The sequence below is a fragment of the Tetranychus urticae genome, chromosome 2 (genome assembly GCF_039701765.1).
Source record: "Tetranychus urticae isolate SD_2017Ah chromosome 2, NJAU_TeUrti_SD_1.0, whole genome shotgun sequence".
Taxonomy (NCBI): Eukaryota; Metazoa; Arthropoda; class Arachnida; order Trombidiformes; family Tetranychidae; genus Tetranychus; species Tetranychus urticae.
This window is the reverse complement of record NC_142959.1, coordinates 28,477,701-29,036,840: the sequence shown is the minus strand read 5'-3', so window position 1 is coordinate 29,036,840 and position 559,140 is coordinate 28,477,701. Positions and strand designations below refer to the sequence as shown.

At 31.9% G+C, this 559,140-nt stretch overlaps 81 protein-coding genes, 24 long non-coding RNA genes, 2 other non-coding genes and 1 pseudogene across 136 annotated transcripts in view; 54 read left to right on the top strand and 54 right to left on the bottom strand.

Annotated features, from left to right (window-relative positions):
- LOC107368175 (organic cation transporter protein-like) overlaps positions 1-9,631 on the bottom strand; it is a 9,784-nt gene extending 153 nt beyond the window's left edge. Inside the window, exons 1-7 of the mRNA XM_015935959.3 lie at positions 8,074-9,631; positions 7,279-7,475; positions 4,233-4,787; positions 3,714-3,817; positions 3,209-3,332; positions 2,121-2,193; positions 1-613 (exon numbers count right to left, since the gene is read on the bottom strand). The exon at positions 1-613 is cut by the window's left edge and continues 153 nt beyond it. Of these exons, the coding sequence (XP_015791445.2) occupies positions 1-613; positions 2,121-2,193; positions 3,209-3,332; positions 3,714-3,817; positions 4,233-4,787; positions 7,279-7,475; positions 8,074-8,664 (2,257 nt within the window). The 5' untranslated portion in view covers positions 8,665-9,631. The remainder of the gene's footprint in view (positions 614-2,120; positions 2,194-3,208; positions 3,333-3,713; positions 3,818-4,232; positions 4,788-7,278; positions 7,476-8,073) is intronic.
- TRNAG-GCC (transfer RNA glycine (anticodon GCC)) lies at positions 6,730-6,800 on the top strand. The gene has a single exon. It is a non-coding gene; the product is annotated as a tRNA-Gly (tRNA).
- A 5,188-nt stretch (positions 9,632-14,819) lies between the features above and the next one.
- Positions 14,820-23,901, bottom strand: LOC107368155 (uncharacterized). Of its 2 annotated transcripts, XM_089268365.1 has the most exons (6): positions 23,708-23,901; positions 23,270-23,382; positions 22,597-22,819; positions 21,420-21,504; positions 21,202-21,358; positions 14,820-16,873 (listed from the first exon to the last, which is right to left on the bottom strand). In XM_089268365.1, exons 3-6 carry the CDS (start codon positions 22,817-22,819, stop codon positions 15,176-15,178), a joined length of 2,163 nt encoding a protein of 720 aa, XP_089124491.1. In that variant the 5' UTR covers positions 23,270-23,382; positions 23,708-23,901; the 3' UTR covers positions 14,820-15,175. The 2 variants fall into 2 exon arrangements, with proteins under 2 accessions (XP_089124491.1, XP_015791426.2); XM_015935940.3 differs by lacking the exon at positions 23,270-23,382.
- A 3,108-nt stretch (positions 23,902-27,009) lies between these two features.
- On the bottom strand, positions 27,010-29,351 carry LOC107368080 (uncharacterized). Its single transcript, XR_001570065.3, has 2 exons — positions 29,160-29,351; positions 27,010-28,341 (listed from the first exon to the last, which is right to left on the bottom strand). It is a non-coding gene; the product is annotated as an uncharacterized LOC107368080 (long non-coding RNA).
- A 559-nt stretch (positions 29,352-29,910) lies between these two features.
- LOC107368178 (uncharacterized) lies at positions 29,911-34,900 on the top strand. Its single transcript, XR_001570094.3, has 6 exons — positions 29,911-30,052; positions 30,471-30,576; positions 31,107-31,293; positions 31,609-31,826; positions 32,197-32,320; positions 32,441-34,900. It is a non-coding gene; the product is annotated as an uncharacterized LOC107368178 (long non-coding RNA).
- Positions 34,901-36,630: 1,730 nt separating this feature from the next.
- On the bottom strand, positions 36,631-53,633 carry mgl (low-density lipoprotein receptor-related protein megalin). The gene is made up of 10 exons (XM_015935865.3): positions 53,336-53,633; positions 50,521-53,163; positions 45,262-50,207; positions 39,951-44,004; positions 39,672-39,825; positions 39,442-39,585; positions 38,899-39,299; positions 38,436-38,808; positions 38,201-38,306; positions 36,631-38,114 (listed from the first exon to the last, which is right to left on the bottom strand). The coding sequence occupies exons 1-10, from the start codon at positions 53,490-53,492 to the stop codon at positions 37,749-37,751; spliced, it is 13,344 nt and encodes a 4,447-aa protein (XP_015791351.2). The 5' UTR covers positions 53,493-53,633; the 3' UTR covers positions 36,631-37,748.
- A 495-nt stretch (positions 53,634-54,128) lies between these two features.
- On the top strand, positions 54,129-56,741 carry LOC149094295 (low-density lipoprotein receptor-related protein 5-like protein). 2 transcript variants are annotated; one of them, XM_089267113.1, is made up of 3 exons: positions 54,249-54,765; positions 54,953-55,151; positions 55,628-56,741. In XM_089267113.1, the coding sequence occupies exon 3, from the start codon at positions 55,849-55,851 to the stop codon at positions 56,677-56,679; it is 831 nt and encodes a 276-aa protein (XP_089123239.1). In that variant the 5' UTR covers positions 54,249-54,765; positions 54,953-55,151; positions 55,628-55,848; the 3' UTR covers positions 56,680-56,741. The 2 variants fall into 2 exon arrangements, with proteins under 2 accessions (XP_089123240.1, XP_089123239.1); XM_089267114.1 differs by lacking the exon at positions 54,953-55,151 and having other exon boundaries at positions 54,129-54,765.
- Positions 56,742-60,423: 3,682 nt separating this feature from the next.
- LOC107368087 (uncharacterized) lies at positions 60,424-69,792 on the top strand. Of its 2 annotated transcripts, XM_015935868.3 has the most exons (9): positions 60,463-60,971; positions 61,233-61,499; positions 61,569-61,922; positions 62,172-62,693; positions 63,018-63,100; positions 63,237-63,343; positions 68,757-69,025; positions 69,098-69,252; positions 69,335-69,792. In XM_015935868.3, exons 1-9 carry the CDS (start codon positions 60,881-60,883, stop codon positions 69,491-69,493), a joined length of 2,007 nt encoding a protein of 668 aa, XP_015791354.2. In that variant the 5' UTR covers positions 60,463-60,880; the 3' UTR covers positions 69,494-69,792. The 2 variants fall into 2 exon arrangements, with proteins under 2 accessions (XP_015791352.2, XP_015791354.2); XM_015935866.3 differs by having other exon boundaries at positions 60,424-60,971; positions 61,233-61,922.
- Positions 69,793-70,164: 372 nt separating this feature from the next.
- On the bottom strand, positions 70,165-72,680 carry Arp2 (Actin-related protein 2). Its single transcript, XM_015935870.3, has 8 exons — positions 72,471-72,680; positions 72,263-72,373; positions 72,114-72,183; positions 71,809-72,024; positions 71,535-71,671; positions 71,319-71,468; positions 70,873-71,151; positions 70,165-70,787 (listed from the first exon to the last, which is right to left on the bottom strand). Exons 1-8 carry the CDS (start codon positions 72,534-72,536, stop codon positions 70,611-70,613), a joined length of 1,206 nt encoding a protein of 401 aa, XP_015791356.1. The 5' UTR covers positions 72,537-72,680; the 3' UTR covers positions 70,165-70,610.
- A 17,791-nt stretch (positions 72,681-90,471) lies between these two features.
- Positions 90,472-96,003, top strand: LOC107368180 (uncharacterized). Its single transcript, XR_016198443.1, has 5 exons — positions 90,472-90,952; positions 91,059-91,852; positions 91,964-92,302; positions 92,396-92,930; positions 93,588-96,003. It is a non-coding gene; the product is annotated as an uncharacterized LOC107368180 (long non-coding RNA).
- A 1,791-nt stretch (positions 96,004-97,794) lies between these two features.
- LOC112539507 (uncharacterized) lies at positions 97,795-106,511 on the bottom strand. Of its 2 annotated transcripts, none has more exons than XR_016198442.1 (5): positions 102,366-106,511; positions 102,117-102,290; positions 100,936-101,044; positions 99,168-99,259; positions 97,795-99,099 (listed from the first exon to the last, which is right to left on the bottom strand). It is a non-coding gene; the product is annotated as an uncharacterized LOC112539507 (long non-coding RNA). The 2 variants fall into 2 exon arrangements; XR_003083385.2 differs by having other exon boundaries at positions 102,117-102,268.
- A 963-nt stretch (positions 106,512-107,474) lies between these two features.
- LOC149094294 (uncharacterized) lies at positions 107,475-110,105 on the top strand. The gene has a single exon (XM_089267112.1). It carries the CDS (start codon positions 108,435-108,437, stop codon positions 109,890-109,892), a length of 1,458 nt encoding a protein of 485 aa, XP_089123238.1. The 5' UTR covers positions 107,475-108,434; the 3' UTR covers positions 109,893-110,105.
- A 1,129-nt stretch (positions 110,106-111,234) lies between these two features.
- On the bottom strand, positions 111,235-121,055 carry Cad96Cb (protocadherin Fat 4-like Cad96Ca). Its single transcript, XM_015935907.3, has 2 exons — positions 120,669-121,055; positions 111,235-114,782 (listed from the first exon to the last, which is right to left on the bottom strand). The coding sequence occupies exons 1-2, from the start codon at positions 120,855-120,857 to the stop codon at positions 111,720-111,722; spliced, it is 3,252 nt and encodes a 1,083-aa protein (XP_015791393.1). The 5' UTR covers positions 120,858-121,055; the 3' UTR covers positions 111,235-111,719.
- Positions 121,056-125,217: 4,162 nt separating this feature from the next.
- LOC112539497 (uncharacterized) lies at positions 125,218-131,765 on the bottom strand. The gene is made up of 3 exons (XR_003083357.2): positions 131,634-131,765; positions 128,381-129,817; positions 125,218-126,972 (listed from the first exon to the last, which is right to left on the bottom strand). It is a non-coding gene; the product is annotated as an uncharacterized LOC112539497 (long non-coding RNA).
- On the top strand, positions 129,113-130,152 carry LOC107368172 (uncharacterized). Of its 2 annotated transcripts, XR_001570091.3 has the most exons (4): positions 129,113-129,252; positions 129,381-129,592; positions 129,765-129,840; positions 129,911-130,152. It is a non-coding gene; the product is annotated as an uncharacterized LOC107368172 (long non-coding RNA). The 2 variants fall into 2 exon arrangements; XR_016198321.1 differs by having other exon boundaries at positions 129,381-129,840.
- Positions 131,766-132,121: 356 nt separating the features above from the next.
- On the top strand, positions 132,122-133,478 carry LOC149094293 (uncharacterized). Its single transcript, XR_016198441.1, has 3 exons — positions 132,122-132,593; positions 132,658-132,804; positions 132,910-133,478. It is a non-coding gene; the product is annotated as an uncharacterized LOC149094293 (long non-coding RNA).
- A 4,197-nt stretch (positions 133,479-137,675) lies between these two features.
- Positions 137,676-146,382, top strand: LOC107368139 (angiotensin-converting enzyme). The gene is made up of 9 exons (XM_015935919.3): positions 137,676-138,412; positions 141,079-141,237; positions 141,325-141,436; positions 141,533-141,676; positions 142,400-142,591; positions 143,332-143,429; positions 143,716-144,356; positions 145,487-145,609; positions 145,935-146,382. The coding sequence occupies exons 1-9, from the start codon at positions 138,101-138,103 to the stop codon at positions 146,116-146,118; spliced, it is 1,965 nt and encodes a 654-aa protein (XP_015791405.2). The 5' UTR covers positions 137,676-138,100; the 3' UTR covers positions 146,119-146,382.
- A 2,154-nt stretch (positions 146,383-148,536) lies between these two features.
- On the bottom strand, positions 148,537-148,609 carry TRNAK-CUU (transfer RNA lysine (anticodon CUU)). Its single transcript has one exon. It is a non-coding gene; the product is annotated as a tRNA-Lys (tRNA).
- Positions 148,610-149,041: 432 nt separating this feature from the next.
- Positions 149,042-158,850, top strand: LOC107368152 (uncharacterized). Its single transcript, XM_015935936.3, has 3 exons — positions 149,042-149,644; positions 155,676-155,805; positions 158,616-158,850. The coding sequence occupies exons 1-3, from the start codon at positions 149,595-149,597 to the stop codon at positions 158,814-158,816; spliced, it is 381 nt and encodes a 126-aa protein (XP_015791422.2). The 5' UTR covers positions 149,042-149,594; the 3' UTR covers positions 158,817-158,850.
- On the bottom strand, positions 156,657-160,400 carry LOC112539496 (uncharacterized). Its single transcript, XR_016198440.1, has 4 exons — positions 159,948-160,400; positions 159,368-159,842; positions 158,474-158,764; positions 156,657-157,590 (listed from the first exon to the last, which is right to left on the bottom strand). It is a non-coding gene; the product is annotated as an uncharacterized LOC112539496 (long non-coding RNA).
- Positions 160,401-162,874: 2,474 nt separating this feature from the next.
- LOC107368173 (uncharacterized) lies at positions 162,875-166,812 on the bottom strand. The gene is made up of 2 exons (XM_015935958.3): positions 165,899-166,812; positions 162,875-163,596 (listed from the first exon to the last, which is right to left on the bottom strand). Exons 1-2 carry the CDS (start codon positions 166,082-166,084, stop codon positions 163,183-163,185), a joined length of 600 nt encoding a protein of 199 aa, XP_015791444.2. The 5' UTR covers positions 166,085-166,812; the 3' UTR covers positions 162,875-163,182.
- On the top strand, positions 163,280-164,991 carry LOC107368174 (uncharacterized). The gene is made up of 2 exons (XR_001570092.3): positions 163,280-163,419; positions 163,502-164,991. It is a non-coding gene; the product is annotated as an uncharacterized LOC107368174 (long non-coding RNA).
- A 962-nt stretch (positions 166,813-167,774) lies between the features above and the next one.
- On the top strand, positions 167,775-170,297 carry LOC107368159 (tRNA (cytosine(34)-C(5))-methyltransferase Nsun2). The gene is made up of 4 exons (XM_015935944.3): positions 167,775-168,456; positions 168,588-169,572; positions 169,648-170,056; positions 170,125-170,297. The coding sequence occupies exons 1-4, from the start codon at positions 167,840-167,842 to the stop codon at positions 170,274-170,276; spliced, it is 2,163 nt and encodes a 720-aa protein (XP_015791430.2). The 5' UTR covers positions 167,775-167,839; the 3' UTR covers positions 170,277-170,297.
- A 564-nt stretch (positions 170,298-170,861) lies between these two features.
- On the top strand, positions 170,862-172,095 carry LOC149094292 (uncharacterized). The gene is made up of 5 exons (XM_089267110.1): positions 170,862-170,914; positions 170,977-171,060; positions 171,117-171,214; positions 171,278-171,381; positions 171,450-172,095. The coding sequence occupies exons 2-5, from the start codon at positions 171,030-171,032 to the stop codon at positions 171,874-171,876; spliced, it is 660 nt and encodes a 219-aa protein (XP_089123236.1). The 5' UTR covers positions 170,862-170,914; positions 170,977-171,029; the 3' UTR covers positions 171,877-172,095.
- Positions 172,096-173,014: 919 nt separating this feature from the next.
- Positions 173,015-174,313, top strand: LOC149094291 (RNA polymerase-associated protein LEO1 pseudogene; annotated as a pseudogene). The gene has a single exon (XR_016198438.1). The product of XR_016198438.1 is annotated as an RNA polymerase-associated protein LEO1 pseudogene (transcript).
- Positions 174,314-174,814: 501 nt separating this feature from the next.
- LOC149094290 (uncharacterized) lies at positions 174,815-175,970 on the top strand. Its single transcript, XM_089267111.1, has 4 exons — positions 174,815-175,026; positions 175,083-175,180; positions 175,244-175,347; positions 175,416-175,970. Exons 1-4 carry the CDS (start codon positions 174,996-174,998, stop codon positions 175,840-175,842), a joined length of 660 nt encoding a protein of 219 aa, XP_089123237.1. The 5' UTR covers positions 174,815-174,995; the 3' UTR covers positions 175,843-175,970.
- A 473-nt stretch (positions 175,971-176,443) lies between these two features.
- On the top strand, positions 176,444-177,054 carry LOC107368072 (RNA cytosine-C(5)-methyltransferase NSUN2-like). The gene is made up of 2 exons (XM_015935855.3): positions 176,444-176,812; positions 176,882-177,054. Exons 1-2 carry the CDS (start codon positions 176,521-176,523, stop codon positions 177,031-177,033), a joined length of 444 nt encoding a protein of 147 aa, XP_015791341.2. The 5' UTR covers positions 176,444-176,520; the 3' UTR covers positions 177,034-177,054.
- Positions 177,055-177,174: 120 nt separating this feature from the next.
- On the top strand, positions 177,175-179,178 carry LOC149094289 (uncharacterized). The gene is made up of 2 exons (XM_089267109.1): positions 177,175-178,595; positions 178,638-179,178. Exons 1-2 carry the CDS (start codon positions 177,245-177,247, stop codon positions 179,045-179,047), a joined length of 1,761 nt encoding a protein of 586 aa, XP_089123235.1. The 5' UTR covers positions 177,175-177,244; the 3' UTR covers positions 179,048-179,178.
- A 40-nt stretch (positions 179,179-179,218) lies between these two features.
- On the bottom strand, positions 179,219-180,479 carry Ref1 (RNA and export factor binding protein 1). The gene is made up of 4 exons (XM_015935851.2): positions 180,200-180,479; positions 179,743-180,010; positions 179,358-179,666; positions 179,219-179,287 (listed from the first exon to the last, which is right to left on the bottom strand). The coding sequence occupies exons 1-3, from the start codon at positions 180,413-180,415 to the stop codon at positions 179,401-179,403; spliced, it is 750 nt and encodes a 249-aa protein (XP_015791337.1). The 5' UTR covers positions 180,416-180,479; the 3' UTR covers positions 179,219-179,287; positions 179,358-179,400.
- A 167-nt stretch (positions 180,480-180,646) lies between these two features.
- Positions 180,647-181,703, top strand: asf1 (histone chaperone asf1). Its single transcript, XM_015935853.3, has one exon. The coding sequence runs from the start codon at positions 180,925-180,927 to the stop codon at positions 181,525-181,527; it is 603 nt and encodes a 200-aa protein (XP_015791339.1). The 5' UTR covers positions 180,647-180,924; the 3' UTR covers positions 181,528-181,703.
- Positions 181,704-181,828: 125 nt separating this feature from the next.
- Trs31 (trafficking protein particle complex subunit 31) lies at positions 181,829-182,860 on the top strand. Its single transcript, XM_015935854.2, has 6 exons — positions 181,829-181,952; positions 182,015-182,103; positions 182,169-182,353; positions 182,414-182,465; positions 182,552-182,624; positions 182,680-182,860. Exons 1-6 carry the CDS (start codon positions 181,875-181,877, stop codon positions 182,770-182,772), a joined length of 570 nt encoding a protein of 189 aa, XP_015791340.1. The 5' UTR covers positions 181,829-181,874; the 3' UTR covers positions 182,773-182,860.
- Positions 182,829-183,706, bottom strand: Vps2 (vacuolar protein sorting 2). Its single transcript, XM_015935852.3, has one exon. The coding sequence runs from the start codon at positions 183,635-183,637 to the stop codon at positions 182,957-182,959; it is 681 nt and encodes a 226-aa protein (XP_015791338.1). The 5' UTR covers positions 183,638-183,706; the 3' UTR covers positions 182,829-182,956.
- A 99-nt stretch (positions 183,707-183,805) lies between these two features.
- LOC107368067 (phosphatidylinositol glycan anchor biosynthesis class V) lies at positions 183,806-185,396 on the top strand. The gene is made up of 2 exons (XM_015935850.3): positions 183,806-183,973; positions 184,038-185,396. The coding sequence occupies exons 1-2, from the start codon at positions 183,869-183,871 to the stop codon at positions 185,238-185,240; spliced, it is 1,308 nt and encodes a 435-aa protein (XP_015791336.2). The 5' UTR covers positions 183,806-183,868; the 3' UTR covers positions 185,241-185,396.
- A 247-nt stretch (positions 185,397-185,643) lies between these two features.
- Positions 185,644-186,783, top strand: LOC107368004 (mitotic checkpoint serine/threonine-protein kinase BUB1 beta). Its single transcript, XM_015935779.2, has one exon. It carries the CDS (start codon positions 185,644-185,646, stop codon positions 186,781-186,783), a length of 1,140 nt encoding a protein of 379 aa, XP_015791265.2.
- Positions 186,784-187,598: 815 nt separating this feature from the next.
- Positions 187,599-189,307, top strand: LOC107368066 (uncharacterized). Its single transcript, XM_015935849.3, has 3 exons — positions 187,599-188,731; positions 188,799-188,908; positions 188,986-189,307. The coding sequence occupies exons 1-3, from the start codon at positions 188,202-188,204 to the stop codon at positions 189,138-189,140; spliced, it is 795 nt and encodes a 264-aa protein (XP_015791335.1). The 5' UTR covers positions 187,599-188,201; the 3' UTR covers positions 189,141-189,307.
- Positions 189,308-191,507: 2,200 nt separating this feature from the next.
- LOC107368065 (uncharacterized) lies at positions 191,508-192,844 on the bottom strand. Its single transcript, XM_089267108.1, has 4 exons — positions 192,620-192,844; positions 192,466-192,563; positions 192,297-192,406; positions 191,508-192,210 (listed from the first exon to the last, which is right to left on the bottom strand). Exons 1-4 carry the CDS (start codon positions 192,651-192,653, stop codon positions 191,802-191,804), a joined length of 651 nt encoding a protein of 216 aa, XP_089123234.1. The 5' UTR covers positions 192,654-192,844; the 3' UTR covers positions 191,508-191,801.
- A 548-nt stretch (positions 192,845-193,392) lies between these two features.
- On the bottom strand, positions 193,393-194,439 carry LOC107368053 (uncharacterized). The gene is made up of 4 exons (XM_015935837.2): positions 194,299-194,439; positions 194,145-194,242; positions 193,977-194,080; positions 193,393-193,914 (listed from the first exon to the last, which is right to left on the bottom strand). Exons 1-4 carry the CDS (start codon positions 194,330-194,332, stop codon positions 193,491-193,493), a joined length of 660 nt encoding a protein of 219 aa, XP_015791323.2. The 5' UTR covers positions 194,333-194,439; the 3' UTR covers positions 193,393-193,490.
- A 443-nt stretch (positions 194,440-194,882) lies between these two features.
- On the bottom strand, positions 194,883-196,514 carry LOC107368034 (RNA polymerase-associated protein LEO1). Its single transcript, XM_015935815.3, has one exon. The coding sequence runs from the start codon at positions 196,453-196,455 to the stop codon at positions 195,007-195,009; it is 1,449 nt and encodes a 482-aa protein (XP_015791301.2). The 5' UTR covers positions 196,456-196,514; the 3' UTR covers positions 194,883-195,006.
- A 143-nt stretch (positions 196,515-196,657) lies between these two features.
- LOC107368045 (BRCA2 and CDKN1A-interacting protein) lies at positions 196,658-197,749 on the bottom strand. Its single transcript, XM_015935827.3, has 2 exons — positions 197,561-197,749; positions 196,658-197,487 (listed from the first exon to the last, which is right to left on the bottom strand). The coding sequence occupies exons 1-2, from the start codon at positions 197,684-197,686 to the stop codon at positions 196,699-196,701; spliced, it is 915 nt and encodes a 304-aa protein (XP_015791313.1). The 5' UTR covers positions 197,687-197,749; the 3' UTR covers positions 196,658-196,698.
- Positions 197,750-198,423: 674 nt separating this feature from the next.
- On the top strand, positions 198,424-199,219 carry LOC107368057 (uncharacterized). The gene is made up of 3 exons (XM_015935846.3): positions 198,424-198,562; positions 198,643-198,844; positions 198,969-199,219. Exons 1-3 carry the CDS (start codon positions 198,530-198,532, stop codon positions 199,142-199,144), a joined length of 411 nt encoding a protein of 136 aa, XP_015791332.2. The 5' UTR covers positions 198,424-198,529; the 3' UTR covers positions 199,145-199,219.
- Positions 198,534-200,330, bottom strand: LOC107368044 (alpha- and gamma-adaptin-binding protein p34). Its single transcript, XM_015935826.3, has 2 exons — positions 200,198-200,330; positions 198,534-200,102 (listed from the first exon to the last, which is right to left on the bottom strand). Exons 1-2 carry the CDS (start codon positions 200,277-200,279, stop codon positions 199,258-199,260), a joined length of 927 nt encoding a protein of 308 aa, XP_015791312.2. The 5' UTR covers positions 200,280-200,330; the 3' UTR covers positions 198,534-199,257.
- A 350-nt stretch (positions 200,331-200,680) lies between these two features.
- Positions 200,681-203,068, top strand: LOC107368047 (ras-related protein Rab-39B). Its single transcript, XM_015935829.2, has 2 exons — positions 200,681-201,486; positions 202,020-203,068. The coding sequence occupies exons 1-2, from the start codon at positions 201,260-201,262 to the stop codon at positions 202,534-202,536; spliced, it is 744 nt and encodes a 247-aa protein (XP_015791315.1). The 5' UTR covers positions 200,681-201,259; the 3' UTR covers positions 202,537-203,068.
- LOC107368003 (uncharacterized) lies at positions 203,060-203,730 on the bottom strand. The gene is made up of 2 exons (XM_015935778.2): positions 203,544-203,730; positions 203,060-203,354 (listed from the first exon to the last, which is right to left on the bottom strand). The coding sequence occupies exons 1-2, from the start codon at positions 203,659-203,661 to the stop codon at positions 203,179-203,181; spliced, it is 294 nt and encodes a 97-aa protein (XP_015791264.1). The 5' UTR covers positions 203,662-203,730; the 3' UTR covers positions 203,060-203,178.
- A 694-nt stretch (positions 203,731-204,424) lies between these two features.
- Positions 204,425-206,013, bottom strand: LOC107368043 (gamma-glutamyl hydrolase A-like). The gene is made up of 2 exons (XM_025162077.2): positions 205,324-206,013; positions 204,425-205,248 (listed from the first exon to the last, which is right to left on the bottom strand). Exons 1-2 carry the CDS (start codon positions 205,876-205,878, stop codon positions 204,826-204,828), a joined length of 978 nt encoding a protein of 325 aa, XP_025017845.2. The 5' UTR covers positions 205,879-206,013; the 3' UTR covers positions 204,425-204,825.
- Positions 206,014-210,074: 4,061 nt separating this feature from the next.
- LOC107368032 (serine/threonine-protein phosphatase 6 regulatory subunit 2) lies at positions 210,075-212,211 on the bottom strand. The gene is made up of 4 exons (XM_015935812.3): positions 212,048-212,211; positions 211,896-211,975; positions 211,336-211,747; positions 210,075-211,266 (listed from the first exon to the last, which is right to left on the bottom strand). The coding sequence occupies exons 1-4, from the start codon at positions 212,108-212,110 to the stop codon at positions 210,103-210,105; spliced, it is 1,719 nt and encodes a 572-aa protein (XP_015791298.1). The 5' UTR covers positions 212,111-212,211; the 3' UTR covers positions 210,075-210,102.
- Positions 212,212-216,152: 3,941 nt separating this feature from the next.
- On the bottom strand, positions 216,153-217,506 carry LOC149094288 (uncharacterized). Of its 2 annotated transcripts, none has more exons than XR_016198430.1 (5): positions 217,174-217,506; positions 217,016-217,104; positions 216,677-216,725; positions 216,535-216,600; positions 216,153-216,459 (listed from the first exon to the last, which is right to left on the bottom strand). It is a non-coding gene; the product is annotated as an uncharacterized LOC149094288 (long non-coding RNA). The 2 variants fall into 2 exon arrangements; XR_016198431.1 differs by having other exon boundaries at positions 216,535-216,588.
- Positions 217,507-218,000: 494 nt separating this feature from the next.
- On the top strand, positions 218,001-251,827 carry Ih (hyperpolarization activated cyclic nucleotide gated potassium channel Ih). 2 transcript variants are annotated; one of them, XM_089267097.1, is made up of 9 exons: positions 218,001-218,572; positions 236,538-236,701; positions 237,529-237,797; positions 248,438-248,521; positions 249,643-249,792; positions 250,270-250,488; positions 250,549-250,695; positions 250,794-251,037; positions 251,156-251,827. In XM_089267097.1, exons 1-9 carry the CDS (start codon positions 218,001-218,003, stop codon positions 251,707-251,709), a joined length of 2,403 nt encoding a protein of 800 aa, XP_089123223.1. In that variant the 3' UTR covers positions 251,710-251,827. The 2 variants fall into 2 exon arrangements, with proteins under 2 accessions (XP_089123223.1, XP_089123224.1); XM_089267098.1 differs by lacking the exon at positions 248,438-248,521.
- LOC112539495 (uncharacterized) lies at positions 228,477-231,960 on the top strand. The gene is made up of 5 exons (XR_016198434.1): positions 228,477-228,932; positions 228,995-229,229; positions 229,641-229,824; positions 229,911-230,013; positions 230,671-231,960. It is a non-coding gene; the product is annotated as an uncharacterized LOC112539495 (long non-coding RNA).
- Positions 251,828-252,205: 378 nt separating the features above from the next.
- Positions 252,206-253,282, bottom strand: LOC112539493 (uncharacterized). Its single transcript, XR_016198437.1, has 3 exons — positions 253,042-253,282; positions 252,874-252,977; positions 252,206-252,805 (listed from the first exon to the last, which is right to left on the bottom strand). It is a non-coding gene; the product is annotated as an uncharacterized LOC112539493 (long non-coding RNA).
- A 705-nt stretch (positions 253,283-253,987) lies between these two features.
- On the bottom strand, positions 253,988-255,300 carry LOC112538452 (uncharacterized). The gene is made up of 4 exons (XM_089267106.1): positions 254,933-255,300; positions 254,780-254,877; positions 254,610-254,716; positions 253,988-254,546 (listed from the first exon to the last, which is right to left on the bottom strand). The coding sequence occupies exons 1-4, from the start codon at positions 254,961-254,963 to the stop codon at positions 254,135-254,137; spliced, it is 648 nt and encodes a 215-aa protein (XP_089123232.1). The 5' UTR covers positions 254,964-255,300; the 3' UTR covers positions 253,988-254,134.
- A 744-nt stretch (positions 255,301-256,044) lies between these two features.
- LOC107368073 (uncharacterized) lies at positions 256,045-257,321 on the bottom strand. The gene is made up of 4 exons (XM_089267104.1): positions 257,083-257,321; positions 256,928-257,025; positions 256,760-256,863; positions 256,045-256,691 (listed from the first exon to the last, which is right to left on the bottom strand). The coding sequence occupies exons 1-4, from the start codon at positions 257,114-257,116 to the stop codon at positions 256,265-256,267; spliced, it is 663 nt and encodes a 220-aa protein (XP_089123230.1). The 5' UTR covers positions 257,117-257,321; the 3' UTR covers positions 256,045-256,264.
- A 317-nt stretch (positions 257,322-257,638) lies between these two features.
- On the bottom strand, positions 257,639-258,866 carry LOC149094287 (uncharacterized). Its single transcript, XM_089267105.1, has 4 exons — positions 258,546-258,866; positions 258,387-258,484; positions 258,217-258,323; positions 257,639-258,146 (listed from the first exon to the last, which is right to left on the bottom strand). The coding sequence occupies exons 1-4, from the start codon at positions 258,580-258,582 to the stop codon at positions 257,738-257,740; spliced, it is 651 nt and encodes a 216-aa protein (XP_089123231.1). The 5' UTR covers positions 258,583-258,866; the 3' UTR covers positions 257,639-257,737.
- A 1,125-nt stretch (positions 258,867-259,991) lies between these two features.
- LOC149094286 (uncharacterized) lies at positions 259,992-265,362 on the bottom strand. Of its 2 annotated transcripts, none has more exons than XM_089267103.1 (4): positions 265,017-265,362; positions 264,852-264,949; positions 260,634-260,737; positions 259,992-260,565 (listed from the first exon to the last, which is right to left on the bottom strand). In XM_089267103.1, the coding sequence occupies exons 1-4, from the start codon at positions 265,048-265,050 to the stop codon at positions 260,139-260,141; spliced, it is 663 nt and encodes a 220-aa protein (XP_089123229.1). In that variant the 5' UTR covers positions 265,051-265,362; the 3' UTR covers positions 259,992-260,138. The 2 variants fall into 2 exon arrangements, with proteins under 2 accessions (XP_089123229.1, XP_089123228.1); XM_089267102.1 differs by lacking the exons at positions 259,992-260,565; positions 260,634-260,737 and adding exons at positions 264,104-264,615; positions 264,684-264,787 and having other exon boundaries at positions 265,017-265,355.
- LOC107368054 (uncharacterized) lies at positions 262,063-262,727 on the bottom strand. Its single transcript, XR_016198436.1, has 2 exons — positions 262,615-262,727; positions 262,063-262,544 (listed from the first exon to the last, which is right to left on the bottom strand). It is a non-coding gene; the product is annotated as an uncharacterized LOC107368054 (long non-coding RNA).
- Positions 265,363-265,811: 449 nt separating the features above from the next.
- Positions 265,812-267,501, bottom strand: LOC107368055 (uncharacterized). Of its 2 annotated transcripts, none has more exons than XR_016198433.1 (5): positions 267,119-267,501; positions 266,872-267,039; positions 266,719-266,816; positions 266,549-266,657; positions 265,812-266,469 (listed from the first exon to the last, which is right to left on the bottom strand). It is a non-coding gene; the product is annotated as an uncharacterized LOC107368055 (long non-coding RNA). The 2 variants fall into 2 exon arrangements; XR_016198432.1 differs by having other exon boundaries at positions 266,872-267,010; positions 267,175-267,501.
- A 339-nt stretch (positions 267,502-267,840) lies between these two features.
- LOC107368046 (ubiquitin thioesterase OTUB1) lies at positions 267,841-269,668 on the top strand. Its single transcript, XM_015935828.2, has 4 exons — positions 267,841-268,178; positions 268,337-268,488; positions 268,590-268,793; positions 269,045-269,668. The coding sequence occupies exons 1-4, from the start codon at positions 268,115-268,117 to the stop codon at positions 269,456-269,458; spliced, it is 834 nt and encodes a 277-aa protein (XP_015791314.1). The 5' UTR covers positions 267,841-268,114; the 3' UTR covers positions 269,459-269,668.
- Positions 269,669-270,095: 427 nt separating this feature from the next.
- SMC2 (structural maintenance of chromosomes 2) lies at positions 270,096-274,168 on the bottom strand. Its single transcript, XM_015935796.3, has 4 exons — positions 273,771-274,168; positions 273,519-273,680; positions 270,520-273,459; positions 270,096-270,449 (listed from the first exon to the last, which is right to left on the bottom strand). The coding sequence occupies exons 1-4, from the start codon at positions 274,086-274,088 to the stop codon at positions 270,336-270,338; spliced, it is 3,534 nt and encodes a 1,177-aa protein (XP_015791282.2). The 5' UTR covers positions 274,089-274,168; the 3' UTR covers positions 270,096-270,335.
- A 131-nt stretch (positions 274,169-274,299) lies between these two features.
- LOC149094285 (uncharacterized) lies at positions 274,300-275,337 on the bottom strand. The gene is made up of 2 exons (XR_016198435.1): positions 275,202-275,337; positions 274,300-275,047 (listed from the first exon to the last, which is right to left on the bottom strand). It is a non-coding gene; the product is annotated as an uncharacterized LOC149094285 (long non-coding RNA).
- Positions 274,501-276,127, top strand: LOC107368050 (uncharacterized). Its single transcript, XM_015935834.3, has 2 exons — positions 274,501-275,049; positions 275,136-276,127. The coding sequence occupies exons 1-2, from the start codon at positions 274,501-274,503 to the stop codon at positions 276,027-276,029; spliced, it is 1,443 nt and encodes a 480-aa protein (XP_015791320.2). The 3' UTR covers positions 276,030-276,127.
- Positions 276,128-276,566: 439 nt separating this feature from the next.
- On the top strand, positions 276,567-281,272 carry Lpin (phosphatidate phosphatase LPIN). Of its 2 annotated transcripts, none has more exons than XR_016198429.1 (5): positions 276,567-276,868; positions 277,102-278,749; positions 279,170-279,278; positions 279,377-279,480; positions 279,551-281,272. XR_016198429.1 is itself a non-coding variant. In XM_015935806.3 (5 exons), the coding sequence occupies exons 1-5, from the start codon at positions 276,689-276,691 to the stop codon at positions 279,753-279,755; spliced, it is 2,250 nt and encodes a 749-aa protein (XP_015791292.2). In that variant the 5' UTR covers positions 276,567-276,688; the 3' UTR covers positions 279,756-281,272. The 2 variants fall into 2 exon arrangements, 1 of the variants encoding a protein (XP_015791292.2); XM_015935806.3 differs by having other exon boundaries at positions 277,102-278,753.
- Positions 281,273-284,160: 2,888 nt separating this feature from the next.
- On the top strand, positions 284,161-300,121 carry LOC107368023 (endothelin-converting enzyme homolog). Its single transcript, XM_015935798.3, has 10 exons — positions 284,161-284,384; positions 284,811-285,525; positions 294,500-294,597; positions 294,849-295,408; positions 295,530-295,742; positions 295,840-296,734; positions 296,988-297,039; positions 298,190-298,382; positions 298,858-299,016; positions 299,455-300,121. The coding sequence occupies exons 2-10, from the start codon at positions 284,990-284,992 to the stop codon at positions 299,638-299,640; spliced, it is 2,892 nt and encodes a 963-aa protein (XP_015791284.2). The 5' UTR covers positions 284,161-284,384; positions 284,811-284,989; the 3' UTR covers positions 299,641-300,121.
- A 417-nt stretch (positions 300,122-300,538) lies between these two features.
- On the bottom strand, positions 300,539-321,042 carry LOC107368026 (solute carrier family 7 member 14). 4 transcript variants are annotated; one of them, XM_089267099.1, is made up of 7 exons: positions 319,668-321,042; positions 317,768-318,647; positions 317,388-317,424; positions 314,702-316,121; positions 310,417-310,686; positions 303,362-303,489; positions 300,539-303,159 (listed from the first exon to the last, which is right to left on the bottom strand). In XM_089267099.1, exons 4-7 carry the CDS (start codon positions 316,096-316,098, stop codon positions 302,879-302,881), a joined length of 2,076 nt encoding a protein of 691 aa, XP_089123225.1. In that variant the 5' UTR covers positions 316,099-316,121; positions 317,388-317,424; positions 317,768-318,647; positions 319,668-321,042; the 3' UTR covers positions 300,539-302,878. The 4 variants fall into 4 exon arrangements, with proteins under 4 accessions (XP_089123225.1, XP_025017843.1, XP_015791291.1 ...); XM_025162075.2 differs by having other exon boundaries at positions 318,251-318,647; XM_015935805.3 differs by having other exon boundaries at positions 318,251-318,644.
- A 173-nt stretch (positions 321,043-321,215) lies between these two features.
- On the top strand, positions 321,216-322,932 carry LOC107368041 (protein trapped in endoderm-1-like). Its single transcript, XM_089267101.1, has 2 exons — positions 321,216-321,537; positions 321,618-322,932. The coding sequence occupies exon 2, from the start codon at positions 321,846-321,848 to the stop codon at positions 322,845-322,847; it is 1,002 nt and encodes a 333-aa protein (XP_089123227.1). The 5' UTR covers positions 321,216-321,537; positions 321,618-321,845; the 3' UTR covers positions 322,848-322,932.
- A 691-nt stretch (positions 322,933-323,623) lies between these two features.
- Positions 323,624-327,114, top strand: Psf3 (DNA replication complex GINS protein Psf3). 2 transcript variants are annotated; one of them, XR_001570045.3, is made up of 3 exons: positions 323,624-324,142; positions 324,231-324,534; positions 324,659-327,114. XR_001570045.3 is itself a non-coding variant. In XM_015935844.3 (2 exons), the coding sequence occupies exons 1-2, from the start codon at positions 323,698-323,700 to the stop codon at positions 324,404-324,406; spliced, it is 621 nt and encodes a 206-aa protein (XP_015791330.2). In that variant the 5' UTR covers positions 323,624-323,697; the 3' UTR covers positions 324,407-324,538. The 2 variants fall into 2 exon arrangements, 1 of the variants encoding a protein (XP_015791330.2); XM_015935844.3 differs by lacking the exon at positions 324,659-327,114 and having other exon boundaries at positions 324,231-324,538.
- LOC107368039 (uncharacterized) lies at positions 325,114-327,145 on the bottom strand. 2 transcript variants are annotated; one of them, XM_015935820.3, is made up of 3 exons: positions 326,662-327,145; positions 326,105-326,476; positions 325,114-326,007 (listed from the first exon to the last, which is right to left on the bottom strand). In XM_015935820.3, exons 2-3 carry the CDS (start codon positions 326,331-326,333, stop codon positions 325,208-325,210), a joined length of 1,029 nt encoding a protein of 342 aa, XP_015791306.1. In that variant the 5' UTR covers positions 326,334-326,476; positions 326,662-327,145; the 3' UTR covers positions 325,114-325,207. The 2 variants fall into 2 exon arrangements, with proteins under 2 accessions (XP_015791306.1, XP_015791307.1); XM_015935821.3 differs by having other exon boundaries at positions 326,680-327,145.
- A 10,105-nt stretch (positions 327,146-337,250) lies between these two features.
- Positions 337,251-339,553, top strand: NANS (N-acetylneuraminic acid synthase). The gene is made up of 2 exons (XM_015935819.3): positions 337,251-337,732; positions 338,391-339,553. Exon 2 carries the CDS (start codon positions 338,406-338,408, stop codon positions 339,483-339,485), a length of 1,080 nt encoding a protein of 359 aa, XP_015791305.1. The 5' UTR covers positions 337,251-337,732; positions 338,391-338,405; the 3' UTR covers positions 339,486-339,553.
- Positions 339,554-343,789: 4,236 nt separating this feature from the next.
- Positions 343,790-348,373, bottom strand: LOC107368029 (acetylcholinesterase). 2 transcript variants are annotated; one of them, XM_015935807.3, is made up of 3 exons: positions 348,241-348,373; positions 346,206-347,971; positions 343,790-344,684 (listed from the first exon to the last, which is right to left on the bottom strand). In XM_015935807.3, exons 1-3 carry the CDS (start codon positions 348,286-348,288, stop codon positions 344,534-344,536), a joined length of 1,965 nt encoding a protein of 654 aa, XP_015791293.2. In that variant the 5' UTR covers positions 348,289-348,373; the 3' UTR covers positions 343,790-344,533. The 2 variants fall into 2 exon arrangements, with proteins under 2 accessions (XP_015791293.2, XP_015791294.2); XM_015935808.3 differs by having other exon boundaries at positions 348,259-348,373.
- A 372-nt stretch (positions 348,374-348,745) lies between these two features.
- On the top strand, positions 348,746-353,202 carry LOC107368062 (uncharacterized). Its single transcript, XR_001570058.3, has 5 exons — positions 348,746-349,278; positions 350,131-350,477; positions 350,600-350,833; positions 351,073-351,260; positions 352,183-353,202. It is a non-coding gene; the product is annotated as an uncharacterized LOC107368062 (long non-coding RNA).
- Positions 353,203-355,199: 1,997 nt separating this feature from the next.
- On the top strand, positions 355,200-356,968 carry LOC107368035 (short/branched chain specific acyl-CoA dehydrogenase, mitochondrial). Its single transcript, XM_015935816.2, has 4 exons — positions 355,200-355,319; positions 355,397-355,639; positions 355,709-355,915; positions 355,988-356,968. The coding sequence occupies exons 1-4, from the start codon at positions 355,281-355,283 to the stop codon at positions 356,780-356,782; spliced, it is 1,284 nt and encodes a 427-aa protein (XP_015791302.2). The 5' UTR covers positions 355,200-355,280; the 3' UTR covers positions 356,783-356,968.
- A 670-nt stretch (positions 356,969-357,638) lies between these two features.
- On the top strand, positions 357,639-359,295 carry LOC107368037 (short/branched chain specific acyl-CoA dehydrogenase, mitochondrial). Its single transcript, XM_015935818.3, has 4 exons — positions 357,639-357,774; positions 357,834-358,052; positions 358,109-358,315; positions 358,385-359,295. The coding sequence occupies exons 1-4, from the start codon at positions 357,736-357,738 to the stop codon at positions 359,177-359,179; spliced, it is 1,260 nt and encodes a 419-aa protein (XP_015791304.2). The 5' UTR covers positions 357,639-357,735; the 3' UTR covers positions 359,180-359,295.
- Positions 359,296-359,519: 224 nt separating this feature from the next.
- On the bottom strand, positions 359,520-363,100 carry PEK (pancreatic eIF-2alpha kinase). Its single transcript, XM_015935800.3, has 4 exons — positions 360,699-363,100; positions 360,289-360,480; positions 360,051-360,215; positions 359,520-359,981 (listed from the first exon to the last, which is right to left on the bottom strand). The coding sequence occupies exons 1-4, from the start codon at positions 363,015-363,017 to the stop codon at positions 359,829-359,831; spliced, it is 2,829 nt and encodes a 942-aa protein (XP_015791286.1). The 5' UTR covers positions 363,018-363,100; the 3' UTR covers positions 359,520-359,828.
- Positions 362,943-363,848, top strand: RpLP1 (Ribosomal protein LP1). The gene has a single exon (XM_015935847.3). It carries the CDS (start codon positions 363,466-363,468, stop codon positions 363,796-363,798), a length of 333 nt encoding a protein of 110 aa, XP_015791333.1. The 5' UTR covers positions 362,943-363,465; the 3' UTR covers positions 363,799-363,848.
- Positions 363,829-371,279, bottom strand: LOC107368033 (uncharacterized). Its single transcript, XM_015935814.3, has 3 exons — positions 370,786-371,279; positions 369,354-370,480; positions 363,829-364,822 (listed from the first exon to the last, which is right to left on the bottom strand). The coding sequence occupies exons 1-3, from the start codon at positions 371,126-371,128 to the stop codon at positions 364,646-364,648; spliced, it is 1,647 nt and encodes a 548-aa protein (XP_015791300.2). The 5' UTR covers positions 371,129-371,279; the 3' UTR covers positions 363,829-364,645.
- A 450-nt stretch (positions 371,280-371,729) lies between these two features.
- Positions 371,730-373,131, bottom strand: LOC107368042 (cathepsin L-like peptidase). The gene is made up of 4 exons (XM_015935823.3): positions 373,003-373,131; positions 372,781-372,933; positions 372,165-372,703; positions 371,730-372,083 (listed from the first exon to the last, which is right to left on the bottom strand). The coding sequence occupies exons 1-4, from the start codon at positions 373,087-373,089 to the stop codon at positions 371,876-371,878; spliced, it is 987 nt and encodes a 328-aa protein (XP_015791309.2). The 5' UTR covers positions 373,090-373,131; the 3' UTR covers positions 371,730-371,875.
- Positions 373,132-373,875: 744 nt separating this feature from the next.
- On the bottom strand, positions 373,876-375,900 carry LOC107368002 (uncharacterized). Its single transcript, XM_015935777.3, has 4 exons — positions 375,769-375,900; positions 375,404-375,707; positions 374,490-374,657; positions 373,876-374,407 (listed from the first exon to the last, which is right to left on the bottom strand). Exons 1-4 carry the CDS (start codon positions 375,823-375,825, stop codon positions 373,908-373,910), a joined length of 1,029 nt encoding a protein of 342 aa, XP_015791263.2. The 5' UTR covers positions 375,826-375,900; the 3' UTR covers positions 373,876-373,907.
- On the top strand, positions 373,881-376,320 carry LOC112539494 (uncharacterized). Its single transcript, XR_003083354.2, has 3 exons — positions 373,881-373,988; positions 374,102-375,292; positions 375,373-376,320. It is a non-coding gene; the product is annotated as an uncharacterized LOC112539494 (long non-coding RNA).
- Positions 376,026-378,326, bottom strand: LOC107368036 (equilibrative nucleoside transporter 3). Its single transcript, XM_015935817.3, has 4 exons — positions 377,817-378,326; positions 377,574-377,728; positions 377,054-377,441; positions 376,026-376,943 (listed from the first exon to the last, which is right to left on the bottom strand). Exons 1-4 carry the CDS (start codon positions 377,931-377,933, stop codon positions 376,326-376,328), a joined length of 1,278 nt encoding a protein of 425 aa, XP_015791303.1. The 5' UTR covers positions 377,934-378,326; the 3' UTR covers positions 376,026-376,325.
- Positions 378,327-378,332: 6 nt separating this feature from the next.
- LOC149094284 (uncharacterized) lies at positions 378,333-391,529 on the top strand. Its single transcript, XR_016198427.1, has 2 exons — positions 378,333-378,494; positions 390,251-391,529. It is a non-coding gene; the product is annotated as an uncharacterized LOC149094284 (long non-coding RNA).
- LOC107368021 (jouberin-like) lies at positions 390,215-403,320 on the bottom strand. Its single transcript, XM_015935797.3, has 5 exons — positions 401,585-403,320; positions 393,999-394,208; positions 392,086-393,308; positions 390,765-390,898; positions 390,215-390,688 (listed from the first exon to the last, which is right to left on the bottom strand). The coding sequence occupies exons 1-5, from the start codon at positions 402,884-402,886 to the stop codon at positions 390,267-390,269; spliced, it is 3,291 nt and encodes a 1,096-aa protein (XP_015791283.2). The 5' UTR covers positions 402,887-403,320; the 3' UTR covers positions 390,215-390,266.
- Positions 403,321-406,127: 2,807 nt separating this feature from the next.
- On the top strand, positions 406,128-410,543 carry LOC107368031 (uncharacterized). 4 transcript variants are annotated; one of them, XR_016198857.1, is made up of 8 exons: positions 406,128-406,223; positions 406,307-406,454; positions 406,902-407,815; positions 408,403-409,034; positions 409,134-409,215; positions 409,284-409,951; positions 410,027-410,199; positions 410,291-410,543. XR_016198857.1 is itself a non-coding variant. In XM_015935811.3 (6 exons), the coding sequence occupies exons 2-6, from the start codon at positions 406,326-406,328 to the stop codon at positions 409,423-409,425; spliced, it is 1,899 nt and encodes a 632-aa protein (XP_015791297.1). In that variant the 5' UTR covers positions 406,128-406,223; positions 406,307-406,325; the 3' UTR covers positions 409,426-410,543. The 4 variants fall into 4 exon arrangements, 1 of the variants encoding a protein (XP_015791297.1); XR_001570044.3 differs by having other exon boundaries at positions 410,027-410,543; XR_016198856.1 differs by having other exon boundaries at positions 409,284-410,199.
- LOC107368048 (uncharacterized) lies at positions 410,510-411,744 on the bottom strand. 3 transcript variants are annotated; one of them, XM_015935830.3, is made up of 4 exons: positions 411,568-411,738; positions 411,414-411,511; positions 411,252-411,349; positions 410,510-411,168 (listed from the first exon to the last, which is right to left on the bottom strand). In XM_015935830.3, the coding sequence occupies exons 1-4, from the start codon at positions 411,596-411,598 to the stop codon at positions 410,667-410,669; spliced, it is 729 nt and encodes a 242-aa protein (XP_015791316.1). In that variant the 5' UTR covers positions 411,599-411,738; the 3' UTR covers positions 410,510-410,666. The 3 variants fall into 3 exon arrangements, with proteins under 3 accessions (XP_015791316.1, XP_089123910.1, XP_015791317.2); XM_015935831.3 differs by having other exon boundaries at positions 411,049-411,168; positions 411,266-411,349; positions 411,568-411,744; XM_089267784.1 differs by lacking the exon at positions 411,568-411,738 and having other exon boundaries at positions 411,266-411,349; positions 411,414-411,456.
- Positions 411,745-411,923: 179 nt separating this feature from the next.
- Positions 411,924-413,202, bottom strand: LOC107368049 (uncharacterized). The gene is made up of 4 exons (XM_015935833.3): positions 412,926-413,202; positions 412,772-412,869; positions 412,599-412,708; positions 411,924-412,513 (listed from the first exon to the last, which is right to left on the bottom strand). The coding sequence occupies exons 1-4, from the start codon at positions 412,954-412,956 to the stop codon at positions 412,078-412,080; spliced, it is 675 nt and encodes a 224-aa protein (XP_015791319.2). The 5' UTR covers positions 412,957-413,202; the 3' UTR covers positions 411,924-412,077.
- A 293-nt stretch (positions 413,203-413,495) lies between these two features.
- On the bottom strand, positions 413,496-415,120 carry Ublcp1 (Ubiquitin-like domain-containing C-terminal domain phosphatase 1). Its single transcript, XM_015935794.3, has 5 exons — positions 415,025-415,120; positions 414,439-414,916; positions 414,274-414,372; positions 414,067-414,203; positions 413,496-413,988 (listed from the first exon to the last, which is right to left on the bottom strand). The coding sequence occupies exons 2-5, from the start codon at positions 414,911-414,913 to the stop codon at positions 413,728-413,730; spliced, it is 972 nt and encodes a 323-aa protein (XP_015791280.1). The 5' UTR covers positions 414,914-414,916; positions 415,025-415,120; the 3' UTR covers positions 413,496-413,727.
- A 172-nt stretch (positions 415,121-415,292) lies between these two features.
- Positions 415,293-416,505, bottom strand: LOC107368019 (uncharacterized). Its single transcript, XM_015935795.3, has 4 exons — positions 416,248-416,505; positions 416,094-416,191; positions 415,929-416,029; positions 415,293-415,860 (listed from the first exon to the last, which is right to left on the bottom strand). The coding sequence occupies exons 1-4, from the start codon at positions 416,276-416,278 to the stop codon at positions 415,401-415,403; spliced, it is 690 nt and encodes a 229-aa protein (XP_015791281.1). The 5' UTR covers positions 416,279-416,505; the 3' UTR covers positions 415,293-415,400.
- Positions 416,506-416,895: 390 nt separating this feature from the next.
- LOC107368015 (uncharacterized) lies at positions 416,896-428,168 on the bottom strand. Its single transcript, XM_025162071.2, has 8 exons — positions 427,601-428,168; positions 426,460-426,637; positions 425,875-425,959; positions 425,321-425,384; positions 425,049-425,181; positions 424,290-424,408; positions 417,670-417,932; positions 416,896-417,579 (listed from the first exon to the last, which is right to left on the bottom strand). The coding sequence occupies exons 1-7, from the start codon at positions 427,658-427,660 to the stop codon at positions 417,795-417,797; spliced, it is 777 nt and encodes a 258-aa protein (XP_025017839.1). The 5' UTR covers positions 427,661-428,168; the 3' UTR covers positions 416,896-417,579; positions 417,670-417,794.
- On the top strand, positions 425,327-426,890 carry LOC107368017 (uncharacterized). The gene is made up of 3 exons (XR_016198854.1): positions 425,327-425,462; positions 425,594-426,323; positions 426,410-426,890. It is a non-coding gene; the product is annotated as an uncharacterized LOC107368017 (long non-coding RNA).
- Positions 428,169-428,632: 464 nt separating the features above from the next.
- On the bottom strand, positions 428,633-429,612 carry LOC112538501 (uncharacterized). Its single transcript, XM_025162072.2, has 2 exons — positions 429,479-429,612; positions 428,633-429,393 (listed from the first exon to the last, which is right to left on the bottom strand). Exons 1-2 carry the CDS (start codon positions 429,546-429,548, stop codon positions 428,843-428,845), a joined length of 621 nt encoding a protein of 206 aa, XP_025017840.1. The 5' UTR covers positions 429,549-429,612; the 3' UTR covers positions 428,633-428,842.
- Positions 429,613-430,089: 477 nt separating this feature from the next.
- On the top strand, positions 430,090-431,055 carry LOC107368016 (uncharacterized). Its single transcript, XM_015935793.3, has 2 exons — positions 430,090-430,189; positions 430,370-431,055. The coding sequence occupies exons 1-2, from the start codon at positions 430,114-430,116 to the stop codon at positions 430,879-430,881; spliced, it is 588 nt and encodes a 195-aa protein (XP_015791279.2). The 5' UTR covers positions 430,090-430,113; the 3' UTR covers positions 430,882-431,055.
- A 278-nt stretch (positions 431,056-431,333) lies between these two features.
- Positions 431,334-433,185, top strand: LOC107368014 (WD repeat-containing protein 18). Its single transcript, XM_015935791.3, has 7 exons — positions 431,334-431,395; positions 431,480-431,785; positions 431,847-432,149; positions 432,221-432,420; positions 432,479-432,603; positions 432,693-432,883; positions 432,949-433,185. Exons 1-7 carry the CDS (start codon positions 431,381-431,383, stop codon positions 433,072-433,074), a joined length of 1,266 nt encoding a protein of 421 aa, XP_015791277.2. The 5' UTR covers positions 431,334-431,380; the 3' UTR covers positions 433,075-433,185.
- LOC149094282 (uncharacterized) lies at positions 433,160-435,497 on the bottom strand. The gene is made up of 2 exons (XR_016198855.1): positions 435,315-435,497; positions 433,160-433,518 (listed from the first exon to the last, which is right to left on the bottom strand). It is a non-coding gene; the product is annotated as an uncharacterized LOC149094282 (long non-coding RNA).
- Phax (phosphorylated adaptor for RNA export) lies at positions 433,374-434,244 on the top strand. The gene is made up of 2 exons (XM_089267783.1): positions 433,374-433,764; positions 433,833-434,244. Exons 1-2 carry the CDS (start codon positions 433,374-433,376, stop codon positions 434,030-434,032), a joined length of 591 nt encoding a protein of 196 aa, XP_089123909.1. The 3' UTR covers positions 434,033-434,244.
- Positions 435,498-449,797: 14,300 nt separating the features above from the next.
- LOC107368012 (uncharacterized) lies at positions 449,798-452,495 on the top strand. The gene is made up of 6 exons (XR_016198284.1): positions 449,798-449,939; positions 450,007-450,282; positions 450,459-450,625; positions 450,851-450,897; positions 450,984-451,252; positions 451,452-452,495. It is a non-coding gene; the product is annotated as an uncharacterized LOC107368012 (long non-coding RNA).
- A 12,733-nt stretch (positions 452,496-465,228) lies between these two features.
- Positions 465,229-467,434, bottom strand: LOC107368011 (uncharacterized). The gene is made up of 2 exons (XM_015935789.3): positions 466,966-467,434; positions 465,229-466,870 (listed from the first exon to the last, which is right to left on the bottom strand). The coding sequence occupies exons 1-2, from the start codon at positions 467,335-467,337 to the stop codon at positions 465,920-465,922; spliced, it is 1,323 nt and encodes a 440-aa protein (XP_015791275.2). The 5' UTR covers positions 467,338-467,434; the 3' UTR covers positions 465,229-465,919.
- A 1-nt stretch (position 467,435) lies between these two features.
- On the top strand, positions 467,436-470,198 carry LOC149094281 (uncharacterized). The gene is made up of 2 exons (XR_016199298.1): positions 467,436-468,467; positions 468,899-470,198. It is a non-coding gene; the product is annotated as an uncharacterized LOC149094281 (long non-coding RNA).
- A 1,490-nt stretch (positions 470,199-471,688) lies between these two features.
- 7B2 (Secretogranin_V domain-containing protein 7B2) lies at positions 471,689-473,822 on the bottom strand. Of its 2 annotated transcripts, XM_015935788.3 has the most exons (5): positions 473,767-473,822; positions 473,233-473,482; positions 472,798-473,092; positions 472,456-472,706; positions 471,689-472,361 (listed from the first exon to the last, which is right to left on the bottom strand). In XM_015935788.3, the coding sequence occupies exons 2-5, from the start codon at positions 473,383-473,385 to the stop codon at positions 472,287-472,289; spliced, it is 774 nt and encodes a 257-aa protein (XP_015791274.1). In that variant the 5' UTR covers positions 473,386-473,482; positions 473,767-473,822; the 3' UTR covers positions 471,689-472,286. The 2 variants fall into 2 exon arrangements, with proteins under 2 accessions (XP_015791274.1, XP_089124520.1); XM_089268394.1 differs by having other exon boundaries at positions 473,233-473,822.
- Positions 473,823-474,046: 224 nt separating this feature from the next.
- Frmd5 (FERM domain containing) lies at positions 474,047-481,226 on the bottom strand. Of its 5 annotated transcripts, none has more exons than XM_015935786.3 (9): positions 480,734-481,140; positions 480,426-480,493; positions 479,082-480,143; positions 478,553-478,871; positions 478,365-478,428; positions 477,172-477,263; positions 476,441-476,515; positions 476,155-476,354; positions 474,047-475,923 (listed from the first exon to the last, which is right to left on the bottom strand). In XM_015935786.3, the coding sequence occupies exons 3-9, from the start codon at positions 479,518-479,520 to the stop codon at positions 475,304-475,306; spliced, it is 1,809 nt and encodes a 602-aa protein (XP_015791272.1). In that variant the 5' UTR covers positions 479,521-480,143; positions 480,426-480,493; positions 480,734-481,140; the 3' UTR covers positions 474,047-475,303. The 5 variants fall into 5 exon arrangements, with proteins under 5 accessions (XP_015791272.1, XP_015791269.1, XP_015791273.1 ...); XM_015935783.3 differs by having other exon boundaries at positions 480,426-480,496; positions 480,734-481,128; XM_015935787.3 differs by having other exon boundaries at positions 480,475-480,496; positions 480,734-481,076.
- Positions 481,227-482,205: 979 nt separating this feature from the next.
- On the top strand, positions 482,206-484,326 carry LOC107368007 (uncharacterized). The gene is made up of 7 exons (XM_089268393.1): positions 482,206-482,387; positions 482,444-482,541; positions 482,605-482,714; positions 482,798-483,333; positions 483,390-483,487; positions 483,551-483,660; positions 483,745-484,326. The coding sequence occupies exons 1-7, from the start codon at positions 482,357-482,359 to the stop codon at positions 484,181-484,183; spliced, it is 1,422 nt and encodes a 473-aa protein (XP_089124519.1). The 5' UTR covers positions 482,206-482,356; the 3' UTR covers positions 484,184-484,326.
- Positions 484,276-484,805, bottom strand: LOC149094280 (uncharacterized). Its single transcript, XR_016199297.1, has 2 exons — positions 484,619-484,805; positions 484,276-484,527 (listed from the first exon to the last, which is right to left on the bottom strand). It is a non-coding gene; the product is annotated as an uncharacterized LOC149094280 (long non-coding RNA).
- Positions 484,806-485,267: 462 nt separating this feature from the next.
- LOC107368008 (uncharacterized) lies at positions 485,268-485,904 on the bottom strand. The gene is made up of 3 exons (XR_001570033.3): positions 485,722-485,904; positions 485,541-485,622; positions 485,268-485,469 (listed from the first exon to the last, which is right to left on the bottom strand). It is a non-coding gene; the product is annotated as an uncharacterized LOC107368008 (long non-coding RNA).
- Positions 485,905-489,905: 4,001 nt separating this feature from the next.
- LOC149094279 (uncharacterized) lies at positions 489,906-492,532 on the bottom strand. The gene is made up of 3 exons (XM_089268390.1): positions 491,621-492,532; positions 491,408-491,543; positions 489,906-491,324 (listed from the first exon to the last, which is right to left on the bottom strand). Exons 1-3 carry the CDS (start codon positions 492,451-492,453, stop codon positions 489,963-489,965), a joined length of 2,331 nt encoding a protein of 776 aa, XP_089124516.1. The 5' UTR covers positions 492,454-492,532; the 3' UTR covers positions 489,906-489,962.
- A 1,300-nt stretch (positions 492,533-493,832) lies between these two features.
- On the bottom strand, positions 493,833-503,963 carry LOC107368142 (uncharacterized). Its single transcript, XM_089267448.1, has 7 exons — positions 503,801-503,963; positions 500,566-503,495; positions 500,353-500,488; positions 498,398-500,269; positions 496,101-497,020; positions 495,888-496,023; positions 493,833-495,804 (listed from the first exon to the last, which is right to left on the bottom strand). The coding sequence occupies exons 1-7, from the start codon at positions 503,873-503,875 to the stop codon at positions 493,915-493,917; spliced, it is 7,959 nt and encodes a 2,652-aa protein (XP_089123574.1). The 5' UTR covers positions 503,876-503,963; the 3' UTR covers positions 493,833-493,914.
- A 535-nt stretch (positions 503,964-504,498) lies between these two features.
- Asap (ArfGAP domain of ASAP) lies at positions 504,499-509,486 on the top strand. 3 transcript variants are annotated; one of them, XM_015935932.3, is made up of 10 exons: positions 504,534-504,706; positions 504,825-504,927; positions 505,004-505,076; positions 505,168-505,316; positions 505,402-507,180; positions 507,263-507,388; positions 507,553-507,768; positions 508,031-508,631; positions 508,700-508,881; positions 508,975-509,486. In XM_015935932.3, exons 1-10 carry the CDS (start codon positions 504,702-504,704, stop codon positions 509,191-509,193), a joined length of 3,453 nt encoding a protein of 1,150 aa, XP_015791418.1. In that variant the 5' UTR covers positions 504,534-504,701; the 3' UTR covers positions 509,194-509,486. The 3 variants fall into 3 exon arrangements, with proteins under 3 accessions (XP_015791420.1, XP_015791418.1, XP_015791419.1); XM_015935934.3 differs by lacking the exon at positions 507,553-507,768 and having other exon boundaries at positions 504,499-504,706; XM_015935933.3 differs by lacking the exon at positions 507,553-507,768 and having other exon boundaries at positions 504,541-504,706; positions 508,028-508,631.
- A 144-nt stretch (positions 509,487-509,630) lies between these two features.
- On the top strand, positions 509,631-511,062 carry LOC112539488 (uncharacterized). The gene is made up of 4 exons (XM_025162066.2): positions 509,631-509,851; positions 509,942-510,039; positions 510,104-510,213; positions 510,298-511,062. The coding sequence occupies exons 1-4, from the start codon at positions 509,821-509,823 to the stop codon at positions 510,695-510,697; spliced, it is 639 nt and encodes a 212-aa protein (XP_025017834.2). The 5' UTR covers positions 509,631-509,820; the 3' UTR covers positions 510,698-511,062.
- Positions 511,063-511,451: 389 nt separating this feature from the next.
- Positions 511,452-514,407, top strand: Top1 (DNA topoisomerase 1). Its single transcript, XM_015935916.3, has 3 exons — positions 511,452-511,859; positions 511,981-513,644; positions 513,837-514,407. The coding sequence occupies exons 2-3, from the start codon at positions 511,987-511,989 to the stop codon at positions 513,937-513,939; spliced, it is 1,761 nt and encodes a 586-aa protein (XP_015791402.1). The 5' UTR covers positions 511,452-511,859; positions 511,981-511,986; the 3' UTR covers positions 513,940-514,407.
- A 1,470-nt stretch (positions 514,408-515,877) lies between these two features.
- Positions 515,878-517,019, top strand: LOC107368137 (paired box protein Pax-1). The gene is made up of 2 exons (XM_015935917.3): positions 515,878-516,447; positions 516,532-517,019. Exons 1-2 carry the CDS (start codon positions 516,021-516,023, stop codon positions 516,852-516,854), a joined length of 750 nt encoding a protein of 249 aa, XP_015791403.2. The 5' UTR covers positions 515,878-516,020; the 3' UTR covers positions 516,855-517,019.
- A 112-nt stretch (positions 517,020-517,131) lies between these two features.
- TBC1D23 (TBC1 domain family member 23) lies at positions 517,132-520,199 on the top strand. Its single transcript, XM_015935945.3, has 8 exons — positions 517,132-517,359; positions 517,541-517,996; positions 518,061-518,185; positions 518,279-518,429; positions 518,538-518,753; positions 518,841-519,426; positions 519,495-519,618; positions 519,743-520,199. The coding sequence occupies exons 1-8, from the start codon at positions 517,315-517,317 to the stop codon at positions 520,068-520,070; spliced, it is 2,031 nt and encodes a 676-aa protein (XP_015791431.2). The 5' UTR covers positions 517,132-517,314; the 3' UTR covers positions 520,071-520,199.
- Positions 520,200-521,221: 1,022 nt separating this feature from the next.
- On the top strand, positions 521,222-522,785 carry LOC107368170 (transcriptional adapter 1). Its single transcript, XM_015935955.3, has 3 exons — positions 521,222-521,410; positions 521,511-521,677; positions 521,750-522,785. The coding sequence occupies exons 1-3, from the start codon at positions 521,349-521,351 to the stop codon at positions 522,493-522,495; spliced, it is 975 nt and encodes a 324-aa protein (XP_015791441.1). The 5' UTR covers positions 521,222-521,348; the 3' UTR covers positions 522,496-522,785.
- Positions 522,786-523,646: 861 nt separating this feature from the next.
- Positions 523,647-557,975, top strand: LOC107368168 (glycine receptor subunit alpha-2-like). The gene is made up of 8 exons (XM_015935953.3): positions 523,647-524,270; positions 524,351-524,424; positions 530,252-530,319; positions 541,668-541,903; positions 555,870-555,952; positions 556,041-556,175; positions 557,133-557,575; positions 557,675-557,975. Exons 1-8 carry the CDS (start codon positions 524,146-524,148, stop codon positions 557,831-557,833), a joined length of 1,323 nt encoding a protein of 440 aa, XP_015791439.1. The 5' UTR covers positions 523,647-524,145; the 3' UTR covers positions 557,834-557,975.
- The last annotated feature ends 1,165 nt before the right edge of the window (positions 557,976-559,140 follow it).

Below are 559,140 nucleotides of genomic sequence, written 5' to 3'. Positions count from 1 at the left end.
TTGAACGGGTTTGACCAAAATTTGACGTCGATGATAAATGCCAGTTATCAAAACCAAAAAGGTCTTCTAAGTCAGATAAATTTGACTCGAGGTCAGTATTGTACAAGGTTGAAGGTCGCGATCCTCGGCCAGCCTGATCGGCATTCAATGTCTCCAGATGTGGACCAAAATCATTTTTATGATGTTGATGCAAGTGGTGAGCCGTGATTGAAGGCAAAGCATCACCCATGACAGTCACATTAGAAGCATCAATATCATCATAAGACATGCGACTCTTGGGATCAAGCGAGACACTCGATCCTGGAGGTTGACTGTAGGTCCCTTTGCAGTGAGTAGCTGCTGATGCTGCTGCTACTGCTGCTGCCGATGAAGGTAAAGATGATGATGAACCATCGATGTACGAGGAAAGACTGTTTTGAGACTTGATTGGTGACCGATTAAGGTTCAACAACATGGGTTCACTAATGGTGGGTACCAGTCTAGGTGTAACCAAAGGTGGACCTACCAGTGATACTGTTTCGCACTCTTTGGGAAATAAAATTGACAATCCTCCTGCAATTAGGCACAAAAGTCCACACAGTCCAATCGGAATTGAGTTGTCCATGGTTTCACCCTGCATAAATAATGAACAATAAGAGGTTAAAATGCTGTTTAGTCATTATTTTCATTTACTTTTTCAAAGTCATTCGACTAATCAAATTTCAATTGAATTTCATTAAAACCTATTTTTGTGACAAAAGATCCGCTCAATATTGAATAATAATTTATTCATGAACAATTTCATCAAATTTAATCTTGTTTTTCGTCTTTTTTGTCGTTCAAATTATCCTAAATGTTTCAATTGGTAATGAAATAATTTGATTAAACTGGGCAAATAGTACAATCTATTGAATTGCAAGAAGAAAACCTCAAAATAATTCAACATAATTCATTTTCTATTGAATAATAAATAATATTAATGATGAAAAAGATTAAACAAGTAAACATTTCGTAATTGATTGATGAATTGTTTTCCATGTTCAACATTTAATTTGCCTCCAAATGGAAACTTAATATTTTCAAATTTACTCCATTTTAATCACAAAATAATTGAATGAAAATTTATTCTTTTCTCTCTTCATTTATCATTTTTCCCTCAAATTTCATTTCAAAACTGCTCAACTCTGAACAAATGAAACGTATGATAAAAAACGCAACAAAAAAATGTTATGATTCTCTTGAAATATTTTTCACTCCCAGTTGCAGCTTGTCTAAGTTGAGCATTTTGAAAGACAAAAAAACATTAAGCTAAAACAAGTTGAAAAGCAAAGAGAGAATAGCAGAATTAGGAATTTCTTTTTCACGCAAAATTCTGTAAACGAATAATTATTCACATTACAATCATTGTGAATATCTGACAAACTTGAGATTGAATTTTTCGAGAAAAAGTAGCAAAAAATTTTAATCAAAAAAGAAGAGAAAAAATGTTCCTTCATGATTGAACTTTGCAAATCTCTTTTTGTTCCCTCATGAAAATTTCAACTTGTTCTTTCTGATTTTTTATCTTCATATTATAAAATAATAATGAATGATGAATAAAAAAATGTGAGCTCATGTTGCATCTTGATGTGTGTTGATGGAACTTTGATTCAACATTTATAAATTAAATTTGAAAAAGTAAATAATTGACCTTAATTCTTGCAGTATAATTGTTCATCATAAACTGTTGATAATCTGATGATTTAAGGTGGGAAAGGATGAATGGTTAAATTGCGTTTATCAATCATGTTACACTGAACAGGGAGTGAAAATTAATGCAAAAAGTTGTTGATGCTCAAGAAAACTGATTAATATTATAAACAATTTTTGTTGCTATTTTTGTTTTGAAACAAAATTTTCTTTCAACCCTTTTCCATTCATCTCAAAGTTAACAAATTTACTAATGAAATTGTTATTTCACTTTTATAATTCTTTATCATAATTATTTTCTCACATCTTTTCGCCTTCATCTCCTTTATCCGAAACTAATGAGTTTCTCTTCTTGTTCATCTTCATCTTTTATGTGTGTGTGAATATGAGAGGATGAAAATTGAAAAACATTTCTCAAAATTAACAAACTTCGCATGATGAAGTAAACTTACCAGAATTGATAAATTGGGCGCTGCAAGTTTACCAATGATTCCAGCTGAATAAATAAGTGAAAATCCTGAAGCTCTGTGATGGAAGAAAAGGTTGAAATGAGTAAAATAAAAGATTGTTCAAACGATAACGTTCGTTACAAAAATAATGAAGTGTCAAATATTCAGATTGTTTACCAGTTCAACCCATTAAGCTTAGTCAACCAGATTCAATGTTTTAAACTGGTTGATTACTGACCTCTGAAGAAATTATTCTGACCATTTGTCTCTCTTCATTTTACAGTTTGTATTCACAGTTTATCCCTCGAAATGTTCCTTCATTCTCAATCGAAATTTTCTTTTCCTTTTGTATGAATAACTAATCGGCAGTAATAACTAATTTTCATGAGTAATTTCGGGTTTTGTCTAAACAATTTTAAGTTGTTCGAGAAGACGATAATATTCAATTATTCAATATTAATTAAAATTTTTCGCTCAAAAGTTTAAAAGATCCATTAAAAGGAATATTTTGTTATCACCTAAATTCGAATAGTGATTTATTGATAGACAATTTATCGAAACTCATTATTTCTTGATGCTCTACAGACTTCGTTTTCTGTAGTTTACTCATTAATCGAAGGTCTTTCAACTGTGAATCAGTTTTTCCAACCATTATCTGGTTAAGATTTGAGTTACATTTTCGAGCTTAGCTTGGTGACTAGAGTTTATTTAATCCTAACATTTTGACTGAAGGTCAATCAGAGTTCAAGTTTAGAGCAACTTGAGAAATTCAGTCTTTGACCAAGCTTGATCTGATCCTTTCATTCCATCAGCTTGTGGTACCTTTAATGGAGTTATTTTGTAATATTGTAACAAGAAACTTAACTAATGAGTTAATCTGATGACAAAAGTTAATAAGTGCTGATAAATATTTCATTTTATTTTTGATACAAAGTTGACTCTCTTTGTAGTTATTTTAAGAATTGACTTCAATTTAAAGACATCAATTGATTGAATTGAAGTTTCCTTTATGTTGAGTACATTGGCACTTGAAGTTGAACTAATCATGACCCAATTGAATTATTCAAGATGATTCATGAGTTTAATGTTACCTGATTTCTGTTGGTAAAGTTTTCATTGAGTGAAACCAGATGAATGTTGGTAAAATTTTTATCAAAGCTTCAGATCCACGAAAACATGTTGATGGAACCAAAAGTAAACGGAAATCAAACCAATCTGTTGAAATTCAATCATTAATTTAATGACACATAATAACATCAAAAGTACCAACATTATTGATTATATTAATGAAAAAATTGACTAAATATTTTATATTCAACTTTTACTCTTTCGTCCAAAGTCTTCATTTCCAGATTACAATAATTCATTATTCAAATGGTTTATTTATTGAGGTAAAATTTTCACAAATCACTAGCAATCAGAATAGGTTTGTAATGAATAATGGACAGAAAAAGGTAAGACTAACAATCCCTGATATTAAAGGGTAAAGGTAAAGTCAACTCTCTATTTAGATATCAGTGAATTTAATTTCCTTTTCCTGACATTTATTCATGCTAATATCGCAAAATGTATAATTTATCAAGATTAATTTCTTACCATATTCCGTGAGAATTGGCAAAGATTCTTGAAATGAGATTGCAATGATCATCAAGAAACCAGGTAAGATGAAGAGTGACGATTGAAGACCACGAGAACCGAATCTGGAAATGAAACAAAAATTTGATTAAACCTTATAACAGTCATGAGCAACAGTCACATTCAACTGGTTTACCATTCACTAATTGAATTTCATGGTGCAAAGCACATGCAATTGAATTAAAATTTCAAATCTCAACTGAATATTGAATGAGAAAATGTTTCTTCAACATTTTTACCTGCAATAATATATTCACGTGAAAAATGAATCAAAAGAAAAGTCAATTTTCAAACTTTAATTTCAAAATCAATACCCTTTAAGCAATATTTCAACATGTTTCATTCATCTTCTGATTAAATTCTGTACAGAATTGATTTTAAAAGAGCTTGGTTTTTCGAAAGAAAAAGTTTGATAACAATTGGACATTTGCATTTGCTTTTCCAGTTTAAATGTTTTTTTGTTTTACTTTCGTTACTTACCTGGCCACTAGAAAATAAATTATCGTTATCAGACCGAGATCCATGAGTCCACGATAAAAGTAGTCTGCATATTTAGTCTCATGGAATTGGAATATTTGGGAATCAAGAACGTCCATTGTCAGATGAGTGACAAATGAAAGGTACAAATTTGAGGCTAAACACCATCGAAGCCAAGGTGAAACCAGTTTACGTCTGACTGATGAACCCAATTTGACCTGAAAGTCTAACGTTTCAGGTTTATGTTCATCTGTAATTGGTGTAACTTTCCTTGTCAAAGACACGTTATTACCTTTACTTTGACCATAACCATTACTATTATTATTATCATTGGTATCATTAATATTATTACATTTGTGAATGTTATTCCGAGAATAACTGTTAACATGATTATTGTGATTGTTGTTGTTTATAAAATAGTTTGCTGCTGCTTCCAGGTAATCCCTTAGATTGGATGGAAGAGGTTTACCATTGCGTTTACCCAATTGTTGGAATAAACTTTCAGCTTCCAAACTTCGACCTTGCGTTAATGTCCATAAAGGTGATTCAGGTAAAACCCTGAAAAGAAAAGAAGAAAAAATCAAAAGCAAAAAAAGTTAAACAAAGTTACAAACATTATTCTGAAGCAAAAAAATTATGATGATAAGTAATGATATGCAGAGAGACCAAACAGTCAAGTGTACATAAATGTATTATCATGAATGTTTTTCATGTTTTTATTAGCTTCAATTTTCTCGTTACTTTTCATGAGAAAGGTACAAATGAAAACTCGAATTTGCATCCTTCAAAGGTTTAAGTTTACCATTCAACTCTTCCCTTTCAATTGAAACTTGTTTACATCTTTTTTCCTCTTTTCAATGTTTTTCCTTTTCTTCATGTTCTTCTTGTTCTTTATTCAATTTTACTTCGTTTTACTTCTTCTCACAACCACAGTGTTTCATAAGTTTGCTTAGTCGAGTTGATAACTTGCAACTTTATGCTTTCACTTGGATTGTTGATTTACAATTTGAAACACTTTAACCCTTTCCTTTACTCTTATTTTTATTCACGTCTTAAATGCTTTTCCAGTTCAACTTAACTTGCAAGTCTAATATGGTATAAATTAGCTCAACAGTTTTATTGTTTATTATTGTGATTTGCATATTCAATGGCAAGTCAGGGAAAAAAAGTAAAGACAAATTTAATCTCAATGTTGGCCCATTTAATGTGCACATTACACAATCAAATAATCAAATTATGATGATGAATTGCAAATCAATTTTAATTCAATTTGAAGCTCAATTCTCAACTCTGTCAACTTGTCTTTGTTAATCAAATCATTTCTTCTGTTGATTCAGTAATTTTTTTCCTTCTTCACCTCGTATCCATCCCATGTTATCTTGCTATTATTCATTGAATTTCAATGTTCAGATTGTTATCATTTATATTGCTTCTCAACTGATAACATGATGAAAGAAAGTTGTTAAATCTTTCACAAGTTGAACAAACATTTCAATCAAAAGCGTCATCATAAACAGATGATTGAAGATATAAAAGGATTAAAAGTAGGAAACATGAAAAGTCTCATGTAAAAGAGTCAATAATTGATTCTATTATGATATTACCATTGAATTGGAACAGTCCAAGTCAATGAGGTTCGGATGGAAACAAGATAAACATTGATTCATGATTCGATTAAAATGATGAATCCATTTAAATTGAATTATGTGTTTAATTGGTTCAAGTGATTTTCCAATCAATCAAATGATTCCATGAAAAGTAAAGTTGATCAACTGAATTTGTGTTTAATGTTAACCAGTTTAGGAACAATTTACTCTTTAAACTGAATTTCTTTAAATTAAAAGCTTTTGCTAATTCAAATCATCCAACTCTAATCAAGGGCTAATTAATTTTTTCATCAACTAATATTGTGATTGAAGCGGAGGTTTTTGCTAATTAGAAATGTTCATTTGGCATTTACTGAAATCATCATTTTCACAGATTCAAGTTTAAACTAATGGTAAATTAAACTCGAAATTGTTGACAATGATTAAGTCAATTACTTTTTTCATGTTAATTAAACTGCAGTTAGTCGAGAGTAGTTTCACTAATAGTTACAAATCAATTTTCATTTAACCTGCTCATTGTAATGCAAGTTTGCATATTTTTAGTGGAAAAATTATCTTTTCATAACAAACTCAATTTCAATTACTCATTTGATTAATGTACTTTCCAAATGGTAAAATCTGTGGACCCATTGAGAGGGTAAAGCTAATACAAATGAATTAAATGAATTTAAATGTACACTGGTCAATCAAACGTCATTTTGATCTAATTAGCGAGTTAAATTTTGTCAATATTATAGTGAATTTAAATAGTTGAAATGCTTTGCTTTAAGTATTGATCGTAAAAAGTAAATATTGTTTATCAAATTCAACGTTACTTTCGCTTAAAACTACGATTGAGACCAAAAATTTAAGTACTAAACTGTAGGTAAGCAAATCATTGAATGATATGAAGAGCAATGGTGGTTCAGTGGTAGAATGCTCGCCTGCCACGCGGGCGGCCCGGGTTCGATTCCCGGCCATTGCATATTTTTTATCTCACTCTTGGCTTTCACTTATCTTTTTGTTACCCAATTAGACATGAACCAAACTCACTGGTAATGTGTCATCGAGATGTAAAGAGTCGATTCGAGTGTTTACTCATCAAATTTTGTCATTCAACTCATTACTCAAAAAAAGACAAAAAAATGAATTTTTTATTCTACTCTGCTGCCATCTATTGTTACTTTTAAGAGAGTTTCTTTTACTATTCTTGCAGCTAATTTTTGCTAATAAAACCAAGAGTTTTTCATTTCTTTATTGAATCCCAGTCTTACTGTGTTTTCATATCAAAATCTTAACTTCTTGTTATTGTGAACTATCTAGATTATTCAAACCGGTTGGGTGAAAAGTTTTAAAAGCATGTAAATAATAGGCATTTATTGTTGGATTGGTAGTTTCAGGTTTTACTTTTTGTCATTGGTTATCAGGATAATTTGCAAGGATTGAGAGTAAAGTTGTCTTACCAAATACTTCCGATAAGAACAATTCCGGGAACGGAAACAGCTAGCTGAACATATCTCCAAGACTCAATTCCCCAAACAATCATGGGCAGAATCATGTAGCCGGTGACAATGGCAACTCCAGTCATGAGGGAAGCTTTAAATTGGTACATTTTTGGCATCATTTCAATGAGCAAAACATATGAACAGATTTGGACACCCTGAGAGGTAAATCGAGCATGAATGGGGAAAAGAAAAAGAAAAGAAAGCAAAACAAATTAGACCAATTCAATTATCATTGTATGAACCAGGGTAAGAAGAGAAAAAAGGAAGAAAGAAAAGTTTTGGAATAATATCTAAAATTATCATGAAAATGTTTGTGAATGCATGTAAACTGAACAATAGAGATTCAGAAAAGAGTCCGAAAAAAATCACAAAATCAACTTTGAGTGGGAAAAGGAAAGAATGCATTTGGTTGGAAATAAAGTCTTGAAAAATTTTTCATGATATTTGTTTCAAGGAAGCAAGTCTAGCTCATTGTTTTGGCCCCAATTATCATGAACAAAAAGTGAATGATTCAATCATCAAAAGATGAAATTATGAACAATGAAGAGAAATTTGGATTTCAAAAGATTCAAAGTAAATTGAAATAATTGAATTAACGACAAACAAACAAAATAAAAAAGTACAAAAGACTGTTTAAGTAAATAAAACTGAGCTCAATTGAACCTTCCGTGATTAGCTAATGATTTGCAAATGATTTGATGGATTAACAGCAATTTATATTGATTACATTAATGTATTCAAAGGTAAACTTACCGAGGTGAAAAATGCTTGCAGTGAAAATAGAATGGTGAAAAGTTGAAAGTCTTGAACAAAATGAATTATGAAAACAATGGGAACAAATAAATAAAAAGTTAACAATAAGATTGGTCGACGTCCGAATTTATCGGCGATCAATGATAATCCAATGGCTCCGGCAATGGTTGCTAAATTGAATGAATAGTAGATTAAAAGAGGTAACTCTTTGGATGAACAAACTAGATTCCATTCCATGATTATGTTGTGTTGTTCACCTAAAAAGGGTTTGTACTCGTACCCATGTAGACACTGAGTTGTGCCCTTTTTCGTGTTGTATGGATCAAGGTACATTTCACATGAGGAATACATTGTTCCACCAAAAGGATCGGTAACCTGAGGTATCCATTCATTGGCACTGAGTCCACCGGAGCGCAGAGCGGGAGGAATGAAACACCGATGGGGAGGACTGGATGAGTAAAATTTCCATAGGGAAGAGACAAGAGTACAGGGTATTTGAAGGAAACAGAGTAAAAATGCAATCAAAATCTGATAGCGACCAGGATTGCCCAAAATTAAAAGGAAATGGTCCCAAGATGAGGCAAGATTCATCTTGATTAATGATTTTCTTGGTGAAGCTTTAGATGAAAGTTTTTTGTTTCAAGCTGTGACAAATGTTGCGTATGGAAGGGTCTTCACTGAGATTACATTTGATGGGTAAAAGTTAGACTTGCTTAGGATGAAATATTCATGACTTATGGTCTAGCCAAAGTCACATAGATGTTGAGTAAAGGCGAGACTTTTTTACGGATAAAAGACCCAAATGGTAAGTAAATTTAATGAGGAAGAGTGTCACTTTTAGGTTGAAATATTCATACGGCTTAACCAGATTTCCAGGAATTTTGAGGGTTTGATTAAGTAACATGTAAGAGACGCTAATTGTGAGATAGTTTGATGGCTGTAAGTGGCTCTGTTAGGTTGAAAGGTTAATATGGTGTCATATCATGTCAGATGATCACCATTTCGATGCCAACTCTGATGATGTTTATAATGATGATTGATTGGCAAGACAATGGGTTAACACACAAAATTGACACAAAACGAACTATTCCGATTTTTTGAACTTTTTAGTTTTGTAAATCCAAATGGAATGTCAATTGTTAATTTCACTTCAATCAACACAATCATTCAAATCGATGTGTCGATAATGAATAAATATAAATCTAACGATGTCCATTGGTACTGCTTAGTAAAAATAAACTCATAATTGCAACTTTTACATTTCACGAAACACTTTTTCAAACTTTCACTTATCACAGTTACATGTTGGCATTGCAAATGTTTACAAATATTTGAAATTGAAGCTGCGATTCGTCGATTTGCACCCTTAACAGTTAGTCTATTTGATGGTCAATGTAAAAGTTTTGGTTTAAGACAAAAAGTGCAAACTGAGTGAAGGACAAAAAAAGTTTCATTTGACTGTTGATATTTCGGTTTGGTTGGTGTTGTTGTTGGTAGATGATGTTGATTAAGCTTTACGGTCTACTCACTGCCATGATTAGAGTGGAAACATTTGCGTGCCGATTGTAACACACTGTTACACACTTTGCCTCCCTCTTTCTCTTTCTCTCTCTATCTCTATCTTTCTCTCCCACTGACTAGAGATTGAGGTGGGAGAAGAGGATATCAGTTCAACATGATATCATAAACAACAGTTCATGAAAGCGTTTCCATTTCTCAAGACAATTTGGTTTCTTGTTTATCATTTGGCTACAAGTCAACGTAACTCAAATTTTTCCCGAGTTCAACATTAAAACAACTATTATTACATGGTAATCTGAATGAATCCGCTGTTGAAATCAGCCAAGCAAGAGGCAATTATGAAAGCAATTTACATTGAAAAGGCATAAAGGATGCAAAACTGTAAACAAAATCATTATTTCACATTTCTTTTCATCTTTTATTTATTCATCTTCATTTTCACAAAACAATTTCAAGATTTTGTTAAGGTGATGAAAAATGACATCATCATTAAGTTGGATCCAGTTGACAAAGTGGACACATTAATGTACATTAAAACGGTCTAATTTGTCAACAAATGAGAAAAAAGAAGCAACAAAAGTCGACAAAAAAAGCGCAGCGTAACCCTGAAACTGTGCCAATGGATTCACCCATTTAACCAGCTTTTGAATCTCAACTGAGCGTTTAAACTGTTGTAACATCTTTAGCCTTACATTGGTCTTGTCCCTTGAGGTCACACGGTTTCAAGGTTAACAGGGTCACCAAAAGACTGGTGCTTTTTCAATCAAAACTGGTAACTTGGTAATGGTAATTAAATTGAGTAACTTGTTGGTTAGAAGAGAGAGAAAAAAAGAAACCCAAAAAATGATTGTTACTTTCAAGTTGATTCTTGGTTCAATTGGGTTGATCAGGTGATCAAGATAAAGGTTTAGGGCAAAGAGGTTTATGAAGGAAAAATTGTCATTATTATCATTTTTGATGGAAATCATTGTCAAGATAAATATGAACGTCGAGTTGAAGTCGAGTTGAAGTCATTTTTTCGCTTCGCATTAGAAACCTCAATAATTTGGTTGTAAAGGTTACAGTAAACGGGTTACTTTTGTTTTAATTTATTTTCACCTTTTTTCATGTGATTTACTCTCTCCTTGATTACTTTTTGACTGGTTACTTGGTGACTACTGGAAACATCAGATTAACAATTGCAAGTGTTCAAGTGTTGATCAGGTCATAAGTTTGTTTCTTAATAGAGTAATATTGACATTAAACTCATCAAGTATTGACAGCGATTCGATCCAATAATCACCGGTAATTGTCAGGCCTGGGATCAAGCAATGGCAAAACTTGTTCGATTATTGATTGGTTCTGCTTTTTGTTTCATGAATTACTTGAATTCGTTTGTTTAAATTTACTTCAATTGTCTGTTAACAGGTTAACTTTTCAGGTTAATTTCAAAGGTTAACGATTTGTGTGAGAAAAAAGTTTAATTTTTTATTTCGTTTAATCACAATTACAGATGATCAATAACAATAAATTTAGATGTTCAAGTTTAAATTATATATTCAAATGAAAAGTGGCTCGTTTGACTGATTATTGATGAACACTTTGCTTATTTCGACAGTTATCATTTAATACTCGTTCGCGAATAGCCTCAAATGCAGAAGCGTTATCGACCCATCAAGCGAACAAGCTAGTTATGCTATTAAATATGCGTCTGATATAAATTATGGCGTTTTTGCGTTCCAAACTCAACATCGAATGGTTCATAAATTTCAGCAAGACATTCATATAATTTACTTACTTGTATCATCTTGTGGCAGTGCAATAGCCATTTTCAAATTGCCTCTACTTGACCCACAAGTTGATGAACCTCCAGTTCGCGAAGTTAAGCACGTTTGACATCTTACATATTAGATGCGTAGCTTTGTAGTTCAAGCTAGTTTTGCTTATAAAATTAAAGACTTCATTTCGATCAACTCAAATTCCAGAGTTAATTTTCTCACTTTTCTCACCTTGAGTAAGTTATTGGTGAAGATAAAGCTGTTGATTAACATGAAAGAACTTGCAGTTTCGGACTTGAAATGCGAAGTAAGAGCATGAAGTTGCCAATGAATCAGGATAAAACTCCATTTAAATATTTGCTTTGAAAATCGAGTGAAATTAAAGCTAAAACTTGATCGATTGATGAGTTTAAACTAACCTTACAATGCTTATACATTTATACTATCAAAGTAAAGCTGAAAAATTTACAAAACTGAAGCTCAAAATTAATAAGTTCGTGAATTGATGTCAACAATAAACAGGTCAATTCTTTGAGCAACGAGAAACATTAATTATCTAATTGAAAAATTGGGGCTAATTTGGAGTTATGACAATGTTTTCAAATGAAACGCATTGGGAAAAGCTATTACCATGAAATTCATACATTTCATGTCAAGGCAAAGGTAATTAATCTTGCTTGTCATTAATAGCTTACTCTTTACAAATGCAAGTTAACTTCGTGTTATTGTTGATAAAAATGAACTGAAATCTGATTTGATGATTCATGGCAATGATTACTAACCCAAAATTGATACAAAAAAGCAAGTCAATTATTCAACAAAATGATCAAATCTTTTTAATGAAAACCATTCAAGTTGCTCATTTAACTTGGATCAATCCTTTGATCATTGAAAGTGGATAAAATTTCGATTGTTCAACTTCTCACACTGAGTATCACGATAGTCGAAACCAATAATAGTCCAAAAGTTCAGAACAAATTAATCAACTTTTTCTTCTTTTTACTTCTTTTTCTCTCAATTTCTCTACAAATTTCAACTTCTCATTCAATATTAACCAACCTCTGATTCTCGTGTTTAATAACTCATTAACTTGCAACTGATATCATTCAGTATTCACTTTCATGGTGAGACAATTGTCGAAGTTGGTCGCGTCTTTCATGGCACAAGCGAGCATTGCCATTGAAGTTTTTATCAAACAGCCAATTCCATCAATCATTTTTTCCTTTCAAATCTTTTCACTTTTTAATTTCTCACCAATTAATCATCGTATCTTTATTATTCAAAGGGTTCAACACTTGCCATTACTTTACTCCAGACTATCATTGTTACCATGTTACATGAAATTGATGGTGTAAAGAGTGAAAGTGAAACTCAAAGGTTTATTAACTTTTCTTTCATCTCATTTCTTCGCTCAAGACTAAACCAGATTAAACTGTAACATTCAAGACTCACGTAGTTGAGATGCAATTTGCAAACTGATTACTTGCTATTAGATTACAAAGGTAGACGAAGCTGATCAACAAAGGAAAAGGCAGAGAGAAAAAACGATTTCAAGTTGTTCATTTCTGGTCATTCTGATATCTCATACTGATCCAGTCAATTCTTGCTGGTTAACTCTTCTAAATTCAATCAATTCAGTAGTTAATCAATAGGCAAAGAATAATCTAAGCAGTTATTTATTCTCACCTGAACATGGTTTAGTGTTCAATAAAATAATCATTGACTGACCATTAACTTGACAATCAAAGTTGCTTCCAGATTAATGATGTGAAACCAAAACCTTAATGTTAACCTTGATTGAATTTCAAATACCATCGAATCAGAGAGTTGGAAATGAATAAGATAAAGTGAAGATAAAGATGAGGATACCGATGATGAGAATGTCGTGTTTCTGTGTGTAAAAGAAGCCCTTCAACTTGATGTCACTTTTGGTCCAGTCAAATGTAACTCAGGTTAAAATATTAATGTCTTGTGGTCTAACCACACTCGTGGAAATGTTGATGAAGGTTCAGACTTTTTTTGCATATAAAAACTCAAATGGATCAGAATGATTCTATTGTCTTGCCAAACAGATAGACGTTGATCTAACCCAGATTTTTTACGAACAAAAGTCTCGAATGATAAGCAAATTTAATGGGACAGAGTGACACTGTTAGGTTGAAATATTCATAGCTTGTGCCTTGACCAGACTCACAAGTTGAAAGCCTGATGATAAGTCAAGTGATTGGCGAGAATGGCTTCAATGTAGCATCTCATGATACTATATCATATCACATTAAGCGATGATCATTTTAATATTAACTCAGATGGTAATTGACAAGAATATTGAAGATCGAAAGTTGGGATTTCTTGCACATTAAAGATCCAATTGTCAGCTAATTCAATGGTGACACTGTTATGATAAAATATTTATGACTTGTGGCCAGACTCATGAAGATTGGACAAAACTAAGATTTCACTGAAAAAAGCTCTAATAGCTTAATAACTAAGTTGAGTGAATCAAAAAGAGTTATTCTGTAAGGTTGGTCAAGTTCATGAATTATGGTACAATCAGATCTTTTGGAAACAATCAAACTTGACTTGCTTTTGATTGATGATCAAGTTGTTTAATCTTCAAAATAATAGTCTTTAACAATGATTGCAATGATTTAAAAGAGTTACTGAAAATAATGATTCTTAAAGAGTTGATAATATCTTGGCTTACCATTGCACTTGGTTGATGTTTTATAACTTGTAAATTGATTATGGAAAAAATTATCGCCCAAATGGTCAAATGGGACAATTAAAGATCGCAACCTTTTAATTTCATTATTGAACCTTTGTTTACCTTTTACTTTTGTTTTTGCTGGACCTTTCATTTCATTCAATACTTGCTCCAAATATATTTTCAACTGACTTTTATTTTTATTGCATTTATGAATGAAGTGAGAAAAGCAGGTTATCTTGAAATCTTAATTGTAAAATCAATGAGTTAATCAACCGTTGAGTCATTTACTTCATTGATTTCAAATGTTTTTGTTTCATATCATAAAAGCCGTTCAACATTTCTTATTGTTTATGGGTTTTAACAAGTAAATTACAATGAAATAGGAAAAATCAAGGGAATAAAATTTTACAATATTGAGCTCATTTATTAATAGTCACAATTATTTTCCCTAAATGTATGACTTCGTAATATTCAACTATTCCTACCTTCTGATGATCAATTATTCAATTCGTTAAATAAACTGTTCCCTTGCAAGTCAGTTGCAATTCAAAAAATTAAAACTGAATCCCAATTGTAATTGTAAAATGAAAATTTTCAGGTAAAATCAAATTCACTTTTCGAGCTACAGAGCCATCTAGTGTTTGGTTTTGTTACTATTTAGGTAGATGGAAAAAGGAAAAGTTTTGATTTTTGAATAATCTGATTTTTATGACACTCATTTGATTCTTAATAATACGATTGTGATTAAAATTAGCAATCGATTAGAAAAGGATAATTATTAGCTTTATTTACACATTGATAATGCATTATAATTAGTGGACAAACCAAATTTGTTTTGTTTAGTCGTTTTTTGTAAGGCAAGAAAGTTAATCACAAATATAATTAATTGTCTATTATTGCTTTGATTTATCCTTTTATATACGACTTGTCGATACAATTTACAAATATAAAAAGACTATTTAAAAAAGAGAAAAGAAAAAAAGATTGTACAAAAAGAATTGATTAGATGAAACAAACAATTTTAGAGGTAAGTTTAAAAAGTCAAACAATGAAAACAGATTTAAAATAATTTGCTTTTTTCACACCTATTAATTGGTACCAATTTATTGGTGAATAGTTAACGAGTTGTAATAAGATTATTTTCATTCGATTGAATTGTTTGACTTGAATTGATTTGAGATGATGGTGAAGATGATAAGGAAGCCTTTTCTACTTTCATGGGCAAAGACATTGGTGATGAGGTTGCTGTTAAAATGGTTGGTAATTTGTGATTATTGATTGGGTTTGATGAAAGCTCAAGAATTTTTTTGTGATCATTAAGAGAACCAGGAAAACTGTGTGTTTCAATATCAGGTAACCCTTCATCAGGAGACTGATGTTCATTTGCCAACAAGATTCCTTGAATTCGAGCAATTTTAACCTCCAATTCCTGTAATTTGTGCTGAAAATCTTTGGGAATACAATTGTTGGTGTCGTCTTTTAACCCATTGACACCTTCACTTGAGCCTCTTGAACTTCGTAAAGATGAACCTCGACGCCTGGAATCACGGCGAGCTTCCAATTTACCGATATGGCTTTTGGCATTCTTAAGTGACTTTTCAGAAATAACTAATTTATTTGTTAAATCATTGAGACGGTCCTTCATTAAATTAATCTCAGCTGAATGAGTCTCTTGTAACCCTTGAACGTCAACCTTTAAACGGTTGTACGCCATTTCAAGGTAATCATAATTGATGTGAGATTCTTGCAATTCCCTGTTTAATTCATCCAATCGAGCATACAATTTACTAGTAATCCTTTTGAACTGTTCTTCCTCTTTGATTCGCTTCTCTTTTTCGCTCTTCCAGCCTTCTCGCGCTTCCTCCAATTGACCAGCCAATGAATCAGTCTCGGCTTGTAAGCTCTTGTTCAACTCTTCTTTTGTCCTCAACTCTGTCCGAAGCTCTTCAATTTTACGTTGACACTCTTCGATTCCCTTTAGACGATTTTGGCACACAGAATCCAATTGTAATATAGTTGACTTTAAGTGATTATTAACATCATCGGCACAATTATTAATTCCGCCGTTAACCTTAAGCTCTTGATCTTTCCGGTTAATTGGTTTATCCTCAGAGTCCAACATTGATTTACCAAGATTTTCATACAATTTTAAAATCTCTTTAAACCGTGTTCCAGGAATACTTGACTTATCATCACCATTAATATTGTTATTATTGTGATAATTGTTGTTGTTATGGTTAATATGATTGTTCATGTTATTAATAATGTTGATTATTTTGGCTTTGTTTGTTTCAATTTCCTTTTCTCGTTTCGTTTTATCAAAATAATCATCACAAGCCAAATGGTTGACTTCATTGGATGCCTTAACTTTGACTGTTGGAATTGCTGTTGTCGTTGTTGTCGTTATTGCAGTTGATAATGATGATGATGATGATGATGATGATGATGATGATGGTAATCTTATTGTTGATGGTTGGTTTAATTTTTTGCCATTGGGTGTAATAGGTCGAACTATTGATCCACAAGTTCCATTAACTAATTTATTCCATTCTCTTTCAAGTAAAGCGTCATTTGTTAAATTATCTGGATCAATGATAATATCATCAAGATCATGCCTATTTAATTGGGACTTTTTCTGGTGATGTTGTTGTTTAAGGTAATTGTTTTCTTCTTTTTGTCCAATATTACATGAACCGATTGTCTTTTGAGTGTCCATGAACTTTTTCGATGTTAGAATTTCATAAATGTTTTCACGATTTTTCCGAATAACGTTACTCTCTCGTCCATTACTGGCATCTGAGCCATTTCGATTAACCTGCAATTATAAATTGGAAAATTAGTTAATGATCAATTGAATTAATGTACCGATTGCATGTTGAACAATCAATCGTGTTTAAAATGTGAACCTTGAATAGTGCTAATTGTGGTTGAAATGAGATTGGCTGAAAAGTCAACAAGGCTCATGAAAGTCAACAGAGGAAAGAAAAATAAACAGGAAAAAGGAAATAAAGAAAATTTAAAGTCTGAAGTTATCGTTGGAAGATCAATGATCATAATCTGGAGTTGATCATTAACATGCCAAAATCAACTTCTCACATGAACCTTGAGTGTAAAGCTTGGCTTAATGGATTTCAGAAGCTAAATGTTGATTCACTATTGAGCCGATTATTGTTGATAATGAATGATAACAAAATGAAGTCATTTCTGTTTACAGCTAATAACCATCAATAATTTTGGGGACAAAAAGCAAACAAAACGCATTTATGATAATATCAGGCGATTAAAGAGAATGAAAGTTCATGGAATTATTTATCATCATTCATATTTATTCATCATGATCAACATTTTCTGCTGGTTTCAGTAGATGGACCGAGTTGCTTAATGCTAATGTAGTCAACTTGTAATGTATTAATGGAAAGTTAACAAAATTTTTGACCTGGAAATGCGTAAAAATCAACATTAATAACATTATGATGCTCGGTGAGGACAAGGTTTTGCAAGTCAAATGATTGTTTTACACAAAATTTCAACATTTTCGCCTTTTTCGAGTGTTTTTATGAGAAAAGAAACATTTATCGTGAGTTTGGACCAAATGTAATAAACAAAATTAAGGGAAGGAGAGGAACCAGCTCAAGACAGTTTTCATAACATTTGAGGTCAAGAAAAGTCATTCTTGCCTTGGACTAACTTGAACTATTAGCGCAGAAAGCGTGATTGTTATTGTCGACCAAAATCAATCAATACCATTACTTTTAATGATTATGACTTAATGACGATTAAAATGACGATTGGAATGATGATAATAATGACGACGATAATGGTTGGGAAGAGGAAGATTCATGTGATGGTTCATCTTCTAATTGAATAGTTGATTCTTCAATTAAATTATCTAACAATTCGGTGAGACAGGAAACATTAACAATTGACAGTTAATTGTGATCATCTTCAATGAAGCAAAAATTTAATCAACTAAAATTGTTGAGGGAAACTTGAAAATGAAAATGAAAAAGCAACAGTAAAAGGAAAAAGGTTAACCTTTTGAATGCAAAACCTTTTTCCACAATCAACTGTGATTTCAATTAAAATAGTGAACATAAATTAATAAATTGTTAATAATTGATAATAATAGTTGGTGAGTATCATTAGATTAAACAAGATTAAATCAATTAGAGGATTTGGGTAAGAAGAAGGTTAACAAAAAGGTTAATTGTTCAATTGTTAAACATTTGTACAAGTTTGAGAGGAACGTTGAAATTGGCATTTACTTTAGGTGTTAATGTGTTATAATTGTTGATTGTGATTTCAATTTTAATCAACTAATTAACATTCAAATGTGTGTGTTCAAAGTAAACCAATACAAAGTGTAAAAGTGTTTTCATTAAAGGTAAACAAAATGACTGCAGCAAAAATGAAATGGTGAAAAATGTTTGCGCGATTTTAGGGAAACAATAGTGAAATTAAGTTAAGTCAATTGTTTCACTCAAATTATTATTAGTGTTTAGTTTCCCTACACTGAATTATTGAATATAAGGTAAACCCAGGTACCCACAATAATGATGCTGATGATGATGTTAATGAAAGAGAAGTGGAAACATCAACTGAATGACTTTCAGTTTGAACAAAATAAAACAAGGTGACAGTATCAATAATCTCATATTCATGATACGTGAGTTCACCGTTAAAATGTTGAGATCATTGCACTTGAATGAAACAAAAAGCAAGCAACTTAATACAACAAATCACTAACTCAGAGTATCTTTGACATCTCTTCATCTCTCTTCTTCCTTCAATGTTTTTTTTTGCGGAGGAAGAGAAATGTTGAGATGAAGATGAGAAAGTACAGCGATGTGAAACGAATGGAGACTTAAATAGAAGCCATCATCGACATGGTGACGATGAGGAAGAAAGATGAAGGATATAAAGATTCCATAATTGTCGTCTTCATATTCAACATAATCAGTGACAATGATATAAGAGGTAAACATTGACTTTAAGGAAGATAAAACTTTGTTTCAAATTCAATGAGTTTTTGTGTTTTTATTGGCTGAGATTTTCATTGAACCAAGTAACGATGAAGCTGCAGTAATGTGATAATAAATTGGTTATTATTAATATGTAATTGCTTAAACAGTTGCTTTATTTAGGTAATGTTTAGTTAGCTCAAGTTTATGATTGTAGAGGAAAGATGAACATGAGTTATATTTATCAGGATAATACATGTATCATGACAAATACCATGTAAACTAATGGCTTGTTTATTTGGTTAACTGAATCTCATAAGTAAGCATTTTTTTCGCATCTTAACCAATTTTATGATTTAGAGTGACTATGAGTTATCATTAGGATTAGTTGATTTTTAGATGACCCTTTATGCGTCTTGCCCAGTTGACGCAATTGTTGGAACAATTAACGCCAATTTTAGGTGTTGATTTGTATTTTTAATGAACGTCTAATGGTAAAAGGTTAATGAATCAAGTTGAACCTGACATATTAATAGATTAATATTGGGATATTAAAACCTACACTAAATGTTGTAAATCAATGGTAATTGTTATGTGTTTAAACCTTGAAGCGGTAAGTTAATCTAATTTGAATTGTATTTTTTTTCTCTTCGATTCTGTGAGATGAAAATACAACAAGTTACATTTTGTGATAAAGATGATTCCGCCAAATCTGATAAAGATAATGATGATTGGAAAAAATGAGAAAAAAGATTCTGGTCTGACCAGAGTTGGAGTCAAGTTTATGTCAATCATTTAGTAAGTCAGAAAGAAGAAGAAAATATATACTTTAGGTCATCATGATGAGTGATGAACGTTGAGATGAAAAGAGATGAATAAAGCCTGGAAGCCTCATCAAGCCCAATGAATGGCGACTCAAGTGAAAGGGATAGTTGTACTTGACCCGGTTACTTTATTTATCTCTCCATTTTTTGTTACTGGGCCATTACACTGTCAATTACTATTTCAGTTAATCAACTTTCCTCAGGCTATTATACAGCATCGAAAATTAAGTTATACCTTGCTTTTAGTATCTGCTCATTGATATATCTGGCTCTTATATCATCTTTATCATGATGGTGATGGTGGTGGTAAGGTGAATGCATCGTCAGTGCTACTGAAACTTCATCTATTATTATTGCTACAAAATCAATCTCATTACCTTTCCTTTTATTATCATTATCATCTTCAGCATGGCCAACAGCGAAGACAGCGATTCAATTTGATCTCATTTGACATTTGAAATGAAATAAATAAATGAATAAAGAGTAAAATAAAATGAAAATAAGGACAAAATTTTCTCACCAAAAAAGCTTCAGACTCTTTTCCTTTCCTCATTTAACCAAAAATTGGAAAACAATTTTTGTCTTCATTAATTCAAATCTAAAGAGTTGATTAAATATTGTGTTTTTTCCGGGTTAAATTGGTTGGGCTGCTCATTGACATTCAAATTAATATCAATTAAATCAACAATTTAACAACTGTATCATTACTCCTGCAAATAGCATCAAGGTTGCTTTAATTTAACTTAATTTTGCTTTAAACAGCTGAATGATACGAGTAAGTTTACTGATAATTGGTTACCACAATTTAACTAGTTACAATTGTCCCAAAGCAAAATTGGGTTATTTTTGGATGAAATAATAATTGTAATCAATATTAAAAGTTAATTTTGCTGATTATCGGCTATAAACTGTTAAAATTAATTCTGTTTAACCAGAAAGAGTGAAAATAAAGTAAAAAGTGAAACTGTCAACTTGAAGGGAAATGAGTATTTATAACATTAAATGACAATTATGTTTATTTTTTGATTGTGCTTGGCAACTAATTAAGATAACTAATTGACCGTTTCACAATAAAATAATTGTCTTAATTTAATGTAAATTAAAAGTGAAGAGAAAGATGGAAATGTTCACCAAAAAAGTGAACTTATTTGTTGACTGACGACTGTTTTGTTCAACACTAAATGTTTGATTATCAAAAATGTTTATGACCAAAGCACAATCGATTAAATAGTGAAAGAACCGATGAATTTTTTATTACACATTGTGGTTGAGCTAATCTGATGAAATCACTTTTAAACAAAAATTTGAACGTTTCTTTCACCTTTAATCGATTGCGTTGAGTCAAGTTCAGCACTAACCATTTTACGACTATTGTCAATTTGGTAACAATCAAAGCTTGAAAAATCTCGACCAGAGTGATAATTGTAATGATGATTTGCTGGTTGACGTTCTTGAATCATTGATGTTGGTCCATCTGATGTTGTATCCAAGGTAATACGAGCTCTTGAGCTTGATCTGGAAGTAACAATCAAAGATATAATTAGTCTGTCCGTATACATGGGAATTTGGTAAATACCTTGAACGAGCTTTTCCTTTGAGCCTTGAATATGGAGTCCGATTTATTGGTGGTGACGGTGGAAGAATAGCATAATCATCATCATCTGAAATTGATCAACAAGAATTAACAAGTGTTAAAAAGAATAGAAAGTTAGAAAAATGAATAAAAAATTATGTTGATGGTTAAAGAAGTTGAGCGAAATTGATTTAAAATCTGGATTTTCTAAAAATGAGCAAACTCTCTCTTTTCGACACTTCTTTCTTATTGGTTACATTTCCAGAATTAACTGACTGTTGTTTCAACGATTTTGACAAAGTTAGTCACTTTTCAATTGAACAGCTTCTTTATCTCAATAATTAGCTTATAACAAGTCTAAGCCTGAACAAACAGTCAGTTAAAAGACTTTAACCTTTTTGGCAGACAGAGTTAGTTCATGTGCTTTGTTAACCCTTGTCATCATGTGATAAAATAAAGATTCTTATCTCTGGATTTTTTCTTTCCCGGATTTTAGTCTACAGATTTAACTCTTTAGTCATCTAGTTTGTTGCAAAAAGTTCAAGACATTAGGCTCTAGAATCAAGCTCTAGAACCAAAAATTACCCAAAAATCTTGCAAACATTAAACCAGAAGAAGAACGCGGTTGAAAGATTTTCAACTGTCTTCAATTCTTTCTAATTATCCATGTTATTTTAATAGAGACATCGGAATATCTTGAATTTTCAAAATTGCTCACAACATGAAGCAAAAACAGTCAACATGTGTTGAGTGTATCACTTTTTTTTGAATAAACCAAAAGGTTTCTTGAAACGCTGTTCAGTTAATTTGGGTTTGATTCAATTTTTGAGTTATCTAGATTAATGGTAAGCAATTAATGATTTTATGCTAATGGTGAAATGAAATTGAATTAGAGGGATTAAGGTTGAGATTCATTGAGACACCTTATTAAAAAATGAGGCTGATGTAACAAATTAACTTGATAACTGAGCAGCAACGAAAACAAATCAACGTAATCTTGTTTAAATGATTACATTAATTTTTTGATCAAACATAACTTCTAGATGAAGTAAACAGTAAAACATGGTTTTGAGCAAAAATATTGAGTTATCCTTTTTGAATTACTTTGAGGAATAGAAGCACCAACCAATCATTTATTGGCTGATCTCCTTATATGTTTAATTTGCTCAACTTTAGTTACCTGAATTAACAGTTAAATTGATTGACGGTGAGCTTCGATTGATTCGACTTGATAAGGAATTAATATTGTTCCGTTGAGATGAAGATATTAGTGAGGATGATGAAGATGATGAAGATGAAGCAGAAGATGAGGAAGAAGAAGATGATGTTTTAATGGCTTCCATCCAAGTTGGTCTTAATTGTGATGTAACTGCCGCCAAAATGTGCTTCTCATCGTCCCACATCTAATAATAATACAAATGAACAATAATTATCAATAAGAGATGAATGATAAAAAGGTAACATAAATAGGTAAACAAGCAACACACAATCGACGATTAGACGAGCAAAAAATCACAATGAACAGTTGATCAACAGCAAATTGGTGAAAATTTACTATTACAAGTAAAACTGATTGGTAAATTTGTTGCTGTTATTGTTGTCATGATGAAAATTTTTTCCCTCTTCTACTCTCATCGATAATTGTGATTGGAGTAAGCAAAGTTCATTTTGTTTTCATTTTTTAATACTTTCATGTTTAACAATTTTTATCTTTTTTCTCGTTTACTTTTTTTCCACTTTGCAAGTTTTATCGAGAAAACAAAACTGTTCAACAAAATTGAAGGCGAAAAGCAGCAAACCAGGGAAAGAACAAGAAACTGAACCAAAAAAAAACTGATCACTGAAACACATACATAAATAAACCAGATTAAAGAAGCGTGAAAACGTAACACTAAATTTCCTTGTTAATCTTTTCTGGTTAATAACATGTTGAGCTACTTTAATCAAATCCAATTAATCCAAAAAACTAATCCAATTGAGACAGTTTAACAGTGAGTTGCAATGAATAGAGAGCAAAAAAATGACCCAAAGACATTAAAGGTAGGGCAAGAGAAACACCAGAAAATGTCTCACAAGAGTAACAGTAAAATAAAGCACAAGATCCAGAGTCAATTTATGACAATCCAGAATGGTAAAGATGACCAAAATAACGACAATTAAAATTATAATTGTTGACCACAATTAACAAGATACAAGGTAATGAGAGACAGAGAAAGGTGAGAAAACATGTGTTGGAAAAAAATTAAGAAAACAGAGGGAAAATGAGTGAAGAACACTTTACTTGTTATTACCTTTAGAGAAAAAAGAAATCCAAATTGATTGCAGATTTAAACATGCTGTCCAGGTTATATAATTGGAAAATCCGATGGTTTATTGTTGTGATTAACTGAGTTAAATAATCAGAATGGACAAAAAGGTCGAAAAGCGAAAGAAAATAGCGAAAAGGAAAATGTTTCTCTTCACTAAAGCAAAGTGACTCTACCAAGTTTTACAGTGAAAATGATTTCAGTTTTCCAACTTAACAGGTTTGGCAGCCTTCCACTCTTCACTCGCTCCCTCTTTATCATCATAATTATCATCACTTATCTTGACTCTTTCTTTTTTCTCTTTCTTCATCACTTTCTCTTCTCTTCCCTCCATCATCATCACATCTCATTAACATTATTTAAATGACGATTAGAGAAAAAAATGAGATGAAATCAAACATTGTAAACCATTGAACATCAACCACAGAATCGAATCAATCTTTCATTCTCTATCAAACCATCTTTTACAATTTTCTAACCATTTTTGGGTATAAAATATTAAAAATGATTATTTTCATCAAAACTGCTACTTGATGTTTCAATAATAATCAACTGATATCATGATTGTACTACAATTGATTGAAAATCATGAAAATTTTCATTCTATTTGGTTTCTCTTTCAAACTGATCAACACGAATAAGAAACTTCAAGATTGTTAAACATTGCAAAAGTGTTTAAAATCAAGATTTGAACATTGATTACAATCAATATTTCATTGAATCAAGGTTGAAATAGAGTTTTGATGAAAATGTAAAGAAATGAAATCAGTTGAACGTAAAAATTATTCATTTCGTTCAGGACTTGATTGTCATTTGTGCATTTACTTTATTTGTGGGCAAGAGTCAATTTGCAACATTAATTGTTGTATCAATGTAACAATAGACTTAGAGTTCAATGGATATAACTGAATGTAAGGTGCGAAAAGCAAAGATAAAAACAGCGATTTTTAAGCTTTTGTTTTCAATGTTTTGATCTGCTTTGGAAGCATTTGAATTACAAATGATTGTAAACAACAAGATGAAACTGCGATTGACCTCCTCCTTAAGTAACAAGGTCAACTTTGACCAGAGAATGGCAAAGAAAAAACAAAACGAAAAACAAAACCAGTTTAGTTGAGTTAACTTCATAGACTTGAACAGTTAATGTTTGGGTTGAGTTTTCACTTGAGTAGCCCGAGGAGTCGTTGGAGGCACTGGGAAGCCTCGAAGAGCAGGTAAAGAATGCAAAGGTAAATGATGATTATGATGATGAGAGGAAGAAAAAATAAGATGGTTTCTAGTCAAAACTGAAAAGTTACAATTGGCGCTTCAAATGAAGATGAAGATAATGATAATTATGATAATAATGAGCAGTAATTTCAGTGAAATGAGCAAGGAAAGAGTGAATTAAATTCAACTTTTCACTTTTCAATAATTATGGTGCTTTCAGGGTGCCAATGTAAATATGCGCTTTCCTTTCAAGTTCATGATTATTTGTGCAATCATCGCTCAACAGCAGAATTAAATCACTAAATTGATATCTTGATTGGAAAATCATTCATTCGATTATCGCTTTTGAACGGTAAACAAATCACTTGCAAGCATCTAAACTGCTTCAAGTTTAAGCATTTGACGAACTTCAAATGTTCAAAAATTCCTTTTCCTTTCCAAGTCTACTCCGATCTCTGTCTAATCATTCTCGTCCATTTACCAGATTCAATTTTCTCGATTGCCCAAAATGTCGATTTCGGTTCATTTCCTTGAAAATTGAAAGCATAGACTCGGCTTAGAAGCATAAGATATATTTATGGACTTGAAATACCAAATAGACCTGAACAAATCTAGCAAGACTCGCCTCTAATGCAAATGAACCCAATAATTACTTGACAGTTTATTACAAGGTTTGGGTCTGGAATGGGTTCATAATCAATGGCTGTAAATGTTTTGGTTTTAGACAAAAAAGATTCACCGAAATTGATGGTTTGGTCAGGAAAGGGTCAATACTAATTGACACTTTATTGTATTGAAAATTGTCTCAAATCCATATTCAAGGTAAACTGGTGAGTTGAATTTTTTACTGATTCTGATTGAATGACTTGTTTTATGACATTTGACTTTTTGTGTCTTTGATCGACTTTTTTTCAATAAAACTTCATTTCCAGCTTTTGAGGACAAATTTCTGGTTGGAAATGAAATATCGCTTTCAAATATCATTGTTGCCATTTTAAACCCAATTTAAATGTCACAAATGCTATTTAGGTACAATCATTGAATTTAACCTCAAAAAGAAATCATTTTTTTTTCTATCAACAGAAAAAAGCAAATATATTTTACTTCATCTTGAATGTCATTTAGATGTGTATAAATACACGAAATCTGATAAACCGGCTTCATCCCAACTACTTACCTCTTTACCTGAATAAAGATGATATGCCATTTTATACCAGATTATACAATGGACAGTAAACAATACAAATTGACTTCTGAACTTGAACTTGAACTTGGTGAAAATTGAATGGCAAACAAAATGGAAAATGAATTATTTTTTGAATCAATCTTTTGTCTTCTCATCAACCTGATCATCAGTTTCACCAGTTATTACCTTTTCTGATTAATCAATTTTAATCAACTGTTGAAAAAGGGTCATCTTGATTTGTAGCATCTCTTAATCTCATCTTTAACTGACAAACCCAATTATTAGCAAGTAAATTGTAAATAGCATAAATAGACATTTAATATTATAAAAAACCGTTAACTGCAATTAAACTTGAAAATTGTAATTTATTATTTGGATAGTATTAAAAAAGGGAATCACAAGAAATAAGAAGAAGTCAAAAGTAAGTTAAACTGTTATTTATACTATTGATATCAAGTTGACCCAATTTTCATCTCAATTTTTTTCTTTCAACATTAACTTTGCTTCTCCTGTCATTTTAAATCTCTGTCAATCTATCAAATTATCACCATTATTATCATTATTAAAGTTGCAAATGAAACAAACCAAGCAAAGATGAAAGCGAGTCAAGGTTTGACCTACAGACTTTTTCATCGATAAACACTTATTACTCGATAATCAAAAGATGTCCAATAATTGACATTCAGTTGAATCATTGTCCATGTTTCGACCTTTCTGTTGAAGACTGAGAGTTTTGACTTTCATTGAGCATTTCCATCGGTTAATGGTTACAATTAGTAGATGATTTTGAGGTGCAAAAGTGGTTTTCATGTAGCAACACTGAAAATGAAACAGAACTGGAAAAAGTCTCATGAGGTGTGAATCAGTCAATGCACCGATTAACCCGGGAAAATTCATAAGAAAGAAAATAGTTTTTACTTTAAAATAAATGGGGAAAAAGAGTTGAAAATGGATTGAAATGGGTAACAATTGTATAAAGAATGAGTTGAAAAGATTCAACCGATTGAGTAGTTTGAACAGTTAACTATATTTATACATGATAAATGGACAATTTAGTGAGAGCCAGAAAAAGACAGTTGGTTAGCAAATGAATACAGGTTCACTTTGGAAATGATTGTTATGTATTACATTTTTAAACATATTATCATGTAATCAATTGTTGTTGGTTATATTACCTCTCATTAACAGCTTACTAAATGACTTAATTGTCTCTCATCATCATCCTAACTATCCTGCCATGATTCAGTTTCAAATTGCTTGCATTTTCATGCATTTTTTAAACATTTTTTTTTTTCTTCTGTTTAATGGCAATACTTGTTTTCACATCAAATACATTTTTGCTTCACATAAATTGTCCTTGTGATTCTTGTCAATAATAATTATCCTTAATTGTTTCAATTATTCAAAAGAGCGTTTTTTTGTTCGATGCTGGCGTTGCTTTGTCTTTTAACTTACAAGTGATCAACTAATTTACATCAAAAGTGATTTATGTGTTGATTTGATGAAAGGAACTTAAGCTAAATTGAGCTTCTCTAATTAGAGTCTCAATTGAATTTGATTATTGATGGGATAACTAATTGAGTTTGCTTTGTATTACTTCTAATATTAATAGTCAATTTACTATCAATGGAAACAATTGAAATGTTGAAAAAAGGGATTCTTCTAAAGTTCATTGCTATGTTGAGCTTAATTGGTTGAAGTATTCATTTCTTTGTTGCTATGTTGTTGTCATTTCTACATCTGTATCTTCGTATATTGCCTATCAACAATCAACCTTGAATCTCAATAAATGAACATAGTTTAGGTTTTGTTGAGCTTGATTAATTGTTGCCCTTATATCACAGTTTTTGAATACAATTAGGTTGCTCTTGTTGGTCTGTGAGTTTTGGTCAGATCTTTTGGTTCCCTTATGAAGATAGTTTGGACATTAAATGAGTGATGGATGATGTGAAGGTTAACAAAAATGAACAGGTTGAGCCGAAATGAGAAACAAGATTTGCCAGATTAAAAGACAAAGGATTATAAATATTGTCCATCATTGAAACCATATCAAGACCTTTTGTTTGAGGTTAATCCGACAGAATTCAACTCGAAAAGGTAAACATTGTGATTATTTCTTGTCAGAGTCTTTCACATTTCGCCAATCTCTTCTTTTCCTGGGTTAATCCTTGACAATCTTGATAAATCTTGATTTCTTAATGGACTTCTTTACCAAAATTTGATTCTAATAGAAAAGAGAAAATGAATATTTATTAGTCAACTTTTTCAGGTATCATTTTAAGGGTATTTTTGAATGAATGGGGTTACAATTGGAAGGATTTATCCAATACTCAGAAATCTCATCTTGTCTTTTCAAAAAAATCGGTTTTTATTATCTGATAAAGTTCAATGTCAAGTCATGGGAAGTATAAAAAGTTGAGAAGATGAGAAAATTTTTGAGTGAAATAGTAGTAAAAGATTGAAAGAAAAGGTTGATGGCAAATAACTCTCAATTCAACTATTAAAAAAAGCAAGTATTGATGAATCAATGAAAGCTTTGAAGAGATTATATTAATCATGATGATCAGTTGAACTGATGGAAACAAACAAAAGATTCAAAAATTTTTCAAACCTTGAAATGAAAGCAAAAGATGGAAACAAAAAGTAGTAATTTCATCATTTTGTTTGAGTTCAAAAAGGACAAAAAGATGAAACAATTTCAAGTCAAAAAAGCGTGAAATAATGTCTCTTTTTTTCATTCAATTTGATGGTTTAAAGCAACTAATTGTTGACCTGTAAAAGTGTCTAATACACAGTTACTTGTCCTTTTTTCATTGTTCAAAAGCATCGCAGTTTCATTTGTTATAACTGTAGCTACAATCGACATCAACACAAGTGATTCAAGATCCAAATTCAAATACCAATAACCCGTTCATCATAATGCCATTAAGCTGTCCAAATTCAACTAAAAAATATTCATGGCAGATTGAAATACATATTAGTAAGCAAGATTAGTTGAGTTTAAGGGGTTAAAAATAGGATTGAAAATTACGATCAACTTACCAGAAGCTTAAGAGATAAAATCGTCAATTAATTTAAATGACAACACGACAAATTTCAATAAAACTGTAATTAATGTACTGAAACATAAAATCCATTAAATTTAACATCTATTTTACATTAACGAGTTGATTGAATTATTCAATTATTTAAGGTTGAAAATTGGCTCAAAATTGTCAGATTTGTTTTAAAAACTAGACTCCGAAGTCAGTCGATTGAGCCGCTGAGTCAGTTGATGAAGATTCGACTGAGCGCCAGTTGATTGAGGTATCGACTGAGTCGACTTAGTCGACTCTAATTTGAGACGACTAAGTCGACTCAGTTCACTCAAAATTTGAGTTTAAGCGCCAAACACGTCATTTTTTCAACAATTTTTTTTAAATAAGTTTATGCATGGCAACTTTGAACATGTAACGTAGATCTGCGTTGATTTTGATACTAAATAAAAAAGCTAATATATTAACTGAAAAGATCATTTTAAGGCAGAAGATGTACTTTCTTGTTTGTTTCTAGATCGTCTCTTAAAAAACCCCCTCTTACCCCCTCAAAAGTTGTGCTTTGAGTCGAAATGAGTCGACCGCCAGTCGTTTTGAGTGAAAGTCGACTGATTCGACTCGAGTCGACCGCCAGTCGATAAAACCCCCAGTCAGTCAGTCGTTGAAAAAACGACTGACTTCGGAGTCTATTAAAAACAATAAAGGATATCGATATGCTAATTGATTAATCGAAACCAGAGATCTGATCAAGCTTGGATCTTAAAGTACTCAAACGATCCAATCCCTAATTGAAATTTTAATTCTTGTTTTTGGCTCTAAATGACATTAAAGATTACAGTTAAACTATCAACTAGTTAACCACAATTTAATTACGATGTTATGGTTTCTCCTGTTTGTCTTGTAAGTACTGTTTTATATATTTTAATGAAATAGAGAAATTAATGATACAATTGACTAGAGATGGTTATTAGTTTACGAGAAACTAAATGATAACCATCCGTTTGACCAGTGTGACAACCATTAATTACAATGCTGAGTATCATTAATAAATTAATTTTGACAATATATCATTATATATCACTATATACGGATATTATTGTCAACGGCTATGTGATGAGATTAAGAAAGATTAATTAAGCAATTAGGGTTGAAGGCATTGAGTTAAAAATGGTATCAACACTGTTGTTAGACATGATCCATTATTTTACTTTATCCAAACTAGTATTTACTTCATTGTCTTATTCTTTTGATTACATTTTCACTTACTAATCAACTTCTCGTTATCATTAATTAATTTCTTCCGTTTGATTGATTAAAGTATCAAAATGTTGTGGCCAATCCAATAAAAAACAATGATCTCGGCGCTTACTTGCAACCAACATCGCTATCATCAACATCATGATTGATTCAATTGATCACCAAATGTAAGTAAATAAACAATAAGAGGAGTAGAGAGAAACAAACAATTCTTAATTTCAAAAATTATATCACGATTATGATTAATAACAGGCAGAATTGATGATAATAATAATGGTAATAATGTTTTTACTATGAGAAATCAGTAATATTAAGGAAAGAGGTTTTGCTGAGTTGATTGAAATTGAGAAATTCAATTTTCTATTTTTCTTTTTTCTTTCTCTTTTCTCTCTCTTTCTCTCGTCCCAAAATCATTAATAAACATCAACATGCAAAATGATAATTCAAAGCACCATCATGGTAGTAGTGAAGATGAAAATTATTAGATAAACAGATATTTTTAACAGAGAAACTCGTTTTCTATTCAATTTTCATCTCTTTCAGTTTGTTACATGATAACTCTTCATGAGTCCATCAAGTTCACCAGATTGGGTTAAACAAAACAAACAAAAAAGGGATCACAAGTTCAACTAATTTAAAGGTATCAGAATAAATAAAACAGAACTGATTTTTTTCGTTTCCTTCTTTTTTTTTACAGGGTAACTGCTCAACTTAAGGTTATTTATAACAATTTGGTGAACCATAAATGCTCAAAACTACAAAAACATTTGAAATGGATGGTAAAAAAACTGGCGAATTCAAAAGATCAACTTTATTCAACCCGTTATAAATTATCAACAGAAGACAATTTAGGTTATCCAACAAGATTTAAGGAAATTGTAAAGGTGACACTGATTTTGGTCTTTGCAGTTGATGTCACATAATTATTTAATTGCTTCCAATTGTACGATTGTGTTTGAATCAAATGGAACCATGCAGACCATGAATAAGTGTTGAATGAAATTTGAACACTCGTCTATTGTCAAGTTAATGACAAATTGAACAAAAACCTTTTTGTAAATCAATTTGCCATCAATTAATGCTCAACTCATTCATTCCGTACTTTATTCATGATTCCAACTTTGAATCAACAATCAGGATATCCGGTTAATTTTGACATTTATTTCAAAATCAAATATTTTTTTCTTTTCGTCTTACAGTTTGGACGAGAGAAACGATTCAAGTTGTTAATGAAAAGTTCAAGTTTATCTGGTTCAATGGAAGATGAAATTTCATTTCATTTATGATGGTTTCTTTTGATTTTTGCTGCTTCTATTTTCATGCCAATATCTCATGAAACATTTGAATTTTACAATTTAACCAATTGTACAATCAATCAGAATTGCAAGTGATCAGATGTTGAATGAAACTCAAACAGGTAAGACAAAATAATTTAGTTTCGTCTGCTTTTAGCGCATTAGTTTACTGTACTTCTGTATTATCCAGATTGTTCAACCCTCCTTTTTTTCATTTCAAAATAATTTTCACTTACAATCCTTAGTTTGAAAGGTTAAATCATATTGTTGTGACAACATGAAGTTACATTGATACATTTAGCTCTTCAGGTGTTTACCTATCTGATGATAAGTTGATCAAACGTTTGCTAATCTGATGATCATGATTATCATTTGATTATATCTATTCAAGTGAAAACATTTTTCTATTCTTTGACTTGCAAATCAATTTTTGATTATCTTTCACAATTTCTTACTTTCTGATTTAAACTCTTTTATTTTGATTTTTTACAGAAGCTAAACTTCATCATGATTTGCGTGAAATGCATCAAGTTTGGATTCTTTATCATTTGGAATATCTTTTTTGATCATTTTACCTGTTATTTGAATTTTCAACCCATTGGATTGATTTGATCAGGTATTCATTGCTGTGAACAAATTGATTCAAATTTTTGAAAAGAAATCATTTCTTTGACATAAAAATTGTGGAATGTTGAAAGAAAAATTAATTTTCATTTTCTATTTCATCTTTATACAGATAAAAGGCTTTCCCCTGATTATTTGGTCGATTGACGGAAAACAGCAAGTTGAGAGATTCACAGATCTGTAACCAACGGTTAAAGTTTTCATGGTGATGATGAAAGTGAACATGATACAGATGGTTCAAGATGAACGGTTTTTCAAATCTTTTCAGCTTAACTAAAAGATAAATCATTTATCTTTACCTTGATAGTTTCATTTCACAGTTTCTCTTGCATTCACTTTTTTTCATCCTAACCATAATCATCTTCATTTTTTCTCTCCTTCTCTCATCTTCTTCCGCTTTGTGTAATTTTGATGATAAAAAGAAGCAAAACAAACGATATTTACAGGTAAAATACAAACGATAAATATGGGTTCCGTGTGAGTTCAATGGCCTGAGAAGAAAAAGAGAAAAAATGATGATAATGAAGAGAATCAAAGAGCGTAAGAAAGGAAATTGTGATTAGATGAAGTTGATCATCTTATTCCTTGTCTTCAATATTAAATAGATTAATTTGCAGGCAAAAATTAATGCAATTGGTGGTGAAACAAAACATAAAATTAAATTGATTGTTCAACTTTCCATGAACCAAACTTATTAACTCTCAATTTGATTTAAATGATGTTCCAGTTTCACCTCACAATGAACCTCCAATTGACAATCATTGAAGTGACATTTAAAGCAATTTACCAACATTGTAAGCCTAATAACAATGTATTTAGGTTTATAAGGGCAACACAATTCTGATAAAAATATTGATAATTTAATAACAATGTAAGGGTAATAAGGAAGAGATTAGACTTTTTTTATGCTGAAGTTGATCTAGATTTGATTTTGGTTTACATTAAATATGTGACAATTGATGATCATATGAGTTTGTTAAAATATTATCAAATCTTTGTTTTTGATTAACCTGAAGCAAGACAATTAGGGTTAAAAATCGTTTACTCTTGTTTAAATTAACAATTAACGCTTCCTTGTTCCTGTCCTTGTCCTAAGTCTAATTATTTGCTTCATCAGTCAATTTTGGACTTTTTTCATCAGCTGCTTTTATAATTTGTTTCATTTTGACAATCCATAAGACTCTTACCCTGATTATGTCAATTTGATTGTTTAGTCAGTAAAAATCATCACACAATCAAGGAAGAGCAGTTGATTGTTCACATTGAAGTTGTCAGTTGAAATGATTTTTTTAAATTGATTTTCAGTCTCTCCAATAAGGTTGAGTTGACAATATAAAAAAATTAGTATAAAGATGAAAACCAAACAGTTAATTGATTGAATGATGGCCGATATTTTGTTACTGATTAACTGCAATTCATGTTGATAATTGTGATTGATTTTATCGTGCGTTTCCCGATCATTAACAATTAGGTTAACCTAACCTTTTCAAGCCAGCCAAACAGATGATCAAAGGTTGTATTGAGAAAGAAGATTAAGTTAAATCAATTACAATACAGAAACTCGATTTAACCCAATCACATTATTAACATACACTTGAGTAAATGTTTAACAAATTCAAATTCAATCACAAATCAAGAACCACTAAACAACATTACATTAAAGGGAAGCTTTAAGATGGCAAAACAAATTATTACAATTACTTCATTGTAATAACTTTATAATCTCGATTGTAACTGATTTATCAGAAACAAAATCTTCATCAATAATGATGAGAAATGTGTGAATTTCATTTTCAAGCAAATTTCGCAAAAACATACAGATGATTGCCAGCAATTGAGAGTGTAAGAGTTGAAGCAATGCATCATTGTAAGGTAAAAATCACAACTTGATCAACATTTCGTATTGTTTCAGTTTCAGTTGGATTTTTTAAAAATTTTATATTCTATCCAAACATTTGATTTTATCAAAAGTACTTGACTAACCTTCATTTTTTATCATTTAGGGTTACCGGGTTGAGAAAGGAAATGGAAACATGGAAAAGATTTGCTGGTTTCGTTGCCTTAGAAGACAATTTTCAATTTTTTCGTTTCAATCATCCGCAGTCTATTGATGAAGGACGATCCAGGAGGAAATTTCAGTGTTCATTATGAATCGATCGACAAACAATTTAGAAATATTTTGTGTTGAAATGAATGGCATTTTCCGACGAATCTCTCTTTTCACGAAAACAGATTGAGTTACAACTTTTTTCTTTTTCTTCATCTTTCCACGTCCAATGCCTCTAATAATTTATGGATTTCTTTAAAGATTTTCATAGAAAGTTGATTGTCTTAAAGCCTGAATGCAATTGATTATGATATATAACTTTCTAATTAGATTTTGTCGTATTCAGTATGAGACATTGAGTTTGTGGATTAAGATTAGCAAGATGCTTGTAAGGAACAGGTTTTTATGCATGTTTACCTTTAGTTTTTGATGTTAATTATGAAAATGACTTGAAAAATAGTTGGATCAACATGTATTCTCGAGATACTTCAAAAAAATGATTCTTTTCATTTCCAAATGAAAAAAGGTCTAATAAGATACTTTACCAAAATTCCGTCGGTATTGGCCAATCATCGCCACAGGGAGGAAAAGTTAGTTCATGGTCACCATAGGTAGTTGTATTCATGAAGGTGTCCTTTCCTACTGAGCCACTCAAGATCTATTTCATTATAAATAGACATTTCAATCGAAAATGAGAAAAAAGATCATCGATATTCCAGAAACTTGAAGCTTCTTGAATCTGAGATTTATAAACTTTAAAAGGCAAATATTTATACAAATAACCAGACTTAAATCTCACACAATATTTCAATAAAAGAGGAAAAGAGCGAATTTTTCAAGTTACTTTCTACTCCAGAATCTTAAAGGAAAACATTTTAACTGTTAAACATGAACATTAGGCTTAAGATCAAGATTGAAATCTCAAAGATCTAATCTCATCATGAAGTCAACATGCTAACCCTGAAAATCTCACCATTGACCTTTTAGTTTCAAAGGATTGAATCCGATAAGACTGACTAAAGAACGATAATAATCAGTAAAATTGGGCTTATCCAAGATAATCAGAAATACAATCTGAAGTAAAGTTTCGTTTAGCTTTGGACAATTAGGAACAAAAATGAATAGTTAAAGATAGTAATTGACCAATCAAACCTAATTACTGAATGTATTTCATTACAAAATATGGAACTGTATAAATTGACTCTTCATTCATCAACATGTCTCATATCATTTACCAACTTTAATTATACTCTTATCGTGTAACATAACACAACTGTCCTTTCAAGTATCTCAGTAATCAATAGTGTTTCTGTGTTGCCACTGACCATTAAGAGGTACTGACTATCGATATTAATGTTGATAATACTTTGAATATTAGTTTACTGTTTATTTGATGCTCTTTTGGTTGACTTTAGCTTTACATTCATTCATCTGAAAATGAAACTTGCTTTGGTTGCTCGGAACTCATTTGAAACAGCTAATTGTAATCAACATGAGTTTTAACTGGCAAAGTAAACATTTCAATTTTACTCATTGTTTAATCAACATTTTAACCATTAAATTTCCGTTCCATAAATGATTTTGTTTTGTATGTTTACTTGTTCATTTTGTTATATTCAGGCCAATAACCTTTCAGTTTACTGTTGATGTTAACTTGAAATGTTATAAACAAATTGTTGTGAATCAATTTAATTGGATTAACATTCATCAATATCAATCATATAAATAATGAAAAGTTGAAGCAGCTTGATAAACTCAATTTTTTTCATCACTTTTTTCACCTTCATCTTCATCTTTACCTTCAACATTCAATGATTTCAAGATTGAACAAGTTTTACATTCGCTCATTTAATAAACAAATCAAGTGTTACAGTTTTTAACTGCTATAAGAAAGTTGATTAAAAACTTAAATGGTTCAATTGAAAAACTTCAAAAACCAATTGAAATGAAAATCCAATGTTATGCTCTTTAAAGCCATCTTGAGAGCAAAAAATAAACTAAAAATTGGTTCAATTCATTTTCAGCTGAAATTGGGATTTGATTACTAGAGTGAATTTTGAGTAATTTTGTCTTATACGATGTATTTAATTTGAATCTGTGTCTTTATTACCTTGAGTATACTTCACGACTTATTGTAAATGCGTAAATATTAACCGGTTGTTGGAACGCAATTTCATTGAGAATGGTTGCGCTGAAATGTCAGTGCTCATCATTTAATTTACTCGGGTTTTGTAACTAAAAGACGATAGAAAACATTTTATCACAATTTATATTTTAATCAAGATGTGATTTTTAGTTTAATTGAAAAGGTTAAAGAATCAATGAATGCAATTAGACATTATTTCTTTAAATTGCGATATTGATTACATCAACAGTAGTGGGATTTTGTTAATTAAATGAACAATGTTCATTCAAATTGCAAGATGATAGTTATTTTTTTACATAAGTTTCTCTTTTTTTTCTCTGGAAATATATTCAACGTGAGCATGTAAATCGTTTTTTGCTTATTAATACAAATGAGAGTTATAATTAGTCAACTTTACCATTTCAAACAAAATTGCGATGGGTTGACAATGAAATTACATTTTAAGAGATTCTATTTTAGGTTTGCGTGAAACGATTTGTTGTTTCATTTGTTTTATGTGGTTTTGTTGACGAGCAAAAGATGGATTTGTTGGAAACAAAATTGAATGATTGACGTCGACTTGATGAATAAATAACCGGGTGAAGGATAAAAGATGAAAAACGCCATTAAGGAACCATATTGATACTAGTTAACCTTTCATGAGAATGAAAATTGAATGTGGAAATGATGGAATGATGAATAATTTGAGTGATTGGAATCCAATCTGAAATGATATGAACATGATGTTGATGGGTCTTTTCCGATTTTTTGTAAACACTTCAATTGTTGAGTGTTTTTGGTTCGTTGTTTTGTTTCATAGTTGATGACAGTCTTGGTCTGAACGGAAGATTTTTTCTGATCCATTTAGTGTTTGCCTTTATGGGCATGAAAGGTGCGAATCTATCAGGATAAAAGTCTTTCCAGGTAAAGCACATCACATTTGATGATATAAGTCTTTGCTTTTTTTGATTAACAAGGCATAGGACGATTTTCAGTTTAAATATTACAGACATAATAATATAATAATAATAAATATCATCAATATTTATAAACATTTTTTCTTGTCGTTTCATTTTGCTCTTTTCACTTGATATCATTGATTGTTTTTTTCAGTTATGTCAAAATATAATAGAAACATATCCAACTATTTATAATTGTAAAAAAAATTATCTCCTACATTTTATGTAACTATAAAACAATAATAAAAAATTTTGAATCAAAAAATTTTATGCCATCACAATTTTGTCTTTAACATTCTGATTTGTCTTCCTCCACAAGTTGTTGCTTATCATTATCAGTATCTACAGAAGTTGGATTAAGAGCTGTCTGTCTTATATGGACTTGTGGTGATAACCGATGGACTATACTTGATGGCGATAAAACTGCTGATCCCAGTGAGGGTGGACTTTCATAGACGTGCTCTTCTTGGGGCATCTTTTTCTCTAATAAGTCATCGGCAATCTCGTAAAGTCCAACTTGTTTTGAACCAGAGTTTTCTGCTGCTTGTTTCGATGAAAGGCCACCTTCACCTCCATTACCCAATGCTTCATACATTGGGTTGCTGAAATCAGTTGTTTTGATAGTTCCAAGATGGAATTCACTATCCAAAGGTTCCTAAAAATAAAGATTATAGTTAATAAAAATGTTTAACAGAAATAAAGTCGACACACATTTAGAAAGTCTAGAAGATAATTACTTACCCCATTTGTATTACCATGAGGTCCATTATGCATGAAAGTAGGACTTGAAAATTCAACATTGGTTCCACTACGGAATGCAACGCTTTGGTTCTTGAAGCCAGGTTTGCTGTTTAGGAAAAAATGTGAAAAGTGGTTAATTCTAATGAAATTAAGATTAAACTATGAAATTTTAAACCTTGGTCTAAAATATTATAACAAGAAATGACAAGATTAATTTGTATAATAAAAAACTTACAAGTTTCGTTTTTTGAAAAATAGGAATAATCCTGAGGCCAATACTAAGGCTATCAGGACCAATAAAATAGGAAGAACAATGTTGGCAAAGATCGCTGAGCTTCCGCTGATTGGATATTTATCCACTCGAGCCTCACAATGAGCCCCTTCAAAGTTAGGTAAACATTTGCATAATGTAACCACATCTTTATCACAGTAACCACCGTTTCTACAGGGGCATCGATATGGTTCGGCTTTGGCACTTTCAAATCCAATAGGACAAGTGCCAGTAAAACTGGATGAGGTTGGACTTCCATCTGGACATGCACACCGATATCCTCTTGGAATTAAAAGGCATAGATGCGTACAAGTTGTTGGCTTACAAGGATTAGTGACTGTATAAATAAAAGATATAAATAGCAATTAAGTAAACGAAATAAGGATGCAAAGAATGATGATTCTAACTAGTTTGGCTAAAAACTAACCTGAAGTGTTGTATTTCTTTTCTTGATAGATTTTTATGTCAGTTGCGTGTTCCAAGTCTCTCTTTACTCGAACTTTAACACCACGACCAAATTTATCTTGTCTGTAAACCTCGCCAGTATCTTTAGTTACCCAATAAATCTGATCTTCAAACAAGTCGATACTAATAGGGTGCTGTAAATCACCTTTCAGTACGACTACTCTATCAGATCCATCTTGTTTAGACGATTCGATGGTATTAGTTTTACTGTCACACCAATAAAGTCGATGATCTGATTCATAATCAATTGCTAATCCAGCCGGTAAACCAAGACGCTCAGAGACGATAAACGATACTTTGGTACCGTCCATCCAAGATGAAGCAATCTTAGGGGATGCTCCAGCATCAGCCCAGAACATCAATCTAAATAAAATAGAAACAAAATTTGATTAAAATAAGGATAGAATAAAAAAGAAATAAAATCTTTTCTACAAATAATCAATCATCCATTATGGATAAGGTCAATAAAACCCAATCAACAATCAAGTCTATTCAATATAATTACCCTTTTTCTGGATCCAATGCCAAAGATGTTGGCATTTCCAATCCATTATATAAAGTTTTACGATAACGACCATCAGTTCGACTAGTAAGTATTCTGCCTTTAGGTTTAATTCCTGATAAATCTATGTCCATCCAGTAAATGTTTCTAATGGAAAAAACAAACAAATTATGAAAATAATTATAATCAAATATTTAAACGAGAGAAAAATAATGATTTAAAATATTATTTACCCAGCAATCCAGTCAACAGCAATATCACTTAGTTTAGAAGAACTTTTGAGTTCTAAATTCTGTGAATGACCCAAACCATGATCACGATCAAAAGGATCAGGGATAAATGATCTTTTAATGGTTTTTTCATACGAGTCAGTCCAGTACATCATATCTGATTATAATGAAGCAAAGAGAAATAGAAAGTAAAGAAGAGGAAAAATGTTATTAATTTCTTAACCATCATTGAATGGATTTTTTGATAAGATAAAACTTCAGGTTAATTGAGTGATAGCTAACCTTTTATTGGATCAAAATCTAAAGCTTGAATACGACTTTCACCAGCAATTAATGATGATTGATGCTGTTGTGAATTGTCAACTGCACGAATATCTAATCCATTGGCAATTAAAACGACGGGTGGATGACCTGTAGCAGAACATTTCTCTTCAAACATTTTAAATCCAGGTTTACAGAAACATCCATAGGAACCTTCAAAGTTGGTACAAATTTGGGAACAATTATGACCAAAAGTAGCACATTCATCAATATCTTCACAGACTTTTGTGTTGTTATGAGAAATACGATAACCGCGAGGACAAGTGCAAATGTATCCACCTTCACCCACAGAGGTACAATTGTGAGCACAACCACCTCTATGGATTGGTGAACATTCACCTTCATGACAGCCTCGTTCATCAGATAAATCTCCACAATCATCTTGATGGTCACAAGTTTTGTCTAAAGGTATACATAAATCATTGGCACATTTATATTGATTAGGTAAACAGTGAACAGGATATTTTCGGCATAATGTATGATTATTTTCATCTGATCCATCGCCACAATCATCTTCACCATTGCATATTTGCCACAATGGGATACATTTGTTGTTATGGCACTGGAATTTGCGAGTTACATCACATGTAAAGTTTGAACAAATGGATTCTTCTTCATCTGAATTGTCACCACAATCATCGTCTCCATCACAAAGGAAGTCTTGCCTTAAACAAACTGTATTATTACATTGGAATTGATTTGCAGGACAGTAACGGCCACCTGGGTAACGAGTTGGACAATTCATTTCATCGGAAACATCCCGACAATCTTTGTGTCCATCACAAACCAATTTAGATGAAATACAATGACCACTTTTACATTTAAATTGATCTTCTTTACATTTATAATCTTGACATTCCTTCTCGTCTGAGCCATCTTCACAATCATCATCATGATCACATCGCCAACGTGATGGAATACATTTCTTTGTTCCACATTGGAATTCACTTTCAGAACATTCTCGGTACAAATCGGTACACTTTTTCGGATCTTCATCAGAATTATCACCACAATCATCTTCAAAGTCGCACCTCCAACGTAATGGAATACATCGGCCATTTCCACATTTAAAGTCACCAGTTTCAGAACATTTAGGACAATATTCGGGATTATTTTCATCTGATCCGTCACGACAATCATCTTTTCCATCACAGAATAACCAACTGGGAATACAACGATAATTGTTACGGGTTGGACATTTTTTCCAGCCTGTGGTGCAGTTACGATTACGGCAAATGTGAGCTGGCTCATCTGAATCATCACCACAATCGTCATCAAAATCACAATACCAAAGTTTTGGTATACATTTTCCGTTTCGACATTGGAATTGGGTTTGAGGGTCACATTCACGATGATGACAGTGTTCAGCTGCTTCATCAGATCCATCTGAACAATCATCATCTCCATCACATTGCCATGAATCAGGAACACAACGACCTGTGGATTTACACTTGAAACTGTGCTCACCACAATCATGATCACAGAAGCTTTCATCAGACTTATCAGGACAATCATTAATTCCGTCACAAATTCGAATTCGTGAAACACAAGTTTGATTATTTTTACATTGGAACATTCCTTTTTTACAGACAAACGGTGGACAATTGCGTTCATCTGATCCATCTTTACAATCCTTTTCTCCATCACAAGTCCAAAAGATGGGAACACAAATTTCATCAGGATGGCCACATCTATGTTGACCTTTGGTACAGTTGGCAAAACAAGTTTTATTGTTGGCCGATAGAATGAAATTATCAGGACAAGCACATTTATAAGTTGTACTGTCAGGCGTTGAACCAGGAGCAATTAAACAAAGATGTGAACAGTTTCCATTATCGGTTCCACAAGGATTAGAGTAAGGCAATTGTTTCAATGGATGATAAATATGTAAATCATAAGGTCTGTGAGAAGTATTTCGTAAGATTTCCATGCCTTCGCCAGTGAATTTGTGAGCTCGGACAACAGCCTTGATATTCCAATCAGTCCAATAGAGCCAATCATCGAATACAGAAAGAGCAAAAACATGTGGAACAGAAGCTCCATGAATTACTTCATGCCTTGATTTACCATCGAAATCAGAATAACCAATATAATCCAAGTGAGCATCAGCCCAGAAAATCTTTTCACTGAAGTAATCAATTGCCAATGCATTGGGCCAAACAATTTTTTGATCGTATAAAAGGATTCGAGTGAAATTGGATCCATCCATACCAATTTTACCGATAAAAGCATGGTGACTCCAATCAGTAAAGAAAAGGTAACCAATACCTGGATGAGCAACAACAGCACGAGGATCAACTAATCCTTTACCAAGAATAGTTTTCCTATGGCGACCGTCAAGTTCACTAACATCCAGATGTTTACTAGTTCGATCAAGCCAATATAACTTTTTACCAATCCAATCAACTGCTAATCCTTCAAGGCCGTGAGCTTCATGACGAACGATATTCTCGTCTCCTGAGCCATTAATGAATATTCTGTTGATTGTTTTGTTACCAACATCAGCATAATATAACCTTTGCTCTTGATAATCGAAATCTAAAGCAACCACGTTTTTCAAATCCATTTTGATTAAGTTGTAAAGTTTACCATCAGTTGACATGTTTCTCAGGTAGTAACGGTTAGTAAATATAAGCCAAGGTGTGATTCCGTCTCGTCGTTTACAAGATCGTCCATCTCTTTCTCGTTCATAATATTTTTCATTGCATTTACAATAAAACGACCCAGGAGTATTGAAACAGTATTGACTGCATTTTCCTTTTTCTTGATGGCATTCATCAATATCTTCACAAGCTTTACCATCCTTCATTAACTGGTAACCCTCATTACATTCACAGTAGAAGCCAGTTGGGGTGTCAACGCATCTATGTTCACATTGATTGGTTTCCACTTTAAGACATTCATCAACACCACAGTGAGCTGGTTCATCTGAACCATCCGTACAATCCAATTGTTTGTTACATACTTTTTCATTTGGAATACAAGCATCGTTTTTACACTTAAATTGTCCTGGAGCACAAGTAACCGGTTCTTTTTTACACTTTTCTCCTGTTTCATCGGAATTATCGCCACAGTCATCTTCACCATCACAAAAGTAACTAAGTCGAATACATTTATTGTTGTTGCATGAAAACTCATCTGGATTGCAGGCTCGGAAAGTACAATTTTTTGGCTCATCAGATCCATCAGTACAATCATTATCATGATCACAAACCCATTCTTTATTGATACACCGATTATTATTACAGCGAAATTGATCTGCATCACAAGGCTCTGGAGGTGGGCAGTTATGTAGGGTTACATTTTCATCAGCTCCATTTACACAATCAGGATCTCCGTCACAAATCCACCGTTTAGGAATGCATTGAGGTCGACCCCAGTTTTTGTTTTCTGTACAAGTAAATTCACGGTCTGGATCACAAGTTCGGGTATCACATTGATGGCGAACATCTTCATCTGAATTATCGAGACAATCATTGTCACCATCACAAAGGTAAATCCGAGGAATACAATTTCCATTGTCACAAGTGAATAAATCTCCAAAACAGGTTCTTTTATCACTTTTACAATAATCTTCAGGTTCATCAGCTTTATCTCCACAATCATCATCTCCATCACAATGCCAAGTTCCTGGAATACATCGATGATTAGGACAACGGAAACTATTTGGTGGACAAGCTCGTTGTGAACAGATTAGTTTGTTTTCATCTGAATTGTCACCACAATCATTGTCTCCATCACAAAGCCAATAAGGTTCAACACAAATATTTGTGTTTGTACAAGCAACATGACCAGCTGGACAGGTTCGATTGCCCTTACAATGCTCTAAACTTTCATCTGACGTTTTATTGTCTTTACAGTCATTGACACCATTACAAACTTGAGACATAGGAATACATCGAGAATTGGCGCAAGTGAATTCACCATCAGCACAAGGCGGGTATTTACAATCTTCTTCGTCTGTTCCATCACCGCAATCATTTTCATGATCACATTTCCATGTTTTAAATATACACTAAAGAAAATGGAAAAAAAACAAACCAGTTAATTGTATGCATTAATTTTTAAATTACTCAGAATGAAAGACTATTTTAGTCAGGTTGATTACCAATAAGATATTAAACAAATCGCTATTTCCTATATATTTATTTATTCATTTACACTATCTGCATTTAGTATCTGTTGAATGAAGCTGAAAGAAATTGTCTAAATGAAGACTAGAAGAAAGAATAAAATAATCATTTTCATGATTACCATCAAATATTGCAACAATTTACAGCAACTAAAGTATAAACATTTTTTTACAGATCAAATCTCACATTCAATTAAGCCATGGTTGAAAAAAAGCTTAACTTACATCATTACTATGTTGGAAAAGGGAAATCTGTAGATACTGACATGCTTGATGAAAATTATTAATGAATAAATGAAAAAAAGTTGAAACCTGACGTAAAATGCATATTTTTCAAAGACTTTACAATCAAATTAAATATCTTTTTGAATAAAAATAATATTGGTGAAAATTTTTTACTGTCTTTGTTTCTGTTTCAATGATTGCAGCCATGATAGAGGAAGAGAATCAGTTTGTTGAGACTTAATATCTTTTAAACCATTAAAATCAACAATGATTATTAAAAATGACCTATTCTGAGTCGAACTAGTTTTTTTGATGGAAAACTTGCTTACAATTTGTTGACAATAATAGGAAAAAAAATAAAGGAACCAAAGTCAACTACTATTTTAAATTATCATGAAATTGTGTTTGAAGCGTACAATTGTGTATAAAGAATATGATGATCACATGAAGCTAATAGAAGAAAGAAAACATCATAACTTATTGCGCAGTTAATGTTGCTTAGTGTTGGGAAATGCCTTTTTTGGTAAAAGATGATAAACACGTCTGGGTTGAATAGTTTTGAGAAGAAGCTGAAGAAAAGAAAATAAACTCAACTGTGAAGAAAATGTTAAAAATATAAGTTCTAGATTAATGTTGTACTGTTGCATTATTTGAGTAAGATTATAACTGAGAATCCTTTACTTGTTTCTCAAACTGTTTAACAATTAATATAATGATGATACTAAAAAACAGTAATAAAGATCGAGTAAGTGCTTCCTATGCAATTAGCTGAAATATTTTTAGCCATTGTAAAACATTAATTGCACATTGAAAGCTATAGTAATACGATAGTAAAACAAACAAACTCGCAAACAATGTTGCTTGAGATAATTGAAATTATTGAGAGAAACTAATGGTAATCCTGAATAAACTTACTCGTCCGTTTCCACAGCGAAATTCATTAGGTCCACAGGTATGGAATGTACAGAAGTTTTTATCTTCATCAGTTTTATCTCCACAGTCATCATCACCATCACAAGCCCAAAGTCTTGGTATACATTTACCATTGGCACAGGCATATTTGGTTGAATCACAGGTAACATTGGATGGAACGCACATTCTTCCTTCATTGGCAACCTTAAAACCAGTATTACAGCGACACTCGACCGTACCATTTGGTGCTTGATGACAAGAATCAGTGCATCCACCGTTGTTAATGTTACATGGGTTTATACCACATTTTTGTCGATCTGTTGAAAAGACATGAATATCTCGAGGTGATTCTTCTAAACGCTTAACCATTTCAATCATGTTAGCTCCAGTATGTTTCTCGGCTCGATAAACTCCTCGTAATTGTAAATCAGTCCAGTAAATGTAATTTCCATAGACTGTTATGGCAAATGGGTAAATTGTCGCCTGTCTAAGTACTTCTCTGTTGTTACCGTCCAAATCTGATCGTTCGATTTTTTCTCTCAAAGCATCAGTCCAATACAGTTTTCCTTCATCGTAATCAATTGCTAATCCACTTGGTTGGGTTAAATTGGCTCCAATTATTACTTTCTTAAAGTTACCAGCCATCGTGGTTCTGTAAATTTTACCAGAATTACCGAAACGACCCCAGTCAGTATAGTAAAGATAACCTGCACAAGGATCAACTACAATTGCTCGAGGTCTTTCAACACGAACAATCATAACAATCTGTGATCCATCCATGTTCATTGCATAGATACTTCGGTTTGCTGAGTCAGTCCAGTAAATCTTTCGATTTGTCCAATCATATGCGATCCCTTCTGGGTTGATGTTATTTTTAAGTATTGTGTGAACCTCATCTGGTTTCTTTATATCAATCCATGAAATGCTTCCATCAGGTCTTATTTGAGTAAACAGAAGTTTATCGTCTTTAAAATCAAAATCTAAACCAACTACGTTAGTCATGTTGACTCGCGGTTGGAAAGGAGATCCTCCTTGTTTGGGGTCAAGATGAACACTTCGAATTTCTTTTCTAGTGGTAAATACTAGATACTCTTTGACAGAGACACATGATTTACCATCTTCAGATAAAACTCCAGAGGCACAAGCACAACTCCAAGATGGTGTGTATCCTTCAGGCTTAGCAAAACACAATTGATCACAAACTGAATTACCAGATCTGGAACATGGTGTATCTGCCATTGGTTGATTTTTACTGTCATAAATCACAATGTCTCGCAATGTTTCAAGGTTTGATTTAATTGGTTCTTGAGTATTGGTTCCATTGGGTGAAGCAATTTTTGATGCTCTGAAAATGGTCCTCAAATTACGATCGACCCAGTAAACAAAAGATCCATGAATAGCTACACCATAAGGTGATGGAATGTATTTTACAATATATTGACGACGGCCTCCTTTGAAATAAATTTTCTGAATAGCATCAAACTTTGTATCAACCCAATAAATATCATGAGTGACCATGTCAATGGTTAAATCTCTTGGTTGACCAATATCTCTTGAAACGATAGAAGTACGATTAGTTCCATCAAGCAGAGCTCTCTCGATTTTTGGATATGGCCCGTAATCAATCCAATAGATGTATCTTTTAATTGGATTAACTGCCAATGCTCTTGGTTGATCAGTGGTAGTTTTAAAGATAACCATTCGATTTGATCCATCCAACCAGCAAACTTCAATATAAGTTTCATGTGGGAAAACATTGGTAAAATACATGTTACCAGCAATCCAATCAATGGCAATTCCTCTGATTCCATTTGATCCGATACCATCTGAGATAATTTGCTTCTTATCGGTTCCATCTGGTTTAATTGAAAATATACCATTCAACCCACCAGGATTAAACTCTGTCCAATAGATAGTATTTTTGACAACATGAACATCAACATGAAGGATATTATGCCCTGAACCAGTAACGGGTTGCATTGCCTCTGAATGATCATCTAAGCTGAAACCTTGAAGTTTTGTTAAGGATGAAACAACAGCAAAAGAGTTGTAAACTTCACAACCAGTTTCACCAGAACTTTTAAAACCAGTACTACACAAGCAGCGATGTTGCCTATTAGCAATAGGAATACAAAGATGAAGACATCCACCATTTGCTGTTTGACAAGGATGATTATCCAATCCTGGTCTTTTGGCGTAAATTTTCAGATTCTTTAAATCAGGAGTATTCTCTTCCAATGAATGTGAATTATTGCAACTGGGTAAATTAACTCGAACAATGCGTTCATAGTTTGAATCAAGATAATATAATCGATTATTGTAAACAGCTAAACCTTGAGGTTTATCGATTGATGAAGCTGCCGTTAATTTAACTTGGCGATCTTGACCTTCTAAATCAATTGATTCAATGGTTCCAGGTGAGCTTTGAGAAAAGTATAAACGCTTATTGGCAATGTCGATGGTAATAGCTTCTAGGTGATACAGATTGTCTTTAACCAATATTTTGGAATTGGTTCCATCCATGTTAGCTTTACCGATTTTTGCTGGCACATTTGGTCCACCTTCATCAAGCCAATAAATGGCTCCTGATGTTGGATCAAGAGCGATACTTTTTGGTCGACCAACTCCATTAGGTGTTCCATCATTGCTTAGAATGATTCTTCGGTAATTTTGATCACCGTCAACTTTGATCACAGCGATACTTGAACTTTTATTGAAACCAACATACAAGTTGCGACCAATCCAGTCAAAGGCAAGTGAACATATTGAACTTGAAATACCTTCAGGTAGGAAACGAGTTTGATTTCCACCTTTCAAACTAACTCTATTTATCGTACTGTTCTCACGAGAATCATCTTTAGATTGTATCCAATAGATGAACCCTTCTTTCCTATCATAATCAAAATCATAACCATTCTCGACTCCAATTACTGGAGTAAAGTATCCAGTTGTACTTGTGTCACTTGCACTTAATTGTAAATCAACGATTTGGGAACCTTTCATGACCATCAAGTAAGGAACTTCAATTGGGATACATCGACCAGAATTAGCTGATCTGTCTGTAGCATAACCAGGTGGGCATTTACAGGTAAAACCTTCAGGTTTAGGTGAAAGTAAACACAAATGTGAACATGGTGACTTGGCACAAGGGTTGCTTGAATTTGGTTGCAAGATTGGATGGTTTACATGGATTCCTAAAGGTTGACTAACTAGGTGAGAGACAACTGTTTGATTGAGACCTCGATATTTGTGGCAAGATAAAACTCGATTCAATTGTCGATCAGTCCAAAACAGAGTATCTTCGAATACTGTTAATGAATGTGGATGTAAAAGGTAATGGTTATGAGCTAAAACCTGTTGTCTGTTTTTACCATCGTAATCACAGAAATCAATGTAATCCAATTTTGAATCAGCGAAATAAACTCGACGTGTAGGTATATCTATGGTTAAACCATTTGGCCAGTAAATTTTTGTATCAATGATGACTTTACGTTCATTTCCATCCATACCAGCTCGTTCTAGGCGAGGATTGTCACCCCAATCTGTCCAGAAAAGGACACGAGATCCTTCACGAGGATCAAGTGATATTCCTCGAGGTTGACTGATGTTTTGTGAAATCAGAATGACATGATTTTTTCCATCCAATGTTGAGACTTCAATGGTTTTCAACTTTGAATCAACCCAATATAAATTTCGTCCAATCCAATCAACAGCTAAGCCTTCGACAAGATCCAATCCTGAACCGACAACCACCTCAGCTTCACTCGAACCTTTGGTTAAACGGAAAATCTTTTTAGCATGCATATCAGACCAATAGATTGTTCCAGTTGCCATCTCAGAACCAGTAGCCACAACATTTTCAACTCGAACAGGAATCCTTTCCAAAGAAGTGGTATTTAAATTTGATACCAAAATTGATCGTCGATTGGATATAACAAGGTAAGCCAATGTTCGGTTAAGTGCTTTACAACTTGATCCGTGAACAGATTCATAGCCAGCGTCACAATAACATTTGTATGATTGTTTCCTGTTTTCACAAAATTGTGAACACTTACCCGGTATTGCACATTCATCAATATCAACACAGGTTAATGTATCATTTAACATTTCACCCGGTGGACAAGTACAAACCGGTCCTAATGGAGTAACTGTACAGTTATTAGCACAGTTGATGCCGGTGCATGATTCAATTTTACATCCAGGCCCTTCATCAAGTCCATTGGGACAATCATCTTTTCCGTCACACACCTTATCCAAATCAATGCATGTTTCAGTAACATTAGGACACTGCCATTGGCCTGATGGACAATAAAATGGAGCTGAGCCACAAGCATGTCGATGATCCTCATCAGAACCATCGCCACAATCATCTTGACCATCACAAATCCATGATTTGAAAATACACTTTGAATTATTGCACTTGAAATCTTTCGCTGGACATTCAACTAAACCACAGGTTGAAGGTTCATCAGAACCATCTTCACAATCGGAATTACCATCACAATACCATGTTTTGGGTAAGCAAAAGGTTGAATTTTCACATTTAAAATGTTTCTCAGGGTCACATTGATTAGGTGCTAATGAAGGGCAACCTTTCTCATCTGATCCATCATTACAATCGGCTACTCCGTCACAATGATAAGATTCAAGGATACACTGTTTGCCGTTAGCACATTGAAATTGGTGGGATAGACAAGTAACAGATGGACAATTTTGTTCATCTGCTTGATCAAAACAGTCATTATCACCATCACAAATCCAAGTTTGAGGAATACACTGAGATCTACCAGGACATGTGAATTGATAATAAGCACAAGTTTTCTCTTGACATGAATCACCTTCATCTGAACCATCGCCACAATCATTTTCCGAGTCACACTTCCACGATGATGGAATGCATCGACTGTTTTCACATGCAAATTCATTAGCACCACAAGTGACATTTGGACCTATGATAATATAAAAAAATAAAAAGAGATTTAGTTACCAGTTACAAAATGTTTCATTCATTAAATCATTCATTCAACAAATACCATGACTGCTTAAAGATTCAATGTTAATTTGATAACATAAAAAATGAAATAAATTAGCAATGAAAATGATAATTATTGGTATTGAAATTAGACAACTCATGTATCAAATTCAGAGTGCAAGTGAATAACAATGATAAAATGGTGAGAAAAATTATTCGCAAATTATTCGGTAATGAAAATAATGATTCAACAATAAAAAGATGGGAAAAACGAAATGTCTGAGACTTACAATTATGTTCATCAGAAAAATCACCACAATCATTATCACCATCACAACGAAAGGTTAAAGGTATACATCTTCCTGAGGCACAAGCAAACTCTTTTACACTACAAGATGATTGAGTACAATTTTGATGTTCATCAGAATGATCTAAACAATCATCATCTCCATCACAAACCCATGTTTTAGGAATACAACGTTGATTGTTGCAAGTGAAATCCCAGCTATTAGGGCATGGTCGTACAGGTGGTTCAGTATCTGGATTAGCCATACAACTTAAACCATCATTAGAAGGTTTCTCTCCATAAGGACATCCACATTTAGCTTCTAAACCAAAATCAGTCGTATTTGAAGGTACACCAAAACAAAACTTTTGACATCTACCGTTATTAGATAAACATGGATGACGAGCATTAATCTCTTGATTACTCTTGCTAAACATTTTAATGCTATACAATCGATTGTGTTCCTCTACTGTTCGAAAAATCATCTCATTAGAACCATTGACTTTATTCATCCGTAATATAGCATCAAGTCTCCAATCAGTAACGTAAAGCCAATCATTATGAATAACAATGGAAAATGGATGTTTAATTCGAGGTGAAGATATTGTTTTAACATCGGAACCATCAAGCTTTGCATGTTGAATATGATCAAGAAGAGCATCACACCAATAAAGACGATCATTTTGGTAATCGATTGATAAACCATTTGGCCAGCCAAGAAGTACGCCACGAAAAACCATTACATTTGTTCCATCAAGGTATGCTCGAGAAATATTTGCTGGTCGTTCCCATTCAGAGAAAAATATATAACCCTTATTTGGATGGACAACAATAGCTCTAGGGCGTTTCAAATTTTTTAACAATGTACGTCTATAAGCAGGATTAGTGGTACTTAAAACATTTAACGTTCCTTTCCTAGAGTCAATATAATATAAATTATTTGTTACCCAGTCCAATGCTAATCCTTCAACACCCTCATTCTGTGATGCTAGAACGTTCTCTTTACCAGTTCCATCAACTTTTATTTTATAAATAACATCAAGAATAACATCAGAATAAAAAATATACTGAGATTGGTAAGAGTAATCAAGACCAACGAAACGAGCAGATCGACTCACAATTGGTACGATAGCATCGGAGAAGGCATTAGGTGCTGGTGAGTTGGAACCATCTTTAATCAATATTCCGTGAACAAATTTTTGTTGAGAGTAAAGAAGAAACTCTTTAACCGGTGTGCATGATTTCTGGTTAGGTGCCAACTCATAACCGGTTTCACAGGCACACCTATAACCAAGAGTAAAATCGTCTTGTTGATCTCCTTCAATCCTTGTAAGAACACACATATGTTGACATCCACCATTTCGGGTGCCACATGGATTATCCACTTTTGGTTGTCTCAAATGATGATAACTAACAATTCCTTTGGGTTCAACATTAATCCCTTTCTCTCTGTAAATTGTTTCAACAGGTTGACTGGTTGAATTGAAGATATTAACTTTAAGAATACCTTGACGTGTTGAATCAGTCCAGTAGATTAAATCTTCGAATAATGTAACCCGTACTGGTGCTGGAACTTTTCCCACACCAGCAATAACAGTATGACGATTGTTTCCTTCATAATCAACAATCACAATCTGATCCAATTGAGAATCACACCAAACGAGACGACGATTGACATAGTCCAATGTTAATCCAGAAGCTTTGTAAATGTGCACAGATACAATAGTTTTACGGCGGGAACCGTCCATAAAGGCACGATCAATGTTGTTCGAATCAGTGAAGAACATGTAGCCTTGAGTTGGATCAAGAGCAATATCTAATGGAGCGGTAATATTTTGACTTAAAACAATTGCACTAGTTTTACCTTCCAAATCGAAAATATCAATTTTTTGATTGTAAATATCACAGACATAAATTTTATTGGTTATCCAGTCCACAGCAAGTGACACTGGATTCCATTGGTAAAAAACAGATATGTTCACCAATGGAGTTATAGATGGAATGGATGATAGAAGTGATGAAGATGATGGAGATAATGATGATGTTGACGATGATGATGACAGAGATGATGAGGATGATGCATTGATTCCTATGCGTTGGTTATCTAAATTTATTGAGTAAATTGTTTTGTCTTGGGTGTCCGACCAGAATAAAAGTTTCTTGTCAAAATGATAATCCAAACCACTTGCTGAAGATGTATTAACAATAATTTCTAGCTTGGATCCCATTGAATCAGTAGAATAAATGGATGTAGCATGAGCGAACAGAATTCTCATCTCTGTTGAGTTATTGGCTTTACAATGACGAGATCCTACAAGAGTATATCCTGGAGAACAAGAGCAATTATAGCTACCTACTGTGTTACTGCAAAATTGATCACAATAGCTCCATTCTTTGCATTCATCAAGATCAGTACAACTTTCATTATCCTTTGGATCAAGTGTCATCCCGGTTGGACAATGACAAACGCCACCTTCCATAGAGGCATTGCATCCAAATTGACAAAACAGCGACGAACAAAGCTTAGACGAACATGATTTCTCATCAGATTCGTCCGAACAATCAGGTTTGCCATCACAAAGTAAGTCATGATTCAAGCATGATTTATCCTTTGAACAGTACCATAGGTGATCATCACACGGAATACCTATGCAAAGTACAAGTGAGTAAGTTAGTGAGTAGGAAAAGTAAAAGAAAAAAAGTAAAGAAAACCTGAGTAAATAAATGTGATAATATGATGGATAGTTATGATGATACTAGGTATGAGGATAATGAGGATATTGATGTAGATGGTAAAAAAATTAGCCAATGCAACTTACTTGGTTCTATTATGCTACTATTTGAAGTAGTTAAAAGTAGTGATGATGTTGAAAGTAATGGCGGCGATTGATTTGTGGTTGTGGAATCACTGTTGACATGGCGAATAGTCCAGGTAGAAAGGTGTAGCAAAAATATCCACGGTATTAAAATGTGCATAGTTTTACAAAATATGAGGAACAGAAAAATAGGTAAATTAAAATTATATAATTAAACATATAATGCGTAAATGAAAAAAATGAACAAAAAAAAAGAAATTCATGAAAAAAATTTGATGATGTTGTTTGCTGAGTTGAAAGTTGTCTCAACTCTAGAAAACTTGACTTGATGAAACTTCAACAGAAACCCAAAGCAAAAACTGACTAAAAGTTTGACGCAGCCTCACAGAGCCTTTTTTTGGAAAGAGACTAAATGATCCACCTTACAGCAAGCAGGAAAAGAAAAACAAAGAGAAAAGAAAGAGGATGGTTATTATTGTACTACAGGAAATTGGTATGATTATAATGGAATCAATTGAAATATCAATTGAATGTTGAAAGAAAATTGAATTAGATGAAATTGTTGTACATTCGAAGACCCATTTAATGCACTTTTTATTAAACTCAGTTAAAATATTAGGAGTCTTGAAATAGTCTGACAAGTTTACATTTTGAGTGCAACTAGCAGCAAATAGTGTTTTGTTTGGACGCAAAAGGGTTTGTCTTTAAATTTAATTGTAATTATTGTTTATTTAAATAGGTTAGGTTAGGTTCATTTTGATACAGGTGAGGACCAGTTGAGTCTTTGGGTCCAGGTATAACCGGATTGAGTTGATTCATTAGCAAAAAAATAAAAGTCACTAACAAAATCACAAATCTTTTACTCAATTTACACACAACCCCTTAGTTCCACCTTGGTCAGTAAATCATTAATAAACAGTAACTTTTGCTTCCACCAACGTAGTTTTAATTAATAGAGTTTTATATTAGATGTGCCTGTGATTGTTGATTATGAAGGTAACAATCGTCATATTGTTATTGCTGTTAAAGTCCCAGCACCAGTACGGGTTACATTATTCGAAGATTTAATCTACTGGACTGATTCAACACGTCAAGGTATTCTTAAAGTTAATATCTTCATTTCAACCAGTCAACCTGTTGAAACAATTTACAGAGAGAAAGGTTAATGTTGAACCCAAATCCATGTTGATAATCCATGTGGCACCCGAAATGGTGGTTGTCAACATATGTGTGTTCTTACAAGGATTGAAGGAGATCAACAAGACGATTTTACTTTTGGTTATAGGTGTGCCTGTGAAACCGGTTATGAGTTGGCACCTAACCAGAAATCATGCACACCGGTTAAAGAGTTTCTTCTTGTTCACGGAATATTGATTAAAGATGGTTCCAACTCACCAGCGCCTAATGCCTTATCGGAGTCTATTGTACCAATAGTGAGTCGATCTGCTGAGTGAAATTCATAGTTTTTGAACATTCGCTGGTCAGGAAGTTTATCTATTCATGTTTGCATTTCGTGATTATTCAAATCCACTTTCTAGTCAAAGCACACTATCAGTTATTTTCATATTTTAGTTAAACATTTGAGTATTTACAATTTCCCCTTTGCATTATTGTTTGCAGTAACAACAGTTGAACGATGTTTTCCAACCATAGCCAAATTGAAGGACAGATCTGATCCGTTGAAAACAAAATCAATGTTTATTTTTGGTTATGGGCAATTGTTGTAATATTTGATAACGATGATTATATTGTTGATGGCTTAACCTATTCTTTATTCAGCAGTTTCAGTATAATGAATGAAGCAAGAAAAATAACAAAGGTAAATATTTTTGCTTTGATTTGAGATTAATTTGCTCTGAATTTCAATTTACTTTTACAAGTAATAGTAATCGAAGGAAAACAAGTTTTTTTATTATCATTACTATTAAATATCTGGAAGACAATTCACTTTTTATTTTGGATATTTGAATTTAGTGATTATTACGATAAAGAATCAAATGTTTAACAAATTTATTAGTAACTGTTGACCCATTTATTATATTCCTGAAAGTTAAATATGGTTACTGAAGAAAGGAATTGATAATTATTACAATTATAAACTATGATTGTCAATTTATCCGGTTTAACTGGAAAAGTGTTTATAAAATGATTTCTTGTTTAATTGGAATGCCAAACTAATATTTTTCCAGCTGAAAATCCATCCACATTTGATAAATTTCTTGCTAAAACAAGTTTAACTATTTTCAAATGAAGCAAAAATTATCCAATCAATTAAATTTTTTTTCTATTTTTCAGTATTTTTACGACATGGAAATATGATCTTGAAAATGGTTTTCCTGAATTGGAATTATAAAAGCAATCGAATCTGTGCTGGCGTAACCTGTGTAATACATCTGTAGCTCATTGTGGTCTTGATGAATGTTTCAAAGTGGAAACCAATCAATGTGAACATAGATGCGTTAACACCCCAACCGGCCTCTACTGTGAATGTAATGATGGTTACCAGTTAATAGCGGATGCTAAAGCTTGTGAAGATATTGATGAATGTCGCCAAGAGGATAGATAATGGAATCAATACTGTTTCAATACTCCTGGATCATTTTATTGTAAATGCAATGAAAAATATTACGAACGAGAAAGAGATGGACGATCTTGTAAACGACGAGACGGAATCACACCTTGGCTTATATTTACTAATCGTTACTACCTTAGAAACATGTCGACTGATGGTAAATGGCTCAGGAGACGAGAATATCGTTCGTCATGAAGCTCACGGCCTCGAAGGATTAGCAGTGGATTGGATCGGTAAAAAGTTATATTGGCTTGATCGAACTAGTAAACATCTGGATGTTAGTGAACTTGACGGTCGCCATAGGAAAACTATTCTTGGTAAAGGATTAGTTGATCCTCGTGCTGTTGTTGCTCATCCAGGTATTGGTTACCTTTTCTTTACCGATTGGAGTCACCATGCTTTTATCGGTAAAATTGGTATGGATGGATCCAATTTCACTCGAATCCTTTTATACGATCAAAAAATTGTTTGGCCCAATGCATTGGCAATTGATTACTTCAGTGAAAAGATTTTCTGGGCTGATGCTCATCTGGATTATATTGGTTATTCTGATTTCGATGGTAAATCAAGACATGAAGTAATTCATGTTTTTGCTCTTTCTATATTTGATGATTGGCTCTATTGGACTGATTGGAATATCAAGGCTGTTGTCCGAGCTCACAAATTTACTGGTGAAGGCATGGAAATCTTACGAAATACAAATTTAATTTACTTCTTTTTGGGATTTTGCGTTTGCACGTCTTTCTTATTTTTCATTTTAAATACTTCATTATAATCGGACAAGCTGTACTGGAATTGCTCATATGAAAAAATCATTAAAAGATCATTTATACCTGATCTTTTTGATCGTGATTATTGTTTAGATCATTGACAGGATTCACAAATCAAAATTTCTTCTAAAATTTTATTTAGCATTTTGGGCTACAATAAGAAATCGGGCTTTTCTAAATGCTGGGTAAATATTTTACTTTAAAGTATACCTTTCGATTTTTAATTTAATAATTTCAAATCATTATTTTATCTCGTTTAAATATTTGGTTATAAATGTATAATTATTTTATAATTTGTTTGTTTTTCCGTAGAGATGTTTATTGTGTGGACATAAATTTTTCAGGAATTAAACCTGAAGGCAAACCCAAGTCGAACTGGTCGTTATTTGAGAACTTTATATAGTGGATTTGAGAGGTCAAAATCTTTGGCGTTGAATCCAAAAAGGGTAATCATATTGATTAGACTTAATTTTTAGTTAAGTTTTTATTGATTTTATCCATCTTGGATGATTGATTACATTGTATTTGTAAAAAGATTGAATTGTTTCTGAAATTGTAATCAAAATTTTGTTTCTATTTTGTTTAGATTGATGTTCTGTGCTGATTCTGGTGAATCTCTTAATGAATGCTTCTTCATCTTGAAGGGACGGGACCAAAGTACCATTTATTGTTTCAGAGCGACTTGATTTAACGTCTAAGTTGACGATTGATATGGACAAAATCATCGATTGTATTGGTATGATCTACCAAGGATTGAGCACCGCCAGGTTTACATTATTAAGTAAATCATCTATGGTGATTAAAATGATTACAAAGAAAATGCTGAAGGTATTTTACTTAAAAATTTTCATTGAGGACATGCAATAAACAACATCTGAATTAATAAAGAACCATCATTATCTTTCTTCATTGTTAACTTTTGCACAAAAACGACTGACTTTCTAGCGTTGTGATGAAGATCATTACTGATTCCTGAATTCATTCCTTGTTGATATCACAAACAATTAATAAAAAACCAATCTTCCGAGAACTATTCTCATGATGCATCAGCAATAGAAACCAAAATTAGTAGTTCAACCCCTAAAAACTCAATCGGTCTGGCATATTTTCTCAGTCCTTTTTATTGACATAAGCGAATGCGTTTCTTAAACAAATAAATAAGGACTAATCAACGTGATTGAAACTGCAGAGTAACTGGATTGTCTGTTGGAGAAGGCGAAGGGAAAAATTGAAGTAAACAAAATTAGTCAAAGCAGTAGCAAAATTTCAGTTAAAATGTTCAATTTTGTACATTTAATATCAAAATGATGAAATTTTGCCAAATCTTTGAAAGTCCATGCAATTATTAACAATTGCAGTCATTTCAATAATCTTTTGTCTATTCATTCATCTAAATACAATCAACCATCAAAGTTGAATCAACTCTCATCATGAATCTTTCATTTCGTCTTATCAACCATTAACCACACCAATCCAAGTTGAACACATCTGACAATATCAACAATCGAGGTCAATCCTTTAAATCTTACTAAAAATGTCATTCTCAAAACTTTCACTAACATCCTCAAAACTAAATTCATATTAAATTACCATTTGAACAATCAGTACAATCACGTACAAAAGGCAAGTTAAAAATGTTGTTGAACTTTGAAAAGGTACCAAAGTTGACGATTACACCAATCGTGTTACAATAAAGCATCATTTTGGATCGACATTTCAATTTCAACAGAGCGACCTGTTAGTAAAGTCCTCAGGAAGATTTGCAAATTTCAGCAAGTTAGGGATGTTGTACAGAGACAAATAATTCAGCATTTTAATCACAAAACTATGCTCTTTAATTTGATCTATAATTCATCGAATTAAATAAAACGTCTTTTCTTAAATGGGCTTTAAATGAGCTCTTTTTAAAAATAGTTTGCCGCTCATGTTAAAAACCCGAAGAGAAATTGAGATACGACAAAAGCTGAAAATCTCGCAACCTATTTCGCCGCTAGCAAGGTCGCTTTTGGACTCACTAAGAAGTAATATAAGAATCAGCATTGAAAAAGATCGAGTCGAGCAAAAATTTGGATTCATTCGAAAAATTTTGACGAATTCATTAAATAAAATAGAAAAAACTTTTGCCAAAAGTTTTTTTACGGACTCAAGCAAGAAATCAGATTATTCAGTAGAAAAGGAATATTTTCATATATCGATTGAAAAATATTGATTTTCAAACTTGCATATATTCTAATTTTCTTAAAAAAATTAGATGTAATAATTCAATGATATTGCAATTATGATGATTGCAATCAAAGATGCGAACTCTATTAACAGGTCGCCCTTTAGCTGACTTTGTGAGACATTGATTTGCACCTTTCAATGGTAACCTTCATTAAAGATGCATTTATTTCACTGATTTGTTGATTGTCGGTTAACTTATTGACATCCAGTCCTGGCAACAGTTTGACAATTAATTGGATCGTTGATTATTTTTTACAATCAAAACTTGACAAGGTTTGAAGGGAAGAGAGAAGATCAATTTGGTTAAATTTGTTTAATTACAACAGTAAACACTTGTTATGTATGGTAAAGCTTTGAATCAAAGTCAATGTTACTTGGGTTACCGGCTATTGAGTTTAACCCAATTAACTGAATTGTATTTGATCAAATTAGACTCCGGAAATAAATTCAATTCAAGCCAAGACTCTTGTTGACTTGACCTCGTTTAATTAACAGTTTAAACAAATCAAAAAACACCAAAATTAAACATTGACTGAAACTGATTTACTTGTTATCTTAATCAATGTGACCCAAAAAATTGAGATTAACCAATGTATTAATAATACAATTGTGGTCAGCTGTTTTGGTTAAGATGATAGGTTTAGTCAGTTAACCACCTAAAAGTGTAAAAATAGCAACTGTTAATCAATGATTGATGATGTTGAAAACAAATTATCACTGATTTCACTCTTATCAGATTAATGATTGATCAATGATCATTGATGAGTATGATTGATTTTGACCATCTACAGTTGACTGTCAGTTGAAGTAAACATTGAATTTTACTTCGTTTGCATGGGAATCGCCCAGTTCATTCATTTAAACCAGTTAAAAGGCCATTAATTATGACAATACACTCAAAGATCATATTTCATTAGATTTGATTGTTACATTCTTCACCAAGTGTCAAAAATGTCTGTCAATAATCAAATGAGTGAGCAAAAAAATAATGTTAAATGAATAGAGAAAAGTTTTGCTTACAAATATGAAGGAATAGCATGTCAATAGTGAAATGAAATAAAATTGAGAGGTAAAGTGATTAAGAAATGATTTGACCGTTAATTATTCAAAACTGGTGTAATGTTGATTGACCCATGTATTAATAGTTGGGAAACAATCAGGTAAAAATAATACAACTGAAATGCATGTTTCCTTTAAACTGAGAAACCAAGTAATGGAAAGGGGCCAAATAAAGATGAAGGGAGGAGAGGATTTTTGGAATGGGATGTTGCTGATAATGATAATGATGATGATGGTGGTGGTAAAGTCGGTCAGCCAGAGGAAAGAGAAAGATTGGCAAGAAAAGGGATCTTCAGTGCTTACCTTTTTTTTGTTTATCTGGAAGGTGAAGAAGCACAAGAAGAAAGACAAGTAGAAAGGAGATGAAGATGATGTAGATGATGAAGAGGATGATGTTGATGATGATAAGAATGATGAGGAGGAGGGAGATTACTGGGGATGGTAGGGAGGCTTAGGGAAGGAGGGTGAGATGAGAAAATGTTGTCAAGTCAGCATCTTAATAGTCTACCTCAAGTCTTTTTACCGTTAAGGTAACAAACCGTTTTTTCCCTTATTGTTGTGTATTCATCATCTGTTATTTATACTTGATCACCTTAATAGTTTCATGCAATAGTCTTACCTGTTTAATAGTCTTCATATCAACATCATTTCAACTAAACTCAACGAATGAACAAGATGAAGCAAAAAGCTTTTTTAACCTGAAAAATATGTAACTCTAAAAATATTGCCTTTAACCTTTTCTCTTCTCTTCTCTTCTTCTTTCTATTATTTCCTTTTCTTCTTCTTTCCATTCTTCTTCTTCGGTTTCTCTTCATTCCTCTGATTGTTACTATTTTTTTGCTGTCAAATAACCAATTATGTCATTTACATTGACATTTTTGAGGTCCTTTGAAAAATCAGTTAAATCACTTTTAATGAAATGAAATGAAATTAACATCCCATTTGGATATCCATCAACGGAATTGGCTGTTTATCATCTTTGTTTTTATACTCTGCATTGCAAAGTTATCCAAAGGTAAGTTAATAACAATTTATTTAACCCATTCAATCCTTTTGTTCAATTGTCAAAACCAAATCATAATTAGCGCTTAAAAAATGTCTTTCAAAATGTAAACAAATGAGTAATGATTCAGCAAAAAGCTTACTAATTTAACCGGTTAAGTTTTTCAACAGTTAAAATTAATTCAAAATGCTATTTTAACCAGTTTTTTTCTGGTTTTTATATTTTTATTGTCATTAATTGTTATCTTTTTTTCTCAATAATTTATTTATTCAGGTGGATCCCTTAAAATCAGCCCAAAACCGTGTAGCAATGCAATCGGAGAAGAGGGAACTTGTATGTTTGTCTGGGAATGTATCAAAACAGAGGGTAAACATCTTGGAACCTGTGTTGATGGTTTCCTGTTCGGCTCTTGTTGCGGACACAATGATACGTTTAATTCAATTGATAACAATAATAACGGTCATCATCATGTGATCAACAGTATCTCATCATCAAGTTTGGGTTACAGTCCATCATCATCATCATCATCATCATCGTCAAGTAATAACAATAAACCGAGCATAGTTTCACCATTACATTCATCATTTGTTGAATCTTTTCCAACAACAGCAACGGTTACTATAACTAATTCAGGTTCACCATCATCATCATTTTCATCAACAAACACCATCGAAAATTCATCACATTCATTTCACAGCCTTAAGCCAACAAGTAAACCGTCAACCTTTTCATGGTCCCAGTCATCATTATCCTCTTCTTCTAATTCAGCATCCTCATCATCATCACCATCGACATCATCATCATCATTCTTAGGTGAAACTAGGCCATCCGTTTACGGAGTATCTTCATCTGTAACCTCAGCTCCTCCAACGACCAAAGCTCCATCTCCGTCAACAACATCTCGTCCAGAATCATCTTGGAATCAATTTGAAACCTGGAATACTTCTCCTAGTCCTTTACATGGTAAGAATCCAATTACTACCTTAAAACATGGTAATAATGAAAAAAAGTGACTGGCCTGACCTCGATTAAGAGAGAGAGAGAAAAAGCAAAAGATCAAGATTGAAAGTCAAGGTGAAATATCCTTATACATTTGCGGGACAAAAAAAGATCAACACACTTATTTATTTTCATCAACTTTCACTTTATCAGATGACCATTATTAATATTGGACTAATTATAATTTTATTTTCAATCTCGTTCTATTTATAGCACAAGTATGGCCTGGCCAAATAAACACGACTCCAGCAAAACCGTTTCTAAATACATTTCGTCCGCCAATTTTTTCAGTTTTTGGGAACAATAATAATCATCATCATCATAATCAAAATAATGCTAATAATGTTAATAATCGACCTACCTCGGCCACTGGGTCATCATCTTCATCACCTTTCCTTCGGCCCACTGAACGACCGATTCCCGTTCGTCCAACTAATTTTTATCAACACTTCTTTACTACAAGAACCAAATATCCAATAATAACCAGTACAACTTCACGTCCACCGCCACCAACAGCAACAGCTAGCCCACCGACAACAACCTTAACATCTTTTAACAACAATATAATGTTGGTAACAACAACACCTTCACCACCGACAACTACTTCAACTTCACCACCAACAACCCAATCGCCTTCTTCCTCCTCCTCGTCTTTTAATTCCCACAGGCCAAGACCACCATATCCATACCAAGGATCATCTCCAACCAAGCACAATATTCTTGACCCATCCAAAGGTAAACATTGAATACAAGCCTAATTTCAATCTGCATGAGAACAACTAAACCATGGTTTAAAGCATAACAATTTAACCATCTCATCAATTGTTCAACACTTCCTACCAACTTGCATTGTAATCACATGCTTTTGTTACTCCTTCTGTCGGTGCTTTTCACTCCATTTTGTTTTATTTTGTTTCTCATGTATTTCAATTTTAAACTTGTAAATTACTTCTTTTTTGTTTTCCTATTCACATTATCTAATTTTTGATTGTTTCCCAACAACATGATTATTAATCTTGATTCTTTTTCTTTCTTTCTCTTCCCTCACCTCATGAACAGTTCAATGTGGCAGCCCAACATTAACCCACCAAGCAAAGGTTGTAGGTGGTAAAAATGCTGCCTTTGGCGCTTGGCCATGGCAGGTTAGTTGAAACCAATTTTACTCACCAACATCAAGACTAAACATTACTTTATCATTTACTAATTTATCTTTTCTCTCTTTCATTAACCATTCATCCTGATGAACCATGTAAAATGGGATAACCATTACAATTGAAGGTATCTGTGCGTCGAACCTCGTTTTTTGGTTTCTCAAGCACTCATCGGTGTGGCGGAGCAATACTCAACAATCAATGGATTGCAACTGCAGGTCACTGTGTTGATGAGTAAGATTTTTTCATTACAATTTGCTGTTATTTATATACTGATATATTTACTGGTATATATATAACCATGCTTTTCATTTAAAACTTCTGTTCAACTTGGATAAAATTACATTAACCCGTTTCTTGATGAACCTTGAATTGAAGTTGAAGTTGAAGTTGAAATACAAGGCAGAGAATAATGTTGATAGTTAATGATGATGATCTGTTGAAAGAAAGGTTAGTGGAAGACAAATAAGATGATAATAACGATGAAAAAGGATAACAAAAGTGGCAAAATAACTCTAAGGAAAACCAGCTTATTGTTAGCGAAGTCATTTACTCATAACTTCATAAAATCATTAGTAAATCAAAATTTCTGTAAAATTTTACATTGAGAAGCAAAAAAAGATTCATTTAATGTTTTATTGGTGCAAATGTCATTTTTAAAGCTCATTGATTAAACCAATCAATATGAAAGTAGCAAATGACACTTGTTAAACCAGGAATAATTGACTTTTGGTAGACTTGGCATAATACAATTTATCAACATCTGAGCTGCCCAAAAACTCAAAGCTACCTGTTATAGCTTAAAGGCAGGCTTTAATCAATGTAAAGCTATTTTGTTTTTATTTTCATTCACTTTGCTTTACAAATAGTTTTAATAATAATCAATGGTGATTAGTTAAATACTTTTTCTTGAGATTCAGAAACACCTTACGTACCAGTCAATCCATTGAAATTAATCGCCTGTAGCTTCACAGGATGATTATGAAGATGATCAGATAAAAAGTAGCATCATCTTGATCAAAATTAACGGTCATTTCTTGTATTTCTTTCACTTACAATCTTCTTCCTTCTTCCTAACGCCTCTATCATCCCCATCGTCAACCTTAACAACCTTAAGCATAAACATTATCAATGATTTTTCATCATCACCTTCATCAGCATTTCTCATTCTCTCCTTAATTTTGTAGATCAACTATGTAATTAAAATTACTACCAAGAAGTAAGTCAAAACGGTTGCAAAAAAAAGCTTAAATCAGACCCAAAGCTTACCTTTTTTTCGTGTGATTCAAGACTCAGGAGGAAGAGGAAGATGAAGGTGGAGATGATGATGATTATGATGAAATAGTAGAATTAAATGTTGAAGGTTTCCACGAAACTGTAAAGTAAATGTCTCATCATTTTCAATTATATTTTTTCCTCTTCTTTGCTTTACTCTGATGAACTCTTTTTTTTCTGGTTTTGTCTATTTCTTTGACCCATTCAAGGTAACTTTTTTTTCTTCTTCTTCTTAGTAATCGTCTTTAACTCTTTCTCTACCTTCACCATCATCATCATAATCAACTCTAAGCTTTACACATTAATTATCATTACAATTTTTGACTACAACAGGAATCACCAAACGATGAAGTTTAAAATCATTAATGGTTCATAGATTTAATATTGTCTATGTCAACGTGAACCTTCAATTGTATTGTGCTTCTCAACTGAATTGATATGGTTAAACAATTTAATCTTGAAATGATTTAACTTGCCAATTGAACAGTTTACCTTTTACCTAACCTTTAACTTGAATTGCTTACAATAATTTATTTTGCTTTTCAATTTAATTATTTCAATCTTTTGTCAGAAGCCATATTTAACCGATTCAAATTTAGGTCGATTATAGTGATTGCAAAAAAAACGTACACTTTTTTTGACCAACAAAACCGGTAAAATGAGCAATTATTGAACAAGAAAAGTGTATTTACCCTTTATATTTGCTCATCTCAAACTTTCTAATTGAAAAACCAAGTAAATCTTTTCAATTTTACTTGTCCTGAATAAAAGATCTGAAAAAAGAAGTCTTATTCATGATGATTATACTTCATTCATTGAAGTATTTTGTTAAAGGATCTGCTATTAATAGTAAAAAATAAGATTGATAATCATAGCCAATTGTTGACTGTTCATTAACCAGAAAACCGATTGTAAAGTGAGTTAACCTAAATTTTTGTAGCTTTGTATGCAAAAGTGTTTTATGACAAAATTGATCAATAATTTACAGGGTAAAGAGTTGAAAATCTAACTAATCTTGAGAATGAATTTTGAAATTTGAAACAATATCAAGTGAAAATATGAAAGTAACCGGATCAAGCAAACAATTGGCTACAAATGACAAAATAATTAAACAGGTAAATTGCTTGTTTGATTGTTATATTATCTTAGCATCATCTTGAAGACTGTTATAATGATAATAACCTGAAAAAAAGAAGAAAAGAAAACAGAAACATCCTGAATAATATAATTTTTCTGTTAACTGAATTTTGTTGTCAATCAAAGGTTAAACTAACACGGATTCTCATTGATCGAGGATATGACCTATTCTCTATCATAATCATGTAATAATCATGTTAATCATGTTGATAATGATCATGAAAAGATGTTTCATTTGAAGGTTACAAACTCCTATGAAAACAAAATGTTTAAAATCAAGTTGCAAGTGTTGATCATTGGTAATAAAAAGATGCCCATTAAAGTTTCAATTAAGAATTGAATGTCATTTTCGTTGCTTGTAAAGGCCATTAAATCAATTTGGAATCAATTAATTGACTAAATGATTATTCATTAACATCAATCATTGAATTTACATTGAATTTGTATCCTTTTATGATGAAGATGACCCTAAAAAATGACTTTAAAAATCAAACTTCAATTGGTGAGAAATATTATTATTATTATTATTTATGATGATGATGATGATAATAAATGTTACACAACGTGACAATCGGAGTGAGACGTACTTTTTGCTGTTAAACTTGAATAACTTCATTGTTAACGTAAAAGGATGAGAAGAGTTGATTAAGTTTATTTCATTGTCGTGCATAATTAACTATTTATAAAGTTGTATTGTAACCTTTGCGACAACATCCACATGATCAACATCATTATCAACATCAACGGCAAGAGTAACAACAATTTAACATCATTTTCAATGGTTTCTTTTCAATTTACCTTTTCTTTTCTTAACATTTAAATTGTCCAGGAATAGAAGTTATTAGCTTATTTTATTGTCACATTTAAACTCAACAATCATTTGGGTCATGAGAGTTGATCCATGTTGTTGACATTAAACATTGAAATTTATCTCATCTAGATGATCGCAAATGTCGTCAACTCAGTACGATAAATTGAAAAGACTCAAATTAATAAAGAACTTCGCCAATGAGAAAACCGAATTTCTCATTAACCTGAATTCTGATTAAGCTGAGACCATTTTGTGGCTTTCAAGCTGCGTAAAAATTTCCTTGAATCCTTTTAGTTTGATACAAATTTTTACCCGAAATTTGATGTTTGACTTTAAATATTGGTATAGATTTATAGATTGCTTTTAAATTGTTTACATTGTTATAACATTTGAAGTTTGTTTTTAATTGTTGTTGGGAATCAATTTGTCGTTTGTTTCAATTTATTGTTTAGTTATGAAAGTGAAGTATTTTGAAGTGCATTTGGATTGTATTTACAATTTTAATTTACTGATGTTTTCAAGTTTGATTTTAAATTTGTGTTAATTTGTTTGATTGGAAATTGACCTCAAAGCTATCGGTTGTTTTAATGCATGTGTTTTAGTTACTCCTGTGAATATCAGGATTATGAAGATGAAGAAGATGTACTTTAATTGAAAGGTAGTTTAAAGACCTTATAAGGGATGAGAATGATGATAATGATGAGATCAATGCCCTTTAAATAAGTAGGTTTCTTATGCCGTTGAGGTTAAAACAATTGAGATTAAGTAATTACATTTTCTCGAATCAAATTTCACGTCAAGCTGAAATTATAATCAAGTAATCCATATCTATTGTTATGAGAAGCAGTAGTTGCAAGGAATGATAATCAGTGAAACAATCCTAGAAATGATTTAAATTGCTTTACACCTTACAATTGGAAACAAGATGATTGAATCACGTTGAGATGACAATCGTCTCTTAACTGGTCAATCTTGTTAACATGATTTACATGTAATAAGTTGAGTTACTTGAGGTTATCATTTTCAGTATCAGGAGCAAGTGTTGATAACATTATGAATATTATTGATAATTTGCATGATTTTAACCAATTTTGCTTCACTCCAACTGAAGACGCGTTTGAATGTTAAGTGAAAATGAGACAACTAGGAAGATAAAAGTTAAAGTTTCATTTCCTTTTGCAGCTGAAAAATTGTTGAAAAATTCATCTCCTTTTCCCCTAAAATCATGATCATTTTGAGTGAAATTTTCAACTTTCCGAGAAATCAGTGAATCGGTTGAGAACCGAAATTTGAACGGAGAATCGGAAACTTCACTTGAACAGTTTTTCTTTTAAAAATTCGACAATTTCTTATAAATTTTACTATTTTAATTTTACTTGTGGTTAATTGATAATAATGAATCAGTTGAAATAGCAAATTCAAGTAAATTCAGTAAAAGCCTTTTTCAGTTCCCTATTTACCCTTTTAACTTGAATATCAATACAGTTTCTGGAGATGAAGTGAAGCGTTGCTCTGAGTTTTAAGCCTTGAATATCTTGAGCTTCCTCCTCCTCCAGACGAGCGATTCTTTAACTAGCTTGTTTTAGTGGCTTGATTAGCTTGCAGCTAAAATCCCATCATTATCATAATCATCACAAACAAGGTTCAATATCAGGCGTAACAGTGTTGTAATATTAATGATAATAATTGTAAATAGTAACAGTTGTTGTATTAGTAACGGTAGTAACAAGTAAAATGAAGTAGCATTAATAGAAATATTGACAGAACGATAACGAGTCTGAATCAGGTCACAAATATGAGACTAAAGTTGAGACAATCTCTTGATGCCGCTGGTCATCATAATCATGTTTCTTCTTATCCTTTCCATCATGATAATCATGACCAGCATCTAGGGAGGGTCAGTTAACTTGCCCAAAAAGGACCATTTATGATGTCCGTTCAATAATCCATCATGTACATTCAGCATGATAAATTTGAGTAGATGACCAGAAAAAAATGTATTTCTCCATCTTTCACTCTTATTTTTGGCCCTGACATCTAAAACTGACTGGAAAAGCACGTTCTTTATCAAGAATATTAAACTGAATTCATTTAGTTCTGCCTTTTTTGATTAATCATTGATTTCAAGTTTTCCAATTGATTCCTAGCTTGAATATCATTTACATTAACACCAACTTGTAACTTCCTTTGTTTTTGGTTAAAGTTGTAAATCAAATTTCAACTTTTCACCTAAATCATAATCATTTCCGTAGCAATGAATTACTCCTGTTTTAGCTTTGCGTTTTTTCACTTCAAATTTGCATACAATTGATATTGTTGTACAATTAAACATCTTGACAAAAGTTGCTTTCAAAGCATCCAAGTTGACTCTAACTCAAACCATTCAAATCAATGTTAATTGTGATTTTGTTTTTCTTTGTTTAGTTTGCTGCTTTCCCAAATACGGATTAGAGTCGGTGAATATGATTTTGCCAATGTTTTGGAGCCTTATGCGTACGTTGAAAGAGGGGCCAAGAAAAAGGTCGTCCATCCTCATTACAATTTCTTCACCTATGAGAATGATCTCGCTTTGGTTCAAATGGATGAACCTATCGACTTTCAGCCTCATATTGCACCAATTTGCCTTCCACCGGACAGAATTGAAATGGTTGGACGTAATGCAACTGTAACTGGTTGGGGTCGTTTAAGTGAAGGTAATTCAATCACATTCAATGAGCGATGAGAAAAAATCTTTTGACAAATCCAAATCTTCTTTTTCTTTACAGGAGGAATCCTTCCGTCCGTTCTTCAAGAGGTTAAAGTTCCAATTGTTAGTAACGATGCTTGTAAAAACATGTTCCTCTCGGCTGGTAGACATGAATATATCCCAGAGATATTCATGTGTGCAGGTTATGAAGAGGGAGGCCGTGATTCTTGTCAGGTAAATGAAGCATTTCCGATGACTTTCATTTTTAGTTAACTTCTGACACTTTTTGCTAATTATATCTTTTTTTTGTTTGTAGGGTGATTCTGGTGGACCATTGCAAGTCCAAGGCGATGATGGTAAATGGTTCTTAGCTGGAATTATTTCATGGGGAATTGGATGTGCTGAGCCCAATTTGCCTGGAGTCTGTACTAGGATAACAAGATTCAAAGATTGGATATTGAAGACAATATCATAAAGAGATTAGAGCAATTAAATTAAATTCCTAATGAGGAGATGATGCATACCATGAATAATCTGAAAGGATGTTTCCTGTTGTCATCTTCCCATAGCAACTAAACTAATTCATCATTATTTTCATCATCCTTTTTGTTTTACCTTTTCATTCCTAATTTGTCCTCCATTTTAAAGTCTTTTTTTGTTTATCAATGATTTTATAAATCTTTTTTGTTTCATTGTTGAAAAAAACAAAAAAATTATATAAATAACCGTTGAACATTTGACTAGACAGATTAAATTCCAACATGCATTTATTTAGATCAAGTTTGAGTATCTTCAGGAAAATGTTTTTCAATTGTTGATTTTTAATTTTCATTGAGCTTGATTCGATTGTGGTTATTCGATAAATTTCATGGCTTTGCAATTTTATTTCTTGGAATTTTGAGTTCAGTCAACTTTTTAAATATAGACAGGCATCAACTTTGGATTCTGAATTCATTATTTCCAATTTGAGGCATTTTTGCTTTCGTAGGAAAATTTGACACATTCAATTAGGTAAGTCATGAGAAGATTGGAGGTTGTAATGTGAACAATTTACCGAGGCAACATGATTTGTGCAATTTATAACAAATGATTGATTTGAATCATCTATATACTTTTTGTTGAAATGAGGTGAAAATAAACAGTCAGTTACAACAAAAAAATTGAGTAATATTTTTGAGAGTAAACAAAATCAACAGAGAAAAAAGTTTTTTTTGTATTCGTTTTGCATTTTTTTTTTGATTTGCTGAGAACTGGTATCGTTTCTGCTTTTATCTTAATTTTTTGATGACCTCAACTTTTTCATGGTTCATACTTGACTTGGTCTTGGGTGAAAATGAAAAAAAACAGGAAGAGAAGGAAAGTAGAAAAAAGTATATCATGAAAAAAATGATTGAGTTTGAAGTTGTGTCGGAATTCAGAGCGAAGTTACTTAACCAATGTTGCTGACCTTAAATAGATTGTTTACAATCATTTTGAATGGTTTTCTTCGGATAAAACGATCAACCAATTCAACTCTTTCACCTATTCAGTAATGGGTGCCATGTTTTACAAGAAATTTGAATAGTATTCATTTATAAATCTTCATTCTCAATTTAAATTGCGGAATTGCTTTTTACAAGAGCAAGAGCTCTATCTGGTCCATACTCTTTCCATTCGGCACGAGATAACCAGAAGTTTGGTCTATCCTTAACAGTACTAGCCAAAATAGATCCACCAATAAAAACCATGTCTTTCCTGCCAGGAAGATCTTCTACTCTAATTTTAAATTTCTAAAAATACAAAATGAAATAATTCAAGGTATTAGTACATGAGAACAAAAGTTAAATTTGATTAACAATAGAAATATAAACTTACCGATAAATTACCAGCATCTCCTTTCAAAATTCTTTCCAGATATAATTGTTTTATTTCTCTTTCAAGACGAGATGGTAAACCTGGGTACATTGTTGAGCCTCCACTGAGCACAATATGTTTATAAAGCTCACTTCGAATGTCCATTGGTGCATTTTGGATGGTTGTAAAAACTAACTCAGCGATTCCTTGACTTTCAACATTAACCAAATGAGGTTGGAAAAGTGCTTCTGGTGCTTCGAACCTTTCACCTCCTATTGTAATCACTCTTCCATCGGGAAGCTAAGTTTAGAGACAGAGAGATGATTAGAATAGAGTGGAGCTTAGAAAATAATTTATGCCATATTTACATATGTATCACTTTTTTTGTTCACAAGAATGACAATTTTCTTATACGAAATTAAATGACATGTTAAATGGTATGAATTAAGAAATATTGTGATGCTTACCGTATAGTTTTCTGTGAGATATGTTGTCTCATTGGCTAATTTCTGTTCTTGTTCGATATTATATGCAGCGTAACACAATTTCTCTTTCAAAATTCTAACAGTTTCAAAATCAGCAGTGTGATTAAAGGCGTATCCTCGGAGTAGAAGAAGCTATTAGAAATATAAACAAAACAAGATGTTATTAAATAGAATTGGAAAATTGAAGAACTTTCTCACCTCACTAAGATAGTTAGTAATATTGCGGCCAGCGATATCCAATCGCTTAGTAAGATGAGGAAGGGCGTATCCTTGATACACAGGACATATATGGGTAACACCATCACCACTATCTAATACAACTCCTGTACATAAACCTGATAATTTAGATTGAACAAAGATTAAAATCAATAGACTAATAGACTAATAAGGTATCATTGATGATTGTTTCAAATTTGTGAAGGAAATAGGTTGGATTGATTGTATGATCTCGAATTATTTATATTAAATTTACCGTTGGCATAAAGAGTGAGAACAGCTTGGATGGCAATGTAAGCAGAATGGAATTCATAATTTTCAAACATTACTTCGAACATTTTTTTCCTATTATCTGATGGATTCATTGGTGGTTCTGTCAAGAGGATTTTACAATCTTTAGGGTTGATTCCCATCTTGGTGTGAAAGGTATAATCCCAAACATGACACATATCAGTCCAATTGCGAACAATACCTGCAATAAAAGATAAAATCAGTAACCAATCAAACACCGGATGAATGATATCAATTTCTCCACCCAAAGTTGAGAATGAAGTTGTTTACCATTTTCCATAGGATAAGATATTTCTAATTGAGACCTCAGTTTACTGGCTTCATCACCAACCATCAGATCCTACAAGAATGTAATCAGTTCAGAATATCAATTAGATCTTACAATTAAACGCACAGATGGTCTAAAAACAATAAATTACCTTCACTTCGATGTCGGAAATTCTTTGAGCTGCTCGGATGATAGGCCGGCCTACGATACATGGAAATGTATGGGCAGGAAAATTTGTACCGGCATATCCACATTTGATAAACTAGAGAAACAAATAACCAAATTATTTCCAATTAAACGTTGAAACTCTCAGATGACATTTGTAGGCGACAAAGAATTAATGAATAAATCAAACTTACCCCAGTTCCATTATCACAAATGACAATTTTTCTACCTTCACTATCCACTGCAGGTCCACTAACCATGTTTACCAATGCCGACTGTTAACAAGAGGAAGAACCAAGGAAAATAAACAATTGCAATCAAATCAAATGGCTGAGGTTAAAATAAATTATTTATTTAAAAATCCAATAAAATCACAATTTATAAAGATACAGCAAGAAAATTGAGAAAAATGACAATTAAAATTAACTTAAACAGATGAGCTTAAAAAACGCCATCTATGTTAAATCATGTTATATCATGTGATTTACACCGAATCTCTTACAGCACCATCTATCAAGTAACTTGTTAACAAATAGACCAATTTAAATTTTCACAATCAATAAATGAAATCGATGAATTTCATCCTCATTAAAGATCTTCTCAGTTACATGAATATGCAAAGAAACTTAATCCAATCATTCAAGATCCATTTAATAATTCAATTAGCTATCAATAAAGTATAATCAACAATTTAAGAGAATCTCAAACTTGTGCTTAAAAACTTGAACCTAGATGGCGTTATCTCATCTGTTTATATTTGACTAAATTCATTATTCAACAATTTTTACGTTCATTAAATGAGCTTCATTTGTAATTGATTAAAACCTTTCACTGTAACTCATTGTTTTGATTTAATCCGCTTCATTAACAGCTCAGGCATCACGGTAATTAATACTTTCAGCTTTACTGACTTTATCATCGGGTAACAAATTGGATGACCAAGATGTTTGTTTAAAGGTAACTCGTGTTTACTGTTTGTGACTTGATTCAATCTTCTTCTGATATCTTCTTGTATCAACTTCAATGATGTTATTAATTTGATTTCAGTCATTCAATTATCATTTTATGATAAATATAAATTGAAAAAGCTATCAAAAATCAAGATTCGTCTGCTTTAGTCAAAGTCTCTCACTTTTGGAAAGTTATTCTGATACGATGTATATAAATAATAGATTTGCTTTCTTAGTTTGGATAAACTGGTTAATTGTCAGCGTGATGATCATGGATTGGCTGATACATTGAAAATCAGCCAACTTTCAACGTGATCACTGATTAATGAATCCAGGCAAAGCTGAAAAGACCGAGAATTAAAATAAATTATTTCGGGTATAAAAATGCCTAAATAAAGAGCTTATATGCTAATAGTGAGGCATTGAAAAAGGGAAGGAAAATGCATGTTCCTATTAAATAATAGTTAATTGTGATTTTTCTCATTTTCAAATATCTTCACATGAAAGAGATGATGATCAGGTAATAAACGAAATATTACATTGAATAAAAGGAAGAAAAGAAAGCTAAAGAAACGAAATTAGAGGCCAACAAACCTTAATTAGCTAATTAAATTATATATGAATAGAGCTACAGAAACTTGTTGCTATATTTGTATAAATATTTGTATAATGAAATTTAATAAACGATTTAATACTTGAAAGAATCAAAAATGAATTCCTTAATTTCTTGCCACTAACAATGATTAATACGATAAATAATGAAAAAATCATTACTTCAATTGATTCTCATCAATATATCAAAGTGTCTATTATATTTTTGCAGTGATAATATCAGCAATTATATGAAACAAGCTCAAAATTGAATCATGCAATTGAGCTTTGAAATGATTCAAAGAATTTGTGATTTTTGGAAACAAATTTCTTAAAATTAAATGAATAATCGTCTGATTTGATTTAAAGTGTGAATATTTAATGAATATTTTGAGTCTCATGAACATTTAGCTTTTGATTTTGCTTCTTCTAATCATTCAACAAGATTTATTAAATGAATGAAATGTTATTGGAATGATTAAGGAAACTAATCAACAACATTAAATGTTATTAATATGAATGAGCATAAATGTTTTCAATTAAAAGCAATAGCAAATGACTTTTAATTGAAATAAATAAATAAGATTAGATGGAAGCCAAGAATCCTTTTTGTCCGTTCAAGTTTCTCTTGATTCCGATCCATTTACTATTAACCATCAATCGTAATGAAAAGGCCTTGCGGGTTTGGCGTATTTTCACAATCAGAAACAGTCATTTAAACTAATTTTAATTACTATTTGCCATCAAATGCAATCAGCTACAAGCAAACATCATTTGACACAGACGGCATCAAAGCAAAACTGTTACTATTGTATGTACAAACACTTAACAACAATCAAGGAAAAACAACAAAAAGCTAATAAGATTCAATTGTAAATTACAAATGAAAATATTAATTAGCACCTGAGGGTCAAAGGTAGTGAGAAAGAAAAGGTTGAGACTTTGAATGTTAATTTAATTACAAGCATCAAAGTAATCAGCAAAAAGAGCTATAAATTGTATCCATTATTGGTTTGATTGTTGGTCAAATTGTTGCTGTTTTTGGAAGCGGAAAATATTTTCAAATGTTTAACGTCTATTGTAACAATAGTGATCAATCGTCACAATTTGCTGGTAACAATTTCAATTGCTTTGAGTAGCTTCAAATGTTCACTATTAGCAACACTAATATTTGTGAATGATCAAGTCAGGTAAATAAATAACCGTAGGCTATTTAAAATCAATGTTCGTGAGAGACTCATGACTACCAACTTGATCATTGTATTAACAGTAACTACAGTTATCTGTTTATAAACATTTTTTCAGGCTTTTTGGTTTCACTTGATTTTGCTTGACATTGTGTTGATCAAGTTGAACAAACCGTGATGGTTAACTTGATGATAATGATGACCACATCATGATGGTTCCACCAGAATAATTGGTAAGTCGTTACTCTCATACATTGACATGAACAGGTCAACTTGTCTTCTTTTTGTTGCTAAAAAAATTAAACTTTGATTAACTTTAGTTTATCCAACTAATATCATTATTACTATCATCAACATTATTATTGTATATTGAAAGATGGGTTTGCCTTGATTTGGTGAGAAACAAGCTCAAAAGTCAATTTCATGGTCTATTATCAGATTCACATTTTCATCCTTAAACAGTTCAGTCAATTATACATTCATATTTTTGGTAGAGGGGGAAATGCCTATCAGACAAAACTTACCTTCTTCTTGAACAGGAACACCAAAGTCACTTTAGTTCAGAGCAAAATCTTATAAACGATAATAATGATGAAGATGACGAAGATAATAATCTCTTCCTGATAAATAATGATAATACTCACATAATCTTTTTACACAATTAATAATATGTTGATACCATTGTTATGGTGACCAACCTGTATCCGATGAGAAAAAACTGTAACACTAAATTAATATTAAACTGATTTTTTAATTGGATTTACTGTTACCTTCCATTGTATTGCTATTAAGTTGCACGAATCATGTTGTCCGAATTTGGCTTAAATGATGGTTAAATCATTCAGATAAACTGATTATTCGTTGTTGAAACGGTTATGATTATGAATTTATGCAGTCTTACATTGTGTATTGTCATTTATCAGGATCAACTCGATGTCCAAATTTCTAGCCAATTTAGAGTTGTTTAGTTGAAGAGATTTCTGGTGCAAATAGTTTTGGTAATGAGTACTAACAAGGGTCGGCATGAACTTTTAGTCGAGTTTTCTAATGAAATGTGTTTTAATTAGCCCATAAGGTGTACATGAAAAGTGGGAAATACTAGGTGTCAGTCTTTTGATCAATGAAAGTGTTTAGCGAACCAATTCTCTAAGCTTTATGCTTAGGTTTTTTGGTGAAAAAAATTGAAAATATTTTACGAAAATTTTCGCCATGAACATTAGTCGATTTCAATCACCTAGCGAGTCTAAGAGGGCAATCTGTTCAAAATATTGTCCAAATCATTAGATTACAAGAATTGCAATCGCCTCATTCAATCAGAGCGATTTTATATAAGAAATGGTAGATTTTGTCATACTCGAGTCAATGAATTTAGACATAAGGTCATTTAGCGTCGATTTGAAGGTTATTAATTCGTTTAAATGAAGTGGAATCAACCAAATTGGAAACACAGAAGAAATGATCTACAGAATATTTCAAATTTTTTCAGCTTTTGGTCATTGCTGGCCTATGAATCTTAGTGAATTGACTGATTTTGCTATTTTAATTGTTGATTCTTCATGATGAGAGTCATTGTTCAATGGTTTTTGTTTAGTTTCAATCAATTGAAATCATAATTTAATGATTTACAAGCAAAATATTTGAATAATTTACACTTTATAACGTTTATTTCACGGTAAGTTTAACTGCTTCATTCTGCTACTAGATGGCGATGTCAACTCGAAAGGATAAGAAAAGTTAATTTGAAAAAAGATTGATTTAAATTGCAATTGAATAGGTAATCAGTGATAATGATGTTCATTTATATTAATTTTCGTTGTTAAAGGCTATCTATTGTAGATGATGGTAGCGAAAGAAATCAATTGAATAAGTGAAAGCAGTTAAAAGATTATTAAAATCATAAAGCAAGGCTTTCATTTTAATTGTAGTAAAGGCACAAAAAAATTAAGATGATGATGTTAGTGTTGATTATTGAGATGACCTGAAAAAGATTGAAAGAAATGGATTAACAATAAACAAGTAAATTAAATCGCATCACCCGTAAGTTGATAGATTATCTTGATTGTGCCTTTGGTCATGTTATTTATGTTTGGATAAAGTAAAATAATAACATTTTGATACTTTAAATAACTTTACATAACTCAGTGGTTGATAAATCAACTTATCAGCAATCGTTAAACTACATAATGTCGCACATTTAACAGGCACTGTTTAATCGCACAGTTAATATGCATTGTTTTGGTCTTCTCTTGCTTTCTTTTCTTTTTCTTGTTCTTCCATCTCTTTCTCTTCTCTTTCTTTCTCTTTCTTTCTCTTTCTTTCTCTTTTCACTCTCTATCTTCTCTCTGAAGAAAAATAAGGATAAGAGACTTCTCTCTTATCCTTATCTTTCTTCACCTTATCTCTCTTCATCTTCATTCTCTTTCATTTCTCTCTCTTCGGCTTCTCTCAATGGACATCGTTATGTAAATTTTTTAAACAACTGCCCCTCGCAGTTATGAGATAAAATTCACTCGGGCTCCGCCCTCGTGCTTTAAATCTCATAACTGCTTGTGGCAGTTGTTTAAATAACTCGTAATCACTATCAAAACCTTTTTGTTTTAACATTTTTTAATTACTCCAACATTTTCGACAGTTGATTGTGATTATTAAGGTGTTATTATCATTTCCAATCATTGATACGAAGGTTAATAGGTTAAGTTTTTACCCAAACTATTAATTAAACCACAAAAGGTTGACAAGTTGCAGATGAAAACAGATTGAATTGATTAATTGGCTGAGACTTCATTCAAGTTTACTTGAAGATGAACTTTGAATGAATCAATGATTATTCCAGGGTCAGATATTGATCCAGCGAAGGCAACAATTGAGATGATTTAATAACGACAAATCTAGGTTAGATTGATCAACATATAAATGTTAACCTTTATGCTAGGTCAAAGGTTTGAGACTTCATAATGATGTAAGATCTTGGTATTATTATAATAGGATGGGAAAATGTTAAATAATTGAAGCCCGAATCTCGAAAGTGGGTCATTTTGACGGTGTACCTTCAAATTCCTTGAGTATTTATTAACCATCATCTTCTTCATAGACATTTGAACGTCATTTTTCTTCTTCTTTCTCATCTTTACCTTTTTTCCTAGTCTTATTACATCATATGACTGGGTTGGAAAGGTCACTGGATCATCTTAATAAGAGGCTTGTCATAGTTGCTCTTCATAACAATGATGCCCTTAAGGTTACGAGGGTCACCTTATTTGAGGTAACCTTTGAACAGATTTTTGTTTTTAACTTTTAACTGTTACTCTAGTTGGCCAACAAAAGGAGGAAACCATGATAATGATGATGGTCATGATGAAAAATAATAATCAAATTAACATTATTCAATAATTATTGACTGCTTGAGTCACAAAGTAATTGACCAAAATAAGGTTAGCTAGTTAAAATCCAGGTCAATATTTATGTTCACTTGATGTGTATCATCTAGTCTAGAAGGTCTTTCATTATTTGGCAAACAACTGACCATTTACCTGAAGAAATATCAATCTAAACCTTCACCAGGAAATAAAATAACGATGGACTTTATTTTATTTAAGTCTGGATATATCAAGAATTTCATGATTTCCCAGAGCTCTTGACTTACTATCTTAACTTATTTGTAAATCTAACAATTTTTGCATAATTTTGCCATTTCTTGGTTAATGTCGCAGGCCTTGGTTCAATCCTAGAGACAGCGATCGAATCGAGCACCACTTTGCCAATTCATCAGATGAATCTTGAAGATCTTTCGTTTTTTGATTTACTTGATTTGAACAAAAGATATTAAGATTGGTGAAAAGCTCAATTTAAGAGGCTTGTTGACGGTTCACTGATAGGGTCTGATATTAATACTCCATATCGACACCAACTGTTGTTCAAATGATGAGAATCCTGAGGGCCTGAAATCCCACTGTAATCCATTTGTCGATGAGAAAAATCAGTCTTCCCTGTTTTTTGGAGATAAAAATGTGGTAAAAAAATTGCATCAAAATATTGCAAAAATGGGAAGTTAAGGTGACAAGCTGTAAAGAGTTGAACAACTGACAACATGGCAACAGCATGTGAATATAAATTCATCATCATTATTATTATCATGCAATGAAGAAGAAATGTTAATAAATCAAATGTTTATAAAGATTTGCAAAACAAACAATAATTTGCCTGTGAATAAAACAAACATCAACCATTATGATAAAGGTGTAACAAGATTTACACTTTTTTCACAGAGTTTGCAATATCTTCTTTTACCTTTTCTTTTATATTCATCGTCATCATCAACATGATCACCATCATCATCCACCAACGATAATATCATCATCATGAAACTCACATTTACTATTTTCACTTCCCTTGAACCTTTATTCAACACTGATGGGAAGTCAAGGGTGAGTATCACTATAAATTGGGTGTAAGACGACAACAACAAGATCTTAACACAAAGTCAGGCCAAGGGATTCTCATCATTTGTTGATTATAATGATTATTAAATTATCAAATCTGCTTTAAACTCAGGGAAAAGTAATTACACACAATCATCTCTGTTACTTCCGAATTATTAATTAAACCAACAATTCACTTTTCATTCCAAAAATTGTCTCCAGATTCACTTCTTCCTGACTAGCGTCTAGTTTAATGCCTTAGAAAGTCTGTTCCTCCTTTTATTGACACTTTGACCATTAAATTGTTGTGCTAATAATTAATGTTAGAGGGCAGTCGTAAATGATTAACCAAAACATCACCGATTAACCTTCCAACTGTAAAATCTTGTAAAAGCTTGGATTCTGAACATTACGTTTCGCTGCAAGGACTTGTGTACAATTTGATCTGAATTTGAACCTCTTTTTGTTGCCAACTCTTCAATAGATTTCTCGTAAATCTTTTGTTTTGTGAATATCAAGCGATTATTTATGATGCTGATTTAGGCCCAGATGAAGTCAATGGTCAAGATTGAGGTTGAGGCGATCCAGTTGTCTTATTAAAAAGTCATCAAGATAATTTGGTAAAAGTAAGATTATCAATTGAACGCCCAACTGATTATCATTCAGAATATAATTGTGATTAAGTTTGCGTGTTGACAGAAACCATCAATGCAAATATTATTTAGTATTGTCTCTGAATTTACAAATGACAATAAATTTGCATTTGCCAGATTGAAGTCGTCATTGTCATCATCTCTTTGCTTTGCTCATTTGATTTACAGGTAAACCTGATTACTTGGAACACCTCGCTAATAAAGGTAACCCTCATCGTAATTATGATTAGCTCTTTACATTGTCATGTTGAACCATTATTAGTCTTTCCTCCTTAATTCATCCATTTATTGTTAACCAAAGATGATTATCATGATTATTGCTTGAAATTATGTATGATTAAGATGATATTATCTTGATAATGTCCTACAGGCAGTTTCATCCTTTATTGTTGAGCACAATTGTCAATTAGCTTTAATAAAGGCACAAGTTACAATAATTGCCAGGTAAGTAAATCTTTAAAAATATCAATCTGAAAGAAATGAAGAAAAAAATGGTAAAATTATAATTAATAATCTAAAATATTTAATTGGATCAAACGATGACATTGGAACCGTAAAGGCTGAATAACAATTGAATTAGCAATAGTTGGATGAAAGGAAGCTTTGCATGATGTTGATGATAATCAGGTAATAATGATACAAATTCAGATGATTCAAATGTCTTTTTCATCTTCTTATTGCTTCCTATTTGATCGACTTTTACCGTTAATTCAACAATAAACAAACAAAAATTAATATGAAAATCAACTGTTGAACCTGTTCGACAGCTTTTCATGGCAATCATGTTAATGATGTTAATGAGATAGGATGAGATTTAATTGGTTCAAGATGGTCACTTTTTATTGTTGAATCCCAAATGAACAAGAAACAATTATTATCAAAAAAGCGAATCAGTTTAACACAGGGTTGGTTCATTGGATTTAATTGTAAATTGAATAAACAGGAGTGTCCATTCATCTGACAAGCTTTACCTGTAAAAAATGAAGGAAACAAATTATGAAAACTGAATTATCATCTTAACCTGTTGATGTTGTTACCGTTTCATTTCTCTCTTCTCTTTATATTGTAGTTAGTTGATTGTTATTTGCTGTTGTTTTTGTTTGACTTATTGCTACTTTTTTTGCTCTCATTCATCTTCATTTCAAAATAAATCATATAACCGGCCAGAAGCTAGCCAACATTACCTTTTATCCTTCAACATCGCCATCATTTTCCTCTTATATTTTCTCCTTCAGGCTGAGGCTAACGGTAACCATGCATCATAGTATATTATATTGTTTGAGATGATCACCATTACCATTGATGCTCCTGATAACTGGTTCAACGGCTTCTTCATCAATACTTGACAATACTGATTGTTATTACATTGGAAACACTTTTTACTCTCACAAGTTTTCAATGTTTGATTGTTTGTTTGTGTAGGCTCAAGATTAATTGTTGTTGCTTCCTCAAGTATTATCAAAAAGAGTTGAGCTTGTTTACAATTTAACCAATTAAAATGCAAGTTAGGTCAAGTTTGCAAGTTAATGGTTCATCAATCTAAATCAACGGGTAAAGAGTCTCTCCACTTATCATCTTTGATATATTTGGTTAAACCTAAAATCGGAGAGAGAGAAATATTTATAAATTATTAGTTTATTCAGAAAATTGATTTACATTTTTACCTATCAAGTCAATGATAATTACCATATTTGCTCATGTTTGGGTGGTTCGTGTTGATTAATAATGAAATCAATGACTTTTAATCAACAAGTTTAATGGCGCACTTCAAATTGATGGGAATATCAAACTTTTCCGATTTACGTACTAAACCAATTTAATATTATGGCATAATCCTTGTCCGTTTTTTTTAATAATGTTGATATTGAGATGAAAGAGGAAATCTTGAAACTCCTGTAATTGACCTGATTCCAGGGAGAAGACAATTTAAATAAACTTGATACAACGCTTAATCTGGAGAAGGAGAGGAAAAAAGAAAGATTATTATAACAACTAATGGTTCATCATTGAGAGATGATATTTGATGATCGTTAAAATTGAAGCAAATTGAATGTAAGGTAAAAAAATATAAACATCATCATTATAAAAAAACAACAACAATCAAGTGACCAGGTCAGTTATATGAAGATATTTCAATTGGTTGTTTCAACGGTTTGCCCAGAAAACGCAAGTATTATCAACGAAAAGAATGCAAAGTTTCTTTTGATTCACATTTAATGGAAATAAATCAAAATTAGTCAGAAATTCAACAATTAAACTATAAAGCAATTTAAATGCAATAATATAGACATAAATGGTATAAAATAAATAAGGTTAATAGTTAACTGTTAACCCTTCCAATGGTACGTGAAACTTTGGCTCTTTTGTCAAGGTTAGCAAGCGATTTTAATGGCGATACTAATGGTGATGATGATTCTGATGATGAGGCTATTGAAAGAAAGAAATAAAAAAACAGAGAAAAAAATAATAACTAATAAGAACTTAAATAAATACTTAGAACATATTGTGAACGTTTTGAAAGGTAAAAGGTTGTTTCAACGGTACAGGTAAACAATCTGTTTCGTTACCTGTACCGTGTTAAGAAGCAAGCCGGCAAGGAAAAACGTATTTTTATCAGTGACAAAGCATATGGAGGGCAGCTGGTGTTGTTTGAAAAGAGGATGACAGTGAAGATGAAGGCAATCTTGAGATGACGTTTCTCCTCTTACTCATCTTACTCCTCATCTTGAGGTTACTTTTCCTCTTCCACTATCTCTTTGTTTCCTTTAGCAGACTTGAGTTGTTTTCCTCTTCTCTATGGTTGAAATGATTCGTACACCGCCACCGCCACTATCAACACCAGCGTCAAGGTTTCTCAGCACATTGACTTACATCTTTGTTTGACCTTTCTTCCGTTTTGACCTAACCTACCTTGCACTCTCTACCTTTAACCTCTATCTCTTAAACTTCCTGCCTTTCCTTAACCTCTACCCTAAGGGTATTTTATACTCCACCTAATATCTGTAAAACTCTTTTCAATTCTTACTACGTCTTCTTAATATTACAATAATAGTAATATTTTTTGCTGCATTATTCGTCTTATCTTTTGCTTTACCTGTCTGGCTTGTTTTTTGCTCCTTCACCTTTCTTTTTTCACCTTTTCGTTTTTGCCTTTTTTTCTTATTTTTCAAGGTGAGTGTATTTTTAAGTCACAGTTGCACACGCAAGGTAAATGAAATCGTTATACTCGACATATGGTAACACAATGAGGAAAAAAAGTAAAAACATTGTTTGAATTTTACATCACAACTAACATTGGTTATGTTGATGTTTTTACTGTTGATGATTCAGATGATGACGATAATCATACCGTCTTACCTCATCTTCTTGACTTGTCAATTTACTTAATTTACCTTGTTTATAGTTGATCATCATTTTCCACCTTATTTATTATGTATATCCATTCCCCTCCATCAGTCTTTATCATATTACTCGGTACTCGGTTGATCCATTAATCTCCTGATGATGATTTGCTATTGCATGTTGTTTTTGATTGTTTGTTATCGATGTGATCATGAGAAATGCAATTTAATTTACATAATTTGGTTGTATCTAAATTATAACACAGAAAATTGGAGAATGTAAATCTCTTATATTATTATTGCAGCCATTAAAAAGTAATTGTATCTATTGACACCAATTTTTACTTGTGAAATGATTGGGAAAAAAAGGTTACTGGGTAACTTTGGATAACTTACCATGATCTTTTCAATCAAGATTGCTTTCAATTTTAGTGTTCATCTTCAAATTTGATAATGAGCTTGTAAGGTTATTACTTGATGTTTCCGTGTAGGTAAATTCAAATATTTCACTCTATTAATAGCTTCCAATGATACTCTCAGCCAATTTAAACAACCTGGTTAATACATTGATCTTAATGTTTTTGGTCGATATACCTGAATATAAAGATGGTCAGAAATGTGAGTGAAATAATTTGAAATTAGTTAAAATTAAACAAGAAAAACATTTATCACGAGAAAAAGGTTCAATTATAATTGATATCTTTCAGCAGCTTCAATTTAATTTGGGATTAACTGAAACTGAGAGTTTGTTAATTGTTAGAATTGAAGAGTTTACCATTTAAATATTTAGAGAAGTGAGAAAGAGAGCGATAACACGAAAATTTGGTAAACAAAAAGGCCGTTGGTGAACATGATGGCAATTATGAATTCGGCGAAAAATGTTGATGGAAAGGTTGAAGATGGAAATGAAGGTGGAAGATGAACAGTGAATGAGGATGCAATTATGTTACCAAAAAAATTGCAGTTTATTGACCGATCGTGTTTAACCAAAAGTTTATCAACAATTGCCATCGAAGCATGGTTCTTGTAATAAATGTGATTTGATTCAGTAAAATTGCTCCAACTGTTGATAACTTTGCAAACATTTTAGCCTTCATTTGATTGAAACAAAATTGTGAGAGGGAAAAGCAAGAACAATTCAGGTGAAAGTAAATTGAGTCAGTTGATAATGTTGGTTTCTTGTTTCGAGTATCAAATTGCCCAATTAGAACAATAAAATCCTTTACGAGTAACAAATTGAATTGCTTTGAGTATCATCTGAATTTTGAGTTTTCCCATTTCTCTTCGAGATTGAAACTTTAAACCATGAATTAAGATGAAGATGGAGGAAAAGGAAAAAAAACAAAAGCAAAATTTCGTTAGAACAATTTTCCGTAAAAAATTAATTATTTCAGAAGCTTAAAATAAACAAATGATAAGGAAATATCATCATCATCAGGAATCATGCTTTAACAAAATCACAAGATGAAAAACAAAGATTAACATGTAAAGGTAATAGTTGAAGAGTTTCAAAAATGTTTCATTTGTAAGCTAAAAATGATGATACATGATAACTTTATGATCTCATTACTACAATTATAGCTTAAAATCTTGCAACTTGTTAGATTAAAACTGGATCAAAGGTTGATGTTACCTGAATTGAAAGCGATGAACAATATACGAAAACGTTTAATGATACTCAGTGCCAGTAAATACACTGTAACTTTCAATGGAAGGTTCAACTCTAATTATGGCAAAATGAACAATTAATGGTAATCCTTTTCAAACTATTTTATACTTAAATTAATAAATGATATCTTGAATCAAAAACCAGTTCAAAATGATAATTCCTTCGTTTACTGTCATCGCCATTATCATCATCATCAACAACAGCAATCTGGTCACACCAGCGCTCAAATTCATTATCCTCATCCAGTAACAATATTGCTTTCCTTTACATTGTTATCCAAATTCAACATCAAAACTCTTCCCTGGTTTTTTGCATTCCTGTCATTCATCCAATCATCTGTACTCCTATCAAGGGTCAACCATCTTGAGTCAGTTTAATTAAGTTATAACCAAAACGATGAAAATCTTTAGCTAAAAATAAATAAAAAAATGCAAGGTAGTCAAGGTTAGAACAATGAAATAGCAACAAGTTTCTGTCCATTGTCATTAAGTATGTGTGTCGTAGATGAAAAAATGAAGCAAAAAACCTTGATTGTTGATTATGTAGACAGTTAATTTTGCAGTTGCATTAATTAAACAAAACATTCAACAGGATAAGTGAGTCTCTAAAAAGATGATCAGATTCGGGCCTGGCTGGTAACATTGAGCATAGGCTTTGTTTTTCAAATTTAAACTTTTACTTTTTCAAACTGTTGACAGTGACGAACAAATTGAAAAGTTCAATTTGATCTTGAATGAAAATCAACATGGAAACATCAATTATCCAGTCCAAAGTGAAGAGGAAAAGACAGCTATTTTAACTTGTGAGTACACTTGTAATGATAGTTTTCGAGGAATTTTAATTTTGTTGATATTAATGATTTGGCGACTCTTTTTTAGCCTTTTCAGTATATTTATCATTTTATAATGATTATTCATTTAGAAAATTTGACAACATTCAGACACGTTACAATTTCAGCAGAAGTAATACACTCAACACTAACTACTCAATATATGTATTAATAACCCATTGGCTGTTTTCATGATTATATGTGTCTCAATTTATTATTTGATTGTACCTGTCTTCAGGTTAAAAAAGTGTACAGTTAATTAATCTTTGATTTTTTGTTTCTCTTTTTTTGCCATGTCTTTCCTTCATTTTAGAGAGCAATTAAATAAACACCTCATTTTGTTCATTATCTATCTGTAACATGATTCAATGTGAGTCAGCGTGCCGGAAAAAGACAATTGGACCAGTGAGACGTGATCAGGTCCAGCAATGTTTGACTAGGCCAAGTTACATTTTTGGAGATTCTTAATTAGCAGATGGACACAGCAAACTCAAAATGAAATACCATTATAAAAATAATTGTATTCAAATCCTTTATCTGACCAGATTTCACTCAAAGATCAAAGCATCAGATTACTTTTTGTTGTGGCTCAACACAGCTGTTAACACTTGGTTGATGAATTATTTACGTCTTCTCATTTAAATACAAATATTGGACATTTAGATGTCCAAGGTTAACATTGTAGCTAATTAAGACAAAACGGCTACAAATTACCCTTCTTTTTGGGTAAATTTTATCTGATCTAACCTTTTACCTTTTTGGGTATTTTTTGCTTTTACAGCTCAGACAAGAAACTAAAAGGGTTACTTCAAGTATGTAATTAATTAATTTTTGCTTATTTTAACACACTTTTTTACAGACAAGTTGAGGCGATGTAATTTAAAACTGATGATATCTTAATATTTGCTAATAACTATTACCATTCACTTGGCTTAAGTTGAACACTTGTTGATTTATCAAAAAAAAAGTTGAAAAAGGTATGAAAAAGTATTGAATGATGTGCTAATTTGGTTTATAAATTCACTAACAAAACTGTTTTATTTTTTAAAGGATAAACTCAGAATAGTTGAGCTTAAATGATGCTCAAGAGTGAAATTCGCCAAATTATCCTAAAAGTCATTCCATTTCATGCCTTTGGTTCTTATAATATTAGTAATCTAGCATTCAACATGATATGATTGATTCTGAAATTTTAACTTGAAAAGTGTGTGCGATCGAATTGTAATCAATTGAAAAATTAGCGATACATGAGTCAACACCGATTGAGTACGATTAGAACAGATTTGACATTTGATTTGCCTCCGGGACAACTTCTAAGTCCAGTTTCAAGGGCTATAATTGTTTTAGATTTTACAATCAAGTATTGAAACAAAATTATTCATCGTATCAAACTAGTATGGAGGAAACCAGTGATGTCAAGAGAAAATTAGAAGATGAAAATAAACATTCAGTGGAAGAAAAAAAGACCAAAACTGAAATTTCCTCAACTCCTGATATCGTGAAAATTAAATCCAAAAAATTTGTAGAAATACTCAAGTTAAAACTATTGAAGACGATTTGTTTGACTTTTTAAACAAGAACATTATGATCGACCACAAGAATTTTTCTTCCAAAGAACGACCAGAACCGATAAAGGGGTGTCAGTAATTAAACAAACTTTATCTTGTAAGAACATTCATTTTCACAGTTTCAGAAACAGAAATTGTTGAGGAACATCTGAAATGTACCTATTATGGTAAATTATGTCTATCAGGTTTTAATTTGTTAATTTATTTTTCTTGTAACAGTGTTATGCTGACAGTAATCTCAAAATATAAACTCACAAAAGGTTTCAAATTCAGAAAGAAGGAAAATTCAGTGTGATATTGAAAAACCAATAATGAAAACAATATATATTAATACATGTATAAGTATAATTACAGTTAATTAATTCTCTAGTATGAAATAACTTATTTTTCGAGGGTCAAGTTTTTTTGATTGACTAACAGTGACCAGTCCAACATTTCTTTATGCTCTTTGCAATTTCAATCACCAAAAGAGCATCATCAGTCAGTAATTCTGCTCTACTGATAGATTTTATCGAAAACAAAACAACACTAATTCATCTTTAATTTTTTAATTCAAATTAAGGATGAAGACCAAAACAATAAAGAAAATTGCCTATCTTAAAATCTTTTTGAATTAAATGTCCTGATGTATTTTCAAACGCTAATTCCATAAATCTAATGCATTTTACGATCAGACTTATACTTTCTGCTATATCGGCAGAAAAATAAATAGAATATTAAAGAAACGATAAAATCGTATCTCTGCTTTCGTGTTACAACGGAATCGATGACAGTACCGGCAATAGGATTCTTTACAGGTGTGTTGAACCTGGTCTCAAGAAAAATCTTGCGTAAGCTCGCTTATTAACAATTGTGAATGCAATTCCAGCTTCTTCGAGATCTTCATGTTCACCAAGAAGACCTAATATTTGCGTAAGTTCAGTTTCATAAATGCAGCCAATTTGTCCTTCTGAAACACCATCACGATAGGTACTTATACGCTCGGGAAAACGGCCGTTTTCTCAGTTCCATGCTTTCAGTCCACTTTGAAAGGCCAGAGAAAAAGTTAGAATTAAAAAATATCAAAGCAATTTTATAATTTGAGAAAAAACTAAATCAATAAAACTTACTCTTGAAATCGGCTGTGAAATTAGAAGACATTTCTTCGAATGTTTTATGATAAGAAACTTGGGAAAACCATGAAGTTGATCCTGCGTTTGCACTGCTAACAAAAGCTCCAACGGTTCGGCCTCTTTTAGCGGTGTCTACATGTATTGAAACCAACAAACATTGTACTTTGAACCTAATTTAAATGAAAAAATAATTCAATCGATCAATAAACCTTAAAGGTCTAAAATTTGAGAGAAAAATGCGAAAATATTTACTTACTGGATTATGAACTGGCAATGCTTGAGCACCCATTTTGATGGACATTTGAAGCACAAGTTTAGCAATTGAAATTTGTTGTTTAAGACTCTGAGGGTTAGAACTTGAGATGGACAGGGTTGTTCGCAGCAAAAATAATGCTTGAAAGCACTGGTCGACAAAAGTATAAGACCACTTATTAACTTTCATGATTCCTTAACATACTCTGCCAACCTTTGAACTGGGTCTAGGCAAACATGTCGATCCAATTCACGTCGAAATGAAATGTCTTTCTTTTATTTTTTAAAGGATAAACTCAGAATAGTTGCTCAAGAGGGAAATTTGGCGGTAAAGTCAAATTGGATGTTCATAATCCTCATGAAAATCAAGAATCAATGAAATCAATCGCCTTGGGAATTTGGCTATCAATGTTACACTGTCGTCAAGCTGTAGGTAAATTGTTTTCATTGGCACACTAAAGCAATCAAATTAGAAGCACCGTTTTGCTCAATTTTTCACCTTTTTTCCAACATTTTGTTTACATCTTTTTTTGTAAACTTTCTTTAAGGACTTTCAGAACTTTTAGTGTCACTTCATTATTGGTCTGATTATGGTGGACATGATTAAGATGAAAAAAATCACACCAAAGCAGTATATTGGCAAATTAACTGATTCGAATCATGTTTTATCTTCATGAATTAAGGAGGTCAAGCCGGTTATTTTAAGTTAACTAATTCAACGTCGGAATCATCTTTTATAACAATATCAACAAAATAGCCAACAGAGTAACAGTTTTGACTGATAAACTGGCAAACAATTTAATGGACCACCAAGCTCAGAAAATTTATAAAAATCCGTCATCCATCTTATGTTTTTGGCCTTTTCCATCCTCTTTTGTTTTCGCATTCCAAATGGAACAAAATCAAACATCAGTAAAGCTCTGTTGATGGTTAGTTAACCAATTGACAAGTCGTCATCACTGACAAGGTGAATAAGGTATTTTGTTTGCTCCTTTATACCTTTACTTTTCGCCCCCTTCTTCAAATTGAAATGTTACAATCATAACTTATCGAGGTCACTGCGAAAAAAGTCAAAATTTATAAAAATATATATTCGGTAATTGTTATTTCAAGCTGGACCCGGATCACAATCCTGATCACACAAGTGTCTCCACTGACCGTGAATTATGTCTTAGCCTGAAGGAAACAAGCAATCAACTTGTTGATGTTATTATTTAATTTTTATTATCAAAACGGAGGCAAACCTTAACTAAGTAACGTAAAATTCATCGATGCGTTTCAAGTGCATCTTGATTACCTTTCTTCATTTACCTGTATTACCAGGGACAATTGCTATTTCTAGATTCAAACCATTGTACCTGGAATAATTGAAAGCGACTCAAGAAAAATGATCAGCAAACAGTCGATAATTAGTTATAGAAGATAAAATTCCGGTCATTATCGTTTCCGGTTGTCAAGAAAATTCAATCAATATCAATAATATTTCACCTTTCATTAATTTTACCGGTTATAATGACAATGTTGATACGCTAAGTATAATTTGTTGCCAAAATTAACTACAATTTTTTGAATTTTGCTTTAATTTTGAGCAGACAAACTTTCGCCCAATCAAATGAAATTTTCTGGTATTTACAAAGGAAATTAAAGGTGAATTGGAAAAGGAGTTGCCACAGCCGTAACACAAAAACGCAATTACATCAGAGTCTACAAAATGGCCCAACAGTTAATTGATATTTCTAGCAAATTGGTACTCAAGTTGGCATAAAACCTATTGTCAAATGAAAGTGAAACTGCAACAAAAAAAAGTAACAACAACTCGCAACTGCTCAATTAAATTGCAGCAAATAGATACATGAAAGGAAAAAGGTGAAAGCAAAAGGAAACTAATTCTTGGACCGGCTAATTTGCGTCAAAGAATTGTAATTATTTAAAGGTTGATGGTCATCAAGTTTCCTAGTGGCTCTACAATGACACAAAATAAGTCTTCCCTACACATTAATCTTGTGTCTAATTGTGATGATAATTCAAGTTAATAATCAACTAGACAATATTTTTTCCTGAAATGTTTTCTTCCAAAGACCTAATCGCATTCAAACTCATTTCAAGGTAAAAATCTTCTTTTAATTCACACTTATCTTCCCTCCTCCTCCTCCTCCTCTGTCTTTTAGCATCCTCATCATTGTCATTAACTTTCTCTTTCTTATTATCTTAGGATCACCTTGACAAATATCGGACTTCACAAGTTTTCTTGAAGACTTTTACCTTTACTTCATTATCTTCATCATCATTGTTCCTCTGTTCTGGGCTGTTTCCTTTACCTGGGTCCACCTAAGCCATTTTTTACCCATTTTCACCAGGAACCATGGCAATGACATTCTTTGTTATTCTGCTTTTTTCATTCAATTTTCACTTCTCGGTCTCCACCTAAAAATGCCGAAATTTAAACAATCAACAAGCAACAATCCTCTTCATCATGGGTTTGCTTTCTTCCACTATTTCATAAGAATGTGTTCAATGTCAATTTAATAACTTCTTTTCTTTTCTCTTCTTTTTTTCCATCATTTTATGCAATCTTCACGCCAACGGAAATAATATCTAAAAACGCCAAGAAGTTGAGATTTTGATATTTCTGATTTTTTTTTGGTGTGAAAAAAACATTCTATTCTAAAGATACAATGGATGGCAACAAAAAAGATGATAATTACAGCGGTGAACTGTTAACATTAAAAGAGGCAACATTCAAATTCAATCAGCTGAACGCTGCATGTTTAAATCAACAAGCAATCGCATTCATTGTTAATTTACTAATGCCAATTGATGCTAATCTCCTGGGGTTGGACTGCATCTTATAATTGCACTGCAACTTTACCTTTAACATGGTTGTTATTGTCATCAACATCCTTTGTACCAACAAACAATGACAATAATTACCTTCTGATTGCTATTTCTTAGTTGATTGTATTGCAAGTAAAAATTATCAAACCGAGGCATTCAATCAAGTTTCACGTAAGTAAACTTTTATCAATTTACAATGCTAATTTAATGATTTCAATCTTTAATGTTATTAGTTAATTATCGACTGATAAATTAATTGTATTCTCTCTCTTTTATACACAGCAGGTTTGGATGATCAAGATGGAAGCCAAGGAAAGACTGATTTTTACATGAATTCAAAGGATATTGAACTTGAGTTGAACTCGTAGGAATACTTAATGACATGAAGATGATAACAAGCAAATTTATTTTTACCTTCACAAGTAACTTTCAACAAAAAAAGCAAACAACTGAAAAACCGTGATTTACATGAAAGTTGACACACAATTGACAGTTTATTTTATGCAAAAACAAACAAGGCTGAAACAAAAACAACTATCAAACCTTATTGTTAAGATAATTTAACTGTCAATGCATATCTTTCAATTACTATAATCAACCACCTTAAAGCCCAAACAATCGGTAAGTTACTAATCTATTTATTACCGTTAACCGTTAATATTTCAAACAAACCCCATTCTAATTACATTATCATCTTTCTGTCTCTTTTTCCAGCCAAATGATGAACTTTGATGTTGGTCGCGATTCTGGGCACTTGATTTTGACCAGCTTAGTCTTCCCCTGTTTTCATCTTCATCTTATCCACGAATTCCTCATTCTTGTCTCAATTCTTGTAACAACTTCTTTTCATGTTAACTAATTTACCAGGTCAATAGAGAATCAATCTTGTAAATTGCACCTTTTTCATATTTCCAAATTAAAGAAACTTGATAAAGAGGAAAATCTTTTCGTAGAAGGAGCTAAAGATTTTTCAGATGATGATTTCGTGGTTGATGATGCACCTATGAGTATAGTATAAGAAATATTTCGGTCAAGCTACTAGCGGGAAGAAAGGAAAACGACACTACGATAGTGAATCAGATGAATATGAAAAGGAAGAAGAGGACTCCAAGAGAAGAAGAAGTCATGAAAGTAAAACCGCCTAAACCATCAAATCTTTTGCAAGTTAAAGTCGAAGAGACTCAACCAGAAGACCAAGACAATGATGACGCATATGAGGTATTAGCTTCAACATCCAAACGTTTAAAAGGTATGTTTGGCTGCAAAAATCATGCACCACAATCAAGTCGTAGAGCTTTGAGGTTTGACAGTAGTAGCTGATCAAGAAGACTGGAAACAAAAGAAACAAAAAGGGCAAAGCTCATTGATTGTAATAATTTAACATTTTAAAGTTAACTTTTTTCTTCATTATTATGATGACCAAGTAGATGGTGATGATGATTACCATGACCTGATAAAGCCTATGAGAACTCATGAATATGCTAAACAGTTCAACAGTGAATGAAAGGATCAACTTACAATTCAAAACCTTGCCCTTCTCATCTTGTTGATCATCATTTCCATCATCATAACGATAATCTTGATCCTTTATCTTCATCACCGTAAACTTTCATCCTCGCCCTTTTTCCATGAACTTTGAATACTTTCATCTCAATTCTTTATTCTCTCCACTTTTGCCTCTCGCTCCTTTTCAACCTTAATTTTTATCCTCATCACCATTCTCATTATTAACATCGTCATGACCATCATTATCATCTTCTTTCTCCCTTCTCTTCCATCTTGTTCCCTGGTAAACATGTAAACAAAACCTTTTATCCTGTCCATTTTGTTTCCCTTCGTACAAATGAATAATTATTCAACCTTCTCTTCTCCATTTTAATTTACTCTTACTTTTCTTTCTCATCAGATTACATCGTTTTCATCCATCCCTCAATCATCTCTACTCTTCTCAGCGTTATTTTCATCTTCCACCTAGCTTCAAGTTTCAAGTTAATTGGCATTCAATTGACTTTTTACCTTTTCATCGTCTTTGAAACTTTCAAAGGGAAAAGAAAGTTGAAAAGGAAAACTTTCTTTGGTTGACAATCAAAGGTGATCAGAAAGAGGGTCACGAAGAAGAGCAATAAGAAGAGGCTACAATAATGAGAGATGAAAAGGATAAGATGCTAAAGAAGATGGAAGGCGAAGAAGAAGAAAAGGAAAGATAAAGAAACACACAACAACAGGTTATATCATCTATTGAAATCCTATTTTGAAATATTTCTTTCAACTTTCATTTGTAATGGATATACCATTTGAGTTCATTGACTTACCTTGACTTTTCTTTCTTCAACAAACCCACAGTGTTTTGTTGATTTACAGTGTTGATACCTGTTGATAACCTAGGTGCTAGGGGTTGCACTTGTATTGTTGATAACCCTTATGAGTTGGGCAAAAATTTGCAAACCAGAATCAAGAGAAGAAACGACTTTCTTCCTTGAGAATCAATAATCTTTCGGAAAGTGCTAATGAAGATAGTTTATAATCTCTAATTATTGCTTACATTTAACACCATAAATAATACTTAGTGGGAACAGTTAGATAATGTTAACAAAGACGGTCATCATCTGTATCTTCAACCATCTTACCTTTTGAACCATGCAATAACTCAAAGCCATTGATTATAACGATTATCCAAGGAAAAATGATGAAGGGAGGTTTTTCAAAATTCACTAGAAATTGCTCAAAGACAATTATGGCCCATCATTACCTTAAAAATTACGCTTCTCTAGCTTACATTACTCTATACCAATAATCATTGAACAGCGTAATTCTCATGATCACTGTTCATCTATTTTTGGATTTATGGCATTTCTCTTCATCATTGGTTTCTCCTGTTAATTGTTACCTTTCACCAAGATTACTCCAATAGTTCAACATTCTCTGTTATATAATATCGAGTAGGCCTGGCTAACTGTTTTTATTTACCTCCCAGATTGTTGACTAATTCAGTTACAGACAATTAATCAACCATTAGTTTCATCCGCCATTAACTTGCTCAGCTTTACATCAGATGCTCATCTTCAATACCTTGCTTGCTCCTCTATTACATGAATAACAATTCTGTCAATTTTTTTCTGCTGTTCAACATCTCAATCCTGGTCCAGATTGTGACATTGGTAATTTCATTACGTCTTGATCTATTGAACTGGCTCAGAATGGTTATCAAAATTAAATTGAAAAATACAATTCAAAAATTATTCACTTGAATGGTTGAAAACAAGGTGCTAAATTGTTGAAAGCTTTACCATAACTAAAGTAATGGAATCACCATCAACATGATAATCACAATTTCCGCAATCTATTTATGAATAACTTTTCGTCTTAATTATACCACTTGTTGCAAAGCACAATTATACAAGAAGAGATGAGCACAATTGTTAATCAAATTAGCCTGAAAATAATCAGTGAATTTGATGAAAAGAAAAACGGAACCAAAAATTGAACAGTTGCTGCCCCTTGAGCATGAAACCAAGAAGAGCCAAAAGGGATAAAGATGAGCCTTTTTTACCCGACAATTGGATGGAACAAGTAACAACAGGGAAGATGAAAATCGCTTCTGATTATGATGATGATTGTTCTTCGTTGCCCTGAAGGCTGACAATTTAGCGTCTTGCAACTGCGAGATTTGAAACTGTTGCCTGTCTCATCTGACACATGAAAAGTGTCAACCTGAGAAACTGAATCATCTAATCACCAAAAGTAATGAGATTAACCAATTTTTGTTTGTTTCTCAATTGCAATTACAAAGTTTCAACAAATATCCTGAAAGAAAAAGATTCAACAGATTTATCTTCATCATCGCACTAAATCACAATTAATACATTTGATTGACAATTTCATCTCGTTTTGTGTTTCTTGAGGTACATCAATTTAATTAATTGCTAACGGCAAATCAAGTTTAAATCATAATTAAATGTTACAAACGGAGACGTTTAATAAGATACAAAAATTGTTCAAATTTTTAGCAAACTTGTTGACAAATAATTGTCAAATACAGACAAATCAAAATAAAAGTGATAAATCAATACAATTGAAATGTAATTATATCAAATTTAAATCAACAAAAATAGCTGAATCAATCAGATATCAAGCTCTAGCTCATCTTATTCACCCATTCAAAGGTTATCATTATTCCTAAATATATTGGCATTCATTGAGATTCAATTAATGATCAAGGAGTGTTCAGCTTATCATTGATATTTGAATGTAACAATTATCAATGATTAACTTGTCTATTCAATATTGAATGTAATTAAAGGTAAATGATTGTTAAATGAAAACCAATATTAAAGTTAAATGTTGAATCAATAATTATTTGTAATGAAACACTTGCAAGTTAAATGGAGTTACTTGAAATGAGGTTTAAGCCGTAATCCGATGAGTATCAGTTAAATGAGCAATCAAAATGCAATCAATTTTGTCGTTCATGTTCATTACCTTGAAATTGAGTAAAGTGAATCTATTTGCAGTTTCAATCAACTCAACTTTCAATTAAAATGAACACTTTATTGTTATCATTTATTAAACATTACCAAGTTAATGAAAACACAGTTTAATGAAATGATCTAAATTTATCAATTTAAGTGTATAACCAAAGCTAGTCTTTGGTTTGGTTGAAACATTTATTTTAGTTAATCAATTCTGACCTGATATAACCAGCATTTAGGTTGACTTTTGATTAACAGATACTTTCCTCCTTTTCAGATCTTTTTCATTACCTGATCAGATAATTTGGTTGACACATAATTTAATCAATCGGCTAATAGATTCACACGCTAATAAAATGTAACCTTTAATTAAAATCGACTCTAAAGGTTCAAGTTAACAAACGATCACGATTTGCGAACTTAAATGATTTGTTTTTGACAAAATTATTTACAATTAATGTTGACAAATCAGGGAAAAGAGGAAATCGCGATTTAAAATCTTAATCAATTGATTAACTTGATCAATCTTCAAACATTGAATTTTATCCAACAAGGAAAGTGTTGCGCTTCTGTAATTATGAAAATCCTATGAATTGTCTAAAGCTGTTTACATCCATTTCAAGTAATTTTTAGGTTTGAGTGATGGAGAGAAATGATCAGTTTGAATCGATTCTTAATTGAATTCATGAATACGTGAGAATGAGCCAGAAGGTGATTCACTGGAAGTTGAAGAAATCGAAAGTTTCAGGAAATTTAAGCTCCAATTTTTGGCTGAAAAACTAGAAGCAACATTAAGTATTCATGAGCAAGTCTAGTCTTCATTTTGCATTATTCAATAATGTTAACACAGTTTGAGGTAAGCAACGAGAAAGATGATTAAGGTTTAACTATTGGCAAGGTAAGTTGATGTTGGGACAGTGAGGCAGAAAGTTGAACATAATGAATGCTTGGGCTTGAAATATTTTCACTGAAATTTCCTTGCGATTCATTGAGCCTGAACATTTTCTATCGCTTTTTTTTCCTTATCAACTTCAACCTTGATCTTTTCACTTTAAATGTAAAGACAAAGAGCAACTCTCATCATCATTATCATCATCTTACTTGGAAACGTTTGTAAAATGTATTATTTGAAGTGTGTCTTTAAAATCAACTAACCGTGTCTATGTTTTTCACTGCAAACAACATTGATTTTTGAGTCAATAATCTTGTTAACCAGAAAAGACATTTTTTGCTTCTTGTCAACAGTGTTAAAATTTAGGGAAATGTTCACAATCAATGAATTAATTAGTAAATTGCGAGATTAACAGTATGCAATGCTTTCTGCCAATTGATTGATCAGTTAAGAAAAGTTCAAGACTCATATTATCTGGTAAATCGTCTATTATAGTTCAGTTTATTGATTATTAATAACTAATAACATCACTAATAACGAGAGGAACAACAAATCACAATCAACCCAATTAATCGCTTCAATTGTCATCGTAATCATTTTAATTCTGTAATAATAGCAAACTGAGAATCTTTATCAACCTTTTCATGTTTCACCAAATAAAAGGAGATAAAAAAAGGAATCAACAAGGAAGAATGATTCAAATTCAATTCAAGTAATTTTATTATTGTTAACAATTTAATCAATTTGATTCATTTAAGAGTCAATGATTGCACAATTAAACACACTTCAATGGCAACAATTAACGTTTTGCTTGAGAAAATATTTTTTCAACTCTTCTTTAAATCTCATCAGAAACCATTGAAATGACCATTGAAATAGCCATTGACCGAGAAGATACAAAATTGGTTAATTTTTGTTGTCGTTGGTTAACCAAGTCAAGGTTAGCAATTAATTGATAAAAGATGAATTTGATTAGTCAATTAAGGTGAAAAAGTTACTCGATGATTATTTTTACCCGTAAAGTTAACCTTTGTTGGGTTACATTTTAAATTGAACAGAATTTTTGGTGAAATGAAAAAAAAAATGATTAATTCTTTGTGTTCATTTGTTTTGTCCCGGTTTGCAGCATGTTTCAATCATCTCAAATCCTTGTGTTAGCTTGAGTTTACAATCAAAATGTGTAACCATAAATTGACACCAACATCCAATATAATCAATAAATCCTGTTGTCCCATTTATTTTTGAATTGTTTTTTGGTCGATTCCAATTTGCTACTTCATCATCGGAATGATTACTGTTGTGTATTTTTGGGTTAGACGGGTTTGTTTCGATGAGAACCAAAAATCATTGCGGATTAAGTCAACTAATCTCTCATGTTTTTTGGCATCAATGTTGGTTGAAATAGAGACAAAACAGCAACAAAAGATAATACAAAATGTTGAGGTTGATGGTGATTCTGATGATTAGTATCATTATGTTTAACTTTTTTGGATCCAATCACAGTCTCTGTGTGATAAAAAAGGGTTGAATAAAAACAAGGTCAATATTATAACCTGTAAAAGCTTTCAACCGATTTAACAACAAATCAAATTGATGCTTCATTTGTATCAGACTTGGGTTACATTTTGTTCATTATAACATATCAATTAAGTTGAATTGTGTTATTGAACAGTGAATGTAAATAAATGTTCATTTCAAACAGCAATTGGAATACTTGATGCAGCCGAAGAAGCTTTAGCGTTGACTGAAATTTACTTTTTCCAGATTCCATTTCTTGTTACAATCCTAATGAATTTTCATCGTGATTTAAATCATTGAGAAATTGAAAGTTCAATTTTAGTAACTTGATTTTGAGTCAGTCAATCCTGATGTTGCTATTGCTTGGTAAGACGTTCAAGTAGCTTGATTGGTGGTGAGATTAAGGATTGACATATGGATTAACAGGCGATTGATTGACTATTCATGGAGAGCCATTTGACCAAGAAATAAATTAGTTATCAGTTGTATTCCTATCTATATCTTCCGTGTTCCTGATCCCTTCATGTAAACCCTGAAAGCTGAAGAACATGTTCAAGGTTAGTTGATTGTTGAGTTTAAAGTTTAATTTTAATCTAATTCTACTCACCGGGATATCAATTGTTGGTCAGCAAAGATCGGTGTTGAAGGGTAAATCAATAGTCATGATGAGCTGGATTTGAGTTGAACATTGATTGTTATCTGTATCATGGTGATAAAATAAGATTAGATTTAAATTGGTTGTTTCTGTTTTGTATCAACATTGACATTCAATCAACTCTACATTTGTTGATTGCTTATTGTCCATCTAATTGGTAAATGATCTTCAATCTCATGCTTATCCTAAAAGATTGTTTTACTTGACCACAATATTTTCAATTTAAAGTCATATTTTCACTCGAATCTTTTTCACTCATTTTTTGCCCATTGATTTAGTTCAATGAACCAAATCAATCAAAAAGCAAGGAAATAAACAAAATATTCAACGATTTAGTTAACCATTTGATTGATAGTAACAATAACCATCAAAGGTTCAGAAAATAATTTAAATCAAGAAAAATAACTCGAGTTTGAAGTGCATACTTAATTAACCTTAACCTTGGCCAGAATTTGATTAACACTCACAATTGACAGAAAATTTTGTCTCTTTTTCATTGTTTGAATGCAAAAAAGAAGCTCATTTTTTGCAGTTCAAATTTAATTACAACTCAACACCATTAATGGTCATCATCATTGACCAAGTCACAATCAAATTCACTGGATTATATTAGTTAATAAAGATTTTGATGGTTAATTGGTCAAATCGACGAGGAAAGGCAACAATCAGTGAAATCCTAATCAATTGCGGTCATTTTGTGTCCTTTCAGTTCACCAACAGTCAAATGTCAACAGTAAACAGTCACTCATTTAACGTGATCTTGATTGCCGAGATTACAATTGAAGGTATTTTGTCTTTATATTAAGTCATTATTACCATCATCATTATCATCCTCATCATTATGGTTATAATAGCAATTAAAATGATGGCAACAATCAACAGCATATATACAAGTATTTATATCCATTAAACGTTAGATAAACGAAAGTTGTGTCAATTGAATATGTTGAAAAAAGTGCTTTTAACAATTAAACAATTTAACAACAATTTATTCAACTTGAAACCGTCTTTTTTATAAACCTAATTGTAAAGGTTAATTGTGATGATAAAAGGTAATAAACAAAAGAATGAAAAGGTAATTTAAGAGGTAAAATAAATTAAATTAAAAGCATTCAACAGGATTTTACTGGAAATGATTTCGCCAACAAAATGAATCCAAGAGTGAATCTAAAAGGGAATCTAAAAGGGAATCTGTTCAATGGTATTATGATATGCACAGTTCAAGCATTGTAGTGTCAATACAATTTAATAATGGTTGATTGAAGACAATTAGTTGATAGTAAACAACATAAACAATAACTAAAAACGAGTTAATTCTCGCTGCCTCCATACAGCTCAAGATTGTAGGCAAACGATTGTCCAAGTACAATTAAGGAAACTTGTCCCATCATTTCAATAATTTAAACTTGGTGCTCTAGTTGTTACCTTTTATCACAACAATCATTACATTCATCGCCATCTTGAAATTATTTTGAGTAACAAATTATTATTTATTAACATCAATTGTGATTGACGTTTTTTTCATTGTGTTGTAGCTAAACATTGTCAACAACAATACAAGTGACAAAAGTAGATTGAATGTAAAGATACAGGTTAAAATGTTCAAGTTAAATGATGATGGTTCTGATGTGATTGAGTGTGTTTGTTAAATGCACGCAATCGGATAAATTGTAAAATCAAAGGAAGAAACGAAAAGTAAAATTATTTCAATCAATTTTACCATTAACATAATGAGATGTCGAGAGGTGATCACAATAACTTGCGTGTAAATCCCGATCCATTTTCAATTTAATCCATTGATCCGATTCCAGGCCAAGACATGATTTGTGCTGGAAAAAAGTAAAGTAAAAAAGACAATTTAGAATGATTGAATTAAACAAATTTAAAGATGAAATTAGATTAAACTCAATTCTGTTAAACACAACAGTTGATTATAAAAAGTGTTTGTTGAGACCAGTTCAGAGATTCATCTGTCGACACAAAGATCAATGATCTTTTCATGTTATTTGTTCATTTTATAATTAGTTAAATAAATTTCTCTCTACTCAAGTCTTAACATTTATTTCATCCTTTTTAATATCATCTATTATGATCAGCTGAATGGATGAGAATTGAAAGTAAAAATAAGATTTCTTTGAACAAGCCTGAGAAAATAGCGAAATAAATCATCTTCTATTTACCTCTCCTTATTATCATCATCATGCTTATTCTCACCATGCTAATGACTATTCAATTGATATTATTGTCTTGATATCAAACAAAAATCAAGTGATTGACAATTTAATGTTCATTTATCTGAGAAAAACTGAAACCTCAAGAAAATGATAATTAGATTCCCATAGAGTTTTTAGCAACTCTGCTTCACTTATCATATCACATTGTTTCGATCATTATTATTCAAATGTTATCAATAGCAATTACAATGATTTTGACTGGAAATATTTATGAACTAAAGCTAAATAAATAATACAATTTTCACACAATCAAATGCATCAACAACAAAACAACACCAATTTAAATACAAGTTAGAGCAAATAATGTGGTATGAGTGTATAAAATTAACACGGCATTAAGTTCAACAAAAAAGGTAAACTAAACTAGTTTTTCGTGTTTTTTGTCTGTTTTTTCACTGATCAAAAGATACATTTCAAGATTGTTGTCACTTGATTAGCAAAATGATGGTTTCAATGACTTGGTGTTTTTATAAGAAAAAAAACCTGATCAATTCTATGTAATGAGTTTTTCCTTTCATTTTTTCCCTATTCCAACATTTTCTCATTCAGTTTTCATCTTGATCGCTTATCAAAAATTCACATGGAATGATAATGATGATAATGACGATGATGATGATGGTAGTGATGATGGTGATGATGATGAGAGGGATAATCTTAATGGCCTCACATGAAGAAAGAAGAAAAACGCCAAATTATGTTCTATCGATGCTACTGATTGCATTGGAATTTTTATATATCTCCTTTGAGTCTCCTTTAATTCCTAGATTCCGCTTCAAGGTGAGAATCATTTTTTAACGATGAATCCAATAGTAATCAAACCTACAATCAAGAAAAGAAGCACCTTTAAATGATGAAAAGAGTAATGATAGAGGAATATTTGTATTAAAATGAAGAAAAAAAAATAAATTCAACTTACAAAAAGTCAATGCAATGGATACCTTTTGGTTCATAGTTTGCTGCTGATGCCATTAAACAGTTGAAGATAATACTATTGAACAAATCTTTACTTTCATGTAAATTATCATCATTTTAATCACACATAATAAACAAAGATGCTAAAAAGGTAATTATAAGATGATTAGTAACAAAAAAATCGTGTTCTTATAAATTCATAAACCTAAAATAAGCGTCTTTTGTTATTTGACGATGGATAAAACTTTGCATCAAAGAGGAAGAAGAGAGTTAACTTCTATGAAAAAACAGCATCACAAAAATTTGAAAAAGTGACCACCTGATACCTCTGGTATTTGCAACCACGTTACTTTGTTTACAATTAATTGTGTACAAATCAACGTTGTTGACCAATACAGTTTATTAGTAAAAATAAGTGAATTATAAGATTTTCTTTAAGAAATTCATATTTTTTGTTAATTGAATTGATTTTTTTGGTTTTTTTGGATTGACAATTTTTCTGGCTACCAAAAAAAGTAAGTTTTTGTTAATTTATAAAGTAATTTGGATTAACTTTTGTGTACCTGCTATATATTAGGGTGTCAAATATATTTTGCGGTTCACTATGAAAAAAAGATTTGATTGTGATCTTTTTTGGCTAAAACATTACTTAGCCTTAATTAATCAGTATAAAACAAAAAAATCAAAATCGGACAAATATTCACAAAATTATTGCATTTTTACAGCTTTTTAAAGGGTACAAAAATCGACCAAAATTTTTTTTTTCACCAACTTTTTTCATCAAATTTTCTAGCGACGCGTCACAAAATTTTTAACCTCAGATTCTCAATACTTGCGAACCTAACCTAAGTACCTGATCTCATCTCTATGGACCTCAATCTATCTTAATTTTTAGAAAATTCATTCAAAGAAGACTAGGTCTATTCAGGAACAGAGGTCAAAATCAATTTTGTCGATTTTTTCGCTATAAATTTTCGGACGCTCACAAAAACGCCATCAATTATTCAATTTGGAAAATTGAAACGATATTTTAATACTTCGAGTCCATAATTTGATCTAATGAAATTTCAGTCAATTCTAAGCTAAACTTCATACCCAACCGCAAAACTTATTTGACACCCTAATATTATGCTATTATATTAATATACATTATTTTCATGAATTTCATGAATATTTAGTCTATTTATTATGTGTTAAATGATCAAATCAGAAAGAATGGAACTTTTTTGATCAGAACTTTTTTATATTTGCTATGGAGATTATGCTCATAACAGTTTCTGTTAAAATAGCAAAGGTAATCTTATTCTGATCTTATTGCCACATTTTTTCTCGCAAAATAGCCACAGATTTGCGATTTCTTGCAATAGATTAACAGGTTTGTGGAAGTTAATCATCTTCTGTTTGTTACATCACCCCTGTTATAACCACCGACACCATCATCATCTAAACCCCAGGATCATTAGTGTTAAACCATTAAGAGTTGCATTGAAAAAGGAAAAGTGCAAGTGAAATGAAAAAAAAGTGAAACCAATTGATGGTGTTGACTGATAATTTCGCTGATGCCTGCTTTGTCTGAACCAGAAAATTTCTTAACCAAAGTTGGGTAACATCAACAATAACAATCAACTACAAAAGCAAGGCTCAAGCAATCAGAAAAAAGTAACAAAATAAGCAACCAAGGTTAATCACTGATCACCTGTTGACATAAGTGCTATTTCACTTAAAAACAAGGTCATTACCAGGTTAGCGGTTAAATAGTCAGCGTTTATCTCTTTTAATGCTCTCTGGTGATGCTTTACATTCAAATTACCTTTTAATAGTATTAACCATTAATATTGTCATTCACTTTCATCATTAACATCAATTGTCATCATTCACTTTTCCTTACCTTTTCCTTACCTGCCAATCTCATTGTCTTTAGGTTTATCTACTTTGCTGATGCTTGTCTTTGCTTCTCTTCTTTTCCTCTTCACTTTCTTTATTTTCCTTAGATGGTGAATGCAACAGGTTGAATGGCTTTTACATTGAAACATCATCTTCACGGTTTACCTGTTGGACTTATGTGGCAACGCAATCAAACCTGGACTCAATCCAAATTTCGTGATAATTACATTTGAATTGCAAAAATCAAACAGAGGAAAAACGATGAAGACGATTAATGGAAATGCCTTTATGCCGTAAAATTGCTTTATAATCATCACAATGGCTACACCTTTGCTCATTGTCATGGGTTTTAAACCAGATTCAGACTGAGGAATGATATCAATACAAAAAAAGTCAACAATACAAATGAACAACAAAACAAAAGGAGAAATATTAATACACAAATTAAATGAGATAATGATGATGGTGATATTAAATCTTGGGCGTCATCATGGTGAGGATGACTATTTGTAAACGCACAAGACACCTAATGATGATGACGAGATAAAGACAATGAAAATTGAATACTGTTCAACGGAATATCACTCTTCTTTCCAGTCAAGTTAGACAAACAAAAAGGCATTTTACAGTAAAACGGAAATCATTTTATGGATCGTTGGTTAACAAAGTTATAAAAAAATGAACAGAAATGTTATCCGGATTTTTTCAAGCTCATATTGAAATGTTGATAAAGACAAAGCTTGAGCATGATATTGTCATGATGGAAATCAATCAATCGCTCAACATTCCACTCACATGGTCTTATCGGTTAAACCCAACAGAAACCTATGATAAAATAAGGTCACTCAATTAGTTGAATTATTGGAACAATGGAAAGGCTGAAAACCAATTGTTGGTCAACCTGGACGCAAATGTGAGCAACAAATGTTTGGTTGAACAATAAGTTATCAACATTTAATGTTAATAATAGAAAAGAAAGAAATCATACTCCTTATCATCATTAACTTCATCGTCATTATCATCATCATGGAAGATACAGAATGTAGAAAACAAAGTCAATACTGAACTCTCACAATCTTCAGTCTACAATCTGCTCTTCCTTAACCTTAGCCATTATGTATTTTTATTCATTACTAAAGGTGAACAGAAGATGAAATGATGAAAAAAATGTCTTCCTGGTTACATCAGAAAAACCATCAGAATAGGAAAAAAAATAATAATCAACATAAAAATGGAATCATTTTGTTCCCAAGGTTGATTCCATACTCAGGCAAGAAGGTGAAGATGATGGTAACGATGATAAACATACAGATGAAGATGATGAGAAAGCAAAATGATAACAAAAAAAAGTGTATTTGTTTGCATTGTTCAAGAAGACAAAAAAAGAACCAAAATAATCAACAAAATTCTTCTCTAAATGAACCATTTTAGTTGCTATCATCATCATTATCAACAGCAACTAACAGCAACGATTTCCATCATCGCCATTAGCTTTTGAGGAAAGTAAATCACAATGAATGCTGATATTTTTGAATGTTTACAAGTCCAATCACAACCAGAATTAACCCTTAATCAATCTTTTTCAACTATTCAATTGAAAGAGTTGGTTAAACGGCTGAAACCAATTGAATATTGAAGGAAACAATCAGTTAACTAACCCTTAAACTAACACTATTTCCCTGTGATTTATACGCTCTTTTATTAACCAAATATCTTTGCTCTTTATATTTACAGGTAATTGTTTCCTCAACAATCAATTCAACTCTATACGGAAGATTATCTCCATTTTTTATCATTATTATCATTTTTGATTAACTATTACAATCATAATAGTCATATTTTTCCCAACAAATGGTGAGTATCACAGGCATGAAAATAATACATAAGCCAAGCCAAAAAAGGTACACAATTGAACATCAAATAACACCATAAACAACAACTTGTACTTTTTTTTCTCGCTCTTCAGATTCAATCTTAGCTGTCTTTGTGTTCAACATGTTTTCCCTCCAATCGTGACTTACCTTTTTACCTGTAAATTTGGGAATCAAAATGAGAATCCAAGAAAAGAGAAGAAAGAAAAATCTAAAAATGTGTAAAAAAGTTGAACATTTCAATGCACAGACAGATCAACATTTTGTGAACAAAACTTCATACAATTTAAACCAGATAACACCTTGAAAAGTAACATTTTAAAGCTGTTTTTTGTCTTCAACCTTTCAACTTGATTTTGTCTTTTCCTTCCTCAACTTGATGAAATTTTATGAACTTTTTTGACTCTCAGAAAAACTGTAATCAAAAAGCTGAATTCTAAGATTATTGTCTTTACGATTGTTCCGATATTCATTGGTATATTGAAATGAATGGTCCGAGGCTTGAGATTAGCTGGAAATTGTTGATGTTTGTTGATAATAATGGTGGTTAGTGGACAGTAGTTATCAAATTGACTGATGATGGTATGAATAGATGATAATGATTGAGATTAAGAGTTGGGATTGGAGTTAATTGCGAAGCAATTTTCGATACCTTTTTTGTCCATCTAATTGTTAAACTTGTTTCTTATTTCACACAATTTTGTAGCAACAATAATGGAAATGGCTATGATTGTGATGATGAATGTGATTATATGTATATCATGATGAAACCTCAAGTAAAAATGGTTTCTTAAAATAATATCTTGAAATGTGGATAATAATAATACCTTGACTGGGTAACTCAGTTTGTTCACATGAACAGAGTCAATACTTTGATTGTTTGTATCCAAATGTCATTCATCTGGTTAATGATATTCAATTGTCGATTCAATTTTTGACTCAATGAAAGTAAATTGCCTTTTTGTCCAATGTTAATCAACTATTGGTTGACCTGATTTCCAGGTTACATTAAAAATGAAAATGAAAATTTGATCAACATTAATCATCCAAATATACACTTTCATTCAAATGGACAAGTGAAAATCACAATGAAAATTAATCATTAAACAAATTGTAATCAATTCTCACAGTCACATAATTGTAACACTAAGCATTAGATGAATATAAATAAACACAATCAAGTGACATTAAAGGCTAATATAAAACCTTAACCAAGTCTTAACTTTAATCAAAATCGCGTAAATCTCAGCAATTAATACGTTTAATTGACTTACCTTGGTAATAATAATCGCAATCTTAATTAGTCTTAGTTTTGTTAGTGAGAATCAAATGGCAATTGTTGACTATTAAAGCCATTTATAGTAAACAGAGCAAAGCATATTGAATATGAAAATGAAAAAAACTCAGGAAAACAACATAAAAGTGACTTCTTAAATGACAATGTATTTAATTGACTTTTTAGTGAAAAATTTGGTAAAAAGGCGCTTTTAAATGGCAATTGACAATTAATAAATCAAGTTAAATCACAATTAAATGTTAAAACAAGGGATAAACAAACAAGAAAAGGTCAGTTACTTAAAAGGTAAAAAGCATACTTTATCCATACTTTGAAGCCAAGTTCATCCATGGTTACCCACGTTAAAGGACCAAATTGACAAGGTTAGAAGTGGCAATTAATGATAATATTTATAAAATTAACTTCCTTTTATCTTCCATTCTCACTCAACTCTCATACCTTTTATCACAGCGTTTTCAAATAATTCAGGTAGGATTGGTATTAACAGTGCGAAAAAAAAATGTTCAACTCAATGTTTATTTTACTCGCAGCAAATAGCGTCAGGCTATCTCCTTGTTAGCCTCATTTCACTTTTTGTTTTTTGCATAACATTGAGATTCTTTATTAGTTAATCAGTTGATTATCATTATTGATTGATTTAATCAACCTACACTTTTAATTTTGTGTGTTTTTTTACAATTTGTTGTGGCCATTTTAAGTTATTTAGTTGGATTGAACTTGACTCTTATGTTTGTTATTATTTTACAAGAAATGGAAATATCCTTTCACCTGTATAACACAGCAATGCCAATAAATAGTCTGAAGGCTTTATCGTGTTCGTCTTTATCATCATGGCTCATGTTGCTGATGCATCTATCATCATTGGATTGGTGTGACTATCTATCAGGCTTTTACCCTTGGGTCCACCTAAACATTTCAAGGAACAATTAAGAATCCTACAGAACAAATCAACATATTTCTTGTTACTACTTTTGTGTGATTCAAGTTTTCACTTGCCTTTTTTGATATTCACTTTAATACCATGGATACTTATTTTTATTACTATAATCATGCTAATCGTTACCATAATCAGTTTTCTGGTGACTGTTCTTGCTCATGTTTCACTTGTCTTTACAAGCTTGATTTGATATTTTTACTCATTGTTATCTATCTACTTTTAATGGATAAAATTACCATCAACATTCAAACAGCTGATGGATCATCGGCTTCAGGTACTTTACCATTGTTACCAGTAGATGAAGATGACCCAGGATTGACATCGTCCACAAACTCATCAAATTGTAATGAAGAACCAGATGAAAGTCCAAACAGTTTACCCGAAAGTGTCCATTCGTCTTCATCACATGCTTCAACCACATCTACAACAACCTCAGGTCGTAAACTGATTAAACCTGATATAAGTCTAGACTTTTTAGACGCATCCGATGAGGAGACAAGTGAAGATGAGGAAGATGATGGAAAGGAAAAGTCAAAGGAAAATGGAGAAAGTGACAATTATTGTCAAGATAATCTGTGTAATGAAGAAATATTTTCAAACGTTTGTATCTCATCTAAAGGCAAACGCAAATCATGTTTCAATGTTAAAAGACAATCTTCTGTTGATAGTGATTCACTCTCATGGGATTCATCTTCAGTATCATCATCATCTTCATCTCTATCATGTCCCACAATTCATAAAAAACAGCAACATGAACCTTACTCTTCGTTGCCCTGCAATTTAATTGACAATGTTTATGTTCATGAGGCATTGGAAGTTGATTTACCATTCAATTTATCTCTTACTTTCACTGAACTTGGCCACATTAGGAAAGCTTTAGCCCGTGAAGAACTGGATTCAATGTCTTTCTGTCATTCGGTCAGGGAACAATTGGTTAATGGTAAATTGTGTTCAACTTGTCTCAAGACTCGCTTCAAGCTGTTTGGCCCATGGGCTGATTGTTGTCGACTATGCGAAAGACCCGTTTGCTCTCGTTGCTCATCAAATGTACAAATAAATGCCAAACGATACAATTCAATACCAATACAATTATTGGTGCCAAATAAGCGTTATCGTCAATCATTCACTTCACCTTCACTAACCTCACCTTCAATGTCACCATTGCCATCAAACCCTGCCAAGATGAAAGTTAATCGCCAAAAAAGTACATCTTCATTATCATTTACTTCATCATCTTCATCCTCTTCCATCTCCCTACCCATTCAAACACCATCATCAGTGTTATCCTCATCATCCAGTGCAATTTCATCGAAACCTTTCAATCGATTAAACCAATGGAAACGATCAAAAGGTTCATTTACAAGTTCACTTCCATGGCTGCGTAAAACAGCCTCAAAAGATGGCAACAAGGGCGATGAAGATGGCGGAGAGGAAGACGATGATGATCAGATTAACCGTAAAAAAGACAAAAATGTATCAACCATGGTTATTAAATTGTGCCTTGATTGTGAGGTGTTTTTTGTTACCCTTTTGGCAATTTAAATAACCACTTTGCCCTCCGTAACCTGTAAGCCTCAATGACCATTGCCATTTCAACTGTTGTCAATCTTCATCTAATCTTGATCTCATTCATTCACAAAACCCAAATGCCAAATGCTAAATCAACATTGTAAATTCATCTTCTTACCCCTTGTTAATCAATGTTAACAATGTTAATACATAACTGGTTAACATATAAAATTAAATTTGTTCAACATGGATAAGCAAACTGATTTAACAGACAGTTTTACACTCGTTTTCATACTTTTGTTGTTAAAACAAAAGCTGTTATTGAAGGATGAAAAGAGTCAGGATAACCTTCAAGATAAAGGCAAAAGGTGTATTATAAAGTGTATTATAATAAACCTTGAGATGAATGTCCTTAAACCTATTAAGATTAAGATTAAAAAACCCTTCGTCTTTGAAGATTTGGTTGGTTGACCCAAACCAGGGTTACTTGCGATTCCAGTAAACTGCATAACATAAGGAATGAATCTAAGGGTAGAAGCAGAAAAAAATGATTGTTATATTTTATTAAATTGTATTATTTATTTCTTGATTGTTGTAAACAGACCAAAGGGAAATCTCTCAACACTTGATGAAACCAACAACAAAGTAAACTATCACAATAAACAAATGGAAAGCAAAAGGTTCCTTTTGTTGGTGACTGTTGATCATTCATGCTTAGTTTTACAACAGGTTTCAACAGTTTCAACAAAATGCTCATAGATTTATTATAATAGCAAGGTTAGCTAATACACCATAAGTCTAACACTAGATTGCCTATTATTTTGTATGTTTTGCCCAAAATTCATCCTTAATTTGATTAACCAAACAAAACAATGAAATGGTTCCACCAATTTCTTGATCGTTGTTGAAACGTAAACTCAAAGTGATAATGAATCTCAATGTTTACTTGTTGCTCTGATGTTGTTTAAGAGGAAACGGTTTGAAGGTTTCTATGACCATAAATAGCAATTTAAATGAATTTACTTTAAATATTGATAATCTTCAATAACCTTGATTCTTAAATTATCGTAGGAAGTATCATTATTGCCGATAATCAGGTAATTCAGCTATTAGCTAATATTTTACTATTCTTGGTCTATCTAAATCTGCGTTTTATTTTGCCATTTGATGCTAGAGTCAATTCAAATTATGTTAACATGGTAATATTATCTTGAATTTTGTAATTTATGATTAAAGAGTGTTTTATCGTATAAAATTTATGACAATATAATTCACTAATTATAATTTAAATTAATTTTTATCCGGTAAGTAATGAGATTTGTAAAAAGCGCGTTTCATATAAATAAATTTTAAATAATTTTCATTGGACGTTTCATTTTTGTTTAGTAATCATTTTGTTTTTGTTGTTTTATTTACAATTATCAAAGAAGTTAAAAAATGATTGTTACACCATTAAAATCTTCTCATAATTAACTTTATACAAATATTTTTTGTAAATGTATCTGTGTATGTGAAACACACATGATGAACATGATATCAGTTTCCTGAATTAAAGACATTAGTAACCATGGACAATGTAAGGCTCTTTTTACAGTTTTTTGTTTGGAAAAATGTTTCCTCCGGGGAAAACGGAAAAATTATCAGTCAATTACATCATGTTTATAATATTATTTATAAATATATTACACTTGTATTCATATCATCAAATCATATTATCCTTCGGTGTCCAATGATCAGTGGACTTAGTCAAATTTACAGATGGTGTTTCAGTTTCTGTATGCGAAGACTTGAAGGCGTTTATGGTAAGATTGATATTTTGTAGGGTCTCTGTGATTTGTTTTTATCATTTTGTTTCTTTTCTCAAAAATAAACAGTTAAATCAGGTAAATTGGCCTTTGGTTCGTTATTTGTGGATCCATGATGATGTTGACCCAGGAATGTTGATCGTCTATATGGTGTTACACTTACATCAGGATCTAATTCGGTTCGACGAAAATCATCTGTTGATCTTAAACCACTTGATGGATCACCAGATGAATTATTGGTTCGTCGTCCAAATGTGTTATTGTTATTATTGATATTATTATTGGCAGGATTGTATGGATTGTAAACATTTTTAGATTCATCAAAATCATTATTTGTTGAATCATATGAACCGTTGTTACCATTACGGTGGTGAACAAATGAAGAAGATGATTTATTTATATTGGCGTAATTAATTATTGTATTATAGCCAAACCTTTCATCTTCCCAGGTTAACTTTTTCACTCTCCTCGGTATTGATCCTTGAGGCCATTTGATCAATGATATTCTTGATGCTGTTCCTCCTCCTGTGGTTCCCGAAGTCGTGCATGTAATTGAAGGTGGTGGAGGTGGACTTAGAGATCTATTATGGTTATCTTTATTATTATTGAAGTGATGATGGTGGTGATGATGATTATGAGATTCTGAAGGTGGTGAAGTTAAATCAACTATGGAATCGGCTTCTTTTACCTGTCGATGATGAGATGTATTGGATGATGTTGATGAAGTCGATGAAGATGAACTAGATCCATTATGAGGGGCATCATTAGATGAAGAGGCATCACTGACTATAGCTGAATCAGGATCCGATTTACCAGAACCTGAAGATGTACCATGACCAATGGACAAGGAACGATTGTTGCCATAGTATCGTGAAGAAAGGTTATTTGGTAAAGTATTATTGGTACTGTTGTTGTTTGACAAATTAAAGATGGGATTTTCAACACCATGAATACCTCCACTGTCGACTCCTCCAGTTGAAGACATTAACCCACCAGTGGGTAGATTCGAGGTGGGTCCAAACAGATTAGTTGAATCAGATTGATCAGATGGACTAACCTTGGCAGTTTTTTTGGCTAACGAGGAAATGGAAAAGCCTCTTGACGAGGGAACATCAATTTTACCGTAAATTGCTGAATTTGGATGATGAAGAGAGGAATGATGATGCAAATGATGGGACGTTAATGAGGCCGGAGGTGGAGGTGGATGAAGATGACCTGAGTCAGTTGATGATGCACATGAATCTGTTGAAGTAGACGACAAGCCGGATGAAGAATGAACATCACTCAGTTTTCGATGGCGAAGAAGATGAACTGTTAAAGTAATGATTATGATGAACAAAGTGGCCAATAAAACACCTAGAACAATCACAAGGACAATTGCCGAAGGTCCGGATGTATTGAAGAGAGAAGACATGTTTACACCGGAAGATCTTGCTTGACCGTCAACATCATCAATATCATTTAACAAGTTATCAACTGAATCGGATGGCTCAATGTCACCAATAGCTCGAGCCAATCCGGTTTTAATTAAATTAGGCGCGAATTGAACGGTAACCGGGACACTTGATGATCTTGGCGGTGAACCTGAATCCGAGGCCATCACAATTAAATGAGCTTGAGTCGTATTTAGACCTTTCAATGAACTGATTGATATTTTACCAGTTTTATCGATCGTAAATGACCGAGCAAAAGGACCCTTAACAGTAAAATCAAGTGTATCACCTGTATCTTTGTCTGTTGCCTTTACTTCACCTACTATTGATTTTGATCGTAGGCCTGATTCAGAGTTAACAAAAAATGTGTAATGTGGCTGGGAAAATTGTGGATCATGATCGTTAACATTGATCAATGAAATATTGACACGAGTTACATCACTTTGTTTCCCATCAGAGGCCATTACACGGAATGAATACCAAGGTCGAAGTTCATAGTCAAGAGCTTTTCTCACCGTTATTTCACCGTTGGATTTTATTCCAAAGTGATTGCCCTCGTCATCTAACAGTTGGTATGTTATACCTGAAGACGATGGCGATGAAGAAGATGAACGACTTGATGAACTAGTTGATTCAACCTCGGTTGGTGTTGGTCGGCCCATTATACCAACAGTTAAAAGGACTGATCCAGGAGGAACATTTTCCAACACTGAGACTGAATAATTTGATTTGGTGAAACGTATTTCAGGAAGAATGGACTCTCTTCGAGATAATATTGTGACTGTTGTTAAGGCATATCGATCACGATTATCTGTTTGCGTTGCTCTTATCACTAAAGTCAAGGGTAAAGATATTGTTGGTGGAAGAGGTCGTTTAACCTTAATTGCTGCATACTTTGGATCAATAGTGAAGTAAGAGTATTCTCTTGAATCTGAATTGAATGAATATTCAATAGGTGAGTTGATCTCTGTGTCTGGATCAACTGCTCGAATGGGTTTAGGTTTAATACCTAAAGGTTGACCCTCACGAACTGTATCTGGCAGTACAACGGAATATTTGTCGTCAAGAAAACGTGGATTTTGATCATCTGCATCGTTAACTATCACAGTGAGGGTTGTTGTTGCACTTAAAGGTGGTTCACCTTGATCTTGAGCTCTTATGGTCACCCAAAACTTGGGCAAAGTTTCATAGTCAAGTGGTCCAGTCAGAACCAAATCACCACCAAGTCGCCCTCTAAAAGCTACTAGATGGGAAAAAGGTCCAGTTTCAATTGAATATTCAACTGTACTAAAAGGACCTTGAGAATCACCATCGATAGCTTTAATACGATGACCGGGAAAAAGTGATGATCCAGGTACTGTTACCTCTGAAATGTTGACAATGTAAGGTGTACCAACAAACTCTGGTGCATGGTCATTGGCATCGGTGACAATTATACGCACTGGAATGATTATCGATGGATCCGTTGATTGAACTAATTTGCGACATTTGACGCCAATAACTATACCAGATTCACCTTCACTTGACTCTTTATCCAATTTACGGATTAAGATCAAATCTTTGGTTCCCGGATCGATGCGAATAGGTATATCACCACTCTCCAGTCTATTAGCTGAATGGTGAAGCGCTAAGCTAAGCTCGATTTCACTTTCTGTTTCAGGTGATGTGGACACATTTCCGATTACCTATTGAAATTTGGAGGAAAAAAAGGAAGTGTGAAAAATCAGAATGCAATGCCAAGAGAAGATTATTTCCTAGCATTAATCAACAACAATTGCCATGAAAAAAATTCAATGGAATGAGATATTGGGTAACAAAATTGTTTAGTTCAATGGTCATTGACTTGAAATGGTTTTCTGGACACTGAAATCGGGCAAAAACTTGAAGTAGTAATTGAATTGGCAGCGACTGTAGCCAATTATAGCTTACCAACAGTGGATACTTGCCAGTATCAAGCTTAACGAAAATTAATTTCAAATGGATTCAGATGATTGATGAAAAAAATTGATAACCAACAATTGACCATTATTATTATATATTTTTCTCGTTTTTACGTGAAAAGTTATTGTGATTAGTGAAGCAAAGAAACAAAAAATTTGTTCCAAGTTTTACGAAGGAAGGAAAAGATAGAATAATCATTATGATGATTAAGATGATGCTGATGCTGATGATAATGATGAAGATTCAGAATAAGATAACCTTGGTGGTGAACAAAAAAAACCAGTGAAGATTTACGGTTGATTGTTTACTTTGTTGCTATTATTGTTGACTGTTTGCGTTTTCATGAAATCACTTTTTTTTAACTTCAACCAATTTTGTTGAATTTGTCTGTTGCTATTGCCATTTTGCTTACTATTTACTGTTGATTATGTTTTTATATTTATTTAACTCTTTTTACTCTTCTTCTCATTTCAGTAACAAACGACTGTTGATTCCGGTTGACAAGAAGCCATAATGAGAAAAACGATGTTCCCTGTTAACTCCACATTAATTCAATCTTTCAACCGGTAACTGGTCGTGTGTTGTTTGAGTATGTGATGATGATCAAGATGATGGTTAATAATGATGCTCAACATCATCAGTATCATGTCTGATTGTTGATGAACAAAAAAAAGATATTCCGAGAGGTCAACTATTTTACTCTCTTTCTCTTGTTAGTATCTTAAGCTCAACTACTGCTTTACAGTTGCAATATCAATCAAATTGAGACAATCTCATGAAATGATTTACTTTTTTGATCAACTATTGTACTTACAATTAAAAATAATTTGTATTCAACCAGTAAACACACATATTACACTCAAATAATAAGATATCATCATCATTGAAAGTTATATTTTTAGTAAGTCAAACAACAATCATTCATGGTTAATTAAAGAGATCGATTCACTTTAAATAGTCGCAATAATAAGTATCAATTATTATTCTTTTGCTGTTTTTTGGCTTTAAAGTTAATAGCTGATTGTTTTTTACTAATACATCACATCATGAGGTTATTAAGGCAATTGTGATCTTTTTAAGCCATAATTAGATGAATAATAAAAAAAAAGATTTCATTTTCAAATGAACCGCTTCTTGCTCAAGCCCTTTGTTTTCATGTTATAAACGCATTAGAAAGAAATGTGAATCTTTTTTTTGTGATTTTGTGTTTTCATCAAATTAAATCATTTGACTTGATTGATTTCGCCAAATTATTATCACTTTACCTTTTGATGGAAATCTTTACTTCTTCCTACATCTTCTGATTCATCATCATCCTGATCAAGCCTCATGGAACCGTAAAGTCTTAACCAAGTAACTAATCAATGAACCAGAATCTGGAAGAGCGATGCCCGTTAATACCCTAAATTGTTTCAAATCTTTTCTGGTTATAACTTGGAGGATTAAGAAAGGAAAGAAGACTGAGAAGATGCCTGATAATGGCGATAAATTATCTTGAATTTTCCCTCCAATCTTTGAAAAGCTCATCTTTATCAACCATCTTTACATCCTGAACATAATTTGTTGTGTGTGTATATTTTCAACTCTTTTGTTTACCTTTTATTAACTTCTAAACTTTACTTTAACATGAACCCGATAACATAAGATTGTTAATGTTTGACAGAAACATTATTAATGACCATTTAATTGAAAATAAGGTATTGATTAATGGAAAACAATGTTGATTCAAATGTTAACCATTTTTGTTACAAGTCAGTCAATGTTTAAAAATCAGATTTAAATATTTACTTTTCTCTTTCTTTCTTCCATCTTCAATAGGTAATCAAATTAAACGGGAAAACTCATTGTTGACTGATTATTTGTTTTTGCCTGGTTTACCTGTGAATTATGGACCATTAAGTTCTCTGTCAAGGAAATAATAACAACTCAAACCTTTCAATCAATATTTACCTTGATTGTAGTTACAATCAGTATTGTGTTTGCTACTTCTTTATTAATGCATTTGGACAAGGCAATAAAGGAAAGGGAAATCTTACTAATCATTATTTACCTCAAATGATTCCATTATAGCTTTCTAAGTGAAAGATTTCTCAGGTAAGGAAAACACCAAATCTTGTGGATTGAACAAAAAAAGAGACCAACATTTCAATTTCTAAAGTCAAGTTCATTGTTGCTCAATTCAGTGTTGATTGACATGTTAATCGTCATTCTGAATTGATCATGATCATCATCATTAGTTTAGGAAATCAATTGTTTCTTATCTTTTTGCCTTTTAATGGCAGTCAATTGAAAAACTGATCAAATTAATCCGTTAAAACAAATAAAAATAACTTGAAATGATTCATCTTTCAATGACATCAACTTTTAGCAGTTATTAAATAGTAATTGCGCTGAGCATAAAATTTTTTTGGTTACTTAATCAACTAATTCACCATCTTTTAGTACCAATTAGCAATTTAACTAAATCAAGATCAATCGAAATATTTTTGAAATGAAACTCTTTTTTTGACTCTAAACGAGCCAAATAAAAATTATTGCAAAAAGGAAGTTAATTTAAACATAAGAGCATAATTGTAGTAATCAATTGACCTATTTACTCATTATTAAACAGTTATATTTATATTTGCAGGTAACTTGGAACAAAAAACGCAAAGCCAATTAAAGATGTTAACGCATTCAATTAGCAAGCATTAAATTGAAGATTATCAAGAGCAACAGTTCCTTGAGATGAAAATGGCGCAGCTGATCTTGAAAAGGTCAAAAAGAAAGGATTAGTTTGCTTTCCGATGTAAGCCGAACCATTTTTCCATTCAGACTGTTTGGCCGGAGTTAATAGAGTTGACGGATTACCGCTACTCTTCCATAGGACAGATAATCCTTTGCTTGCTTCATTGAGTTCACCTGAGTCAACTGTGAGGGTTACATAAAAGATAGCCGACAAATCGTAAATAATGTAGGAAAAGGTGAAATAGCAGGTTGACCTGGAAGAGTAAAAGGTTGGACTATTGAGGTGAACCGAGGGTAGATGAGGTAAATCAACTAGATTGAGTATCAAGTATTTTCCCTGCATTGTACGCGCTGAAGCGTCAATCAAAGGATGCATTTGAAAATATTTGGACGCATGGGAACCAGATATCAGGATCCAGGTAGCATAACGAGTACCTGATCTAGTCTGTGACCAACCACAAAGCTCTTTGAAAGCTTCCTGGTCGGTAACACTGTCAAGATCACAAACTGCCGGACAACGGAACTCATCTGAACCATCTTCACAATCAACTTTAAAATTACACTGGCCTCTGTCTTCTGAGCACCGAGTAACAGTCGTTTCGCAGTCATAATTTTCCAAAGGATTATTCCGTTTACCAGGAATATCTTCCTCATCACTTGCACCAACATCACTACAAATGGGATGCTTGTTGTGAATTGATTTGTACGCTTTAAATCGATTCTTTTGCCTCTTTGATTGGGAATTCAGCTTTTTATTATTATTTGTATTTCCTTTACTTCCAGGTCGTGAATCGAACACTGGTCGAGGCAAACTTGTTCCCGGTCCAGGTAATTTACCCAATCCTCTCCAATCATCTAAATAATCTCCTCTTGGACTATCCCTAGATGAATCTTTAGGCTTAGAAGGTCTATTCACTGGATTTACATTTGAATCGAAAGCAGTTCCAGTAACAGGATCACCGAGAGGAGAATCTCCATGGCGAAGACAACCATCACTTATCAAGGTATCATCAATGGCAACAAATCCGTTGACAGGATGACCAGAGTCAGTTGATTCAAGACGAATAGCTTCAATGACTGGTGTAAAAACATAACTAGCAACCAATGGAACTTTGACGGATCTCCATTCATTGTCTTTTGAACAGTGGATTACCAAAATAGGCTCAGGATCACGATCACCAACCATTCGTATACTGATTACCAGCTTAGCAAAGCCAATTCCAAAGGCAATATACTTTAAACTTAAAGTACATTTACCTGTAAGTTGAGCTGCTAGTGGATAGTGTCCGATTCGCACAAAAGAACCGTTGGTTGTTAACACTCTCGATGTTGTATAAAGATAGCGATCATTTGAATAAGGACAATGAGCATCTCCATAAGCACATGTATCTGGATCTGAGAGGCTCCATTTCAACCCATTGGTATAAGCAACTTCATGACGCCAAGAGCAAAGATCAGTCTCAAAATCACAAAAAAGTTGAGAAAATTCACCATTTATGAAGATGAATCGAATGCTGATTACAGCCGTTAAAATAGCAAGATAATTAATCACAAAAGCTGTCAATTTGCCCATGTTGCAAAGGAATACGAATATCACCTGACTATCCGACAAAACTGAACTATCATTGTCAACAGAACATTAACCCTAACACAGCAAAATAAAAGTTAAATCATTAAATAATAATCATTGATGTTCTGTTGGTTTTGCCAAAAAAATATGAAAGAAGCCACAACTCTTATTCATCTTTGAATTAAATTATTGAACATTTCTCATATTTGTTTTAAATCAGTCGTTCATTTGTTCCAAGCTGAGCAAGATAAGCTCTTTTATTGCACTTCTGTTGTTTACAGTTCCTCAAGGTTAACCGAGCGAATTGGTTAGTTGAATTAAATCATTTGTTTAACAATTTAGTCAAAGGTTAAACCATATTGTGCGAAAAAAGACAAAACATTGAAAAAATGTAATAAACAGCCTAAGAAGATGGATGAGATTCATCCTGCAGATTGAGGACGATATAAATGAATTAAGATGATTGTTAAAGGGTAACAATTGTTTCATTGATTGGAACAGTTGAAATCTAAATTAAATAAAAGCTTAGATAATTGAATTAACAAAATTGAATAGATTCATTGTTGAACAATTGATTTGACATCAAGTACGATCTCATCTAAAAAAGTCATTGAAAAATGGAGGCAACCACAAAATTTAAAAGCAAACCAAATTGTGTTCAAATTACGTCAATATATTAATAATGGTAAAATTAAAGTAAAACCAGTAATCCATATTAATTAGGCTGCAACAATTAAACCTGGCAAAAAACAATAAATTTATCAAATGTAAAGAACTATGAAAGCAACAATTGAATTGGAAACGAAATGTTGAGCTGATCTTTACCAAAAACATTAATCTAATCACAAAAATCAACTCTGAGCAAGTCAACTGTATTGTCAACGTTTAATAACCCTTTTTAATGGTCAAGATGAGTGAAGATTGAACTCGTTTCCTTAGACTGGACAGCATGAAGAAAAGTGTGTAAACAGGTAAAAATGTAAATTCTGATAAAGTACAAGTTGACAATTAAGTTAATAAAACAAGAAGGTAGTTTAATATGTCAAAACGGAGGTTACAACTTCCGTCACAACTGGCCGCACATTTGGACTCATTGCATACAAAAGCACATAAAGGGCAACAATTTATGAAATAAACATTCAAAAAGCTGTAAACATTGTTGCATAAATTTTTACCCACTTTTGATTAAATAGCAAATTGAAGAAAGAGTTACAATTAAATTGTTGGTCAATTAAAAGGTTTACATTTTCAAGTTTACAGTTGTTCAATTGTTGTTGATTGAAAGTCAAAAGCAAGGAAATAGATTGATAATAATTGAATAAGAGTTTGTTACCTGAAGAGATCCAATTGATGAGTTGATTGGAGTTGCTTCATTAACCGTAAAGGTTTGTGATGATCCACCATCTTTAAGGTAGCACAAATCATAACGATTAGTTAATTCACTTGATTTCACATAAATTAGGTTAAAAGAAATAAATATCCATGGTAAAAAGATCACTGAAAATGGCACTAATCCACCCATGGCTTTTTAATCGCATAGCTAGGTTTTGTATTGCAGTCAGTTATTGAATTTTGTCTGCTGTTGATCTGTCGATAATCACTTTGTAGGCATCCGATGATGATAATAAAAAGGATACAACTGTAATAACAAAAACGCGTTGAGGTCAAGTTCTCACACAAATGGACTGACAAACAAACGTAACGTCCTCATTGAGAGTTAAAATGGTTCTGAGTAATGTTAAGCTTAAAGTCCCCTTATGGACCGGTAAACAGGTAAGGGAGCGCTGTAAGTCTTGCAGGTAAGTAAAAGAGGAGGATGATAAGGATGATGATGATGATGAGAGGACGGTGTTGGGAGGAGTTTTATCATCTTTTCACTCTTATTCCAGTCTCTCTTTCAGCGCTTTTTTTGGGTTAAAGGTTGGCTTTCATTGTTCATCTTGACTAAAGCTTTCTCCATGTAACAATATTAACAATTTTTGTCTCATTTTGCTTGTAAATCCTACAATTTTCAATAAATAAATTTGTCGATAAACCGATTTCATGATTGATTCAATTGAACTCAAATTAATTCATTGTTTTACTTGAACAAGTAAAATTATTATGCTATTGTCTTTTGTCAAACCACAACTTTTCATAAAACAATTAATTGGTTTGGGTAAACAACCGAAAAACAGCTACAAATCAATTTGGTGACAATTTTGTTAAACAATTAAACTGACAGTAACTTATTGTTCGGCCAATTAGTTAAAGTCTATCCATAAACTCATAACTTGTTGCTAAAAGACACAATTAACACAGTAGTCACATTTATGCACAAATTGACTCAATACTGAGAACAAAATGGGCAAAAATTTACACATTGTGGGTTCCTTCAAATTTAGACTCTGTTAGTTTATTAGTACATAAAAACTGAATCCATTTATGCGGTTTAAAAATTTCCCTGAACTACTGTTTTCTAGAAAATCGAGTTCAAAGTTGAAACTTCGATCGCTTTTTGTACTGTTATGGAAGCAGATTACAGCATGAAACTCCCTTTCCTAGTGTATATTTTGATTGTCGACCAGAAAATGAACTTGATTCGATGAATATAATTTCTTAAATCGCACAAATAGACTCAGGTTTTATGTACTAATAAACTAGCAGAGTCTAAATTTGAAGGAACCCACAATGTGTAAATTTTTGCCCATTTTGTGCATTTGTTTCAATTTGAGCATAAATGTGTTAATTTTGTCTTTCCAGTAACAACCTAAACTGTAATCATTTGGATTCTTTGGTTACATGGGTTTGATATGCAACCCAAATTGTCTAAAACCTCAATTCTTTCATTTCGCTGGTTCAGGCTTGTAATTGCTTCATGGATTCTATCAAGGGTTTGTCAAACGACTTGATATTGATGAATCACTGATGATTTGATTGCGATATGAGTTAATTCTTCAGATCAGAAACAGCCAAAAGTCTATCAATAAATACAGTTTGCTTGATTTTCTTTTGAACATTTGCTAGTTCGAGATATGGTTTTTCACCCTTCTTGTTATAACTTTTATTATAAAGTCTTGCTTCTGTTTGGAGCTTCTTTCTTTCTTCCTCTGTCTTCAAAGTCTTTGATCGACTGTCCATTTGCATCGTTACATAGGAAGGCTAACTACAAGCTTAATTCAAACTTTAGCACTGCTTCTCCTTGGCTCATCTCTTTTCGAGAGGCGATTATGCTCCATAAACTACAGGTTTTATTGTACTATTGTGAAAGGAAAAGGTGAGGTGAGTTCAACAAAAGAATCAATTACAATACAAATAGACCCTTTAGTACCCTTGTCCGTGGGAAACGCGATCTCGAGTGACAAAAAGAAGAAAATGTTTCCTTCTTTTACCTGTTTAATGTTGTCAATATCATCAAGAACCGTTCAGTAATGTTTACTCTGAAGTTGTGTTGATCAAGTGTTTATTTTTTGAGATTACGAGCTGCGAAGTGCGAGTTTAACAAGGTTCAACCTTAAACTCCTCTCAACATTAAAATTTAACTCAGAGGTTATGTTATGTTTCAGTGAAAGTTGACTCAACTTATGTAGTTGAATAACATTTGAATGATCTGATCATCTCCATGGAAATACGTTTGTGATGAAAATATTATTAATATAAATGACAAACAGGAAAACACGAGAAACAATAGTGAGTAATAAAAGTCTCTGAATTGTCTAACCACAAATTTTATCGATTATTTCGCTGTTGATGAACTTCCTTCCTCTGTACGATTCAAGATGAATATGGTTTAAACAAAACTCCAGTTAAACCTCCACTCAAACTAATAGTAATTAAAATCGAAAATTTCATCCAAAGATTCTCGAATCTGTTTCATTCCATAAACTAAAACCAAATGAACTACAAAACTGAAACAATGTCCAAACGTCTTTTCATCGACTCAAAGCCAATCATCACCCGAATCCAAAATAATCTGACCATTTACTGTTAATATAATTTCTCTATTTCTGACATTCGAATCCAATTTATCTGATTCACAGCAAAAATCTGGTCATGAAGTTCAGTTCATCGGCCTACAGTCAGATTGAAAGTCTAATGCAAGACAACTAGAAACAGTAAAAAGTGAATCAAAAGGAGATGGAAATTTGAATTGGACAAAATGTTGAAAATAAAGTACTTAATGAGTTGATTGTAATCAACTGTTTAACCCAATTTTTGAACAAAGTAAATAAAGTTTCACCAATTTGGTTCATTTAAATGTGCAAAACTGAATAATTTGTTAACTCAATTGTTCCTTATTATCAAGTATATTGTTTTAAATGACCACAATTGTTTGGAAATTTAAAACCACAAATCAAACTCATATTGAATCAATCAAATATTGAAAGTTGAAATATGTAACACCTTTGAACACTTTAGGTTAAATCTTTTTGAATAACAAATCAATCTTCTTGAATTAACCTAAAAATAAATCAAAATTGATTCTTTAGCATCAAATTAAAGCCATTTATCCAACCATTTTACATCTATTATTGATTCAAAAGTCATTTTCATCAGTCAACTTGTAGGTTTTGTTTTTCATGACAATTTATGTGTGAGTGTTGATCAACTGACAATTAATATAAATCATAACTGTCAACCGAATCTCTCATCCTACTCAGTAAATTGTGTGAAAACTGATTCTTCAACTAACCTGCCAACTTATCGAGCAATTTAAATAGACAACAATTTAATCAACATTCAAGTGGTTCAATAGTTAAAATTAAATCAGTAAATATCATTGAAAATATCACTATAAGTGAAACAATTTAAAGTAATAAGTGGAAACAGATTTGCTTTTCCAGTGAAACTGATCATGGAAACATCCAATTACGGAATAATTAAACTGATTCTTTCAACTTAATTGCTGAATATCAATACTATTGATCCAATAGCAATTGAAAAGCTTCACAGTTTAAATTGAATATTGGTGTTTGGATCGGAATGAAATTCAAAATGTCTTTTGTTTAGTTCAGATTTTTATTATTGTTATTAACTGATTGTAATTTCTGATTGTTTCAACTTTAATAGTATTTGTTAAATTGTGAGCATTATTAATTAGAAAGATTGTAATGAAGTGAAAATGAAATGTAAACCAAACCAAGAATCTAAACATTATGCGAAAATGATATCAACCCAAATCAGAAGCTTGATTTTAACTCTAAATCACTTGAAATCATTCAACTTGGACAATTAACTCGTTGTAATAACGCACAATATTGTATAATTTTGTTTGGGTGAGGCGAGTGCTGGTTGTGATTAGGTCCAGTTTTGTGGTCACTAATGATGCTTGATGGTTAACAATTGAATAACAAAAGCACCTAAAAAATGGGTGATCACCAGCCTACACATTATCATGGAATTAATCATTCTGATCATGTTAGTGATCATGGTGATCATGATTTGTGATTAGTTGTGGTTCATGATTGATAATTTACAGAAATGTTAATAAAAGGAAAAGTGAATGGACAAGAGTAGAAAAAGTTAATTGTAAATTTAAACTTTTAGATTGAACAGAAATGATGTAATTTATTTAACATATAATTATCAATTTTCCTATTGAAATAATTAACGAAAAAAACGAAACCATTTTGCAAATTATGGCAATCAGTTAATCGGATTGCTATTTGATTTTCACCATTAACATCAATATTTACTCTTTGTGGCAATGTAATTGCTAACGATTTAGGAAAAATCAACGAACAATTGAAATTTCCAACTTAATCATTTGGTAATTTGCATTTTGAATGATTGATTCAGTCTTAATTGTTAACCAGTTTTCATTGGATTTCATTATTTTTGATGAATTTTGAGCTTGAGATTCAATTGTTAATTGAAAGGTAAAACTGATTGATTTTTGCTCGTTTAAGCTTTTGTTTCATTTGATTTATTGATTCTGATTAATAACTGTTTAAAATTGTACAGAATTAAAGAAACTTGGAAAGTTGATTTAATTTTGTTTGGTTTGATGAGACAATTTAAAGATCATATTGAGTGATATTTTTGATTGAAAAGAGTTTCATTGTTAAACAGCTTTTCAAACCTAATCTTGGCTCAGCTGGAATTTTGTTTCATGATAATTGTTGAACTGCTTTTTCCAAGTGAAAGTAATCCAAATGAGAAATTATAATCTTCTTTGGGTTGACCGTTAAATTAACTGGTTAACCAGTTTAATTATTGCTGGCTTAACTGTTAAAAATAGTTGATAAAATGGTTCAATATTTTAATCTTTGGCTAACACTTATTTCCAAGTAAAGGTTTCCTCAAAACAGCAACAATTTTCACAAGTTAACATGTAATCAATCAAAATTAATTATAATATTGTTCATCAGTCAATGCATTACAATTCAAGTGATTATTTGCGTTTGTTTGAATGTTTAATTCGCATCTGGGAATGACATTTATCATGATAAATGAACATTTTCATCTGGTTAATTATCTTCATCTCAACTTGGCCATTAATTCAATTCAAAGGTTTGTCTGATTGTTAGCCTGAGAATAAATGGAAATAATGATTCACCATTATAATTGATTAATTTTGAAAGTATTTCAATTGATTGAGAGATCCAATTGTAATCAGGATTCACCATTTATGGTCAGATCAATAGTAAATTTTAAAATGTGATTTCACTGATTCCTTTTTCATCCAAATTGTAAACACTATAATCATACAATGAAGAAGCAGTCAATTTATGGTTGATGATGGTATTACAATGGTCAAGATGGTTAACTGTAATAATCAGAAATGGTAATAATCATCATTAAAATGAAGGAAATGAAAAGCTTGGATTGAAGTTTATTTTCACTTTCATTTTTTTTCCTTCTTGTTGAGCTTTTTGTGTTGTTGTGAGTTATAGTTAATTGTTAACTTGTTGCTCTTGTTGATGCTGCTTCATTTCAGGCTTAAAGTTCATTTAGTCATGATGATAATAATACATGATGATGATGTTGATGGCGACCAAGATAACTGTATCATGGTAACTGTTTAATCTCAAAAGTGAATCTCATTTCACTTTTTTGACAACAAAATGTTTCTTAAAATATAAACTTTTCTTGATGATATCCAATGAACAATCGTCCGTCCATCCTTATAATCAAGTCAATTGTGAGCTGACCATTTTATGCTAATCAAAAGGTAATCTTGAGCTAATTTGCGGTAATAAATTTTATCCTTTGCTTTAATATCCATCAATGTTTATCCGGCTCTCGTCTCATCATGATCTTCATTAGTTAATAACAGAATATCCTAAACAATCAAGTTACTGGCCATTCATTGACTCAATAACCCAATTCATCACCAAAAATAATCACTCGACAAACGGATTACAACCAAGATTAACCCGAACCAAATAAAATACGCTTAATATTTCACTTAATTGAAACCAATGATCCAGGGAAGTGATCAGAGCCATTGTCATGCAGCTTGAAATAATTTAGTGAAATCACTTGAAGATCCTTAAGATTGAATTATTACTTTGCTTGGAAAATTTAGTTTGTCGACTGTTTTGCTTGATAATCTGATGACAGTAGTGGAGCCATGTTATGTATCGATTGTGGGTTCGTGATGATTTTAACCAGATGAGCCATTGCTGTTTCTTTGTGATTTGTGAATTTAATTCCTGCAAGAAATGAAATTGTATTTAGTTAGATTGTTTAAAAATGTCAATAACCTTTCATTGGTATTTTATTGTCATAAGAGTGATTCCTAATTACCCAAATAAAGATAGGCCTACACACAATAACAATCACCGTTATTTTAATTGTTTCAATATTGATAAAATTTTTTGCTTACTTTGTTATGAAAAACTGTTTATTTACTTGACTTGCCGGAAGTTTTGATCTAAGTCCTAATACATCACCTGAATCAATCAGTCAACTGATTTATCTGTTTGCTTCATTGATCATCTTCTTAAGCATCATTCTGAATGTAACACAGAGTATATCTACATCACTCAACACATTTGTCTGATTTCAATTGTAAAACACATATTACTTTTTATCAACAATTAAGGCAATTCGACTGGAAATTTAGAGATAAATTAAAATGTTCTGCAAATTCAATATTTTGTTTCATTTGCATAAAAGGTACAACATAATAAAGCTCAGTGGTATCAGATAGACTCAAATAATCTCGGCAATAATGTCAAATAAGGTAAGTCACGCTTAAAACGTAATGATTAAAGCTCAATCAACATTCAAATACACAAACCAAAGCTTTTCGCGAATCTTGAGTTCAACACTTTTTCTCAGTTTCTTCTTGAACTTTATCATACCTGCTGAGCTTGATATTCAGGGTTCATCGTGCATTCTAAGCCTAATTATTACAATATTCAGAAAACTTTCAATATAATCAATCTTCAAGTTGCTTTCTGTCCGTCTGTTGATTTATGCTCGATATTCATGAATATTATAACATGATAAATATCAATGATAAATCGATATATAGTTCAAGAAAATTGTAAAACCTTTAATTTTGCTTTCTCTTTTTTGTCTTTGGACATGATAAAGTTCAACTCGCTCATTCAACACGCTCTGACAATCCAGCTTGCCTTACCAAGAGTAGGATTTTCAGAGCTTGTAACTTGCACATCATCCAGGTAAATCTTATAATAATTGGCCAAGTTTTGTATCCTGATAGATTACATTGATTAACTTGGCTCATTACAATATATTTAAAAATATTTTCACCTTCATCTTGTTTTTTTAATAACTTCAAAAATCGACTTCATTCAGTTGTTGAACAAAGTAACAAATTCAAATGAACAGGTTTGATAGGGTGAAGTTAGGTAATCGTGATTAAATCTCACAATAGTAATACCCAAATTTTCAAATGATAATCTTAATTAAGGTAATGCTAACAGTTTACCCTCTTCACATTGTTTATAATGTAACTTTAAGAATGAAAATGTTTTATAAAATAATGGAAGCTATCGAAATAAAACAAAAATGCAATTTACCAAATAATGATATAAATTAAAAATAAGAAGGCAACACTAACAAACAGAAAGCAAGGCTATTTAAACTCACCATTAGTTAAGAAAATATCACTCATTAAAAAAAGAGTAAATTATAAATAAAAGTGTTTATCACCGGTACAAAATAATTACAATCAATTGGAATCAACCAGAATCTGGAGTTTCGAAGAATTGGAGATTGAAATTCAAAAGAAATTTAAACTCGATGTAATACCAATACAAATCTCCAAAAAATCCATCAACAAAACGCATTATCCAACTGAAAATGATCACAAGATAGAAATAATCACTGATCGATTTGAATCGAACCTAAACACATAGATTAGTAATTCAGTTTAGTACCATTCACAGGAAAAACGCATAAATAATATCTATAAAAACACCAGAGTTGAACAAATATGGCGACATAAGACAAAAGATTAAAGAAAGCGATGACATGTTGTAACATTGCTTACTAAGAGTGTAAACCTTTGATTACTCATCTCTAACCGCCAATCAGGCGCCAAAATATTGCCAACCAATCAGAGCTGTTGATCAATTAAGTTTTGCCAGAAACCCATTTTTGTCTACCAGCCATTCTGGTAACAAAAAGGTTTTATAATCCTTTTGGTTTCTTAAAAGTTACATTTACAACAGTTAAACTCTTAATTAGTGTCTTTTCCATTGCAGTTTTAAATTAATTATCATATGATCATGGAAAGAATTAAAGTTTATTCTGTGAAACTAAAGTGAATTCAAATTGAATTAAAAGTGAATTCAGATTTCCATGGGAATGAGAAAGAAGACGCTAATGGATAAAATGATAAAAGCTGTGTTTAAGGACTAGCTCAAGGACTGAAAAGCAAAAAGAATGAAATTGTTTCATTACTTTGAATCATTATAAAGAATTCTATTACCAGGACTACATAGCACGCCTCTTTACATGTAATCTTATTAACGATTCACCTAGCCGTAACCCACTATTCTGACCCTATGCTATATCTAATCAGACTCCATAATTACTCTTATTTATTTATTCAATCTTCTGACTTCCTCTATCTTATTTCCTCTAGATGGTTTCACATGCCCAATATGGACGACTGATATCTCGAATCAACGGCATCATAGCTGCAACCAACCCTAAGCCTGCCAAGCTTAATATGGCCTCATAGGGGGTGGGTAACCAAACCACTCAGCCCAGTCGGGTTATGGCAGGAATCTGCTAGATGATGCTGATGTCGATGAAAGTTGGAAGAGATGAAGTGAGAAAATTGTGATTCTAAAGGTAAACTAGGTTTTTTTACCTTTGCCCGTGGGAAATTATATTGTGATACAATCGAGTGAGAAAATATTTCCTCTTTTCCATGTCTTCGTGTTTCCTTTTTATAAATGCTGTTGTTGATCTGGTGGACCTTTTTTGATTGCTGTTTGTCTCTTGCTGCGTATTTTACCCTCAGGCTTCTTGACAAACCATTGATTTCTTGGGTGACACCATAAATTTTCAGGACTCCTAAAAATGAAACAATGAAAAATGTAAGTATTTGTCTTTTGTTTGAGATTAATTTGAAATTAATTTTGTTGTATTTCAACTTTTACTTTTTAGTTAAACATCTTTTTTCAACGGAAATCATGGAGACTCGTCTAACAACTTTCAATGGTTATTTTATTATTTATAATTATTATCATTATTATCCTTTGCGATTCGCTTGACTAATGGTTCTGGTCATCTCCATGGAAATGTGATTCACAGATGACAAAACAACACCAACAACAGTTATCCATTGAATACGGCTGTCAACTTACAACTGTACAGTGATAGTTTGAATTGAGCTTAATTGCTGTTTACTCTATCTCTTCAATCATTCATTTATGCTAATTGATTGTAACATTTATGATTTAAATAATCATATCAAGTAGGAAACCGAATTATATTGAATCAATTTTGATACGATTACTGAGTCAAACCAATATAACTGTATTAAATAGTGAGATGATCATTTAAACTTTAAGATTCATTTCCAAAGGAGTGTTCAGTCTCAATTACAGGTTTATGATTTTGAATGTCCATTCATTCAAATTTGTAATTATTATTAACTATCAAAATTGATTATTTCTCATCGTCTTAATATCATTGCATCATTGAACCAAACCTTTAACTGTGAGACAATTTATACAACAAATTATTCATTCGTTAACCAAACATAAAGCCTGTTTACCTGTAATGCAACCAAATAATCAATTTGATTGTTTCAAAAACAATAAGAAAATCGGACTTTAAGCAAATAACAGCTTTATTACTCATGTAATTGATTAAAGGTAAACAATTAGATTGAGAAATAATCAGTAATATATGATGACGAGAATGAAGATTTGGTCAAATTAATGGTAACCTAACCTTTAAATGAAGTTATTTAACCACATTGTTTAATAACAATCAAAAATAATGATCCTAACCATCATTATATTGAAAAGAAAAATGAAAATTAAGGTGAAAAGTGTAAAGATTCAGAAGGATTCAGGAGCTACAGATAAATTGAATTCTTGACCAGCTTCCTAATTGACTTTTGATGTTGATTGTGTGTGTGTTGGTTGGTTGTTGCTGTTAAATGATGATTATGATTATAATGATGAATACAATCAACAGTTAGACTGTATTAAACTGAACGAACCTCACAAATGGTGAAACAAAGCTTAAACAAATACTCAGTTGGCTAATGTGTTTATCCAGCAAGGAAACCGCAGCAATTGAAAAAACCCATACTTTGAATGATTTTGGTCTGTTAATCATTTTTTAATTCATTTGGTTGATACAAAAAGATTGACTAAATTATGGTAACTTCATTTAATTCCTGCTGATGATTATTTATTGCACAAACCTAGCAATCCTTCCCATTGTTTGTCAATGAGTATCATCACTATTATCATCTTAAACCATCAACATCACATTATGTAACAAAACAAAAAAACCTTTCCCACATCTCATCATCTCAACTTATATACCTGAATGTTCATTATAATCTGGTGCATATTTAGATGGTTATTATTACCATTAAACATTGTATACATTGTGTCCAAGAATCATGATAAGATGGCTTATACATCTTTATTAACCAAACCAAATGGTGAACATTAAATTAGGCCAAAAATTGGACTCTATTGTGATCTTTTTTATACTCTTTCCATTATTATTAGAATCAACAATTTGCTATTCACATTATTATTTTGTTTATCATTGTTTTCGCATCATTCTTTATTGCTTTAGTTGTGATCATTTGCTTTAAAGGAACACATTTCAGACGGAATTGAGAAAATACAAAAAATCTTACCTTTTGGATCCTTTCATTGATATTCACTTATTCAAATTTAACTTTCCTTAAACCACTTTTGATTGACTCACCTTTCAATCGGAAATGCACTTCCTCTCTTAACTTACATTAAAGAGTAGATCTGATTAAATAATTAAGATTTGACTGGAAGAAATTGTATTATTTTGATAAATCCTTGAATAAAGTTATTACACAAAAGTCATCCAGAAACACCATTCATATTGAAAATTGCGAGGTTTGTTTATTAATCTTTCACCTTATTACAAGATTCAAGATTCTGATACCGATGTAAGCATGATGATAAATCATTTCAAATATCATTTTTTCCTTATTTTGTGTGATTAAATGAGAAATGAATGATGAAAAATAAAGTTAAACAAATTCAAAAAACAAAACCAAAAAATCCTGTTACAAAAATTTTGTAACAAAATGATATTAAAGTGACATCTATCGTTTTTGGCAAAAACTAATTAACGGTTTTTTTATTTTCAAATTTAATTTTCGCCATGCTTTGAATGTGTCTAATTTACTTCAAGAATTAAAGGTTATAATACTGTTTGATCAATTAATTGGTACTTCTATTGAATTATCTCATCATCAAGTATTCATTTACTGAAGTTATATCAATTTTTGCTGTTTGAAATCCTTGATTTTTGTCTCCTCTTGGTGTGCTTATAATGTCAATCATATGAAATTGTGCAAAGGAGTTGCAAAAAAAAGTCAACATTAAATGACGATTATGTTAATTTAGTTTGTCTTTTTCAGGCTATTGAGCTGAACAATTTGGATTGTAATATGTTAACTCTTTGTAAGTTGATGATCACATCATAATTCAAGGCAAAAAAGGACCATCAAAAAATGATTCTGATGGTGGATCATCATTTTAAGTCAACTTGGCCTTAAAACTAATTTATTCATATTATAATAATGATATTTTTAACATTTCCTCTCTCGATAAAGGTTAATTATAATTGTTACAAATATTTATGTGTATTGTAATCGTTTCCGTATCATTTTTCAACAGAGTCTGAGGACCAACTCATGGAATGGAACAAGAAATAGAAATTTGGCTTTACTCAAAAAATGAGTTGGAACAGACAATACAAAAGGAATTTTGAAAACTGTTACAGTTTTTCTAAACGATTACGTTGATGAATTAATCTGAAAAATTGTAAGTAAATCTTAATCATCTTTTATTCATACCTCTTTGTGTGTCATTTGAACATATTAAATTACCCTGTGATTCTGATCATATTTTTTCTCCTCCTTAAAACAGTTCACATCACACCCTTGATCACTCAACATTCAACTTGATGTTATATCCACCAAACGGAGCTGTGAAAGTCAACAAGCGCTTCGATTTACTTCAAATTTATCTTGAATGATGCAAATTGGAAAAACTTGAGGACAACGATCAAAGAGAAATCACAATTCAAACGAATAGCTCGTTTTTCATTCAAAAATTTGAATAGTAAACTCAACAGTTCCAGTATTCACATCTAAATTATTAGGAGTGGTAAATTTAAGAGCTGATTCCCTCAAATCAAATGCTGTTGAATGATGATTATGGCAAGTTGAAAACTGATTTACATCCATTTGATTAACGATACTATCAATATCTTCATTAAAAAGACCGTTGACTAACCTGATCAGGAAAATACTAAAAATGAGCTGAAAAAATCGAAGAAACTAGCCAGACTTAATGATGAGCCTTTCGATTAACCACAATTCAATGAATCTATATCAAAGTGGTTTCTTTGATTCATTAACCAACCCATACCAAATATGTATTAAATCATCATCAACTACACAATGAAAGGAAAAGAGTTTAATTTTTGCCGCTTAATTAAGCCAAATGTTGATTGATTAACGTTAATGGGTGATCATTTCAAGTTGTTTGGTTTATAAATATACTTACTCGGATGTGTGTATATTTATATATAAAACCAGAAAATCTGATGATGATCATCATCATCTGATAGCCTAACCCTAATCATGGTTTCAACTTTTCGCCATTTTAATCATAATAATCAGACGAAATTAGTCAAAAAATGTAAAAGTGTTGACGGACCTTGATTAACTTGCCTGTTAATTGATAGAGATGAGGTAAACTTTCAAATGGCTCAACATTAGATGAAACTTTCTCCAACAAGATGCATATTTTAATCACGTTTGGCACGTTTTACGTTTTTGTTTTCATTCGGCATCATCTTCATCATCTTCACTATCAGAATCACCAGGAAGATAAGCTTCAACAAAAAATCTCATCAAAACGCTGACTTGTTCATTGTTAATCTATGTTTAGCTTCTTACCTAGTTCTAGGTACAAGATTCAATCATTAATAGCTTAATCGTGCGCTTCATTTATCACTAAATGAAGATTGAAACCTTTTGCTCAACCTGCATCTTCAATGAACATTTATCATCCATTTTCACCATCATCATTATCATCACCATCGACTTTCAACTCTTTCATCTTTAGTCTCATTTCATTAATCTTCATTTTATTTTTAAAAATTTTACCCTTTTCTTAACACAAAATTCATTCTTTTTTCTCAACCCTAATTAATCAATTAACTCAATTAATTGCTCCTGTCAAACTTAATGGTCACAATTTGCAAATCTTTGATCACTAAATTTGTACAATCTCAATATCACATGAAAAACTGAAATGTAAAACCTTTAAAATGATGAACAATTAGCGATGATCAGTTTTCAGCAAATTTTACGTTCAATCAATTATACAATCTAAAGTCTTATTTTCATCTTAATCATTGTTTAATCAAGTGACAATTACATTAACATGATGATACTTTTGTTTTGTGGTTAATGTAACATTAAGACAACAGTAAACTTTCCCACTTATTGTTATGAACTAAAGAGTTAATTGTAATTAACAAACTTCCGTAATGGTCAAGTTTGAAATGAAAACAAATGCAAAGTAAAATTATTATTCAAGATTTGCTTTTGATATCCAACTTGCTTGTTCTGACCATTCATAGCAATTTAAACAACAGTTAAACTAGGTTTGGCTGTTATTGTTAACAATTTAATAATCTCAATATCATTGAAAACAATGTTAACAAATGATAATCTTTAAGTTCATCTCTATTTTGACATTGGCTTCAATCATTACTCTTTATGTTCAACCATGATATCGATGATAAACTGATTCAGTTGAATCTGTGAATGTTATTTCACATTAAACAGCTTTGTTGAAAATTACAATTGTATTAACAGGTTGTAATCATTTTCACTAATCATAGTTATTAGGACAAGCTGAGCCACGATCATGACTGATCGTAAATTTCTTTTCACTGAATACAAAATCCAATCCATATTTAAAGACTGAAATTATTGATGAAAAACAATTGTCAATGAGAAAAAATAAGATAAAATTTGGTTCAACAGTTAAGGCAACATATTTTTTACCTAACTCTTTACTCGAAAAATGGTTTTACATATCCTTCTAATTTAACGATAAACCAACAATCAACCTGAACAACCAAAAAAGTTTTTCCCCCAAAGTCAATGATAAAAGATACGGATTCTGCATTTTTTCCCCTGCCCTGTTTAAACGCTAATTTCTCAGGTACCTGAATTCCGATGGAGTTCTGACTATTTTTCGTGGATGTAGTTTAATCATGGCTTTCATGGTGTGAAAAAATTTTCTTTAGAATCCTTTTAGTTTGGCTACAATCTTTACGCAAAAATTTCATGTTTTGACTTTATATATGGTATAGATTGTTACAGCAAAATAACAAACCTTGTTACCTTTATTATGATCACACTTTTTATCCTCATAATCTGGTTACATTCAATGATCAACTTGATTCTAACAATTTAATTGTAATTTATGTAAAATCAGTGGCAATCCCTTTTAATACGATAATATCAAATTGTGACGGAAGTTGATTTGAATTAAAGGTAAGCAACCAGATTTTACAATAGATTTAAACGTAATTTTTCTTCATTGAAAGTAGCAATTTAATATTCACAATTGATACAACAATTGTCACAATCATTGTTAGAGAATCGATTGTTAAATCTTGTGGATTCTTCTTACACTTTCATGGTAACATCAAAATTATCATTTGAGTTGTGCTTGAACTGAATACTTCAACATTACTTCAATGTTAAGTTAATATGATTTTGCTTTTTACATGTTATAGTTATTAATTAAATCATGACATAACCAGGATAGAAAATAAATGATCAAATTAACAAATAATTGTTGAATGATGTGAACATAAATTACGTTTTTGTCAGCAAACCAGCGACCAAATCTTTCCAATCCATTTACTGATTTCATTTGAAATCTGCTTGAGTCGAGTTCATCTTTCCTCTAGTAATTCCAATTCAATAACTAATCTAATCGATTACACAGAAATTATTAAATAATCAAATCACATAAAATAAGTGAAAGCAAATTAAACATTAAACAATCAAAGTGCAAGGCGTAAGCTTGACTTGAACACTTTCTTAGGCCTAGCCATAGACAAACAACAGATTGAACAAATTTATGACACTTGATGTTGACTGTTGAACAATGTTTAGTTTAATCATCCATTTAACAGGCAATTCAAAGGCTATCTTAACTATAATTACTTATATTATCAGAATAATAAAATTCATTATAATTACTGTTTCAACTTCAATGGTTATATTGGTTTTGTCCTCAACTCGAGTTACAATTGTGTTTACAGTTGCTAACCATTGTCAATAAGCTGTTTAATTGAATGTGACCAAATGTCTCTAAATCATATAGTGATTAACACTTGAGGTGAAGTAAACACAGGAAAAAATGTTAAGAGGAAATTGGTGATTTTAATTGTGATCAATCTCACAATGATTTGGGCTGAATTGAAACCCATTTTCATGCATTTGAAACCATTGGAATTAATTTTAAATTGGTGCTGACTTTTTTTGTTATACGCAATTTGTTTCATCGATAATTTAAAATTAAAACAAACCAGTGTTACCTGCAAGTAAACAAAATCATTGTACTGAAGGAAAGTAATAAGCATGATATGATTGTTGAGCTTACTAATTTTGAGATTCAAATCATTGATCTGACATTTTTGTATTTTCTTATCATTAATTGTTCCTTTATTTCAACATTAGCAATGATTTCTACCTTTGTCAAGGTAAACCTGGTTAACCAGTTTTGGCTTTTGTTACCAGAAAAATTTTGGTTTTTTACCCAATCCTTTTCAAATGTAATTCTTTTGATTCAACCTCTTTTGGTTAGCGACTATATTTGATCGGAAATCACCACAATTGTTGGAAATATTTTTTATGTTGTTGAATTTGGCAAGTAAATCAAGTTGAATTAGTTGCCATTTCTTACTAACTCCAAGACATTACAACCTATTTAAATAGGACCATAATTATTATTATGATTGTGCGGTAGTAAAGTACAATTAATGATCAAAAATTACATAGCAAATCATCTAACATCAGTTGGATGTAAAGTCAGGATTGAGACTTCACTTCTCAATTCAAAATCTGAGCTCCAAACACAACCTGAAGCTATTCATCCACTAGTAGAGCGACTATCAAGACTGTTAATTTTATGGTTGATAACCTAAATAAATATAAATTATTTGAGCGCAATTTCGATGTTATTCATAGTGAGATCAAAAGTCAATGCAGCCAAAATCTGTTGGTGCAACTATCACTTGAAATTGATTGTAACAGTGAAAGTTAAAATGATTAGCAAATGTTAGCATTTTTTTTATTACACTCTTAATAACTATTTAATGGTAGGACAACAAGTACCGACAAACACGAGTGAAAGCACTGTTTGTCAACCACTTTGACGAACAATTGAATTGGCTAGAAACTGGATGACAAAAATGAACGATTTTGACATTAATGTTTCTTTTTCTGTATAAAGCATTGAATTATTGTTACAAAATGTTCATAAAAAATGATAAAGGTTTGTGCCATTGGTATTAAAGTGTATAATGTTATTATCAGCTCACTTTACTTGATGAACCACTCGTCAGTCTCACAGCAATTTATTTAACCAGTAAATCAAGTGGTGTTAGACAACAAGTTTTACTTTCAAATTGGAAAGCTCACAATTTTAATCATTGAAATTTAGCAAGTGAAAACCTTTCCATCTTGCTCGTTATCTCTGTTTATTTGAGCCTTTAATCTTTCCATTCTGGTCATCACCATCCTCATTGAGACTGAATCTTGTGATTCAACTATAAGATTGAACTACCAAAACAGCTAATCACTCGTTTGATTTATTACCTCAGGTCACAGGCCTTTGTCAGCTAATCTGAAGTAAAGTGGATGAAGAGGAAGATAAGATGAAGACAGGTTAAAGGACGAGGACCTTTAAAAGTGTGATACTCAAATTGGACGCCATTCATTTGGATTAAGCTTGAGTCATTTCAACAAAGTTATTTCATCTGTTCTGCTTCAATTTCAATACTGATTGAACGTGGAGTTGGATGAAAACAAATTGTAACCAGAAAATGTTTCCTCGGTTGACAATCATATGCTTAATCAGCGGATTAATAGGGATCATTCAGTGTAATACAATTCCTCATCAACTTGACATTATTATTAAATCACCATCAACTTCACTACAGCTTATTGACGACAGTGACAGTAAATACAAAAGTGGTAATAACACAGATGAAGCTGCAGCAAGAGCTTTTCTGAAGGCTCAAGAAATTGAAGCTGTTAAGATTTGTCGTAAATCTGTCCAAGCTGAATGGAATTTCGCCAGCAATTTGACTGAATACAACAAACAAGTTTTGGTAAGTTGATTCATAATTTTTCATTGTTCACTTATTTCCACTTTTAACTCTTCCATTTTATAATTCATCATCAAAATCACCAACATCGTTATTCTGGTGTCAGCATTATAATGTTGACTGATGGATAATCATTTTTACTATCATCAGATCAAGTTATAAATTCGTGAGTTTCATCTTTTCAAGTAATTTTCAATCGCTGATCCACATACTGAAACGGAGTATAATTTGATTAAAAAACTGTATTAGATTTAGGGTTGCTTTTAAATGATAGTTTACTGCGGCGATTGAAAATCAAAAAATATAAATTTATAAATCAAAAAGAGCAAATTGAATTTGAATCTCTTAAGAGTACATCGGAAATTAGAAATTTTTATGCGTCTTAAATTGTACAATTGTATTGTTGTTGTACGCAAATTTCATGGTCACTTTAGGGCATTCTTAGATTGCTTGTACATATGGGATAACAGAAGAAAAGAAGTGGGCCAAATTAATAATTTCAAATAAAGTTGGAGTAGAGATGGTAAGTGAAAGGAAAAATTAGCCGGATTGGGTAAAGAAACGGAATATTTGCCACTTGCTTCTAAAGATTCAAGTGAAGATTTGATTGTCAGGGCTTCCAGAATGATACCAGCCGGATAAATTGGATACCAAGCAGTGTATCTAAGAAAGGTTATCAACTTAATTTTATAATTAAGGAGAGATGAGATGTAAAATGGATAGCGAAAGCATTCTATCGAAGACCAAGCTAAAATTAACCACGGAACAAACCATTTACTCTGGACTGCAGCAATATCATTGATTAGAATATGAAGAATGAGATTACGACCGCCAATTTGAACGAAAGATATTAAAGGAGATCCACCAGTTAAACCAATCAACACGTGTAATACCTCAATAAATTGTAAGGTTTGAAAAAAGGTGAACCTTGGTGATATAGCTTGGTAAATTTGTTTGGCACTGATAATATTGCTATCAAACAACAATGCATGAAGTAGGTAATAAGTAACACTAGAAAAGCCAATAAATTGGACCAAATTGTAGGCTGTAAGGTACAGTCGAGAACTGATAGCCATTCTAAATATTAGATTGGCAATCAAGCAAATAGATAATTGCAAAGAGATTAAACTTTATTAAAAAACTTGGCAATAAACATAATCAACAAGATTTCCAAGTATCTGTATCTGTTATAACGATACAGATAAAGATTTTTAAGTATCAGAAAAGTTACGCCATCTGATGCATTTTCTAATAACCGTTGATGACTGTTGATAAATTTTGAGAAAATAATTGAATTAATAAATTCTGAATACAAATGAATCAGTTTCTTCCCTTCTCGTGCAACAATATATTTAGTTAACAATTCATCATAATCTCGGTTAGAGTGATGGGGAATCCTATTGAAATCAGTTAGATTGACTTTTCTTGAGCTTTCATTTTGTCACTGCTGGTTGTTGTTTATGATCTGGTTATATAATCTGGTTTTTCTTGATTCTTATAACTCGTGTATTTTCAATTCTTGAGTGATCTTCAACAAATTGTTATCTTTATCTTTATTGCTATATCAACATGATAACAATCAGTTATGATTATCATTTGACGTTTTGTGAAATTGTTATTTACCAAAGCCAAAACTCTAGCATTTACATAACAAAACAACAAACAAATTGATTCAAGTCATTGTTGAGTCGTTACCAACTCTTATCATTATTTAACCAGACAATTTCAAGGTTTCAATCAGCTAATTAACAATGCAACCCTTAATTACAAACACTTTTAGATCTTAAAAACATGTGATGATAGAAAACTTAAACTATGCAGCTTAATGTATTTCTAGATTGAAATGATTGTTATCACCATTAACCAGACTGACTCCAATGGCCATTGATTAACCTAAACATAATGATGAATCCATTGAAACATGAAATTACCCAAAATGAAGTAAACTCCCAACAATACTGGTCATTGACATGATTAAACCTTGACTCTTGATTATCATAAGATTGAGCATAAACGTATTACAATTTGCTTTCCTTTTCACAATTGCTCAGTTTTTCAGTATCAATTTGTTTCAGCTTATTTTAGGATTCCCCATGAAGCATGAAAATATTAATAAATAACATGAAATTGTTGAATATGATGGAGCAATAAATTTGACTGCACTTTGATTGTTAATCCACTTCTTTTTATGGACTTTACCGTTTATTTATCATAATCTTGATCTCATTTTCATCTTCATCACCATCAAAGCTCATTGTTTACCCTCTTTATATTATCATCATCCAGCCTCATCTCAAGATTAACATTTCTTCCTGGTTTTCATATTTAAACACTTTCTGATGAAAACAACAAACAATCTTAAATTGACTTGCCATTAACATGAAACCAGAAATTGATTCAGATAAATTTATCAACTTGAGTTGTTGCTGTGTAACTTCAGTCGAGTTAAACATTGAATCAAGTTTGATGTGACATAATTTGTTAATAACCAATTGAAAATCACTTGAATTGATGGAAACAAATAGTATTAAATGTTTGTCAACATTTACTTTTCCAATTCTTTTCCCACTTCAACATCAATTGACAAAAGATTAACTTGCACCTTTGAAAATGTTATTAATTGTAAAGGCAAAATTAACACAATCTCTTGATCAAATTGTATTTAATAGCTTGAAACATCCCGTCAATCAGCCAACTTTGCAAAGGAAACTTGGTACAATGCAACTTCGTTTGCCTGGAAAAACTTTTCAGATCCATTGATTCGTCGTTGGTTTAAAGGATTATCAGTTCTAGGAACTGGCGTTTTAGATGGATACAAATTGAATCAGGTAAATGGCAATAATAAGACAAAATACAAGGCAAATTACAAAAATTCAGGACAAATTTTCATTGAATATTTTCAATTCTATTAATAGTTGAATGAAATCATTGCTGATATGGAAGATGCTTATTCAAATGGTAAAGTCTGTCCATATTCAGCTGAGCCAGTCACAAACAAATCCCTCTGTAATTTAAATTTTGATGAAGGTAAGAGTCTCAAATGATTTATAATTTACTGACTCACAGATTGTCTATTGTAATTGTTTATTTTGCGTCTAATCGATGTTTTTATCCTCATTTCAGATATCACGGAAATTATGTCTAAATCACGAAATTACGAGGAATTGAAATCAATTTGGACTCAATGGAGAGATGTTACTGGTAAAAAGATGAGAAACAATTATCTAAAATATATTGAACTACTAAATGAAGCTGCTAAACTCAATGGTGAGTTAACCAACAAATTGGAAAAAATAAATTCAAAGGTTCAACTTATTAAAAGCAGTTAAAGATGAAAAAGGTTGTTTAACAATGTTGATTATCATATGTAATTGGAAGGCGATTAACCACAAATCACAAGTAATTACAATCAAGAGTTGTTAGGCCTTAAAATGCTGGGCCTTGAGAGGGTCAATGGAGATTTAATGGGGGACAAAAGATGATATGTTGACCATTTGAAATGCAAATTGAAAATTGAAAGGCACAAAATTGACGAGCATAATTTAAAAACTGATTACATGTTAAGAGACACCAATTTTTCATACTTTGTTTCAGTGGAAAGTTAAATTATCATTTCTTCAGCTACAGAATAAATTTGAATCTTTTTGTGTTCAACTTATCAACTTGCTTGGCTCAAATTGTTTGCCTCATTTACCAGTCAAGTTAATCATTGTTATCACATTTCCATTGGTAATTATTTCAGGTTAAACCACAAATGATGGACTTATTTGGGTTAACCAATATGTAATAACAATGGTAATTTTGGCTATTTTCAACCTTCTGATTGCTCGATAATTGTTATGTTAAACTTACAAATGGATCATTATAAATGCATTACTGAAATGGCTGGTTCTTTAAAAACAAGTTGAGCCTTTGACCTGATTTGGGTTACATCTATGTGTTCATTTTGACCCTGTAACCTTTCATTTTGCTTTACCTTCTTATATTCAGGTTTCTCTGACAATGGTCAACTCTGGAGAGATGGCTATGAATCAGATTCATTTGAAGATGATTTGGAAATAATTTGGAATCAATTTGAACCATTGTACAAACTGTTGCATGCTTTTACAAGGAAAAAGCTTATAGCAATTTATGGTGAAGACAAAATTAAGCCAAATGGTCCGATTCCAGCTCATATCCTTGGTATGATTTTTGTAATTGCTAACAATTTACTAAATTTTATTTCAAGTTCCAATGTTCAATCAATTGAAATTGAAATCTCAAGGGCTAGAGATTGTCGCCATTTTTTACTTTCCTGGTTTAATCTGGTTTCTTTGCTTTTCTCACCTTCAATGTCTTCTCATTCAGATCATATTATTTGAATGGAAATCCATTTTTCATGTAAATGATATCCATTTATTGAAAGAGTTGAAAATAGATCAAGGAATTTAATTTGAAATTCAAACAGATCAATCATTTAATATTTGTAAATTGTCTGACTTTTTTATAGCTTGGTCTGTTTATCGATTCAAATTTTGAACAATTATTTTGTAATTAGAAAGTGATTTGTAATTGATCCACGATTTAGTTTATTATCGATATTTTCATCAGAAATGATAAGTTTTCCTTTTCTTGATAAAATTGAAAATTCGTCATATACTCAGCATTATGTTTTGAAGATTTTTTAAATTCTCTAGATCTTTAGACTAGGCTTTGTTCAATTTTGATGATAATAGAGTAACTCTCTTTCAACCCAAGATTATCATTCAAAATAAAGTGATGAATATGATAGTTACGTTGATAAAGGTAGACGTAATGAGATTCTTGGTATGCTTCAAAATTATGAATAAATGAGTCTTTTTAAAGTGAATATCCTAAATTCCTAGAAGTTAACTTACCATAATTCATTTGATTAATCAGCTTTATTCAACTCTTTTTTTCAGGAAATATGTGGGCTCAATCCTGGAGTAGTTTGGGTGACTTGTTAACTCCTTTCCCAAATAAACCATCAGTTGATATTACAGATAATATTCTGGCCAAAGTAAGTTGACAAAAGTTGATGAGCTCAGTGCAATAATGAGGTTGAAGAATCGGCTAGATTTTAGGGTGAATAATGGTTAAAAGAGAACCAGAAGGTTCATAAGATCTAAATTATCATGGGTTAAGCTTCTAATCGGTTAAATTAAGATTACATTATTCAACTGGTCAATTCAAACGTTAAAGCTGAATCAACAAAATTTACAAACCGCTAGTGATATCTAGCGAGAAATTTATCAACCTGTCGTTAGCGACACTTTTAAATGAAATTTTGTTATTTAATTTTACAGAATCTAAGCGTTGTCGATATGTTCAGAATATCGGAGCAATTTTTCACCTCTTTGGGCTTGAAGCCAATGACGGACAAATTTTGGAAGTATTCAATCCTTGAGAGACCGAGCGATGGACGTGAAATGACTTGTCATGCCTCAGCTTGGGACTTCTGTGATGGCGATGACGTTAGAATCAAAATGTGTACTCAGCGAAACATGAAAGAATTCATTGTTATCCACCATGAAATGGGCCACATTCAGTATTACATTCAATACAAGAATCAACCTTATGTTTTCCGTGGTGGAGCCAATCCAGGTTTTCACGAAGCTGTTGGTGATACACTTGCCTTGTCCGTCTCAACACCAACTCACCTCAAAACCATTGGACTTTTAGATGAAATCTCTGCCGACTCGGAGGGTGATCTTAACCACCTTATGTCTATGGCTCTGGACAAGATTGCCTTCCTTCCAGTTGGCTACCTCATGGATCGATACCGGTGGAAAGTGTTTGCAGACAATTCAACTCATTCCTCACTCAATCGACTTTGGTGGGAACATCGACTTCGCTATCAAGGAATCTGTCCACCAGTAAGACGAACAGAACAAGACTTCGATGCTGGAAGTAAATATCATATCGCTGCTAATGTCCCTTACATAAGGTAAATTATAACAGCTTTTGTCCAAATAGATTTACAAAAGCAAATCATTGCGAATCTTATTTTCTTGATTCTCCATGAAAGCCATTGGACATTTTTTTCTCGAAACAATGGTTCAATGAGAAAAGCTTATCGAGACAAAAAATTCTGATTTTGAAAAGAATCCAGAAAATGCAATAAATCTTGTTGACACTGAATACAATAATGATAAAGTGTCACAAAATGAATGCATTATTTAATGCAAGATAAAAATAGTCCAATGGTCTGAATATGAATGATTATAGCTTTTTTCTGATACTTTTCCCTATTAAATGATAGTTATCATGATTGGTATTATTGATAAACAATATTAACCTTTTGTATTACATGTGAATATGTTTATCAAATTAGATGAAAATATATGAGACGATTTAATGAAATTTGATAAAGATTGATTGGCCGCAGAAAATGACAATTAATGTGAATACAAATGAAAGACTAATAATGAAACGGAAATTATGATTGAAAAATAGTTTGCCTTCAGTAAATGAGGAAAGAAAATTAATGAAAAAAAGTGAAAATTCTGATGATAAATTGTTCACTGAAAGGAAACTAATCTTTTCGCCATTTTGCTATCAAAGATTAGCATCAAAATTTTGTTCAATATTTTCATTGACTGTCACTTGAATGCATTTTTTGTCCAATCATTTTTTCATCTCCCATTGAAATAATATTTGCTTCATGATCACAGTAACTCTTTTAATAACCAACTCAGAATCATTTGAATCAATGTGAAACCTAGAAGAGGAAGCAATCTTTTCATCATGTTCACTGTTTCCTATTTCATTTTCATGGTTGACCTGTAACAATTGAAATGCCAAAGATTCACTGGTTTGATTGCTCTTGATCCTTCTGTTCATTATCACTTTCATCCATGTTTATATTGAATGAAAGATATGAATAGAGCTGAAGCTTTATGAAACAGTCTGGCTTGTCTCTTGAAACTGATGAAGAAAATGTTTCTCTATCGATTGATAAATTGAAATTACATTCCCAGGAATCAAAGGCAATCTTCAATCAACAACTAACAATGAAAAATAACCTTAAACACCATTTCAACTCTGATTAATTTATATCTTTCCTTGTATTTCCAGATACTTTGTCAGTTACATCATTCAATTCCAGTTTCATAAGGCTCTTTGTCAAGCGGCTGGCAACACTGGACCACTTTATCAATGCGATATTTATCAATCTCGAGAAGCTGGACAATTGCTGAGGTAAATTGAGTGGTCCATTAAAAGAGATTAATAAAGTGTTCCTTCATAATTAATCTATGAAAACTGAACCTTTACAAACAACAGAGAAAAGATTAATGATTAAGTATTTTCAGCTTAAATTGTTTGCTTAATTTTCCAGATATTTTTAAACCTTTCAACCAAATAATCTTCAATAATTTCAAGAGTTATTATTTTGGGAACAAAAAAAACTCAATATTCATTTTGGAATCAATTTAAGTTAGGCTTTTCTCTGTTGTCTGAATCTCTTTCAAGTTTCTGTCACAGAATTTACATTTTTCTCATTTTTTTGCTTTTTCTCTTTCAGTAATGTTCTGTCTCTTGGAAGTTCAAAACATTGGTCGGAAGCATTGAAGATAATCACTGGAAGTGAAAAGATGAGTGCTCTTCCATTGATGGAATACTTTGCTCCACTCATTGATTGGCTCAAGACTCAAGTAAACGAGGATGAAATTGGATGGGTTTCATCGGATCCAATGATTTGTCCATAAGAAAGGACAACCAATTAATGGACAAATTTAAAAGATGAATTAAATTGACTTCAAATCCAGACATAACCCAAAACTGAAAACATTAACAGCAATTTAACTATCCAACTTTGTCAACCAAAATGCGTTTGCTAAAGCTGAATATTTTATAGTTTGTTTCAATTAACTTATTTATTTAGCTTAAACATTAACCTTTTTGCCTGAAAATGTTGATATTTTTAGCAATCTCGACATTAAATGAATAAATTTGTAATTGAAATTACAAAAGTCAACTTTATATTTCAACAGTTGAGACAATGAAAACCAAGACTCACAAAAAGCATCAAAATTATTCTGGTTTTTTTGATTTACCATCTAAAATTAGATTACCTTTTTTCATGTTTAATTTGTTTTTTTAATTCATTTCTCCTTCTGACATATCATTCATTTAATATGATGTGAATATAATTTTACAAGAAATATTAATGGCTTTACTGTGTTTCTGTGTAACATTCAGCCTTTTCAAATGTTGAATCTCTGTAAAGCAAAAACATTTCAACTTGAACAACATATTGATCCAAATATCTTGAGTGTCACCAATAATTCAATTGTTATCCTTCATTAATGTAATTGTTGATTGTATTAATAGAAGAGGAAAAGGTTTTCAAAAAGATTAAGAATGGACAAAATTACAGTAAATATAAATCCAGAAGCTGAAGCATTTGAGATTTACTGTAATCAGGAAAGATTACTCGATTCAAGTAAACTTCATGTTATGATTGAATCTTTTTTTTCCAGTTTCTTATTCTGATCAAACATTTACTGAAATAATTGTTAGACTGTTGTCAGTCTGTTGTTAAATTGTTGTTGGTTTGTTGTTGGATTGCAGTTGGAATCAACATTTTGTTCAATTATTGTTCAACATTAACTGACTCAACTGATTAGTTGACTGAATCAAATAAAACAAAAGATAAGAGTTAAAGTTAAACAGTTTTAACGGTTAAAATCCAGGATAAATCTGAGATTGAATTTTACCTTTATTCAGGTAAAAATGAAAATCTTTTTGCTTCCTATTATATCAAGTTTCCTCTTCATCATCTTCAAGATTTGAGCTTCATTTGTGCGCTTTAACAGTAAATAAGAAACAAGTAAATACCTTGGAGAGATTGAGCTGAATCAGTTTGCTCTGAACATTATTATCATCATTGTTGTTATAACTGTTATTATCAACCAATCCAAGGGTTGAGAAGGTTCACTTTGAAAGGGAAAAAATGATTCAAGAAAAGGCTTGTTGACACCAAACCTAATTGATAGATCGAGTAACTTGGTTAACCAGCTTTTGATCAACTTTGCCCGAATATCATTGTTAACCTTTCATGTATTCAGTAAACTTGATAGGAAAACCCGAATCTTTTGGGTTGTCAATTAAAATACAATGTTTAATAACAATATTAATGTTGATAATAGTAATCATAAGAAAGATATTAATAAAACATTGAGTAAAGGTTATTCACTAGATGAGGTGAAATCCTTTTTATACCTTCACTTTCATGACTTCATTAGATTTTCTTGGATTCTGTTTGCTGATACTTTTTTGGCTTGGAGTTTTTTTGCCTTTCCATTCACTGTCTTTGGTAATATAATAAATAAAATTATCATCAACCATGGAAAAGTTTTTGTCTTTCAAGCTTTGTATTTTATTTTCCTACTCAATTTGGTCTAATTGTAGACAAAGCTTTTTATTTTTTGTTCACATTAAACTGGTTAAGCTGTTAATCAGTTTCCTTAAATGAACTCAACTTGAGATTGACTTGAGCTCAAGGTTGAAAACAGAATTGATTAGTTTCTAAAAATCTCTTTTTTTCTCGTGTCTGTCTTAAGCTCATTATTATTGTGAGTAAATGAACAAGGAAAGGATGAAGATTCAAGTTTGAGGTCTAAATTGAAAGGTGATAAAATGATTTATTGAATCAATGAAGATTCAAGTTTTAAATGTCAAACTAAAATGTTGTTAGTAAAGTTTTCAATGCTTTTATTTTATCTTGTAATTACTGTATCAGTTATTTCAATATTAAATCCTTGCTATTGCAGACTTGTTCAACTTTCACTGATTATTAACAAAACACTCAAAAAAATTTCAAGTCCATGAAACTATTATCAAAGGTTATTAAATACAAGATAAAAAAATGACTGAAGATGTTCAAGTATGTCTGATTCAACTAATGAAAAATCAACTGTTGAGCAATTTAGATATTGATCAATGATCATAACTCTGAATTTGCAATTTTACAAGTTTCTGAATCTGCTTACTGGATGTCCATTGCGTATGGCTTGACTTAACCTAGGTTAACCTGTTCCATATCGTTTGCTACTTTACTCAGGTCATCCGGTGATCTTTCACTGACGATAGTTGGAGGTTCCCCGACTATCAAAAGGTATGATCGCCCGATGTGGGGCTCGAACCCACGACCCTGAGGTTAAGAGCCTCATGCTCTACCGACTGAGCTAACCGGGCTTGTTGTTTCAAAAGGATAACATAATGATTAAATGGTGTCATCTTTGTCATCACGATCCATGTTGCTGTTACCTCAATTGGGTTCAGTTGAAAGTTGCCCGCAGCAGAGGAAAAGGTTGAAGGGAAAGTTAAAAGATTGACAAAATATGATGCTTAGTTTATTTTTTCATGACAATTCTGTTTTATTAACAGATTTAAATGCCTTCAGGTAAATTTACAACATTGTAGACAGTGACAGAGAAAAATGAAGAGAAAAATGTTTTTGTAAAAAAAGGCAAAGACAAGAAAATGATTTTTCAAAGGATAACATGAAAACTCGAACTATACAGAAACAGCGCATTCGTAGTTACATTTTCATCCTTCTCATCCTTCTCATCCTTCTCATCATCACCATCGTCTTGCATCAACGTATCAACTGAATCATTGCTCTTCTTCAATTGTAATTGTGAGTTGGAAGAAACAGTTTCTTTGACTTATCACCATTTCATGTTAAATCACCAACGAAAAAAGTTAACTGCAATGAAATGAATATGAAAATTTTCAACTTTTTGTTCGTTTTTTGATTCATCTACTTATAATTTTTCAGTTTCTTGATTCTTCAAAAATAAGATTGAAAGAAGCTTCTTTTTGTTGTTTCACAGCTTCATTATTTAATCATTACAATGGATGGTTTAATTAGCATGATAATGGTTGTTACCAAGTTTCCCATTTGTTTTATGTAACCATTATCTGTTCAATCTCATGTCAATTGTTACACATCAACAAAATCATTCAATTGTTAATAAATATTTTCATCTGCCTCATCATAATCATCAGCATCACTATCATTGACAAGCTAAAGCTCAAAGCCAAACCAACAAACTTCAACAATCAAACCGTTGACATATCAAGATACATTCAGCCAATAATTGCACATCAAACAAGACAACGTTATTAAACAATCAGTACTGATCAATATACTAATCAACACTGTTAAACCTTCTTAATGCCGCTCAATTTTGGTGATAAAACCAGGTTTGATTGTAACCAACATCCGTAAGTACATTTACTTGTTTACCAAAGAGACAGCAAAAAATAAGGAAAAAGCAAACATTTCCAGTTTCCTATCCAATTAAATCGATTGTTCATCACATTTAACTCATAATCAACTTATCTTGACCAAATGTCAATTACAGTGTAAATCAATGACACATCGAACCAATTTAAAAGCCATTTCAACCAACAATTAACAGTTTCATCTCTAAACTCAATTCAAAATGAGTTGTGAAAAGAGTTTCTTTAATCGCCAATTTTTATTCAATTATTTCAATGGAAAAAGAAAACTTAAACTCTAATTGACTCCAATTTGTGGTTAAATTGTCGTGAAAGTAATGAGATGATCTTAACCATCGCGCTCATTATCGTTGACTAAAAGCACGATTGTGAGACTTTGACATTTGTTCATCTCAAGTTCATTTTCATCATGTGAATATCATTATGAATATCATTAAGCTAATAGACACTCAAATGTTGAACTTATCTTAAGTTTTTTCTTGGTTTTTTTAACCCAAAAAAAGTCATTGCAAGTAAAAAATGTTGAAAAATAATGAGTAAAGTAAATTATTTTTACTTCTTTACTTTACAATTTACTGTTGCTCATTACATGATATTCAATACCTTTTCATCTCAAATGAACCAATTCAAGTGAAATTGATTTCTTGATTGTCTTCAAGTTGTTTCGTTTTGCCCAAATGCAACACGATAAAAGCTGATAAAAGCTGGGAGTGAAAAATAACAGATAAAACAACATTTCACTTGAGAATAGAAAATTGAATAAAATTCAATTCTTGATAAGATTTCCTCAAAATTGAGACGAACCCACATATTCAACCAAAGGTGACTAAAAAGGTATAAACTTTGAACCATCAAAAGTACCAGAAACAGTTGAGTTTACCTTTAAAAATGTTAACACTTACTTTCATCTCTAAATTATTGATGTTTAACAGTTGATATTTTTTTCTGGTTTTAAGCTTCAATTTTTAATCTCACTGTTCATTCATGTGATTCATTATTTTCATGAGAAGGTTTGATAAGTCACTTAGCTGAGAGGTTCATGGTAAAAATGGTTGCAAGGTATTAATGGTCGAAACATGGAAAAAGATGAAAACAAACAAAATATATTAAAAGTAAATTGATTCTGACAGTTGCTTTAACCTCAAACTACCTACAACATTTAGTCATATTTTTTCATTCCAATCATGATCATCTTCTCGTTACTGTATTAGCCCATTATCATGACTCTGGTTGGTTTCAAGAAGATTCAACTGAAGAAGCAAAAATTGTTCTCAACATGATACAAAATTAGGTAAAGACTGAATAAAAATGGAGAAGTTAAAAGCAAAAGGTAACAAAAAGATTTTTTTTTGTTCGCTTTTCTTTTCATTCAATGCTATTGTTTGAGAAAGAAGAAGATGAACGAAGAAGAAAAGGAAAAGAAGATTATGATGATAATGAAGATAAACTCATGGAACCTTGAAATCGTCTTCATTTAGGTGAAAAATTGGAACTGAATGTTGCTCTGAAATCATCTAATGATAGATTATTTTCTTGCCTTTTTTGCTTCTTTAACCACACATTCTCATGGATAAAGGTCATTTATCAACATTTTTGTAACTCTTTCATTCACCTTATCGTTTTCTTATCATTATCATCATTGGATTTATTCTTTGGCTATTTCACATTCTGATAGAAATGAGCTTCATTACAGATTGCTGATCGGATGAACAAGCATTTTGATTTTAAAGAAAATTTTCATTGAAAAGACAGAAATCAGAAAATTGAATCTTGAATGATAATTTTCATCTTCTGATCATTTTCAAATCTTTAGACTTGAAGATTATTATCAGAAACTTGCTGGGAGTGAAAAATATTTTCTTGGAAAATCTAATGAGTCTGGTGACTTTTATGTAAAATTTCAATTCATTCAATTAGATAAATTGAATGAGTCACATTGAAAAGTTGAATAAAAATCGAAATTCAGTTTAAAGGTAATTCCATGACTAGTTTCATCTTTCAACTGATTACAGTTTATGAAATGATGAGGAAAACATGTTAATCAATAGCTATTAATGTCTACAGATTATTATTTTATATCAATTATAACACCATTAGTGGAACAATTTTTGGGTCTCTTTTCTTGGGTTTTCTGGTTAGAAAAGGTTAGAAGAGGCTCGCTGGGAATAAACTCAATTTAATATGGTCACAATTGGCAGTTTTTGTCGTTGATTGATTGCAGTTTATTGTGTTTTTATTGATATTCAGCTATTTAGTTATTGCTCTTACCAACCAAAGGTACTCTTAAGTGGACATTTCAGTTGAATCAGGATTTAGGAAAAGTTAAAGGATGATAAAAGCTGATAATTAGCACTAGTAAATGAACATGAAATTGAAATAAACAAGGTTGTAGTTTTGCTTTCAATTAAATACAATAAGCAATAAGTACAGTTTACTGTTGATTGCTTTTGTTTCTAACAATTTGTTTTCTTGTATAATGTGAGAGACACTTGAGATTGATTCAAACTCATGGCTAAATTAGAGTTGGAATTAGTTGAAGGCAAAAAATTGACTGAAAATGTTATCGATTTGTAGTCTTGTATTATTTAAGTGTATCATTGATTTCAGATTAGTTAAGCATCTTCAACCTAATTTTCAACATTCACAAGATTTGGGTTTTCATGAGCATAATTCCCTTTGTTGGACAATTTTAATTTTCAATTTAATTTTTAGGTTTTGTCATAAGCAAAGCTTTTTACCTGAAGAGAAGAGGAAAATTTTCAATTTACTAGCATTTGGAAAATTTGGGTTTCGATTTCATTTCAAGTTTACCAAATTTGCTATTTTTCATTCCGAATCAAAGTGCTATAAAAAATTCAACAAAACTTTATTCACTTTAAACTTGATTTATGAATGACTTTACATCTCAAAGTGACAATAATTTTGTAAGCAAATCCAGCGATTGGTAGACGATGGTTAAGTTGACTCTCCAGAGTCAATTGAATTTGATTTTTCAACTGATTCCATCAAAATTAACAACTTGAACGAGAATTGATCTTTCATTTATGAGCAAATAATGCAACTTTAATTGTGATTCATGAAAATGCTGAAATCTCTAAGAATATGCTGAAATATTTCTATTCAAATTCGCAGATCAGTTGATTGCAATTGCTTTTCGAATCGCAATCCTGAAAAACAAGTTTTGATTTATCTGAGGATTATATTCAGGATTATATATATTTCAGAACAATATTAATCTTGAAGGAAAACAACAATTACTTAACTCATTATGAATTAACTCATTAATTGTATTCTTTGCTCCTTGAACTATTTCTAAACACAAATCTTTACCAAGTGGTCACTTCCTCCACATTGGCTATTTGACTAACAAGTTCTTTTATCTAACAAGCTATGAATACTATTTCAAAAAACAGTTGAACAATTGAACTTGCATTTCAGCCAAGTTGCTCATCCATCTTCCTTGATCTTACTCACACTCCTCTGACTTCAATTCTTTACTTAATTAGTTCTGAAATCGACTTAACCTTCCGTGATAATTACGCTTTTATCGTAAATAGTAAAGTGCCATCTCTAACTCAACACTAAACTTCAAAAATCAAAGTGTGACTATTGAGTTCCTTACAGCATTCATCTCCAATCCAAAGTCCAGGGCCTTAATATTACGATCTCGATATTCAATGAATCTATTGATTGTGATCTTGTCATAGACCCTCATCTTAACCCATTGATAAGTAATCAAAGGCAACAAGAGAATCACTTGCAGAACAATAAACAAACAGAAAAACATGAATTTTATCCTCAACTGAATATGGAATGAAACGATAATTTAATCATGAGAATTTAAGTCTTTGTTAGAATCTTGAACTAAATTGTAAAATTTTCTGGTTAAATCATCTTTCATTTCTAATGTTTAATTAAAAGTGAAACATGATTACTTTCACCGTTAATCATTGGGTTTAATGTTTACCTCAATTGAATTGACATTAAAAGTTGATTACATTTTACTTTAAATTGCTCCATTATTTTAGCTTTGTTTTTTGTCTAAGTTTTTTTACTTTCAGTTTCACAGTTTCTTGTTTCATCTGAGTAAACATGATTATTCTGGAAATTTTTTGTCAGAGCAACATTGATCCATGATATTTTGCTTTTCATTTTGCACATCAACAGAAGGAGAAAAAGTAAACTGAACAAAAAAAACGTTCAGAATCATGTTTATCTACCAAAAAAAAGTCCAAGTCAACATTTTCGCTTGGTTAGATGACATTCACTTTGACTAGTTGAGCTTAACATCTCATGGCTATTTACAGTTGAAACAGCAACTAAACAAAAATTCATAAACTTTGAGGACAAAATTTTCAATAATATTAATGATAACATCACTTGGGATGAGCAAGGCAAGGAAAAGTGAAAATGCTGAAGATATTTCTTCTTCGTCTTCATTTTCAATATTTTTCATTTCACAATTTTCTCCTTTCCTTTTCCCTGATTCTGTATGATCAACATGAACATTGAATAAACATGGAACAAGAAAAGAAAAGGTTGTTCTCTACCTTTCTAATGATGAGTTTATCATGAAACTGAAAATGTCGAGTCAAAAATGTTTTCTACTTCATCACATTTCCATTTGATTATCAGCTTTTATAATGCAAACATGAAAAGGTAATGGACTTTGGGCAAGAAAAAAACTAAAATCAATTTGCAATTTGAATGTTGAGTAAATCATGGAAACTTATTACTTTTTAATTTGTCCTGAAAATGATGGAAATGGTTGAAATGTTGACAAATGATGACAGCAAGTTGATCATAATGAAATGTCCAAATATTAATTAAAGTAACTGAAAATGGTCAACAATTAAACTAATGGACTTTCACAAAATTGAAAAATGTTGATTTACTTCGATTGTTAGAAACTGTAAATTCAATGTTAGATCAATACTTGAAGATATTGAACCATCCGACTTAAGTTAACCTGAAATGCCTGAAACAAGTCCATTGAAGATTATCCCAGTCAACTAATCCAACTCTTACAATTTTATTATCAAAACTAATGATTTAAACAAACAGACGAAGAAAATGTTCCAAAGCTGAAATGTTAATCTGAGATGAACTGATAAATTACTCAGTCTTTTAAGGCTTAGTTCATGTCTTTTGTCAAATAATTGAAATAAGCCAATAATGTTTACTCAATATGTCAGTTATCATCTCCTGTAGATGAATAAGTGCTGTAAACATCAATTGTTTTACCTTTGCTTTTGATTTATCGCAATATATACGAACTTTATCATTCTTGGTTAACCATTAATTATCAATGAAACTTGAAACAATAAGTTGGATAATAAATTGGTGATGTTATACAGCTGAATAACAAGAGGTTTAATGCCATTAAACAAAGCATATTCAAGCAAAATGTATTAGACTTAAGTTGATAATTAAGCTCGATATTGAATGGTTCAATGAATAGCATTTATTATCATGAAATTGGTTAAATATTTATGTAAAAAACATCGTTAACAAGCATTAATCGATATAAAAAAGGTAAACCAAACACATTTTGATGGTTAACTTAACCAGGTGAACAAGGAATATCTAAATTATGATATTTTGTTTTCACTATTTCCATCGTAAAATTGATTCTAATAAGAAGGATAATTTGCTCAACTATTGTTAATAATTGAAAACAATATTAACAATGTAATAATTGATTGTCAGATGCAGCATTCAAATTAACACACAATTTCAATATTAATTTCGTTACAGCAAAGGGCAAGAAACATGAAAAATAATGTTTCTTTATCCCTTGAAATATCTTCATGTAAATTTTGTCTTCAGCTTCTAGCATTTAGTTAATTAGTAAATTGTTCAATGTTGATATGATTGAAAGAATTGAATTTAAGCTAAAAATTGTTGAATATGGCTTTTGGATATTTTGTGGTTTGAATGATTCGTCTTTGGTTTGCTTATTCCTGGTTGATTTGGTTAATTGGTTGACTAATTTTGTGATTTATCTTTCCAGAGATTCATCAATTTGTCAGTTATTACCTTTAATAAGTCGTTATGATTTGGACGAAACACCGAAAGAAGAAGGTAAAACTCTGAGAGTTTTATTTTCAGCTCAATCAACTGAAGCTATAATCTATGTAGGGGTGAGTATTTCAACTATTGAATTTTGTTCAAATTAAAAGCAAACAATGAATCTGATTGTACAACCATTATAGCTTTATAACAATTTAAGTTAAACATTGGAACATTATTGTTATCAGTTTCAGCAGAGAGTAATGTTGCTTATGTCAATAATGAATGTTTCAATGAATACAACTGAAAGCCTCAACAAAATGATGAAAATGTAAACTTGTAACATTTACATAATAAAATTGAGAATGCGATCCTCGCACTTATTTGGCCTTCTTATGTCAACGAATTACATTCCAAGTGATTGGCCATACAATTAATCAAAGTAAACCATTAACAGTGTGAATCACAATCCGTTCAGTAAATTGAGTTTGAATAGGTTGAAGAATCATTTCTCCAATGTTAGTCTATTTTGTCATTTGTCATTTCATCAAGTTGATCATCACCATTATTCCCATAAATGTCATCAAAGAGTTTAATTCAAATTATTCACCAATCAATATAGCAACCTGGAACATGTTTTGAATCATTTCAACAACCATTTGAATCGATCATTTTTCATGTCTCAAGATGGATCATCTAAATGAAAATAATATCAATCAGTTCAACTCAAATATGATGACATTTTTGTTCCGTTGATTCCTAAACCATTTCAGATAAAATCACATTTGGCTTGTTTTTTGTTTCCATTCAGTTCATTGTGTATTCAAAACTTTTGGGAAATCAATTATAATGCAGACATGCAACTGTAAAAGCATTTTTCATTTTTCCATATTCACTGTTTACAATTGTTTTACCCTTATGTTTGATTGTTAATTGTTTACCCAATTGTTTCAATCTTTACCTGAAAAAAATGAGAAACAGATTTTGTTCAATTTTGCAGAAAGTCGCTTTAATCATATTCATTTGGTGGTTATCAATTTCATCTTGGTTTCATGTTTACAGATTCATCTCATTAGCATCTTCTTTTGTCAATTGTGATTAAAAATACACAATTTGGACAAATTAAATTGGCACAACCAACTATGGCTGAGCAACAATGAAAACAATGAAAAACTGTTAATGTTGGTAAAATTAGATTACAATTGTTACCAATGTTAGCTGACTAAATAATCACAATGGCAGTCATAATAGTAATGGTAATGATGATGCTAATGTAGATGCGATTCTTTGTGTTCATAATCATATTACAAAGCTATACAAATAAGCAAGTAATGCTGACATTGTTAATAAATGATCTAAAATAATAAGGTGAAATGGTTAACCAGTTGATTATCTTCAACATTTTCATCATCAACCTCCACTTGTAAGCTTCTTAATGAAACTAATTTCACCAAGTTAAATAATCAATAATAATAACAGTTGACTGAGATTCATAAGTATCATTGTAGCTTCTTATTGTTATTTGTATTATTCACAGAGGGTTTCCAGGTTAATCAAGTAACATTACATGGAACCCTTTGATTTACCTTGTTTTTTCCGTTCAAATTGTTGTTCCTAATTAATTATTTACCAAGAAAATTATCATTTTCTTGCTAAATGTCAACCACATCTTTCATCAGCTAATATTTCCAGAGTTGATCATCTTCAATATTTCACCATTTTTCCTCCTCCTCCTTCATCATGTACTTGTTCATCATATTTTGCTTTGTAAATTGCTTTTTGCTCCTCATCTTTCCATTTTCTTGCTTCCATCTCATCAAGATCCTCTTCAGTAATCAAATCACGAGTAACTACATTTATATTAAATGGTTGAGGTTACAAGATTCTCAGGTTAACTCCATGTTTCCACCAGGAATCTGAAAAATAGATATTTTATATTAGTTGAGTCGCACAAAAATAAACATAAATATATATTAAATCACAGTCTAACTCTTTCACAGTTTTACATCTTTTTGCTGCCGATATTTAACTCAATAGACTTTTCAGGATCTCGAGTGAAATCACAATTCAATTAATCGTCTATTATTGATCTAAACCATTGATCTGGTGAGAGGTCATCAAAGTTACTAGATGTTACTTGATGCCTCATCGATTGTTTTAACCTTTTATAAACTAAAGTCAATTCAATTTTGACTGATCAAATAATATTTAACCTTTTTTTCTCGTTCTTCAATTAGGTTGAATCAATTGATTAGATTTAAGGTGTTAAAGTTTAACTTTGAAAGATTCATTTTAAAATGAAATTTGATTCAACACTTGCTCTGATTAAATCACAATGATTACTTTACTTGGCACTCTTCAACTTTAACAGGGAAACGAGAAAAAAATGATTATTTCTTTATGCATTAGTTTGGTAATGCAATTATTGTAAATTCAATTGAATAAGAAGAAATAATTGCAATATTCAGTAACAATCAGAATACAATTTACATTGTTCATTAGCCTTGTAAATTGTTTCTCAAATAAGGTTTACTTTGACAAGACATCAAGGCCTTACAGTTAAATATGAACATTACCAGTAATCATCTTCAATCTAAATTGTTCAACAAGGACAGTCATTGATTCCAGACTAAAAATAAATTGTTGAATGAGAAAATAAATTTCCAAAAATCAAGCAAATTCAGTCGATTAGTCTAGCAATACTAAACAGATTATGATTGGTTCAACCATTGATTTTCATAGAGAAAAGGTAAATCAATTTCGTAAATTAATTCCCTCAAAATAGACATTAATATTCACCGGGAAAAACGTTGAAAAGAATGGCCTTAAATGGTCTGTTTCCTTGAATCACATTCAGTGTTGCTAATCAATCGGCCCTTTCCGAGTTAAGTACTCATGTGATTAAAGCATTTTGATTGTTTTCCTCTTCTCTCTTCATCAGGTTGTCCTTATGATTTACGTGTTCATGTTTGGAGCTTTGTTTTATTCATCTCGAGGAGTTGGACCAAACCATAGACCAGAAAATGATGGTGAAAATGAACGTGATCATCGGAAATTGGACACAGTGGTCAAGTTAAAGAGTAAAAAACGCTGTAAATGTGAAACAGAAACAGTTGAAGGATTGAATGATAATTATGTTTAAACAAAATTGAATAAAAAATCGGTGAAATTGGAAATTGTTTCCCATTTCTTGATATTGATTTTTTCGGGTAAATTCAACTTTCCCTGATCACTTGATCACACTAATTTACACTAATTTACACCAAAAACGAGAAAATGAAAGGATGCAAATCAAAAGATACATTATCTTGACAATTGTTCATCAATTGATTATTAACATCTTTATCCGGTTCACCTCAACACCTACGATTACAACAATTAAAAATGATTTTTCTCAATATTTCATCAAGAGTTTCAATTGTATGATAACTTGACGGTTAACCTAATAAGGTCAATTAGATTGTTAATTTTACTCAATCAATGAGAAGTGATCAGTTTCCTTATTGAAATTATTTGCTTTTCTTGGCTAACATTTTCAATAATAAACTGATTAAAGGTTTGCTCTCGATGTTTGATTGTTAGTAAATTGATCAATTAGAGTATCAATATGTTAATTAGTTAGTTGTAAGTTGAGCTCAACTGATCAAAGTGTTGTTTTAGATGTTTTATTAGTAACTGTAATAATTAACTTACCCTTAAAGCTGGTGTAAAAATTGATGGATCATAATGTTGATGATAATTATCGTGTTGAGATTCATTTTGGTGATACTAATAATACTCTTAATCATGTTTATCACAATTCATATTTCAACTTCAAACATTCCGTTTCCAGGACAGATTAACCTATTAATGATAATTAAATCAGCAGCCTTAATTGCTTTTATTTCTTTATTTTCATTCTTCTTCCAGCGTCTAATCTTTATCAATATTGAGGCTCAGTCTTCATCAGATTTGTTGGATTAAATGTATAATAAAACGGAAAATTCACATGGATTCATTCATTCAGTTCTCTGAGTGAAGACAGGGATTAAGATTAGAGCTTTTGTTTCTTTTGAATGTTGAACGGGAACCAGAAACGAGGCTAAACCCAATCGGTTTTGACCAAAGTGGTTCGTATTGACTGATATTGGATACAAAGCTTTTCATCATTTCCCTGGTGATGAACATTCTTGACCAAGTTACAGAAAGCAAAGAATTCAATTAATGACGATTAAAATGTTTAACGATGAAAGTTCAAGGCTGAGAAATGATAGATTAAGGTAAAACAACTTACAGAAAACGTTTAATTGCTATTTAATCTTGGGTTATATTGAAGTGGACAAAACGATGATAATTGTGAGATATGTTGAGGCCATCAATAAAAGTGAATCATAATTTTATTGTCACCAAGATATCAGATACTCAAGGGTTCAGTCTGAGTAATTTATTCTCATTTCTATTGCAGAAAGGAAACAATGATTACTTGATAACCTTACATGGTAATGCTTGTTTTCATTTACAGTAAAAAGCTTATCCTAATCATGGAATCTCACAGATCCAAGTGAAGAAAGGGAAAAGGTGGAGAAAAATTGAGCAAATACAGAAACAAGAACGTAAACAAGAGAAGCAGAAAGGCTAAAGAAAGTTATTAATAAGCCTCAGGGTAAGTGATATAAGGAAAAATCAGCCATAAAAAGACTGTTTACTGAGTGACAAGACGATGCATAGATACAAATGTATAAGCAAATGGTGATTAAAAGAAAGGGAGAAAGAGAGAGGTGAAGGAAAGTGCTTTTTTGCTGTCTTCTTTAATCATTTTTACCTTCTTATACTCTTTCGCACTAGATGACGCTTAAAGTTGAAAACCAGTCTGGTCTTTCATTTTCAACTTGCAAGTGAGTTGGTTAACAGACTTTCAAATTATTTTTAAAAACTGTAATTGTGATCGTCTTTATACTAATTATCAACAGTGTCAATTCATTAATTGTATGTTTTGTCTGTCTCGGCGTTCTGATTAACATTTCATCTTATGAAGTGTTTCATTGTTTTTCCCAAAATGTTTCTTTTAATATAATGTTTACCGGAATTTACACTGATGTCTGTTGCAAGATTGGATTACATGTGCTCTTTTATTGATTGGCCCTTCTGATTATGGATTATATCTACCATTCTTGGACTTATCCCATGTTGTTTACTGGCCACTGTTCATGTACATGTTTTACTTGCCTTTACAAGTTGGATTTATTGTTACTTTTAATTGTGATATATCTTTTATTGATGGACAAAATTACGATCAACATCGACACCTCGACTTATAGATTACCCCTGATGCCAGTCAATGATAATTTAACAGGGTCTCATTTGAATATGTCAAATGTTGTTTCATCCACTACAGGACCAATCTCGTTATCACCTTCACCATGGGATTCCATGTTAATTTCAGAACGATCAACTCCAAGTGATCCTCCCGAGAGTCTTCCTGAAAGTATCAACTCGTTTGGTTCTTCTGGATCAATCCGACGAAAACTAATCAAACCTGACATTAGTCTGGACTTTTTAGATTCCTCATCATCATCTGAAGAAGAAGAAAGTGACAGCGAAATAGGTGGCAGGTTTGAAGCATGTAATGTTTTCTCTGGTTGCACCAACGATGAACATTTTTATCGAGACACTTCGTTGAGTGAGGAGACCTTTACTAACGATAGAATCCCAGTTAAGCTCGTTTCCAACTCGCAACCTGTTGACAATCAGGTGACTTTTGCTGTCTGTTAATGATACCAAATGTGCCTCATTCATATTTTTAAATTCATCCTTGTTTTCAATCTGTGATCTGAATAATTTTATCATTGTTTCATTTTTTTAACTAAGCTGGGCTCATCAACTATTGTCCAGAAAAAAAGAGCTTCTGTCTGCTGTGAATAATCTCTGAAACCAACACTCAAAAAAGAAGCTTACAGTCAATAGAAAGACCTGAATTGACAATGAAAGAAACCATCGATAAAATGAAACATTGGTCTTTTCAATTTAAAAATGTAATCAAAATTATTTTTGCATTTCTTTCATTGTCAATTCAGGTCTTTTCAAACAGAATTGACTGTATTTAAACTGATTGCCATAGATACTGATATTTTTTAATAACTATCATCAAACAAATCATTTTTCAAATGACGAACTTAATCATGTTAATCATGTTAATTATTGAAAATAAATGTGCAAATTTTGATTTGAATCGTTTTTGTATACAATTTGAATCCATGATAGATGACGATCAAGATGATAAAAAATGGTTACCCAAAACTAGGAAGCTGGTTAGCTATCAACAGTAAAGTGCTATTATGAACGTGATACTGATAAACACGGCGATATTGATTGGTATTCAATGAGTGAAAAGTCTTAATTAATATTAAGAATCGTATGACAACAGGTTAGAAGTGAATTGAGCCAGTATTGGTTTGTTGTCACGATCATGTTGGATGGTGAATACGTTTTAATCAACAGTTGACGGAGCAGAAACAAATTGGTTACCTTTTGGTGTTAATTAATGCACTCAAATGAGATTAAATGCCTTAATAGTACTCTTATAAACTGCTGATGATTAAATGGTAAAGTCAATTATTATGGGAGAAGGCATCTGAAAATTGCATTGAGAAATGGTTTAAAGCGTAATTAAAGAATGAATCTTTTCATGGAAATGTTTTATGTGAAAAAATTTAACAGCTAAATATTCATTATCCATTAAGATGTTGGTGAATTAAGTTAATTTCTCAATGATCTCATCTCAATTTTGAAACTTGATTTCTCAAAACATTTAACTCGAAGACCAATTATCATCAAAATGACCAATTTACATGTTAATTTGTTGCTCAATTAATTCTTCAGCAATTTAAAGACACAATTATGCCATTTATTTCAAGACTGAAGACACCAACAGCTAAACTCTAACATGTACAAAATTATACTCAACTGAGCTTCACTAGGAAACCATACAGAAACAACGAAAATCGAGAAATAAAATTATAATGAAATAATAAAGCCCTTGTCGTCTAACTGCAGGGCAAGATTATTCATATTCTTGTATTAATATATTTCTGAATCGTAATCAATTCAAGATGAAATTTAATAAAATTAGGAAAAATTTTGTCTCTAATAGGTGGCTTCATCTAACGGATAAAATATATACTATATGTTAATCAGACGATACATCATATGATAATCAGAAGATTTATTATCCTTATTAATATGTTTATTAATTTTTGTTCATTTGTTTGTGTCTTTTGGTTTGCTTGCAAAGGTAACACGTTGGTTTATCATTACTATTTGACGGTAATAACAAATTTCAACAATTCATTTGCAAAGTAGTGAGTCACATGCATCTTTACAACAAACTACTGTTCAGATAATGATAATGAAAAAGATGACGATGATAGTAAAGACCAGTCAAAATTGGGTCCATCAAATTCACACAATTACTGTTCTCCGAGCTTTTTGCAAAATTGGCCTTTTGTATGCGCCATGTTGGTTATTCACACTCAGAAACATGAGACTCCGTTGAAAAAACATTTAAGCATGTTATCCTTTGTGCCTGATTTGTCGGTAAATTTGGGTCCACCGCCAATATCATCAGATCTTGTTGATTTTTCCATTCGCGGAGCGTTGACTTTATGTGCAGCCTTGTGCAGGACAAATCCAAGTCTATTAAGCATTACAGATGACCTCTTCTTATTCACTTGTCTAACATCTTTTCCATTGTGATTGTGTCGTTGCTGGTAAAGGTCATTTTTATTGCTATTTTTATTATTTGTATTGTTAATTTCATCTAAATCCTCTTCATTCTCGTCCTCTTCATAGGAACCTTCCGATTCACCATCTTCTTTGCTCTCTCCATATTCATTTGGATGGTCAGCTAGTCGAGCTTTTACATAGTCATTGATGCGTTGGCGACCCTGGACGAAATATGATATTAATAATGGAAAAAGAAAAAGAAAGATAAATGTTACAATTTTGTTTGGACATTTGATTCCAATTTGGTCAATCTGGAAGGTTAAATTACATCTTGAAGACTTTCAATGTCAAAAATTAAACAATCAAGTCCATCAACTCTTTACTCAACTTCAATTTCAAAGCTGCTTCTCAACATCATCTAAATCAATTTGTAGATTGAATGGAGTTATATTTACACACTGATTAACGACAAATTATGGCTAATTTTCCTGGAAAGTTCAATGTTTGTTCTTGATAAGCAATTATCAAAAATAGTATGCGAGTCTCTAAAGTGTATGCTTAAGAATCGCATGCAACAGTTGAAACAGATTACAGTTTACTTTTTATATAAACTGCTAGAAAATAATCAAATTATTATGATATTGAAGATGATCAGCTCAGCTCAAATTATTGGCAATAAGAAGTCTTTATTTAACAATCAACTTTGATGAAATGAACTGATTTGAAAAATAAACATGAAAATAGGTGATAATTTGTTGGTGTTTTCAGCTCTTTTTGTTGATTTTAAATTGAGACTTATTTAATCACCTTCTTATACAACAATTGGACATAATCAAATATCGACTGTTTGCTTACAAAATCAACATGAAAATAGCCAACATGATGTTCAAGGCCCATGTTATTGTCATTGGTTTTACTCAAGAAAAAAGCAAATGAACATTCAAATTATATTCTGTAATCCATTCAACACTGATTGCCATTGATCAGTGCAACCCATAGACAATATGATTATATAATTGTTTGGTTGAAAATAAACCAATTGTCTTTGATTGTAAAAAAATGTGAATCGTAAGATGAGATTCAAGATTGAAATTAAAGACAAAAATCAGCTTAATTCAGTAAAAAAAGTAAAGAGGGAGAAGATTTCATTTTAGATTGAATTTCAATCAATAATGATTAGCATGTATAATCTCCAGAGTAATCAAGTTGATTGAAACAAAATAGTAATGATTATTTAAATGTTATGAAGACTGTTTTGATGCATTTTACCTTCATTTTGATTTCACCATTAACAGTGCGACATGTGATTGTTGTTGACTATGATTATTTCATCAATCAATTTGACTTCATCTTAATGGTCAATTGATGAGGACAAAACACAAAAGCAAATCTACTGACCAAGAAAATAAAGGTAAAAATAAGATTAAGGACAATAAAGGTTTGATTGTTATTAAGAGTGATTTTTCCTGTCCTTATCTATCAATTTGTACACCTTTTGACTTTCAAATAATCCATTAATAATTGAATGCAAATGGTTAACTATTCTGGTGCTTCACCACAATCACAATCACAATCATAAATAAAAACCCTTTTCGGGTCTCTTCGTTTCTTTTCAACCCAAAAAGTCTCAATTTTAATCATTTCTGGTTATGATTATCCGAGATTTAATCATGATTTATTTTCACTCTTAAATGTTTTGATTTTCAAAGAGATAGTTTTATTGGTCTTTAAATTCACTTTGCTTTATCAAAGCTGGAAGCTTGATTAATTATTAACACTTGACAATTTGCCTGATCAGGTTACTTTTCAATCAGTCCTTTGAACCAACATTTGCATTTGTTTCAATTCATTAGCCCTGTTAATGACCCAACAGGTAAAAACCTTAACCTTAAAGAGGTTAAATCAAGATTAACTATCTAATTGTTTGCTAAGTGTAAAGATGAAATTAAATGTGATGTTTATAAATTAAAACATGAAACGTTCAACGCTTTTTGGTTGAAGCAAAAAGTGAATCCTAAAATATTCATTGACTCAAAGATGAGATTAAACTGAATTAAATCAATTTCAATTTGAATTTCAATTCAATTAAATGCATTTTGTTGCAAAATCACTCAATAAATTAACTAATAGCAAGATATCAATGATAATTAAATGAGTAAATCAATGAATCTATCAAAGGAAGACTTTTAAATTTCTTGTAAAAATAAAAACAGTTTATTATTAGAATTGAAATTATTATTAATAAATATCTTTCAACTATTTTAGTCAATGGAGTAAAATATTTCAGACTAATTAGTCTAATTAGTTGATTACATAAGTTCAATTAGATTGCTCATTATATCTATTTATACGATTTAAATGAACACTTCAAGACTCAAGTCTAGTTGGGAAATTAAGGTTTAGTCAGAAATAATCTCAACTGAAATGTTTTGAATTCATTTATTGAATTTGATTTTTAATGAACTGATTGTTTGATTGTTGATTGGTGGTGAAAAGGGATTTAAGTGTGAAAAATTTACTCACCAAGTTATAAGCCAAAGACTCGGGATAAGGTTGCAAATATGTTAAATCATCGCGAGGTATTACAATTTTAAATGGTTTTAACAGCAATTTATGATTTCCAGAGATAATCGGATTTGGTTCAAATGATAAACTAATTGAAATTAAAAGTGTGGAAATTAAATAACCAAAGAAAAGGCTCCAAATCATTGTTATAACTGCAAATCCAATGAGCAAAACTACAGCAAAAAGGAAACAAATCAAGAAATCTTGATTCTTAAACTGTCCAATGAACCAGATTTATACAAGAAAACGGTTTCTTTTGGTTATGATGTTAATTTAGTTGTAAATATGGGAATTATGATGTTAATTGTAGCTTTATTCAAGATGTTTGTTGAAATGTTACTTGTGATGTTAACCGTTAATGTTGAATGTAAACTGCAAGATGAAACACTGAGCTTACTGGTGAAGTTGCTTTGGTTTATTCATGATTTAAATGTTATGAATAATGCGATGGATACACTAATTTGATCACGATGATATTATAATTTGGTGATTCTATTTGATCAGTCAACAAAATTAGAAGCAAGTGAAGTTAAATAATGTTGGGTTAAATGAAAAAAAGTGATTTTAAGCTCAGGCGCGTTTTTGTCTTCAGTTCAACCCACTTGTTACTCTATGGTTTAGAGACTAGTTAGTTATTACAATAAATTGTACAAGTATATTTATGTCCATCAGAATCAACATCATAATCATCTGGACCATCTTATCTTGTTATGGACAACTCCAGGCAGTTAACTGATTGTAATTTTAACGCTTCAATTTAATGGTCAACATTTGATGATTTCTTGTTTTTTTTGTCTTGTTTACTTTGACATTCACTATTACACTGATCAACTAATTTAATTTTGTATTAAACACAGATTCTCACTTGATTTATGTTTCTCAACCTTAACAGATTTTCCAGTGAAATATAAGACTTGAAAAGGCTCAGTGTTTGGTCAAAACTGAGACTCACATTTCAATTCATTGATCGACTAATTCAAGTTGTCATTCAATTTGGACTCAACCTAAGCTATTAATTATTGATAATTGCTTCAATACCAATTAAATGAGCAAAGATTTGGAAATAATTGACTAAACTGGAGTGTGATTGATCAAAATTCAAAGCCATAACCAAAAAAAAAAACAACTCCTCATCAGAGTTAATGGCCAATAATACAATAACTTTTGACTTTTTAAAGGTTATCTTAATTGACAATGATATTCAGTTGAATGATTGAAAGTATAATAATCAAATTATTGGCCAAATGTCATAATATGAAAATAAATTTCCTGTGAAAAAAATATTTACCTTTACCAATCAATCAGCTATTGCATGCAGCTATTACAATGTATAAATTAGATTATAATTAGCATTTCAACCTGATATCTCGATCATCCTGTAACCATTTAGTCAATCAAAAGCTGTTAACAATGTTATCAACACGCAATTTTAAGTGTATATCCTATTCAGGTCGTAACAGTCGGGTTTGATCATTTAATTTTTCGCACTTTGCTCGAATTCGTAAATCTTTTCCATTTTATATGAGTTATGACTCGAAATCGATGGAAAAAATTTCATTAAAAAATCAACATTTGGCCTTTGAAACAGTATGAAGTTTCGACTTTTCTTGTTCTGAGACTATCAAGAAAAAAACTTTCACTAATATAATTTATTAAATTGAAAAAATTGGCCAATTCGAGTAAAGTACGCAAAAGTTATTAGCAATTGACTGTTGCATCCAGTTTAAGTGTAAGAATACATATTTGGCGCCTTTCATTCCACTCACAGATTTTGAGCCACATGTTGTGAGTCACCATAGAGCAAGTTGCATGTGTTTTTATTTTGAAGTTACACTTTTATCTTCATTTCATCTTTAGTTTTTATTTTTAACGAAAGTGTGTTTATAACCAATTGTCATCATGGGTCGTCGTTTCAAAAATAAAAAAGGTAAACAGGATTCAAAAGGTAACCGTGGAAATAGGAGACCTGGAAAACCAATTAATTATGCTGATATTGTTAAAGAAAATGAAACTTATGTTAAATACTACAAAGCTCAAAATATTGTTAAACCTGAAGAATGGGATTGTTTCATGAATACGATTCGAGATGAATTGCCGGCTGCATTCCGTATAAGTCGTTGCTGCATGGGTCAAACTTTGAAATTACGAGATATGATTAATGATGATAGTTTTAGTGCCATAGTTAATCCAGATGGTAATAGAGTTGCTGCTATTGCAGCTTTACCGTGGGATAAAGATGGTCTCTCTTTTCAGTTTAACTATTCTCGAGTTGAAATCAGAAAATCCGAAGCTCTTCAGCGATTACATTCTTTCTTGGTTTCTGAATCAGAAAATGGTTATATTACACGCCAAGAAGCTGTATCAATGATACCCCCACTTTTATTGGATGTTCAGCCTCATCATAAAGTTCTTGACGCTTGTGCAGCTCCAGGATCCAAAACTGCTCAAATAATCGAAATGTTAGATGTTAACTTGGTTAATTTGGAATGTAAACAGTCAAATTCTTCATCGGTCAGGTAAAGTGGACTGTGAATAATTCATATTAAGCATACTAATACCGGTCAACTTTTTCAAGAATCTTTAAAGCTTTACGAAATTTTTAACTTATTTTTAACCTTTAATAATTTTCTTTTTATTATCTTCATAGTTCTGGTATGGTCGTCGCCAATGATGTTGATAACAAACGGTGCTATATGCTTGTTCATCAAGCAAAGCGATTACATTCACCATGTTTTGTAATTTGTAATCATGATGCTGGTGTTATGCCGAATTTCTTCTCAGAGACAGATGGGAATAAGACAAAAATGAAATTTGACAGAATCCTTTGTGATGCACCTTGTACAGGAGATGGTACGATCAGAAAAAATGTTGATGTCTGGACAAAATGGACGATATCTAATGGAAATAATTTTCATGGTATCCAGTCTCGAATTGGTAGAAGATGTCTAGAATTGTTAGCAAAAGATGGTTTAATGGTTTATTCAACTTGTAGTCTTAATCCAATGGAAGATGAAGCTGTAGTTGCCTCTTTGTTGAATCAATGTGAAGGCGGTGTTGAACTTGTTGATGTATCTGAACGCCTACCTGGACTCAAATATTCACCAGGTATAGATACTTGGGTTGTTATGCAAAAAGACATGAAAATTCTCAATTCTTTCCAAGAAGTTGAAGAAAATTACCGAACACAAATCCGTGAAACAATGTTCCCTCCAGAAAATGCTAAAGAATTGAATCTTCATCGATGTATGCGCATATTACCTCATCATCAAAATACCGGAGGATTTTTCGTCGCAGTTTTAAGGAAAAAAGTTGAACATCTTCCATGGGAAAAACCGAAAGAAGAACCTAGTGATGCAGAAAATTTGAAAACAGAAGAGATGACTGATACTTCTCAAATCAAAACAGATCCACCAGCTAAAAGAGCAAGACGTTCTCTCGGTTTTCGTGAAGATCCTTTCTACTTTTTTACTGAAGAAAGTGAAGAATGGATCGAGATTAAAAAGTTTTTTAAAATTTCTGATAAATTTCCTGTTAATCAATTGGTCGCGCGATCAAAAGGAGCTAAGAGAAATATTTATTTTGTAACTTCTTCAGCTCGAGAAATCATAATAAATAATGAAAGTAACATCAAAGTAAGTATTTATAAATTTACACAATTGAATATTTGATTGCTTTCATTCCTAATTTCAAATTTAATACTCTATTAGTTTATTAATGCTGGAGTTCGTTTATTCTGTCGAGCTGATGATAAAGTTTGTGATGTTGGCTATAGAATAACTCAAGAAGGTTTATCTTCATTATTTCCCTATCTCGATAAAGAAAATATGGTGACACTTAATGCAACTGAACTTGCTCTCATAATGACCCAAGAAATGACCAGACACGAAGAACTAGAAGAATCAACTCGACTTAAATTGTCAACTTTACCAAGTGGGTGCATTGTTGCCATTTATTGTGAAAACTTAACTTCAAAATGTCCGAATAGAGGAACCATTAATCATGATATGGTTGTTCCTTTATGTATTTGGAAAGGAAAAAATACTGTTCGTCCTTTTGTATCAAAATCGGAGAGAATTCATTTTCTCAGAATCTGTGGAGGTGATACAAAGGAATTAGGTGCGTTAAAATTTTCAAATTGTAATGAGAATATTGATTATAAAATCTCTTTTATTTTTTCTTTACAGAGGCAACTGAACTAAAAAAGTTTCAAGATAAACAAGAAAGGAAGCAAGCAAGACTGAATGAGCGGAACCAAAAACAAGAACAAAACGATTTGAAAGAAAAATTGGAGACAAATCAGGATCTTGATTCAAAAACAGAAAGCACAACTTGTTAATAAAACTTTTTTGCGTTAAAAGTGACAAAAGTTTCAAACAAAATATATTCAATAGATCACATATTTTCTACATTTTTTATTTGTTGAATCGAGGTACTACTTTTTTTAGTTATCTCAACAATTTACATCATTGACCTCAGCAATAAATTTTGTTTTAACCAAAAAAAGTCACAAATGAGACTTTTTTCATAGAGAATCGCAAAATATACTTGACGCCCTAATATTTCAAAGTAAAGGGATTGAGAGTCGCCTAGGTTACATTCATATGACAATCCTATTAGGACCATAACTCGAAATTACGGCTAAGATTCTTGAAAACTGGTTTTGAGAAACTTACTTTTTTACTTACAACCTTACAAGTGTAACTAAAGTTCGTGTAGGTAGGAGGCTTAAGAGAGGAAACCAGTTTCTCAATCGAGAAATCACAGCAATTTAAAATTCGTTTCTACGCAGGGAAAAATATTCATTCCTACAGGAACTTTAGGTACACCCTGTACTTGATAGCAAAAGAAACCTTAGTTTTTGCGCATAAAAGGTGGCCTACATTCATTGGAGTAATACGCAAAATCATGGCTAAGGTTGTTAAAAACTGGTGTTGAAAACCACGGCCTTAGTTTGACCCTTTTTACATGCGAAAGGTGATCTACTTTTGCCCAAAATCTTTAGTACTTGAATAAAAATTTTATCATCCATCTTCTAGATTAGCTTATTTATAATTTATACTAATTTGTAAAATTAATTTTTTGGTGAATAATGCATGAAACTAATCATGACTCTGATAAAAGTAAGTTTCGTTTTTTCATCAAATCAGTTTTAACATTTTTTCTTTGTAATGTTTAGTTACAATAAAAATAAGGCATTCGGATGAGGATTATCATGACATTACGATTGATTGGTCAAATGAAAGTTTCGATTACAGGAAACAATTGTTTCATCAGGTAAGTCAAAAGAAAAACAAGAAAGTGATTAATTTCTAGTTTATATTTTACTTACACCAATAGTTAGCAGCATACACAGGAATACCAGTTGAACATCAAGAGTATGTGAGCGTGAGCAGAGCATTTCGTCACGGTCACAGTCTGCTAAATACCGAATGGAAGGATGGGTAAATAATTTTATCTAACTTTTTGATTGCCTTTCTTTAGATTTAATCCTTTTTCATAAATTTTTCAGAATTTTTAATGAGGGCTATGCTTGGAAATACGACACCAAGGAACTCGCAATGGATGCTTTCCATGATGGCGATTGTTTTCTATTTAGAACGAGAATCGTTGCAGCTGAGTTTGGATTGTTTTGTAGATATGACTTGCAGCATCAGAGTATGGTTAATGAAACCGGATGCGACCGAAGTTATTGCTATTACCTGGGTCGTCGATCTTTCACAATAAGAGTATCAGAGTTGCTGAAATCAGATGAATTGCGAAAAATTTGTGATGAAAATGCCTTAAAATATAACGTACAACCAGCGGAATTTTTAAGAATGAACCTCAGTTTGAATATTGCACATCTTACTGAGCCAGTGTGCACTGCGAAGATCTCAGCTCGGCCTGATCTATTTCGGTTTAATGCTAACTATATGTACTTACGTTACCGTGGCTAACTTGAATGGTTTGGACTCCTTTGGACGCTAAAGTAAACAATTGTAAAATTTTAGCTTAAGCTACTAATCCAATTATTGTTTTTTCAGAATTTTAACCAAGAATTGACCGAAGATTTTCACAAAATTTAACATTGACGATCATGAACAAGAAAAAGACCATTTTATTGCGATTTTAATACTTCCATTTTGATTAAAAAAAGATGAATGATTCTGATTGAATTTTTATTCTGATTTCTTTAAATCAACGCTAAAACAATGAGAAATTATGGCCTTTCAGACTTGAATTTCAATTAATAATTAGATATGTGTTTGTACAACACTAATGTATTTATCAACAAAGAAAATATTCAACCTTTGTCAACTATTTGTAAGCTTGAAAAGGTTTATGCTAGTGGTCTAAATGTGATCCAAGATAGCAGCAGCAAAACAGCAATTTATTCATTGTCATTTCACTCGCGACATTTTAATTAAAATGAAAATATGATTTGAATCTGAAGTTTGTGATGTCTGCTATAGAATAACTCAAGAAGGTTTATCTTCATTATTTCCCTACCTTGATAAAGAAAATATGGTGAAACTTAATGCAACTGAACTTGCTCTCATAATGACCCAAGAAATGACCAGACACGAAGAACTAGAAGAATCAACTCGACTTAAATTGTCAACTTTACCAAGTGGGTGCATTGTTGCTATTTATTGTCAAAATTTAACTTCAAAATGTCCAAATAGAGGAACCATGGAAGAAAGGAAACAAGCAAGACTGAATGAGCGGAACCAAAAACAAGAACAAAACGATTTGAAAGAAAAATTGGAGACAAATCAGGATCTTGATTCAAAAACAGAAAGCACAACTTGTTAATAAAACTTTTTTGCATTAAAATTTGACAAAAGTTTCAAACAAAAATATTTTACTACAATTTTTATTTTTGTATTATTTCAAAATTATCTCTCAAGATTTTCTAATAATTCTGTGATTATCATGGCTCTAAGCAAAAGGGATGAAGATGATCTCGATTCTGAAAGTCAATCAAGTGATTCTTCAAGATCTTCTAGTGAAAGTGAAGCAGAATCGGCCAATTCGGATGACAGAGGAGACAATCGTGAAGAAATTGATGAAGAAAAGGAAGATAGCGATGATGTCAAAGAAATGGAAGATGCAAATTTGAAGTAAAAGGAGAAAGTGATTCAGATGAGGAAAGAGAAGCTGATGAGGATAAAGAAGCCGATGAAGTCATGGCTGATCTGGATGAGGATGATGATAGAGAAGAAGAAAGTGAAAATGACGAAGACAAGGATGAAGAGATGGAAGAAGAGAAAGCTGCCGAAAAAGATGACGAAAGTGACTCTGACGACGACAGGGAAGTCACTCACGCTGTTGATGCAGATGATGTGCTTGCAGATCTTAATCTTGATGATGATGATGATGAAGATGAAGGCAGAGAAGCTACTGGTGGAGACGAAAGGGAAGAAGAGCCGCCAGAAGAGATACCCATCACACGTATTGAAGTAGAAATTCCAAAGATTCCAACTGAACTTGGAAATGATATTCATTTTGTTAAATTACCCAATTTTTTAAGTGTTGATACTCATCCATATGATCCATCTTGGTATGAAGATGAAATCGATGAAGACGAAATTCTCGATGAAGAAGGAAGACATCGAGCAAAATTGAAAGTTGAATCAACAATAAGATGGAGAACCGTAGTTGACGAGAATGGAGTGTCTCTAAAAGAAAGTAATGCCAGAATAGTTAAATGGTCAGATGGTAGCATGTCTCTACACCTTGGATCCGAAATCTTTGATATTCATAAACAAAGCTTAATGGCTGGTGATAATAATCATTTTTTCATTCGTCAAGGGACTGGTCTACAAGGGCAAGCCGTTTTCAAAACTAGTTTTACACATCGAAAGATGACCCTTTCATTGGCCGAAAGAAGTCATAAAACTCAAAAGATTAGGGTTTTACCTAACGTTGGTAAAGATCCTGAAGCCCACATGTCAGAAATGATCAAGAAGGAAGAGGACAAGTTAAAGGCATCTATTAGACGAGAAAACAAAATGAGAAGAGTCCGGGAAAAGGCTCCTTTCCGTGGTCCAACAGCATCTTATTTAGAGCCTGATGCATACGATGATGATGATGATGATGATGGCGGTGTATCTTTATCAGCAATTAAAAAACGTTACAAGAAAGGAGGTGCTGGTTATAATATCTATACAGATAGTGACGATGATAGTGACCTGGATAAGAAAAAATCATCCAGTGAACGAAAACGAACTGCGAAGGTTGTCGAAAGTGATGATGAAGATGACGATAAATAGCCCGTCTGGTGATAACCCTTTAAAATGTTTACAATTCAACTGAATATTAGTGTGTAATTAATTTTTTTATGTAATATGTTGTAAACAAAAACATTAAATTCAATTTTTATTATGATCACTGATCACATATCTTCCTCATTTTTATTTGTTGAATCGAGGTACTACTTTTTTAGATATTTCAACAATTTACATCATTGGCCTCAGCAATAAATATTGTTTTAACCAAAAAAAAGTCACAAATGAGCCTTTTTTCGGTGAGAGTCTAGTTATACGGACACATATAATAAACAGTGCTATAGATTCAAATAAATAATCGTTAATTGTCGCGCTCTAGGTCGGACTAGGTTAGGTTAGGTTAGGTTAGGTTTGGTTAGGTTCGGTTGGGCTTGGACGGCCTGGGGCCTCAATTAACGGCTTTGTTATTGTTTTGTGTCCGTGTAACTAGACTGTTACCCTTTTTTCATAGAGAATCGCAAAATATACTTGACGCCCTAATATTTCAAAGTAAAGGGATTGAGAGTCGCCTAGGTTACATTCATATGACAATCCTATTAGGACCATGACTCGAAATTACGGCTAAGATTCTTGAAAACTGGTTTTGAGAAACTTACTTTTTTACTTACAACTGGTTAAAAACTGCTGTTGAAAACCACGGCCTTAGTTTGACCCTTTTTACATGCGAAAGGTGAACTACTTTTGCCCAAAATCTTTAGTACTTGAATAAAAATTTTATCATCCATCTTCTAGATTAGCTTATTTATAATTTATACTAATTTGTAAAATTAATTTTTTGGTGAATAATGCATGAAACTAATCATGACTCTGATAAAAGTAAGTTTCGTTTTTTCATCAAATCAGTTTTAACATTTTTTCTTTGTAATGTTTAGTTACAATAAAAATAAGGCATTCGGATGAGGATTATCATGACATTACGATTGATTGGTCAAATGAAAGTTTCGATTACAGGAAACAATTGTTTCATCAGGTAAGTCAAAAGAAAAACAAGAAAGTGATTAATTTCTAGTTTATATTTTACTTACACCAATAGTTAGCAGCATACACAGGAATACCAGTTGAACATCAAGAGTGTGTTGATGTACATCACGCATCAAATCGCAGTGGTGGAGTGCGAAATACCGAATTCAAGGATGGGTAAATGATTTTATCTAACTTTTTGACTGCCTTTCTTTAGATTTAATCCTTTTTCATAAATTTTTCAGAATTTTAAATGAGGGCTGGGATTGGGATTACGACTCAAAGGAACTCGCAATGAATGCTCTCCATGATGGCGATTGTTTTCTGTTTAGAACAAGAATTTTCACAGATCAACTTGGATTGTTTTGTAGATATACATTGCAGCATCAGAGTCTGGTTAATGGAACTGGATGCGAACGATATTATTGCCATTACCTGGCTCGTCGATCTTTCACAAAAAGAGTATCAGAGTTGCTGAAATCAGATGAAATGCGAAAAATTTGTCATGAAAATGGCTTACGATGGCGCGAACAACCAGATGAATTCAGAAGAATGAACCTCAATTTGAATATTGCACATCTTACAGAGCCAATGTGCACTGCGAAGATCTCAGCTCGGCCTGATCTATTTCGGTTTAATGCTAACTATATGTACTTACGTTACCGTGGCTAACTTGAATCTCTGTCGATTGTTGATAAAAAAGTTTTTACTTTCAATTCATTCAAATGTTTTCATCTAATAAAAACATTCAACTAAAATTTTATTAGTGGATGTTTCCTCATTTCTATTGATTTGTAAAAGTCTCCCGTATACTATTTTTTATTTCAATCTTTAATTATCAAACTTGAATTTCAATTAATAATTAGATATGTGTTTGAACAACACTAATGAATTTATCAACAAAGAAAATGTTCAACCTTTGTCAACTATTTGTAAGCTTGAAAAGGCTTATGCTAGTGGTCTAAATGTCATGCAAGCTGCTCCTCGAGAGCTAAAACCTGTTGTTAACCGACATTGTGATTTTTTGGTTTATTTTGATGATGAAGACTCTGATTGTAATGATACTGGAACAGCAGATTTAGATCCTCATTGGAAATGTATAATACTTTGTGTACATTCGTTTTTACTAACAAAAAGTCAATTTGATAAAACAATATCTTTTCACTTGACTGCCATTGAAATAACCAGATAGCAGCAGCAATAACAGCAATGCAATTTATTCATTGTCATTTCACTCGCTACATTTTAATCAAAATGAAAATATGATTTGAATCTGAAGTTTGTGATGTCTGCTATAGAATAACTCAAGAAGGTTTGTCTTCATTATTTCCCTACCTCGATAAAGAAAATATGGTGAAACTTAATGCAACTGAACTTGCTCTCATAATGACCCAAGAAATGACCAGACACGAAGAACTAGAAGAATCAACTCGACTTAAATTGTCCTCTTTACCAAGTGGATGCATTGTTGCCATTTATTGTGAAAATTTAACTTCAAAATGTCCAAATAGAGGAACCATTAATCATGAAATGGTTGTTCCTTTATGTATTTGGAAAGGAAAAAATACTGTTCGTCCTTTTGTATCAAAATCGGAGAGAATTCATTTTCTCAGAATCTGTGGAGGTGATACAAAGGAATTAGGTGCGTTAAAATTAGCAAATTTGTAATGAAAACATTGATTATAAAATCACTTTTATTTTTTCTTTACAGAGGCAACTGAACTAAAAAAGTTTCAAGATAAACAAGAAAGGAAACAAGCAAGACTGAATGAGCGGAACCAAAAACAAGAACAAAACGATTTGAAAGAAAAATTGGAGACAAATCAGGATCTTGATTCAAAAACAGAAAGCACAACTTGTTAATAAAACTTTTTTGCGTTAAAAGTGACAAAAGTTTCAAACAAAAATATTTTACTACAATTTTTATTTTTGAATGCTCCCTCATTTCTATTGGTCGGTTTAATTTGAAAAATCCCTCCAAAACATTCATATATATGTATTGGTTTCAAACAAATTGTTTATCTTCCAATTTTAATCTTTGAGTTTTAAATTGAATTTTAATTGATAATTAAATATGTGTTCAAATAATACTAGTGGATTTATCAACAAAGAAAATGTTCAACCTTTGTCAACAATTTGCAAGCTTGATGCTAGTGATCTAAATGTCATCCAAGCTGCTCCTCGAGAGCTAAAACCTGTTGTTAACCGCCATTGTGATTTTTTGGTTTATCGTGATGATGAAGACTCTGATTCTGATGATATTGGAACAGCAGATCTGTTAAAAGTACGAAAAAGACGTGCCGATTCACCACCACTTTTGAAGCCTGAAAGTTTGGCATTAAATCAGAAATTTTATTGTGACTTGAATTCAATTTACATTAATGGCTACGAGTACTCATTTGAAGAGATCCGGTATCGCAAGTGGTTGAATTGCAGGAAAGAGAAAGCGGCAAAACGCTCAAATAAAGAAATGGCAAAAGAAATTGTTAACCTTAAAAGGAAAGTTGAGTCAAATGAGCAAGCAATTCAATTTCTTCAAGATAAACTATCAACTGTCATGGGACTTATTCAGGCTAACAAACCAGCAAATGAAGACAAACAAGAGGTGTCTACTATGGTTCGTGACTTAATTAATGGTTCATACAATGATACTCAACTTGAGAAAACTATGCTTCAGCCTATTCCATCAATTCCAGTCAAAGATTTCACAATTTACAAAGACATGACTATCGAGGCTCCAACTTTTGTAGCGCCAGCTCAGGATAACGTCCCGCTAATCCGATTTGACATTACAGAATGTGGAGAAGCTGCTAAAAATCTTGTGTCTTCCTCTGCTCTGTCCAGCTCTAAAGGATTCGATAAATCAATTGATAACCAAACATTCAATTTGAAAAAAGCTGAAATTGATCAGAAAAGTCTCCAGACTCAATTATCTGATGAAAATATTCTCGAGATTAAGAAATCAACTTTTAAAATTCACGAGGACAGTATCGAGAATAAACCACCAGCGCTAAGAATTCACGAGGACAGTATCGAGAATAAACCACCAGCGCTAAGAATTTACGAAGACAGTATCGAGAATAAAGAACCAACTTCACAAATTTACAAAGACAGCATCGAAATAAAAAAACCAGTGCTACAAATTCATGAGGACAGCATCGAGAGTAAAGAACCAACTTTACAAATTCACAAAGAGGCTATCGAAATGAAACAACCTGCCTTACAAATTCATGAGGACAGCATCGAAATAAAAAAACCAGTGTTACAAATCCATCAGGACAGCATTGAGAATAAAGAGCCAACTCTTCAAATTTACAAGGACAGTATCGAAATAAAAAAACCTGCATCACAAATTCATGAGGCCAGCATTGAGAGTAAAATACCAACTTTACAAATTCAAGAAGACAGTATCGAGATAAAGGAACCTAATTTGCAAATTCACGAGGACAGCATCGAGATAAAGGAACCAAATTGTGATTTTCTTGATAAATTTCAAGCAGAAAGACACGATCCTATCGATATGGAAATTGAGAAAGCTGAGAATAAAATTTCACAAATTAAATCAGCTCTTGAAGATACCAAACGTAAATCATTGCTCGCTCGCAGCAACAACAAATTATCTATAATTGCTGAAAACAGTAGGGAGTTAACTGATAAAACTACAACTGATAAAAACAGTCCAGTCAAAATGCGTGCTCCAGTCGCTGCTTGTAAATCGATGCGTAATGATTTCGATTTGGCCGACCTGTCCGTTAACCCCATCATCCATCGTGGCTCGATGCACTTCAGAGTTTCAGAAGCATTCACGATGTATATTCCGAATTCTGAAGATGAATGTGTCCCTAAATCATGCTCGACTCCTGGTAAAACTCAATGAGCGCAAAAATTTTATTTGACCGATATAACATTTTTAGATTTATATTTTTGTCTCTACATATTATGATTGATAAGTCATCAGACTTTGTCATGCATTGATTGAAATAAACATAATTTCTATGCAAAATGAAACGTTTTTGATACATTGTGTGAATAAAATAAACAGTACATCTATTTGATGAGAAACCATGTTTTAATGAGGAGAGGATGAACAAAATATGATAGTTATACATGAAAATATCTGTTGAATGAAATGACAAAAAAAGGTTTTAATATTTATACGTGGAAAGTAAGCATGAAGTGAATTATACCTTAAAGTTATATGTTGAATTGATTAATTGTTCTTGAGGTCATCTATTTGTTGACATATGCATCTAATTCTGCATCTAACTCTTCAGCGGTCAGAGATTTACGATTTTGATTATTACGCCTGGGTCCTTTATTAGATAACCCGCCAGCTCCACCACCACGACCACGAGATCTGGCACCAGAATTCGCTCCTCTGGAAGCATTACCAAATTTTGGTGATCTGAAGTTTCCTTGGCCTGGTGATGAGACGTTTGGTTTACTTCTTTGAGACATATCTCCAGATGGAACCAAAGTAATCTTCATTGGTCGACCTATAGAAACAAGAGAGAAGCATAGAGAACTGGTTAGTATAAAGACCAATGAAACTAATAGGGAAAAAAATATTACCATCAAGAAGCACTCCATTGTATTGTTTCATAGCGGCAGCAGCATCACCTCGCTTTTCAAATATAACATCAGCCGTACCAAGAGATCGACCAGATCTATCATAGTGAACAGCAGCTTTTTTAATAAGTCCAAATTCAGCAAATAAGTCTTGGATGTCTTTATCGGAAACACCATAATCTAAATTAGATACCAATAGATGGTTTGAACCAGGTGTACGAGATGGTCCGTCAAACATATCATGTTGCCACTTATCGGGTATCCTTGATGCCTATGATGGATGATGGATCAGATCAGATAATCACTGTTAGATTAGTCTTGAAAAAATTTCACATTTTCAATCAGGTAATTTTAAACACAATGGATAGTCTGGTAAAAATGGCAGCCAGTTAAGGTTTGTCATATACATCATTTTTAACCAACACCAAATAAATTTAAATTAAACAACCAGTCAACCAACCCGTGAATAAGGAGTAGATCTATTATTTCGGTTCATCTTATTTTTCATTGCTCCACGATTACGATTTCCAGAAGCAGCATTGTTTCTAGCAGTTGAACCTGAACCAGCATTGCCAGTATTACCACCACCTCTTCGAGCACCAGCTCCTTTTTTATAACCAGAAATACCATCCATCTTAATGATAGCATCCAGAGACATGTCGATTTTGTCAGTCATGTTGAAATTTAAGAATAATGAAATGAACAAATATAAAAAATAGTCACACAATAAGGTAAATTGTAATTCAACTGAACTAAAATGGCGACCTACAATGGTTTTTAAGGATAAAATTAAGCTTCTGAGTCAAGTTAAACACCTTAAAATACAGGGTGAGTGAGAAGGAGTGGAAAAAATCTTTCCCCTAGCGCACTAAACTGATTTTATTTTGCTTAAGGCAATGATTAAGGTTTGCGCACATCTTGCAACTCCGCCTTGCACGCGTACTTTCCTCACACCCTGTAGAACCAATAATCGATATAGACCCATCGATAAATCAACAAAACGATACTATCGATGTGATTGTGAACTCTTGGTTACTAACCAGTGGTTAGTAACCAGGATAGGAACCACCGCATCATTTTCCCTCTAAATATTTTGTTTCACTTTTTTCTTTGTATAAAATCATCAATTCAAGCCACTTGTTTATTCCTTAATCAGTTTAATCCTTAATTAGTCTAATCCTTACTATGGCCAAAGTTCATTTAATAAATGTAGTTGTGATGGATAATCCGGCTCCTTTTGACTCCCCGTTCCAATTTGAAATTACATTTGAATGTTTGGAGGATCTCAAGGAGGATCTGGAGTGGAAATTAATTTATGTTGGTTCAGCCGATTCAGAGGATTATGACCAAATACTTGACTGTGTATATGTTGGCCCTGTTCCCGAAGGACGTCATATGTTTTTCTTCCAAGCAGACCCTCCGGACCCATCAAAAATCCCAGTTCAAGATGCCGTAGGTGTTACAGTAATCCTGTTGAGCTGTTCTTATAGAAATAAAGAGTTTATTAGGATAGGTTATTATATCAACAATGAATATACTGAAGAGGAGTTAAAAGAAAACCCACCACCACAACCTCAATTTGAAAAACTGCAAAGAAATATACTCGCAACTTATCCTAGAGTAACGAGATTTAAAATTGATTGGAACGAGAATGAAGAAAATGAACATGAGGAACCTGAAACAATGAATAATGAAAACTCTATCACTGAGACATCTTTAATTGAAAATTCCCCAACAATGCCCGAAGTATCTGAAAATGTCACCGAGGACATTCAAATGGAAAATTGAGAATCTCAATTTCCATTTGAAAAGCTTGAAAATCCAATGCAATTAGCCCATAATGTCGATCAATGACAAACGATTGTTGATTACAAAATTTCCCTTCATCTAATCAATTTTAATCTCACCATTATTTGTCTGATTGGTTCTTAAATCATTAATAAACATTTCATCATTTCTCAAAATATTGTACGTTTTTTAAATTTTTCCCTTGGTAAAAAAATTGCTCTCATTGATGACAATAGATGTCAGATGAGTTGCAAACGCCTCAAACCCTCATTTCATCTTATTTTATGTCAACACATGAAATAAATTATTGTTTACAACACGGTTAATCGGCTAATCTTTGAAAAACCATGGATTTATTCCCGAGTTTCACTGGAAAGCAAAAGGTCAGTCCTCTTGATCGGCCATTGCCTAAGGTTAAGTACGAGGTAAGTAAAAACACTATATTATCATTGCCTATCTGATAATCCTCTTAATTGTTAATTCACAGGTTAGTGTAAACGCTTTTGCATTCCTGTTTTCAGAGGTGGTTCAATACTGCCATAGTAAAGTATACACTGTCCCCGAATTACAGAAAAAGTAAGTATTTGATTTCGTCTCGACCTGAATCATCTAATCAAAATGCATATATTTTTATCTTCTAGATTATCTGAAATGGGGTACCATGTTGGTCAGAGATTGGTTGATTTGACATTTATCCGGGAGAAGAATTACAAAAGAGAAACGAAATTAATAAATATATTAATATTCATCAAGACAAATTTGTGGAAAACGCTTTTTGCTAAAGATGCGGATAAATTGGAGCATTCTAATGACGATCCGACCACCTGTAAGTTAGAGTGTCCACTATGATTTGCGATATTAATTATATTGTCTTTCCCATCATTAGATTATATAATTGAAAGTGACCCGATTGTTAACAAATATATCTCTTACAACAGGTAACTCTCAATTTCAATTTTTTATTCTAACTAATTGCGAATAATTACAATGCCCATTTCAATTATTTCATCTTTTTCATTCATAGGGATAAAGGAAGTTTAAATTGTGCATCGTTCATAGGAGGAATCATAGAAGCTGCTCTCAATGAAACTGGATTTGTATGTATCAATGTTTATTTCATCTCAAGATTGACATCATTCTCTATTTTTACAGAATGCTAAAGTGACAGTTCATTGGCACAAAGGGACAACTTTCATGATAAAATTTGATCAAGCTGTCATTGACCGGGATAAGGCTAAAGAATGAATCTTGATAAAAAATATATCAGCAAAATGTAATTTTTTTGAAAACAAAATATAATATAATCATTAAATATACTCTTTTATTTATCTGATTCCTGACTTTAATTCACCAGAAATTAATACAATACGGATAAAATCTTTCGAGATATATTATAAAAAAAATTACAGAAGTTGTAAGTCACACCTATTTATTGCCTTCTCAAATTTTCGAGTCTAGCAATCAGATCAGCATCAGCATCATCCGCAGAGGCAGCAGCCGCTGTTGGTGTTTTACTCGATTGAGATGTTCCAGCAGGTAATGAGCCACCAACAGTTGGAATTTCACTTAATTTTTCATTTACCTGGATACCAAGTTCATCTAACACCTGAGCAACAATAGTATTGCTCTCCTCCTCGTAATCGTCTTCTTCCAAGGCGTCGTCCATAACTTCATTCATAATTTCTTCTTTCATGTCCATTATTTCTGTCTGTTTTTCAAATTCAGCCATTATCTTTTGAATTTGAGGCAAATTCATTTGCCTATTCATAGACATCAGGGCTTTGGTGACTCCTTTCATGGCTACAGCCATTGAATTTTGACTTCTGAGAGTTTGAATTTTAAGGGCAACTGCTTGAATATTTGCTTTCATCAGGATGAATTTCTTGATATACCTTCTTGTACGCACTAAATCTTTAGCCATCACTTTAATGGCATCCATTTGATTATCTTTTGCCATTTTTTTCAAATCTATAATCAATTTTTTTTCTTGGGCCTCCATTTTGGTTCTTTCACGGTCCAAATCACGAACAGCTTTGTTTAAAACTCTTTGGTTGTCACGAAGCATCTCCTCCGGAGACTTTTTTCGGCCAAATAACCACTCCATCGGCATTTTAAATAACACTTTGCACAATAAACAATTAAGGATGGAGAAACATAAACAAAAAACACAAAAACATCAACAGTAAAGCGTCTAAAAAACAAGAATTTGCCTTGAAAATAGACAAAACTGAAATCAAAGAGAGGAGTTGATACTCACCGGCTTTAAATAGTGTTGATCAATGCCACTTGTTAGCTCAAATTAAATTAGTTAAATTCATCTATTTTCAGTGCCCTTGGAATCATGGCTGACAGTCAACAATCAACAACCACTTTTTTCAAAAATCCAGACCATGGTGAATGTTTAAAATACTGTTTACTTGCAAAATTAGCATGTTTAATTGTTCAGGTAAGTGTTTTTTGTCAATTTTTACTGTAAATAATGTTTTTTTGTCATTTTCATTTATCAACAGGTTGCTTCCATCAATATTTTGCCTACTCATAACGCTGATGCTTTTGTGCCGCCAAATTTTTTGCAAAATCAAACGACAATCAATGGTATCGTAAACACAACGCTGGTGGGTTTCAGCAGGTGGGACTCGTTGCATTTCCTGCACATCGCAAAGAGAGGATACTCTCACGAATCGCAAATCGCGTTTTTCCCTCTTTATCCAGCAGTGGTTCGTGCTCTTAAATATGCTCTATTCCCCTGGGCGGAATCTTCGCATGATGGTTTGTTCATTATAGCCGGAGTGATTGCAAACTTGTTCCTATTCTCAGCATCATCAATATTACTTTATGAATTAACTCACATCATGTTTAGGAACAAGTCAATGGCATTGGAATCTGTGAAATACTTTTGCTTCAATCCAGCTTCAATCTTCATGACTGCTTGTTATTCCGAATCGTTATTTCAATTTCTGACACTCTCCGGACTTCTCGCAATCGAATTCGGAAGATTATCGGTGGCCTCAACTTTTCTAGCCCTCAGCAGTTTAACTCGGGCTAATGGAATTATATCTCTTGGTTTTGTTGCTTATTGGCATGTTACAACTATTTCTATCCTCAGCGCTCGAGTTCTGAGATCAGCTCGGTTGGTGGAGCAGTTCGGAATATTTTTGACACACGCATTGATGATTCTGATTCCATTTATTATGTTTCAATCGTACTCTTATTATATTCTATGCATAGATCCTAACCTGCCCGATCGTCTTCAATTTTGTTCAACTGCCCTTAGCATTCCATACACATTCATTCAACGAAAATACTGGAGCATAGGATTTCTTAAATATTATCAGCTCAAACAAATTCCAAACTTTATTCTTGCATTGCCTATGATTATAATTTGCTCGTGGATCGTTATGAAATATTTTCAAGCAAATGGAAAACAATTTTTCAAATTGATACTGAATTTCCAATCTCGACGAAGAGGACCTTTTCTCTGGAATAATGGCCACTGTCTACCATTTATCGTTCATCTGGCTTTTCTTACCTTTGTTTCCATTTTTTACATGCATGTGCAAGTGATAACCAGATTTGTTTTAAGTTCAACTCCAGTTGTTTACTGGGCTATTGCATCAGCTCCAAATAACAAAAAGTATTATTTCAAAGTATATTCAGCATTATACTTTGTTCTGGGTACAATTCTGCATTCAGCATTTTACCCATGGACCTGAAAAATTCTGATAATTCTCAATGATTTTGTTGATATTTTTATATGCTAATGAAAAATATGATTGATACATTTTGCAACAGTTTATATGTTGTCTTTGCAATAAAACTTTCCTGTAAATTGTAAAAATATGTTAATAAATCTGAATTGGTTACTTAAATTCTAGTTAAATCGATGATTATTAATGTAAAGTTGTTTTGCATTAAAAGTTCAAAAGTTTTATTAATATATGCTCCCTTAGTTTTCATTGGTTAATAAGTTTGAATGAACATTTTAAACGGACAATTTGTGCCAAATTTTTTTTAATTGTTTTTGTTTTTTTCAGCTGGTAAATCCTGTGTCTTGTCACTATTTTTCAGTTTCCATCTTTTCACTGTGTAACCAAAAAAAGTATATTTTTTGTCAGAATGAGTGAAGATAACCCAAGTTGGTATATTGATAAAGAAAATTTTCAACCACTATCAACAGGACGCAGCCTTAGTCAAATCGATGATGCTAGTGATCTTCAAATAATACGCAATGGACTGGAAGAGAAAATTCTTATTGATGATTCGGATGACCCTCTCAGTAATTGGATCTCACTGATTGAATTTATTGAGCAATCTTATGCCGATGGCGGTAAAGCTGGTCGGATTGATGAAACCATCAAAGATTGTGTAAAACGTTTTATCGACAATACTCAATATTGGGAAGATACTCGGTTCCTAGCTGTAGTTCTCAAGTACATTCGTGGCTGTAATAATCCATTGGAAATTTATGATTCGTTGTTCAGTAAAAAGATTTTTTCAAAATTGGCCAAATTTTACGTTGAATGGGCATGGGATCTGGAACTTGCCGGTAATTTTAAAGAAGCTGATAACGTTCTGCATAAAGGGATGATGCTGGAAGCAGAACCATCTGAAGATTTAACAACCGCTCAAATTCAACTTCAAGTACGTCTTGTCAAAAAAATTGCTGCTAAGGACTTGGATGACTCTGAAGCCAGTGCTGATCAAACTCAACAAAGAAAAGCATTAGTTGGTTTACGTCCAACGGTTAAAAAAGGCATAACTAAAGCACCTGTCGATCGGGTTTCTTCTATCAAAACCGATTTCCAAAGTCTAAAAGCCTCTGTTGAATCAGCGAAAACACGTCCAGCGATCGATATACATGTTGATAATAACAGTTGTACTGAGCCTACTCCTAGCTGTTCAAGTAAATCATTTGTAGTCCCACATGACAAAGAAAATCTTTTGAACCCTTCAAAATGGACTGGTATCAAATTAAAGTCGAAACCTACAGTTGTGCGTCAATGTGAATTTGTCATCTATGAGGAAGAAGATGAAAATTCTGAGGTACCAGCAGATACTAATGTAGCAGCAGATGTGTTAAAAATGCGAAAAAAACAAGTCGATGTTCCATCTCTGCTTACCCTTGAAAGCTTGGAGCCAAATCAAAAGTTTTATTGCGACTTAAATTCAATCTACATTGGTGCGTCCGAATATTCATTCGAGGAAATCAGATATCATAAGTGGCTGAACAACATCAAAGGAATGGAAAAGGTTTAATAAAATACTTGAAATCTGATCAGAATCAACATATTCAATGGCATAACGAGATTTGAAGTTTTCACGCAACGTTGATTGTTTACCCAGCTAATTAGTAAAGAATTAAATGTTACTTAATAAAATCGCTTCCTGGTAAGAGTAGAATGGTTGAAACTGACCAGTATTTACTACTTCTCATCATTATGCTCATTATAATGAACATTATCATAATCAACACTAACCTGGACATTATTGTTACACTAAGTTGAACATTCAAAACACAAATGTATTTATTTATTAACGTTTCTTAATTTTTGCTATGAAATGAATGTATATTTCAAACATATCAATTTGTTAATCACAGCAGTTGAACCACAAATAACAATTTCAATTGTCACTATCAATTTGAGGATTACTCGATTCCACTTTTTTCACAAATACTTGCAACTTTTATTTCAGCGTCAATTATCAATCTTACCTTTCTAATTGACTGATTATTACTAATTAAACTAATTGAAAAACAGTTGACCAAGTCTATGTTGATATTAATTGGCTAGTTACAGAAATAAGCACAAAAATTAGGTAATAATTTTACCGTCGCTAAGAAAAAGTTAATAGCTGATCTCATTCACGTTTAGGTGAACATTGTTTACAATCGATTAATTGAGAGCAAATGCGTTCTCTATTAAGAACCTGACCTGACATTTAATGCCAATAAGATCTTGAAAGCGAAAACTAATATCATTATTACCTCCTCCCCTTTAATTTGTTGCCGTTTATTTGAAAGTGAGAGCTACTTCGCAAAGTAGGAAGGCCAAACAAAGATTAGTAGATACAGTGAAGTGCGTGAAGTTGAAAGTGAAAGTTGAAACATTTTGCTGCAAACTGTAACAAATGTAGATTCGCAAAGTAAATAACCAATTTAAGTTGATTACAAAAGATTGAAGATTCAATTTAGATTGAATTATTTGCAGCCAATAGATGTGAAAATATTACTTTTTTATTTTCTTTTTCATTTGTCACCTGTTTATCAATCGCGGCTAAATGAATCACAAGAATCAACGAGTTAAATGAAAAATGAAAGTGTAACATCTTATTATTTATTATTTTATTATTTTCTTCCTTCGTCTACACAGAAATGTTTCTCAATTATTAATTTAACTGTGATTTTCGCTGGACTATTAGTCTTTCTAGTGTCAAAAGTGCCATAAGGAATAGTAAGGATCTCCATCTGAAGTCACCCAATATTTGCTTTTAACGGTTTTCATCTAATCTGTGATGATTTTTGGATTTATTTTTGTTTTTTTCTGAACAACTTCGAGGTTGGAATAACCTTTAATCCTTATTTGTGATTTGGAACAATGTTATTATGACGAAGCGAAAAGTTAATTTGCTAAAATTTCCATTATATTTAAATCAACATCTTGACTATCAACAAAATGATAAATTTGCATCTACAAAGGTTGTCATCGTGTGTTCGTTATTTGATGTCACCAACGAAATTGGGTTTAACAATTGTTTTGCTTTTCATGTTCATTTCAGTTAACATGATTTATTTTTTGGAGACAACAAGTTATACAGAAGTTGTTATTACTTCCAAACCAAGTAGTTTAGTCAAATCTGTTGCAAATATGGAATCATCTGAAGCAAAAGTTTCACCTTTACAAAATAGTAACACTTTTTTATCTATTAATAACAGCAATACTCATCAAAGTGTCATCAATACAATCAGCTATAATGATAAAAAGAGCATAAATAGTGATTTTTTATCAGCAACTTCATCACCTAACCAAAACAATAACAACGATTTAATAAGTAGTGTCCATCGCTCTTTACGTGTTAAACGGGGTTTAATACAATTAGCCTCTATGATCAGATGCGTCTCTGGTTGTGAACCTTTTCAGTACAAAGGTTATGGTTGTTTCTGTGGTCTCTTTGGATCAGGAAAACCTGTTGACCCAATTGACAAGTTAGTCGACTATTGTCTTTCCTCTTTAAATCGTTTCTTAAAATGTTTACTCTCATTCATTTATTAGATGTTGTCTTAAACATGATCAATGCTATGCAATGGCGCCTTGTCATCAATTACTCCTCTATTTAATGCCATACAGTTGGGATTGTGTTGCTCCTGGCTATGCTAATTGTGGTAAGCTGATTAATTGTTTGGTCTCTAACAATCAATTTTATTTCTATTAAAACAATGATTCTTCTTTCTATTCTCAGCTCTAACTGATTATGAACAATCAAAGGATAAATGTGGATTCTCTCTGTGTGAATGTGACCGAGTCTTTGCTGAATGCATTAGTAAATATCCATGTCCATCATCTAAAGCCAAGTGTCCATACAAGCCAATGGTGTTGACTGTCTATGGTAAATGAGAAGCTCTGGACCAAAGTCAGATTCATGATGGATTCAAGTAAAGAAACTTTTATGAAAACTCAAAAATTATCTTGAAAATGGCCATTTCTTCCTCGATAATTTATGTCAATTATTACATTTGTATACAATGTTAACCATAATTTAAATAATCTCTGTTGTGTCATCACCTTAAAAGTCTTCAATTTATTATAATTTAAACTCTCTTTTGCTTTAGATTAGAAGAGCTAAGGCAAATTAGTTTGATTTCAAAAAAGTGCAATGCTCTAAACTCAGAACGTTGAAAGATAAGAACGAAGAATCCAAACCAAACTTGATCCCTAACTGAAAGTTCTACAGTTAACTGTTAACTTTTTATCTTCGCTCATCATCTTCTCCAATCATTAACACGGCGACAGTTTAATTTCCTCAACTGTTTGGGATTCCTCGAGTTGAAAAAGACTGACCGTTGAAATACATATTGACATTGACTTTGACTGTGATTTCACTTTCATTCGGATTCCTCCAAAATCTAGTCCAGTAAAAGTTCAATGAGGCCATGACCTGATACCGTAAACGGTCCCTTAACAAACACCAAATGGATCAACTATTAATTAAAATCATTTTTTAAGCTTGACATTAGTTTAGATGATGAACAAAAAGAGCTCAGCTTTTTATCCAATCTATCAAAGGTTATCAATATACACTTCTTCAGCCTTCAAGGTAAGGTAGACTTTAAAGTCATGTAAAAAAGGTATTGAAAGAAAGTTAAGTAAAAAAGCAAACAAAACGATTACGGTAATGATAATGATGATAGAAATCATTGATTGGTATAATATTCAGTGAAACCCCGGGGATGTTTATTGATAAAAAAGTTAAGGTCAGCCCGACTCAAGTTGATCAAAAGTTAAAGGTAACAAATTAATTGGTTTCCGGGTCAATAGATTAACAAATTGTCCTTCATTTATCCAAAGTACAAGGTTGTCATTTAACTTGATCATTTTTCATCAAACATCATCTTCATACTTTAATTAGTGTGTGTAACAAACCATTTGATTGTATTGCATTTTCAATTAAATTGTAGTGAAATTGGAAAAAAGAGAAATATTGAAAAAATGAAAAAACTGAACTTCATGTCGACTGAATTGAAGACTTATTGATAATTGGAATCGAGAGGAAGAAGTGAAATACATCAACATCTTTAAACAAATAGTTTCATCTCTAATTATCTGAACAAATTGAAATTCAAACATAAAGAGCCGTTTAAATGTTAATCTTCTTGAAAATTAATTGTTCATTTCCTTCATTTTACCTCTCAAATGGTTTCGCATAATTTATGTACATTTAAGACCTATCAAGCTGTATATTGTTATTAAAAAATTGAATGTAACATTATTGCAAGATTAAGTCTTAATGATTAGCATTTGAATTGATTAACAAGAAACAGAAACGCTCTTAACTCGATTGTCTAACATTAACCGCAAAGTTGTTTACTGATGTTACTTTTTGATTCAGTCTTTGGGTTAATTCGGTTGGCTATTGAGCTGAACAGATAATCATCCGGAAGAATGGATTGATTAAGGCTAGCTGTTTGATTGTTTTGTCTGTTGTCAACCCAAGTTAACATGATAAACGTGATTGAAAAATTGGTGTTTACAATTGATTGTGATAAATCTTGGTTGAACTGGATGTTGCCATGAATACTGAGTTGAGGAAAAAAAAACTCACAAATTGAAATGAACACAAATTACATTTCCAATGAGATGATCTCCTTACACAATTAGATATTATTGTGATTTGTATTATTTTTTTGGCATGTTGCTGCTTCTACTTTTTTTATGTTCAACTTGTTGATCCATCCCTTTATCCATTTCTAATGGACGTCAGTTTAATAAGTAAACAATCAACAATCAAAGTGAAATGCGAACAATAAAGTTAACTACTTCCGATGAGTGTTTAAATGGGTCTAAACTGTTTAGCAGGTCAATAAGGAGAGCTTTTGAATGTTGATTGTAACAATGTTGGTAATGAGATTTGAGTAGCTTCTGTCAATGATGAGTCCAATAAATTATCAACTACTATTTAACTCATTCTCATTCAATCAACAATCATTATCTCAACCATTAGTTGGTATTATTGCAACTATTAGTTTTTATTATTGTCATTATGAATTTCTTATTGGCTTCTGAATTTTACTTTTCCATTCAAAATGCCATTATTTACATTTTAATACTGTTTCTTTAAAACCTTTTCTGTTGCCTTTATTTCAATCTAAATTTCCGGATCCCAAGCATCATAATAATTATTATTAATTGAACTTATAACAGAATTGATAAAAAGAAACAGATTCACAAATTGATCAACTAATAACGTAACTATAATAAATTGGAAAACTTTTGCATTGAATTTTTATTGAGTAGTTCAAGAAATAAAACCTTTAGTAATCATGATCATGAAAATTGTTGATATGCAGTTGATTCTCTTTTTGATCACCTTGATTATCAGGAAGACGATAATTTAATTGCTGATTTTTTCTTCAATATATTAGTAATGTGGTACAATAGTTATTTTGATGAAATATCAACAAAAGAAAGTAGGTTTTAGTCAATCGATCAACTAATCAACCATTAAATTGTTGAACATGCAGTTTTTGCTTTCTAAGTTTTACCAGGTGAATATCTTCATTAACCTCGGTAACGCAAATAGTAATTAGGGAACGGAAAAAGAAATGGAGAAGGTTCGAGCCTCGCTCTGCATTTTAGGCGAGTAAGGTGTTCAATATTCAAATCTAATTTCACTTTTCTTGCCGCTTCCGATGTTACTCGATCAACTCTTGTATACAGAAGTTTCTGCAAGTGTTCGGATTTGATGAACTGTGACAATTTGTTCGAAAATAAACGACTACCCAAATGGTGACAGTAATCTGGGTTACAACCATTTTCATTAACCAGATCACTATGCAACAGATAAAAGCAACAGAAAATACTAGGATCGTCATGGAACGACATCAGCTCCGTTGTGAGAAAATAACAATCGCCATCGTAAAGACTTTCCATTGCATACTCTTTGTTTACATCATACTCCCGAACCCGTCTTTTCAAAAAGAATTAATAAAGAGAATTAAAATTCTGTAAAGCTAAATGATGAAGTTAAATAAAAATCATAAATAAATAATTTACTGCTTAATGATTCCGGGGTTTAGGTGACCGAAACCGGTAGTCGGTAGATATGGATTTTGCACGTCGATAAGAAGTTGATATTCAACTGGTATTCCTGTGTATGCTGCTAACTATTGATAGAGATATTAATTAGAGATTACTCATTTCTTTGTCTTTTCTTTTGACTTACCTGATGAAACAATTGTTTCCTGTAATCGAAACTTTCATTTGACCAATCAATTGTAATGTCATGATAATCCTCATCCGAGTGTCTCACTTTTATTGTAACTAAACACAGAGAAACATTTATTTTAAAACTGAATTGAAAAACAAGTGAAACTTACTTTTATCAGAAGTATTACTATTATCTCCATTCATTTTAAGACCAAAAGTTTAAGCTTTTGTATAAATTATAAATAAGTTGATTCCATAGATGAACATTGAAAGGGTCATCTAAGCACAAAAAATGGTGAACCAAAGAAAGATCACTTGCTGTGTGCAGAAAAGGTTAAACTGTGATCTTTGTGTCAATGAATGTCTACCAAAACCAGTTTTCAAGAATCTTTGCTGTACTTTGTAGTTATGGTTCTATGAATGTAACTAAGGTGACTCTCCCTACCTTAACTTTGAATTATTGTGGTCTCAAGTATATTTTGTGTTTCAATATGAAATGAAGTTTAAATTGTGACCTTTTTGGGTTAATACATTATTCATTTGTATTGCCAAAATGAGGAAAAATCTATCTAATCAATGTAAAAAATTTGTGCTCGATTTTTCTCTTAAGATCAAAAATTTCTCTTGGTTCGCTTTGCCTTTTTTTCTCGTAATGCAACCATTTGCGATACCGAATCTCTTGAGAAGAGTTCCGGTCTGTTCTCTTCCGATTCAGTTCTCTCGAGCAGCAGCTTGGATGACATTTAGATCACTAGCATCAACCTTTTTAAGCTTGCAAATAGTTGACAAAGGTTGAACATTTTCTTTGTTAATGGTTCTCACTAGTGTGGTTTGAACAAATATCTAATTATTAATTGAAATCCAAGTTTGATAATCAAAGATTAAAATAAAAAAACATTACTTTTTTGGGAGACTTTTACAAATCAATAGAAATGAGGAAGCATCCACTAATAAAATTTTAGTTGAATGTTTTTATTAGATGAAAACATTTGAATAAATTGAAAGAAAAACTTTTTTATCAACAATCGACAGAGACTCAAGTTAGCCACGGTAACGTAAGTACATTTGGTTAACATGAAACGGAAAATGATCAGGCCACGCTAAGATCCGCCCAGTGCACACTGGCTCCATAATATGTACAATATTCAAACTGAGTTGCACTCTATGCAATTCCTCCAGGCTTTGTACTCGCTGACTTGAGATTGTTTGCAATTCATTTGATTTTATATACACTGCAAATTTTTTCGTAAAATATCGACGACCCAGGTAATGACAATAATGTCTGTTACATTCAGCTGCATTAACCAAACTCTGATGACTCAATTCATATCTACAAATCAATCCAGAACCATCTGCAAAAATTCTCGTTCTGAATAGAAAACAATCGCCATCTTGGAAAGTATTCCTTGTGCGTTCCTTGCTCTCGTATTGCCAATATTGCCAATCATAGCCCGCATTGTAACGTCTGAAACATTTATAAAAAAAGATTAAATCTAAAGAAGGACGAAGTCGGATAAAATCGTTTACCCATCCTTGAATTCGGTATTTGTCAGACCACCACTGCGATTTGATCCGTGCTCCACTCCAACATACTCTTGATGTTCAACTGGTATTCCTGTGTATGCTGATAACTATTGGTATCAGTAAAAGGTAAGCTAAAAATTACTTGTTTCATTATGTTTCCTATTGACTTACCTGATGGAACAATTGTTTCCTGTAATCGAAACTTTCATTTGACCAATCAATCGTAATGTCATGATAATCCTCATCCGAATGCCTTATTTTTATTGTAACTGAACATAACAAAGAAAAAATTTTGAACTGATTTTATTGAATAAACGCAACTTACTTTTATCAGATTTCCTATCAACTTCTTCATTCATCTTGAGACAACGCGGTTTATGTTTTTGGCGATAATTATAAAAAGTCAGTTTAAAAGGATGAATTATAAAATTTTCATTTAAGGACAAAAAATTGCAGTCAAAAGAAGATCACCTGAGTGTGAAAAGGTTAAACTAAGATCTGTTTGTCTATGAATGTTTCCCAAAACCAGTTTTCAAGAAGTCGTCATTTCGAGTTATGTTCCTAATAGGATTGTCGTATGAATGTAACCTAGGTGCTCTCATTACCATTACTTCGAAATATTAGGGCGTCAAGTATATTTGGCGGTTCCCTATGAAAAAAGTTTGTGACTTTTTTTGGTTAAATTAATATTTCTTTTCGTGACCAATGATGTAAATTATTGAGATAACTAAAAATAGTACGTAAAATTAGGGCGTCAAGTATATTTTGCGATTCTCTATGTAAAAAGTCTCATTTGTGACTTTTTTTGGTTAAAACAATATTTATTTTTGAGGCCAATGATGTAAATTATTGAGATAACTAAAAATGTAGTACCTCGATTCAAAAAATAAAAATGAGGAAAATATGTGATCATAATAAAAATTGAATTTAATGTTTTTGTTTTCAACTTATTACATAAAAAATTTAATTACACACTAATATTCAGTTGAATTGTTAACACTTAGGTTTATTTTTTAAAGGGTCACCAGACGGGCTATTTATCGTCATCTTCATCATCACTTTCGACAACCTTCGCAGTTCGTTTTCGTTCACTAGATGATTTTTTCTTATCCAGGTCACTATCATCGTCACTATCTGTATAGATATTATAACCAGCACCTCCTTTCTTGTAACGTTTTTTAATTGCTGATAAAGATACACCGCCATCATCATCATCATCATCATCGTATGCATCAGGCTCTAAATAAGATGCTGTTGGACCACGGAAAGGAGCCTTTTCCCGGACTCTTCTCATTTTGTTTTCTCGTCTAATAGATGCCTTTAACTTGTCTTCTTCCTTCTTGATCATTTCTGACCTGTGGGCTTCAGGATCTTTACCAACGTTAGGTAAAACACGAATCTTTTGAGTTTTATGACTTCTTTCGGCCAATGAAAGGGTCATCTTACGATGTGTAAAACTATCAGTTGAATGAGGTCGGAAAGTAAGTTTTGTTTTGAAAACGGCTTGCCCTTGTAGACCAGTCCCTTGACGAATGAAAAGATGATTATTATCACCAGCCATTAAGCTTTGTTTATGAATATCAAAGATTTCGGATCCAAGGTGTAGAGACATGCTACCATCTGACCATTTAACTATTCTGGCATTACTTTCTTTTAGAGACACTCCATTCTCGTCAACTACGGTTCTCCATCTTATTGTTGATTCAACTTTCAATTTTAATCGATGTCTTCCTTCTTCATCGAGAATTTCGTCTTCATCGATTTCATCTTCATACCAAGATGGATCATATGGATGAGTATCAACACTTAAAAAATTGGGTAATTTAACAAAATGAATATCATTTCCGAGTTCAGTTGGAATCTTTGGAATTTCTACTTCAATACGTGTGATGGGTATCTCTTCTGGCGGCTCTTCTTCCCTTTCGTCTCCACCAGTAGCTTCTCTGCCTTCATCTTCATCATCATCATCAAGATTAAGATCTGCAAGCACATCATCTGCATCAACAGCGTGAGTGACTTCCCTGTCGTCGTCAGAGTCACTTTCGTCATCTTTTTCGGCAGCTTTCTCTTCTTCCATCTCTTCATCTTTTTCTTCTTTGTCATCATCCTTGTCATCGTCTTTATCATCATCCTTGTCCTCGTCATTTTCACTTTCTTCTTCTCTATCATCATCCTCATCCAGATCAGCCATGACTTCATCAGCTTCTTTATCCTCATCAGCTTCTTTGTCTTCATCGGCTTCTTTTTCCTCATCAGCTTCTCTTTCCTCGTCAGAATCACTTTCTCCTTTTACTTCAACTTTTGATTCTTCCATTTCTTCGTCATCATCGCTATCTTCCTTGTCTTCATCAATTTCTTCACGATTGTCTCCTCTGTCATCCGAATTGGCCGATTCTGCTTCACTTTCACTGGAAGATCTTGAAGAATCATTTGATTGGCTTTCAGAATCGAGATCATCTTCATCCCTTTTGCTTGGAGCCATGATAATCACAGAATTATAAGAAAAACTTGAGAAATAATTTTGAAAACAGTAACATATGACTAAACGGTGGTTAAAAGATACCTTAGGGATCAGAATCTTTTAAAGATGCATTTTATGATTGAGTACATAGTACTCTATGGCGGTTTTTTCAAATCTTTTTAAATGAACTTTTATTTTAAACAAAACCAAGCAAGCAAATGAGTTTACGGAAATTCATAATTTTATTCAACAAGTTTGTACTCTTCATTTGGCACTATTAGTGCTACAGGTGGGATTAGCAGCATGTTTTTTCAGGTTTTCATTAGCTTTAACCCATGATTGATTACAAAAAATTAATACACGACGACAAGGAAGATATTCTTGATCTCCCTCATCCCAATCACCACCGATTGTGTCTGAATCGCATTGATTGGAAACATCAAACTCATAACGATAATCTGCACATTCATCAAGCAATTCTTCCTCTGGATTGAGAAATATTACATCTTCTTTATCTTGCTTTGATTTCTTTTTTTCCTTATACCGTCTTTTAGGATAAAGTATTTTACAGATCAACATGTAGTATTCAAAATCAACTTTGCTGGCTTTGAGTTCCTTAAAAATTTGTTCAAATGAAGGAACAGCTAATTGCCAACCCAAATTAACGAATCTTTCGTTGATGATCCAAGCTTTCTTTGCATCTCCTTTGATTATTTTTTCAATTTCGGACTTTTTCTCTCCAGTCAAATATTTGGTGAAATACTCCATAAGTTGGCCATACCATTCTGCATTTGAATGATTTCCGTCGGAGAGGTTAATAAAGCTAATTAAACCGAGAACATCGTCTTCATCAGTATCCTCCTCATCACTATCATCATCTTCCTCTTGATTGATCTGTCTAATTATGGCTCCAATCTCTTTCTGATTTAACAAAGTCTCGCTTAACTTATTCAAATTGATGTTGTCCTTAAGAAACAATTGTGTCAACATTCTTTTGATACCGTTTAGATCTTGTTCCAAAATAGGGCAAGCTTCAAAATCGACATTAATTTCCTAAAAGACAAATCGACAAATGAAAACACATTAGATTCAGTGAAGAAAGTATCACACATAATAACGAACTTACTTTATTAGCCTCAATTTCATCCTCTGAGTTGATTGAATCTTCTTCGCTGTCACTAGTCGAACCAGTAGAGTCACAAGCAGATTGATTTTCCGGTTCTAAATCATGTTTTCTTTTGTCTGAACCCATTGGAATTTTCAGAGTAATAATCAAATATGAAAAAAAATAATAAACAAACAATTACAAATCAAAAATCTTGAAGTGAAACCAAAAAGATATCTGATATTTAGATTATGCTAGTTACAAGCAGGTTGTTTTTGTGCGCTCTTTTCAAAATCTGCTCGTTTTTCAATAAAAAATCAATAAAAAATACGCATTTATAAATACAAAATTTATAATCAATTAACTGTTAAAATGAAAGAAAACTTTATTAAGTGAAAATAAGTTAATTTTGGTAAAAAATTGCGAAGTTATTACGTTAAAATGATTTCGTTCGTCTTCTTTGATTTATAAAAAATTTGGTACAAAACTTTACCCGTCATACCTTATCATGATAACTCAAAGGTTTCTTGTGTTGAATTAACTGTATTTTTATAATTATTGTGGGAAAATTTTCGATAATTAACCTCACAGTGACCTTATAACCAAATTTCTTGGTTTAACCTGAATTTTAGGTTAACAGAATTAATAATTGAATAGGGAAGACTATATTGTTTTGTTGATTATGTGGGAGACGAAACTTGGTTGAAAATGTTTAATAATGATGATGATAAGAATGATGATATAAGCAAATTTTAATGTTGTTAAGTTGTTCATGATGATCGTTCAACAAAAATCTCTAGGTTATTCACAATGACAGTGCGTTAGATCAAACTAGCTACTCCGGAAGAAATTACATTTGATCAAATTTGATTTCAGTTATTGGATTTGCAAACTTGCTTTATTTTTTTATATTTTTTGATAAATACAATTTAAAAGAGTCTATACAATTAATTATAAATTATATAGATTTGTGCATCAAATAGATCAACAATGGTTCGATATCAACTATTTTTAATATGCTCGGTAAGTTAAACTTAATTATTAACAATACAAATTATGAATATTTTGAAGTGAAAAACAGTAAATCTAATTATTTGTCATAGGTGTTAACAATTGCTCTACCAGTTAACATTATAGCTCAAAGTCCACTCGGTTATCCATATCTTGGCCTGCAATACAATCCTTACACTAGTCCACTTTTTGGTTATGGTCTTGGTCCTCAATATGGAACTCTTTATGGTTCCCTGGCATCCAATTATCTGTACGGAAATTCAGGACCATATGGTGGTGTTCCAGCTTATGCTGGTGAGTTTACACAGAAATGATTCAATATCTTATGTTTTTGTATTTTTAAAGATGTAGTATAAACAGTTACTTTCGTCTGCTCTGGAAGTTTATTTTTAATCACAATTAAATGATTGTTTTTCAGGTTATCCTGGAGGATATGGTGTTTATGGTGGTTTTGGAGCCCTTGGTTATGGTACTCATGGTGTGGTTGACACTTATAAACAATATTATGGCTATGGATATGAGCCATATGACTACAAAGCTCGTTCAAGCCCTGACACCCCAACACAAGATACAAGTCGAGCAGCATCTCAGTAAATCAACATTATTATTAAATCATTTTTACCTCTTCATCTGATTTTTTCAATAAATTACTCCATTTTTATTCACAAATTCATCTTCCATGGATAACAAAAAATCAATTACCGGGATCAATCATCAAGACCAGCTATTTCATCAGCTGAACCACCAAGGGACCGCCAAAATGCTATAGTGATTTTCTCGGCATAAAGGCGACGTTCTTCACCGGATAAAGTTTCAGCTTTCTTTTTAAGATCTTTAAATTTGCTAAAAAGATCTTCAAATTCGAGATCTTGGTTTTCACTTAGGCTCTCGAATATTTCTTTATTTTCTTCTATTATGGAATCAACACGTTGCCTAGTTGAAGTGTCATTGTCTGAGCTTAATTCTTGTTCATTATCAGGATTGCTTAAAGAGAAAGTTGCAGCTAAGCTATTCTGAAATTCCTTTTTCAACAAATTTTCAAATTTAGGTGAAGGTTTATATTGTGGTGTTTCATTCATTTCCATCATAGGCCAAGTGTGAGCACTCAAAGCTTGCATTATCCTTTTGATTCCATCCGAATCAACAAAATCATTCTCGTACTCATCCTCACTATCGATTTCAGCATCCAATTCAATTAATTCAAATTCATTATTGATACACCATTTCATGCAAGTTGTTCTGTCAAAAAATGAATCGTTGATAGCCTTTTCAACCACTAGCAATCTTATATCAGGATCATATTCATCGATGAAGGGTTTCCATGCATGAAATTTCTGACAGTATAATTCATCATTGTTGTCGAGATAGATGATGATGGCTTGGATGGAATCGGCGAATTGTGCACTGATAAGATCACGATCTAAAATCTCAATGAAATGGACATCAGCCTCATAGTATTTTGTTGATATGTGCCAGGGGTAGCATGTAAAGGAATGGTTACCAAAATTTTTTTCAACATGATTACACGGTTCATAGGAGGTTCCAACAATTTCTGAAGTAAAAAGATGAGAAGTGAATGATACAGAAATGTAAAGATAAAGAATTAACAAATGTTGTCAGGTTAATTGATGAGACTTATTTACTTACTTTCAATGATTTTGGAAGGCAACAAATTAGAGCAGGATATCACACCAATTGCTTGAATTTCACTTTGGTTAGATTCAGCCATTATTAATAAACAATGAAACGATTTTCAAAATTGGATGTCAACAATGTTTCTCTGGTAATGCATCAGCTCACTCACATTTTCAGCTAGCTTGAATGAAAAAACAGCTGGCTGAGTTTACTGACTGTGAGTCACTCAGAGCTATTTCATCTGAATTAATAATCTAATCGAAGCTGATTCAATTCAACTAATTGAATATAATCTACCCTAGAAAAATCTAAATAAATTTAATCAAAACTATCGTAATTGAATGTGGAATGGTAGTAAAATCAACATCTAAAACAACCTTTAAGCAATGAAAATGTTGGCAAATTCAAAACCCGCGGTTTACTAATCATTCTTGAATTAAATTAGAACTGTAATCGTCTTTAGCGTTACAATCACCTGTTTATAACAAACAAATAAATGAAGTATTCATCTTAACATCTAATGTCTTAATTACAGTTTTCATTGATATCAATGTGATTAAATTGAACATTATGTTTATCTGTTTTTAACATTATTACATTTCTTTTTATTGAATGTTTCCATTCAGTTGACCCAATCATGTAATTTTCCTTATTCCATGGTTTCTCTCTTAATGAAGTCATCCTTTTTGTTAGTTTTTAACATGAAATAGTTAAATTATTTTTTTATTTAGTGTTTTTTGTGTAAATGGTGCTATTACGTTATTGGCAACCTTGCATTACTCTTTGTTATAATTTATAATATTTATTTATTGCAGTGCACAATCTTATTTTATATCGAACAACAAACCTTATAACGCTTTTAACTTTCTCTATTGCTTTTTTTCTTCTGAAAATTTATTGTTTTTAGCCTTTACCATCATGATTTGTACCACTGAATGTCTAAGTCTTCATCAATTTTGAATATTTGCTGGTTATTATCTGAACTGGATGTAACACAAAATAAAGTAAACCTATTTTTATCCCGTGTTCATTACTATCTCTTTGTGTAGTTATTATCCAACTTCAATTAGGACAATGAATAATGAACCCATTGTACCATGGCATTACAGTTTCCGAATAATCTTAATTGGTGATTCAAGTGTCGGTAAATCAACTTTGCTCAAAGTATTCACAAAATCTAATTTTACTGATGAAGGAGAACCTACTGTTGGTGTTGACTATTTTGCCACTATTGTTGACCTTACCAATGGCCTAAGAGTTAGACTACAAGCTTGGGATACAGCAGGACAAGAAAAATTCAGGTTATTTAATCAAAATCTATTCTTTTACGATAGTTTAATCATGCCACCTATATTATTGAGGTTACACTGTTTTCACATTGTTTTCATTTCACCAGAATTGCCTCTCCTTCAGTTAACTTGATTACCATTCTCATATATCAAATGAGTTTGGATGAACCGAAAATTAAATCTGATCAACGTTTTTAGGTGTTTTTATTCATATATTTATCAATCATCTATTATAAATAATCTAAAGATGTCAGATTGATTCCACCAGTGGATTTATTCCCATAATAAAAGGTCCAGATAGCATTTCAACAAGGTTTTTTGACGATATGATATGACGATGCTTGTTCACTGAAGTAGACAGATGTTAATAATAGAAGCTTGTGATAAGAAGCTCCTATCTATATCACATTAGCTTTGTGTACTTTTGTGTCGAGGCCAACCCATTATATCTTTCTGGTGCTAATTTAAACACGAAAAATGATTTGCTCTTTTGCCAGTTTACCATTACTCACTTTTTCATTTTCATTTTTCATTTCTTTTTAAAGGTCCATTACCAAATCTTACTATCGTAACTCAGTCGGAGCCTTACTGCTTTTCGATGTAACCCGGAGATCCTCTTTTGACCATTTAATTGATTGGCTTTTTGATGTACGTCGTCATATCGAACCGAGCAAAGCAGTTTATCAAATTGTCGGCTGTAAGATTGATCTGGAAAATGAGAGGGAAATTTCAACAGAAGAAGGACAAGCCTTTGCTGATTTCCATAGTATCAAGTACATTGAAACATCGGCTAAAACTCGGCAAAATGTCGATCAAGCTTTTAAAATGATTTCAGAACAAATTTATGCAAAATTAAGGAGAGGAGAGTTTACTTTGAATCCAGAATGGGATGGAATCAAAGCTGGTTCATTACACCTTTCCAGCATTGTTAACCGATCGACAAATGGCTCGTTTAGCTCTATCAGCGATTCAAATGGATATAGAATTTTGAACAATGACAATCGACGACTCCGAGGAGCCGCTAACAGGAGTTCAAGAAGCAACCGAAGCAAATGCTGTTGACGCACTTGGTGGCAAAATACGAAGCATTCAACTATTAATGAAGTTTAGTGACTTTGACTTAACATTTGCATTGCTAATGCAAAATTTCAATCAAATTATTCACAAACTGTTCATTAATCTACTTGGCCCTGTGTGCAAAACAATTTTTAACGAATCTACCTTTCTTAGGAAAATTCAATTAAGGTAGAAATTTTGATGGAACACATTTTCCTAAACTGACAACTTTGCTGGCGAATCGCATCCACGATGTCCAAATGAAGTCAAATTTGGTAAATAACATTATGAATCTTGTTTGAATTTGTAATGAAATTGATTATCAACACATTAATTTACTTTGTAAATTATTTCATTTTTTACTATCGATGCGTCCAACTAGTGATTTTTGTTAATGCAATTACGACTTATTCCATCAATGATTTGTTGTGAGTAAATATATTAGCAATGTTCTGTATAACCGATAAATATTCATTATATTTTTATCTATTAGTGATAACATTAATTTAATAAAGCATACCTATTCAAGTTACTTTAACCATTTAAGTTTAATATTAAATTTTGAGTTTGATTTTTAGTTACAAGTATCAATACAATAATATTATCGCAACACTAGTCACTGTTTAAAGATAGACTCAGGGATGATACTCAGAAACCGTAACCACCTCCCATGCCACCTCCGAACCCGGAGCCACCACCGAAGCCTGGTCCACCAAAGCCAGAACCACCTCCGTATCCACTGCCGTAGCCAGCACCAGGTCCATAACCAGAGCCGCCACCGAATCCTGCTCCAAAACCAGCTCCAAAGCCTGAACCACCGAAGCCTAAACAAAACAGAATTGAATACAAAACATTAGTTCAATACAGATGACTCAAATGAACTGACAAAGTGACAAAAACTCAACCAAAAGACTATTTTACGATATCTACTGATACAATAGTAAATTGTGCAAGGAAGAGCAGCATCACTTAAATTCAACAAGAAATATCAAAATAATTAACGATAAACTTACCACTTCCCATTCCGACTCCAAATCCATTACCAAATCCTCCGCGTCTGTAAGGATAAGGATAAGCTAAGGCGACAGCAAATAAGCAAATGAAAGTTGCGATAACTAGTCCGAGTTTCATTTTTACTGATGAAAAATTGGTGAAATTTTCAAGAATGATGAAAGTAAGAAGAAGTAACTGAGTTAGACAGAAAGAAGTGAATGCCGTAAAAATGGTTCAATCTTAAATACTGGACCAGAAAAAGAGAGATTGGGTTGCAAGAGAGAAAGGCCAAGGGAGATGAACAGTATAATTAACTTTACAGTGGACACTTAGTGTACAATTACTTAGTGCAATTTGCCCTGATCCCTCTGTTTCGCCCCTTTTCATAGCCTCGGACAAATACTTCAGACCCAGCCTTAACACACTCCCTTTAACGACAAGATTAGATGGATGGCGACCACGAAAGTTAAAATATGCTCTTCAATACAATTGGATTGTAATACAGATCGAGTTAAAAGAAAAACAGAAAATATTTTTTATTAAGGCAATTGCCATCATCGTCATCATTATCATCATTTCTATCTTTGTTTAGCCTCAAGCGCTTGGTGAAATAAAAAGGGTTATCCACTTACTTTCCAAACAGTAATGAAACCGATCGAACCGGTCGCTATCTTTTCTCTTTCTCTTTCTTCACAAATGTCTAGGAAGAAGGAGGAGGCTTATGATGACGATGATGAAGAGGACGTGGATGATTAAGGTGATAAAGATCAGATAACAAAGCAAGGGCCATCTTCAATTAGGCAAATCTTGAAAGGGCAACAACACTTCATTGTGTTTACAGCATTTTTGAAACAATTATGATAATTATCCCAACCATTATAATCAAAAGTAGAGAATATTATTTCTTTCAAAATTTTGCTCAAGTTTTATGTAATCCTGAGCTTTTGTGAGTTTAATGTTAGGCAAATCATGCGATGAATTGAATGTTTACATAAATATTCTTGCAATGTTCATTGCAAGATTCGGGTAGAATCCAAAATTATATTGATTTTGAATTAACCACCAATTAAGAGTATCATTTTGACAAATTAAGTTAACATTGGAAGTCCAGATTGTGGTACATTTCAAACCAAATATGAAGATACAATATGTTTGAGAAGACATTGACTCTGATGTTAGAAATGTTTGTAAAAAATCTTTATTCAATCTTTAACCACTTGAGGCTATTTCTCAGCCAACGATATTTTTTGCTGGATAATTATGGCTTTAGCTGTTTATTGACCATTGCAGTAGATCATAATTTTAGTAGAAGTAATATGTCTCGACATTTGATGCAGATGCGTTGATTCCTGTGTATTGAGGACAGTAATTGTAGATTAATTGAGATCGATAATATTCTGTTTCAGGATAAATATGGTGACTCTTTCTGGTTTCACTGATGAAAAAATTGGAAAAATATTGGCTAACCAATATGGCCTCCAGTGTTTGTGGAGTATTAGTATAACGAGGATTAATTACTGGCTCATAAGGAGGCTTCTCGGGATGAAATTGAACACCATAAAATGGAAAATCTTTCGCTTCAATCATTGAAATAAACTCCAATCCTTTATAATCGACACTTTTTGACATGGCAGTGAAAAAATCTTGCAATTTTGGTAAATGCATATATCCAACTGGTAAACACCAATCATGCCAATTGAAAGTTACCGGATCTTTTGCAAGTGCCTGTAGATAGCAAGAATACAATTAGTAAATCAATTCAGTGTGTCTGTGTTTATCAAGTAAATGCTGTTATCTCACCTTTATGATAGAGTTTGGAGCATTTTTGAACAATTTGGTTTCTTTAAGTTGTTTATCGTCTAATAAGAAAGTGACTTTTCCAGCCAAATTAATGGCTGAGCAAGAAACTAATGGCCATTGTTGATCATTGACAAAATAAAGGAATAATTCAAAGCCTTGGCAAGTTCCCCAAAGTGGATAGTAATCTCCAGCTTGATTCAATTGAAGAGCATATGACCAGATAATTGAAGCTGTTGAAGTGTAAATTGAATCTCTCAGATTAGTTGATCCACCAGTAAACAGCATTCCATTGGTTATATTCATAATTGATTTGTAATAATCTTCATCACGTCCAATGAAAACTGGAAGGACTCGTGCACCAGCTGATTCAATGAACTTAACATAACTGGCAGGAAAATTGGAAGGTGATGAACGATTACCGGTGTCATCATCAGGTAATGTTAATATTCCAATGACAGGTCTATTATAATTGCTATTCACTTTAAATGTTGATTCTTCCAGCAATTGACTCGGGGTAAAGTAAACACTAATGAGTGTTATCAAAATTAATAACATTTTAAAACAACAAACTTATTCACTGTAAGCTTAAAACCAATCTTGAAACCATAAACAAAACAAAGGAAAGAAATGTTAGGCACTTTCCGATTCTTAATTAACTCGCGGAAATTTTAAGAGTTGTTTAAGCATTGGGTTAACCAACTAACAGTGAAAATAGTTTTACACTGAAATAAATAACGAATCAAGTTAATTTCTCATTAATTACCAACATTGTACCGCTCATTTCAAAGTAAAAGCCAGTAACATGATGAGTTTTATTTTTGAGAACCACTTTAACATTGAAACAGTTATCATTTTGATAACTTGTGTTTCCCAACTATGTTAATCACGAGTCCTGGTGGATCAAAACGGGTAGATTGTCTGTTAGCACATGTTTTACTGTGGATATAAAATTCAATCCGTGATCATCAAATGCTATAAATACTTTCATTTCAATGATTTAACCTACATCAATATCGTATTACCAAAATACGAACAGGTAAACCGAGCTCAACTCAATCAGGTGACTGTGACTTTTAATCTGCTGTTTGCCATAGCATCAAAATTAACTGACATTGAAAATTTCACAAGATTAAAACAGTTGGGATCTTCCGATAAAAAATATTTCCGATTATCGTATCAAGAATACGATAACGAGAATCATAACAAACACACAAAAACTTGAGATTCAAATCATATTTTCATTTTTATTAATGAAAAGTGAAATGACAATGAATGCTGTTATTGCTGCTGCTATCTGGTTATTTCAATGGTAGTCAAGCGAAAGATATTGTTTCATCAAATTGACTTTTTGTTTGCCAAAAACAAATGTAATTGATCAAAGATGAGCAATTCAACCAAGCTTGTAGTGACCTGAAACAATTAAATTTATAATAAATTATTTACCAAATCTATAACTTGTTCAATTATTTCAATCATCTCGTGAAGTATAATTGCTCTTATACACAAAATGGTCTCATTTCATAAGCTTCACAAATGAAAGAATAAGTTTAACAAAATTGGACAATGATTAGTAACAGCAACAAAAGTCGCATTAAACTTGATTATGAACTAAACTTATCGGCAATTATTGTGAATTATGGGCAATTGGACTCGATGAAAGCCAATATTTAACCAAAGTCAAAGGTAAAGATGGACACAATTTCATTATAATTTGGTTGCTTTTCCATTCTCTATTTTGTTCATAAAATCTTTAAAGTAATTACATGTAAATTGACCATTGTATTGAAACAAGTTTGTCAGTTGAATTATAATTATCTGCATCACCTCAGCTTAACAGATGGACATTTCTAGTTTTGCAGTAAAAAAATGAAAGGTTAACCATAAAGACTCTTAATGGACCTTCGTGTTTCAACTTTGCCTACTAACATGATATTTATCATCGTCATCTTCATCCATCTTTTTACTCTTAATCTGGAATAATGAAAGTCTCAATCTGAACAATCAAATATTTACTCGGTCAATTTCAATCTCAAGGTTTTCCATCATTTGTTGTTTGTCAATTCATCATTTGTAATCACTTTTGATTGAGAAAGAGATACAACTGATTTTTAATGAGTCATATTGAACCAGGCTAATGAAAGTATGACAAGTCCACTCATGAGTGATTCAAACTTAACAATGTCTAGTCTAAAAAAACATTAAGCCAAATTAACTAATTAACTCAACCAGTTTCTACCCAGAAATTGGGTTTTACATTCAATAGCAAATTGAGTGAACATTATTTTGATTAAATCCTTCTTCTGTTGCTTTAAAAATAACAATTTTCCAGATTTATCAAATCAAAGATAATGATTTTAATGAAAACCTCACAAACTCATGTTTTAATTATATTTTATAAGCACAGTCGTTACAGTCAACTATGAATGATTTACAATGCAATATTGTAAGATGATGATGTTGAAAAATGGTTAAATGGTGAGGATAATGATGATAAAGGGAGAGGCCGAGAGTAGTCGATTGAAGGCGATCAAAAGGTACAAAAATGATGACAATGAAAATCAATAGATTTACTGTTGAACATTGGTTTTAAGATTCGGGCGAGTCTCATGTTGAACATTGGCTTTATGAAGTTTACCTTTACCTCTTCAATTCCATCATTTCAGTGTTGCTCTGATCATCATCATCATCATGAACGATGATCAAAACGACGCCTCCTTTTATTACTTACTCAGAGAGTGATTTTTATATGAAACATTACATTTTAATGGACTCACCCTCAATCATCAGTCTCACCTACAGTTAAGAAGATGGAAGATGAATTTGGTGAAATGATGATAACAATTGTTGAGACAAAATCTATGAAATATTAAACAAAATAATGATGATTAATTTTCAGAGAAATGTATTGTTTAAGAAGGTTACTCGAACGTAAAGGTGATGTTGAGGATTTAAATGAAGAGTAAAAAAGATGATGTAAATGAAGGCGGAAGACGAGACTACATTGTGATGATGGGGATGATGATGAGAGAAGCCGGGTGGAGAAAGTAAAATGAAAGGATCAAAGGTAGATTGAGACGAAGATGATAAAATGGTGAAGCCAAGGGTTGAGACTTGTCATTCATGTTGGGTGTGGACTCGATCAGACCCAATAATAAGATGAGAATGGGCCAGATCCAGGTTATTATCATGATAATATGTTGAACATTGGGAAAAGAAGACAGAGAATGGGGAAGAAAAAAAAGAAAGCGAGGAAAGAGGAAAATGGAAAGACCAAGTTTGCTTTAAGGTGAGTTTGACTGGATATAAAAGGTACGACCAGCAGATAAAAACAAAATTGACTCCAAATTGGGAGTGAAAGTTATTAAAAAAGGTAAGTGAGTCAAAGATGAGTGAGTAAGTTAGAGAGAGAGAGAGAGAGAGAGATAAATTGATGGAGGAAGTTGAGGGAGTTTTTGGTTTTTAGTCTATTTTTTTGGGAGTTTGGGAGGTAAACTTGGACCCATTATTGGTAGGTTGTAAATTGAAAGGGAAGAAGCCGGAAGAAAAAGATTGAGAAGAGGCTTCAAGTCCATGTGAAGAAGATAGATAAACAGAGTTGAAGAGAAATGAAGAGAAATGAAGGGGAAAATGTTGATGATAGTGATGATCATGTTAGTCCTGAAATTATGTTAAGTAATTGCGTGTCTCCTCGCTCATAATCATATAATGTACGCCCAATCCCTGAGAGTATAAATATAGAGGATTCAGTTTCCCTGTGGACTATTCATTCATCCGTAGAAACTTTCATGAAGCAAATTTTTCTCTCCTCGAGTCCCTTGTAGTTGCTATCCATTACCAATAGTGAAATCACTTTTGCTTGACTTTTGTTTTTCTTTTCACTCTTCGAGTCTTCCATTTTTTTGAACCGTTAATTGTTTCCAGTGATCATTTGGTTAATCATTTATTGCTATTGTATTAATTGTATCCAACTGTGCTCTTGAAATGACATTTTATGCGTATTTTTTCATAGATTATCATTTTTCTCTTCCAAAGGAATATGTTTTTTACTTCACCTTGTTGGCTTTGTTAGACACCGTTGTTGGCATCAAACCGGCCTGATCTCAACTCGATCCATTCGTCAACAAAACTCGTTAATAACATCTCTTTTAACATCTCATGGTGGATATAACACAATCATTTAGTTTATTTTGTTTCCGGACCTTCATTCCATCCTGACCATTACCAAACCTTTTTTGTTTCACCCATGCTTTAAGATCTGTTGATTATGTTAAATCTATCAACTTTCAATTGTTTATGTATCAACAATCAATGTTTTGTTCGTTTGGCTCGAGTCATGATCAAGGCTTGGATATCATCTTACCAACTCTAACAAACATCAGCATCATTAGTTTATCGAAAAATTTTCATCACTTGAACTTGAATCTGCGGATAAGTCCAACAAATCAGGTAAGCAATCCAATTAATCCAATAAATTTTTTATTTATATTTGCCAGACTGGAGGGAAAATACGATCTAATGTTGGAGCCAATGTTGTTTTCATCTTATGGTACTACTTTTATCTCCAGTCGAACTCATCTTTACCCAAACTTCTCTCAATTATTGGTCCTTGCAAGTGCTACCTGAACTAACAAGTTGTAAACCTTTGCTTTTTAATGATTTGTCAATAAAATTTCATTTTCACTATTTTTCGCTTATATTTTTACATTTCTTTGAATTCGCGAAGAATGAAGAAAAAAAGCACATCAAAATAATTTGTTTTGTAATGTTTTTTTAAAAGTTTTATTCATTTTCAATGGATTCTTTGACTAGGGGAAATTGCATCTTCATGTTGATTAAATTCAGTGTTTCTTCGACCCACTCGTTCCAATTTTCTTTAAGTTCAGAATCCAAAGAGTTGAAGCAAGTTTCAACCACTGCTATATCCTTAGTCGATAGGATGTGATTAGCAATTTTGATTATGTGCCCCATGTACGCCGGTTTAACAGGTGATTGGTTTTCTTTGAAGTGTGTGTAAGTATCGAGTATTTTTTGGATTAAGTTGTATTCAACCAGTAGTTGGTGAACTAGAGATGTGACATTTTCGATTTCTTTTGCAGGATTAGTTGTTCCGTCTTGATCACCACCTGTCTCTTTGATTTCGGTGGGACTTGTTACAGGTGAGGTAGATTTTGCATTGTCTAGAATGCAATTAATACTTTGCTCAACTTGAGTGTGTAGAAAATTGTTGTATGCATAAGCGAAGAAAAGATCCATCAAAACAGGCAATGTTTTTAGAGTAGTTAATTTGCGGTTAATTGTCGGATTATTGCTACTTAATAAAGCTCGGATGAGATGAACCACCTCAACTCTGGTGGCGCCGAACGGTTTCTCAATTAAACCAATTGTAGTTCGGACTGGGCTCTTTTCTGGCGGGTTGGTGAGCAGGGAATGAAAATCTTCGAGGCGAGGCACGATTGCAGCATGAACCTGCCGCACACTTTTCGTTAATCGTTCAATATCGAGCGGAGTCATTAAATCTGGTAACGCTGTTTCGTTGACAGAAAACATGGGATATGAAATCATTTTTTCTAATGTGCCAATATCACCGATTTCAATTTTACTTTCTGCGCCAGTTTCTTCATCAACAGGAGGTTGTTTTGGCGGCAGATTGGCACGATAGCGGCGATATTCCAGAAGAGCTTGGATAACTTGAATACCATTAACTAGGCATGACTCAGTTCTCGTTTCAAACATATTGGCTAACAAGTTGGTTATTGTGTCAGTCGATTCTATATCATCCAATAGAGGGTTTGGTCCAGCATTTTCTTGATTACAAGTTTGATGTTCTCGACTGAATCGAATTATATCGCAAAGTAGCTGGGCTGCATTCGATTGAGCAGCTGGATCAACATCTGCCTTAAACAGCGCAATCAGTTTTTCCACCAATCCTTGTTTGTGATAGAACTGTCATAAATATAAATAAAATCAAGGTGTGAGATTTAAGAAGCGAAGTCTGCGAAAAAATAGACTTACATTAAGGTAAGCTGATGATATTTCGGGCGAATCGGAGCATGAAAGAGATTTAAAGAGAAGATCCATAACTGCTGAAGTGCCAATGTGGGCAACTAAAGATGAAACAAAATCATCTCGCCTCGAGTGAATGTCATCAGAAACTTTAGACACATTTTGCGGTAAACTAAATATCACTTTGCAAATAAGACTAGCCAAAAGTGGGTTCAACGGTTCTGCAGATTGCAGCTTTTCATACAAAATTGACACTAAATCAGGATGGTTAGCAAATGTTTCACATATTTGACTTTTTTCGGAGGATAAAACCTCACAGGCCATGTTAGCATATTTATATCTATTTCTTTCATCAGCATCATCAGGTGGATCAGATGTAACCAATGTGACCAGTTTCATTAAAATATCGGGTTGACAGAGACTGAAAAAATAAACGAGAATAATTATTAGATAACAGAAAAAGACATTTTTCATCCCTTTTCCATCACATTGTTCATGACGATAGATGGGATGGATAAAAGTCAATTATATAACATATTATCATGCATATCTCAAATATTTCAACTTACTAATCAATAAGCAATTTATTTCCCAATTTACATTCGTGTAGTATATCTTCTTGATCCAGAATAGTCTCTAATGTAACATACTTCGATGTTGATAATCAATAAAAAAAGACAAAATAAAATTAGATAGGCAGAGAAATCATTTAATGACCTACCTCATCTTCCAATAAAGAATTGATTTGAGACGTTGTTGTTGCCAATTCAGTACTCCAAAACATGTTTAAACAGAATAAATATAAGACAATTTACACAATCGGTTAATCAACAACAAAAATTATCCCTCAAAATCAATATTAAACCAGATTTAAGATCAAACTTGTGCTAAAATTGTGTTTCACGAGTGCCACCTGATGATTTTAAAAAGAAACAGATTTTCGATTAATTTCATCCAAATTGACTCAATAGATGACACTACTGACTTTTAACAGTTGCAAGTTAATTGTTGAACAATTAATGCTTCAATTTAATGATAAAAATTTCTCGATCGACAGAAAATTTTCAATAATTATTTAAATATAATTTCCTAACAGACACTCATTGATTTGCATAATTACAACACCTAAATGAATGAATTATCAGCTTTTTCACAAGAAAAGTGAGGATAATGACAATCAACAAGCAATTTGATGGAAAATTATTGCCTTTGCTGAATGAAACAATTAGTCTTTTCTCAACTGATTTATCTCATGAGACTTTTACCATTAGCTTTGATTAACTGACAAAATACAACAACCATTAAATCTAAATACATTTTCATTGACAATTATAATCTGTAATCAACTTCGTCCTTCAATCAGCATTGAAACACTTTCTTACTGGATTCACTTGAGTAAAAATAAAGACAATTATCAAGTTGATTATCAACCCATTTAACGATGGTTACAATATTTTGAATCTGCTTTGTGTTTAACAAATTGAACAGCAATTTATCACAGATCCCAGATTTGAACCATTAGCTTAGGAAAAATGTTGAGCCTTAAGTTCGAACTGTAAAGGTCATTAAATCTGAGATCTGTAAACCGTTCGTGAACCATGACTACAAACTGGTGAAATAAATAAACCTTTTTGATTTTCTGGCGAAAAATGTTTGATCTAATTGAAGAATCAATTGTAAATTGTTTGAAATAACCTCAGGCTTTTGTAATAAAAACACAACAAGAATAAAATTGAAAGATATTTTATCAAATAATAATTTGAAGGTTTATCACAATCAAGGCTGGAATAAAGGAGCTGAATGTTGATCATCAATAGCATTTCAATTGTATTTATTTATTGCCATTACAAATACATTAAACTAGTACTTTAAGTAAACAGTTGATTCCTAATAAATGTAAACATAATTGTAATCAAGAGAAAGCATTACTCCAGGTAAAGGGAAGCTTAGAGCATAATTTAGACGATAACATTGTTTGATTAGAGTTGATCAGGATCTTGGATTAAAATATTTGCTTGTTCATCTAGATTAGGTAAAGACATTGGTTAGATATTGGGTTAAAAAGATGTTAAAACGATTGTTTAAGAAGGTGAAAAATTGAGTCAATTAGATTGGATTGATCAATTGTAAAGGTAATACATTGTAATTGAAAAAATTGACTTTAAAGACTGTCCACTGAATCAGATTTTGAAGGTTAGCTAATGGCTGGTAACTCATTAAAAACTCTGGTTAAACCAAGAAATCAATTTGTTGGAGAAAACAGTTTTTCTTGAAAATAAAGCAAAAAAATTGTTGACAAATTGCAACTTTTCAACTGCTCATTAGCAACAATCAATCCTTTAACCATTACAGAAGGGAACCTTTCAAATCAAAATATTGACTATTTGTACAAGGAAAATTGGTCCAAACTCTTGTCAAATATGTTGAACATCTTGTTGAATGGAGTTAACTCAAAGTAAATTTTATCAGTTTTTCAGAAAATTCATTCAATTCCAATTCTTCCAAGTAGGAAATGATTTAATCTCAGGTAATGCATAATATTTACGATTGACTTTTACTCAGTGATTTGCAGCGACTTTACATCAATCCATTAAATCAATGGATTCAAGTTCAACCCATTGCAGGGAAATAACCGCATCTCCTGCAAACTCATCCAATTAACTAATTCCTCAGCCTTGCAATTATCAAAATAAACAGATAAGCAGCAGTTAAGGTTAATCCAACTATCAATCTGAATGAAAATTTGAGTGAAAATTGTCATTCATTTATTCATATGAAACCTCGATATACATATTAAACAATTTTGTTAACATTATCATGATTATAATCATAATGTATTGATTATTTTACATCAATAATGAGGTGAAGAAAAAGTTGCAGAAAAAGCAATTCAACTGGAAAAAGGTAAAGATGTTGAATTATGCAAGCAAAACGATGAACATTCAGATTAAATCAATTTTCATTGAATATGAAAAAAGTGTGAGAGAAAAATCATTTTTAAAGTTACTCTTAACTGTAAATAATGAAAACTCAAACCGTTGCAATTGCTGTCGATGTAACACAAAATGAAACGCAAATCATCAGCGGTATCAATGATTGTAATGAAAGCAACATTGTTCAAGCAATTTACAGATTGAATTGAATGAAAGTACAATTGTAATTGTCTCATTGTCATACTTTAAACAGTGATAAAAGTTAACATGCAATGAATTACAATGTACAAGAAGAAGACGAAAAAAAAGGTAAATTAAAATCACTTTCAATGTTAAATTTAGACATTTAAAAGCCTTTAATAGAGTTATTCATTAAATCTTTTCACATTTTCTTCGCCTTTTTCATCTTGTCTCTGAATTATGCCAATGTTTATCTGCTCATCATCATCCTCATCATCATCTATCTGTTTGTCTGCTAATCTCACTCATCACTAAGCAACAATATCGATTCCTGCCATCATCATGTTTCTCACTCAGACAAACACACCAATTGCTCATGAGTCTTAATCGTCTTTTACCTTCAATCCTATACCTTTTGTTGCAACTAGTTTTAGTTTGAAAATCAGGGAAAACTGAGAAGGAACATTAGATAAGTTCCAATTTTTCTCAGAACTTCTTTATTTTCCTTTTTCACCAAAAAAATTCTTTTAATTTTCATTTTTCCCTCTCAACCTGTGACATTAACTTGAGCGCCAACCAGCGACATTCACTGTTATCAATTGCAACCTTTTCTGGTTTAGTTTAACAAATTGTTTCATATTTTTAATTGTTAACCTTTTATTGTTACGTCTTTCAACAACTTCCCTTCAACAATTAAACGGTAAAATTAGTGATTAATTCATCTTTAAACCATTTAACCGCAAGGATTGTACATAAAATACACTTTCGTGTATTAGTTTAGTGAACATTCATTTTTACATTTGTTTGTTTCACCAAACATTTTGTTACATTAATGTAAGTATTGAATGATTTTTTGTATCATTCATGTTTATAGCAATCTACAATTAACTATTAAAATTAGAGTGTTTGTGTGTTTGTCTAGAGCATTGTAATTGCGTGAATCAACTCAGACAATTATAATAATAGTGATACTTGTTTAATAATAGATCAATGGTAAAGTATTTATACCCTTCACCTTCACCAATTTCACTCAATTTTTCGATTCCTTCATTCATTGATTTTTGTACCTTTTGTTTCCACATTCTGTTTCCTTTTTTTTATCATTATTTTCAAATTGTTACCTGTCGATGTACATGATAATAGACTAAAGGTGAAGCTTCACCTCAAACAGTTTATCTTGTCTCACCTTGTTCATCTTCACCTGATAATAAATTTCAACTTGCCTTTCTCCAATTGTTTGTGTCTTTACTCAACATTATTCACAAAAATCCACTTTTTTGCCTGCATAATCAACCAAGTTACATTAACTTAACATTTCTGGTTATGTCTGTATGTAATCATGATTGTAATGTTATAATCAGATTATGAACAGCTAAATCATTCAGCTCAGAGATAGTCAATTTTCTTGGTGAAAATATTTCACCCAGTTTTCCCAGTTGAAAAGTGTATCTTAATATAAAACATTAACTTAATCAATTGGTAAATTCAGTTCTGAAAATTGTATTAATATCAGTCAACCTGTGACCACCATTGAATAATTAAATATTCATATTTGTATCGGATGATGCTGATGATGAGAAAATGTTTCCATCAATTTAGGTAACTTGCTTAAAGCAGAATTGTCGAAACTTTGATTCCATTTCTTTGTGCCTTTTAACTTATAACTTAATATGGTTAATCATATAATTCAATACATATAAAAGCCCTTCAATATCTCTGATAACACATCTTCATTTAAATGATATTAATTGAACTAATTGTTTCCAGTAAACCATGTAAAACTAAAGGTTTTACATTTCATTTACAACTTGACAATATTAGTTTCTTGTGGTAATTTTTTGTCTCCACTTCATATCTTGAAATTGCTCTTGAATATCCAATTATATCATTAATAACAATGAATTACGAAGCACAATTTGCATTATCAAATTACAAATTATAACTCGATGGAACGTTGATTGCCTCAGGAGATGCATTGAGAACCATTGGAACCCTTTTAATCACCAATTCATTAGGATATCTAAGATTAGAGATGAAAAAGATGATTAGTCGACAGTTGAATCTTTAATATTTCAATATTCACTTTTGTTTTTACCTGTTGATTGAGAGTTGAAAATTTAAATTACCTCGATTAACTGTTTCTTTGGGACTATTTGCAAGACTAAAATTAACATTAATCAAATCAATGGTTAGCTGTTACATTAAATATTCAGATGAGCTCAGAATCTTTTGCTTACTTTAAACAGATGCATTTCAATAAATTATCCCTTCTCATCATTAATATCTCTATCATTATTATTAGATCATCAGTTACCGGAATGATAAAGTTGATTTTTGGGTGTAAACATGTAAAAAAGAAGTGGTTAAATGAATAATGCTGCCAAAATCTGAACCTCTCAAGATGAGTTTGAAAATTGAATAAATAATAAGTTGATATAAAAATGGGTTAACAGTTAGAGACCCTTATAATAATAGTTAATCTGTAGTCTCTTTGGTAACACAGTGAACAAAATATCAACAAGGAAACCTAACAAAGTGGTGATGGTAACAATTTACATTTGATTCAGTTCATTTACCTTTTTTAACCAACCAATGGTTATGATAATCATTGGTGGTGATGGATCATTAGGGATGTGGATTGATGTGTTCAGAAGATGAAGATAAACTGGAAGGGAGAGAGAAAAAAAAGAAGATAAATTAATAGATGTTAAGTCTCTTTTCAATTTACTATTACCTTCATGATACAGTTGATTAAGATGGTTTTTCCTTGTTAACTCAACCAAACACACATATTAAATTGGTAAAAATGCTTTGATAAACAGAAAATTTGTTCATCATTACAATATAAATACCAGAATATCTTATCATTCATTGAATATAAGATGTACCTTTTGCATCAATTTCACTATTCTCGTGAATCCTTCTCTTGCAATTCCAACAAGCCATTCATTATCTTGTAGTTTCATTGAGTGTTAATTAAACGATCAATAAAGGTTGATAATTTAGTTGATTCAAGTCAAAACTGGAAAGTAAAGAGATCTCATTTTAAAGTCAACAAAATTGCAATGGAAAATAGGATTTCTCATTTTGTTTGCAATTTTTCTCTTCAATTTACAGGTTCATCCAATTTCAAATTATAATCTGTTGATGATTCAATAATGGTGAACATTATTGTTTAAGGAACAACTTTACTGGCTCACAATTTCCTCATCAAGTTTAACGTGGCACTTTAATCACCAGCATCAGTGAATCAACTCCTAAATCATCGTTGTTCAAATCAATCCAATAGCGGTGCTTTGTTTTGAAACATGTTAACCAAAGATGATAATATAAGGAGACATTGAAAGTTGACACGCATTCAATTCATTGAAAGATTAGTTTTCTTCGTGATTTCCATTGGAATTTTGACATTTGATAAATTCGAGGCAACAAAAAAATTCTGTAAAACAAAAGGAAAAAGTGAAAGATAGAAAGAAAAGAGAATTTGAAATCAATTTAGAAATTGTTTTTTTCTGTTCAAAGTATAAAAGTGTTATCAATCTATTTACCAGTATATCGTCTATGCCCGGCTCTGGACGAAAGGCTCGGAGATTCTCGAGTCTAAGGTTCGCCAACGGAAAAGTAACTAATCGTTCAGTTTCCCTAAATGAAGATTATCTTAACGATAACAATGCATTTATCGTTATCGATGGATCATCCATAACTTTGAGTGATCAAGAGCAAGTGGACCAACAAGTGAGCTCATCATCACTGCAACCACCAGCAACCCGACCATCACCATTAAGACCAATTAGACCAACATCTGTAGACAAGAATTACAGAGAAATGAATTACATGAAAGAATCAAGTTCCCACCCTGGATCACCGCCTGTGATCACAGTCAGGGAAAGTTCATCAGCAACTGTCAACGAAAAGGATGACATTAGCCTTTACGGGACTCCTAAGGAGGAAATGGCTCCTGGATTTGGTGAAGCGAAAGCTTCCTTCATGAGACATCAGATTGAAGCTCTGTTTCAACCTTCGGACAATAAATTAGCAATGAAATTGTTTGGATCCAAGAAAGCTTTGATGAAAGAGCGACTTCGCCAAAAAGAGTCTGGCCATTGGATTATTCATCCTTGCAGTAATTTCAGGTAATTACTAATTTGCTTCTAAAAAAAGAGAATTTCTTTCCATTAATTAATATATCGAAATGAATTACAATTAAAATTAATTAAAAGACAAGTTGAACCTGTAATTATGTCAAAAATGTTTGACATGCAAAGTATTCTATTAATCTGATTTTAACTCAACTTATAATTATTCATAGCAATTTTTACTGTCAACCAAAGTAAATCTAGACTCAAATTTTGACTCTTTTTTACTCTGTCAGTGACAAAATGAAGAGCAAGAGGAAAAAAATTTCTGTAAATATGAAAAGTTTTGCATTTAAAGCATCAAACTTGAAGTACATAAAGGTGAACATTTTTCAGGTAAAAAAAAGGAAATGAGATGAAGAGTGTAAAGTTGAAAATCAATGTTGTCCGATGAAAATTTTTGGTAAACAAGTTTACAGTGTTGATCAACTCTGCATAAAGATGCATGTTAAAGTGTATTTTCAAGTTTTACCTGAGGAAATGTGAATAAATATGGTGTGATATTTATTCACAAAATGTACTGAGTATGACTATATTTATACACATTGAAATATAGATAAATATCCTTGAATATTCACTGTTTGTATGCAAGATTGAGAGCAAGTTATTGAAGAAAAAAAATTTACTTTGTTATCGTTTAGTTTTTTTGCCTCACTTCCAGAATAAAGTTATTTTAGCCAGGAAAAGTGCTCCAAGACAAAGTAGTCTGCATAAAGTTGTGTGTATCTGGTTACGATTTTTTACTCTTCATGAAGTTCATCAATTTTGCTGCTATCTTTTGGTGTACATCAGTCAGAAAATGAAGAACTAGAAGAGTTTGGAAAATGTGAAGTTGATTCAATTTTAGTTTCTACAGCAACTTTTTTAATCCACTTTAAGGATGATCTTGGTTGGAACCTAAGGGAGAGATAAGATGAAGAAAGAAAAGGTCATGTTAGATCATGTTCTCATGTTTCCATGTACAGGGAATGACCTTGATGAAAGAATTGACAAAAGAGAGGAAAAAATCAATTCTCAAGGCTCATTGAATATGTATTGTAAGTTATCAATATGATTTGTACTTTTTTTGGGTGATTAATCAATTAGACTTGCAACGATTAACCTTTCCTCTATTTAAAAATCAATATTTTTCAATTATAACTTTTTTCAATAAGATTTTGATGAATTTACCTTCAATTTTACAAACTAATGTCACAATCTTATTGAAGAACCACAATGTGAATTCAGTGAAGCCAATGAAGAAACCAGTAACTGTTGATGAAATTACATCATTGACTTTTATTTTGTACAATGTTTCCTTCAATTTTCATCAACAACCAGCCAACCTTAACCTGCAGGTGAGGTAAAATTGTTGCCATAATTTCATTCATTGACTACTTAACCTGAGGCCGGGATCAATAAAAGGAGACAAAAAGAAATTTAAAAGTCAATATCGACAATGTAATGTTTTTGGATACAGAGTTTTCAAATGAAATTTACCTTACATTGAATGGGTTTCCCTGCTTTTACAGAAAAATGTGATGTTTCTCGTACACAAATGAATCTTCTTGCTCTAATTAACACATTTTGGGTATAAAATAGTGTTGATAACAGCTAAATATGCCACCAGTTTGATATTAATTTGAACCGTAGAGAGTCAAAACCAACATTCCTTGTGAAAAAGGGTAAACAGTTTGTTTAATTTGGCCTTTGAATATAATTTGTGGATTTAAGATGTTCCTTGATAATCTTGATTGCTGAATCTATAATAGAGGGAAAGATAAAATTAAATTAACTTGTAAAAACCTAATCATTAAGGTAAACATTGTTAATTAAACGACTTACATTTGAATGGTGTAAACAGCAAACGCGTTCACAAAGCTTCATCAAAATTGTTCATTACCAAGAATCTGCTCGATTGATAGAGTTATCTTTTTGAAGCAAGATATCATGTTAACTCATGGTGAGGTTAAGAGGTGAGGTAAACAAAACCACAGATTGATTTAGAGCCATGAAAGATAATAAAAATATTGATAGTCAGTCATTAATTGTTGCCTTCATCTTAACCTTCATTTTGTTCCCTTTGTTACGATACTTTATCGTGTGTCAAGTGTCCATTTGTGTAACCAATTTCACATTTACTCATCTATTAATAGCATTAACTTGAATATTTGTTAATTAAACACACTGGTAAATAATGTTGACCATTGTTTTCAGACTGTAACTTGATTGATTACACGTATCAAGTTGCTGTCTTTTCTCATCATTACCTACTTCTGGTATTTATCCAGTTCCAGTGATTTTTTATCTACTCTCATCTTTCAACTCAGACAACCCTGTAAGTATCCATGAGAATCTCTTTATTAATATCTACCTCAGAACCTTGTTTCTTGTACTCGACTCTTTACTCATTATTGCTTTCTTCATCTATCTGATGAAAAAAACTCCTTTTAGGCAACCGTTGTTGTCGCTATTTTGTATATTTTTTCATCCTTTTCTTTGTTTTCACCACAAATCTATCACTATTTTTCAACCGAAAGGACAAGAATTCCATAACAGTTGAAGAATCACATTACAGATAAACAAACAAACAGGGTAAAAGTGTTGCAGATCCAAAGCAGCAAAAAGATGGCAGAGAGAAACAAACTGGAGACAGAGATCTATGGATTCCGATGACTGAAGAAACAGAAAAAAAGAATATGATGAAAAGAAAATCAGAAGTTGCAAGAAAAAAGTCAAAGCAAAGCAAAGCTCGAAAAAAAAGAGAAATGGGAAAAGTGGATGAAGAAAGGCAAAGAAAGAATTCGAAAATATTGTGGAGAAAAGTTTTGAAGCGCAAAAATGTGTTTAAATGATTGTTATAATATTTTGTCTTTTTGCTGTTCCTCAATCATCTGAACACACTCTGAGAAGATACATTAAACACTCTTGCCATTTGTTTCTCTCCCTCTCCAGTTGACAGTTACAACAACTTTCAGATTTAACAACAACAACACCTTCAATTACAGTTATCAAATCATAAATCGTTTTCTTCACTCATTCACTCCTTTTGTCTATCCTTTTGCCTTCTTTTCCCATTTCATCCAATACTTCACCAGTTGTACACTAAATTCAACAACAGAATCTCATGTAGTTGAATAAGTGTTCATGTCGATTGGCACCACTCTTGAAATATTATTTTCTTGACACTTGTGCATTTTTCACCCAATTAACCATTGTAAACAAGTTACCCATTCAAATCACCATCAACAGCATGCTATTTACATTCAAACTGGAGGAGTTGAAAATTTTGAGAAGTCAGCTTCAGACAGAAATCAGCTTCCATTTTGTCATAAAATATTAACTTGACTCAGCTTTTACACGAAAGGATGGAATGGTGTTTGTTGAATATTGAAGGACAAGAAGAATGCGTTCAACTGTATTGCTTTATGATGCAAATTGATTGTGATTACCATTGCCATTTTGTTTTTATCGTAAACTACATTTACAATGGTTTCAGTTGAAAATGGAGTGAAAGTTGCATTTCCTTTTATCCTTTAACTTTAAATTTCCGTCCATTTCCATGTAAATCATTTCCTCACTTATCACCATTTAGTCTTGTATTCCAGTCGATTTTGTCTCCTGAAATGATAAAAAAAACGAATCATTACTATTGCCACTTTAATTACTGAAATGTTAAAAAAAATGTTAAACCAAATCAACAGTTGAGACTCTCTGTAATGGGCAATGTTAAAAAAGAGACAACAGTTTTTCAACTGTAAATATCAAACTCGAGATTAATCTTTGAAACTCAACGTTTTGCATGATTAAAGAGTTAATCAACTAGAACATTGTTTGTTCAAATGTACTTTTAATTGTATGGAGAAAAAATGAAATTAGTTAATCATCATTGTCACTTGAAATTAACTGGTAACCATCAAGACAAACCTCATCATTATTGACTTTAATGTGAACATTAATGAGCTTGTAAATGATATTTACATTTTATATGTTTCCTGTTGAATGGCATTTTATAGCCATAATTATAATCATCATTTAAATCTGATTCTAAACCTTTTTCGATTAAATTATCAATTAATTTTGCAAGAAATTCATGTTAAATCAAGCAAAATTTACAATTACATTCAAACACTCATTTCTCATGTTGAGCGAGTTATCATTTAGGCAAACCTGACGAGTGTAAATCAATTTATTTACATTATCGATTAAAATTGCTATCAAATTGAAATTATGATTATTATTAATTTGATTTTGAGATGCAAACTAATTGAATAATTTACATAAATAATGAAATACGATAATGAAAAACAAACAGTACAATGTTATTAATTTATGTCTAGCAATCGTATTCATATAAGAATAGTAATTTGAATGAAAAGTGAATTCAATTTCAAACATTAATATACACAAATTTGAATGGTAACAATTTAAATTTTGTATCATCTCTAGTCTTACAAATTGTCAAAGAAATGAAAGTTTCTGTATGTTTACCATTTGTCTCAAGTGTTATTACATTTATCAAAACATAACTTGCTGATTATTATTATTTTTATTAACTTTTACTGTTTAAACAGCAAACTATATACTGATAGATGATAAACTGGTGAATAGATGGAAGCAATAAAGAAGATGAAAAGATGATAATGAGAGGAAAAGCTGAATTTATTCACAATTTGCTCAGAATTGGCAAAATGTAGCAATAAAAATGTTGAATTATAAGAGAAGGGATTGGAAAGCCTAAGGTTGTTTAGGAGAAACAGAAAATTATATTCCCTGAATAACAAAGACAACTGAATGTTAGATATACATTTTGATATGAATATCTCAATTCAAGTTTACGTTAAAAATGTATCAAATGACGAAATGGGAATTTGTTTTTATCCCTTTCCAGTTTCACTTGAAAACGAGAGACAAGCAAAAAATTATATTAAACAAATGAATATAAGACAATGTAATAACTTTGATTTGTTTCCCATTCAATTTACATTGTCTACTGTAATCATTGGTATACATTTTGTTCATCTTTTTTTACTTTTCCTCATCTGATTCTGATTGAGATGAGTAAATTGAATGGCGAAACAAATGGTTAATTCAATAATAAGTATAATTTTCAGATACTTTCCCCAACCACAATCAATCACAATGAGGTTTGTAGTGATTGAGAAAGACCAGAAAATTAAAAGCAAAAGCAACTTACAGTCGATTTGATTTCATTCAGTTTCCAAAATGAAAAAGTCAATCGAAATTTCGCTGATTCTGATCAGTCTTCAGAATGAAAAATCTAACTTCAAAAACCAAGCAACATCATGAGAAAATCCAGAAGTGACACTTTTAACTAAAGAAAGATTAACTAATTCTGACGACTCTTTTCCTCATTAAGTATTGATTCAGAAATTTGAATGTATCTTCGGAATTTTCAGGCTTTTGAAGACGTTTTCATTTTGGAATTGGATGAATTCAATTCGACTGTAAATCAAATTTTCCTCGTTTTGAGTCAATATTCAAAGTCTTTCAACTTTAATCCATTTGAATGCACTTTGATCGTGTAAATAATGTATTAAAATTGTACATTTATGACTATTTATATTTATCTCAAGGTGAGAATCGTTATTATGCTGATCAACATTCACAATGGCCTAACAATTTGTCTGAAAGGAAACTTTAAATTCAAGTATCAGATTAATTAGTTTGTTAAGGCTGTTATTAAGCTATCAAATTTGTACATGTTTCATTTTGAGTTAATAACCAAGTTAGAAATTGAATTTCTCACAATGTTCTGATAAAATTATAATTTTCCTTCCATTAATTTACTTTCAAATGAAACATTCAATTAATGGTGATGAAACTTTTTTTCAACAACTGAAGAGGATTAATTTACTCAATTTACGGTGAAGTTGAATGAAGAATAGGAAAGAAAGGAAACTGAGTAATCTTAAACTGAATTTATCTCGTAAACATGATTGAATACAATCATGAATTTTAAATTGATTTGTGAAATTTTTCCCATTCTTCTTTTTCAACGGAATAACAATATAAATAGCAATAAAACCAACATTATACACCCATTGAAATGGTTATCAATATTGTTATGTTTTTTTGTTCAAACATTGATTTTACCATTAGCTTCGGTTGACTAAAGTTTTCATGGCAATTGATACTAGCTTTCATGGTCCATGTTGCTTGAAATTCAGGTCTCCGTCTACTTGGACTGGACATGGAAATAGTATTCCTTGAATCGAGAGAGAAGATAAATATTAAAATATGTAAGAATCATGATAAAAGAATGAAGCAGGAAACATTCATGTTTTACTAACCCATTGGAATTTGAATCATGGTTACTATCAACGACAATCTGATTAATATCTTGAGTGAATCAGCCAACAATGGGTTCTGAATTAATTGAAATGGGTTCATTAATTTCATTATTCATAAGTTATGAGCAGCTAATCAAAAATAACTTTCCATAATTGATCTTTTGTTTTGTATCGAAACTGGTTAGGTGATCATCAGTATCAATCCAATTACCAATTTATCCAAATCAGTTGCTCTTTATCATCTAAATTTAATTAACTGGTGTTGGAACAGCAAAGCAAGTAAAGCTGAAGCAAAAGCACATTCAATCCAATTGAGGTTATCAAAGTTGCTGCCATTCGTGAGCTTGTTTTATCCAGCTTTTAATGTAAATAGCGGAAAAAAGTAAACATTGAATTGCCATGAATTGAGTAAACTGTCAGTTTTAACACGTTATGTCAACAACTCGAGATGAATTCAGTAAACAGGGAATTGTCGTCATTAAACCACAAATCAATGACCAAAACAATTTGTCTCCAGCTTAACCATTCCTTGATTGTTTCCCATTAATTTGTGAATAAAAACAACAAAAAAAAGAAAAAATTAGTTCCTTTCAACTCTGTTCAATCTCTGGTTTGGGTAAAGTTAAATCTAAAGGTTATGTTATGTAAATGTTCATGTTAACTGGGAATTAATCTTAAAAGCCTTCAGGCAAGTACAAGAGTAAGAATAGCATATAAATTTCCTGGTAAAAAATGATGAAAACAAGTAAACTTAAAAGTTGAATCTTCTCAATCTTAGTACCAAAATCACTGATGAATGAAATAGCATCGTTATCCAGAATGGTTTACAGACATGAAACCAATATCAGTAAATATCTCATTAAATGATTCACTTTTTGGCATTAAATATACCAGACAATGAGTAGGTTTTGAACTCAAAAGCCTGAAACCAACAAAAGAAACAAAAGCTAAATCAGAGGAAAAATTGAAAGAAATATTGTCAAAACTAATATTGATTAAAGGTCATAATGTTTGTTGCCTTTTCTGCTTAACTACAATCAAACTACTTATGATTATGATGATCATTAATAACCCTTATTGGCTATGAGAATTTATCACAATTGGATTCAATTGGAAAACTTGAGGGTATAAAAGGTTATAATGTATACAAATCAAAGGTTCAGGGTATCAAATAGATTGTGAGATTTTCATCATTCAGTGGATTAAAAGGTAAGGATAAGTTGACATAAGTTAAAACAATAACACGAAAAAGCTTGGTTATTACAATTACGCTGGGTTGATTGGGTTCATTTCTCAATATTCAGGGAAAATGTTGATAAAAAAGAGGCAATTTATACTCACATAGTGGATCATAGTATGTATTTTATATATTAAGGATTGGGTATTGGTTTTGTTGCTTGAGTGATAACAAAAGTCTCCAGATTAAAGCTCTTAAATGGAAGATGACGAGAAATGGAAAGGTTGATCATTAAACCGGAATCATTGATTCTTTGGACAATTGGTGAAAGCCTGGTGAAAGAAAGAGAAGAGAGACAAATTTTTATATATAGAATCAAGTATTGACTGAGAGGAAAGGATGATGAAGGGAAGATGAGCAGCGGATAACATTGGACGAAAGTGGATCAGACACTTCAAAGACAGTGACAATTTAGGATGGTGAAGATGGAAGATTGCATACTTTGAAAAAAAGGATTTTGGTTAATGTATGATGATGAACAAGACACAAAATTGGTGGAAGAAATTCTGAATGGCCATAGAACTTTGATGAAACAAAATTTTAGTTCAATAATCTTTTCCATTGCATTTCCATTTTGCTTTTAGTTGTCTGCTTTGTCCAAGTGTCAATCTTTGACTAGACGATTGAGAATGGACACAAAGTGATGAAATTTTGACCATATGAAGTCTCTTCATCCATTCAGTTTTCCTTTTAGTGACCGCGTTCAGGTTTGCCAATTGTGAAGTTGAATAATACGACATAAATTTGGAGATTTTTGTTTGTAACGAAAATGTTTCATGATTAATTCCATTGTTTACATCAGTAATCTGAAAAAAACAAAAGATGAATGATAAGCTTAATGAAGGGTTTTTTTTCATGAGTAAGCCATGAGAACTAGATAAGTTTCACCTTATTTTTTTACTTCTCATGGAGGCTTATAAATAAATCTCATTGTTAAGCAAGATAAATTAAGTATAAATATGCGTAAATAGAATTAAAATTGAATGTCATTATTCTGGTGAAATATAAATGAAGAGCATTCAGAATATACTAGAGCAGTTATGAATAAAATAATTAGGAGCTAGAGTCTAAATGATGAGCAAACATCTCTCTGTCAATAGAATGGGTCAAAATTTGAAACTTGTTTCATGTCTTGGGAAGGAATGAATATTGAATGAATGTAGATAATCTTAGAAGTCACTGGAAACGAAAGAAGTTTAAAGAACAATATTGCCCTTCTATTACTATCATGGAGTTGGGTGATTAAGTGAACAAAATAATTGACTTGATGATATAATTGTTACTTTGTCAGGCAAAATATTAATAAGCCTATAAGATTATGTTTTAGTCTTTGTGTATAGAGATAATTGAATTTGCAAGAGTTAAGAGTTTGAATTAAGAGTTTTGCAGCTAATTTGAGTCGAGTAAATTTGATTGAGAACAGGGGAAATAGAAAAGGTCTGGAAGAATGAAGATGATGATCAGAAGAGAGGAAAGCGTCACCAAAGAGAGTGAAAGATTTTACAGGGAAAAGGTAATTTCCAAGTAAACAGTATGAAGATGAGAAGGAATGATAACAATGACGATGTGTTAAGATGAACTTGAAGGCATCCTATGGATTCTAACTAACAATCAAATTTAGTTTATCACCATTGAACCATAATATTTAGACTTTCCAATGGTGTTACAATTACCTAGTGATGATTTATCAGTAGTCAACTCTGCAGTTTCCTTTCCATTCCTGATCAACTTTGCATGTAGTTAACTTGTTCAATTTGGCCAACCTTTTCTCAGCTTTCGTATCTTTGAGTACTTTCACCATCTGTTCCTTTAGACAACCATCATCAACTCGATAATCATTACATGTTAATTTAGTACCAAACTGGTCTTGTTAAATTGGTAATTAAGTTGCAACAAGATACATCGCAATAGAGTTACAGATATTACCAAAACTGTGAACAGGTACACGACGAATGGATAAATGCTGTAAAAGAAGATGAAAACATGTGAAAAACATTAGTCATTATAATCATATTGTGGATAAAGCAACAAGTAAATTAAATTTTGAATTAAACTAAAGAAACGCATAACTGTTAGATTACTGTTGGTCACCTTTTATCACAAAATTTGTCCCAAAAAGAAATATCGACGAAACACTAAGGCATAATTACGAATGTTCTGGACTAGTTTTTCAAAATTGAATTCAAAGTCAGACAGACAACCTTTAGACTTGCAGACGTTGTTTAACCAAAAGATAACAGAAGTCTTCTTTACTCTTTGATTTAACCGTTAAAATGAAGGCGCACTTTTCAAAAATGATTTTTGCAAAAATTGTTTCTGTTTCTGTTTCAATTTATTTTTGAATAATTTTTAAGACACAAACATTTACGGTGCTTTCATGAACACATTGAAATTTTATGATTTATTAAATTGTGCATTCAATTTGCCATCATAAACATCACCAACAATCAACAGTTTAATTGACAGTTAATCTTTTTCTGCTTCTGCAAGTTCTGATCATTTCATTCTCTATTTGTTCTGTTTGTGTATTTGTTGTTTCCATTTTAGCTTCACTTTTTTCCCTTCTTTTTTTGTCTCGTAAGATTGTTCATCTTGATCAACAACAGCAACAATTCAAAACCATCATTTATTGGATTCATTTGATTCAGACAGAATAAAATGTCTATTCATTTTGAACTCTAATCTTTACCTAAAGAGTCTATTTTTGTGTCATCATTTAACATTTCCCGATCAACTCTACAAAATATTCTCTACGATTAAATACATTGAAAGAAAGGTTTGACTAGTGATTATGTTTCCTTACATTTCTGTAGTGTACTACCTTTAAGTGAGTTAACCCATGTCTTTGGTGAATTTGATTTTACCTTTTTCTCTTACCTTTATTCCTAGATAATTTCAGTAGATATTGTCATTCTCATGACTTTATACAAATACACTGTATACAGAGACAGACAGAGGATGCAGTTGAAATTGAAAGGTACATAAAGATCTGCAAGGTCCACTCTTATGATGAGGAAAAGACCATTAGTATTCTTGACTGGACCCTTTAACATGACATGACCATTCAATCAGTCCTGATGAACCCCCAGGGAATTTAACTTACAATTTATATTTATAACTCCAGGTATTCCATTCTCATCTTTTTCATTTTAATTTCTACTCTCCATGCATAATTGTAATTTCACTGTCATTTATAATAATTTATTATAATTTGAGACAGACATTCACAATAATGTTTGCAGATAAAAATAATGATTTGGTTACAAGGTAAACATTTGAAATGTTTTCAGGATAAAATGGATCAAAAATGACTTGCAAATAGACAAAATAAATGTGTAACTATTCACAAAAGTCAAAAAGATAAGTTGACAAGGCTTTCATTTTATCCATGGAGACAAAACCTTCCATGAAAATTTCAAATTTTACCCTGAAAAAAAGTCAAAAACTGCTAGATCAGGGTAACACTTTAACTTTTTTTGTCCCTATCATTCATCTCTTCCTATTACTGTTATTGTTTCAATATTTTTACTCTTAGAATATATTTTTATACCAAATTTGGGAAATCTGGTCATAAGAATGATTGGTCATCCATTGATGAATGTTGAATTGAGAAATTGCCTTTTAAAGCCAAATAGATGTAAAAATATATCAAAAAAATCATCAATCTATCTGTTCTCATTATTTTTGACTCAACATTTGATTGAACCAAATCTAAAAGGGTAAGTTAATCAATGCGTAAAATGCGTTCATCTCTTGTTATTACGATTATATAAATTATTTGTCATCATTTTCTTTTCCTTTTCAGATCAGATATAATATCCAGGTTAACTGAATGGCACTTTGCTCGGATAAACTTGCATCTTCTGTGAATCATTGTCGTTATTGTCATTATTTCAAATCAGATGAATGTAAAGATTGATTGATTTTTTCCAGTTTTGTATTTTACGAGATTAACAGCTGAATTGATCCTCCAAGTCAATGGTTTTTCAAATGCACATTATGGCTGATGTATATTAAGATGATAAAGAAAAGGCAAAAAGGCTTACAGAACTTGAGTGAAACTCGGACAATGGACATGAATTATCTAGTTAATATCAATATATTTAGTGTATATGTCAAGGGAAAGAGTGAAAATTGAATGATAGTAGTTTATCTGTATTTTTAGCTAATGGTTAGTGTGATATTGCAATAGTAATAACAGTTATATCAGTAGCTGACCACATCTAGAAATATGTATTTGTAATATTTATCTACTTGGATGGTCAATCGTGGTAACTGTTTAACGGTTTATAATCATTTAATAGTTTGTTTTACCCTTTCAACTACTGTTGATGATAACAATGATGATGATTCACCGTGATGATGGACTATTGAGCAATGGAAATTGAATTTGTTACCAAAAGTGGAAACCATTCATTTCTTGTGACAATCTGACAATTGGATTATCGATCGTTGATTACCTTTTTTCTCATTTGTCCAATTAACTTTTCAAAATCTTTCATTCCAATCTCTGATAAATCTGGAGAAAAGAACAATTGACTAATTTTAGTTTTCCATCTTTCCAGGATAACTGAACAAGAAACGGATAAAATCGGAAACAATTTCAATCATTTGGTCCAATCGTTCAATAACAGATTATCAAGTGTCTCTGATTGCAAAAAGTCTCATCGATTAGCTTCTTTGTCAATGTTTAACAATGAAATTACATTCAATGTGTGATATTGACCTTTCAACTTTCCATTTCATTCAACACTTTGACCCAACGAATTGCCAGATAATTATCCAGTGATGATTGTTCATTTGATTGTCAATATGAACAAAAATCAATATTGACAGTAAATTTGGCATTCGATAGTCTTTCAGTGAATTTAGGTTAAAATGAAAACAATTTGTGCGTTACCTTGTGCAGCACTTTTACCAATGTTCATTGTTAATTATTTCTTCTTCTCGCACTATTATCATATTAATTTGGTTAATCATTAGTCAACGAAAAACGTAAAAAAATTAATTATCTCTTTCTCCGAGTTTTCAGCTCAGATGATTATAAATGTGTCTATACAATGACAATTTGTATTATTCTCATCATTAATAGCCTTTTCTCATGTGCTCATCTCATCGTTACTATTATTATCATTATTATTATACCCATTATCATTGACATTGTCGTATTTTTTGCATTCACTTTCACCAATTTATATTCACCTAACATAATGTTAAACCTGAAAATTGATATTCTCTATGAACTTTCTCGTTCTCTGCTTACCTCAACATTATAATATTTTCATATTTACTACATTGTCATGATTTAATACCCAATCCTTTGCCTTTCTGCTTCGTCTCATTTTTCATCACTTAACCATTCTCGTCAATCCATAGACCAAACCATCAAATTATCATTCATGTAATTCAAATCACAGTTACCAAAGTGATTTAAAGTGTACAGATTTTTGATGAAATTCATAACCAAATAACTATAAATACATTTTGACAAACAAACCAAAAGTCAAGGATAACCCAAGAATCAAATTTCAATGGGAAACATCCATTAACTGATAATTAACAATAACAAATGCTCAAGAAAACTCAGCGAGAGAAAAAATCGATTCATGAACATTAAAATCCAAGAGATTGAATTGCTCTAAACTACTGACAAAGACTCAAGACAAACAGTGAAACAATTAGCCTTTGAATGGTTCATTAGTTGATCAATTTAATATAATTATTTGAAATTCAATTCAAGAAGCTGCGTCTATTTGAATGATTGTTCATTGTCAACTTCCTACACAATTTACCTTCAAAAAACCATTTTTCACATTGAATAATTGCAAACATTTGTAAAAATGAAAAGGTTAAACGTTTCCGTAACAATCAAATAATTTTGTAATGAAATACAATTGTTCAAGTAAAGGCAAATTCAACTTTTGATTAATTGGTTTAACTGATTCAATATCTTCATCAAACTGCAATTCAAATTGATCAAATGGTTAACCTTTTGACAAAAATGGTAAACACTGATCATTGTGATTTGAATAGTGATTTGGAGGTTGATTAATAAATGTTGCTTTTCATGGTTACCTTTCATTTACCATTTAATTGTAACATAATGATAATAATGATGAAAATGTCCCAATTTAAAAGGTAAAATTGCAATTAAAATGAATAAACGTTTTTTCGTGTTTCAACGTTTGTCTGATAAACTACAATTTATAAACTGTTTTCCCTTTTTTTGGTTCACCTTTCAACTTTAATTATCCAAATGATTAAAGTTAACCTGTTAATCGTTAGACAGTTGAAAGAATCAGAAAGAAGGAGGAAAATTGAAACTGTCAACAATTTATTGCCACCTCCTGGCAGGGAGTGAGGATAAGAGGATTGGGAATGAGAGTTGTATTATTACAAGAATAAGATGAAAAATGATGATTATGAGCTTGGATAAGAAGAGAGAGAGGAAAATCAATCAACTATTTTTGGATAATTGCGTCTAAAAATCTATTTAAAGGTTACCTTGTTGATCAGTTGAACCAATGGAAAAGGTAAATCGATCGATTCAATGTCATCTGTATCCAACTCTGAATCTTTTACAGACAAACAATCTAATCTTTATTCACTTGATTCACTTGATTTACTTTTTTCATTTTCATTTTTTTCCTTTTCTCTCTCTTTTGTGAGATTCTTTGATCAACATGATAATGATGAGTTGCTACATGATGAAAATTATACAATAGATTGATTCTTCATTGTTAGATGATAATAATGGTTGCTAGTTAGCTAATTGATTTCATACTGAACATCAAGTTTCAACCTAATGTCCACTTTGAATGTTAAACTGGTTCAAAGCAAATCATTTTGCTCTTTCAATTTGTGTTCATTAATCAACATTTTGTTTCTATCGGAATGAACATTCTGAAAGCATTTGGTTTAAATTTAAAGTTAAAATTTGATGATTTAAAGGCGAAAATTCTGATCAGATCAAAAGATTTGTTTTATTTTGGATTTTTTCATTTCGTTTTCAAATAAAAACAAATTTTGGTTGAGAAACGTCTCTTCAAAAGTCTCTAATAATGATTGATTTAGTTAAATCTAATTTTTCTTTCAGCTATTAACCAACCTTCAGAGCCAATAAATTTCAAATGATCGTAATTTACAGCTAAATCAATATGAGAATTGCATTCTTATTGATTTAACCATCAAAATAACTTCAATTGATTGATATGTGATGTTCAACAAAATCATATCAACTTCAATTATCGCAATTATCTTCTAATGAATGTCAGAAGGACTTGCAAACATTTTGGTTAAAACTTCGAGATTTACTTCGACTTTTGTCACATAAGCCAAGAAATGCAAAACCAGAAAATAAAACGATTGAGAGACTTAAACAGAAAATTCAATTTTTAATATTAACTATAACTCCCAATTGCTATCAAAATATTGCGATAATGATAAAAATAAGAAATAAAATTTGTTTTTTAATAAACTTCTTGTCAAACTGCTAATTTAACTAAATCAACATTATTCAACCAACCAAGTTGAAGCCTTCAACTATTAAGTTACATGTTTTGAGTTGATTCAAATCAAAGTATTTTGCCTTTTCAATCAACGATAACTTGCTTATCAGAGTTTTGAGTAATCCATTTGATTCAACGAATGAACTTTAGATGATGGATTGAATATTAGTATCAAATTGAATAAGTGAAATGATAAGAAGATTATGGCTGTTGACAGGGAATGCTTATTATCAGTTGCTTCACTAGATTTGGTTTAACAATGAAATTGTTCAGTTTAATGTCCAGTGAAAGCTTTTTAATTGTTCATTGATTTTACTTCAAAGCTGCAAAGATTAACTGGTTTCAATGAAAATTAAGTTAATTGTTTGCAATAAAGATCAAAATTCGTTAATGAAAGTGTTTTCCAGTTTTAAACCAGTCATGATAACCTATTAATAATGGAATTAGAATCAAATTGAATTTACCTTTTCAAGTTTAATTGTCAAACGAAACGTTTCTTGATCATTTCAGCATTTGTCAATCACTTTCTATTAGTTTCACCTTTTTTCGCGTTCCAATACTTTTCCATTCAAGTCGCCTTTTCTGTTCAATTGTCAATTGAAGTTTAATTTCAGTTTTCAATTGACTTTCATTTATTATTCAGCCTTTTCTTTATCTTTCCCTTCATTTCATCAAAAAACTTTAGGGAAATTTAAGTTGACATTTAAACTGAATTAGTTTTGATCTGTTCCTCTTTATTGATGAGAAGGTAAAAAAGGCTGAAAACAATTGCCAATTGGTTGATGTAATAATGAAAAGGACATTGAAATTGAATGAAAATAATATGATAAAGAACTGATGAGAAACACTGGCAAGTGAGATGAGAATGTCTCTTGACGAAGATGAAGATCAAGATGAAGACAGTCGAGTGAAGTAAATAACATTTACCTTTTGTTCCTATTTTCATTTCCTTTTTATATTGATCATCAGCTCTTGATTTATTCAATTCATTGATCAATTTTACCTTTCATGTTGCGGGTAAAATCTGTCTCATTTTTATTGCGATTTCAATTTAATGTAAATCGTAATGTAAATCATCAACACTCAAGACTATTAATGATCGTTTCTGTGTCAACCAGATCAATGTTGATATTGCAAATGAAAGGTTTGGCTTTAAGATTTCACCAAAAAATGCTTCAACAATTTCATTTAAATCATTGAATCAATTCGTATTTCATTCTATCAGTTTAATTGTTATGCAAACTATTATGATTAACCTTAAATTGCAAGATTCTCAGTTGATGCAAGCTCAGTGACTTGAAGAGTAAATTTCGTTTTTTTCCAGTGATTTTGTTCCTAATATCGATCATGATCGATCGGTTAAAATTGTCAATAAACCTTAGCTTATAAGAATTGAGAAGTTGCTGAAATGTTAAATGCGTCTGCAATGAACAGATAAGTGAAATTAAGTCGACTAAAGCTGAGTTACAATCAATCCTTACAAAGATCGATCATTTCGGTCAGTCAGATCAAAATAAGTCAAAGTCTCACATCTTAAACCTTCAAACCCAAAGAACATGAAAAACTTGAATCGAGATCACAAACAATCTAAATTCATCATTCACTTGGAATCGTAAGCAAATCCAATCGTTATTGCATTGGATTTTGTGTCATTTGAATTGTATTAAAATCTAATTGTCACTTTGTAAAGAAAATTAAATTTGATTGAGACAATTTTGGATTCAATTGTTACTAACAATGCAAAGTTTCCCTTGAACATCTTTAAACAGTCGACAGAAGTTTTGGTGAAACTAAATCAATAAACGTAAACTTATGTGTATTTAGAAGGTTCAACCAGTTTCGTTATTATTGTCAATCGTATCAATTGAGAAGAAGATTGTTCTTAATCCATGATAAAACAGATGAAAGCAAATAAATCACAATAATCAATCTCCAAATAACCGAGTAACTCTTTTAATTATGTTTCGTCTGTCAGTTGGAGTTAAATTATTCCTCTCACTTATACCACATGAAGATTAAAATAGTATCATTTCAACTTCTTGATACTGTTACATATTACATAAATACTGTTATCATGAAACAGTGGAATCACCTTGAGAAAGTAATATTCCATTAGTGTCAATCATATCATGTCCTGGGTATGAAAAGATATTGAAAACAATCGTTAAAAAGCAAAGGAAAAGGGAACAAGAAAGGTTCATCATTATCATCATCCCTTCACCTTTCCATTGCTTTAACCCATAGATCAACAATAATCTCACCAAGATCCATTCATTTTCACTTTATTTTTACCTTAAAGTGTACAATTTACAGAACATCAACAGAACACTCTTCCACCAACATCATCATCAACAACATCATTATGATTATTGTCTATTCATTCTCATTATCTCAACGATTTTCAGTTGAACACCAAAATGAAACAAACCAAGTAAACCAAGCAAACAACAATACAAAACCATTAACCCTGAAAAATGCATGTTTTCACACTTTACTTCACCATTAGCTTTTGTGACAAAATATGCATTTTAACTAAACTTGAAATGATATTTTACTTTAATCATTAAAACAATTGAATCTCGGACTTTAACTTGACAAGTTCAACTTGAAATGTTGCCAAAAACTCCCAACCATTTTATCCTTCCCAGTTTAAAGCTTACACTTAACTTGAACAATCAACTGATAAACTGTCAATTGACACTTGAGTCTTCTTTCAAAACATTTATCGATTGTTTCAAATCAATAAAACCATAATTATCGTGAAATTTTGGGTAAATGGATTTACAAAATTGACAAGTAAATTCATCTTTTTATAATTGTTAAAGTACTTCAATCACGTTCAACTTGTCTTTTGATATAACCTTTGATTTAAATGTTGCTCATTGTTAGTTATTAATGATATTTTCTTCATTTCTTTCTATCAGATTTTATTGGGATTTATGTATGCTACTCTTATTGGTAGCTAATTTAATTGTCCTTCCAGTTGCAATATCTTTTTTTAATGATGACCTATCAACCCGTTGGATAGCTTTTAATTGTCTGTCCGATACAATCTTCATTCTGGATATTATTGTTAATTTTAGAACTGGTAAGTGCTTTTGAATAATTGGTTATCTTTGAAAGCAATTTGGACAATAATTTCATTGATTGAAACAAAGCAACAATGGAACCTTCATTTGCATTGAAACACAATTGGAAAGCTTGTAAGTTATTGCAGGATAGAGAAAATAAAATGCTAAATTCAGTTATAATAGCATTTTCATTCTCATAATCAAACCATTGTTAACATTTGCATTTTCCAGGTTTGAGGTTGAATTGATCGTTTTGTTTCTCCTTAATTGGAGAGTCACAAAAACCCGATTGATATAAACAAATAGCAAACTGTTCAATCCATCATTTAGTCGAGCTTTGGTTTGCAGAAGTGGAAATGAATCAGATTTGCAGCGATTAAAATAGACATTTCATCTGTCGTTCAACTATTATTAACAAACCTTTACACAAAAACACAGTAAACTGCAAAAGTACAGAAAGATTCGTCTTTAGTTTAATCAAAAGGACTTTCATGCAACAAAAAGTCGTTTACGATGTTTAAAGATCCAGAGTCTAGGCTTTTTAGCTTGCTAAATCTGCATGCAAGACATTCGTTTCCTCCTTTGGCGAGTTTCTTGTTTAATTTCTTTACAATAATTTATAAAACATTTCAAGTTATAAAGCTTTAAATTGCATTATAACGAAATGAGCTAATGAAATAAAGAATCACAGAATTAGCAAAACTCTCATAACGATCTTCAATCATCTGAAAGCTTCCAATAACAAGTTATCAAGCCCAATTGACCGAATTGCGTTCGCATTTAAAGCTTTAATTTGCATTTATGTTCAATGATTAATCGCTTTTTGATCTTTTAAACTCTGCAGGAATCATGAATCCAGATTTACCTGAACAAGTGATACTAGATCCAAAGCAAATAGCCCGACAATATATAAGAAGTTGGTTTTTCTTAGACCTGATTAGTTCAATTCCATTGGATTACATCTTCCTAATATTTAATCAAGAATACAGTTTTCACCTTCTTCAAGCTGGAAGAGCATTAAGAATATTTCGCTTCGCCAAAATGCTCAGTTTACTTCGACTTTTACGTTTATCTCGACTGGTTCGTTATGTGAGCCAATGGGAAGAAGTATATGTACGTAATCAACTGCTAACAATTAACTCCAAAAAACATTGAACATCTCCAAACACACTCTTGATCCATTCATTTATTTTATCCCTACTTTTGCGCTTTCCATCCAATCCTACATTCCATATCCTTTCCATGTTTTTTATTTGCACATTTAATTTCTCATCATTTCATCTTGAACAATTAGATATTGTTTAACCTGGCAAGTGATTGTATTAATTGTTACCATTGATACTTTTGTTGAACAATTGTGACAAAAGTAAACATTTGTTCACATCTCAAGTGTTTCTCAAACTTTGCACTTGTAAAGATGATTGTTTCATTCCTACACTTGGAATACAATTGAAATCACAATTGAATTGATTTGACTAAATACTTGAATATCGCAAGCAGAATTGATGAAAATGGATATCAATTTTCAAAGCGATTCAACATTTTTCTGGTTTAACCAGAAATATAAATTAAATTGCTATTAGACTTTTTGTTTTTCAAGTGAAAAGTTACTCACAAATTAGATGAGGCAAAAACCACAAGTAAACTGAATCAATGTAACTACAAATTGCCTGGAAACACTTAGATATTTAATGACTTTAAATGCTTTCTCCATCATTTCAACTTTTTTTTCATCAATTTACCATCGTTTAGGATTCTTTTTTGTTCATTTTTCTTTATTCAAAGAAACCATCAAAGCTGCTTTTTCTGGAGTAAAAAACCTTCCCTTTCCAACACTAATTGTTTCATTTTCATTTCAAGTTAGTTTTTGACTTGTTAATGATATTTCGTTTTCATTCAGTTTGGAAATGGTTCAGTAAAATCATCAAATTTATCAATTTTAACTTAGACTCAGGGTTGATTCAATTTTTAGACTGAAAACTTCTCATCTTGTTAGTAAGTAATCAATAAAACAAGACAAGAATCAAACTGTAGTTTCGTTTTTACCTTGTCAAATAATTGAATTAACTGGACACTGTTTCAACGTTTAGTTTGGTAACAATGAAAGACGTTAAACTCAATTGGTTCAATGGGACAGATTTGCATTATTGACGTGACAATAAATTGCTTTCAACAATTGTGTTGATCACTAGAATGATTGCATCTCAGAATCAAATTGATCTCATCTTGGCAAACATTCATTTCAAGTTTATTAGATGAGTGCAATTTGTTCAAAATTTCCACCTTCGAAACTCATTTTTCTCAAGATTGATTCACTACAGATCGTAACATCATTGGAGTTTGTATTATTATTGAAATGGAAACTAAAAGGCAATTACTTTGATTAATGTTTATTTCACATTATTTTTAAAATATTTACAAACTTTGCTCATCAAAGGTTTACTATTGAAGTAACAAATGTCTTTGGAGTTAATAGGGAAATGTTTTATAATTCAAATTGATATCATCTAAAACTGTTTCTGGTAAACTTTTTAATAATGAAACAAACGTTTGCATCAATGTTATTGATATTTTTACACTGGATTTGTCCTTTTCTCGGAAAAAGACACTCGTAACCAAGTATTGGTTAGATTATTTCAAGAATTGAAGTCTTTGGCAGTTGAACCACAATTGATTAATGTGACCAATGTCAAGGTTTATGTCCAATTAGGTAACAATCGCTAAAGCTACGAGTAAACCTAGTTTACTTTGGATTGTTCCCTTAACAGTTCCTAATTGCTCGTAACTCAAGGAATCACAGAGATGAAGCCTGACGAATTCAATTACTTAATATATGCCCGACAGCAATTAATCATAGTTGTAACGCTTAAACGTGAATATGAAATTACAGGTTATATTAATTACACACAAAACTATCAAGTTAAGAGTTGAGTTGTAAAAAGGAAAAGAACATTAGAAGTTAATCGAGCCAATCCTTCGACGTGATTATTAAATATAACAACAATTTTAAGCTATGTTAGGTTCGAGGTTAGCACGAATAAACATTATCTTCTTATTTGCATCATTGAAACAAAAGCTGCATAGACTGAAGTCACAGGACGAGTTACATTGTATTTTAACATTACTTTTGATATTGACTTTGCTCTTTCAAAGTAGACTTTACAAGTTCCTTTAGCAGCCATTCCAACCTCAACCGACTATTAAAAGCCATGATAATGCCAATAACAAGTATTGACGAAGAAAAATATTCTGGAATTATGCTATTCTTCGTCAATACTGGAATAGTAGACATAATTAACCAGAAATAAGATCAAGTCCTCACAACGATGACCATACCTTTGTGTTAAATTGTTTAGTGTTTAAAAGTCCTGTTTAGATTTGTGGAAAATTAATTTCTAAAACAGACAATAACAATTGAAATTAATGATGAAAGTAGAGATTAAATTCAATAAATTAGACTTGAATTTCTGCTTGGAACTTGAAGTTGACCTAAAATTGGTTGCCATTTACTTGGATGATTTATCCAATAAATATTTCACTTTGTAGACAGTTTTCATTAGTCAAACCATTAACTATTTACATTTGCAAGAATTGAAACTTGAATTAACATTGAAAGGATTTAACCATTTAATGATTTAAGACGGTGATTATCATTAATCCAAAAATCCAATTGTTTAATTAGTTGTCTAGACAATCTGTCAGGTTAAAAGAAAAGAGAAACTAATTGATTTGATTCAGAATAGAAAGGATAAAATGCAAGCTGGAAACATGTTAACCCATTAAATTTCTTGTCATTTAATTGCGGCAAAAGTGTATAAAAGTGTATAGCAAATAGCAAATTCACTGTAAATCCCATTTCAATAATACATTTAACCCAATATTTTGTCGGATCAAAGTTTCAAACAACAAAATTGTACCAGAAAAAAAGGTAAAAAACCAGGAAAAAAGCAGAGAAACTCAAATTATAACTTTCAACAGAATCTTTTTTTTCACGCAAAAAAAGCGTTGAAAAGCTTACCTTTTTACCAATACATTTGCTTCATCTTCATTTTTTTATATCAACAAAAAAGTCAAGTATTATTATTGCAAAAAAAGGTAGATTGAATGAAAGTAAAGGTAACAGCTCAAGTTTATTGAAATTGTTGTTTTCATTTGAAAGAAGAGTTTGAAGGTAGAAAAAAGATGAAGAAGATGAAGCAAAAAATAGATAAATAAATAAACATATTCTTTTCAATTTATTGTTTACTTCGCCATTTTAGTTCTTCTTTCATCCCTTCATCTTCCTTCTCATCATCCTCACCCTTCATCTTGTAACTAATACTGAGTTTAAACTCATTTTCAAATGGTTTACCATCAAATCCAAATTTAGGTGAAAAGTAGCTTCTCTTTTCTTGCTGTTGCTTCCCAGTCTTGCTGGGAGTTTTTTTTCCTTCCCAACCTGCAACTGTTATAATATACTGAAAATTGAAGCATTTTTGAAGTTGAGCAAACATTTAATATTAAAAAATGATAAAAGTGATAATATTTGATTCGCGATTTGTTGAAAGAAGGCAAAAAATGGTCCAACAATTTGGCTTTTTGTGATCTTATATTTTGTTACCTTTGTAAATTTACCTTTCTCAATGAATTTTCAATTCTATTCATATTATAATCTGGAAAACTTTTTTCTCTCTTCTTCTTCTCTCAATATCTCATTTTAAATTTATCCTTTTGTGCTGGAACTTGGAAGTAACAGAATAATCTTGCATTCCCTAAATGAGAAAAAACTGACTTTTAAATTGAAATATCATTCAAGTACAATTGTGGTATCACTCTATTCACATTGTTAACCTGATATTTCAAGTAAACACTTGTAAGTTATTTGCATCGAGTTTCATGATCAAAGATTATTTTCATTTTTTCAAATCTTTCCAAGTTTTTCTTGTAAAACAAAAGATATTGAACTAAATTAACTGAATATTTACAGAATTGAAATTACATTAGAAAAGGTTGGATTTAGAAGCCAAAGTTTGAACGGAATTCATTTCCTTAGCCAATTATTCGGATATAAATAAACTAAATTAGCCTTTGAGTCTGTTTCATTCTATTAAAAAGTTCAATTCAAATGCTGAGATAGTTTCAGGTCTGTTCATCTCATTGATTTGACTTATTCCTTACAAGTTATCCATAGCAATTTTATTTCTGTTATTGAAGTTGAATTGAACGGAAGAATTGAAATTATTACATAAGAAAAGGTTTATTTTAAAAATTTGAGCAAAAATCTTTGTTTTTGATCAGTCATTGAAATATCAATCCTTTGATCAATCGGTCGTTACTAAAAGACACAACACAAATTGAACAAATGGGAAAAACGGGTAAAAGTTTATTATCATCAAATTAAGACTCTGTTATTTTATTATTACTTGCAAACTGACTCCATTCGTGTGATTATAAAACTTCTCTGATCGTTAGTTTTTGAGAAAATCGAAGTCGAAGTTCCAACTTCGATCGCTTTTTATACAATAACGGAAGCAGGTTTTTTCATCAAACTCATTTTCCTGCTATAACTTTTAATGCTAAACCAGAAAATGTACTTGTTTTGAGAAATAAAACTTTTCTTTTTCTGTAGATAAGATATGTTCGATTTTCAGTTTAAGCGGCCGCATCCTGTAATCGTAAAAGTTAGACTTCTGAAACTAATTATCTGTCGATAAAAATTGGTGATACAAATCATTGACTAAGTAATTTTTCCAATTTAACAATAGTTCTCTTGATTTTGGCCATTGGCCTTAAAACTTTGAGCCTCAATATTTCGAGAATGCCAACAACTACAATGATAATTCTTTCACGCAATTAACTCTTTACTAACTAATAAATCAATTCAACTTAAAAACTTTTCATTAGCGCATTTAGGTCATGATTTTAAGCTTGTAAATGTACGAGTAACAGCTTATTCAACAAACCAAACTCATCTCAACCCATTTATTGGTAAATAAACCAATTTTCTGGTTAAAGTTGCAAATGAAATGCAAAGAGTGCTGCCAACGACTCGAAAATTTAAGCAAAGATTCTAGATTTGGTAGTTTGATAGGGACATTGAAACTGCTTCTATTGGTGTTGCTAAATAATTCGTCCGATGGACTGTTTATTAGAAAATCGCAGTCAAAGTTGAAACTTCGATTGCTTTTTGTACAATTACGAAAGCAGATTATTCTATGAAACTCATTTTCAAGATGTAACTTTCAATGATCAACCAGAAAATGTAATTATTTTGAGAAATAAAACTTTCCTTTTTCTGTAAAACAGATCAGTTCGATTTTGAGTTAAACCGCTCGTTTTCTGTGATCGTAAGAGTTACAGAACTGTAACTTGTATTCAAAACAAAGTATTTGCTCCATAATGTGTACCAACAATATCTACACACACATAATAAGTTTCAGCTCTTATGGTCACAGAAAACGATCGGTTTAACTCAAAATCGAACATATCGTATCTAAAGAAAAAGAAAAGTTTTATTTCTCAAAACAAATACATTTTCTGGTTTAGCATCAAAAGACTGTTGACATTCTCGAAATATTGAGGCTCAAAGTTTTAAGGCCAATGGCCAAAATCAAGAGAACTATTGTTAAATTGGAAAAATTATTTAGTCAATGATTTGTAACACCAATTTTTATCGACAGATAATTAGTTTCAGAAGTCTAACTTTTACGATTACAGGATGCGGCCGCTTAAACTGAAAATCGAACATATCTTATCTACAGAAAAAGAAAAGTTTTATTTCTCAAAACAAGTACATTTTCTGGTTTAGCATCAAAAGTTACAGCAGAAAAATGAGTTTCATGAAAAAACCTGCTTCCGTTATTGTATAAAAAGCAATCGAAGTTTCAACTTTGACTTCGATTTTCTCAAAAACTAACGATCAAAGAAACTTTATAATCACACAAAAGGGCTCATTTTTTACGTCCCTTCAAACCAACAGAGTCTAAGTTGAAGGAAATAAAGTTTTACCCGTTTTTGCCCATTTATGTCAATTTTTGTAAATTTGCTTATAAATGTGATAATTGTGTTAAATGCGTTTTTTAGTAGAAACCTTTGAATCAGTATTTATTAATAGTTATTGATTTGATTCTGATACAGAGTTGAATTCAAAGTTATCTGATGAGTTACTGTCAGATCTAAAAGAAAAGGTGATTTTGCTCATTCCAATAACAAGATATCAATAGTTTTGTTGTCACTTGAAATGGTTATTATTTGAGTTTATTTTAGCTTGAAATTAACTTTAATTTTCTTATTTTTTGAGTTGGATTATGATTCTGGATTCTTCTTTACCTTAACTGTTTTCAGTTGTTGCTTTAGCCAACCATTTGTTTGACTTTTCCTACCTTCTACTTGGACGTTACATTTTTCATATTTACAGTGTACAATTGATTAGTTATCATTATGATTTAACCATTGGGACTTAATGTCAACAATAAGTGAAAAGTGACTTAAATGGTGACAATGATCGATCCATTTTTATCATGATACTCATCATCATCATTATTATTATCATTATCAACAAGATCATAATCACTTGGCATCATCTTTATCCATCCACTTTAAACGTAAACATTTTTCTGGTCAATGGTTTATCAATCTAGGAATTGGCAACACACACACAGAGACACTCACAATAACATGAAATGATACTAAATATTATCATCAGAAAAAAACATCCCTTGACGATTCGTAAAGCCTTAATTCATCAATCATGAAGGAAAGGAAAACACAGTTCCAATAGAAAGCAAAAGATATCAGTTGATTACAAAATTCAACAATCAATAGACTGTCATTAAAAGAATAATATTTTAAAATGAAAATATTTCAAAAAACGACTTTCAATTAATATCAAATTGAAAGTCGAAGAAATGATTCAAAGAACCAAATCAGCTAAACTATCGAATTCCCAGTTTAATAGCAATCTTGTCTCAAATTAGCTCGATGACACTAGCCTTTGAATAGTCAAATAATGGGTTAAGCTGATAAGTGTATTTAAGATGAAATCAACCGAAATCCTTATTATGATTGTTTTCCCAATTTATAATACAAAATAATCCGATGTTACCAGAATCTGTAAAATCTGAAGGTTGACAGGTTTGAGCGTAAAGTGGATATTTTTAAATGTTTGAAAGCCCAAATGATTGAAATAGACACTTATGGCCATTTTGGGTGTAAAGTTATTGTGTTATTCAAGAATCTCATTTCCTGAGATTCTTTTTTCACATCAGTTTCTTCAATGTCTCTGAAAAACTAAACCAGAACCAAAAATATGTTTTTTATTATTTTTCAAGTGGCAAAAGAAGGAATCGCAAAGAAAGGATTTTCCAACGTTATTCGGATGAATATCTTTTCATTTAGCCAATAATAATGATAATAATAAATCGAGAGGCAGTGTCAATATGAACTGATAAATCTTAATGATAACAGGGTAAGAAAAGGGAAGGAAAACAAGACAAAATATGATGAATATAAACTGGGAGTAAAGATGAAAATTGAACCAGAATAACATGAATTTGCTCTCCTTTTTTTCATGTTCATCTCCTGTTTCATTTCAAACATTTTTATTATCATCAACCTTTTACTTCAATAAAAGCAAATGTAATAATAATCAGAATGAATTCCGAAGGAAAAAAGGCAAAAGATAATTTATATATCGATTTGAGCAAACAAAATGGTATCTTGATGTTTCTTTCAGGTGATTTAAAAAAAAGTGTTCAATCACATAAATCATATTTTCCATTGTTGTTATCACTTGTTTCTGGTAACATTAAACACAAAACAAACCTAAAACCCGAAAAAGCAAAAATTTCACCCAACAAATATTATCAATTAAAACCAGAAAACCGCAGAATTTGATTTAACCAGTTTTACCAATTTTTTATTTCTATTTTTGGGTTACATTTTGTTTAGTTTTAGGTTGCACTTTTGTGGCTTACATTTTGATTTAATTTTGCCCAGTTTTACCTGAATTTCATACTAATGATGATCATAATGATGATGACCAGTTTTTTTGTTTATAACCTGGTTAATCTCACAAAAGTGAAATCATTTTTTGAAGGATAACTTGTGATAACCCAAAAGGAACCAAATTACATTTGCTCAATCATTTAATATTTACTTGATTCTTGGATTTTTTTGTACTTTTGTTTTTACATGAGGGAAAAAAATCTTTGTCACGAATCCTTTTAATGTTATCAACTTTCACCTTTTTTCTGGTGTTTTCACCTTAATCTGATTAACTGGGTTAGTTGTTGTTGTTAATGTTGTTATTGTTGTCATTTTGTCTTTTCATTTGCTCTTTATCAGTTTAATGTTGAGGCAAGAACAGGTAACAATGATAATTAACCATTAAATGTTGAATGTCTATTGCACATTTTACTCTTCCTTTCCTGGTTTCAAACCCAAAACTGTAACCCAAAATGTTAACCATTAAGTGGCCCACTTTTAACACCTTTACATTATTTACATTTTTACATTAATCACTTTTCCATTGATTAAAACTCAAGTAAATAAAGGGGAAAAAAGATGATTGATAAAGCAAACTGTTACACTCAGATTAACCAAATTGCTATTGATAGTTATTTACTCCAAGTCTCTTCATTAACCTGATCAAGATTTGCTTTTTAATTTTCACACTGAATTTGATTCTAATTTAATGATTATTTCAATGATCAAATGGATCAGGAAAATTGTCCAAAAATGAATCTAAAAATACAACATCTAATGATGAATGTTGGAATGAAAATTTAAGCTTCTTTTTCTTGCTTTACTTTTCTAACGATTGATGGTTCCTTTTTTTTGGGCTAACAATTTATTATCACCACAGATTTCAATCAATTGTTGAACAATAATAGATTGATGAATTCTTGGTGATTATCCTTTATCAAAAATTAAATAATGTCTGACCAGGCAAAAATGACCGCAAGGCAAGAGCAACTGTTTTGTCAAGATGAAATGTTGATTGAATAGTTTCCTGTTTTCACTTTCAACATTTTACTTGCCTATTAAGTTTTATCATTACCCATTATTCAGTCATCATAAACCATTATCATGACCATCAACATTGTCATCATCAACTTTTACCTTTAACCAGTCTATCAGACGTTTCAAGTTCATTTTTCATTTTACTTGCAAAAGCAGGGAAACATTATTCTTTGAAAGCTTTTTATCTCTAATTCAATCGTTTCATGATAGTCTGGATGAATCTTTTCATTGCTGAGAGAACAAATAAATCAGAATATAAATTATCTTCAGAGGCAAGTGTTTTTTTTAATTAAATTCAAGATGAAAATATGAGAAACAATTGACTTCTCTGTTTTCATTGATGAACATATTTTTACCATTTTTCTGGTTACTTATCACAGCAACCCATCAGATTGTATTTTCAAATCTGATTAATTGACTTTCATTATTCATTATTTCATGTCAATTAGGTAAAGTCTTCAATTTAATTCATTAATTTTGTCTCTTTATCATTTCAATATTTCAATATCAATTAAAAGCGCTTTCAAATTAGTTCATTTTGATTCCTAAAGAGGGAGAGCTTTTTGTACTCTTCAACATTATTTACTTTTGGTTAGATTGTTATTTTAATTGTGATTTAAACGTTTATTTGGTCTTTCCTTTCATTTACTAATCAATTGTGATTAAACTTGAACCGCACCTTTTATTGTAATTCACCTGCCTTTACAATTAAAATTGCAACCTAGTTTGGGCAAGGATTAACCTCTGTTTTCAATCATATGTTTGTGTGTTACCCACAGACTATTTTTTTAAGTCTTACTCAATTACCAACCCAATTATCACCTTAAATTTTGTTACATTTTCATCTTTTCCCTGTCAATTTATCATTATCTTGATCATCCTCAACTCTCTTATCATCATCAACATGAAATTCACCTGAAAAATCATTATAACCATCAGCATTTATCCTTAACTGTGACTTAACGTTTTTCGTTTTATCCTTTTTATCCAATGCTTCCACCCTCACCAACCACACTATTTAATTTAATTCCCGTCCAATGCGTATTGTGTGACCTTTTTTGCTAATTGTATTTGTCAATTCTGATTAACGTGTTAATTGTGTTTCCACCAAACTGTACAAAAAAAAACAAGCAAGACTTGCCCAACCCTACAACATCATCAACTTTTGTGTTAAATTTTCAAATCCTTTTCACTTTCACGCTCGTTTACTTTGTTGATTATTCATTTTGATTGTATTCAGTCAGATGAATGATCAATTTCAACCAATTTAACTTAACCTAAGTTAAATTAACCATTTTCAATGTTGCCTTGTTTTGTATGTTGCATGGATTTGTTAATGTAATGTCACAAGAAACCATTTTTCAAATGTTGATTATTTTAAATAACTGACGATCAATCAGTTAAGTGTTAATAAACCGTACAATTAGTGATTAGTAAAAGCAAAGATGAGGCCAAATGTAAAATCAAATCAATGACAGTATTAGCTTACAAGGTTTAACAATACGCATTACAAATGACCACAAAACAAAAGTGGAAAATCCAAACAATCGCAACTTTCAACTTTAACCCTTCAAACCAGCAATGGAAACACATACAAACACATTTACAAAAAAAAGAAACTCAGAATTTTCTCTTTTCTTTTCTTCTTCTTCACTTTCATTTTCATCTTCTTCCTCTTCCCTGGATTTGATTTGGCCATTATCGTTATTCAAAAATAAAACCAAAATGCTCTGTTTGATCTTTCTTCTCAGATGCAAAGTTTGGCCTCAATGAGAGTTACCAGTGGTATCTTCGCTTTTATTAATCGCCTTTGTGGTGATTCCGACATTCACAAGGTACTCACCCTCATCATTAACCCATTAATCAGATTGATCAGACAAAAACGAAAGTTCAGAACGAAATTTCCTACAAAAAAGTTCAACTTTGAAAGTTACATTTACCAAATCAAAATGTTTCCAGTCAACCAGATTTTCACCCAAATCTCGATCCATTCCTTAACCAGTTTTTTTGCTGGTAAACGGTAACACAATGAGCCTTTGATTAAACCAACTATTTGTAAACCTTTTGATTTAAACTGTCAAATGAAACTTTCAATGTTGCTCTTTTCACCGTCTTGATTATAATGTTACCTATTGATTCCTGATTCTTGTTGATTACCCAAATAATTTATTTTTTATTTACCATTTAGTACTCAAAGGCATTTATTAATATTTGACTAAGCTTAAGAGTAAACCTGACAAAAAGCTAAGTCTAAATAAACACTGTTAATTGTAGTTGCTATCATTACATCTTAATATATACACATTGGCATTCATTTGGTTCACTCTTAAACACTCTTGTATTGATATTTATTTATATATTTATATCATCTACTATTTGCTTGAATCCAAAATCAAAACTTAATCTTAATGGTGCACCATTAACATTGAATCAGCATCAATAGATGATCATAAATCATCATCATAATTTAACTCTTCCTTTGTTTATCATCCTTTCCATCAACCCTCATCTTATGTTCACAGCATCTTGAATTGCATTGAATATCACTTCATGATTAACACCTTAACCTAATCTTAACACAATCTTAACCCACTTTTAACCCAATTTTGAACCCAATAAACGATCACAGTTCAATCATGAATAACCAAAGAAGCTTGATCAAAACAGAATCTGTTGTAACTGAAAAATGTTCATGAAAAACGCACATTAAATGATTCTGGTTTGTTATAAATTCAAATTACTCTTGAAATTGAAACATTTTAATTTTGATGAAGCTTGCCAATTAGATTGCAATACATTTAGACGGTTAACCAGGTTAAACGGCACAATGAAAGTAGCTTAGATTGTCTTGAATTTTGTTTTTTTACTTAACATTAAATACACTTTTATTTGAATCCCAATTGTCCATCGATTAATTGATTGTTGATTCATAATTTTTGTCTTTTGTGTTCCACAGTTCCTGAATATGGCAAGTGTCTTTATGAAAATATTCAATCTAATTTGTATGATGCTATTAATTGGACATTGGAGTGGTTGTCTTCAGTTTCTCGTGCCCATGCTGCAAGGATTCCCGTCAAACTCTTGGGTTGCTATTAATGAATTAAAGGTAATTGCATCTAATTATCATTAAAATTATTTGAAACAATTTATCAAATAGCTGTAACAAGTAAATTAATTGGTAATTTGTAATAATATCTTGAGCCTAACGAACATAAATCTAACTGTAGGTTCAATGTTAAGCTTTTCAAAGGTTTTACTTTAGGAATAAAAGGAAAAACAAATGTTGCTAATATTCAGTTATCATGAATAAATGAGTGAAAAGGTTATTTTAAAGGTTTGATTAATGATAATCATGAAAATATATTTATCGATAGTTGCGATATTAATAATTGCAAATATGTAATCCAGATGACTCTCTATAGATGTTTCACCCTTTCTAGGCCTGACTCATTACCATAGCATTTGTCACATGTAGATGTAACGTTTATTTTTTGTTGGTCTATTTGTCTTTATTGACTTATTTTGTATTTTGATTAATTATGTTTTTTATTTTGAATTTTCGTTTATTCCAACCTCTCAACAGGATGTTTGGTGGATGGAACAGTATTCGTGGTCACTTTTTAAAGCAATGTCTCATATGCTTTGCATTGGTTATGGACGATTTCCACCCCAAAGTTTAACCGACATGTGGTTAACCCTGTTAAGTATGATTAGTGGTGCTACTTGTTATGCTCTTTTCCTTGGTCATACCACCAATTTAATACAATCATTAGATTCTTCAAGGCGACAATATCGAGAAAAGGTAAGTTGAATTGATTAGTTTGATGGCAAATAAATTGACCTTTTTGTCTCTCCTTAACAGTTAAAACAAGTTGAAGAGTACATGGCCTATCGGAAGCTTCCTCGTGACCTTAGAGCCAGAATATGTGACTATTTTGAGCACCGATATCAGGGTAAATTTTTTGATGAAGATGCAATTCTAGATGAACTTTCAGAGAAACTCAGAGAGGTAAGTTGTATTTCAAATTGCATTGAAGATGATCCCTTACAAAAGCTATAAATGCTCATTTATTGTTTTGTATTTTTGTTTCTGTTTACTTCATTTAGGATGTAATTAATTATAACTGCCGGTCATTAGTGGCTTCTGTACCCTTTTTTGCCAAAGCTGATATTGATTTTGTGAATGCTGTTGTTACTAAATTGAAATATGAAGTCTTCCAACCAGGAGATATAATTATTAAAGAAGGAACTATTGGGAATAAAATGTATTTCATCCAAGAGGGAATAGTTGATATTGTTATGTTTAATGGTGAAGTTGCTACAAGTCTATCCGATGGTTCCTATTTTGGTGGTATGTTTAATTTGATTTTTTTCCCCAACCTTTTCTGTATCATCATTATGGCCATAATATTTTATTGTTTCATCTAATTGTCTTACATTTTGATTTTTACTTCTTTGTCTCATTCTAGAAATATGTTTGTTAACCAATGCCCGAAGGACAGCTTCAGTTCGAGCTGAAACATACTGCAATCTATTTTCATTATCTGTTGAACATTTCAATGCAGTCCTTGATCAATATCCTGTTATGAGACGAACCATGGAGTCAATTGCTGCTGAAAGATTAAACAAGATTGGTAAAAATCCATCTCTAGTTAGTCAAAGGGAGGATTTGCAGACTGATTTGAAGGCAGTTAATGAATTAATTACAATGTCAACCATGTCTGCTCAAAGTTTAAGTGAAGACTCTGATTCAGAGAAAAATATGTTAACCATTAAAAAAGCCTTACCTAGACCAAAATCAGAGACATGTTTCAAATTAGGACCCATTTATAATGCAAATAATACCGACAATGCAACAACCAAATCATCAACAAATGATAATACGTCTTCTAACAGTAATAATAGCAATACTACTTACAATCCAAGCAATACTTATATCAATGATAATACTGATAATGGTAATCATCGATCAACACCACAGGATCGACCAAGGACACATTCAACTGTTAATCTAAAGCCATAATTTAAGAATCTGAAATGATTTTCAAATCAGCTTACACAAATCAAGTTTTTTCACAATAAACACGAAAAATTACAAAAACAAAAAATCATCAAAATTAAACATTGAAATCACAATTGAATTCACACTAATTTCAATCCTTTCATTATTCCAACCTTTTCCTCTAGAAATCTCTTGATCTAAAATTGATTTTTATTGTTTCACATTAGACTTTTTTAGTTATAATAATTAAGCAACACATTGTTATGTTTTGTTTTGATCAATATACACGTATATTAATTTATTTATTTGTACAGAAATACCATGTAATCCATGAAATATCTGGAAATCAAGTTGATAACTTCTGATCCATTTTATGCAATCAAAAATTAGATGATGCCTTGTTTAACAATTAGATTGTTTAAGAAAGATTTAACTTGAAGCTCTCAATATTCACACTCATATAAATATTTATAAAGCTAACAATCAATGAACAACCTGGAATAATCAAAGAAACAGATTTACAGTAATAAAAATATCTATTCTTTATTCAATCTTGTCTTTTTATATTTCAATATTTTAAGATTATCTAATGTCTAGATAATGGTTATGAATGGATATTTGACAAAAAATCAGCATAAGTCTTGAGAATTGAAAGTTTATCCTGAAGTTGGATTGCTTGCTCTTCAGAGACTTAAGTTAGCCACGGTAACGCAAGTAGTTAGCATGAAACCGTAGTAGATTAGGCCATTCTGAAGCCACCGCAGTGCACAATGGATATGTTAGATGGTTAATATTCAAATTGAGTCTCACTCTTTTCAATTCCTCTGGTTGTCTACTAAATTGTAAGACACTTTCATTAAAAATTTTTTGCAATTTATCTGATTTCATCAACTCTGATAATTTATCTGTGAAAGATCGACGACCCAGGTAATAACAATAATGTCGACTACATTCAGTTGCATTAACCAGACTCTGATGCCACAATTCATATCTACAGCCAAATCCACCATCATCTCCGAAAAGTTTCGTTCTAAATAGAAAACAATCGCCATCATGAAAAGTATTCATTGCGCGTTCCTTGGTGTCGTATTGCCAAGCATAACCCACCATGTGACTTCTGAAACATTTATGAAAAAGGATTAAATCTAAAGAAAGGCAATCAAAAAGCTGGATAAAATCATTTACTTATCCTTCCATTCTGTATTTAGCAGACCACCAATCCGAAGTAATGCGTTGTTCACGCTGACATACTCTTGATGTTCAACTGGTATGCCTGTGAATGCTGATAACTATAAATACAAGTAAAACATGAATTAGAAATTATTAATTTCATTGTCTTTTCTTTTGGCTTACCTGATGGAACAATTGTTTCCTGTAATCAAAACTTTCATTTGACCAATCAATAGTAATGCCATGATAATCCTCATCCGAATGCCTTACTTTTATTGTAACTGAACATAACAAAGAACATAATATTTTGAAACTCAATCCAAAACAAAAAACAAAACTTACTTTTATCAGAATTCCTACCAACTTCTTCATTCATCTTGAGACAACACGGTTTTTATTTTCAGTGTTAATTATAAAAAGTCAGTTTAAAAGATTAATGATAAAATTTTCATTTAAGGGCAAAAATTGTAGTCAAAAGTAGATCACCTGAGTGTGTAAAGGTTAAACTAACAAGAAGTAAGATCTGTTTGTCTATGAATGTTTCTCAAAACCAGTTTTCAAGAAGTCGTCATTTCGAGTTACGTTCCTAATAGGATTGGCATATGAATGTAACCTAGGTGACTCTCAATACCTTACTCAATACATTACCTTACCAATACTCTCAATATCAGGGCTTCAAGTATATTTGGCGATTCCTATGAAAATTTTGCTTTGTGACCTTTGAGCCATACGTATATTCACCCTTGAATTTTTATTTTTCAAATAAATTTCAAATGATTCTTTAATCTACTGAGAATATCCAATTCAATTTTGATTATTTTCTCGAATGCAACGAATGGCACATCAAAGTAAAAATTTGACTCACGAACTTTAAATTTCACTTTAGCAAGTCAAATGCGAATCATTCTTGACTATTTAACCAGCAATATTTCCAAGGTTGAACCCTTTCTTTGTTGATAAATACACTTGTATTATTTGACAAATTTCACTAATTATTGATTGAATTCCAAGTTTATAGATAAAGATTTAAATTTGAGGCAAACAATTTGTTTTTGAGGGATTTTTTCAAATCAGATCCGACTAGGAATGAGGATGAAATGAATTTACGGATAAAATTGGTAGTCAAATGTTTTGGAAACTTTCATCTTTTAATGCAAAAAGTTATTGAAAAGTTGTGTTTTCTGTTTCTGAATAAAAATTGTGATTTGTCTCCAATTTTTCTTTCAAATTATTTTGCTGTTCTTGTTCTTGATTGCGCTCATTCAGTCTCGCTTGTTTAACCACGATAACGCAAATAGTTATTCTGAAACCCCAAATATGGATAAACTGAGACCACTGCACTGCAGTTTACCTCTTCAAGATGATAAATGTTCAAATTAAGTAGCACCCTTTTCCGATCTTCATTTGTTTCTCGCTCAACGCTCAGAATTTTTTGAATGTAATCTGAACTCACCAGCTCTAAAATTCTCTTCGTGATAGCTCGAATGCCCAAGTAATGACAATAATGAAGGTTACATCCAACTTCACTAACAAGATCACGATGCACCAGTTCATACGTACAGCAAATTCCAGGATGTAAACCGTATGATATCATCGTTGTCTGAAGTAGAAAACAGTCACCATCATGAAAACACCGCATTGCACGCTCTTTGGTATCTGTTTCCCAAGAATAAAATTCGAGCCCGCGTCTTTTTAAAAATAAATTAAAGTTCAAGAAAGAGCAATCATAAAGTTTTACAAAATATTTTTACCCATTATTGACTTCGGCGTTTACCAGACCGATATTGAGAGGAGGATTTACATTGTGTACACTGACACACTCTTGATGTTCAACTGGTATTCCTGTGTAAGCCGATAACTATTGATAAAGTAAAATATGAATTAAAAATTATTGATTTCATTGTCTTTTCTTTTGACTCACCTGATGGAACAATTGTTTCATGAAATCAAAACTTTCATTTGACCAATCAATTGTAATCTCATGATAATCCTCATCCGAGTGTCTCACTTTTATTGTAACTAAACATATAAAGTAAAGATTGTAAAACTTATTTGATCGAAAAACAAAACTTACTTTTATCAGAGTTACTATTAACTTCATCCATTTTGCGACAATAAATTAATGTTTTCAATTTAAATTAAGTTAATCTAGTTTTAGTCTAGAAGATTTATGTTGGAATTTCCACTAAGCACAAAAGATGTTGAGCAAAAGTAGATCACCTGTTCTACGTCAAAAGGGTCAAGCTAACAAGGCTGTAAGACTGTGGTCCTTAAACCAGTTTTCAGAGTTTCCTTAGCCGTGATTTATGCTCCAATGAATATAACCTAATGACTTACTTACTTTACCGCGAATTATGTTTTTGGTCCAAGTATAAAGGTATTTGACTGCTTACCAGACGAATAATTTATGAAGAATCGTCACCAGAATATGGAATAGACATTGTAAATGCTTCCAAAACTCGAAAATGCATTGAGGCCAAAGAGTCATAACTAACATATTTATTACTGAATAAAAACATTTAAATGAATTAAGACAAAATTGTCAAGTTATCCACGATGAAGTGAATAAATGTGGATGGTATGAAACTGTAACCAGCCTGTAAACTCCGCAGTGCATTTTGTATCAATAATATGGTGAATATTCAAATTAAGTCTCCTGCTTTGCAGTTCCTCCAGTTCACGACTCACAATTGTTTGCAATTCATTTGATTTTAGCAACTCTGAAAATATCTAAAATCTACTTAAAATATCAGCGACCCAAGTAATGACAAATAATTTCGGTTATATTCAGTTGCATTAACCAGACTCGGATCCCATAATCAATATTTGCATTCAAATCCAGTACGGCCTAAAAAAATTCCCGTTCTAAAAAGAAAACAATCGCCATCATGGAAAGCATTCATAGCTTTTTTTGGTATCAAATCGGCAACTCTTTTTCACACTTTAAGTAACGTTGCTATTCCAATATCATCAGAATCAGAGTCTTCGTCATCACGATGAATCAAAAAATCACAATGGTGAGTAACATCAGGTTTTAGCTCTCGACAAAGGTTGAACATTTTCTTTGTTGATAAATACACTAGTGTTGTTTGAACACATATCTAATTATTAATGGAAATTCAAGTTTGAAAAGCCATAATTTCTCATTGTTTTAGCGTTGATTTAAAGAAATCAGAATAAAAATTCAATCAGAATCATTTGTCTTTTTTTAATCAAAATGGAAGTATTAAAATCGCAATAAAATGGTCTTTTTACTTGTTGTTCATGATCCTCAATGTAAAATTTTGTGAAAGTCCTCGGTCAATTCTTGGTTAAAATTCTGAAAAAACAATAATTGGATTAGTAGCTTAAGCTAAAATTTTACAATTGTTTACTTTAGCATCCAAATGAGTCCAAACCATTCAAGTTAGCCACGGTAACGTAAGTACATATAGTTAGCATTAAACCGATATAGATAACCCCAAGCTAAGATCTGCCCAGTGCACACTGGGCGTGTAAGATGTGCAATATTCAAATTGAGGTTCATTCTTAAAAATTCCTCTGGTTGTTCGCCAAATCGTAAGCCATTTTCATCGCAAATTTTTCGCAATTCATCTGATTTCAGCAACTCTGATACTCTTTTTGTGAAAGATCGTCGACCCAGGTAATAGCAATAATTTCGTTCGCATCCAGTTTCATTAACCAGACTCTGATGCTGCAAGTCATATCTACAAACCAATCCAGTACCATCTGCAAAAAGTCTCGTTCTAAATAGAAAACAATCGCCATCATGGAAAGCATCCATTGCGCGTTCCTTTGAGTCGTATTCCCAACCATAGCCCTCATTAAAAATTCTGCAAAAATTATGAAAAAGGATTAGATTTCAAGAAAGGCAATCAAAAAGTTAGATAAAATTATTTACCCATCCTTCCATTCGGTATTTAGCAGACTGTGAGCGTGACGAAATGTTCTGTTCACGGCGACATACTCTTGATGTTCAACTGGTATTCCTGTGTATTTTGATAACTATTGATATGAGTAGAATGTAAACTAGAAATTATTCATTTCATTGTCTTTACTTTCGACTTACCTGATGAAACAATTGTTTCCTGTAATCGAAACTTTCATTTGACCAATCAATCGTAATCTCATGATAATCCTCATCCGAATGCCTTACTTTTATTGTAACTAAGCATTACAAAGAAAAAATTTTAAAACTGATTTGATTGAAAAAACGAAACTTACTTTTATCAGAATTCCTTCCAACTTCTTCATTCATCTTGAGACAACACGGTTTATGTTTTTGGCGATAATTATAAAAAGTCAGTTTGAAAGGATGAATTATAAAATTTTCATTTAAGGGCAAAAAATTGCAGTCAAAAGGAGATCACCTGAGTGTTTAAAGGTTAAACTAAGATCTGTTTGTCTATGAATGTTTCCCAAAACCAGTTTTCAAGAAGTCGTGATTTCGAGTTATGGTCCTAATAGGGTTGTCATATGAATGTAACCTAAGTGACTCTCACTACCTTAACTTTGAGTTATTAGGGTGTCAAGTATATTTTGTAATTCGATATGAAATGAAGTTTAAATTGTGAACTTTTTTGGTTAATACATTCATTTGTATTGCCAAAATGAGGAAAAATCTATCAATTTTCTCAAAAATTAGTGGGAAACGAGTGTTTTTAGGGATTTCTCTCAAATCATATCCGAACAGAAATGAGGATGAAATGCATTTACTGATAAAATTGGTAGTCAAATGTTTTTCAAACTTTCATCTTTTAATGAAAAAATTTATTGAAAAGTTGCGTTTTCTGTTTCTGAATAAAAATTTTGTCTCAATTTTTCTTTCAAATTATTTTGCTGTTCTTGTTTTTGATTGCTCTCATTCAGTCTTGCTTGTTTAACCACGATAACGAAAATAGTTATTCTGAAACCTCCAATCTTGATAAAATGAGACCACTGCACTGCAGTTTACCCTTTCAAGATGATAAATGTTCAAATTAACTTGTATCCTTTTCCGAACTTTCTCTGTTTGGTCGTGGTTCAGGATTTTATTAATGTAATCTGAATTCACCAGCTCTGAAAATCTTTTGATAATAGGTCGACTACCCAAGTAATGACAATAATGAAGATTACATCCAACTTCACTAACAAGATCCCGATGCACCAGTTCATACCTGCAACAAAGTGCAGGATGCATACCGTATGATGTTATCGATGTCTGAAGTAGAAAACAGTCGCCATCATGCAAACCACCCATTGCATATTCTTTGTTATCTATGGACCAAGCATAATGTTCGAGCCCGCGTCTAAAGAATAATTGAAAATAAGTTAAAGTTAAAGAAAGAGCAATCATAAAGTTTTACAAAATTTTTTTACCCATTATTGACTTCGGCGTTCATCAGACCGGCAGAGTAACGAGGATTTACATTGTGTACAGTGACAGACTCAAGATGTTCAACTGGTATTCCTGTGTATGCTGAAAGCTATTGATAAAGTAAAATATGAATTAGAAATTATTCATTTTATTATCTTTTCTTTAGACTTACCTGATGAAACAATTGTTTCCTGTAATCGAAACTTTCATTTGACCAATCAATTGTAATCTCGTGATAATCCTCATCTGAATGTCTCACTTTTATTGTAACTGAACATAACAAAGAACATAATATTTTGAAACTCAATCCAAAACAAAAAACAAAACTTACTTTTATCAGAAGTAATACTATTACTATCTGCATTCATTTTGTAACAAAAATTTATAAGTTAGCATAAATTATAAATAAGTTGATTCATTAGTGAACATTGAGATCCTCATCTGAGCACAAAAAATGGATGATCAAAAGTAGACCACTTGTTGTATACAGAAAAGGTTAAACTGTGATCTTTGTGACAATGAATGTCTCTCAAAACCAGTTTTCAAGAATCTGCTGTGATTTTTAGGGTTTGGGTCCAAAACGGCCAAAGTCAGAACAGCCATATTGTCCACATACAAAGAATGTCCATATAATCACTGAGCAAAATTTGAAACTTCAAGTCATTATCGTTAATAAATTATATTACTCTAAGTAAAATTTTGATTAACATTAAATTTTCATAGAAAGGTTTTTTTGGACTTTTTTGCAATTTGAATTGCAAGATTTGATTAGCTTTGTATTTGGCTGTTCTGACTTTGGCCGTTTTGGGCCATTAACATTTCTAGTTATGGATCTATGCATGCAACTAAGGTGACTCTCACGAACTCAGCTTCGAAAGCTTACTTACTTTACCGCGAATCATGTTTTAAGTCCAAGTATAAAGGTATTTACTGCTGCTTAGGATTGCTTACCAGACGAATAATTTATGAAGAATCGTCATCAGAATATGGAATAGACATTGTAAATGCTTCCAAAACGCTTCGAAAATGCATTGATTCCAAAGAGTCATAACTAATATTTTTACTGAATAAAAACATTTAAATGAATTAAGACAAAATTGTCAAGTTATCCACGATGAAGTGAATAAATGTGGATGGTATGAAACTGTAACCAGCCTGTAAACTCCGCAGTGCATTTTGTATCCATAATATGGTGAATATTCAAATTGAGTCTCCTGCTTTGCAGTTCCTCCAGTTCACGACTCACAATTGTTTGCAATTCATTTGATTTTAGCAACTCTGAAAATATCTAAAATCTACTTAAAATATCAGCGAACCAAGTAATGACAAATAATTTCGGTTATATTCAGTTGCATTAACCAGACTCGGATCCCATAATCAAAATTTGCATTCAAATCCAGTACGGCCTAAAAAAATTCTCGTTCTAAAAAGCAAACAATCGCCATCATGGAAAGAATTTATAGCTTTTTTTGGTATCAAATCTGCAATTGTTTTTCGCACTTTAAGTAAAGTTGCTGTTCCAATACCATCAGAATCAGAGTTTTCATCATCACGATAAACAAAAAATCACAATGGTGAGTAACAACAGGTTTTAGCTCTCGAGAAGCAGCTTGCATGACATTTAGATCACTAGCATCAACCTTTTTAAGCTTGCAAATAGTTGGCAAAGGTTGAACATTTTCTTTGTTGATGAATACACTAGTGTTTTTTGAACAAATATCTAATTATTAATTAAAATTCAAGTTTTATAATCAAAGATTGAAATAACAAAATACTGTTTCGGGAGACTTTTACTTTTACTTTTAATCAATAGAAATGAGGAAACATCCACTAATAAAATTTTAGTTGAATGTTTTTATTAGATGAAAACATTTGAATAAATTGAAAGCAAAACTTTTCTATCAACAATCGACAGAGATTCAAGTTAGCCACGGTAACGTAAGTACATATGGTTAGCATCAAACCGAAATAGACCAGGCCAAGCTAAGATCCACCCAGTGCACACTGGGTGTGTAAGATGTGCAATATTCAAATTGAGGTTCATTCTTAAAAATTCCTCTGGTTGTTCGCCAAATCGTAAGCCATTTTCATCACAAATTTTTCGCATTTCATCTGATTTCAGCAACTCTGATACTCTTTTTGTGAAAGATCGACGACCCAGGTAATAGCAATAATTTCGGTCGCATCCAGTTTCATTAACCAGACTCTGATGCTTCAATTCATATCTACAACCCAATCCAATATCCTCTGCAAAAAGTAACGTTCTAAATAGAAAACAATCGCCATCATGGAAAGCATTCATTGCGCGTTCCTTTGAGTCGTATACCCAATCCCAGCTCTCATGGTAAGTTCTGAAAAATTTATGAAAAAGGATTAAATCTAAAGAAAGGCAATCAAAAAGTTGGATAAAATCATTTACCCATCCTTCCATTCCATATTTAGCAGACCGTGACCGTGACGAAATGTTCTGTCCACGCTGACATAGTGTTGATGTTCAACTGGTATTCCTGTGTATTTTGATAACTATTGATATGAGTAGGATGTAAACTAGAAATTATTCATTTCATTGTCTTTACTTTTGACTTACCTGGTGAAACAATTGTTTCCTGTAATCGAAACTTTCATTTGACCAATCAATTGTAATGTCATGATAATCCTCATCCGAATGCTTTACTTTTATTGCAACTAAGCATTACAAAGAAAAAATTTTAAGACTGATTTGTTTGGAAAAACGAAACTTAATTTTATCAGAATTCCTACCAACTTCATTCATCTTGAGACAACACGGTTTATGTTTTTTGGCGATAATTATAAAAAGATGAATGACTAAATTTTCATTTAAGGAAAAAAAATTTCAGTCAAAAGAAGTTAGTCTAAAGTTTGTACTAATATCTGTTTGTCTATGAATGCTGCTCAAAACCAGTTTTCAAGAAGTCGTGATTTCGAGTTATGGTCCTAATAGGATTGGCATATGAATGTAACCTAGGTGACTCTCATTACCTTTACTTTGAAATATCAGGGCTTCAAGTATATTTGGCGGTTCCTATGAAAAGTTTGCTTTGTGACCTTTGGGCCATACTAATATTCGTCCTTTATTATTTTATTTTTCCAATTAATTTCTGATGGTTTTTTAATCTACTGAGAATATCGTTTACAAAGGTTTTCAATCGTTATCGTTGACAAAGGTTGAACATTTTCTTCGTTGATAAATGCACTAGAGTTGTTTGACTAATTTCACTAATTATTAATTGAATTTCAGGTTTATAGATAAAGATTGTTTCAAATCAGATCCGACTAGGTATGAGAATGGAATGCATTTACTGATAAAAATAGTAGTCAAATGTTTTTGAAACTTTCATCTTTCAATAAAAAAAGTTATTAAAAAGTTGTGTTTTCTGATTCTGAATAAAAATTAAGATTTGTCTCCAATTTTTCTTTCAACTTTTTGCTGTTCTTGTTTTTTATTCCGCTCATTCAGTCTTGCTTGTTTAACCACAATAACGCAAATAGTTATTATGAAATTGATGTCCTGAATGTGGATAGGCCAAGAGCACTGCACTGCAGTTTACCTCTTCAAGATGATTACAGTGATTTTAGAAAGAAAACGAATGTACCTCAAAAAGTAGGAAAGTTTCTTAAAACCGATGAAATGGGGTCATCGTTGTAAACTCCGCAGTGCATTTTGATCAATAATATGGTGAATATTCAAATTAAGTCTCCTTCTTTGCAGTTCCTCCAGTCCACGAATTCAGTCTAGTATTGTTTGAACAAATATCTAATTATTAATTAAAATTCAAGTTTGATAATCAAAGATTGAAATAAAAAATACTGTTTCGGGAGACTTTTACTTTTAATTTAATCAATAGAAATGAGGAATCTTGTTTTTTGTTGAGCTCATTCACTCTTGCTTGTTTAACCACGATAACGCAAATAGTCACTGTGTATCCGCCACCCTGAACCCGGATAAATCAAGTTCTTTGCACTACACTTTAGCTCTGTAAAATGCTTAATGTTCAAATTAAGTAGAGTTCTATTCCTTTCCTCCATTGTTAGTCCTGCCTCGTCCATAGCTTTTTGCAAGGAATCTGAATTCACCAGCTCTGTAAATCTCTCGATAATAGGTCGACTACCCAAGTAATGACAATAATGGAGGTTACATCCAGTTTCACTAACCAGATCCCAATGCACCAGTTTATAAGTACAGTAAATCCCATGATGATAGACACCTGATTTCAGTTCTGTGTGAAGCAAAAAACAATCGCCATCCTGAAGAGCATTCATTGCATCCTCTTTAGTATCGAATTTCCAACCATAATACTCATGCACATCTCTAAAGAATCAATGAAAACAAATTAAATATCAAGAAAGAGTAATCTTAAAGTTGAATAAAATTATTTTACCCGTTTTTAAATTCGGCGTTCATCAGACCTTCACATCGATGAAGATTTACATTGTCCACATCGATACAAGCTTGATGGATAATTGGTATTCCTGTGTATGCTGATAGCTATTGATAAAGGGAAATGTAAAACTAGAAATAATTCATTTCATTATCTTTTCTTTAGACTTACCTGATGAAACAATTGTTTCTTGAAATCGAAAATTTCATCTGACCAATCAATTGTAATGTCATGATAATCTTCATCCGATAGCCTTACTTTTATCGTAACTAAACGTAACAAAAAAAATATTTTAAAAGTCAATCCAAAACAAAAAAACAAAACTTACTTTTATCAGAAGTATTACTATTTTTTTCATTCATTTTGTAACAAAAATTAGTATTTTTCGTATTAATTATAAAAAAGTTTATTTACGAGATGAGTGAAAAATTTTCATTCAAGGACAAAAAGTTGTAGGCAAAGTAGATCAACTGAGTGTGTATGTTGAACTAAGATCTGTTTGTCTATGAATGTTTCCCAAAACCAGTTTTCAAGAAGTCGTGATTTCGAGTTATGGTCCTAATAGGATTGGCACATGCATGTAGCCTAGGTGACTCTCTTCAAAAGAGTTCCGGTTTGTTCTCTTCCGATTCAATTGACCCGAGGGCAGCTCGGATGATATTTAGATCACTAGCATTAAGCTTTTCAAGCCATTGGCAATGGTTGACAAAGGTTGAACATTTTCTTTAAAATTTTTAGGAATTCTCTAGAATCATATGTACGCATATTAATTATTAATTGCATTTCAAGTTAATAGAATAAGATTAAAATTTTGTAGCAAACAATTTGGGTGTAACCAATGTGTTTCAAGGGATTTTTTCAAATCAGATCCGACTAGGAATGAGGATGAAATGCTCTTACTGAAAAAAATAGTAGTCAAATGTTTTTCAAACTTTTATCTTTCAATGAAAAAATTTATTAAAAAGTTGTGTTTTCTGTTGCTGAATAAAAATTGTGATTTTTCTCCAATTTTTCTTTCAAATTTTTGCTGTTTTTGTAACTGAACATAAAATGGCATTCATTTTAAAATTGAATTGAAAAACACACGAAACTTACCTTTATCAGAAGAGTATCTATTATCGCCATTAATTTTATGACAAAAATGACTTTGGTATAAATTATAAATAATTCAGTTAATTCATTAGATGAATATTGAGATCTTCATGTAACCTCAAAAATGGTGGACCAAAAGCAGATCACTTGTTATGTACAGAAAAGGTTAAACTGTGATCTTTGTGTCAATGAATGTCTCTCAAAACAAACGTCTCTGAGCGCTTTGCTTGACAAAGGTTGAACATTTTCTTTGTTGATAAATATATTAGTGTTGTTTGAACACATATCTAGTTATTAATTAAGATTCAAGTTTGATTATCAAAAATTAAAATAAAAAAATACTGTTTCGGAAGACTTTTACAAATCAATAGAAATGAGGAAACATCCACTAATAAAATTTTAGTTGAATGTTTTTATTAGATGAAAACATTTGAATAAATTGAAAGTAAAACTTTTTTATCGACAATTGACAGAGATTCAAGTTAGCCACGGTAACGTAAGTACATATGGTTAACATTAAACCGAAATAGACCAGGCCAAGCTAAGATCCACCCAGTGCACACTGGGTGTGTAAGATGTGCAATATTCAAATTGAGGTTCATTCTTAAAAATTCCTCTGGTTGTTCGCCAAATCGTAAGCCATTTTCATCACAAATTTTTCGCATTTCATCTGATTTCAGCAACTCTGATACTCTTTTTGTGAAAGATCGACAACCCAAGTAATAGCAATAATTTCGGTCGCATCCAGTTGCATTAACCAGACTCTGATGCTGCAAGTCATATCTACAAAACAATCCAGTATCAGCTGCAAAAAGTTGCGTTGTAAATAGAAAACAATCGCCATCATGGAAAGCATTCATTGCGCGTTCCTTTGAGTCGTATTCCCAATCCCAGACCTCATTAAAAATTCTGAAAAATTTATGAAAAAGGATTAGATTTCAAGAAAGGCAATCAAAAAGTTAGATAAAATTATTTACCCATCCTTCCATTCGGTATTTAGCAGACTGTGAGCGTGACGAAATGCTCTGCTCACACCGACATACTCTTGATGTTCAACTGGTATTCCTGTGTATGCTGATAACTATTGATATGAGTATAATGTAAACTAGATATTAATCACTTTCTTGTATTTTCTTCTGACTTACCTGATGAAACAATTGTTTCCTGAAATCAAAACTTTCATTTGACCAATCAATTGTAATCTCATGATAATCCTCATCTGAATGCCTTACTTTTATTGTAACTAAACATAACAAAGAACATAATATTTTCAAACTGACAATTGTGAGTCGATAAAAAATGTAACTTACTTCTATCAGAATTCCTACCAACTTCTTTATTCATCTTGAGACAACACAGTTTATATTTTTGGTGTTAATTATAAAAAGTCAGTTTAAAAGATGAAGGATGAAATTTTCATTTAATAACAAAAAATTCCAGTCAAAAGTAGATCAGCTGAGTGTTTAAAGGTTAAACTAAGATCTGTTTGTCTATGAATGTTTCTCAAAACCAGTTTTCAAGAAGTCGTCATTTCGAGTTATGGTCCTAATAGGGTTGTCATATGAATGTAACCTAGGTGACTCTCAATACCTTTACTTTGAAATATTAGGGTGTCAAGTAGATTTTGCGGACCTTTGGGCTGTTTCGGTCTGTTCTCTTCCGATTCAGTTCTCTCGAGGAGATTGGATGACATATGTGGCACTAGCATCAAGCTATTCAAGCTTGCAAATGGTTGACAAAGGTTGAACATTTTCTTTGTTGATGAATACACTAGTGTTGTTTGACTAATTTCACTAATTATTAATTGAATTTCAAGTTTATAGATAAAGATTGTTTCAAATCAGATCCGACTAGGAATGAGGATGAAATGCATTTACTGATAAAAATAGTAGTCAAATGTTTTTCAAACTTTTATCTTTCAATGAAAAAAGTTATTAAAAAGTTGTGTTTTCTGATTCTGAATAAAAATTGTGATTTTTCTCCAATTTTCCTATCAAATTATTTTGCTGTTCTTGTATTTTGTTCTTGTTCTTTTATTCAGCTCATTCAATCTTGCTTGTTTAACCACGATAACGCAAATAGTTATTATGAAACTGATGTCCTAAACATGTAACAGAATTGTTAAATCATATCCGACCAGAAATGAGGGAGCATTTACTGATGGAAATAGTAGTCAATGTTTTTGAAATTTTCATCTTTTAATGCAAAAAAGTTGATATAAGTCAGTTTCTTTGATTGATAATGAACTGCAAAAGCATTTTTAATCAACCTCGATAACGAAAGTAATAATCACGTAACCGAAAATAACCTAGATTCTAAGTTTTACCAGGTGTATATCTTCATTAACCTCGGTAACGCAAATAGTAATTAGAGAACGGATAATCAAATTGTCCTAAAGATTCGAAATATCTATTGCATTCTAGGCGAGTAATATGTTCAATATTCAGATTTAATTTAATTCTTGTTAAAGTTTCCCGTGTTTGTCCCTCAACTCTTGGACCCAGAAGTGTCTGCAAGTGATCGGATTTAATAATCTCTGAAAATTTCTTCGTGAAGAAACGACTACCCAAAGAGTGACAATAATAGAAGTTGCAACCATTTTCATTGACCAGATCACGATGAATCAGTTGATAGAAACAGATAATACTAGGATAAGTAGGATAGCAGGTGAATATATACGTTTTGAAAAGATAACAAGCGCCATCCTGAATATGCTCCATTGCCTCCTCTTTTTCATCCGGAATCATGTAACCCCGTCCTTCTCTAAAGAATTAATTAGAGAGTATTTAAATTTTAAAAAAGCTCAAAAAAGTTGAATAAAATTCATAAATGTATCATTTACTCATCACCGAATTCAGGGTTGCCCAAGTCGACAGATGTAAGTCCTACACCAGTTACTGCAACATACGCTTGATACAGTATTTGATTGGTATGCCTGTGAATGTTGATAACTATAAATGCAAGTAAAATATTAAGAAATTATTAATTTCATTGTCTTTTCTTTTGACTTACCTGATGAAACAATTGTTTCCTGTAATCAAAACTTTCATTTGACCAATCAATTGTAATGTCATGATAATCCTCATCCGAGTGTCTCACTTTTATTGTAACTAAACATATAAAGTAAAGATTGTAAAACTTATTTGATCGAAAAACAAAACTTACTTTTATCCGTGTTGCTATTAACTTGATCCATTTTGCGGTAATAATATTTTCGGTGCAAATGATAAACAAGTTTTAATCTAGAAAATTGCTGTTAAAACTTTTATTTAAGCTCAAAAGATGACGGGCAAAGGTAGATCACCTGTTGCATGAAAAAGGGTCAAACTAAGACTGGGGTTCAAAATTAGTTTTCAAGATCTTAGCTGTGATTTCGAGTTATACTCCAATGAATGTTACCAAAGTTACTTACTAGCTTCACCGCGAATTATATTTTTGGTCCAAGTATGAATGGATTTGACTGCTTACCAGTTGAATAATTCAGAAGTACATGAGTCATCAGAATCCAGAATATTCATTATAAGTAATTGTGAAACTCGAAAATGCATTGAGCCACTATTTTTGATTAGATTAAGTTGTGTAAAATTGTGGAATCAGGAGCCATAATAACCATTTCTTGTTCATTTTCACTTTATTTTCCAGTTTAGTCAATACAATAACGAACAGTATAAACGAGTTGAGACATCACTTCAAAATTCATCCTTAAAATATCTCTGATCTGAATAACTAAAAAGCAGAATTCATTTTGCATTTGTATTTGGTTATAAGTGAAATAACTGGTATGGGTTTATAAAAACTTCGTGAGCTGACTTCTTCTCTCTTCAAGTCTCAGCTAGCTTAAATTGAGGCACCAGCTTTTGCGGCTGACATAATTTAACACAACCAAATCAAATCCTATTCAACTCGTATTAATTAAACATGATCTGGCCTAAAATATTCTTGATAAATTTATTCATAATTACTTTAATTTAGGCCAATCATCCTCATCGGTGTGAATATCGACTTAGCTAGCTGAGCTGTCAAGCATTACTCATAAGAGTATCTGCAAGGATCTACTCCATTTATCGAGTAGGATCAGTAATCAGTAATATGGTGAAATGCATTAATTTTGCTGCAGATTTACACATTTTCAATTGATTATTGTACAAGTTGAATGGTAAATCGTTAAGTGATTAATTTGAATTAAGTTTGAACCACAAGGATCTTAATTTTTCGCTTCCTCTTGCAATTTTTTTCTCTGCTTTTGTCTTTTATTTTTGTCCTTTTAGTTGTCACTTGTTTTGATACGCTCTACCATCATAATCATTATCACCATCATCACCTCATCTTAACTCTTTATTCATCAATCTTTTTGTTTATCAGATTTTCGCTTATTATCTGATTTTGGTTGTGTGTCAATAATTATACCATGGAAGGCCCATCTAATGCTGAAAGCTCTAGCAAGGATCCTGTTAAAGATGGTTGGAATCCTGGTTGGTTATGTTTTATTTTGTAATATTTTTTTTACATAACATTCTTACTCTTATCCAGTTCCCTTAGTTTTTTTCTCCGCCATCTTCTCTTCCACCTTTTTTTGCTTAAATCGTTGTCCCATTTGTTATTAAACATTTTCTGAATTTATTTTTCTCAGATATAAATCAAGATGAGGCTATCATTGCACAACAAAGACAGATCGAAAAGGACATTGCCGACAGTATAAAACTCGTTGGGGATAAAATGGACCTTTCATTTTTATTGAGTGAATATCCAGATGAAGATGATGTCTACAAAAATAAAATAAAGGTATTTGCTGGTATAAATTACCGGAAAAAGTTCTCAGTCTCAACTAACAGTCTAACATCAAGCTAAAATTATGGTATTTTCTCATTATTTTTTCCATCTAGTCCCTCTTGAAGAAGTATCACCTATTACGGAGAACACGACCTGATGGAAACTGTTTTTTCCGTGGATTCACCTTCGCATACTTTGAATATCTGATAACAGATGCTCAAGAGTTAGATAGGTTCATTGATGTCTCTAATAAAATCAAAGATGATTTAATTGCATTAGGTTTTCCTTCATTCACTATTGAAGACATTCATGAAAACGTAAGTCTAGACCATTTATTTTAATAACTTCAGCTTCAGTTTGCACTCACCTTCAACTTTGCATAAAGTCTTAGTAATAAAAAAACATAAACTACCTTTGAAGATTCTAGGATAATCTAGAATGTAATACGTCTACATGATTAACCTTGAAGTTACTTTGCACTTTATGATTGCATAATTTTACGAGAACAATCAATTAATTTTTCTTCAACTCATAATTTTATTTAAATTTCCTTTTCCCCTCATTTTAGTTTATGAATGCCTTGAATTCGTTAAAAACAAAAGAGGTTTCAAATGAAGAACAGCTACTTAACCTCTTCAACGAGCAAGGAACTTCTGATTATTTGGTAGTTTTCATGCGACTTCTAACTTCAGGCTATTTGCAAAAAAATCAAGAATTTTATTCAAGCTTTCTTGACAGTGGATTAACCATGAAAAATTTTTGCAGCCATGAGGTGGAACCATTAAATAAAGAAAGTGACCACATTCACATTATTGCATTGACTTCAGCAATTGGAGTTGGTGTTTGTATTAATTACCTGGATCGTGCTCAAGGTGACCAAGTGACAGTTCATTATTTCCCAGATAATTGTGATCCTAAAATATACCTTCTTTATCGTCCTGGACATTATGATATACTTTATCTCCGGAAAGACGACGTTTGAAAATAATCATCCAGTTGTCAAATAATACACTGAATCGATCGCCGGTTGATGTTGAATACACATTTAATATCTCTTTGTCTTATATAGCTTTAATGATCCGAATAAAGTTGCAAGACCAGCATCATAATCAATTAATAAATATTCCTTTTAATTAACAATACTGTACACAAATCAAAGGGGAATTAAACCAAGTCAAATATTTTCAGTTAATCCAAAGTATTTAAAGAAATTAATTATCAAACAATGATTGGATCAAAATTTTATTTTCTACCCATTTAGTTATTATTAATTGATAACCCATAAAGTAGTTAATTTTAAATTTAAAATATTACTTTGATTTGCTATTAAGTACAAAATCAAATGTTCAACACTTTCCAACCACTTCATAAATGATTTTAATAGTTGATTGTATGCATTTAAATTTTGAATTAGGAAGAGCTTTAAAAAGCGATGGAAAAATTGCAAATCATAAACGTTTAAAATTCAAAGAATCAAAGATCAACCAATTGGATTAATTGGCTAGAAATACAGAAAAGGTCTTAGCCAAAAATAAATGAATTTAAATTCTCAATCACCAGACAGAGCTGAACTTCTGAAATGATAATACCTTGAATAATGAAAGCACAGAAACTTTAAATTCAAAATAAAATGGATCTTTAAAAGACACAATTTTTTAATTGAAAATGCCAAAGTAAGAGTCAAAGGCAATTGTAAGGGTAAATTTATCAATAAAAATAATTAGATGGATTATTGTTCACATGATTTAGATTAGATGATAAATACAGACTGATACAAATGAAGAGATGCAATAATGAATGTTACATGAGAAAACAGATAATAAATTGGCTATTAATTCTTGGTTGTTGCCGGTTAATAATTAGCGATCACCTTTAGCGAAACGAGTAACCGTTGAGCAGCCATCAACAAATTTAGTTCTGAACAGAACATTGGCATTGTTAAACATGTCATCTTTCAACGATACAATGATAAACTGTGAAGAAGAAAAGAGACATAAATAAATTTTCAGAATTTTCAAGATTGAAAGCTTATGAGAAATTTACCTGAGAGTTTGTGAAATGTTTTTTTATCATGGTTCCAATATTAGTTGTGTGACTTTGGTCAAGAGCTGCATCAACTTCGTCCAAAATGTATATTGGTGCGGGATTATACAGTAAAAGAGCGAGAATGAGTGATAATGCAACCAATGACCTTTGACCACCACTAAGTTCAGTTAATGATTCTTTCCAAACATCACCAAATGCTACTTTAACTTCAAGGCCTTCCATGATGGTTTTACCTTCAGGAGGCATTAATTTGGCATTGGCACCAGGTAAAAGAGTAGTGAAAATATTTCCAAAATCTTTGTTTATCTTTTCCCATGCGTCTTTAAGGGCATCTTTCTTTTTCTTGTCAACATCTTCCATATAAATCAAAAGCTTTTTCTTATCATTTTCAATAATTTGACGTTTCTTATTCAATTCTTCAGCTTCCTTTTCTTTATCACCGAGCATAATGTTGGCTCTCATGTTGACGGTTTTGGACAGTTTATTTTTATCATCTTGTAATCTTTTTATACGATCCTCGAGCTCTTCAGGGTTGAAATCAGCTCTTTTGAATCCATAACCAGCAGATTCTTCACCAAACAAATGTTTCTCTTCATTGATCCAAGTGAACTTTTTCAATAGTTGTTGGATACTCTTGGAGGCATCTTTACCTTCATTTTCAATTTGTGATATTTCATGTTGATGCTTTTTAATGGATAATTTCATTTCTTCAGCTTCACGAACAAGATTTTCTTTTTGTTTCGTTAATCTTGCAATCTCGGAGCTATGCTCATTGATAAGGCGTTTGAGTTTCTTTATTTCTTCTTGAACTCCATCAACAACTTCTTTAGCTTCATCGACAGCCTTTGAAGCCTCGTCAACCTCGGCCTTTTGAGCTTCAATTTTGGAATCAACTTCAATTAATTGTTGTGCATAGTTATCCAAAGACTTCTTCAACTCGTCAATCTCCATTTTAAGAAAAGAAACGGCTTGTTCTCTTTCCGAAGCAGCTTTTTTCGTCTTTTCGAAATTCTTTTTCGCCTTTTCCAATGCCTTTTCAGCTTCTTGTAGTTCTCTTTCACGAATAGAAGCCGTATTTTTCATTTTACTTTCAAGCTCTTTAACCTTTTTTTCTGCTGTCTTTTTTCTATCGACCATATCTTGTAAAGATTGTTCATTTTCAGCAATTGTTTGCTTCAAATTTTCAATTTCTTCCAAGAGAAGATGTTGGTTTGTTGATTTAAGTCGATCCTTTAACAATTCGATCTCATGAGATCGCAAATCATATTGTTGTTTCAATTGAGTATATTGCTGTTTGGAGGCGTGCATAGAATCAAGTTTTCGTTCTATTTCCATCAATGTTGACTTTACTCTAGAAAAGGTTGATTTTCTTTTCATGAGTTGATCGATACTGGAGAGAACAGCTCCTTTACCTCCAATAGCACCACCAGTAAGAGTACCAGATGGATCAAAAACTTCTCCGTCCAGGGTGACAGTTCTAGTAGCAACGTTTCTAGCAAAGGTAACTTTCTTGGCACAATCCATATTTGGACAGATCATAGTATCACCAAAAACATATTTCATCGCTTCCGTCAATGATGGATCAAATTCAATCAAATCCAATGCCGGAAAAACATTGTCTCTTCCAACAATTGATTGAGCATTTTTTAATACTCTTGGATCAATTTCACGTCCACGAATCTTATCCAGGGGTAAAAGTGTGCACCGTTTTTCGGGTCTACCTTTCTCTAAGATTAACTTGGCCGTCTCTTCATCAGCAACTATAATATTATACAATCGACCACTGGCAGCAACTTCAAGAGCTGTATAATTTCGTGGGTCTTTAACCTTAAATAAAGTGCAAACAGGACCTTTAACTCTAGAATGATCAAAATCTGGAGTTGGTTTTCGATAATTAAAATGAATTTGAGGAAGTTTGTTTTCGAGAGAATTGACATCATATCTCAATTGATCGTATTCCTTCCGTAAATTTTCTCTTTCAGACATCATACTTTCACTTGATTGTTCATCAAAGCCAATTGCATCTAAATCACGTTTCAATCTGGCAGCTTCATTTTCCATACGTTCAACTAATTTCACATCATTTTCATAGTTTCCTTTTTTCTTTGATGCTTCACTTTCCTTTTTCACCAATTCATCTTTGCAATGTTTTACTTTCATTTTAGCTTTAGCTGTCTCTGTATCCAAATTTGCGATTTCACGTTTAGTTTGCATGAGTTGGTCCGCAAGGGTGGCAGCTGCTTCTCCATCATCTCCTCGACTAGCACCAGAAACAATTGTTTCTAAATCTTTTTGGGCTTGCTCTAGAGCAACTTCATCGTTTTTTCTTACTTCTTCGAACTCACTGAAAGCTTGGTTTAACTTGTCGAATTCTTTTTCTTTGGCTGACTTGACCTTCGATTCTTCTTTTATTTGTTTAACCAAGTTATTTTTTGTTTTCAAAACTTCATTGAGGTTATCTTTTTTCAGGTTCATAACACTCATAACTTTTGTTTCTTCCATCTGTACTTGTTTAAGTTCCTCCTCTAAAGCTGCAAGTTTCGGTCGGAAAACTGAATCTTTCTGGCTTTGCCTTATTTGATCTTGAATTTTGCTGACAGATTCGTTGATGACAATGATCTTTTCTTCTGCATCACTAATCACTTTTTGTTGATCTTTGATCCTGGCATCCGTTTGTTGCGAAAGATTAGACAAGCTTGTGTAAGTCCAAGCTGTATGAATTTTTTTCAAGTTTTCCAAATCAATACAAACTTTTTGATATGCTAAAAGACTCGATTGCTCCTTAGTTAATTGATCCAATTTGGTTAAAATAGTTTCATTGATTAAGATATCGATGTTGTTTAAGGCTAAGTCTTTTTTGACTAAAGTCGCTTGAGTTGTTCTCTTTTTAGATTCGTACAAACTTAAACCAGTTGCTTCTTCAACCATAGATAAAATCTGGAAACAAGAAAGTTTGAATGTTATTTTAAATCAGATAGTCATTCAGAAACACTTACTTCATGTGGCTTCATGTTAAGAACCTTCGTTATTCTTCCTTGCATAATAAGAAAATGAGGATTACTGATATTCAAAGAGACACTCTGAAATAAATCTAAAACTTGGTTGTTTTGAGCAGTGAAACCATTGATGAAGTATCTAGTTCGATTTTCCATTGTGACCTGGGTGAACAAGAAGTCAGATTAGATGCTGTGATAAATGAGATACAAAGAACTCAAATTTATAAAAGAAATAGAAAAACTTTAAATTACCTCACGTCTTATAGTAACTTCATCATAATTTTCGTAGCCTGGAGGTGACTGTCGTTTGTTGGAATTGTTAAAAGTGATGGAAACACTAGCCTTGGTAAGACCTGTTTGACCATTTTTGTAAATCAATTCTCTTAAATGGGCGACACGGGCCAAACTTGGATTGGCAAGACCAAGAACAAAACAAATGGAATCCAACAGATTTGATTTACCAGATCCATTTAAACCAGTAATTGCATTAAAAGATTGGTCTAATCCATTGATTTCTGTTCGTTTACCATATGTTTTGAAACCATCGATGGTTATACTTTTAATGAACATTGCGAATTAAAAGTACATTTGATGGCTGAACACACAACCAAATTAGAATTAAATTTTCGTTTGAATCAGACAATGCAACCGAATTCAGCTGATCTTAAAAGGCGGGAAAGTAGAAAACATAATCTACTTCCATCTGGTGACAAAGAAACAGCTCTCAACAATCCAATATAAATCAAAATGTAATGCAAAGATAATACATATTGAATCGGAATTGTTAATTAAAAAATTAAGCTTAATAGAACAAACATTGCATTAATTAGAAAATGAATAATCCTTATTGTTGATTAGTTTTTAAATAGTTAGTTGGATTAATTTACAAGAATCCTGTAAAATTGTTATTTCATTGAATTTGGCTTTTTACAATCATTAAATCGGGCTAATATTTTGGTTGATTATTTTCCAATTGCCAAATATGATTCCGTGTTTTGGTAATCTATTGGTACCCTCAAAATTTAATTTTTTACTATTGCTCTCATTATTTTTAATTGCTTATAATCAAGTCGAATCTCAATTTCCAACATCAACTCCAGTTCAACCACCAACAGTTCAACCAACAACTCCACCAACACCATCTCCAACAACACCTCCAGCAACCCCACCACCAGTTCAACCACCGTCACCTCCAACACCAGCAACCCCACCACCAGTTCAACCACCGTCACCTCCAACTCCAGCAACCCCACCACCAGTTCAACCACCGTCACCTCCAACTCCACCACCAGCAACCCCACCACCGGTTGAACCACCGTCACCTCCAACTCCACCAGCAACCCCACCACCAGCAACTCCACCACCACCACCATCACCTCCAACAACCCCACCATCAGTTCAACCACCGTCACCTCCAACTCCACCACCGTCACCTTCAACTCAACCACCATCAACTTCCCAACCGACAACTCCACCACCACCAACTACAACAAGCGGAAACGTTACAACTACAGCTAGAACTGCTCCTCCTGTAAGTATTATCATTGATTAATTTTAAATCTTACGAATTTTAACTGTTTAAATTTTAAATGATTTGATTTGTTATTTTTTATTCAGCCTACAACAACAGAATCAGACGAGGATGAAGTAGAACCTAAGGATGATTCGGATTCAAATACTTACTACATAATAGGAGCAATTGGTGCTCTTTTAGTCTTAACATTTATAATTGTTTGTTGTTGTCGAAGTTCATCCTCGAGCTCTGGAGACACAGAAAGAGGCGAAGACAATGATAAGGATGAGAGACCGACTCCTGAAAGTTCAGTCGATCAACGAGCAGAGGCAATGAAATCAAATGTCCTAATCAAACGCAGCAAATCATCTGAAAGTAAGAGCAAAGAAAGCTTTGCATCGGGTAAACCGAAAAGTGACGAAAATATGAAGAGCCAGGAGAAGATTAAAAGTATGGAGAAGATTAAAAGCATGGAGAAGACTAAAAGTAGTGAACAAATGAAGGGCGGTGTATCCACTGCAAGTAAAGAAAGTATGGCTGGAAAAGGTGGACCGAGTCTTGAAAAAGTAAAAAGCAGTGGATCAATCAAAAGTGTCGAGAAGGTAATCAGCGCTGGAAAAATACCAAGCAAAGGAAAAATAAGAAGTGCGGAACTGATTGGCAAAAAAATGAGCAAAGAGAGCGTTGGTGCAGCCCGTAAAAAGAGTGCCACTAGAGCTGCAAGTGCAGGTAAAGTAACATTTGCAAGTAAATCTAAAGCTTTAAGCAAAGAAAGCGTTGGCAAAAGCTCATCAGGAATGAGTTCTACTTCAATCACAAGCATCGGTTCCAGACGGTCCAAATCAAATATAAAACAAAGTAGAGAAAGCATCAGAGGAACTCCAAGTAAAGATTCAAGTCTAGAATATAAGAGCTCGACTATAGATCGACTTGATTCGGGTTTATATCCTACTCAAAGTAAGGGCAGCAAGGAAAGCAAAGAAAGCAAAGAAGAGTAAACCCTTTAATTTTATGATACAATTTTATTATGTAATTTTCAAATTCTGATTAACTATTAGCTTATCGATATTGAATTAAAGTAATCGATTAATTGTTAGTGTTGTTTTCTCAAGTGAAATTGATATGCTTTAGTGTGTGAAAAAGGTTTTCAAATATGTTTATTATGGATCATCTCAGTAAACTCTTAACTAATTTAAAAGATCACTACAATTCAATCACTCAAGTCTCCGCAAAAGATTTGATTGCTGATGGTTGTGCAAACAACAGACGACACTTTCCTCAGTCATGTAAAATTTGTTGAAATGAATGGAAGGAAGAAATTGTGAGATTGTTGAATCTTAAAACAAACCAAATTAATTGTGGGTCACTTGTGATGAGGAAGGTTTTGTATTTCTATATTAGATGTTTATATTAATACGATATTGATAAGTAATTAAGAGGAATTATTAATGTAAATTGTAGATTGATTGATATCCGATTCATCGTTAACCACATCGATATTTCATCAGAAAGATCGATTCATTGTTAACATTATCTCGCTAAGTGTTTTGTTTTTCTTCAGAAACTGTTTTTGTATTTTAATTTTCAGAGTCAAAGTCACATATACAAAAAGCCCACTAATAAGGCTCGTTTATTTAACTGTTTAATTTTGCCCACTATGAATTATATTGGAAAGTTTATATCCAATTTTAAAGATTTTTACAATGAGATTAACTCAGCGACTTTGACCGGTGCTATAGATGTAATTGTTGTTAAACAACCGGACGAGACTTATTCTTGTTCACCATTTCATGTAAGATTTGGTAAAATGGGTGTCCTACGGAGCAAGGAAAAAATTGTGAGTAATATTTGATTCCCTACTGTCCTTTAGTGAACAAAGGTTGTATAGATTTAGTGTTTCTTGCTTATGGATCTATATCTAACATTCACGTAACTGGTTTGGTTTTTCCTATTGGTTTTTTCCTTCATGTCATTGATGATTGTTATTTCAATGATCTATTTCTCATTATAACCACTTATGGTTATTTTTAATCTCACAATTTCCTTGGTTTTATTGAACTTTATCCATAGGTTGATATCGAGATTAATGGAGAACCTGTGGATATTCACATGAAACTTGGTGACACTGGAGAAGCTTTTTTTGTCGAAGAAGTAGAGAACGAAGATGAACAGCATTCTGTTCCTAGCTACCTTGCTACATCTCCTTTACTTGGCCATTTAAAAGGTGATGATTTCGAAAATCCATTTAATAGTGAAATATCCAATTTTGGTGCATCCTCTGCAACAAATTCAACTTCGAAGAAACGTCGACGAAAAAAATCCGTTAAAAAATCTCCACCAAAACAACTTAACCAACAAGAGCAAGAACAAGTACTTTCATCAAATCTTTGTGATATCCATCCATTTAGTGATGGTGAAGTTGAACAATCAAGTTTAGAGTCTTCACTTAAATCCAAAAGACCATCTAGTCCTTTATCTGATACGGAGTATGAAAACTCGCGCCATGATTCTACCTGTCAAACAGGAGGTATTGGAAATGGAGGAGAACATATTGAATGGGGATGGGGTGAATTTCCTCGCTCTAATACTCCGAGTAGTCAAAGTCTCAGTCATCTAGCGGAAACACTTAATATTTCTGACCCATTGAAACCTGAAAGTAACTCTCAAGGTGCATCGAGCGCTGATCTTATGCCGTCTAATGCTACAATGAGTTCAAATGAGTCAAGCAAATTGCTGAATGTCCTTAAGTTCATTAAGAAAGAAGACACAACGAAAACTCGTGAAAATAGTGAGATGGAAGGTGTTTTTCTTGATGATCTCAACAGCATGGATCCTGAAAAGGCTGGACTTTACCTTTCACCGGGTGAAAGAACTCAGTTAAAGCAGGAACAGCAGCTTAAAAATGATCAAATAGCACAGCAAAATCTACAACAAACAATATCAGAGCCAGTACAAACTCAATCGCAACCACAACCACAACCTCAACTGCAACAACCACAACAGCCATCGCAACAGCCTCAACAATCAGAATATCGTAGCTCATGGTGGAGCTCTTGGACCAGATCAACTTCATCAACGTCAACAAAAGCTGAACAAAGTACTGATCAGGTAGAATTTGATTTCGAGAATGAATTATCTGAGCCCGAAATCGGAGAATCTGAACAATCATCATCTTCAGATTCTGAAGAGGAAGAAAATACTCTTGCTTCTAGTGAAGATGAAGAGCATCCTGAAGGGATTCCTATTAAGAAAAGTGATTTTCGTCGTGGTCATCGTCGTAAAAATAGTACAGTTCAGTACAAAAAAGTTCTTCGTATATCATCTCAGCAGATTGCTTCATTAAATCTACAAGAAGGTCGTAATGAGGTTGTTTTTAGTGTCACTACTGCTTATCAAGGAACCACTCGTTGTAAATGCTCAATCTATTTATGGAACCATGACGATAAAATAATTGTTTCTGATATTGACGGTACCATTACTAAATCTGATATTTTGGGTCATATTTTGCCAGTAATAGGAAAAGACTGGGCTCAATCCGGTGTTGCTAATTTGTTCAATAAAATACAAGACAATGGTTATAAACTGTTGTACCTTTCAGCTCGAGCTATCGGACAAGCTAAAATAACACGTGAATATTTAAAAAGCATTCGACAAGGTGATATTTGTCTTCCTGATGGACCTCTTTTACTTTCTCCAACTTCTTTGATCTCGGCATTTCGTAGGTTATTATCACCTTTATTATATTTATTTTTTAAACATCATCATTTCCCGCTATCACCAAACCATCAGAATTGTTTGTGTTTATGGTTTCAAAATTGATGGTCATTCACTCAAGGTTACTCATTAATTTAAACTAGTTTATATTCTATTTTGTGCTTAATTGCAATCACAAGATGGATATTTTTAACTATTCAGTTTTATGCTGAATTTGCCGTTAGTCATGAGCTTTCTTCTTTCAAATCATCTGATGGATTAAAAGGCGCCTTGCAACTTAAAGCATTATCAATATTCTGAATCAATCACTTCGAGAATTAACTCTCTTCTCAGCAAGAATTATTGTTAATCTAATCAATCCCATTATTATCTGATTTGAATTTTTCACCCATCTAATGCTCTTTGTATTTATTTATGACAACAGAGAAGTGATCGAGAAAAAACCTGAAGAGTTCAAGATAAAATGTTTGAAAGACATTCAATGTCTGTTTCCAACTAATCCATTTTACGCTGGATTTGGCAATAAAATTAATGTAAGTGCATTTACTAACAGTTCCTTTAATTAACATACAATATTTGATCACCCGTAAATTAAAAACTATTCAATTTTTCACTAAACAATTTTACACAGGATACTTGGGCTTATCGTGCAATAGACATTCCCCTTTCTCGGATATTTACAATCAACCATCGAGGTGAACTGAGATTAGTTCTTATACAAAGCTGGCATTCATCGTAAGTCTTTTTTTCATTTTAAATTTTTGTCAGGTCAATGAATTAAAATATTTGCTCTTTTTTGTTACAGATACAATCGCTTAAGTGACTTAGTGGATCAAATGTTCCCTCCTCTTCCTTCATCTCTAGATTCTAAAAATTCAGACTTTCTATCTGAATATACATCATTCAATTACTGGCGTGATCCTATTCCAGATATTTCGCAATTTGAGGCCTTGAAAAGCGAGTTAAACTCTGGATCAAATAGTTCTTCACAATTACTACCGATTACCTGATGCTGCAATGATCCGTTCTTTGTTTTTTTTATTACCATATTATCACCTTATATTTTTATTTCTACATTGTAGATAACAATTTATTGTTTGTCTTTTTCTTCTTATTTTCTTTGTTTGCCATAATCAATCGATAAACAAAATCTCTGAAACTTCTATTCAAAATCAACAACTCATTCCTTCGATCAATGCTTATCTGGACATTAAGCAAACTGTTCCCGGTGTTTATTTCTCTATTATTGATTGGAATTGATTGGACAATTTGGATGATGGTACAAATGACATTGCATTCAGCAAACACCTCAAACGCCTTTGAAACCACAATCACTGTTAATAGCAATTTATATTACGAACAAGATAATCAAAGTTGGATTCTCCGGCTGAATATCATCTTTAAATACGAAAAGTGTCCAAATGCATGATCATTTCCATCCCAACTGTCTTAATACAAACTGCAATGATTTCTCGAGAAAACTCAATTGATGAAATATGGCAAAGCAACTTAATGGAAAACAATCAAGTCACGTGTTGATTCATAATTTTGAAATGAAAATGCAATATCTTATTCGATCGAAATGAAGTGCAACAATTTCCATCTTTAGTCTACTATTTAAAGCAAAAAACCTTTCACTTGTCATATTGATTCTTTATAACTCCAAGCTTCATTTAAATGTCTACGTGAATTACTACGGTCGATCAACTTGAACCATTGGAGGAGGAAAGAAACAAATTGAAACAAAATTAATTGAAAACTAAATTTTTCTCGCCACATGAGACAATTTACTTTTGAATTGTTCACCAGCTAATCATGTCTTAAAAATGAAATCCCTGATAACTTTCAAAAATACAACAATACCCAGGCAAAAAGGGCATTTCTATACACACAAGCAATAACTGTGATTGAATTAATGACTTCTGGTAATCAGGTATAACGAACGACTTTTCACACTGAAAACTGAAAACCATGTTAATCGAAAATAAAGAAATGAATTTTTGATCAAAGTACATTTTTACCGACAATTGATTGATATGGAGATTGAAAAGAGGGAAAAGTCTTAACCTGACAGAGGAATGATTCAAAAACACCAACAACAACTTATATCGATGTGAGATACGCAATTACAATTGAATGATAATTTAAATCCTGTCTTTCCATTCCTTTCCCAGATAACATGAACCAGTTGAAACCTAAATTGTAACCCGAATCTTCCCAAATTGCTTGTCTGTTATGGTCAATCATTTGAACAAAAACAAAAACAAAAGATAGCAAACATCATAAATTGATGCTCAACAAAAATTTGTGATAACCAAAGTAATTAATATGCGATATTAACCTTATTTATTTTTATTAAATGAAAGGTTACCTTCTAATGTCAACCCTCTCTAACCATCCTGATTGTAACAAATCCTAGTTAAATCAACTTTGTATTCACATATTGAAAGATTGATTAAACAAATGAGACCAAAAAACGGTGCAAAATGACACTGAAAGTAAAATCTTTTTCCAATTTGACCAACAATCTATTTTGAAATCTATTAATTATATTAACAATATAAGTAAATTTAATTCAATTGACAATACAGATTAAGTAAAGCGTAAACGTTGATCAAGTAATAAAAGTAGATGGTTGAATATATTAAAGGTAAACTGATTCCTAATCTAAAACCCTTGAGACATCTGTGAATGATTTCAATTGAATGCAACCTGACAACATGAAATGAAAGCCACAGAAACAATACAACTTCATGTTGAACAGCTTCTGGTTTTACCTTGAGGTTGCTTTGATACAACCAATGTAAATCAAGTAGTCTGACTAGTAAGGCTAATAATTTACTGATATTGTAAACCTTATTTAACCAGCAGCTTAAGGAAAAGGTAGAAAGCCTTCGGAAATTGTTTCAAATTAATTAGATTAACACAATCCTCGCAATCTATTCATCTAATTTTGTGATCCTTTTTTTAAATACACTTCATTATCTAATAGATCAACCTGATTTTACTTTCGATCTGTTTTCTTCTTTTCCACAATTTCCATTGATTTGATTACCTACCGAATCTACATTCACCATCCATTTATTATCCAAATCAAATTACTCATTTTGAAGTCTATTTTTTACAATATTGAATCAAAATAAATTTACTTATTGAAGAACGTCATTCGAAGATTAAAATTTAAAATCCAATAGGAAGACAGAAATCGATTTACAATCAAGAACAGTGATTAATGGTGATTCTGAGTCTCTCGCTCTTTATTATAACAAACTGTTCAAAGACAAAACCAACAAAGGTGCTTGAACAGAGCATAAATATTGACATTTAGATAGATTCGTAATAAGCTAATATGATAGCAATCGATTAAAATCTCTGACAATCCAGAAATTGCGAATTTTAAACAAAAATCTATCATTTTGATAAGAATTGCTTTCAGACCATTCAGCTGTTGTGTTGAAAAGTACTTTAGATTGTTTCATTTATGTACACTCAGATTGTGCTTCATTTTCATCTTATCAATGAACTCACTGTGAGTTTTTCCCCTGAAAACTAGTATTTTTGAATTGGTTGAGCTTCTGGCGATTTAGATGGTCTGAATAACAGAGTATTGCGATTTTATTGGGTCTTATCAGCCAACACATCGACTTCTTTGACTAAAATAAATATATTTGGGTTACGGGTTAACCGACAGTCAATAGAGGTTTAGCAACTCGAGAAATACCATCAGATGAACACATCATTGCCGACTCTTATAAAATGATTATCTTGATACGAAACTCCACAAAACAAGGTCAATTTGCACCTGACTTGAATTCCCGATAATTTTATGAATTATTATTGAGTTTCTTATTATGATAGATAGTTTATCCATGGATTTACGCCATTTCAATTTCTTTGATCATTCGTTTTGAAGTTGCTGATGTTACCAAAATCAACAAAAAAACTGACTTTTGGATTCCATTCTCTTCACTTTGTAGTAATATTTTAAACTCGACCTTCCAACAGATCTTATTCCAGTTTTGAATCTCAAATAATTACTGTTGAAATACGACTATTGAGCGAAGTATTCAGTTTTAAAATCCTTTGAACTGAAATGTAATATGCAATTGCACTGAAAGACAACAATGATTGAACTAAGAATCTAAAATTGATCCGAGCTTGAAATATGTTTGACTGGAGCTCAAACATAAATCAATAGATTCCTATGATTTATTAAATAGCTTTCATCTAACAACTTGTAAGTGCCGATTTAAGTAAAAAATAATTGCTGTTTGGCTTTCTTTCAATATTTTATTAGTTAACTTGCAGACCAAATATTTTCCTAAAAATTAATTCAATTCAACCATTGAAATGAGTATAAAATTCTGTATCTTATGACACTTTTGAAAATCTAATTTTCATCCAATTTCACTTTCATCCTTATTCAATTAAATGTAATGATAATGAAACAGTTAGGGAAATCATTGGAGCCAAAATTTACATTATAAAACTAAATAATGTTTTGCCTATTAAATTTGGATTATTTAGATGATTGGAAATGTATTTATAAATTGTTCACTTACTAATAATAACTTTAAACTTTTCAAGATTCAATCAATAAAAAAATACCGAAGACTTAACCAGTTATTATTAGAAATGAGTTTAATTCACCTTATTTGTTGTGGCTTACAATTTAAATTGGATTAATTATTTGAAGCAAAATAGTGAATCTCAATTTTCAATTATAATTATAATTGAACAATAAAATGACAAAAGAAAGGTAAATTGTTGAAACAAAAAGCCAGAGGCAATTGAAAATGATTACTTTTCCTGGTTAAATGAAAAGCTAAAAACAAGTGAACCCAAAAAAAAAGCAAAAACCAGGAAAACAAAAGGCAAGTTAATCATTGTTAGTGTCACCAGCAAAACATCACTTTAGTAACCATTATAATTTACCCATTAACAAACTAATTAACTTACAAATTAACTAACTATTTAATCAAGTATAAATGTTAATTTGTTGATTTTTAATTGTATATTAAAACAATATTGAAAGGACAGAGACAAAAAGCTCACAGTGAGAGTAGGGAAAGTCCATGGTGAAACAATGTTGAACAGTGGTTAGGCCTAACAGTGGTCGATCAATTTGAACAATGAAAAATATAAGATTTGCAAATTGTTTCTGATTAAACAACCTTCAAAGCAAATTGTATGACAATTTGAAATAATTTAAAATCATTTAAAATTCAGTTTAACAATTTAACAATGAAATAAATTACAATCAATGCTCATCTTCATCTCATTGTTATCACTAAGCAACCAAAAATATCGACCAATGTCTTTATACTTACTGCTCATGAATCAGCTCATGAAATTTACCCATAAATGTGCTCATGGATTTGCTCATGAAAATTTGAAATGATGAATCTAAACTGAACAATTTGAGATTCATTTAGGTTGAGATAACTTGAGAGGAAAACATTGAACACAGAAAAGAAGTAAAAACTTGCAAATTTAAATATTGTTCAAAGTTGACATCGATACAAGTTTAATTGTAATTATGAGTTCAAGTACAATTTAACAAAAGAGTTAACCACAAAATCAACTAAACAATTAAACGATAAACAAATCAACAAGAATCAGTTAAACATCAACATTTAGTAAGTAACATTTTTCTTATTCACCAACAATTTGTTCAGCCTAAAGATTGTCTTATTTCTGGTTACCCGATCTTCTGGTAATTTGTCAAGTTTTATATTATATTTTGTGACCAAATTGCCTGATATTACAATTAACTGTTGAATAACTTTTGTTTTCCCTTTACAATTGATTATTGTTTTCCATCACTAAATTAACTATTGTTATTACCTGTTGATTGCTTTCAAGGTTCAAATATTGATTATTAAACTTGAATTGATCATCAGTAAATTGTGATTAACAACAGAGTAACCATTTCATATCCTTGAATGTGTATTAAACTGAAAATAATTGATATTTTTTTTGGACAAAATACAAAAACAAAAGACCAGAAAGTAGACTCTTCAATGGCTTTCAATGATTAACATTGATTTTGCTTTTTATTACAGTTTTCTGATGGAAAGTCATTTGGTTAACTTTAAACTGGTTCAATTGAGCGACAGTTAATTGAGATTGAACAATATTTTTGAAACATTTCATTGCAAATCATGAATATTTGGTAAAATTTCAATAGTTACAGTTTCATCTTCTTCATTCTTGATTGACTTTTGCATCTGTTGATTTGTTCATGTCTATGCCTGACTCTGAAAGGAAAACTCGACGATTTTCGAGTTTACGATTTGCCAACGGAAAGGTGACCAATCGTCCAGTTTCTCTTAATGAAAATAATCTCAATGAGAAGACATTCATTGTCATTGATGGACCATCGATAACGTTAAGTGACCAACCAACGGAACAATTGGATGAACAAGTGTTTCTGTCCTCAACATCTGCAGACAAAAAGAACCAGAAAGAAATGAATTACATGAAAGAATCAAGTTCCCACCCTGGATCACCACCTGTGATCACAGTCAGAGAAAGTTCATCAGCAACTGTCAACGAAAAGGATGACATAAGCCTTTACGGGACTCCTAAGGAGGAAATGGCTCCTGGATTTGGTGAAGCGAAAGCTTCCTTCATGAGACATCAGATTGAAGCTCTGTTTCAACCTTCGGACAATAAATTAGCAATGAAATTGTTTGGATCCAAGAAAGCTTTGATGAAAGAGCGACTTCGCCAAAAAGAGTCTGGTCACTGGATTATTCATCCTTGCAGTAATTTCAGGTATGTTAACCTAAGTCTATCTAATAGATGCGGTTGTCAAATGTTATTCAAATGTTAGATTGAAATCAACTTTTTTAAAGGAAAACTCAGCTCTTAGGTTTTCTCATTTCTAGAAAATTAAAAACAGAAATTGCTAAATTTGATTGGAACAAATTGCAAATGTGAAATTTTCATTTCAATAGATGAAAATTATTTGAATATTAAAGGTTATAAAATTATTCTTTGAATTGGTTTCTTTTTGAATCATCATGGGTTAAGGCTTACCAACTAGCAATTTCAATCATCAACTCTAATCCAACTGCTAACATTGACTTTTCAACCATTGATGGCAAATAGAGTCAAATAACATTTACTTCAGGATTCACGATAATCTCTTATTGGTTAGCATTTAAACAGTCAAGATTATTAGACTCGTTACATTGGTATTCTTGTGGAATATGAAATTTGAAGAGTTTTCAGTTCAATCTACAGATATTCCAATTGAAAAGGATTAGTAATTTGAGTGCAAAACTACTTTTCCTCAATTCCAAATCTGATGCGTTGACAACATTATTAGCGTTTTATAATCCATAGACTTTTGCCAGTAAATGCTAGTAGATGGGACCAACTTCAACCTCAAAATGAACCCAATGGTCAAATATGATGAATAAAATGATCTCAAGTTTTATTAATGTGGCCAATTGGTTGCAATATTAATGTAAAATAAGCCAATGGTTCCAATTTACCTAATAGTCGAGTTTATCAAGAAAATTGTCACTTAAATCTTTTGAGCAACTGTAGTTTGAACTGCATTAGGTATTGAATCAAATTGACTTTTGCCATCAAAAAGATCACTTGTTAAGCTAAACAGTCGTTTAATCAATTTATGATGATAATAATTCAAAATATAATGTAATGTAAGCCCATGAAGTCAGTTGAACTTTGATGTTAGTGAAACTCGCTTTTGTTAAACCTGTGAAAATGAACATCAAACCTTCCTTCAACAATCAAATATATTTTTAAACTATTAAAAAGCAAAGCTATAAGAAAATTTATCCAACAATATTAAACTGATTTAAATAAATTTGTAATTCAACTGTCTGAGTATTATGATTCAAAAACTGATGATTGTCATAGCCTTTGGTTTAAATTGAATTACATCTCATTTTAATAATCTTTACAGAAGTGTTTTTAAGTCAAGTTTTGATTGATTCATGACTCCTTTCATGATTTAGATGAAAATTATTGAACTGGTAAAATTTAAATATTGCCATTGCAATAGATGTAAGTGTTGAAATGAAATCAATTGGTATTAATATATTTCCACATAGTGAACAATGAACAAATGAATAACATTATTGTACTGTTTGTTCAATTGTTGCCATCAAAAAAACCATTATCCTTTCAACAATAATATTTGATTGAAAAAGCTTGGAAGACTTTTCATATCCAATTCAGAAGAAAATGTTTCATTCTTGAATTTCTATTTCCTCCTTCCTTTGGCCTGATGAATTGTACAAATGTAATTACTATTAATTATCAACTCTCAATTGTCTTGTAATAAGTCAACCTTTGACAAAACATTTGGCAAAACATTTCATATAACATTTGATATAACATTTGATGAAACATTTGATGTAATATTTGTTGTAACCCGGGTAGAGAAAAGTCATATTTGATGGTAAAAAAATTCATATGCATTCAAATACTTTCAATATGATACGTTAAATTCATGAGTTGCAATCAAATGCCTTTAAATGCTATTCTGCTATGCCATTGAATTATGACAAGAAAACTCCATTTTAGCGACTAATTCATAGATGAAATCAAAATTTCATAGAAAAACTTCACAATTTCAGTCATGAATTAAAAGAAATTCAAAGATGATTTTAATCAAAAATTTTTAATCGTGTTCAAATTCATAGTCTATTTCACTACACCAGAAAGTATTTTCACTATTCGGAATCGGAATTAGGACAATTTTATGCAGAATTTTTGTGACAGGAACAAGACATCTCTTATTCGTACATGTTATTTTCTTGAAGTGATGATGTTCATGTCTTGTTACTAACATTTTCAATATGTCATTCGTAGGTTTTTCATGGATGAAAAAATTATTAGTTTGATAAATTTTGTATTCATTTATCAAAGCGTAAGCGTCATTTATGATTTGATCATCTTTGGCAGCGACCACGAAAAATAAAATTTTTCCAAAATGTACACTTTCATCATTACCAAAATATGATACATGAAAACTGGCTGATTTTCGTTTTCTCTTGTATGATTCACTATGGAAGACTTCGGAACGGATTCGCAATCGTTGAGTTTTCAAATAAATTCCGCTACTGAACTCAGTCACATTGGCATTTCTTAGTAATCGAAGAACATGAACATCATTGATCGGAGTTTGCTCAAGATTATCAATGAAAACTGAAGAGTTACATGTGTGAACTTGCAGTTCCTTTGGAATTCCAGGTATCTGGTAAAATCTTGATTCAGATACTAAATGAGCTTTTCTTTTTCTCTCCATGTATGCTTTAACTATTTGATTACTGAACCCTCTTGTTCCATGCATGTTTTTCTTTAATTGATAAATGAAACTTTCATAAACAAAGGCAGAAAAGTTTTGTAAACAACCAATATCATCAGCCATACTTGGAATATGCTGCATGAAATGTATATTTGGATTCATTGATTCCAATTGATAAATTTGTTGATGAGCAGAAGCAAAAACGTCCAAAATTATTTGTGACTTTTCTATATCATGCATGGTTAGATTATTCCTGCATAGAATTTTTATCCCAAATGAAAGAATTAAAATTAATGCTAAATGGTCAGCTGGAATACAGCCATGAAAAATTGGCGGTAGCAGAAACAGCCATGATTTAAAGACGTGAGCTTTGAAATTTGCCAGTTCATGTAAGGTTTCCGGACGCCTTTTGAAATCATGGGGGAAAGAAATCTTTCTCAAATGATCAGAAGTTGTTTCTTTAACTGTTCTATTTGAAAATGGTTTATGCTGAAGTAGATTTTTAAAAACCCCAATAAGAATACAATGCATCCAATCTATTGGTGTTTGTGACGGGACATCCATGATACTTGAAAGAACTGTCGGGCCTTTTATACCCCGGTACGGTCTTTGTCTGATCACTGCTCTTCTAGCATAATCCATGTATGATTGTGATGTTCTCATGATAAAATCGCTGGAATTTATGTACTTATACACATGTTTTCTTGTATTCGCTCTTGTCGTCACACTTTCTCCACGATGCAAACAATAAGGACATCCAAAATATCCATTAAATTGTTTGATATTCAAAGACTTTGCCTTTGCCACAGCATCCATGATAATTAGTCCAAGTTTGATTTCAAAAGTCCAACTTACATTTTCATGTATGATTTCCAAAACTTCATGTTGGTTACTTCTATATTGGTTTATGAAACTATTTTGCCAAACATCGTCATGATCAGGTTTTGCCTTACCACAATATAATGCAATTAGTCCAACATTTTCTTCTTTGTAACGAGAATGTACCGGTAATTCCGCTATGCAGAAGCTGATTGGTGTGATAAAATCTCGTGTTGATTTAGTTATTTTTGCATCATCATTATTTATCATGAGTGTTATACGAAAATCAGATGTATTTTGTTGCGTTTCACTCCAAATTCGCTTATAAAAAGATGATGTCAGCAAACTATCATGTCTGTTCAGCCCATGCATGAAAGAATCCATGTTTCGTGAAATAATACTTCTGAGTGTATCAGACAGGTCAAAAACATGCATTGTTCCATGTTTTCCATTACATGTATGATTGAAATCATTCGTAAAAGTATTGGACGAATCACAATATATCTGTTTCCATGAATGGATCTGGAAATCTTGATGAATACTTAATAAATCTTTGAAATTTTTCGGTAATGAAACTGGTTTACTTGAAGCCAAGAATCGGATCAATGCATAAACTTTGGTTGTTTGTTCATTGGAAAGTTGACAGTTGCTCAGAACATTATGGATAAGCAGATTCCATGCATGTGAATTAGCTGTCGACGGAATTTCCAATGATATCATACTATCTTCATCACTGGCTATTTCAGATGCATTATGATAATCATCAAACACATCAAATTCATGTATGTTTTCATCGTTCTGATCAGAATCAGAAGTATCATAACTGGAAATGTTGATTCTACCCAAATTCGGGTACCTTCTGTTCCATGATGAAACAGGCATCACGCAATTGCACAAAAGATTAGATAAGATATGGAAGCGGAAATTGATCACAACCTATACTTTTTATAATCACAGATATTTTAATTTTGTTGAGTTAACATTGTTTCTATTTATAACGTGGTGAAATTATTTCAACTGAATTTCATGAGCTATCAGCATCATGCCTGGACATAAACGGAAACGAATTGGAATAAATGGTAAGTAGAAGCGAGTTGAACTTTGTATATTTAAATACTAACATTGGTTTTTTGTTATTTCACAGATGATTCTGACGATCAATCAGCTGTAAGCACATGTTCATCACAGAGTGAAAGTAAGTATGCGATTTCATACATGATATTCTAATAACCTCAATGAAAATTAGGAATGAGACTTTCAGCTAGATTACGAGATAATAATACAAGATCAAGAAATGGACAAGAACAAACAGATGTGACCATGGATGAAATTTTGAGAACCATAACTGGAATCAAAAAAAACATTCATGAAATGAATAGGAAAATTGACTCAATAATAGAAAATCAAAAGAAATCACAAGAAAATGCAATCAAGGATCAGCCTGACTTGATAAACAGATATGATTCTAAACAAGCTAAAAAACAAATAGAAGAAAAAGTTGTTTCGAAATTGTTTAAAAGACGCGAAGATAAATTGGTAAGTTATTATCATACATTTTATTGTTATTTTCATAAGTGTGTTTACATTTTCACTCATGAAATATCATAATCAAACAGTGGAAGAAAAGTATTGAAAGTTTGAAGATCCCTGGCTTGGATGAATCTAAATTATCAGCTATAAAAGATATACTCTCAGATCTCCCAACTTGCCCTACTTCGCTTCCACGGCAAATCGCTAACCTGATTTGGGAGAAATCATACATGGAACGTAGGCTTTTAGGACCGATTCTAAGAAACGCTCATGGTAATGAAAAGAATCTTTATATTGATCAAACTGAAGAACAGAAATTGAGAGGTTTGTGTATGTTTTTAAAGTTTCATTCACGGCTCTAAAACTTCATCAAATTTCTTTGTAGACATACTCAATTTCATAACTCCAGTTTACACGGATAAAACTGTCTGGCGTGTTCTCGTTCGTGATCCTATCAATCAATATATGCGGAATGAAAAGTATAAAAAAACACTTGTTGAAAAACTAGCAACATGCATGGAAGACCCGCATCTTGACCAGACGCCAGCATCTTCTCCAACGAGAAGTGATTATTCATACACGGATTCTCGAAATCATAGATCGAAAAAGAATCGAGATAATTCATACGAACGCAATACAAATGAAAGAAATGATCGAAACATGCATGACAATCACAATGATAGACGTGAAAAAAGACGGACAGGTTACAATGATTCAAGTAGATCCCAACGTAGAGGGAACTACTAAATCATGTATGCCTAGCTATATTCGTTCAGTTTCATGCATGAAAGCTCTTGATCATACATATATTGCCTGCGCAAGTCAAGTAAAAGGAAATTTGAACGCATGCGTGTTTCTTAATAGAATTTAGACAACATTCGATTATTTTCTATTTTCTACTCATTGGGTTAATTTCATCAATTTTTCATTCAGTTTTTTTCATTTTCTGGTGTTTTTTATTGTTTTATTTTGAGTTTTTTTTTGTTGAATTTTCAATATAAGTGCTTAGAGCAAACAGTCATTCAATCTACATTCGGGAAATTCATCAATCATGCCTAGAATTGATAAAAAAAGGAACAGGTTCAGCGGTGAGTTTTTCATACATTTTAAATTGATTTTACATTTATTCCTTATTTATTTATTTCATCTATTTATTTTTAATTTCACTCATTTAAATCAATATTTATCATTTTCATTCCTTTTTCATGAAAGATTTTGACTCGAGTGTGTCATCTATTAAATCAGTTAAGTCAGTTGACTCCAGAAACCGATCATGTAAGTATCACCGAATTTCGCATGATTTATCCAACTCATTCATGAATTCTCTTTTTCTTTTTTTTCAGTCCGCCATTCAACTCCTAAGAGACACAGAAGTGATCCAACACCTTCAACATCCAGGGAAGTTATGAGATCATGCGAGAATTGTAAAAATCTGGAGAGAAAAATAGATTCGCAGATCTTGGCCATAAATGAAATAAAATTGAACACCAGACAAATCGTTTCATCCGTCGCTAAATTGGTTGAGGATAGAATAGAAAGCAAACTTAGAATTACCACTGTAAAGCCAGCTGACGCTAAAAAAGTAGCAGAAAATGAATTGTCAAATAAAATCATGGAGAAAAGAGCAAATCCAAAGGTGAGTTTTCAAATTCATGCACATATTTCTTTATTCATCAATGTTTTCTCCAATTCTTACATGAAACAGTGGAGGAAAAACCTTGAAAAATTGCACATTGATGGTGTCGTTCATGAACAACTTGTGAAGTTACAAGAAATTTATCGAGGCAGGACAACAAAACCAAGCAAGTTATCACTCGATATAGCGAGAGTCTTATGGAAAAAGGATTTCATTAGCGCACATATAATTGGACCTGCATCAAGCAGTAATCGCTCAAAAGATCGCAAAAAGGTTTTGCCATATCATGAAGAAGAAAAGTTGAAATGTAAGTCTCATGCATGATCCAATCTTAGAATTCTTGAATGTTTCATGAAAAAAGTCACTTTATATTTATCATGTATGATTTTTCTTTTCTAGCTGCTTTGGAAGTATTTTCTTCAACATTCATGCGTGATAATGAGTGGCATTGGTTTGTCCGTGATCCTATCAATCAGGCTACAAGAGATCCTCGCACTAATTGGACAAGAGAAGGAGATGATTCTCTCGACCGTTATTTAGAAAATTTAGATGATATTATTGAGGGCGAAGGATCAAGCAAGAAAGCTAAAAATGATAAAGAAAAGAGTGCAAAGGAAAAAGAAAAAGAAAAGTCTAAAGATGATAAAAGTAAATCAGAAAAATCAAGAAAGTCAAAAGAAGGGGAAAAAGATGAAACCGATACTGAATCTACTAAATCCACTCATGATAATAACAAGACAAAGAAAGATAAAAAGGCTAAAAATAGTGGAAACGATAAAAACATACATGATAGTGCTAAAACAAATAAGAAAAGCAAGGGAAAAGATCATGATGAAGATGAAGAAGAAAGTGGTGAAAGCGACGGAGATAATTCCAAACAAAATAAAGTTAAAAAGGGAAAAGATCATGATGATGATAAAATAAATGATGATGATGATGCCAGCAATCATCCAGACCAAGACTAAGTCTAAATTTGACATCATAAATGGTGAAACAATTCATTCATGTCACCACAATTCAAAACAATTTTCACGTTTCAATATCAATTAATTCATATATGATTCAGACACTAATCAATTCAAAAAAACAAAAGTACAAATTTCTCAAGTGATTCATACTTGTGTAACAAAAATCAGACATGATCTCAATTCAAAATCGTAATTAACTGTGATTTCCTTAGATCTCAAAAAGGCAAACTATTTTCATACATAGAAAAATTAAAAGCCTCTATTTTGTATTACATTTATAACTGATTCGAAGAATAAAATTCTTTTTCATGACTTCTTTTTTCTTAATTTCTTGACTGAAAAAGTTTCAATCAAGAATCCACATAGAAAAAATACATGAAATCTATCCATGCATACATGATTTTTGATTCTCATGTATGTAAATGATTTGTCAGTGGCTGCTTCATCCATTCCAAATTTTTCGGGTAGAGATTTCATCGCATATTAAATTGTTAATTGCTGTCTCTTTTCCACCATTATTTAAGAATTGATCCATACATATGTGATTAATGATTTTCTTGAATCAAATGCTGGAGAAAAATTGACTGAATTCATCTTTGGCCTGAATAATATTCTGTTCATGCATGTTTTCATTTTTACATCCATGTTTCGGGAATGATATTGAAATCTAATGTATGCTCAGAAAAAACATTATGTTTATCATGTCCCAATAAACTAAATTGCATTATATACTATTTAATAGAATTAACTTCTATTACAATCAAGGTTTTCATGTATGGATTTTCTGAAAAAAAGAATTACATTTATGATCAGGTGCAATTCTCTAAAATTCATGAACAACTGAAGCATTTTATTGTAAAAAATGCTATTGGTTTGTTATATTGCAAGTATTAAGAAGTATTTGATAATATTAAAATTTTGAATTCATGTATGATCATGAACGAAAGTAACAAAACCATACATGAATCACAAATATCTTAAGTATACAAAATTTTTCCACATATTTAAGTAGTAAATAATAATATTTAATACATATTTGAGTGTATTTCTATAGTAAAGTTGTTGTAAAATAATGCGTAATTACGTATGAATTAAATACGTATCAAATTCGTTTTTTTTAGTCCCGGGAACAAATTGTCTGATTGTTACAATCTGTTTGCTGATGTTTAGTTATAGTTAAGTTTTTCTTGAGCTGTTGGTATTATATTTCAATGATATTGCCTATTTAAAATTGTTCAGATCTTTGTTAATAACAATAATATATTGTTATATGTAGTTCAATGTCAATTGGCTCAGTCATTTTTTACCTTCACAATGAAAATAGCAATCAATTAATCGATTTAAACATGGCTATAACTGTAAAGGTAAACAGGAATACTATAAGTTAATATTGATAATGATTATATTTGCACAAGATGTTACCATTAGTTGCTTCATCGCAATCAAATCACATTGAATTGTAAAGATTGAATCAATTTTGTTTCATTTTTTTCTCCTATTTTTCATCTACAGTTTAACCTGTTTCATGAGGAAGGGTGAACGTGGTTGTACAACAATATTAATAAGCCTTATAATTATTATAATCATTCTTGTATCACTATTATCATATTGTAAGTAATCAATTCTAATACTAATCAATTTTAATACTAAACAGTAAATTCACGTTACGATTAAAGGCTTAGAGTGGGATCAATAGATGGCATTGTGTGTTATAAGAAACGCGCTAATTCAATGGGTTAAATGTTCATTCATTAGATGGGGCTAATTGAAAATTAAGCGCGGGTTTACTGTTTTGTTTTGTTATTGTAAATTGTTCAAACTAATTGAGTTTTTTTACTTGTTTTAATTTTATGTTTAATAGTGCTTATTGTATCCCACAAGCAATCTAATTATGTAACTCAAATGAAAAACCTTTGCCTAACTCCGGGTTGTGTTAAAGCAGCATCCTCCATTTTATCACGGTTAGACGTTACAGTTGATCCTTGCCATGATTTTTATTCATTTGCCTGTGGTTCCTTTGTTAAAATGAGAACAGTTCCTGATCATTTGTCAACTTACGACATGTTGCAACAAATGGAGGAAGTGTCAACCATTGAGATGAGAAAATTTTTTGAATCAAATATCAGCTCATCAGACGGTATTGCCATTGGGAAGGCGAAGATTTTTTATGCTTCTTGTATCGACGATAAATCCTCCAACAATGATACTGAAATTGTTTCAGCCCTCATTGAAACTATTGTACATTCAACTGGACCCTGGCCATTGTTGGATAGTTTAATTTACAACCGTAGTCCAAGTGAAATTAAACCTCCGCCATTAGAAGAACGCATTTTGGACACTTTTATATATCAAGTTCAATCTCTATTTCGAATAACCATTTTGCCTGAGATTTTACCTAATGCCACTAGAAATGATCTTTGCGTAAGTTTAAACCTTCATTACAACTTTTTTGTTTCAAATCAAGCATTCAAATATTTTTTTTATCAACACAAAACGAGAATACTCAAGCAACCTATAGTTTAATAATGCTAATGTCTTTCAGCTATCTATTGGACGAACTGTGATTGAAGATGAATATCTTGTTAATCCCAACAAGACAGCAAAATACGATGAATACAAGGCTCTCTACAAAGAGTATCATATCAAAATGATGGAAAAATTGGCTTCCCTATTAGTTGGAGATGAGATTAAACTATCAGCTGAACACATCAGTGAAATCGATGCTGTAATTGATTTTGAAATGGAGTTTGGAAAGGTAAATCTCAATCAGCCTATTGCTTTGCTTCCAAATTAAGCCTACTATAAATTAATTGTTTTTTTTGTTTTTTTCCTGTAACTTTACCTTACCCTAGTTAACAGCGCAGGATTTTGCTGAATCAAATAACAATGATACCTCCAATATTAATAATAATGTTAATAGTCCTGTTAATAATAATGTAAATAATTCTGAGTCTCGTCCACCACGACCATTGATATCAATTAACGACTTTGCAAATAATTTTACTTCAATTCAATGGCAACTTATATTTGGTAAACTTTCCTCAATCTCAGGTGTAAATATTTCAGATCTGTGTATGGAGAAAGAAGAATACTTGGTTAAAATGAATGAACTGATTCCCAAATATTCTCTTCGAACGATTGACAATTACATCTGTTGGTCTATATTAGCCCAATTCATTGACTACCTTGGTCCCTCATTTCGCCGACTTCAGGTTGAATTTCGACGTCGAGTGCCCGAGATTCGTGTAACAGAGCAAAATCGTATCTTCTTTTCCCGGTGGAAGGAATGTGTTTACATCACAACTCGAATCTTGCCTATTCCTTCATCTCACCTTTACCTGGCTCATAAACCTGACCATGTAACTTCTGCAGCAATAAGAGTTAACCTGATGTTAAAAGAAATCAAAGACGCAATGTATCATATAATTGATTCACAAGAATGGTTGGATGAATCTAATTCCGAACCAAACAGTAACAATGTCAGGACCATTTTAAAAAAAAGAATTGCCGATTCATCTTTATTAGTTGGTTTACCCGATTACCTGTTGGATCGGCAAACGCTGGATGAACAATATAAAGATTTACACCTCTCTATGGATCAAGTTTTCATCAACAATTGGCTTAATTTAACGCGACATGAGAAAATATTGGAACTGTCTCGTATTGGATTAACAGCGGAGAAAAATCCATTCTACAATTCACCAACTGAGGCCAATGCTTTCTATGATTGGAACATCAAAATGATTAGTTAGTGGAAATTTTTTGCAAACCCAATCTTTACAATTTACTTTCTGTCATCTTCATGTTTAACATAATAATACAACACTAATTCAATGCAAACATTGAATTAACAAGAGAAACCCAGTTTATGCATTTATTAACAATATATTTACATAATCTAGTTTATTATAGTCCAATAGCCTCTTTATTAATGAACTAATTGTTTGCTTTTCTTTCTTTCTCTTTTTACTTCGATAACAATTATCACCATCACAATCAGCCTTTCCTCTTGGTATTTTGCATGAACCAATAATTAGCGAAGGTCGACCAAAGTAAGTTACAAATCTAATTTAATATTCAAATAAAATCAAAACAATCAACTGTTGTCAGCTAGTTTTCAAATTTTCATTCACCTTCTAACCCTGGTTATAAACCCTGGATATGCTTAATAAGAGTGTTTAATTTTAATGCTCGACTTGGTCAACATCATTGGGCAGAAAGTATGTTTGCAATTTTGGAATCATTGATTAGTTAATCTTTACTAGTGTCAATTTGATTTCATTGTAATAAATGTTAGCACACCCAATTACAATAACTGTACAATAATTTGATTACCTTACTTGGTGTAGGGATAACATTAGCCTTTGTTAGATTTTTGGGTTTCTGGTTCTTCAAATCTGATGGCTTTTATTTACTTACAACTAATTAAGACACTAATACAGATCGTTAATCTCACCACGTTTTGATCGTTACCCTAGTTTTTATTATCTAAACGTGATATATAAGGTTTAAGGTGATCATGTTTGAGAAATTACTTCTTCAGAAGCCAGAATTAATCAGATTAACGAAAAGAAAGAGGAAAAGAGCAGCAAAAAAGACAATTTAGATTGAATTAGCTTTTACAATTAAAAGTAGATCCCAATGTGAACATTATTTAAGGTTCAACTCATTTGATTCACATTGTCAAATCTTTTGAGATGATCATGATTGCCATTGTAGTTATGTTAATGACGATGAAGATAAGGATCAGTCAACTTGGATTCGCATTGATATATCAATCTACAATTTATTTATTTATTGCCACTTTCTTAAGCTTTTTTAGGATAATCTTTGCTAACAATTAGACAATCAGCTATTAACAACTAATGGTAAATTAATACCAGTTAAATATTCAAATTAACGATCAGTCAGCAATTCTTATGTATCAATACTAATTACATGAATTAAAATTGCATGAGAAAGTTACTTCATTGTCTCTCCACATATTCAGGAATAGTGATAGTGTTTTAACAAAGCCAGGTTTCAACGTTTTTTCATGATTTGTTTCAAGATTCTGATTTAATTCACCATTTAACCTTCTATGAATTAAACACACTCATTAAAGTCAAATTTGTTTGGCCGTAAATAAATTCAACAGTTAAATTACTCGGGTATTGAAAATTGTTGATTTGGTTCTGATTTATCCTTTTTCATTTTTTCTAGATTCTTGGACTACTCAACATTAGGACATATTCTTGGTCATGAAATTGGCCATTCACTGGATAGAGAGCCAGACACCGACAATACAACTGGCATTAATTGGTGGCCATACGAGTTGAAAACTGAATATGAAAGAAGAGCTCGATGTTTTGCTGATCAATATTCAACTTACAAGATCGACTTAATCAATGAATTTGTGAGTCTAATGTACATTTCTTTCCATACCAGAATATGCATTATTGAATCATCATTTAAAGTCAGACAGCAATTATTGATGTAAATATCGATCATCTAATCACTTGCATTAATATTGTACTCGCAACAATTGTTACTATTTATTGCTAACAATATAATACATTTTGGTTTAGCAATACCAGAAAAGGGAGAAACGAGAATCAAATTTAACCAAAAAATCTAACAATGTTAATATGTTGAGTAAATTATCGGTTGATAGGAAGCACATTTACAGCAATTTAGATGTCTATTTTGACTTACTGTGATTATGTTGAAAACAGTTATTAAATCAATTGTTTGTTTCCATATCTCATAGAAACGCATTATTTTGTCTATGTCTTTATCCAACAGTGTTAATATCTGCAAATAATGTATCAACTTTTTACACAATAATCCAATTTTGTTTAATCAATTATTCATTCAATTGTTTGTTTCAGGTTAATGGTAACAATACTTTGACTGAAAATATTTGCGACTTTGTTGGACTTCAACAAGCATACCTGGCCTGGTCTAGGAGCACAATTGATCAGAAAACCCAATTACCTGGTTTAACTAATTATTCAAGTGATCAATTATTTTTCCTTCAATATGGTCAAGTAAGCTAATTAAATTAAGGAAAAAGGACAAGAAAAACAAATAACAATTAAGAAGAATAAAGTAAGCAAAGAGGAAAAAACAGAAACAGAGCAAAGGACAATATCCAGAGAAACATTGAACAAAACATTGTCAAACAAAGTTTATCACCATGATAATCATTAATTCATTGTAATCATTTCTTATTAAATTATCTAAAACAAGAGCAGCAATTATTACGACGACAATTTAATCTTGAATGAAAGAAAAATTTTCACAGCAAATATTTTTCAAAAACACCAAATCCTAGCAGATTTAAGATGATATTTGAATAATCTTTTGACACTTTCCTTATTTCTTGTCCCATTTTTCATCGTTGAACCTTTTTAATCGATTTTCTAATTATCTTTTTGATTAATCACTTTTTTCTCGACTAAACCAACAATCAATTTGAATTGCAGGTCTTCTGTGAAGTGGCGACACCTGATGGTTATTTGAAGAACCTATTGACTGATCCTCATTCTCCAGGAAAATTCAGAGCTAATGGAGTGTTGGTTAATACACCGCAATTTGCCAAAGCATTTAATTGTCCACTTGGAACACCAATGAATCCAGTTGGTAAATGTAAATTATGGTCACTCGAGTAGTTCACTGTTAATCATTTGGCTGGGCCAAATTAATTGTAACCATAGTCAACAAGTAGCTTGATACTCATCTATCATTAGTTGAAGGACGAAACATTTTATCCGTAATTTTTCCTCTCTTCACTCGTTCATTACCATCTTTTAATTGTTATTACATATAATTGTTATTGCTATTGATATTGTTTTTACTGTAATCTAAGTTATTCCTCGTTGGGAAAATTGATTTTACCCTTTTGGGTCTACAATGGTTTGGAATGCAATACATTTTTGATTCTTTTCTTGTCTTGTTTCTACGGTTATTGGTTATTGATTGTTAATGTTGACTGTTTCCAATGAACTGATTGATAATCATTTTAACTTTAATAACTGCCAAATATTCATCAACATTTAAATAGGAATCAATTGCCCGAAAAAAGTTAATAAAAGCTTATTGTACGTTTCATTTGACTTTTCAGTTAAAATAAATTTACCTTTCTAATTATTATTGGTTTAACCCAGTGATTTGCTTTTAGCCCTTTTACCCTTCCCTGTCCAGTTCGATCATCAATTGATTTAAATTGAATAAACATGAATTGTCCTATTATGAGTTGATTTTTGAGTTATGCTTAAACAATTGGTGTAATCAATAGTTTATTTCAAGTCTTTAGTAGTAATACAAGTTTTATATTACAAATATAAATGTAATATTATTTGAAAGAAAATTAAAGAGCAGAGAAACATCACAATCAACAATCCAGTCATTACCAGGTTTAGGTAACCTTAATTGTTTTGTTAGTTTACTTCAAGTTTCTCAATTCATTAATCAAACAGTGTTTTACTATTAAACTCTTGTGTGTTGAATCCTTAAAGTATATCAATTTTAAACACCAAAAAAACATTGAAATTAATGACTGGCAGTTGATCACAACTTAAAGTTTCACTTTAATAACACAATTAGGACAAAAAATTGTTTGATTAAAAAGAGGATCCAAATGAAAACAGAGAAAAATTGAAGACAATTTGCCATCTTCATTGGGATTAAATTGTGTTTTCTGGAAACAAACCTTAATTCGATAATCAAATGCTTGTTCATCATCAAGAAGGTTAATAATTTAAGTTTACAGATGAATTGATTACAATAAATTTTGTGTATAACATTTTTTGTCAATATAATAATATTTACATGTACAAGTAACACAACCCATAGTATAATATATTTTCATTTGCAGCAATCGAACACAATAACCAACAATAATCAACTTGATTTACCCAAATCGTTCCTCAGTAATTAACAGAAAATTGAAAAGGTTTAACAATCAAAATGTAAAGGATTAAACAGATTGGGGATAAAAAAACAAAAAACAAATGAACATTTACATTGGAAATAAAGTATTTGTTGAACAATGATAATCATTGGCACAAATCAATAAGGAATTACATTCATTAGGGAATTTGACTTAATAAGGGAAAAATTAAGTTCAATTGGTTCATTAAGGAACAGATTAGACATGGTAATTCGGTATTCAAGATTCACTAAGAAACGAGAAAAACCAAGTTTGCAGATTTACATCAAGTTGAAGTTGGTGTCTGATCGTGCAGAAAACCTGACAATGAAAATGTTGTCAATTTCTTAATTTATCTTCGTATTGTTGATGGAAAGACGAAGAAGGTGAAAGTAGCAAAGGATAGGAATAAAGGATGAGAATCAGGGTAAAGAACAAATAGAAAGAATAATATGTTTTGTTCGTTGATCTGTTTATGAAATTTCTTCTTCTTCTTCTTCTTCCTCTTCTGCTTCTTTGACCACCATCATCATGTACGGATTCACAAAATATCGGGAATATTCAAGCAACCATGAGAAGAAAGATGAATAAGAATCAAAAATAGGAATGTAAATGATGGTAAAGGAATGAAGATGAACTTTTGAAAGAAAAAAAATGATACAATCGGTTACATGGGAAAGGATGATGAAAAGTGAAGATAAATATCAATGGCGAAAACATTATTTTTTTGTTTCATCAAACCACAAACTCATTAGTTGAATAATACATTTCTTTAGGTCTACTAATAATAATGATAATACGCATTTTTGTTTACTCATGATGATGATCTTTCAAATGATATGAACAATTGAGATTATGAGAATGATGATGATAATGTTAAAGACAAAATAGGGATCAAGAAATAAACAAGAGTTTACGGTTATTAGAGAAGATAAAATCGATTGCATTCAAATTAAGTCAGTGATCATGATCATCATGTTGATAATGTTGATGAGTAAATCTTTCATTTCATCATTAACCACGCAGCTATTAATCTATTTATATATTTAGGTTTATATATTTGATCCGTATCATCATTCAGTGTCATTTCGTCATTTATCATCACCATCATCACTATCAACATTTGTTTCAAAAAGATGCATTTAAAAATATGATGAGAGGCAGGCAATCACGCACATTGTTTAAGTGTCATCGGTTTGTTTCACTTTTGTTGTTGATATTATTACACAAAGAGGAAGGAGGTGAGTGAAAAAAGATAATTTCAATCAAACAAACAATCAAATTAATGTATATTAAAAGAAAACAAACACAAATTTATCACACAGTTAAAATATGGCTTTGATCAGTTTGTCCCGATGGAGTTAAATAATTTGTTGATTCTTTCGACTTCATCATCACCATTATTGTCGTCGATGTTATTATGATTATTAATTGTTTATCATTAATATTATTATTTGCCGAGTTGGTCGCCTGATTCCTTGAGAAGAATGACATTTGCTTTATCCAGTTCATTGGTTTATTTTATATTTCAATTTGTATTATTTCTCCTTCTTTTCTTTACGACAATATATTTCACGTTTCTTCGATTTTTTTCCAATCCTTTGGTTCAGTCAAGGGAGTCATTTCACCACATTTCATATTATCGTTTTAGGTTCTTTATAGTTCTTTGAAATGATACTTTTCTTTGATTTGATATTTTCTGGGCTCACAATCGGCTTCTTGTTTGATTCACTTTTTTTTATTCACTTTGATTTCTTTTTGGTTAGGTTTCTTTTTCATTAGCAGTAGAATAGAGTATTTTTAACAAAGTTAATTGTGAAGACAATGATGGTTACGATGATTTTGAAAAATCGTATTACAAGGTTCGTATGAAGGTCTATAATGCCACAATCTTGTTTGAGCTTTCTTCGTAATTCAGATCTGCTTAATCTTGGTAATAAGTTCTTCATTGTGCTTATCTTTAGTACATTCAACATCAATTAGTCGAATGTTTGCCATTTTGACCTCGGTATTTCAGTTCCTCCATTCAATTTAGTTTTAACTCTATTGTTATTGTTATTACCAGAGTTACCAGATTTGCTTAAATTTTCAGGTTTATAGCTTTGCTTCAGCCTATCCTTTGGTATAGTTAACTCTATCTGTTGATCTGGATTAACATCATTAGGATTCAAACCACTCGTCGATCGTAAATTATCATCTTGAGCGTAAGGTTGTTCCAGTGAGCTGTTCTTGATACCATATCCAAAATACATAATGAAACCTGTTAAAGAACGGACAATATAATATGATAATTAGATTCCATAAACATTTCCAACAGAAACAGATTTGAAAATACTTTGGAAATACAATTCTCATTGAGTAACCAAAGAAATTGTTGATAGTTGGTAATCATTTTTGTGACACTGAATTTGAATGGAAACTCAGAAATCAACTAAAAAGAATTAAAAGATAATTATTCTTACCTAGAGTCATCCAAATTGCAAATCTAACTAATGTCAATATTGAAAGCCTAAAGATCAGGTAAATGTTAATTACGATGGCTAAAGCAGGCACAAAAGGGACTCCAGGAGCTTTGAATTTCAAATCGCATCTATAAACAAAAGATAATCAGACAATCATAGAATCAGAAAGAAAAAGTTAATATAAAATGAACAAATAATTAGTTAAATGAAAAAACACAATCATACACACTTGTCGGGTAAAAGATTGAATCAGCAGAAAACAATGAAAAATTTTAATATTGTAATACCTGAGCAAATGAATTTTCACAATTTGATTACAAAGAAATAACTAATTAACAGGCCAATTAGCAGTCTACTGTTCCAAGAGTAATTAATTTCACACAATAAACAATAATTAAATTATAATTAAAACAAGATGTAAAAATTTACCATAAACAATCAAATAAAGTGAGAAATAATCAAAGCTACAGAGAAGCGCCAAAATGTATACAAGCAAATGTAACGACATCTATTAATGATTAACTTGATTGATATTTAAGATTGAAATTTGAAATGAAATGTTAATTTTATGAGTTGATTAAAATAATCAAATGATGCTTGACATTAAACATTAATGATTACTGTAAAATCAGCATTAATCAATAAAAATAAAGCATCTTCAACTTCATTTCCCATGTTTTAACCATTAAGTGATAAAAGTGTAAATAAGAAGCTTCAAGGCATTTAGATGATGTTTTTTTCGTATTACACTATCCATTATTAAATTACTTTACAGTTATTAACCTGTTCGTATGAAAAAAATGTAGTTTTAAGGTTATCTTTGCTTTTATTTATTTACTTTTTTGCTTCATTATCAAGTTTCAAAGGGACTTTGATAACCCTCAAGGTATGAATAGCATGGTCTGAAAAACTGTTTCAACTCTGAATACATTTCCATGAGTCTGAAAGATTTAACATTTAAGGTGAAGATCAAACTAACCCTTGAATAGTTCACTAAATGAATATAAAAATGTAGCATGAATTTATTTAATCAACACTCTTTAAACTAATTAAGTCAACAAAGCTCATAACCCAAAAGACAGGAAAAATGATTGAGAAAAGAAGAAAAATTGAAATTGAAAATTTTCTGTAATAAAAGCATAAAAAGAAGTAGCATTTCATCTGATTGTTCAAGTAGTCAATCTGTTGAATATACATTTACTTTCAAGTAATGATATCATGAGAATCTCAATGGATTTTACCTTTTCCTTGTTTCTCACCTTTTCAAGATCATTTTCATTGTTTTCCTCAATCATTGAAACAAATGCATTCCCAATGTATTCATCTCATTGATTCATGTATTTCTCGTTGTTCCCTTTTTATCATGAAAATGGTGAAACATGTAACAGTTAGAGTAACAGTTAAGGCAACAGTTAAGGTGAAAAATGCAGCTAACAACAAAACAACTCAAGTCAAGTGGAGATAAAACCTTTTCTTTCCCTGAAAATCCCAATTTCTGAAGCTACTTTCAAAATCAACTTTTCAATAACCATTTACTTCATGATAATTTTGTCAAGTTTCATGTTTCATTTTTAAGCATCTTCTCACTATTCAACCTTTTTTATCATTACACTTGAAGATGATTAAAAGGGAATCAATTTCAGGATTAAATGGTTACATTATTGTAAATTACAAAAGGTAATGACGAGTCTGATGAGGAAGGCGGTAGGAGGAAATGTTATTTGGGAAAATGTTATTTGCAAATAACATATTTGCTCAATATCATTGTTTATTTCAATTCATTATGATCATCATTCATTTCAATCCTTTTTCCTTCCAGAATGATTCATCTTATTTACTTTCCTGTTTCACATTAAATGTACTTTTGTTTTCCAATTTTTATTATTTGCTCTTTTTTTTGGTGAATAAAAGCAAGTTTCACTATTATTTGAGGATAAAATTGCGATAAATTGGCAAATAAAAAGGGTAACTATCAATCTGATTTTATTCATTTTCAAATTCAATCTCAATGTGTTAAACTATTGTAACAACAATTTAGCGATTTACGATCGTTTATTTACTTCAAATCATCTTTTTAATCAACTTTCCCTTTATCACATTAATTCAATGAAAGTTCACCTTTCACTGTTTATTGTAATATTTACAGAATCAATTAATATTTTAATCAACATTTCATTGTGAATATTGACAATCAACTTCAATGGTTTAAATGGGTTTAATGTTGCCAAGAGTAACATTATTTCGGAATTGATATTGTGTTTGAAATCTAATTTTGAGTTGAAGTGATGATTATGAACAGATTATCATGTAATGTTGACTGAATTTCAAAATAAATTTAATAACATTTTACGAGAAGAAAAAGGTTTGACTGAAAATTTTTCTTCTTTTTTTTGATTAAACAATTTGACTCTTCATCTTAACTGAGTAAACAATTTTTATCATTACATTCATGAGATTGCATGGATGAATCTGTAAGGTAAAATCTGATAAACAAGGTAAATGAAACATGTAGATATTAGCGTGATGTTACCATAAGAATTTATAATTTGATTCTAAATAATGTTAACATAAAAATGATTACCTAAGAAAAAGGATTCTAAGGACGAACCAAGAAATGAAAATGAGATTGAAACTGAAGATTCATTTCAAGCAAACTGCTGGAGATTCACGATAAACCCATAAGTCCACTTTTGGCTATCAAATGAGAGACAAACAGTGAAAATAATGAAACATTATATTGAAAAAGATTTTCCATGAAAGAAAAATATTCTTTCTGGTGAACAACCGATGTTAACCGACTTACCAACTCATCACCAGACAAGCAAGGTGCCAGTTTGATGATGAATATCTTCATGTTATCAGATTGAATATCAATTCTTAGGGGTTTGAGTATAGGTCTTGTCTGGTGTTAACTTGATTAGAGTTTTAGGTAACAGTTTCGTTTTACGGACAAAGGCGTGAACATTAAAAATCATCCAATGGTAGACGTCTTTTAAGGTCGCTCTTTATGAAAAATTGAATTAAATGAAGCTAATTAAGGCCCCAGGCCGACCTAAGCCCACCCTAACCTTACCAAACCTAACCTAACCTAACCTAACCTAACCTAACCTAACCTAACCTAACCTGACCGACCAACCAACAGCCCCTTGATCTAACTTACCTAACCAAAAAATCATATGTTTTAATGTTCACGCCTTTGTCCGTAAAACGAAACTGTTACCGAGTTTTATTTTGTCGGTTTATGAGTAGCTAAACGTTTAGTGAAATGTTTATTGCATATTCTGATCCAGAATTCAACAACTAAACAACAGTAATAAGGCTTGAAGATTAAATGGAACATCTTTAAATGGACATTGGAATATTACTGAAGTTTATAATCTCTTGGTTTGCTTGCATGATAAAGATTCAGTCATAAATACAGGTTACAAAGATTGTAGAGTCACGCTTGTCTTAAACCAGAATCAGAGTCTGGGTGATAAGTAAATGATTTCATTGAATTGTCTCTTAGATTCAAATGTTTCGATGATCTTCAGTTAACTATTCATCTCACGATTCATTATTAGTATAGTTGAAGAAGGAATCTATCAACAGACGAAACTCTGAATTTTTAATTTCCACCGACTTGAAGCAAATTGGCAATATCAGCTAATCTAATACGAGACTTTTTCAAGCGGAAATATTGATCAACAGGATTAGATAAAAAATTGATTGAAAAACTCAATCAGTTTGTCTTAACAAGACTAAAGACGATCTAAAAAAAGCAGAACTTCAGTTGGAATAATGAATAAATGCTTCAAATGATTTAGGTTTGATCGAGATAAGATGATGGATTTGAATTGGATGAAGGAAAGAATGATTTGTTAATTATAAATCAAAGTGAAGGTTGATACTGAAATTGACTGGAATAAGAAATGGTCTTTAAAGAGTTGAATCTGAAGGTTGAGAGGAGATGAAGATTCAATCAGAAGGAAGGAAAGACTGGGAATGAATTTTTTTGTTCAACCAGAATCCAGAATAGCAAGTTGAAAAGTAAATTGCCAGTGAAAGCTAAATAAAGGTTAAGGAAGATGAAGATGGCTCAATCCTGGTTCATTTCATCTATTTTTCAACTCTATCTGTTATAATTATTTTTTATTAGTGGGTTGTGATGGTTACTGTAAGAGCTGTTGGTTGCATGTGAGTGTCAGTGATTCATCTGATTTCACTGAGACTCATGGTGAGAGACAAGTAAAACAATTAACTTTTCAATCATTTCATTCCTTCCACTTTTACCATCAACTTTTCCCTTTTTAAATTGTTAATCACTTAACCAACTCAATCAAAATTAATACACCACTTTACTGTCTTAAAGCCTCGTTTAATATTCAACAAGTTAAGATCAATTTGCAAGTTAACCAGAAAAGTGGCTTGAATCTGGTCAATGTGGGTAATCTGGTTACACATTATCATATTAACCAATCACTCCAGACTAATCATCAAATCAAATCACTAAATTGACAGAAAATAATCAAGATAATTGAAATTTCAATCGAAACACTGATTAATTGAATTGATGGTTAGGACAAAATTTCAAACAATCGCAAACCAAATAATAAATGTAAATCAAATTGTTGGATCCATTAATTTGCTATAGATTTTTGTAAACATTATTATTGTTCATCATCGTTAGCCACTGGATTCAATTTAAATTGAAAATAATGAACATTGTTATTGTAAAAGGTGAAACAAAAGACTGGTTTTATGGTGAAAAACCAGTTTAATAACAAAAAGAGATAATTCAAGGATTTGATTAATGATGGCCTAATGAATTGAGTGACCAGAAAAGCCATGACAAGGAAAACTCAAGAGTAAGATTAGCGAAGGAAAAAATAGGATGAAAAGGGTAAAAGGGATAAAATGATAATCACCAGATTAAAGTTAACAATGTTAGATGTATTAAGTGTAAGATTGTCTACCTGTTCAAATCAATCAATGATATACTTTATGGTACAATGTTTAAAGCTTTTCCAGTCTTTTACCTTTAGCTTGTAATATTAATAATTGAAAGCTTAAAAATAGCACCAAATGGAGCAGAAATGTTAAGGTAAAAGCAATTGTAATTATTTTGAAAGGTAAACGTTGCTTTTTTGTATGATAATTGTGATATTATTTATGATCTTTAATAAACTATGAGTTGATTTAGTTAAAGTGAGAATTGTTTCAACGATTTAGAGTTTAATTATCTAATTGTAAACCTTGATTTCAGACTCTTTTTACTCTTGCACATTAAATTCAGAGACATTTTGGTTTCTTTTTTGCTTTTTTTCCTGTTCCATGATTTTCAAAAGCTTGGTAAAAGGCAACTCACATGAAGAAAAAGGTTAAGCTTTTCAACTTTACCTGTTTTCATTATTCTGGGCCTTATTCAGTTTCCTCCATTTTTCATCTCTTCATGTTGATTTTGTTATTTTCATAGACAATTTTCAACAGATTATTCAAAGTAAAGTGCAAGTAAACATGTAAAAAATGGCTGACTTGAGACTCGAATGGAAAAGATGAAGATGTAAATTGGAAGAGAAAAATTACTTAAAAATGTCTCATTAACGGTTAATTAGGTAATCAATTTGAAGAGGAAAGGTTGATGAAATTGGAATCATTTTAAAGAAACAATTCAACCTGGAATAGGAAAGGTAATTAAGAAGCCAGTCTGAAGAGTAATCAATCCTCATATTGAACAAGTTGAATCATCATTTTCACTTGTAATTTCAGGATAACATAACAGTCAATTTTGTAACTCAACTCATCTTGTCTTGATGTTTATCAGTTTAAAGATGATAGATGAGTTTCAAGAGTTTCAACATGAAAAGATGATGGTCATGGATTGAAAGGTCAAAGTTAAAGATAACAAAACTGGTTACCAGGTTCAAGTGAAAGTTGCCTTTGAAAGTGTTTTGATTTCGATTTTGATGATCATGTCAAAAGCATTCATTAAACTAACAATTAATGAACAATTTGAATAATTATTGTGAGCACAAAAAGGCGTTCATCAAATCAGCTTGAAATTATTGGTTACACCATTTGACATTCAATTTACAGTTTTTAATGAATGGTTAACCCAAAGAATGTATTCAATTAAGAGAAATTGTAATTTTCCAGAATTTTACTTGAATTAATTCATTTTGGAATTTCATGAAACATTATTGATTTGAAATTTATCTGATATTTTTAACCAGAAAATATGACATTTCTTGTGCTGTTTGGGAATTCAAATTGAATAACACATCTGTATGAATAAATGGATCATTGCATGTTAAAAGAGAAAAGAAGATTCAGAATTTTCAATGTTTCCATCGACTGAAAGTTCTGCTTTTGATGGTCAAGATGACATGAGATTAAATTCACTGAAACAAAATAGCTAAACGTATTAGAGCAATTTGTTGCTAAACTAATAACAATTGTTGGATATTTTTGTGAATTTGAAATGAGAGAAACTCATTTGAATTTGAAAACTGAGAAGGAATTTAAATATTTAATTTATTCAGTTAAACATTTCCAGTGATTGCTGGGAATGATAATAATCAATATTTCTTGGCTAAATGTTGAAGTTGCCTGAAAAGGCTAATTGATTTACAGTAAATTAAACTGTTATAACACTGAAATTCCAATAGCTATTTTCAAATGATTAATGATGAAGGTAAACTATTGACTTCAATTAGGATAATTGGTTTGAATGGAAATATTCATTAAAATTAATTGATCATTTTCATAGGCATATTAACCATTGAATAAGTCAATTCACTTTGAAAGGATAGTTGCTTTCAACACTTTTGTATCAAATTGTTAAAATATGTTCAATTATCTGATTGATAAATTGTTGTTAGATTGTTGTCATTAAATCTTGTAAAAAGGTGAATCGATTTTTCAATTTACCATTGAAAGATGGAAATAATTTAGTCGATTGAAATGGAAATGTTTTTCCAACAGTTGACATGCAATTGTTGGATACTTAATGTGTGTATGTTGTGTTAAATTGTTGCAACAAAAAAAAAGGATAATTTAGTAACAATTGAACCAACCTGATCTGAGGTTGTCTGGCAATGGCAAAAATACAGGCAACAATTGCCACAAGACTGGATATAAAGAGGCCAAGAGCAATGTGATTACCAGAATCTAGTGAATCACTGAACCAAGCCAGAATAATATCAAATACAATCGTTACTATGTACAACAAACCGACCAATTTGATAACCAAAAGTCCAGTTTCATCGGTTGCAGGTCCATTAACCTTCCAACCATACGGAAAAAGGTAGACACAAATTTTCTCGTAATACTCCAATATACTTGACCTGAGAAGGAAAAGACAAAAAACTGGTTAATTTTGGGTAAATTGAGATTTACATTGAAAAACAATCTTTTTTGTTAGGCTTTATCTTTTGAAGAGCAAAGCTTTGGTTTCTGGTTATTGGGTGTGAAATGGGTTAAATGGTGAAAGGTTGACAAATCAAGATAATTGTGATTGAAATAAATTTTAATTCATTTTTTAACCAACATTAATGATGAAACAATGGCTAGACTGATTTGAATGGATGAAAGTTAAATATGAAAGATTGGGTTACGTTGTTGATGAAAGCATAAATTCATTCGGATAACCATGAAATTGATTAAATGTTAGCAGAGTGGGAAGATTGGTGGACATTAGAGGGAAAGAAGGAGAAGAAGATAATGGATGATAACAAAAGTGATACAAAATGAGAGACAATTCATAGAGTTGCCACTTTTTTTCCACTTTTCATCTATTTTTAGTTCTGTTTCATTTACCTCCTCCATTGTTCACATTTTCATGTGTATCTATCGTGAAGATGAAGAGCTGAAAAGAGTTTATGATGATGATGATGGGAAGAAGAGTGAAAAGTAAATCAAATTGAAACAAACTGGCGAAAGGCAAAGAATCGATTCTCAACATTGACACAACAATATTCAAAAGGTAAAAGGGATTTCATTGCTTCCAGCTTCACAGGGTTTTACAATAATAAATGTTCAACTCAATTTATCAATATCTGAGCTTTCCATGATGCTTTTAAAAAAGCGATGGAATAAAGGGAAAAAATTTCAACAAAAAATTGATTGATTGTTTCAACTGTAAACCTGATTTAATCACAGTTACCAGTTTAACATTCAACTCAGGGTTAGTTGCGCTTTGCAATCTTAATTGTACTGAATAAGTTTACAATCAGTCAATTTTTGCTATTAACCATTGAAAGTGTATTAACATAAAGATAACTTGACCCAGCAATGATAAATATTATCACAAGAGTTGAATATTGAATTTTATCAAAAGCTTATCTTGCGCACAAGTCATAAGTTATAAGGTGAAAGGTAAGGTTTCAGGGAATAAAGAAATGGAGAAATGGCGAAAAATGAAAATGTTTCAATTTTATATTAGCTGAATTTATAGACAGAAGCTGATGATTATCTTGATAATTTTGAATGCAACGAAAAAAATTGGGTTAAAGATTGACTTTTGTCAGATGGGAAATACAATTTTAACCTGTCTTCATATGTTCATTTTACCAGGAAATAAAAGAGATAACCGATAAGTCTGAATTGTTGATCCACTTTCAGAGTTTATCTAATGCTATCTATTTTATGTATTTTATCTTCTGTCAAAATGTCAAATGTATGGACAAGAAAAGGATGAGGAAGGAAAGGCAAAATGCGATTCCCCAAAATCAAACAACAGCATCAGTAAACATATGTTTCAACTCTAATTATTTATAAGGTAAACAAGGCAATTGTGATACAATTATATGAATTCAACTCATCTCATGAAACTTTTATTCACCCATTTTACATGCATTCATTATTCCTGAGTTAATGGTTTAATCCGTGTCTTTTCGTTTAAATTCAAATTGTCACATTCATCATTCATTTAGAGATTAAATGATTTTCAGTTTCGTTTCAACTTTAGATATAACTTCTGTTGCTTCATGAGAAACTTTAATGTCACCTAACCCATAATGATGTTTTGATACTCCATTCACATTTGGCTCATCTTCCTCATGAAATCGTTGGCGTATTGGTCGTTGTGGAGGTCGTTATCAGTAGGTTTACTCAAATTAATTTCCAAATGTCCAATACCTTCTACCCTTGGATACCATGTTGTGTGCAGAGACAATTGAATAGATTAGATAGAGTGGAATAAAGATCATTATTGTTCGTCCCATCAGTTTTCTGAGATTGATTTCTTTTATCATTTATCATGAGTTCAGTTTGAGTTCCATTATTTTTCTTTAATGACTGTCTAACTCGATCAAATCTGCTATAAGAAGTGAAGATCTAATAGGGCGATCCTCAGAGTCAGATGAATCACTCATCAATCCTTGCCGTCTGTCTTTGCCTTCAAAACTTAGCTTACGATTTAATGGTTCTCTAGGTCTCTTTGGTGAAGGTGAAGCTTGTTTATCAGATGGTCTGGTTGCAATGTGAATTCATTCAAAATTGAAACAGGGAACGGACTGAGCTCTCTTTCCTTACCAGAGCCAGATAGAGTTGATGTTTTGGGCATAACAAAAGGCCTGTTAACAGTTTCAACAGGATCATTTAGATTTTCAATGTACCGTTTAGTTCCTTTATTGACTACATATCGAGTCTTCTCTCGTGCCTCAGCTTCTTCAATCAACTTGTCAAGATCAATATCCTCGCTGCCTTTACCAAGAGGAGAAGTATCTTTATCGTTTTGGTTTGTCGTACAAATCACTTCCTTTAATAGAATCAATTAGTTGATTGACTTTGTCAACTACTTTACCAAAACACATCTTGAACAAGACGATTACGGTTGACAGCAGCATTACATTTGGGACAGTTACAGATGTCTTCTGCCGGGTCCAGTTGACAATACAATAATAACAGAATCGATTTCCACCCGAATTTCTCATCGGCTTAGTCATGAGATTGTGCCAAATAGCACAAGAGACACTTTTCTGGATCCTTTTGAGGATTATAAGCGCAGTTTCATCAGCATATTTAACCATGATTAAATTAAATAACTTCAAAACTGAGCTTAAAATTTAATGGTTCTCTGGGTCTCTTTGGTGAGGGTGAACCTAGTTTTGTTTTTAACCAGATTTGGGTTCACTTTGAATTGGTTAAAAGTTGAGATTGTGTTAATCAAATTACCTGGTTGGTTGATACAATTATTATTAATGTCATTATTTAATGAATAAGCTTAATATGATTATTAAATTAATCTTGAATTTTATCTTACATTATTTACAATTCACTTTTTTTCTGGTTCTGCACTAGTTATTCATTTCTCAGGTTCATTCAGAAGGATATGTTTGTTAGTAAATTATTTCTTGTATTTGACTAGTTATTACTTTTATCATTATTGTTATTGCTATCAATTCATATGTTATTGTGATCAAAGAATCGTAAAATTCAATTATAATATTTGGATAATAAAAGCTGTAAGACTAACAGAGGTTAACAAAAGGTTGATTAACCGTTATAACCTACAAGCATCCAAATAACAGACAATTTAATCATCGTCTTTAATTTCATCGTAATAATCCCAACAATAGTCAAGATTATGAACATGCTTATGATTATAATCTCATGACTACAGGCTAAATGGAAACATCTTTTTTCCCAAGAAAATAGCTCAACATGAATTGGATTGAACATATTTACTTGAACATGAAGAGGTATTATACATGTAACTCCAATGATATTGCATTTTAATGGCGATCAAATTAAGCAAGGATATTAAATTTGATCATTAAAGCTGACCAATTTAATAACTTAAGTATATTTGATTTTATGTTTTCGCAATTAGCACTAATTGCGAACGAGAAATGGTTTCTTATAATGTCAATAGCTACTTAATTATCTCATCTCAATTTAATTGTTTTGAAGATCATTTCCAATCATTTTACATTATTTGAAAAACATATGATTATGCGTTTTATGGATTCTTATAATTATCATGTCTAAATTTAAGATTAATTATTGTTGATTTGTGATGAGAAGGAAATGTTGCTTCAATGATTTGATTATTTGTCAAATAATCATGACTGAGTCAATAAATAAAACAATAAAGCCTCGAAGGGAATGATAGGGAAAAACAAGAATAAGAATTGATAAGAAATGAGATATTTTCATGTAATAGGATACAAGTTAGTAGATGAAAAAATTATGAAAGTTGTGAGTAAAGGAAGAATTGAAGACTTTATCTAATTCTTGTTCGCTCTCTCCCAATAGGATTTTATTTTTATATCAAAAAAAGATGATGTTGATGATGACGAGGATAAAGTAAATGGAAAAAGGTTAAAAAGGGAAAATAATGGTTTCCTATCTTCTTACCTTTTACCACTACTTCCACCATGTTGATAAGGAACTGATCCATAATGATAACCCGCTGTTCCTGGAACCAAAAATTCATCATCTTTACTTTCTTGTCGGAAGCAATTTGGATCTGTATCATCGGATTCACTTGAATCATAACGATTGGTTCGCTTTGTGTGAACTCGCTGCTCTTCTCGGGTTACAAAGGGTGTAAATGTTGGTGTGGTAGACATTATTGGGCCCATTGTTGGTGGACCTGGAGGAAAGGAGGCTTCACGAGATGGAGTATGACATGCTGATCTGATGGATTCGGGTAACAGGTCAACAAGGTTAGCTCGATTAGGTTGGTAACGAAGAAGCAAAACACAAGTGGAGACAAGAGTGTAAGCCATGAGAGTACCAATGGACATCATTTCAACGAGAACTTCAAGGGAAATTAGAAGCGATGCAAATGCTGTACAGATGCCGAAAAAAACAGTGGCAATCATTGGGGTTCCAGTGGGCTGCCAAACAGAGGAAAACCTACGAAATATTAGGCCATCTTTGGCCATAGCATAGACTACTCTAGGCATTGGAAACATGGAGCCCAACATGGAGACAGTGAGTCCTGCTAGAGCACCAATTGCCACCAAATCTTTCCAATGGTAAGCTCCAACCGAGTTAAACATTTCAACTAGCGCTGAGTCAACATTAATCTGTTCCCAAGGAACCATAAGGGTTAACACAAGGCTGGAGGTGGTATAGGCTGTAAGGGCAATCAGAAGACTTGATATTATGGCGGTGGGAATGGACCATTTAGGATTTTCTGCTTCTTCTCCGGTGGTGGCTATTATATCGAAGCCAATGAAAGCATAGAAACAGGTTGCTGCTCCTGACAAAACACCGGACCAACCATTGGGTAGGAAACCTCCGTGTTGCGACCAATTGCTAAATGATATATAGTACAATGAGACAACCATTATGATGGCCCATGAAGTGAAATTAATGACATTGAGAACGTTGTTGAAGAGAAGTGACTTTTTAACACCGGCAACCAGTATACCAGTCATACATAGGGTTATCAGGGCGGATAACAGGTCAGGTGAATGACCACCGATACGGCCAAATAGTGAGGCTGTTGCAGTGGAGACCGATTTATCGGCTAAGGCATTGAGGCAAGCTGAGATGGCACAAGCACCGGCAGCTGTACCAATTAAATATTCAAGTATCATGTTCCAACCGATGATGAATGCAATGAATTCACCCACCGTAACATATGAATACATGTATGCTGATCCAGTGGTATGAGGCACTCGGACACCAAATTCAGCATAACAAACACCCGATAAAAGGGAAGCTATTGCTGCTATTAAGAATGATATCGCCACTCCAGGTCCTGCATATTTATGAGCCACCATACCGGTTACCAGATACATTCCAGTTCCAACACAGCTTCCAACTAAAGGAATCAACAAAACAGTAAATGATTAGTTTGCTAAATATCTATTCAACAATTGGATTAATGAGCAAAAAAAGGGAATACCATTTGAACAGTAACATTCAATGAAAAGCAGAGGATTAATGAAACAATTAATAACAATGGATAAGAAATTGAGATTGAACAAGCAATTTAATATCATATTAATATTAGGCCTGATTGCTCTCATGAATGTGTACACAATAAATGCCATTTCCCTTTATGTGTACACTTCATGGTTATCCTTAATTTTCACCATTGAGAAATGCCATTAATAACTTTTGAGCTGATCAATGAAATGATTGTAATGCTAAATAATTTAAGAGAAGCTGGTTAATATTTTCTGTTGCAAATGAATACTCCATTAAATTTTGATTTTATTTAGCTTTGCTCATGATTTACAATAGACAAAAAAAGGTGAATATTTTTTTCCACTTTTATCCTATTAAATCATGGTACATGTAACATTGAATTTTTGTTGCCTCAATCATTTGACAAAATTGATCTAAATCAGATTTCATCTTGAAAAAAAGTAACTCTAAAAAAAATAACAACCAGGCTAACATGAGAATAAAATTTGGTATGAGAAATCACATTACATTTACGATATTAGACAATGGAATCAACATCAACATGTAATGTTGAAAAACAAATTGTGATTGAAGAAGAGGAAAAAAAAGAATCAATTGTTCAGATTAAAGAGGAATGGACAATCTCCAAAGGAAACAAATATTCAATGTTATCTACTTGAGAATGATGATGACCAGGATTGGGTTAGTTGCATTATTGAACTCACAAGGTTCAAATGTATTGCACATGGTAAAGGTAGAACAAAGGTTAACAGAACAAGGAATAAGAAAAGAAGGGAAAAGAATGATGATGATGATGATAAGTTGAGATAAAGATGAATATAACATCTTAAATCAAACCTCTTTGGTACAATTTCAAGGGAAACAAATTCATCTTGAGATTGTGTCCTACAGAAAACTAAAGGTAAGGCAAAAGTGAAGTGAAAAGGTAAAGACTGGATAAAGGGAAGACTTTTTGTTCATCCTCAGGGAAGGTAAAGATGAAGAAGAGATGAAAGATTGAATGATGGCGAATAAGGAAATGAAGTAAAACAAGATGAACAAGAACGTGGTAAATGTGATGAAAGTTTATCAATTTGAATGATTTCTCCATGAATAGCTGTAAATAGTGGAGGGACTTGGAGTGGGAATGATCATCATGCTGATATCCTAAACTTACCACCAAGTGAAGTAAGATCCAAAGTGGTTAAACATTTCTGTGAAGCAAAGACAAGAAATAAAAAGGTAAATATTAATGAAATGTTGTAAACATTGATCAATTTTGGAAGTTTAAAAGTGGCAGCAAAAAACACTTCACTCAGCTCAGTTTAAATGTTTTAATATTGGCGAATGGACTGTAAAGGGAATGAAAAAAAAACGAAGGCAACAAATGGAGTAAAAACATTGAAAATGCCTGGAAGCTTCATCGGTCTTTATGTGTTCACCTATTTTTTTTGCTTACCTTTTACCTTTTTTTCACATTTCATCAATTTTCAACCAATTTCTCACTCAATACAAAACTACATTTTTTGTCAGTCATTTTGATGTTTCTTTTTTCACCTTTTGTTCAACTTGTAACTATTGCTTGAAGACAACAATTGATAGTGAATTTTTTTATTGATAATGTTCATAACCTTTCCACTTTCCTTTATTACGATTGGTATCAATTGTTTCTGTGTCTTGTGTACCTTTCAACCTTTTTCCTCCTCCTCGTCAGTTCAATAATCTGTGTTCACTCAGAAAATAGCAAAATTTCACATTTCCATTGCAATGTAACAAAAAACAATCAGTAAATACACTTTACTTGTCCACAATTTACCATTGTTTTGTTTGTGTCTCTCCATGTTTCACTATTCATTTAACACTCAACTTTTCCTGCTTTTTTTTCTTACTCCCACTGAACTATTATTTTGTCCAAGATTGAAGAAAAGGAATGAAACTTATGAATATGTGAAGCAACACAGTTTCATTGTACAATTTATGGATCAACTTGAGTCTGAGTTTCCATCGATTTTTGCTTTCAGTCTCTCCTTTCATATTTACCTTTAACTTTCGAGTTTCGATTTCTATCTCCGGTTCTGGGCTTTTTGTCCGAATCAGTTTACCTATCAGTATTATACACTGTCTTTTCAGATTCCTCACTGAATAATTTGAATCGTAGGATGATTTATCGGCTTCCATTATTACCAGATATTTTGTTATGCTTTTAGGTTCTTTTTGTGTTCCTCTTTGCTTGATATTTTTTCCCTTGTTTTTCCTATTCCTTGCTGGTTGGTTGGCTGTTGCTACTGTTTTTCAGTCAAACTTTGCAAACTTGTTTTGCTATTGTTAGTTTTTTTTGTGATGATAATTATTATTATTAGACTTATAATAACTGTAATAATAATAATAATTATAATGATGATAATAACAGTAATAATGTCAGTCTTTGGTGATGCTGCTTTGAGGAAAACAAGAAAAAAAAGGGAAAAGAAGAAAAAAATTACTGTTAGATTGAGTATAACAAGAAAAATTGCTCAAAGAATAGGCTGGGAAGGAGAAGATGATTATGATGACGATTATTATTATTATTATGGAAATAAAAAAAAAGAAAAGGTGAGAAAAAACTCTTGAGAAAACTGAGTAAACCTGTAGACTATTGAATCTACTTGATGATAAGAGGTTAGATGAAGAGTTTGTATTAATATAAAGTGAAGATACTCATTTGTTTAGTGAAATATGAGTCTGAGGTGGTCAGCATTTCCAGTGGATTTTATGGTCAATAAGGTGGAAATAATAGAGGAATGGTGAAGGAAAAGTTAAGCTAATGAAATCGATTGGATAGGTAAAGTGGAATTGAATGGAGAAAATGTTTCTTGGAATGATGATTATGATGCTGATGAATGTCTCTTGTTAATTAGCTGTAGGGAATAAGTTTGAGGGTTTTGGCAATTAAAAGCAATGGAAAAGGTTGAGTTAAAGATGTTGATAAAAACTCTTGAAAAACATGAGGATATTGAACATCTTATTGCATCGATAGGGAAAAAATTGAATGGATTGAAGAGGAAAGGAAAAATTCTTTCAACTGCATCTCAACACTTGACTTGGAATTGAAATTCTTGCGAGCTTTTTTATTTCCCTTTTTATTGGTATCACCATCATCAGAATCATCACTTTTTTATCATTATGATCATCAGTCTGATTATCATGAAATAGACTTGAGTTGATGTAGAGTAATCGCTTTGTGTGACAAGGTAAAAAGTAAAAAAAGGATAAGGAAATGGAAGGCAGGAAAGAGTTTCAATATGTAATGTCAATTAATGTTATTATATTTTGGGATGTTGGTAATGATGATGGAAATGATGGTGAGGGTGAAGATGGTGATGATAATTGTTGAGATGGCATTACATGCTAGGGATTGCTGAGATGGAATGAACAGTGAAAAGGAAGCGGTGAGAGAATAGGAAATGAGAATAGATACCTGTTGTGATATTACAACAGTTGATGATCAAAGTGAATATGTTGTTTAGTTTATTGTGATGTTTATGGTGATGATAATGATGCTGGTGATGGTTAAAGTGGTGATGAGTTTGCGATTTAATTTGACTTCTTCTGGTGAAAATCAGCAAATTGGCGATCCAAAAATCATGTATGAATCTCCATGTCTTTTGGCTACTTTTATTTTCACATGTTTGCTTGGGTGATGATTTGGTTGCAAAAAATATGATTAAAACTTTTTTCAGAGAAAAGGTAAACCTTGAAGTGTTGAAATTGATTCAAATTGTCAACAATTTGTCATCTGTTGTCTTTGTTACACTATCAATATGTTACCTTATGTTGAATAGGTTTCGTTGCTTTCAGCTGTGTATTGGGTTGGATAAGATGAAATGAACACACAAACTTGATCTAATATGCTATGAGAATCCAGAAGAAGAAAAATTTTCACGAAAAAAGAATTGTTGATGATAAATTGTTGAGGAAATCACAATAAAAATGGATTAAAACACTGTTTTGTTTATTTCTTGGTGACTTTGCTCTTTGGACACGAATAAATTTGTTGTTACAAGTGAAGCTTTGGGTAAGAACAGAATTTGATGATTTATAAAAGCGAAAAGAATTACTCCATTTTTTTCTGGTTCCTGGTTTAGGTTTTACCATTCAAACGAACTATGGTTGGGTTCACCTTTGCATCATCCTTTAACATATTTAATTTGAAATTTGGTTACAAACACATTTATAGTTGATAATTGGTTGAAATATCAAAAGATAGAAGACATTGAAACACATTAAGAAGAAAGAATCGTTCCTGGTTTTCATGTATCACAAATATATTGAAGCAGCAGGTTAATAATATTAGCCTAAAATGAACACCTTGATAGAAAAAAATGAACAGATGAACATTGGCTGTTGAGTATTATAATGTTAGTACTATTTTTAGGTCGTCAAAGGCCAGTTATTTTTAAACTGATCAAGATGAGGTAAATCCCAAGAAAAGGTGTAATTAATGGTGAAATGGATTAAGTTTGCCTGTGAATACGGTTGAATGCAAACAATACGGCGATTAATCTTGATACAGAGTTGAAAATTAAACTGCTAATAGGATATAACAATATTTACATGGACTTTACCATGGAGTCCATGGTTTTGTAACATTTTTGGACTCCACTATGAGAAGAGTCCATCCAAGACACAAAAATTCAATAGACAAAAAATAGCAATACACCTTGACATGCTCATATCCATAAACAATCCTTACAATCTTGTTGAAATTGAACTTACCAGGAATGACTCAAAATACGGCTCCATCTTTTGACTCCAGATTTTAATTCTTACCATCGGTTACAAGATTGTAAAATTGAAATTAAAATGAAATCAGACGATAAAGGGTAAAATAAACAATTATTTCACATTGAAATGTTAGTCATTGTCAGTTAAGATAAAAACAGATGGTAAGTGATAAGAAGTGACTATTATTCAACTTTATGGATTAACCATTTTCCAGGTTAACTCACAGTTCATTTTGAAAAATTAATCTTTTCAACCGTTTTAACAGTGACATAGCGAGTTGAACCCAAAGAGTAATACTCTTTGGTTGAACCTTTTATTTCTATGATGTTTGGGTTAACCAGGGAACTCTATAACGATGGTTTAGCCACCTTTGAATTGCCTAAAGGTTATAATGAATCGTTTCGTCAAGTGTTGGAAGCTGATGCCAATGTTGTTGACCTCCACCGACTTGGACCCAACTGTTGGCCAATTTTTAGCTGCTCTAAATTCACCAGAAAGTACTGCAATAGTTAAATGTTTGGTTATGGACTTTTCATCTGATTTGCCGACTCCACTTACACCAGGTTAGATTCAATCTACTCTTTCAAATCTGTTGCGTTTAAAACATAAATTGTGCCTTTCTCTGCACATTACATACCCAAAGATGGCATTATCCAATCTGAGAAGTTTACTGGCCGATTGTTGACCTTTAGATGTAAAACTTTTAAAATGACTAAACCATCAAGAAATAACAACCTTAGTGTTTCCGGAATCGGAAGCTTCATCATATTTGTGCTGCAATTCAATCGAACTTTCCGTTTTATCCTTTCATCGATATTAATACAATGTAATTCACTTTATACCTGAAAGGAAATCCGTTTTCTCAGGTAAAATGTTAAACAATTTTCTCACTCTCACACAAATCATGGTTCAATGTGAAAATTTCACCAATTGTAAAATGTATTCCTGTCAATGTACATCTTTAGTTCCTCGAGGTGCGGCAGATTTAGCCACAGTGTCTTCAATAATCATAATCTTTCTCGGTGTTCCTGGTAACTCAATCGTCATCCTTTCCTTATTTTCAAGCAGTAAACTTCTAGCCAATCCAACCACCAAATTCATCATAAACCTTGCCATTGCGGATTTAATTTTTTGTTCAATCAACTTGCCACTTACATCGATTCGGTATTTTACCTGTTCTTGGCCTTTCGGTGATTTAATCTGCCATCTCTATCCATTCCTATTTTATAGCAATGTTGCTGTCTCTCTGATGTCTATCACAGCCATAACTATCAACAGATTAATATCGATAACATGCTATCGTCATTACGACCAAATTTACCAAAAGCGTTACATTCTGTGCATGATTGCTTTCTGTTGGTTATTCCCATTCATACTTCTTTCATTACCAATGTTCAAAATTTGGGGACAATTTGGTTTGGAGCCTAAAACATTTTCTTGTACAATACTTCGCTATCAGGGTAAATCACCGAAAAGTTTTTTGTTCCTATTCGCATTTTTCGTGCCCAGCATCACGATACTCATTTCATATTCAATTATCTGGTACAAAGTAATGTTTCACCCATCAAGAAGCAAAGATATGAAAAGGAAAACATGGAAAAGAGATTTGAAGATGACAAAGATGATTGTCATTCTATTCGTTACATTCATTAGCTGCTTTGCTCCTCTAATGATTGCCAATGTTTTATTGCCACCAGATCGGTATCCATATATTCATATAATAGCTTCAATCATGTCTTGGACTAATTGTTGTATCAATCCAATCCTTTATTTTGCGATGGATGGACGTTATCGATCGGCTTTCAAACAATTCATTTCATCATCTGTTGCTGTAGTAAATAGCAATAGAGGCGAAACAACTTCTAATTTATAAATCTCAATTATTGCCTCTCACTCTCTCAATCAAATTATAAACAAAGACATTGACAAATAAACTTAATTTCAATTATTTAATATAATCACACAATTTTGTATCTAATCCCTGTCTTTAATTCACCAAAAATTGATACATTACAGGTAAAATCTTTCGTAAAGTGATGAGAAGTGAAAAATGATCAACTTTGAAGTGAAATGAATACCTAAAGTGACTTTGTTTAACCTAATAAAAGTTGAATCATCAATCGGTAAATAAAAGAATGGGTTTGTTAATTTAATCCAGTTTAGCTCACAGTTCAATTTTGAAAAGTAACCTGTTTTTCAACCGTTTTTAACAGGTGAACCTTTTAGTTCCATGATGTTTAGGTTCAAGTTTTAGCAAAGAAAATTTTCCAAAAAAATATAAAAGAATGGCTGGTTTTAGGTTTTAGAGAGTCTTCAACGATCTTAATTTTTTGTTTGATTCAAACAAATTACGTCTTCTGATTCACCGACAATCTCTTCAATTTTGCTCTCAACTGTGCCAATATTTTCTTTCAAAATTTCGTTTATCTTGAGTAAATTATCCCACTTTTTAATGAACAGAAAAGATTCGTCAAGTTTTTCAATTCTAATTTCTTTTTATTGTAAAAACCAATTGACTATCTTGATTGTAACCTGAATAAACCATAACCAGGATTTTAAATATTTTGGGTAACACTAGATGGCAATCCTGTTCTTTTCAAATTTGCTGTCTTTGTTCAGTTAAAGCGGTAAAATAAGTGTATGTTTTTTTCAATGTGTAGTGTTTTGTTTTGTCTGATTGTATTTTGATTTTGATTTTAGTTAATTAATGCATTTCCCGCATCATGGATTCATCTGCACTAACTATTAGTCATGATTATCTTGACATCGATTCTATTATTGCTGTTAATACCAAGGTTACTACTAAAATGGAGTCAACAGTTTGCAAATTGGGTTTCATTGATCCAGCCTGTGATTCAGAAAACATTGTTAAAAACACAAAATTGGAATTACCCATTTGGTTAACCAGGGAACTCTATAATGATGGTTTAGCCACCTTTGAATTGCCTAAAGGTTATAATGAATCGTTTCGTCAAGTGTTGGAAGCTGACGCCAATGTTGTTGACCTCCATAGACTTGGACCCAACTATTACCGTCTTGGACAATTTTTAGCTGCTCTAAATTTACCAGAAAGCACTGCAATAGCTAACTGTTTGGTTGATACTTTCTATCAAAGATTACGTCGAATTATGGACTTTTCATCCAATTCACCGACTTCACTTACACCAGGTTAGATTAAATTTGCTCTTTCAAATCTGGTTACTTTCTTAGAAAATGTGTTCTAAATCTTTATTTCTTTCTTTTTTAAATATATCAGAAATTGGCCAGTTTCTTGGAAAGTTGGATAACGAGGAGGTCAAATTGTTTGAAGAAAGTCGCAAAGCCATGGAAAAGTTCAAAGCCTGGGAAGACAGAAGGATAGAGAAAATTCTCTCCAACGAGCTAGTAACTAAACTTAGAAAACGAAAAAGAGCTGCTATGGAACTCGACTAATATTATAATTCCTAGTTTAACTAATTTTTCATGCACATTGATTGTAAAGCTCTAATCATTCTGTTCAACTTGCGTTTCTCAGTTAACATATCTCTCTTTCTCTCCTGAAATTGATATAGTTATCAACCGTAAGTGATTAATTTTATTTTTCTTTTACATGATCATTGTTTTATTATCAGATAATCAAATTATCAACTTTTACATAAATAATTGTTAATTGTTTGTTTTCAAAAAATATTGTTTTGAAAATAGGATATCGGGTTGATTATTTTGATAGATATGATCATATTGTTTACTCCAAGTTTCCAAGTTGCACACTATCCACATTAGTGTTGACCGATGAAATCGAAATAAGGTTAATTTTTTAAGTCATCAAGCAAACAGTGTTGACTCAAACTGATTACAAATAATGGATAAATGTCGATAAACATCTCTTGATTGTTTTAAAAGTTACCGACACAGAAGCTGGTGATACAAACGATGCAATGAGTCTTACTTTGTCATAAATGAAAAAATATGACGAAAAAATGAAGCATTAAATTAAATAATCAGTTGATTGAAAAATCGATAAAACCAGTACAACAAGTAATATTTTGATTTCCATGATTCATCTTCCATTAGTCAACTTGTCTAAATCCAATTGTTCAGTATAGTGACTAGATTAAAGTTTTCAAGATTTCACGAGATTGTGCGAAATGAGCCAATGATTTTTATCATAATGTAAATTTTTATTAAATAATTAATTATTTAAGGAAAATCACCAAAGTTTCAGTTTGGGTTTTGTTGAACAATTAAAGGGCTTCACTTTACCCTCGTATTTTTGGTCATTTTGATAGGTCGTAAAAGAATGAAATCATTATTACATGATTTACGACTACGACAACCTCGAACTGGTCCCAATGAGTTATATGGTATATCACTTAATGCTTCACATGAAGATGGGAAATCTGATTTGGTGAGTCCTTCTTTGAGAGATAAATTAGATGGTCGTGGAGGTGGCAATAAAAAGAATGGTTTTTTTAGGGTGTCACTTATCTTGAGATAACTTCGGCTAGTTGGGATTGTTGGAATTGGCAACGTAGTTACAATGGGAGTTGTTGGCATTGATGGCGTTAATGGCTTTGGTGATGTTGGAGTAGTTGGTGCTGATATGCTTGTAGTAATTGTCGTAGTTGTCTTAGAAGATAATGATGATGATGAGATTGAGGTTGATGATGTTGTTGAAATCAATGGTGAGTTATTAAAAGCGGTTAAACATTTGGAAGTTGTGGTCATTGAGTTTGAAGACGATGTAGTTAATTCAGGAATTTGTTTCGTTAATGAAATTGTGGGTGTAGATGAAGATAAATTTGAGGTCGGTGAAGGAAGTGAAGTTGGCAGAGTAGTTTTCAATTTGTCGATTAAATTCCCATATTCATAAAGTTGACCCAAGAAAGAGAAATTGGGGTTGATTTTACTTCTCTTGCTTTGAACAAATAACAATGCCTTATCTAAAGACATCTTTTGACTATACATCAGGTAGGCAATAACAATTGTGGGTGATCGGGAAATACCAGCGTGACAATGTATTAAAACTGCTCGTCCGGCCTTACGTGCTTCCTCTGCAAGACAAGCGAAAATAATGGGAAAGCAAAAATTAGGAAAAGTTAAACGATAATGAAAGGTTAAAGAAAGTTTTCAAAAGAAAAGAAAACTTACCGATAAATTGAAATGACTCCTCAAAATATTGAACCAAGTTTTGTTCAAAAGCGTCTATGGCAGGTATCCTTTTATAACGAATTGAATCACTTTCACCATCTCCTGGTAAATCAGTAGTTACATTAAGCACATAATAAATATTCAAAGATTTCAATTTCTCTGGATCTGAAGCATCTGACCCACCACCGAGATACAAATAAGGTAAAACTGGTGTACCACAAGGAACCATGTTTGTTCCGTTATTTTCAGTTAATTCAGTAAAGTTTTGTTTTTCGCAATACAAAAAAATGTGTTTCTCAAACAGGACTAAAACTTATTCGTGTTAAGTGTCAAACAAAAGTGACAACATTTCTTTTCCTCTTCTATTTGTAACTGTTGTGATGTATTGTATGAATCACAAGATGAGTAACATAGCAGATGATCAAGAAGAAAAAGTGAGACATCGAGAGATAGAGAGAGATGGAGAGAGAAAAGGAGAGAAAAACAAGTCAACATTAGTCTCCCAAAAAACCATGGAAACTATTCTCACTCATTTATTCATCCAAAAATATACTTACACTTTAATATAGACTTACTTTAAACAGTTATGTTGATTTTGCTCGAATCGTCTGCTATTTTTGGGCCAACATTTGTCTTACACTTGTAACCAATCATCTTCAATATTTTTACTTTCATCATCATATCTCATATTTTCCTTGTCAATACAAATGTTTGTCATCTTTTTAAATCAAATTAAACCAATTAGTGTTAACCATTTGTCGTTTGTTTCATATCAGAACCTTCATCACTGTCATTATTATTAAAAACATGGTAAATCTGACAAGACACTTAACAGTGTACAGATTTTCTGAGAATCTTTCATAGCATCCATCAAGTCGACTTTAGAATCCATGTTTTCCCATTTAATCTTGAAAACGGAGAAACAATCAAATACTAGATAAACGAATCGACTAGATTATCATTTCCTAATGGGAAACAAAAACAATTAAAAATACACAATAAAAATAAAACATTGAAAGATCAGTTTAAACAGCTTGTTAAGCCTCACTTATTAGTCAACACCAGTTGACTCAAAGTTGACAAACTATTATAATTTATAGCGCCATCTAATTTTTCTTAAACTAATTGCATCTTCTTCGCCTTTCTTCAAATTCAATTTGTCAAAATGTTTATTTACAATCAAAACCCAAAGGTGTGTCAGTAAATGTAGATATATTTTTCAACATTTAAATTATCTTTAAATTTGTTCACTTCACACTGAAGCAATATTTGATTAGCAACTATAAATAGTGCAAGAAAATTAATCAACTCAACATGTTAAACCTAAAAGTAAAGGTTAAAAATGGTAAGTAAAAATGTGATGGAAAGCGAAAGATTTAATATTTTCCCCTGAAAATGGAAATTGAATTCTCTCAAATCAACCATGATACTGAAACATGTCTTCATCCCTATTATCGTCATCATCATCTTCAAAGATCCTCTGGCCTTTTACAGTTCTACAGCATGAGCAAAAAAGCAAAGCCTTGAGGGAAACAAATTGAATTGAAATTCTGATTTCTTTACCTTCCACTCATTTCATTTACAGAGTCAGGTTGACTGTAATCATCTACCATCAACTATTAAATCAGATTGAATGTTGAAATGAAAGGAAAAAAAATGGCTGAAAATGTTTACTTCAAGTGTATAATAATATACCAAAGACTGAGAGTGAACACTTTACTGTCAACCTTAAAAAGCAAATCACATCTATTTTTTTTCATCCATCATCAAATCATTCTCTCTTCTTCCTCCTCATCATCATCTTATGTAACCATAGAGACTCTTGTTAAATGGTAAATATGACTGAAAGATGATGATCAACTGTAAAGCAACTATTTAAGTGAATACAAAAGGATGAGAAATGAAAAGATGATGAATACGGTGAATACAAAGAAATCCTCTTTTCTCTTATTAAACTCATCTATTCATAAGGCTATCACATTTTACTCATCTTAACCATCATCTTCATCATCATCTTCATCATCTTCCCATCCATTTGAAATAGGAAAACCATTTTTAGGTGCTAAAAAGGTCTCTTGGTTAGGCTTGTTCAATAGCAATTAGATTATTTGCTTTCAAGCATCAACACAAAAGGTTGCTGGAAATTGAATTTGACAGTTTGATTGAAATGTCATCTTATATATATTGAATAAAATATTTTCCCAATTTTTATCTTATTATATCAGTTAATCAGATAAAATGAACAAATCCAGCAAATCAAATACTTGGACACTTTCCTCTATTTTTCCTGGTTTAGCCAAGGCTTACCCAACAGCTTTACCCAAGTCTTTTGTTTAATCATTTGTTTCCATTTTACTAATTACAATCTATTTTTAGTTGTCAAGTCTTTCATTGTTTCAATTTGATTTGCCATTAATCAACTTCATTTCATCTGTTCTCGCAATTTTCATATTTCAATTGATCTTAACAGTCTTTATTGGGTTGTCCTGTCAGGATGCTTGAAGCAGCAAACATAATTAATTATTTTCATTGTTACTTCTCATTATTATGCACATTAGTTTAGACCAATGATTAAAGAAACTGTTAAGGTTACCAGTTAATTTATTTATTTTATGCTAATTTCACCAAATTAACGTTAACTTTACAGTTTGGCCATTTTTTTACCCAAAAACTTGACTCTGTTATGATTAATCTGATGGCAACACTTTCCGGGCAACAACCAGTTGGAAATGGTTTTACATTTTATTCAATCTAAGAGGCTAAGTTTTCACTTTCAGGGAAAATTGTTATTAATTATTCAATCCTCTCTTTGGTGTAAACATTAATTGGTTGGAAGGAAACAAAAGGGTAAAGAGTTAATGGAGATGAACATATCCAGAAGGGAAAAACCAGGCAACAGGAAAGACTAAGGATGAACAATGGATCATCAGAATTGGATGGAGATTCAAGTTGATAATTTGTTTGGTCCTCTTTGGTCTAAAATAAATTTGCATAAAAAAACTAACAAAGAAACATAAATCAGTTGAAACACACACAAATTAAGTTAACCATGCAACCATCATTACTTCAATTAGCCACTAAGGCTACTTGAAACATCCAACAAATTTGGGAAACTCGTTAATTGAACACGAAATTTTACTGTAAACCAGATCAAGTAAACATAATCAATACTTTAACTTACAATTAGACCAATAAAGGCTGCACCAGAAGTAAAAAGACAAATCGAAACCTAAATATTAGTTCAATTTCAGGTTAGATTGAAACCTGAGAAATAACACATTTCATTATTGATGAAAAGCTCTTGAGAAATCGTTTCTTTTTTACTCATTGGTTAGCCTGAGTTTTTGGGATTTTTATTGATCATTTTTTGAGTTCATACAAAATCTTAGCTCTATTTGATCTTTCATCGTATTCATGCTTTCATAAAACCCAGAACTATTCATCAAACCTTAGGCAAGTTCCTGAAAATGTCTCACTGATGAACTATCTTTTCCTCTTCAGTAAAAATTGGGAAAAACATTTGCAAAGAAAAGAAATTTCGACTGATTTTTCACTCATTTCTAACTCAGAAATGCTAATCAATATCAGTATCAATCGAATGTGAATTTCTTGTTCCATCTAAAAAGCTCAAGAAATTTTAAGCAGCTTTGGTTAAAGGTTTTATCGATTCATTCATTTGTCTTTTTACTTTTGGAACAGCCTTTAATTTCAATTTCAAGACTTGTATGGATAAACATGGATTTACAATGAAAGAAGCAAAAAAAAAGGTTAAAATTAATTTAACTTTGAAAAGTGAATGCGAAAAAATTGTTATATTCATTGTTAAATGTTAATCTATTTTAGACTAACACTGAACCTGTCCAAAGTAAACTGCTTAAGCATTATTTTTATTTTTACAGTTATTATTATTTTCTCGTTGGTTGATTAAATTTTGAAGTGTAACCCATCATCAGAGGCCTCACCGTCAACTACTAGGCAAGCTAGTCGTGAACAACAGCAGCAGTTGATGTTAAGCTGGCACAAGACGAAACCCAATTTCATGGACTATCAGACTATTAAATATAATCCATCTTTAAGACTGGGTTAACAGGAGGATCAGGGATTCAGGCATCAGTTCACCAGTCTCAGCATCCCTTGGCATCCCTCATCATCCTCTCTCATCCTTCATCGTCATCATTTCCATCATCATTCCCATTCCCTCTCTAATCTACCAAAGTGTATTTGTTCATATTACTCTGCTCATTAGTTATTTGAGAGTCTGGACTAGTCTGTTGTTACTTGTCAAAAAAATAATGATACATTGAAATCATTTCGAGCTTCTTCTCATCTTATTTGCTTACTTTTTTATTTTCACTCCAAGTCTCAACTATTATGATTAATAACATTATAATAATAATCAAAATAACTGGAAAAGTGAATAACATGTAATTGGCTCTGTAATTCATTTTGTCCTTTATTGATTATCATTTGTTTTCCTGCAACTTTATTCATCTCTCTCTCTCTTCCTCATCAAATAGCCATTTTCAAGCATCTTTAATCTTTTACTTTTTGCTTCTTCTTGCCATCATTTTCAATGATACTTTATTGTTATATGAAATTGAATCTGTTACAGTTTCTAGTTTTACTCATATTTTTATCCTCATCATCTTAAGATCATTACCAGTTATTGATGGAAAGAGTCTGTTGATGAAGAGCAAAACCTTATAAATCTTTTCTTCCTGTCATTACAATTTGTTTCCCATTCTTTACCTTATAAACCTTATAAGATGCTTTACTTGTCAGTTATAATCATAATGTTACAGCAACTGGGAAAAGCATGAACCAGAATTGAGAGTCAGAGAAGAGCAGAAAAACAAAAAATGGTTAAAAAGGTAAAGATGAGTTTTGAAGGTTAGAAGTGCTTTTTCATTTGATTTGTGCCTTTTATCATATTATAATTTATTTTTAGAACCATCTGAATGTCTAAAGGCAATTTCCTCTAACTGTTATTAAATGATGATCAAACTGAACATCTTGAAGTAAACATCCTTCAGGGTTTCATATAAAGATGAGGAAATGGATGCATATTACTCTAGACTTTATTATATCAGTAAGCCGAGAAGATGGAAATGATGATCAATATTTGATATCATATTCAATGTCAATGAAGCCATATTCATCTAAAAATATCACCGAATTTTCATGTTTATAAATAACAGGAAAACTCTTTCCTTTTAGGTGAATTGCAATTTACAAAATTTAATTTTGAGAAGAAAAATAATTGAACAAGAAAACTCTTTTTTCAATTTTTTAATCTAATGCTAGGTAAGGTAAGGTTAGACTTAATTGAATTACATCGATTGAGTTAACTAAATTTGAACCATTTGATGGTTGAAGCAGCGTCTTGGAAAGAGACTTGAAGAGTCTCTGGCCAACAATTGTTTATTGTGGTTAAACATGATCATTACTGACCATTGAAAATGTTTATAGTTAATCAAAGGCCAGGGAAGGACAGACAAGGAAAGGCTAAAGTGACTAAGACTCTGATTGTTGTATATTCACACAAGAAGACGGAAAAAAGAGGGAAATGTTGATGAGTATAAATGTTGATGATAATGTTGATGATAATGGTGAAGATGAAAAGGGAAGAGCGAGAGTTAAAATGGGTGGGAAAGCAACATCTCTTCATCCCAATGGGCATTTTAACTGATTCCGGAAACCTCGGGAAAGCCTAAGTTACAAGGATAGTTAAAGGCTATTGATGTTGATCTACACGCGACAAACCATTCAACAGCGTGTTTCAGGATAACGCTAATTGAATGAGTGAAGATGAAGTTTTGTTTGCATGTGAACAAGGCTTAGTCATTGTGTGAAAGAGGATGAAAGATGAAATGACGGTTAAGATGAAGGCCAGCTGAATTGCATATTAGAATGGACTGAGTAATAATCAAACAATTGGAGGACACTGAAGATGATGAGGATATATTGGCTGTTAAATGGATCATCTTCTTATCATCTTGACATCATCTTTGTTATTTACAGTTACAGTGAAGATGAAAATATCACAAGGAAAGTTATCCATTTATTCAACTGTTTATTGTAAACCTTATAATGGTAATACATTTACACATTGGATATTTATTTATCAATATATCTAATTTATTATATTATTTACTTTATTATTATTGCTTGATAGGGTTAACAGTTTGCTGTTCATCAAGTGTCAGTCTTAACAAATTGTTTCACCCTTTTGATTACTTTTGATTCCAGCAAAGGCCAACTTGTTTGGATAAGGTCACATTCGGTCAAAACTGTCTATTTACTTTACCATTTAACCGGAATCCATTTCAAATCTATCCAAACATGTTCATCAATTTTGGTGAAAATGGTTTCATAAAAATGGCCAGTAAAGGGTCAGTAAAGGGTAAATGGTAAAAATTAATTGTAAAGGTAATTGTGATTTATTTGGTTTCATACGGTGAACAGCAATTAAATGACAATTTACATTGAGCTTTAATCGCTTGTTTTAATCTTGTTTTTGGCTTTTCATTTTGTCCAATTGCTGTTGCTTCGGTTGTTGATTAGTTTGGGTTTTAATAACAAGGAATTAGGTTTGGGTCGACATTGATTGATCAGGTTTTTTCATCTTTCATTTGTTCAAGCTGATCAACTTGAATCAACTTGAATTTTGCCTTCTTTATCATGCTAATGTCGATACTCACTGGGATTGAGATTATTCATTGAGTTGACCTGAAGAAAGGTTCAATATTTTCAATGAAAACATTTTCACCTTTCAACATTGAAAATGGTTTGTGCCTTTAATCAGCTAAATCAAGTGTTCAAGTTGAAGATGATGAATTGCTTTATAAATATTAATTCATGTAAATTGCTTCAAATTGATTCAAATTTAACCATTCAAATGTGTCCAAATATTGAAACAAAACAGATCCAAAAGGTTTTAGGTTGAAGGTTGGATTTTGTTGAGCTTTACATTTCTTTCAGTTTACAATTAAAATGTTGATCATTTTGATCATTAATTATTCACGTTAACATTTATTGACTGAATATAACAATTAATAATTTAAGGTTGAAAAATTTGAAAGCGTTCAATGTTGACGTTAACAAGCTTATAACAATTTAACCATTATTAATAGATAGGTTTGATCAGCATTTTAACCAGTAAAAGCAGTTTATTAAAAATGCATCACTTGAATCCCAATGAAATGGCTGAATATTATATTAACGTTTTGATAAAAAAGGATGAAAAGGTTAATCCAATTTGATCCTCTTTTAAGTCTACATCAATTAACCATGAAGAGACGATAATTTTGTTGACCAAATTGAGTCAATCAAAAGACAATTAACGTGAAGGTTATGGATTGAGACTAGGAATGAGTCATGTTCAGTTCTGTAATATTATCAGGGAAACATTTTTTATCTGATTCAGAAAATGGAAAGGAAAGATTCTCTTGATTTTATCTTGCGACATTTGAATGAAGAATAGAAGAAGAAGAGAAAAAAAAGATTTCCCAGTTTTTGTAACATTAGATGACAATGAAATGATGACAAGAGTAACCAGTAATGAAGATGATCAATACGATGGCGATGATGATAATGATGAGGGTTATGATGAGGGTTATGATGTCATTGAAGGAGGAAGATAACTTGGTATGATTGATGCACTGCCAAACCCATGAACATGGTCTGATTCATCATTGAGTTTGGATGAAACAAAAGGTTGTAACTGAACATTTTATAGATGCAAGATCACCCTGTAAATATAGATGAAAGGTGGGAGGATAAAGATGAGAAGAGGATAAAGGTTGAAGGAGGTGGAAGAGGAGGAGATTTTAGTATAAAAGAGTGAAAAGGAAGAGCCAAAGAATGGATTGAGTTAAGGTTAACAAATGAAGGTTAAGATATAAATAGATGGTCTTGAGTCATTCCCAGCTTTTAGCGTTATATTTAGCAATCCTTTGATGATCAAAGGTTACCAGGGAAAAGGAATTGAAACACGCAATTCAACCTCACCATTGAACAAATTTGATCAACTCGAATAGTTGATTTTTGCCTGATCTCTGGAATCACGAGAAACATTCCCAAACACAAAACAAGCGAAGGAAAAAAAAAGATGAAACAAAAGATATTCCATTAATCGGATGAATCGAATACTTTTCTTTGCGTGTTCCATGATTATCAATGGTTTAAGGAATGGCAATAGTTGATTAAATGGCGTGAGAAATAATCATCAAAATGATATTCTCTATTCTTATGGCTGGATAAATTCAATTAAAAGATGAATAAATTGTTGCCAACCCTTTGCATTCCAATGAGAGTCTACTGAGTTGAGATGAAAAAATGTGTAAAATTATCAAATCCTTTTTTGTTCATTGTTCAACATTTTTCGCTTTTCTCATTCATTTTTTAAGCTTTATTTGAAATGTAAATATTTTTCAGTGAAAGGGTTTCAAGTATCCAATAATGTTGAATAACAATGAAGAAACCATTTGAAACGGCTTTTTACGCTTCTCAACATTTTCCTGTTCAGTGATAATCTTGGAAAATTATTGAACAAAATTGCTCATCCATCTGAACTTGTTGATTAAATTTTGTCTTCAAGTCATCACAATGGAAGCAAACAAAAGTGGATTAACAATTTAACTTGATTCACATTCGAGTGTTTATTTTGTTTGCAAATCTTTTCAACTTTTTTAATCAACAGACAATTGACTCCCAATGAATCATTTTGTGAACACTTTTTTATCATTCTGAGTAAATACTCAATCCAATCAATTTCTGAGTTTTTCCATCAAACTTTGAAGTTAAATTTTCTGATTTTATATCATCTTCTAAATTTGATATTTATGAATTATATTTTAAGATTTTTATGGGATTCTATCTGTAAATTCAATAGTTTGACGATCTGAATGTAAATTTGAATTTTCGGTGAACTCGACTTTACAAACTGAAAGTTCAGAGCTGAATCAAAAAATCATTTTTCGGATTTGATTTTGTTGTGATTGATTTGTTGAGCAAATTGTGATTGGCCATTTTTTTGTCTTCAATGAAACAATTTTGTCTCCATTAATCTGATTGGCAATATCAATGAGATTCAATGTCAAGTTTATTCACTCCCAGCATTCGGTTGATATTTCTTTATTTGCTCGTTTTCCTTCTAATCATATCAGAATCTTTTAATTCTGTTTGAGTTGAGATTAAAGCAGTTGAGCTGAAGATGAATTTATCTATAAAATGTTTCATTACTTAAACAATTGGTTGACAAAAGATGAGCCAAATTAAACTGTTAAATTATCACATTTAACTATCAAGAGCATAATTGAATCAAGAATGGTAAAATAACTGAGATTCTGGTTTTTTTTGTAAAACCATTTTTATATCAAATTGATCACAATAGACAATTTTTACTCTGAAACAAATATTTCCAATCGACTTCAAATTGAACTTTAACAATCAAGAGATGAACAAAAATGACTTCGAACTGACCAATAACTTCTTTAACACCAAACGACTCAAATAATTGAATTGAATTCAGGAAAAGCTCACTAAATTGAAACTCAGCAAACCAAAAGTAACCTTTACTTTTCAAGAACTTTCAATTTCTTTTCAAAATGAGTTTCAAAACTTGATTGTTTGGTAAAACAATTTCACCTCAAAACCAAATTTCTCCACTGAATTCTCAGAATAATCTGACAATTAATGTTTCCAAATTGAGTGTTAAGATCAAATTAATGATTCGATTTTCACTTTCCATTGAAAAAGTGATCAGAAAACTTGTGAATGAATCGAATGAATGATTTTATCATGTATCAATAACTCAGGAAAGGTTAACCATTAACAGGAAATTGCATAAAATGATTAACTGATTGGCTTGTAATTGAATTTAATTAGACAATTTGGATGATAATTTCATTTGGTTTAATCTTTTCTCCATTGAGTTACCACAAAAAAGGAACCTTCAATCAATAGCAATCTTGCATTACTCATACATCAGTCAAGGTCCATTGAAGAGTTTACATGATAAAAGAAGAAGAAGATGAAGATAAAAAAGAGAACATCCTTTGTCATCTTCTCTTCTTTGGACCAAAATTTGATTCAACATTGATCCATGTCAACATGATAAGGTTGGTTGGCAAAAGGGAATCAACCTTTTAATTTAATTCAATATTTAAATTTCCATTCTTTTTTATCTTCATTTTCTCACACTTTATCATTTCCTTTTCCTTCTCATCATCACTCATCTTCTTTCACCATCAAAGGCTCTTCTTCATCCGTTAATAGACACAATTGGTTTTACTTTTTTGTCTCCTTTCTCATCCTCCTCTTTCCGTCTTTTACTTCATTCACCCAATCATCTTCCTCCTCATCTTGCCATTTTTACTCCTCTTTTCATTTCTCATTTTTCCCTGAATTTCATTCAGTTTCTCAATAATCCGGATAAAAGGTAAACCAAATGATAACCTGTTTGGTTTCCGTAAATGCAAATCTTTAATATTTAATCAAATGTCAAATGTAAAGGTAAAGATTAACATTAAAAGTTGAATTCATTTTTTTGTAAATTTAAATTCATTTGTTGGTTAAATCATTGGTCTGGCTAATTTGGGTAAAGAGAAATGTTGATTTAATGAAGGAAAAGATTTAAGCAAATATTTGATTTTGTTCATTCAATCTGATTTCATTTGGTTTTGTTAATGTTGATAACATCAATACTGATGATTGTATTGATGATGAGCAAGATGATGATGAGCAAGATGATGATGATGATGATGCCGATGACTAATAGGAAACAATGTGTACTTCATTGTGATCAACATTATACGGTTAAATGCAATGTTTTACAAAACCATTTTTACTTTCATTTCCATCTATACATTTTATTACAATTTGTCAGCAAATTGAACAATTAAATTTAACGTTTCCATTAAAATTAATTGGATAAAGTGAATTAGGAAAATGGTTAACTTTGATTTAAGATATTTTGGATAATCAAATAAATCTTATTTACCTGATTTGCTTGAAATCATTGTTGGAAACCCAAAAACCCAAAATTGAAATCCAAACATTTAGACTTTTGTTTCATTTTGAATGTTTTAATAGTCAAATCTAATGAAATGTAGTTCTGTTAATCAACAATTTAATAAGCAATGGATTTAGTTAACAGTAAAAGAGCAATATTTATGGCTAATAAAGTGATGATTGTTGTTGTTGATACAAATTATGTTTAGTCTTGGCTTTAAAAATGATTTAATTTGTAGCTTTGATTGAACATGGATGGTCAATTGCAATGATTTAATGGTGATAATGATGAGGATAAAAGTAGCAAACTAATAGCAACACCGAATTATTAATAACCACAAAACTGGTCACATAAAGCAATTTATTCATGATTCATCTAATTGAAGACTTTACTTCATTTCACTCTTCCTTTTCTCATCCTCTTCCACTCTCTTCCTCTCTTATCATCATTCCTCCTCTTTAACATCATCAATGATAAATGTCTCAATAAAAAGCGTCCAACACTTCATTTTTACTTGCATCCAGTGACCAAATTAAACTGAATCACTAACAATTTCATTGAATTATACAAACATTCAAAGTAAGCAACATTTGTTCAACAGTGGACGTTAAAAGGTAAAGAAATGATAAAATTTTTCATTATTTTTTTGCTCATTTTTTGGATTGTTTTATGGGTAAAGAGAAACCATTTGTCAGTGTTGTTAGTGTTCAATGGTTTTCATTGATTATTGTTGTAAACAAGGTGAAACACCCTTGGAAAGGATATAAAAACAGAGTTTGTTCATTTCCCATGTTTTTATGTACAAATGATAAATAAACTGAGTCAACTGTAAATCCATGTTATGTAAAAAGGCTGAGTTATCAGGCAGTCAAAGGAGGATGAAAAGAGTAACCGGAAAAACTGATGTTGACAGTCAATTAAATTGACAATTTGCTGACAAAACCAGATGAAGGAAAATACAAGAAAAAAGTAAACTTGATCATCAGCTTTGTTACCTTAACAATAGTTAATCTATTTTGGTTCAAGACTTGGATAATCAGTTGAACAATGTAGATGATTCAATCAGGGAATGTTCATTCCTTTGATAAACTAAACTCCTGATAAACATGATAAAGTCATTGATAAAAATTTGACCATCCATTAGTGGCTATAATATCCTTACTTTCAATGCATAATTCATTGAACCCAAATCCATTGAGAGTCAAAATGGTCAAACCTTTTGTTGATATTTTTAACCAAATTCATTGAATCACTTTTCTCATTTTACTTTAGGTTTTCAACAAAGAAATGGCTTCTTTTCAATTGCATCCAGGACGTTCAGTCGGAGCCGATAATCCTTGTTATGTAATAGCTGAGATTGGGCAGAACCACCAGGGCGAAATGTCCATTGCTATGGAGTTGATTTCAGGCGCTGCAAAAGCAGCCGTTGATTGTGTTAAATTTCAAAAGTCAAAGTTAACCCGAAAATTTACTCGCTCAGCTTTGGATCGACCTTATGTAAGTAAACACTCGTTCGGTGCAAATTATGGTGAACACAAGAGATCACTGGAATTTACAGAGGAACAGTTTCACCAACTGCAAAGGTATGCTCTTAATGAAGGAGTCCAGTTTACCGCTTCTCCAATGGACATTGAATCGGTCGATTTTTTACTCTCTCTCAACGTTCCATTTCTTAAAATTGGATCAGGCGATGTAAACAACTATCCAATGCTGCAATGGGCAACTCGGAAGGATCACACTCAGCCAATCGTCTTGTCAACTGGAATGCACGACATTAAGGTTATACAAAAGTCAATGTCAATCATTGCCGATTCAACTCGATCTTGTTGCATCCTTCAATGTACAAGCTGCTATCCTTGTCCAGCTGAACATGTAAACCTGAATGTGATGAAAAGCTATCAGAAAATGTTTCCATTTGCTGTTGTTGGCTATTCGGGTCACGAGTTGTCTGATGAAGTTTCCTTGGCTGCTGTAGCAATGGGTGCCAAAGTGCTGGAGAGACATGTAACTCTGGACCATTCGATGAAAGGCAGTGACCATGCATGTTCCCTAAATATGGACCAATTGACGGCTCTTGTCGGCAAAATTCGTACAATTGAAAAGGCTTTTGGTTCGTTTGAAAAGAAACGTTGTTCGGTTGAAGAGCCGTGCTACCGAAAACTTGGCAAGTCAATTGTCACCTCAAAGGCCATTGCTAAAGGTGAGGTTATCGATGAATCAATGTTGGACATTAAAGTGGCTGAACCGCAAGGAATTGAAGCTCATTTTTATTACCAAATAATTGGTCAAAAAGTAGCTCAAGATTTGGAAGTTGATGTTGCCATTCAATTGAATCATCTGGTTGATTCTGGTTTTGCTTTCCAATGAACAAATGTTTACATTCTTGTATCATTTCATAAACTATTCATTAAATGAACATTTTTCATCTTGAATAACTTTCATTGATCAAATTATGGCGTAAAATTGTCAAATGTTGAGATGTTAATGACAATGTCAAGAGGAGATGATTAATGGTAATGGATGACATTTGATGAAGATAAAAGCAGAATAATTGATATGAACTTGGTCCATAAAATGGGCTTCACTGGAAGATGAAAAAGATGATCTTTTTTACAGGTTCAATGATCATATTGATGATGAGTAAAAGATGATCACTGAAAGTATCGTTAAAATTATTGCTTTATTATGTTAATCAAACAGTTTTAAAGCTTTTGTTTACATTTTGTCAGCATTTGTTGAACCCAAAAAACAAGCGAATCAATGGAAACTTTCATTTCAATATTTTGCCCATTTGATGATATAAATATGATAATTTTAAAACCACCAAAAAAGCTGTGATTTATCATTTTAAAAACAATATACAAACGCTTGGAATGGTTTGAATTTTCAAACAGTTTTCCTTAAAAAATATTATAAAGGTTTGATTAGTTTTAATGGCATTTTTCAATGGGAAACAATTCAATAGGATTTGCTGTTGGAAGGCAAAATGCTGGTTTAAATAATGGTTATGAAGAAGCAAAAAAGTGACTTTTTTTGAAATTCAAATCCCAGTCAAACATCCGTTTTTTAATGCCTTTTTTCAAGTTTAAATATGAAATGACAAAAAATTGTTGCTTAGTTTAGTTTAAATCTTGGATCAACTGTTTTATGATTAAACTTGATTATATGTTGAATCCTTTTGTTGAATCTTTTAAGGTTACTTAATCTTGAGATGACATTTTGAATGAAAAATTGAAATTGAAATGTTGGAGGAAAAATGAAACAAAATTTTGGTCAAATTTAATTGAGATAAACATTGAAGGTTTGATTGTATTTGATTGGGTTTGATTGGGTTTACTTATGATACTGGGAGTGAAACTGTTAGTGATATTTGTTAGCCAAATGAGATTGTTTAACTGTAAACAAGATAAATAGGGAATCCAAATGGGAATCCAAATGGTAATGCAATCAAATATGTTAATTGTGATTGACAATATGTATTCATTTTGAGTACATTTTGTGCTTCTTCTTTGTGTACAAATAAACAGATGATGATGAACGTGATTACTCATGTTTCCACATCTTTTCATGGCTATTCCTTGAGGCTGCAAAATTGAACATTCCAAATGAACCTTAGGCTAAACTAAAATGAGCTTACAGGATTGTTAGCGTGTTTTTTTTGTTAACACACGCACTTCAATGTACATTAAAAGATAGTCAGGTGACTAATGATGATATTGATATTGTACAAGAATGAAAAGTGAAAAGGCTCAAGGCAGATGATTGGATGATGATAAAGATGGCAGAGAAAAGTAGAGATGAAATAAGAGAAGAGAAAAAAGATGAGGATGGAAATGATGAGAAAGTTTCAAGTTTTGTAGGTTTACCATTGGGAGTTTGTTTCTTTGATGAAACAAAAAAAAAGACGTTCAATGTTGAACATGGATTGTGCATCAAGAGATGAAAATGGATGATTAGTAGGATGATAGTGATGATGATTTGTTGAGAATGAAGATGGAAAGATGTAAAGTGATGAATGCGCAAAATGCATCTGTGAATCACATGAAGGCAAGAGTCTTTGCTGGGTTAAAAGTTGACAGTAAGACTTGTTTAGACGGTGAAGATGAAAATACTTGGCTATCACATATGAAGAGTTATCTTTTCATATCTAACTAGACTCATGATGACATTAGAGATATTGATCTGAATGAAAATTGAAATGAAAAATTGAAAATATCAACGGTCAAAATGACTACTCTACACGTCTGGTTTGATGCTGGAAGAAGGACTTTGTTAGGTTGAGACTTTTTTATCTCTTGGCTTTCAGGTTTCACTCACATGAAGATGAAAATAATAATGAAAAGCTTGATTATTACATATAAAGAGACTTGTATTTCATGTCTTATAACCTAACTAGACTTGCTCAAGATGATAATGAAGATAATGGATGAAAAATTGAAATGAAAAGTTGAAAATATCAACGGTCAAAATGACTACTCTTCATGTTTGGTTTGATGCTGGATGAAGGACTTTGTTAGGTTGAGATTTTTTCATCTCTTGGCTCTAACTTGATTGCTAACTAATCTGTAACAAAATTTTTCATCACATCAGGCTTTCAGACTTTGCTAAGACGGTTAAATTGGGGAAATATAATTACAATTTGCTAATTAATTTATTCGGAAGGAGTGAGTTGTTTTGGGTTGAAAAACTTCCTCCTTTCATTTTCATCTCTTTTTTGAATCGACATCAATACCGAGGTTAGTCATTGTATAACAATGAAATTTTGACTGAAAGCTTCTCTTTCATATCTAATAACAATTTGTGTACAATTGAACTGACAGTCTGTTTCTGTGTTAGCAATCAGCTTAGGTGACATTGATTGTTTACTAGGGAGTGAAAGATAATCATTGAATGTGTAAGCAAAAAGCTAATGCCAATATGTGTTATGTTATCAAGAGATTGTCTTGTTTTTTTTGCTGCTTTTCACTTTCCCTTCCCTTTGTTATATTAAAAGTTATAAGTATACGTTACTATATATATATATTGATTATTATTACTGTTATTATTAATGCTATTATTATTGTTATCAATACATATTGTTATTACAAATGGTGAAGAGTCAGTGAATGACTAACAACTGTCACTGTGTTTGCATTTGAACAGTTTGCTGCTCAGTAATACTCGAGTTTGATTGACAGCCTTTCCTTGTTGTTCCCATTCAATTACTCATCAGAACTTTACATTTTCATGTTCACCCATTTTCATAATGAAATGGGTTAGATTATTGTTGACAATTTGAGATGAAATTATCCATTTTCAGGTGAATACTGAGCATTCAGTCGTGAGTATTTGGAGTTTTTGAGGCTTTAGTTTGTCATCAAAAGGATGATTAGGTTGAATTGTATACCTTGAAGGAAATGTAATTTAAATAGTTGATCAAAATATTTATCAACAATTTGTATCGATTTTGCTTTTCCTTTGTAATAGGTAAGTTGATATTACTGTTTAATCGTATGTTTAAAGGTTGTTATGGATGAAAATGAAGGTTAAGGAATGATGTGGATGTTGCTTTTGTTTGTTTCTTGTTAGTATAATGATGATGGATGTGGGTGGATGGACGGGGAGTAAAAGTATAAAAATATTTATCAAGAATAAAGTTGATATTTTGATGTTATTAAGAGACTAGAAGGTTGAGCTTTGTGAGGGTTTGAAAAGGTCATCAAAATAAAAGCATAAAGGTTGTATTTTTATCAACTCAACTACAGACTGTTAGAAGGTTTTTAGGTTATTAGTATCAGTTGATATCAGTTGATAACAATTTCATGTGAATTAATGTATTATGATGAGAGATGTAATGAAGATGATCAAGGAAGATGTGACTGGATCAACAAGAATCAATGAAACTGGTAAGACTGAACATACAAGTGAAGGGACAGAAAATGTAAAGCTTTGAATATAACAAATGTGTAGATAATGAGTGTTTAGAGGACTTTAATGATGAGTTTATTGGAAGGCAAAGACGATGGATTCAGATGATAATAATGATGATGGTAACAGTCTCATCATTAAAGTCCATTTAATGGATCATCCTAAGAAGTTAAATCAGGGAAGACAAAAATTGTCTAGAGACTGTTTCTACTCTTTTTGCTTGCTTACTTTTTGCATTCAGGCAAAATATGAGTCTATAGAGATAAGGATGAAAATGATGAGGATAATGTTGATGAGAGTGAGGATGATAATGATAAAAAGGGAGAGTAAGTAAGTGAAAATGGGTGATGGGCTTGAGAAACCATAAGGTGATAGGAAGAGGGTAAAGTGTAGGCCTGAAATGAATTAGCAAAGCAAAGCTACAAATGTTTTGATAAACATCTTCAGTCTCTTTCTTTGTTTATGTTTTTCTTCTTCTTCTTCTTTCTCTTCTTCTACTTCATTCTCATCTTCCTTTTTCATGTTGATTTGTAACCGAACTGACGAGTGATTTGTGCCTTTTGTGTTTCCTCTTGTGAATACATTTACAGTGTTGGTTGAGATAAGTTGGAGGAGTGAAATGTTAACGGATTCAACAAAATGGCTTCGCTAATCTTTTGAAACAATCATGGATTTACAATTTGATTTTAGTTATGTCGAAGACTCAATGGTTCTTGAGATTAATTAGATTTCCGATCATCTTAGATGACTTGGGAATAATGTGATAAAATTTGTTCAAATCATTTACTATAATGTTTCACATGCAGTCAGGCAGTTAAAGGTTTGAACTTGTTTTGTTTAGATTAACTTGATCAGCTTTTTATATTAAAATACATGGAAATTTGGAAAAACAATGAAACGAAGAAACTTTGTACATTAGATTTTACTTTAAAAATATTAAATTATACAAAAAATGGCGATGATGATGATGATATATCCAATTGATGGCAAGAATCAAGCCCATTGTATGAATATCTTGAGTATTCATGATGATTAATTGACGTATTGGTACCCAAAACAGTAAAGTGAAAGTAGATATAATTGAAACATTTTGAATAATTAATTTAACTTGTTGAACAGAGTAAAAATGGTTAAAGGGTAAAATTGGAAACTGTAATCAACTGACAGAATTGATAGGAACAACGGAAAATATGATAAGACCTGAGCCAGCAGGTTATCAATCACAACAGATTATAAGAGAGACATAAGAAGTTATCGAAGAGGATAAGCAGGGAACATAAACGGTCCTAAAAGGAGTGATGAACAAAATCATAACAAAGGTTAACAATTAAATGATACAGAGCCAATGGGTGAAGTCGATGTCTTTCAAGTTTACAAAGCTAAATTCCCGGGGATTTAAGCTGTTTTTTTCAACAGTTTTACATGGGATGCATGTGATTTTGATGACAATGATGATGAGAGTGGTGATGATGATTAATGGATGATCATTGATTTGACAAAAAAGGTTATCACGACGTTTGAAGCATTATATGCCAGCGAGCACAAACCGACTCCTTTGGTCCACTTTCAATGGTTGCATTAACAGGCTTAAGATCAACATAATGTGGCGTTTCAGGTGTGTATTCTGGCCAATCAACGTCCATTTGATTACCAGGAACTCTGCAACACAAAAATAAAATAAAAACAAAATTAGATTAATAAAAAAATTAGAGAAATAAATATTAACAGTTAACATAAGATCCTAAACTTATTAACCATAAGACTTTCAACGGTTTTTGTTTTAAAATGAGGGCGGTCTATTTAAATTATGAGAAAAGAGTAATTTATCAAGTTTAATTGTATATAAATTGTTATTATTTTTGTTGTGCCTGTTGAAGCGAATACAACCTGTTGAACTGATTCACAGTTAACTAAATAGTGAAACAACTTGTATTTTTCATTCACTTTCTCAAGTGGATTAATTAATCTACCAAATCAAGCTAATCTTCTTTACTTGCGTTAAATTGCTTCCTCTTTTCAATTCATAAGCAATCAAAATACAGGTCAATTGATACAATCTGAAGAAGATTCAATTAGTCAGACCTTGCCAGTAGCGCGATAAAATTATTATTTATTGCTGCTAATAGGACGAATAAAGTAAAAAGATATTAAATACAAATTTTTGTCTTCAATTGACCCTGTACTTTTCGAGGTTTCGAGTTCATGGTGAACTGATAACATGGTAAGTTGATTTGTTATTTTGATTGAAATTATAATCTCTCTTTTACCACATCATAAAGTAATTACTAATTACATTAACATTTCCAATCAGAAGATATTGTAATACTCGTTGCAATACAATGAAATTATCTTTCTTTTCCAGATGATTCCAGAGTTATCTTTTCATCTACTTCTCCATAACAATTTAATATCAAATTGTACCTGAGCTTCTCACCTCCAGCTAGATCAAACCCTAGATTATGATTAATACAAATCATTTTAAACTCTGGTTTCTCCTTTCAATTGAAATGCGAGTTTCCCTGGAAGCTTGAAGTATTGGTAAATACAAAAGAAACCAGTTTGTAATAAATCCTTCTTACAAGTCTTTGTTAGACTCTGTATTGGATTAGTCATAATGGTTAGTCTAAGGTTGATTAATATGAGAATAACTGGAATGAGTAATTAGTGTACGAAACTGAAATTTCATGCAAAAATAAATCAATTAAAAGCTTTAACTTCATCTTGTAATAATAGATGTCACTGGCTATTTATTTTGCAACCCAAAGTTTGTTTACTGAAAAGTTTCATTCTGTTAATGTAAAAATTAAACTTTGATTGCAACTATTGAAGTTCAACAGCAAGTTTAAAATCAAAAGATGAAGTCAACATGGGATCTATTATAAGGGAACAACGCAAAATTAGACGAGATGCATAACTTCGCTTGAATCTCTAATTTTTAGTTTTCGCTAAATGAGTATCCATCTTTAAAGTTAATTTTATAAAAATTTTAAACTGCTCAACCTTAAAACAATGGCGATTTGAATTATTAATGGTCATGATCGTTATCAATTCGTAAATTTGTGAATTTATCTTGGGTAACAATTAAGTAATCTTGAGTGAATAGTAGTTAATTTGAAAGTTTTATGGACTCACTAATTATATGCTTGATTAGATTGTTTTAGAAAAAGTTTGATATCTTACCCATTTTTGGCAAAGGAAACCCAAGTTTTCATGAGTCTTTTACTGAATTCAACCTCTTCTGATTGGTAAAGGTGGGGTTGTCTCAAAGGTACACCAAAAATGAACTGAACTTCATCAAAGTGAAGAACTCCCATCCAGTTAGGCCATGGAGAATTGGATGGTTTATGGTCGAAAACGTAGAAATAGGCAGATCCTTCGTTTTTGACGAATAATTGTGAAAATAATGTCAATGGACAGGTGAATGTCGAGTCTCCTATGAAATCTGAAAGTATTTGCCTAACATCAGCTGGACTTGTGTCTTCGCTGATAGGAAGGAAAGATGAGTAAACTAAAGAGGCAACTCGAGGTGTTAAAAATGGAAAAGATTGTCGAACAAATTGCATTATTCGGGAATGTGAGACATTGTTAAGAGTTGCACCAAACAACTTGGGATCCAAGTAATGAAGGAAGAAAGTTCCTTCATCTTGTGTTGATCCTAGCATAACCTCTCGTTGATCACCAATCTCTCCTAAATCCATAAGAGATATTGGGTTAGCTGGTAAAAAGTCATCGCCTAAGGATGGACCAAATGAGAGACTCATTTCATCTATGAGATTGTTTTGAGCTTCGGTCAATTGTTTCAAATCTACCGATCTCAAACAATCAGCTATAACTTCTGGTGTTTTAGGGAAACTTTGATGATGATGTTGCTCCTTGGAGGGAGTTGAAGATGATGAAAATATTGGCGATGTTGTATTAGTGGTATTGGCTCCTGCATCATCAGGTAAGCAACCAACCATTGAGGCAAGAGTTAATCCTCTCCTTCCATAAGCTCCTTCGCGTTCATAGAAAAGTCTTGTTACTGTTGGAGCACCTGATTGCATAATTCCCCTACGGAAGAGATCACTTGAAAGGGGAGATATGTAGTGTAAACCAACAGATATAGCACCAGCTGATTGACCAAACAATGTCACTTGATTAGGATCCCCGCCAAAATGAGCAATATTGTCTTGAACCCATTTCAAAGCTGCAACCTGATCGTGAAGTCCCTGATTACCTGGTGCAGATGCTGTTCCTAGATTAAGAAAACCAAACGCGCCAAGCCGATAATTGATGGTTACAACTATAACATTTCCAAAAGATGATAAAATTCGTCCATCGTAGGTAGAAAGATCAGCTGAACCTGAGAAAAAGGCTCCTCCATGTATCCATAGCATCACTGGAAGCTGCATTGATGCTCTTTTTTGCTTTCCTATGGATTGAGTCATTCGAAAACCACTTTCTTCGAGAGGAACCCAGATATTCAAGTACAAACAATCTTCAGACATATAATCTTCGGGTGAAATCCAAGGAGTATACGTTCGATTTGGTTTGAATTGAACGCACTGTGGACCAAATCGAGTGGCATCTCTTATGTTATTCCATGATTGAAGAGGTTGAGGTTTACGGAATCGATTGGCTCCAATCGGAGGAGCTGCATATGGGATTCCCAGGAAAACACCAATAGAACGCTGAAGAACAGACACTTTGAAGCCACGTAAAGCTCCATAAGAGGTTGTAACGATTAGGGAAGAGTCTTCATTTAAATGTTCATCAGTGGGTGAACTCTGATCTAATGATTCTGATGATGATGAATCTGTGAAAATATTAAGCTCTACAAAATCTGGAAGACGTAAATGAAGAGGTAGAAGTAATTTAACAAAAACAAGTGATAACACAAAAAGAATAACCACAACAATGGTAATGATGAGAGCTCGTCGAGCGGACGACTTCTTGACCAATTCAACCTAAACAAATGGAATAGAAAGAGAGAAAAAATGGGAAAAATTGCATGACAAAAATTATTAGCAACGTTACATCAATATGGAATGTGAAAGACAAACAAAAGATGAGTTATCGTTTCAAATTCTTGTTTCACTAGCAAAAATAGATAATTTTGGATAGGTTAGATGACCAAAGCAAAGTTAATGTAATGGGCTGTTTAATGGTTAGTACTAGTTAATAAATAAAAACAAAACAGTCACTTTAAGATCACATCATGGTCATGTTAACGAACCTCCGGGCGAGGACTCACGTTGGTCTTGTAAACTCTCCTTCGATCCATGGATATGTAATAACGAGAGAAACACAAAAATATCAATAATAACTTTCTTCAGCACTAAACTTTAACCGTTCTCCGTTTCAAGTGAATTTTCAAATGAATTTCACTTTCTCTTCTTCTCTTTCTCTCTTTTTTCTCTTTCTCCCTCCCTCTATCTCTATCTCTCTCTTTTTCTCTTTCTTTCTTTCTCTCTCTCTCTCTATCACAGGTTCCAGTTTTTCAACGGACTCGGTCGATTAACTTTCTTTTATTGTCTTCAAATCAAATGAGAAGCTTTTTTTCAACATACCTGTTAGCCTCAAGAAAATGAGGTGAAAGGTAATTTCGAGTGAGTACGAAATAAAGTACAAGTAAGAAGAGGAGGTTTTACTTTGTTCCAACTTTTCGCGACCAACAAAGCTGTTTGTTTATAATGATGGTAATGATAATGGTGGTAAATATTTCAACCAAACACCAAATTGACATAAATTGATTGATGTCCAGAGAAAGATCAAATCTACAGATTAATTAACACTTAATCCAAAAAAGAGAGATTAAACAAAAATAATGTCTTTGAATTATCGACTCTTTGCCTTTCCATTACACATGGAATCAAAAATCTCTAATTATGTAACCACGAGATGGCTCTGATTTTTTGACAAAAACTGTTAACTTAAGACAGTGATTTTCGCTCTCTTTCTTTGTCTCTACTTTCAACTTCTCATGAATTTTTCCTGAATTGATTGTTTACTGAACTTGTTGATTACTGGTTTAATATTAATATCTAAACCTACCTTCACCTCATCCTTCCCTCTCTTCTGTTAGTCTTTTAATTAAAACCAATCTTTCTTTTTATTTCAGATTCTTATCCATATCCAATCTCAATCAGCTGATGTATCGCGCTCTCATTAAAATCGAAGGCACCATTTTTACATGTGGACAACCAATGACCAGTGACGTTTGGGTTACTTTCGTTGCTTGAAGACAATTTCTTGATGTCTCTCTCTCATTTAGGTGATTTATAATTAATTTACATTTGGTTTTCACATTTTCAGTAAATTAGTGTCATTCTTCTTTCTTGAAAGGTTACTTGATGATGGAACAAATCACGCCATTTAATATTATTCTGTTAAAATGACGATATCATTATATTTCCGATTATATTGAGAATGGAATGACCTTCTAAGAGAGAAAAGTTCGAATATCAATCAAGTTCAAAGTGAACACTTTCTAAGAAAACTTTCCCTTCAGGGTTAATCTTCTTTTTTCCCCATTAATGATTACCTTCAAATATTCAAGTTAACATAATCATCATTTTCCATCGTCACCATTAACATCATCACCATCACAGTTTCCAATCTAAATCTGCATGAATAAGCCTGTTGGTTTAGCTGATTGCTTTCTTTCGTTTCACTATTGCCACCTTAAATCTACTCAGCTTTCCTTTCTCGTTGCCATCTTAATTGATTACCGTCAGTTGTCAGTGATAATCGATAGATTTAATTTATTCATTTCATCTATCAAAATTAATCAACTAAACTTGCTTACCAAGTAAATTTACAACACAATCTTTGGCTATTTCCATTAGAATTGAAAACAAAATTGCTGTGTTTAACCAGGATTTCAGTCTGATTGTCAGTTTTTAATTGAATCTAACCAGAAAATTGAGTAATCTAAAAAAATTGAGTAAAATTTATCCAGCTAATATTTTACTCATGATTGATTTAATTGGTCACAACGTTAAATCACATTTCCAATAATTATCAGTTGAAAACGTCAACTTTTTACCATTTGAAATGGTTTAATTGTAGATATGAAAATCATCCAATATTAATAAATGTGTATAATTTATCCTTTTATTTATAGTTTCCTGGCCATTCGATTTCCGTATTATTTGGATTCAAATCGACCATTCAACGGCAGTTTATAAAGATCGATGCAATTTCCCATTCGGATCATCATTAAACAATCAGAGTGGCCAAGCAATCGGACAAAATTACTTCAACATCTCTTGATTTGAATTCAAATTTGGCAGCAAAAGTCAACATTCTGGTTCCAGGAAACTTATATTTATTAATCGTCAACAATTATTCTTAACAATTGCGATCGTTTACCTTGAAAGATTGGCTTTTTGACCAGCTTTACGTGCCTTTCAACTTTCCTATTCAATCATCATTAACGTGTTAATCAAATCATTCTCATTACATCTTTAGGTTAGTTAATTAAACTGTTGAAGTATTTTCTTGCATCTGTAAACTTTGCTTCAATTTCAATCAATTTGTATCTAAATTAACTATTTAACCTAAACTTTCATCTTTTCTGTCTTTCTTAAAAGCTCAAATGATTTACGGTTGTTGGTGGAGATCAGAAATTACCATTTGCTATCATTATTATTTGGAGATCACATAAAACAATTTAACATGTTTATTAAGTGTCAAATGTTAGTCACACACTTGCTAGCTGTTTGTCTCAATTATAATCAATTCAATAATTGTACCTATTGATATAAGTTACAATTTAAATTGATTCACATTTAATTCATTTGACATCAATTTTATGTAAACATACGGTTTGTATACATTTTGTGTTAACATTTTCTCGAACTATTATATGTTCAAATGTTGTTCTTGCTTTCTTTTCACTCAACTTCTTTACCGTCTCTACTCAGAGTATTAAGTCAACAATTACTCAAAACAAAGAAAGTGGCAAAAACTCAATTCAATTTAATCACAATAAGATACGACAAGAACAACAAAAAATCAGCTCAAATCGATTCTAAATCAATTGTTTTTTCCTCTCAATTAACAGATACGATGGCAATGACGAGGACAAAATTCATCAAATCTCAAGTTAAAGATCAATCATGAGGTCAATCATAGTGAGAATAAAAGTTATCCAGTTGGTGAAATCTGAAATGGATTCAAGTTTATCATTTTCGACCATAATTTCCTACTCAAGCTACTCAGGACAATAACGATTTTGGGCGCAATTTAATGGTAAAATTTGTACTTTAACAGAAAACTCTAATGATTTGACGTTGATCTCATTCAATTTCAAGTTGATTAAGGTTTAATGTACTTTTGGCTGGTCTTTTTGGAGGTGTTTTGTGTCAAAATTGATTGAATTCAACTTAATCCAAATGGTTTAAGGAACAAGTGGGAAACATCACAATTTAAATAACTGTTACCTCTTACCCTGCTGTAAATACAGTTGACCATCAGACAATTAACTTTGATTTTAGAGGAAATGAAAATGTGTAAATAATTTGCAAATGTGACGCTCTTGGGTCATTAGAGTATCACAATTGTTGATTATTTTACCAAATCATTTGCCAAATTTAAGAGGAAAGGTTAGCCAGGTTAACATGGTAATGAGATTTGATTGTGAATTTGTAACCAAATATATATAAAAAAACAATTATACTATCAATACTAGATTGAAACAAAGTGCTTCATCTATTTGTATTGTTAACCATTCAAGTGATACGTTTAGTTGTAAGGAAAGTGATGTTTATCCTTATTTACTTTTGAGATTAGTAAATTTTAAATTAATATTCATTAGTTAGAGTATAATTATGATTAACATTATCATTATAATTATATCTTGTATAATCAGTGTAATTTTGATTGAAGGTCAATCGAAAAGCTTTACTATGTTAACAAGTTGTTGTTGCTGTTTCCAAATGATGCTGTTGATGATGCTAATGGTGATGCAGTTATAAACATGATTAACCTGCATCAATATTAATTATTTTATTTAGTTATTACAACCAACTGGTACTGTAAACTGTTTAACATTCAATCAATTGACCTGTTGACACTTTTTTCACCTTTAACTTGATCCTTTACCACATTTGCACTTCACAATTAATTGATTCTCATTTGATAACTAATTTAACTTTTACAATTATTTTCACAGATAGACGATGATAACCTTAACTGGCAATCATAAATATTAACTATTGTCACAATCAATGCCTCAAAGGCCAGCAAAATGGTGTAATCTTGGATCACTGGAAAGTCAGAAGCGCGATCTGACGCATGTAAACCCTAATTGAGTGAATTTACAATTAGTCGTTTAATTCATCTTTTAATTACCGTTATTGTTGAGTTATTGAGTTATTAATTCATTGATTGCTCAATTGCTCAAAGGTTAGGTCATTTCAGTTGATAAATCATATTTTGCCTTCAAAAGGTTAACCTTTTAACATTGAAAACAAATTTGATTTTAGCTGATCTTGAATGATCTTTCAACTTATTTAGTCGATTCAGTCAAATTGTAAAGTCAACAAATGATCTTTATCAATCTTTAACTGTAATCAATATTTTTGCCTGAATCTAAATTTAATTTTGAAACAATCAAAGTGTCACTTAAATGTTGACCAATTGAAAACGACTTGAAGTCAAGTTCAGTTGTTTGGTTCAATTTTTTATTTCAACTCAAGCTCAATCAACACTCTTTTGTGTCTATTTAACTTAAATCAATTTGTTTTAATTTACAATCAACAATAGATTTACAGAAAAAATCCATTGATTGTAAATTAAAACCAAAAAAGTGGTTAACCAAATTCACCAACAGTAAAAGCTTAACGTTATTTTTTCACAATGAGATTCTGTGAATCCAATAAAAGGTAGTTTAAGTTTAGACTAATTTAATTGTCTCATATTTTAAATGTAACACCAATTAATGGTCTAATTGTAAGCAAATGAATTTACTTCTCATCTGTATTCACCGAGTATATTGAACTCAATTGGACCTAAAATGGACACAATTTTAAGTCAAACAGTAAAATGACTCTTTAAGCTTTCAACCAATTACTTTAATTTAAATCAATCAACTAGTTTACAGTTAGACTAACAGTTAAATCACTATAATCATCATTATGCACATCCATTTGTTAACAATTATCTCAATTAAAAAACTTACATTCTCTTTTGATTTATGTGCTTACTTACCTTGTTATTGTTGATTGTTTCAATTTCCTGGTTATAACCTTAACCATTGAAAATTTAGGATTAACAATAGCGATTAATGATGTTAATAACTGTCAACCTTTACCTAAAATTGTAAACCTTAATCTTGAGCCAATTGTTTGACGGCAACAATTATTACAGCAACAAATGGACATAAAAAACTAGCAAAAAACAAAGTTACCAGTTACTAAAATGGTAAACATTTTTGTCTATTTATCCAATTTTGATATTTAACATTTCATTGAATTTCAACAATTAACAATTTATGAGTTAAACCTTTATGATCATCAGGCTTGCAAGAAAAGCTGATTAAAGCCTAACAATTATTGATAGTAAACAAAATAACCTTGTATCCAATATTGGGTTATAGCTTGTGAAGATGTTTTATTAATAGCAATACTAATGACAATAATAATGTATTCAATCATCAGCTAATTGAACATTTTAATTCTAATAATCAGCCAACCTTGGTTTCACCAATCAATCCATTTTGCCTAATCAACATCATCAATCACAATTGACCATTCAAATTAGAAGCCAAATTTTGCCCCTTTTTACCAACCTTGACCTGATATTCAAGTTTAATGGTTATGAATACCATTAATGATAGTTATTGGATATTGAAGCAATCGGTTGATCAAAGATTCAAAATGGTTTTGGGTTTCTATCCATACAAATGTCAATACAATTTTTGATTTGAATCTTCATTGTTGCTGTTGAAGTATTCAATTTTTAGCAACATATTATTAGAATCAAGAATCGGTTGTTTGGGTGAAAATGAGCGTCAATTGATTGACCCAATTGGCTAACAAAATGAAATGACCTTTACCTTTATCAAGGATGTTTGCTTGCTTGCCAAATGTACGTTTCATCAAGATTGTCTCAATTTTTTAAGCATCTTGATTGAAAGTCAATTTGTAGGCTTTTTGTTTAATCGACAATGATATTGAATCAGGGAAAATTTGATTTATTAAAAGATCGATTGGATTGGTGTTGGGATAAAGATTATATTGACGGTTAATCAAGAATGATTAAGGTCAATCGGGATAATGAGAAAGTCTTGTGATGAGTTGGACATTGGATGTAAGGCTTTTTTGGCCTTTTTTGTAAAATAAAATTGAAACAAAGTTAACATAATAATAAGCGAGAGCAAAGCCGATTTAAGTTGATTGTTTAACTTGTATTAATACATACATATCAACTTAATTATATTATAAAACAGGACAATATAAAAATGAGCAAATTGGTTGAGAGGGAAAGGGAAGAAAGAGAGTCAAGTAAGATTAACATCATTCGTTTCAGTTAACATTTACTTCCGCACTGGTCAAGTTATTTACTTATTCGAGAGACTTCATGACCTAACTAAAAAGATTGAAAAGATGACCATCAACATCACACGAATTAACCATCAACAAGCACTTGACCTTTCACTCTTTCCTTTCACTTTCACTCCTTTGATCATCTTTCATTTTTTAAACTTTCACTTTCTCTCTCCGTATGATGAACTTGGTCGCTACAGTAACACCAACAGCTTTCCTTCAAACAGTCATGTAGATACATCAGCAGCTTTCATTGTTGGATTTAAATACTGTATCTTAAGCACGGATTTTAGTGAAAATCATTGTTAGAAGATTCAATTACCAAGCGATGAACAAATTGTTGGTGAAGAATGGCTCCGAAATTAACATTGATATGCCGATCAGTGTAACACTTGAGAAATGGCTTTGAAATAACGATTGGCTTAGACCCATCTTTGGTCTAAATAGAAGTAGCCAAAGATATTTCCAAAGATGAATAATCTGATGGTTATCTAATAATAACATAAAGATATTAGATAATAACAGATGAAATGATTCAATGAAACCGTAAACAAGCAACTCCGGCTTAGTCAGTGCTAAATGAAATCGGCTGACTTCCATAGGCTGGCTGGGAAAAAGATAAACACAAAATCTGTTGCTTTTTAGTTTTTAGTTTTTTACTCAAAACTATTTTTTCGTTACCTTTTTTGTTATTTTGTTAATTAATACACGTAAATTTTTATCAATGGTTTTATTTAATAGTGTAAGAAGTTTAAATTCAAAGGTTAGTTGACAGATTTTGTTTAATAGTCACCACGTTAAAGTTTTTTATCATATTTTACTTGTTGAAATCAACTTTAGGCTGCTGTTCTCAGCAAGTTTTTCAATGGAGCTTTGAAGAGAAAATTCAATTGTGGTAGACAATTATCCACACAAGTTGTCTCTAAAGGAACTCCAGCCTCAATTTTAGTTTCTGAGGATGAAGCAGCAATTCGAGAAATGATTACTAAAATGTGTCAAAATGTGATCAGTCCAAGAGTGAAAAAAATGGATTCAACTTCAACTATGGATAAAGAAGTGATCGATGCTTTATTTCAAAATGGGGTAAGATAATATATTGATAATTTTTATAGTTTCATAATATTAATTCGAATACTTAATTATCCACTTTAGTTAATGGGAATCGATACAGATCCAAAGTATGGAGGTACAGGGGCAAGTTTTTTAGCTACTGTGTTGGCTGTTGAAGAGTTAGCTAAATTTGATCCCTCGGTTAGTATATTAATGGATGTACACAGCACTGTGTGCATGTCGACCTTCAACAAATTCGCTTCTGAGGAGCATCGAGAAAAATATTTGCCTAGGTTATGTAAAGATACGGTGAGTAATTTTTTGCGAATGGCACGACTCATTTTTGGTGAGGCATTAATAAGATTTTTTATTATTTGACAGATAGCTTCGTTTTGTCTCTCAGAAGTCGAATCAGGCTCTGATGCATTCGCCCTGAAAACCCGAGCAATGGATAAAGGAGATCATTTCGTAATCAATGGAAGTAAATGTTGGATTTCAAATTCACGAGAAGCCGGTATATTCCTCGTCTTCGCTAATGTCGATCCAAGCAAAGGATACAAAGGAATAACTTGTTTCATTATGGAAAAGGGTATGCCTGGATTAACTGTTGCCAAACCTGAGGACAAGTTAGGTATAAGAGCATCATCAACATGCACAGTTTCATTCGAAGATGTTAAAGTTCCTAAAGAAAATGTACTCGGACAGATTGGCCATGGTTATAAATATGCAATTGGTGTCTTGAACGAAGGAAGAATTGGAATTGGAGCTCAAATGACCGGACTAGCACAAGGATGTTTTGATCATGCTGTTAAATATGCACTTGAAAGAAAACAATTCGGTCAAGCAATTTTTGATTTCCAAGGTATGCAGCATCAAATTGCCAGTATAGCCACACAAATTGAAGCTGCTCGTTTACTTGTCTACTCTGCTGCTCGAATGCGTGATGCTGGTGTTGATGTTGTTCAAGCTGGTGCTATGGCTAAATATTATGCTTCTGAAGTTGCAACAGCAACAACTAGTAAGTGTGTTGAATGGATGGGAGGTGTTGGTTTCACCAAGGATTATCCAGTTGAAAAATATTATCGAGATTGTAAAATAGGCTGCATTTACGAAGGAACAACAAATATTCAGTTGAACACTATTGCTAAACTACTCAAGGCAACTTATTCACAATAGTTGTAAATTGGATGATCGTACCAAGATTCATATTAACGGGAAGAAAATTTCATGAATTTACTTTTGATACCATTAACTGGCATAATCAGGATCTGATCTTTGTTAAACTGTTTTTCCAATGGATGTTACTACGCAAAGAAACTACGTGTAGATTGTTGATTGCAATAAAATTCTTTGTATATTTACCACGATTCATTGATAATCATGAGTGAGATAAACTACTTGAACGAAATTATCTGATTCTCTCAAGATTGATTGAGTGTTAACAATTACACATAAACTGTCATCTTTTGAAAATCATCAAAACTGAAATGAAAACATTAGACACATGTATCACAATTGTCTGGATTCACATGGTGTTTCCAGGATTGTTATTGATTAATCTATTGTAGTTGTATTTCACCTGAAATTTAATTGTTTCTAACTTTCGATTAATCACAATTACGCAATACAAAACAAACACCAATTTTAGTTATTGATTATCAACAAATATTTGCACCAAGATGTATGCATAATGAATCCGTTTATCCACTTCAAAATTTAGTATTGGTCGAATGCGTAAGTGCTAAGAAGATTGTAGCAACTTTTTTAATCGTGAGAATGAGAAAAATTGACAAAACCATCTTTAAAAATAATATCGACAAAAATTTGTAACTATCGGAAGATTTTTAATTTATTTTAGCAAATATTTCGTACAATTTTCTATCCTTGATTTTGGCTGATTTAGTTAAAGGGAAATATCACTATACGAATAATGACAACTTGTTATTAACAAGTCTTGCTTTAGTCAGCTGGCTTGCCAAAACTGGCTATTGATAGTGAAGGAACAGCAAGAAAAGTTTCAACAGAGAAGTTCTGCATCAAGCCTAACTTATTGAATTTGTTCTTGTTTTTGGTCATTTTACATTTTAAATTGTCATCTAATTATTTAATTCGATTTCCGTGAATCCAAAATGGCTTTTTTAAACACTTTCAGACAATTAAACTCGAAGGTATGTAACAAGTGGTCATCATGACATCTCGATCTTATTTTTGTTTACTTATATTCCAGACTGCTAGTCTCCGTCAACTACTTGTTGGACCTACTAAACGAACTATGGCAACAAATCAATTCAACCATCCAGTGTCTATAGCTATCACTGAAGACGAAGCATCAATTCAATCAATGATAAATAAAATGTGCCAAGACATTGTTGCTCCTAGGACACAAAGAATGGATGAAGTTGCCAAGCTGGATAAAGAAGTTATTGATGCTTTGTTCAAAAATGGAGTAAGTGTTGTATTATTGAATTAATTTAGAGATAGTGACCGTTTATTATTTTCCAGTTAATGGGAGTTGATGTTGACCAAAAATATGGAGGCACTGGTGCAAGTTTCTTAGCTACTATTTTGGCTGTGGAAGAGTTAGCTAAATTTGATCCCTCGGTTAGTATAATCATGGACGTCCAGAATACTTTGTGCATATCTACGTTCAAGAAATATGCTTCTGAGGAACAAAAACAAAAATATTTACCCAGATTATGTAAAGATACGGTAAGTTTCGATAGATCTAGTCGTCTCTTTTTCATTTTAACTTATCAAATAATATTTCGTCTCTTTTAGATAGCCTCATTTGCTCTCTCAGAACCAGAATCAGGTTCTGACGCATTTGCCCTGAAAACTAGAGCCGAAGATAAAGGAGATCACTTTGTGATCAATGGTGGTAAATGTTGGATTACTAATGCCGGAGAAGCCGAAGTATTTCTGGTTTTTGCAAATGTTGATCCAAGCAAAGGTTACAAAGGCATATCTTGTTTTATCCTTGAAAGAGGAATGCCTGGTTTCACTATTGGTAAACCTGAAAACAAATTGGGTATCAGAGCTTCATCAACTTGTTCGTTATCATTCGAAGATGTCAAAGTTCCTAAAGAAAATGTTGTTGGTCAAATTGGTCACGGTTATAAATATGCAATCGGTATTTTGAATGAAGGCAGAATCGGAATTGGAGCTCAAATGATTGGCTTAGCTCAAGGGTGTTTTGATTACGCTGTCAAGTATTCATTGGAAAGAAAACAATTTGGTCAACCTATCTTTGAATTTCAAGGAATGCAACATCAAATCTCTGTTGTAGCATCACAATTACGTGCGGCCAGACTATTGGTGTATGACGCTGCTCGGGCTCGTGAAGCTGGTGCTGATGTCGTCTTAGAAGGTGCCATTGCTAAATATTATGCTTCTGAAGTTGCTACAGCAACAACAAGCAAATGCATTGAATGGATGGGTGGTGTTGGTTTCACCAAGGATTATCCAATTGAAAAATATTATCGAGATTGTAAAATAGGATGCATTTATGAAGGTACAACTAATATTCAATTGAACACGATTGCCAAATTAATTAAACCTTTCTACGCACAATAGAATCTCAACGTGATATGTAATTCCAAGAAAGTGTCAATCTGTATCTTTTTCTAATATATGCCTACAAACTTGATATTTAATATTATTTCAATAAAGGGGATCATCTTTTTCCATCACTTTCTCTATCAATTTTTTCAGAAGATTTCCCATCACCCAAATCCACCAAATTGTTCGCCGCTTTTCAAAGATATGATGGTGATGAATAGTGAATATGTTAGATTTGGGTCGTGGACAATTCGGCGAAAAAGTTATTAAAAAATTAGTGGAAAAAACTGACCAGTAAAAAAGATTTGAATGTCAAAAAATGCTTATCAAATAAAACAGTTGAAGAAACTAAGAATTAACAATTAATGGTAAATTATATTGTTACAGTTTACATAATTACAAAGTCTTTATAGAAACTTGATTTGATACAACAATCATTTTGAAAATTCTTGAAACTATCACCTCTGGAATGTCGTGAGAGATGAGATTGATACTTGTGAGAGTTGACAATGAAAGTCTGTTAAGTAAAACAATTCTGCATCCACTAAAAAAAGGTCAACAGAAAGATGATAGCTTGTAAATAAATTTGATGATTGGCATGAATTTAAGGCAGTTAAGCTGTGAATCGCCAATTGAGAACAGAGAGCAAGGCAGATTCACAAATTCAATATGGTTTAGATGAAGATAGTGTCCGTTTTCGTGGAATCCTCTCAATTATAAGCTCATTGGCATCATTAAAAACTGGGTTATCCAGAATCTCAGTAGCAAGAGGTCTCTCATCAGGATCACAGGATAAAAGTTTACAGATGAGTTGACACTGTGAAAGATTATTAAAAAGTATAAATCATGTTAAAATTTGTTTAAAAGAGTTAAATTTCCAACTTACCTCTTTTGAATGATTATTTTGGAATTTGGTGGGAAATAAACCTTCTTTTATATTTGACAAAATTTTTATCCTCTCCATTTCAGTGTCAAATGGCATTAACATTTCGAAGAAAATAACACCAAGAGAGTAAATATCGACTTTGTTTGAGTAGCTGGCTCCTGCAATCTGTCAGTTGAAAAAAACAAATAAATCATTAAATCTCAATCACATAGAAACTATGAGTTGTAAATTTATTTACCTGTTCTGGGCTCATATAAAGTTTCGTTCCAACTTGATCAGTATGACGACCTTTATGACTCTTTTGATTAGGTATCTCACTTGATGGTGTATCTCCTCCTTGAGTACCAAAGAAATCAGATGCTATTGCGGTGACTAAGCCAAAGTCACCTATTTTAACACACCCATCCATGGCAAAGAAAATGTTTGAAGGCTATGATTGAAAATAAATAAAGACAAATATAAATAAGTGCTGATTAGTCAATCATGATAAATTGTGTAAAGATTGAAATAATGCTGACAAGTAGCAAAACATCAACTGAAAATTGAATCATTGAGACAGTAGTTTAATCTGTTTTTCAAAGCAACTAACAACTTGTAAAACAGATAATAATGAACACATATGTAAGTTGATTAGACAATAAAATTTACCTTCAAATCTCTGTGCATAAGTTTTTTCGAGTGAACGTATTCAACAGCTTCTACAATCTGTACGAAGTACTCTAAAACTAGGCATTTGTCACGATTTTTATGAGTCTTTAACCATTCACGGAGAGTCTCTTTTTGGCATAGTTGCATCTGAATGTAGAGATAAGCACGTCTTGATTGTTTTGATACAAAATTCAGTTTATTTTCTTCGTCATTTGATGTTTCATCTATTGGCTTCTGATTTGCTTCAGACAGATTATTACTCTCGCCATTCTGATGTGACGTACCACTCTGCTGAAATACAACATAAGAGTCATCACCATTACTATTATCACTGATATCAAAATTATCTGTCTGTTTCTTGAACTCAGGCCATTTCACAGATGTCGATGATGGTGATACTGGAGAGTCTGATTTGAGAGAGGTTGAGTTAGGTTCACTTCCCCAAAATGAGCTTTTGTCATTTGTTAAATTACTGTCTGCTTCTTCTTGCCAACCTTCAGGTGGAACTTCTAGCCATGAATTGTAATAACGAACAATTCCATGATGTTCAAGACAAGCAAGTGCTCGAACTTCTCTCATAACTTTGTCACGTGCTGTTTGTTGAAATGGTAAATTGATTCTTTTGACTGCATAATGACAATCATCGATTCTGTTTCTAGCTTGAAATACAACACCAAAGCCGCCTTTGCCAAGACAACAAATAGGCTCAAAGTCGGTTATATATCGTGAAGTATAGTTTGCGTTATCAAGTGGCACATTCCCATTAGGTAGTGAATTAGGTCTAAGTGGAGGAATTGGAGGTGATTGTTGTAACAAGGTATTTTGTAAAGGCAATGTAGGTGTTGATGGACTGATGGAAGTCGATCTTTCTTCGGTACTTTCTGAAGATCTAGGAGATCTATTTGTGGGATAGCAAACATCTTCTGCTGAATTGGGTAGTTCTTGGAATACATTCTTGACAACATGACGACGAATGTAAGAGACGACAATGTTGAGCACGACAGCAAAGAAAACACTTATGATTAAAACTTCCTTCCACCAATGCCATAAAGATATGATAATTATTTGGTCAATTGTATCAGCAGGTGATCGGGTACCATTAAAGTAATCTTCCGATGATAAGTTCACAAAAGGCTTTTCCTCAGATGATGGCGGGTAACACTGAGTTTTAGATTCATCTGGTCTCAATAAAATGAATTGCCCTTTTGTAGGGATACTCAAAGCTCTAGAAGAGCTAGGAATAATTTGTAGACTGTTTTCATTATCGTCCTGATGCGGATACCATTCTATTTGGGGTATCCATTGTTGGTATTGACTAAATGGATGCTTATAAGAAGAATAGAATGATTTGCCGATTTCTCGGTATCTTTCTTTTATTGCATTTGAATGCTGAATATAGAATTGATTTTTATGGCTTCCAATGTAAAGTATTGGCTGTTGCGAGAGGGAATCTGTAGAGGTTATGTCGTATCTGAAAAGATCAACATTGTCCAGCTTTCCATTAGAATATAACCACATGCCAACAATAGGCGATTCTAATTGCTGAGTCCATAGCAAACGATTATCTTTTCTTGTTAATAATTTGATTAAACCATCAGAGATACTAATGGATAGCTTTTCATCTTGTCGCTCATTTGATTGATCAATGCTATCAAATACATGACAGTCATCATGTTTACTTAATAGTTGAGCATTATTTTCACCAACACTAAATTTCCATTGTTCAACACCGCTTCTAGGATCAACAGCTTTCACCTTCTGTCTTAACTGACGAATTAAAACTATTGTTAAGTTACTATCATCATCTTGAGGTCCACGACGACTTTTAGTACAATCAGCAAGGCCACAGGAATAAATTAAATCACCAGAGAATAGATCAAAGGCGAAAGTCTTAACCTCTTTACCACCGTTAATTAATAAATCATCTCCTAATTTGAACGAGCTCTTCAATAAAATATCTACATTCAATGGTACTGGTTCAATGATATTGTATTGCTGATTCAGTTTGTATAGACTTCCATCCAAAGCAGGAACCAGTTTAAAATATATTGCATCACTTATAAATTGAAAATCACCAATTGTGGACTGAAGGAGACCATCATCATCAGTTGAATGAGACCATAATACTCTACCATTATCATTAATATCCAAAGCAGTTACTTTACCATCCAATGTTGATACAATGTAACAATCAGCCTGGTTCATCAACTTTCTTAAAGAAGCTTGTTTACTTGAGCTGCAATCAGCAATTCCATCAGAGCTTTTAGAGAATCCAATCAAAGCACATAAAATTAAGAAAATTAAATTAAATTTCATCATGATCTACTGTCCAACTTCTAAGCCATTTTAAATTTAAAAAATGACTAAAATTCACAAAGTAAATAAACACTCAGAATCTAGTAAAACACAAGTGAGAATGATTTGAAATGAAAACAAAACAACTCACTTGATTTTCAGTAACCGAGGGATGATGCAAACATTGCGTCTTATTGGTAGAAACAAACAAGAAATTTAAAAGAACCCGGTAGTATAATCGTCTAATAGATGGCTCTGCATCAAACTGTAAAAAAACTAAATATCCGTTTCCTTTTCTCCGCAACATTATCTCCAGCGTTGGTCTTACATTAAACTGTAATTAAGTTGATTAACTTCGTTTTCTTGTTATCGCATTAACTGTTCAAGTTGTTTAACTTGTAATTGTGATTGTGTTTAAATTATTAGTTAATTTTGTAAATCCTAGTGTAAACCTTATCAACAATAATTCAAAATGGTCAGTGAATTAGCCTGTTCTTATGCCGCTCTCCTCTTGGCAGATGACGATATTGCTGTTACAAGTGAGAAAATCTCAACAATCTTAAAAGCAGCCAAAATCGACGTAGAGCCCTATTGGCCAACATTATTCGGAAAAGCATTAGAAAGTGTGGACCTTAAAAAGTTGGTGACCAACATTGGTTCTGGAGTTGGTTCAGCAGCACCCGCAGCAGCCGGTGGAGCCGCAGCACCAGCAGCCGGAAAAGCTGAAGAAAAGAAGGAAGAAAAGAAAGAAGAAAAAGAAGAAGAGGAAGAAGACGATGACATGGGCTTCGGACTTTTTGATTAGATATTTTGAAATAAATGGATTGATAATAAATTTAAATCTTTAACCATTCACTCATGGTAACTTTATTCATTTTTTTCTTATATCCACAAGTGTTTTATATGTTTTGATTACATTTATATTTATCCATTTTGTTAGTTTAGATGAAACAAAACCTTTAACATCCTATGATTGGTTGTTTCTAAAGGCCTTTGAGTTCTCATCTGATTTCTGTTCCTTTCAACTTGCTTGAATCGGTCTTTGCTCATCTCTATTGGTAAAATTGGCAACTAAGAGATTTGACTTGGCTAGGCCAAAAGAGTGAATGTACATCACTACTAGAAGAAAAATGGATGATATACAGGATTAAAGAGAAATTGAAAAAGAGGGAAAATAGGAAATAAAGAAGAATCTTCTAATGAAAAGCTGACAAATTAAAAAAACTGAAGACTTAAAATTGAAACAGTCTCTTGAATAGTATTAAGAGGTTAAAAATGAAAACAGTAGGAAGGAAGATCCTTTTGGTTAAAATTGAACAGTCTTAAAGTCCATTTAAAACAGGGTCTATGGCCAAAAAACGGATCATTCAACAATAATTGAATGAAGTTGAATGAATGGCGAATTAAAATTTGGATTTGTGATTAAAACAGCACAATTTTGAGATGAGATGAGAGAAAGAAAAGGTTTTCAAAAAAAAGATAAAGATAAAAGAGGTAAAAGGTAAAGAGCAAGAAGATGGAAAGAAGGAAAGAAGAGAAGATTTAAATTATTGTCGCATCCAGAACGATTTAAAAAATTAACTGTCATTGTCAGTCTTGATGGCAACCGTCTTGCCAGTGTCGGAATCCAATTTGATTGTTGATTTCCCTCTTCAAAGGAGTTCCAAGTAAATTCCTTGATTGTTGTTGAAAGTTACTCCGTTTGATTCATCAATACTTCGGACAGGGCTTGCATCATTTGAATCCGGTGTTCGAGATCCATCAGAATTGGGAAAATTGGCCTTATTTCCTTGAGCTTTGCGAGTTCGACTCATTATTGCTTCAACTCTCTGTAAACAAAAGAAAAGGAAAAGATGATTAATACTCAAATAATAATAGCAATGATGAATTCAGTAGATATTGGGAATTTGGAAACACATCATCTGGTAAACATAATTTTTTATCAACACAAGAAAATGTTGCTTCGTCTTATCAGTTCAATGTTACTCTCATTAAGATCAAATTGTGCCAATTTATCCAGGTAATCAGAATGGTAATCATAAACCAACCAAACACCTACCTAGATAACTTGTCAACAAACATTACCAGTCTGAAAGTGCTATCTCAATCATTTGCTTATGCACAAAATACACTCACTCATTGACTAAAGACATTTATTAAATTGTAAAGTAAAAATGTTTGATTATTCGTGATTTCAATTAATGCTAAACAAGGTAAGCAAGATTATTATTGCGGTAACCCACCGAGTCTTTATTGACAGGCATACAAAGTAAGTAGATCAGACGTGTAAATGTGATACCTTCAAAATTCAGATCATGATTCTTTGATATGAAGTGTTCAAGAAGATCATGATGAAGGATCAAGATGTGATTATCCTACCATTCACCATCAATATTCAACTTTCAGTAAATTATTATTCATACACATAAATATTCAATTGTTGGATGAATGCCCAGAATTACTGTTTTACCCGGAAACTTTCATTCATTGATGCAAAAGATGAAACTGTTTCTAGACAATTTCATACAACAACATCAACAAGATAAACAGTTGTGACTGAAAACCAAGGAAAACAAAACAGGTAAAAATAAAAACGGTAATTCAATTTAAGCAATCATTTCAATGGTGGTCAAAGAGTGAATAATCATTATTAAAGTGCTCCTTTTACCTGACAAATCATGATTTATTAAATCGCTCTCCATGTATACGAAGAGAAACAAACAAATGAAAAAATGTAAGCAACACTAATCATTATCATCACCATGAAAATAAAGATTTGAATAATAGAGGTAACAATTATGTTCAAGACAATTGGTGAAATTGATCTTCAATGAGGCAAAAAATGTACACGATTCCATGATAATCAAGGTAACAATCAACCTTGATAATTCACTTTTGATTATTACAATTTTCTGTCTATTCAATGAATAGTCACCTTTTTACAATTTAAAAAGCACTTGCATTCAACTCTGATTGTGGACAGAAAAAGGCTGAAAAGAAGATTATTTAAAGTTAATTCTCGAGATAAATTGAATGTATTTTGCTGATTTAGTTTCAATAGTGAACGTGCCAAAGAAAACGTTTTAACATGCAATAAAAAATTACGCTTAATTACGTAAATTTGTTTCTCAAACTGTAAAATTAACCTTAACTCCATTCAACTGAAACTGTTTTGTTTTGCGCTGTTTCATCAGCAAATCTTCATCCACATCCTCACCACTCATCTTCACTATTATTATCATCATAATCATCACCATCTTTATCCTCATTATTATCGTCACATTTTATCTTTACATTGAAAGCTGAAAACTACTTGTTCTGGTCAGCTATAAAAGTTATATTCAGAGGTAAAAAACACGATTCAGGAGCTCATCATTATAATGTATTCAATTTGGAATACAATCAGAATGGGAATTAAAAGATGATGATGGTTAATGAAGCAACTAAATAATATTATTTTATGTGTTTTGCTTTTCTCTCATCATGAAAATCGTATTAAAAACAAGTAAAAATGAGAAACAAAATAAAAGTTGAGAAACCATTTACATGGTGTTAATAGGGTAATGATGAAAAGGAAGACTACTATTGAAGATTTATTTATATAAATTGACTTGGTAGTAAAATATATCGACTGTTAATCAGAATTGGAATGAAATAAAAAGAGATTTTTTTTCTGAAATGGAATGATAGTGATAAAGATTGGGAATGATAAGTGAAAATGAAATTTTGCTTTGCTTTGCTCAAGAAATTATCCCTTCAGGGTTAAAAATGGCAAGAAAACAAAACAATTTCAATTTTCAAACATTTTTTGACCAAATATAACGGCTGATATTACAGTTGAATGTTAAACAACAACAATCAAGAATATCAAGTTAAATTGTAAGATCGTTATCAAATAAATTTAACACAATACAGAAAAGAATACTTTTTGTAATGTGTTAATTGTATTTAATTAAATTATTTGGGTAAACATAATCATGTAAATGGGTCAACGGAATGAGCATTTTGACTATTGAGAATTGAAAATTAGGTAAACCTGAAAATGAAAGCGAATCAAGTGAATTAAGAAAAATAGCAAATAAAATGGCAATCAGTTGATTGTTGGACGAAACATGGAAATAAGATCGAAATTAAAATTAAAAGGTTTCAATTGAAAATTTGGTTTAACAGGTTGACTCGAAAACAGCTTCTGAAGCTTATTCAAGGTGTAGTTTGTAAATTGTTTACTGAATCAACAAAAGTAACATTATCGGCAATAACGATTTCAATGTTTAGATCGTTAGTTGTAAATAACGAAGGTGATTTATATCGCAGGTTACCTTAAGGGATATAATAAAAGATGATCATGGTCATGATAAAGTTGTTAGTGGATGAAAAATAAGTATCATTTGGTAAGGTTAACAAGAGGTAATCAACTAACATTAAATATAGCAGGTTACAATAGTTGAATTGAATCAACTTGTAAAAAGCTTTTCACAATCAAAATCCAGTTGAATTATGATCATTATTAAAATGGAAAAAAATGGTTGCAAAAAATTTACAACCAAATCGGATGATTTTGTGTATTGGAGGTTCAATTATAATCAACATAAATGGAAGCAAAGCTTGGGCTAATAATTAAAGGCGAATTCATGTAACACCCAATAAATAGCAACAAAAGAGTATTCAAAGGTGAGTGCAAAAAAAAGGTAATCAGGTTAATCCATTTGAATAGTTGAGTAATATTACGATAAAATGAAAATAACGGAGAAAATTAAATTTCAATAGTTTGGAGTGAAGTTTCGTTCAATAAAGACAACTAGAAATAACGATTTTTAGGCAAGTTGATTATGACCTAATCAGGTATTGATTAGTCTACTTTTTTTACGAACATTGACCTGTTTAAGTAGACTTTCTATTATTTAAGTAGGTTTCTATTGAAAAGATAAATCAGAAAAGGCTGGACCAGATTTATAATGATTAATTAATAGATGGGTAAGATTGAGGGTCAACAGTTGGTTAAGATTGTTAGGTCAATGGTCAGATTATCTTGAGGTGAGATGTGAAATTAAGTGATCAAATGTTAATGGTTATCAATGGCAATATGGTAAACATTGAATTAGTAAATAAACAGATTTTGAAGATCTATTTTTTACCTGCTAAAGGGGAACAAGGTAAATAAAAATAATGCAAAATAAAGTTAACAATGGTTTTCAGCTCAAGAAATCAATCAAGATGAGATGATCATGATGAAGGTTGACGATGGAAATTGAGATCAACATTGTATTAAGTCATCCACTTTTTTCAGTATAATCATCATCTTTTTTTTCAATCGCTTTCACCTTAACGTCAGGTAAATGTCAAAATGAAAATAAACAAAAACTAAAACACTCACACATACTAAACACAGGTATAAAGATTGGCGAACCAGTTAATTGAAAGAGGTTAGAGAAAATAGTGAAAATGTAATGATGATGAGAGGAAAAAAACAAGATGGAAAAAATGATGATGATGATGATGATGCCTTCGATATTAAGCTGTATTCATCATACTCATGGAGGCTGGAATCGGAGGAATCAAGGTGGGTGAAAGGGGGAAAACAAGGTTTGTTATTAAAGTTGAATTAAATATGCTGACCAAAAAGTTAACTGATGATATCAAAGGTAATACCAAACAAATCAATCATAAATTTTACTCTATTTTACTTAATTTATCTTTCTAAAATAGATAACTCAATATTATTATTAAGATTTGCAAAAGCATTTCTCTATCAGTTCAACCTAACAGTTATAAAATCAAGATGATGATGATAGGAATGAAAATAGTTACGGATAAAATATAAATACAAATAGATTGGTAAAATGTATTACATTGCTATTTGTATAAATAGTATTAAAATGTATAAATATAGCAATGGTAACTTTGAAACGAAAACAAAAACAAACGCTATTGGGTCATCTCGACATTAAATTAGTACATAATTTCGTTGAATCATCTACCAGTTTAACCCATTAATAAACCAAAGGAAATGATTGTAAACTGTATTGAAACTGATCAAGCTAGATGGGAAGAATTTCAACTCAACAGGTTCAGGTTGCACTGATGGAAATAATGTATAACTGAACAAGTTGAAAAGTGACAATAAGTGGATCCTCATCAATGGCAATATTTATGATAACCGGTAACAACCAGGTAATCATAAACTAGCCATACAACCAAAAAAATTGATGACGATCATCAAAATGATAAGGTGAGGAGCAAAGAGTAAAGAAGACTTCTTTACTCTTTGTGAGGAGGGAAAGACGGAAGAATTAGGGAATCAAAAGGTGGATAAAAGATAAATTAACACTTGATTAGTTGAGGTAGTTTGTTGATCAGTACCTTTTTACGCAGAATCCTTTCCTCTTCATCTTTTCTTAACCTTTCTTCCAGTTCAAGTCTTGCTTTTTCAGCTTCCTCTTTAGCCTTGGCTTCTTGCTCTTCTCTTTCTTGTTTTAAACGTAATTCCTCATCCCGGCGTTTTCTTTCCTCTTCTTCTCTTCTTCTTTGCTCCTCCATGGCTTGACGTAATTTTTCCTCCTGCATTTTTCTGTGCTCTTCAGCTAATCTAAGTTGCTCTTCCTCTTCGGCTCTCATCTTTTCCTCTTCAGCTCGTTGTCTTTCAGCTTCAATCCTGCGAACTTCTTCCAATCGTTTTCTTTCCATTTCAGCTTCTCTTTCAGCTTGTTCACGAGCCAAACGTCTCTTCTCGGCCAAAATCTTTTTATACTCCTCTTCACTTATCTCCTTTTTATTGGAAGAGCAATTGCTGCTCATGCTGTTAACTTGATTCAAACTTGTCTCACTTTCTGTAGTAACCTCTGATTCCTCTTCAGATGATTTCATGTTGTTAATTTTACTGGTTTTTTCCTTGTTTACAGAGTTGTCTTCTATTGTTATATTCGGACAACTTTTTTCAGATAATTCACTATAATTCCTATTATTGGCATCCGGCGATTCTCTCTCTCCTAAATTACCACTTTGTTGTGGTTGTAAAGGAGCTCTATTAGCATTATTATTACGCCGCGCAGCAGCAGCAGCCTTAACGTGTGCTGGTTTTCGCGGAGGTGCTGGTTTAACTAGATTATCATTATTTTTATTATTGTTATCCATTCCATCAAATGGAGCACGAAATTTAGATCCTACACTACGTGCACGGTTTGGCCGCTGTTGAACACTTGATAAAGAAGCTGTTGATGCTGATAATCCTGGTGGTGTTGTTGCGGTGGTTGATGTTACTATCAATGAGCTGGTCATTTCCCTATTTATAATAGGCGTTCTGTAGTTAACCTGTCCATCATAATTAGATTTACGGTTATCTGGAACACTGCCAGCTATACTGAATGGTCTAGGTTTACGACTAGTCTTCGGTCTCCTTACAACTAGAGACGAAGTAGTCGATTGTTCTGATAGACCAGACATAGATGATGTGGGTCGAGTGGGAGACAAAGGTCCAATCCGAGAAGATGCTAAGATCCATTAAGATGAAAAGAAGAAAATAAGTTAATCAAATTTTAAAAGCATTACAATCTGTTAATGAAAGTTTATCAGATGTTAATCAGAAATTTAGCCATTAGTAATTGATTCACTGCGTTGGATGCAATCTCATTATAAGAAGGTTGTTACTTTCATAAGGCAAACAAACATATAAAGAGTACAGACTGAAATTGCCCTAATAAACAGCTAATAAGAAAGAAATAAACAAACTATTGACTGCAAAATTGTGAATCAATTTAAGCAAAATTTTTGAAAAGAAAATGAAAGATTTATTTACCCAGACTTCTTAATCTAAGAGATTCCTCTAGATATCGTTGCCTTGGTTTAGCCAATTGATCAAGCCGAGTCATACTGACAGCTCTCTTTGGTCCACTCAATTTCACCTCATTACAGCCAGAATCATTTAATTTACAATTTATAGAGTCTCTGCTTCGACTTGTACTAAAAGATGTGAAAGTATCACCACGTAATCCATCACGTTGATCTCTTGGTGGCACTGGTGTTAACTCTGGATGCTTCTTTCGTCGAGGTGATATAACATACATGCTTTGACTCATGAGATTTTCTCGTTGATTTTTTTTCAAGTTAACAAATAAAAACATTGAATTGGAACTCATCATTTTGAATTAATTTATAATTTCTTTTTTGGCTTTTGGCTGATAAATTGAACTGTTTTAAATTTTGTTCACTTAAATTAAAAGATATTATATTACTTTATTTTATCACTGTTATTAATTTTAACTTCAACTGGTCTTTAGGACCCATCCCATCAGTATGAATGAAAGAGTCTTTCAGATGATGCTCCTGATGATCGCAAAATAGTTCGATGTATCGATCTATAAAACGTACGATACATCGATTGAAGTAAACAAACAAGATGTCTAATTGAACAACCACCAGATGGAATCAACTGACAATAACTTTTTTCCCGTTTTTTCAATGTTAAAACAAATACAATTTATCATTTCAATTCTTGTTTTGATTATCAATTACTGATTTGATTTATTTTGTCAAGCTAACCCTCAATCATAAATATTTCAACTATTTGTTTGATTTTGAAAGATACAATTCCATTGTGAAGTTTTTGTTTTCAAAATCATCTATCAATAATTGTCAGTCATATCTTTTTTGGTGAACTATTTGTTTGTTTGGGTTTATCAATGATAAAATTGAAACAATCTCGAGTAGATAGGAAGCACGGACCGAAAGCAATTAAGAAAATTTTTCGAGTGGATCAAAAGTATTACGATTTTATTGATATTCTTGTGAGTCTAACAAGTAACATTGTAAGTAAATGATTATTTTTATTGGCAACTTTCAAATGTTTTCATCGATGTTGTTGATCCCAATTAATTTTATGTCATCCTTTAGACAATTGGATATGAAGCTGATTCAGCAACACCACACATGTTGCTACCTCGGTACAATCGGAAGTAACCCTTTTCACCAAAATCAGCTCCCCAACTGTTCTTGATCAACCAGTAAGGAGTACCATTATCGACACCATAGCCTACAGCGGTTACACCGTGGTTAAGAGCAGAAGCTGAACATTCGGTTGATTTTAAAACACCAGATCTAGATTCAAAATGAGAAATTACCAGTTAATTAATCCTTCGATCTATTACAGATATAAATTTGTGAATGAAAATTACTTACTGGTATAACTGCAAATCTTCCTCAGCATCAATGGCAACTGAAACAACTCGTTCAGCAACGGCTGAAAGAAGGGCATTTTCATTACCTTGCGGGATATCGACGTATGATGAGAGTGAAGCACCTTTGTTGGAAGCTGAGTATTTGCATCTTCCACTGTCATCTCCTGAACCAGAAGTGTATGGATAAGATTTTTCGGTATCAATACCTTTGTTAGCTTTAATATAATTGAATGCATCGTCCATAAGACCACCATTACATCCTTGATTACCGTAATTCCAAGAGCATTCAATCAAATTTTCCTCGGAAAGCTCAACTAATTTTCCAGTTTTTTGGGCATTTGCTGATTCAAGGGAAGCTATGGCTGAAAAGGCCCAGCAAGAACCGCAAGAAGCTTGATCTTTAACTTCGGCAACAATTCCTTTGGTTCGCCAATCAACTGAGGCTGGAACTCGAACAGTTTTGTTTACATTGTGGATAAGAGGAGCAGAGCGATTACTCTTTTTGAAACCAAGATAAGCTGCTTTGAATTCCTCAAAGGTCTATTCAGTGATGTATAACATCAAAAAAACATATTAACCATCTATTTATTGGATAACTTACTGAATAATGAACTTACCAAATCAGCAAACTTATTGACTCCCAATCGGTAAGTATGTTCGCCATTGTCAGCTCTTTCATTGTGGGCTTTGATTTTTTTCAAGTTGTTCAAGAAAACTGATTTTCTCCAAGCTTCTTCACTTTCTCCAGCATAAACTTTGTTGTGTTTGGCCTATTAGAGTCAAAATGTAAAATTAACGATTAACGATTCATTAGCAGTTTTGCAGGTTAGACAACTTACCTTGAATGATTCCCATTCATTTTCATAGGATAGACTGGCAGCAGCGGCCAAAGCAAAAAGAGCGATGAAACAAGTTGTTCGGATCATTTTAATTGTAAATTGTTTAATACTGTTTGATGGATGAAAATTATATAACTATGATCATACAATATTCCGCAGGTTTTTATATTGGTGAATTAACTGACAATCTAACGAGATTATTCAATGCTGTGGGTATTTCGATTGATTAAATTGAATCATATCTTTAATCCAACAATAATAACCAGGAAACTATGTAAAAGGTCAAAAATTTGTTTGTGGTGCTAATCTAGATGTGAAAGCATTTCGTTCTTACGGAATTATCTCTGAAAGCTAACGTGTGATATGATGTATTGTATTGTTATGTGTTTGATTATTGAGTACACAGTAAGTTTATGTATTCAACATTGTTAAATCCTTGCATTGTGTGAATAACAAATGATTTAATAATCGTTGGTCATAAGATCCAATCCTGAAAATGAAATTTCAACTGATTGAATAATAATCCATCATAACTAAAATGTGATGATATAATTTATTTACAGTACATTTCATGCACCAGGACCATTCCTTGTGCATGCATCTTTTATTTCATTGAACTTACCAAAGTGTTTATCAAACACATGGGTGAATCTCGAGTTGTTTAAAGGTCATCTACTTTAAATTGTTATTATATCATCTCATATGACCAGATATTTGATTTGAATAGACAAAGAACTAACTATTATTACATGTGAACGGAAAATCATATTTCCATCACAAACATTTTATCACAACAAAGAAATGAGTCCAAGCCCACCAATGAATTGCAACTATTTGAAACTCATTAGTAATTTAATTTCATTCTTCATTAATTTCAGGTTGGTTTATTTTGAGCTTCAATCATCTCAACAATCCATACAAATTTTAATTCGTTTATTGGCTTTCATGGAGCCATCTTCATGAAAGGATCTTTTATGTTCTTGATGGTGAGTACGATGAACAGGGTGGTGGTGATGTTGATTTAACGGGTTCATTTCATGGGCCTTTTGGTCACTTTTATACAACTCTTGACTAATCATTTTAATCCTATCTGGTCCAGGCAAAGGTTGTGTTAGTTTCTCAGCCACAATGGTGGTTGCCATATTACAAAGGATCCTGCGATAAGTGCCAAAACAAGTAGGACATTCTTTTTCGAGAAGCTTGGCTGCCATCTCAATTAAATTGGAGATCATCATTATTTCGAAGGTCTCGCAGCAAACATGAAATCGAAAGGGTCCAGTAGGAAACAAGTTTTCACACCGATGATGGATTTTGGTTAAATGTTTCAAATGATTATCCCAGCGAATTTTATGAATCTTGGCCTTTCCAAATGGACAATAATCATCATTAAACGTACACTGTTTATCTAGAAAGGAAAATTCATTTTAAATTTAATCTTTTAATAATTTTCTAATCCATCATGTTAAGTACTGGATGTTAGTACTCACCATTCTTGTCATAAACACCAGGTAAATCAGGATCATAATACTCGAATTGGTAAGGTGAATCGCTGATGACATGATTAAAGCTATGCGATAATGACTCTTTTTTTGGATCCTGATTCCCAGACATTTGGCTAATTAATTGTTCATTCGTGGTAAAATTATGCCCAGAGCCTATCAAAACAAAGCAATGTTATTGTAAGAAGATAAAATCAATGGCTGATCATGTATTTACATTCAATGGTTTCATTATATTTTCATAAAATTGTGAGTAACAGATAATCTTTAATTGATTATGAGTTACATAAATAATTTGATTAAAGATAGGTAAATTAGATATGATTTAGGTTAAAACAAGTTGATTTACGCTCTTCTCTGAAAAAAGGTAAAATGATACATTTGCACCTTTTGCTTGCTTTTGTTTATTGAGGAACAAAGAACAGAACAAAATGAATTGAAAAGTCAAGCTTAATTAAAGATTGATGCTAAATTGATTGTTCAATTTTATAGACGCCAAAAATGATTGATTGATTTGTTTATCTAACAATATTTCCTCATCCAAAAGCTTCATCTTACTAGACTAAAACTCAACTGTTAGTTGTGGTTCAACATATATTTTTACCTTTTTTCACCGAGCATATCAAATCGCAATATTCATCGTAATCCAATTTGAGACTTAATTTAAATTGATAGGCTGTTCAACTCTAATCATTCATCATGATGAAGTTGCGCTTGTTATCAGATTAAAATTTATTTTAGATTCTATTAATCCTTAATGGAAGATGAAAATTTCATTTTTGAGTCTTAAGGTGGGTTCTTATAAATATTAATTTTTGAAAGACATTCGAGTGTAAATATCAAAATAATTTGTTGTTATAATTTAAATTAGTCGTTTTTAGATTTAAAACTGTTCAATTTACCTGATGAATGTTGATTTATATTGGCTGGTGCATGGTGTTTCGATGGCGAGTTATTGACATTGTTATTGTTAATGTTAACAACACTTTTGAGATGCTGATGAGGAGTAACTCGGTGGTTGGCTTTATGATTTGAATGATCTTCATTTCCGTGATTATCTGGATTCGGTTGGCTTTTATTGTGGCTGTTGATTAATTTTGTTGGCTCGGTTGAACTGTGGTTGGTTTGTAAATCATTGAAATACTGAACGATCCCATCACTGTCATTTGAATCATTTCCATAATTGTCTGGAACGAGTGAATGTGTCTGTTGGAAGAGTAAATGGTTTAGGTAAGTGAAGAGAAATATCGGTTCGAACAAATTTTACCTGTGAAATGATTATTGAAATAATCGCTAAGCTGATGATTGTTTTAGGGTAACCCATTATGCACGATTGATGTTAAAATATAATTGAGCTTTTAGAGGTTTGTGACTGGTAAATGAAAAATACAGATTGTTTGCGATCAATTTATATTGATAAAATGAATGGAATCAATTTACATTATAATTTTTTCTCGGTAATTAACTTATTTTGCCTATTTTTTTTATTTTACTTCATATTATTATGTTACAGAAAAGTACATATCATTTTCATGATTAAAGTTTTAATTTATCGTAGAAAAAGAAACGAGTTTGTCAAGGATTGTGTTGCTTTTTAGAGTCCAAGTTGAGATTAGTTAATATCAGATTTAAACAGATGAATTAGAAATTAATTGTACTATCATTGAGTTGCTCTATTAAAAATTTGTTAACAACTCTTTCTTTTTATAATTTTAAGGCTACTAAACAAATATCTGTTTAGTAATGTTAAGATTAAGATGTTCTTTCATCTGTTTGGAGATGAGTAAAGCTCTTGAGCATATTAAGAAAATTGATAAAATTTTTTTAAAAAACATTAGTTTTAACAATAAGTGGAGCTGCAAATCCAGTGTGAACTCCAGCAAAAAGGCCCATAACCAAGAAGAACGCTGCCATCATTCCAGCAACACCAGCGTGTTTTGGCTCAACAAATCCTGGAGCATACATCATTGCCCAACTTGATCCTTGGCCGTGAGTAAAACCGAAAAAGAAGATTCCTATTGCAAATGCAATGTCCCCAAAAACAACCGGTAATGTCCGTTGGGTAGGTAAATAATTACAAGTGAAAAAGAATGGTATAAAAATGATCCGAGCAACAACATAAATCCAAACTTTATTTGGCGGCAAATTGGTCCAAGGAAGATATTCTGGAACTAAATTTCCAATCATGGCACTAACATTGAAAATAAGGAAGTTGAATATTTGTCCGAACCATTTATCATCTTTAGTAAACACTCCATCTCTAGGAACAACGTTACCCGTAACCGTGGGGAAAACAAATAGGGTCACCCAAAATACGAAGAATATATTAAAACACATGACTGATATTTTCCAGAATATTTGCCGGTAAGGTACTTCCTCGTTTTCTTTGGGTAAAGCAGATTCTGTCACTTCACTTCTCTCCATATAATAACAATAGAAAGCCTGTAAAATAAATTATAATATCCATTAGAGGTGTTTGGATAAACAAACACTCGTGTCTGAGTGATTTGACAAATTTTCCCGCAATAAAAGCCGAGATAAATAAAACTTACACTTAATTCATGGAAGAATAAAACTATGAAGCATGCGATAACAATCAAGGTAGCAACTGAAAAGTAAAGAACGGCTTCAGTCAGTGGGTTTGGTGAAATGGCATGAGAAGCTATGGCCATGATCGATACCAGGGTTCCACAAACATTGCTACCAATAACAACTGCATTGGAATATTTCATCGGTAATCTACCAGCAATTCCGTAAAAACAATTTTGATAAACTCCGTTGGCAACATAGAGAACGATGAAGATGCTCAATTGTAGAAAAAACCATGTCAAAGGCCAACCTTTATTATCAATCAAGGCAAACGTTATGTTTAAGAGCAGAGAGATTATCATAATAATCATGGAAACCGTTATTCGTTTAGTTAAGCCTTTATAACCACCCCTAATTGAAGTAAATTAAAATACAAAATTGCAGCAAATTGATGAAAAGATAAATAATGAAAATTGTAGTTTTTGTCATTTCCAAATTGGAAATCTAAATCAACATCTGTTTGTTTGTTTTGAAAATACTTACTTGGCCGGAAAATAAATATTCAAAGCCGTGACAATTAAGTTTGGTGTTTGAGAAGAAGTTCCAATGATACTGTAAAAGTTCTGTCTTATCCATGTCATGTGATGAGCTTCTGAAGTCACATTTGAAGCCACATTTAATTTATAATTGATGTAAAACTAGAATTAAATCAGAAATGAGAGAGTAGATACACGATTAAACAACAGGTATGTTTGAGATACCTAATTGGACAAGCAGAATATTTACATTTCCAGAATTTATAACCATATTCCATGGAATAAGTATACCAATTCCATGAAGTACGAGAGCCAAAAATATGAAATTTCCACTGTCTTTTAATCTGGAACACATGTTATTCTCCATCGTTATGTAATATTATAGTATTAAACACGTTCTTAACAAGATTTTTGGTCAAAAAAACTGCCACTTGCGATGAATTCACCAACTTTAAAGAAGTAGCTGAAAGTTTTCACACTCACTAAAAGGAAATATCAACTGATTCAACAGTTAATATCGAAATATAATAGCATAATAATAATAATAAAATATCGAAAGGGACATCCAGATCTGCAAAACTAAAAGACAGATTAACAGGTGATAAAAAAGTGGAAATACTGGAAACTCTAATCTTAAATGATGCAAAACTGGTAAAATCACTGGATGTCACTTGAATTTAATGAACTGATAGTCGGATAAAATTGCAGAGAACTATTAAACATCAAAATAAATCATCAAATTGCTTCACTCAATCTTCATCTGCAAAAGTGACTCCCTCTGTAAGTTATCCTGCTCTTTTGCTCTCTTAACAGCGCCATCTTTTGCTTATACAACTATTGAACAAATTTTTTGATTATTGTTTTATTGTTTCGTTTGTAATAAAAATCAATTTTATTGTTCAAATAAATACATTTGTTTTATTAACAGGTATGATATTTAAAGGTTACCTTATGATATTCCCGTTTAGTTTGGCAATATTTTCTTTTATAATGTTTATAAATTATTTATCTATCAATTTTGTACAGTGAATTTTTATTTCTATCGTAACTCTTGAAGGGTAGAGTTGCCCAAAATCATTCCAATCATAATCATTTGATAAAAATCATTTAATCATTTAATCTTTAATTTTCATTTTGTTTAGCTTGTAAGCTTATCATTGGGTAAAACATAAAAATTGGTTTTGTAAATTTTGTAATAATCCCTAACAATGACATCATAAGATTGTTTACTGTTGTCACAGTGATAATTGGTCAGAGCTTCTAAGCTTACATAACTATTCCTTTTCCTTTTTCTTTTGTTCTTTTCCTTCCGTTTAGTAACGTATATAAGGGTTTCTCATAATTGAGTTTAATTGTCTAATAATTTGTCTTTGATTTTAATCATTAAGTATCGAAATGAACTGAATCTAAAATATCTTTAAGTGTTACAATTCTGATAATAAGTTGTTCATCTTCATGGTTTATAAACCTTCATCTTTTTCTTATTTTTTGGGTTAATTTGGTGTTAATAAATGTCTTTAAGTTTTCTTTAAATTTCCATTGTGCTCTTAATTTTGTGCTTCCTAAGACTCTAGTCTATTTGTGTTTTCTCATCATATTTGCCTAATTGATTCTGGTCAATGCTCGAGATTACAGCTATTGAATTGTGTGCTATTCTCCTGATTATAATCATTGAGTTCAACTTCTCGGTTTTTAGCTGTTTTTGGTTAGAGTTTGGAAACTCGTTTCAACTCTAAATTCATCTTTTGCTTGCTAAAGCTAATTGGTCAACAAGATAAGGGTTCAAGAGCTTCTAAGCTAACTCATCAGTATAAGTGACCAAACCAGTCGTATCCAGTTTCATTGTTTCAAGTAACATTTTTTGGTCAACTTGTGGTTTCTAAACCTTTGGTAATCCAGTCTAATCCAGCAATCGTATTCTTTAGTTTGTAAACTAGTGATCCTAAAAGAACCTGAACATTCAGGATTTGAAAGACTGAATAAATCTTCTGAGTTTGTTTGAGTTCAACTTTAATTGTAATTAAATTTAATTGTGTTTGAATTAACTCGCGTTTCTAAACGAACTGAACTGTTTAACCTTTCAAATGGCGACCTTGGCAGGATTGCTGTTTAACTATTCAACTATTAAATTCGATTATTGTTTTATGGCTGCTGATAAAAATAACAAGAACGACAACGAGGTAAATTCTGAAGATGGTGATGATAATCCCGATCAACCTCCAGTTAAAAATAGAGGTCAAGATAAAAGGAATAAAGGAAATCAACCTCGAGAAGTCGACCTTAGCTTAAAAGCTTACGATATTGTTCAAATGAGAAGTCAATTAAGAAATTGGAAAATAAAGTTTGTTCAAAATGATGTGATCATTAAACGAAAATTTTATGATGCTGTTAGAACTATGTTTGCTTTAAATGGTGATACGGAAGTCACGCAAGAAATTATGGAAGCTACTGATGCCAATCAAGTAATACACCTAGAAATACCCTCATGGATCACTGAATTAAGAGAAAACTCTGTTTCTGAAGCTGATATACGGGAGATAATTCATAAGTGTGGTGATAAACCAAAGACAATGCGATTGACTCCAGCCAATACAATTAAAAAGATGTCAATTGGTTCTCCTGCTAAACGAATTTTGGAATTAATGTTTCAGAAGTGGAATCGAACTGAGCTAACAAGCTCTGCTGCAGTTAAAACAACAATTGATCCTGGTGTTAACATAAGTGATTTAATTGGTTCTGAACGAACTCGAGATGAAGTTTTTGAAGACGAACAAGAAACTTTAGCTTTTCAGCCTAGTACTTCGAGACAAGCTGATAGAGCTGATGAGGTTAGAAGCAGATATGCTGAACGTGATAGATCATTAGACCGAAATAGTGATAGTGATGAAGAGGTCAATAGACCGAGAAGTCAACGACGACAACCAACCGTCAATGCTTACAATAGATGCAAGCCTAAACTCCCGAAGTTACCTGAATATGTTCCGGGTACTGTCGATTCATGGATGTGGTTGCAAACTATTAAGCGGATATTGAGCTTGGAGAGATGTCACGACGACGACAAGCTGTATGTGCTTCAAAAAGCTATGGCTTACGAATTCCTGCCTTATGCAAAAGAGTTGGATAAAGAAAAGCATACATGCAAAACTTACATTACTGCACTAGAGAAGAAGCTGAGGAATCCTGCTGTTATTTCTCAGGCTACTGCTGATTTCCATAATTTGAAGTGGAACTTCGATATGAAACCGGACGAATTCATTCGGAAGTTAGAAACTATGGTTATCAAAGTTAAAGGTGAACCTTCACCTAGCGAGTTTATTCAAGATGTCTTGATACGATTGCCTACCGAGGTAAAGGACACTTTGATCCGGTCAAAGTCTGTTCATGATATTCAGGAACTAACTGCTGCGTTAGTAAATGAATACAACATTGAGATGCGAAAACGCAATGAAAAAGGAGAGCATAAACGCGAATCTTTTCGACACGATAATAATCGTAAAGATAATAAAGATAATGAGAAGAAGGAAGACAAGAGGAATAATAATTCCAACTCCTTCAGTGCTTCTGCACGAAAGCCTCCTTTCAGGTGTTATAATTGCGGAATTTTGGGACATTCTTCGAGAGATTGTCGTAAACCAAGGAAATCTCATGGTGAAAAATCTGATTCTAATCATAGTGGTGGTAACAATCAGTCGAACCGTTTTCAGCCTGCTAATCTGAGAATGGCTAATGTTCAACCAACGTTTGGTCAAGGTCAATCAAATGCAAATTCAAATTCAAATGCTAATAAGCAGGAAACAGCAAATTATGTTGGCGAGAAGAAACCAGATGTACATGAAGCTAATGGCCCATTAGCTCGAGCACCAAATGCATCCGGAATGTGTTTCATGATGAGCGAAAGTCATGAGAATAGGAAAGTCGAGTTAATAACAAACATTGACGATGAAATTAGGAATTTTCCTACGGTAAGGTTAACTTTTTGTTATCCTAATAAAGAAGTTATTAAAGTTGGCGACGTCCTAGTTGATACTGGAGCATGTACTGCGTGCATAGATTTAAATCTGGCAATGAAGCTTAAAGCTTTTACACTACAATCAAATGTAGCTGTACGAGGAATTATTGCAAATAGCTTTCAAGCTGTCGAAGGAGCTGCCTTCGCGATCTTTAAACATCCTAAGATGAAGGAATCAAGGGTAATCAAATTCCAAGTGATGAGGAATTTGGAACCTGTGATGGTTCTGGGGAATCGTTTTGCTGACGTATATTTTGCTGGTATGGTTAATTATGGTGGCCGATACCAAGTTAATTTGAGAGAAAAAGTTGGTAGTGAATGGCTCACTCCTGAGCTAATGTTTCGATTTTGTACGGCAGATGAATCAATGGAGTTAATTGGAAGGCCTGAAGTGCCTATGGTAAATAAAATTCCTGATATTCCTGAGGAAAGAAAGCCTGCTGATAACTTTCTTCCTGTTATGCCTTATTCGCCGTATGAAGACGAGGAAAATATTCCTGTGCAGTTAGAAGAGAGACAAAATTTCATGATGAATCTGTCTGAATCAAAGGAGTTTGACAACATTGTTCCTGTAATGTTTTGTCAAGAACAAAAAGCTGAATTGAGTCTAGAAGAAAGACTAATGAAGCGAATGGATGATAATCTGGATGATCAAAAGAAAATGGAATTGCTGAATGTGTTAATGCAGTTTCCTGAAGTATTTAGCCAATGCAAATCAGACCTAGGATGTGTTCCCTGGGAAAGATGGCCGATTAAAATCGATATTGGTGACAATCACGTTCCTTTTCAAAAGCCATATCCTTGTACAATTGAGAAAAGACAAGAATATGAAAAGATAATTGCTGATCTTTTGAAAAATGATATTATTGAGGATGGATCACAATCTGAAGGTGGTTCTCCTGCAATGCTGATTGGAAAACCTGATGGTACTTTTCGTTTGTTAAACGATCTTCGTGCAGTCAATAGACTAACAAAAGTGATTTATCATCCAATGCCGAGAATAGATGATTGCTTAGAAGCAATACGTGGTGCTAAATATTTTAATATGTTCGACCTTTATCAAGGTTATTTCCAGATTGAAATACCTCCAAGTGAGCGAGGTAAAACTGTGTTTGTGACGCCTGATGGCAAATACCAGTATAAGAGGCTACCGATGGGGTTAGCCTGTGCTCCTTTTGAATTTCAACGATTGATGAATACAGTGTTAAAAGGACTTAATTACACTGAATGTTTGGGATACTTTGATGACATCCCTGTTATTGGAAAATCATGGTCTGAGTTGTTAATAAACACGAGTTTAGTTCTTGAACGTTTACGAGATTGGAATCTCAAAATCAAGACTGATAAATGCAAATTTGGATGCAGTGAATTGATCTTGTTAGGACATTTGGTTAATGGCGATGGAATACGTCCTGATCCTGACAAAGTTGCCGCTTTAAAGCGATTACCGTACCCTACAACTGTTCGACAATTGCAATCGCAATTAGGGTGTTATAACTACTTTTCAAGGTATATTAAAAATTACTCGAATCTTGCTGCTCCATTGTATCGATTGATATCGAAAGAAAGAAAATTTAAAATGTTACGTCAAGACCATCAAGCTTTGGATGAGTTGAAAAACTCTTTAATTGAGACTACAATGTTGGTACATTTCAATCCGAAATTAAGAAAGAAATTAAGCGTAGACGCTAGTGATGTTGCAGTTGGTGGAATACTGCTTCAAGAAGATGCTAATCTAGATGATATTCCTGATGATGAGGAACGAATTCCAATTGAGAAAGTTAAAAATTGGAAACCTTTATACTTTTTTAGTCAAAAGTTGGCAAAGCATCAATTAAGTTATTCAGTTAGCGAGAAAGAATGTCTTGCAATTTTGGTTGCTGTTAAAAAATTTGATCATTATTTGGATGGTGATGAATTCTTGGTCGAAACCGATCACCATGCCCTGTGTCAGCTACCTAAGCTTCAGTTTAAGAATCAACGATTAAATCGATGGGCAATTATTTTGTCAAGCTACAAATTCAAAGTGATCTACACAAAAGGAGATCAACATGGCCCTGATTGTTTGTCACGTTATCAAAACGAATGGGATCACCGAAAGACAATTGATCCTGAACAAGAATACATTGAAAATTTGTATATTGTGGAGTCTTTAGACTCAGATGAACTTTATTGTGATTCAGTGAACAGTGAATTGTTTATTAATGACGCTCTTGGAATTGATTCATTGTTAAGAAGAAGTTTTGAAACTGTTTACCATTATCAAACGGATGATCAATGGAAAATCAAGCTGATAGAAGCTCAACAAGCTGATGGTGAAATTAAGTGTATTATCGATGAACTAGCAATCAAACCTGATTCAAAGTTAAATGAAAGTTTTCTGTTTATGAACAATTTGTTATACCACAAACCAACAATTGGTCACGATTTAAATCGAGTTGTCATCAATGACAAAGTGCTGCAAAAAGTTTTCGAAGAAGAGCATAACTCTTCAATTGGTGGACATTTTGGTGTCGAGAAGACATATTTACAAATTGCGAGAAGATTTTGGATGCCTAAGCTCTATGAAGAAGTTAAAAAACTTTGTCAAAATTGTAACAAATGTTACGTGAGTAAGTCTAGCAATGTTACTTATTCTGAACCGGCTTGTAAGCCTATCCCTAAAATGATTTTTGAAAGACTTGAGATGGACGCACAAGGACCAATTACTTACAAACAAGGTGCAAAGAAAGTAATTTTGGTTTTAATTGATTCGCTAACAAGATTTGTATACGCTCGCGTTTATAGCAATCAACATGCTTCAACAGTAATTACGTTTTTAAACGAGTTTTTCAGTTTGTTTGGTTTCCCTGCAGTTATACAAACTGATCGAGGGAGAAACTTCCTTTCAGGCGAAGTTAATGATTTTTTGAAATCTATTGGAATTAAACATGAAGTTAGCAACAGTTATCATCCTCAAAGTCAAGGAACTGTTGAACGAGTTAATCGGACAATTGCTGAACGTCTGAGAACTTCAATTTGTGATGCTGATAAGCTGGATTTAAAGACATCTTTGGAAGATGCGGTAATAGCAATTAATGCTTCAGTACACAAGATTCATAGGTTTTCACCTTATTATTTGGTATTTGGTAAATTCCTGATGAAACCGATAGATTTGCAGTTGAGTTTAGAAACTCCGGTAATTAATCAAACAATTGAGAAATGCAGAGAAATCGCTCGAGATAGATTATTAAAGCAATCAAATTATTACAAAGAAAGACTAAAGTCTACAACAAAGCGAAATCCATATCAAGTTGGTGATTTGTGTTACATAAAGAATTGTGCTCCTTCAATTGGAACTACTAAGAAATTAGTTCAAAAGTTTTATGGACCTTATTTTGTTATTGGGGAAAAGAATGGTTCACTGCTGCTAGTTAATCCTGAAAACGAAGAAAGATTTACTTTTAACTTGGAGCTTACCAAACCACATGTAGGGATAATCCCTGAAAGTTTAAAAACTTTGAAAGCGAAACTCATAAGTGAAGCAGATGATAATGCCAATGATGAACTTTTAAGTGCTTCATTATCTGAACAATTAAGTTTGAATTCAAGTGAATTGAATGGTTCTAATGATTATAATCAAAGTTACAACGCCGATACAAGTGCTACTGATAATACTGTTAACGATAATTCAAATGAAATGGACTCTGAATCCGAAAAGTCAACTATTGCAGATGACAATCAGTCTGTTGACTTAAATCCAGTTAAACAATTAAGTAAAAAGAAGAAGAAAAGACGAAAATACAAGACTGCTAATCGCGAGATAATGTCTAATCAGGTCATAAGTGGTCAAGATGCTGAAAAAGTTGGTCCAACAACTCGAAAAAGAAAGATAATTTCAGTTAACTTAATTATCTTAAGTGAGTTTGTAAACTCTGGAAAATTTAAAATTAGCGCAAATAATCCTTTGCAATTAATTCGCGCTCAAAGCACGAATACAGTTGAGAGGGAGTTACTGTTTGGGGAAGAAGGTTCTTCATTTCCACTTGTACTTCCATTGTTTCAAGTTGACATATTGGTCAAGTTATCTTTTGCAAATTCTATTCTCAATTTCTTTCCAGTTTATAAACTATTTCAATTCTTCTTTGAATTTTTCCTGATAAATTCATCAAGTTTCAACCTTAATTCAGTTAAATTAAGTGTTAATTGTTTAAAATTGTGCTCTTTTGATTATAATCAAGTCAGTAAATTCTATTTCGAATTTGTTCTTTTTGGGAAATTTGGATTTCCAGTTAAGTCTTTAGACTACTCATCAAGCTTAATTAAGCTAATTGTGAACTGTGCATCAAGCTTTAATAAGCTAATTGTGTTCAAGTTTGAATCATTCAACTGTGACTTACATCGAATTGAACTTTGGAGAATTTTTGAAACTCAACTTTGTGGTAATAACTTTGGAAGTCTTTTGACTAGTGCGGTTAGGTTAACTGAAGGTTACCATTCAACTCAAGTTTATAAACTTATTGGAACTTTTTCATCTTTAAATTTTGTTCAAGTTTTCGTTTTGCGTGAAGCAATTATAATGTCTTCGTTTGTTGATCATTCTGGAAATGATGATTCCAATGAATCTTTCCTGTGTGCTGAAGGTTCAATTGTTTCCAGTGAAGTTCTTTCTCGTGAATATGGTAAAATTCTGAAGGACATTCCAAAAAGAGCTCCTGTGGTAACCCTTGATGACAAGGATACTGATATTGATGATAATCATGGTGATAAAAAGGAGGTAAAAGATGAAAAAATGGAAGCAACAACTTCAGACGGTCGTAAGTCTAACGCTGGTTTAAACACTCGATCTCATTTACTTTCAATGTTATCAACTGGATGGGGAGATGAAACTCCGATGGAAACTGAAGAGGCTGATAAGCCTAAGGTGCATCCGTATTTTACTCTTGGAGGTAACGCTTATGGTAAGCGAGGAATAAAGGATCCATTACCTAAATCAACTGCTTTTGGTTTGTATGATCCTTCAATTGATCTACGTTCTAAGGACAATAGTCCGTATCCACCTCCTGATGCAAATCAACAAAGATTTAACTGTTTGTTCCCGGCTCCTAAGCCTATTGATGAGAAAGAATTGCCATTTTACAATCGTACTGAATACTTTATTCAAGCTCAAGATTGGGTTGAGAAGGACATCAAGAAGTCCAATGATGATAAAGCATGGTTTGAGTCTTTCATAAAAGAAAAAATCCAGTTCAATGTCGTGGATACTAATCTAGACAACATTCGATTTGAATCACTGAAGAAGGGTTTTGCTGCTAGTCAAATCATTCATACCGAATTGGGTCGGTTGAAAGAGTTTATGACCTGCCAGTTATGTGAGCAAATTGCTCTAAACCCTAAAATTTGTGCTGCCTGTACAAAAATTTACTGCTTTAGTTGTATTCGCTGGTTGCAATCATTGCCTGGTGATTTGGAATTGACAAAAGTCACGGAAGCTGATAAGTTTATGTGCATCAATGCATCTTGTCTAGTTGGAATTGAATTAAATGGATATCCAAAGTACATGGAGGTTCAAAACGAAGAAATTCGTAAGGTATACAGTGAAGCCACATTCACATGCCACCGTCAATTTTGCGAAGCACAATTAAGTATTAATCAAATTCTTTATCATTTAACGAGATGTAAAAATGGTCCGATTGTGTATGAGTTTGACAAAACTCTTCAGTTAAATTTTATTTCTGGTCCAGTTCGTGAAGAACTCAATCGTAAGAGCGTCTCGCTAAAAAGCATTTTACCTGCACATTTAAAATTAAGAGAACCAACGCAAACACATGAGCAACGATGGCATAAGAAGGCATTAGGATATGCATTCTTCTCTAAGAGTCACAAACTCAATCCTCAAGAGTTTCATCCAGAATTAATCAGAGCTCAAACTAATTTTAAATCAAATTATTGGAATAATTTGGCAAGACAAAGGGATCCAACGGAACCAATTGATGAAGCTGAGCAATTCGCCTTAGCTATTGGATTCCCTAGCTGTTCGAAGGTACCAATTCCTGACGTCAAAAGACGATGGCCAACAACTCGATGCTCTCGAGTTCCAAATTATTTACTTGATTATTCTCTTAATTGGAAAAGATGGTATAAATACGTTGATGCTCGAGATGATGACTCTCTATCAACAACCTCAACTGAGATTATGTATGCAATTGATGTAGAAGACACACAGTCTCCGTTCATTAGAATTAATCCTTACGAAAGATTAGCCCCTGCAGATGCTGAAGTTATTCAGGAATGGCTTATGGAAACATTCCCATCTTGTCTGAATCCTCGATCGATTTACAAGGAACCAAATACTTCGAAGAAGGAAAATACAATTTTCCATACCGTCCAAAGACGTGGTTTCCTTGCTCAAAGTTTTATTAATCGACCTGCTGCTAATTTGCCTGCAATGTTGGATGACCAACTAAAGGTTGTTAATGATTGTGCTGCTCAAGTTGCTGATAAGCAGTTAATTTTCTCAATTTCAACTATGAATATTTCTGTTTGGGAAAATGGTAGAATGAGACCTCGACCTTGCTGGGTACTCATCATGGATGGAAATATGCAAGTAATTTATGAAACGTTTGTTCGATATCGTGATATTGAATACATTGATTCAACTTGGCATGGACTAAGTCCGAAGGATCTCAAATACGCTCGTAATTTGTTCATGGTAAGAGATCAAGTTCTCAAATATTTGGCCTGCGCTAACATAATTGTAGGATATGGGTTGATAAACCACTTGGATAATCTTGGCTTCACAAAAGATGAGATTCGTTTGTTGCATCCAAAGTTAAGAGATGTGAATAACTTCTATTCACCCTACATCGAACATCCGATGCATCTTAATGCTATTGCCTTCCTCTGGTTTACTGGTTACACTTTGCCGGTAAAAGCACATTCTCCTGCAGTCGAGACGACAACAGTCCTTCGACTTTACTATTTACAACATGAGGAGATTGAACGAATGGCAAAAACTTGGAATGGAATCCATAATGAAAACGTTCAACAAACGTGTGGTAACAGAGTTACAGCTGCCTTACTCTACGAATTTGATCAAGGTGTGCAAAAAGGTCTTTGTAATTGGCCTACAGAATGGGGAACTCATCCACAAAGAAGAAGAAGAATTCCGTTCCCTGTCTTTTCTGATAATTGCGTTTTGCCTGATAAGGCTATGTTGGTCACTGTTGCAAATCGATGCAATATTAATTTGGAGGTATTAAAAGCTCAAGTTGCCATGTCCTCACAATCGCCTGTAGCCCGAGCTAGGAGACAAGCTAAAGCAATTCAGGATTGCAAAAAGTATGAATCGATTGCCGAAACAGTTGCAAGATTTGAGGAAGAAAGAAAAGAAGAAAGAAAATTCAAGCGAGCTGCTGAAAGGGATAATAATCCGTCTTCATTAAAAAGTTCAAGAAGAAATTCAACTGGATCAATGGATGCAAGCTCTTTAAAAGTTTCTCAAAGTTGCCAAACTAATGGATCAAGTGAAGCCTCGAAAAAGAAAGTTACTTTTGCTGATTCGACTATGGAACCAATTCCAACTGATGATGAATGGAAGTAATTTTGGGTTCTTAGTCATCGAGGAGGGGATGTGAAGGGTAGAGTTGCCCAAAATCATTCCAATCATAATCATTTGATAAAAATCATTTAATCATTTAATCTTTAATTTTCATTTTGTTTAGCTTGTAAGCTTATCATTGGGTAAAACATAAAAATTGGTTTTGTAAATTTTGTAATAATCCCTAACAATGACATCATAAGATTGTTTACTGTTGTCACAGTGATAATTGGTCAGAGCTTCTAAGCTTACATAACTATTCCTTTTCCTTTTTCTTTTGTTCTTTTCCTTCCGTTTAGTAACGTATATAAGGGTTTCTCATAATTGAGTTTAATTGTCTAATAATTTGTCTTTGATTTTAATCATTAAGTATCGAAATGAACTGAATCTAAAATATCTTTAAGTGTTACAATTCTGATAATAAGTTGTTCATCTTCATGGTTTATAAACCTTCATCTTTTTCTTATTTTTTGGGTTAATTTGGTGTTAATAAATGTCTTTAAGTTTTCTTTAAATTTCCATTGTGCTCTTAATTTTGTGCTTCCTAAGACTCTAGTCTATTTGTGTTTTCTCATCATATTTGCCTAATTGATTCTGGTCAATGCTCGAGATTACAGCTATTGAATTGTGTGCTATTCTCCTGATTATAATCATTGAGTTCAACTTCTCGGTTTTTAGCTGTTTTTGGTTAGAGTTTGGAAACTCGTTTCAACTCTAAATTCATCTTTTGCTTGCTAAAGCTAATTGGTCAACAAGATAAGGGTTCAAGAGCTTCTAAGCTAACTCATCAGTATAAGTGACCAAACCAGTCGTATCCAGTTTCATTGTTTCAAGTAACATTTTTTGGTCAACTTGTGGTTTCTAAACCTTTGGTAATCCAGTCTAATCCAGCAATCGTATTCTTTAGTTTGTAAACTAGTGATCCTAAAAGAACCTGAACATTCAGGATTTGAAAGACTGAATAAATCTTCTGAGTTTGTTTGAGTTCAACTTTAATTGTAATTAAATTTAATTGTGTTTGAATTAACTCGCGTTTCTAAACGAACTGAACTGTTTAACCTTTCACTCTAATGCTTCCATTTGTTTTGTTTTTCAGTGATTCTAGATTCATATCATCTCTTATCAATTGATTTGGTTCTCAAAGCAAATTCTAGTCTTCTCATGGCTCTTTGAACTTTGAAGTTACCTCTACGGATGGCTCCTGATTCGGAGACACAATTGCTTTGATCAATGGTTTTACTGCGAATCAATTCAAATCGATTATTGCTTTTACTTTTACCATCATGAGTTTGTGATTGATTTTGTTTGGATGTGTTCACTACTGCACTGGATGATTGAGATGATGATGGAGTTATCGTATTCTTAAGTATCACAGGAGATCCAACTAATTTAGGCATTTCATTATTAAACAAACAAACTGAAATTGTTCGTGCATTAAGGCCACAAATAGCAATTATATTATCAAATGGATGATGTTCAATGCATGAGATGGGTCCCTTGAATGGCAATTCATTATATGTAAATAGCTTTTCACCTGCAACAATGAAACAAGAAAAAAAGTGGACAATTGTTAAATTCAGATGTTGGACCATTTTTTGAATTTCAATTACCTGTATCAGCATTCCAACAATGGACTAAACTATCTTCTCCTCCTGCATAAACAAATTTACCACATGGACTAAGGCAGCCACGGATTAAATGGTGAAAATTCAAAGATCCAGTGAATCGTTGGACAATTATTTCTCTGTAAAGAAACAATATTCAGATGTAAATAGTCAATGTTGCAATCAAAGATTAGCAAATGAAGCAATTTAGCAATTAATTCATTATCATCAACCTTGATATTGAATTATTGATAAAAGAGGCGAAGATTTTTAGAGATTTCCAGTTTCAATTCCTATATTATCTCATGATGGTTGTCTTTACCAGTAACTACCATTGTTGATAACAATTGTCAATATCTAATCAATTAATTGAACCATCATCATTTAATAATAGACTATTCAAATGATGGTAAATAGATGAAAACAAAGCCTGATACAAAATTGTATGTAAATGAGATTCACTTTTTAGGTTATTCTGGTTAACAGATGATATCTTGATTTTTTTCTGGTAAATGATACTTTGAATGAATGAATAAAGGCTTGTAAAGTGTCTAAATTGAAGCAACAAGTGTTAATAGCCACAGCAACTCTTTTCATCTCAATCTAATTATAAATTGTTTGCAGCAGGTTTTCACTCTTCAGCAAGGTTATGAAAACAAATTTGTCAATTTAAGTTTATTAACTGAAAATCAGCCACTCAACTGATGGTAAATTAACGATGAGAATCATGATCATCTTCAACTTGATATTAAACTACTTTATTAACCTATTAATGCCTAATCCACTTTGTTTAAATGTTTGATCAGCCCTTCGTTTCTCCTCTCACCATAATTATCTTAATCATTATCATTTGTCTAATTTACTGTTAAATTTGTCAGTCTAATGTATCAACATGCTCAACCAATTTAACTAGACTCGATGAAAACCACTTAAGTCAATTGTTATAATTTGCTACACTGATTGTTTACACTTGATGTTGACCCACTCACAAATTCACACTGATTCACGTTAAGAGCATGTATCAGCTGCAGAGTAATCAGTTTAGATATACACTTTGTAAATGCAATTTAAACAAAATGTGAACCCATTTCATTAAAAAGGCTAATGTTCAACTTGAATGGCCACTTGATGAACCAGAATTTAATTTGATTATATGTTTTCATGTAAGTGTTTTATTATTAGTTGTCTTTTCCATTTCTAACATTTCTTTGGTTAGGAAGCAAAAATGATTGTCAACTAATGTTAAGTGCTGTTACCGCTGACGTCGCTCTCAATCAACTTGCCAGTAGAGACTACAGCTGATTAGGATTGTATTGATAGTACTTACAATTGATAATCAATCATCCGTTGAACTCCATCTCGACTAAAGATCAAGATTTTATTTGCATGAGGATGGATGACTATGTTATTTATAGGAATCTCAATTATCTCATTGATTTTGATGGATCCACTGAGATACCAGGTAAAATCGGATGTGACATCTCGTTGGGAAAGTGTTATAATTTCACCTTTACTTCCAGAGGCGAAAAGAGTGACAACTGATTTGGTGGTTGGTGAAGAGTCAACTGTTGGATCAGTGTTGGATGTTGTTATTGAAGATGAAGTTGTTGGAAAGCTTATCTTCCATGCCAAGGATAATACTTGACCATAGAAACAATCTATTTCTTGTACCAATTGGGGTTCCACTGCTGTTGATTCCAGGCTTAGTTTGATGCACCAAACTCTAATCAAACCATCATAAGATCCTGTGAAGACAATTCCAGATCGAGTTACGTGAAACCGTGCGGTATAAACAAAACATGGATGTGGAAGTAAAATGGATGATTGGTATTCCTTAACATTATTCCAAACATGAGCTGTACAATCAGATGATGCTGAAACTAGATATTTATCATTTGGTGACCAATCAATTTCATAAATGGCTCCTGAGTGAAATCCATTGACTCTTTTAACAAATTTACCCGAAGGTATTTCATAGATAAATATTGATGATCTCTTTTCATTGGAACGATAAGCTGTGAAAACTGAAGCACCACAGGCTACTTTACGACCATCCCAGGAAAATTTGATGGCATACGAGCATTTATTGTTGCCAGCTGAAAACTGATGCCATAAATTTTTAGGAATTTTACATGGAGCTCCTTCTATTCGACTCCAAATCACTGAAGGTTCACCATCAGAGGAGATATTTTTTCTCGCAGCTGATGAACCAGATCCAGTACTTAGACGTGACTCTAATGGTGCATCAAGTGATTTGGAAATGACTGTCGATTGCTGGTTGGTGGCCGAGTTAGAAGTGGTCGAAGGTGATCTTTCAATAGTTGAATTGCTTATGGCTGACGATGGCCTACGAGGAGGACCAGAACCTTGATGATGATGGTGGTGATGATGATGGTCAACTTCTGGTTTTATCTCTGGTTGAAATGGACCATATGAGCGCAATGATGGACTAAATGTTTCCCGGCTTACAATCAATGGAACCGGACTAACAGTTACATATATCGATCCTTGAAATGGAATCAATTTCTGTTCTTTCCACCAATCAAACAACTAAACAGTGGAAATATAAATTAATTATCATTAGAACATGATTTTACTGTTTACAACATCTATCCATTGTTTACACTCGATTTGAGTCTTAATTAATTGATTACTATCTTGAGAAATGCAATTTGATTATAGTCCATCAATGATAAATTACCCAGACAAGTTATTCCATCATTTAGAAGGTGAAATCACCGTTTTAACAGGTGATTTATCTTTCTCTTCTCAATCTAATATAACATCTTTCAGATTCAATAGATCATGAATACCTTTTCTGTCTCAATTGTAATCACACTTTTTATTTTTCATTAAATCACAAGACGATCCTTTAGCTTATGGTAAACAATCAATCAAATCAATAAACAACAGCTTCCAGTGAAACTCAAATCATAACCATTTCCTCAATTCAATCCGTTAATCATTGCTTTTAATGAATCTTACAATTGTTTACAATAGCTCTTAATGATTTCCAATAATGAGTTTCTCTAAATTGCTCAAACAGTCATGATGATCATGTGATAGTAATCAAGTTAAAACAGCAACTGAAAATACTGTCTTGATTTCAAGTGAAATTAATGATACAATGTACAATGCACATTATCAATCACATTATTGAAACCCTAAAATGAAATTTGATGAACTCAATTTTCTCAAATTATCATCTATTGTAAATTGTTGATGAGAAATTATAATTACCTCTGTGGTGTGAGGATTTTTAGGATCAATCGTTACTTTCTGAGATATTGGTTTGTACAATTGTAATCTTAATTTCTTTCCAGTATTGAATGAGCCATCAGATGATTTCAATGATAAAAAGGCCCAAGCAATTCGATACCACCATTCATTGCGTTTCATTGAATTGTATCTTTTATCAGATGGCCCAGAAAAGGTTAAAAAGTCTAATATCTGAATAGGAAGACAAAATTGAAAAGCATTTGTCATTAAATTGACCCAAAATCTGTACAAATCTGGTTAAATTTAACCAACCAACCCAAATCAAATGGCTATTAGCAGTTAAATTGTCTCATGAGTTAAGATTATAAGTAATCTCCTAACTTGTCATATGTTAATCCATATTTTAAACAAATACCAATCTTGGATTCAATTAAAATGAACTGTAAATTGCTTATATCAACCAGTTTTAGTCTAATAGTTATAACATTATATAATAACATGCAATCAATCAATCATAAGGGTTTATATTGAGCCTTTTGGTATAAGAATCAAGGTAAGATTAAAAGTTTGATATTAAATACAATATTAAAGTGAATGAATCATTGAGACATTGTACAAAAATGTGATGTTTATGGCTTTATTACTGGTTACATTATTGGTTGACATGAAATACAAAGTTGAAATGAAATTAGTTTGATGATTGTTTTAATGATGAATAGGAAACGTGACTATTAAGGGTTTACAAGTAACAATCAAATGTGATTTCAAGTGGATTCCCTTACCAGAATCACTTGTTAATCAGTAAATCAATATCTCAATATTATTAACAACTACTTGAGTGGGTTTGTAAGTAAAGAAGAAGAAGAAAAAAATGAATTCGAATCTGGTAAATCAGCTTTTCGTTTCTCATCTGGTAAATCACTGCTGACTGTAAGTAATAGCAGCTAAATTATCATAAAATTAACTCATCTTCTGAGCAACTAATTGCAATATTATATTAATATACAGTCCCAAGGGTTGGATCCATAAAATTAACCATTTATGAGCTTTACGAGCCATGTAAATCAAACCAGATTTTTAGGCCTTCAATCAAAATGTTGGTCTAGGGAATCAAGTGAACTGAAAAATTGTTGATTTGTTAAAATTACTGTTTGATTGATTAAAGATACTAAATTAATTTACATTGAAACCAGTAAAGTGAAGCCAAGGAAAGGTTAAAAACTAGTCAATCGGTTTGAACTGCTGATTCACTTCAATCAATCAAATTAAACGTTAATTTTAATGATTTACTTTTCCGTATTTCATATCCAATTGAACATTTTGCTTATGAAAAAATCGATAAAATCAAAAGGTTCAGTTTATTGAATGAATTTGAATGAAGATTAAATTATGTGAAAGTTTAGTTGACAGAGTGAACCCAATTTGAATAGATATTAAATTGGATGTTTGAATCAATTTTGATTAGAGACTTTTCAATTGAAAATATTTTAAGAAATTTAATTAAATTATATCTTTACTACAGCTTCATCAACATTTGCATGATAGTTTCAACTCCAGGAACAATTGAGCCAAATCTTTCAGGGTTGCAGCAATTTTTGTGTTTTTTCGTTTACATTTCATTTGTTGAATATCTTTTGAATATTCACCGAGACTTGCATTGACTTTCGACAATTGAATAAGAACATTTCTCGAGTTTCAATTCATCCAGATAACTTCGTTATTTACTCAAGTTTCAACTACTTAGCATGCTTGCGAGAAATTGGACAAAACGTGAAAAAACGAGTTTCTAAGATTTAATGTCATGTAAGGAAGAAGCAAATTTTGGGTGAATTGATGACAATCGATCATTGCTGATATTTGTTTCAATTTCTCAGGCTAATCAATGAATGAAATTGCTATTGATTATTGGAAATTTATCAAAACAATAGACGAGATTCCAGTCAATATTAATTGAGTTAAACAACTTTTGTCAACAATAATTTAGGCAACACTGGATAAACATTTCCTTATTTTGTTTACGCAGCATAAGTTAATTAATAAATTAAATTATATTATTGATCATCTGTACCACCAAGGACGAGTCCTGATATCATACAATAAAGGCCAAGCTTGTTGGTTATAATAAACATAGAATGGTTCATTTTTATGAATCATCTTTCGTCTTGACCTGTCATTTGAACCACTTTTCAATCGGGATTCTGGTGAAATTTTTGTCATTGGTGTAGCTTTATGATGATAAATCTGTTGGTTTAACAGAGTTGGCTGCAAGTGATCTTGTCTCCTCAATGGTAATAGTTTGAAACATTTGATTCCTAAAATGGTAGTTAATTGAGGAATTGAGTAAGCAATTGAGAAACCAAGCCAAGTGCCAAGAACACTTCCAATTGAAATGATAACGTCAAGTGGTGTCATCTTAGGAACGTATGTAATAACATAGACTGGATCAGAAATTTGTTCAACCGTGATTTCAGTGTAATCACCAAAAATGGGAAGTGGTGTGCGACTGGTTAATATGTTGATCTCCTCCACACAATCGGGTTGAAAAGTAATTCTCTCGCAATAATCAACAATTTCAGAGACAATATTGATGAATGTTTCATTATCCTTGTGATTCTCAAAGTTTTCATAACCAAAATGAGAATCTACCGGATAATCGAGAATATTTGAAACCAAAGGAGTTCCAATTCGTTGCAGGCCTAAATTGATTTGACATTTGTCTTTCATTTCACTGTTGGACAAGTAACCTTTATCCTTGTAGTCAATGCAGTTGGTTGGAAACGGAGATCTCAGGAAATTGGTTGTTATCGTGTAAAAGAAGAATGTATGTTTCCTTGGAACTGAATAGGCTTCCTGAGATTGCCATTGCATCTTTTCCCCTCGAGGCAGTTGGTTACGAGGCATCAGGCTCATGTAGTAATATCCAATTGTTGTGAAAAAGGATTGATACACAAAAAGGGTAAATACCTCTTGTTTGGTTAGCTTTTTATACAAATCTGAGGTTTCCGTTGTTACTGGTAAACTTGAATTAACACCTTTTCCTGGAATGGAACAGGTGAATGCATAGCAGTAAGTTTGTTCACTGAAAAAATCCCTGGATGAACATGATCTCAGGACAACAGAGTCATCGGTTACTTGGTGAAAGACAGCCTTTGAGTAGACGGTTGATTTGTTGATCATCTGATCCCAGAGTTGATTAATCTTGAGGTGTTCAAATAGAAACACCAGGAAATTTGGTTCATTGCGAACTGTTTCTATCAGTTGTTCAGTGATTTCAGTTTCTGGTTTGTATCCAAGTTCACTCAATACTGATGGATATGTTGAAAATAGTCTGGTATAGTTGATCATATCAGTGATGTCAAAGCAAACAGCAACATCGGGAAGCAAAGTGGATTGGGGAACACCAACATGAGCTTGAATTAGATACTCGTAGGAAAAATAACGATTTAAAACGTTAATTATTTGAACTGAAGCTCCGATAACACAGATAAGCAAAACAATTTCCTTTTCATTTGATCCACTGATTAAGGATTTAATCAAAGTTGACATATTATTGGGAATCACTTGCAACAATGAGTTGCAGTGAAAGTTGCAGTTGTTCAAAGTGAGACTTATTGATTCTCGATAACATTTCCCAATTCAGTCCAAATTAACGGGTTATCGATATTATATGTTTCTGTACATGACCAGGATTCAGTGTACGAAATATAATTTAATCAGGAGACGTAACAAAAAATTATAATCTAATAATGTCAACAGGATTTTCAATGGCAATACCTTTGTTGATTGTTACAGTAAATATTGAAGTTTTACTTTCTGTATAATCAATTGAAAACTGGATAATAACAATTTCCAGTTGATTCACTTTCCAGTATAAATCAGTTTCACATCTAATGAAATTTAACATTAAAATTCATCTTCAATACAATGGATCTTGATTTGAAAACATCTTACATGATCATCAATCAAAGTACAACAATATGTTATAAATAGACCTTAAAAGACCAGGAATACAAGCTTAAACCTTTGATACCTTTGGTGGTTACATGGTTAGTCTGGTGGTTTGATTGATCAATTGATTTGGTGGATTTAAGTGAATTTTAAAATTGAATTTGTCTTCCATAACAGCCTGGAAAACGGTTGATTAATGTTTACTCTACATTTTTCATCTGCAACCAAACTCATCATTAAGGTTAACAATCATGTTTCCATCAAAAGGGAACTCAAAGTATTCGCCATCCTTATCCATTACTGAATTGGGTATACAGATTTTCATTGTTCACAGAGAAAATCATAAACCAAGCAATCAATAAACTGCAAATTCAGCTTTTATAAATACATGAATATTATTTGGTATCACTGGGAAGCAAATGACAGACGAGAAGCAAACCATTCATAAGATGATGATGATAATGACCAACAATGATGCAAGTAAAAATGGAATGATGATATTATCTGTTGGATACATGTGGTCTGGTCAATCATGGTCTCTTGATTTGATTACAAATAATTTGATTTACAGCATAGCAACCTATGAATCCGTTGACTTTCCCTTTAAGTGATCAAACCTTCTTAGGCCTAACTGTTTAAGATGAAATTACTTTAGACAATTTAATCACTTCTTTTGTTCCAGTGAATTTATCGTTATTAATCCTTAATGAACACACTAATTGTATAATTGAACGGATCCAATATCATAACAGTTGATTAAAAAACAAGTATTAATTCAGCTGATTAACCCATCAAAGAAACTTGCAAGACAAAGGTTAAAGCTGCAAGGAAACAGTGGATACAAAGGAAGGCTGACAACATGATCAAACTGTTAATTGTGATTAATGTGCGGAGACAGGCTAGGATGATGAATGAAATTAACTGAATAAATATTAATATAAGATGATGAGATGAAGACAGGTTAACTAGAAGTAAAAGGAAGAAGCAGACACACAAAAGAAACAAAGCAAATAAAGAAGATAACCATTCAAATTGAGCTTTCAACTTTTAACATTAGGTGAATGGGTAAACATTGTCTCTATTCATGACAATAATCAATTTGATTTTCACCTTTTATCATTATTCCTAAGGTGTAGTTCAATATGTGAAAATTACGAAAGAAAAAGAATGGGAAAAGTATCGATTTGCGACAAAAAATTCATTACCCTGAAAATAGTGATCGGACATTTCATCTGATGCTTAAAATGGTTTTGTAAATGGTTCAATAATGTTGTTTAAACTGTCTAACCCATAATGATACATTAATGACATTTCAATTCAAATGATCAGCTATCAATATAACATTTTACTGTCAACAAGCAATGATAATGACAAAAACTCAACACATTTCCATCGATTCAAAGACAAAGTATTAAAAAAGCCCAGAGGCAATTGAAATGGTTTATAATGAAAAGGTAAATAATCGATTTTTTTTCCTTCAAACCAAATCGTCGTTTTATTGTTGAAATGAATAGATGAAAGGTCCATCAATAGGTGGACTTTGATATGGATGATGATGTTGAAGATGAAGATGAGGATGAAGATGAGGATGAGGTTAAAGAAGAAAATCATTGAGTTGAATTGACCAGAAGTCCCTGAAGAGTTCCCTGAGTTGAAGGAAGACACAAAAAGTGAAAAATTGAAAAGTAAAATCAATGTTCAATGTTTCAGTCTATCGTAATCAATTTAAATTAGGATTGAAATGAAATTGAATCAAAGAAAATATATCAGGAAATTGAACATTAAATTGATTCAATTCAATGTTTTTGCTGGTTCAAAATTGAGTAAAATTAGATACTGGGATTTATCAAGGTAACAATTGAAATTGTTTGAGTGTTGAATAGTTGCAAATTGTAAAAGGTCAGCTTTTGTAACTGCTCATGTAATCCCTTAGATTAACACTTTGGATGTTAAAGGTAAGTCTTATGTTTTCCAAACTTGGTCTCTTTGTTAATCCTTTTTTTCCTTCCCTTTTCACTATTTTTACCTGTTTAGGTTATTGAATCCATCAACAGGGAATACACACCTGAAGAAGATTGAAAGGAATACAAACCTGTCTATGTTAATAATCAACCAAGCAAACAGAAACGTAACTGTACATATAGAAAGGTATTACATTTGTTTACGCTCTTAGACAACCTTATTTATTTTACTATTTTTTTAGGTACTTTCGTTGTCATCATATTAGGAATTATGTATTTCAAAATGGAGTCTGAGTTCAATTTTGATGATGGAAAAAGCATAATGAATCTTGGGTTGGTTCAAGTCTTGAATGGAAACAAAGGCCATGATGAAGTTGATGATGGAGGTAATTTAAAAATGAAAAACTTCATCAAGACAAGGAGCAGTGTTGCAGATAAAATATCCATTAGGTTGAATAATATGTGGACCTTTGTTTGCCTTGAAATGTCAATGGTTATGTTGACAAAGGTAACACATATTTGCTCAAGTCTTACTTTTTGTTGATCGCTCTTTCAAGCTCTCAAGTGGACAAGTGACATATCTAATTTACAATTCAAAAAGTAATCTGATATTTATGAACTGTTTATACAGTGTGACCAGTTCCATCATTTCCTAAATCCTTCTCGAGTTATTCAAATTTTAATCTAACAGTTGATTTTTTATGTGATGATTGATGAAATCGTTAGGAGCAACAATCAAAAATTGAGTCAACCGGACTCTATTGTTGTGTAGTTAATGTTTTATGCACACAATGCAGGTAAGATAATTGTCTTTTGATTGTCATTCGAATCAATTGTGCAGACTAAAGTTACTTGAAGCAAATTGTGATTGATGATCAAGTCAAAAGGAAAGATTGCAATGAACATTTAAATTGTTATTAATATCGATAAAAACAATTAGCAAACAATAAGAGGCAATCATTACTCCAATTGTAATGAAACTCAACAATATTTTTGGGTTACAGAGTTACAAATGCTCAATCGATTGTGTTAACATCTGGATGGTTCATCTGTATCATCAGTATCAACATCTTGTAAGATTAACCATTAATTGTTATGATTAAAATATTAATGTACCTTTACATAATTATTAGCAAATGTAGTTTCTTTTTCTTGGTTACAAGAGTAAAATGATTGCAACTCTGAAAAAGTGAGACTGAAAATTGATGAGACAGAATAATTTTAATTGTTTCTATTCTTAAATTGTAAGGAAGGAAGACTAATTAACCTTATTACAAGAAGAACCAGATTATTAGTTGAAGTCGATTCAATGAGAAAAGATGAAAAAAACGATTTCGAAGCTGTTAATTATTAAAAATCAACTTTAAATAATTCAGCTTAATGATTTGACGTCAAAAGTGAGAAACAAAAAAAGTGCAAAAATTTCATTCATAATTCATTTCGGATTCATCATTGATGATTATTACAGCCTACAACAGTCAATGCTGATCATTACTATTTACAATATTACATTGTCGACTGATCAACCAATTTATATTAATTTGAAATCTGTTTTACTTTAATTTACTTGAGTTGGTTGGAAAAGGTTAACCAGATGAAACCCACTTTTGGTTAAGCATTTCATTTATCACTTATGGATGTATTGTGATAAGTGAATAAAAGGTTTAGGTATGAACTTGAATGAGTTTGGCGACTTACTTCAAAAAAGATGACAACATTGTCAGCAAGGAAATAGGAATAGTCTTCATTGTAAAGCAATAATTCCTCCCATATTGGGTACCTTGGGTACCTGATTCTGGTTAGCATGTCACAATTTTGGGTCATCACGGGTAGAATGAAGTTATTTTTGGAATTACCAGTTTCATAATAAAAGGCAACATCACGGTCTGGATGTTTTTTAACCAAATAGCTGGAGGTTTCACTGTCAATAATGTGAATCTTGACCACTGGATGGACAACTGATCTACTTGATTTCAACTTTCTATCCGTATTGTGAATATGAATTCCCAATATGTAAGGTTCAAGTTCAACTGGAGCTGAACCTGAGCCTGCAGATCCACCTGAATTGGAGGTTCGCAGGAGTGAGGTTGGTGGTGAAGTTGCCAGTGAATTACCACAAAGTGAGGCACTTGACAGACTTTTATTCACTGGACCCAAAAGATGTGAATGATGAGTAGATGTGTGATGATGTCCGTGACGCTGACTGGGATGGTTATGACTGTGGTGAACTCCTGGATGAACATGGCTCATTAGACCACCAGGATCACCAATACTTGGACGTTCCGAGAGACGTCTCATGTTCCGTGTTTCAGGGTCACCTGTGTCTTCACTTCGCGATTTACGAAGATATTGAAGTTTAAGTAGGGCCAAGGTTCGTGTTAAATATTTAGTTTTTCGTGTATCAGTCAGAGTTTCAACCAGATTTTGTTCATTTGTTCTTGCATTGCTATTTGAATGATTACTTTCAATGGAATCATTTTGGGTTGTCTTTGAGTTAACATCAACTTTAACATGATCATTTGAGGTTGCTGTTAATTTATCCACTGATGGTGTCACCTCTACATCAGAATCAATGTATTCAATTGTTGAATCATCGAATGGGTTATCAGGCGATGAAAGTGTCACAGAAACTTGTGGAACTGGACGAAATATTGTTGTTATATTGGATGAGTTGGATGAAGATGAAGATGGGTTTGTTGAATCATTGACTGTTGACACAGATGAGGTCGAAGAGGTTGGAAAAGGATTGGGATTATCACCTAATGAAGATGTTGATGAGGATGATGATTGATGTGGACTTGTTTCAACTAAAGCCTTTGGTTGGCGGAATAAGCGAGGTTTACGAGGTTTAATTACCTCGTCATTCCAGGCTTGACTAGATGAGGTTAAAGTTGAGGTTTCTGTTGTCATTCTGGTTGATGGTGAGGTTGGTAGAGTTGAAGGTTTCTTGATTGCTGGAGGATAAGATTCAGTTAACATTAGATTGTCATCAGGTTCCATCGTCACTGAGTTATAATCTTTCCCTTGATTCCTGTTGAGATCAGTTGAACCAGAATTGGTAACATTAGAGACAACTTAAGTTAACCTTTTATAACCATTGACATTTGAAGACTTAACCCAATTGGACACATTTGTTTTTTATAATAACAATAACAGTAACTTGGTGAAAACAGTTAACTTCAATTCAGATTGTTTAAGATTACTGTTGAAGGTAAAAATGGTCAGAGAAGAGATACTTTGAAATGAAGGTAAGATAAGAAAGGTTGAATGATGAGCTCAACAATCATTACTTTTGATTGTTGTTATTGTTTCTTGTATTTTTTACTTTCACTTGCATTGGATAAATGTTTATAAAAAATAATGTTAACACCAATTACCTTGGAAACATGAATTGAAGTTATGATCAAGTTAATGTTATGATCACTGGGAGTTGAATGGTGAAACTGGAAAGGAAGATAAAGAGTGAGAATGAAAAAAACAGAATGAATCTTTACTTTATCTTCAAGGTATATTCACTTTTAGGCATGTCAATATATTTAGGGAAAGAAAGTGAATATCTTTCGCTATCATTTCTATCTTCATCTTCTTTATCATCATCATCATCTTTCTATTCATCTATTTATCTTCTTCTTATTTTTTCTCTCAGAGTTGCCATAGTTTTTTTAAGGCCAAGAAACTGGAGAAACTTTTCAATTAAACAATTTAAACAGCAACAAATTTCAACCAATTTAGGTTTATTTTTTTAATACTGCTATTGATCAGTCAATGAATAGTTTCATGAGCCAATGAAAACATTGAAACACATCTTTTCATCCTGGGAAGAGATGATTTACAGTAAAAACTACAAACTCTAGTGAAAAAAATTAGCACAAGTTGAATGCAGAAATGAAAACAGTTGAAAAAAAATTCAATGGAAATGACAGAATCAATGATGAGAATAAAGATGGCAGATTGACCGATTATTGACCTTTTATTGCTTCGAATAATCAAATAACACGAGAAGTTCACGATCTGATCAAGATTAGCTGCCTACTTTTCGATTTCGGCCTTTTATCGGCTTTTTTGAGTTAAAATAGATTTTTAATTGCTCAACAATAACATTCATTGAATGCATCCAATAAAACAAATACAAATCTCGTAGAGAAACATACAAATTTTCTAGAAAAAAGTCGATTCAATGCCGAAATCGAAAAGTGGACAGTTGAGAAGGTCGAATGTATCGATAGCCACCAATTAATTATCGATATCGAATGATCAGATCGTGAACTATCCTCGTAAGATGAAATTGAAAATATTGACTTTCTTTTCTTTTCTTTTGACTTACCTGATGAAACAATTATTTCCTGAAATCAAAATTTTCATTTGACCAATCAATTGAAATCTCATGATAATACTCATCCGAATGCCTTATTTTTATTGCAACTAAAAAGGACAATGAGCATATTGAAAAACTGATTAATAGTCTAATAGTAATTATGCATAAAGCACAATTTATGAATTAACAGGATTATTATTTAACATAATGACAATGTGTTGAAGTAATTTGATTATTGAAAGGTATTGGTTAACGATAAGACGATTTTATCATGCTTTACCATGTGGATAATATGTCTCTCCTGTTTACCTCGAAGGCTTGTTCAAGTAAATGGCGATGGAATGATTATTTTGGTTAAACTAAATCATTTTCTTGGTAATCACTTTAATTCATGTTCAACTGTTTCGTTTGATGTTAATTTTGTGCTGTCATCAATCTCTAGCATTTCTGTATTTCCAAAGGTATGTGAAGATTCCAATTCCATTATCATGATTGCTCATGATCTTGAGTTTTTATCCTTCATTTTTTTCCTTTTCTTTTCTTCTTCTTTTCCTTTTCTCATTTTGCTTCTTTTCTTTCTCTCGAGTTAACTAAATTTGTTTCAGATCGCGGAGGCTGATGATGAAGATGAAGATGAAAACCTACTTAAGGTAGACTGGCAAAGCAATCTCAACTGTAGCTACACAATGCAAATATTACCTTTGTTATCCAACAAATTGGGCTTTACACTTGTTCAGGACCTTTTAACCTCGTTACACCAAACAATATTTCAGTTGAGAGACTTGACATTTGCAATTGAATTTGTTTCAACCAATTTTTTTCCATCGATTTCAACTCATTATTTCTAGATTATTGATTGTTGAACACTCGTTGTCACACTAAATGTTGATTGTTATCAACATGTAAAACATCAATTTCTGTATCTTTCCTATTTACTTTTGGTTAATTTTGTTCCAAGTTGAGTTCACTTCATCGCCATTTTTGCGATTGTCAGGAAACAATTTATTGCTGTTAAACATGCAAAGGTGAATCAACATAAATGTATTAATATAAACATCAGTTTATTTCCAACTGCAATTTCATGAATATTTTTCTTGCCCATTCAAACAAATCAATCAAATATAACTTTAATGCAACTTGATTAGCATCTCTTTTCACCAACTGGTCACTGTAAACATGAAAGAAGCGATTTAATTATTCAACTTCTGGTAATAAAATCAAAGCATTTTACAAATGCTACCTAATTCCCTGGTTTATAATTATAACAATTGAATATTATTTACCACTTGAGTCAATTATGTGTGATAAAAAGAAGAGAGTAAACCGGAAAAAAGGTAACCAGCAGAAAAAAACAATTCCTGGTTCAATTAAACATTACAAATGGTCTGTTCAATAGATTGTTCATTAGGGCATCAAAAGAAGGAAATCTGAATCAACTAAATAAATATCGATTACAGCTTCTATTCATTGTTTAATCAATATATTGATTGGTCTCTAATAATGCCAAACTAAGGAAATATTGTCTTAAAACATCTCTTCCTTAAACTTTTACAATTTACATTGTTTTTCATTTTATCTCACAATTTCATTTTTTTATTTCAATATTTCAACGAGATGTAACCTGAAAACTTTCAACCAGATGCGACCGATGCGGTTGTGGCCAAACCACTTGTTTGCCCATTTCAATTTTGATCCTAGTTTTTCAAACGCTCAGAAAATGAACATTAAAATAATTTTGACTGAACACAATCCTTTTCAATGAAAAGTTTTCATTATTGGTAGACATTTGTGTTTCAAGTAGTTGAGTGTCATCTGGTGGTTGATTTACTCATAAATTGAGTTGGATAATAATACAACCGTTAGATGCCGCTAACAAGTAAGTAGAGAAGTTGGAATTGAAATTCAGAGTGCTGTTTATTTTACTTGAGTTGTTTATCATTTTAATAATTATTTTTTTTAGCCGCAGCCTGATTATCAAAGTTTAGGCCAATTTCAATTTTTCTGCGGAAAAACACTTGTTCGGTGAGTAATTATGATTGCTTATTTTGATAATAGCACCTTTTAACACAACATTCTTTCTTCTTGTTTTTGTCTTCATCTTTCAGAACCCGGAATTCAACTCAAATGGCTGTGGCCAGTGGACATGAAGCTGACAATGTTTATTTTGAGGATGATGAAGAAGAAGAGGAGTATGATGATGATGAAGTAGAAGACGATGACGATGACGACGATGATGAATCTTGCTCGGATCAGGTATGTTTTCCTACCAAAAAAAAGCTATGGGGAAGGAACAGCATCAGCTATTTAACAAGTCTAAGTGCAGGATGAGGGAAAGAAAAGATGATCCTCTGACCTCTTTTCTGACTTTTCACCGAGATTTGTTCGTTGGATTGATGTGATTATTCTTTTGTCAACCGATTTAACCTTGTTACATCAGAGCTTCAATCCATTGTCTGCATGCTTCTCTCAAACTCTCTCCCTCATCTATTCTCTTCACTTGCTATTATGCTTTTTATCCTCCCTTGCCTCGCATCAACATCCTTATGATCAAGTGTAATTCTGTAGCATGTTACATAGGCAACAAGATTAGGTGTACCCACAAAAATGTTCCTTTACACCCATTCCTTCAATTGGAAAACTTCACTGATTTAAACTTAATTATCTTTTCTTTTCTTCTCAATTTTCATTCATACTCTATAGAGTTCAACTACCTCAACATCAACCAGCAATAATCAAAGGGTGGATGGAGGAAGAGTTTGTGACTGTTGCTATTGTGAAGTTTTTGGACATGGCATGCCAGCAGTTGCCCCGACATCAAGGAATTACAATGAAATGAGAGAGCGACTTAGATCGCGATTAAATAAGAGAAAAGCGGAAAGAGGAAGATGTGAAAATCGTTCTAATGTTAGTGCTATCGGTAATGATAAACGCAAAGAAGTGGTTGGAAAAGAGGATAATCGAGATTTAGAGGAGCTCTTAAACTACATTGAAGGAACAACCAATCGAGACGCTAATAAACCAGGTAAAACTAAAAAGAAAAAAGAAAAGCAGAAAAAGAAGAAGGAAAAACAAAAAGACAAGAAGTCCTCCTCATCATTAAATATTATGAATTCGAGTGTTGATAGCGAAACAAGCAATCCTAATCAAGCGGATTCAAAGACAAATGTGTTAAAGTGTAATTTAAGTGAACCAACATCCGATAAAGTTAATAATCACAAAGATAATTATTCCAATGCCTCAAAAGAAGATAAGTCAACTCAAGCAATTTTCGACTTATCGACACCATCAGGTAGTCATAATCTCAGTCCACATGTTGAAAGGACAAAAGAAAGAAAACATAGCAATCAAATCGATCACAACAGCTATCGCAACACATCAGCTACCATTGCCAGTGATCATAAGGTGGCTTGTAATCACTCTATTTCATCTTCTAATATAAAAAAGACGAAAGAAGAAAAAAGACGAAATGGAGATGAGACAAAAAGTGACAAGAATCAGATTATTCATACTGAATTTGCCTCTACTGATTCACATGAAGGCCAACAAGCAACGCACCAAATTTCTCAAGAGAGGCATAATCATGTTCGTTGCTCATCATCAACGCCAACCTCACTGTAAGTTACTTCAATAATCATCATTGTTAATTGTTCACCAATTTTTTTGCCATTATTCTTTTTCTCATAAACCCGGTGACCATCCAGCCATCACCCAACATTCTCACAATAGTGTCGTTGATTCCCAAATATTACAGTTACATAAAGTGTACTTTGTCATTTATCTAACGAGATTTGTTGTAAAGCATTTTCCATACAAATGTTTACTATTTTGCGAGACTTTCAATTTTGAAATTTACTTTACACTCTAGCTCTCTCTTTACTTTTTGTATTCATATCTTTATCTTTTCTCTTCGCTAGTTTTTGTTTCCATTTAACATGTTTTCACAACTAATTTCAAGTTCATTGAATCGATGAAAATTCTTTTAAAGGCCGTTAATAACTTTTACTGGTTTTCCTGTACACGCGCTGTAATAATAAAGTAAATCTAATATAACCTGCTGTGTTAATAAATAGCTCATCAATGGAGCGTATTATTCACAGTTGTTTTGTCTGGACTTGGTGATGGCTAGTTGAGTTTTATCCAAGGTTAATGTTTCAAATAACTACTAAAATTTATCTTTTCTCATTCTTTTATTTTTTTGTAGAGTTAATCATGAAAGAAGTCCGTCTCATTGTTCCATCAATGTATCTAATTCGACAAATAATTCATCGACTTCAAGAACGACGACGAGTATTTCAAAGGTGGCCTCATCTACATCAACAACCCTTTATCCTTCTAGAACACCATCATCTCCACCTCCTCTAGCACCAAGCATAGCCACAACTGCAAAATTAGAAACAACATCAAAATCATCATTAACACTGTCATTAACAACATCAGCCTCATCATCAACAACAACAACAACAATATCCTCATCGCCATCGAGATCATCCTCCTCATCTGCAACAAAAACATCGTCATCAACCACTTCTAATGATATCTCAGATCACTGTGTCAATCCTTCGACAACAGTATCATTTAGAAGTAAAAATGGGCAGAAATTTAGTCAAAGTTCCGGTATAAATAATGCTTCAAATAAAAAACCACACCAGGACAGATTGAAAGAATCAATTCCATCTAGTGATAAGAGAAATTGTCTAAACTTAGCTACTCATAACTCGCCTCATCAATTAATTGAAGAGACACTCTCATCGACACCAAAAAATAGTAAAAGACGTGATAAACGAGAAAATAAGAGTCGTAATAAGAATATTTCAGATGATATTCTGTCTCCAGGTATATAAATTACATCAAATTCACATTGAAACTGAACGTTAAAATTTTCAAATCTAATATTTAATCTCATTTTTCTAATCTTTTATTGATTTCTTTTAGATGAAGTATTCAGGCCCAAAGACATTGATCTTGAAAATGATGAATTAGATGAAACCGAGAAAGAAATTGAGGCTTTTAAAAGGTTTGAAGTGAAAACCAACTAATATCAAACTTAATTTAACTAACTTTTCTTTCTCTTTTTATTCTCAGGTTTTGTTACAACTCTGTGCCACTTGCTCGGAAAGACAAAGTTAATGTTCATGTAAATCTAAAAGACATACTGTTTAAGAGAAGTCCAATAAGTGGCAATCTAGAAATTAAACATTCTGTAAAAAATGAACCTGGTAAATGAAATCCAGACAAATCAAGTGAAAACCAAAGTAAAATTGGACAAGATGGAGGCATTTTCGCAAAATGTCCCGAGGATAAATTAACTGACAAAATAAATTAAACAGGCGATCCAAATCATGAAGACACCAACAACAACAATTATCAAACAATAATCAAAGAAAGTTGTGCCAAGGGACTTTCAAAGCTCTACTTTTCGGCCATGTTTTATTATTGTTTCAAGTTTTCATCATTTCTTCTCTCTTTCCCTTCTCTCTAAACCCACTAATGGGTGCGCAAAAAAAGGTAAAATCAATGGCCATTGAAAAAGAGTTGATAATCTCTGAGCTTTCTAAGTTTAATTTTGTGCTGTTGTACACCAAACTCTAAATGATGAAAAGAATACGGTTGACCTTCATCTTCTGATCGATGGCAAAACATCCAGTTGTAGATGAAACAAATTGTTATTCAGAATCGCATTAAATTGGAAAACACCAAAACACAAAATCCAAGTCTGTAGCAGCGAAAGTTGAAAACTTCTTAGAAAAGATGTAATGTAAAATGTTATGAATGCTATTACCTAGTGTGATACACAATTATAAACATAAGTATTTTTCACCAAACAGCGAAAGAAATTTTGAACACAAGAATGGATAAATGGTAAACCAATGGTCAATTTGTGCTTCGTATCCTAATCAATCGAGGAAACAAAACTAAACACTCTTAATTAAAACCACATTGGATTCAAAATTGATCATTTGGATATAGAAAAAAAACTTCATTGAGCAAAATAATTTTGGTAATACTTATTCAATAAGACTGTTGTTTTATTTCTAAACTTTCCTCTTTTTCTTCTTCTCTCTCCACTTCTCTTTTCATCTTATTAAAAGATTGAGAGATTTCAAAAGGAATCATGGTTTAAGGAAAAGTTGACTATTTAAGTTTTCGGTGTTCTGTTATTTTAGAGCAAAAATCGAACGAGAGAAAGAAAATTATTTATATAAATAAATGTGTCAAATGATTGCAAAGTTATCACCATCTACAAAGCAAATGATTGAAACTTGTATAAAAATAAAATAAAAATAACAAGTATTTCTAAGAAAATGAAATTTTCATATGATTAAATATCATTTTATGATCTTATCGATTTATTGTTCATTTCTTCCATTGAATAAGATTGGATTTGTTCACGGTAAAGCAATCAATTTTGAGACAAAATGAAAAATACAACGAAATTTAAGTTAACTACGATAACGACTACAAGTATTAATACTTATTATATTCCAACCACTTTAACGCTTCGTACTTATTAGGATCCCGTCGAGAAGCAATATAAATTTGGAACTTTACTTCAACGTCTTGTTTTGAAATAGAAAAGGCAAGATCCCTTATTATACAGTTATATGGGGCAGGATGAGCGTGTACAATGCTCATTATCTCCCTGTAATGATCATCATACACAGCCTCTTTGCTGCGTTGCCTTTCCTCTTCTGTTTGTCCATGAGCCATTGGATCCAGAATGTGCTGCGATTGGTATGCTTTTATGATCTCTGAAATTCTTCTAGAAAAAGATCGTCTACACAAATAATGGCAATAGTCTAGGTTACATCCAAATTCAGTAGCTACATCACGATGGACCAATCGATACACACAACTTATATTAGGAGCACCATTTTTATACATTAATGTTTCAAGAAGAAAACAATCGCCATCTTGAAAAACACTCATTGCATGCTCTTTGGTAACCAATCGTGTATTCCAATCAGCGCTATATAATCATGAAAAGAAATTAAATTTTAATAGAGCGCTAACATAAAGTTAAATAGCAATTTTATTTTACAATAATTGTACCATTCGGTATTTACCAGTTCGACACCCAAACGAGGTTGTTCATTGCGCACAAATAAAGACATTTGTTGTTTAATCGGTATGCCTGTGTATGCAGATAGCTATAAAAACAAATATAAGATGAATTAAAAAATATCACCTTTCTTTTCTTTTCTTCTGACTTACCTGATGGAACAATTGTTTCCTGTAATCAAAACTTTCATTTGACCAATCAATTGTAATCTCATGATAATACTCATCCGAATGCCTTATTTTTATTGTAACTAAACAAAACAAAGAACACATTTAAAAACTGAATCAAAATACAAACGAAACTTACTTTTATCAGAATTACTATTCTCTTGATTCATTTCACTTCTAAAAAATATATCTTTGGTACAAATTAAAAATAAGTGAATTTAGAAGATGAATTTCAAATTTTCAATTTAAACACAAAAATGGTAGAGCAAAAGTAGATCACTTCTCGTGTGTTGCAAAGACTAAACTAAGATCACTTTTAAAGAGACTCTTTGGCCATGAATGTTTCTCAAAACCAGTTTTTAAGAAGATTAGCTGTCATTGCGAGTTTAGTCATATGAATAGTCCAAACAGTTTTAGAGTCATTTTGACAAGTCTTCTTGAGTAGAGTAAACAAAGGTTACTAATTCACGAGTTAAAAATTAATAAAGGCCAAAATTTTCATATTAAATATGATTTTATGATCTTATCGATTTATTGCTCATTTCTTCCATTGAATAAGATTGGATTTTTGCACGGTAAAGCAATCAATTTTGAGACAAAATGAAAAATACAAAGAAATTAAGGTTAACCACGGTAACGAGAACAATTATTATTTATAATCCAGGTATCGAGAAGCACTCTTAGCTTGGTACTTTATTTCACAGTCTTGTGGGACAGAATGAGCGTCTGCATTGCTGATTATCTCCCTGAGATGATCATCATACAAAGCTAATCTGATGCGTTTCCTTTCCTCTTCTGTTTGTCCATTGACCATTGGATCCAGAATGGGTTGCGATTGGTCTGCTTTTATGATCTCTGAAATTTTGCTAGTAAAAGATCGTCTACCCAAATAATGGCAATATTGAAGGTTACATCCAGATTCATTAGCCACATCACGATGCACCAATTGATACGAGCAACTTATACCAGGAACTATATCATCTACATGCATTCTCGTTTCAAGTAGAAAACAATCGCCATCATGAAAAGCGCTCATTGCAAGCTCTTTGGTATCGTATTGCCAAGCGTAACGAGCGTTAAAAAATCTGAAGAATCGATGTGAAGAAATTAAATTTCAATTAGCGCACTTTCATAAAGTTAATTAAAAATTTTATTGAAAAATAATGTTACCCTGTTTCGTCGTGTTCAGCATTTAGCATATCGGCGTTGCGATGAGGATTTACATTAACCACGTGTACATCAGATTGTTGTTTAATCGGTATGCCTGTGTATGCAGATAGCTAAAAAACAAATATAAGATGAATTAGAAAATATTGACTTTCTTTTCTTTTCTTTTGACTTACCTGATGGAACAATTGTTTCCTGTAATCAAAACTTTCATTTGACCAATCAATTGTAATGTCATGATAATCCTCATCCGAATGCCTTACTTTTATTGTAACTAAACAAAACAAAGAACACATTTAAAATCTGAATCAAAATACAAACGAAACTTACTTTTATCAGAATTACTATTCTCTTGATTCATTTCACTTCAAAAAAATATATCTTTGATAAGTATAATAAAAGTAAAATAAGTTAATTTAGAAGCAGAATTACAAAATTTTAACTGAAGATGAAGCACAAATATGGTGGAGCAAAAGTAGATCACTTCTCGTGTGTAACAAAAGACTAAACTAAGATCACTTATAAAGAGACTCTTTTTCCATGTTTCTCAATACCAGTTTTAAGATTAGAGTTTCGAGTTCAGTCATGAATGTGCTCGTTCCAAACCAGCTGGACCAAACCGCCTCTCCTGTTCTGTTTGTCTATTAACCATTGGATCCAGAATGGGTTGCAATTGGTCTGCTTTTTTGAGCTATGAAATTTTTCTTTTAAAAGGTCTTCTAACCAAATAATGGCAATGTTTCGGATTACATTCAGTTTGCTTAGTTCCATCACGATGCACGATGAAAATCTACAAAACTCAACTAATCAAACACATCTACAAAGAAAATGAATGAAGCTTGTATAAAAATTAAATAAAAATAACACGAGTATTTCTAAAAAAATGAAATTTTCATATGATTTTATGATCTTATCGATTTATTGTTCATTTCTTCGAATAAGATTGGACTTTTTTCACGGTAAAGCAATTTTGAGTAAATAAATTTTTCATAAAAACAGCATAGACAATAGCATTGAAATCATTACTTTGTGGCAGATCATTCATTTAAGTTGGAAAATCTTGTTGAAATGTTCCTCTTTGGTATCTCCATTCCATAGAACGAACATTCACAACATTTGATGGGCCCGGTTTTCAATCCCTTGGAACTTTTCGATACCAATGTTTATGATTAAGTGATGATAAATCTTTCAATTTTGCAATATGTTTAAGGTAACGAGATAAATATAAAAGTTCTTTATCTTTATGACGATTTTTGTATGCTTCCTTGAAAGGTGCAATGTGTAGTCCATTCTGAGGATTCATTAAGAAATTTCGTCGAATGTCATCAAACATTATTGTATTCTTTGAATTATATTGTGGAAATTTTCCCCAGATCACTCCTAAAGGTTTGACCTAAGTTGAAAGAGGTAAAGATTTATTTTTTATCCAAAGCATAAGTATAAGCAGAGTGGAAAAAATCATGAAACTTACATTAAGAAGTCCATAATCAGGTGAGACAATGTTAATCATAGCACCTGAATCGAGGAAGAACATTATTTTGAAATTTGGATTAGGATGAACACCCATTTCTCTCATTTTGATTTCGATCCATTTCATTGAGGTTGCAGCTATCAAGACAAAAGAAAATCATTAAATAATGACAGAAAAGATCGATAATCTAGTAATTTGAGGACTTACACCAGATAACGATATCATAGTCTTCATAAGCTGATGTTAGAAACTCATGTAAATATGGACGCATCAATTGTGAAACATGTTCTGCAGTGGATCGATGATCTAAAATAGTGGTAAAAATGAAAAGAATAAGTTAGCAGAACGTATCGTAAGTAATCATATATTTACCATATAAAGTGTAATCAATATCTAAAACGAGTAATTTTTTTCCTTCACGAGATGGATTGAATACAGTTATTTTGTACTCTCTAACTCGTTTTTCAATTTTTGCCAAAAACTCTTGCCTTTGGCTAACAGGGATAATACATTCTTCAGGTATGTCCAGGTCGTTAATAACCTCATTATTTGGAACACATGAGGCAACATCTTGTATAGCATCTTCAGTACTTCCAATCATCATTAATTTGGTGCCAGGTTTCAAATTAAGTTCACCTAATTTAACATCGTCTTCAGCTGGTTTGCCCTTATACTTTAATCCAAATAACTTTTGCCTAGATGGTTGGACCCCAGTTTTATGGTATATCACATTCTTTAGATGTTCAACTGTATCATCAGGTTGTAAACACTCCTGTTCCAATGAAATCTCTTGTTTAGCCCATTTAATCACAATAGCCAGACTTTCAGAAGAACTTGAATCACCCATTTTCTGTAAGGATAACAATAAAAACAAGCAATACAACATATAAAATATGGCAAAACGCATAAAACATTGAAAGACAAAAAATGAGACATTAAATAGACTTGATTTACATACCTGACAGTAACTAAGTTAAATATCTTCGTTATTCAACACCTTAAATAAGTGTAATATAAAATTAGATGAATTGTCAATTGCAAAACACAGCAACATGGAAAACAATGACTGAAAAATCAGCTGTTTACTTGGCTCCTCCCAAGATAAGGCGCACATCTTTTGCAGTTTTTTGTATTCAAAACCAAATTTAACCACAACAGGAATTAATAAAACAACTTTAATCATTTATATGTTCAAAATGAGATATTTATTGTTTATCTTTATTTTGAATTTCATGCAATACAATATGTAATTCACCTTCTCAGTGAAAAACGAGCTAATAGAGTACTAGAGCTAAAGAGTTACATTACGATTTTTTTACAAAACGATGACTCTTTCATTGATCAAACTCCGATCCCGCCATTTCTCTTGCTTTCTTTCTATCCTCCTCTGTCTTTAAAAAGAGTTTCAATTTACAGTCTGGCACGGAATGAGCGTCTGCCATGCTCTTCATCTCCTGATAATGATCAAAATGCAAATTTTCCCTGACGGTATTCCTCTCTCTTCTTGCTTGTCTATCCATTGGATCCAGAATGGGTTGCGAGTATTCTGCTTTTATGATCTCTGAAATTTTCCTGGTAAAAGATCGTCTACCCAAATATTGGCAATATTCTGGGTTACATCCAGATTCATTAGCCAAATCACGATGCACCAATCGATGCTTACAACTTATACCATAACCCCATCCATTTACATTCATTATCGTTTCAATTAGGAAACAATCGCCATCTTGAAAATATTTCATTGCAGACTCTTTGGTATCAAATCTCAAAGCCAAACTCAATTCAACTAGCATCCTGAAGAATCGATGAAAATAAATTAAATCTTAAGAAAACCTAATGAAAGTTAACTACAATAATCTTACCCATTTCTGAATTCGAGGTTTACCAGACTGTGTTTGCCATTTACATTGTCCACTTTTACACACTCTTGTTGTTCATTCAGTACTCCTGTGTATGCAGATAGCTATAAAAACAAATATAAGATGAATTAGAAAATATTGACTTTCTTTTCTTTTCTTTTGACTTACCTGATGGAACAATTGTTTCCTGTAATCAAAACTTTCATTTGACCAATCAATTGTAATCTCATGATAATCCTCATCCGAATGCCTTACTTTTATTGTAACTAAACAAAACAAAGAACACATTAAAAAACTGAATCAAAATACAAACGAAACTTACTTTTATCAGAATTACTATTCTCTTGATTCATTTCACTTCTAAAAAATATATCTTTGGTACAAATTAAAAATGAGTTAATTTAAAAGATGAATTTCAAAATTTCAATTTAAGCACAAATATGGTGGAGCAAAAGTAGATCACTTCTCGTGTGTAGCAAAGACTAAACTAAGATCACTTTTAAAGATACTCTTTGGTCATGAATGTTTCTCAAAACCAGTTTTAAGAAGATTAGCCGTCATCTCGGTTTTAGTCATATGAATGGGTATTTTCCAGTCTTTATTCCTAGCATCTGGACTTAAAGCTTCTAATGGCAAAGGGTCAAAACAGCCAAAGCAAAATAGTGAAGGTTAATTAAAAATTGAACACAATGCTTGGATTGTCATAAACTGAATTGGATCAACTAGTTTCATTTAGTTCGCAATTTTCATGTTCATCACTTTCGTTCAAATCTATACCAATCAAATTGTTTCCTCAATCATGGCTAATTACGAACTGATAAAAAATGACATTTTTTGCTTTTATACTCATCGATATTTTTCGAGCATTTGACTTTCTCTATTTTGCTTTCGCTATTTTGTCCTTCTTTTGAGCCCAAACCCTTCTAATAAGTGAATACACAAAGTATCAAGAAATTCTGGAAATATTCGGGAAGAATCTCTAGTTTCTTTATTTTTTTATCAAAATTTAACGATTTGTTATAAATTAATCAGTAATGAATTTTCGTAACTCATGATAATTTAACATGTTGTTTGAACTGGTTTTGTAAAAAATTTTCATAACTGTTCATAAATGAGAGATGAAAATAAGAAATGTTATAAATAAGTGAAGATTGTTAAGGGATGGCGATTGAAGTTGATCATAATGAGTTGAATATGAGAATTACAATTATGTTACACAAAGGTTGATGAGAAATTGTGAGTTACAATTAGGTGCTCATATGATTGATTATATTAATGATGAATATATTTAGTATTTATGAGCTATTAGTTAAAAATATAAAATGATGAATTTGAGTGATTCCATGTAAAACTGGTGTAACATGTAAAAATTTGTTGTACAATCTTCCAATAGTCTTTGAATGAAAATTTTGAGCATTTTAAAAATTTCCTTCAACTAGCCAAGTCGATTCAATAGACTTTTGATTTACATAATTGAGTTGAGTATGAGTTTATCATTCACGATAAACTAATTAGCAATCAAAGTAATTGAATCAGTCAGCAAATCTAACAGGCTTGAGCAAACATCATTGCTGTCGTCAAAATTTTCAACTTGATTATCTTTGTAACCATGGCTGATGTTCAATCTCCACTTGATATGGAAATCCATCAAATCCTATTAAATAAGAAAGAAACTGAATTAAATATATTTGTAGAGCAAAGTGGTTGGTTAATTATGATTAAAAGTAAATGGTAAGATACTTACATTGTAAATAATAATCGAGATATCCTGAGATGATCATCTGGGCGAGATTAATTTGAACTTAAAAATGACTAAAGGAAATGGAAATGACTAGTGGCAACAAAGTGGCAACAATTACAAAGTACAATTTACACGTAAAAATACGTTGGATACGTGTTAAGGTAACTAAATTGCAGCGGGGGATAAATTAATGATGATAATTCCTTTGAATATTTGGAACAGCATGAAAGTCCGATTGGGTCGATAGAGCTGCGAATCCAAAGAGCCTGAAGCATAAGAAAAGAAACAGAAATTAAAAACTGATATTTGACGATCTGGTTCAAAAACAGCAAAAGCAAGAAGAGCAAAGTCAATTTGAGCAAAGCCAAAACAGCAGAATGAAAAATAGCAAAACTTCAACCACGTTGCAGGAGAAATGCGATTTTCTTGTATCGCCAGCGCAATTGAAAAAGTGGTTTTGATTTCGAATCTATGATCATTGAATTAAAAATTTCTCGAAGCAGCAACCTAACCTAGCAAACCAAACAGAAACCATCTCAGGTAAAAAACTGCTGAAGTCTAACAATTTCGATAAACTTCTAATAAACTGATTTCATTTTATGCTCGAAGTTTCATTAGACATTCTGTGCTTAATGATACAAGTGCGTTTCATGAACACTTGAGATTTGCTATTTTGCCTTTGGCTGAAATGGGTTTTGCTTAATTTTGACTTTGCTGTTTCGGAACTTTATCATTTTGATCGTTGGTTGGCAAACAAAGCTTCAAATATTTGTGATAAGGTAAATTAATAAATCTAACCCAGGTGAGGTTGGAGGTAAAGATACAATATATAAGTATAACAATAAAGTTGTAAACTTGATTTACTGTTAAGTTTTTCACTGTTTCAATGGGTAACATAATTTACTATTTTTCAACAGTCTTTTTCACAATCAATTTTGTCCATGCAATTAATTTTGACGATGAAAACAAGCGAAAAAGATTACATGTGATTTTACAAAAGAAACAAGTTGCAATGTAACAACAGCCAAGCGTAAATATTACCAATTGTTGTTTGATTGTTGACTGCATTTCTTTCAACATTCACTTCATACAATTCAATCACATCATGGCTATTAGAGTCACTTTTTCCCTTTCATTAAATCATTTTCATCTTCTTATTGATTCTTTACGTTAACTTCCTTTATTTCCCTGTAGATAATACACTTTTTTACCTTGTTTTTCCTTCTTTTTTTCTTACACAAAGTTTAACTCTCCTATTCACCGTGTTATTGACCATCTTTTTCACCATCATTGTCATTATTATTATCACCATCATCATAATCATCGTTGTCATTTTCATCTCTATTACTAGTGGTTTTGGGAAAGTAAATGACGAAGGAGGAAGATGGATAACAGGAAGAAACAGAAGTGGTGAGACTTATTATGGACTATGAAATATCTTTTCCCATCATCATCATCATCAAACAACAACAATTTGCTAATATGTGAGGGGTTTGACTTGGAAGAAGTCGGTAAAGAAAACATGAGAAAAAAGAGGAATTTTCGTTATTTACTTTCCATAACATTTCAAAGGCCTATGTGAATATTGAGTAACGTCAAGAGGGAAATTGAAGATTCCCATGCTCATAGTTTTATTATTGTCGAGATAAAGAAGACCAGACAACTGAATGTCAACGGTTTTATTTTGAAAATTTGAAAATCCACGCGACCCTGAATCTCATCGCCATTACCATCGTTTGTTACCAACACTACAATGTTCAAGATTCCTTGGGTACCAATTTTCCCATCGTAATATATTTTAATAGTGAAAGAAACTAATATATTTTTTTGTTCATTTCAAATCTTACAAATTCCCTGCATTCTCAAGATAATATAACACATTGACAATAAATTGTCAACAATCACTGAGGCCAATTGAATGGGCAAATATTTACAAGGAACAAAAGGATAGACCAAGTACAATATGGACAAGCAACATCAAGACAGATTTGATACTTTTTTACCTTTAACGGTTTACCTTTCGCCTTCACATTTCTCCTTTTTTTATCTAGTCTTCACCTTTTCTCTGTTGATCGTTTTTTACCATTCATCCATCTTCTATACATTTCTTGGAAAGTGCAAAGACATATTGTGTCCTCAATAGTAAAATCACATATTGTAATTGTAAGAAGTTTGCTTTCTTCATTCATCTTATTTTTTTAAAAGCACACAACGAACGGCCTTTTAACGGGCAAAATAGAGAGACCTTTAAACTCTATGTTCCCATGTGTTCGCCTTGTTGGTAAAAAAAAGGTCAAAAGTCATTGTGAGTTTTCTCTTTCTTTCTTTCTACACTTTCTTAAACTTATTTTGTTAAGAAGTTACTGTACTTTCCTTATATACTTTTTATGTACATCTTTCATCTATTTTTTTCAGGTCACACGGTAAGCATCTTGCGTGAAGAAGCGTTGTTAATCATCATCAAAATTTTAATAAATTATTTCATATTGAAAGTTGATTATATTAACCTATTGTGATCCATTTAAAAAGGGCATTTCGACTGGTTTTTGATAAAAAAATGTCAATTGACGTATTTCATTGTTATTGCCTCTCCAATTTGATTTAATGTATCAGCTTGATAATAGCAACCTGAATAAGCTTCACGATGAGCCTAAATTGTGAATGAAATAATTGCTTCAAAATATTCAATTGCTAAAAGTATATCAATTATACGGAGAAATAATTAACATCTTTAGAGTTGAACAAAAAACGTTATCAACAATCTTGATCTCTATGAACTGCATGCAGATCTATGTGAATAATAGGAATCGTGATTTAAACGCAATTTAATTTGATTACTAGAAGCCAAGATACATAAAGGTGCAAACAAATGCCAAACCGGACGGCGATATTGTAATCTTTTACAATCTAATCTTAACATTGGATAATAATCTGACCAAGAATAGGTAACTAACCTTGGTAAACAAGGTAATATAATGAGCTAAATTAATCTATTTTCATCTTTTTTTTGATTAAATTTTTCTTTCTTCTTCCAAGTATTTCATTTTTACAACAAAAACCTTCCCAAGTATTTTTGCTGTTCATCATTCAGATTAAATTGTTTCCTTCAAACGATCAGGATGGTCTAAAATAAAGAGGAGGAAGACAATGATGATGAGAAGATCAGAAAGAAGTTCTCATCATTATCTCGGTGAAATTGAAATTTGAAGAGCAATTGAAGGAACTAAATGAAATGTAAATTAAACCTTGTTAAACCACTAAAGTGTTGAATGTAACATTTAGTATTGATCAGGTTATGTCCACTTGAAAAGATGACCAAAGCGATTGGTTAATCTTTCAATTGTTGTGTTTGGTGAAGGAGGTTGGATTAACAAATATCTTTGGTATTTTATACAAGGTTAAAAAGGTGAGTTGATGAAAAAAAAGAGAGAAAGCCTTCAAGGTAAAAAGGTAAAGGTAATAAGGGTGAGAATACACCTTTCTTTTGATTCACATTCTTGTGTTATTTTGTGTTCATTTTTACCATCTTGTTGCTGTTAACTTTCTCAACAATTTCATGTTCGTAGTGAGAAGAAAAGAAGAAAATTCCTGTGTTAATTTGAGATGAAAGGTAAAAGGTAAACTTGAATTTCCCTTGAACCAAGTGGTTGTTATAAGGCGTGCAAAGGGGAGGTTGAAGGTTAGGTGTTCGGGGTGGGGTGATAGGTTGTTGATGGAGGAATGTTACTCTCATCGTAATCATCTTTTCACCTTACACTGTGAATCTGTTTTCACATTGAATATCGTTATCATTGTTGATGGCCAGAGTAGACTCAATAAGGTTAGCACGCAATGACAATAATCTCAAGATGATGATGAAGCAGCTTAATTATGCTTATAATCAAAACTCTATTCATTTAATGTTCAACTTAATTTGAATTAATTCCTCTCAATCTTGCTTAAGGCCTTTTTGCCCACTGTTTTCCTCTTGCTTACCTTAACATTTTTACCTTTTTGGCACACCTTTTCGCTCTCTCTCTCTCTCTTCCTTTCATTCCTTCATCATCGCCATCAGCATCTCATCATTATCTTGGTCAGTATTTAGATGTACAATTATTATTATATGATTACAACTTAAATGGTTTAACGCAATTGGTGATAAAGAAATGATCACTTCGCTTTCAATGTTCAATGTTTACACTTTTCATTAAATACTTTTCTCCACCTTTTCACCAATATGATTAATTCAGGATAATCAGTTGAATGATATTCAATGAGTTTTACCGATCATTTTACAAAAGTAGACAAAATAATGAAAAGTCAACAAAATATCAATTCCAGTCGATTATTTATTCATCATTATCACCTTTCTTTTCAACACCTTTTACCAGAAAATTGTTTTCTTTTTCATTGTATCAAATGTTTAAAATTATCACATCATCAGGTTGTCATTGAATTTCAATAATTGTATCATTAGTTTCATTTAAACCCGTCCAATCAATCATTAACCACTTAACCTTTGGCTGGGAAAGTGAAATTCATTGATTATTAATGTGAAAATTGTTTTTCACAGTTTAATGGTTTACATGAAAGGATTGAAAGCATAACTAAAATATGGCCAATCAATTGAATATGTGACAAGAATTAATTCATCATTGAAATTGTTGTCAAGCAAATAAATTATTCAAAGTTAAATCAAAAAGTCAAAGCAATATTGAGTAAAAAACGTTCAAATGGTGAAACAAGTTTAATCTAAAGCAACGTTTCTGGTATCTTAATAATGATATGGTTTGGGTTAAATTGTTGGGTATAAAATGATTCGTAAATGGACTTTTTAAAGCTACAATTTCAGTTTTGGTTAAAAAAAGTCGAAATAATTTAAATTGCTATTTAAAGGTTGAGATGAAACGTTGAAAAAATGTTTAAAATAGACCCAAAGTTGAAGTCTTTTTTTATAATAATAAAGTCTCACATTCATCATCTTTCCAATGTAAACCTAATGAAGTCATTAAGTTGAAATAACAATCAACAGTTGAGTCAATAACAAGCCCAAAATTAAGGTAAATGGCAACAATTACGATTAGATGTTTAAATTAGATTCAACATTTAAATAAGCTCACGATCAATATTGAAAAAATATCATTCACTTAAAACTTCTCAGGCCTAAACTAAGGTGAGGCTTGGCTATTAAGTAGGCTTAATAAGTAACATAGACTAATCATATGTTAATCATGGTCATTATTCAATCATGATTAATCGTGATACCGGAACATATGTCATATCGAACCATTGAACCAACAGGAAAACAGTTTAACTCAAAAACCGATGGAAAATGTTTAAACAACAAAAATAATGAAACAATCGGACAATCAATTGAAAGCTGAAGTGACAGTTGATTAATAAACATGGAAGGGAAACAATTAGAAGGAAAACTAAATTACAGTTAATTGTTTTACATTACTTGTACTCTTAATACAAGGTGATAACATTAGTAAATAGATATTTTTAATGCAAGGATTGAATGCAAATTGACCAAGATAAAGTTGATGAACTTGAAAAGGTTTTCATTTGTGAAACAAGTTTGAATAACTTTCCAATTTGTTGTCATCTGAAAGCCATGATTAAAGATGAAAATTGCAAGTTGGGAAAAAAGGAAGTTAACTTTAACCATTTAACCATGTCCAGATTGTGATTAAAATTGCAAAGTGATAATGTTTAAAGTAAATGAAAAGCTATCTCCGGATGTGAGAACTTTTCTTCTTCTTCATTATCATGAATAACATGATGAACGCATTCCTAGGCATACAAAGTTGATGGTCAAATGAGGACAGATTAATGGGACAAATTAACATTCCTATGTGAGTCCATTAGAACTGACCTTCAAAGATGACCATCATTCTTTGCGTAACCTGTTTCATCTTACCTGTCTCTTGTTTATTTGTTTCTTGAGAAATATAATAATGATGATGATATAAAAAAACGCATTCCTTTGGGTAAATGAGATTTGTTTAGTTTTACCTTCATCATTAGTTTCATCTGTAATATTAGTATTAATAACTAGACATTTGTGAACAAAAACAACTATGACTTCCTGTCAGGCTGATGATCATCCTAAGGATCAAGATGAAAATATATATGATGAAGTAGCTAGAAAGGGGAACCGCAATTAAGAGCTCATCAAGATGAGACTAACCAAGGCCTAAGGCAATCTTGACTTTAGTTTTGTTTTTTTCTTCTTCCAATCTTTCAAAGACCTTTTTCTTTCAGACTTTTTCACCTTGGGTTCATTCATGCGTTTCCTCTTTAAGATGTTACAGGTAACATTTTATAAGACTGGTAATACAGGTATAAGATGAGTTGACCAGAAAAAAGATTGACTCTAAAAATATTAACTTGTCTTGGTATTATTATACAAGACAAATTAACCCAAGACTTTGGACATTTCAACCTTTTTCAATTATTGTTATCATTGGAACATTTTGTTGATAATTATATATTTTAACATTATCAACTAATTGCTGTCTTTACTCATCTTGACAGAAACAATTTGTGAAACAAATCATTGGACCTCTTGGACGACTATTTGGTGGGGTTGGGTGACTCAAAGCTTTGTTGGACAAAATGAATTGATTGGTCAAACTTACCTTTCGTTTGTGTGATTGTTCAAAGTAATTGCGACGCAATTGGAAACAATATACTTCACCCAAAGGCCATTCTTGTTGAAGTCTGAGTAGCAATTCATTATCTCTTAATTTTCTTTCACCTGAAACAAAAAGATTCATTTAAATTAGCGATTTGCAACATCAACAGCTTATCAAAATTCAATGTTAAATCTCTAACCTTCATACTTTTGAGTGAAAGAGTTACAATTTTGTCTCAATTTGAATCGTTTTTCATCTCAATTTAAACTGAGATTCTCTAATTGTTGCGGTAAGTATTTCAATTACATTTACCTTGATGGTACATGTATTTCTGTAATTTAATTTGAGATACCTTGAGATGTAAATAATCATCTCTTGAGATTAATCTAACAATTGACTTTAAATCTAATAGATTTTCAATGTTCCCTGTACTTGTGAGGTTAACTGTTCTTAAAAGCTTCCCGTGACTGGGAATTGTAGTTAATTGTCTAACCTACAATTAATATTTAACGGACTTTGAGATATGGTCATTCTTAATGATAAAATGGATAAGATGTACCAGTGGCGTAAACCAGTAACAATTGTATGTAAAATTGTATTTATCATCCTCAAGATCAACCTCATTAACATCATCATAATACTGCAATTAACATATTCACTAACATAATTTTTAACAGAAGCGTAAACAAATTGTTGACATAATTATTGTCTTAAGGCAGAAAGTAGTAAAAATAATTAGAATGAAAATTCAGGTAAACTTACGTCTGTTCTGTGGGCAAACTTCATATAAAGCAAATTTGGATGGCCTTTCATCTGAATCGTAACATTGTAATAATAATTGGATCACTTCACCAACAGTGGTCACATCTGATATTAATAAGCTTTTGTATAAAGACTGCAAAAAATGGATCAATTATTAGTTTAATTAAGATTGAAATAAATCACTGATAATAACTTGTATCAATGATATTCAATTGATCGATCTATCTATTGATAATACATTAATGCACGCAAAGATGGCGTTATAAACTTACCGAAGACATAAGGCAACTGTCGTAGACCTTAACAAGGCCTCCTCGTTTCATCATTAAAGTAAATCTAATTATAGTAACGGAAAGATGATTAGTAGACAATTAATATATTGGTATTGGACATGGAACAGGATAGGGACTAATGGTAAGTAAATGTGATTTTTGTTGGTATCTTTTTGTTTTGTTTGTCTAATAATATCCAAAATTAACTCTAATTTTGTTTTCCTATTTCCTTTTTTAAATTTATCTTTTGGTTTTACTTTTGGTTTTTGGAAGCTCATTTACTGTGTCAAAACTTTTCAAGTAACTCGATATTGGGACAATATAATAGCATTAATATGAATCTAATAATAATGTACAGCAACAAAGAGATAACATAAGTTCTTCTGATGCTTTTTCCTGTTCGAAACCAAAGAAGATGCTTCTTCTGCAGCTCTGTACAAAGGAAGACATTTGAGACTCTTTGACTACTTTTGGAGACTTTTATGTGTTTTTTCAACGGATGAAAGGAGATGATGAGATGAAGAGGAAGAAAAAGACAATTTAAAGTGACTTACTTGGTATCTTGATGAGGATAAGATGCTTGGATTTGAGCTGGACAAGACATATCATCAAGAACAACAACACTTCGAATCGGAATGCCTTGGAAACAAAGGGACAAAAGGGAAAATGATGATCATTGGACTTTTAAAATTTAAAGTTGCTCAAAATTGGAATCAAGAATCAAGTAAAACCCATTTCGTATTGATATTTGTATTGAACCTTTTCCTTTTGGTTGGATGGGGCCGTGTCGTTCAAAGCTCATACAATCTCAGTGATTAATTAACTGGTGACTGAGTTGATTACATTAACATACAACATTGTTACATTGACTGTTGAGATGTTTGTGTGAGAAATTATTGGCATTTAAAATGTACAAAGAAATATTTTCGTTACGGTCACTGCTTATTGACCGTTAATTGTATATTTTTGCAACTTAAATTGTCAAATCCGTAAGAATATGCAAGTATGAGATTTGATCAATCTATCATCAACAAAACCAAGAAGGCTTGTCAATGTAACTGAAAATTATGCTTTTTTGTTTTATTGCAGATTCCTGATGTTTGTGGTTTAACTGTTGATAATCAGTTGATGAGGCTTACCTGTTTTACGGATAATAACTTCCATAGCAACGTAAAAGAGATTGGGATCGGTGTGTTTTAGCCTGAATTTGTGTAGCAACATTCGAACCATGTCATTACATGTTGTATCTTCAGTTATGGAAAGTGTTTTATACTCAATATCAGAGCATAACACTTTGGTGTAAATTTTAATCATGGACTGTAATCAAGGAGAACAAGAGGAAATCGTTAATTAATTAGCTATAAGTATATATCATGAATTGTTTAAACAAGTTAATTGTGTCAAAAGAGCGAGAGGAAAGTGGATTATGACTTGAGGCTGAACTGGATTCACATTTAAAATCAAATTAACAGTTTTTTTTCTACTCCTGCCTTCATCATCTTCGTTATCATCTTCAATTGAATTCAGTTGAATTCATTAAATTGCACATTTTACTATCGTTCATTTTAAACATCAAGCTTAATCGTTTCCGTTTGTAACTGAAACGGAAGCTTTGAAAGATTGTCTTTACGCACATCGAAAGTTTTTGAAAAATTTAGATTTCAAGTTTTTTGTGTTTACTGTTGATGAGAGTGTTGATTGTTTACTAGCTTACTGAGAAGGCTACCGGAAAAAGTAACTCCAATGAAGGTAACTTGGTGTTGGTTAGCCTTAGAAGGTTAATTGTGGCTCGTGGTCCGTGTCAATGGACAACACCCTAGACCGGATAATATTTGATTATCTCTACCCTTAAGGTTATCAGAATAAAGTTGAATATGAAGATGAAGGAAGGAAGGAAGAAAGAAAGTAAAGAAATAACAATTTAAAGTCTAAAATGGTAAACAATCAATACCGGTAAAGCCAAAATTTACTCTCAAAAGTCTAAAATACACAAAATTCAATCTGAATCAATGTTTGAAAGTCGTGTCATTGTCCTGAGTATCAATCAGACTAATTTTAATATTCACAGTGTGGACAATCGATGCAAAAAACACTTGTGTATTCAGCATCGAAAATAAAGTTATACCTAATTTTTAGTATCTTTGCCATATTTGATAAGAATGACTAGTGAATTGGTCAAAGCAAGACATTCTTATCAAAATATGGGCAAAGATACAAAAATAAAGTATAACTTTTTTTCGATGCTGTATAAAGAAACATAATGTTGAGACTTTTACTTACTTTGGAAGGTCCCGATGAAATGGAATCCGAGATGGATGATCTATCTGAATCAAAAACCATGATGGATTCACAAATGATAGTTGAAATCCGAGTTGTCAATGAAATAAACACAAGTTTCAAAGAAAAACTTAAAAGATTTGATAAAGTCTCACAAAAGCAGTAAAAGTAAGAAAAAGATGAATGAAAATGAAAAGGTCACAGAAAAATCAATTGAACAGTCGTAAGTTATTAACTGTAATGTTGATTAAAATATATCCAAGGTATTGTCTGTTGATTAAACTAAAGGAAAGGTAAACAATGTAAACAAAATAAAATAGTTTGTTAATTGTTCAAGTTGTTGATGTTGTTCACACTGTTAAATCTTTGAGTGTGTGAGTATGTGAACTGTAAGATGCACAAAATGTGCAGCAAATATTATTTCTTGAGCCTGCGTATAGCCATAAAAAAACCAACAACAACAACAAGATGAAAGGTTCAAGTCCTTTTAAATGGGCAGGTCACTTTTCCTTTACCGACATACACAAAAGCTAGGCCTCGTTGGCTTGGCCCCGAAGTCTCTGGCCTTACAAGCTACTAACGTAAAGAGAGTTGCCCTCAACTTTCCCTATTAGCTTCGGGGGTTAACCTCCTCCCACTTCCTTTCTCCTTACAAAGAGATGATGAGGACGATGAAGAGATGAAGATAAAGAGGATGATAAGGATAAATTGTGACCTGAAGAGGAGAGAGAGAGAAAAGCGAATCAAAGAATAATGGTTTGAGAGACAAAATTTTGACCTGAGTTGACAAGTTTGACTGGATAAAAAGATATAAAATGGTACACAGAGAAAGTGCGAGAATTTATATGTTAATAATAACAATTTAATCTGTATTATATCATGATTGATTATTATTGTTATAGCTAATAGCTTACACTCAATGAATGTTGATTTATTTACGCTGTATTTGATTAAACTGATTGTTCCAACGTCCATTCATATAAATGTATGCTTGCTTCAAGTCTACTGTTGATCAAAGTTTAACCAATTAAACTATTTCTAATTTAAATATTTATCCTTTATTTATTTTGATACAATTTAATTTTAACAATAAATGACCGATTATATTTTAAACCCAATTTTTGACAACAAACATTTTTATTTATAAAAAAGCGAGAAAAATTAAACAAATTTTTGTTTCCCTGTTAACATCAAGTCTATACTGTTGATGGTTAGTAAACTTTGGTTTGATTGTAATAAATCTTACTATTGTGGAGCATGATTGTTATTATTGCTGTTGTTATTACCATCTCTCATCTTGATGCTTGGATTGACTTGCGTTAAATATGATGGTTTAATTGGACCGTAATTGGGTTTAGGTTGATTTTGTGGATAATATGCATGAAGATATTTGATGTGTTCAAAGGCTAAATTCAAATATTTGGACTCTTGTTGCATGCGATAATCCAAGGCTCGTAGATGATTCTGTAAGTAGTTAGCCATTGACTGGACATCACTTGGATTAACGGTGTGATCATTGATGTATAGCTTTTCTTTCACTTTGTCAACCAGTGAACTGATGTCTGGACATGAATAAGATTCCTCTTTGAATCCTAACAGTTTCTTTTCCAAATTAATCAACTTTTCCAGGCATTCTTTCAATCGAAAATGAAAACTTCCAATCTTTTTATGATGACCGAGTAAAATGTCTTTCACTGTTGTAACAAATTTCCTCAGCTTTTCGTGGATTCCACCGCCAATGGACGACAAGATGCCTCGAGCTTCTGCATTTGATTCTACGGCTGCAGGAGTTTCCTCTGAAATAAAAAAGGATAAAATCAAATTGAAATTGTTATAAATGACAAAAAAATGGTAAAATAATTCACTAAATATCTTTCTTACCTGAATTAGTTGAAGCAATTTGAAGACAGCAAATGATAGCAAGAGTACAAAGGATTAGTGGCTTAATCATGATGAAAGGTGACTGTTAAAGAAATGAGAAAAGTATGATTTGAAATTGATACAATGAAGGATGGTTGATTAACTAAAAGCGAATTAACTTGTTAACAGCTTTTAAATAATCAAACCTGTGGTAATGATGGTCGAGTTTTTTTCCTTTTTCCAAAGATATATGATTAATATTGTTGGCATCTTAATTGTGGAAATCAACTGCAACTTTAAAAGGTTGGCAAGCCATTAGTGTAAAGTCAAGAAGATCATTATTCACATTAATATTGTAATAATCCTGTGAAAAATCTGTAAATTACATCAAAATTATCATTCTTGATCGTTTAGCCAATTGTTGGAACTTTCCTGCAATGGTTTTCCTATTGATTTTGGTAAATTAATGGGCCAATTTAATGTTTTGTTTTATCATCTTTGTTTCCAAGTGAAATTAAAATGTGATAATCAGTTGATTTGACTCAGTCTTTCCGATTGCTTGGTGTAAGATGCAAGTTTCCTTCTTCCAAACTCATAAGAAATCGAATCACAACTTGTAATTGTTCATTTGTTCATCAGCCATTGATTAAATCAAAATGAAATCTTCCGTTGCTACTGTCTTGATTCTTGTTTTCACTTGTTCAACAACTGTTTCATCCGATAAAAATTATGGTAAGTTAATCCATTTAGTCTCCTTAACAGCCATGGTTGCTGTTGTTTTCAAATTTTCCACCTCTTGCGTATAATAACATTAGATGGTCCTAATCAATCAATCTTTCAGTCAACCAATTTATCTGTTGTTTCCAAAAAATCTCATTCTTTTCCTATGTTTACTTCATTGTTTACTGCCAGATCCATTATCTGCCCTTGAAATTAGAGGCTTTGATCCTGATTATAAGCTTCAAATGCCATTCCATGGATTGCTTCAGAAATTTGCAACTTGCTTGAAAAATATTTTCACTCTTCATCGAGGTAAGCTTGACGAGTTGAAAGGTAAACTGGACACTACCTTTGACCGAGTTTCGGTTGTGGATGGAAAATTGAAAGAATATGAAAGCTCGTATCAAGAGTATCCATCAAAAGGTTCATGTGCTTGTCCTAGTGTGGATCAAATCTATGGAAAGCTGAAAGAGTATCCAACTAATTTTGCAGTTAACTTGAAGTTGTTCCAATTGGTTCCATTGTGGGGTAAAGTTGGACGTCTTGAACAAATGATTTATCAGAATCACTACACACTCCGTAATTATTTGAATTTTATCCAACAATTGGAGAGTCATAACCGATTCGTTAGGCCCAGGAAAGATGTTAATGTCACCGGTGAAATAGAAAGATATTTGCATTCAGTTGAGTCCGTCTCCGGGTAAATTTTTGCATTCCCATTTCTTTCTTTATGGTTCTTTACCTTGTTTGTTTATCCTCATTTAAAGATGTCCTTTTGCTTTAATAATCAACTTTTTTCTAAATATCAACATTGTATCTCATATGAATTAATTGGTCAATAAACGTGGTTTGAAAGAGATGAAAATTATAAAAACTAACCTTCTACTAAGGATGATTTTTTCGTGATTTTCTTGTGAAAAGTGACAACTAATATTTCAAACTGGATAATTGAGTATTAAATATTCAAATTTTTCCCAAGTAAAAGGAAATTATTTCCTCTTTATTCAATTATTAAATTTATAAATTAAATTGTTGCAAATTAAAAGAACCACTTTAAAAAAACCAGTTGTGTAAGTTGCATCCGTAGTGACATCTAGTGGATTGAAATAGTTTTTGTTGCGAAAAAACATGTTTATTTTTGTTTAATTGAGTCAACTTTTGTTTTGGATAATTTATCTTAATTTTTTGGACCAAAATTTGAAAATGCCTGCTAAACAGGTATGTATCTACTTATTAATCTTCAATCTTCAATCTGAATAGAGTTATATTTAAATTCACAACTTTGTAATTTCTGTTTTTTAGGTTATTGTAACGTCAACTCTCAACTCAACATATTGGTCTATTAATGTTCAAGATTTACTCACTGGAACCCAAGTCTCTTGTTTCAAGGAATCAATTACTTGTGGTTATAATGGGTTAGCTTGTCTATTCGACCAGTATTTCCTGTGTTCACAGAAAGATTCTTCAGTGGTGCATTTATGGAGTCTTAGGAAAAAAAGTATAGTCCGTACCAGAATGAAATGTCCTTCGACAGTAACTTCATTGGCTGCAACTCCAGACGGAATGTATATCGTTTTGGGATTAGAAGAAAAAATATACATTTACATGGTAAGATTTGCTAACATCTCATGTCACTACAACTTGACTCAAACATATTCTGCTTTTTTAGACCTCTTCCGGGCGATTATGTTCAATCTTAGAAAGGCATTATCAGCCAGTAACTTGTATTAGGATGTCCAAATGTGGTTCTTTTTTCATCTCTGGGGGTGAAGATGGACTGGTGCTGGTTTGGATCTTATCCACAATTCTTAGTAATGGGTACAATGAACATCAAAACAGCTCAGATAACTCAGAAAGTCTTAATCCTATGCACACGTGGTCTTACCATAATGGAAAAATAACTGATATCCACTGTGGATATACAGGTATTCGTGGTAAATGCTGTTCTGTTTCAGTCGACTCTACTTGTAAAGTAAGTGAACTAGCTAGATTTAGTACTTTCCAATAATTAGTTGACGTAACCTTTGCTTTGCTTATCCACAGGTTTATGATATTCTCTCAGGAAATCTTTTAATATCTATTTCTTTTGATGAACCCCTTTGGTCGGTAGTCATGGATCCTGCTCAAAATTATTTATTTGTTGGTGGTGAAAAAGGAAACATCTACGAAACAAAGTTATTCGATACGCAGCAAATATTGAATGATTTAAATAAACCACAGCCAAAAATATTTAGTGGCCATTCGTAAGTTTTAGATTTTTCATTCCGTCCACAGTTCGTAAATTGAAGACTTTCTTTTCAGGGGCAAAGTTACTCATTTAGCTGTTTCTATTGATGGATTGGCTCTAGTGTCTGGTGCACACGATTCTAAAGTTATGGTTTGGCACATCATTAGTAAACAAAAGATGAAAACGTTTGAACATAGAGGTATAGACAAAGAGTATACATTTGAGTATAAAAACAATTGATGATAAATTTAACATACAATCTTTATTCACTTTTCTTTCTTAATTAAGGTGCTATTACGAATCTTTTGGTTATACCAACACCTAGAGGTATTTTGGAGGAAGAAGGACCTTTGATTCCTGTTAAACCATTCAAATTAACAAATGATCCAAACTTAGATCCATTAGAAAAAGATTTAATTCATGTGAAAAACGAGCTGATCGACCTGGACAAAGATGAGAGTCCTGCAAACGATGGACAAGTAAGTCCATTTTATACTAGTTGTCATTTTTTCTTTCTAATGTAAAATTTATTTTTTATTTTCAGCTATTCCGATTAAGTTCAAATGCGTCCACATCAGATGATGGCGAGGAAATTGAAAAGCTGAAGAAGATAAACCAACAAATTTATGAATTTTCTGTGGATTCGATTTTCAAAAATTTAGTAAAATGAATATCTAAATTTGTTTTTTGTTTATTTAACAATTTTTCTAAAATTTCTGTAATTTCTATTCAATTTAAGAGAAACTTAAAAGATAAAAATTTTCATTAACATAATATTTAATTGAATTAAGCATTAAATCTCATTCGAATAAACCGCCTGAATATGAAATAATCCGGTATCCACTAGAGGTCTCAAGCAGTTTCTCTAAATATGTAAACAACCGAAGCATGTTATTTTAAATCTCATCAAGTTCAATCAATCAACATCGACCAAATTAGTTCATTATTTTTAGTGACATCACTCACGTCATGGAGGAAATCAAACCAGAGATTGATAGTTCAGTGCCAAAAAAACCCAAGCTTCATATATGGAATAAAATTTTGGTGGAGGATGAATTAGCAGAAGCACTTGAATCAAGTATGACTTGCCGTCCATTTCCAAATGCTATTCGACCTAAGAAAAAAAACAAGAAAAAAAAGAATAAAAAGAATAAAAATCAAGATGGTCAACCGAATCAAAATGGCCAACCTAATCAAGATGGTAAACCTAGTCAAAACAGTCAAAATGGACAAAACGGGCAAAGTCACCAGAAGAAACCAAAGAAATCGAAGAGATCCAGAGGAATACCTTATGCTATCTTGACTGAAGAAGCTCGAAAGATTAGTAATAGATTAAAAGAAAAAAGAGTTGACCTAATAAGTAAGTATTGAAACGTGGTAGCTCAAATTATGCAAAAATAAACTAACAAATGAATTTCTTTGCAACAGTTCGCAGTATCAAACTTTTGGGACTTGACGAAGTCAACAAATTGTGCTCGGAAGTCATGACGATTGAAGACGCAGGTGGATTGATGACAAGGAATGGAAACCGAAGGAGAAGTCCTGGAGGTGTATTTTTTCATTTAATTAAAAGTAGCGGTCGGTATGCAGAAGATATCGTTAAAAACATTCTTAAATTAAACCAATGAACCCACCATTTTACATGCATCTAATAACATCACAATACTAATCATATTTACGGTTCATTGATTCCTAATAAATATGATTGTGTGTTAAGAATCCATCAATCCATCTATCACTTCAATGTAATATTAAAGACAACTTAAAGCTTAAAAATTACCAAAATTGATTTCAATTACAACTTTATTGAGCACAATAAATGTCAATGAGTTTGCCTTCATCCTCCAACCTTGACCATCTCTATTTTGAATAATGCTTTCAATATAACTGATTGAAATTACTTCTAATTCAATAATCTACTTAACCGATTTGAAAGTTTAAACTAAAAATTGCCACAACCCTAATTAACAAGTGATTGTTTAAATGATAGCCCAAAAGGTAAGTTACAATCCTTTGGTTAGAGTATCTTTTGGTATCTGTCTGTTGGTTTTTCACACAAGATCAACAAAACTCAATTAATTGTTGATTCCATGATATTTGTGGTCAAATTGAACATGGAAATAATCTTAACAAAATATTACTTAATGGTCAGTTGAATAAACAGAGAAAATAAATCACAGAATAAACTAAACACAATAAAAAAAATAGTAATATTACAAGATTATCCAACGAGACCATTAGTTTTAACATTGTTCACCAGCTAAACGCCCTAAAAACAATGCAGCTTATGGGAATGATGTTGATACCAATAGAGGAGGTTTTATAATATAAAATAATAATGAAACAGATGATCCAACTGTTGTGATAATCAACATGATGCTCAACAAATCTGTATATACAGATTGACCCTCCTTAGACATTAAATGATAATCCCAATGAAACGGTCAATTAGGTGCACACAAACATCTTTACATAGACAAACAATAAGAAATACGTTTCATTGAGTTTTATAATTTTTTACCTTAGCTGACTTTATTAATAATAATGATAATGATAATATGATACAATATAATAGTTTAGGCGTACCTTTATAATAATAATAAGTATAATAACGAAAGGTAGAGAGAGGAGTGAAAGGTTAATTTGATTCACTTGATTATATGAAAATTGTTAACCTTTAACTCTCTATGAGATGAAAGTAAAACCTTATTTAATATTATTGACAGATTTAACTCTCACTTGGATGCACCTAAGATTAAGATGATGATGGTGATGAGGAACCTTAATCTTAAATGATGATGAACATGGTTTGTTACAAGACTTGATATAAACATTGTTATACGAGCTTAAAAAATAGAGTCTTTTCCTTAGGCCATTTCATATAAACATATACAGTAGATGGAAACTTACCCAATGTTTGGCTTGGTGATTCCAGTCCGATTAATTGTTTGCCCATTAGATGATCCAGTATTTTAATGGTCAATCAATCAGAAGACGTTTAATAATAAAATTGACGATTGTTAATTGAGTGATCATCATAAAAACAATGAGTTAACAAATGTTTTACCTTTTGTTTAGCATCCAGAGCCTCCTATCGTTAACTGGGCAACCTTAACTTCAATAAGAAACTTGATTATTTTGTACAAATTTTGCTTTTCATTATCATCTTATAATTGACTTGGCCAGTTTAATAAGCTAAAGATGATGAACCTCTTCAACAATTGATTCAATTGGCAACCGATGACAGGTTAAGTCTCAATTCATTTAGTAATTAAATTGATTGAGAATCCAAATTTATGTGATAATTAAAGTTTCGCTTTAATTAACCTTTGACAGAGAGTTATAAATATTGATGAGATTCAGGTTAACGAGTGAATTAACTCTTTTCAAATCAATTAAGTCCATTATGATATTAATTGCTGGCTCATTCACTTGTAAATTAATTACATTTTTATAGACAATTGAAGGCTTCTGTTGGAGTTTGTTCAAGTCTCAACATTTTTATTTCAATTTTGATGCGCATTTCTGGATCTCTTTTAATTGTTGCTTTAATTGTTTTATTTTTACATTGAAATTTGTATTAATAATTAAATGATTGATCAGAGTGTTTAACAAATTAGCTAAGAAATGTATAAATGAAGGAAAAAAGGAAAGAAAAATGGGAAAACAATCGATCAGAATCAATCTCAGGCTTATTGACAGTTACAGTTTGTTACAATTATTTGCTGCAATGACAACCTTACAAGGTAAATGTTGAGAGTTGATTTGATTGTTTAAACTTAATTGTTTGAAGTTAACTTTGATAGTTAGTCAGTGATCATTTAAATGAAGCAATGACGGTTAATTTGGGTAAAAATGATTTCTTTTCATAAGCTTGTTAACCATTTTGATTATTTGTTTTCATCTACCTTGGATATAATTGATGGATTAATTTGAATGACAATTATATGGCAAGCAAAGGCTGGGTCAATGGTGAACAATTAGTGTAACATTAATCGAGATTCCGTTGAAGTAAAACATGGCCAAAATTGATTACAATTGAGGAAGAAGGTCAGTTTAAGGTTGGGAAATGTATTAACATTGTGTACATTGTATTATGCATGTTTAATGATGTTGATGCAAATTAATCAACAAACGAGAGATCAGTTGAAACAGAAGCAATGATAAAAATGAAGAAAGATGAAGATGAATAAGCTGATTGTGTTGAGTATTTCTGTCAAAATCTGATTGAGTGGTTACCTGTTTAAATGACATTTTGCCACTTAATCATATTTTGTACAATTATTTTCAACTAATGGCGAAAACAAACATTTTTGCTCAATTATTGCGTATTGGCGATCAATTTAGTTGCCTTTTTCATTGGACATTGTTACCCGCAAGTTGGAATCACTAGATAATAAGAAACCTGAATAACAATAGTTGGTTAACAGTGTTAGTGCTTTTTATCAAGCCTTTCATGACTTTTCACAATCCTTCAAGAATCCACATTTTCGTACAATATTGTCAACAGTTACTCATTTTGTTTAAAGTTTTCAGGGAAACGGTTAACGACGGAGTGAAAGGTCTATTATGGTCAAGGTTTGTACTCAGAATTGATGAAGAGATGTAAATGGTTAATTGGTTTCACACTGAATCAGTGTGTTGACGGCAAGGCTTAGACCTGCACTTGACTTGAGGATTATTGTGACAAGAGTTGGTTATTTGAATGCCGATTACAAATTGATAAGTTGAGTTGACCACACAGGTTGAGTTAAGATGGTGACAATGAAGATGATGGGTCAATTGGGTTTAACAATGGATACAAGAAGGCAGAATGGTAATTGAAGGTAAATTGTCAACTTGTTTAGGCAAGAATGGAAGAAAGAGAAAGAGGAAAATGTTTGTCCTTTGAGGTGGGTCATGGAGATGAGTGATTGTGAATATGATTTGAAGGTAATAGCGTGAAAATCAAATCAAGACATAATATGAACATGTGATAGTGAAATAGAGGCCACCAAGAAGAAAGAGACTATCCTTTGAATTGGGAAAATAAGTCAGGCCTGATGATGAACATGAAGACCAGGTAAGGTTAACATGGTTGACATAGAAGAGGAAAAGAGAGGAAAAAGTTACGAGGTTGAGAACCTCCTTACTGATCAAAATGTAATTCCTGACAGGTTTAACCATAATTTCATCGCTATCTTGTTTCCATCATGATCAAGGGAAACCATCTTTTCCCATTATCCATACTTTATTGGTTTGACAGGCAGGCTCAAGGTTTTTACGAAGGAATGTGATCGACACTTAAGATAAATGTACTGATATAAGACACTAGTATTAAGGTGAGGGAGGTTAATTTAGATATTTAGTTACCTTTTTGGATGGTCAGGCCTAACTCGTCTAATGGGTAAACAAGCAATCAAGAATAGACCAAGTCTTGCAATTGCCAAATAATATCTTCATTGGATTCAATTGATGACATTTCCGAGCAAATTGATGATGCCTTTAATCCATGGATTCAATGATACAATCAGGTAAAATTATTTGGCAGCATTGAAAGGTTGAGTTTATGAAAAAAAGATCACAAACCAGATTTAACAATGTGCATGTTGGACATGAGTTTATTCACATTCCTTGAATTTTTCACTCATTTTGCTGACTAATCATTTGTCAATCTTGATTTTAATCATAATCAGATTCTAGATTGCACATTAAAAGGTTGATTAATTATAAGCATCGAACAGCATCTGAACGGTAGCTGAATATGAATATGTAAAGATGTACAATATGAAGAGAAGTCAGTTTCAATATTTTCATGAAGTTGATAGCAAATCAGATAAAAGACGCTTGAATTGGTTCGAATGAATTGGTACAGTTGAATGTTTGATTTGATTAAACTGATTCTTCATTTCAATGAGAATGTACTTTTTTGAGAAATAAATTTTTCTGTCATCAGGAGTTAACCTTTATTCAAATGTGCTGGCAAGTTGATTTATTTGTGATTTAAATTATTCTGATACAATTTGTTAAGATTTAAATTTGACTCTTGTCAGACTAACCATGATAGTCAAATTGATATCCTCGATGATTTCAAGGGAGATACAAGCAGATGAAGAATGGCTGATGTAAAAAGATACCATTAAAGGTCATTTTATTTTCCACTTTTTCGTCTCCTTTCCCAATTAGTTTCTTGAAAAGGATAATTCATCATTAAATTGTGGTCACTATTGTGACCGATTGTCTAGTTATATTTAGCAGCTTGAACCATCCATTTGAAAAATGAATGTTAATCCATTGATGTGAAAACAAATCAAGTTCTTGAAGAAAAAAAAAGGTTTGATGAAAAAACAGTGAACTATACTTTGAGCAACAGATAATATTTCAGTGTTAACCTTTATGGGTGAGGCTATCGAACAGTGAATTTAAAGGCGAAGAAGAAGAAGACTTTGGATGAGAATAATAAAATACTCCTAATTATCATGATGATGGTAAAGAAATAAAAGAAGAATAAAAGGTAAAAATGATGAAAGTTACTATTTAAAGCAAGGTGAAAACTCGTGCAACCAGATAGTTTGTAGCTGATAATCGGTATCAACAGGGTTTACATTGAAAGAAGAGGTTGGCCTGTTTGACGTTAAATCTGATAAAAGTGATGTTTATTAGGTTTAAAATGCTCCTTTATTCAACTTTGCTATTTTATTACTAATATTCATGAGAAATGAGTGTAAAAAGGTAGCTAAATAGCAAATACTCAGGTAGTCTCTGAGTCTTGTTTCAACAATTTGTTTTGTAAAGCTTCTTCATGATGCTTACCTTTTCCAAACTCTTTTACTTTCTCTTTATCCTAATAATAGCTGAGCATCACGCACTTGTAACACTTGTTGAACCTTCAATAATCAAAGGTGAGCTTCCGGATAATAAATAGTTTTTGTTTCAATTCCAGTGTTGATTAAGGTTATCCTGATATCCTTAACAAGTTACTTTGCCGGATTACTTGATGGGTGCTCAAGCTTAAGCATGAAAGTTTAAAGAAACAATTCGGATTCTCTAAACATAATAGACTCTGGAAGCAATTATTACTCCTGTATTTGCACTAATGTATACATTATTGTTAACAAAACACACAACAGGGAATAAAAAAAGTTCCTATCATTTGGCTATAATCTGATTCACGAGTTAAGAGGATTCACGCTGAGAGATGAAAGTAAATCGTGTTCTAACAACACAATCGCGTTTTCCTTTGCGTAACATTTTTAGTGTAATATTATACTTGCACTATAAGTTTACATTCAAGTATTGATTCACAAATAAGTCATAATTTATTCAAATTCAATCCAAATTATGTTCAGTACATTATTATGTTTAACAGTTAACAATTTAATTCTGTTTGTTCAACTTGTAATGCGATTTATGGTATAATGGAAATGCTCAGTTAATCTTGAATCAGGTTTTATAGTTGAAACCATCTCATAACCACTGATTGATAACCTTTCATTGTTCATTAATTATCTTTTTGTAATTTTTCAGTTTTCCTCACAATTTACTCTGACAAATCAGGAGTAACTTGGTAAGGTAAAAATGAAAAGCTTTTCATATTCAATATAAATCATCAGCAAAGAGCAAGAAATTAATGAATCTAATGAAATCAAAATAACTCTGAATGCTGGTGAGATATGGATTCATGCTGTTGTTTTTTATTTTAATTGAGACAAATTGATATAAATCTTGATTCTCATGTTCATCTGTTGAATGAGATTACTTTAACCACCATTTTCATCTCTTCATTATTTCATAGGAATTGCATTTCTTCACTGAATTTACCTGATGTTTAAGAAAAGACATTTAATTAGAAAGCTTAATCAACACTGGGTGGCCTGATAAAGGTAAATGAAGATAATCTGGATAAAGAAAAGATGAAGATAAGGAAAGATAAGGGAAATTAACTTCTTTTTTGTATTAATAGTTTTGTAATTGTGCTTGATGACAGATTAATATGTGGTGACAGTCTCATGAACACGGAATCCTTCCTTCAGGCCAATCAGAAACTTGTCTGATGGCAGAAAATACAGAATCAATTCTGGAAAAGATGATTTAGTAGTTCAGAGATTTAATAAAATGGCGTTACATGATAATTGTGTAAATATTAATGTAAAGGGATAAATTAAGGTGACTTTAAAGATGACACTCAATCCACTTGTTAAGCTGTTTATTTTTCACTTTTTTATCACCAAATATTAAATTAATATTTTTACTTTTTCTCCTTAATCAAGAGTTGATTCAATGAAATTCATGGATTCATTTTCCAGTTAATCATTACAATCATGAGGAAAAATGTCTTTTAATGTTCTTATGTTTCTTTTTTCAAGATTTTGTTTCTTTTCCAATGAAAAAAAAACATTTGATTAACTATCATTTTTATCTTGATAAAGATGACCAAACTGAATATCAAATCTTCAGAGTTCAGTATAATTGAACGAGAGATGAAATTAAAAGATAAGATTGAATTTGATTATTTTCTAGAGAAAATTTTTGCTCTATTTTCCCTGAAATTGAAGACAAATTAAATGATCAGAAACATGATTTGGAGCAAAAATTGATTGAAAAAAGCAAATGAGAAACAGGTAAAAGAAGCAAAAGTTAATTTACTTTTTTTTCTGTTCGGTGAATTATTACATTCCTTGAGGTTAACAAGAAACAATTAGACGTTAATTAATCAACTAACCCAATGTGACATTTCAATCCAACACTAATTAACCCAAACTTTACATGAAAAAGGTGGACAAGTGATGGACAATGGATAACAAAATAACCATTTCAATGTTGATATCTAAATATGGATTCATGTGAAACATTTTCATGAGATTATTGTTCATCTTTAACCAACAATCAATGAAACCTGCAATTATCATTGAATAGTGAGATTGAAATGTGAAAGAAAGAATCCGATGAAATGGAAAAACAAAAAGCTTAAACAAACAACTTTGGGTGTAAAATTGAAGGTAAAGCCATCAGGTAACAAATTCATTGTGAATACTGGTTACAGGGTAAAATTGTACTCCACCCTGTTAGCCTTAAATTTTGCATTTTACTTGAGTCTGCATCTTGACTCCTAACGAAAACCATCCAACCCCCTTTAATACCATTCTGCTTTCTCGTAGTTACCTGTTCAATGAAAGCCAGCCTCTCAAATAAAAACAGGCAATTACTGTTGGCAGCAGGTAAAAATGTTAAAGTGCGCGTTAACAAAATACATTTACATGGTGCAACAATTTACGCTCTTTTTTTTATGCCTTTACATGTTGAGAGTGAAGGTTGAAACCATGAATAAGTAGACACAATGAAAGGTAGAGTACATCTATTATAATAATAGCATAATAATAGGTAACATTTATTGGTGCAAATTATTTCTTTAACGCCTGTTGTGTTACCCAATCTTGTATTCACCACCAATATATTCATATTCAACACTATTATTAAACATAATAATAAAAGGCCGAGAGTGAATCAATGTATGCATTGCATGTAAATAGCAGGGTAACTCTGATTATTCACAAAAAAAACCGTGAATCTGTTAAATTTTGTTTTTCTCCTCACTAATAACGCATCAAACTAATCGTTTGGGTTCATTATTCAATCTTCATTTTTCCTCTTTTTCCTCTCTCAATCTTTTCTAATTGAATACTTGTTTCTCATTTAATTATAGCCTTGCCAAATAGTTTCAACGCTTATTAATAAATATGGATTAATTAGGTGAACTTGAGATTGGCAAGAATGGTTCCGATATGAGGAGGAAGACGAGGTTGGAGGAAAAGGAGAGTCTAAAGAGGAGGGAAATGATAGTTTCAAAGTGGTGTGGCTTCAACCCGCTTTCATCTACACCTTTATACCTGTAAAGAAACGATTTAGCTGGAAACTCTTAGCCGTTATGATGAATTGATGGGAACACTTTCAATACCAGTGTGCATACATTATCTTGTCATCTTGTTTCAATCTTTACATTGGCTTGAACTTTTTAATTTTACCCTGTCTCATCCAAGATTCATGTTTGTTTGCATTTGAAACAAAATTTAATGGTTGGAGTAAAGGTTAAAGATGAGGGAAAATTGGTGGATCCATTTCGCTATGTTAATCTTTCAACTAACACCATCAACTGTTGGCTACAATTGAGCAAGGTGAAATAACATTGATGAATGTTGTATATATTGCTGATAGTGATCAACAATGAGGCTCGCCTGCTTACAATCAACTTTTCCATCAAAAGATAAACCTTGCTTCAGATGAAGTAGTCGGATCAGTGGTGGTCAATGTGAAGCCTCTTAAGCGAGTGTTAAAAAGATAACCTTTCCTTGGTGTTGGTATCATCAGTTGGATGAAATATCATAACAATAGACAAGAAGCCGTAATGGGAGGAAAGCGTTTATTCACACTTGAAGGGGAACACTTTTGCAAGAGAAAGAATGAAAAAAATGTGTTTTGTTTTTTCCAGATGATGATGATCATGATGATGATGATGATAATGGTTGAATTGAATGAAAAGGGCAAATGATGATTTAACCTGATATTAGATCGGAGTAAATAGACCGACATCATTGGTGTATAATGGATCCACAAGGATCGCACCTTTGTGTACAAGTTTACATGTTAGGTTAGGCTGATGCCAATTGCTCTTCATCTTATCATCCTTTTCCCCTTCTTCCTCTTTTTTAATCTAATTATTTTTTCTTCTTCTTCTTCTTCTTGTTACCTGCATCAATCAAGTAGGATTTTGGTTTCGTCTTTATCTTTTTAAATGATTGTTCCTGACAAGAGGATTACTTGGTTTATACTGTTTAAGCACTTTGTTTTCAAGCTCAAATAATCTCTTTAACCCTCACTCAGCATGACTCAATTGAATCAATATTTCCCGTTTGGTCCACTTTAAAGTCCATTTTTACCCGGGCTTAAGCTTCTCACCATTGGATTCCTCATCACCTAAACCATCAACATGTAACCAATGGTTAATCATGTGTCGATGGTTTCCAGTTGATGTAACCACTCACCAATCCTGTTACCATTGAAATTGGGAGACGAAATTCATTTTGGATTAACAAGGGCGAGAAAATGATTTTAAAAGATACAAAAGATACTAAAGGTTACCTGAATCTTTTGTTTGCCTCAAGAAACAATCATGATCAATTATCTTACAGATTAACCCTTTTCCAATAAAATGTCAAATCCTTAAATTGGCAAGTTGATTGTTTTTGTTTAAACAATGAACCCAAATTTTAAAAGTAAATTCAATTGTAAAAGTATAAAACACATTAAATAATGAAATGAAAGGCTATGAAAAGACTTGATAAATGGCGAATGATTTGCTCTTGTTTTGATCCATTTTTTATAATTAAAAGCTTAAATCGGATTAGTATAAAGTCAAAGGGAAGTCCACTTAATCCCAATGGATTGTGCCTAATCTAATAAATATACTTCTAATAGCCATTAAGCTGCATCATTAACAATCAACTAATATACCAACAAGCTAACCATTAACCAGTAAATCCATACTCGTCACTATTATGATGATTATAATGGCAAGTTAAAATGAACCAGAAAAAAAGTCGCAACCGTTCACCATTGACACCAACTATTAGAGTTGGATTAATGTCACCTTTAATAAATTACAATTGCGTTAAAATAAATTGCAAAGGGCGATCATTTCAATGTGAGTTGGGTTCTTCACCCACTTTTGACGTGAATTAAATTACATTGGGTTAACATGCATTTAATGGGAAACGAAATGATTGGGCCAATTTAAATCACCAATCGCTATACAAATCACAAATTAAATCACGTCAAGGTGATAAGAACATGATCCAGTCTTGATTGCCTTCTTCTGGATACCATTGGTGACAGTAAATCAGAAAGGGCGAAAAGTTCATGGAGAAAGCGATGAAGAAGGTGAGAAATGGAGAAGCAAGGAAAATGGTGAAAGATTGTTGTTAGTAGGTTGAAACAACAATCAAGTAAATTAATTGCATTAAACTTAATCTGTTAGGTGCAAGGTTAATTGCAAAGTTACCTGGATGACTGTCGATACTCAATAGCCGAGTGTTTACACAATCAAGAGGTTAATTGGGAAAACTGTGAAAGTTAATTAGCAGATGAATAAAAGGTTGGGCAGAGGAAACTCAACTGTTTGTTATCTTTTCAACATCTTCCACTTGTTGACCATCTCTTAACCACTATTTTCAATTTAAAGTGATCACATAAATCAATGGACATTTTGTTTTCAATACCTTTCCATTCAAGTTAAATGGTTAACTTACAGTGGGCTTACATGATAATGGAAGAAGATGCTTTACAATTTTTCACCATTAATACATCAACAATTACTCAAGATTCAATTTAAAGATTTGCTCATTTTTCTTCTTCTTCTTCTTTTCCCTTCTTCAGGTTGATTCATTTGAAACGGAACCCATTCAGGATAAGGACTTGATCACGATTCAAATTTTCAATGTTTCCCTTATTTACAAACTGCTACTTTACCGGTTACCAATCAACACACATTCACTGTTTATACTTTTCAATTGGACTACTTGAGGTTTCCTTGATAAACCAATATTGGTGAGTTTACTGGTTAACAATTAAGTCTATCATCAACCTCATAAGATGAAGATGAACATTTCTGATTAACTCTGGACGTCTTAACAAGCTATTAGTTTTGTCTTATCATTTCAGGGAAATTTCTTAACCACAAATGATATCATCTTCATCATTATCAGGCAACTTTTCAAGTTGAGATTGAGATCGATAAAAATGGCGTCAATTTCAAGATTAGGATGCTGATGGTTCCAATGAACGCACCCATTAATTCACCCAAAGTCAAAGGAAAAGACTCGGATTATAATGAAAGCAAGGTAAAAGCAAAGGTGGGTCTTGGGGAGAAGAAGAAGAAGAAGAAGAAGACAAGAATGATGAAAAGAAGATGAAGATGGGAAAGATGAAGGAAAGGGGAATGGCAATTGATCAAAAAATACAATTTAGTTAAATTGACGATTGAACTGATGAATCTGCTTGTGAGACTGATTGGTTTTACCAAAGATTATGATGAGCGATTGAAGATTGAAAAGTGAATCGCCAAGTAAAGTAAGAAGATGATGAAAAACCTTTTCTTTTACTCGTTCATCTTGTTCATCTTTGCCTCTCTCTCTCTTACCTGAGCCTTCATCAACCTGGTAACTTGCTCTTCACAAGTCACTTTCAATAAATCATTCATCTTTCATTTCGTTATCCAAGGTTATCCCAGTTAATCTAAGGTTTTGTCTCTAAATGAATTTTCTCATTGAAAACATCTTCTCTATCATCTTTATCGTCATCTTCATCTTCCTCTTCCATTCGTGTGTCTTGACCATTTCTTACTGACTTACCCTCAGTACATGGTGTGTGTGTCTTACAAATGTCATCAAACGGTTTCTCAGTCAATTCTCGGTTCATATTAACTCAAACTAATTACCTCTAATCACGTAATGATAAAGATAATTTTATTTTCAGGAGAAACTGAAAGACAGAGAAACATGATTAACCATTGATTTGATATTAAAATATATATTAATATCTTCATGTTGACCAATCATATGATACATGAAGACCTCCCTAGTTGACCTTTTGATGTAAGCAAATTGTTTAATGTTTAAACTGGTTAAGATAATTGAAAAATGATAAAAATGGTTAATATTAACAGGTTAATAAAAGGCTGAAGACAGCAAAATTGTCAAATGTCAATTAAACAGGGTTTGGTTAACAGATTAAATGATAATCAATTAATTGGTTGCAGTTAAGAGCCACAACCATGAAAATATAATATAGTTGTCACTTGATTGCGATTCATTTATCAAACATTTGTAATTAAAATAATAATTCAAATAGTAATTCAATTTGCTGTAGATTTGACAGTATCTCGAGTAAATGATCAACACTGACAAAATCAAATGGCAATCTTGGATTGGAAAGCAATCAATTGAAACAAGTATAATGATACCAATCAGGTTAAGACTTTGAGATTGAACTGATTCATGGGTTGGTTTTTGCCTGGTTTGCTGATGAAATCATTGGTATCGATATTTGTTCATCGGGTCGAAGTAGACTTTTATATTCCAAAAATACGAGAACTTCAAGTGCGATTATTGCCAAGCCATAACTATCAATGATCAATATTTGCATTGGACAATAGCTTTTGGTTTTGACGACTGGAAAACAAAATACAAAATTGAGTTATTTAGATAGAAAGGACTTGAAGGATGAAACATTACCTGTTATCATGGTTAAAAAGGTGACAATAACGAGACCAATCAGGGAAAGACCGTTAATTACAAGGTATACAAGACATAGTTGGGAACTTTCAAGCTTGGATAATTTAAGAACTGGCAAGGCAAACAATTGAAATAAATTGGTAAACCCAATGAGCACCAAATAACTGTCGACATTTGTTTTGACGATTTTGAAGAGAGCAGCAAACATGAATATTGTATATATTGTAGTTACACCTGAAACTAAAGGAATCAACCTGTTGATCCAACCTTTACGAGTGAGGAAAAACCATTCCGATCCTTTATCAAGCAACTCCTTTGCTTTAGACTTTCTTTTGGTCATTATGAGTTTGCTAATTTATAGCAGTTAACAATTAACACAACACTTTAATATACAATTTATATGTTAATAGTTCAATTAACTAACAATAAGAAGATGTTATAAAATCCCAAATTTTCATCCCAATCCCAAAATCCCAAATCCCAAATTATCATTTTAAACCAAAATGATTGCAGCTGTGAGTGAGAATGGATCAATTTGTTGCTTCAGTAATCTATGAAAATGTCATGAAAAAGTTTACCTTGATTAATGGTTTGAAAATTCGTATATTCTTGAGTAAAAAGTGATTCCTCTGTAAGAAAAAGACAAATTTTCAAGATTCTTAAAGCTGATCAACGTTCCTCATTTATTTCAATTCTGAATTTCGATGATATCAAAGTTTCATTTTGATCTTCATCTTAAGAGATTCACCCTCAAGTGTTGTCAACACATACTTAGTTGTTCACAAATCTTGATCAATTCAATATACAACTAAATCAATAATGAATGATGTTGATGATTGCGATTGCGATTAAGCCAAAAAAATATACTTTATTGATTATTAGAATTAAAAGTCAATGAAAATGTGGGTAAAATCATATTTGGGTGAATCTCATGTAACCAGATGAAAGCTTTTACATGTTAAATTGAACCTTACCATGAAATAATGAACAGAGGAAAAGCGCAAAAGGTTTAATGAAAACCAGTGAATGGTACTTTTTAAAAAGATTAACATTAGATTAACGTTGATTATGAATTAAATGTTTTAACCATCATAATAAATCGTTGTGTTTAAGATGCGATAAAACAGATTAAGAAGAAGAGCAAGAAATGATTAATAATTGTTGATAGTTGAGTTTGCTTAGGCCTGAGTTGTAAAGAGGATTGCGTTATGTTAAATATATATTAATGGATCGACATCAGTTAATGCAGGTAAACATTTTTTTTGGGTAAACGATTGGAAATGACCTTAAAGAGGAATCATGATGATTGTATCCGATAATGTATATTTATGTGTGTTTATAATGTGTATTAATAATGGCGATCAACATCATTAGTTTCATCATTAATATCATGAAATGGAAAGTTAAACTCTTAAAAGACACGAAATGGGTGCAAATTCACATGTAATAAATGCACATTTATTCAGCTCTCAATATCAAACAAATGAAGCAAAGTTTCAAATCCAAATAACCAACTTATTAGAATGATTTACACAATCGATCAACCAGATTCTGGTCTTTGATTCAAATCTAAAGTTATATCAATTAGCTCAACACTCGATGTCGAATGCAAATTGAGTCGTCGATTGAATAGTCAAATGATTTTTCGTGTTACTGAAAAGACTGAAGATTCATTGATTAAGGCCACCCTTGTGGATAATGATTACAGTTAGGCCTGAAGGGAAAGACAATGATTGGAGATATTTTCATTTGAATGACACTTAACCAATGATAAATAATAATGATGATGATTAGATGGCGGAGAGGATAAAATGTATCAACTAATTTGTGGCCTGATGCCGGAAAGAATTGGCCTCAACTAAGGTGGCCTTTGGATGCAATTGGACTTTAGGTGCTTTTGTTACTGTTTTTACCATTTTATGTACAATCATTGGAATGATTATGATGATTAAAACGGAGCAATAAGAGAGTTGAAATACAAAAGTTATTTGCAATGATCAGTGTAAAAGGCAATCAATTAGGGGCCATTTAGTTTTGTTGAAATGATGATGATGTTGAAGAGATTGATGAAAATAATGGAGAAGATGTTTAAAGAAATTGAAAACTGTTGTTGTAAAGGGTGCTTTAGATGAACCCTTGGGTTTAATGTGAGGTTCACTCAGGAGTGGATCAACAAATGATCAACAACTTGATGACAGAGATGATGATGAAGAAGAAATGCATTTTTAAAGTTAAAAAAATGGATGATATATCGATGGTTAAAGGTTAACAAAAAAATGAACCAATTTTTAGTGGAAAAAACAAAACCATCAACTCTAAGTATATCTAATTTATCAGTAAATCAAAGGAAAATATTTATTATTGGAATGAAGATGGAAGAGGATGAAACAGGGAAGATGATGATCACAAAATGAGTAGATGAAATGATGACTACAAAAAATGTATTATACTGGGTGAAACCCTCCAGTCAAGGTGATCAATTCAGTTTACAATGTTAAACATGTTGCTATTAAGGGCTTGACATTGTATTTATCAATAATTTGAGCTTCTGATTTGTGTGTTTGAGCCCAATAGCAATACAATTAACTTAATTGGCTGAATAATTGATCTCTCTTCTTACTCTTTCTCTCTGTGTTTTAAATTAAAAGGGAAGGTAAAGTTAATCAGAAGCTTCAGCTTTTTTTACCTTTTCTAGTTTTTACCATTACAAGAAGAAGCAAACATTTATTACATTTAATCATTGATACTAGCTGACAATTAAGGCCTTTAATAATAATGATGATAGCCAAGCAATAGTAATAACTAACAGTTTCCTTAATAACTGTTGAGTGACACATATACAAGGGTGTATCATTAAATATTTCAACAGATTACTTCAATCTAATCATCATTTTCAACATGCTTTTCCCTCCTTGTTACGCCTTCCCGATTTTTACTTTTAATACACAGATATTATATTGTAAATTAAAGGTATTGATACAATTTACAATAAACACAAATCACATTTTCCATTAATCTAGTTATCTTTATTTCACTTTACAGATTTTGTGTAACAATAAGAGGTTGGCTTTAATTTTGGCGCTTCCCCATTAGATAACACATGACTCGTAACTTGGTTACAATGTAACAACCTGATAACAGCGTTCACTTGATTCGTATGGAAACAAGTGATTTCAATGGATTTGAATTGTAATTGAATAAGACTGACCGTGTTTAAAGTGTCCCAATGATACCCACGCTGATCGCCAACGCATTTGTGCCAATACTCAAGGTAAGTAAAAATGAAACTGCAATTTCTCTAACCATTGGTTCTGTTGTTTTTTTTGTTATTTTTTCAGACTGATTATAATGAGGATGGTGAGAAATGATGATCAATCCTTCTCTCAGATGCAGAGTGATATATTAAATGGAAAGTGAAACAACAACAGTTTTTCATCCACGCATTGGATGAAAACCAACTGAAGACGTTTAAGCACCCACGATTGGTTGTGATCAACAGAACCTCAGGATGACCCTACCTCAGGGTCTTTTTACCCTCAAACCACTCCACCACCACCACCACCATCATTATCATCAGAACTTTTAACTCTATATTCAATTCTCCATCAGAATAAGTAAAGTAATCTTGCCTATTTGATACTATAACTTGATGTTACTTGTGCGAATGAAGCTCAAGATTATGTTGAAAGATACTAAATCACTAATTGCTTTACCAATAATTAAGATTCAATGACTATCCATTCGATTAATCAACCATTCTTTAACCATTTAACCTAAATCATTAATATAGTGTAACATGAAAATCAAAAGGCTGATTGGCTTTCGCATTCAAACAAGATGAAGGTGGTGATAGATTCAACTATTTTCATAACATTTTGCGAATTGGATTAAACAAAATCAACAAACCTGACGAAATTTAAATGATTGATTAGATGCAGATACTTAATTTACCTAGAAGTAAGTAAACTAACAAACTAAATCAATTACTGGATCAGCAAAAATGTTATATTAAGATCAATTTATACCTTAAAGGTCTCATCACAATGCCCTGAGTTGCATTTTAACCCTATTAATGCAAACTTGTTATTGTTATCTACAATTTAGCATTTTAACAAAGTTGATTCTTTGATTTTTCAGGCTTAATTATCATGTAACTAATTTTAATTATTTTGCTTTGATAAGTTAATAAGAAAGGTGTTAAGGATGTTTTGTTTTAGCAACAAAAAAAGGTTTGTATTTACCAAAAAATGTTTTGGTTTTGTTGTAAATTATAACCCATTATTATTAATCAATTGAGCTTACTTTCATTTAACAGTTTTCCCTGTGGTAATTAAATAGTTAATCATTAACTTGCCAATTGCAGTTGACAATAAAACCAGTTATGATGGTAAAACCAGTTCAACGTTAAACCTCAACCTTAGACCTCAACAAAAAGTCAAAGCCAAGCAACATTTTCTGGTAAAAAGATGACAATTATCAACTTTACATGAAACTGATTATAATTGTTCAATGATTAATAAATGACAAGTAATCATTATCAGAAACAGGTTTAACAACAATTTGTTGATGAAATTAGTAAGCAAAGTAAGTTATTAATAATCAACACACCTTGTTCGAGACTTATTTTTATGAGTAAAATTAGCAATTTCATTTAGTATTTAGTATTTATAATTTATAATTTATTTCAATTTAGTAAATCAGTTGTAATATAACTAATTATGCAAAAATTAACAGAAAAAATTCTAGTTAACTAACCGACACTTTATTCTTTATTCATTTCTAGGGTAAAAAGACTATAAAATGGACTTGGATTCAGTTTATTTGCATCGATTATTGGTAATTAAATTGTTTTTATGGTTCCATTTGGATTTATTGGGAATAATAATGAACCAGATAATCTTGAAATTTATTGTGATACATTCAATGTCGATGAATGCTGATTAAATGGAGAGAATAGGTTCAATTCCAGTTTCAGATGTTGAATGTTGGAATCAAATTGCCAATGGAATTATCTTGATGAAATTTGTCAAAATTGGATGCAACAATCGGCTAATTAACGTTGAAATGGTCAAAATCAATTGATTCCCAAACTGCTACAAGCAAGATGTTTACAAAGTTGATTAATAGCAATTGGATTGTCAATAAATCGTGATTTGAAATTTAAGCTGTTAAACATTTAAAGATGACACACAATAGGATCTCCCAGACAATTAACTGATGTGTTTATAATTAATGAAGGACAATTAGCTGTTAAAATGAGCAATAAATATTTCAAGAGGGAGATGGACAACAACAAGATGAACAACAATTTAACCAGTAGCTGGAATCATTGAAAGCGCTTTGTTAATTGTGAAGGAATGGTTACTGTTGAAAGTGAGAATCACGAAAAAGCAATTACAATGTAATCATGATTATTAGATGATCACTAAAGATACCCAATTTGACAAGGAGCAACAATGATGCCAATGATTAGTAAAATGATGATACGGACGATGAGGAGAGATGAAAGGAAAGAGTAACAAGAAGGTTAAATAAGCCATGTTCAACAAGTGTTGATGTAATATTGAGAAGGCGATGAAAACGTGAATCATGTATCGTGACTGAGAGAGATTCTGATGATTATCAACAGAATCATTATCATTACCATCAACAGCAACCATCAACAGTTATCAACATGATACAGTGAGACAATTAATATTAATATAAACAACAGTTGACAATTGAAGATTCACTGGACTTGGAGACTCAACATTTTCACTCATTAAAATCATCAATTATCAATTGAATTAATCTATAAATGATAAACTATTGCTTTTATTAAGGTAAACATTCAACCAATCATTTCAAGTGTTTCCATCCATAGCTTCGGGTAACATTCACATTTCCATCATGTTAAGGTGAACCGTTTATAAGATGATGAAAAGTATAGTTCGGATCACAATTGAAGTTAATAAATTTAACTGGAATTATCATAATAATATTAATTGAAGGTGCTCACAATCTTCATCCTAAGGTCCTCTTTACAGGTAAAAAACATGAATATTTGTATAAAAATGATAATCATTTCATTTTTTTCTTGTGATTCTTGTAATGCAAAAGCTATTAATATGATTGATTATCTTGTCTTGCCAGTCTCTTAAGCCAATGGTTGTCAAAATGTTACAGTTAAAGTTAATAAAAATATTGGTAATAATAATCATCAGGATAATAATTATAATAAATGATTAAGATTAAATGAAGTAAATGAAAACCTTTTGATTAGAGACCCATTATTATCAACATTAGTATTATGATTACAGTTTTTGATTCATTTCTTAACCTTTCCCGGTTAATTGGTTTTTCCTGCATTTGGTGCTGTTGACACTCAACCTGATCTTTTTCTTGCCATATAAATGATCATTTTAGTTGCTAGTTGATCAGGTGTGGTTAGTTTTAATTTCATTGAAGAATTAATAATTAATTTAGAAAAAAAGAGAGAAACGAGATTCTCAGTTAATTGTAAATTATCACAATTTAAAGCCACAATTTTGTTGCCATTAATATTTATGATTACTTAAGCATACACATTTGTCCCTGTCAATGTTCACATTTAGCAATTGTTTCATTCAACAATTTATTTCTCATTAGTAATTTTAAATTATCCACTTTAAGATTTACTAATTAGCACTTGATTGATATCAGACATTTGCAGGTAAAAACGAGTCAAAAGATTCACCAAAATGACCATTCAACTCAAACGATTGGCCGATTGGTGAAAAGAGTAGACCTTTTGATTTTTTAATTTCAGTTTATATCCAATATCCATTGTAAATTGTCAATTGTGCTCATTTGGGTTTATTAAACTGATTTGGTTATTTTTATCCACTTTTACTTGGTTTTGTTTCCTCTGGTGCTATAGTGTCAAAACGGGAATCTATTAATCATTGGACTGGATTTGTCACTGAGTCCAATTATTTGGATGATAAAGTGTTCTGTATCAATTTGTGGTTTCATCTTGGCTTGTAAATGATCCAGCTAATTATATATTGTCACAATCACGGTTGATCGGAAAATCATTGACATCGTCTCTCCGCTGGCAAGTCAAGTGAATCCAACCATACAAGTCATTAGGCTGAGTCAACAAGAGGATAACAATGACTATAATCAAATAATTGAACGATTGTTACCTAGAATGGAAAAAAATTATCAACACAAACTTAATTTCCATTTTTCAAGCTCAATAATCCAAAGAAATTTTCCATTTTTTTCAAGTTCAATTCTCGTAAGCTTATGGTTCCTGATATCTGTAGACTAACCGTTCGAGAGTGATCTTAACAGGCGTGAAATGAAAAGAAACACCCGAATCTGTTGTTTACCATATTGATATTGAATCAATTGAATGGCCATTTATCATTTTAAAGTCAAAGGTATTAAAAATAAGAATAACAAAATGAAAAGTTGAAGAGTAGGAAGATGAAGATGAAAATGAAAACAACATGATAATCATAATAAGGTGGGTTGTTGGTGGAGTTAATTGAATCATACAATTGAAATGTGATCATTGGAATAAGAATAAAGATGAAAAAATTGTGAAGATAAAGATGATGGAGGAAGAAAAACAAAGGAAAAAGTAGGCCTGCCAAGGTAGTGTTTAACACTAATAAACATATGATTTTCTGTTGCTTGTATTGGATGGCCAGTTGATCCAAAAGGCTAACCAAACCTTTATTAAAGTGGCCAGAACTGATGGTAAAGATGATCACTTTGATGATGAGGATGATCAACATTATGATTACCAAGGAAATAATAAAATAATAAGATGATTAAAACCTACCGCAAAGATAGTGAATGATTGTAGCCACACACAAAAGCAAAGGCAAAAATGCAGTGTCTACTCAATTAGATTACAATTAACCCATAACATTAGTTTTAATCATTTTTTGATTACTTTGGGTCATCTCATTGGGTTCATGGTTATGGTCACTCAATTAAAACCATTTACTAATAACAATTTTAAAAAAGCAATGATTATCATTATCAAGTTGAGGGAGTGATCCCCTGTTGGTCTGAATAATTGTGAACCGATGCCTTTTAATTTACAAGGAGTGTTACCTCTTCATCCTCATCATCATAATCATCAACCTCGCTAACCACAGTTAATGCTATTACATCCGTTTGAACAAACCTTACATTGAACATCAACGATGAAAAAAAGTAAGTTAAACGTTCTAATCAAGGTAAATTACAATTTCTCGCATTTTGATTAGAGTCATGTAATTGCTTACTCACTTGCCTTGTTAATTGAAAAATAGAAAGGTTAATCAATTAATTAAAGTTCATTTTTCTATTGAAACTAATCTTTTCAGTTAACCTCTGGTCAATATTGTGAGTTCTTAGATTGTTTGGACTTGAGGTTGAATGGTTTAATTGCTGAGGTTGACATCAATTGACAATTTATAGTTTTTAATAGTTCTGTGATGGTTTCATAAAACATGAGTTTTCATAGTTTTCCGAGGCAGCTTGGTAAAGATGCTTCTCGATGATTAGACGATCTGGAAACATAAAATGCCAATTTAGATGCTTTACATTGGCACTAAATTTTGATTGATTAACCATTTGAGGGGACGTTTTTAATGTGCGATTCTGTATTCAGATAAGTTGACCTTTCAGTTTCATTGTAACTCAACTTGCCAGAAGACTTTCCAGAGACTGAATAAAAAAAACAAGAAAAGCAAGATTAATAAAACAAGCAATTATGATTGAGTTGATTGATTGTTCAATTGAAAAGAAATGATGAAAAAAAGAAACTTTTAGTTGATTCTTTTACACTCAAGCCTTGGTTGGTGTTATAAAAAAACTTGTTAAAAGCGCTACAACTGATTATGAAAATAAGCCAAGAATTATAATCAAATTAGATTATTCAAGTGATTAAGGAATCGTCTGGAATCGACAAGTTTAAATTGATAAAAATAATAATAGTATTGGGTTCTTATGAGGCACCAAACAGTGAAATGCAAAATGAAAACAGTAAAGCTAGTTAGTTAAGCAAAGAGATATCATGTTGAGAAATGAAATTTGACATTCAGCAAGTGTATCACACCCTGATCATCTTCTCATCATAATCATCATCCTTTTCATCCCGCATCATCATTATCCTCGTCTTCATCCCATCATGCCACCATGTAAGTATCATTTTTAGTTGAGTTGAGCTCATCATCATTGTCAGTATAGTTGTGAGTCAAGTTGTGAGTTGACTTTTGAGTTGACTTTGAATGAATTTGTGTGTGTGAGTAAACCTGTTCAAGAAAAAAGTACAATAAAATATATTAATATAATTTGTAATCATTTCCACCCAAGGCGTGAGTCAAAAACTGGAAAAACATTGAAATACATGAAGTGAAGAAACAAAAGTCACCGAGAGTCTAAAATGATTTCATTTTGGGCCATTTTCATCGACTATGTAAACAAACAAGGTCTTGCTGCGGGTTTGAGTGACAACCTCTCAGCGTGTCTCGCTTTTTCCCTGCTTCACCAGGTAATCTGTAGCTCGCCATGTTGATGATGATTCTTTGTAATATTGGGTGAGTTTAGCAACATGAGAAATAGTAGGTTGATGAATATTGTTGTTTTACAAGAGTAAGTTACAAGAGAAACTCCTAATTCCATGATAGATGGTTTCTAATAGATTAACTTAATCTATTATCATTCTCAAGTTTTGACTGTTTAAATCAATTTACAGAGTTAATCTCTTTTCTCCTATTCTCGTAATTTCATTTGGATAGACACATCTAAATGGAACCACCCTTAGCAAGATTAACATGGATTCACCAGAGATCAACCAAAGTCCATTATTAACCTGATTGACCATCTTTTCGCCTCTGGTTAACATTTGGATCTTTATTCATTTTTCAAACAACGACTCAAATCAATGTTGAACAAGCAACTTTGCTCAATTTGTTGAACCTTTTTACTGTTGATTTGTAAATTTGTTTTCCCTCAATTTGGATCGCAATTAGATTTGGATATTAAAATGGTTTCCCTTTTGTATGTTAACATCATTTTAACATTAATCAAGTTGTAACCAAACCATGAACAATTGTCGGCCTTTGAATTGTTCATTGTCTTGAACCTCTTAAAAGCTTCTGTTGAATCAATTGAGATTAAGGATTAACCATTAGAGCAACAGGAGTTACAATTAATCTTACAATATCTCATGACAAAATTGACTTCCAGAGCAACCTTTCAAAAAGTGTTACAAAATGACGTTTCCTTGGCCAAATCCAGTTTCAAGCCTTAAGGTCAAAGGATCAACTCTAAATCATTTAGATGAAATGAGTTGAATCAGTTTACTTCAATTTTTCAATAATAACTTGAAAAAATAAGTTGAAAAAAGTTAAAATTGAAAGCAACAACCAAAATCGAAGCTTATTGAAGAAGAAAAGTTGAGTGCGAAATCGATAGACAATCATGTGATGAAACAAATGAAGAGGAGGAAGATTATGCTGATCATGATGACGATGGTGATAATCTTGTGATATTGAACAACTTTGTCTCTCTTTTTAAGTAGGTGTAAGAGTAGATGATAAAGATTAGGATGAAAAAAAGAGGTTATTCTTGAATGAAGTTGCTGATAGTTCATTCATAAAACTGGCCAGAATCCCACCCAATTTCAGCCCACATAACGTACGCTATCTGGTTAACGTATTTTACGCAAACAAGTAAAGCAAAGGTAACCAAAAGAGATAAACAAAACTTATGAATGAACTGTTTTCTTCATCTCTTTTTTTACCTGCGAATTAACCAGTTTGCTGTTGATCATAAACTTCCTACTCTTTCAGTCTATCACTATGAGTCAGAATTATCTGATTATCTGTTGTGTTAAAAATGGCTTGCTTTAGACTGTCATTTGGAAAGCCATTAACAAGGGTTAAACTTAACTCTTGATTTACCTTGATACACGCGTCTGATGGTGATGATTAAAACTTGTTGATTAAATTGCCCAAAGCTGCTTTCATCTGACTTGTTTTACCCGAATCATGGTGACTCAATTGGCCTCAATTGAAAGATTGCTTGTGTATTGGTAAATAATAATACTGCCAATTCATCAACATGATCAACTATCAATTATCATTTAATTAGATTCAAGATTGTATTTGAATGTTTCAATTGAATTGAAAATAATCATTCATAATTCATTCTTTATATTACAATGTTTAATGTAAAGCTATCAATGTTTTTTATAGTTGGTCTATTGAAAGGAACAGATAATGAAGACTTCAACCTTCTTAATTAACTTACCTTTTTTGGTTCTCTGTTTACTTTTTTACTTATTTTTTATGGTTAATCGTCCATCAAATTGATTAACTCTGAATGTCAACCAGAAATTGAATTTTGGTGAAGTAACTTGAAAAAAAATATTCACAAAATTTGATGTCAAGCGATACCAGATTGTAATAAAAGGAAAAATGGTTGATCAATGTTCATCTTCCCCATGGTGATTTGTTAATTTTGATTATAAGTTGATAAGGCAAACCAGTAACATGATGTTAAAATTTAACTCACCGTAAAGCAATTAAATTCAGAAAAGTCTAATTAAGACGAAATTTTAAATTGGATTGAAAACATCAACTACACATGTTAAGACTGAAAACGACAGAAAATCTGACAGAATTGTGAACTCATTGATGTAATAATGAGTGTCCTAACACGAACTTTCAACTTTCAACTCGATTTTCTCGAAAACTTTAAAACGGGCAAAATTCAAGAGAACTGTCGATAAATTGAAAAAAAGTGTCGATCATTGATGTTCATCAAACATTCCTAACACTTAAAATGCGTTTCAATCACTAACTCTTATGGTCACTTGAAACGACAGGTTTAATTGAAAATCGAAGTTTCAAATGAAAAGAGAAAAGAAATTTTATTTCTCAAAATGAATCCATTTCTGGCTGACCAACAAAAATTAAATAAAAAAAATGAGTTTGATCGAAAAATCTGATTCTATTGAACGAAAATCGATCGAAGTTTCAACTTCGGGCTCGATTTACTCGAAAACTTTGTGTCTCTACAAACCCACAAGGTCCCAACTCTCAACTCGAAAGTCACATTTTTTCAATTTACTCTTGTTGTCTGATTTGCTTCTGTCTTCAATCAAACTGTTTTTATTAAATCATAACTAATATCATTTCACTTCACCGTATTTAACGCTTACAACGCTTAATACCATCGGCCAGTCACCGTTGGAGATTCAATTAAATCAATTTTTAAGGTGAAAATATGTTTTCTTCTCATGCCTTTACTTTTTCCTCTCATTTCATGCCTAATGTTTATCAATAGCATTACTTGTTTATCATTTGAAAGCCTAATGTTAAGCCACTGATAATAATATCAATGATAATCATAATCATTATACCCTGTCGAGTGTGAAACTCTGAACTGATAAACTGTTTCCTGTTATATTCTCATATATTCAACAGGGTGCCTCAAAGTGTTTTTCATGTCAAAACATGATAATCAACAATCACATAGCTAGTTAGCCATGTAAACACAGTAAATGTATCCAGAGATTAATGTTGTATTTTCATGTTCGTTATGGTAATTTGTATCTTTCCTACTCTCTATTAATTTACAGAAATGATAGTTAATAAATTATTACCATTTTATTCTTGAAGCCAAGTAATAATAATTTAATTGTCTATGGATAGCATTTAATGGTTAAATCAGCAGAAATAAAGGTGAGTAGAAAAAAAATGTAATTAACTGTTATTAATATACTATCATTACTTATATTTGTATTGAAAACAGTATGCTTTACCTGATATTTTCATTTCAACTTTCAAAAAAAAACATCATTTTCTAGTTTATATTTTTTTTCCTTTTTTTGCTTATAATTCAGTTTTACCGATTATCAGACCCCATTCTGAGATCTCAATTTGTAATCAAATTTATGATATGGCCCATGAGTATATGAATGGTTCATTCATTATCAACTATAAAAATGAATGTTTGCTGCAACTCAACTTTGGGTGTTTTTCAGTGCTTTTATGCCATTTCTTGATGATGACCAACTCCTTCCACTTCTCTCACTATATTATCAATTTAGTCATGGACTCAGTTTAATATTTCTTTCACAGGTAAACAGCAATTTACTCCCTCATAAGTCTTCATCTTCCATCGGTCACTCCTCTTCTTCTTCTCTCTTCTCATCTTCTTCATTACGAGTAATATTCACAAGTTAACATTGAGTCAATCATTTTAGAAGAGCAAAATCATCATTTGCAGCATAAAATTTGATGGCAGTAAAATCAGAGGCTCCAGGGGTCTTTATGATTCTGTCTTTGATTCCTTCATGATCATCTCGATCATCGGTGGAGGTCTTCATCCTTCCTCTTCATCCTTCTCTCATCAACCGATAACAGTGAGATTTTGATCGCCTTACCTTTACCCAAATTTTGTCACAAAAACTTACTTTTTTATTGATCTTTAAAACTGTTTCAGGTTGCAATATTTTCTTATCATTCTGGTTACATTTATTTTCAACCTTAATTTGAAAATTAATACAAAAATTGTCACTTAAACTGTGGTTTCAGTTCATCCAATTGGAAATGGATTAACTGTCAAACTAAATGATAAACAGTGAGAAACCAATCAAACCTCCAAAACCAACATTATTGAATTACATTCAATCTTTACATGAATCTGAAAAGATTAAAATACAAGTACAAGTTTTCAATTTCTAGATAATCTCTGAACAAGTTCAAGGGTTACTGTAAATCAAGTCAAAAGGTAAACTGATATCATGTTCCTAATGATTTAACCATGACTAATGTGTGATTTCACCAAGGGAAACAATCGGATGAACCAGTTGATGAACCAGTTGGCCAGACAACAAAAGATTACTAATGAAACAACTCATTGAGTACACGAGTTAACCCTTTTACGATTTCGCTTCAAGTTGAAATGTTGGTGAAAACTAAACCCGATTGAGGTGTGTTTACAAACATTTACAAACATCATGTCTTTATTCTGGAATCTCATCTGATTTCAAATGTTAAACTTGTTTACTCATCTGACAAAAAGGTAGGTTAACCCAAGAAAAGTCAATTGACTGACCGAAGCAACTCGTTACCAGTAAACTGAACTTTCTGTTGATTCATTCATAACTTTGAATCAGTGAGTCATAAATTACTATTAAAAGGTGTAGTCCACAACAATTGCATGTTAAATAAATAAACAATCTTAAGGTGCAGCTAAATCATAATCATGAACAACTGGGAAACAATGATCGTTCAAACCAATATTGAACCATCTTTCAATGTAACCAAACAATGTATTCATCTTCATTAATTGTGCTTTTCTCATAATCAATTCATTAACGAACCAATTAATATTATATTATAACATCATTAACAAACCATTTAATCAATACTTGATGAGATCTAATAATGGTCATTACAATAATAATGCTAATTGTAAACCCAAACAACTGAATGTGTTTAACAGCAACCTCAACTTTAAGCTTTCCCATGTTCAACAATTGGTTATTTAATGTTTGATTATGATTTGTAGATTTACCTTTGTTTTTTCAATTAACATTTAACACAAACTCATAGATTGTCTGTATTCAGCTTGGTGTTTATTGTTCATTTATAAATCACTCAGTTAATTGAGAAAAGATTTATTTACTCACGAAATAATCATAAATTCAACCATTTTTGCGTTATTTTAGGTTTGTTTCACTATAAATAATAAGGCAAACATGTTAGCTATCAAATGATTACTTTAATTAACTCAAAATTAGATTGCTCTGCCATTGTTCATCATTTACAATTCAATAATTAATAGACTAATCATTACATTAACTAAAGGCCAAGAATCAACTTCAATTTTCATCTTCAGTTGTCAGTCTATTGACTCAAGTGAGGGCCTAAGCATTTCAATTGTAACTAGACATTGGAATCGTTTTAGACCAACATCTTTAGTGACAATTTCTAGATCTCTGGAGTGAATTAACAATCGAAACTAAATTAAAGATTAGGGTTGAACAATTAAATTTGATCGTCAACCAATGTAAAGTTAAGATGTTAATTTTCCCCTGAAACACTCCTTAAAACTCTGATTTGTGACACATTCAACTTGTGGTGAAGGTAAAGGTCATGAAGTTGATTTTATTTTCATATTTGTTATTTAGATTCAACATTAAATTTCAACTATCAAATGCGTAGGTTAGACAGATTCAGACTAATTGTAAATTGCAATTTAAATTTGAACATTTATTCCATTGCTGTTAATTTTAACCTAAAATTTTACCACAAAAAAACTGGTTGACAATTGTGATTGCATTAACAATGGGTGAACAAATTGAAGCAAGGAAAAACATGAAAACGCTTTATGTGTGTGTTTGCGTAGACGGTGATGCTGATGATTTGGTGAAATTAATGTTGACAGTTAATTGACAATCATCATCACTTATTGTAATCGCTTTAATCTATCACACAGGGAATCGGTGAATCTATTAGATATTAACCTTTAAACAAAAAGTGTAGGTTCAATCATTTTCATCGTTTTCATTGTTATTGGTGTCCATTTTTAGTCAGATACTGAACGTCTTGCTGTGCATCAAAGCCAATGTTTACCTGATTTTGCTACACTTTTGTTTCACTCCTCAACCTTAATCATCTTTTTTATCAATCATAATTTGAATAATCTATTATGATTAACATGCACTCATCCAACATCATTTCAATGATAATTTCAATAGCAAACCAGTGTTGGCCTTTTCTTCAATCTTTCCGCTCACCTCATCAGTAAATATTCACTGTTTTTTTATTTGTTTTTCACCATTTTTCAGCCACTTTCCAGTTTTACAGGCAAATGGTGCATTTTGTCACTTCAAACCAAATATTGATTGAGAATCTAAAAGACTGTCTAAGGAATACAACGGAAACTAATGATTACCTTTCTAATAGTGAATTGTGAAGAGTCAATATTGAGTTGAAATTATCAACGGTTATTCAATATTCAACTACCAATGATGTACTACTTAACTAATAGTAGTTTGTTAATAATAGTTTGTTAATCATTCGTTAGATTTAACACCTTTTCGGTTAAAACAGAAATGACAAAACATTGATCAAGTGTAGTTCAATGGCAAGTTGAAGCTAATCAGAAACTCCACTTTTCAATAACAAAATTGTTCACCACTTTCAGGTCAACTCGAGTTCATATTGAGCATGAATTTGGTGGAAAAAGTGCCTTCAAATTGGTCGATGATTCGATGGACGATGTTGAGTTTTTAGATTCAATGGCAAAATTTCAAGGAATCGTTGAAATGCGTTTTCAGGAATTACATTGAGATTAGGAAACGGAAAGTTGAAACACTCCTTCATTTTGATCCTTAAAACTCCCTCAATTTGAACGTTATGATATTAAGTTGATTACAATTGTGGAAGGTTGAAATAATGAAATTACAAGAATAAATTGTTCAACCAAACCTTTCAGCTACTATGATGGTCTTGACGCAAATTGGCCTCAACTAATGAAAATGACTTTATCCTCTTCGTCATTCACAAGCTCAACATTGTCTTGATCGTCTTCATTTACTCGCTGCAGACGCTCCTTTCATTGGCAAGGAGTGTTGAGATTCAATTGATTTGTTTCTCTCTTTGATTGTTGTTTAATCAATCTTTCAAGTCTTCCAATCATTTTAATCATTGCTTTATTAATCAACCTGAAAATTAGCTTGAAATCGATTGAAAATCATCTCATTTCCAGTGAAACATTTGTTTTTACATTTTACATCTTCAATGATGATTTTGTTAATGATCAAAGTGATCTGACAAATAGACATTGAATAATTAGATTGATCAAGATGACGATTAATTAGCTTTGAAAATGTTTCACTGAAAAAAAAGATTTCAAATTGAAAATAAATTGCCATTTCATCCAATACTTCAACTCATCTTTGATTAACCTTCAACGTTTTTAATGAAAATCAAATTAACCCTAAAATCAACTGAATCACACCTCAACTGTCAAACCTGAAAAGCTCAAGACAATCGATGGCTTAATTGGTACATAATTTAGTCTTGAAATTAACGATTAAACAAAATCTAAATGAACACAAGATTATCAATGGTTTAATATGCAGGTAAATCAATTGTTAAATTGTTATCCTTTTCCCGTTGTATCACGTTAAGGCTTAAGGCTTTTCATGTTTCATATCATTTTCATTTCTTCACTTCACCTGGCTTTTGACCATCTTAGGAGGTCTAATTTAATCTAGATGAATTCATATTTTATTCAATTGAAGAAACATTTTAAATGATTAATCAAGATATTCAATCAATTGAAGGTAAAATTGGATGCAATCAACAAGTATCAACCATTAAATGGCCATTGACAAAAGGAAGGTAAACAAAATGGTTTCACTGGTTTTCATATCAACAATTTGGTTTGTTAATATCATTCATTCAATCAATCATCATAACCATTATAGCCAATTGAAACAATCAAATCATTTAATTTCACAAAAATAACCACATTCATGAAACATTTCAATTTACCTTTTCAAAGTTTCCAACTTGAAATGATACTTGATATTGTTTACAGAGGAAAACAATAGAAACAGAATTATCTTCAATAGTTGTTCACTTTTATTACAATTAAAGCAATTTAAAGTATCAAAGTTGTTTGTTGTTTCAGGTCAAACCAATTTACAAAATAAAGCCAATGATGGTCAACTTGAACCAGCTTCTAGCAAGAATCGCCAGACAAAATCAAATTCATCTTTTCTCAGCAAAAAACACTCCAATCAGATACTTTGATGAAGCTTCAGTTGAAATATTTATCTAATATGAAAATTAAAACAAAGATATTGAATGTAAACCAAGAAAAGGTTTTGGACTTTTTTATCGTTCTGTTCATTCGCGAAGGCCTTTCAGTCAATATTAAGTTTCTGAATTGAATTGATTTGAATTGAGCTCTGAAAGTGATGATGAATGAGAAGAAATGTGAAGAAAAATTGATTGAATGAAAATGTCGATTCCTTACACACTTATGTTGAGGTTGGTTAAAGTTGATTTAATGATCAATTGTCCGTTTATAAAGATATTTGATTTGTAAATTGAACAAAAGATTATCGCAATTTAAGTGTTCACTTTAATCAAATTGATTGGCATGGACTAAATAAGTGTGCAAATTCAATTTTCATGGTTTTTTATTTCATTGATTCAAATAGAAAAGCTTTTTTTCCCATTTCAATTGAAACTGGTTGAATGATTAAAGGAAACAAAATTGAAATCTATAAAAACTACTATAGTATAGGGAAACTTGATCAGCAAATTGTCGATCATTTTAGTTGCTAAATTGTTACCTTTCACTTTTTTGTTGTTTTTGTTTCGAGTTACCTTTTATTTCAAGGTTAATTTGTTGATTAAACTGATTGGTTACTAAAATGGCGTAGGAATTGTTTACAATTTAATCATGTTGGCTGCAACCTACATGTATTTACTGGTTATAATTTGTTGATTAACATTTGCTTTTTCATTTTAGTGTTAGTTAATGAAGGATTAATGACAATATTTTTTTGTAAATTAAATGAAAAGTCTTTATTTTTCATTATAACAATAATTGAAAATAAGATACAATCAAATTTGATTGTAACCATTGTAAAAAAGGTAATTGATTTGATGAATTGAATTGCAACTGAGATTCAATCTTTAAGCACTTTGATATGGATGGATTGAACACAATAATTGTTGACATTTGAATTTGTTGATTATGATGATGATGATGATGATGATGATGATGATGATGATGATGATTAGGTCGATGTATTGATATTTTAAGGCTTAAGTACTTTAAATTGTTCAGGCATGTTGAATTAAGGCTTTAAAGTATCTTTCATGGATTGTAAATTTCCATTTGTTGAATTATGATTGAATGAGATCAGCAAATTAGCTGAATTTGATCAATGAATTTGAATAGATCAAGTTGATATGGTTTGAATTGATGAATTTTTTTTAATCAAAGGAACTAAAAGTTGAGAAAAAATTCTCATTGATCAACTATACTGACTCAATCATTGTTAAATTGTTTTATCAAATAACAAAGTGTTGACCAAATTTTGATCATTATGAGCATTATGGGTTCACTTGGAAATCACTATTAGAGTATGAATTGAAGTTAACCCTTAATTATTTAACTTGTTGGTAAGGACACTTTGAACACAGGAAAACTATTGCACACAAAATTTTAAAGTAATGTTGATAATCACCATGAAGTAATTAATGGATTGGAGAGTATTTCGTTGTCAAATTTAAAATTATCAAAATCAGACTCGGGCATAATAACGCTGTCGATTAATTTGAAATCAAAGTCACTATTGAGAGGATCAACATTATCTGGAAGACAAGAGTAACAGCAGTCAGCATCCAAGAGTGGTAATGAATTGGAAACTGGCAAATCAGCAATCTCATGCTCCATGGAAATAATTAGATTATCTTGGGCTGGTTGTTGATGAAGGTTAATTTGTAAATTTGGTGATGATGAGTTCAGTAACTGTTGACGGGTTGAATCTGTTGGAGCTCCTGGTGGCATTGATGGTGATGAATGATGGTTGTTGACAGTTGATGGTGCTGATGGTGTTAACGAACATGATGAGATTGCAAATTGACTTTCAGCTTGATTTGATGGACCCTTAATCGAGTTATTGTTAACATTATTGCAATTTATTTGAGAAACAATTTGACTTGAAACAAGTAAATTGTCCCTTAGTTGAGTGTTCAAACTAACTGATTGTATATCCAATGATAATGAGGAACAAGATGATGGAGACTGTATTGATGATGAAGAAGGAGAAGATATTGACAATGATGATGATGAGGGTGAGGAAGACAATGATGAATAAGATGAGGAACAAGATGAAGATGATGATGTAACAGACGATACAGATGGAGAAGGTGAAGATATATTTGAACAAATTGCTTGTTCATTTGATATGGTTGGATAAATAATATTATTTTCATCAACATTGATCTCATTGGGATTATCAAATTGTTGATCGGGTTCGGACAGCATCATAGATAAAGCAGCAATATACTCAACAGCCAGACGAAGTGTTGTTATCTTGGTTAACTTTGAATTTTGATCTTCACCCGGTGCAAAATCACTTTTCAAATAAGGAACAGCCTTCTTCAAAGCTTTGAATGCTTGGTTCATTTCCTATAAACAAGACGAAAAAGCAGACAAATAATTAAATTTAGAAGAGTCCAAACAGTTTGTTTTAGATGAACAATTAAAAAAATCAATTGACTTACCTGCATTCTTGATCTTTCACGAGCATTTGCATTCTTACGTCTATATTTACTCAACGGTGGTGGTCGTTGTTTTGGTTTAGGCTCTTTGCGAGGATTTTTCCTCTTTTTTTCCACCTCGATCCGTTTTTGAATTGATTTAACTCGTAAATTGTATTTATCCAGAGCAGGAATTTTCAAATTAACCAATTCTTCAGATCCATTTTGTTTGGTAGTTCCGATGTTGACATTGTCACTAGTATTTTCAACTTCCATCGACTGGTCAGACATATTTACAGTTGCTTTATTTGTAGGCGATACTGAAGGCAAAGTAGAAGAAGCAAGAGAAGATGGTAAAGTTAATTTCTTAGAAACTAATCCAGTAAAAGATTTCATGTTAACTGAATCAAGTTACAAAAACAAGTGAAAAAGTTGAAAGATTCAAACGATGTTCATGAAAGATGAATACAAAAAACCGGCAAAGTAACTTGATTGGTAAGTCAATTGGAGTTGCGTGATAATTGATAAGCAAATAATGTTGCGCTCCATCTGTTGGGATCAAGAATCAAGCAGAGTTGAATAACAACAATTAGCAAGAAACAATGTAAATCAGTAAATTGTTCAGCAATTTACTCAAATTAAATCCGTCTCTCTTTAAATCTCCTTCACTTGCTTCCCTGCCGTTGTAGGTGTGTTTGATTATCACACACATTGATAACATTAATATGGTTAATCATTTTTAATATAATTATCAACTAGCAATTTCACTGTAAAACTGTATTCAAATAATCCAATGAATCAACATTTTTCAACGTTAATATTAATTTTACTGAACATATTCATCTTTTTTCAAACCTTTCTGATTTCATGAATATCTAATGGTAATTATAACCGTTTATGAGACTCTTATGTATATTATTATGGCTATTATGATTATAATTATGAGATGATGATTTGTGCACAACTTAATTAACTCAATTCCCTCCTAAATTGCAATGAATATCATAATGTAACAATCGAGATAACATCAGTTAATTTGATTAGTTTAAGCCTGGTATTTCATTTTGCCTTTTTAACACAACAGTGCAACAACTCAATTGCTTTCATTAATTGTTAAATGCTTGTGTCTACAATCAATCAAAGGTTTATATTTATAATTGATATAATCATTTATATTATTAACCAACATTCATAACCCAAAATTCATTAACAAACCATTTATTATTAACTAATCATTTATCAGAGTTTATTAACACTTTTCATTTTACAGTTGTTATCAAGTGTTTTAACAAGTAACCCAAAAGATACAGAAGCAACAAGTCATACGATAATTGCTTTTCATCTTAACCAATTTATTTTAACCCAAAATACCATTTCGGTGTCTATTCATCACATCATTATTTACAGTTTACTCAGTTAATTGTTTGACTCCCTGGTAATGATTAAAGGAAATAATAATGAAAAACGATTGATTAAAAGCAAAGTATCAATGTAAAGGTTGGAAGACATTCATCTTGACTCTACAGGCAAGTATTTTTTATTTTCACCTTTTTACCACCTTAAACCTAACCTGTTGCCTGGTAAACCAAAAATTGGTTGATTAGTTGAACGTAATTAACTTAAAGTTAACTCTAAATGACATCCAAACAATTAATAATTATGTTTGATAGCAAAGTTGAAATAAAAGGTAAACAATGCCTATAAGCACTTAGGGTAGACTCATAAGTATCAGAAACAAACAAAACAATGGTTTCAATTTTTGATTTGAAAAGGCAACAGGTTTAGTTGATTTCAATTGATTTCAGTTGATTTTTATGTTTAATTTTTCAAGATAGTTTCATGTGAATTCAACAATCAATATTCCGATTGAGTAAACATCGCCATTGAGTAAAATTTAAGTTATAATATGCTTTACTCTAATATCATTTTACTTCATGTTTTGTTACTTTATTTACAGATTGCATTTTCAAGAGTCTTAGGCCTAACAGCGTTACTTGAATGGGTAAATAAATCTCTACTTGGATTCAATGGTGATGCCTTTTGGGTGGCCAAAGTAATTAAAATATGATATTTTGGAGTATTTAAATTAACCCTGATAATGTAATTGAAAGTCAAAGAGGTTTCAAGATGATTCTTAATATGGTTTCGATCAATATCTATAAAATTGTTGCCATCCAATTGATCCCTGTATTGAATGGTAAACATTGGGTCGTTTCATCAATCTAAATGGATATCAAGAAAATCTAATTAACTATTCGTGATCAAAATTTGATGGATTCAAAACTTGCTGATCAAATTACAGATAAAACACAACTGTTGAATCAAAAAAGTGAATCAATACAACTGAAGACAAACGTGATGTTGAAGGCAAATGTTACAACCAACACAGCAAACAAGTTGCAATCAACATTGGATACAATTTTGGACTCGATTTTTGGTGTAAATTTTTCATGACAATATTGGTGAAAATAAGTTATGACTAAAAGATTATGCTGATCACAGGGTCAATTCAGGACTCGCCTCAACTTTAAATTAAGTTATGATTTACACATTTTGTTGTCACTCGATGCTATTCACTTGCCATGTTTACAAGATTTTAAAGACTATCAATTAGGATCCATTACATTGGGATCGCTTTTTGTCAAGAGCAGTCGATTGAGCCATTATTGCTTAAACACTCTAATCTTGGTGTATATTGTGTATGAAAAGTGTATTAAAAGGTATAATTTGTATTTGCTTTTGACCGAAAATCATAGCCTGAGCCTCTTGATTGAGGTGTTGGTCAAAATTTTGCCTTACAAAAGTAGGAACCAATCCTGACAACGCCTAGATCTCAATCATCTGGATTTACTTATTTACCTTTTTATTCAACATTATTGTCTCTATTTCAACTAGACTTTCAATTGAACAATTTATCTGTAATATTTAACCACAATTTAACCTCAATATCTGGCAACATCAATCGCTTATATCAACTCAATTTATCGCAATTTGAAAAAGTGTGAACTTTACTAGGTAAAAGTAAAGATGATTATGTTGATAATTTGAATCTTACCTTAAAGTCCACTCCTGCCATTTATCCCATCCTTACACTGATCCCAATCATCGTACTTTAATTGATTTGTCATCTACTAAATCAGCAACACAATTAAATCGCTGTTTTACACACACACAGCTCTCAATCACTGTGAACATTAAGTTGATCATTGTATTGAAGCCATTTAACTGTCACATTAAACAAGTAAATTAAGGTGTGATTTTTATACTTTAACGTAATTGATGGTTAATTAACCTTAAATCTCTCGAATATCGCATTTAAAACATTTAATCAACAAATTAAATCTAATAATGTTGCATTGAAACGTTTTAAGGCCAACCTGTAGAAGTGCATTCTAATGGTTAAAACAAGGCAAAAATGGCAAATTTTTCAACCAAACTAGAAACAAGAAAATTTAAATCTAAATTTAAACAATAAACATGATTTATTGATTACTTTAAACATCATTAAATCTCAATTAATGCTCAATCATATTAAAATATTAACAGTCAATGATGAACTTGAAAATGATGAACACATTTCAATAGGAAAATGTTTTAATAAGTGAAACTATTTTTTCATTTAAATGATCAAATACCAACAAATTGTTGACTAAATTAGTGATGGCAATTAAAAGTGATGATAGCCGAGAGTGACAATTAAAGGTGGATTCATTTGTCTGCTAACATTCAATGTCATTCATTATTTATAACCAAACCTTTCATTACTTTAATTTCATGAATAAGTTAATGTTCAGTGATAGGTTAATCATTTAAAACACATTCTGGTGCCGTTTGATTGATTAGCAATAAACCTTTAGCTTAGTCAAATTGCTATTCATTTCAATATTGTAAATCTTGATTGACATTTCAACTTTTGATCTTTAAATTAATTGTCAGCAGTTGAGTTTAACTGCACAAATTATAATGAAAAAGCAATCATTTGATCAAATTGACTTTAAAACTAGATGAGTTTGAATCAATGGGACATTTGAAATGTATTGTCTAGTTGTCTGTTGATATGGTTTAAGGCCTTAAATTTTAATGAGACTTTAATTTACTATAAATCTTTGTCTCTACCTTTCATCAGTAAATTTAGTAGACTTAATATTTGTAATTGTTGGTATTTGTGCGTGATTGCTGATCAGCAAAATAAAAACACCAATCAAGTGATGATAAACAAGGTTAAACACGAAGTTGCAGTTAACCGTTGAACACAAAGAGCAAGTTACAAACTCATGAATAAAATAATCGTTATCTTGATTTAACAATCTTCTTGCCGTGCAATCCAGCCGTGAATATGGTTTACTAATTAACCACACAATTAGTTCTACTTTATTTTTCATTCACATTCAATCAGATAATTGTCTGTAATAGATGAGGTTTCCTTTGATCACAATTTACCCTCAGTAACTCAACCTGCTTCAATGATGTTACTGTTTGGATTGAAATTGTATCAAAAGCCCGAACAATCATGCTAGGTTGCTCTTATTAGAACTACATGTTTTGAGATATGAAGCGCCATCATTTCCGAGTCTCTTCATTCATGGTTATTGGTTTATACGACCTCCAGAGGACATTTAATGGTCATTTTCCGATAGCACACATTTCTTGTGTTTGTTGACATTATTACTGGCTTAGGAGGCCATCTATGAATACCTTTTCAAAGCATTTCATTATATGTTTACAAATCCTCTTTTGGTCATTTTCATTGTAAGATCAATAATGACTTTCTCATTGTTTATTGTCAATTGTAACAATACATTGTTAATGTTGAATGAGATGATTAGAGATAATCAAAATGAAAATTATAGTTTTAACCTTTGTTTAACAACAGATCCTTTCCATTGACATGTTTAATGTAATAAATTAAAGGTAATGAGATCAATTTTGTTAGTTTAAAACATCAAATTTACGGATTATAAGACATTAATGTAATTTTCCGTTGACAATCACAATTTATTTTTAAGCCGGCTTTTGATTATCTGAAGTGTATTTCTTTGTTCCATTCGCTTCTCGGTTGATTCGGAAATGAGAAGCCTTCAATTTGCTGTATTACATGTATCTGTAGTTAAAGATTTGTCCAGTAATAACATGGAGATAAATTATTTTTTTGTTTTAACATAAATTTAAAGGAATAAAATAATGGTCATAATCGGTAGTTAATTAACCAGCGTTTTAATGACACAAAATATAACAGGACATTCACAGGAATGGTAATGATGGCTGAAATATGATATGATGATGGAATGAAACCAGAAGTCAACAAGATGAATGTAAACAGTTGAAGGTTGATGGTCAATGGTCAATCAATTTTTAGCGAGATGAGGAGCTTTTTTAGCAACAATTGGAAGCTTCTCTCCCAACAAATAATCAGGATTTCGCTAAATAAAGAGAGTAAGAAATAAAAAATTCAATTTACTCATGAATAAAATACAGAATTTACTACAGAAAAATGTTTATAAGAAATGAAATTACCTTTTTTGAGGCATGAAATTTTTTAGCTACCACTTTGTGTCCTTCTTGCATTCGGTCAACCAAGTCATCAAGATCAGAATCAGAGATTACTTCATTTTGAATTGATCGAGCAAGGGCATCCAATTGGTTTTCCTCAGTGTTACCAGAGCAATCAAACATGTGTTCTCGATCACACATACATTTTTGAGACGATTGATAATCACGGCTAAATGATGCTGAGTTTTCAAAGCTTTCTAGGCATCCATCATCAGCTAAAATCACAAGATATTGAAATAAAATAATTAACTTGGGTTTACTGTGTTTGGACTATCGGTATTATATTGTAAGTGTTTGTAAACATACTTGTATAACCGATTGGACAAGGGTTTGGTGGATCACAATAGGCAGGTAATATGGTATCTGATTTGATAACTTGGTAGTTCTCGACGGATCCATCTGGTTTCAACAATTGACGTCCTTCACCGGCTCCTCCTTGGACATATTTGTGGCCAAACAACGATGAATGTTCAAGATACTCGGCATCTCTCAAAGATGGTTCCCTTCCTAAGAGTATATCATCCATTCGAGTTTGAAATTTTGCTCTTGGTATCTTACTTAAGGTTCCTTCATCATTGTTAATGTTTAATGATCCTTGTTTCTGTACATTAGAGACACAAAAAGCAACACAAAATGAATAAACAATTCCATTGACTGACAAATTTAAGGGTTAAGATCAAAGAGGAGCTCTTTGGTTAAGATGAGCAAGGGTTAAAAATGATTAGGTGTGTTGAAACTTACATCAAAATCAGTCTCATAGAGGTCATCTTTAACATTGGATCCATATCTATTGTAAAGCTCTTGAAGTAGACCATCACCAATTTGAATCAATTTCCCATAACCATAGGCCAATGGAAGAATAGCCAAGGGAACAATTAAAAATCGAAACAGCATTTTCTCAAAATTCACAATTGCCACTCAGCTGGCTACTTAATTTCGCAGATTGTCAAAAAGATAAATCAATCCGGTAAAATGATAGAACCTGAAAAAACTGATGAAAAGGTAAATATTAAATATACACTCATAATCGACGACACTTTGATTGATTGGAATCGGTCTAATTTAACAACTAGAGATGAATGGTTCAACACAGGTTACACAATATAATAAAAAGGCAATACTGGACTAATCAATAATCTAGACACACAGAATGTGCAATGTGCGTAAAATCAAGTAAATATACAAAGCTGAAGAAAACTTGAACGATTAAAATTACTCTTGGTTGATTAGATGGATTTAGAAGACAATTTTATGATCAATTGGTCATTAACTTACCTTAATTTCAATCAAGGGTTGCCATATTGTTTTATCAATCTCTACAAGTATCTAAATTAAGAGACTCAAAATGAATGCGTCAGAAAGTGAAAGGAATGGATCGATAAATTTAGAGTCACTCAGAACTTTACCAAAATAAACTGAAATTCTAGTTCCTTTCATGCTACGATAATTTGCCATTCAGAAGTCATAAAAATAATTTATATTTCAACACATATGCTCAGGTTGGATATTTAAATATCAATAGTTATTCGTAAAAGCAAATCGGATGAGAAAAAGATTTAGATTCATACAAGTGAATTTTTTTATTGCTTGTGTGTGAAACATTTCATGTGTAAACAGCATACAAAATGAGCCCAATAGACATTATTATCATGGTTATTATTGTCATTACATTAATATTTCTTATTCTGATTTGTTTTTCATTTATCATTTGTACATTTTATAAGAGGTGATGATACATAGTTACTGTCATGATTAATTTCAACATAAAGCATAGGATTTATCTGTTCGTTTGAGTTGCCTTGTTTTCAACAATTAACCAATTATTTTGTGGCAGATTTAGTCTTATATACACATGTAAAGATGATTACAATATAGATATTAAGTATCGTTACTTAAATGAATGTGATTTTACAGCAATGCAAGTTTCACAAATGTTTTGGTCAAGACTTTTTGGAATGGACGAAAATTAGAGTTAGCAGATAATATCGATGGGCATAACATTTAAATGAAAGTGATTAGAACAGGATTTATGCAAGAAGAGACGTTAAACTGAATTAAATGCTCGCAATCAAAATAATCAAGTCAAATATGTGTACGTGCAAGTTGTGTGATCCTCTCGGTAAATTTGAATGTAAATGTGTAGCATCACGAGTATGTTGCTAATATGCAATCAAATTAAATTAAGTGTGTTTTTCAAATTGATTAGCGACAATTTAAAATAATCTGGATCATTTGAGACGCAACTGATTGGATTGGATTGTAATGGAATGGAAGTAAACTCTGTTAACCAGAATAGTGATGATGATATTGAGGTTAGCTCAATTGTAAACCACTTTTCCACATCTAATAAGAAAGGCAGGATCCAACTTTTTCCTCACAGAAATCGGGTGGAATAGTTCATCTTCATGATCATTAATTAGAATCAGTAAATACCAAAGACAAGGGTAAATTTAAAGTCAATTACAGTGTCCTTGGTAAAGCTTGCTTTGTCTTTTCTGTCTTTATCTTCTGCTTTTTATGTCAAGGAATGAAGACTGTCAGTCTTACAATTGAGTCTTAGCAACTCTCCTTCCATAATGAAATCTACCTTGTTTGATTGTTTAACTTTCCTCTTTCCTTTTGCTTGTTTGTTAGTTTTATCCAACATGATAATATCACCGGTATCAAAGATTAAGTTTTCAAAAATATACAAATTTATATAAGCATAAAGATTTATGCTGGATATTTATATCAGTCAATGTTCATGGATCAAGTTGATGTATCGTCCATAGCTATTATCCTCATTGATTGACATCCTTTTTTCCTCCTTATGTCAGCTTATAAATTTGCGGAAAAAATTTTTCTTCATTGGTTCATAATAATCTCTTCGAAGTATCACCATTTCTGGTACTTTTCTTATTGGTCCAAATACATCTGACTCAGATTCAATGATTAAAATGACAAGGCACGAGAAAAGTAACAACAACAGCAATGTTGTCAGCATAAAAGTACGAATTGGTAAAAGATTGGAATAAGGTCTACAGCCTAATGGATCGAAAGGATTCTCCTCTGTTTTCTTATCCTCATCTGAAGATGAAGACAGTTTTATCAATGGCGAAACTATCGTTCTCTTTCGTTTTCCATTGACATCATCTCCGTAATCACCATTCTCATCTAAATCACCGTCTTCTTCTTCCCCCAAAGTATCATCTTCCATATCTTTGTTGAATAGACTGGCTGATGGCGATGAACGAACAGCAGGAATTTCAAAAGCCATGGAGCGACTTTCTTCATCCGTAGGTGTAATATCTGGCCTTAAATCAAACTCAGTAGGAAGAGTAGATGTCATTGAGGTGTCCCAGTCTTCTTCATCAAAAGGATCCAATGTGTGCGGTGATGAGGTGACATGGTTTTCTTCAGGCTCTGAAAATGTTGAATAGTTCCAGTAAGGATCTTGGAAAGAAAGAGAAAAGGCAAAAGAAAAGTTATTCATTTGAAATTGAAATTGATTGGTAAGCAATAAAAAGGGTGAAAAATAGAGAATAAATTTGAAAGGGAAATTCAAATGAATGAAATACAAATACTTTGGAATCATTAAAATGACACAGAAAATATGAAAAACCTTGGAAAGTTAATCAACATAAAAGACTGGCTGTTTGAAAGGCCTTAGAAAATAATTCAAACCTTTAGTGATAAAATTTGAGCCTCGGTCAGGAGATTCTTGTTCCCTGTCGTGTTCAGAAGTGGTAATGGGAGCGGTACTTGATCTTCCAATGGTTCTGATATGAGGAGGTGCTGATGTGGTTGAATAACTTCGTTGAATTGTTGCTTCCTTGCGGTCAATATCTTTCATATCATTGATAATTTCCTTTTCAACCCGGCCACTTTATTGATTAGCATGTTAAAAATAGATCAGAGATTAAACAAAATGAATGAAGCAAATAAATGATTGTTTAGTAATGTTACTTACGTATATCTCAATTTACAAGTTTTAAACAAACCACCTCCAGTTGTAACTAGAGGTATATCACTTGAAGAGTTCATCCTAAAGTGGGTAAAGATTAAATATTAATTCAATATTCTTTGATTTATAATTTTGTTTGCAATATTCTCTAGTTGCCATTATCTTCGTTAACATCAAATAGCGATAAATGCTGAACATTTTCATTTGAAGCCTTCTAAATTTTTATAACACTATAACACACTTGCTCTCCATGTTTTTTTTCAAAATTTTTTCAGTCAACATTTTTATGAACCCATTTCAACTCAGTAATTTTTGAATGAGTAAATTCAGTTAAAGAGGAGAAATTTTCCTTGAACTGTTCATTCGAGAATGTCATTGTTCGGCTGACACTTGTAGTTGCTCCAATCATTAATAATGTTTATTTTTTTCAGTAACTCATGCCACTGGTAACATGAGCTGATTACTTCAAGAAACATCCAACAACTTAATTGTAAATCTTTTTTCCCTAAAAATTAGTTAATGCTTGACAAAATCGGAATAGGATGAGATTTGTAATGACAAAAACAAAAACATTAAGTGACAGTTTGCCATCAATTTGATGCTCTTGATGACAACTAAATTTACATCCATTTTAAGCTCTATCCGTTCAACGACCAATGTTGAGTAATTTTAAAGGTTGTCCTAATTGATGTTAATAAGATAACCACTAGTCAAATGCCAACAATTTAGCGACTTACGTGAAAAAATAACGCTGTTCAACAGCACATCTCCAAAGGAAATGACAGGCTGATGTATTTGGACATTTAAAGCCAACCAGATGTTTCTTTTTCTGCAAAAAAGTAGAAAAATTAAATTAAAACAGCTTCTATCAAATTTTATACTAATTATAATCAACCAGAAAGTCTAGTAAAAACCAATGGGAAACAAATGAAATCAGGACACCAATTATCATTAATGGAGAGCGAAATAACAACAAAAATATTACAAGCAACTCTGTCAAATCAATAAGGCAACAATATTATCTCATGGGATATTAACTGTTGAAAAATTGATTGTACGCGTTCTTAATTATTCATATCAACTCTGTTGTAACATTAATATTATAGTTATTAAACTAACCATGACTTGTGATCCCTTAGTTACTATTGATTTCTCAGGATAAACAAATCAACCTTTTTCGTTTTATACTGGATTCTCTGTTTCAAGATTTTTTGCTTGTTTCACCAAGCTGGATGATGATAAATGAATATTTACAGATAAGGGAAACAAGCAATTGGTCCAAAGAGTAGAACAACTCTACCAGTTATATTACTCTTTGAATTGGTCGTAATTCATGATTGTGAAAACTCTTAAAATAATTTAATCAAAACTAATGTCTTTTAAAGAGAAAGGATTGAAAAAGAGATAAAAAAAGAGTTTTTTCATTGTAAGTGAATGCACATTGAAAAGGGAATCTAGACAAAAATAATTTCAAGGAAATAGTTGGAAATATTTAATACACCTTTTTCCCTCTCAATGATTATTAAGTAACAAGGTTAATGGTTACTAAATAAAGTTTGATATCTTCTTCAGCTATTTGTACTTTCAAATACTATTTCCTAAATAGTCATCATGGAGGAAAAAATCGTCTATTTCAGAAATCACTTGATTGTGCAAAAATTGACATTTCAAGTTTCGGTTAAAAAATGAATAGACAGTTGTAAATATTAAATGCTATTATAAACAAAAAGTTTAAATGAAAAAATATTTACGCCAATAGCAATATCAATCTAATTAGTGTTCAACTATGCGTTGAGCTTTACTAATATAGATTCTGAAGCATTGGTTGTCTGGTAATTTAATTATCATTGGAAAATCAATCGATTAATAACTGGGGAATTCGGTGAAAGCAATTTTTCTGGAAATGGAGAGTTGGCAAAAAAGATCTTACATCATTTGTCGATGCATGAACAATGAACATCCTTCCTTCATAAGTCAGCTTTTGAATTTCATTCCTGAAAAATATGAGGTAATGGAAAAAGAATTAGTCAAATTAAAAAATAGATGGACATTATGTGATAATAAAATAAACTATGTTTGATGAACGAAAAAAAGGCGCCGCCAAATTTGTCAACACACCATTTAAAGCTTTGAACTTTTCTACTTCCTTGGAAAGTTGTAACACCGATATGATTGATTCCGAGATATAATTGTTTCCCTTTATGGTCTTTAACCGGATGTGGATCGATTCCATAAGTTTCTAGTGATGACGCTTTCTTGATAAAATTGAGCTCAGCATCGCCAGGAGTTAACCCTCTCATATCTTTTTGGTGAATCTCTGCAACAGTTTTCTCCAGACTGGTAGTTTGTGATAATTTGGTTGACTGGTTAGGAACCAATTTAAACGAGGAAACATAATTTTCTCCATGTTCCTCTGGATCGTAATCTCCTAATTCAGCTGTAAATGAGAATGAAAAGTTAATGAAATGGCAATAATTTTCAAGATTTCATAGGAAAATGAGTAAGAACAATTGAGAAGTTGCTTGTTGATTTGGAGAAGGGAAAATAGAGGGAAGGCATTGAAAGACTAAATATGAAAAACTATAAATATGAAATGACTTTTCACTCTGTGAATGTGAACTGACGGATGTGTGAAAATAATACTTACATTGTATTATATACGCCATTAAAAGAGGAAGCTCATTTGAAGAGCACTGAAGTCGTCCATGAAGTAGATCACGTCGGAGTTGCATGAATACAAAGTATCGAGTAACCTCTTCTTTTAATCGAATAGGATCTGCAGGGTAAAATTTAACCCTAAAACAAAAAACAACAGGACTGAGTCCTTTGATCTGCTTAACGATACACCGGGTTGGATCGAGCCAATTTCTCTGTTGCTTGTTATCAACATATCTTAAACCAAAATAATCTTTCTCCAATAAGTTAAGACTTTTGTAGCAATAATCAAGTAAATGTTGTCCTTTGTGTTCTTTGGTAAAATCACATTCTAAAACTTCTTCGTCATCAAGAAGCTTAATTGTACATTTAAATTCACAGGTGAGATCCTTTTTGGATGAAAATTTGAACATACTCTTTAATTCACTCATGTTTTAAAATAGAATGTAAAACATAACCAATTATGTTTTACTTTTAATATTTTTAATACTGTTGATGGTTATTGGCGATAATGGTAATGGCTGGATATGATGATCACTGGGAGACGACCATGAAATCATAAATTTTTATAGCGACTATGGTTAAGTAAAATGAGTTGAGTTGAGCACTTCAGGTGTTGTTTAAATTTTAAATTAGAATGGCGAAAAATCCAATTCTAACAAAAATAAATCAATACCAGCTGGTTGATTGAAGCAGGTCGGAAATATCGTGGACATGAACCAGGTAAAATTATGTAAAGTCACAATATATCAATTGAATTCATAACACCGGTAGAAATTGAAACATAGTATTCCGTCATTTCAAACAGCTTCTTGTCACAATAAATTAATTTTCCAGGGAATAACATTGAAAGATGTAATAGATTGTGGATATTCTTGGCAATGAGGTAATGCAAATAATAATAAACAACGAAACAGAAAGGAAATAGTAAAAAATGAACAAGTTATTTAAACGCAGATGAATCAAGATTATATAAAAACAAAAGATTCCAGTGATTGTAACCAGGCAAAAGATCAGCCACTATCGTAAGATTGAGTGAGTGTGTTTGATGTCCCTGAGAAATAAATAAAGAAAGAAAGAAAGAGTGAATAGACATGGAAAGGTGTAACTCAAGCAAAGGCGCCATTCAAAAGTTGTCAGGTAATACAGTAATGTAGTCAAGACTAATAATCTTTTTGATGTCACAGATGATCTGTGACAGATCTCTTGAGAAGTATTGAATAAAATCTAGTCTTTGTTGAACACAGAAAATTCATGAATTTGAATTCCTTGAAGAAAGATAAAATGATTTAATTTGAGTTGATTCTTCTAGTTTCACTGAACATTATCTACTTACGCATGCTGTTGTCACAACTGAAAACAAATCCATTTATTTATTTCCTTACCAATTACATTGAAAGTTGACTACTGAATAGGAATAAAAACACAAAAATAATGAACTCAAGTTAACCAGATTTCTGGATTGAAAACTAACAAAGGTTGAGAGTGAAGAGTATAACACAAGAAAATGACTTCATTTCGGGTTAATAATAAAGGGTGTAACAAACAAAACTGTCTGAGCTCTAGATGTGAGAGCTCATGTGAGAGATCATCTAGACGTGAGAGATAATTTAAGATGTGAGAGAAAGTGTTACTGGTACTTACCCTATGTTGGTTCAATTCAATCAATCAATGGGACCACTTCATGCACAGAACATTCAAATATCAAAAGGTCAACATAGCTATGAAAAAATTGATTATAATTAACTAAAGAACTTCATTTCGGCTCAATCAGAAGGACCCAAAAACCAAAATCCAGAAACAGCAAAAAGAAAAAAGAAAAGTCGACAGCGCATTGGTAAGAAGAGACAGAGAAGAAACAAATCAAGAAAGAGAGGAAAGAGAGGAAAAGTCTCTTTCAGATGAAGATAGAAAACAACAACAAAAATAATATTAAATTATAATGGCTCAGTGATGAATAAAACTCACTCACTGTTTTATAGTCAAGGTAACTACAACAATTAAACGATGCAATTTTGGGAGAGTTAATGTTTGTTGTGTGTATGGACAACAAAGAGTGATTATCGCCACATAGAAATGCATTTATTATTTAAAAACACTTTGTGTTAAAGTGTTCAACTTAAAACTAGCACAAGTCGGTAAGGCTGTAGAAACATCCGTAGGCTCACTTCGCTTCTCATCAGCCACAGCCATTTCCGATTCTTAGAAAATGATTCTTAATTACTATATAATTGACTAAATACATCTATGTAGTCAATTATAATTAGCGACTCGGCTTGAGCCGATACTAGCTGTGGCTGATGAGAAGAGAAGTGAGCCTACGGATGTTTCTACAGAGTGATCGGAAAGTTTCTGGTGTGTGGGGTGGAGCCATATCTGCTTAGAAGAGTAGCGCTGATTGAAGCAACAAACCAAACAGTGTCTCTGCGCTTAGAAGGGGAAAAAGCCCCTCACACCAGAAACTTTCCGATCACTCTGTATAGCCTTACCGAAGAGGAGAGGCGGTTTGGTCCAGCTGGTTCGGAACAAGCCAAAGAGTAAAGGAGGCTAATCTTAAAACTGGTATTGAGAAACATGGAAAAAGAGTCTCTTTATAAGTGATCTTAGTTTAGTGGTATAGTGTCCGTTCACCAAACTAATTCTTGAGCAAACAAAACAAGAACATGTTTTACAGCTCTAAACAAAAATAATCTTCCAGCTTTGCTTCGAGATTATCAATTAGTTGTTTCAAATCTAAGCTTTGAATGAACATATTTTGATCTATTTTTTATTAAAATTCATATGGTTTGAATATGCCATGAACAGATCATGAACACATTAAATCAATCAAATATAAAGTATAAAGATGGCAGAAGCAGGTAATTCTAATCATTTTTAGTTTTGGTCATTCACCAAAAATATGCTCGACTTAATGATCACATTTTAAACTGATAGTTATATCAATAACGCTACTCCATTAACTGAATACTTAGACCTTTGTTATGATATAATGGGCTTTGATTAACCCAAAAATTAACATCGACTCTGACTTGAAATTAAAAGAAAGTTAAAAGCTGTAAAACATTTTCAAGCTTTTGTTTACTCAAAGAATTAGTTTGGTGAACGGACAGGGAACCTAGTTTAGTCTTTTGCTACACACGACAAGTGATCTACTTTTGCTCCACCATATTTGTGCTTCATCTTCAGTTAAAATTTTGTAATTCTGCTTCTAAATTAACTTATTTTACTTTTATTATACTTATCAAAGATATATTTTTTTGAAGTGAAATGAATCAAGAGAATAGTAATTCTGATAAAAGTAAGTTTCGTTTGTATTTTGATTTAGTTTTTAAATGTGTTCTTTGTTTTGTTTAGTTACAATAAAAGTAAGGCATTCGGATGAGGATTATCATGACATTACAATTGATTGGTCAAATGAAAGTTTTGATTACAGGAAACAATTGTTCCATCAGGTAAGTCAAAAGAAAAGAAAAGAAAGTCAATATTTTCTAATTCATCTTATATTTGTTTTTTAGCTATCTGCATACACAGGCATACCGATTAAACAACGATCTGATGTACACGTGGTTCATGTAAATCATCAGCGCAACGCCAGTATGCTAAATGCTGAACACGACCAAACAGGGTAAAATTATTGAAAAATAAAATTTTTATTTAACTTTATGAAAGCGTTCTATTAAAATTTAATACTTTTCATCAATTCTTCAGATCTGCGAACGATGTTTGGAATTGGGAATTTGATACCAAAGAGCATGCAATGGAAAGTCTTCATGATGGCGATTGTTTTCTATTTGAAACGATGATGCATGTATATGCTAATGTTCCTGGTATAAGTTGCACGTATTACTTGGTGCATCGTGATGTGGCTAATGAATCTGGATGTAACCCAAGATATTGCCATGATTTGGGTAGACGATCTTTCACTAGAAATATTTCAGAGATCATAAAAGCATACCAATCGCAACCCATTCTGGATCCAATGGTCAATGGACAAACAGAAGAGGAAAGGAAACGCATCAGATTATCTGTGTATAATGATCATAACAGGGAGATAATGAGCATTGTAGACGCTCATTCTGCCCCACAAGACTGTAGAATAAGGCGCATTGCTTTTGGTATTTCAAAAGAAGACTTTGAAGTTAAAATTCAAAAGTATCTCAAAAATGATATGGATTCTCGACCATTGGATTCTAATATATTTTTTAGAAGTGAAATGAATCAAGAGAATAGTAATTCTGATAAAAGTAAGTTTCGTTTGTATTTTGATTTAGTTTTTTAATGTGTTCTTTGTTTTGTTTAGTTACAATAAAAGTAAGGCATTCGGATGAGGATTATCATGACATTACAATTGATTGGTCAAATGAAAGTTTTGATTACAGGAAACAATTGTTCCATCAGGTAAGTCAAAAGAAAAGAAAAGAAAGTCAATATTTTCTAATTCATCTTATATTTGTTTTTTAGCTATCTGCATACACAGGCATACCGATTAAACAACAATCTGATGTACACGTGGTTCATGTAAATCATCAGCGCAACGCCAGTATGCTAAATGCTGAACACGACGAAACAGGGTAACATTATTTTTCAACAAAATTTTTAATTAACTTTATGAAAGCGTTCTATTAAAATTTAATTTCTTTACATCAATTCTTCAGATTTTTTAACGCTCATTACGCTTGGCAATACGATACCAAAGAGCTTGCAATGAGCGTTTTTCATGATGGCGATTGTTTTCTACTTGAAACATTAATGCATGTAGATGATATAGTTCCTGGTATAAATTGCGCGTATAAATTGGTGCATCGTGATGTGGCTAATGAGTCTGGATGTAACCTAAAATATTGCCATGATTTGGGTCGACGATCTTTTACTAGAAAAATTTTAGAGATCATAAAGGCAGACCAATCGAAACCCATTCTGGATCCAATGGTCAATGGACAAACAGAAGAGGAAAGGAAACGCATCAGATTAGCTTTGTATGATGATCATCTTAAGGGGATAAAAACCATTGCAGACGCTCATTCTGTCCCACAAGACTGTGAAATAAAGTATTACTATGCTAAAAGCGCTTCTGGATATCTAGATTTTATATAATTACTTAGGCTTACCTCAATTTCGTTGTACTCTTCATTCACTATCTCAAAATTGATTGCTGGAACAAATGGAAGAAATGAACAATAAATCGATAAGATCATAAAATGATATTTAATCATATGAAAATTTCATTTTCTTAGAAATACTTGTTATTTTTATTTATTTTTATACAAGTTTCAATCATTTGCTTTGTAGATGGTGATAACTTTTCAATCATTTGACACATTTATTTATATAAATAATTTTCTTTCTCTCGTTCGATTTTTGCTCTAAAATAACAGAACACCGAAAACTTAAATAGTCAACTTTTCCTTAAACCATGATTCCTTTTGAAATCTCTCAATCTTTTAATAAGATGAAAAGAGAAGTGGAGAGAGAAGAAGAAAAAGAGGAAAGTTTAGAAATAAAACAACAGTCTTATTGAATAAGTATTACCAAAATTATTTTGCTCAATGAAGTTTTTTTTCTATATCCAAATGATCAATTTTGAATCCAATGTGGTTTTAATTAAGAGTGTTTAGTTTTGTTTCCTCGATTGATTAGGATACGAAGCACAAATTGACCATTGGTTTACCATTTATCCATTCTTGTGTTCAAAATTTCTTTCGCTGTTTGGTGAAAAATACTTATGTTTATAATTGTGTATCACACTAGGTAATAGCATTCATAACATTTTACATTACATCTTTCCTAAGAAGTTTTCAACTTTCGCTGCTACAGACTTGGATTTTGTGTTTTGGTGTTTTCCAATTTAATGCGATTCTGAATAACAATTTGTTTCATCTACAACTGGATGTTTTGCCATCAATCAGAAGATGAAGGTTCAACCGTATTCTTTTCATCATTTAGAGTTTGGTGTACAACAGCACAAAATTAAACTTGAAACAATAATAAAACATGGCCGAAAAGTAGAGCTTTGAGAGTCCCTTGGAACAACTTTCTTCGATTATTGTTTGATAATTGTTGTTGTTGGTGTAATCCAAAGGTTTAATTTTATGGTTTTTTGCGATTTTTTCGATAACTAAAAATGGTAGAAAAAAACTGCTGCCAGATTTGGGTTCCTTGTGGTCATTTACACCTAAGTCTTATGATTTAAAATAAATATTCTCTATAAATTCGATTTTATTAATCATTTCGACCTCCGCCATCAAAACATTGGCGACCCTGTAACTTTTTTCAGATCGATTTGCTGATCGCAAGATTAGTGTTTTTAAGGGTTTTCTGACACGGGCTTTCCATTAAACCCACTTTCATTTTGATCTGCCCGTACCAGCTGGGTTACTTCCCTTGTGAGAATAAAAAGAGAAAGAAAAGTTAGTTAAATTAAGTTTGATATTAGTTGGTTTTCACTTCAAACCTTTTAAAAGCCTCAATTTCTTTCTCGGTTTCATCTAATTCATCATTTTCAAGATCAATGTCTTTGGGCCTGAATACTTCATCTAAAAGAAATAAATAAAAGATAAGAAAAATGAGATTAAATATTAGATTTGGAAATTTTAACGTTCAGTTTAAATGTGAATTTGATATAATTTATATACCTGGAGACAGAATATCATCTGAAATATTCTTATTACGACTCATATTTTCTCGTTTATCACGTCTTTTACTATTTTTGGTGTCGATGAGAGTGTCTCTTCAATTAATTGATGAGGCGAGTTATGAGTATCTAAGTTTAGACAATTTCTCTTATCACTAGATGGAATTTATTCTTTCAATCTGTCCTGGTGTGGTTTTTTATTCGTGAATATCTAAAGAATGGTACCTCTGATCAAAATATGATTTATATTTTCACAGGAGTCTAGAAATGCAAAGGCACCCAACCAATCACAGTTGAGCATTTAGCGTCTTTGTTAATCAAGGCAACGGCTGCCACAGAAGTGTGAAAACCCAAAGGCACCCGTCATTTTGAGCATGCTCAAGTACTTTAACTTTTTGCTAACATTCAAAAAGTTGATAATTTTAATCAACTGCAAGCTACAGTCAATCCTTGAGTTTTTTGTTTTTTTGGAGTAACGCCATCTACTCAAACTAAGATGGGAAAACACTTGTTTTTTAGGGGTAAATCTTCGTTAGTCGGATTCGATAACTTTTCTACAATTAAGGTATGGGCACTAAAGTTTGTCAGTAAATTTTTCAATTTTTCATGGCGACATAATGACTAGACTTACAGACTCCTAAGATGTCTCAAATTAACAGAAATTTTTTAGGCTTTAATTTAATATCAATTTTGATTCATTTTAAGTAAAGTCTTTGTTAAAAATGGTTCTTGATCGCAATGGTCGTCGTGCTTTAATAGTTTCTTTTGTCAGTGACCATCCTCAACTATCATTATATGAATGTTCCAAGCGATTGAAAGAGCATGGAATCGAGGCTCGTTCAGTCTACAGAGTTGGAGCAAAAGTTAGAAATAATGAAAGTGTTTCAAACTACTCAAAATGCGGACTTAAGGCCATTAAAATGGACGACAAAAAATTACGTCAGTTTAAAAAAGTTGCTGAAGGATGGACTGGGTCTCAACGCGATTTGGCCTCTAAATTCAAGATATCTCATCCATATTGCCGTAAACTTTTAACCAGATTTGGAATAAAAACTTACAAGCGGGTAGATGTCCCAAAATCGACACCCGAACAGGTATGCCGCCAGATGGCGCGACTAAAAAATATGAAAGAAAATTTGGTACCAGTTAACGGTATAATCGACCTAATTAAGGACGACGAAAGTTATTTTTCTTTATCTGGTAAGGGAAACAAACATTTTTTGGCCTCTTGTAAAGAAAATATTCCAATGGAAGTAAAAGTTAAGCCTAGAGCAAAGTTCGAGCGGAGACTGTGTGTTTGGGTCGCCATCTCAAAACGAGGCCATTCTGACCCATTTTTCGTTCCAGCAAATTGTGCTGTTAACTCAGAAATTTACCGTACTGAGTGCATTGAAAAAAGATTGGTACCATTTATCCATAAAAATTACTGGAACCATAAATATTTGTTTTGGCTAGATGGCGCTTCTTGTCATTATGCCAAAGGAACAATAGAGGTGCTCGAAAAATTCGAGATAAACTATGTTAAAAAAGATTTGAACCCACCGAATGTACCGCAATTGAGATGTATTGAAAAGTTCTGGGCCCATCTCAAACAAAAAGTTTACTCAGATAATTGGAAAGCTGATAATTTTGTACAATTAGAGCGACGTATCAAATCGAAGCTATCTGAGTTCAATAGTGAATATTTTGTTAAATTATTCGAAAATGAAAAGAAAAAAATAGCGCAAGCTGCTGACGAAGGTCCATTATCAGTAATTATCTCAAATAAATAACCAATTTAACCCCATATACTTCTTAAATTCAAAAATCATTTTACTGACAAACTTTAGTGCCCATACCTTATTAGAGCACATGTTGATTAGGCGAAAATGATCGCAAGAAAGTGTAAAATACCTCTTAAAGAGAAGTTAAATATAATTAATCAGTGTAACAGTTTAAGTCGTGAATCAGTCGCTCAACAACATCTTCTTTCCCCTCAAGCAGTTAATTACATAATCAAAAATACTGATAAGTTCATTAAAGCTTACAATGAGAATCCATCAAAAGACTCAAAAGGTGTGAGAACTGAATTCCCATTGGAAGAACTAGAGACTGAAGTTAGTGAATTTGTGTAAAAACTAAACAATAATGGAATAACAGTTCATGGAGAAGAAATAAGATGTTATGGTTTACGAATTGCTAGTGATAAAGGCTTGACAAAATTCAAAGCTTCAAGAGGTTCGTTACTGAATTTCTGGCAAAGAAAAGGAATAAAATCACTGAAGTTGAATGGATAAGAAGGACTTGTAGATGGTGGAATTAACAAACAATGGTTTGATAAGATTAAAGTTGAATTAAATAATTATTCTGAATATGTCTTGTTGAATGCAGATGAAACATCTTTTGAATATCACAACCAAGCTCGTCGATCTTACATTCATCCTGATGGAAACACTAAAAATGTAATAGAAAGAAAAGAAAGAGTTACATTATTTTTCTGTGTATCGAGTGTTGGTGAGAAATTTAAACCTTTAGTAATAGGTAAAAGTAAAAAACGTCGATGTTTCAAAAACAAAGAACATATACTTGAAAAAATCAGCTGTCGATCAAATCAAAGAGAATGGATGACATCGGTTATTTTCACTGAATGGTTGATTGAATTGGATGATTTATTCCGAGAGAGGCAACAAAAAGCTATTCTTTTCATTGATAATTTTGCTGGACATAAAACAGAATATGAACCAACAAATATCCTTCTAATGTTTCTTTCACCAAAAACGACTTCAGTCACTTAACCATTGGATGCAGGTGTAATAAGGGCTTTAAAATCAAAATACAGAAAAACATTATCATCATTATTAGTTGATAAATATTTAAAAACTGAAAATACTTACTTGAATAATAAGAAGGTTGACTTGGCTCAGGCCATTGAGATGATAAGTGAAAGTTTCAATACGATAACAGAAGAAACAATAATGAATTGTTGGAAAAAATGTAACTTAATTTTTGATTAAAACTCATTTTTATGTTTACTTGTCAACAAGCTCTTTTACCCCTAAAAAACAAGTGTTTTCCCCTCTTAGTTTGAGTAGGTTGCGTTACTCCAAAAACACAAAAAACTCAAGGATTGACTGTATTTAATTTAATTTTATTGATTTTCCGGACAAAATTTAGCATTTTTGATCTTTAAAGGACAAAATTTTCGATTGATAAATATCGCATAGTCTCAACAGGAGTGAGAATTCATTTAATCAGCTAAAAAACATTGAATCCTATTAGATTGTTTCATTTCTAGTTCAATGAAGCTTTTTGATTATTTTTGGTAATTTAAGATTGCATTGGCTCAATTCATCAATTCTTACCATGTTTCTTATATCAAATCTCACTCTAGAAATACTTTGATAATCTTCAAGCCAGGTACGATTAAAGTGGGGGAATTGTGAGGGATCTCAATTTGCTAAAAAACTCATAATAATATATATTTTTGTGAAGCTAATTAGACCTCTTAGCAAGCAAAATGAGCTGATTGATTCCGAACCTGATATTAACTGATTAACTCATTGTAATTTAAAATAAAGTTAACCTACAAAATGATTTTAAAATGATCGCAAAAAGTTAAAGTACCTGAGCATGCGTAGAGTCGGTTGCCTTTGCATAGCCCTGTGGTTAGGGCGTCTGATAATCCCACATGGAACCCCGGGTTCGAGTCTCTCTCTGGCCCTATTGGTTTCTCCTCTCTTCTGTCTCTCCTCTCTTAATGAAATATTGTAAACAAGCATTTGCTTGTAATATGAAAATTGTACTACCATACACTATTGTAGTTCGTGCGACAGCGAACAGTGGAGCCAATGAGGCCCACAACCCCATTTGATTACCAATAAACTTTGCATTTCTAGACTCCTGAATATTTTCAGAGTCAGCATAAAAAATACTCAAGAAAAAATTATTTTAAAAGTGATCTGAAAATAGGCAATTATCCCTATTCAATTTGACATCCTCCTTGTTAATAAACTACCGTACCAAACTCCACTAGTTACTTGACTAAAATATAAACCTAATAATCTATTCAAATTAATTGAGTAACAACTCTCTATTACACATATTAACTTAATTTTACCTTGATCAGTTTCCACATACTGATTCAACCACGGATAAGCCTCATCTTCAACACTACAGACGCTATTGGAATAATATTTTGATAACAAGTTTATTCAAATCTTCATGTGTTTTATTGTAAATGCAATTAGCTGAGACAAATATTGATCATTCAAATAATATTAAATTTTCCTGTTCTGCAGCTTCAGGTTTTGATCCAATTCCAACCATAATTCGACTTTCACGACGCTTGACGGACTTTTTAGCACTCTCAGTATGTTTAGATGATCGCCTGTTTTGTATAGCCATTTCGTTTTTACGATGTTCGGTCTTATTATCATGAGGAACTGATGATCGTTTTGCGAAAGAATCATCGAGTTTTTGCTTGTTTCTTTCAACTTGCAATGGAATGAACTTGTTCGGCCTCGGTCCTTGTATTTGTCGTGGAAATGGTAGATAAAGTTGCTGTGTGTTTGAATTTCGATTCGTTTTTTGCTGTTGTTGCTGGTTTGTCAAATTTGAGGCAGATAATTTATTTTTTTGTGCCTTTTTTACTCTATTAAATATCTGATGATTCTCAACTAATGCTTCAGGTATCGGGCTTGTTTCATCTTTTTCAAACCATTTAGGAGGAGGTGGTGGTAATACTGGAAACTGGATAAGACTTAAATCAATACTCGTATCATCTAATTTTAGCGATTTAAGGTTTTCTGTTTGTTTCAATTCCATATTTTTGTACATTTCGACGAGTTCATTGTTAATCATATTAGCTTTGGCCAAAGATGCAGCAGTCGATGCAGTTGTATCCATATGACTAGCACTTTCTTCGGGTTGAGAATCTTCATGATTCCTGATTTTATTCCAAAGGGATGAAAAATCACTGCTGTTAGATTCCCGTGGACTTTGGAATAGTGATCTTGTTGACATGTTACTTTGTATGGAGGAAGAAACCACTCTTTTGGTGATTGTATGATCACCATAATTGTGACGGTTATAGATTTGATTCTCTAGATCGATGTGTTCAACTTCATCTGCGTGATTATGTCTATTAGAGGGCTGATGTCTCTCATGTTTACAGGAAGGAGACAAATTGATCAGCTTTTTATAGCCAAAGGAAGCTTTTTTATCTCGCTGGTCAATTTTTGTAGGTTGAATAGGAGCCATATCAAAATCTTCCCGAACCCCATAGCTGCCTTTCTTTTTCCTGTAAGATATATTGATCAAGTTGTAAGGATGGAGTCGATAACCACGTCCAGCACTGCAATTGTAACTCATTCCTCCAATAAAAGATTTATCAAAGACTATATCACACAGATAAGTATCATCATCTTGCTTGTCCTTAGTTTTACCAATGATGACTCCTCTTGCACCAAGAGGAACTGAAATTCCTTCTCGAACATTTACCACACGATCAAATAGATTAAACGTGGCGTTAGGATCAGGCGGTGAGTGGCCAATAATATTGGCTGGACGATAAAGTTGATTTGTGGAATAAACTAACGTTATCGGTTCATATTGATTGGCAAAAACCTAATAAATAATGTAATATAAAATTATATTAAAATATAAATGGTTTTAAAAGGTAAGTGATTTAGGATTTTGTATTAACTTACTTTGTGCGCGTCTAATACATCTTCAATACATTTGACAACAACCTCGTCAAGTGCTTCAGTATCAAACTTCATTCGTCGAGCATTTTGATAAGGCAAAGTTTTCAACCAAGCTGCGACCTCAGATATTTTTGCCTCGCTGTCAAAATAAAACATTTTACATTTTTGTTATTAATAGATAAAAGATGGAAAAATATAGATAAAAATAAATCTTACGGATTAGGTCCATTAAAGATTTGTTCAGGTTGGAAACGTTTTTGGTCCGCAAGTCTACTTAAATTAATAAAAAGTTCAGGAAATTTAGAATTGTACTCTTCCATGAGTTTTAAAGTTTTCCATGAAAATAACCAAGTTTCATCACGCCTTTGAGAGTAACCAGGCACATATTCTCGTCTTGTATTGAATTTTAAGTTAAGGCCAATATTAACTTTATTTCCGTTGGCTTTCTCTACCATAACTGTCCCAGTTAATCTCGAAACAATACACGGGTTAACGCTCAACCTCTGAGCTAACGCGTGATTAGTCATGTATTCTTTGCTCATCAGTTCATAAGATCGATTTTTAACTTCAATCAAATCAGGTTCAGCTACTCTTTGTATCATTACTTTGACTTTGTTTGTTTTCTTTTGAACTTCAATAATATCAGCAAGATCTCCATAATATTGTTCATTAAGAATAAAACATTTAGATCCAACAGGGAACAATTCATTGAGCTTATATGCTTGTTGATGATTCCTTGCATATTTTGAACACTTTAAAGAGTTCTTCTTTTCTTGTTTCCGTTCTGCATCCTCCATATCTCCTTCTGCTTTAATAGTTTGGTACTTGGAAAGATTGGGAAAATTTTCTGTCAGTTTCTGTATCTCCTCCATAAGATCTTGACTATATTGGACTCCAAGAGTTTCAACATTAACAAATGCTTGGGCCAAACATAATAACTTGTCCTTAGGAAAAGCATCACAGTGAATATTCATAAAAGTACTCCTTAATTGCCAATGGTATTCCAACTCCCACGATTTACGTTGAGTTTGTATCTCTTCTTTATTCATGATGTAATTAATAAAAACAATACAAAGGAATAAAGAGTAAGTCAAAACATAAAAACAATAACTGCTGTTTCTGCGATTACTGTACCTCTTTAAATCAAATCGGCGATTATATCGATATTTTTCACCGATTATAATCGATTGATGTTTATTTACTGGCTGTAACAATAGGACTGTCCACACTTGTAATGCCTTGTGATAGTTTACTGTGAGTTACAGCATGCAATTTTGGTTTCTAAGGTTAAAGCATGTTGTTGCATAAACACTGGAATTGATAATATTTAAAATAACTTGTCAAATTATTTTTATGTTTCTTTTTCTCGTTTTACCAAGCGAACCACAAATGTAATACAATAAAATCACAAGAGATATGGTCCAAGTATTTGTTGGAAAATGAAGGAAAAAGGTGCTGCTTGCAAGACTAAATCTGTGAAAGCTATCAAGATGGAATGACTTTTCACTAAAAATGAATTGACGGATATGTGAAAATAATACTTACATTGTATTATATACGCCATTAAAAGAGGAAGCTCATTTGAAGAGCACTGAAGTCGTCCATGAAGTAAATCACGTCGGAGTTGCATGAATACAAAGTACCGAGTAACCTCTTCTTTCAATCGAATAGGATCGGCAGGGTAAAATTTAACCCTAAAACAAAAAACAACAGGGCTGAGTCCTTTGATTTGTTTAGCGACACACGTAGGAACAAGCCATTTCCAGCAATAAATAAGACGTTTGAAGCAAAATCACATCTAACACTTCTTCATCATCGAGAAGCTTTATTTTACATTTGAATTCACAGGTGAAATCCTTTTTGGATGAAAATTCGGACATAATCTTTAAATCATTCATATTTTATAATAGAATGACGAGAAATCCAAACTAAATCAATACTAGCCGATTGATTCAAGCAGATCGGAAACATTTGACATGAATCAGGCAGGATAAGTCACAATATGCCAGTTGAAGTCATAATAACACCGATAGAGAATGAAACATACTGTAATATTTTCAGTATTTATAACGTTTACAACAATGATATAGAAATGTTTTCTTCTGTTATTTCAATTCGACAATTTTCAACAGATTAAATTTTTATGTACATTTCTAGGAATTGTGAGTATTTTATTCAAAAATCTGCCTTAACTTGTTTCTTTCAACCGATTGTGTACATGTTTCAATGCACTTTTCATTCTTTATAATAATAATACTTGACTAAAATATTAATATAATTTAATCCTCTCTAATGAGATTAATCATTACATATATTATCTTGCTTTCATCTTATCAACTCCACGATTTTGATTCAACATTGGATTAGCCTTATTGTCAACACTATACATAATAATAAAATATGGGAATAATATTATTTAGAAACAAAATTATTCAAACCTTCAATTCAAATTTTATTGGAAATGCAATCAGATGAGACAAATATTCACCAAATAGATGTTTTTCATTTCCTTACTCCGCGGGCTCAGGTTTTGATCCAATGCCTACCATAACTCGACTTCGACGACGGCTTATAGACTTTCTACCACTTTCAGTATGCTCAGATAATCGCGGGCTATGATCAATCATTTCGTTTTTGATATGCTCGGCCCTATTTTCCTGAGCAAGTGCTCGTTTTGCATCCTGAATTCGTTTCGCATTGTAACTTAATTGTGATTCACGGGGAGATTGCTTGTTTCTTTCAACTTGCAATGGTATGAACTTGTTTGGCCGAGGTCCTGTCATTTGTCGTGGAAATGGTCGATAGATTTGCTGCTGTTGTTGCTGTTCACCATAAGATGTTTCTGGCCTCTGAGGATGAGGTTTGGATGAAAAAGGTTGCATCGAGAAAGGTCGTGACATGGCAACAGGTCTATTAGTCATAATGGGTCCTTCAAACTGTTGATTGCCTCGATGTTGACCATTTCTCGTGTTGCGATTATGATGGGTTTGTGCCTGATAATGGTTATTCTGGTGGTGAGTAAAATGCGGTTGTTGATGTTGCTGTTGCTGGGGCTGTTGTTGCTGATGCGGTTGTTGCTGATGCGGTTGTTGCTGATGCGGTTGTTGCTGATGCGGTTGTTGCTGTTGGTATGAATTTTGATGCGGATTTTGATATGGGTGCTGGTATTGTTGATTGAGCGGGGAACGTGAGGTAGACTGTTTAGTTTTTTGTTCCTCTTTTGCTCTATTAAGTAACTGGTGATTCTCAGCAACAAATGATTCAGGTATCGGCCTTGATTTATCTTGTTCAAACCATTTAAGAGGAGGAGGTGGTAAAACTGGAGGCGCGATAAGACTCAAATCAATACTGGAATCATCTATTTTCAGCGAACGGAGGGCCAATGCGGCACAGGCTTCAAACATTTTGTCAGATGATTCATATGAGTTAGATGGAAAGCCAAACTCATCCTTATTGGGCAAAATTACTTTCACAAAAGGAAGAATAATATGACCTGGTCCAACACGAGAAATATCATAAACAGGCTTACTGCCAAATTTTGCTAAACACCATTCGTCGAGCTTGGCTCTAGCTGATTTTCGATTTTCTGTTTGTTTCAATTCCATATTTTTGCACATTTCGACAAGATCATTTCCAGTCATATTAGATTTGGGTAAAGATGGAGAAACCGATGAAGCAGTAACCATATGACTAGCACTTTCTTCAGGTGGAGAACCTTCTTGATTTCTAATTTTATTCCAAAGCGATGTAAAAGCACTGTTGTTGGATTCACGTGGACTTTGGAATAGTGATTTTGGTGAATGATTAATTTGTATTGGAGAAGAAATCACTTGTTTATTATTTCGATGGTCACTGTAATTGTGATGAGTATAGCTTTGATTTCCTTGATCATTATATTCACGTCTATTTGAATAGTCATGTCTTTCATGGTTACGGTTAGGAGACAGATTGATCAGCTTTTTAAAGCCAGGAGAAGCTTTTTGACGCGCTTTTTTATCTCGCTGGTCAATTTTTGTAGGTTGAATAGGAGCCATATCAAAATCTTCCCGAACCCCATAGCTGCCTTTCTTTTTCCTGTAAGATATATTGATCAAGTTGTAAGGATGGAGTCGATAACCACGTCCAGCACTGCAATTGTAACTCATTCCTCCAATAAAAGATTTATCAAAGACTATATCACACAGATAAGTATCATCATCTTGCTTGTCCTTAGTTTTACCAATGATGACTCCTCTTGCACCAAGAGGAACTGAAATTCCTTCTCGAACATTTACCACACGATCAAATAGATTAAACGTGGCGTTAGGATCAGGCGGTGAGTGGCCAATAATATTGGCTGGACGATAAAGTTGATTTGTGGAATAAACTAACGTTATCGGTTCATATTGATTGGCAAAAACCTAATAAATAATGTAATATAAAATTATATTAAAATATAAATGGTTTTAAAAGGTAAGTGATTTAGGATTTTGTATTAACTTACTTTGTGCGCGTCTAATACATCTTCAATACATTTGACAACAACCTCGTCAAGTGCTTCAGTATCAAACTTCATTCGTCGAGCATTTTGATAAGGCAAAGTTTTCAACCAAGCTGCGACCTCAGATATTTTTGCCTCGCTGTCAAAATAAAACATTTTACATTTTTGTTATTAATAGATAAAAGATGGAAAAATATAGATAAAAATAAATCTTACGGATTAGGTCCATTAAAGATTTGTTCAGGTTGGAAACGTTTTTGGTCCGCAAGTCTACTTAAATTAATAAAAAGTTCAGGAAATTTAGAATTGTACTCTTCCATGAGTTTTAAAGTTTTCCATGAAAATAACCAAGTTTCATCACGCCTTTGAGAGTAACCAGGCACATATTCTCGTCTTGTATTGAATTTTAAGTTAAGGCCAATATTAACTTTATTTCCGTTGGCTTTCTCTACCATAACTGTCCCAGTTAATCTCGAAACAATACACGGGTTAACGCTCAACCTCTGAGCTAACGCGTGATTAGTCATGTATTCTTTGCTCATCAGTTCATAAGATCGATTTTTAACTTCAATCAAATCAGGTTCAGCTACTCTTTGTATCATTACTTTGACTTTGTTTGTTTTCTTTTGAACTTCAATAATATCAGCAAGATCTCCATAATATTGTTCATTAAGAATAAAACATTTAGATCCAACAGGGAACAATTCATTGAGCTTATATGCTTGTTGATGATTCCTTGCATATTTTGAACACTTTAAAGAGTTCTTCTTTTCTTGTTTCCGTTCTGCATCCTCCATATCTCCTTCTGCTTTAATAGTTTGGTACTTGGAAAGATTGGGAAAATTTTCTGTCAGTTTCTGTATCTCCTCCATAAGATCTTGACTATATTGGACTCCAAGAGTTTCAACATTAACAAATGCTTGGGCCAAACATAATAACTTGTCCTTAGGAAAAGCATCACAGTGAATATTCATAAAAGTACTCCTTAATTGCCAATGGTATTCCAACTCCCACGATTTACGTTGAGTTTGTATCTCTTCTTTATTCATGATGTAATTAATAAAAACAATACAAAGGAATAAAGAGTAAGTCAAAACATAAAAACAATAACTGCTGTTTCTGCGATTACTGTACCTCTTTAAATCAAATCGGCGATTATATCGATATTTTTCACCGATTATAATCGATTGATGTTTATTTACTGGCTGTAACAATAGGACTGTCCACACTTGTAATGCCTTGTGATAGTTTACTGTGAGTTACAGCATGCAATTTTGGTTTCTAAGGTTAAAGCATGTTGTTGCATAAACACTGGAATTGATAATATTTAAAATAACTTGTCAAATTATTTTTATGTTTCTTTTTCTCGTTTTACCAAGCGAACCACAAATGTAATACAATAAAATCACAAGAGATATGGTCCAAGTATTTGTTGGAAAATGAAGGAAAAAGGTGCTGCTTGCAAGACTAAATCTGTGAAAGCTATCAAGATGGAATGACTTTTCACTAAAAATGAATTGACGGATATGTGAAAATAATACTTACATTGTATTATATACGCCATTAAAAGAGGAAGCTCATTTGAAGAGCACTGAAGTCGTCCATGAAGTAAATCACGTCGGAGTTGCATGAATACAAAGTACCGAGTAACCTCTTCTTTCAATCGAATAGGATCGGCAGGGTAAAATTTAACCCTAAAACAAAAAACAACAGGGCTGAGTCCTTTGATTTGTTTAGCGACACACGTAGGAACAAGCCATTTCCAGCAATAAATAAGACGTTTGAAGCAAAATCACATCTAACACTTCTTCATCATCGAGAAGCTTTATTTTACATTTGAATTCACAGGTGAAATCCTTTTTGGATGAAAATTCGGACATAATCTTTAAATCATTCATATTTTATAATAGAATGACGAGAAATCCAAACTAAATCAATACTAGCCGATTGATTCAAGCAGATCGGAAACATTTGACATGAATCAGGCAGGATAAGTCACAATATGCCAGTTGAAGTCATAATAACACCGATAGAGAATGAAACATACTGTAATATTTTCAGTATTTATAACGTTTACAACAATGATATAGAAATGTTTTCTTCTGTTATTTCAATTCGACAATTTTCAACAGATTAAATTTTTATGTACATTTCTAGGAATTGTGAGTATTTTATTCAAAAATCTGCCTTAACTTGTTTCTTTCAACCGATTGTGTACATGTTTCAATGCACTTTTCATTCTTTATAATAATAATACTTGACTAAAATATTAATATAATTTAATCCTCTCTAATGAGATTAATCATTACATATATTATCTTGCTTTCATCTTATCAACTCCACGATTTTGATTCAACATTGGATTAGCCTTATTGTCAACACTATACATAATAATAAAATATGGGAATAATATTATTTAGAAACAAAATTATTCAAACCTTCAATTCAAATTTTATTGGAAATGCAATCAGATGAGACAAATATTCACCAAATAGATGTTTTTCATTTCCTTACTCCGCGGGCTCAGGTTTTGATCCAATGCCTACCATAACTCGACTTCGACGACGGCTTATAGACTTTCTACCACTTTCAGTATGCTCAGATAATCGCGGGCTATGATCAATCATTTCGTTTTTGATATGCTCGGCCCTATTTTCCTGAGCAAGTGCTCGTTTTGCATCCTGAATTCGTTTCGCATTGTAACTTAATTGTGATTCACGGGGAGATTGCTTGTTTCTTTCAACTTGCAATGGTATGAACTTGTTTGGCCGAGGTCCTGTCATTTGTCGTGGAAATGGTCGATAGATTTGCTGCTGTTGTTGCTGTTCACCATAAGATGTTTCTGGCCTCTGAGGATGAGGTTTGGATGAAAAAGGTTGCATCGAGAAAGGTCGTGACATGGCAACAGGTCTATTAGTCATAATGGGTCCTTCAAACTGTTGATTGCCTCGATGTTGACCATTTCTCGTGTTGCGATTATGATGGGTTTGTGCCTGATAATGGTTATTCTGGTGGTGAGTAAAATGCGGTTGTTGATGTTGCTGTTGCTGGGGCTGTTGTTGCTGATGCGGTTGTTGCTGATGCGGTTGTTGCTGATGCGGTTGTTGCTGTTGGTATGAATTTTGATGCGGATTTTGATATGGGTGCTGGTATTGTTGATTGAGCGGGGAACGTGAGGTAGACTGTTTAGTTTTTTGTTCCTCTTTTGCTCTATTAAGTAACTGGTGATTCTCAGCAACAAATGATTCAGGTATCGGCCTTGATTTATCTTGTTCAAACCATTTAAGAGGAGGAGGTGGTAAAACTGGAGGCGCGATAAGACTCAAATCAATACTGGAATCATCTATTTTCAGCGAACGGAGGGCCAATGCGGCACAGGCTTCAAACATTTTGTCAGATGATTCATATGAGTTAGATGGAAAGCCAAACTCATCCTTATTGGGCAAAATTACTTTCACAAAAGGAAGAATAATATGACCTGGTCCAACACGAGAAATATCATAAACAGGCTTACTGCCAAATTTTGCTAAACACCATTCGTCGAGCTTGGCTCTAGCTGATTTTCGATTTTCTGTTTGTTTCAATTCCATATTTTTGCACATTTCGACAAGATCATTTCCAGTCATATTAGATTTGGGTAAAGATGGAGAAACCGATGAAGCAGTAACCATATGACTAGCACTTTCTTCAGGTGGAGAACCTTCTTGATTTCTAATTTTATTCCAAAGCGATGTAAAAGCACTGTTGTTGGATTCACGTGGACTTTGGAATAGTGATTTTGGTGAATGATTAATTTGTATTGGAGAAGAAATCACTTGTTTATTATTTCGATGGTCACTGTAATTGTGATGAGTATAGCTTTGATTTCCTTGATCATTATATTCACGTCTATTTGAATAGTCATGTCTTTCATGGTTACGGTTAGGAGACAGATTGATCAGCTTTTTAAAGCCAGGAGAAGCTTTTTGACGCGCTTTTTTATCTCGCTGGTCAATTTTTGTAGGTTGAATAGGAGCCATATCAAAATCTTCCCGAACCCCATAGCTGCCTTTCTTTTTCCTGTAAGATATGTTGATCAAGTTGTAAGGATGGAGTCGATAACCACGTCCAGCACTGCAATTGTAACTCATTCCTCCAATAAAAGATTCATCAAAGACTATATCACACAGATAAGTATCATCATCTTGCTTGTCCTTAGTTTTACCAATGATGACTCCTCTTGCACCAAGAGGAACTGAAATTCCTTCTCGAACATTTACCACACGATCAAATAGATTAAACGTGGCGTTAGGATCAGGCGGTGAGTGGCCAATAATATTGGCTGGACGATAAAGTTGATTTGTGGAATAAACTAACGTTATCGGTTCATATTGATTGGCAAAAACCTAATAAATAATGTAATATAAAATTATATTAAAATATAAATGGTTTTAAAAGGTAAGTGATTTAGGATTTTGTATTAACTTACTTTGTGCGCGTCTAATACATCTTCAATACATTTGACAACAACCTCGTCAAGTGCTTCAGTATCAAACTTCATTCGTCGAGCATTTTGATAAGGCAAAGTTTTCAACCAAGCTGCGACCTCAGATATTTTTGCCTCGCTGTCAAAATAAAACATTTTACATTTTTGTTATTAATAGATAAAAGATGGAAAAATATAGATAAAAATAAATCTTACGGATTAGGTCCATTAAAGATTTGTTCAGGTTGGAAACGTTTTTGGTCCGCAAGTCTACTTAAATTAATAAAAAGTTCAGGAAATTTAGAATTGTACTCTTCCATGAGTTTTAAAGTTTTCCATGAAAATAACCAAGTTTCATCACGCCTTTGAGAGTAACCAGGCACATATTCTCGTCTTGTATTGAATTTTAAGTTAAGGCCAATATTAACTTTATTTCCGTTGGCTTTCTCTACCATAACTGTCCCAGTTAATCTCGAAACAATACACGGGTTAACGCTCAACCTCTGAGCTAACGCGTGATTAGTCATGTATTCTTTGCTCATCAGTTCATAAGATCGATTTTTAACTTCAATCAAATCAGGTTCAGCTACTCTTTGTATCATTACTTTGACTTTGTTTGTTTTCTTTTGAACTTCAATAATATCAGCAAGATCTCCATAATATTGTTCATTAAGAATAAAACATTTAGATCCAACAGGGAACAATTCATCGAGCTTTTTAGTCCTCTCGTAGCTGCTTAACCTTATCGGAAGATCCTTAATAGCCATAGGTAAAGGGACACAATTCTCTACGGGTGACCATTGCTTATCAAGAGAAACCACACCATTAGATCCCAAGTTGTACTTACATCCAGTCAAAGGTTTACAATACAGAATGAAATCAAAATGAGGTAAATGTATACCACGTCGGTTTTTTAGACTTTCTGCGATTGTTTTCACTTGCGAATCAATTTCTTTCTTCTCTTTATCTCTTAGTGCTCTGGATTCACTCTGGCCTACACTGTTATAACTAAATATTTTTTCACCATCACATATTTTACAAATCTTCGCTTCAACAAGGAAAGGCCAATTAATGTAAACTGTTTTGCCAAGGTAATCACTGAGTAGAGATTTTAAAGTAACTTCTGGTTTAGGTGTTAAATCGACCAAAATGCTGTATCCAGATGAGGGCATTTCAAAAACCCTTATATTTGCTTTTTCTAAACGAGCAGTATGTTCCATAGTACGGAGAGTTGGAAAACCTGGAGTATAAACATCAGGATCGATACCAGGTAGTAAACCTTTCCTGATCTGATTCATTGGAATATTGTAGGCATCTTTATTGACTTTTACCAACTTTGCATGACTCACTTCTATATCAGGCAAGAAACCAGGTAGAGTTGAGGGCACAGGCTCCTGATGATCTTTTGAATACGTGAACAATAAATGAGGACCATGGCAATTCCTTCTTTTCTCTCTTTCTGATAATTGTGACTCACAAGAACGAGCAGCATTCAACAACTTTTCTTCATCTATAAACGGTATTACAACAACAGCTTCCCAACTATTAACTTTACCATTTAAGTCAAGTTCAAATTCTTCCGGATAATAATCTTTTAATGGTGAACTTTCATCCGTAACTAGTCTCTGATACGGTTTGGGTAAAAATTCTTTGCTTGCTGCAGGTAAAACTCCTAACAGTTGTTCAAACGGTTTAAAAGGTTGACCAAGGTCAAAAGTGAGATCAATATTTTCAAAGCTTTTAACGTCGGAAATATAAGGTGCATAATGATGAGGATAATACCAAGACCATGACGGGCAACCATCGTAATAATAATGTAGATTCCACTGGATGGCCTTGATATAACAATATGCTTGTTCTTTCAAAACTGCAGGAGTAACATCATCGTAATGCATTTTAGTCCGATAATAATCTCTTTTATGCATTATAAATTCATCTTCTAGAGTATCATCTTCTTCGGAAATCGACAATTCATCTTCCTCTTCAGCATCTGAAGCTTCTTCTGAGCCTAAATCAATTAAATTAGAATCATCATCATTCCCTGACTCCAATGACTCTCCAATAATTCCATCACATTCTTCGTATCGTACCAATTTTTTAGGAGATTTAAATCGACTTGATTTAGATTCTAGATACTTAAAGTCAGCGTTCATTTCATTGAAATTTTCTACGTCAATTTCAGATAATTTATGGAGAAACTTTTGAAAATTTTGTAGATTGAGTTTTCCTTGGTGATTGAGGTAACCATTACAACTAGGTAAAACATCCATGTATACTTTGTACAATGTGGTGAGAGCATTTTTACCAATATGAAAATGAGGCAGATGAGGAATGAAATCATTACCACAAAGAAAACCCATGAGAACCCAGTCATCAATAATACATTCCAGGTCATAGTCAAATGGTAAAGATTTTTTGAGAGATGAGAATTCATGATCAAGATAATCTCGTAAAAGTGAGAGATGAAGTAAATGAAAATTAATTGCTTCAGGATTAACATGAAACGTTGGCTCTTTCTCCTTCCTTCGGCGAAATTTAACTTCTTCACGTAGTAATGCAAAATAGGGTTCATGTGAGCACATCCCAAGCATGATTAAGTCAGCATCGAGACCATAAAGACAATGCCGTGTATTAGCATCATAGTCGGGTAGTGATCTTTGAGTGCGAATAAAATCCATTATTTTGTGTTCACCTTCACCAGGAGTTTCGTGACCAGAAAGAATGACTTTGACATTTTTCCAGAGTTCGTCATTAGAAATTTTGGAAGCAACAAAGTATTCCAAATGCTTTTGAAGTCTTGCCATAAAATCAGTACCTGGTGTGATACAATTTGAATCAAATCGTGCTTCTTTAGGCAATACTTCTCCTTTATTTTGTGCTTCTGTTTCTCTTGTGATAGCATCTTTTGCGGATCTGAAACGACGTCCTCTTTGTTGATTCATCTTTGCTCGAGGTGCAACTCCATCAACAGCCATGAAAAAAATTTTACGTGGTTTAATAATATTGAAAAGAACCTCGATATACTTAAAAATATCTTTAACCATAACCTCTTCAGGAAGCCTAAAGTGGACATCCTCGTCGTTTGGATGGGAACAGGCGTGAATAATACCGTTCATATCTAAATATAAATTATCAAATTCAGGTATCTAAAGAAAAAAAAGCAAACAGATCGGGGGGAAAGATACAAAATAATGCATTAAGATAAGGTAAACAAGGTGATGCATAGATCATTTTTAGTTGCTTTATCAGAAAGAGAAAATCAAAGGAATAAAATTGGTCAATGAGGTCAATAAACTGATTAGATGCTTAAGCCACAGATATCGGACAGAATATAAAAAAGTTAATGGTAATTTTGCTTAAATTTGGAATCAAATTCAATACCAAATAATTGAAAAGGGTAAACAAAATAAAATTCACACAATGGAAAAAGGAAGACATTGTGAAACCTTACCTCACTTTCACGGACAACCTGGTTTAAGCAGGGATACCTTTCAGACATCCAACGATAAAATTTAGGAACACCCATGATGATAATTTACTGTTGAATTTTTGGATGTTAAATTTAAATTTAAACAAAATAATTAATTGATCCAAACAAGGAAAACAAATTCAGAGAATGAGCGAAAATGGTTAAGTTTAATTGGGTTTTTGCTTTTATAAGATTCAACAACTGAGGCTTATTTTTTGTGAAATTTTACAGTTACTCGATAGGAGGCGCTAAATATTCCCTTTGTTATAGTTTTCATTTCTTTAAAACCAAATTTACAATTGTAATTCAATTATTACCAACAATTACTTCTAATTTAAACAGAATCGAATACTGAATATATCTCATGAACCGAACATTTAGCTTGGTTTTTCCATGGCTTATGAGTTTAAAGGTGAAAAGGCAACATCAATCAATAAATAACCTTTAATCGTAGAAACAGCAAATCTACAAAAAATCTAAAATTAAATATTACTAATCGAGTCATTCATGATGATATGAAATCTCTGTTTCTCACTGATTTGATATAAAGTGAATGACACATGTTGTGAAAAACTTATTGTGAATCAAAAATTAATCTAAAAAAACTAGGAATAAACGCCAAAAGTTCATTAATTAACAACCTGTATATCGATAGATCGAAAATGATTTCATCTTCATGTTTGACAGTCAGCTAAGCTGTTTATTTTCTGGCTCACTGGTTAGTTTTTGGTATCTAGGCTCAGGTTTGGTAAACAGTGGAATGGATAATATTTAATTTTAACCAAATCAAAACAATTTTGATAAACATTAGTACTGTAATTAAATTATTATAATCTTTTAATACTTTTGTTAGCCGTGGTAAACGGACTCAAAATCACCAAACATGAGGTAAGTGGCAATACATTTTTAGACCTTTACTTGATCTTATGGTCTATTAAAAATCCAAAGGTAGAATAACTTATAAAATGATTTTAACAATATGTTTCTTTTTTTCATTTTTACTTAGTGAACAACAAATGCAAAGAGATCTGACCCAAATATTTAACTCATCAGAAATGGTTATCATCAAGTTTGTTGAAAAATATATGGATGTAATTCAAAATGAGAATGTGAGTTACTGATGCAATTGTCAAAGTGATTGATGCTCTAATATTATTCTTTTTATGTGTTGGTTTTTTTAATCAGATGCTGGACACAGAAAGAGAGGGGTTGATGAAATTGAAAAAGGCACTGAAAGCAATTCATAACAGTGGTAATTGTGAGTATACAAACCCTTTCTATGCATTTAATACATTTTCAAGTAAACTTTGAGTAAATCTCTCTTATGTATTATTATCCTTTACCCACAGCTCACTGTGACAATGAGGTCTACCTTTCAAAAGTCTTGGACAAGTTAGGAGAAAACGCTGAAATAAAAGATAATGAATTTGAAATAGGAGCAGCCTTCAAGAAATTTGCAATTGTTACCAAGGAATTGTCAAATCTTATGGGAACTTTGGTAAATATTGTTTTTTGTTCCCTTGATGACCTGAGATTTTTCAAATTTGCTCAGCCATTTTACGCACTCTTCTTGTTTTATTTAGATGCAAAATATGAAAAACATTGTTATGTTTCCTCTGGAAAACATTCTTAAAGGAGATTTGAAAGGAGCTAAAGGAGATCTAAAGAAACCTTTTGATAAGGCTTACCGTGATTATGAATCAAAACTAACTAAAATTGAAAAGGAAAGGAAATCTCAAGCCAAAGAATCTGGACACAACAAAACTGATGGTTCTTCAGCAGAGAACTGTGAAGAGCTTGACAAAGAAAGAAAACTTCTCCAACTTACTCTCTGCGAGTATTTAATCAAAGTAAACGAAATTAAAACCAAAACAAGTGTTGAACTATTATCCCACCTAATTGACTACTATCATGCACAAACAAGCTACTTTCAAGATGGACTTAAGACTATCGAACATTTTAATTACTACATTGCCGAGTTATCCAGCAAATTACAGACTATTAAACAACGACGAGATGAAGAAAGAAAAAGTTTAATTGAATTGCGGACTCTCCTCAGATCAACGTCACCATGTGTTGATGGACAACAATCCAAAGATTTAAATAGCATTACTTTCAGTCAAGGATTGAGTCATTCGGGTATGTCAACTGTTGATAGACGAGAAAGTAGAGGTGGTTACACGTTACATCAAATTCAAGGGAACAAAAACTACGGTGTCTATAAACTCGGATATCTTCTTAAAAAGTCTGAGGGTAAAATGAAAGTTAAGGTATGGTGCAAAAGAAGGTGCGAAGTTAAAGACGGTTTTCTTTATGTTCACCATTCCGATGAATCCAAACTTCCTACCAAAGTGAATCTTCTAACTTGTCAAGTTAAACCTGTTCCCGATGAGAAGAAATTTTTTGACTTAGTTGCCTTTGATCGTACTTATCGTTTTCAAGCTGAAGATGAAAATGAGTGTGAAGCCTGGGTCTCTGTTTTACTCAATTCAAAAGAAAATGCCCTCAAAAAAGAGTTTGATTCTGCCCCGGTTTCATTAGATAGTTCATCTGGAATTAGTGGTTCCTATCGGTCTGGTAGTCATGCATCACAGAGTTTAATTGAACTTAGACAAAGTGTAATTAACCAGGTTCTCAAGCTTCCCGGTAATGATAAATGTGTTGACTGTGGATCGACCAAAGATGCAACATGGTTGTCAACTAATTTTGGTGTTGTCCTATGTATTGAATGCTCTGGAATCCATCGTGATCTTGGTGTTCATATCTCTCGTGTGCAGTCTCTGACACTTGATAATATTGGAACATCACAGCTTCTCTTAGCTCGAGTGATGTCCAACGCAGGCTTCAATGATATCATGGAAGCCACATTAGATCCAACAAGAAAGTTACAACCAACCAGCTCTATGGAAGAACGATTCGAATTTATTCGAACCAAATATATGGATAAAAAGTTTGCCCTCCGTTCATGTAGTGGTGATGTAAATGATTTGAAAAATGATTTAGAACAAGCGATTCTATCAAGAAATATCTATCAGGTTCTCCAAGTATTCGTAGAAGGTGGAAATCTCAATTGGATTCTCCCTAGTTTCACTGCCAATAGTGAGGCAAGCCTTCATATCATCATCGCAAAAGAAGATGGTTCTTCACTCCATATAACTGACTTTTTAGCACAAAACAATGCCGATCTGAATATGAAAAATCGCCAAGGTAACACACCTTTACACTACTGTGTTCTTCATAACCAAAGTGAATGTATGAAAATTTTGCTTCGATGTGGAGCGAATTCATTGCTAAAAAACAATGAAGGTAAAACTCCTCTACAATTAGCAAAAGAGAAAGAGCTTCCAAATCTAATTGAACTGGTAAGTTTAATCTAATAACCATCGCAATAATCCAATAACTTGATTGAATCACTAATAACCTTTTTTAACCTTTTTTAAACAGTTAGAGCATGCAACTGCTAATAAGAAAAACTTATTTGAAAATGTTAATATTGACTGGAGCTTGCCATCCATACCTATGGAAGATATCCTTACAGATTTTAGTGATGAAGATATTATAGATGATAAGGTAAGGCTAATCTTTGATTTAACTTTCCAAAAGTTCGCTAACTCAAATGCTGCATCCCAACCTCGAGTTTATAAAACCTATGAGCCAATCATCTACTAATCAATTAACCAATTACCTTAATAACCTGAAAACTTAATGCTTCCCTATCTAACTAACTAATTTAGTATATGACAAAAGAGTGCTACGAGTGGTTATTTTCTGATGCTAACAATACTGATATTAAGCGATTGTTTTTAAATGGCTCAATTACCCCTGATCTTATTAGCTCGCCAAACAGAGCGTCGAGTGAGTTGACCCCGAGAAAATGTTTACTTTCCTCCTTGGACCAGTCAACGTCCGTTGAACACCTAACACAACTAAAAAATGATTACTCGAATCTGGTAATTAACCTAACATCGTCCTTAATGAATGAAACAAAAACATTTTCGCCATCGTTTTATCAATTTTTCAATGCTTGCAATTTGCTATTCGATTTCCTCTTCTCCGTTTATTTTTCCATGTTTGTATTTATTTTGCTGTTGAACCTTCTTTTTTTATTTTCAACTGTTCACAAAATGTCTATCAACTTCCATAACTATTATTATATCATATTGAAACTTCTCTAATCAATCTATCATTTCCTTTTTTATTTTATTTAAGCAGCCTCAAAGTCATCAACAACCGTATCAACTTCCTTCTAGTTTCATCAATCGTTCTCGTCCATCAAGTGTTATTGGCAGTGAATCACCATTAACAACTAATCAAGATATTGTTAAACCAATTCCAAATAAAGGAAAAATCATTTCATTGTTTGGAAACAGTGGAAGTATTAAAAAGAAAGCTCCTAAGGCGCCAGCAACCACTACACCAGTGGTAAATAGGCAAGGACAGTATTCTTTTGATGAAAAAAATGCAGAATCATCTGCAAATTTTAATGAATCACCCTCTGCTACCTCATCCTCCTCCAAGTCATCTCCATCTGATGGAAAAATGTCCATTTCTCGAGCTGGTCGACTTTATTTACATTCGAGAGCTACCAGTGATACTAGTGCACTTATCCAGAAAGTAACTCAATGGAAAGATATATCTGCTGAACTTGAAGTTACTTTTAAAAATGATCCCTCATCTGAGACCAAAGCACCATCTTCAATCAAACCCTCTCCCATTAATTTATCTTCCCCTATTTCATCTTCTCAAGGCTTAAACAGATCGACCACAATCGGTCCTCCACCAATACGTTTACCTCACCAAGGATTTCTTTATGGTAAACCTTTTTGTAATGATATTTCAATGAACTATTAGTAAAATGTCAATTTATTTTCTTCATCACAGGCTCATCCGGCAATTTGCGTGACTTGGACGGAAAAATGTCTTTAAGGAATACCCAACCATCTAATCAAACTCCAACTCAATCAAATCGTAGACTCAGTAACGGTCAATCAACTGAACAATTAGCTTCGAGTGTTGATTCTGATTCAGCCGCTCGTAGTCTACCTGTTCCACCTCCTAGAAAGGTATCATCATTATTTGATATCATTCAATTTTCAGTTATCAATTATTAATATGAAAGTCTAATCAATTGTTTTTTTATGATTTTTATTGAACAGCAACGCAATGATTTAACAACGGGACGCATCCGTCGATGTCAAGCACTTTATGATTGTGAAGCCGAAAGAGATGACGAATTAACATTTAAAGAAGGAGAAATAATTTTAATTTTAAGTGAAAAAACTGACGATGATGATTGGATGGAAGGAGTTGTTGAAGGTGATCCTGATCGAAAAGGTGTTTTCCCGACTAGTTTTGTACAATTGTTACCAAATTGAAATCAATCTGGACAAAGAAAACAAAAGCAAAATTTTTACTGTTTTCAAGATCAAAAGTTCACCATTCACTCATATACTCAACTTCACTTTCAAATTGTTAAATTCATCACTCTTTCTTCAATGTTGATTCAGTTCCAGAGTCAAAATGAACACTGGAATTTCTAAATTTTAGCAGTCATTTTAAATCTTCCCAATTATTCGTCCAATCCAATTTTGTGGTTATTCTGATTATGCTCAAAAGGCAAAGAAATAATAAAAGAAAATAGTGGCTTGATAATTTATTTCAATTGAAATGTTTTGCCTTTCTCCTGTTTTAATTTCAATTTTTTATGCTGATTCCGAGTATCTAAATCGATATCTGATCTTTTAGTGTATTATGGGACATGCGAGTCGCCTAGGTTACATTCACTAAACTTGAAATCTCGACTAAACTTCTTAAACACTTGTTTTGAAAAATATTCCTGTACAAAGAGTTTTTTTAACAGGGATCTTAAAGTTTCCCTTTTATACACACAAGAAGTGATCTACCCTTACTGCACTATTTTGTGATCGAATTAAAATTTTATAATTCATCATCTAAATTAACGCATTTTTAATTTGTACTGGAAATATATTTTTTTAAGTGAAATGAATCAAGAGAATAGTAATTCTGATAAAAGTAAGTTTCGTTTGTTTTTCGATTCAGTTTTAAAATATATTCTTTGTTTTGGATTGAGTTTCAAAATATTATGTTCTTTGTTATGTTTAGTTACAATAAAAGTAAGGCATTCGGATGAGGATTATCATGACATTACAGTTGATTGGTCAAATGAAAGTTTCGATTACAGGAAACAATTGTTTCATCAGGTAAGTCAGAAGAAAAGAAAAGAAAGTCAATATTTTATAATTCATCTTATATTTGTTTTTATAGTTATCAGCATACACAGGAATACCGATTAAACAACAAGATCATGTCGGAGTGCAGCATGTAAATCCTTATCACAATGCCGGTCTGCTGAATGCCGAATACGACGAAACAGGGTAAAATTATTTTATAATGAAATTTTTATTTAACTTTATGACAGCGCTCTATTAAAATTTAATTTCTTGTCATCAATTCTTCAGATTGTTGAACGCTCGTTGGAATTGGCAATACGATACCAAAGAGCTTGCAATGAGAGCATTTGATGATGGCGATTGTTTTCTTCTTGAAACAAAAATGCAAGTAAATGATATAGTTCCTGGTATAAGTTGCTCGTATCAATTGGTGCATCGTGATGTGGCTAATGAATCTAGATGTAACCTAAAATATTGCCATTTCTTGGGTAAACGATCCTTCACTAGAAAAATTTCAGAGATCATAAAATCATACCAATCGCAACCCATTCTGCATCCAATGGTTTATGGACAAACAGAAGAGGGAAGGAAACACAGCAGATTAGCTGAGTATGATGGTCATCTCAGGGAGATAAAAACCGCTCATTCTGTCCCACAAGACTGTAAAATAAGGCACTTTGCTGTTTGAATTTTCGATGTTTGGAATCTAATGAGTAATTAACCTCGTTACCGTGGCTAACCTAGATTTCGTTGTATTTTAATTTTCTATCAAAATTGATTGCTTTATCGTGAAAAAATCATAATTATAATAGTTTCTTTTTGAACGAACATACATGTACACACATGATTCTGGTGTATATGTAAAGTTAAACGCAATTTGATTCTTTAATTTGTTTTTTCTCAGATTTAAATTAGTTGAAGGTATGAACTTCACTGATTTCAGGATATTGTCTGAAATAAAATTTTCTGTGATAATAAAAATGGTCAGATATGTTAAGATTATCGAATTGAAACTATGAGAATAAAAAGACTCCAATGTCATCTTATTCAACTTTCCAAGTCAGTGTTATCGCCATTTGTTAACACAACAATCAAAAATAATTTTCATTTGATTTCTCAGCATCTTTATGGTAATATATTCAGATAAACAATGGCTGGTTAAATAGTGGTTACAAAAGTCTTTCAACTTTATATGATGAGATAACTTAACTAATGGCGCCGGTTCCTCTTTCAATCAAGAATTTAGTTATCATGAATGCTCACTTCAAGTTATTAACTCTACTGGTACAAAAACCGGTTATTTGGTTCTCTTTATTGTAAGAAAAGGTAAAATTATTATGCAACAACAATAAAAAACCATTATTTGGAAATCCTACAGGTGGCGTTGCAAAAGTAACCACTGAGGTTAAAGAGGATCGCAACATTTCTGGTTACTGAGGGTGAGACAAAGGGGGTGATAGACTTTGGTTGCTCACAATAAACCGTTTATTAATTTTTAAATTTTCCTGCCTACAATCGATTTTAATTTGTGACTTATTTTTGGACTGTTGCTAATTTAGTGATACATTTTAACTTTTTGTGTCAACTTTAATTTGTGCCCTACAATTTATTGGAGAAATCAACAAAGAAAACGGATATTTGTTTGAAACGAGAACAAAGTAACCGTGCAGTGATCAGTTGCCAGAGACAGTAACCAGAGAGAATCAAACACTCTTTGTTGCCACCAGTGATTTCCGCTTCCCCACATGTTACCAATTTTTGTTTAACTTATCTGTCAATTAGTGTGAATTTAATCTTAAAACATCGCAATTTCAAATAGTTTTCATCCGACACTTACATGGGCCTGAAAGGTAAGTTATTCTACTACGTCTTTTTTATGGTTTTTTGTATCTGCTTTCTTCCAACTCTCAATTTTCTTTCTTTTTTCTCTCTCCCCCCTATTTTTCTTTTCTCAACTCATTTTTTTCACAGGTTACTATGAAGGTTAAAAAGGAGGTAAAGGAGGAAAAAGAAGAAAATGGTAGTCCAGTTAAACCACCTAGGAAAAAGGTCAAGAAGGAAAAGAATGAAGAGGAAGCTCAACATATATGGAAATGGTGGGAAGAAGATAATTTGGACTCTAATATAAAATGGAAAACATTGATTCACAAAGGTCCAGTCTTTCCACCAGAATATGAACCACTCCCGTCTAATGTCAAATTTTATTATGATGGTAAAGCTTTAAAATTATCTCCTGGTGCTGAGGAGGTAGCCGGTTTTTATGCTAAAATGCTTGATCATGAATACACTTCAAAAGACACGTTCAACTCAAATTTCATTAAAGATTGGCGTAAATATATGAATTCTAGCGAAAAATCACTTATTGAGGATCTAAGTCTATGTGATTTTAGGTCAATGCATGAATACTTCAAGGAACAAAGTGAACTACGTAAACAAATGACCAAAGAGGAGAAACAAGAAAGAAAAAAGAAGGAGGAAGCTATTGTAGAAGAATATGGTTATTGTATAGTAGATGGACATAAACAAAAGATTGGTAATTTCAAAATTGAACCTCCTGGTTTATTTAGAGGTCGAGGTGACCATCCAAAGATGGGTAAAGTCAAGGCTCGTATCAATGCTGAAGATGTCATTATTAATATTGGTAAAAAAGCACCTATCCCTCAACCCCCACCTGGTCACAAATGGAAAGAAGTTAGACATGATAATACCGTCTCATGGTTAGCATCATGGACCGAAAATATTATGGGCAATGTGAAGTACATTATGTTGAACCCTTCTTCTAAGTTGAAATCCATGAAGGATTGGCAAAAATATGAGAAAGCTAGAGAATTAGCTAAATTAGTTGACAAGATCCGTGAGGATTACCGAAACGACTTCAAAGACCGAGAAATGGTAAAACGTCAGCGTGCTGTTGCTCTGTATTTTATCGACAGACTAGCTTTGAGAGCTGGTAACGAAAAAGAAGAAGGTGAAACAGCTGATACTGTAGGTTGTTGTTCTCTTAGGTGTGAACACATTGTTCTTCATGAGGAAAAGGATGGTAAAAAATACGTTGTTGACTTCGATTTTCTGGGTAAAGATTCAATTAGATATGTCAACTCTGTGCAAGTAGAAAAAAGAGTCTTCAAAAATCTAAAGTTATTCATGGAGAATAAACAATCTGAAGATGATCTTTTTGATCGTTTGAATACATCTACTCTTAATAAATATCTTAATTCACTTATGGATGGCTTAACGGCCAAAGTTTTCCGTACATACAACGCCTCCATAACTCTTCAGCAGCAATTGAAATTGCTAACAAAAACTGATATGTCTCAAGCTGAATTGATGTTAGCCTATAACCGTGCTAATCGTGCCGTTGCCGTTCTGTGTAACCATCAACGTGCTGTTCCAAAAACATTCGAAAAATCGATGGCTAATCTACAAGATAAAATAAAGGATAAAAAAGATCAGATGAAGAAGGTTAAAAAAGAACTTAAAAGTGATAAAAGTGACAAACTGAAGAAGAAGCTGAAAACTTTAGAAGAACAATTAAAAAAATTAGAAGTACAGGCTGTTGACAGAGAGGAAAACAAGCAAATTGCCCTTGGTACCAGTAAACTTAATTATCTCGACCCAAGAATTAGTGTGGCTTGGTAAGTATTGCTAATCAACTTCTATTTTTGTATTATCTATTTTTTGAATTTTTAAACTTTGATAAGTTTGCCCTTAAAATCATTGATAATCGATTGGATTGACTAGTTTTATCAATATTTAGCCTTTTAGTTGTTTCATTTATAAATTGCTCATCAGGATCATCATTACATGTCTATTTTCCTTTTCTTTAGGTGTAAAAAATTTAACGTTCCAATTGAAAAAATTTACAACAAAACCCAAAGGGACAAATTCCGGTGGGCAATTGAAATGGCTGGACCTGAATTTGAATGGTGATTTTGAGATACAATTAAAGAGTTTCTTCGCTGTTTACTCTAATAAATCATGGTTAATTAAGAAATAAAAAGATGTGTTACCTCTCGTTCAGCGATCATCTACTAATGGCAGACGATAACAAGCTTTCTGACCAATGATGTGCATCATAACTTCATCACCACCTGACCTCTTCTCTTTCATTTCTATTTCGCTGTATCCAAAAATTTTCCTCCAGTATTTATACAATTTCTCATATTTTACCTCCCTTTATTTGGGATGAATTGACGCCATCGACTTATCCATTTAAATATTTAAAATTAGAACTCCAAAGGATGGCTACTTGACCCCTTTCTTCTTCCCTTACCTCCCTTCTCTCTTGACTTTCATCTAAACTTTCATGAAAAGGATTTTTTGATGAGATTAATTAACATCAAATATTTCCAGAGGATATGCTACTCTTACCAATAAATTGTTCTACTCTCATTGCTACATCGAATCTCCAAAATGCTTTTAATTTATCCTATCAAACAGAATTGACCGGTTAACTGAAGATTCCATTTAAACTCAACATTTCAGTGAATTTAATCTTTCACATGTTTAAGATGAACTTTTTAGGCATCATCTGCCTAATCACTCCATTTTTTAACTCTTTTCCATGTTTCCCATCATTTATTGTAAATTCAACTTCGATCATAATATCAATTTCCCCTTCAATCGAAACTAGAATTCAAATTGATTATGGAAAATGAATTAATCATAAAGATGATCTGTCAATCCAATTATCTTGATTTTTAAATTTTTGTTTCTTGTTTTTTATAACCTAAAGCTTGTTTTATGTTATGTTAACTTAAATGTACAAACTTTCAGTTTTAAATGAGAAGAGAAATCAATTGTTAACCTGTTGTTATGATCAAATCACTTTGATGGTTTGAAATCTAACAAATCTTTTCAGGTTATTAACGGCATTATTTTATTTCTCAGCTTACTGTTCATTACTAGCCATTGGTCAGTGTAAAACAACAAAAAACCAACAAGGACCTGAAACTAAAGGAAAAGCAAAATAAGAAGCAATGATAACAATAAATTGTATAATCCTCTAACAATAAAAGGATGAGAGTTAAATGCAGTGTTGAAGGAAGTGAATCAAGTTTACGAATCAACAATTACATTATACAAGATGCGATTTAATGATGATATTGATAAACAGCCTTTTCGGATGACACCAATGATGAGTCCAATGGTAATACAAATAAATACAAATAAGGTTAAGACGGTGATGATAAGGAAAGAATTAAAGATCAACCAGAAGAAGGCGAAGGTTTAAGATGAGTTTAGGTTTTCTTTTGATTCAAATTGTCTTTTGATTGTTGTTCAATAGTAAGGGTAAAAGTTATTACGTTGAGGGTTAAGGCCGTTAAATCAGGAAATAAAAATGGTAATAACAGTTTCCGATGATATATCAATTGATTTGCTTGGTTATATCAATGCATTTCTATGGCCATCTCAATTGCTCCAATTGTGATCACCTTTTGTCATCTGGTCTGATTCTCATCCATAGGAGTCAAGGCTTAAGAATGATGATGATAGTGATGATGAAGATGATAAAAGGGAAAGACAGGGATGACACCGAATATACATGAACTAACTAACACGTCAAACCAACACACAGAGAGACACTTCGATTTTGAGTGAGTACGAATGAACCTCTTGGGAATTAGATTTGCCCTTTAGTTTAATCATTGTTCATGAGCGGGTTAATCATGAGAAAATATCAAATCTTGAGAAAATTTTATTCCCTACAATTTAGAGGATAACTCACCGAGAATCAAACAAAATTAGCTGTAACGTGTTAAACTGTTGATTGTGTAATTGTAATTTGCCTTTTGCTCCAAACATTTTCACATTTTTAATTTCAACAATTGTTTCCATTCGTCTTTGGTTTTATTCAAAGTTTACCGATTAAACTTTTCTCACCTCTAAGTTGTTTTGGTCCAGCAATTTGTTTTTATTTATATCAATTTATCAGCCAACGGAAAGTTTATCTACTATTTATTAGTTTACGAGTCCCATTCAAATAATTCAATATTGGTATTATTAATCATATGATACCAGCTTCAGCCAAGATGGAAGATTTGAGAAAAGACGATGGACTCAAAACATTGATCAACTTGGCTCCTTTTGTAACTTCACTGCCAGCCTTTTCATTCCTATTTAATGCACCTCAAACTGCCCATGCATCGACCTCTTCCTCTTCACCCTCTTCCTCTTCCTCTTCATCGTTCTCACCAACGGCAACAACTAATTTGTTTTCATCATCATTGGCCTCAACCAATGGAATCAATCAACTTGGTGGAACATTTTCCAACGGTAAACCTTTGCCTTTCCACATAAGACTCAGAATTTTGGAGCTAGCTGTTTGTGGCTATCGTCCTTGTGATATATCGCGACAGTTGTTAGTTTCCCATGGCTGTGTGTCCAAAATACTGGCCAAATTCGCAGAAACTGGATCCATCATGCCTGGTGCCATCGGTAAGTAAATCAATGGCAAATTTACTTTTATTTACTTTACTAACTTTTTTGTTTTGTTTTTCATTTCTCATTTGCGCTATTCAGGTGGAAGTAAACCCCGTGTGTCCACTCCGTTGGTCAAAAGAAAGATAAAAGAATACAAAGACTCAAATAATTCCTTGTTTGCCTGGGAAATACGAGATAAATTACTTCAAGATGGAATCTGCTCCAAAGAATCATTACCTAGTATCTCATCTATTAATCGCATTTTACGGCAATCTTATGGTAAACATAGACCAACCAAAATTACTTGTGGACGATCTCTCACAACTGTTCCAACTCCCTTAATTGATCGACCCGGTCATCATCCGAGTAAAACGACTTCACCTTCAAAATCATCTTTCCTTATTCGAGATATTCTTGGATAATCGTAATGCGTACTTTTATTCATGAGGAATTGAATTTGTTTACAAGCACATTATCAAATGATCTTTGTACCTGGGTAAAAGGCCTGGGGTTAAAACCACTTTATTGAACGTGTTTTTTGCTCCAAGTTATTAATAAATTATTGCAATAAATTATGATGATTAAAACCAATTGTTGTTATTTTCACTCAATTTTCTGTTGAAATAGACATTTGTTTATATTTTTATGTTTATATCATTTGTTTGTCTGTATGTTAGTTTTTTCATCACATTTCTCTTCTTTTGAGGATGAGATGAGCTCACCTTTAGCTGCTGTTGGATGTCGATGATTTTGTCTTGTTGTAAATAATCGTCAGTTAAATTTTAATTCTGAAATTTATTATATCAAATTTTTTATACACTCAGTTTTATCATGACCAATTGAGGATAAAGTCAAATCAAATATTCTTACCACCATAGTCAAATGGAATCAAATATAAATGACGAGACACGAGCTCAAATCTGGAAGGTAAGTTGCCATTCATTATAGTAGTATTGAACAGCAGTTTGCCTATTTTACAAATACAAAGCTTGTATCAAAATTAGCTCTAATTAAATCATGATAATATTCTTTTTTTATTCCTTTGTAAATTTTCCTTTCCATCATTTATTGTATCTAATCGGTGTACTTGCCTATTTTTCTGTCATAGCTCCATCTTGGAATAAAAGATACCAAGCCAAATTTGAAAGAATTTTTCGGACTTGAAGAACAGTCGGAGATAAGGGAAGATTGTGTTAAACTGGTTGAAGCATTGGGTAATCCAGAGGATGATAGACTCGCAATTACTAGCGACTTGGAGACCGTGTTAACAACTTATGCTGAAACGTATGGATACAAATATTTCACTGACAACGGGTGGCTTGAAGTAATTGAACCTTTACTGACTTTGAAGATTGGCCGAGATGATTTATACAATTTTTTCGAGATTATACACAAAAAGTACATTCCAAATATTTTTACCTATCCCAAGAATTCGGAAGAATCACATTCTATTAATGACCAACCATTCCATCTCCTGAGATTATTATTATTTTACCATGATCCCGAGCTGTGCTCGTTTTTAGACACCAAGAAAATCAATCCAGATTCATATGCTCTCTCATGGGTATGTCTCTAAATGGTCTAACTCTATTTGATCATTAATACTAATGTTTTTTATATTCTTCCAGTTCCGAAGTTTATTCGCTGCCCATGTCAATATAAAAGCTCTTCTAACCTTATGGGATGCTTATTTACAAGCTTCTAATCCATTCCTCATCTTTTTTTTATCATTAGTTATGCTAGTCAATGCAAAGTAAGTCAACACAATATTCTGAATTATTATCCATGTTTATTTTATTTTTCATAAACATTGTAATTTTCATTAACTTTCATCTTTTATTGACAGGGAACAGATAATGAGCATGAAAGATCAATCAAAGGAGGCAATTATCAAGACACTGAACTCTGTGCCAAGTGCCCTCGAAATAGACGATATCCCAGATCTCTTTTATCTTGTAGAAACACATTATGTGTCTCAAACACCTAGATGCATCAGTGTAAGTTTTACATACTTCTCTTAAAAATTTTATTAGCCAAGTTATTTACCATTTTTCAAGGATTTGATTTTTATGATTGTTATATCACTCACTTGTATCGTTTTGTAGGAGCTGCACAAATTAATTTTCAATTATGACTCAGGAATTGAATTTTCAATGGAATTGACTGATATCGCACAGGCTTTGTGTTTACCTATTCCTGTATCACATCTTTTACCCTCGTCTAACAATTCTGGTGTTAGATTTTTCATCGTAGATTGCCGACCGGCAGAGCAATATAATAACGGACACTTATCAACTGCTTTTCATCTTGATTGTAGTTTGGTACGTTAACACGTCAACATATTCTTTTTTACTTGATAAATCTACTTGAATCTATATAAATCATTACATTATTTCACATTTTTTTAGATGCTTCAAGAACCTTCAGCTTTTAATACTGCAGTACAAGCTCTATTAGCAGCACAAAAACAGGCCATCCTAGCAGGATCGCTAGCTGGTGGTAAACATTTATGTTTTATGGGAAGTGGTCGTGATGAAGAAGATCGTTATGTTCATATGGTTGTTGCATCTTTTTTACAAAAACACCATCTTTATGTCAGTCTAGCTTTTGGCGGCTATGCAGCTCTCCACCATTACGTTTTGCGGAATAATTGCTTGGATAAATATTTTACTGATCATAACAAGAAACTTTGTTTATCGTGTCGCAACCCTCAAAGTTTTATTGGTAATTCGCCAATGGGATCAAGAAGCCTATCATCTAGTAACTCTTCGCTTCTTGGTGCAATAGATGGTGAAAATGCTTCCAACACTTCTATCTTCGATAGAATGGCTTCAGTGATGAAAAACAGAGCTGTTGGTGTTAAGGAAAAGTTAGTTGACTATATAATTAATCCAAGTGCTGGTGATGAAAGGCATGTTAGTGCTACTGATCGACTCGGAAGGAGATATACTGGAGGCTCGAATATATTCAGTCTTTTCGATGTTGATAACGGAGGTGAGCTCATTATCAATTTATAAATTTATTTCAGATATCTAATTTAATAAATATTTTTCTATCTTTAGATGGATTAGTTTCGAATGAACCAGAAGATTTTGAATTTGATGTAGAGGAATGGTGTAAAGCGAATAACGCCTTGAGCTGTTTTAAATGTGAAGAAATAACTGACGAAATCAAAAGATATCCAAGGTAATTAAAAAAAATAAAATGAAATAGGATGATCATGCAGATGACGTTGCAGCTACATTATTTTATTTAATCTCGACTATTTCAAAATTACCTGACTAAAAATTTATTTTTCATTATTTGACAGTTATCTAATTTTGACTGAGACGCATTTATACATAGTACGTGCAATACCACAAAATAAAGGGTTTGGTAAAATCGTTGCAAAAAGACCCCTGGAAATGATAGTGCAAATAACAAGCAGAAGGAGATTGCCTAATTTAATTACAATCAAATATGGCCAGGCAAATGACGAATCCAACAGTGAGCCGACAATCATGGCTCTTGATAAATTGAATATACCTGAACCTTATCCAGTAACTCGACTACTAAAGCAACAAGTAATCAAAGTTTTAAATGGCGAAGTCGAAAATCATTCTGCAACTGGTCAAGAAAATAAAAGTTCTGATCAGTGAAATCAAATCTGCTCTTTTTATGAATTTATTACTCAAAAATTTACCTAATAACTAATCTTACTACGTTAATGTTTTAGGTTTTTTTCTTGACAAACTTGTAACCAAATAAAATGTTTATTTACCCGTAAATTTGCTTTCAATCAATCAATTCACAAAAGTATCGCGAGTAATTTGAGTATTTATTTCATCATTCATAGCAAGTTTTATGCATTGAAAAAGTCATTTTATTTATTCTGTTGACTGTAAATTATTTTGTTTCAAGTACAAATTCACATGAATATTGATCATCAAATATTGATGATGTCAAATAGGGTAAAGAAGTAATTATATAATGATAAAATAGTTATAATTTGTTCATTTGTAGCAAAAAATGCACCAAAACGAACGACTATAAAAACTCATGTGACAACTTCGTCCGTTTTTCCTTTGACAAATTCATTCAACACATTATCGATAGCAGATAAATCTTTCATAAAACATTTCAAATCACTATGAAGATTTGCTTTCTCGTCCTGGGTTAAAGCTCCTTGAGATCTCCAATCTGGAATGGCAATGGCATTTGTATCGGCGGCAATGGTATTGGAATCGACGGCAACAGCAGATGCATCACCACCATCACTTTTCCTGCTGTCACTATCATCAAATTTAGCTCTTTTCGCTTTTCTTGCACCATCTTTGACAACAAAAGATTTTTCAGATTCTTTCAACATCTCCTGCCATCTTAAACACTTAATTAGTTGTTTAGCTAAATAATGGTTTATGAATAGTTCCTTCGCTGAAGGTGGCTTTCGCTTTTTCTCTGGTTCACCAACGTCAATTATTTCCATTGAGCTGAGTGTGATGTCTTTCGATGTATTCCTTTTAGTTCAAGCCAAAGTCGATACGATTAAATCACACATTAAAAGGTCAAGTTGTAAAAAAAAGAAATCAGAATTAAAAGCTTCAATTGCAATTAATTGATAAAAAAAGATAAACAATGAACCAGTTGTGAAAAACAAAACATTGAAGTTTAAACTGGCGCCATCTTGAACCGCTTAATTTCCCTCCAATATTATTTGAAGGTTTATTTATAATCAACAGATGGCACTAGGCGACCACCGACCATCTAGTGATTCAATTTCTAAACTAATATGTAAACATAATAGAGCAATGTGTGTGTTAAGCCATTCTAGTGTCTATGAAAAATCCATTAATTAATTAATCGTCCTTGATTCGACTACAAATAATTTAACATAGGGATTATAAGGATCGTCTTTATCTGTTCTACTCATCTCCAAGATGGATGAACTTTGCCTGGCTAAGCAAAATCTATTTGATTGTCTGGGTTCCAATTTCAAATGGTAATTTGTGATCTTTTAGATTGAAATGTATAACGAAATTGTTCTGTTTACGATTATTTATTATTAATTCCAATCTTTTTATCTTTTTTTCTTCTTCTAGTTATCTAAGCCTGTTACGAAGCTGGTTTCGAAATCATTTGAGTAAAGAAGAGTTTGACTTTGAAGCTCGAAAACTTTTTACAAATTCAAATGTGTCAAAACATAATGCATTCCTTTTAGCTCTATTTAGCCGATGTCAAGATTTATCATCTCTTGATAACCAACAAGGTTTGCTATTATTTAAGACTAATGATGGAGGACGTTTTGTTTAATTAAATTTTTCCTTTCGTTTTCTTATAGATCGCAAACCTAAATTGGATGAGAATGACAAAAGTACTAAAAATCGTTCATTAAAAAAGCCTCGGCCCAACTATAAAATCACCTATGAAAAACGGTTTCTTCCTATTGATCCTGCATTATATAGTCCTATTCCAACCAAAAAATCTCGGCTACATGAAGCTGAAAGACGTGAAGTTTTACCTAAAGTTGTTTTCAGTTTATCTGAAGGATCCTTGCCTGACCATTTCATGGCTAATCTACGGATGCTCGTTATTGTATGGGAAACGGGATTGGATAATCTCAGCAATGATGCAGTTCTTCTACTTAATTTAGCTTTAAGAGATTTTATTAAAAATATTCTCATGTACGTGTTAACATTCAAGTCTGCTTTTCGCAGTTATGATAAAGGACAAGTCAGATATGCAGTTGGTGCTCCAATGGTCAATCCTTATCTTAAAAATTCACACTCACTTTGTAAATATCCTCAAGATATTCACTCATCCTATGTGACTGACTCTGGTGAACATATGCCAGCCGTTCTACCTACAAATGAAACAGCCGAACATGATGCTATCTTTCAAATAGCTTGCTCTAAATTACCCAATGACTATGAATCTCCCCGGGAACGAGGCTTAATTACATTATGGCAAGTGTTTCATGCCCTTAGACTGAACAAATCAGCTTTACCTTCTCATTCTGTATATACCATTAACATGGAAAAAATCATCACTCGTCTTTCTCACAGTACATCCAAAGAATACGATTAGATTGTTATTTCTCTCACCACATATCTCGTCATTTGTTTTCGTTTTGCCTTGAAAATCATTTACTAAAAAAGAGGATGGAAACAAGAAATGCCAATAATACTGAATGCTTGGATCTTCATAAAAGATATGAGATGAAAAGAAAGTTTAAAGATAGAAAAAAATTTAATATTTTTACAGACAAAAGTTAATGTAAATAATAATAACTATAATAATAATAATGATTCAATTGTTATTCCCTTTGAATGGTAAAAATGACATTTTGCTTCAATTAAATTTGTTTACCAAAAAGACCCAAAATCCATTTATCAACCCAATCTGGCGCAATAATGAAAACTGAATTCACATTTAGTTAACAATAATCAACTTATCACACTACTAAAACTAATGTTCATCTAGTAAACTTAACCATTGATCACAATAAGATAAAATTACTTCAATGAAAATATATTGATTAATATACTACAATTGATGAAGATGAAGAAAAAAAAAGCCTTTCATTTATTAATATCAAATTACGATTCTCTATTAATGTACCAATAAAACATTGTATTGTATTGTAGGTACAATATTTTACCAGGTAATACAAGCACATAATCAACCAAGCAAGAACCAGATTTTAATAAGGAGAAGCCTAAATAAAGTAATCGTTTAAACTGATCAAATATATTGTTACCCGAATAAATTGTGGTACCAAAGATTGTTAACCAGAAACTGGTTAAAGTAGGAAATACCCAATTGATTTAGCATTGCTGGTAAATGATTAACATAAATGGCAACAAACAATGTTTCAAGGAATGAATGCAGCAAATACAAAAGCCAAATTACGATTAGCCCAAAAAAGTAACCACTTATTTGAATAAATGTTTATTTTATTACAATTGATAAATACAATTCAGTTGTGGTCTGATCAGAAGTAAGAAAGATGAAGATTGAGGTAAAAATATTAGGTAAATGTTGCCACAAATATACACATAAATGTATATTGTTATGAGAAAAGTATTTCCAGTTGAATGAGATGATAAAAAACATTAGACTTACAGGCCTATGTTGGAATCTTTGGTGAATTGATAGAGCATGTTCATGGAATGATGAAAATGATGAGGATGAAGAAGATGATGATTATGGTGATGATAAAAAATCGTCTTTAGCGTAACAGGTATTGATAGAGGCAAGTTGAACAGGAGAGGGTTCAATTTGAAGGTAACATTATCTTGGATAATTTGTTCAACTAGATTATATTTTTCTGTGTTCACCCTTCATAGTTAATCAATCATCATTTTACCTTCTACAACAATTAAATCATTTTCATCTTTAATCTAACAATCAACTAATCATCTTGTTTAATGGTTTAAATTTACTCCTCAAAAAGCAACAAAACAAAAGTGAGAAAATGAAAACTCTCATTTGTTTACCTTTTCCTTGTCTCTATTTGCTTTTAAAATTTGATTATTGCGGTTATTGTGTTTAAAATTTAACCAATTTGGATATTTGTTGATCCTACTTAACCCATTAAATTGTGATTAACTGTGTTTAATAGTGTTTTAAAAGTGTTCAATCATTAAAGCTGGAAATTTGTTCATCACTTTGCAATGTGTATTGATTGCATCCGTTGCTCATCAACTCTGATTGTTAGCTGACTAAATTGTGAAAATGTTTTACGATTGGACTGAACAATTAAACAGGCCTAAAAGTCAAGTTTATTTTGTCAAAATCATTTACATTTTACAATTTCTTTCAACTCAAATGTTACCCTTAATTTATGCAAAAGAGGTTGAGTAAGTATCACCAAATTATCATCAATAATTTACCCAAATTGTCATAATCAGTAAATTGTTCAACTTTCTTTCCCTCAAAGTGGAAGTAAACTATTAAACATGAAAAACATATTACCACCTCAATATGATAATTTACAGCCGCCGAAGGAAAACGGTAAGTCAATATTTTGATTGATCTTTTAAAGGGTAAAAATGATTACAATTGTTTGTAGCTAGTTTATTGTAAATTGACTATTAGTTGATTGTGTGGTAAATTATCAGTGTAAATATAAAAGAGGAATAAAATATGTTAATAACAATGGAAGTGGTTTAACCATAAAATTGCTTTCAACAAACACAAAAAACTGAATCATCAGACTTTTGGTGGATTCAATGGTGTTTACTTTGACTTTTGAAGCATTCAATTTACCCAACACTGAACAGTTTACATTAAAATTAACCATGAATAACTGATTATTTAAAGAAACAGCATTTCTGGTTAAGTTAAATATGTTACAAGACAAAACATGAAAAAAAAACAAACCAAAAAAATGGTTCGCTTGTTTACCCATTTTGTTGCGACTAAACATTTGGGTTATCCTTTTTTTCAGTAAAAAGTGTGAATCTTTTTTTTCTTGTTCAACTCTGTTTAACCTTTTCTTCTTGCTAATAAACTGATGATTAAAATAAATGCGCTTGATTACTGATTGTTACAAAGGCTAATTTGATTAACTTATCCTACGAATCATTTTTTAATTTGCTAGACTTAATCAAATCTGTAAACAACTCAAACTTGGAGTCAACAATATTACAGGGTCCGCCACAATACATGTCAGCCTGTATTTTTTGAATAACTTTTTTATTTTTTCGTCAATCAAGCTCATTCTCACAGAAAATAATCTTGAATAAGGGGGAAACAAAGATATGGACCGGTCAAATTTTTCGGGTATCGCAGGTCAAAATTGCGCCTGCGCGAAATACAGGTACAATTTTCGGGCGTCGTACGGGTTTTTGTTCTATCTTTTTCGACTGTACAGATATTTTTAAGTTTTTTGCACTGTTTTACAAACTTTGTTAGTCACTCGCCAATGTTCTGAAATAATTTCGTTCTGATAAAAGCAATTTATAGCCGATTGAATAGGACACTTCATCATGCGAAAATTCGAGCAAATTGACAAATAAAGCATTGATGTGATGGAGCAGTATTATTTTGCTACTCAATAGGTGCCAGGGGCAAGAAAAGCCCTATGGAGTTATTCTGGACTGAAAAATGTGCATAGTATCTCAGAAATCTGTCTATGAAAGCCTCATTGAATAACATTGGGTCTGAAAATGACTTTTTTTTGCGCAGGCGCCATTTTGACCTGCGATACCCGAAAAATTTGACCGGTCCATATCTTTGTTTCCCCTTTATTCAAGATTATTTTCTGTGAGAATGAGCTTGATTGACGAAAAAATAAAAAAGTTATTCAAAAAATACAGGCTGACATGTTTTGTGGCGGACCCTGTAGATAAAACAAAACAGATCTTGAAAGTTCATTCAAAATGATGACTGGTTATGTTGATGATAAAAACAGAGTTTTCATAGAAATTATGATAAATTGAATATTCTGATGAAAATGTTGATGGTAAAAAATGGTAAAATCTCATCGAAATTTTCATTCAAAGAATAAAAATTCTGAGCATTTATGATGGAATTTAGGTCAAAGTTCGAAAAACAGATTTCATTCAGATTCTCATAAAATTCAATCAGGATACCTAAAACAACATGCAAATTCTGTGAAATTTTAGAGAAAATTTTATTCAAACGAACCCAAAAATTCTGAACGAAGAAAATACAATTTCTCAAAATATTTTGAATTCTGATCGAAATTAGAACGAATTCAAAACAGAACTTTTAGCTAAATGCAAATAAACATAAAAATCAGAATTGAAAGTTAATCTGAAAATATCTGAAAGAAAATGAAAATCTTTTGTAAACACAAAGAAAATCTGAATCGAAATCGAAGCAAAATTTAGTTTAAAATTCTGCTGAAAATTCCTTCTCAGAGAAAATACAATTTCTAGTAAACATTTTGAATTCTGTACGGAATTCGTTCGAATTTTCACAGACAAATATTTTCGTTGTTATCTTTTAATGTAAATCAAGAGTCAGATTATGAAGAAAATTGAAAAAATCTAAAAGAAAAAAATCTTTTGTAAAATCTCAAAGAGAATCTGATGTAAAATCGAATCAAAAATTGTGTCTAAAATAAAAGTTCCATTCTAAAATCCTGGTGAAAATTTCTTTTCATTATTTACAGAAAGGCTGAAAACTTCGTAAAGTAATGATGATAAAGATGGTGATGAAAATGAAATGAGTAACTGAATGGCACTTTGATGACTTTTCATGTGAAAAAGTCACAAATCAAAAGATGATGAAGACAAGGCAAAGAGTAATTGCATTGTTCAGAATGAAATAGATGAAAACCTGCAACTGATAATTTTGTTTTTCCCTGTTTCTCCCAGTTTATCATCTTCATCTTCATCACTCTTGATACAAATTTTGGGAGAATTGAAAAATTGTCATCAACCAAAAGAGACACAAAAATTACATAAAACCTTAAATGAGAACAATAAAGCCACAATTGATGTTATCAAATGACAAAGCAAAAGATGAAGAGCAACTCTAATTATTAATTGCAATGTAACAATAATAATGATCATATTTTATGGAATCATTAATCATTTAAATCTTTAATCTTTATTTCTTCCTGATTGTTCAACTTGAAAGGTTGAGAGGCAAAAATGTTGCCCATTACAAGTAAAACATTGACTTAGAGGAATCATTTTGTATATCAACAACAACATAACAATTATTAATGGTTAAACACAACGGATTATCAAGTTGTACACTTTACTGTAAGTGTTTGTTAAATCAATTACATTTCAAGATTTAACCTGATTGTGACAATAATTTAATCCCTTTGCTTTACACCATTAAATTGGTTTCCCCTAACATCTGACAATCAAGAGTCCGTTTTCACTGGAACAAGCTGTAATGCCAGTTTCACAGTTAATGCCTTTAAATGGAAACAATTTCATTTTTTCATTTTATCCAGATTATTCAACTCTGATCAAATGATCACAGTTTAATCACAGCTTTGATTGTCATTTGTTTGTTCAATTGTTGCTCAACAAATCCCATTCGGTCAGCTTAAACAGAAACCTTTTTTCTTGCTCAACAAAATCAAAGTGTCAATGGTTGTAATGACATGAAATTTTGCTTTCTTTTGTCATTTCTGAATTTTCTCAAAGATGATTTTCAAAAGTAATAATGAAAAGTCCAACCGATTGAAACAATCAACTGATTCAATTGGATTCAAGTTTTCATCTTTTGACGCTTATTGCTTTTCCCTGAAAACCCTTTTTTATTAAAGTCAAGTCAAGTGAAATGAATATTGATTCAAAAGTCAAAATTGTTTCTTCAAATTGAAATGATTGAGAAAAACTTGCATTTCGTTTATAATTTCATTGTAATTTCAATTGAAATGTTGATTAGAAACAGGGAATCCTTGGAAGAAGAAAAGGCAATCTTTTATGTTTGACTGAATCGCCATTAGCATTAACATTGACTGTCCATTGTTTTATTCATAGCTTTCACAGTGAAGGACAATATTTTGATATATTAGGTCAGAGAGGTTGAATGACAAAAGATATTGATGAACTTGGATTGGTAACATTTTGTATATAAGTTGCAAGGACAGAAGCCTTGTAATCAAAGTATACATATTTAGAGATGGAATTTAATCAACTTATTGGTCAACAACAATAATATTTGACCATAAAAAGGACAACCAAATTGTTTTTAGTTTAAGTTGATGAGCAGAGATGAAGAGGGTAAAGCAAACAATCAGATACTCAATTACACGAAAAGTACATTGTTATTTATTGATTTTGTTAACACAAATAAATGATATTTATATACTTTGGTTAACCTTGATAATCAAAAATATTCATTTAATGTCAAATAACTTGCAAATAATGAATATTTTGCTGCTCATAAGCAATCTGAAAATGAAACAAAATTTTACTTTTTGTAGTGAAAATGGATTTCAACTTTTCTTCATTTTTTGTTTCATTTTTTCGTTCAAACAATTTAACATTTCATCACAAGTTATTGGCTTTCAATGGTCAGAATACTCATGCTTTAACTGGGATTTATAAATGTTGCCAAATTATCTGAGCTAAAAACAGAACTGATCGCTAAAAAAATCAAGAATCCCATAAAAGTAGTACATTAGTGTATTGATTTCAGGGAAAGAACCAACTTGGCAAAATAAGAATTAAAGGGAAAAGTAATTTAGTTGCATTTTTGTAGCTTTAATGATCACTTGTTCAGGTTTTCACTTTAATTTCACTGTAATCTTTACCATTAAACTGATAATTTGACCAAACAAAAATGAGCCAAACTGAAATTTGATAAAACAATAACTTCAATTGTTATCCTGACTCTTAATAATGGGCAAACAATTGAGCGAGCAAATCTTTTGTTTTGCCTTTTCCATCACCATTTGGTTGACAGCAAAAATGATAGCTTTCAATGTGAATAAAATGAAATTAATGAATTGCAATTAATTATCGGAAATCAAAGACAAATGATTGAGATGATTTTTGTTTAAGGGTCGGTTCGGCATACTTTTATCTAGTTTAAATGTCAATGAAGATTTTTCTGTGTTAATTTAACATTTTTAAATTTCGATAAGGTGTTTTAATTCGGATTAGATTAGTTTAATCCAGTTTAAATGCTCTAGGTTATCTTATATTTGTGACTCCATCTTGTCAAAAGGTCTTTGCTCTTGTTTAGAGAATTTAGTTTTGCGAATATTTAGATTCGAATACCGACTCATAGGTTTAAATGAATTTCCCTATGACCGAAACTGTAGGCTTAACTCTTTCACCTAATGAGCTCAGTAATTTATTGGAAGAAAATCCCAAAGTTGAACTAATTCAAGAGCCACCGAAAGAATTGATCAACAACATTCATCAACGGCTACTTGATATTAGCCCAAATAAAGGCCTTGAAACAAACGGTTTTGCTGCCCGTTCACCGCACTAATCTTTAAAACACGTAAAACTTTATTAGGTTTTACATTAAGGTTCGAGATAAAGATTTTAGTTTTTTTTTATTCTAGTCAATGTTAACTAGTAGAATTTAATTTTTATGCTTAATTAAATCCCGCCATATCATTATAAAGGTCCAAGTATTCAATTAATTGAATTGCGTTATTCAGGTAACTTTCTGTGAAAATTTATCTTTGTCGTTAAGACATAAATATCTCTGGTTTGTCATGGATAACCTTATTTTTTTGATCGAGTCGTTTCTGCTTTAGTCCATCTTTAGCAAGATGGATATAAATTTAGTCTTATGTAATCTATGTTTGGTCCAGAACCGGCACTCAAGTTGGTCCAGAACAGGACCTTTATATGCTACTTTTCATTCATTTGATTCATCATTTTAAGGTTCCAATGTTTATTAAAATTGGATTAATGTTTTGAGTCGAAGTTAATATTTAATAGTTAATGATCAACTGTGACATGAATAGATAGCCAATAAAATGGACAATACTAATCATTTTATTGGCCATTACAAAACTCTCGAGACTTGACCAACAATCCTAACCAAAAATTAACCTCACAATTGACAGGCTAAAAGTATTATTAATGAACTGTTTTTTTGCTTCCTCTTATCCTTTGATGTCCAATCAAATGAATTATTTAAGTAGAAACATTTCAAATACAATCAACTAATAATCAACTGCTGATAAACTAACAAAAGTTGATAATCAAGAGTTTCAATGACAATCAAATTGAGTAGCATTGCGACATGACTAATAGATTTAACAATTTCTTTACTTTTGATGACAATCAAAAATTGTTGATCCGTTGTTAGGAAGGGAATATCTTTATATCTATTTTGATTAGACAATCACTTGAATGACATTTTCTTTTTTCTTTTCCAGGTAAACCAACTGTTGTTCGTTTCCATGTCTGGGTTTTAAGCATTGACTCAATCGACGAAGGCTCAATGGTAAGTAGAAACCGTTGAAACAAATAAAAAGTCTTGCAATTAAGTGCGAACTTCATCAATCGCAAATCGACTTTCAATCTGGATTATCTTTTGATTGACAATATTAACATGAAATTGTCAAAGTAAAACTCGCATTAATCTTGTTTAGGATTTGTCATTATTGGCTGGACATTTTTGATTATTTCACCGTGAATGACTGATACCGTCATTCAAACACGAATTGATGCGAGCTTTAAACTTGAAAAATGATAGTTTTGATGTAAAATTTCATGCGAAATTTGTTCAGAAAATATCTTTAGAAGTTCAAATTTTGTGTAAATTTTGAAAAATTAATGTAAATCCAAATTGATCGAAATCAAGATTTATCTTTTCCATGTTCAATTGATATTCAAGTTTGATATTATTCATTATTTAAAAACAATTTTGAATGCATAAAGTGTTCAACTGAGTGGGTTTATAAGTATTAAGCTGATTAGGAATTTAATCCGTTTCACTGAATTCATCTGATTATTTTGAGCCTTTTCCTTCAAAGCATTTAATCTGAACACTTGAATAGTGATTTGCTAATTTCAAAGCATCTTAATTAGCAAACAGATTTAATTACAAATCCGCAGATCCAAACAAACATTTAAACAAATGTCTTCGGTTAAATTGAATTTGAAGATTCCGAATTAAAAAAATGCTAAAAATGTAAATTAATAAATAATTTTCAGAGCTACCATGAAGTTGGTTGAATTTAACCAAAACATTGGTGCATCTTACTGCATGATGAATCAAATGAATTGATTAATTTGAATGAAATGGATGAACAAATGAACAGCAAAATAAACGCTCATTTGTTTTATTATCAGTACAAGTATAAAGTTGTATTAAGTTTACAGATAATCAATTATTCCACGAATTCAATTAAAGGGTTCAAATTTAACACTTGAATTGAATTCAATTGTTGCCCATTTCAATTTTATTTCATCATTTGTAAAGGCATTATCCCTGTTCAATTGAATGGAACAAGTTAGTTAATTTTGCTTCAACTTGCAGCTTAGGTCATGAAAAAAGCTTTAATATTATATAAAATGGAATGAACTGAAAAAATGTTCAAACCATCAATCGTTACAATCGACTGTTATTGAATGAAATTTTTTAAATTCAACTCCAACTGAGAAGCTCCGAAAATTGGCTGATAATTTTAGCGCTAGTAAAATGATAAAAAATGAAAATCGATAGTTGTTAATGTTTTACAGCATATGAGTGTGATGATTTAATTAGCTTGCGAGTTTAAATTATGTTCGTCAACATTGAGTCGAACAATTGTTTGTCAATTCCATAGTGATTTAATTGTTGTTTGGTTCATCACTTTTCACTTATCTTTGCCCGTTGATAATCAATCCATGTCAACATGTTCAATGTTTTTTAAGGTTAAACAATATTATTGCATTTTCTGGTTCATTCATGCAAAATGCTGACTTCAACTAGAGTCAATTGAGTTAAGTTTATCAAAATTAAGTAAATACAGGTTTACATTGTTGCTCCAATTGTTTCATTGAACTGAATCCACAAAGTGCTTTATGATATAGTTTTAAAACTACAAAAGAATATATTTTGGCAACGAAATGAGCATCGTGTTGACTGAGCTTTTCGTTGTTTGCTTTACAATTAAAAAGATTTTAAAAGCAATAGTTGACATTCATCCAGAAAATGTCAATATTTGGTGCTCGACTGAACAGGTATGCAACGAATCATAAATTCAAATTCTGCTTGATATTCTTTCAATTCTTCTTGTAAATTTTGTTAGTTTATTGAAGAATGTAATTTGAATATCGAAATCATTCGTAATGGCCTTTTGATTAACCTTGATCATTTGAAGTTAGAACATTTGTTTTTATTCAAATCATCTATTTATATCTGAATAAAGAATATTTGAATAGCAAAAATTTCTGTCGACAGATTTAAATGTTGAGTTGTTTATTCTTTCAGCTGGTTTGTGAAATAAAATACTTTGAAACACCATGTTAAAGTTAAACAGTATTTAAGCGAATATTAAATACAGCCATGAATCGAAAGTTGAATCCACTTTTTGAGTAATTTGCGCATTTCATTATCAAATCTATGATTAACTTAATCAATTGCTGATTACAAACTGCTAATCCATACATTTTGAGTCAAAATATCTAATTTAGATAATAAAACCAATAGCTGATTACCTGCGCAATTGATTTAAAAAGTGGATTCAACTTTCAATTCACGGCTGTATACTCTTTAAATTGTATAAACTGGAACTGCTTTGAAATTGGTTACTTAATACCTTGGTAGAAGAAATAGTTTGCATCAAGCTCGAAAAGGCTTTATTCACAACGTTATTCAACAACAAGATTACATGGATATGTAAAATAAAGCATTTATTATATTTACAATTTTACATTGATGCATACAAAGTGCAGTAATTTCATAAAAATTTTAAAACGATGTTGGTTGTCTAATACAGCCCAAACATCGGGTGCAGTTATCTAGGAATAGTGAAAATATGGTTTTGCTCTTGTCACAAGATTTCATGCTTGCAAATTACATACATGTAGTATGTGAATAACTCGCTCACAATTTTTAGCTTCTGTGAATTTACGTTCAATTTTTTATGATGTCTTTGAAAGTTTTCCTCATTGAGAGAATGATTCAATATACAATGTACATGGATATGGATGTTAATGTTTTCGGAAACTTTAATCTGCGTGATTTTGATGGCTTCACCATTATCCTATAGATCGATTTTGCTGTTTTGCGACGTGGAAATTAAAATTTTTGATAAAATTGTATTTTCCAATATTTGTTTTTCGCAACAATTCACCGTCAAGCTTCATTGAGGATCGATACCGAAGAATTTTTAATAAAAAAGAAATTGTTCACTCACACTGACTGATTAGCTCTAGGGTGCTTATATGATGACTTACTTTTTTTAAGCGCAATGATCTATGCAAGTTAATGCAGGGATTAAATTTTGTTGCGATCTAATCGAAAAAACAATTTGAAAAACCTTTAATTGAACCCTGTCAACCCTATAAGTTATAACAGTTTTGCATTCCCTTCTTTTCGTAATTGACAAGCATTAATAATATAGTTTTATCATGTCTTATTTTACTAGATTATTCAAGATTTATCATTGTTTATTGATGTTGCACAGTTTCACATTTGAAATGAGTATTGAATGAAAGTTGTTGAGCACAAAGTATTTACTTTGCATGAAAGATTTTGCTTCAAGCTATTCATTGGCTTTAAGATGCAAATACTTGTTACTTTCATTATTCTTGATACAAACATCCTTTCTGAACATGATGAATTATTAATACCATTACATTTCCATGTCTTTCTTTCACCCGATTCCGGTTTGATACTTGAAACTGACTCATTAATTTGTTCAGTTCAGTTTTAGTTTATTCCAATAAGTTTGACAACAGTTTGATAGAACCTTTTGTTTTCCATCATTTTTTTTCCTTCTAAATAGACACTAATGATAGCTCAAACTCAAGAGTTTCAATTGATATCGAATCTTCAAACCTTTAACCAAGTTGCTTCTGAATTTTTTTTCATATTTTTCCATAGTTTCAATCTAATTCATTATCAAGTGGTTCAATATTGCAAAAGGTTGCAAACAAAAGGTGAAATCACAAAAAAAGCAAATCTAATAATAAAAAAAGTGAAAGATTAAGTTCAGTCGTAATACTAAAAGCTTATAGCTATAACGCCTCAGATTATTGGATTATATTTCCCACTTTTTTATGAAAATTCAGAGTTAATCCACATTCATCATTTTCATCATAAAAAATCATTAATTATTCGAACATGGTTCATTCATTACATCAGCGATTTTTCATACGCTTCTAAATCATCTACATGTATACCCCATGAAGAAATGACACTTTTGCCTGAAACTTGGAGGGTAACTAATAAAAACGACCTTCTACTTCTGTTGATTGTTAATCAAACAGATGTAAGAACCAGTGGTTAATAATGAAAATTGTCAATAAATGATCGACTCCGTCGAAAATGTCCATTAAGTCCAACGAACTAAAAATTACACGAAAAATCATCTGGAAATGGCTAAATAGCATGTAAGTGTGACAATGAATCTATCAATCCAGATTGAGCCTAGAGACTCGAGCGAGAAATTTTAATTTCTGATTTTATGTGTTTTGACTTAAGTAAGAATTCATCTGATCATGTTCGGACTTGATCCAACATGAGTTTCTTCCAAAATCGATCTTTCGTCGAAGTATCACCTACCATCGATATAAGCTAAATAAATGTCTCTTTCTTTTTCCCAATTTCTAAGTTCTTTCTCTAAACATTCAATTTGCTTTTCAGAAGGGTTCTCGATCTCCTTAATGTAGCTTTCCAATGAGCTCATTGTTTCTTCTTTTTCATGAAAATCTGAAAAGTTCTCAGTAAACATTGAAAGTGCAGTAAGAATATCAGGATGCAATGATTTGGAATCGCATGAAACACCTTGTGACATTTGAAGGTCAAGTCTAGATTAATTGAATTACAACAAAAGTAGTGAAAGATGAACCCTGAACTTAACATGTTTACAAAAAAATCAAATATGCAGATGGAAACATTTGCCAATTAATTTTATTCAAAATGAGTTGTTTTGGATAAAACTGATTACAGTTGAACTTTGGACAAATTTATTCGACTCTTTTTAAAATAATCGAGTTTAACATAAAATAAACTGGAAAAGGTCAGTTGATTCAATAAACTGGTCAACTCAATTGTAACTCATAATTTAATGGACTGTAAACAATCAATGCACACGAATAGTTGATATTGTTTATCTTAATGTTTATGTTTATTGTTTGTCATCAAGTTTACTTTTCATCCACTTTCCTGTGTTTCATCTGGAAACTCAGATAAACTACAGATTTAACTAAAGGTAAAGGTAAATCAAAACATTGAAAATACTTTGCTCGGAAAAGTTGAAAGTTACTCTTTGTCATTTTATACTCTTTTTGGGTTCCAAAGTGAAAGTGCAAAATGATGTTTTCTTGCAGACAACAATGAATCATTTTAATACATCATTACCTATTTGATAACACAGTCACACAGTCAAATATACATGTAAACAAATTTGCGACTAAAAAGGCTAAACCAAGACAATTTAGTTCCATTGTTGCATTCATTTTTGGTGACAAGTTGCTCATTGTTAAATGAACAGAGTGAAAGACTAAAGGTAAACTTAAAAGATTTCCTGATTTCTTTCTGATATTTTGTACTCCCAGTCAAGTAATTTGAGCTATTATAATCTGTATTTGCATTTCAGATGTTGATGAGTTTTTCTTATTCCTGTTCACTTTTGTCTTTAAAGAAAAGGTAAAACAAAAGTTGAAATGCAGGTTAAAGATAAGAAAACAAATTCCCAGTTAAATTTAAATTCAATTGATGATAAAAAGTTACTTTTAGTCGAGAAATGTGAACTTTGATGAGCTTTGAATGTTTCTTGTGACATTGACTTTATTTTGAATTATCTCTAGTTGATTGATACTAACGATAATTTTGATGATGTGCGCCACAAAATCAATTTTTTTTCAATCTTTTCATGTCCATCATGAATTGTGAATATCATGGAGAAGTATTGATATGACAATAAGGAAATGGAGCATTTCATGAGCATTATCAGAAATGAAAAATTGCTTCAAAACTGACATCCCAATAGACTAAAGATTTTGACTTAATTTCAAGTGATTTTATTAAACGTATGTCATTGATCAAATAAACAGCTTACTTACAGTACAGGGAATTCAACTTTAAATATTTTCCAGATTATGCGCTATGAACAACCTCACACTATCAGCACATTCGGATGTTATTTGCTAGCACTTGCATCAGCACTTAGATTAGTTCATAAGTTAGCTTGAACCAACCAACCTAAGACTAAATTTTTCTGGTAACCACCACATCTTTGGTGTATTGGCTTCTCTATTCTGAAAGAACACTATTTTTACTGTTTAAGCTACAAAATACTTCGAACGTAATTACATTGGCTCATATGAGACAATTTATAGACATATTTTTAGATCAAATCAACTTGAGTATCGAAATGGAAAGGTAGTCTGAAAAAAATCTATTCTCATGTTAATAAGATCATGCAATATCGTTATAACTAGGAATCTGCAATTTTTCACTGAAACTTCTTCTTTTCTGGCGCTTTAGTAAATCAACAATTAGACAATTGTTTAGTGATTGCATTTGTTATTTCACATGATAAATATTGACATTGATATGATTCACTATGATTAAAAGTCGAAGCAAAAGATGAATTCCCAGTCGATTCGATATGATATAATACCAGCAATGTATTATTAGATATATTATTAGATTCATGTAGTGTTGGTGAAAAGGAAAAGTAAAAAAGAAGCAAATAAGTTTCATGTGATTTCACGAAACAAGAATCCAATTCTTATTGAATAACAAGTTGAAATCAATTTTAATCAATTGTCTTCACCAAACGATAACAAATTCAAAAACATTGTAACACATTTGATAAATCGAGGGTTAATTTTTATTCAACTCTTTTAACCTTAAATTTATTCCTTTACCATTTAATGGATGCAAGAAAAGAAAAATGTATTTCAATGAAAGAATTTCACAATCTGAACCTGAATCCCATGCACCTTCCATCTTGTTATCTCTATATTTTGACTTTTTTCATTCACTTATTTGTTGTTGAGAAACATGAAACCAGTCATGGAAAGTGCATGAACCAATTCAAGACCAGATTGTCTTACCATATTCTTGCTGTTCAAAAGTTACATGAATGGATATAATAAAATCAGAATTGAAAGTGAATTCAATTGAAGTTTTAAAGTAAAGAAGAGAAAAAAATTTCTTTTACTTTTCTTTTCAATTTTACTTGTCGAGTTGCTCTTCATATTACCTTTTGGTGTTTCATGAAAAACTATTATCATTGTGATGACAGTGATGAATGAAGGCTTACAGGGAAGAAAGGTTTGTTTGGTTAAAGAGAAAATTTTGATCGATTGTTGGCACTCATTGTAAACATTATCAGAAATTTAATTAACGTCAAGATTAATTAACAGTCGACAGAAAACAATGAAATATTGAGCGGATTAACTTGAGATGTTCAACAATTAACACTGTATTGACACACAAACAGAGTAACAGTTAACCAGATTTATCATTAATCAGTAGATTAGGAAGGATGAAGAGAAATGTTGAGAAATTGTTTACAAATGGAAAAGGATTGACACGTTAATTAACTAATTGAATTGTGATTTGCCTAATGATTCAAGATTTCGTTCTGCAATTTGACATAATTATCAAGACAATTAATGAGACTTTAGACCTTTGACATCAAAAAGCAATAAATTTCCCCAATTTTCCATTTCGTTTCTTCCAAGTTTGAGTCCAAAAACTCTAGCAGCTTCAAGAGGCGAATGTCGATGACTATTAAACAACCATGAACGCTCGACCTAGCAAAAGATCAAGAAACACATCGAATGAACTTGAATATAATGATCAAGAACAGCGACAAGAAAATTACTAGAAAGTGGAAAAGAGCAAGAACAAGACAAATGCCAAGTTTACATTTAAAATTTAATTTTTGGGAATTTTCGTTTATGTTTTTGTTTTCTGTATATTTTGCTATTCATTTGTAATTCACATAAAATTTTTGATTAGAAAATAAATTTTTCATGCAAAAAAATCTCTTAAATTTTTGTATATAATTGTATCGACAAATTTCGTTTATAAAAAGAGCGAGAATTTCGATCATCCACAAAAGCGAAACGTTTGTGCGCTTGTGGTGACCTGGAAGTTTGATGTACGCTGGTTCACTGGGAATGCTTCTTTACTTTTATGGTTTTATTGCATTGGAAATGAGGAAAAGTTGGATTCGAATGTTCATTTTTGCCAGATTTTTTCCACTTGAACAAATTTCGTGATTCATCTGAATTGTATCTGAGATTATTCAGTTTGTATTGCAACTGAATGACTATTTATTATCTGTTCGTGAATATTACCAGATTTGCATGAATGACTATTGATGGATTATCACTTGAGCCTGGTTAACAATGAAAAATTAAGTTGAACAAGGCATTGAAGAAGCGATCGTTAAGATCACTGTTCCTGCTAACTAAACTGAATCCTTCAACACTTGATTGGATCCGAATGACAATAAGATTCCAGTTTGAAGATTGGTTTCATGTTTGGTTGGTTATTATTGTAAAAGTGTTATCCTTGGTTAGTTAAACATTTGGCCAATGGTCACTTCAGTCTTATCACAATTTATCCTTCAGTTGACTGAATGATGGGAAACAAAGAATCCTTTCTTATCTACCTTTTAATAATAGTATTGTTTGTAACGTAATACAAATCACAAAGGAATAAGAGTTTGAAACTCATTTCAAGTAGAGAAAGATGGAAAGAGAACAAGTCAGGCAAGTTCAACTGAAATGAAATGAAAGTGGACTCAGTCCAGGAGGCAAAAACATTAAACATCAACATCAACAAATAACAACATTCATCTGTTCACTAGGTAGACCATTAGTCAACTGTCAAATGAGAAGTTAGTTAAAAAACTAAACATTGATTTCTTTTGATTGCTGTCTTTTCTCATTGGTAACAAACCCTTAACAAATTCAACAAAACCAGAAAAAAGGTGATAAAATAAGGACAGATGAAAGGAGAGGTCAATGAAGTTTCAATGAATAGTCAAGGAAAATGGTAAATGTTTAAATCATCCAACTTAAGATTGAATTGTAATTTTTCTTTTATCTCTCGAGTACAGATTGTAATTAAATAGCTAACATTTAATTATCTTTAACTTTTCCTCAATAAACGGATATAATAAATACAAGACTATTCAGCTAGAAAGTGCAAGCGTTTCATCGTGAATAAGCTAGCAGCAAATAATCACACAGAATTTTTTTTCGCATTCTGTAGCTTCGATGACACTTATCTTTCTGGGAAAACGACAATATTATTGCATGATGAACAACCTTTGCTTTTTTGTCTGCGAAGTGAAGTCGTGAGGGAGAGTTGAAGTCATCTTGTCTAACGTTAACCTTAGCTTGATCAATCAGACGATTGATTTGGGTCAAAATGGCTTATTCATATTGTTGATAATTAAATAGTCTTCGAGTCACTTCTTAATTAAGTAACTCAGCAACTGATTTACAAGTAGTTATTTGATTATTGCCAAAACTATCAAGCTAACCTTTACCTTAGCGCATCTCACTAAATCCCCAGAAGAGTATAAAACAACTCGAATCACCGTACTCGGTATCGGAATCAACCATGACGATGGAGTTTTTGCTTTCCATAAAAAATGGACATGTAAATGAAAAATAACTCAATGACGCTTTTGCTCATTTGAGCTGATCATAAATGTTATAATGATGCACATCAAGTCAAATTGAGTTTCAATAATAATGAATGATAATGAGCAAAACTCCAATAATCAACTAACTGAGAGTTGCAACTCAAGTCTTGTATGATAATCAAATAAATGCAATAAACTAATTAGCAATCATTGGCAAATTCAATTTTCTGTCAATGTTAGTCTTAACATTTTTTGTCACAATCAGAAACCTTCACCAAGTTAGTTGTTTATTTTTAGCAAATTTTCACACAATTTGAATCACATTACGGATTATTAGAGGTTTATTACATTTTTTACTTGCCTGATCCTTCAATATGTTTCTCGGTGCTTAGATGAATATTTTGTTGGCACATTTAGGTTAGGAAAAGAGGAAGATTGTTAGTGAAGCAATAACAATACAATTTACTTTCAATGTTTCAGATTGTTATATTATTTAATTGGATGAGTAAACATTAAATCAAAGCCAAAAAGGAAACACAGAGTCAATGCAAGATAAGAAGGTTTATTTATAATAATAATACAATTATCATCTACTTATCATGATATTAAGAATATAATTCTCTATTTACCTTTTAATAATATTTTCCCATCTCATCATTATCTCTCTGTCTCAGTGAACAATATTTAGATTGATGATTGATTCAAATTTAACCATTAAGATAATCATTCAAGTTTCATGATACAATCTAATCTTGTAAGCTTCAATCGGATTGAATTTTGATGTAAACAATTTTGACCCATTTAAAGGTGCACAAAAGATGAACCCAAAATAAAGTCCCAAATGGCCAAGAATTGAGGTTCAATGAATTACCAGAAGAAAAATAAAAACGTCAACGAAAATTGAAACATATTCATTGAATGAACAAACGATTGCAGATTAAATTCCCATATGGAATGGAGTAAAAAACAGAAGCACAATACAGATTAAAGTTAATTTTGATAAATGATCAACAATTTTTATCTCCATCTCGATTATCATGAACAGTGAAAATTGTGAAGAGAAAAAAAAATTAACCTTTTCTCATTATCACATTAATCTCACCTTTCATTTTGAAAAATTCATCAAGAAATTCATTTTCTCTGCACAATCATGGTTCAGATTCACAACATTCTGAATGATTACTTGTATTCATTTCTCTTCATCATGTTTCTTTTCCCCTGAATGACCCTTGAATACTTGCATTATAGCCAAAGCTCATTGTCATCGTGTTGATGATTGGTTCAACTTGAACTCTCCTGAGATCAATTATTCCAGAAAACAAAAGGAAATGAACTTTGATGAGTTTTACTGGCGAATTGTTGATATCAATTGTTATCAAGTGATGAAACAAATTAACGTAAAACCAACAAAAAACTTGTTCATTCATTTCGGAATCCATTATGCATATTAGATTTTTGTTTCTGGAAACAAATTGGCGAAAAGAATGTTTTATCCAAAGAATCAATTTTCAGAAACAGATAATTCTGCAATTTTTGGAATAATTCAGATGCAATGAATTTGCATGCAATTTTCAATTTTTTACAATTCAATATGGAAATAGAGTTTGGCAGAAAATTAAATGAACAATTTGTCTTTATTCAATTTACATTGTTTCCTTTAATGTAACAAAACATTTATCAAAACGTTTACTTCAAAATTACATTCAAATTTTTGCCTCCAAATTGAACCAAATTGATCAATCGTTTATCTTCGAGTTCAACTGAACTTGTTGAGTGAAAATTTTGAATATTTAGAAATTTTCTAATTCATTTTTTATTCTGCTAATTGCTGGCAAATCAACAGCAGCATGAAATTAAATTAAATGGATAAGTAAATAACAATAGAAAAAGTAAATGTGAATCACGAAAAGTAATTTTCTTTCAAGATCAATATTCGAGTTGAGTTTGATTGAATAAAGTATTGCGTTGATGAAATTGCATTTATGAACATTTAACTGAAATGTTTCCTTTGCTTATCTAGACTTATGTTGCCGACATTTTTATATCGCAAAGTTGGAAGGATCATCGACTCAAGATTCCCGATGAACTGACCAACACTTCATCCAACTATCGACTGTTGCCGTTGAAATGGCTCGACTACATGTGGCGTCCAGACAGCTTCTTCAAGAATGCAAAGCAAGTTAAATTTCAAGAGATGACAATTCCAAATCATTATATCTGGCTTTATTCGGATAAACGGATTCTTTACATGGTCAAGTAAGCAAACCTTTCAAATTCAAACTTGAGTAAAATATGATAATATTCAAAAGCTAAATCCTTTGCTAATTGATTATGTAAATCAAGGCGAATTGTGAATTTCAATTGAACTTGCAAATCCAGAGAATCAACCGATTTAAATAATTTTAATATTTTTTGTCAAACCTTTGGAATTGGCAATTGATTTGGAAATTAAGAAAAGGTTATTTTGATGAAAAGATAAAATATGCTGATTCAATTAATTTATTCATTTTTACAATTTGTAGCTACAAATATAACAAGCTTAATCAGTGAATATAAATTTTGGTTCAGCAATTTATTGAACTTTTCATGGTAAAATATTGTTCATCACTTTTCATCAAACACATTTTGTTGAGAAAAAAAGTTTGATTGAATTTGTTGATCAATTTTGCGATCATCAAGCAGAATGACCATTGGATGGCCATTCAAATGTTCAGTCAATTTAACCATTATCAAGATGCAATAATGCTTGTTCATGATGATGATGTTTCATTTGGAAAACAAGTTAACGTTTTTATTCAATAGAAGAGATTGTTCATGTTGACCAAAAGGCTGAGTTTTATAACTGATAACACCAGCAAATAACATGAGATGGTAAATACTCGAGTATTTACGTTATGTTTTTGCTTAACCATTATCTTGATTGTTATCCTCTAAATATTGCCTGGTAAATGATTCTGATGTTTCAATTTGCATGCCTTCAGATTGATGCTTTTACTGAGTAAAGATTAAATTTTGATCAAATTGTTACATCAACATGTATTTAGAGGCTTCTATTTTTAGCTTGTTGGAATTGTTTCACATGGATTGATGATTGGAAAATGTTGATGATATCATCATTGATGAATTATATACTCGATTATATCGAGCAAAGTCTTTGCATGTCAAAAGCGAATCCAACACTTTTAAAAATCATGTCTCATGAGATGATTAGTTGGAATGAATGTTGTCTTTCGCCCATTTGTTTTGCAGCTAATTGAGTCTGAACAAATTTTCTTCTAACAGTGATACAATAGCAAGCAAAAGGACGAAAGATCTTTTTAATGCTAAAGAAAATATTACAAAATTCGAAGTCAGTTGCCTTCAACAAGTCAGAAAATTATAAAAGGTTTCAAGCTATCTTTGGAACGAATATGAATATTTTACGAAAATTAATGATAGTACTTGATTCGTGTTCAAAATGAGTGTCTAGTGTGAAGTGAAAAAAATAAGAAATTACGACTGATTTTAACAGAATTAACTTTTAGGTTGAATCAATCAATTTAATGTCCTTTCTAATTGAAATCTTCCAGACGATTTTTCTTGTTTACTTGTCTCTTGTTACTTTTTGGTCAATCTATAGTTATAAAGAATGTAATTATAAAGTTATCAAGAGATAGTAAGAGATTGGATAAAAAATAATAATGAACGTTATTATTTCTTGTCAAAGATCGACGTAAGAACCATGTACAAAAAGGAAGGGAAATGAGAAAATGTTATATGAAAATAAATCTTGAGAATGCTAATCACATTCGAATTCAAGATATCTTTTCATCACGGAATTTCAGAGCAAAAGGTGAACAAGAAAATGGCAAAATCTCTTCTTTTTAGTTCCTCGCGTTTTAGACTCGAAATCCTGCGCAGTTCAAGTTTGCATCAGAAAATTGTTCATGAGTTTTTGTTTCCAATTTGCGATTCCTTACTGTTCATTGGTGATTAAATAAGGCATTTGAATCTGAAGTTATAGTTAATTTGAATCGTTAAACTTTTATCTGATTGAACATATTTGTCTCGTCATTGGATAACAGACTGGGAGTGAAGACTCCCAGTGAACATAATAAGGTGAGATAATAAGTTTAATAATCTTTGAGGATAATATCAAAGATAACTATTAATAAGACATGCATCATTGTAGTTCATCTTGTTCAATATCATTTGGAGTAAATGAGTTTTCATTGAGTTTCCATGAAAAGAATATTCAATATTTTGCTCAACAAAAACGGAAGTAAACAGGAATAGAAATTGATTCCTGTTTTGTCTGTCAACATGCAAATGCTGATAAACAATGAACAATCAAAGTTGATCATTTCTTAGCAAACAGTTGTGATGAATAGACTTGAAATGCTTCAATGAAGATTACCAACCAAGTCGGCAATATTGATCAAGAAAAATGTCTTCTAATGTCTAGTCACCATCTATTTAATCAAATATCAATTCTGCAATTTCCTGCCTCAAATTCAATTTCAACCCTATCATGATATCATGTTAATGAGCATTAAGATGATTCAAAGGTTGTGAAATATTTTTACTTCATGCAATTACATTTTAAAAGTAAAAATGACAGCAAAAAATGTCAAAGAGCAAAACTTGTTCATCGCCTTAAGACTTTGATCAATATCATCAATTATTGATAATTCAATGAATCGATTCAAACAGTAAAGTCGAATGCATTGGACTGTCCATTTAAAGATGGCCAGTGTATTTAGTGAATAGAGTATAAACGCTGGTGTATTACACCATATTTTTATGACTTATAAAGATGTCCTTTATTGAGAATCGATGAAAACTGTAAAACAAAAAGCAATTACGTCAACAGGAATTTAATTTGGATAAGGATCATAACCATGGATCAGAATTGATTGATGTAGTGAAAGGCATCAAAACATAATGATGATCCAGTTGCAACTGCAAGTGAATTATACAACCGAGTTTTGACAAGCTTCAGATCAAAAGCTCAAATTGATGCTGATGTAATTGCTGTAGGAATGTAACCTTTCATTAACTTTGAATTGTGAGTTTTTCACCCGGAATATGAGATCAGAAATTCTATGTCTCCTTTGACATTAAAGAGGGGTCCTGAAAACAGAGGAACAGATACAATAGACGCGAGTGATAACCCGAAAATTTTCTGTTTAATTGAGTTTATGGTTAAAGGTCAAACCCTCTAAGGTCAATTTCAAGCCTATTTATTGGTACTTTAGAGACCAAAAAAAGAGTTATTTTGAGGCCACTTTAATGGTATTATCCATCTGAGCCTCGAAATGGACTTTGTTCCGACAGGAACACTCTAGTTAAATTGAGTTTACGCTGAGTTAAGGTCAACGACATTTTATGAAAAATTAAATATATCTGTTCTCAAGCTTCAAAATTTTCTTGCACAGTGCTGTTGATTGCGGCCAAAATTGAAGAAGAGCTCCATATAAATAAAAAAATCCTTTGCGTAAAATTATATCTAAATCATAGTAAGTAATCATTAATACAAACACGGATACAAATGATGATGCTGTACATATCCTTTTGCGTAAGCCCAACTTATCGCAATCTTTTTCTCTACAATAAAAACACATAAAAAGATTTATTATGAAGACACCAGATCATATGTTGTATAACTAATGGTTTCAATGCAGTAACTCCACGTCTAATCTTTTATAGCTTCAGAATCTCTGTGGCTCAATTTTTCCAACATTTCTCCATCAGATCAAATCACGGGTCCATTCGAACCAAGAGAAATCTCCACAGCCTGGTCATTTTCCAAGCGTTTTCCTTGCGGCAAGACTTCGGTTGTCTATTAGCATCAAATTGCGATTCAAAAATGACTTCTCGTGGTCCTCTCGATCCACTATTCACGGCAAAATCATTTGGAATGTACTGTACATCATCGTCTGAATCCATTTCTTATCGAAGATACTTGAACCCGGTTCAAGAAAATCACCAAAAAAATATTATAAAATGCACGTACTTACACAAAATAATTACACAGAAGTATTCTCGGAATACTTTTTGCGACTGAAAGTCATCAGTTACTTTTTCTCCCACCTTAATCGCCATTCTTAAACCCCATTGAAAATTTGTTCAATAAATTGAAACATTGGGTCAAAAAGTTCCGACCTTCATCAGCTTATTATGTTTTTCGTGGAGTTGAAATCACCTCAAATATTTTCACTGCTAATGATTGTCAAAATTATTTCGATCCCATGATGAAATACATACCAAAATGTGTACAAGAGGAAAACATCGAAAACTAGTTCCTCTCAATCTGAACTCTGTTTCACGCCAAGTGAATTTTTGTTTCATTCATTTTGAACTCAAAAGATTAAAGACGCTGAGGCTAATCGGTTTAGTTTCATTCAAAGTGAAAAACGTTTCACTGTTTTGAATTTGTGTTCGTCTTCAAGTGTTTTGAGTGTATTACAACGAATCAGAATTTCGATTCAAAAACAGAAAGCACAACTTGTTAACTTTTCGTATTAAAAGATAAAAGATAAACAACATTTGACTTCTATTTTTATCGGAATCTTGATTTTCGATTTATACGCACCAATATCCACGATCCATACATTGCAACTTCTGGGAAAATAAGAATTAGATCGATCGAATTAGCTCGCATGAGCTTTCAAAAAATTTGACCAAACGTTTGAACAAAATTGTTGAAAATATTACATACTTATGTCTTCACATCTCGGTGGAACCTCCATGTGAAGACATAAGTATGTCTGAGAAAAAGGAAAAAAAAGATAACCAAAAAAGGAGAAAAAGACACTTCTTAAAGATAAAGTTAAGATACTTTATTCTTGAGTACTACTTTTTACAATCTTTCACTTCATACCCAAACTTTCAACTTCAATATTCAAACTCATATTTAGATTTAAAATTTCACAACTTTTTAAACTTTTGTTCACTTAATATTTCGCTAACTATTAGACCGATTTCGGCCATACTGGTCTTAAACAGTTCCTTTTAATAAGGAGAAAACGTTTATCAACTTAAAAATTTGAATTCTAAAACTTAAAATGTTACCATAGGGTTAACATGGGCAGGTTTTGTCCAATTTCACAACTTTTGTTCACTCAATTTTTCACAAACTATTGGACCAATTTGGGCCATACTAGTATTATACAGTTCCTTTTGACAAGAAGAAAACGTCTAACACGTTAAAAATTTCAATTTCAAAATTTTCAATCAAAGGACACAATCATTTCGTAAAATTCAACTTTTTATTTAAGTCATACATGTTTATTGTAGATTAGATAACTCATTTATTTTGTTGCGCCTTTACCGGCCTTTCTTCCTGAATTGGTTGTTCGTAAATCAGGAGGCTCAATGTAGTCGTCCATCTCCATTGATCCTGGGCAATTGTCTTCGGGTTTACAACCGAAGAATTCGCAGTTGTGGCGTACGGAACCCCTTGCACCACAACCTCGCGTCTCGTGTTCGATGGTTCGGTCTCGTCGGGTGTACCCTCTAGAACAAAATCGACATGTAAATTTAGGGACAACCTCTTCTTCGGGTTGGTACTCGTTTAACAATTTGAGATGCGCCGCAGTAGTTTTTTTTAAGTTGATATGTTTTGAATAATTTACGATGTCCGACATCCTAACAGGGGTGTCCTTCCAAGTTACTCTACACCAAACATCTCCTTTTCGTGTTGCAAGAAAAGCGTGCGAAACACTTTTTATTTCAAAATTACCCGTTGTTGGAGCAGCAGCCAATTCACTTGTTGTAGGGTTTCCAGGCACATCCATTTTATTACAAATTGTAGGGTTTTAACTGATAGGAGCTTACGAAATGAAAAATCTTCCCTGGTATTAGAAGTGTAATGTTGCCATCTGCTTGAAATACTTAAATTGCGAAGCTGGCAAAGGAAATTGTTAACTGAGCAAAATTTACCATGAATTTGATTTTGAATTGCAAATGAAATTTGATTTTAAAATGAACTTAGTTGATCTTAAAAAACAATAAGAGTGAAAACCGGAAACTTGTAATCAACTTGATAAAATAAAATAAGGAAATGATTTATTTCCCTTTTTGCAACAATTTTGTTTCTTCTGTTTCAAGTTTCACTCTGTTTTTCGTTCAATGGTCAATTTTGAGCGGTTCAGATGAGAAACTGATGATACGTGATGATGAGTTAATGATTGTCAAGCATCAGGATAAAGAGTTGCTCTTGAAGGAGAAAACAAAAGATATCATTATTACATCTTGAGACAGTAGCACCGGTTATCCCCTATCAGCATCCCTGCTTATCTTCATTAATCACAATGAAACGGACTCTCATTGCTCTTCCTTTTCATCATTTATTATTTATCTTCTCCTTCAAGAATCTTGTTATAATAATATCATCATTTTTATCGTTATTCATAAATAGTCAAGTTGGTGCAACTGAATATCAACTAAAGATGAGATATTTTATTGGATTTGTGAAAATTGTTGAAAGTTGAACAGTTTTACAGATGAAAATGACTTTTGATTTTGATATTTACAAACATCATTTCATAAACATTCAAACGACAATTGAAGTTCAGCTTGGAATAATAATCATGCTTTAAGGTTCGATTGGTTCAAAATTCATGAAAATTTAGATTAAGATGGATGAGTTGGTCAATGAGTTAGCTGAAGTGCTGTCTGGTTTAATAAAGGAATCAAAATTTACTTCAGTTAAGCTTGAAAAGTAAATGAAAATTGATGTTTTTCCAGAAATTGTCTCATCTTTTTTGTTCTACAAATTTTGACAGCAAAAATGACCCTTTAATTCAAAAATTATGACCTTCTATCAGTCACTTAACAATCCAGTTGAAAATATCCAAAATTCCCATTTCATTCGATCATGAATACTGATATCGTCAACAATTCTCTGCAAATAATCATGAGATTTACAATTGTGGACAGAAGATTGGTTTTTAAATTTATCTTTATTTATTATTTAATCCAAAATTTCTGAAATATTCAGTCTGAAACTCCGAAATAGTTTACTCTCAACTTTTGAGCTTTTTCTTGTTCTAGACACGTTCTGAATGCAAAGAATATTTGTATATGAACGAGAAAATCGAATGGTACAATATTTTCATGGAACTAAAAAGATTTTCTCCGAACTTAAGAGCGCTAAGAGAGACTCATGTTTGCTATGAATGCTCAAGATAACTGTTAATGGGAATCGTTTCGGAATCAGACTCACATTCAAATAGCAGAATCATATTTGACTTTTGATCAACATTTTAAGTTTATTTTCAGAAATCTTCTTATTTTCAGACAAGCCTGTGTAGGGTAGCATCAGAAGCACATGTTTATCAAAAGCTTTTACCAAAAAGTTCTATGCGATTTGACATTTTCTAGAGAATGTAAAATGATGAAACAAAGCAACTTGTGCAGTTGTGATGAAGATATAAAAGGTGGAACACAGATGATGCTGATTTAAGCAGGGAATAATAGTAAGGATAGATAAATGAATAATCCAGTAATTCGTGGAATGAAATACAGGGTTAATTTGTTTGCCAATAAAATCAAATTTGCATCTTGTTTTAATGCCGTGATTCCTCTGCTTTTCAACTACACTTACAAGAAAAGTTTAAATTTTCAAATTATGAGTATTTTATGGATCGTTTTAAAGTTTTATTCAGTATGTTCATGGATGCTCCCCAATGAACAGAAGTTTTTTATGGAGCCTTTGGGCAGAATATTCACTCATCAGTGACTCAATTGCTGAAAAGGGGTAATAACTCTGAACTTCCTCTGAGTCAATTAACAGAAAATTGAGTCAAAACTAAGATTTGTAGACTTGGATTTATTTAATGGATTCAATGTCTTTCCTTGAAATGAATATCTAATTGAAATTGGAAAGAAGAAAATTTTATTGATATTTGTCGAATTCAGGTTTGTGTGAAAAATAATAGTAAAGTTAGTTCTGGACATGAGAAGCATATTATTAGCAATTATTAATAGTTGCAACATTTAGTGAAAAATTCTGTAAAAATGGATATGAAGAAGACGAAAGTATGTTGCTATATTTTTATCTGTTTTCCAGAAAATGCTTGACAGGGTAATTTCTTGGTATTTATAATGAAAATTTTGACTTCCTATCAAAATAACGTTTGAAACCAATTCTCTTTTTCAGATTATCTTAAGTTTCTAACTCTTTAACCTCGTGGGTATGCGAACAAAAAAAACAAGAAACTATCATGGAAGATGAAAATGAGGATAACTCTGAAGAAATTTATTAAACAAAATACAATAATTAAATGACAACCAATATTTTTTGACTGAATTTTGTATAAAATTGTTTTTTCGAGTTTTGATTATTGCATTTAATCGTTCATGAAATTCTCGAAAAATTTTCAATGATATTTCGAATTGAATCGAAATTCAATTTACTACTTTTGTAAATCAATAAACTATAACAGACCATGGAATTCGACATTTTCCAATAAACATTGATTTTATCATTCTACGAAAAAATTGTACGCATCGCTTCGAATTTTTGAAGTTCGCACTTTCCAAAAAGGGTAATTAAGATTTCATTTCACTTAGACTCGAAACGAAATTTCGAATAATCATAAGTTTTGACTACATTTAAAAACTATTCAGAATCTGTATGAAGTTCGGATTCGCTGACTCAAGCAATGCTTGCTTCATCTATGAGTAAAGATGACTGAAACAACGCAGTTTTGAGCCGCTTTGACTCATCTCTGTTCCTTGGGTCTTGCTTTCTAGACTTTAAAAAACAGACTTTTACTAAAAACTGATTGAAACACGCGAGTCTAGAACAATAAAGCTAAACTAATATCTAAATTTTTCATGGATATTCTTAAAAACTCCAATTATTGGAAACAAGTTCGAGTTCGATATAAGGAATGAGATGAATAATGTCTCTTCAGCCAATGACCTTGAATAGATGACTTTTCCTGCTCCATTGGTGAACAAAGTCGACTCAGAAAAATTTGTTATCCGAAAATTTCAGGAAAACTCGTGGATAAATTTTCTTGCTTCAAACAAATGGATGTCAGTAACTCATGAAACTGCAGGCATTCCTATTGAATAAACTCATTGCAATTCACGGTTGAAATTTTCACCTCATTCTATCTGTCAGTAAAAGATAAGTTGCAGGGCAAAAATGACAAACCAACTAATCATTATTCTGACAACGTTGCAACGATAATTTTTGTTTCCCTTAAAGAAAAGAAAATGAGGAGAAAAAATAAAATCTGTTGAAATGTAGTGAATTATAAAAGGTAACTTAGTTTGAAACAAGTGAATGAGATTTGGTTGGATAAAAGTGATTCAAAAGAGGAAAATGAAGACGAAAAATATGATGAAAAGGAAAAAAAAGGATGAACAAGAATATTAACTTGATAATGATAACAGTGAATAGGCTTGGAATGAAACAAAATGTTATGAAAAGATTAAGTGTACTTGAGTTTGGAACGAAACGAAATTATCAGAATCCAATTCATCTGATTATTTGTATTATTATTTTCCATTATTTTCATTCTCAATCATTCGATATTAAAGTAATCTTGAAAGCCACAAGAAAAGGTGAAAGAGCCACATCATGAGACTGAAAAGTTGAAAATGAATGTTGAATATAAATTGAACAATTTAAAAACTCGAATAAATGAAACTCGTTTAGAATCGCAATCTTTTTGTTTATTTCAAATCAACTTTTATCGCTAATTATTCACTTTTATATTCTTTAAAGATTATCATGGAATCAACTCTTGGAATGCTTCAACTTTGAGTTTATTTTTTGGATTCAAGGTTAGCATTTGAAATCAGTTCGAAACTAAAAGTTCAATTTAATCTTCTCTCATTATCATCATAATCATCTTCATTTTCTCATCAAAGTTGATTTCACTTTCATTAAGCACCATTTCATGGTTCACATGATGATCAGATAAAATGGTTCAATTGTGAAAGTTCAATACTTGAAGGAATTAATAACAGAAGGTAAACCTGATGAAAGGTGAAATAATGAAAGGAATCAACTTGCAAGGGAAAATGAATTGAAATCACTTTCTTAACCTTTAATTGCTCACTATCAGTCGTTTCAATTAAACTCCATGTAAATTACGAAATTTTTCAACTCACTAATTCCATGAAATGTAACCTTTATAAGCAATCAACCAATTGAAATGCAAAGAAACTGCTTTTATTCACTTTTTCCTCAGTAAATCTCAACAACTATCATGTAAATTTATCGTTGATTAGTTTTTATTTGCATGTTAATTTTCACTTTGAGCAAACTTGATTATTCAACTTGAGCAACTCGTCACTCAGTTCACAAATGATTCCGATTGATCAAACAATAATATTTACTGAAAAAAATCATTCCATTTCATGTTTTGACCTTTTGTATGAATAAATTGACCAATTAAAACTCAGTATAAACAAAAACTGCGACTCAAATTCAATCGAAATCAACATTCTTCCTAATCGAGTTTAGATGTTGACTCGCTATTATCATTCCAAATGTAAACCTAACAAAAATTATTTTTCCAAATCTGTTTTAGATGTTGATCCATCATTGGTAATGAAACAAAACGAACCTGAAAATTTGATTTTTCTTGTGAAAAGTTGTTCGATCTGATTCTCAATGGTTCAAATGATAATATTATTCATGATAAAACAAGCAGAAACATTCAATTTTTTCGAGTTTCAAAGTATCAGTTGTTGGATGCTTGTAATTTGATTCGAGCAAATTCGTGAATTGATTTGTTGAAAAGTGTAACAATTAATAAGTTGATCAGCATAACGATGAAAATTTACTCTTGAAAGGTTCTCATACAAGTGATGATAACGATGAATTAATCACCGTAAATTCACTCGAGACCCTTAATTAGCAAGTTAAATGAGAAGCAACTTTCACTTAGCTCATTTCCTTCCCTAATTTGAATGCAAATTTTTTTAGTTTTTCTTCAGTTTTTCTTCATTTCATCGCCATGAATCAGCCAATGAATAATAGTTGACAACATGAAGTAAGGAGTGAAGAAAAAGTTTATCAATAAGATGATTAAAGGGAAAAAAGCAAGTCAACTTGAGCTTCTCTATTAACAATGTAAATATCTTTAATTCAATATTCACACTTGAAACTCATTTATCATGGAAAATTTTACACCATCAGTTTCATCAATTCCATCTTCTGTTTACTCGACTTTTCTTCCTAATCTTTTCATTCTTTTCAAATTTATATTCTTCTCTTGGTTGACATGAAGATGAACTCTTCTTGCCTCAACCTGGGAATGAATTTTTCAACAAATGGATCATGATAATATCGAAGTGATGATAATGATATTCAATAAAAATTCATTTTCTTTTTTGCCTTTTTTCTGTCCAATTTCATTCCATTCCATTGAATAAAAGGTTGACGAAAAGCTCTTTTCTCATTCACTCCCTGGAATTGCAAATGATATCAAGTTTATGATAACTTCAATGATAATTAGTGATTCATAAGGTTTCGATGAACAACCAGATTGTCACTCAAACAGAGAGAATGAGGTGAAAATTGAATGGAAACTGTCGAGTCGAATGAATCCAAATCGAGATTAATCGTGAAAATTGATGTAAATGCAGAATTAATCGAGTTTTGTAACATTGATCATTATAATTATCATCTCATTAACTGTTGATTAGAAAAAAGCATTTTTATTTTAATTCCTTTGGTGGAAGATTGGATAATGGTTATTCATTGCAACAGCATTCATTCAGTCCCAATCTTTTCATGAAATCTTCATTTTCCATTCAAATAGTGAACTCAACATTTCATTGAAGAAGCTTGTGAAATCGCAAAACTCGACTTCTACCTTTCAGGTTGCTTCTTGATAAACCATTTTCAATGAAAAGCTTGAAAAATGAAGAACACTTTGCAATTATATTTTATTTACGATTTTCTGGTGAAAAAACATGGATTTTCAGACGAAAAACAATAAACTTTAATCCTTCCTAAGCGTCCTTTTTCATCACAAATCAAAGAGTTAATCTCCAGCATTTAGTGAATCTTTTCAGTCCATTCAATAAACTCTGAGAGGAACATAAACGTTAATTGATGGTCATTCATCAGATTAATGATGATAATAAATTGTGTTTCAATGTTTATTTTATGAACTATTTAATAATCCTCAGCATCCAATGTCTACCATTTTTACCTGATTAGAGGTAAATCATGTCCAGAACGAATCGCAATTTCATTTCTTGTTAACATGAGAAGTGAAATGTAAAATTTTTGTAAACTTAAATGAATCAATTTAGATATTAACACAACTTTCAAACAATTTACATCAAATGCTTCATATATTTGAATGGAAATTGCATCTTATTTTACATTAAAAATGGATTCATTGATGAAACGATTCAAGTTTTAAGCAAACAAAATCATTTTTCATGTTTTCTTGTTTCGAGTAAAATGCAAAATTGACTTGTAATGCATTACCAAAAGTTGAGCAGCTTTAAAAGCTAAAAACACTTTATTCGGCTGAATATTCATCAATCAATATTCAGGATTCTTATCCACTGCCAATATCGAGTGATAATATGAAGGAAACTCCAGAAAGTGCCGTAAATAGTCTTCAAGAGTAGAAGGAAAATGTTTCGAGTTTTTGGATCAATGATTATGGAAACAATTTAAACTGTCAGGGCAAAGACAAAGGTTTGATTGCAATCAAAGTGATTACCTAAAATTGTCGATTCAAAGTCGACTAACCATTTTGCAGCGCTTCTTGTTGAGTCCAAAGTTGAAACTATTTTTACTCTTCGATATTCTGCAACTTTATTGTAATGCAATTTAATGTTGACTGGCAAGCTTAATAAGGCAACAAGAAACCCATTGGAACGAAATGGGCACAAGGAAAGGTTAATCGTGCGAAGAAAATTTTGGTTTCTTGAAAAGTCTTTTCTGTTGAACCAGTGAATGTCAATTTGAATTTATCATGAACCAGACATGAAGTTTTTCTGTTCCACTGCTCTTACTTTGTTCGCCTTCTTTGCCTACTTTACATGATCAACTATTATTAATAGCCAAGTTGCTCAGTTGATGGTTAAAGGCTTACCTTGTGCCTTTGTGTTTACGACTTTAACCAGGCTTACTATTAACAACTAATATCTTTATTTGTTTCAAGTGTTAATAATATGAAAAAGGTGTAATTTGCTATTCATGTTGATATTGATTTTCGAGTCTTTTTTGTTTCTTTTTCCTTTTAGCCAATTTAGCGATTTTTTGCATTCCCTTCAACTCAATATTGACTTTAATCAATCATCATTTTACTCAACACAATCACTGTCTTTTACCTGCCTTTAGTTTGCATGCTAATCAATCAATCGAGACAGTAAAGGGTTCGAATTGCCATTGCTTTCTTATTATCCAACCACTTTATTGTGCATCGAATTGTTGCTGCAAAATTAATTCAATTGTTCACCATTTCACTTGAAAAGTAATTCAATGCAAATTTCGTTGTAATTTAGTAAATTGCATTTAAAGGTAAAGGTTGAGACTATTTATTAACGGAATGGTTAGAAGAGCAAAGAATTGAAAATTTTACTCAATTTTATTGCATTTACTTACTCTTGGTTGATCTGAAAGACAATAAGTTTTATAGCCTTTATTAGAGTTCAAATCTGAATAAAGTTGATTATTTGCTGCAAAATGGTTATTCTTTATGGTTGACTAGTTTATTAATCAACAGATCGAAGCTACTTTTAAAGTTATTTTACTCTTGGTTGATATGGATAATGGGTTTTATGGTTAACCACAATAACTTGGTTTATGCTTGCAAGGTTCACCCGAAGGCAAGTTATCGAGGTATTGATTTTCGTCCTTTGAGGTAACACTTGTGAACAACATCAACATTTCATTTGTAAACTCAATGATTCTCTCGAGTTCAATAAGTAAATTTTAACGCAATAATTTGACAGAAAATGGTCTTTAACGATCAAATTTTTCGACTTTTTCTGTTCAAAGTGATTATCATCTTTTACTATTGCTTTTAGCAAGAAGCATTTTCTTGAGGCTAGAAATGAAATTCTTAGCACTTTTTTATATTCAATCTTCAATGGTTCTTGGCTTTTGGAAATTATCATAAATCTTGAAATGATTTAACTTTGCTTGCAGGTTAACAACAATTTAATCTGCAATATTCTGTTTTAAATGCAGATTCGAAGTGTGACAATTGAATGTTAACTTTTGCAATCCTTTTCTTTTTTACAGATTAACTTTGCTGCTTTCATGTGCCATGAAATTTCAATCTTATCCTCATGATACTCAAACCTGTGAACTCAAAATCGAAAGCCGTAAGTAACTAAAGATGCACTTGCAAACGCAAAATGCAAACAAAACTGTTTGAATTATTAATACAAAGTTTATTGTTTTAACATCTAGTTTCATACACAATGGATGATCTTATTTTTGATTGGGAAACTGAATCACCGTTAGTTGTTGAATCTGCAATTGAATTACCTCAACACGAGTTGGTTGATTACAAATTGGCCGATTGTAGTCAAGTTTATTCGTCTGGTAAGTAATTGTTTCCTAACTTGCATTTAAACAGTTCTGAATTACAGTTTTGCAGCAAATAACAAATCAATGAAGTTTCTTTTAGGATTAAATAACTTTCAGTTAGGATTTCAGTCTCAATCAGTTTCGTTACAGCATTCTCTTCGATAAACAAACAAGCAAACAGCACTTTTATACTCTTTCTATTCCCTTTTCAATGCAAATTTTCTTACCACAACAGTTCATATCGCATCTTACCAAACAAGCAAAAATTGTATCCATTTTTCTGATCGAGAGTGAAATTTTGAAATGGGATAATTCATCAATTCAAGAAACTTGTTTTGTTCCCAAAACTTGACAAAAACAATGAGCGAGCTTAAGTGATGAACTTAAAAACTATTTGCATTTTCTGGTTAAATGTTGAACAACTGAATTTGTTTCAACAAAAAGTCTCGGAAACTGTTCGAGAATACTTGAGTTTAAGTGTTCTAATATCAACAGATTTTAATGTATATCCATATGTCTATGGTGGAATTACACACTGAAACACATCTCGGAATACTCGATATTATCTTCATATTTTGCTTATGAATACATGAACTCTTTAGTGTTTTAAAACTTCATTTTCATCAAAACCCATAGCTTCAAGAGTAAAAAGCAAAAATCTCTTCTAGTTCTTCTTGATAATTGATGTTAATCCAAATAATGAACCATAAATTTCGAATGAATCAACTTGGGATCTTTTACTGTTCATAACTTAACCTAATTCATGTCAAGAGCAGATTAAGATCTTAAAATTTATCGAATCTTAATGCAAATTGGGTTCAGTTCCGTATAAAAGTTTAAATGAATCGAGCTTTCCCTTTACTTCGCGAAAAAAGCAAATATACAAATGACAGTTAGCAACAGTTGCAGTTATAATTGTTGAAATGCAAAGTTTAATTTAATTGTGAGCATTCTTTTCCTTCTCTTGTCCAGGAAACTTTACTTGCGTTGAAGTTGTTTTCACATTGAAACGTCGTCTTGGCTATTATATATTTCATACTTATATTCCTACCTGCCTTATCGTGATAATGTCTTGGATCTCCTTTTGGATCAAACCTGAAGCCGTGCCTGCTCGGGTAACCCTTTGTGTTACCTCACTTTTAACCTTAAGCACTCAACATGCTCAATCTCAAAAGTCACTTCCACCCGTCTCTTACATCAAGGCAATTGATATTTTCATGTCTTATTGTACGATTTTTGTATTTGCCTCGCTCATGGAGTATGCACTGGTCAACATTTTGATGACTGCCGATGAAAAATTAAACTCAATTCCAACCACAACAACAACAACGACAAACATTTACCATCAACCCTCACTACGAGCATCAACGGCAACAGGCAACAACGTTCCAATAGTCAATGAAAATTCGACAAAAGTAAGTTTCTTTTTGTGTCAACCATTTTCGCTCTTATTCATCTTCTAACACAAACCATTCTTCTCATCTCTATTCTTATTATTCTCATGTTCCTTGCAGATTCGAACCAATAGTCGTCGAGGTAGTTTCCGATCGTCCGTTTTCGTCAAAAGACGCGATCGAGCTTTAATTGTTGACAAAGTTTCTCGCTGGGGATTCCCGTCAACCTTCGTCTTATTGAACATTGTTTATTGGTCTGTTTACTTGGACTGGAGCTAACAATGAGAGATCATCGGTGAACTCGAGAAAAATTGACGAGAAAAAAACAGTTCAACTCTGAACCATCTCAACATTAATACCATTATTGCCATATAATTGTTATTACCTAAACATAAAGAAAATAAAATTAATTCTAAGCGCATTTTTGAATCACTTACTTGCCATTATTACCAGTAAATGATTTAGTTTAGCTAATGATCAGAGTCAATTTATCTCTTTGAACATTTAGTCTTTTAATGATTTAATGAAACACACAGACAACAAAACGACACCACTAAGAATGAGTTAATTACTGAAGCGATTCTTCCTTTAAACCAATTCAAACTCCTCGTAATCATCGAGAAAAACAACAATAAAAATGTTTATAACCGTAATTACGAAAACACAGACAATGATAAGTGTATTGCAAGATTCAGCTCGTCGAGTACGACCATCATCATTGAGGTTAAGTCGAGCTGAAAGGAGCAATGCAATACCGACCAAAATCTGTAAGCCAATGGAGGTTAAAACAAGAGTCAAATTGATCAGTTTAAAGGTTTCACCCCAAGAGGTAAAGTCAACCTGGAAAGGCCATTTGTCCACCCTTGAAAGGATAAACTTGAGTTGGGAAAAGTTTGCCGTTAACAGAGCAATATCAATCAATCCTTGGGAAATGTTTTTCTTTGCTGCATACAAATTGAAGTCCATTGTGTGCTTAATTGAACCATTATTGTTGACAATTAGAGGCGATGATGGGTAAACTTGATTAACAGATGATCCAACCAATGGTTCAAGAACTTCCATGTCAATTGTTTCACCAGATTCTTCTGCATCCTGCAAGAGCAAAGAGCAAATTTAAATGCTTTTCGTTTGAAATAAAGAACCATTTGCAACAATTAATTTCCTCAAATTAGTATATTTTCATGTAAATGTTTAACTTGAATGGGAATGAAAAGATGAAAATCTCAGGCAAACAATTGAAACAAAAGATTTTCTCTTTTCCCTCATTTAATGATCGCAAAACAAAATTCATGCAAAATTGATTTATGAATAACAATTGACTAAAACTCATAATCATTAAACATTATGTCAAGTTGTTCAATTATGGGTTGCATTTGGCTTGCCAACAATATTTATAGTTAATCGATTAAATTTAATTGAGCCAATTTTGACTCTATTTTCGTGCTTCCCTCCATCTTTACTTAACTTTTCAAATGAACAATTAAAATGGTCAGTTGAAGAAGGGAAATGTTTATCAACTAAAAATGCTCATTAACAATGGACTTTTGGTTTATTCAGTTTCATTAAAATTATTGTCATCAACATTC

Bases quoted from the DNA above. Each gene is read 5' to 3' on its own strand.
- LOC107368155 (XM_089268365.1), bottom strand. From the start codon at position 22,819: ATGTGGGACGATGAGAAGCACATTTTGGCGGCAGTTACATCACAATTA. The intron at 21,505-22,596 runs GTAACTAAAGTT...GATCAATTTCAG, and splicing joins CAATTTAACTGTTAATTCAG to ATGATGATGATTATGCTATT. The intron at 16,874-21,201 runs GTTAGTGCTGAA...TTATAATTGCAG, and splicing joins TTGACAATAGTCGTAAAATG to GTTAATCGAAATGGCTCAGA.
- mgl (XM_015935865.3), bottom strand. From the start codon at position 53,492: ATGCACATTTTAATACCGTGGATATTTTTGCTACACCTTTCTACCTGG. The intron at 44,005-45,261 runs GTAAGTTTATTC...CATTTTCTTTAG, and splicing joins TTCGCTGTGGAAACGGACGA to TGTATATTTAAAACATGGAA. The intron at 38,809-38,898 runs GTTAGTTTTTAG...TTATTTATACAG, and splicing joins AAAGAAATACAACACTTCAG to TCACTAATCCTTGTAAGCCA.
- LOC149094295 (XM_089267114.1), top strand. From the start codon at position 55,849: ATGCTAAAGCTTGTGAAGATATTGATGAATGTCGCCAAGAGGATAGAT.
- LOC107368087 (XM_015935866.3), top strand. From the start codon at position 60,881: ATGAAATTAACATCCCATTTGGATATCCATCAACGGAATTGGCTGTTT. The intron at 63,344-68,756 runs GTAAGATTTTTT...TTCTTTGTTTAG, and splicing joins GCAGGTCACTGTGTTGATGA to TTTGCTGCTTTCCCAAATAC. The intron at 69,253-69,334 runs GTAAATGAAGCA...TTTTGTTTGTAG, and splicing joins GAGGCCGTGATTCTTGTCAG to GGTGATTCTGGTGGACCATT.
- Arp2 (XM_015935870.3), bottom strand. From the start codon at position 72,536: ATGGTTAGTGGACCTGCAGTGGATAGTGAAGGTAGAAAAATTGTCATT. The intron at 71,672-71,808 runs GTAAATTTAATA...CTAAATTATCAG, and splicing joins TCTCACTCTTTATGCCAACG to GTTTATGTACAGGAGTTGTA. The intron at 70,788-70,872 runs GTAAGTTTATAT...TTGTATTTTTAG, and splicing joins GAGATGCTGGTAATTTATCG to AAATTTAAAATTAGAGTAGA.
- LOC149094294 (XM_089267112.1), top strand. From the start codon at position 108,435: ATGGATACTTATTTTTATTACTATAATCATGCTAATCGTTACCATAAT.
- Cad96Cb (XM_015935907.3), bottom strand. From the start codon at position 120,857: ATGGGTGGATTAGTGCCATTTTCAGTGATCTTTTTACCATGGATATTT. The intron at 114,783-120,668 runs GTAACAAACTCT...AAATTTCAATAG, and splicing joins CATCAATTGGATCTCTTCAG to GTAATCGGAAATGTGTCCAC.
- LOC107368139 (XM_015935919.3), top strand. From the start codon at position 138,101: ATGAAAACAAATTGTAACCAGAAAATGTTTCCTCGGTTGACAATCATA. The intron at 141,437-141,532 runs GTAAGAGTCTCA...TCCTCATTTCAG, and splicing joins TAATTTAAATTTTGATGAAG to ATATCACGGAAATTATGTCT. The intron at 143,430-143,715 runs GTAAGTTGACAA...TTAATTTTACAG, and splicing joins CAGATAATATTCTGGCCAAA to AATCTAAGCGTTGTCGATAT.
- LOC107368152 (XM_015935936.3), top strand. From the start codon at position 149,595: ATGCCGCTCAATTTTGGTGATAAAACCAGGTTTGATTGTAACCAACAT. The intron at 149,645-155,675 runs GTAAGTACATTT...TTATCTTTCCAG, and splicing joins TTTGATTGTAACCAACATCC to AGATTCATCAATTTGTCAGT. The intron at 155,806-158,615 runs GTGAGTATTTCA...TCTCTTCATCAG, and splicing joins AAGCTATAATCTATGTAGGG to GTTGTCCTTATGATTTACGT.
- LOC107368173 (XM_015935958.3), bottom strand. From the start codon at position 166,084: ATGATTTGGAGCCTTTTCTTTGGTTATTTAATTTCCACACTTTTAATT. The intron at 163,597-165,898 runs GTGAGTAAATTT...TATTTCGTCCAG, and splicing joins AGTCTTTGGCTTATAACTTG to GGTCGCCAACGCATCAATGA.
- LOC107368159 (XM_015935944.3), top strand. From the start codon at position 167,840: ATGGGTCGTCGTTTCAAAAATAAAAAAGGTAAACAGGATTCAAAAGGT. The intron at 168,457-168,587 runs GTAAAGTGGACT...TTATCTTCATAG, and splicing joins TCAAATTCTTCATCGGTCAG to TTCTGGTATGGTCGTCGCCA. The intron at 170,057-170,124 runs GTGCGTTAAAAT...TTTTCTTTACAG, and splicing joins AGGTGATACAAAGGAATTAG to AGGCAACTGAACTAAAAAAG.
- LOC149094292 (XM_089267110.1), top strand. From the start codon at position 171,030: ATGCATGAAACTAATCATGACTCTGATAAAA. The intron at 171,215-171,277 runs GTAAGTCAAAAG...TTACACCAATAG, and splicing joins GGAAACAATTGTTTCATCAG to TTAGCAGCATACACAGGAAT. The intron at 171,382-171,449 runs GTAAATAATTTT...TAAATTTTTCAG, and splicing joins AATACCGAATGGAAGGATGG to AATTTTTAATGAGGGCTATG.
- LOC149094290 (XM_089267111.1), top strand. From the start codon at position 174,996: ATGCATGAAACTAATCATGACTCTGATAAAA. The intron at 175,181-175,243 runs GTAAGTCAAAAG...TTACACCAATAG, and splicing joins GGAAACAATTGTTTCATCAG to TTAGCAGCATACACAGGAAT. The intron at 175,348-175,415 runs GTAAATGATTTT...TAAATTTTTCAG, and splicing joins AATACCGAATTCAAGGATGG to AATTTTAAATGAGGGCTGGG.
- LOC107368072 (XM_015935855.3), top strand. From the start codon at position 176,521: ATGGTGAAACTTAATGCAACTGAACTTGCTCTCATAATGACCCAAGAA. The intron at 176,813-176,881 runs GTGCGTTAAAAT...TTTTCTTTACAG, and splicing joins AGGTGATACAAAGGAATTAG to AGGCAACTGAACTAAAAAAG.
- LOC149094289 (XM_089267109.1), top strand. From the start codon at position 177,245: ATGTGTTCAAATAATACTAGTGGATTTATCAACAAAGAAAATGTTCAA. The intron at 178,596-178,637 runs CTAATTTGCAAA...AGATAAAGGAAC, and splicing joins CAGTATCGAGATAAAGGAAC to CAAATTGTGATTTTCTTGAT.
- Ref1 (XM_015935851.2), bottom strand. From the start codon at position 180,415: ATGACTGACAAAATCGACATGTCTCTGGATGCTATCATTAAGATGGAT. The intron at 180,011-180,199 runs GTTGGTTGACTG...CATCCATCATAG, and splicing joins GATCTACTCCTTATTCACGG to GCATCAAGGATACCCGATAA. The intron at 179,667-179,742 runs GTAATATTTTTT...TTGTTTCTATAG, and splicing joins CAATGGAGTGCTTCTTGATG to GTCGACCAATGAAGATTACT.
- asf1 (XM_015935853.3), top strand. From the start codon at position 180,925: ATGGCCAAAGTTCATTTAATAAATGTAGTTGTGATGGATAATCCGGCT.
- Trs31 (XM_015935854.2), top strand. From the start codon at position 181,875: ATGGATTTATTCCCGAGTTTCACTGGAAAGCAAAAGGTCAGTCCTCTT. The intron at 181,953-182,014 runs GTAAGTAAAAAC...GTTAATTCACAG, and splicing joins TGCCTAAGGTTAAGTACGAG to GTTAGTGTAAACGCTTTTGC. The intron at 182,104-182,168 runs GTAAGTATTTGA...TTTATCTTCTAG, and splicing joins GTCCCCGAATTACAGAAAAA to ATTATCTGAAATGGGGTACC.
- Vps2 (XM_015935852.3), bottom strand. From the start codon at position 183,637: ATGCCGATGGAGTGGTTATTTGGCCGAAAAAAGTCTCCGGAGGAGATG.
- LOC107368067 (XM_015935850.3), top strand. From the start codon at position 183,869: ATGGCTGACAGTCAACAATCAACAACCACTTTTTTCAAAAATCCAGAC. The intron at 183,974-184,037 runs GTAAGTGTTTTT...ATTTATCAACAG, and splicing joins TAGCATGTTTAATTGTTCAG to GTTGCTTCCATCAATATTTT.
- LOC107368004 (XM_015935779.2), top strand. From the start codon at position 185,644: ATGAGTGAAGATAACCCAAGTTGGTATATTGATAAAGAAAATTTTCAA.
- LOC107368066 (XM_015935849.3), top strand. From the start codon at position 188,202: ATGATAAATTTGCATCTACAAAGGTTGTCATCGTGTGTTCGTTATTTG. The intron at 188,732-188,798 runs GTTAGTCGACTA...TTCATTTATTAG, and splicing joins CCTGTTGACCCAATTGACAA to ATGTTGTCTTAAACATGATC. The intron at 188,909-188,985 runs GTAAGCTGATTA...TTCTATTCTCAG, and splicing joins TCCTGGCTATGCTAATTGTG to CTCTAACTGATTATGAACAA.
- LOC107368065 (XM_089267108.1), bottom strand. From the start codon at position 192,653: ATGAATGGAGATAATAGTAATACTTCTGATAAAA. The intron at 192,407-192,465 runs GTAAGTCAAAAG...CTCTATCAATAG, and splicing joins GGAAACAATTGTTTCATCAG to TTAGCAGCATACACAGGAAT. The intron at 192,211-192,296 runs GTAAATTATTTA...CTTTTTGAAAAG, and splicing joins AACCCCGGAATCATTAAGCA to ACGGGTTCGGGAGTATGATG.
- LOC107368053 (XM_015935837.2), bottom strand. From the start codon at position 194,332: ATGAATGAAGAAGTTGATAGGAAATCTGATAAAA. The intron at 194,243-194,298 runs GTAAGTTGCGTT...TGTTATGTTCAG, and splicing joins TGATAGGAAATCTGATAAAA to TTACAATAAAAATAAGGCAT. The intron at 194,081-194,144 runs GTAAGTCAATAG...TGATACCAATAG, and splicing joins GGAAACAATTGTTCCATCAG to TTATCAGCATACACAGGAAT.
- LOC107368034 (XM_015935815.3), bottom strand. From the start codon at position 196,455: ATGGCTCCAAGCAAAAGGGATGAAGATGATCTCGATTCTGAAAGCCAA.
- LOC107368045 (XM_015935827.3), bottom strand. From the start codon at position 197,686: ATGGGTTCAGACAAAAGAAAACATGATTTAGAACCGGAAAATCAATCT. The intron at 197,488-197,560 runs GTAAGTTCGTTA...TTTGTCTTTTAG, and splicing joins ATGAAATTGAGGCTAATAAA to GAAATTAATGTCGATTTTGA.
- LOC107368057 (XM_015935846.3), top strand. From the start codon at position 198,530: ATGGTTCGATATCAACTATTTTTAATATGCTCG. The intron at 198,563-198,642 runs GTAAGTTAAACT...TATTTGTCATAG, and splicing joins AACTATTTTTAATATGCTCG to GTGTTAACAATTGCTCTACC. The intron at 198,845-198,968 runs GTGAGTTTACAC...ATTGTTTTTCAG, and splicing joins TGGTGTTCCAGCTTATGCTG to GTTATCCTGGAGGATATGGT.
- LOC107368044 (XM_015935826.3), bottom strand. From the start codon at position 200,279: ATGGCTGAATCTAACCAAAGTGAAATTCAAGCAATTGGTGTGATATCC. The intron at 200,103-200,197 runs GTAAGTAAATAA...TTTTTACTTCAG, and splicing joins GCCTTCCAAAATCATTGAAA to AAATTGTTGGAACCTCCTAT.
- LOC107368047 (XM_015935829.2), top strand. From the start codon at position 201,260: ATGAATAATGAACCCATTGTACCATGGCATTACAGTTTCCGAATAATC. The intron at 201,487-202,019 runs GTTATTTAATCA...TTCTTTTTAAAG, and splicing joins GCAGGACAAGAAAAATTCAG to GTCCATTACCAAATCTTACT.
- LOC107368003 (XM_015935778.2), bottom strand. From the start codon at position 203,661: ATGAAACTCGGACTAGTTATCGCAACTTTCATTTGCTTATTTGCTGTC. The intron at 203,355-203,543 runs GTAAGTTTATCG...TGTTTTGTTTAG, and splicing joins TGGAGTCGGAATGGGAAGTG to GCTTCGGTGGTTCAGGCTTT.
- LOC107368043 (XM_025162077.2), bottom strand. From the start codon at position 205,878: ATGTTATTAATTTTGATAACACTCATTAGTGTTTACTTTACCCCGAGT. The intron at 205,249-205,323 runs GTGAGATAACAG...TGCTATCTACAG, and splicing joins CTCCAAACTCTATCATAAAG to GCACTTGCAAAAGATCCGGT.
- LOC107368032 (XM_015935812.3), bottom strand. From the start codon at position 212,110: ATGTTTTGGAGTACTGAATTGGCAACAACAACGTCTCAAATCAATTCT. The intron at 211,748-211,895 runs GTAAGTTGAAAT...TTATTTTTTCAG, and splicing joins AATAAATTGCTTATTGATTA to TCTCTGTCAACCCGATATTT. The intron at 211,267-211,335 runs GTAAGTCTATTT...TATTTATGACAG, and splicing joins TATCATCAGCTTACCTTAAT to TTCTATCACAAACAAGGATT.
- Ih (XM_089267097.1), top strand. From the start codon at position 218,001: ATGCCCGGCTCTGGACGAAAGGCTCGGAGATTCTCGAGTCTAAGGTTC. The intron at 236,702-237,528 runs GTAAGTGCTTTT...TAAACTCTGCAG, and splicing joins TATTGTTAATTTTAGAACTG to GAATCATGAATCCAGATTTA. The intron at 249,793-250,269 runs GTAATTGCATCT...ACCTCTCAACAG, and splicing joins TTGCTATTAATGAATTAAAG to GATGTTTGGTGGATGGAACA.
- LOC112538452 (XM_089267106.1), bottom strand. From the start codon at position 254,963: ATGGATGAAGTTAATAGTAACTCTGATAAAA. The intron at 254,878-254,932 runs GTAAGTTTTGTT...TTATATGTTTAG, and splicing joins TAATAGTAACTCTGATAAAA to TTACAATAAAAGTGAGACAC. The intron at 254,547-254,609 runs GTAAAAATATTT...ATTTTTAAAAAG, and splicing joins AACGCCGAAGTCAATAATGG to ACGCGGGCTCGAATTTTATT.
- LOC107368073 (XM_089267104.1), bottom strand. From the start codon at position 257,116: ATGAATGAAGAAGTTGGAAGGAATTCTGATAAAA. The intron at 257,026-257,082 runs GTAAGTTTCGTT...TGTAATGCTTAG, and splicing joins TGGAAGGAATTCTGATAAAA to TTACAATAAAAGTAAGGCAT. The intron at 256,864-256,927 runs GTAAGTCGAAAG...TCATATCAATAG, and splicing joins GGAAACAATTGTTTCATCAG to TTATCAAAATACACAGGAAT.
- LOC149094287 (XM_089267105.1), bottom strand. From the start codon at position 258,582: ATGAATGCAGATAGTAATAGTATTACTTCTGATAAAA. The intron at 258,324-258,386 runs GTAAGTCTAAAG...CTTTATCAATAG, and splicing joins GGAAACAATTGTTTCATCAG to CTTTCAGCATACACAGGAAT. The intron at 258,147-258,216 runs GTAAAAAAATTT...ATTATTCTTTAG, and splicing joins AACGCCGAAGTCAATAATGG to ACGCGGGCTCGAACATTATG.
- LOC149094286 (XM_089267103.1), bottom strand. From the start codon at position 265,050: ATGAATAAAGAAGTTGGTAGGAATTCTGATAGAA. The intron at 264,950-265,016 runs GTAAGTTACATT...TGTTATGTTTAG, and splicing joins TGGTAGGAATTCTGATAGAA to TTACAATAAAAGTAAGGCAT. The intron at 260,738-264,851 runs GTAAGTCAGAAG...TCATATCAATAG, and splicing joins GGAAACAATTGTTTCATCAG to TTATCAAAATACACAGGAAT.
- LOC107368046 (XM_015935828.2), top strand. From the start codon at position 268,115: ATGGAAGGCCCATCTAATGCTGAAAGCTCTAGCAAGGATCCTGTTAAA. The intron at 268,179-268,336 runs GTTGGTTATGTT...TATTTTTCTCAG, and splicing joins TAAAGATGGTTGGAATCCTG to ATATAAATCAAGATGAGGCT. The intron at 268,794-269,044 runs GTAAGTCTAGAC...CCCTCATTTTAG, and splicing joins TTGAAGACATTCATGAAAAC to TTTATGAATGCCTTGAATTC.
- SMC2 (XM_015935796.3), bottom strand. From the start codon at position 274,088: ATGTTCATTAAAAGTATAACCATCGATGGTTTCAAAACATATGGTAAA. The intron at 273,460-273,518 runs GTAAGTGTTTCT...TCTTGTTTCCAG, and splicing joins TTAACATGAAGCCACATGAA to ATTTTATCTATGGTTGAAGA. The intron at 270,450-270,519 runs GTAAATTTCTCA...TCTTCTTCACAG, and splicing joins AACATTTCACAAACTCTCAG to TTTATCATTGTATCGTTGAA.
- LOC107368050 (XM_015935834.3), top strand. From the start codon at position 274,501: ATGATTCCGTGTTTTGGTAATCTATTGGTACCCTCAAAATTTAATTTT. The intron at 275,050-275,135 runs GTAAGTATTATC...TTTTTTATTCAG, and splicing joins CAGCTAGAACTGCTCCTCCT to CCTACAACAACAGAATCAGA.
- Lpin (XM_015935806.3), top strand. From the start codon at position 276,689: ATGAATTATATTGGAAAGTTTATATCCAATTTTAAAGATTTTTACAAT. The intron at 276,869-277,101 runs GTGAGTAATATT...CTTTATCCATAG, and splicing joins TACGGAGCAAGGAAAAAATT to GTTGATATCGAGATTAATGG. The intron at 278,754-279,169 runs GTTATTATCACC...TTATGACAACAG, and splicing joins TTGATCTCGGCATTTCGTAG to AGAAGTGATCGAGAAAAAAC.
- LOC107368023 (XM_015935798.3), top strand. From the start codon at position 284,990: ATGTCTATGCCTGACTCTGAAAGGAAAACTCGACGATTTTCGAGTTTA. The intron at 285,526-294,499 runs GTATGTTAACCT...TTTCATCTACAG, and splicing joins CATCCTTGCAGTAATTTCAG to TTTAACCTGTTTCATGAGGA. The intron at 298,383-298,857 runs GTGAGTCTAATG...TGTTTGTTTCAG, and splicing joins TCGACTTAATCAATGAATTT to GTTAATGGTAACAATACTTT.
- LOC107368026 (XM_025162075.2), bottom strand. From the start codon at position 318,388: ATGGAAGCCGATAAATCATCCTACGATTCAAATTATTCAGTGAGGAAT. The intron at 317,425-318,250 runs GTAAATATGAAA...TTTGCTTCACAG, and splicing joins TCGAAACTCGAAAGTTAAAG to AAATGTTTAACCACTTTGGA. The intron at 310,687-314,701 runs GTAAGAAGATAG...TTTCCTTCTCAG, and splicing joins GGTGGAAGTAGTGGTAAAAG to GTCAAGTATATTGGAGTATT.
- LOC107368041 (XM_089267101.1), top strand. From the start codon at position 321,846: ATGTTAAACAATTTTCTCACTCTCACACAAATCATGGTTCAATGTGAA.
- Psf3 (XM_015935844.3), top strand. From the start codon at position 323,698: ATGGATTCATCTGCACTAACTATTAGTCATGATTATCTTGACATCGAT. The intron at 324,143-324,230 runs GTTAGATTAAAT...TAAATATATCAG, and splicing joins ACCGACTTCACTTACACCAG to AAATTGGCCAGTTTCTTGGA.
- LOC107368039 (XM_015935820.3), bottom strand. From the start codon at position 326,333: ATGGTTCCTTGTGGTACACCAGTTTTACCTTATTTGTATCTCGGTGGT. The intron at 326,008-326,104 runs GTAAGTTTTCTT...CTTGTCTTGCAG, and splicing joins GGAGTCATTTCAATTTATCG to AGGAAGCACGTAAGGCCGGA.
- NANS (XM_015935819.3), top strand. From the start codon at position 338,406: ATGGCTTCTTTTCAATTGCATCCAGGACGTTCAGTCGGAGCCGATAAT.
- LOC107368029 (XM_015935807.3), bottom strand. From the start codon at position 348,288: ATGGATCGAAGGAGAGTTTACAAGACCAACGTGAGTCCTCGCCCGGAG. The intron at 347,972-348,240 runs GTTCGTTAACAT...CCATTTGTTTAG, and splicing joins ACGTGAGTCCTCGCCCGGAG to GTTGAATTGGTCAAGAAGTC. The intron at 344,685-346,205 runs GTAAGATATCAA...TTTGTGTTGCAG, and splicing joins GTTTCCTTTGCCAAAAATGG to AGTTCCTGGTAATCAAATGG.
- LOC107368035 (XM_015935816.2), top strand. From the start codon at position 355,281: ATGGTTTTATTTAATAGTGTAAGAAGTTTAAATTCAAAG. The intron at 355,320-355,396 runs GTTAGTTGACAG...AATCAACTTTAG, and splicing joins TAAGAAGTTTAAATTCAAAG to GCTGCTGTTCTCAGCAAGTT. The intron at 355,640-355,708 runs GTAAGATAATAT...TATCCACTTTAG, and splicing joins ATGCTTTATTTCAAAATGGG to TTAATGGGAATCGATACAGA.
- LOC107368037 (XM_015935818.3), top strand. From the start codon at position 357,736: ATGGCTTTTTTAAACACTTTCAGACAATTAAACTCGAAG. The intron at 357,775-357,833 runs GTATGTAACAAG...CTTATATTCCAG, and splicing joins TCAGACAATTAAACTCGAAG to ACTGCTAGTCTCCGTCAACT. The intron at 358,316-358,384 runs GTAAGTTTCGAT...CGTCTCTTTTAG, and splicing joins CCAGATTATGTAAAGATACG to ATAGCCTCATTTGCTCTCTC.
- PEK (XM_015935800.3), bottom strand. From the start codon at position 363,017: ATGATGAAATTTAATTTAATTTTCTTAATTTTATGTGCTTTGATTGGA. The intron at 360,481-360,698 runs GTAAATTTTATT...TTTCAATCATAG, and splicing joins TTATGCACAGAGATTTGAAG to CCTTCAAACATTTTCTTTGC. The intron at 359,982-360,050 runs GTAAGTTGGAAA...AATCTTTCACAG, and splicing joins AAAATAATCATTCAAAAGAG to TGTCAACTCATCTGTAAACT.
- RpLP1 (XM_015935847.3), top strand. From the start codon at position 363,466: ATGGTCAGTGAATTAGCCTGTTCTTATGCCGCTCTCCTCTTGGCAGAT.
- LOC107368033 (XM_015935814.3), bottom strand. From the start codon at position 371,128: ATGATGAGTTCCAATTCAATGTTTTTATTTGTTAACTTGAAAAAAAAT. The intron at 370,481-370,785 runs GTAAATAAATCT...AATGGATCTTAG, and splicing joins TCTTAGATTAAGAAGTCTGG to CATCTTCTCGGATTGGACCT. The intron at 364,823-369,353 runs GTACTGATCAAC...TTTTGTTTACAG, and splicing joins AAAGGATTCTGCGTAAAAAG to AGAGTTGAAGCAATAATGAG.
- LOC107368042 (XM_015935823.3), bottom strand. From the start codon at position 373,089: ATGATCCGAACAACTTGTTTCATCGCTCTTTTTGCTTTGGCCGCTGCT. The intron at 372,934-373,002 runs GTAAGTTGTCTA...TGACTCTAATAG, and splicing joins ATGAATGGGAATCATTCAAG to GCCAAACACAACAAAGTTTA. The intron at 372,704-372,780 runs GTAAGTTCATTA...ATCACTGAATAG, and splicing joins TCAATAAGTTTGCTGATTTG to ACCTTTGAGGAATTCAAAGC.
- LOC107368002 (XM_015935777.3), bottom strand. From the start codon at position 375,825: ATGGGTTACCCTAAAACAATCATCAGCTTAGCGATTATTTCAATAATC. The intron at 375,708-375,768 runs GTAAAATTTGTT...CTCTTCCAACAG, and splicing joins TTTCAATAATCATTTCACAG to ACACATTCACTCGTTCCAGA. The intron at 374,658-375,403 runs GTAAATTGAACA...TTGTTTTGATAG, and splicing joins TATAAATCAACATTCATCAG to GCTCTGGGCATAATTTTACC.
- LOC107368036 (XM_015935817.3), bottom strand. From the start codon at position 377,933: ATGGAGAATAACATGTGTTCCAGATTAAAAGACAGTGGAAATTTCATA. The intron at 377,729-377,816 runs GTAAATATTCTG...ATTTAATTCTAG, and splicing joins TGGTTATAAATTCTGGAAAT to TTTTACATCAATTATAAATT. The intron at 376,944-377,053 runs GTAAGTTTTATT...TTTATTTTACAG, and splicing joins TATTCTTCCATGAATTAAGT to GCTTTCTATTGTTATTATAT.
- LOC107368021 (XM_015935797.3), bottom strand. From the start codon at position 402,886: ATGGAACCTGATGACAATCTAATGTTAACTGAATCTTATCCTCCAGCA. The intron at 394,209-401,584 runs GTAAGTCGCCAA...CTTCCTATTCAG, and splicing joins ATGTTGTCATCTTTTTTGAA to ATATTAGACTTTTTAACCTT. The intron at 393,309-393,998 runs GTAATTATAATT...TCCACTGTTTAG, and splicing joins AAAATCCTCACACCACAGAG to TTGTTTGATTGGTGGAAAGA.
- LOC107368031 (XM_015935811.3), top strand. From the start codon at position 406,326: ATGGCTGTGGCCAGTGGACATGAAGCTGACAATGTTTATTTTGAGGAT. The intron at 406,455-406,901 runs GTATGTTTTCCT...CATACTCTATAG, and splicing joins ATGAATCTTGCTCGGATCAG to AGTTCAACTACCTCAACATC. The intron at 409,035-409,133 runs GTATATAAATTA...GATTTCTTTTAG, and splicing joins AGATGATATTCTGTCTCCAG to ATGAAGTATTCAGGCCCAAA.
- LOC107368048 (XM_015935830.3), bottom strand. From the start codon at position 411,598: ATGAATCAAGAGAATAGTAATTCTGATAAAA. The intron at 411,512-411,567 runs GTAAGTTTCGTT...TGTTTTGTTTAG, and splicing joins GAATAGTAATTCTGATAAAA to TTACAATAAAAATAAGGCAT. The intron at 411,169-411,251 runs GTACAATTATTG...ATGATTATATAG, and splicing joins GAACTGGTAAATACCGAATG to CGCTGATTGGAATACACGAT.
- LOC107368049 (XM_015935833.3), bottom strand. From the start codon at position 412,956: ATGAATCAAGAGAATAGTAATTCTGATAAAA. The intron at 412,870-412,925 runs GTAAGTTTCGTT...TGTTTTGTTTAG, and splicing joins GAATAGTAATTCTGATAAAA to TTACAATAAAAGTAAGGCAT. The intron at 412,514-412,598 runs GTAACATTATTT...TCGATTCTTCAG, and splicing joins GCTGAACACGACGAAACAGG to ATTTTTTAACGCTCGTTACG.
- Ublcp1 (XM_015935794.3), bottom strand. From the start codon at position 414,913: ATGGGTGATTCAAGTTCTTCTGAAAGTCTGGCTATTGTGATTAAATGG. The intron at 414,373-414,438 runs GTAAATATATGA...CCACTATTTTAG, and splicing joins TATTGATTACACTTTATATG to ATCATCGATCCACTGCAGAA. The intron at 413,989-414,066 runs GTAAGTTTCATG...CTTTCAACTTAG, and splicing joins CTGATTATGGACTTCTTAAT to GTCAAACCTTTAGGAGTGAT.
- LOC107368019 (XM_015935795.3), bottom strand. From the start codon at position 416,278: ATGAATCAAGAGAATAGTAATTCTGATAAAA. The intron at 416,030-416,093 runs GTAAGTCAAAAG...TTGTTTTTATAG, and splicing joins GGAAACAATTGTTCCATCAG to CTATCTGCATACACAGGAGT. The intron at 415,861-415,928 runs GTAAGATTATTG...TCGATTCTTCAG, and splicing joins AACCTCGAATTCAGAAATGG to GATGCTAGTTGAATTGAGTT.
- LOC107368015 (XM_025162071.2), bottom strand. From the start codon at position 427,660: ATGGTTTTTGATTCAGATAGATCATCCATCTCGGATTCCATTTCATCG. The intron at 426,638-427,600 runs GTAAGTAAAAGT...CCTTGATTACAG, and splicing joins TTTCATCGGGACCTTCCAAA to TCCATGATTAAAATTTACAC. The intron at 417,933-424,289 runs GTAAGTTTGACC...CTTATGCTTCAG, and splicing joins AACAATCACACAAACGAAAG to GCTCTTTGGATTCGCAGCTC.
- LOC112538501 (XM_025162072.2), bottom strand. From the start codon at position 429,548: ATGATTAAGCCACTAATCCTTTGTACTCTTGCTATCATTTGCTGTCTT. The intron at 429,394-429,478 runs GTAAGAAAGATA...TTTTTATTTCAG, and splicing joins AATTGCTTCAACTAATTCAG to AGGAAACTCCTGCAGCCGTA.
- LOC107368016 (XM_015935793.3), top strand. From the start codon at position 430,114: ATGAAATCTTCCGTTGCTACTGTCTTGATTCTTGTTTTCACTTGTTCA. The intron at 430,190-430,369 runs GTAAGTTAATCC...GTTTACTGCCAG, and splicing joins TTCATCCGATAAAAATTATG to ATCCATTATCTGCCCTTGAA.
- LOC107368014 (XM_015935791.3), top strand. The intron at 432,421-432,478 runs GTAAGTTTTAGA...CTTTCTTTTCAG, and splicing joins AAAATATTTAGTGGCCATTC to GGGCAAAGTTACTCATTTAG. The intron at 432,604-432,692 runs GTATAGACAAAG...TTCTTAATTAAG, and splicing joins GAAAACGTTTGAACATAGAG to GTGCTATTACGAATCTTTTG.
- Phax (XM_089267783.1), top strand. From the start codon at position 433,374: ATGGAGGAAATCAAACCAGAGATTGATAGTTCAGTGCCAAAAAAACCC. The intron at 433,765-433,832 runs GTAAGTATTGAA...TCTTTGCAACAG, and splicing joins AAAAAGAGTTGACCTAATAA to TTCGCAGTATCAAACTTTTG.
- LOC107368011 (XM_015935789.3), bottom strand. From the start codon at position 467,337: ATGAAATCTTTTACTGGATTAGTTTCTAAGAAATTAACTTTACCATCT. The intron at 466,871-466,965 runs GTAAGTCAATTG...TCTTGTTTATAG, and splicing joins GTGAAAGATCAAGAATGCAG to GAAATGAACCAAGCATTCAA.
- 7B2 (XM_089268394.1), bottom strand. From the start codon at position 473,385: ATGCTGTTTCGATTTTTAATTGTTCCCTTGGCTATTCTTCCATTGGCC. The intron at 472,707-472,797 runs GTATGTTTACAA...TTGTGATTTTAG, and splicing joins TTGTCCAATCGGTTATACAA to CTGATGATGGATGCCTAGAA. The intron at 472,362-472,455 runs GTAATTTCATTT...CTCTTTATTTAG, and splicing joins AATTTCATGCCTCAAAAAAG to CGAAATCCTGATTATTTGTT.
- Frmd5 (XM_015935784.3), bottom strand. From the start codon at position 479,520: ATGAGTGAATTAAAGAGTATGTTCAAATTTTCATCCAAAAAGGATCTC. The intron at 478,429-478,552 runs GTGTGTTGACAA...CATATTTTTCAG, and splicing joins AAAGTTCAAAGCTTTAAATG to GAATGAAATTCAAAAGCTGA. The intron at 476,516-477,171 runs GTAAGTCGCTAA...TACCCACTTTAG, and splicing joins GAACAGCGTTATTTTTTCAC to GATGAACTCTTCAAGTGATA.
- LOC107368007 (XM_089268393.1), top strand. From the start codon at position 482,357: ATGAATCAAGAGAATAGTAATTCTGATAAAA. The intron at 482,542-482,604 runs GTAAGTCAAAAG...TTTGTTTTTTAG, and splicing joins GGAAACAATTGTTCCATCAG to CTATCTGCATACACAGGCAT. The intron at 483,661-483,744 runs GTAACATTATTT...TCAATTCTTCAG, and splicing joins GCTGAACACGACGAAACAGG to ATTTTTTAACGCTCATTACG.
- LOC149094279 (XM_089268390.1), bottom strand. From the start codon at position 492,453: ATGAATAAAGAAGAGATACAAACTCAACGTAAATCGTGGGAGTTGGAA. The intron at 491,544-491,620 runs GTAAGATTTATT...TTATTTTGACAG, and splicing joins ATCTTTAATGGACCTAATCC to CGAGGCAAAAATATCTGAGG. The intron at 491,325-491,407 runs GTAAGTTAATAC...ATTATTTATTAG, and splicing joins ATGTATTAGACGCGCACAAA to GTTTTTGCCAATCAATATGA.
- LOC107368142 (XM_089267448.1), bottom strand. From the start codon at position 503,875: ATGGGTGTTCCTAAATTTTATCGTTGGATGTCTGAAAGGTATCCCTGC. The intron at 497,021-498,397 runs TAAGGAAATGAA...TTTGATTTAAAG, and splicing joins CAAAACCTGAGCCCGCGGAG to AGGTACAGTAATCGCAGAAA. The intron at 495,805-495,887 runs GTAAGTTAATAC...ATTATTTATTAG, and splicing joins ATGTATTAGACGCGCACAAA to GTTTTTGCCAATCAATATGA.
- Asap (XM_015935932.3), top strand. The intron at 507,181-507,262 runs GTAAGTTTAATC...TTTTTTAAACAG, and splicing joins TTCCAAATCTAATTGAACTG to TTAGAGCATGCAACTGCTAA. The intron at 508,632-508,699 runs GTAAACCTTTTT...TCTTCATCACAG, and splicing joins TCACCAAGGATTTCTTTATG to GCTCATCCGGCAATTTGCGT.
- LOC112539488 (XM_025162066.2), top strand. From the start codon at position 509,821: ATGAATCAAGAGAATAGTAATTCTGATAAAA. The intron at 509,852-509,941 runs GTAAGTTTCGTT...TGTTATGTTTAG, and splicing joins GAATAGTAATTCTGATAAAA to TTACAATAAAAGTAAGGCAT. The intron at 510,040-510,103 runs GTAAGTCAGAAG...TTGTTTTTATAG, and splicing joins GGAAACAATTGTTTCATCAG to TTATCAGCATACACAGGAAT.
- Top1 (XM_015935916.3), top strand. From the start codon at position 511,987: ATGAAGGTTAAAAAGGAGGTAAAGGAGGAAAAAGAAGAAAATGGTAGT. The intron at 513,645-513,836 runs GTAAGTATTGCT...CCTTTTCTTTAG, and splicing joins CCAAGAATTAGTGTGGCTTG to GTGTAAAAAATTTAACGTTC.
- LOC107368137 (XM_015935917.3), top strand. From the start codon at position 516,021: ATGATACCAGCTTCAGCCAAGATGGAAGATTTGAGAAAAGACGATGGA. The intron at 516,448-516,531 runs GTAAGTAAATCA...TGCGCTATTCAG, and splicing joins CATCATGCCTGGTGCCATCG to GTGGAAGTAAACCCCGTGTG.
- TBC1D23 (XM_015935945.3), top strand. From the start codon at position 517,315: ATGGAATCAAATATAAATGACGAGACACGAGCTCAAATCTGGAAG. The intron at 517,997-518,060 runs GTATGTCTCTAA...ATATTCTTCCAG, and splicing joins ATTCATATGCTCTCTCATGG to TTCCGAAGTTTATTCGCTGC. The intron at 519,427-519,494 runs GTGAGCTCATTA...TTCTATCTTTAG, and splicing joins TTTCGATGTTGATAACGGAG to ATGGATTAGTTTCGAATGAA.
- LOC107368170 (XM_015935955.3), top strand. From the start codon at position 521,349: ATGGATGAACTTTGCCTGGCTAAGCAAAATCTATTTGATTGTCTGGGT. The intron at 521,411-521,510 runs GTAATTTGTGAT...TTCTTCTTCTAG, and splicing joins CTGGGTTCCAATTTCAAATG to TTATCTAAGCCTGTTACGAA. The intron at 521,678-521,749 runs GTTTGCTATTAT...GTTTTCTTATAG, and splicing joins ATCTCTTGATAACCAACAAG to ATCGCAAACCTAAATTGGAT.
- LOC107368168 (XM_015935953.3), top strand. From the start codon at position 524,146: ATGTTTTACGATTGGACTGAACAATTAAACAGGCCTAAAAGTCAAGTT. The intron at 524,425-530,251 runs GTAAGTCAATAT...TTTCTTTTCCAG, and splicing joins ACAGCCGCCGAAGGAAAACG to GTAAACCAACTGTTGTTCGT. The intron at 541,904-555,869 runs GTAAGCAAACCT...TCTTTTTTACAG, and splicing joins CGGATTCTTTACATGGTCAA to ATTAACTTTGCTGCTTTCAT.